Consider the following 576,716-nt stretch of genomic DNA (forward strand, 5'->3'; position numbering starts at 1 on the left):
CTTAGCCCCGCTGAGGAAGCCTGGCCGGCATACTGGCAGGAGTTGGAGACGAAAGTCACCACTTGGCTGGGGCGCTGGACAGGACTACTGTGATTTCTTTCCTACAGGGGCCGAGCGCTGTTCATCAACCAACTGGTGGCCTCCATGTTGTGATACCTGTTGGCCACTTTGGCCCGGCCCCTGCATTTGCCAACAAGATCCAGAAGAAACTCGTCGATTGCTTCTGGGGCAAGAGGAAACACTGGGTCTCTGCCGCGGTCCTGAGTCTCCCGATAGAGGAGGGCAGCCAGTCGCTGGTGTGCATCCGCACCCAAGCTGTGACTCTCTGCCTTCGGACCCTGCAGAGATACCTGTACATCGAGCGTCCTCCTAGATGGTGTGCGCTGGCGATGTATTTTATCTGCCAGTGTCACTGCCTTCAAGACGACACGCAGCTCCCGGTGGAGTCAATTAGCTGCACCTCTCTGAGGGAGTTGCCTGTCTTTTACCGGGATCTATTCCGAGTCTGGAACATGGTCGCCTCCAGTCAGAGTGCTGCCCCGCCGGCAGAGGAGAGCGCCTCGACTGTCCAGGCGGCCGACTCCGGGGACAGTCCGGCGGGCAGCGGAGTTGCCGAAACCCCCGGGACGCCCCTCACTGCGGGTGGCGAGTGGGCTCGGGAGTGCGGAGCGATCCCGGCCGAGCCGACCCCCGCTCGGCCGGAACTGCTCATCGGACCCAGGCCCCGAAACCCTCCTCGGGAGCCGGTCCCGCACAACCCGAGCCGCCTCTCACAAATGCCCTCCATGCCATTCCAATCGGCGCAGAGGGGTTTCCTGTTCGGGATGCTCCTGCACACTCTCCACTTCCTCGCCCACGTCAGCCGGCCAGACATGCCCTGGCGGTCTGCGTTGCCATCTGGCGGCGAGGGCAAACCCCGATGGAGGTCTCTCTATGCGGGAGTCTTCCCCCTTTATATCGGGGACCTGGGGTGGAGGGTGTTGCATAGGGCAGTCCCGTGCAATAGGCTTTTAAGTAGGTTCACGAACTCCCAGGCCGCCTGTACTTTCTGCGGCCTGGACGAGTCCGTGTTCCACATATATATGGAGTGTGCGAGGTTGCAGCCCATCTTGAGTATCTGAAGGGGCTGCTCCTCAGGTTCTCGCTGCACTTCAGTCCCACGCTCCTGATCTTTGAGCACCCGGTGCGGAGGGGTGTGGGCCGGGAGGAGGATCTCCTCGTTGGTCTGCTCCTGAGCCTGGCCAAGGTAGCAATTCACAGGTCCAGGCTGCGGGCCGTCGGGGGTTCCGTCGTCCCCGATTGCCTGCCCCTCTTCCGCGGTTAAGATCGCGCCCAGGTGTCCCTGCAGAAGGAGCATGCGGTGTCCGCCGGTACGCTTGAGGCCTTCCGCGACCAGTGGGCACCGCAGGGACTGGAGTGCATCATTGACGCCGGGAATGGCATTTTAATTTGAGTCTTTTGATTATTTATCTTGTGTTAATAAAGTTATTTTTCAAATGTAAATATGTACATAAAGGGGGCCTGAGGATAAAGGCCCCCTCGACAATAAAAAAAACGGGGTTGACTGCTGCCTAATTGGATTACTATGTGCTGATGGCAGCAACGAGGTTCAGCTGACTGCTGCAGTCAGTCAGTTGCCGGAGTTGCTGCTGGGGAGCGTAGCTGCCACAGGAGAAGCAAGTGCTCCAGTTTTCAACAACTTTGATTGCAAGAGACTTTAATCAGGCTGTGTTTGGAGGTAGGTGAGAAGAACCTGAAACTTTCGTTGTGTTGGATTATTTCAGGAGGCTGCAGAGGCAGGAAAACAAAGGGTGGGACTGCCATTTCCTAAAACAGCTGTGCATTTTCACTAAACACACAGTCATGCTCATTTCACAACCCAATTGCCCAGCTTGGGTTGGCAGGAGCTGCCTGACTAAGGAAAGAACAGAGGGAGGATAGTGCCTGGACAGCTTTCAGTTGACCCGGGTGAAGATGCCTCCTCTAACTGGAAAAAAAGAAGACTAGAAAACAAGGAAACATTTCAGAGACGGTTTTCTGTGCTCACCGCGACACCATAGCCATGCCATCGCTCCCAGCCTGTCTCTTTATTGCACTCCAACAGCCTCTCCCCTAATTTATTTATTTTGTAATCATTGATTTGTTTTGTTTCTTTTCTTTTTGCAAAACTTCGCAATTTGTGGGCGTACTATTGGGGTTGGCGTGTCTGTTTACCCGTGGCCAGCTGTCCTTCACCGTGGAACGGTCCTCGAACACCTCTGTGACCGCCAACGTGATCCCGTCACCCTCTAAATTAATAACGTATAGCCAAGGGGTAAAGATTTGTGACCACCCCAACATGTTTACAGAGACTGCATAAAGCCAATGGCCGACGTTGTCGCCCCTCGGTCATTGTTCCAGCCTCGAAGATGTGCGGGAAGGCTATGTTCCTCCTGAAGACCGAGCCGGCGATGTTCCTGGCCCAGAGTAAGGGGCTCACAGTGAGTAGGACTTTCCTGCCAGTGGATCCTCTGGGAGCCACTGCACAGGAAGTCATGCTATCCAATGTCCCGCACTTCATTTTTGGTGAGCTCCTCCACCCCCACATGCAACAGCTGGGGGACGTGAGGTCGGGGAGCACCCCAGTCCCGCTCGGTCTTCGGGAGGACAGCCTCTGGCATGTGGACTCCTTCCACCACCAGTTATATATGCAGCTAGTGAGGGAGGAGGTCACAGAGGGCCAATTAAGTGTCGAGTTCCAGGGAGCGGCCGACTGTTTTCTGGACCTTGGATGGGGCGCGGTTCCATGCCTGTAATGGGGTGGGGCATGTTCAGGCGAGCTGCCCCATCCCACAGACCGCCATCGCCCACTCCGGGACTTCTTTACAATATGCAGGGGTTTCTGCTATAAAATTCATGTGGTCCTCGGCCTATGGTCGAATCTGGTGCATCAGTGCCTCCCTCAAGAAGGTGGGGAAGGGCATGGGCATGAAACCTGTTGAGAGGCGTCGGTATAAACCATTTCTCAATGGGTTGCTGTTGAAGTGGAAGGCTAGGTGCACTTCCACTTCCTGCTGCCAGTGACGTGTTGGTGACGATTTTCCATGTACATTTGACATGAAGATAACTATAGCCAGCCTAATGGCAGCAGGGAGTCACTCCGCTGATTTCAAAAGTTTAGGGGGGATCTGCGTGGAACGTTCTTTACGCAGACGGTGGTGGGTGCCTGGAACGTGTTGCCAGCGTGGTAGACGCGGGCATGATAGCGTCCTTTAAGATGTATCTAGACAGATACATGAATGGGCAGGAAGCAAAGAGATACAGACCGTTAGAAAATAGGCGACATGTTTAGATAGAGGATCTGGATCGGCGCAGGCTTGGAGGGCCAAAGGCCCTGTTCCTGTGCTGTAATTTTCTTTGTTCTTGTTACCACATTTTTTCAGCCCTGATGTTGAGCTAGCACCGTTCCACCAAAAGGACAGTATTTTAAATCCAGCATAGCGGATCTGATACCAACAGTTAAACTTCACTGTGTGAGATTAACGTCTCTTAGTTTTGTACCGAGTGTTTATCAGAAAATGATTTGAATTAAATTTTCTCTGATGTGAGCAAATCCAGACCTGTAAAATCTTTCAAATATATTCCATTAACTAGCAGTGGAAAGAATACTGCGTGAATCTACTTTGTTCATTGAACTGGAACCAGCAAAAACCAGAGACAAGAATTTCCCATGGAGACTGGTATTAAATACAGGCAGTAAACGACTGAAATTAACTCATTTCACTCAGGCACTTTACATATATAGTAAGCATTTTATGTGTATATTTGTGCAATCTAATGTAACATTTCACAGAGATTTCACATCACTAAAGTGCATTTGCCAAAGTATTGGGAAGGCGAGATAATATGAGAGCAGAAGTCTGATGGCACTGGTAGGAAATGGGAGCAGATTCCTTGTTGCCGAGTTCAGGTAATTTCAGCGGTAAATTGCCATGTCAGTGAATCTCTATGCAATATACACTGGTCAGTTTACACTCAGATAGTGCCCCTGAACCATGGAGTCGTTCCGCTGTCAATGACACATGGATACTGTTGCGGGGGACGACTTACCATTGGTAAGCAATGGGGTGCAGGTCTCTGGCACAGAGTCTGTCCCTGTTGCTCAGAAGGGAAAGGGGAAGAGGAGCAGAGCATTAGTCATTGGGGACTCCATAGTTAGGGGAACAGATAGGAGGTTCTGTGGGAATGAGAGAGACACACGGTTGGTGTGTTGCCTCCCAGGTGCCAGGGTAAGTGATGTCTCGTATCGTGTTTTTGGGAACCTTAAAGGGGAGGGGGAGCACCCCCAAGTCGTGGTCCACATAGGCACCAACGACATAGGTAGGAAGAGAGATGGGGATTTAAGGCAGAAATTCAGGGAGCTAGGGTGGAAGCTTAGAGCGAGAACAACCAGAGTTGTTATCTCTGGGTTGTTGCCCGTGCCACGTGCCAGCGAAGCGAGGAATAGGGAGAGAGAGGAGTTGAACACGTGGCTGCAGGGATGGTGTAGGAGGAAGGGTTTTGGTTTCCTGGATAATTGGGGCTCTTTCTGGGGTAGGTGGGTCCTCTACATACAGGATGGTCTTCACCTGAACCAGAGGGGTACTGATATCCTGGGGGGGGAGATTTGTTTGTGCTTTTCGGGGGGGTTTAAACTAAATCAGCAGGGGAATGGGAACCTAAATTGTAGATCCAGTGTACAGGCTGTTGAGAGTAGTGAGGTAGGGGATAAGGCTACAGGGACGAAAGAGGGCACTGGCAAGCAAGAACTTGGTTTAAAGTGTGTCTACTTCAACGCCAGGAGCATCCAGAATAAGGTGGGTGAGCTGGCAGCATGGGTTGGTACCTGGGATCCTGATGTTGTGGCCATTTCGGAGACATGGGTAGAGCAGGGGCAGGAATGGATGTTGCAGGTTCCGGGATTTAGATGTTTCAGTAAGAACAGAGAAGAGGGTAAAAGAGGCGGGGGGGGGGGGGGTGGCATTGTTAATCAAGGAAAGTATTACAGCGGCAGAAAGGATGTTTGAGGACTCGTCTACTGAGGTAGTATGGGCCGAGGTTAGAAACAGGAGAAGAGAGGTCACCCTGTTGGCAGTTTTCTATAGACCTCCGAATAGTTCCAGAGATGTAGAGGAAAGGATAGCGAAGATGATTCTCGACACGAGCGAGAGTAACAGAATAGTGGTTATGGGGACTTTAACTTTCCAAATATTGACTGGAAATACTATAGTTCGAGTACTTTAGATGGGTCTGTTTTTGTCCAGTGTGTGCAGGAGGGTTTTCTGACACTGTATGTCGACAGGCCAACCAGGGCCGATGCCACATTGGATTTCGTCCTGGGTAATGAACACGGCCAGGTGTTAGATTTAGATGTAGGTGAGCACTTTGGCGATAGTGATCACAATTCGGTTAGGTTTACCTTAGCGATGGGCAGGGACAGGTATATACCGTAGGGCAAGAATTATAGCTGGGGGAAAGGAAATTATGACGCGATTAGGCAAGATTTAGGATGTGTAGGATGGGGAAGGAAACTGCAGGGGATGGGCACAAACGAAATGCGGAGCTTATTCAAGGAGCAGCTAATGCGTGTCCTTGATAAGTATGTACCTGTCAGGCAGGGAGGAAGTTGTCGAGCGAGGGAGCCGTGGTTTACTCAAGTAGTTGAAGTGGTTGTCAAGAGGAAGAAGGCGGCTTGTGTTACGATGAGACGTGAAGGCTCAGTTAGGGCACTTGAGAGTTACATGCTAGCCAGGAAGGATCGAAAGGGAGGGCTAAGAAGAGCAAGGAGAGGACACGAGAAGTCATTGGCGGATAGGATCAAAGAAAATCCTAAGGCTTTCTTTAGGTATATCAGGAATAAAAGAATGACTAGAGTTAGAATAGGGTCAATCAAGGATAGTAGTGGGAAGTTGTGTGTGGAATCAGAGGAGATAGGGGAAGCGTTAAATGAATATTTTTCGTCAGTATTTGCAGTAGAGAAAGAAAATGTTGTCGAGCAGATTACTGAGATACAGCCTACTAGGCTAGATGGGATTGAGATTCACAAGGAGGAGGGGTTAGCAATTTTGGAAAGTGTGAAAATAGATAAGTCTCCTGGGCCAGATGGGATTTATCCTAGGATTCTCTGGGAAGCCAGGGAGGAGATTGCAGAGCCGTTGTTGTTGATCTTTATGTCGTCATTGTCGACAGGAGTAGTGCCGGAAGACTGGAGGATAGCAAATGTTGTCCCCTTGTTCAAGAAGGGAGTAGAGACAGCCCTGGTAATTATAGACCATTGAGCCTTACTTCGGTTGTGGGTAAAATGCTGGAAAAGGTTATAAGGGATAGGATTTATAATCATCTTGAAAAGAATAAGTTCATTTGCGATAGTCAGGTTTTGTGAAAGGTAGGTCGTGCCTCACAAACCTTATTGAGTTTTTCGAGAAGGTGACCAAACAGGTGGATGAGGGTAAAGCCGTGGATGTGGTGTATATGGATTTCAGTAAGGCGTTTGATAAGGTTCCCCACGGTAGGCTGTTGCAGAAAATACGGAAGTATGGGGTTGAAGGTGATTTAGAGCTTTGGGTCAGAAATTGGCTAGCTGAAAGAAGACAGAGGGTGGTGGTTGATGGCAAATGATCATCCTGGAGTTTAGTTACTAGTGGTGTACCGCAAGGTTCTGTTTTGGGGCCACTGCTGTTTGTCATTTTTACAAATGACCTGGATGAGGGCGTAGAAGGGTGGGTTAGTAAATTTGCGGATGACACGAAGGTCGGTGGAGTTGTGGATAGTGTCGAAGGGTGTTGTAGGGTACAGAGGGACATAGATAGGCTGCAGAGCTGGGCTGAGAGATGGCAAATGGAGTTTAATGCGGAAAAGTGTGAGGTGATTCACTTTGGAAGGAGTAACAGAAATGCAGAGTACTGGGCTAATGGGAAGATTCTTGGTAGTGTAGATGAGCAGAGAGATCTTGGTGTCCAGGTGTTAAATCCCTGAAAGTTGCTACCCAGGTTAATAGGGCTGTTAAGAAGGCATGTGGTGTGTTAGCTTTTATTAGTAGGGGGGTCGAGTTTCGGAGCCACGAGGTCTTGATGCAGCTGTATAAAACTCTGGTGAGGCCGCACCTTGAGTATTGCATGCAGTTCTGGTCACCGCATTATCGGAAGGATGTGGAAGCTTTGGAAAGGGTGCAGAGGAGAATTACTGGGATGTTGCCTGGTATGGAGGGAAGGTCTTACGAGGAAAGGCTGAGGGACTTGGGGTTGTTTTCGTTAGAGAGAAGGAGGAGGAGAGGTGACTTAATAGAGACATACAAGATAATCAGAGGGTTAGATAGGGTGGATAGTGACAGTCTTTTTCCTCGGATGATGATGGCAAACACGAGGGGACATAGCTTTAAGTTGAGGGGTGAAAGATATAGGACAGATGTCAGAGGTAGTTTCTTTACGCAGAGAGTAGTAGGGGCGTGGAACGCCCTGCCTGCAACAGTAGTAGACTCGCCAACTTTAAGGACTTTTAAGTGGTCATTGGATGGACATATGGATGAAAATGGAATAGTGTAGGTCAGATGGTTTCACAGGTCGGCGCAACATCGAGGGCCGAAGGGCCTGTACTGCCCTGTAATGTTCTAATTCTAATTCTAATTCTAATTCTAATTCTCTAGTACAGTATGATGCAATCATCAATTTGTCTTGGCAAAAGTGGATGGGCCAGGAAATGATCTTTACGGGAATTCATTTGCCCTCCTTAATATAATTACATAAATACATTCAACGCTGCAATAAACTTGAGCTGGGATTATATCTGCTGCTCCTCTGACCAACTGACTGCTACTGCCAGTAAAATTGAAGCTGAGCGACTCAGTGGAAGTTTCAGCTGAAGGAACAGAAATCATCGTTTCTCATACTAATGGTGGGAAGATTTGGAAGTTATCAGGAAATGTCACTGAACTCACACCCACACATTTAATGTTTTTATTCCTCCTGGCTCAATACTTTCCTTTCTGTGACCGTCACGACACATCCATACATATTACTGCCCACACATTTATTGTACATAACCATGAAGATACATTGCTTTTATCAGTTTTACTCTCACTGCCCATCCAGATATATGATTGATCCCAATTATACTGTTATTGCTCATCCTGATGCAACACAGACCTCGTATAATTGCCACTATCCTTCCAGATATGTGTTTGATCCCTATTTTACTGTTGCTGCTCATCCACATACAACACAGACCTAACTTTTACTGCTACCACGGATCCAGATATATGGTTGATCCCTACGTACTGTTCATGCTCATCCGGATACAACACTGAATTCACTTTTCCGGTTAATGCCCACCCAGATATATGATTTCTCCCTATTATACTGTTACTGTTCATCCAGATACAACACAGACCTCACGTTTCCTGTTACTACCCATCTTAATATATGATAGATCCTTTATTTACTGTTGCTGCTTATCCAGTACAACACCGACCTCACTTTGACTGTTACTATCCATCCAGGTATATGATTGGTCCCTATCATACAGTTAAAGCTCATCCATATACAAACCGAAGTCACTTTAATTGTTACTACCAATCTAGACATATAATTGATCCTCATTATACTATTAGGGCTCATCCAGACACCACACTGACCTCACTTTAACTGTTATGAACCGTTCAGAGATATGATTGATCCCTATTATACTGTTACTGTTCATCCAGATACAACACAGACCTCACGTTTCCTGTTACTGCCCAACCCAATATACGATAGATCCTTATTTTTCGGTTACTGCTTATCCAGACACAACACTGACCTCACTTTTATTGTGACTACCCATCCAGATATGTAATTGATTCCTATTATGCTCCTACCGTTCATACAGATCCAACACTTATCCGACTTGTACTGTCATTACCCATCCAGATATATGACTGCTCCCCCTTATACTGTCATGGCTCATCCAGACACGACACTGATCTCTCTTTTATATTTACTACCCATGCAGATACATGACTGATCCCTATTGTTAGCGGGAATGAATCTAGAAGAATCACTCGACACTCAGGTCTGCTCCAATGTCAAACAGTTTATTTAGTTACGCCAGCGGAGAGCAGGTCACTGGTCTGTCCAGATGCCTCTCCACTGATCAAAGGAAAATCCACAACAGATATACAGTTACCCAAACCATCCCGGCTGGACATAATCCAATCATAACGGTTATTGATTACATATATTACATTCATTGCCAATAAAATTATTAATTATGCATCATGTGGTCGTGGGGATAGCTCATGGTACTCCCCTGACCATCTCAGCTTGTTTACCAAACACTCCTTATCAATTATCCTTGAGTCTTCACAATGAATCCTTCTACTTCTATCAGACCTGCATTCCTAGTTGCTTTGTGTAGTCCACAATTAGACAGAGCAGCTGTCTTATGCACTGATTTGGGGGGCCCTCCTTGGTCAGGCTAATTACCTGTGCTAAGCAATACCATGCTCAAGGCTGCAAGCTAACAAACTTGTCCCACAATGCCTTGGGTACATACCCCATTTTGTAACAATATGTGGCGACACTTACATCATATACATGTATATATGTATTTATTTAGCTGCATCGGCCACAATCTTTCCCTCTACACTATTATATAGTTACGGCTCATCCAACACCACATTGACCTCACCTTTACTGATTATATACATGCAGTTAAGTGATTGATCCATATTGTATTGTTACAGTTCACCCGGACACCACACTGCCCTCGCTTTTACTATTACTAAATCTACACATAAATAATTGATCCCTGTTTTGCTGTTACTGCTCAGCAGACACAACACTGACTGCACTTCCATTGTTACTACCCATCCAGAAGTATGACTGATCATTATTATTCCGCTACTATTGATCCAGATACCACACTGACCTCACTTTTACATTTACCACTCATCCAGATATATGACTGATCCCTACTATGGAGCTGCAGTTCATTCAACACCACACTCACCTCACATTTACTGTTAATATGCATGCAACTAACTGATTGATCCCCATTATACTGTTACAGCTCATCCAGACACCACTCTGACGTCGCTTTTACGATTACTAAATATGTACATATATAATTGATTCCTATTATACTGTTAATGCTCACCAGTCACAACACTGACCGCACTTTTACTGTCACTACCCATCTTCTGGTTACCTCCCACAGACAAAAGACTTGCAGGTTGATAGGTGAATTGTACATTATAAATTGCCACCAGTATAGGTAGGTGGAAGGGGAATATAGGGACAGAGGATGTGGGAGGAATATGGGATCAGTGTAGGATTAGTATAAATGGGTGGTTAATGGTCGGCACAGACTCGGTGGGCCGAAGGGCCTGTTTCAGTGCTGTATCTCCAAATCTTAAAAAAAAGCTTTATATATGACTGATCCCTATTATACTGTTCCGGCTCATGCAGACATCACACTGACCTCGTTATTGCTATTACTTCCCCTCCATATCTATGATTGACCCCTATTATACTCTTGCTGCTCATCCGGACACCACACTGACCTCACCTTTACTGTTACTATGCTTCCAAATATGTAATTGATCCTGATGATACTGTTATGGCTCATCCAGATACCATACTGACCTCACTTTTGCTGTTACTACCCTTACAGATATAAGACTTTTCTCTATTATGCTGTTACTGCTAATCCAGGCACCAGACTGAACTCACTTTTACTGTTACTACCCGTTCAGATATGTGATTAATCCACATTATACTGTTCCTGCTCATCCTGATTCATCAGTGACCTCACGTTTGTGTGATCGGAATTCCTCCCCGACCCCCCCCCCCCCCCACGCCCCCCACCTGCCCAACTGGACTTTAAAGCTGGACTTTGTGAAGTATGGGGAAGGAACCCCAATCCCCACGGACATCAGCACTGTGAATAAAAGCTAAATCACAACCCAAAGCACACTGAGGTAGGCTGCATTCCGATGAGTCAATTTTCAAACAACCCGACATCACAACAGAACTGATACCATTAAAGGACTGGAATTTGGGACATTATAATAACAGCGACACAGCATAACTGCCATCATGTTAAGTGACTGGGGAGGCCATTTTTTACAACTAACTGGCTCCAGAGCACAGCATGCACTCCTGTCAAGACAGAAGAGAAACACTTTCATGGATATTAGCTTTGGCGCCTGGGTTACCTCACCTTGGTGGAGTTCATTGTTCTCGGTCAGGGAAATCACATCAGCACTAAATGGATCTCTCTGGACCAGGCAGGTAACAGAGGAAAAGGATTAAAAGGTGCTAGGTACTGGCCATCCAGCAGGATGCCTTTAGGAGATGTAAGGAGGGAGGTCCCCCTCTATGTATAAAATGGAAGGAGCTCCCCCTCTGCATATCAAATGGAGGGTGCTCCCCATCTACATATAAAATGGAGGGAGCTCCCCCTCTACGGATAAAATGGAGAGAGCTCCCCCTCTACGGATAAAATGCAGGGTGCTCCCTCTCTGCGTATAAAATGGAGGGAGCTCCCCCTCTCCGTATAAAATGGAGGGAGCTCCCCCTCTGCATATAAAATGGAGGGAGAAAACCCTCGATGTATTAAATGGAGGGAGATATCCTTTTATGTATAAAATGGAGGGAGATCCCTGTCTTTATAACTCATGGAAGGAGATCTCCCTCTACATACAAAATGGAGGGAGTTTCATCTGCACGTATTAAATGAAGTGGGATCCCACAGACACCTCACTCACTTTAAAACACTTTATAACTATTTTTATACCAGCTACAGGGTCGAATACAATGTAAGCAGAGGCATAGTCAAATTCTTTCTTAACTGGTGCATTGGAGTGAGGGAGAGAGAAAGAGAGCGCCAGATGGGGCGAAGCAGAGAGATGCAAAATTAGGTGGGCATTAAGTTGTCAGGAGGACACCAAGAGGCTGCAAAGGAAGATGGACGGGTTATGAGCAGGCATGAAAGTGGCAGCTGGAATATTAGGTGGAGAAATGTGTGGTTCTTCACTTTGGCAGGAAGAATAGAAACATAGAACATTTTGTCAAATGGTGAGAAACCATTAAATGGTGGTGTTCAGAGGGATTTGGGTGTCCTTGTTCACAAATCACAGAAAGTTAACCTGCAGGTACAGGCTTCAATTGGGATGGCAAATGGACTGTTGTACTTTATTGCAAGGTAGTTAGAGTACAGGAGTGAGGAAGTCTTGCTGCAATGATACAGGGTTTGGCGAGCCCATACCTGGAGTACTGTGTACAGTCCTGGTCTCAGTGATGAAGGAAGGATATGCTTGTCTTAGAGGTGATGTAACAAAGGTTCATCAGATAATGACAGAGCAAGCTTGAGGGGCCGTATGGGCTAGTCCTGTTCCTATTTCTTATGTTCTTATGACAGGAAGGGAAAAAAGGACAAAGTGGTGATGAAAGAGGGAAAGACACAGCAAATGATGGGGAGAGGCAGAGGGCAAGATGGGGAGGTAGTGAGAGAAAGGTGGGTTGGATCACACAGCTGAATAGCTCGCTACATGCCCCCACAGAATTCAGAGGCAGATCTGTAGTGTGCAATCACTGAGATAGATTTGAACTCTGTATCCACTGATTCACTGCTGTAAATTTGAATTCAATTAATAAATCTGGAATTAAAAAGCTAGTCTAATGATATCCGTGAAACCAATGTCGATTGTTGTAAAAACCCATCTGGTTCACTAATGTCCTTTAGGGAAGGAAATCTGCTGTCCTTACCTGGTCTGGCCTACATGTGACTCCAGACCCACAGCAATGTGGTTGACTCTTACATGCCCTCTGAAATGGCCCAGCAAGCCACTCAGTTCAAGGGTAATTATGGATGGGCAATAAATGCTGGCCTGGCCAGCGGCGCCCACATCCCATGAATGAATAAAATTTAAAAAAAAATGTTACCACGAGAGGAAGCCTCCTTGCAGGGCACTGGTGCGAATACACTGATGGATATCTGTTTGAAATAAAGCTGACCAGGTCGGGGTTCATTCTGGACTCCCCTGAACCTTCCCGCCAGCCTTTGGAATGACTCATGGATTCACGTCTAAGGGAACGTGTTAATGGTTCACGTAGAATTGCCCTCTTTACTGATGTGTTAATAATGCAGATGGGATCCTGAGTTTCATGAACAGGTCTGGAGTGTGAAAGTCAGGAAGTGAAGCTAAACCTTTATAAAACAATAGTATGGCAGCAGCTGGAGTATTGTAACCAATTCTGGGAATACACTTTAGGAAGGACATGGAGGCTTTGGTGAATGGACAGAAGAGATTTATGAGAACGGCTCCAGGGATGAGATTATTACAATTCTGCTGATCGACTGGAGAAGCCGGGCTGTCCTCCATAGAGCAGAGGAGCATAAATAAAGTTTTGATCCAGGTGTTTAAAATCATGAAAGATGGATTAAAATAGAGCGAAACAGATGGAATTGGCGACAAGACAGTAAGAAAGGAACAGGAAACACGGATTGCAGGAGAGAAAGATTTCACCTGATGTTCCTGGCGGTGTACCCTCTGTCATGGGGCAGGGGGCGGGCGGGGGGGATTGCTGGGGGGTGAACAAAGAACAAAGAACAGTACAGCACAGGAACAGGCCATTCGGCCCTCCAAGCCTGCGCCGATCTTGATGCCTGCCGAAACTAATACCTTCTGCACTTCCGGAGCCCATATCCCACTATTCCTTTCCTATTCATATATTTGTCAAGAAGTCTCTTAAACGTCGCTATCGTATCTGCTTCCACCACCTCCCCTGGCAGCAAGTTCCAGGCACTCACCACCCTCTGTGTAAAAAAACTTGCCTCGCAAATCCCCTCTAAACTTTGCCCCTCGCACCTTAAACCTAAGCCCCCTAGTAACTGACTCTTCCACCCTGAGAAAAAGCTTCTGACTATCCACTATGTCCATGCCACTCATAACTTTGTAAACCTCTATCATGTTGCCCCTCCACCTCCGTCGTTCCAGCGAAAAAAATCCGAGGTTTTCCAACGTCTCCTCATGGCTAATGCCCTCCAGACCAGGCAACATCCTGGTAAACCTCCTCTGTACCCTCTCCAAAGCCTCCACGTCCTGCTGGTAGTGTGGCGACCAGAATTGCATGCAATATTCTAAGTGTGGCCGAACTAAGGTTCTGTAAAGCAGCAACATGACTTCCAATTTTTATACTCTATGCCCGGAACGATGAAGGCAAGCATGCCATATGCCTTCTTGACTACCTTATCTACCTGCGTTGCCACTTTCAGAGACCTGTGGACCTGTACGCCCAGATCTCTCTGCCTGTCAATACTCCTAAGGGTTCTGCCATTTACTGCAAACCTCCCACGTGCATTGGACCTTCCAAAATGCATTACCTCACTTTTGTCCGGATTAAACTCCATCTGCCATTTCTCCGCCCAAGTCTCCAACCGATCTATATCCTGCTGTATCCTCTGATAATCCTCATCATTATCCGCAACTCCAGCAACCTTTGTGTCATCCACAGACTTACTAATCAGACCAGCTACATTTCCCTCCAAATCATTTATATATGCTACAAACAGCAAAGGTCCCAGCACTGATCCCTGCAGAACACCACTAGTCACATCGCTCCATTCAGAAAAACACCCATCCACTGTTACCCTCTGTCTTCTGTGACTGAGCCAGTTCCGTATCCATCTTGCCAGCTCACCTCTGATCCCGGGTGACTTCACCTATTGCACCAGCCTGCCATGCGGGACCTTGTCAAAGGCTTTACTAAAGTCCACATAGACAACATCCACCGCCCTTCCCTCATTAATCATCTTCGTCAATTCCTCAAAAAACTCAATCAAATTCGTAAGACACGACCTCCCCTTTACAAAACCATGCTGTCTCTCGCTAATGAGTTCGTTTGTTTCCAAATGGGAGTAAATCCTGTCCCGAAGAATCCTCTCTAATGGTTTCCTAACACTGACGTAAGGCTCACCGGCCTATAATTTCCTGGATTATCCTTACCACCCTTCTTAAACAAAGGAACAACATTGGCTATTCTCCAGTCCTATGGGATATCACCTGTAGCCAATGAGGATGCAAAGATTTCTGTCAAGGCACTAGCAATTTCTTCCCTTGCCTCCCTCAGTATTCTGGGGTAGATCCCATCAGGCCCTGGGGACTTATCTACCTTAATGCTTTGCAAGACAACCGACACCTCCTCCTTTTTGATAATGTGATGACTGAGACTATCTGCATTCCCTTCCCTAGGCTCATCATCCACCAAGTCCTTCTCCTTGGTGAATACTGATGCAAAGTACTCATTTAGCACCTCGCCCATTTCCTCTGGCTCCACGCATAGATTCCCATCTCTGTCTTTGAGTGGGCCAACCCTTTCCCTGGTTACCCTCTTGCTCTTTATATATGTATAAAAAGCCTTGGGATTTTCCTTTTTTCTGTTTGCCAATGACTTTTCACGACCCATTTTAGCCCTCCTAACTCTTTGCTTAAGTTCCTTCCTACTGTCTTTATATTCCTCAAGTGCTTTATCTGGTCCTAGCCTTCCAGCCCTTACAAATGCTTCCTTTTTCTTTTTGACTCGGCTCACAATATCCCGTGTTATCCAAGCTCCCCGAAACTTGCCAAACTTGTCTTTCTTCCTCACAGGAACATGCTGGTCCTGGATTCTAATCAGCTGACGTTTGAAAGACTCCCACAGGTCAGATGTTGGTTTACCCTCAAACAGCTGCCCCCAGTCTAAATTCTTCAGTTCCTGCCTAATATTGTTATAATTAGCCTTCCCCCAATTTAGCTCCTTCACCCGAGGACTACTCTTATCCTTATCCACAAGTACCTTAAAACTTATGGAATTATGGTCACTGCTCCTGAAATGCTCCCCCACTGAAACTTCGACCAACTGGCCGGGCTCATTCCCCAATACCAGGTCCAAAATGGCCCCATTCCTAGTTGGACTATCTACATACTGTTTCAAGAAGCCCTCCTGGATGCTCCTCACATATTCTGCCCTACCTTTGCATCTTTCCAAAATCTGCTACATATCTGCTCCTCTACCTCCCGCCGGCTGTTGGGAGGTCTGCAGTAAACCCCCAACATCGTAACTGCACCCTTCCTATTCCTGAACTCCACCATATTGCCTCGCTGCATGACCTCTCTGAGGTGTCCTCCCACAGTACAGCTGTGATATTCTCCTTAACCAGTAATGCAGCTCTCACACCCCATTTACACCCCCCTCTACCCCGCCTGAAGCTTCTAAAACCTGGAACATTTAGCTGCCAATCCTGCCCTTCCATCAACCAAGTCTCTATAATAGCAACAATATCATATTTCCAAGTACTAATCCAAGCTCTAAGGTGATCTGCCTTACCTATCATACTTCTTGCATTGAAACAAATGCACTTCAGACCACCAGTCGCGCTGTGCTCAGCAAATTCTCCCTGCCTGCTCTTCCTCTTAGTCCTACTGGCCTTATTTACTATGTCCTCCTCATGTACTTCACTAGCTGTCGTACTGCTCTGGTTCCCACCCCCCTGCCACGCTAGTTTAAACCCTCCTGAGTGACGCGAGCAAACCTTGCAGCCAGGATATTAGTGCCCTTCCAGTTTAGATGCAACTCGTCCTTCTTGTACAGGTCCCATCTGTCCCTGAAGAGAGCCCAATGGTCCTGATATCTGAAACCCTCCCTCTACACCAGCTGCTCAGCCACGTTTTTAGCTATCTTCCAATTTCTCGCCTCACTGGCACGTGGCACAGGGAGTAATCCAGAGATTACAACCCTAGAGGTCCTGTTTTTTTAACTTACTACCGAAGTCTCTAAACTCCCCCTGCAGGACCTCATCACTCTTCCTGCCTATGTCATTGGTACCGATGTGTACCACAACCTCTGGGTGTTCACCCTACCCCTTCAGAATGCCCTCTGTCCATTCAGAGACAGCCTTGACCCTGGCACCAGGGAGGCAACATACCTTCCCGGAATCTCTTGCACGTCCACAGAAGCGCCTATCTGTGGCCCTGACTATAGAGTCCCCTATAACTATTGCTCTTCTGCGCTTTGTCCATTCCTGCTGAAGAACAGTGCCAGCCGTAGAGCCACATCTCTGGCTGCTGCTGTTTTCCCCTGATAGGCCATTCCCCCCAAGAGTATCCAAAACAATATCCTTGTTAGAGAGGGAGTTAGCCACAGGGGAATCCTGCATTGACTGCCTGCCCCTTCTCGCGGTCACCCATCTATCTGCCAGCACCTTGGGTGTAACCAATTCTCTAAAACTCCTGTCTATGACGCTTTCTGCCACCTGCATGCTCTAAGTGCATCCAGTTGCCGCTCCAACCGATCCATGCGGTCTGTGCGGAGCTGCAACTGGGTACAGTTCCTGCAGATGTTGTCGCCCAGGAACGCTGGAAGCGTCACGGACTTCCCACATCTCACAGGTGAAGCACTTCACCCCTCTAACTGAAATTTGTATCATTAATTAGTTAATTGATGCAAAATAAATAAATACTTATTAAATCTTTTTGTCTTTGATCTTTATGTCGTCATTGTCGACAGGAATAGTGCCGGAATACTGGAGGATAGCAAATGTTGTCCCCTTGTTCAAGAAGGGGAGTAGAGACAGCCCTGGTAATTATAGACCTGTGAGCCTTACTTCAGTTGTGGGTAAAATGTTGGAAAAGGTTATAAGAGACAGGATTTATCAACATCCTGAAAAGAATAAGTTCATTAGCGATAGTCAGCACGGTTTTGTGACGGGTAGGTCGTGCCTCACAAACCTTATTGAGTTTTTGCGAAGGTGACCAAACAGTGGATGAGGGTAAAGCAGTGGATGTGGTGTATATGGATTTCAGTAAGGCGTTTGATAAGGTTCCCCATGGTAGGCTATGGCAGAAAATACGGAAGTATGGGGTTGAAGGTGATTTAGAGCTTTGGATCAGAAATTGGCAAGCTGAAAGAAGACAGAGGGTGGTGGTTGATGGCAAATGTTCATCCTGGAGTTTAGTTACTAGTGGTGTACCGCAAGGATCTGTTTTGGGGCCACTGCTGTTTGTCATTTTTATAAATGACCTGGATGAGGGTGTAGAAGGGTGGGTTAGTAAATTTGCGGATGGCACTAAGGTCGGTGGAGTTGTGGATAGTGCCGAGGGATGTTGTAGGGTACAGAGGGACATCGATAGGCTGCAGAGCTGGGCTGAGAGATGGCAAATGGAGTTTAATGCGGAAAAGTGCGAGGTGACTCACTTTGGAAGGAGTAACAGGAATGCAGAGTACTGGGCTAATGGGAAGATTCTTGGTAGTGTCGATGAGCAGAGAGATCTTGGTGTCCAGGTACATAAATCCCTGAAAGTTGCCACCCAGGTTAATAGTTCTGTTAAGAAGGCATATGGTGTGTTCGCTTTTATTAGTCGGGGGATCGAGTTTCGGAGCCACGAGGTCATGCTGCAGCTGTACAAAACTCTGGTGAGACTGCACCTGGAGCATTGCGTGCAGTTCTGGTCAACGCATTAGAGGAAGGATGTGGAAGCTATGGAAAGGGTGCAGAGGAGATTTACTGGGATGTTGCCTCGTATGGAGGGAAGGTTTTACGAGGAAAGGCTGAGGGACTTGAGGTTGTTTTCATTGGAGAGAAGGAGGAGGAGAGGTGACTTAATAGAGACATATAAGATAATCAGAGGGTTAGATAGGGTGGATAGTGAGAGTCTTTTTCCCGGATGGTGATGGCAAACATGAGGGGACATCGCTTTCAGTTGAGGGGTGATAGATATAGGACAGATGTCAGAGGTAGTTTCTTTACTCAGAGACTAGTAGGGGCGTGGAACGCCCTGCCTGCAACAGTAGTAGACTCGCCAACTTTAAGGGCATTGAAGTGGTCATAGGATAGACATATGGATGAAAATGGAATAGTGTAGGTCAGATGGTTTCACAGGTCGGAGCAACATCGAGGGCCGAAGGGCCTGTACTGCGCTGTAATGTTCTAATTCTAATTCTAAATTATGATGCACTTCACTATGTGGTCCCTAGTGCTAGATTTCTACAGTTTCTATTAAATGCTTTTTAAATCCAGTCATCTCCTCCCTCTGGTTTAGTTAATCTACTTATTAATTAGTTAATTAGTGTTTTAATCAATTTTTATCAGTTTTATTTTCAAATTCGGTTCAGATTGCCTACCAGCCAATCAGGTCACAGCTATCCTGTGACGTCACCTCTTCAGTTTTTTTTCCCACCCAAGGTAACTTACTCTGTCTACTCACTGCTCCGGAACTCCACCCTCCGTATCTGCTCCGACAATCCCCGAGGCAAGTTTTTTTTTCTCACCGCTCCGGAGCTCCGCCCTCCGAGTCAGCTCCGAGAATCCCCGAGGTAAGTTTTTTTATCTACTCACCGCTCCGGAAACCGCTCTCCGAGTCTGCACCGAGAATCCCTGAGGTTAGTTTTTTATACTTACTGCTCTGGAACTCCACCCTCCGAGTCTGCTCCGAGAATCCCCGAGGTAAGTTTTTTTTGACACTCACCACTCTGGAACTCCGCCCTCCGAGCCTGCTCCGAGAATCCCCGAGGTAAGTTTTTTTTTATACTCACCGCTCTGGAACTCCGCCCTCCGAGTCTGCTCCGAGAATCCCCGAGGTAAGTTTTATTTGATACTCACCGCTCTGGAACTCCGCCCTCCGAGTCTGCGCCGAGAATCCCTGAGGTCAGCTTTTTGTACTTACTGCAGCGGAACGCCGCCCTCCGAGTCTGCTCCGAGAATCCCCGAGGTAATTTTTTTTTTATACTCACCGCTCTGGAACTCCGCCCTCCGAGTCTGCTCCGAGAATCCCCGAGGTAAGTTTTTTTTCAAACTGACCGCTCTGGAACTCCGCCCTCCAAGCCTGCTCCGAGAATCCCCGAGGTAAGTATTTTTACATACTCACCGCTCTGGAACTCCGCCATCCGAGTCTGCTCCGAGAATCTCCGAGGTACGTTTTTTATACTTACCGCTCTGGAACTCCACCCACCGAGTCTGCTCCGAGAATCTCCGAGGTAAGTTTGTTATACTTACCGCTCTCTAACTCCGCCCTCTGAGTCTGCTCCAAGAATCACCGTGGTAGGTTTTTTATACTTGCCGCTCAGGAACTCTGCCTTCTGAGTCTGCTCCGACAATCCCCGAGGTAAGTTTTTTTTTTCTCACCGCAGTGGAACGCCGCCCTCCGAGTCTGCTCCGAGAATCCCCGAGGTAATTTGTTTTTATACTGACCGCTCTGGAACTCCGCCCTCCGAGTCTGCCAAGTTCCCTGGCATTACTGGGATGACATTTGTTTCCTCCTCACGAAGACAGAACCAAAGTATGCAATTAGTTGGTCAGCCGTTTCTTTATTCCCCCATTATCAATTCCCCTGTTTCTGACTGTAAGGGCCCGACATTTGTCTTCACTAATCTTTTTCTCTCCAGAGACCTATAGAGACTTTTACAGGCAGTTTTTATGTACCCCACAATCTCGGTCTCGTACTCTATTTCCCTTCTTAATCACTCCTTTGGGCCTCCTTTGCCGAAGTTTAAACTGCTGCCAGTCCTCAGGTCTGTTGTTTTTATCTGGCGAATTTATTTGCCTCTTCCTTGGATCTAATGCTATCTCTAATTTCCCTTGCAAGCCATGGTTTCGCTGCCTTTCCCATTTTATTTTTGTGCCAGACAGGAATAAACAGTTGTTCAATTTCATCAATGCGCTCTTTGAATGTTTGCCATTGCCTTTCCACCGTCGTCCCTTTAAGTAACGTTTCCTAATCCATCATAGCCACCTTGCGCCTCATACCTTCATAGTTTCCTTTACTAAGATTCAGGACCCTCGTCTCAGAATCAACTACGTCACTTTCCATCTTGATGAAGAATTCTATCATACTATGGTCGCTCATCCCCAAGGGGTCTCGCACAACCAGATTGTCACTTATTCCTCTCTCATTACACAATACCCAACCTAGGACGGCCTGTTCTCTGGTTGGTTCCTCAATGTATTGGTCCTGAAAACCATCCCGTATACACTCCAAGAATTCCTCCTTTACAGTATTGTGACTAATTAGATTTTCCCAATCTATATGCAAATTAAAGTCACCTGTGATTAGAGATGCTCCTTTATCGCATGCGTCTGTAATTCCCTGTTCAATGCCATTCCCAACGCCCCCACTGCAGTTGGGTGGTCTATATACAACCCCCAATATTTTTTTATGCTCCTGTGTGTTTCTCAGCTCTACCCATATAGATTCCACATTGCCAGAGCTAGAATTAGAATTAGAATTAGAATTAGAACATTAGAGCGCAGTACAGGCCCTTCGGCCCTCGATGTTGCGCCGACCATCTGACCTACACTATTCCATTTTCATCCATATGTCTATCCAATGACCACTTAAATGCCCTTAAAGTTGGCGAGTCTACTACTGTTGCAGGCAGGGCGTTCCACGCCCCTACTACTCTCTGCGTAAAGAAACTACCTCTGACATCTGTCCTATATCTTTCACCCCTCAACTTAAAGCTATGTCCCCTCGTGTTTGCCATCATCATCCGAGGAAAAAGACACTCACTATCCACCCTATCTAACCCTCTGATTATCTTGTATGTCTCCATTAGGTCACCTCTCCTCCTGCTTCTCTCCAAGGAAAACAACCTCAAGTCCCTCAGCCTTTCCTCGTAAGACCTTCCCTCCATACCAGGCAACATCCTAGTAAATCTCCTCTGCACCCTTTCCAAAGCCTCCACATCCTTCCTATAATGCGGTGACCAGAACTGCACGCAATACTCAAGGTGCGGACTCACCAGAGTTTTGTACAGCTGCATCATGACCTCGTGGCTCCGAAACTCGATCCCCCTACTAATAAAAGCTAACACACCATATGCCTTCTTAACAGCCCTATTAACCTGGGTAGCAACTTTCAGGGATTTAACACCTGGACACCAAGATCTCTCTACTCATCTACACTACCAAGAATCTTCCCATTAGCCCAGTACTCTGCATTGCTGTTACTCCTTCCAAAGTGAATCACCTCACACTTCTCCGCATTAAACTCCATTTGCCATCTCTCAGCCCAGCTCTGCAGCCTATCGATGTCCCTCTGCACCCTACAACACCCTTCGACACTATCCTCAACTCCACCGACCTTCGTGTCATCCGCAAATTTACTAACCCACCCTTCTACACCCTCATCCAGGTCATTTATAAAAATGACAAACAGCAGTGGCCCCAAAACAGAACCTTGCGGTACACCACTAGTAACTAAACTCCAGGATGAACATTTGCCATCAACCACCACCCTCTGACTTCTTTCAGCTAGCCAATTTCTGATCCAAAGCTCTAAATCACCTTCAATCCCATACTTCCGTATTTTCTGCAATAGCCTACCGTGGGGAACCTTATCAAACGCCTTACTGAAATCCATATACACCACATCCACTGCTTTACCCTCATCCACCTGTTTGGTCACCTTTTCGAAAAACTCAATAAGGTTTGTGAGGCACGACCTACCTTTCACAAAACCGTGCTGACTATCGCAAATGAACTTATTCTTTTCAAGATGATTATAAATCCTATCTCTTATAACCTTTTCCAACATTTTACCCACAACCGAAGTAAGGCTCACAGGTCTATAATTACCAGGGCTGTCTCTACTCCCCTTCTTGAACAAGGGGACAACATTTGCTATCCTCCAGTCTTCTGGCACTACTCCTGTCGACAATGACGACATAAAGATCAACAACAACGGCTCTGCAATCTCCTCCCTGGCTTCCCAGAGAATCCTAGGATAAATCCCATCTGGCCCAGGGGACTTACCTATTTTCACTCTTTCCAAAATTGCTAACACCTCCTCCTTGTGAATCTCAATCCCATCTAGCCTAGTAGGCTGTCTCTCAGTAATCTCCTCGGCAACATTTTCTTTCTCTACTGTAAATACTGACGAAAAATATTCATTTAACGCTTCCCCTATCTCCTCTGATTCCGCACACAACTTCCCACTACTATCCTTGATTGGCCCTGTTCTAACTCTTATCATTATTTTATTCCTGATATACCTATAGAAAGCCTCAGGGTTTTCTTTGATCCTATCCGCCAATGACTTCTCGTGTCCTCTCCTTGCTCTTCTTAGCCCTCCCTTTAGATCCTTCCTGCCTAGCTTGTAACACTCAAGCGCCCTAACTGAGCGTTCACGTCTCATCCTAACATAAGCCGCCCTCTTCCTCTTGACAACCACTTCAACTACTTGGGTAAACCACGGCTCCCTCGCTCGACAACTTCCTCCCTGCCTGACAGGTACATACTTATCAAGGACACGCATTAGCTGCTCCTTGAATAAGCTCCACATTTCGTTTGTGCCCATCCCCTGCAGTTTCCTTCCCCATCCGACACATCCTAAATGTTGCCTAATCGCGTCATAATTTCCTTTCCCCCAGCTATAATTCTTGCCCTACGGTATATACCTGTCCCTGCCCATCGCTAAGGTAAACCTAACCGAATTGTGATCACTATCGCCAAAGTGCTCACCTACATCTAAATCTAACACCTGGCCGGGTTCATTACCCAGTACCAAATCCAATGTGGCATCACCCCTGGTTGGTCTGTCCACATACTGTGTCAGAAAACCCTCCTGCACACACTGGACAAAAACAGACCCATCTAAAGTACTCGAACTATCGTATTTCCAGTCAATATTTGGAACGTTAAAGTCCCCCATAACCAGTCCCCTGTTACTCTCGCTCCTGTCGAGAATCATCTTCGCTATCCTTTCCTCTACATCTCTGGAACTATTCGGAGGTCTATAGAAAACTCCCAACAGGGTGACCTCTCCTCTCCTGTTTCTAACCTCGGCCCATACTACCTCAGTAGACGAGTCCTCAAACGTCCTTTCTGCCACTGTAATACTTTCCTTGATTAACAATTCCACAACACCCCTCTTTTACCCTCTTCTCTGTTCTTACTGAAACATCTAAATCCCGGAACCTGCAGCATCCATTCCTGCCCCTGCTCTACCCATGTCTCTGAAATGGCCACAACATCAGGATCCCAGGTACCAACCCATGCTGCAAGCTCACCCACCTTATTCCGGATGCTCCTGGCGTTGAAGTAGACACACTTTAAACCAAGTTCTTGCTTGCCAGTGCCCTCTTGCGTCCCTGTAACCTTATCCCCTACCTCACTACTCTCAACAGCCTGTACACTGGAACTACAATTTAGGTTCCCATTCCCCTGCTGATTTAGTTTAAACCCCCCCGAAGAGCACTAACAAATCTCCCCCCCCCCCCCCAGGATATTGGTACCCCTCTGGTTCAGGTGAAGACCATCCTGTTTGTAGAGGTCCCACCTCCCCCAGAAAGAGCCCCAATTATCCAGGAAACCAAAGCCCTCCCTCCTACACCATCCCTGCAGCCACATGTTCAACTCCTCTCTCTCCCTATTCCTCGCTTCGCTATCACGTGGCACGGGCAACAACCCAGAGATAACAACTCTGTTTGTTCTCGCTCTAAGCTTCCACCCTAGCTCCCTGAATTTCTGTCTTAAATCCCCATCACTCTTCCTACCTATGTCGTTGGTACCTATGTGGACCACGACTTGGGGGTGCTCCCCCTCCCCCTTAAGGATCCCAAAAACACGATCAGAGACATCACGTACCCTGGCACCTGGGAGGCAACACACCAACCGTGAGTCTCTCTCGTTCCGACAGAACCTCCTATCTGTTACCCTAACTATGGAGTCCCCAATGACTAATTCTCTGCTCCTCTTCCCCTTTCCCTTCTGAGCAACAGGGACAGACTCTGTGCCAGAGACCTGTACCCCATTGCTTACCCCTGGTAAGTCGTCCCCCCCAACAGTATCCAAAACGGTATACCTGTTGTTGAGGGAAACGGCCACAGGGGATCCCTGCACTGCCTGCTGGTTCCCTTTCCTTCCCCTGCCGGTAACCCATCTACCTACTTCTTGTACCTGAGGTTTGACTGCCTCCCTATAACTCCTGTCAATAATCCCCTCCGCCTCCCGAATGATCCGAAGTTCATCCAGCTCCAGCTCCAGTTCCCTGACGCGGTCTGCGAGGAGCTGGAGTTGGGTGCACTTCCCGCAGATGCAGTCAGCATGCACTCTTGGCGACCCCTACCTCCCACATTCTGCAGGAGGAACATACAACTGACTTTACCTCCATTCCCACTATTCTAGATTCCCAACAAATCTACTGAAAAACCAAACGAAAAAAAAAAAGTCAAAACTTGTTCGCTTAGCAATCCGACGGACTGAACTTTTTAAATAAAAAGCTTACCTTATCAACACACCAGAGTCCTTTTTTTTGGTTAGAGGAGGAGGGTGGGTGGGAGACACTACACGTGTAGTGTCTCGGGCACTGCCACTGCCCAAATAAATAGTTTTCCCTTACCCAGCAGTCCCCTGGTCCTCCGAAACAAAAGGGGATTAACTTGTAATCTGCACTGAAATTGACCGCTCAGCTGTAAGTTCGCTCCGCACCTCGTTCTGTCAAAGCTGCTCCTCGCAAAAATAAAAAGATTTTAAAACTGCCCAAATAAATAGTTTTCCCTTCCCCAGCAGTCCCCTGGTCCTCCGAAACAAAAGGGGATTAACTTGTAACTTACACTGAAATTGACCGCTCAGCTGTAAGTTCGCTCCGCACCTCGTTCTGTCAAAGCTGCTCCTCGCAAAAAGAAACTTATCAACTTACTTCCTAACTCCCTATATTCTATTTTAGGACCGAATCTTTTGTTTTTTTTACCCACGTTGTTTGCACCAATGTGTTCCACAGCCATTAGCTGTTCACTCTCCCCCTTAAGGATGTTGTGCAACCGCTAATAACGTTCCTCACTGTTGCGTTAATTTTCTCTTTAACCAGCAATGCAACTCCACCGCCTTTTGCTTTTTGTCTGTTCTTCCTAAATACTGAATACCCCTGGATGTTCAATTACCATCCCTGGACACCTCGCAGCCAAATCTCCATAATCCCGACTATATCATACCCATTTACATCTATTTGCGCAATTAATTCATCCAGTTTATTGTGAATGCTCCACGCTTTTAGGCACAACGCCTTAAGACTTGCCTTTTTAACATTACTTGGCCTCTTCCCATTACTTTTCACGATGGCCCTGTTTGATTCTCGCCCGTTATTTCTCTGCCTATCACTTTTCTTATTCCCCCTTCTTTCTTTTGTTCTTGTCGTTTATCCCCCCTCCTCTGACTCCTTGCAAAGGTTCCCATCCCCCCTGCTATTGGAATCTAAACTCTCAATAACCATGCTGGCAAATACTCCCCCCAGGACATCAGTCCCGGTCCTGCCCTTCCAGTCTGCACTCGTCCCACCACCCCCCAGAACCGGTCTCAATGTCCCAGGAATATAAAGCCCTCCCCCTCACAGCATCTCTTCAGCCCCGTATTCATCCGATATATCCTGCTAATTCTTCTCTGACCAGCACGTGGCACTGGTAGTAATCCTGAGATCACTGCCTCTGAGGTCCGACTTATCAACTTACTTCCTAACTCCCTATATTCTATTTTAGGAACGAATCTTTTGTTTTTTTTACCCACGTTGTTTGCACCAATGTGTTCCACAGCCATTAGCTGTTCACTCTCCCCCTTAAGGATGTCGTGCAACCGCTCAGAGACATCCTTGACCCTAGCATCAGGGAGGCAACATACCATCCTGGAATCTTTGTGGCCCCAAAACGCCGATCTATTCCCTTTACAATTGAATCCTCTATGACTATTGCATTCCCACACTTTTTACTCCTCCACTATGCTACAGAGCCAACCGTGGTGCAACAAATTGGGCAGTTGCTGCTTTCCCCTGAAGGCCATACCCCACAACATTATCCAAAGCAGAATATCTGTTTTGCAGAGGGATAGCCACAGGAGATTCTTGCACTGCCAGCCTAGGCCTCTTGCTCTGCTTGGTGGTCACCCATTCCCTTCCTGCGTGTGGGCTCTGAGCCTACGTTGTGACCACCTCTTTATACGTGCTATGGACGATACTCTCAGCCTCGTTCAAGCTCCAAGTGTCCCCATCCACCGCTCCAGGTCCAAAACCTGGGCTTCCAGGAGCTGCAGCTGGAGACACTTACTGCACACATCCTGGTCCCGGGCACTGGAATTGTTCCCAGCTTCCCACACACAGTACAAGGAGCACACCACGGCTTTGAGCTCTCCGGCCATGACTTAACCCTTTAAATTAAACCTTTTGGAAGATCTTAATACCAAATAATATCAATTACTCTAGGGCCCTTCTTCCCTGGTTCCCGTTACGACAGAACTCCCTAAAAACACGACATCCTATATTTGAAAATGAACTGTAAACAGTTCTTACCTCAGATACATACCAGGCTATTGAGAGCGATTCCATAACAGCAGTGACTCACCAAATGATCACCTTGCAGCTTTCCTGTGACGTCACTGCTGGCTTTTTTCCAAAACTCCTGCAAGCCTGAAGAGGTCCGACTACTCTCACACAGGTCCGAGTGCTGTCACACAGGTCCGACTGCACTCCACTCCTGAAGGTAAGTGAAGGCTGCGAGCCTCTCGCTGGATTTATCTGCTCCCGGTTGTTTCCACACAGGTCCGACTGCTCTCCGCTCCTGAAGAGAACAGTGCTACTTTAAGAGATCTCTTCAGAAGCTCAGAGAACCAAGGTGCATTCTGGTTTCTAAGTTATAGCCACACAGAGGCAGAGAACATACATTCACCGTATTTATTTTGTCTTTGAAACTGGCTGGCAAAAACTAGTTTTGCAGGGACAGACAGTTAACAGACCGACACAGGCTGTTCTAGCAGGTGAAGGAAATAGTAGAGCTCTCTCTACGTCAATTTGTGCAGTTTCATGCCTTCAACAAATGACAAATTATTGATGTGCTGTGTTCATCGCTGGAAAAAAAGAATAACTTAATACTTCAATTGCTGAACTGAACTGCTGAATCCCTATCTCATAAAGGACTTTTTTCTCATCCGACTTTGGTAGACTGCAAGGGATCTCGTACCGTGTTGTGTTTTTTTTATTCATTCATGGGATGTGGGCATCGCTGGCCAGGCCAGCATTTATTGCCCATCGCTAATTACACTTTAGAAGGTGGTTCTGAGCTGCCTTCTTGAACTGCTGCAGTCCATGTGGGGTAGGTACAACCACAGTGCTGTTAGGAAGGGTGTTCCACGATTTTCCCCCAGCAACAATGAGGAAATATGATATAGTTCCAAGTCAGGATGGTGTGTGACTTGGAGGGGAACTTGCAGGTGGTGGTGTACCCATGCATTTGCTGCCCTTGTCCTTCTAGTTGTCAGAAGTCGCGGTTTTGGAAGTTGCTGTCTAGGGAGCCTTGGTGCATTGCTGCAGTGCATCTTGTAGATGGTACACACTGTTGACACTGTGCGTCGGTGGTGGAGGGAGTGAATGTTTGTGGATGGGGTGCCAATCAAGCAGACAGCTTTGTCCTGGATGGTGTCGAGCTTCTTGCGTGTTGATGAAGCTGCACATATCCAGGCAAGTGGAGAATATTCCATCACACTCCTGACTTGTGCCTTGTAGATGGTGGACAGGCTTTGGGGTTCAGGAGGTGAGTTGCACGCCGCAGGATTCCTAGCGTCTGACCTTCTCTTGTAGCCACGTTATTTATATGGCTACTCCTGGTTCAGTTTCTGGTCAATGGTAGCCCCCCAGGATGTTGATGGTGTGGAATTCAGCGACGTTAATGTCATTGAATGTCAAGGGGAGGTGGTTGGATTCTCTCTTGTTGGAGATGGTCATTGCCGGGCACTTGTGTGGTGCGACTGTTACTTGCCACTTATCAGCCCAAGCCTGGATATTTTCCAAGTCGTGCTGCATTTCTACACGGACTGCTTCAGTATCTGAGGATTCGTGAATGGTGCTGAACATTGGGCAATCATCTGTGAACATCCCCACTTCTGACCTTATGATTGAAGGAAGGTCATTGATGAAGCAGCTGAAGATGGTTGGGCCTAGGACACTATCCTGAGGAACTCCTGCAGTGATTTCCTGTAGATGAGATGATTGACATCCATTGGCCACAACTATCGCCCTTTGCGCGAGGTATGACTCTATCCAGTGGAGAATTTCCCCCCTGATACACATTGACTTCAATTTTGCAAGGGCTCCTTGATGCCATACTCGTTCAAATGCTGCCTTGATATCAAGGGCAGTCATTCTCACCTCAGCTCTTGAGTTCAGCTCTTTTGTCTATGTTTGAACCAAGGCTGTAATGAGGTCAGGAGCTGAATGGGTCTGGCGGAACCCATACTGAGCGTCACTGAGCAGGTATTGCTAAGCAAGACAACTTCCATCACTTTACTGATGATTGATTGTAGCTAGATGGTGTGGTAATTGGCCGGGTTGTAGTTGTCCTGCTTTTTGTGTACAGGACATACCTGGGCAATTTTCCACATTGCTGGGTAGATGTCAATGTTGTAGCTGTCCTGGAACAGCTTGGCTCGGGGTGCAGAAATTTCTGGAGCACAGGTCTATTGCCCGAATAGTGTCAGGGCCCATAGCATTCGCAGTATCCAGTGCCTTCGTTTGTTTCCTGATATCAGGCAGAGTGAATCGAATTGGCTGAAGTCTGGCGTCTGTGGTGCTGGGGACTTCAGGAAAGGTCTGAGATGGATCATCAACTCGGCAGTTCTGGCTGAAGATTGGTGCAAATGCTTCAGCCTTATATTTCTTAGTGATTTGCTGGGCACCCCCATCATTGAGGATGGGGATATTTCCTCCAGTTAGTTGTTTAATTGTCCACCACCATTCACTGCTGGATCTGTCAGGACTGCAGAGCTTAGATCTGATCCATTGGTTATGGGATCGCTTTGCTCTATCTATCGCATGCTGCTTACGCAGTTTGGCACGCAAATAGTCCTGTGTTTTAGCTTCACCAGGTTTGCACCTCATTTTGAGGTGTGCCTGGTGCTGCTCCTGGCATGCCCTCCTGCACTCTTCATTGAACCAGGGTTGGTCTTCTGGCTTATTGGTAATGGTAGAGTGGGGGATATGTCGGACCCTGTGGTTGCAGATTGTAGTTGAGTATAATTCTGCTCCTGCTGATGGCCCACAGCGCCTCATGGATGCCCAGTTTGAACGGTATCCTCAATGTGAAGGCGGTACTTAGTCTCCACAGGGACTTTGCGGTGGTCACGCCTGCCAATGCTATCATGGACAGATGCATCTGTGGCAAGCAAATTAGTGAGGACGAGGTGAAGTATGTTTTTTCCTTTGTTGGTTCCCTCATCACCTGCCGCATACTCAGTCTATCAGCTATGTCCTTTAGGACTCGGCCAACTCGGTCAGTAGTGGTGCTTCCGAACCACTCTTGATGATGAACATTGAAGTCCTCCACCCAGAGTACATGTTCTGCCCTTGCCACCCTCTGTGCTTCCTCAAAGTTCTGTCAACATGCAGGAGTACTGACTCATCAGCTGGGTGAATGCGGTAGGTGGTAATCAGCAGGACGTTTCCTTTTCCTTGTATCAGATGACCTTTCGTCAGAAGTATAATCTGCAAAGGCTTTATTATTATTTCTATTTTTTTCTGGCAGCCACTTAAAAACCAAACTGTTATTTTAAATAAATGTATGCAATGTAGGAGTTAGATTTTTTAAACAAGAAATTATAAAGTCTTTAGATATTGGTTTATCTTAGCGGTGTTTTGATTTTAGTTTTTTTTGGCATATTTCTCGATATCTAAGGATAGCCGGTTTGGTTTGGTTCGCCTAATTTGGTGGTTACTAGATTGATTCAATTCGGCTGCTGCTTTCCTCGTTTTGTAAATATTAAAGATATACAATGTGACCTGTGAAGCAACGGGACTGAATTGACAGTGTGTTGCTCCCACTGCAATCAGAATGATATATATTAATTGAGGGCTCCTTCACGATCGAATCATATTTTAATTTGACAGCTCACGTTTGAGATCAGGATCAGGACCGGGGCATTGTCTGTCTGGAACTCCATAATTTTGCTCAGTCCAGCTTCCCTGGTAATTGCCATGTCACTGCGTTCCTCTCTTCCTTCCACCTCCTGATTTACAGCCATTACTGGAATGTTTTCTTCGATCCTCTATAGTGACGACAGAAGCAAAATATTTGTTTATTTCATCCATCATTTCCTTACCACCTACTATTTACTCTTCATTCTCACTCTCTAGAGGAACAACACTCACTTTACTTACTCCTTTTTTTTACATTTCTAGCTAGCTTCCTCTCATATTCGACTTCCTTTCTCCTGATAAAACTGTTAATCATTCCCTGTCGTTCTTAATATTCTGACCAATCATCTGAACTGCCACTAATCTTTGCACAATTATATGCGTTTTCCATAAGTGTGATGCTTTCCTTAACTTCATTAGTTAACCGCAGATGTCAATTCCTCCCCTTAGAATGTTTTCTTTATAGCAGGAATATACTTATTCTGAGTATGCTGAAATATCCCTTTAAATTCCGGCCACCAATTCTCTATTGATCTGTCTCCAAGCCTCGTAACGCAGTTCACTGGAGCTAGCTCAGCTTTCATGCCCCCTTATTTACCCTTATTTAAGCATGAAATACTAGTCTTCGACGCACTCCTCTCTGTTCCAAACTGGATGTAAAATTCACGCATATTGCAGTTGCTGCTACCTGGAGGTGCCTTTACTCTGAGGTCATTAATTAATCACTTTGCTGTCATGGTCGCTGTCTGACAATGTACTGATTCAGAGTGTGCGAGTTTTCCTGCATCAGTTGCTGCCCCGGTCACTGTCTGGAATTGTTCTGTCATGAATGGATGAGACCACGATTTTAATTGTGCTTGGTGCATTTTTGGAACAGTTTAAGCTTTTACTTCTATGTTCTAATTGTTAAAATGGAGGAGAGATATTATGTGATACAACTTGTCCATGAGCCACACTATTCACCCTGCCTTAAATTTGAAACTGCATCAATTTGAGAGTGCAGCCTTTCTGTTTCACAACTGCCTGCTGCCTGCACACACGTCAGTCTGAAACTTGCCTTCTAGCTGCCGTAACTTGAATTTAAGGCCTTTTGAGCAAGAACAATTAAAAATGACCACACTCTGGAAAATCCAGCAAGAAACAGAACTGTCGTCAAGCCTGTCTGTACCTAAACATCTCAAGAGCAAGAAAGTCTGAATTCTACCAGTTTCCTCTCCGTCTACAAGCAGATGACTCCAAAAATGTAGCTGTCTCCATTTATATCCGATAGTGCCAGCAGACTTAGTGGTGGAACAGTGGCGCGGTGGTTAGCACCGCAACCTCACAGCTCCAGCGACCTAGATTCAGTTCTGTGTACTGCCTGTGTGGATTTTTCAAGCTCTCTCTGTGACCGTGAGGGCTTCTTCAGGGTCCTCCGGTTTCCTCCCACAACCAAAGTCTTGCAGGTTGATCGAGAAATTGGCCATTGTAACTTGCCCCTAGTGTAGGTAGTTGGCAGAGGAATGGTAGAGATGTGGTAGGTAATATGGGATTAATGTAGGATTGGGATAAATGGGTGGTTGTTGGTCGGCAAATACTCGGTGGGCCAAAGGGCCTATTTCAGTGCTGAATCTCTAAACTAAACTAGAAATTTGCACGAGAAGAGATATTTCCAACAGCTCCTCCCCTATTTGGCATTTCGAATTGGTGATCTCCAATTTTCGGACCCTTTTTGCTCATTCGAACAGACACTAGTTTTAACTGAAATCCATATATCCATGTTAGCTTGTAGTTACGATAATTATCTATTTAGTAAATGTCTTTGTCTTTTTGTGCCTTTAATCTGTCCAGACATGTTGGTATGCGTGCATTGTGAAGTTATTCCCTTTCCCCAGTTAAGAATGTGCATTAATAAACCCTACATCTTTTGTTCATACTTAAAGAACTGTATTGATGCTGTCATGTATTATTAGGGATTAAGGGAAGGGAATAAATTCAATCAATAATCTAATTACAGAACGAGGCTGAAAAAAACAGAGAAATTTGTTCAGAGTAAGAAAATAGATTAACTATCTGTTCGTAACACAGAAATTGGGGGCTGAAATCCACAATAAACTCATGAAAGAGCAAACGACATGACCTGGTTTAAACTGTTCCTTTCCCAGGGTGTGTGAGAGGGACTCAGTACCACTCCAGCTGGGATTAAAACAGGCCTGGTTTGAATTGACCGTTTCCTGGTGTGTCAGTGGGAATCAGTGCTACTCTAGATGGGATTAACACAGGCCTGGTTTTATTTGGCCCTTTCCTATTGTGATTGGGACTCAGTATAACACCAGCTGGGATTAACGCAGGTCTGGTTTGAATTGGCCCTTTCCCTTTTGTCATTTAACCTCTCCCCGCCCCTGCTCCGCTCCACCACAATCTTTCCTTCTTGTTCTACTCCCCTCCCCTGCCCCCCGCACCCCCCCCCACCTCCGCAACCCAACGTGCTCAAAGACTGTTTCATTTCTAACTTTTTTCCAGGTATGATGAATAGTGGCAAACCTGAAATGTTAAATCTGTTTCATTCTGCGCAGATGCTGCCAGACCTGCTGAGTGTGTCCGCCACATTTTGTCCTCATTTCACCAGGCAGGAGCCGGTGTTCAGACAGGGAATTAGACAGGAGGGGGTGTTCACAAAGGGAATTAGAGAGGGCGGGGTGTTCGCAGAGGAAATTATATGGAAAGGGGCATTCACAAAGGGAATGAGACAGTAGGGGAGTGTTCGCCAGGACAGAATTAAACAGGAGGTTGTTGTTCACGGGGGGGTGGGGCGGGGAATTTTACAGGAGGGGGGTCTTCATAGGGGTTAATAGACGGGAGGACAGTGTGTTCACCAGTGCTGAATTAGACCGGAGGGGCTTTGAAAGGAAGGGTCTCTTCAAAGATGGGTCTGAACAATGGAGGCATTGTAAGAAAGATGTGAGGGCATTGAAGGGAGTTCAGAAAACATCAGGAGAATCGTTGTAGCGATGAGGAACTTCAGTTTTGACGATAGATTGCACAGGTTACGACAAGTATAATGAGAGAGGAAGTACTGGAGTGTCTGACATCCTTGAAAGTAGATAAATTACCAGGGCTGGAAGGATTGTATCCAGGTTATTCAGGGATATCAGGGAGACAGTGACGGATGCTCTAAGTATCATATTCAAATCCTCACGAGATAAAGCCGAGATACCAGAGGATTGGAGGTCTGCAAACGTTGTGCCATTGTTTCAAAAGGGTGTGAGGAATAGACCAAATAACTGTGGGCCAGTCAGTCTGACCTCGGTGGTCGGCAGATTATTAGAATCAATTATGAGTGTTAGGATAAACTGTCACTTGGAAAGGAACGGATTAATCAGGAATAGTCAGCATGGATTTGTTAACAGAAGGTCGTGTCTTACTAACTTAATTGATATTTTTGAGGAAGTAACAAGAAGGTTCGATGAGGGTAGTGTAATTGATGTTGTCTGAATGGATTTAAATAAAGCATTTGACAAGTTCCCACATGGAAGACTGGTCAGCCCATGGGATACAGATGAATGTGGCGAATTGGATCCAAAATTGGCTCAGTGACGGGAAATAAGGAGTAATGGTCGTCAGATGTTTTTGCAAATGGAAAGCGGTTTCCAGTGGCGATCCAGAGGGCTCGGTGTTGGGTCACTTGCTGTTTGTAATATACATTAATGAGTTGAAATTAAATGTGGGAGGCATGAATGGGAAATTTGCAGATGACACAAACATTGGCCGTGTATTGACAGTGAAGAGGATAGTTGTAGACTGCAGAATTATATAAATGCTTGGTTGAGTGGGCGGAAAAGAGGTAAATGGAATTCAATCCGGAGAAGTATGAGATCAGCATTTGAGGATGGAAAACTAAGCAAGGGAATACACAATAAATAGGAAGATATTGAGAGGGGTAGAAGAAGTGAGAGACCGTGGATTGCATGTCCAGGTCCCTGAACGTGGCAGGACAGGTAGATAAAGTGGTGAAGAAGGCATATGGAATGCTTTCCTTTATTGGCCGAGGTATAGAATACAAAAGCAGGGATGAAATGCTGGAACTGTATAAAAAGCTGGTTAGGCCACAGCAGGAGCATTGCGTACAGTTCTGGTCAGAACATTACAGAAAAGACATATTTGTTCTGGAGAGAGTATGCTGCCAATAATGCTGCCAGGGCTTGGAAACTTCAGCGATGAGGGCAGATTGGATAAGCTAGGATTGTTTTCCTTTGAACAGGGAAGGCTGAGGGGTGAATTAATTGAGATGTACAAAATTATGAGGGGCCTAGATAGTGTAGGCAGGAAAGACCTGTTGCCCCTCATGGAGAGGTCAATTACCAGAGGGCACAGATTTAAGGTGATTGATAAAACGATTAGAGAGGACATGAGGAAAACCTTGTTTTCACCCAGAGAGTGGTGGATGTCTGGAATTCACTGCCTAGATCTCTGGTGGAGGCCGAAACCCTCAACTGATTGAAAAGGTTCCTGGACCTGCATCTGAATTGCTGTAACCTACAAGGATACAGACCAGGGGTGGGAAGTTGGTATTTGAATGGATGGCTAGTTTTTTCAGCTGGCACAGAAGCGATGGGCTGAATGGCCTCCTTCTGTTCTGCCATAACTGTTCGATGGTTTTACCTTATGTATTTGAATCTGAATGTCTGGACAGGGAACGAATAGTCGAAAGGTAAAGTTGAGCAGAAATCTAGCTGAGTGAACAATCAGTCAGCTGCCAGTCTCATACTCTTTCTGTAGGTCTATTATTTGCCCTTTTCACCCCGTCTGACCCTTCTCTATTCAGCCTGGTTCTCCGTTCTATTACCCACTTGACATCTGCTTGACGTTACTCTCCATCTCTTTCTGCATCTGGTAGCTCAGGGTCTGGTTGCCATGCATTTTCCCTGGTGGAAATGTATCGCAACGGCAACCAAACTACCTCTTCTTTGGAGACAGACCATTGTTCAGTTGCACGTTTTTCTGCCAATCTTAAGTTGCAATTTACTTGTCCAGATCTGCTCTCAACCTATTCAAGATGTTCCTTCCCAAGTAATTATCTTTAATCTGGATTGTTCCTTGTCCTTTTCCATAGCTAACATAAAATGCCTGATAGATACCGTGGCCAGTACCCCGCAAATGCTCCCCTACTGACACCTGGTCCACTTGACCAACCTCATTCCCCAGAACCAGATCCAACAATGCCTCCTTCCTCATTGGACTGGAAACATAGTTACGCAGGCATTTCTCCTGAACACCTATTAGAAACTCTTGCCCCTCTCTGCCCGTTACACTATTACTCTCCCTGTCTATGGTGGGATAATTTAGGTTCCCATTGTAAGGACTCAAATTCTAACACTTCTCTTCAGCTTCCTTGCAAATTTATTCCTCTGCATCTTTCCCATTAATCAATAGTCTTCAGACGAACTGCAGGAAATTAATAGTACCTCAATTATTTCTTGGTTCGAACCAGACAGATTATGTTTATGATCCCTCTAAGCAATACTCTCTCTAGCACTGTAATATTCTCATTAATTAATACAGCTGTCCTTCCTCTTGTCCGTCAATCCCTATTATTCCTGAACACCTCACATCCAGGATTATTTAGTACACAGTTCAGATCTTTTAGACCCAGTTCTCAAATATCATCGTGAGAGAGAGAGAAACAGAAGGACAGAGGTGGGAAGAGAGAGAGAGTGAGAGAGACAGAGAGTAAGAGAGAGAAAGAGACACACACACAGGGACAGACAGTGAGATCTGGGGTCCGATTGGGCTCTGGAGGGTTCCAGTGCATCGCCTATCTGTCTGTCTCTGTCACCCTCTCTCCATTGATGCCCAGACCTCACATTCTATTCAGGCCCACAGCAGCAACTGTGATTTGCAGCTTTGTCCATTTTGCTGTGGGTCCAGGGTGGGTTTAGTTGAAGCCCTGCTTTGCTGCTCGTTGACACCTTTTTGAGAAACAATTCATGAATCGTCTGCAGAGCCAGTTCCACCTCAATAAATCAGATTATCAATAAAATAAAATCTCAGAATCAAATTTACAATCATTTCAGTTCTCAGTGTTGTGAATATGAAACGTACGTTCTGTCCTTCGGGGAGTGTAGTGAATGGAATATGAAAAGGGATTTAGTTCCACTGTCTGAAATTCTTCAGCTCTTTCTGTTAATTCACTAATTTAACAATGAGATTGAGAGGGTATTTCACCGCTTTCTTCAGCTCCTCTCTGAATTTACTCTGGGTCACAGCGTAAATACACGTGTTGGTGCAGGAACTGAGAAGCTGCAGCATTAGTGATGTGCGTTCTGTGATAAAGTGAGGGTCAGTGACGGAGTCATTATATTGAATATCTGCAATACGCCTGTAAATGTTGCATACAACTAGTGTTACCCATAACAGTATAAAACTGCCGGATATACTTAAGAGTAAAATAATCGATTTCCTCCGATTCGCCATCTCTGGGTCTTTGTGATTCTTTCCATTGCTGTGGTCTTGGAATCCCCTGCGGACTTTACTGGCGAATAATATACGTCTGACCGTCATAACATTGAACAACAAAATTAGAATGAACGGAATACAAGGGGTTAAAATGAGGTGAAGCAATTCAAATGCTGCCCAAGCGCAGGAAGTATAGAAGCTCGGTTTAAAGACACAACCCATAGGAACATTATCAATAAAGTACCTTGGCTTATACAGAAAGTAAATTGAGACAGTCTCCAAACAGCCCAGCATACTCACTGTTCCTACAACCACAGCCGCCAGTTTCTGGGTGCAATATTTTGCTTTTAGCTTCTCACAACAAATGGCCACAAATCGATCAAAGGTGAAAGTGACTGTGAGCCAGGCAGAAATATTTGTGGCTGCATAAAGCAGAACGGCAATGAGACAACACACAGGAGTAATTCTCAGGAATGAATCTGGGAAATAAATTACAACAATCCAACTCAATATGGGATCAGTGATAACGACCAGGAGATCAGCCACTGCCATTCCCACCAGGTAGACAGTGATACATTTGGAGAGACCGCACTTTCCTCGGCACAGGATCACAATCGCCACCAAGTTAACTGGAAGAGAGAGAAAAGGAAGCAGAGAAATTACTGATCAGACCTGGAGACAAAGCAGCTGTTTAACAGGATCTAAGCTGTTATTTCCAGCTTTGTTGCTGCATCGAACAGTAAAAACTGATTCATTGACCTGGGCTGTGTTTTGCCAGAGTGAAATGTTTGAAACATAATTATTAATAATGAATTGGGAAATGGATACAGAAAGTGAATGAAGTCAGCACTGGATCTACTGGAAATACTGGGGGAGGATGCAGTACCGGTGGGGAAATGAGAAGAGCTTTTACAGAGATGGAATCCAATGAGTTAAATGGGGATTTGTCTCCAGATTGTTGGGCGGGAAGGCTTTGAGACAGCGGAAGGTGCTGCTGGTTTGTTGCTCTGGATTCCGGGGAGCCGACAGGGATTGTTACCAAATGGGAAAAGGCTGAAAATTGCAGCACTGTATTTGAGTGTTTGCATCAGCCATGATTCAGAATGGCGGAGCAGGCTCGAAGGGCTGAAAGGACCACTCTTGCCCCTATGTTCCTATGTTCCTATCAGGTTGGACGAGGCAACTGGAGAATGATGCAATGAGTGAAATTGGGAGAGACAGCAGGAAAAGGACATGTTGTTGCTGGATGGGAGACAGGAGCAGATGGTTGGGAAAGCGAATAAACTGAAGCAATGGATGAGGAATCAGAGGATTAAATACAGTGAGAGGAGAGGCTGAGATTCATAGGGAGAGACTGCAGCAGAGTGTTAGAGTAAATCTGATCTATAGATCCCAGTAATACAGTTCAATTAATACATTCAAACAATAATACCTGTTGTTATTGGTGTTGGAGAACAGTTCATTGGTTACACAGTATAGTCAATACATTTAGTTTGTGCAGGCAATTAAATATAAGCTTATTTTTTTCTGATACCAGCCTCGCTCTTTATTTAATTCAGCAGTCATTCAAAATTCATGTACAGTATTTGAAGAATGAATTACCAAGGTGAAGAACGGATTCTGTTATGTTTATTCAGTCAGTAAGTAAGGACTAGCAAATTGCTGCAAAACAAAATGAGGACCTGACAGAAATAAACAGAGACGATCACTTCAAACAGCAAAATTAATGCAATCTGACAACAGACAACTTCAACTCATAGCTTCTCTCGCTAATCTTTCTGGATATTCCAGCACTTTATGATAGTGAATCATTTACACTGCTGTTTCTTTCTCTTTCTTTCTGGTTATCCTTTTCCCTCACTTTTGTTTTCCCTGCTCTGTTTCTCCTTCCGTCTCTCTGTCGCCCTCCCTATCTCTCTGGAGTACTCACACGCTGCAAACTGTTGCTTCATGTCCCTTTTCACATACGGTTTATTCCGAACATTCTGCACCTGTGATCTGTTAACCAGCCGCATGTTCAATGATTCTATTCTCAGTGTCAGTTCAATGGCGAATCCTCTGTGAATAATTTACTGCGTCGACAGAGTACCGAAGTCTCCACCTGTTCACCTACACTGTTCACTTCATCTGCAATGCATGGAATAAAAAGAATCGAACGCTTCTTCCAGACAAACCTCACAATCATTAAAAATCCTTCTCCTGGATTTATAAAGTACAACATTAGAATGTGGGATTGTTTAATTAATGAAACACCAACATCAGCGCTGCATCTGATAATCTACAGAGAAATGGAAAGACTCACAGTTCCAGCTGATAGATTGCAAACCAGTAAAACATCGCATCAATACTTTCTATTTTATAATGTAGTCCAGTGAAAGTGAAGGCTCCAAAGTGCAGCAGAGAAGGGCACGTGAAAGAGTCAACAACACAGTACAATAGCCAGAACTCCGAAGCAACGTCAGACACACACAGAATGAAATAATATTTTATAACCGTGATAACCAATCGATACATTGAAATCCCAGTTAAATTAAACTATGTTATTGGGGAGGGAGGACATTGATGTCCCCTTGTAACACTGAGAACGTGAGATATCTCATTATCAAGCAGCTAAAAACATTCATAAAAATATTCCACGACTAGTTGGTTCCACAACATGAAACTATTAAAAGCTCTTGATGGTCTGATTCTTGATCCTAACCAAGACACTTGATTCAAATATATTCAATACTCAAAATAATACAGCAACAATGCCAGGGTTACTTAAACCAATACTATCAAAGATAATGCAGCTCCTGTAAGACTGAAAGCATAGAAAACGAGGATATTTCATCAGTAAATGGCTGGACAAAAACAGGTGGCTGTGTAACACTCACCGAGATAAATAATACTGAGTGGAGCACCACAGTGAACATCGATTAACACAATTAACAGCTGAGATACAGGCTTACCAGGAACTCCAATTGTTGCAAGTACAGGGTAATAAATGCTTTCTATTTGATACATTAATGGATATCCCATGTCTGTGAGAAGCAGATATTTCTGTTAGCCCAGAACCCACAGCTCTAGCAGGCATTCCGAACTGATTCATTTCAATGGGCCCTAATTTATGCAGGGAATAAGTCTCCACTGACATGATTGTACCCCTGATCATTGCTATCAGTTACACTCACCTGAACAAACACATTACATCAGCAACTTTGACTCTATGAAATTAATATGATGGACGATAACGCAATTATTTCAGTGTCAATGACCTTAGTAAGACTTCTCGGAAAAAACAAAGATCTGTAGTGGCGTCATTTACATTTCCATATTGTTGTATTGACCATCTTAACTCTTTGCGTATCTATTAAAATGTACGTGATCTACCTGCAGTGTACACTGAATCCATGGAGAAAAACAATCCCATTTCACTCTGTTACTGCCATTTCCCGTTAAAATGTGAACTTTGAGTCTCTGAGTTGGGACCAAGTTCAGGTTTTCAGCCCAGATGATATTGTGGATGATATTAGGGGGCAGACACTGTACACACCCATTGGTGAGGCAATCGCATAGCAATAATATCACTGGGCTAGTAAGCCAGAGGCCCAACATAATGGCCTGGGGACAGGGGTTCAAATCCCACCATAGCAGCTGCTGACATTTAAGTTCAATTAATTAACAAAAGTCTGCAATTGAAAGACAGTTTCTGTAATGGTGCATGAAACTATCATCGATTGCTGCAACGACCCTTTTGGTTCACTAATTCCTTTTACGGAAGGACATCTGCCATCCATTCTGAAGAAGGGTCACTGACCCGAAACGTTAACTCTGCTTCTCTTTTCACAGATGCTGCCAGACCTGCTGAGTGGTTCCAGCATTTATTGTTTTTATTGCAGATTTCCAGCATCTGCAGTATTTTGCTTTTATCATCTACCATCCTTACCTGCTCTGCTTTACATGTGGCTACAGACCCAGAGCAATGTGGCTGACTCTTAACTGCCCTCTGAAACGGCCCAGCGGGCTGTCATGGACACTGAATGCTGATCTTGTCAGCAGAGCTCACATCACGTGAAAGAATAAAATAACATTTTCTCTGTGCTATTTCACTACAGATATTTCCCTGATTATTCTACATAGGTTAATGGCTCTGATAAAATTTGAACTGTGCCAACTCCTGACTCTTTTCCTCCAATTCACTGCTGACTGGACACCCAAATTCCACCTTCCCTCACTATCAACTGCCCAAAATCCCTGTTTCCATGTCAACCCTCGCCACATGCATTTCATCCAACACCTTCAGCCGAACCGATCTGTTTTGTCTCTCAGTTCTCTAAGTACATAGATTTATAATTCTTATCATTGGATTAAAATCTTCCATGTCCTCACCACGCCTCATCTCCAGCCACTCCTCAAAATCTACAGCAAACCCATCCGTTACCTCCCCATATCTCTAACATTGGTATCTTTCAGTGGGACTGCCCGCATATGGTTCCACTATTAATTTGATTGTAACCAGAGCATCGCCAGCAATGGCCGCTCTTCCCACACACGCACTATTACCTCTGGAGTCCCGGAACTTTCCATTCTTGTGCCCCCTTTTGCCTCATCTACACACTGCCCGCTGGTGACATCATCTACAGATGTGGGGTGAGCTTCCACATGTGTGCTAACAACACCCAGCTCCAGCTCTCCATCATCTCCTTCGACTCTTCACTGCCTCTGTATTATCAAACTCCGACAGCCTGTTTTCCATGAGCTGCAATTTCCTACAATTAAGCATGGGGCAGAGTGAAGCCTCCACCTTCGGCTCCACCACACACTCCACAATCTTGTCATTGATTCCATCGCCATTCCTAGATGTTGTATCAGGCTGAATGTGATGTTGTGTAAAATATGCCCACAATTCAACTCTGACCTGAGTTTCGAACCTCATGTTGTCTCCATGAGAAATGACACCTCCTTCCACCTCCATAACATCGCCAGCCTCTGCCCCTGCCTCAGCCCATCAGGCATTGAAAACGCTCAATCACTCATCTGTGTAAGGTTATTCGGTGACTCAAAGCTACTAACCAGATTAATAATTGTTAAAATCCAGCGATTATGAATTAACAATTGAATTATTATTCTAAATTAACATTTAGCTTTATTAATACCCTTCTTTGTAGTGTGGTACAGTGGGAGAATTTCGGAAATCAGGAACAGCATAGACAAACTGTCAACCTGGAAGGATTGTCGGATATAGTGACAAGTTTTAAAATACTTACTTGCAGGAAAAGGATGAGACCTTGAGAGCAGAAGCTGAAAGCTGCTTCTGTGTAGATTTGACTCGGAGTGAGATAAGGAAACTCGAAATGCAAAAGCCTTGAGACAAAGTAGTCAACACAAAGGGATGCAAATTGTACATATTCGAATGGTTAGCAACCATCACAAAAAGATCCTTGATTCGTTAAGAAAGGCATAATTTCACAAATAAATGAATCACTGATTGGGATGATTGGGAGAGGTGTTGGTTAACTGGAAAGTTGCCAGGATAAAATAAGTCCTGTCTTTGATACTGATGGCAGAGAAGTTATGAACAACAACAAGAGATAAGAGAGAGAGACTAACCAAAAACCTGAAGGCCAAAAGCTGCACGAGAAAGAGACGTGCGCTCTGCTGTACAGTCTCTAATACAGGTAGAATCTGGGTTAGACTGTTACTTACTGACTGAGCTTGTGACGAGGGTTTATCTGAAATTTTAACAAACTTGTCTTAAGCTTTATCTCAGTTAGTCGATTCACAACAAGCTTTGTGCTGCCATGTCTGTTCCCACAATGGAAGGGGGAATAAAGTACCTCTATCTTCTCAAATCTTACATTCTGGAACCCCAGTTTGGACTTGGCTCAATCTGAATGTTTTTTTGGGAAAGAAAAGGATCTCGAGATCGCGAGACTGACTACTTCGCGTCTTGGAAGGGGAAAAGAAAAACTTTTGGGGGTGTGGAGACCTTCATCGACCCATTCGTGTTCAAAGGCACTCAGACAAGAATATATAACTTGAATGAATAAACGCATGTTGTCTAAAGATGTTAAATGGGTCTTCAGGGAGAAATGCAAGGAAGTTGCAGAGTTTATTCAAGGTAAGTCCGAAGAAGTTCAAGATACAGAAGACAAAAACAAAAATCCTTCTGGCTTACAGGACTTACAGCTGCTTAGGGAGGTGGTCGCATAGAGGTAATCTCTGTCCTAGTAATCTGGAGCCCATACTAATGCTCTAGAGGGCATGGGTTCGAATTCCACCACAGCAGATGGTGAAATTTGAATTCAACTAATAGACATGGAATTAAAAAGCTAGTCTCAGGGTCATCATTAAACCACTGCTGAAAACAAATCTGGTGCGTGAATGTCCTTTTAGGGAAGGAAATCTGCTGTCCTCAACTGGTATGGCCTACATTTATTTATTCATTTGTGAGACGTGGGCATCACTGGCACGTCCAACATTTACTGCCCATCCCGAATTGCATTTGAATTGAGTGGCTTGCTCGGCCACTTTAGACAACAATTACGTGTCAACCATATTGCAGTGGATCTGGAATCACATGTAGGTCAGACTTGATAAGCACAGCAGATTTTTTTTACAACAATCGTCAATGGTTTCATGATCACCGTTAAACTAGCTTTTATTTCCAGATTTCGTGATTGAATTCAAATTTCACGATCTGCTCTGGTGGTATTCAACCCCATATCCCTAGCACTTTAGTCTGGGCCTTGCATTGCTAGTCCAGTGATATTACCATTGCACCACCGCCTCTCTCTAGACTCCAGGACGACAGCAATGTGACTGACTTTTAAATGTCCCCCTAAATGGCCTCACACGCCACTCAGTTCAAGGGCAATTAGGGCTGGGCCCCTTTTGCGACGCCCACAGTCACAAACGAATAAAAAAAACTCACTGAATCCAAGAGACCGCTACTCAGAAAGATAAAGAGGTTGAACTACGGAAACAGCGGGTTCGAGATTTGAAGTTGTGCCACAAACATTGGACTGCTGTGTTATCGCAGTAGCACGTCACTTACCTGAACGCTGGCACAGCCGTGATAGCCGTTCAGGAAAATAAAAGTCAGTTGATACATTTTTCAGCAGCAGCGGGAGAGTTGTCAGCGAGGACCAGGGGGCTGACGGGAAGGTAAGTTTCCCACTTAAAGGAGTTGCCTCGAGCGTCAGCGGCCTTCATTTTTCAGCAGCAGCGGGAGAGGCGGCAGCGAGGACCAGGGGGCTGACGGGAATATATTTGGGCAGCGGCTGAGGATCCTGAGTCTGAGCTTCAAAAATTGTGGCACATCCGGGAGGGGGAGAGGTACCTGGACGTTTCGTTTCAGGAGGCATTCACACCTGGTAGATTAAGTAATTCAAATTCAGTTAGTGTTCAGGGACAACAGGGTATGATTGCAAGTGAGGCAGGTAGGGGGATCCTGAGTTCAGGAGTGGAGGAGCCTCAGCCTTTGACCTTATCCAACACGGACGAGATACTTGCTCCCTGTGTGGATGAGGAAAAGGGCTGCGGGGAGGATGAGCCAACAGACCACGGCACCATGGTTCAGAAGGCCATTCAAGGGATTCTATAATTAGGGGGATAGATAATATCCTTTGCAAGCCAGATCGGGAGTCCTGCATGATGTGCTGCCCGCCCGGTGCCAGGGTGCAGGACATCTCTGACCGGCTTGAAAGGATATTGGAGTGGGAGGGGTAGGATCCAGTTGTTGTGGTCCACGTTGGGACTAACAACATAGGCAAGGCTAGGATGGAGGACGTGTTTGGGGATTATAAAGCACTGGGAACGAAATTAAGGAACTGGTCCTCGAGGGTCATAATCTCCGGATTACTGCCCGAGCCACGTGCAAATTGGCTTAGGGATAAGAATATTAGGGAAGTAAACACGTGGCTAAGGGAGTGGTGTGGGAAAGAGGGGTTCCATTTCATGGGGCATTGGCATCAGTTTTGGAAGCGGGGGGATCTGTACCGATGGAACAGTCTCCACCTGAACCGATGTGGGACCAGTGTTCTGGCGAAACGGATGAATAGGGTGGTCTCTAGGACTTTAAACGAGTGAGTCGGGGGGAAGGGAAAGGGAAAACGACACGGAGTATGATGGTAAATAAAAAAGTAAGCAGCAGGTTAACATGCATGCAGGAGGGTTTAAGTTCAAGGCAGACTATGAAAGAAGCAGAAAGGAAGAATAACTCAGCAGTTATTATTAGAGATGTTGGAAATCATGAGGGTAAGAAAGCTAGCATAAAGGAACTTTACCTGAATGCTCATAGCATTTGTAACAAGGTTGATGAGTTAACAAAACAAATCATCGCGAATGAATATGAGTTGGTAGCCATTCCGGAGACATGGTTACAGGTTGGTCACGATTGGGAGTTAAATATCCAGGGGTACCAGATTATTCGGAAGGACAGACAGGAAGGTAAGGGAGGTGGTGCAGCTCTGATATTCAAGGACGATGCTGAGAGATGATATAGGTTCTATGGAGAATGAGGTCGAATCCATTTGGGTGGAAATCAGAAACTCTAAGAAGAAAAAGCCATTGATAGGCGTATTCTATAGGCCACCAAATAATAACATCACATTGGGGCGGGCAATAAACAAAGAAATAACTAATGCCTGTAAAAATGGTATGGCAATTATCATGGGCGATTTTAATCTACATGTAGATTGGTCGAACCACTCAGTCAGGATAGCCTTGAGGAGGAGTTCGTTGAGTGTATCCGTGATAGTTTTCTCGAACAGGATGTAATGGAACTGACGAGGAAGCAAGCTATCCTAGATCTAGTCCTGTGTAATGAGACAGGAATAATTAATGACCTCATAGTTAGGGATCCTCTTGGAAGGAGTGATCACAGTATGGTTGAATTTAGATTACAGATGGAGAGTGTGAAGATAAAATCCAATACCATGGTCCTGCGCTTGAATAAGGGGGACTACAATAGAATGAGGGAGGACTTGGCTAAAGTAGACTGGAAACAAAGATTTTATGGTGGGGCAGTTGACGAGCAGTGGAGGACTTTCAAAGCAATTTTTCAAAGTGCTCAGCAAAAGTATATTCCAGTGAAAAGGAAGGACTGGAAGAAAAGGGGTAATCTGCCATGGTTGTCCAAGGAAATAAGGGAGGCTATCAAATTGAAAGAGAAGGCATACAAAGTGGCCAAAAACAGCATGAAACTAGAAGATCAGGAAAACTTTATAGGTTAACAGAAAGCCACAGAATGAGATATAAAGAAAAGTAAGGTAGAACATGAGAAAAAAAAACTAGCACAGAATATAATGACAGATAGCAAAAGTTTCTATTAACATATACAACGAAAAAGAGTAGCTAAAGGAAACGTTGGTCCTTTAGAGGATGGGAAGGGGAATTTAGTTATGGTATATGATGAAATGGCCGAGGCATTGAACAGGTATTTTGTATCGGTCTTCACAGTGGAGGACACTAATAACATGCCAGTAATTGACAAAGGGACGAACTTAGGTGAGGACCTGGAAACAATCATTATTACGGAAGAGGTAGTGTTGGGCAATAGCAGGTGCACTGGTGGTAATTTTCCAAAATTCTCTGGACTCTGGGGTAGTCCCAGCAGATTGGAAAATAGCAGATGTGACGCCACTGTTTGAAAAGGGAGGTTCACAAAAGATGCGGAATTATAGACCGGTTAGCTTAACCTCTGTAGTGGGGAAGTTGCTTGAGTCTATTATCAAGGAAGAAATAGCAGGGCATCTCAATATAAATTGTCCCGTTGGGCAGATGCAGCATGTGTTCATGAAGGGCAAGTCATGCTTGACACATCTTTTGGAATTCTGTGATGACATTACGAGCAAGGTGGACAATGGGGACCCAGTGGATGTGGTGTACCTAGATTTCCAAAAGGCCTTCGACAAGTTGCCGCACAAGAGGCTGCTGCATAGGATAAGGATGCATGGCGTTTGGGGTAAAGTATTAGCATGGATAGAGGATTGGGTGACTAACAGGAAGCAGAGAGTGTGGATAAATGAGTGCTATTCTGGCTGGCAATCAGTCACTAGTGGTGTGCCTCAGGGATCGGTGTTGGGACCGCAATTATTTACAATTTGTATAGATGATTTGGAGTTGGGGAGCACGTGTAGGGTGTCAAAGTTTGCAGATGACAGTAAGATGAGTGGCAGAGCAAAGTGTGCAGATGACTGTGAAACTTTGCAGAGGAACATAGATACATTGAGTGAGTGGGAAAATGTCTGGCAGATGGAATACAATGTTAATAAATGTGAAGTCATTCATTTCGGTAGGAGTAACAGTAAAAAGGATTATTACTTGAAAGGTAAAAAGTTGCAGCATGCTGCTATGCTGAGGGACCTGGGTGTCCTTGTGCATGAATCGCAGAAGATTGGTCTGCAGCAAGTAATTAGGGAGGCAAATGGAATTTTGCCCTTCGTTGCTAAAGGAATTCAGTTGAAAAGCAGAGAGGTTATGTTGCAGCTGTATAAGGTACTGTTGAGGCCGCACCTGGAGTACTGTGTGCAGTTTTGGTCTCCTTACATGAGAAAGGATGTACTGGCACTGGAGGGGGTGCAGAGGAGGTTCACTAGGTTGATTCCGGAGTTGAGGGGGTTGGTTTATGAGGACAGACTGAGTAGATTGGGAATATATTCTTTGGAATTCAGAAGAATGAGGGGGGATCTTATGGAAACATATAAAATTATGAAGGGAATAGATAAGATACAAGTAGAGAGGATGTTTCCACTGGTAGGTGAAGCTAGGACAAGAGGGAATAGCCTCAAGATTAGAGGGAGCAGATTTAGGACTGGATTGAGAAGGAACCTCTTCTCCCAGAGGGTTGTTAATCTATGGAATTCCTTGCCCAGTGAAGTAGTTGACACTACTTCAGTAAACGTTTTTAAAGCTAAGGTAGATATCTTTTTGAACAATAAAGGAATTAAGGGATATGGTGAGAGCGCGGGTAAGTGGATCTGAGTCCACGCAGCGATCAGGCATGATCTTATTGAATGGTGGAGCAGGCTCGAGGGGCTGGACGGCCTAATCCTGCTCCTACTTCTTCTGATCTTATGTTCTTATGATCTTATGAACAACAAGAGTAGGAGAATACGTGTTTTAAAAAAAAGTCTTGGAACTGCTTGGAATTCTGTGGCGAGAGAGAGAGAATCAGAACAGATCAGTGAGAATCAAACAAAAAAGGAAACTTGTGTTGTATTTGTGTGAGACAGAGCAGAACAGTGAGAGAAGACAGGGAACAGAGACAGGGAATGTAGGAGAAACTGATAAAGAGGGAGAGAGAAAGAGAAGAAACAGAAAGGGAGAGGTGGGAGAGCTCGCACAGCTGAATAGCTCGCTTGATGTTTACGCAGAATTCTGAGGCAGATCTCCAGTGTCAGTCACTGGGATGCTGTGAAGATGGATTTCAACACTTTATCCAGTGATTCACAGCTGAAAATGTTACCACGATACAAAGTTCTCCTTCCAGGCCGTGGGTGCCAATGCATTGATGGTTTTCTGTTTGGAGAAAAATGACCAGGTCTGGATTCTCTTTCGTCCCCAGTCTCCCAGACCGTCCCACCAGCCTTGCAAAGACTCATGTCTAAAGGAACTGGTCGATGGTTCTGGCAGAATTCCTCTGCCTGCTGACGGGCTTTTAAGCAGATTGCATTCTGGGCTTTATAAACAGAGGTCGAGGGCATAAATGTCAGGACGTGATGCCAAATCTTGATACAATAATAGTTTATCCCCAGATGGAGTATTGTGTCCAACACTGGGACCATTCTTTAGGAAGGGCAGAGGCGGCACAGTGGCGCAGTAGATAGCACCGCAGCCTCACAGCTCCAGCGACCCGTGTTCAGTTTTGGGTACTGCTTGTGTGGAGTTTGCAAGTTCTCCCTGTGTCTGCGTGGGTTTTCGCCAGGTGCTCCGCAATCCTCCCACAGCCAAAAACTTGCAGGTTGATAGGTAAATTGGCAATTGTAAATTGCCCCTCGTGTAGGTAGGTGGTAGGAGAATGGTGGGGTTGTGACCGAGAATATGGGGTTAATGTCGGATTAGTCTAAATGGGTGGATGTTGGTCGGCACAGACTCGGTGGGCCGAAGGGCCTCTTTCAGTGCTGTATATGTAAATAAAAATATACTTCTGTGAATGTTTCGAACCGATTTGCTCGAACGGTTCCAGGGATGAGATTGTTACAGTTACGCTGATGCACTGCAGAAGCTGGGATATTTCTCCTTCGAGCAGAGTAGTTCAAAAGGAGATTTTTATGGAGGGGTTTAAAATGATGAAAGGCATAAATAGAGTTTGAAAAAATGCAAAACAGTTCTCAATGGCTGTCGGATAGATATGCAAATAGTACAGAATTAATGTGATTGGGAAAAGAACATCATGTGACATGAGGCCAAAATATTTGAAGTGGAACAAATGTTGTAATGCACTGCCTAATAGGGCGGTGGATAAAGATTCAACAGTAGCTTTCTAAATGGAATTAAATAAATATTTGAATGCGGAAAATTGCAGGGATTGGGGAAGAAGTGAGAGAGTGGGACGAGCTGCATTGTTCTTCAAAAGAGCAAGCGGAGACTTGATGGGCCCAATAGCCTCCAACAGTGCTGTACTATTCTATGATGCCATGGCCCTCTTCTGTTCATTATTATTTACATCAGCACACACTTGCTGCTGTACAGTTATTGATATTTTAAAAAACCTTCTTCCGCACAAATCCCCTTGGACTTTTCACTCTGCTCACTCCAGATGGAATTGGATACGAGACAACAAGAAGCAATCAAGAGAGAAAGATTTCAACTAATATTCTTTATGGTCGTTTCTCTGTCATGGGAGAGGTCATCGCAGGTCCTACAGAAAGAAACAGCTTCATACCAGTCAAAGAATTTTAGTAAATAGAGAAAAGACTGATGTAAGTTTCTGTATGTAATAAAAAGTGAAATGGTCAAACAATTTTGTCCTTATTAATGTACTCATGGTAGAGGCCTGGCATACATTTGACTCCATTCATATATATATATATAGAAATTAGAACATAGAACAGTACAGCACAGTACAGGCCCTTCGGCCCAAGATGTTGTGCCGAACCTTTAATCTACTCTCGGATCAAAGTACCTACATAACCTTCATACTACTATCATACATGTACCTATCCAAGAGTCGCTTAAATGTCCCTAATGCATCTGCTTCTACTACCACCGCCGGCAGTGCATTCCACGCACCTGCCACTCTCTGTTTAAAGAACCTACCTCTGACATCTCCCCGAAACCTCCTCCAATCACCTTAAAATTATGCCCCCTGGTGATAGCCCTTTCCGCCCTGGGAAAAAGTCTCTGGCTATCCAGTCTATCTATGCCTCTCATCATCTTTTACCCCTCTATCAAGTCACCTCTCATCCTTCTTCGCTCCAATGAGAACAGCCCTAGCTCCCTCAACCTTTCTTCATAAGACATGCCCTCCAGTCCAGGCAGCATCCTGGTAAATCCCCTCTGCACCCTCTCGACAGCTTCCACATCCATCCTATAATGAGGCGACCAGAACTGAACACAATATTCCAAGTGTGGTTTAACCAGGGCTTTATAGAATTGCAGCACAACCTCGTGGCTCTTAAACTCAATCCCCCTGTTAATGAAAGCCAACACACCATCCGCTTTCTTAACAACACTATCAACATAGGTGGCAACTTTGAGCAATCTATGGACATGGACCCCAAGATCCCTCTTTTCTTCCACTCTACCAAGAGTCCTGTCTTTAAGCCTGTATTCTGCATTCAAATTCGACCTTCCAAAATGAATCACTTCACACTTTTCCAGGTTAACCTCCATCTGCCACTTCTCAGCCGAGCTCTGCATCCTGTCAGTGTCCCGTTGCAACCTAAAACAGCCTTCCACACTATACACAACTCCAGCAACCTTCGTACCATCGGCAAACTTGCTAACCCAGCCTTCCACTTCCTCATGCAAGGCATTTATAAAAATCCAAAGAGCAGAGGTCAGAGAACAGATCCCTGCGGAACACCACTGGTCACTGAGCTCCAGGCTGAATACTTTCCATCAACTACCACCCTCTGTCTTCTATGGGCCAGGCAATTCTGTATCCAGACAGCCATATTTCCCTGTATCCCATGCCTCCTTACTTTCTGAATGAGCCTACCATGGGGAAGCTTATCAAACACCTTGCTAAGATCCATATACACCACATCCACTGCTCTTACTTCATCAACGTGTTTTGTCACATCCTCAAAGAATTCAATAAGGCTTGTGAGGCATGACCTGCCCCTCACAAAGCCATGCTGACTGTCTCTAATCAAACTATGCATTTCCAAATAATCATAAATCCTGTCTCTCAGAATCCTCTCTAATAATTTGCCCACTGCCGATGTAAGACTGACTGGTCTATAATTCCCAGGGTTATCCCTATTCCCTTTCTTGAACAAGGGAATAAAGTTTTCCACCCTCCAATCCTCTGGTACTACTCAAGTGGACAGTGAGGACGCATAGATCATCGCCAAAGGTGCGGGAATCTCTTCCCTCGCTTCCCGTAATATCCTTGGGTATATCCCGTCTGGCCCCGGGGACTAATCTGTCCTCATGTCTTTCAAACTTTCCAGCACATCCTCCTTCTTAACATCAACCTGTTCGAGCATATCAGCCTTTTTACGCTCTCCTCACAAACGACCAGGTCCCTCTCACCAGTGAACACTGAAGCAAGGTATTCATTATGGACCTCCCCTACCTCCATTGACTCCAGGCACAAGTTCCCTCCACTATTCCTAATCAGCCCTACCCTCACTCTGGCCATCCTCTTGTTCCTCACATAAGTGTAGAACGCCTTGGGATTTTCCTTAATCCTACCCGCCAAGACTTTTTCATGTCCCCTTCCAGCTCTCCTAAGTCCATTATTCAGTTCCTTCCTGGCTACCTGGTAACCCTCTAGAGCCCTGTCTGATCCTTGCCTCCTCAACCTTAAGTAAGCTTCCTTCTTCCTCTTGACTGGCTGTTCCACATCACTTGTCATCCAAGGTTCATTCACCCTACCATCCCTTCCTTGCCTCGTCGGGTCAAACCTATAGATAGAACATTCGAACATTGTAACATTACAGCGCAGTACAGGCCCTTCGGCCCTCGATGTTGCGCCGACCTGTGAAACCATCTGACCTACACTATTCCATTTTTATCCATATGTCTATCCAATGACCACTTAAATGCCCTTAAAGTTGGCGAGTCTACTAATGTTGCAGGCAGGGCGTTCCACGCCCCTACTACTATCTGAGTAAAGAAACTACCTCTAACATCTGTCCTATATTTATCGCCCCACAACTTAAAGCTATGTCACCTCGTGTTTGCCATCACCATCCGAGTAAAAAGACTCTCACTATCCACCCTATCTAACACTCTGATTATCTTATATGTCTCTATTAAGTCACCTCTCCTCCTCCTTCTCTCCAACGATAGCAACCTCAAGTCCCTCAGCCTTTCCTCGTAAGACTTTCCCTCCATACCAGGCAACATCCTAGTAAATCTCCTCTGCACCCTTTCCAAAGCTTCCACATCCTTCATCTAATGCGGTGACCAGAACTGCACGCAATACTCCAGGTGCGGCCGCACCAGAGTTTTGTACAGCTGCAGCATGACCTCGTGGCTACGAAACTCGATCCCCCTACTAATAAAAGCTAACACACCATATGCCTTCTTAACAGCCCTATTAACCTGGGTAGCAACTTTCAGGGATTTATGTACCTGGACACCAAGATCTCTCTGCTCATCTACACGACCAAGAATCTTCCCATTAGCCCAGTACTCTGCATTCATGTTACTCCTTCCAAAGTGAATCACCTCACACTTTTCAGCATTAAACTCCATTTGCCATCTCTCAGCCCAGCTCTGCAGCCTATCAATGTTCCTCTGTACCCTACAACAACCGTCGGCACTATCCACAACTCCACCGACCTTCGTGTCATCCGCACATTTCCTAACCCACCCTTTTACACCCTCATCCAGGTAATTTATAAAAATGAAAAACAGCAGTGGCCCCAAAACAGATCCTTGCGGTACACCACTAGTAACTAAACTCCAGGATGAACATTTGCCATCAACCTGCACCCTCTGTCTTCTTTCAGCTAGCCAATTTCTGATCCAAAGCTCGAAATCACCTTCAACCCCATACTTCCGTATTTTCTGCAATAGCCTACCGTGGGGAACCTTATCAAACGCCTTACTGAAATCCATATACACCACATCCACTGCTTTACCCTCATCCACCTGTTTGGTCACCTTCTCGAAAAACTCAATAAGGTTTGTGAGGCACGACCTACCCATCACAAAACCTTGCTGACTATCGCTAATGAACTTATTCTTTTCAAGATGATTATAAATCCTATCTCTTATAACCTTTTCCAACATTTTACCCACAACCGAAGTAAGGCTCACAGGTCTATAATTACCAGGGCTGTCTCTACTCCCCTTCTTGAACAAGGGGACAACATTTGATATCCTCCAGTCTTCCAGCACTATTCCTGTCGACAATGACGACATAAAGATCAAGGACAAAGGCTCTGCAATCTCCTCCCTGGCTTCCCAGAGAATCCTGGGATAAATCCCATCTGGCCCAGGGGACTTATCTATTTTCACACTTTCCAAAATTGCTAACACCTCCTCCTTGTGAATCTCAATCCCATCTAGCCTAGTAATCTGAATCTCAGTAATCTCTTCGACAACATTTTCTTTCTCTACTGTAAATACTGACGAAAAATATTCATTTAACGCTTCCCCTATCTTCTCTGATGCCACACACAACTTCCCACTACTATCCTTGATTGGCCCTAATCTAACTCTAGTCATTCTTTCATTCCTGATATACCTATAGAAAGCCTTCGGGTTTTCCTTGATCCTATCCGCCAATGACTTCTCGTGTCCTCTCCTCGCTCTTCTGAGCTCTCCCTTTAGATCCTTCCTGGCTAGCTTGTAACTCTCAAGCGCCCAAACTGAGCCTTCAGGTCTCATCCTAACATATGCCGCCTTCTTCCTCTTGACAAGCGCTTCAACTTCTTTAGTAAACCACGGCTCCCTCGCTCGACAACTTCCTCCCTGCCTGACAGGTACATACTTATCAAGGACACGCAGTAGCTGCTCCTTGAATAAGCTCCACATTTCGATTGTGCCCATCCCCTGCAGTTTCCTTCCCCATCCTACGCATCCTAAATCTTGCCTAATCGCATCATAATTTCCTTTCCCCCAGCTATAATTCTTGCCCTGCTGTATATACCTGTCCCTGCCTATCACTAAGGTCAAACTCACCGAATTGTGATCACTATCACCAAAGTGCTCACCTACATCTAAATCTCACACCTGGCCGGGTTAATTACCCAGTACCAAATCCAATGTGGCATCGCCCCTGGTTGGCCTGTCTACATACTGTGTCAGAAAACCCTCCTGCACACACTGGACAAAAACTGACCCATCTAAAGTACTCGAACTATAGTATTTCCAGTCAATATTTGGAAAGTTAAAGTCCCCCATAACAACTACCCTGTTACTCTCGCTCCTGTCGAGAATCATCTTCGCTATCCTTTCCTCTACATCTCTGGAACTATTCGGAGGTCTATAGAAAACTCCCAACAGGGTGACCTCTCCTCTCCTGTTTCTAACCTCGGCCCATACTATCTCAGTGGACGAGTGCTCAAACGTCCTTTCTGCCGCCGTAATACTCTCCTTGATTAACAATGCCACAACCTCCCCTCTTTTACCATCTTCTCTGTTCTTACTGAAACATCTAAATCCCGGAACCTGCAACATCCATTCCTGCCCCTGCTCTACCCATGTCTCCGAAATGGCCACTACATCGAGATCCCAGGTACCAACCCATGCTGCAAGCTCACCCACCTTATTCCAGATGCTCCTGGCGTTGAAGTAGACACACTTTAAACCAAGTTCTTGCTTGCCAGTGCCCTCTTGCGTCCTTGTAACCTTATCCTTGACCTCACTACTCTCAACATCCTGTACACTGGAACTACAATTTAGGTTCCCATTCCCCTGCTGAATTAGGTTTAAATTCCCCCCCCCCCCCCGGCCCCCGAAGAGTACTCGCAAATCTCCCCCCCCCCAGGATATTGGTACCCCTCTGGTTCAGGTGAAGACCATCCTGTTTGTAGAGGTCCCACCTACCCCAGAAAGAGTCCCAATTATCCAGAAAACCAAAACCCTCCCTCCTACACCATCCCTGCAGCCACGTGGTAAAACTGCTCTCTCTCCCTATTCCTCGCTTTGCTAGCACGTGGCACGGGCAACAACCCAGAGATAAAAGCTCTGTTTGTTCTCGCTCTAAGCTTCCACCCGAGCTCCCTAAATTTCTGCCTTAAATCCCCATCTCGCTTCCTACCTATGTCGTTGGTGCCTATGTGGACCACGACTTGGGGCTGCTTCCCCTCCACCTTACGGATCCCAAAAACAAGATCCGAGACATCACGAACCCTGGCACCTGGGAGGCAACACACCAACCGTGAGTCTCTGTCGTTCCCACAGAACCTCCTATCTGTTCCCCTAACTATGGAGTCCCCAATGACTAATGCTCTGCTCCTCTTCCCCTTCCCTTCTGAGCAACAGGGACAGACTCTGTGCCAGAGACCTGTACCCCATTGCTTACCCCTGGTAAATCATCCCCCGCAACAGTATCCAAAATGGTATACCTGTTGTTGAGGGAAACGGCCACAGGGGATCCCTGCACTGCCTGCTGGTTCCCTCTCCTTCCCCTGACGGTAACCCATCTACCTACTTCTTTTACCTGAGGTGTGACTACCTCCCCATAACTCCTCTCAATAACCCCCTCCGCCTCCCGAATGATCCGAAGTTCATCCAGCTCCAGCTCCAGTTCCCTAACGTGGTTCTCAAGGAGCTGGACTTGGATGCACTTCCCGCAGATGCAGTCAGCAGGGACACTCTTGGCGACCCTTTCCTCCCACATTCTGCAGGAGGAACATTCAACTGCCTTAACCTCCATTCCCACTGTTCTAAATTCCCAACAAATCTACTGTGAAACCAAAAAAAAAGTCAAAACGTGTTAGCTTAGCAATCCGACGGACAGAACTTTTTAAATAAAAAGCTTACCTTATCAACACACCAGAGTGCTTTTTTTTTTGGTTAGAGGAGGAGGTTGGGTGGGAGACACTACACGTGTATTGACTCGGGTACAGCCACCGCCCAAATATATAGTTTTTACTTACCCAGCAGTCCCCTGGTCCTCCGAAAACAAAAGGGAATTAACTTTAACTTACACTGAAACTGACCTCCCAGCTGCAAGTTCGCTCCGCATCTCCACTTCTGTCAAAGCTGCTGCATCCAAAAGAAATTGATTTTAAACCGCCCAAATATATAATTTTTACTTACCCAGCAGTCCCCTGGTCCTCCGAAAACAAAAGGGAATTAACTTTAACTTCCACTGAAATTGACCGCTCAGCTGTAAGTTCGCTCCGCATCTCCACTTCTGTCAAAGCTGCTGCATCCAAACAAAAAATAGATAGATCGATATATAGATAGATAGATGGATAGATAGATAGATAGATAGATAGATGGATAGATAGATAGATGGATAGATGGATAGATAGATAGATAGATAGATAGATAGATAGATAGATAGATAGATAGATAGATAGATAGATAGATAGATTAGTAGATAGATAGATAGATAGATAGATAGATAGATAGATAGATAGATAGATAGATAGATAGATAGATAGATGGATGGATGGATAGATAGATAGATAGATAGATAGATAGATAGATAGATAGATAGATAGATAGATAGATAGATAGATGGATAGATATATAGATTGATGGATGGATGGCTAGATTGACAGATATCCATATAAATAAAGATATATATTTACCTGGGTTGGTGGATCCAATCATTTTTGGTCTGAAAAATACCTGTGTACAATTTCTAACTGCTCTGGTTTGATGTTGGTAATATTTATGTTTGAAAGGATGGGGTGAATCTTACAACAATCTCCCAGAGATGAAGTGAGATTGAGGGATTGAAGTAAAGGTCAGCAATAATGCAATGCTCTTTACACGACTTAGTGACCAGCTGTGTTGTGTTAAATTTTACTGATTCGCACTTGTGTTGTACTGACAACTGCTGACAGTTTGTTAACGTTAAGGATTGTTTTTCTTGCAGTATTTTCTGTTGCACCTTCCTTTATTGGCCAATGTATAGAATATTAGAGCAGGGAGATTATGCTAGACATATATAAATCTCTAATTAGACCGCAGCTAGGGCACTGTGTACAGTTCCAGTCACCATATTACAGGAAGTATGTGATTGCACAAGAGAGGGTACAGAGGAGATTTACAGAGGATGTTGATAGCAATGGACAATTTTAGTTGTGAGGAATGATTGGACAGGCTGGGGTTGCTTTCATTGGAGCAGAGGAAGCTGAGGGGGAGAGTTAATTGAGCTGTATAAAATTATGATGGCTACAGATTGATTTCCCTTAGCAGAGGGGTCAATAAGCAGGAAGGCTGTTTCATCTTAAACTTGGAAAACCTATGTAAAGGATGGAAGATTTTTATTTTGGAAAAAATATTCTGAATGCTTTACCCTGGCTGGAACGGTAGAGACTTATGCATTTAATTCTACTTTTTCTACATAAAATAGTGTTCCCTTTCTCTAATGTAACCGATGATGACAGCCTTTAAGGTCAGAGCTTGGGTTCCTTCTCTTTCTTTACAAATACCCTGGTTAGAGAATCGCACATCAGGAGTAATACGAAATTGGAGCAGGTGTAGGCCATACAATCCCTTGATCCTATTCCAAGTTTCATGTCCGCCAATTATTCTGGGTGCTCTTTGGTACAAGAGCCCGAGAGTGCTGGTTTCTTGGCTGTGATTCAGCAAGTGAATGAGCTATGATTTTTGCCTTGTCTTCAAGAGAAAGGGAGGCTGGAGAGAGAGGCAAAGAATTGCAATAGGCGCTTCCACACAGCCACTACCAGTCATTGGGAGAGGGGCAGTCGAGGTCCCAGTCACTGGGAGAGGGCAGAAGAGGCACCAGCTACAGAGAAGGGTAGTCGGGGTGCCAGGCACTGGGAGAGGGAGAGAAGGAGCACCAACCACTGGGAGAGGGGCAGTCAGATCACCAACGACTGGGAGAGGGAAAGGAGGGATGCAGTGTGAATATTAGAAATAATTACAGCACAGAAACAGGCCATTCGTTCCAGCTGGTCCATGCTGGTGTTTATGCTCCAGACGAGCCTCATCCGACCCCATTTCATATCACCCTAGCAACATATATTCTGTCTCCATCATGTATTTATCTAGCTTCTGATAAATGAATCTGTGCTATTCTGCTCAACTACTCCTTGTGTTGGTGAGTTCACGTTCTCACAATTCCACTGCAAGGGCTCTGTCAACTGAAAGGGTGCACACCCATGTGAAAAGTCAAGTACCTGCTGTGGATTTATTGGTAAATGAAATGGTGCGGGGTAGTGGGGATGGCAGAATGTGGAGAAATGTTGCACACAGTGAGTTGTTGGGATCTGGAATGTGCTGCCTGAACGGACAGTAGAAGCAGATTCAATAATAACTTTCAAAAAGAAACTGGATAAATACATGAATGGGAAAAACAAAAACACAAGGCTGTGGGGAAAGAGCAGGGGAGCTGGGATTAATTGGATAGTTATACCAAAGAACTGGCACAGATATGATGGGCTGAGTGGCCTCCTTCTGTGGCGTTTCATTCTATGATTATTCTGTGGTTAAGTCAGATGAATATGCGCAAATATGCTCCACAAAATATCAACCTTTTGCATCTTCATACTTGTGAGGACAAAAGTGCTTCACTCAAACACCGCCTGTGTTGTGCTTATATGGGCTGATGATACGAAGTTGGGTGGGACAGTAAGCTGTGAGGAGGACTCAAAGAGGCTGCAAAGGAAGATGTACCAGTTAAGTGAGGGGGAAAGAATTTGGCAGCTGGAATATCACGTGGAGAAATGTGAGGTTATTCACTTTAGTAGGAAGAACAGAAACACAGAACGTTTTTATAAATGGTGAACACCTATTAAATGTTGGTGTGCAGAGGGATTTGGGTCTTCTTGTACACAAAACACAGAGAACTAACATGCAGGTACAGCCATCAATTAGGAAGGCAAATGGAGTATTGGCCTTTATTGCAAAGGGGTTAGAGTACAAGAGTGAGGATCTGTTGCTGCAATTGTCCAGGGCTTTGGTGAGCCCACACCTGGAGTATTGTGTACAGTCCTGGACTCCGTACTGAAGAAAGGATATACTTGTCTTGGAGGTGATGCAACAAACATTCACCAGATAATGGCAGAGCAGGCTTGAGGGTATAGATGGCCTAGACCTGTTCCTATTTCTTATGTGCTTATGACAGGAAGGGAGAGAACGACAAAGTGGGCCTGAAAGAAGGAAAGGCACAGCAAGTGAGGGGTAGAGGCAGTGGAGAGGCAGCGAGGCAGTGAGGGATATGTGGCATGGTTCACACAGCTGAATAGCTCCCTATTCAGAATTCAGAGGATGATCTCCAGTGTGCAGTCACTGGGATGATGTGCAGATGGATGTGAACACTGTATCCACTGATTTACAGCTGCAAATGTCACCACTATACAAAAAGTCTCCTCCCAGTTTCCAATGCATTGATGGTTTTATGCTTGAACAAAAGTCATGGTTCTCTCTGGAATCCTATCTCCCAAAACCTTCTACCAGCCTTGTAACGACTCCTGGATTCATGTCCAAAGGAACTGGCCAATGGTTCCGGTAGAATTTCCCTCTTTGCTGACGGGTTAATATAACAGATGGGATCCTGGGCTTTATAAACAGAGGTCTAGAGTATAAAAGTCAGGAAGTGATGCTAAATTTCTACAAAATAATAAATGGTCCCCAGCAGGAGCATTGTGTCCAATTCTGGGACCACACTTTAGGAAGGATATGGAGGCTTTGGAGAATACTCAGAAGAAATTTATTGAAAGGATTCCAGGATGAGATTATTTTAGTTATGCTATTTGACTGGGGAATCTGGGGGCTTTTCTCCTTAGAACAGAGAAGCTTAAAAGGATATTTGTTAGAGGTGTTTAAAATCATGAAAGGTTTCAATAGAGTAAATAACAGAAACTGTTTCCAATGGCTGAAGGATAGATAACCAGGGAGTACAGATTGAAGGTGATTGGCAAAACAACAGCCTGATGTAACTCGAGGAAAAAAACGTTTTACATGAAGGTTTCGGATCTGAAAAGAAATGTCTGATGGTGTGTTGGAGACGGATTTAATGGTCGCTTTCAAAAAGAAAATTGGATCAGAAATTGAAAGAGCCAAAACATCACAGACACTTGGAGAAGTTTGAGTCGGGACAGCCAGCATGGTTTTGTAAAAGGCAGAAAGTAATTGACGAATCTAATTGAATTGTTTGATGAAGTAACAGAGAAGATTTGATGAAGGGAATGCAATGGATTTCATATGGATTTGAAGAAAGCGTTTGACAAACTAGTACATAAAGTCATGCTTAACAAATCTGACTCTCATGGAAGAGGACGGCAAGGGGCAGTTTGGATAAACAATTGGCAAAAGGACAGAAATTCGTGGCAAATGGTTGTATTTCAGACTGGAGGATGGTAGAGAGCGGTGTTCCCCAACAGTCACTGCTAGCGCCACTGTTTTTTTGGATATATGTAAATAACTTGAATTTTGGAACACAGAGTAAAATTTCAATATTTGCCGATGATACCAAACTTGGAGACGATGCAAACAGTGAGGATGATACCAATCCATTACAGCAGGACATAGATAGGCGAGCAGAGTGGGCAGACAAGTGGCAGATGGAATTTCATACAGGGAAATATGCGGTGATGTATTTTGGCAGAAGGGATAGAGAGAGGCAATATAGACTTAATGGCATATTTCTAGGGAGGGCGCATGGACAGAGAGACCTGAAGGCACATATTCATGCATCTTTGAAGATGGAAGGTCATATTGAGAGAGCAGTAAGCAAAGCATATGCGATCTTGGGCTCTGGTTAGGCCAGAATTAGAGTATAGCATACATTTCTGGTCACCACACTTTAGGAAGAATGCGAGGATCCATCAGAAGGAGCAAAGGAGATGGTAGTTCCAGGGATGATGCATTTTAGCAAAGTGGGGTGGAGACAGCTACTTGAAGGTCAATCAGTGTCAGAGCAATGAGAGTTCGTGAGAGTTGAGAACAAATATGTTTGCACAAAGACAAAAAATGTGGGACTCCCAAATCTAGAGCCCCTTGGATGTCAAGGATCAAACCACGTAGGATAAAGCACAACAGGGAGGCTTATGTCAGATACTGAGAGCTCAATACCACAGAAAACCGAGACAAATGAAGAAAGTGCAGGGGTGAAATTTAAAACCAAATTAGGAAAGCAAAGAGAAAGCAAAGGCCAGAAACGTATTATCAAGCAGAACCAAGAAAAATGCGAAATGTTTCAGAAATACATTAAGAGCAAGAAGATAACCAAGGATAGAGTATTAGTGACCAAAAAGGGAACGTGTGTACGGAGGTGGGAGCAGTGGGCATGGTTCTCAATGAACACTTTGTGTCTGTCTTCATAAAAGAAGGAGGAGGACAATGCAAACATTGTAGTTAAAGAGGAGTGTGAAATATTGAACGGGATAAACAGAGTGAGATGGAAATATTAAGGTGTTTGGCATCTTTGAAAGTGGATAAATGGTCAGGCCTGGATGCATTGGAATCAGTTCAAAGAAGGTTTACGAGGCTCATTCCTGGGATGAAGGGGTTGTGATGGAATATCGGTATAATAGGCTTAAATAGGTAGAATTTATATATCGTGAATATATTATATCTTTTAGAATTAAAGAGTGAATAAAGGGTCAGATTTTAATACTCACTGACATTCCCCTTTAAGAAGGTAGTGTGAGAAATGTCAAGGTCTTTCAAAGTACCTGTTACATTAGAATGTGAACCAGAAACAAGTTGGAAAATCCATTTCAGTGTTTCTGTTGCCAGGGAATTGGAGGATGAACACACATTGAAACATTCTGTGTGACATCAGTAAAGGTCACCATAAATTTAATTAATGCAAGGCGTTGGTAAATGTAGACAGATTTACCCACAAAGACGCTTCACGTTGCCATAAAACACAATTATAGATAATAAAATGATAATTGAGAAAAGTTATTACAAAAACAGATGTCAAGTAAAGGCAATTATAAACATTTTGACCAGAGAAATGCGCACAACTTCAAAAAGAGGAGAATTCCAGAAAAACATTTAGTGAAAATGCTAGTTAATGATACTACCAAGTATGGATCTTAAAAGCAGGAAAATCACACACATCAAGGTGACACCTATACGCTAAAAGATCACATGATACCTTAGAAAGAGTACAAACATGAGGGGTTCTGAAGAAAAAATTTGAAATGTTGAATTCCTCAGCAATACTTCCCACCCTATGGCTTACGTGGGGAATTTAAGGTAACATTGCGCTTTAAATTTTGATGGATATTCTAAGATATTTTGCAATAACATCAGCAGGGTTAAACCATTGGATTCTATTTTGGGAATAGGATTGTGTTCCAGATCTTCGTAATATTTGATATTGTGATATACTTATCTAGTTATAAGTGTATTGCATGTTAAATTCTTAAATAAATATATAAAAGTTAATAAGTCGTCTTATGTAGTATTCTGTATACAACTACAACAACCCCCGCTGTGCCTCTTTAAGTGGAGAGATACGTGTTCAAAAGAGTTTTCCAGACTCTTATAATATCTGGGATATTTATGACTTAGCTATAATTATTAAAATAGGCTATCCGAAAGCTGGTCATATAGTCTGTTAGTTTTCTTTTTCTGAGGGAATCTAGTTCAATTATTTAGACCTAGGTAAGTGTCTATCAGGATTTGTTTGGTTTACACTTAATTAAAGGAGTTTCATAGGGATGTATGCCTTATTTGGTTTAGTCCCTATAAGGGGTTAAAGTCATAAATCACTTCAGAATCAGTTCAGAGAAGGTTCAGTAGGCTGATTCCTGGGATGAAGGGGTGGTCTTATGAAGAGTGGTTAAATAGGTTGGGCCTATGCTCATTGGAGTTTTGAAGAATGAGAGCTGATCTTATTGAACCATACAAGATCCTGAGGGGACATGATAGGGTGGTGCTGGGAGGATGTTTCTTTTTGGGGGAATCCAGAACGAGGGGGCACAGTTTAAAAATAAAGGGTTTCCCATTTCGGAGGGAGACGAGGAGGATGTTCTTTTTCTCTCACCGGATGGTTAGACTCTGGAATTCTGTTGGCCAGAGAGCAATGGAGGCTGGGTCATTGAATATATTCAAGGCTGAGTTGGATAGATTTGAGATTGACTAGAGAGTCGAGGATTATGGGGGGCAGGCAGGAGACGGGAGTTAAGGCCACTATCAAACCAGCCATGATCTTATTGAATGGCTCGAGAGGCTGAATAGCCTGCTCTTGCTCTTATTTCTTATAACCCTGTGCATAAAATAGAGGGTGTTCTGTTTATATGCGTAAAATGGAGGACGGACACAGAGACGCCTCGCACATTTTATACCACTTTTTACCGCAGAAACAGGGGCATGTGTAATATAAAGAGAAGCGGGGTCTAGTACAGTCCTAACTACAGCATTGATAATTGAGACTAGTGGAAAAAGTATCGAGGATACATAATTCTTAAAATACATTCAGGGGAACTTTCTCAGGCCAGTACGTAGCAAGCTCAACAAGAGATGGGTCAGTTTTACATTTAGCTTTAGGGAATGTATCTGGGCCAGTGGAAGGCGGTTTAGATAAAGAGGACTGGAAAACACAAATTGAAGGTAAATCCGTGTCATAGCAGTGAGAGTGAATAATTTCATCTTGAAGGATTTATTATTCTGGATTTTTTAATTATTATTTTCTGAGCGATTCAAGTTCACATGAGCCCAATGTAGGATTTGAACTCCTGCTTTTTCAATCATGAGCTCAGGTCTTCAGATTAAAAATTGCAAAGGCATTCACCTTCCTATTGTTCTTGCCTGACTGTCTCAGCTTTTGTATATTGTCCCAACTCTTGTTATTTCCTGTGTCTATCGACGTTGCTGTTAATCAGACACTGGTAAGCCACCTCTTTCTCTCAGCACATCTGCTGTAAAGACATTCAAATGTGTATATCTGCAACGGATTCATTCCACAATCTAATTCACACCCTGTTCAATCAACCAAAATCTTCAACTCCATTCAAACACTCCTATATCCTGTCTCTGCACAGATAACTGACAGTTCCACAATGCAAGAATGCCTGAACGGAAAGAAAGTACCATGAGCTGTTATTTTAAACATTTAGACTGAAATATTTCAGGGTACTATTCAAACAAGAAGGATGCAGAGAAAAGTCACGATAGGTATTGAAAGCAAAAGACAGAGAGTGAAATGAGAGAGAGAAAGACAGAGACAGAGTCAGCACTTGTATGTGTAAGGTACACTGTGGTTGAAACTTAAGATTTCTCTGTTCAGGCACCCGTTTTACCATTGTACCATTTCGTTTATCTTGCCTCTCTCACAGTTCTTCTTCCAAAATCCACAACTTCATATTTCTCAGCATTGAATTTAGCCTTCCATGTGTTTGTCCAATTCAGCAGACTGCCAATAGCTTCCTGAAGTCTGCTGCCATTTGCCTCCGTATTTATTACATTTCCAAAGAGTTGTGTCATCTACAAGCTTTGAAGTTCTGCCCTGTATACCCAACTCAGGTCATTAATATCTATCAAAAAGAGCAGTGGTCCCAATACGAACCTCTGGGGGACACAACTCTATACCTCGCTTGAGTCTGAAACAGCCATTCAGTACTACACTCTGTGTTCTGTTCCTTAACTAATTTTGTAACCCTCTGTCACTGCCCCTTTAATCATAGGAGTAGCAATATTGCTAAATGGTCATAAAAGAGGGGGACAATGCAAGCATTGTGTTTAAGGAGGAGGGCTGTGAAATATTGGACAGCATGAACAGAGTAGAATGATACCTGGACTCCAAGGGGTAAGCTGAGAGGAATAATTACAAACAAGAGGGAACAGTTCTTAAATGAGATCGAGGAGTGTTCACTGTGAACTCATAAAATCACAGAATATTCAAGCAGAGAAAGATATCAGTCGCCCAGCGTGCCCGTGTGGGCTCGATGCAGTTCTCCCTGGTGTTCTGGTCAATATTTAACACACAAACAAAATCACTAAAACAAGATACTGCTCATTATCACATTGCTGTTTTTGGGAGGTTGCTGTGCACAATTGGATGTACCACTGTACATCTTCACCGAGTGTAAGAAACAACCATTCACATATATTCTCTGCTTTCTGTCTCTTGACCAAGGTTAGGTACAAAGTAAAGCTTCCTCTACACTGTCCCCATTAAATACCCCAGGGAAAGCACAGCACATGGTTAAATGCAGAGTAAAGCTCCATCTACACTGTACACATCAAACACTCCCAAGACATGTCCAGCACGGGGTAGGTACAGAGTAAATCTCCATCTATACGATTTACTAGTGGTGTACCGCAAGGATCTGTTTTGGGGCCACTGCTGTTTGTCATTTTTCTAAATGACCTGGATGAGGGTGTAAAAGGGTGGGTTAGGATATTTGCGGATGACACGAAGGTCGGTGGAGTTGTGGATAGTGCCGAAGGATGTTGTAGGTTACAGAGGGACATAGATAGGCTGCAGAGCTGGGCTGAGAGATTGCAAATGGAGTTTAATGCGGAAAAGTGTGAGATGATTCACTTTGGAAGGAGTAACAGGAATGCAGAGTACTGGGCTAATGGGAAGATTCTTTGTAGTGTAGATGAGCAGAGAAATCTTGGTGTCCAGGTACATAAATCCCTGAAAGTTGCTACCCAGGTTAATAGGGCTGTTAAGAAGGCATATGGTGTGTTAGCTTTTATTAGTAGGGGGATCGAGTTTCGGAGCCACGAGGTCAAGCTGCAGCTGTACAAAACTCTGGTGCGGCCGCACCTGGAGTATTGCGTGCAGTTCTGGTCACCGCATTATAGGAAGGATGTGGAAGCTTTGGAAAGGGTGCAGAGGAGATTTACTAGGATGTTGCCTGGTATGGAGGGAAGGTCTTCCGAGGAAAGGCTGAGGGACTTGAGGTTGTTTTCGTTAGAGAGAAGGAGGAGGAGAGGTGACTTAATAGAGACATATAAGATAATCAGAAGGTTAGATAGGGTGGATAGTGAGAGTCTATTTCCCTGGATGGTGATGGCAAACACGAGGGGACATAGCTTTAAGTTGAGGGGTGATAGATATAGGACAGATGTCAGAGGTAGTTTCTTTACTCAGAGAGTAGTAGGGGCGTGGAATGTCCTGCCTGTAACAGTAGTGGACTCGCCAACTTTAAGGGCATTTAAGTGGTCATTAGATAGACATATGGATGAAAATGGAATAGTGTAGGTCAGATGGTTTCACAGGTCGGCGCAACATCGAGGGCCGAAGGGCCTGTACTGCGCTGTAATGTTCTATGTTCTGTATACTGTCCCCATCAAAGGCTCCCAAGGCAGCTGGTGCACAGGAATGGAAGCAGAGAGAAAGGGAGAAAGAGAAATAGAGAGGGGAGAGCGCGACAGAGACCGAAGCAGAGAGATAGAGCATGCCAGAAGACCCTGAGATGCTATAGAAACAGGGGGAACGGGAGATAGTCTGTGTGGGGATCTGAAACTCAATGCCTGAAAGGGTGGCAGAGGCAGAAACCCTCACTGCATTTTGAAAGTACTCGGATATGAACTTGATGTACTGTTATCTTAAATGGAGGAATAAGTCGGGCCGATTAGAGACAAGAAAGTTAACCTGTCGAGCCAGGATCGGTTTTCTGCAAGAGCAATTAGGTTATATTGCCTCTTCTCCTTCCTGCCCATGGAGGCGAAAAATGTGGGCTTGGTTCTTCATGAATGCATTGCATCTGTCTTCAAATAGAAGAGATGATGCAGACATTGTAGTAAAGGACAAGGAGTTTGAAACATTCTATGGGATAGACATAGTGATAGAGAAGATATTAAGGGGTTTAGCATCTTTGAAAGCTGATAATTCACCAGGCTCAGACAGTTAAGAAGAGCAAGGGAGGGAACAGCAGAGGCTCTGACCATCATTTTCCAATCCACTCTGCTGACAGTCGTGGTGCCAGAGGACTGGAGGACTGCGAATGTTGTACCGTTGATCTAAAAGAGAGAAAGGGATAGACTGAGTAATTACAGGCCACTCAGCCTAACATCAGTAGAGGGAAAATCATTGGGAAAAATCCTAATAAATAATATGAATCGTTATTTCGAAAGGTGCAGATTAATCCAACACAGTCAGCATGGATTTGTTAAGTCAAGGTTGTGTCAGGCTAACTTGATTGAATTTTACGTGAGGGTAACAAGGAGGCTCAATGAGGGTAGCAGCTCATCACCGTCTTCTGAGGGAAATTAGGCAATAAATGCTGGTCTTGGCAGTGATGCCCAGATCCCGTGAAGAAATTTAACACAGTGTCAACTCCTGTACATACACTGTAAACAATGGGTACAAGAGAATGATTCACTCCTGTCTCGTACTGTGTTCCTTAGTGTCCCCATGTCTCTGTCACTGACACGTTGAAAACACTAACGGTACAGTAGTAAGGAGTCAGCCTCTGAAATAAATGTCCCAGTGCTGTGGTAACATAAAATGACCAGCGGGAAATAAATCAAATGACTGTCTTATGTTTATGGATTTCCACAGATTAGATTAGAGATACAGCACTGAAACAGGCCCTTCGGCCCACCGAGTCTGTGCCGAACATCAACCACCCATTTATACTAACCCTACGCTAATCCCATATTCCTACCAAACATCCCCACCTGTCCCAATATTTCCCTACCACCTACCTACACTAGTGACAATTTATAATGGCCAATTTACCGATCAACCTGCAAGTCTTTTGGCTTGTGGGAGGAAACCGGAGCACCCGGAGAAAACCCACGCAGACACAGGGAGAACTTGCAAACTCCACACAGGCAGTACCTGGAATCGAACCCGGGTCCCTGGAGCTGTGAGGCTGCGGTGCTAACCACTGCGCCACTGTGCCGCCCTTCTAAGAGAGAGACAGTTGACAGACAGAAAGCGAGACAAAGAACGAGGCACGGACCGTTAGGGTCATCGAGACACAGAGAGTGTTAGCAGAAGTTTTGTCTTTGGACATAGGTGCAGGAGGAGGCCATTTAGTCCTTCAATCCTGTTCCGTTATTCAAAGAGCCCATGGCTGATCTGTGAGCTCATTCCATGCACCCGCCTTGGCCCCATATCTTTACACACCTTTGTTTAACAAACATCTCTGAAACTCAGATTTAAAAATTAACATGTGGCTCAGCAGCAATTGCAGGTTCTGGAAGAGATGCTGATACCACACCTGGTGTTGAGGTGTTTCTTCTTTTCACTCCAGAAAGATTTTTCAACTCTCTTTCGATTTTTTGACTATGCCCCCAGGTTCTAGACTCCGCAGCCAGTGGGAATACTAGTTTCCCTTATTGTATTGAAAACGTTGGTCAAATCACCCCTGAACCTTCTAAATTCCAGAGATACAGAGAACAGCTCCATCTACACTGTCCCGTTAAACACTCTCAAGACAAGCACAGTGTTGAGTTCGGCACAGAGTAAGTTGCCCTCTGCACTGTCCCATCAAACACATCCAGGGAAGGTGCAGCATGGTGTTAGATAAAGAGTAAAGACTGGGACTATTGAACTGTAAACAGAGAAATGGTCTTGTGCAGTGCAAACTGAGACCGGGTGAAACAAAGCAGAACCAGAGACCTGGCCGATTGTAACAATCCGAGACGTTGTCTAGTGCAGTAATAATGGAGGCAGGGTCTCGTGCTTTACGAGCAGGGGCAGGAGCTGGTGCAGTAATAACTGAAATAGATTGTTGGTCTGAAACAGATGAAGACAAGGTCGCTAATCGTGTGACTGTTTGATTGGGGGATGAAAGGATGGAGTGTAATGTATCCAGTCAGCTTATAACACAAATTGAGGTGAGACAGTAAGCTGTGAGGAGGACACAGGGAGGGTATGGATTATGGAGTATAGACTTCTTCAGTGAGTGAGCAAGAAAGTGTCTGATGGAATATACTGTGGTGAAAAGTCAGGTATTCAGATTGGCTGAAAGAAAAAGTCATTGACATTGAAATGATTGTGTTTTATTCAACACATTAATTGCATCAGAGTCAAATCTGCTGATATAATATATTTGTTCAGGTGAGTGTAACTAATAGCAATAATCAGGGGTATAACCTTGACAGTAGAGACGTATCCCCTGTATAAATCAGCACCCATTGGAATGGATCAGCTCATAGTGCTGGAGCTGTGGGTTCCAGGCTAACAGAAGTCTCTGCTTCTCACAGAAATGGGATATTCATTAATTTTTCAGCTCGCATTCATTTATTATCCTGTACTTGCTGCAATTGGAGTTCCTGGTAAGACTGTACATCAGTTGATAATGCTGTAACTCGATGTTTACTGCACTGCTGTACTCGGTATATTTATCACTGTGTGTTTTGCACAGCCACCTGTTCTTTACCATCAATTTACTAATGGAATCTCCTCATTGTCTGCTCTTTCAGTCTTGCAGGAGCTGCATTATATTTAATGGTATTGGTTTTAGTAACCCCGGAATATTTACTGGATTATTCCGTTTATTTAATATATTTGAATCAGATGTCTCGGTTAAGATCAAGACAAAGAGCATCAGGAGTTTTTCACACTTTCGTGAAGTGCCACTAACCAATGGTGCAATGTTTTCAGGATTTTTTTTTCGCTCTTTGATAACAAGACCTCCCACTGTATCAATGCGACAAGGAGGCAGCACAATATTCTCCCAACCCAATAACATGGTTCAGTTTAACAAGGATTTCAATGTATCTATTGGTTATCAGTGTTATAAAATATACTATGTATGACTGACGCTGCTTCAGAGGTCTGGCTACTGAACTGAGTTTGCTGCTGCCTCTTTCACATCTCCTTCTCTGCTTCACTGTGGAGCCTTCACTGTCACTAAACTACATTGTAAAACAGAAAGTACTGATGTGATGTTTTATTGGTTTACACTGTATCAGTTGGAATCAAGAGTCTTTCCATTTATCTGCAGATTATCAGCTGCACCGCTGGTGTTGGTGTTTTATTAATTTAACAACCCCACATTCTAACGGTATACTTTATAATTCCAGGAGAATGAATTTCAATGATTGTGAGGTTTGTCTGGAAGAAGCTTTCGATTCTGTTTATTCCATGTATTGTAGATGAAGTGAAGAGTGTAGGTGAACAGGTGGAGATTTGAGTGCTATGTTGAGACATTAAATTATTCACAGTGGTTTCGCCATTGAGCAAACTGACTCTGAGAATAGAATCATTGAACATGGGGCTGGTGAACAGAATACAGGCACAGAATGTGAGGAACAAATCACATGAGAAAAGTGGCATTAAGTAACAGTTTGCAAGGTGTGTGGAGTCCAGAGAGCCAGGGTGAGCAACTTAGAAAAGGAGCAGGGAGAATAAAACAGAGGGAAAAAATTAACCAGAAGGAAAGTGAAAGAGGAATAAGCAGAGGAGTGAATAAATCACTAACATAAAGTGCTGGAATATCCAGAGTAATTAGTGAGAGAAACTGAGAGTTGAAGTTGTCAGTTGTCAGATTGTGTGAAATTTACTGTTGGACTTGGTCCCTCATTGTTTATTTCTGTCAGGTCCTCATTTTGTTTTGTAGAAAGTTCCTCTTGCTTACTTGCTGGCTGAATAAACATAATAAAGTCAGTTCTTCACTGATGGTAGTTCATTATTTAAATACTGCACTGCAAAATCTCTGTGACCATTGAATTCAATAAAGAGCGAGGCTGATGTCAGAAATATATTTAAATTGACATTTAACTGACTGTGCAAATTTAAATGTGTTGACTAAATTGTATAACCAATGAAGTCTTCTCCAGCACCAATAACTATATGTATTATTGTTTGAATGTATTAATTGAGTAGTGTTACTGGGATCTATAAATTATCTTTGTACTAACATTTTGCTGCAGTCTCTCCCTGTGAATCTCAGCCTGTCATGTCACTGTATTGAATCCTCTGTTCATTGCTTCTTTTTCTCCACTTTCCCAGACCATCTGCTCCAGTTTCCTCTCCAGCTCGAAAATGTCCTTTGCCTTCTTTGCCTCACAATCACACTCACTTGTTCCACCTCCAGCTGCCTCTTCCAAATAAATTCCAACCTTCAAACTCACCGCTGCTGCTCTCAAACATTTCCCACCTTGTACTGGCCCCTATCAGCTCTCTGAACTCACAGAAACGAACCAGCTGCACATCCCACTGTTCTTAAAACTTCCCAACGGACAGTCTGGGCATAAATCCCCATTTAACCCATTGGATCCCATCTCTGTAAAACCCCTTCTCATTTCCCCACAAGTACTGCATCCTCACTCAGTGCTTTCAGCAGCTCCAGTGCTGACTTTATTCGCTTTCTTGATCAATTTCCCAAAATTAATAATAATTGTGTTTCAAACATTTCACTCTGGCAAAGAACTGCCCAGGTCAATGAATCAGTTTTCACTCCTCAATGCAGCAATAAAGCTGGAATTTCAGCCCAGATCCTGTCAAACTGCTGCTTCGTCTCCAGGTCAGATCAGGAATTTCTCTGTTTATTTTTCTCTCTCTTCCAGTTAATTGGTGGCGATTGTGATCCTGTACCGAGAAAAGTGCGGTCTCTCCAAATGTATCACTTTCTACCTGGTGGGAATGGCAGTGTCTGATCTCCTGGTCGTTATCTCTGGTCCCATATTGTTGTGGAGTGTTTTAATTTATTTCCCAGATTCATTCCTGACAATTACTCCCATGTGTTCTCTCGTGTCCGTTCTGTTTTCTGCAGCCACATTTATTTCTGTCTGGCTCACAGTCTCTTTCACCTTTGATCGATTTGTGGCAATTTGTTGTGAGAAGCTAAAAACAAAATATTGCACCAAGAAAACGGCGGCTGTGGTTGTTGGAACTGTGTGTGTGCTGGGCTGTTTAGAGTCTCTCCCAATTTCCTTTGTATATAAACCAAGGTACTTTATTGATAATGTTCCCATGGATTGTGTTTATAAACCGAGCTTCTTCACTTCCCCCACATGGGCCGCATTTGAATTGCTTGACCTCATTTTAATCCCTTGTGTCCCGGTATTTCTAATTTTGCTGTTCAATATTCTGACGGTCAGACGTATTTTATTCTCCAGTAAAGTCCGCAGGGGATTCCGGGGCCAGAGCAATGGAGAGAATCACAACGACCCAGAGATGGAGAATCGGAGAAAATCAATTATTTTACTCTTCACTATATCTGGCAGTTTTATATTGTTATGGCTGACCCGGGTTGTGTATGTCATTTATAAGCGAATTGCAGATATTCGGGATAAATTCACCGACACCGAGCCTCACGATATCGCAAATTACACATCAATGATGCTGCAGAATCTCAGTTCCTGCACCAACACGTGTATTTACGTTGTGACCCAGACTATATTCAGGCAGGAGCTGAAGTACGCGGTGAAATACCCTCTCAATCTCATTGTTAAATTAGTGAAATCATAGAAAAATCTGAAAGATTTCAAACACTGAAACTAAATCCCATTTCATATTCAATTTCATAGACTCCCCACAGGACAGAAAGTACATTTTATATTCACAGCACTGAGCCCTGCAATGAAGTTAAATCTGACTCTGAGAAATACATTTTACTGATAATCTGATCGATTGAGGTGGGATTTCCTCTGCAGATGATTCATGAATTGTTTTGAAAATGTGTCACTGGAATGCGCAGCTGAATTCAACTAAAACACCCCTGGACCCACAGCAAAATGGACAAAGTTGCAAATCACAGCGATTGTGAGATGGTGAGAGGGGCAGAAACTGCAGTGAGACAGAGACACCAGCAGAAGGAGATGGTTAGAGGGGGCAGCAACTGCAGTGAATCAGGGACACCAGCAGATGGAGATGGTGAGAGGGGCAGTAACTGCAGTGAATCAGGGACAAAGAACAAAGAACAAAAAACAAAGAAAATTACAGCACAGTAACAGGCCCTTCGGCCCTCCAAGCCTACGCTGATCCAAATCCTCTGTCTAAACCTGTCGCCTATTTTCTAAGGGTCTGTATCTCTTTACTTCCTGCCCATTTATGTATCAGTCTGGATACATCTTAAAAGACGCTATCGTGCCTGCGTCTACCACCTCCGCTGGCAACGCGTTCCAGGCAGCCACCACCCTCTGCGTAAAGAACTTTCCACGCATATCCGCCCCAAACTTTTCCCCTTTCACTTTGAACTCATGTCCCCTTGTAATTGAAACCCCCACTCTGGGCGAAAGCTTCTTGCTATCCACCCTGTCTATACCTCTCATGATTTTGTACACCTCAATCAGGTCCCCCCTCAACCTCCGTCTTTCTAATGAAAATAATCCTAATCTACTCAACCTCTCTTCATAGCTAGCGCCCTCCATACCAGGCAACATCCTGGTGAACCTCCTCTGCACCATCTCCAAAGCATCTACATCCTTTTGGTAATGTGGCGACCAGAACTGCATGTAGTATTCAAAATGTGGCCGAACCAAAGTCCTATACAACTGTAACATGACGTGACAACTTTTGCACTCAATACCCCGTCCGATGAAGGAAAGCATGCCGTCTGCCTTCTTGACCACTCTATTGACCTGCTTTGCCACCTTCAGGGAACAGTGGACCTGAACACCCAAATCTCTCTGCACATCAATTTTCCCCAGGACTTTTCCATTTACTGTAGAGTTCATTCTTGAATTGGATCTTCAAAAATGCATCACCTCGCATTTGCCCTGATTGAACTCCATCTGCCATTTCTCTGCCCAACTCTCCAGTCTATCTATATTCTGCTATATTCTCTGACAGTCCCCTTCACTATCCGCTACTCCACCAATCTTAGTGTCATCTGCAAACTTGCTAATCAGACCTCCTATACTTTCCTCCAAATCATTTATGTATATCACAAACAACAGTGGTCCCAGCACGGATCCCTGTGGAACACCACTGGTCACACGTCTCCAGCGGACACCAGCAGATGGAGATGGTGAGAGGGGCCGTAACTGCAGTGAGACAGGGACACCTGTAGATGGAGATGGTGAGAGGGGCCGTAACTGCAGTGAGTCAGGGACACCAGCAGATGGACATGGTGAGAGGGGGCAGTAACTGCAGTGAGTCAGGGACACCATCAGATGGACTTGCTGAGAAGGGGAACGTAACTGCAGTGAGTCAGGGGCACCAACGGTTGGAGATGGTGTGAGGGACAGTAACTGCAGTGAGTCAGAGACACCAGCAGATGGAGATGTTGAGAGGGGTCGTAACTGCAGTGAGATGGGGGCACAAGCATATGCATATGGTGAGCAGGGCAGAAACGTCAGTGAGACATGAACACCAGGAGATGGAGATGGTGAGAGGGGGCAGTGCCTGCATTGAGGCAGAGACACCAGCTGTTGGAGGGGGTCAGAGGGAGGAGGTAACTGCAGTGAGACAGGGAAGCTATCAGATTGAGGTGGTGAGAGGGGTCAGTAACTGCAGTAAGACTGAGACACCAGCAGATGGGGATACTGAGAGGGGGACCGTAACTGCAGTGAGCCATTGACACCAGCAGATGGAGTTTGTGAGAAGTGCAGTAACTTCATTGAGAAACGGACACGTACTGTTGGAGATGCTGAGAGGGGATAGTAAATGCTGTAAGACAGGGACACCAGCAGTTGGAGATGGTGAGAGGGGACAGCAACTGCAGTCAGACAGGGACATCAGCAGATTGAGTGATGAGAGGGGGCAGTAACTGCAGTGAAACAAGGCCACCAGCAGATGGAGATGATGACAGGCAGCATTAACTGCAGTCAGATTAGGGTGAGGAAGAAAGAGCTCGAGAGAGAGACAGGGTGACACAGAAAGTGAGAGATAGAGAGAGGTGTAGACTGAGGAGGCGAGAAGGTGGTATATGTAAACAGAGCTTCACTCCAGCTAACCCGTGTTGTACTTGCACTGGGAGTTTTAGGGAAAGGGTAGACAAAGCTTTGCACTGTATTTATTGTGTACTGCCGCTGCCCTATGCATGTTTGACTGAACATAGTAGAGGAAACTTTACTCTGTGCCATTGATTGTGCTTTACCTGCCCCGGGAAATAGGAAGAGACGTGTAAATGTAGAGGTCTTGTACCAACTGGCTCATGAGGAAATCATAGTGTTGCCTCATAATCGACTGGTTTGCAAAATGAAATCTCATAGAATGAATGAGACATTCACAGAGTGGATACGACATTGGCTAACGTACAGTACACAGAGAGTAGTTTTGAATGGCTGTTTCAGAATGGAGGGCGGTATCTTTATCCAACATAATCTTGTACACGTAATCTTGTACATGTCTATTGAATCATCGCTCAATCGCCTTTGTTCTGAGGAGAATACATTCAGCTATGCCAACCTAACCTTGTAGCTAAAATACCTCATCCCTGGAACCATTCTGGTAAAACACCTCTTCACCCTTTCACAAGGATCCTCACCTCCTTTCTAAAGTTTGGGAAACAGAACTGGACACAATACTCCAGTTGAGGCCTAACAAGAGCTTTATAAACGTTCAACATAACCTCCCTGCTTTTGTAATCACTGTATACAGTGCACACTGTGGTACAGTGGTATTCCCAGGGGTTTGGATTAGGACGAATGATCTTTTTGATAATATATTAATAACTTGGACTTGGGTTCACGGGGCATAACTTCAATATTGTGCTATCTGCAATGTATTAAACAAGATAGGTAAGAGTTGCAGACTTCAGGAAGATAAAGGCAGTCTGGTGAAATGGACAGTCACATGGCAGGATAACTTCAATGCTGAGAAATGTGAAATGAAGCATTTTTGAAGGAAGGCTGAGGAGAAGTTATATAACCTAAATGATACAATGTTTAAATTGGTGCAGGGACAGGCTTCTATCTGTCTTAAAGATTTAATTTTGGGCTTGGAATTCTCAGCTGAATCCAGTGTCAGCAAACGTGTTAGGTAATGTGTCATAAGTTTGTTCCATTCAGACATTCCTGCATTGAGGAAGTCATAGAGAGATACAGCATTGAAACAGGCTCTTATGCCCAACGACTCTGTGCTGAGTAATAACCAGCCAATTATACTCATCCTATATTAATCCCATTTTCTCTACCACATCCTCACCATTCTCCTACCTATACTAGGGGCAATTTACAATGGCCAATTTACTTATCAACCTGCAAGTCTTTGGCTGCGGGAGGAAACCAGAGTACCCGGTGGAAAGCCACGTGGACACAGGGAGAACTTGCAAACGCCACACATGTAGTACCTAGAACCTAACCTGGGTTGCTGGAGCTGTGGTGCTAACCACTGCATCACCTGAGCGATTTTTGTAGAACCAGGGAATAGGGGTGTTTTAATGGACTTGCATGTATTTGTTCATGGGTTAATGTGAGAATTTGATTTGTGTCCCTTGCAAATGCACAGAATTGAAGGTATTTATGGTGCACCACATGAAGGAAATAATATACAAAACCAGAGACAGTCAGACAATAGCAGTAGGAAAGTCAGTCTCTTTTTAATGGTTTCAATTTGAAAGCCTCAGCTGATGATTGAAAAAGCCGCAGTTCAAATCCCACTGGGCTGTTGTGAATTTGAATTCCCTTTTTTTTTCTAAAACTATAACATAAATCAGGAGTCAAGGAAAACTCCAAGATGGAGTCACTCAGCTGTCTCCCAATCTCTGGTAATCCAGCTGTGATCACTCAGCTCCCTCCCAGTCTCAGGTAATCCAGCTGTGATCATCTCCCTCGCAGACACAGGTAATCCAGCTGTGATCGCTCAGCACCCTCCCAGACTCAGGTAATCCAGCTGTGAACACTCATCTCCCTCGCAGTCACAGGTAATCCAGATGTGATCGCTCAGCTCCCTCCCAGACTCAGGTAATCAGGCTGTGATCACTCAGCTGACTCCCAGACTCCAGTAATCCAGCTGTGAACACTCAGCACCCTACCAGCCTCAGGCAATCCAACTGTGATCACTCAGCTCCCTCCCAGTCTCATGTAATCCAGCTGTTATCACTCATCTCAGTCCCAGTCTCAGGTAATCCAACTGTGAACACGCTGCTGCCTCGCAGTCCTAGGTAATCCAGCTGTGATCACTCAGCTCCCTCCCAGTCTTAGATAATCCATCTGTGAACAGTCAGCTCCCTCATTGTGTGAGGTAATACAGCCGTGATCACTAAGCTGCCTCCCAGAATCAGTAAATCCAGCTGTAATCACTCAGATGCCTCCCAATCTCAGGTAATGCAGCTGTAAACAGTTAGCTGCTTCTCTGTCTCAGGTAATCCAGCTGTGATCACTCAGCTCCCTCCCAGTCTCAGGTAATCCAACTGTGAACACGCTGCTGCCTCGCAGTCTTAGGTAATCCAGCTGTGATCACTCAGCTCCCTCCCAGTCTTAGATAATCCATCTGTGATCAGTCAGCTCCCTCATTGTGTGAGGTAATCCAGCCGTGACCACTGAGCTGCCTCCCAGACTCAGGAAATACAGCTGTAATCACTCAGATGCCTCCCAATCTCAGGTAGTCAAGCTGCGAACTCTCAGCTGCATCCCAGTTTCAAGTAATCCAGCTGTGATCACTCAGCTCCCTCCCACTCATGTAATCTAGCTGTGATCACTCAGCTTCCTCCCAGTCTCAGGTAATCCAGCTGTGATCACTCATCTCACTCCCATTCTCAGGTAATCCAGCTGTGATCACTCAGCTTCCTCACAGTCTTAGATAATTCATCTGTGATCACTCAGCTCCCTCCCAGTCTCAGGTAATCCAGCTGTGATCACTCATCTCACTCCCATTCTCAGGTAATCCAGCTGTGATCACTCAGCTCCCTCCCAGTCTCAGGTAATCCAGCTGCGAACAGCCAGCTGCCTCCCAAGCCCATCCTCTAGAAGCTGGGAAAAGTCTGGTCTTTGTGCTGAAATGCCTCATCTGATCTCCCGTGTACCCACTGTTCTAATGAAGCAATTTGTATTAAAAGTTAGAATTGGGTGCGGCCCTTAGTGAATAAATATTGCCCTGTTCGGATAGCGTCAGTTGTGAGAAGATTGGATTGGAATCGTTCCCCTTTGAGGAGGCAACTGCGAGCCAGAGGCGGCCACATCATGGAGGAGATGGGAGGGAAGTTGTGGAAAATGAGAGACGGGAAAAGATGGAAGGAGACAGGGGAGAGAGCCTGGATGTTGCAGAAGGAAACAGGGGCGAGGAACAAGAAGAAACAGAAGTGATTTGGAGGAAAGTATAGGTGGGCTGATTAGCAAATTTGCAGACGACACTAAGATTGGTGGAGTAGCAGATAGTGAAGGGGACTGTCAGAGAATACAGCAGAATATAGATAGATTGGAAAGTTGGGCAGAGAAATGGCAGATGGAGTTTAATCAGGGCAAATGCGAGGTGATGCATTTTGGAAGATCCAATTCAAGAGTGAACTATACAGTAAATGGAAAAGTCCTGGGTAAAATTGATGTCCAGAGAGATTTGGGTGTTCAGGTCCATTGTTCCCTGAAGGTGGCAACGCAGGTCAATAGAGTGGTCAAGAAGGCAGACGGCATGCTTTCCTTCATCGGACGGGGTATTGAGTGCAAGAGTTGGCAGGTCATGTTACAGTTGTATAGGAGTTTGGTTCGGCCACATTTGGAATACTGCGTGCAGTTCTGGTCGCCACATTACCAAAAGGATGTGGATGCTTTGGAGAGGGTGCAGAGGAGGTTCACCAGGATGTTGCCTGGTATGGAGGGCGCTAGCTGTGAAGAGAGGTTGAGTAGATTAGGATTATTTTCATTAAAAAAGACGGAGGTTGAGGGAGGACCTGATTGAGGTGTGCAAAATCATGAGAGGTATAGACAGGTTGGATAGGAAGAAGCTTTTTCCCAGAGTGGGGGATTCAATTGCAAGGGGACAAGAGTTCAACGTGAAAGGGGAAAAGTTTAGGGGGGATATGCGTGGAAAGTTCTTTATGCAGAGGGTGGTGGGTGCCTGGAACGCATTGCCAGCGGAGGTGGTAGACGCGGGCACGATAGCGTCTTTTAAGATGTATCCAGACAGATACATAAATGGGCAGGAAGTAAAGAGATACAGACCCTTAGAAAATAGGCGACAGGTTTAGACAGAGGATTTGGATCGGCGTCGGCCTGGAGGGCCGAAGGGCCTGTTCCTGTGCTGTAATTTTCTTTGTCCTTTGTTCTTTGTTCTTTGATTGATAGTATGAATCCCCAGCCCAATGGGCCAGAAGGTGAGAGTATTTTCCACCACCCCTTCCTCTTCCCTCCCTCTATCTCTCCCCCACTTCTCTCCTCATTTCTCCTCCCCTCGTCTGTCTCCCCTTCTCCCTTGTCCGTATCTCCTCCCTCTCTCCTCTCCTCCATCACCTCCCTGCTCTCTCATACCCCTCTCCCCTCTTCCACTCCTTTTTAACCAGCTCTCCTTCCCCTTTTTGTAAATCGCTCTTTACGCTTTTCCACTTTCCCATTTTCCCTCTGCCCTTCCCTCTCTCCTGCCTTCATTTCTACTTTCATTCTCTAACATTCCTCCTTCTACCCGTCCCCCCGCCCCTTCTCCCCATCTCCCTTATCCATTCTGCTTTCCATTGCTCAGCCTTCTCCTTTCCAATTGTCCCTTCCCCTTCTCTCCAGTCCCTACAATTCGCATTCTCCCCTCTCCTCCTCTTCTTTTCCATTCAGGATCCTGGGCTTTCTTAACACAGACAGGGAGTTCAAATCAAGGATGCGATTATTCAGCTTTTATGTGAAAAAGAAATCGTTTCCAGTGGCTGGAGGGTCGGTAACCAGAGGGACACAATTTGAAGATAATCGGCAGGGGGAACCAGAGGGGAAATGAGGGAAAGAGAAATGTTTTTTTACAAAGTGATTTGTTGTGATCTGGAATGAGCTGTCTGAAAGGGCAGTGGAAGCAGATTCAATAGTAACTAACTACCCCCTGGGAGCAATCCCCCTTCTAAATACCTCCCCGAGAACAGACTCCCACCTAAATACTCACCCGGGAACAGAACCCTATCTCAATATTTCCCCCCCCCCGGAACAAAACCCCATGTAAATAACCCCCCCCCCCCAGGAACAGACTTCCATCTAAATACCCCCCACGCGGACAGACTTCCATCTAAATACATCCCCGGGGACAGACTCCCATCTAAATACCCCCCCAGGAACAGACTCCCATCTAAATACCCCCCCCCCCCCCGGGGACAGACTCCCATCTAAATACCCCCCCAGGAACAGACTCCATTCTAAATAGCCCCCCGGTGACAGACTCCCAGCTAAATATCCCCCTGGGAACAATCCCCCAAGGCGAACTGGCATTTTGAGCATTTAACGCACAGGTGGATCCCAGCCCCAGACACATCCCTCTCTACAGAAAGGTGTTTCACCTGTTCTCGCCATCGGCTTCAGGGAATCAAACAGAGGGAGACACACACACAAACACACACGCGCTGACTGGCACAGGGATGGGAGGAGGCCATTCAGCCCTTTGATCCTGTCCCACCCCCAGACAGAGGGACAGAGACACAGAAAACAGATCCCGGGATTAGGACATAACAGAGAGAGAGAGAAATAAATGGAAAGGGAGATGGAGAATGACATGCTTGGTGTCAGAAACCAGCGAGAGAGAAACTGAGAACAGAGGGTCAGAAATACCAAGAAGGGCAGAGAGAGAAATGGAGACATACAGAAAGAGAGAGAGCTGGAGGTGCAGAGAGATAATGCAGCAGCGATGTAGATATTGGGAAGGATTCCAGACAAAGAGAGAGATGCAGAGACAGAAAGAAGAGCAGTGGCAGAGATACAAAGTAAGATGTGTTTACAGAATAGAGAGCGGTGTCCCGGGACAGTGGGGAGGGAAATGCAGAGATAATCTTGCAGGAAAGGAGGAACAGAGATGGAAAGATTCAGGGATTTGGAACTAAGTGAGAGAAGAAATAGACTGAGAGAGAGACAGATAAAGATGCAGAGAGTCGCAGAAAGAGAGTGACAATGGAAACTTGTGAGACTCTGGAGAGGGGCAGAGATAGAAAGGATGTTGAGAGATACAGCGATAGGGATTTAAAGACGTGAATAAACAGAGCTGGGAACAAGGAGGAAGGTGCAGGGAACAAGTTGCAGCAAGAGATGGGGAGAGGGAAATCTACAGGATTACATTGACAGTTCTGGAGCAGCGCTTCCCAAACTATTCCCTTCGGAGCACCCTCCAGCCCCCTCCCTTGTGGTAAGAAATCCACAGACCCCCGAAAACACAAAATCAAAATACTGCAGATGCTGGAAATCTGAAATACTGAGCATTTCCAGCCTTTTGTTTCTCTATCAGCCTCAAAAACACACAGTATTCTTTTCTGCATCTAGAAATGAATTTGACAATGACAAATATATATTTATTATTATTTTCCCTCTCTGGTTAAAGCTCTCATCTGAGAATTCCACGTGGCCAAAATATGTTCCCTCTGCATCATCACAGCTGCAGCTTCTGAAAAGATTCTCCTTGGGAATAAGAGAAATAATATTGATTGAAACAAAGCAAAGCATTTTTGCACAGAAATAAAACACAGGAAGAGCCCAGGGCTCTTTCTCTCACTCACTCACATAAAACAATCTCTCAGTGACTCCCCGTCTAACAAACCGATCCCCTGCCTCAGAGCCAAAGACTGGGAAGTGTGGATGTGTTTACCCTGTCATTTCCTGCTGTCTCTCTCTCTGTCTCTCTCTATTTCTCTGTGTATCTCTCTACATCTCTTGCTGCCTCACTGTAAAAACACACAAACACTGCTGACCCCCATCCCCTCTCTCCATCGGGAGAGAAATCCACATTCCCATCCCTGAAAATCTGAATTCAAATGGACCCCAGGTGTTTCAGTTCACTGTCAAATTCAGCCCACAGCCTAAAACACCAGCATTATTCCGGAATGAGAACAAGCCTTGACAAACCTTCACATTTCACCCATTTCATTGCTGATTCACAGAAGTATTTGACACTCAATGAATTAATTTTTAAAGTGCTCATCAATGTTGCAATGTTGGAAATGCTGTAGGCCATTGGTGCACAGCAAGATCCCACAAGCAGCAATGTGATCACAGTCGGCTACCCCTCCTCTCCCCCTCTGATTCCCTCCCTGTTTCCCTCAATCTCCTGCATCTCTCTCCCTCCTGTTACTCGCATTCAGAGAGACAGATGGAGAGAGACAGAGAAATTCACGGCACTGCCCAAAACACCAACATTATTCGGGAATCATACCGGCTTCAAGCTCCGGACATAAATTCCAGGCCTTCAGGAGAGCTATACACACAAAGACTTCACTTCTGAAATGCAGTCACTGTGACAATGCAGGGATTTCTGCAGGCAAGCTGTGCACAGCAAGATCCCAGAAATGGTGACACTTCAAAATTCAGTTTACCAAGATTTTGAGTGTGGATTTCTCTCTCTCTCTCTCTGTCTTTCTCCATCTTTCTCTGCCTTCTATCCCTCACCCACACTCCACCTCTCTCTCTCTCTCTGCATTTAAACTGCCACCTCCAGCATCTCTCACTCTCTTTTTCTCTCCATCTGTTTCTGCCTCAATGTTGTAATGTAAGTATTGTTGCAGGGTATGTATGCACAGCAGGATTCCACCATGTGATAATAGCCAGATATCCCATCACAGTCCTCAGAAAATGCTAAACTCCATCTTTAAACTTATAACAAGTCTTTATCCAGCTTCACGTTCAGCTCTTGTAATTATTGTAACATTCTTGTAAAAACACAGCGAAATCCACACTCAGACCCTCAGGATGCTGAATTTTAAAGTGTCCTCATTGTTGTCATGTAGGAAATGCTGCAAGCCACTAGATGCACAGCAAGATCCCACAAGCAGTAAGCTGATAATAGCCAAATTTCAGGCCCCAGGAAGGGCAAAGTGCCCTTTTTAAACTGGGAACAAGCTGCTGATTCTGTCACACCAAATGCATAGCATGATCCCACAAGCAGCAGTGTGATAACAGCTGGCTACCCCTCTGATTCCCTGTATGTTTCCCTCACTTTCCTATGTCTCCCTCCTGTTGCTCTCATTCAGAGAGTCAGATGGAGAGACGGAGGCAGAGAAATCCACTCTCAGACCCTCACTCTCAATTCAAATGGATGCTGCACATATCATTTCACTCTCAAATTCACGGCACTGCCCAAAACACTAGCATTATTCGGGACTTATACCGGCTTCAAGCTCAGGACTTTAATTCCAGGCCTTCAGGAGAACTTTACGCACAAATAATTCACTTCGAAAATGCAGTCACAGTTACAATGCAGGGAATTCTGCAGGCAAGCTGTGCACAGCAAGGTCCCAGCAATGGTGACACTTCAGCATGCAGAATACCAAGGTTTTGAGCATGGATATTTCTCCCTCTCTCTCTGCTTTTCCCCATCTTTCTCTGCCTTCCCTCCCTCACTCACACTCCGCCTGTCTCTCTCTCTCTCTCTCTCTCTCTCTCTGTTTAACCTGCCAACTCCAGCACAGCAAGAGCCCAGGAATTGCCCTCAGTTACACAGACACTCTCCCAGCAACACCCACATACCGACAAACGACAGTGAATAAACCGAAGGATAAAAGGGTTCAGACAGCAACCTCCAACTCTGTGTGTGTGTCTGCCTCTGTATCTCTCTCCCCTGTCTCTGTCTCGTTCTCCCCTGTCTCTGTATCTCTCTTCCCTGTCTCTGTATCTCTCTCTCCCATAAGAACATAAGAACTAGGATAAGAAGTAGGGCGTCCAGCCCCTCGAGCCTGCTCCGCCATTCAATAAGATCATGGCTGATCTTTTCGTGGACTCAGATCCACTTACCCGCATTCTCACCGTATCCCTTAATTCCTTTATTGTTCAAAAAGATATCTAGCTTAGCATTAAAAACGTTTACTGAAGAAGTGTCAACTACTTCACTGGGCAAGGAATTCCATGGATTAACAACCCTCTGAGTGAAGAAGTTCCTTCTTAATTCAGTCCAAAATCTGCTCCCTCTAATCTTGAGGCTATGCCATCTTGTCCTAGCTTCACCTGCCAGTGGAAACATCCTCTCCACTTGTATCTTATCTATTCCCTTCATAATTTTATATGTTTCTATAAGATCCCCCCTCATTCTTCTGAATTCCAATGAAAATAATCCCAATCTACTCAGTCTCTCCTCATAAGCCAACCCCCTCAACTCCGGAATCAACCTAGTGAACCTCCTCTGCACCCTCTCCAGTGCCAGTACATCCTTTCTCAAGTAAGGAGACCAAACATGCACACAGTACTCCAGGTGCGGCCTCGCCAGTACCTTATACAGCTGCAACATAACCTCTCTGCTTTTAAACGGAATCCCTATAGCAATGAAGGACAAAATTCCATTTGCCTTCCTAATTACTTGCTGTACCTGCAGACCAACCTTCTGCGATTCATGCACGTGGACACCCAGGTCCGTCCGCATAGCAGCATGCTGCCACTTTTTACCTTTCAAGTAATAATCCTTTTTCCTGTTACTCCTACTGAAATGAATGACTTCACATTTATTAACATTGTATTCCATCTGCCAGACCTTTGCCCACTCACTCAATGTATCTATGTTCCTCTGCAAAGTTTCACAGTCATCTGCACACTTTGCTCTGCCACTCATCTTTGTGTCATCTGCAAACTTTGACACCCTACACGTGGTCCCCAACTCCAAATCATCTATATAAATTGTAAATAATTGCGGTCCCAACACTGATCCCTGAGGCACACCACGAGTGACAGATTGCTAACCAGAATAGCACTCCTTTATCCCCACTCTCTGCTTCCTGTTAGTGAACCAATCCTCTATCCATGCTAATACTTTACCCCTGACGCCATGCATCCTTATCTTATGCAGCAGCCTCTTGTGCGGCAGCTTGTCGAAGGCCTTTTGGAAATCTAGGTACACCACATCCACTGGGACCCCATTGTCCACCTTGCTCGTAATGTCATCATAGAATTACAAAAGATTTGTCAAGCATGACCTGCCCTTCATGAACCCATGCTGCGTCTGCCCAATGGGACAATTTCTATCGAGATGCCCTGCTATTTCTTCCTTGATAATAGACCCAAGCATCTTCCCCACTACAGAGGCTAAGCTAACCGGTCTATAATTCCCCATCTTTTGTCGAACTCCCTTTTTAAACAGTGGCGTCACATCTGATGTTTTCCAATCTGTTGGGACTACCCCAGAGACCAGCCAATTTTGGAAAATTTCCGCCAGTGCACCTGCTATTTCTCCCTCCATCTCTTTTAGTACCCTAGGATGCATTCCATCAGGGCCAGGAGACTTATCAATCCTTAGCTCCATTAGCTTGCCCAACACTTCCGCTTGCGGAATAATAAGGAGAAAGGATTGGCCCACTAAACGACAAAGGAGGAATGTTATGCCTGGAGTCAGAGAAAATGGGTGAGATTCTAAACGAGTACTTTGCATCGGTATTCACCGAGGAGAGGGACATGACGGATGTTGAGGTTAGGAACAGATGTTTGATTACTCCAGGTCAAGTCGGCATAAGGAGGGAGGAAGTGTTGGGTATTCTAAAGGGCATTAAGGTGGACAAGTCCCCAGGTCCGGATGGGATCTATCCCAGGTTTCTGAGGGAAGCGAGAGAGGAAATAGCTGGGGCCTTAACAGATATCTATGCAGCATCCTTAAACACGGGTGAGGTCCCGGAGGACTGGAGAATTGCTAATGTTGTCCCCTTGTTTAAGAAGGGTAGCAGGGATAATCCAGGTAATTATAGACCGGTGAGCCTGACGTCAGAGGTAGGGAAGCTGCTGGAGAAGTTACTGAGGGACAGGATCTATTCCCATTTGGAAGAAAATGGGCTTATCAGTGATAGGCAACATGGTTTTGTGCAGGGAAGGTCATGTCTTACCAACTTAATAGAATTATTTGAGGAAGTGACAAAGTTGATTGATGAGGGAAGGGCTGTCGATGTCATATACATGGACTTCAGTAAGGCGTTTGATAAGGTTCCCCATGGCAGGCTGATGGAGAAGGTGAAGGCGCATGGGGTCCAAGGTGTACTAGCTAGATGGATAAAGAACTGGCTGGGCAACAGGAGACAGAGAGTAGCAGTAGAAGGGAGTTTCTCAAAATGGAGACGTGTGACCAGTGGTGTTCCACAGGGATCCGTGCTGGGACCACTGTTGTCTGTGATATACATTAATGATTTGGAGGAAAGTATAGGTGGACTGATTAGCAAGTTTGAAGACGACACTAAGATTGGTGGAGTAGCAGATAGTGAAGGGGACTGTCAGAGAATACAGCAGAATATAGATAGATTGGAGAGTTGGGCAGAGAAATGGCAGATGGAGTTCAATCAGGGCAAATGCGAGGTGATGCATTTTGGAAGATCCAATTCAAGAGTGAACTATACAGTAAATGGAAAAGTCCTGGGGAAAATTGATGTCCAGAGAGATTTGGGTGTTCAGGTCCACTGTTCCCTGAAGGTGGCAACGCAGGTCAATAGAGTGGTCAAGAAGGCAGACGGCATGCTTTCCTTCATCGGACGGGGTATTGAGTACAAGAGTTGGCAGGTCATGTTACAGTTGTATAGGACTTTGGTTCGGCCACATTTGGAATACTGCGTGCAGTTCTGGTCGCCACATTACCAAAAGGATGTGGATGCTTTGGAGAGGGTGCGGAGGAGGTTCACCAGGATGTTGCCTGGTATGGAGGGCGCTAGCTATGAAGAGAGGTTGAGTAGATTAGGATTATTTTCATTAGAAAGACGGAGGTTGAGGGGGGACCTGATTGAGGTGTACAAAATCATGAGAGGTATAGACAGGGTGGATAGCAAGAGGCTTTTTCCCAGCGTGGGGGATTCAATTACGAGAGGACACGAGTTCAAAGTGAAAGGGGAAAGTTTAGGGGGGATATGCGTGGAAAGTTCTTTACGCAGAGGGTGGTGGGTGCCTGGAACGCGTTGCCAGCGGAGGTGGTAGATGCGGTCACGATGGAGTCTTTTAAGATGTATCTAGACAGATACATGAATGGGCAGGAAGAAAAGAGATACTGACCCATAGAAAATAGGCGACATGTTTAGATAGAGGATCTGGATCGGCGCAGGCTTGGAGGGCCGAAGGGCCTGTTCCTGTGCTGTAATTTTCTTTGTTCTTTGTTCTAATAATTGTTTCCAGGTCCTCACCGACGTTCGTCTCTTTGTCATTTACTGGCATGTTATTAATGTCCTCCACTGTGAAGACCGATACAAAATACCTGTTCAATGCCTCGGCCATTTCATCATATCCCATAACTAAATTTCCCTTCTCATCCTCTAAAGGATCAACGTTTACTTTAGCCACTCTTTTTCGTTTTATACATTAATAGAAACTTTTGCTATCTGTCTTCATATTCTGTGCTACTTTTTTCTCATGTTCTATCTTACTTTTCTTTATAGCTCTTTTTGTGGCTTTCTGTTGACCTTTAAAGTTTTCCCAATCTTCTAGTTTCATGCTGTTTTTGGCCACTTTGTATGCCTTCTCTTTCAATTTGATAGCCTCCCTTATTTCCTTGGACAACCATGGCAGATTACCCCTCTTCTTCCAGTCCTTCCTTTTCACTGGAATATACTTTTGCTGAGCACTTTGAAAAATTGCTTTGGAAGTCCTCCACTGCTCGTCAACTGTCCCACCATAAAATCTTTGTTTCCAGTCTACTTTAACCAAGTCCTCCCTCATTCTATTGTAGTCCCCCTTGTTCAAGCGCAGGACGCTAGTATTGGATTTTATCTTCAAACTCTCCATCTGTATTCTAAATTCAACCATACTGTGATCACTCCTTCCAAGAGGATCCCTAACTATGAGGTCATTAATTATTCCTGTCTCATTACACAGGGCTAGATCTAGGATAGCTTGCTCCCTCGTCAGTTCCATTACATACTGTTCAAGAAAACTATCACGGATACACTCAACGAACTCCTCCTCAAGGCTCCCCTGACTGAGCTGGTTCGACCAATCTACATGTAGATTAAAACCTCCCATGATAATTGCCGTACCATTTTTACAGGCATTTGTTATTTCTTTGTTTATTGCCCGCCCCAATGTGATGTTATTATTTGGTGGCCTATAGAATACGCCTATCAATGACTTTTTCTTCTTAGTGTTTCTAATTTCCACCCAAATGGATTCAACCTCATTCTCCATAGAACCTATATCATCTCTCAGCATTGTCCTTGAATATCAGAGCTACACCACCTCCCTTACCTTCCTGTCTGTCCTTCCGAATAGTCTGGTACCCCTGGATATTTAACTCCCAATCGTGACCAACCTGTAACCATGTCTCCGTAATGGCTACCAAATCATATTCATTCGCAATGATTTGTGCCGTTAACTCATCAACATTGTTATAAATGCTACGAGCATTCAGGTAAAGTGCCTTTATGCCAGCTTTCTTACCCTCATGATTTGCAACATCTCTAATAATAACTCCTGAGTTGTCCTTCCTTTCTGCTTCTTTCATAGTCTGCCTTGAACTTAAACCCTCCTGCACATGTTAACCTGCTGCTTACTTTTTTATTTACCATCATACTCCATGTCGTTTTCCCTTTCCCTTCCCCACGACTCACTCGTTTAAAGTCCTAGAGACCACCCTATTCATCCGTTTCGCCAGAACACTGGTCCCACATCGGTTCAGGTGGAGACTGTTCCATCGGTACAGATCCCCCCGCTTCCAAAACTGATGCCAATGCCCCATGAAATGGAACACCTCTTTCCCACACCACTCCCTTAGCCACGTGTTTACTTCCCTAATATTCTTATCCCTAAGCCAATTTGCACCTGGCTCGGGCAATAATCTGGAGATTATGACCCTCGAGGACCTGTTCCTTAATTTCGTTCCAGGTGCGTTATAATCCCCAAACAGGTCCTCCATCCTAGCCTTGCCGATGTTGTTAGTTCCAACGTGGACCAGAACAACTGGATCCTCCCCCTCCCGCTCCAATATCCTTTCAAGCCGGTCAGAGATGTCCTGCACCCTGGCACCGGGCAGGCACCACACCATGCGGGACTCCTGATCCCGCTTGCAAAGGATACTATCTATCCCCCTAATTATAGAATCCCCTATAACTGCCACTTGTGTTTTTGCTCCCCCCTCTTGAATGGCCTTTTGCACCATGGTGCCATGGTCAGTTGGCTCATCCTCCCCGCAGCCCTTTTCCTCATCCATACAGGGAGCAAGTATCTCATACCTGTTGGATAAGGTCAAAGGCTGAGGCTCCTCCACTCCTGAACTCAGGATCCCCCTACCTGCCTCACTTGCAATCACACCCTGTTGTCCTTGATCACGAACTGAATTTGAATTACTTAATCTACCAGGTGTGACTGCCTCCTGAAACAAAACGTCCAGGTAACTCTCCCCCTCCCGGATGTGCCACAGTGTTTGAAGCTCAGATTCCAGATCATCAACTCTGAGCTGGTTTTCTTCCAGCAATCAACAGTTGCTGCAGATGTGGTCCTTGCCGTTCACAATGGGGTCAGCCAGCTCCCACATCATACAGCTTCAGCACATCACCTGCCCAGCCATCTCTACTTAGTTAATTACTTTATTATTTTATATAAATTTATGAGTTAAATACTTTATGATACTTCTCTGCTATGGTCTTTTTCAAATAACCAATTCATAGATAAATCAAAAAAAGAAAGTAAAAAAAAGAAAGTACATTTTTCCCCAATCACACAATTCAGAAGAAATAAAAATTTTTACCTTATCAACACACCGGAGTCCTTTTTTTGGTTAGAGGAGGATGGTGGGTGGGAGACACTGCATGTGTAGTGTCTCGGGTTCAGCCATTGCCCAAATATATAGGTTTTTACTTACCCAACAGTCCCCATGGTCCGCCGAAACAAAAGATAATTTACTTTAAGCTGAAACTGACCTTCCCAGCTGATAACCCGCTCTCCCTGTCTCTGTATCTCTCTCCCCCTGTCTCTGTATCTATCTCTCCCTGTCTCTGTATCTCTCTCCCCCTGTCTCTGTATCTCTCTCTCCCTCTCTCTATATCTCCCTCTGTCCACAACTCATTTGTCCCCTGTCTCTCTCTGTCTCTCCATATCTGTTACTGTTTCTCCTCTATTTCATATGTAATTTTGACTGAAAATAGCTCTGAAATATTTCTGTCTCACCATTTAAAACAACAACAAATCACGCTGCTGTGTGTGTTTTTAACTATTAAAGGTTTAAATGGAAAGACAGAGGGAAAGAAAGCTGGAGAGAGACAGAGAGAGAAATCGAAACTCAGAACTCCAGTAAAATGAATTGAAATGAATCGGGAACATTTGACACTCAATGACTTAACTTTCAAAGTGGTCGTCATTGTTGCAATGTTGGAAAATCTGCAGGCTATTGGTGCACGCAAGATTCCACAAGCAACGGTGTGATAACAGCAGGCTACCCCTCCTCTACCCCCTCTGATTCCCTCCATGTTTCCCTCATTCTCCTGCGTCTCTCTCCCTCCTGTTACTGTCATTCAGAGAGGCAGATGGAGAGAGAATCACAGAATAATACTGTGCAGAAGAGGCCCTTCGGCCCATCGAAACTGCACCGATGCATTAAAGACACCTGTTCCGAAGAAGGGTCACTGACACGAAACGTTGACTCTGCTTCTCTTTCCACAGATGCTGCCATTCCAGACCGTCACCACCCTCGGGGTAAAACAGTTCTTCCTCAAATCCCGCAGTAACCTCCTGCCCCTCACTTTAAACTTGTGTCCCCGAGTAACTGACCCGTCAACTAAGGGGAACAGCTGCTCCCTATCCACCCTGTCCATGCTCCTCATAATCTTGTGCACATCGATCAGGTCACCCCTCAGTCTTCTCTGCTCCAGTGAAAACAACCCAAGCCTATCCAACCTCTCTTCATAGCTTAAATGTTCCATCCCAGGCAACATCCTTGTGAATCCACACAGCACCCTCTCCAGTGCAATCACATCCTTCCTATTATGTGGTGACCAGAATTACACACAGTACTCCAGCTGTGGCCTTAACAAAGTTCTGTACAACTCCAACATGGCCTCGCTGCTTTTGTAATCTATGCCTCGATTGACAAAAGCAAGTGTCCCATAAGCCTTTTTCACCACCCTATTAACCTGCCCTTCTGCCTTCAGAGATCTATGGACAAACACGTCAAGGTCCCTTTGTTCCTCGGAACTTCCCAGTCTCAGGTCATTCATTGAATACTTCTGTGTCACATTACTCCTTTCAAAGTGTATCAACTCACACTTTTCAGCGTTAAATTCCATCTGCCACTTTTCTGATCATTTAACCATCCCATCTATATCTTCCTGTAACCTAAGACAGTCACCCTCACTGTCAACCACTCGGCCAATCTTTGTGTCATCCGCGAACTTACTGATCCTACCCCATAGTCATATGGGGTAGACATAGTCATCTATGTCGTTTATATCAATGTCCTCATTGTTGTCATGTAGGAAATGCTGCAGGGAACTAGATGCAAAGCAAGATCCCACAAGCTGCAGTATGATGATATGCAGATTTCAGTCCCCAGAAAGGGTGAAACTCCCTCTTTAAACTGGGAACAAGTTGCTGACTCTGTCTCACCATTTCAAATAACGACAAACCACATTGCTGTGTGTGGTATGTTTTTTATTTATTAAAGGTTTAATTGGAGAAGGAGAGTGTGAAACAGAGCCAGAGAAGAGAAAGCATGGAGGGGAAAGATAGAGACACAGGGAAAGAATGTGGAGACAGAGAGAAAGCTAACCTCAGAACTACAGTAAAATGAATTAAAATGAGGACTGTGCATCTTATTTAACTGTTAGCTTCCTAGCATTGCCCAAAACACCAGCAAACCTCACAGACAGGGCTGGAAGAAGCAAATGGCAAATGGGACTCCCTCCTGGGGCTGCTCCTTTAACCCCAGGCTTTCAATCTGTTTAAAACTCCAGGGTCCCAATCCAACATGAAATGGTTACCCCAGGGCCCCAGAGATGAAATTAAACCTCGGGCTAATAAACAGACACAACTCACGTGTGCCCTTTGGGTGCAGCCTGTGGGCAAGGCCTCAGTCCGTCCCCTCTGGAGGAAGCTCCTGTCCAAGGATTCCTCGTCCCAGACTTTCCCTCTTTTCATCTTCACCATGCAGTTTTCTGAATGAAAATTCCTGAAGGCAAGAGGGAAAGAGGGAAAATTGATGAAAATGCATTGTTAAACAAAATAGCACAGCAAGAGAGCCCAGGAATTCCCCTCGGTTACACAGACACTCTCGCAGCAACACCCAAATACAGACAAATCACAGTTATAAACACGAGGATAAAGGGGTTTGAGACAGCAATCTCCACCACTATGTGTGTGTGTCTGTCTGTCTCAGGATCTCTATCCCTGTCTCCGTATCTCTCTCTGTCCCTATCTCATTTGACCCGCAATCTCTCTCTCTCTCTCTCTGTCCAGTTCTGTTTTTGCTCCTCTATCTCAAATGTAATCTTGACTGAAAATAGCTGTGAAATATTTCTGTCTCACCATTTAAACAAACAACAAATCACGCAGCTGTGTGTGTTTTTAACTATTAAAGGTTTAAATAGAGAGACAGAGGAAAAGAATGCTGGAGAGAGACAGAGAGAGAAATCGAAACACAGAACTTCAGTAAAATGAATTGTTTGAATAAGGAACATTTGACACTCAGTGAACAGTGAATAGTGCTCGTCCCGACTGCAATGTTGGAAACACTGCATGCCATTTGTGCACAGCAAGATCCCACAATTTCATTTAGCCCTCAAATTCACGGCACTGCCCAAAACACCAGCATTTTTGGGGAATTCTACTGGCTCCAAGCTCAGGACTTTAATTTCAGGCCTTCAGTAGAGCTTCACACACAATGAATTCACTTCTAAAATGCAGTCACTGTTACAATGCAGGGAATTCTGCAGGCAAGCTGTGCACAGCACGATCCCAGTAATGGTGACAGTTCAAAATGCAGTTAACCAAGGATTTTATTGTGGATTCCTTTCTCTCTCTCTCTCTCTCTCTCTCCATCTTTCTCTGCCTTTCCTCCCTCACCCACACTCCGCCTGTCTCTCTCTCTCTCTCTCTCTCTCTCTCTGTTTAACCTGCCACCTCCAGTTGTTTCTCACTCTCCCTCTTTTTCTCTCCATCTGTTTGTGCCTCAGTGTTGTACTGTCGGAATTAGTGCATGGAATGTATGCACAGCAGGATCCCACAATGTGATAATAGCCAGATATCCCATCACAGTCCTCCGAAAATGCTAAACTCCATCTTTAAACTTCCAACAAGCCTTTATCCAGCTTAGCTTTCAGCTCTTGTAATTGTTGTAAAATCTTTCTAAAAACACAGAGAAATCCACACTCAGACCCTCAGGAAGCTGAATTTTAAAGTGTCCTCATTGTTGTTATGTAGGAAATGCTGCAGGGCACTAGATGCACAGCAAGAGCCCACAAGCAACAATTTGATAATAGCCAGATTTCAGTTCCCAGAAAGGGTGAAAATCCCTCTTTAAACTGGGAACAAGTTGCTCATTCAGTCTCACCATTTCAAATAGCAATAAATCACATTGCTGTGTGTGGCATGTTTTTTTTTATTTATCAAAGGTTTAATTGGAGAAGGAGAGTGTGAAACCGAGACAGAGAAGAGAAAGCATAGGAGGGAGATAGAGACACAGGGAAAGAATGTGGAGACAGAGAGGCAGCTCAGACCAACAGTAAAATGAATTAAAATGGGCACCGTGCATCTTATTTCACTCAGTTCATGAAGCATTGCCCAAAACATCAGCAAACCTCACAGACTGAGGGTTGGATGGAGCAAGTGGCAAATGGGACTCCCTCCTGGGGCTGCTCCTTTAACCCCAGGCTTTCAATCTGTTTAAAACTCCAGGGCCCCAATCCGACATAAAATGGTTAACGCAGGGCCCCAGAGAGGAAATTAAACCTCAGGCTAATAAACAGACACAACTCACGTGGGCCCTTTGGGTGCAGCCTGTGGACAAGGCCTCAGTCCGTCCCCTCTGGAGGAAGCTCCTGTCCAAGAATTCCTCGTCCCAAACTTTCCCTCTTTTCATCTTCACCATGCAGTTTTCTGAATGAAAATTCCTGAAGGCAAGAGGGAAAGAGAGAACATTGATTAAAAGGCATTGTTAAACAAAAAAGCTCCGTACATCTTATTTAACAGTAAAGATTCAGAACATTGCCCAAAGGATATGGATTACTCTAGAATAATAACAAGCCTTTAGAAACTGTCACATTTGTGACGGAATTCCAAGCTTTTGACCCTCAATGAGTTAACTTTTAAAGTGGTCGTCACTGTTGCAATGTTGGAAATACTGCAGGCCATTGGTGCACAGCAAGATCCTACAAACAGCAATCGGATAACAGCCGGCTACCCCCACCTCTCCCCCTCTGATTCCCTCCATGTTTCCCTCACTCTCCTGCATCTCTCTCCCCCCTGCTACTCTGATTCAGAGAGGCAGATGAAGAGAGAGAGAGAGTCTTGCGAGGTGGGCCCCAGAGAGGAAATTGAACCTCGGGCTAATAAGCAGACACAGCGCACGTGGGCCCTTTGGGTGCAGCCTGCGGACAAGGCCTCAGTCCGCCCCCTCGGGCGGAAGCTGCTGTCCAAGGATTCCTCATCCCAAACTTTCCCTCTTTTCACCTTCACGATGCAGTTTTCAGAATGAAAATTCCTCAGGGGAAAGAATGAGAAAAAAATTGGATTAAAATACAAAGCGAGGACATTTTTAAACAAAATAGCATAGCAAGAGCCCAGGATTTCCTTTTTCAGTTACACAGACAATCAGCAATATTCAAATACAATCACATAACAGTTATAAACAAGATTGAGACGGAGGGAGCACACATACACACACAGAAACACACAATGAGCCAGACTGGGGAATGTGTCCACTCTCTCTAGAGAGAGAGTGAAAGATGGGTTTTGTGATTGGAACTGGAATCTTCAAACCCAGTTATATCCTGAGTGAGCTGTTTGCAAACACCACCCCTTGAGCCTCTGACATGTTGGGCTGTCTCTCAATCTCCTGTTCGGGGGCGGGGGCGGGGGCCTGTCCATTGATATGTTAATCCCAGGACAGGACCTTCCTGACTCTTCCAGTCCATTGATATGTTAATCCCAGGACAGGACCTTCCTGACTCTTCCAGTCTATTGATATGTTAATCCCAGCACAGGGCGTTCCTGATTCTTCCAGTCCACTGATATGTTTATCCAAGCACAGCAATGCTTTCAGCCATCTCTTCGTTAAATTTAAACATTTAATTCTTTCCCTGCAGTTTGAAAATATCAAACACCGATCCAACACTCACCCCTGAAACCTTCAAACTCAACCCACAATACTGGAGTGGGCAGATAATGGGGATTGTTGATGAGGTTGTGTTTGGGGATTTTTACTGACATCAGAGTGGATTTTAAAGTGTCTCCCTTTCCCTTACTTCTAAAGTCTTTCAGGGTTGTTGTTGTGTGCTGACAGGTTTATCAGTGTCCAGTCCCTTTCAACTTTTAATAAAATCTGTGGAACACAAATAAATGTAAAGTTTCTCCTACAAGCTGTTTTGTCCTCCCTCTTTCACTGTCTCTCTCTGTCAATCCCTATCTCTCTATTTGTCTCTCTCAGGACTGGGCAGACACTGGGTATTGTTGCTGAGGTTCTGTTGGCCATTTTTACTGACATCAGCGTGGATTGTAAAATCTGTCTGTGTGAGTGTCTGTGTGTGTCTATGTGTGTGTGTTTGTCTCTGTGTGTGTGTCTGTGGGTGTGTCTGTGTCTGTGTGTGTGTGGGTATGTGTGCGTCTATGTGTCTGTGTGTGTGTGTGTGTGTCTCTGTGTGTCCCTTTACGTGTGTGTATGTGTGTGTCTGCATGTTTGTGTGTGTGAGAGAGAGAATCTCAGGGTCACTTCTCTGCATCTATATCTCTGCTTCTCTCCCTGTCACTCCATCACTCTCCTCCTCATTCTGTCTCTCACTCTGTCCCTCCATCTGTCTTCCATCCCTGTCACACCCTCTCTCTCCTTCTCTCTCTGTCTCTCTCTGTCTGTCCCTCCATCTGTCTTTCCCTTCCTGTCACAGCTTCTCTCTGCTCTCTCTGTCTCTCTCTGTCCCTCCATCTGTCATTCCCTCCCTGACACCCCCTCTCTCTCCTTCCATCTCTGCCTCTCCCGCTCTGTCCCTTCATCTGTTTTTCCCTCTCTGTCTCTCCCTCTCTCCTTCTCTCTCTGTATCCGCATCTGTCTTCCCCACCCCCGTCACTCCCTCACTCTCCTTTATCTCTGTCTCTGTCTCTCTCTCTCTGTATCTCTCTCTGTCCCTCCATCTGTCTGTCCCTCTCTGTCACTCCCACTCTTTCCTTCTTTCTCAATCTCTATACCTCTATCCTTCCATCCGTCCTTCCCTCCCTGTCACTCCCTCTCTCTCCTTCCATCTCTTCCAATCTCTCCCCGTCTCTCCATTGGTCTTTCCCTCTCTGTCTCTCCATCTCTCTCCTCTTTCTGACTCTCTCTCTCTCTTCATCAGTCTTCCCCACTCCCTGTCACTCCCTCACTCTCCTTCTAATTCTGTCTCTGCCTCTTTCTCTGTCTCGCTCTCTGTCCCTCCATCTGTCTTTCCCTATCAGTCACTCCCTCTCTCCCCTTCTTTCTCTGTATCTCTCTCTCTATCCATCCATCTATCCTTCCCTCCCTGTCACTCCATCTCTCTCCTTCTCTCTCTGTCACACACTCTGTCCCTCCATCTGTCTTTCCCTTCCTGACACTCCCTCTCTCTCCTTCCATCTCTGCGTTTCTCTCTCTGACTCTCCATCTGCCTTTCCCTCCCTGACACTCCCTCTCTCTCCTTGCATCTCTGCGTTTCTCTCTCTGACTCTCCATCTGCCTTTCCCTCCCTGACACTCCCTCTCTCTTGCTCTCTCTACTTCTCTCTCTCTCTCTCCATCTGTCTTTCCCTCTCTGTGGCGCCCTCTCTCTCCTTCTATCTCTGTCTCTCTCTCTCTATCCCCCCATCTGTCCTTTCCTCCATGTCACTCCATCTCTCTCCTTCTATCTCTGTCTCTCTCTCTCTCTGTCTCTCCACCTGTCTTTCCCTCTCTGTCACACCCTCTCTCTCCTTCTATCTCTGTCTCTCTCTCTATCCCTCCATCTGTCTTTTCCTCTCTGTCTCTCCCTCTCTCTCCTTCTATCTCTGTCTCACTCTCTCTGTCTTTCCATCCCTGTCACTCCCTCTCTCTCCTTCTATCTCTGTCTATCTCTCTGCCTTTCCAACTGCCTTTCCCTCTCTGTCTCTCCCTCTCTCTCCATCAATGTCTGTCTCTCTCTCTCCATCCCTCCATCTGTCCTTCCCTCCCTGTCACTCCATCTCTCTCCCTCTCTCTCTGTCTCTCACTATGTCCCTCCATCTGTATTTCCCTCCCTATCACTCGCTCTCTCTCCTTCTCTCTGTCTCTCTCTCTGTCTCTCCCTCTCTGTCCCTCATCTGCCTTTCTCTCCCTGACACTCCGTCTCACTCCTTCTATCTCTGTCTCTCTCTGTCTGTCCCTCCAACTGTCTCTCTCTCTCTATTTCTCTCCATCTGTCTTCCCCTCTCGACACTCCTCTCTCTCCTTCTATCTCTGTCTCTCTATCTCTGTGCCTACATCAGTCCTTCCCTCCGTGTCACTCCATCTCTCTCCTTCTCTCTCTGTCTCTCAATCTGTCCCTCCATCTGTCTTTCCTTCCCTGTCACTCCCTCTCTCTCCTTCTCTCTCTCTGTCTCTCTCTCTGTCCCTCCATCTGTCTTTCCCTCCCTGACAATCCCTCTCTCTCCTTGTCTCGCTGTCTCTCTCTGTCTGTCCCTCCATCTGTCTTTCCCTCCCTGACACTCCCTCTCTCTCCTTCTCTCGCTGTCTCTCTCTGTCTGTCTCTCCATCTGTCATTCCCTCCCTGACACTCCCTCTCTCTCCTTCCATCTCTGCCTCTCCCTCTCTGTCTCTCCATCAGTCTTTCCCCCCCCCTCTTTCTCCCTCTCTCTCCGTCTGTCTCTCTCTCTGTCTCTCCATCTGTCTTCCCCACTCCCTGTCACTCCCTCTCTCCTTCTATCTCTGTCTCTCTCTCTGTCCCTCCATCTGTCTGTCCCTCTCTGTCACTGCCACTCTTTCCTTCTATCTCTGTCTCTCTCTCTATCCTCCATCCGTCCTTCCCTCCCTGTCACTCACTCGCTCTCCTTCCATCTCTGCTACTCTCTCTGACTCTCTCTCTCTTCATCAGTCTTCCCCACCCCCTGTCTTTCCCTCTAACACCTTCTATTTCCGTCTCTGCCTCCCTCTCTGTCTCTCTCTCTGTCCCTCCATCTGTCTTTCCCTCTCTGTCACTCCCTCTCTCTCCTTCTATCACTGTATCTCTCTCTATCGCCATCCATCTATCCGACCCTCCCTGTCACTCCATCTCTCTCCTTCTCTCTCTGTTCACACTCTGTCCCTCCATCTGTCTTTCCCTTCCTGACACTCCCTCTCTTTCCTTCTATCTCTGTCTCTGCCTCTCTCTCTGTCTCTCTGTCTCTCTCTATCCCTCCATCTGTCTTTCCCTCTCTGTCTCTCCCGCTCGCTCCTTCTAGTCTGGTGTTTTATGGACAGAGGCAGGATCTAGTGCAGTAATAACTGAAACAAGTTGCTGTTCCTGATCAGGTGAAGGCATGGTTGTTAACCGTGGGGCTATTTGATTGGGCCAGGAAGGGATGCAGCACAATGTATCCAGTGAGCGGATAACACCCATTCAGGTGCGACAGTAAGCTGTGAGGAGGACACAGAGAGGGTGTGGGGAACGGAGTATGGACAGGTTCAGTGAGTGGATAAAAAAGTGGAGTATACCGTGGTGAATAGTCAGGGCATTCACTTTGGCTGGAAGAATATAAACACCAAATATCTTACAATATCATCGAATAGTTACAGCTCAGAAGAATGTTCCTCAAGATTTTGAACACGTCGATCAAAATTCTTTATATATAATAGTAATCGTCATTTAGAAAGGTACAGATTAATCAAGCTCAGTCAGCAAGGATTTGTTAAATGAAGACTGTGTCAGACTAACTTGATTGACATATTCGTGCGGGTAACAAGGAGGGTGGATGAGGGGAACAACTGATTACCGCCTTCTCAAGGGCAATCAGGGATGGGCAACAAATGCTGGCCTTGTCAGCGATGCCCAGATCCCGTGAAAGAATGTAATACAGTGTCAGCTCCTGTGCATGTACAATACATAATGGGTGCAAGGGAATATTTCACTCCTGTCTCGTATTGGGTGTCTCGGTGTCTCCATGCCTGTGTCTCTGTCATGTTTAAAGCTCTAGCCTTACATTACTGAGGAATCAGTCTCTGAAATAAATGTCCCAATGCTGTGGTAACATAATGGCCACTATGAACAAACCTAAAATGACTGTCTGTGTTTGTAAAGAATGTTAAATGAGTGAATGGGTAATATTGTGATTGTGTTTTGTTACTGAGGTTCTGAGCATGAATGTATAAAGACGTTCAGAAATAGATAAATACACAGAGAGTGTCAAAGAGTGGCCGAGGGACTGAGAGAGGCAGTGAGAGTTATTGAGGGTCGGAACAAACATGTTCAGAACAAGTACCTGAGGCTCCAGTACTGACCTTGCGGCACTCCACTCGTCACTGTCTTCCAAGTTGCAAATGCCCTGTTTATCTCTACTCTTTGCGTCCTGCCCATAAATCAATCAACCATCCATACCAATATGTTACTCCGAACTCCATGAGTCCTTTACTTCAGTTTAACCTTTTGCGTAGCACCTTTTCAAAATCCAAGAATACAATATCTACTGGCTCCTCTTTATCTACCCAAATAGTTATATCCACAAGAAACGCAGTTTCTCCTTTGTGAAACCATGTTGACTTTGTTTGATTATTCCATGGCACAGTTCCTAAGAATGTGCATGGACAGAGGAACCTGAAGGTTCACGTGCAGTGATTTTTGAAGACCCCGGGACAGATTGAGAGAGAAATTAGCAAAACATATGGGAACTTTGAATTCAGAGAGACAAGAAGAGAGAGGGAGGGAGAGACAGGCAGAAAGAGGGAGGGCGAGACGAGTAGAAACAGCGACAGAGAGACGGGTCGTAAAAAGGAAGGGAGAGACGGGAGAGACAGGCAGGGTGCAGGAGAAACTTTGCATTGAAACACGTTAAAATATACATTTAAAATTTAAAAGAACTGTGCACTGAAAAATCTGGCAATGCACAACTGCTAAAGTCACACATCATCCTGACTTGGAACTATATCTCCGTTCCTTCATTGTCACAGGGTCAAAATCCTGGAACTCCCTTTCTAATAGCACTGTGACTGTACCAACACCAATTAGACTCCAGTGGCTCAAGAAATTAGCTCACCTCCACCCTCTCAAAGGGCAATTAGAGATGTGAAATAAATGCTGGCGTTACCAGCGAAACGCACATCACACAAATGAATAAAACAAAAATAACAATTTGGCACCGAGTCACTTCTGGAGATATTAGACTGGACGACCAAAAACTTCGTCAAAGAGGTTGGGCTGAGGGATCGTCTTCAAAGAGGGAAGCGAGGTAATGAGGCGGAGAACTTTAGAAAATGAATTTCAGAGTAAGCACCTTGGCAGCCTGAAGGTACGGCCACCAGAACGATTAAACTGGCGGATGTCCAAGAGGCCAGAATTAAAGGATCACAGGTTTTGGAAGATTGTGGAGTTGTCGGAGATTGCAAAGCTTGGGAGGGGTCATTTGTGGAAGACAGTTCCTAAATTCCACCACCCTTAGTGTGTAGTCATGTTTCTAAATTTCACCTTTGAAAGGGATTTCAACTCATGTTAAATTTTTAGATTATGCCCCTCGTCCAAGACTCCCCCAACCAGTTAGAAGTGTTTTTTCGCTGTCTACCCTGTCAGTTTCTATTACTATCTTGTAAAATTTGACCTGTTCACCTCTTAACCTTCTAAATTCCATGGATACAGACTGATGCTCCAACTATACTGTCATATCAGATGCTGACATGTCTAGTCAGCTACAGAGTAAATCTTCTCTGTTATATAAAGTACAGTATGGGGTTAGATACAGAGTAAAGCTGCCTCTCTATGTGCCTCTCGTTCTCCTCCACCATCCAGATGGAGAGAGTAACATTGGGCAAGACAGGGATAGATACGTAGCGAGAATAACAGAGAGGGGGAAGGATAGCAATGGGGAGAGAGTACCAGAGAGAAAGAGGAAGGGATTGGAATAAAGAGCATCGGTCAATGTTCCAGTAAAGCTGCGTGCAGCAGCCTCGGAGGTACCACGCAGGTCTTGGTCTGTGATAAACAGTACACGTCTTCAAAGGTTCTTAAAAATGTAAAGGGACTGGGCACAGAAAAAGCAAATGTGCCCTTGGAAAGTAACTAAATTTTCTGGGGAGCATTGGAGCTCAGTGGGTAGTAATCTTGCTTCTGAGCCATAAGTTTGTGGGTTCAGGTCAAGCACAAAACCTAGGCTGATGCCACCCAACCGAAAATCAGAACAGATCAGTGAGACTCCGAAAATGAAACTTGTGTTTGAATTTGTGAGCCTCGCTGTCTAGAATGTTTTTGTGTTGGAGAGAATGTTGACCCAGTAAACCATTGCCCCTATGGCATGAGAGTTATCTGAATAGAGATTCTTCATCTTCTTCTTCTCTTCTTTGGCCTCCTTGTTTCGAGAGACAATGGGTAAGCGCCTGGAGGTGGTCAATGATTTGTGAAGTAGCGCCTGGAGTGGCTATAAAGGACAATTTTAGAGCGACAGACTCTTCCACAGGTGCTACAGATAAAATTTGTTGTCGGGACTGTTGAACAGTTGGCCCTCCCCTTGCGCTTCTGTCTTTTTTCCTACCAACTGCTAAGTCTCTTCGACACGCCACGCGTTAGCCCCGCCTTTATGGTTGTCCACCAGCTCTGGCAATCGCTGGTAACTGACTTCCACGACTTGTGATCAATGACTTCATGGCGCGGTTGCAGATGTCTTTAAAGCAGAGACATGGGTGGCCGGTAGGTCTGATACCAGTGACGAGCTCACTGTACAATGTGTCCTTGGGGATCCTGACAACTTTCATGCGGCTCACATGGCCAAGCCATCCCAAGCGCCGCTGACTCAGTAGGGTGTATATGCTGGGGCTGTTGGCCGCCTCGAGGACTTCTGTGTTGGAGATACAGTCCTGCCACCTGATGCCAAGGATTCTCCAGTGGCAGCGAAGATGGAATGAATTGAGACGTCGCTCTTGGCTGACATATGTTGTCCAGGCCTCGTTGCCATAGAGCAAGGTACTGAGGACACAGGCTTGATACACTCGGACTTTTGTGTTCCGTGTCAGTGCGCCATTTTCCCACACTCTCTTGGCCAGTCTGGACATAACAGTGGAAGCCTTTCCCATGCACTTGTTGATTACTGCATCGTGAGACAGGTTACTGGTGATAGTTGAGCCGAGGTAGGTGAACTCTGGAACCATTTCCAGAACGTGGTCGCTAATATTGATGGATGGAGCATTTCTGGCGTCTGTCCCATGATATTCGTTTTCTTGAGGCTGATGGTTAGGCCAAACTCGTTGCAGGCAGCCGCAATCCTGTCGATGAGTCTCTGCAGACACTCTTCAGTGTGAGATGTTAATGCAGCATCGTCAGCAAAGAGGAGTTCCCTGATGAGGACTTTCCATACTTTGGTCTTCACTCTTGGACGGGCAAGGTTGAACAACCTGCCACCTGATCTTCTGTGGAGGAAAATTCCTTCTTCTGAAAACTTGAACGCATGTGAGAGCAGCAGGGACAAGAAGAACCCCAACAGGTGCGAGAACACAGCCCTGTTTCACGACACTCAGGATAGGAAAGGGGTCTGATGAGACGCCACCATGCTGAATTGTGCCTTTCATATTGTCATGGAATGAGGTGATGATACTTAGTAGCTTTGGTGGACATCCGATCTTTTCTAACAGTCTGAAGAGACCACGTCTGCTGACGAGGTCAAAGGCTTTGGTGAGATCAATGAAAGCAACGCAGAGGGGCATCTGTTCTTCGCGGTATTTCTCCTGTCGCTGGCAAAGGGAGAACAGCATGTCAATGGTGGATCTCTTTCTGCTCGAAAGTCACACTGTGTCTCAGGGTAAACTAATAGAGCTTATAACATCTTCTTGCAACATGAAGGTACTCTGCGCACTGAGTGTAACAATATTTGCAGTGTACCACCATATAACATAGTTTTCTAGGTGTGGGAACAGGGTTTGGAATTTTCAAAACACTGAGGCAAACTCGCACTCCCCTCATCACTAATGTCAGTGTTTTTAATTAGCCCCGGGAGGAAGGTAAACCTTGAGACCGTCAATCAGTAATCAATGTCAGATTTGATCAATTATGAGGGATGAACCAATTTCATTGTTTAGAGAATATGCCATTAAATAGGGGTATGCTGGTTTCTTACAAGCCTGCATATGGAAGTGCACCCTCTGACGTTGTGGTGTCACCAGAAGCAACCAACTTAACATGGCAAACTGATGCATCTGTAGTTTTACTGAGGTTCTGAGAGAGGACAGAGAAACAGGCATCGGCACACTCGCGCGCACACTCACACACAGAACCACACACACGAACAAGCAGAAGTACACACACGCAGAAGCAAGCCCACCCACACACGCACACACACACAAACACACACAAGCAAACACACACACACAGAAGCACACCCACCCACCCCATTTACACAAACAAACACACACACACACACAGAAGCACACCCACCCACCCCACATGCACAAACAAACACACACACATACAGAAGCACACCCACACACCCCACATACACAAACAGACACACACACACACACACAGAAGCACACCCACCCACCCCACATACACAAACAAGCACACACACACACACACACACAGAAGCACATGCACACACACACGCGCACACACACACGAGTTAACATCAATCTGCGTCTGCAGAAGAGAGTTCCAAACTAATATCGCCTTTTGCGTGAGAAGTGTTGCCTAAGTTAACTCCTGAAAGGTCTGGCTCTTTTGTTTTCAACTATGCTTACTGGACCCAGACTTCCCAACCTGCTGACATAGTTTCTCCAGAATTACCCCATCAGTTCCCCTTAATATTGTAACAACTTCGATCAAATCACCCCGATCTTCCTAAATTCCAGGGAATACATCCACAGTTTGTGTAATATCATCTCGGATTTTAACCCTTGCAGTCCCGTTATTATTCTGCTAAATCTACGCTGCACTCAAATGGACATGGACATTCCCCCCACCCCCCTCCCACCCCAAAGTCTCTTTGGACCTTCACTGTTTCTAGTTTTTCACCATTTACAAAGTATTCTTCTGTTCTTTTTTGCTGACATTGAAATCCATCCATCACAGTTTTTCCCATTCACTTAAGATATTAATATGTCTTTGCAATTTGATGCTGACAATGCTGTGTAATTTTGTGCCATTGACAAGCTTGGGTATGTGGAATTCCACCCCATCATCTTAAATCGTTAATAAATACAGTAAAATTGAGACACACAGGGCCTTTGCACGAGCAGACGGGGGTGAATCATTGTGTCTTAGATTTTTTTTCAATTCCAAATTTATGTTTTACTTTTTAGTCGGGACAGAATTCAAATTAACAACAGCCCAGTGTGAGATTTGAACTCTTTCTATTTCAATCATCAGCTCAGGCCTTCTGATTAAAACCCATAAAAAGAGATTCACTTTCCTACTGCTATTGTCTGACTCTCTCAGGTTTTGTATATTGTACCGTTCATGTGGTGTTCTGTAAATACCTTCAATTCTCCCTATCTGCAAGGGACACAAATCAAATTGTCACCTTATTCCATCAACCAAAACCTGCAAGTCCATTCAAACACATCTATTTACTATCTCGACAAATACTTCCACAATGCAGGAATGTCTGAATGGAAACAGCTTTTAACACATTTCCCAACCCATTTGCTCTCAATTTTCAAGCAGGAGATTCAGAACCTCAATGGATTCTTCAACAGATAAAAAGTAACACAGATATGAAATCCCAGGTCTCTCTGTCCCTTTAGTAATTTAAGCATCGTACCATTTAGTTGATATTGCTTCTTGTCAGCTTTCCTTCCAAAATGAATCACTTTACATCTCTCAGCTATGAAGTTAACCTGCCTTGAGACTGTCCATTTCACGAGACTGCCTCTATGCTCCTGAAGTCATAGAAACATTGAAACATAGAAAATAGGAGCAGGAGTAGGCCATTCGGCCCTTCGAGCCTGCTCCGCCATTCATTATGATCATGGCTGCTCATCCAACTCAGCAACCTTTCGCGCTTTTGCCCCATACCCTTTGATCCCTTTCGCTCCAACAGCTTTATCTAACTCCTTCTTGAAAACATGCAACGTTTTGGCCTCAACTGCTTTCTCTGGTAGTGAATTCCACAGTCTTACCACTCTCTGGGTGAAGAAATTTCTCCTCATCTCAGTCCAGAAAGGTTTGCCCCGTATCCTTAGACTACGAACTTTGGTTCTGGACTCCCCCACCATCGGGAGCATCCTTCCTGCATCTACCCTGTCAAGTCCTGTCAGAATTTTACAGGTTTCTATGAGATCCCCCTCATTCTTCTGAACTCCAGTGAATATAATCTTAACCGACTCAATCGCTCCTCATACGTCAGTCCCACCATCCCAGGAATCAGTCTAGTAAACCTTTGCTGCACTCCCTCGAGAGCAAGAACATCCTTCCTCAGAGAAGGAGACCAAAACTTCACACCATATTTCAGGTGTGGCCACACCAAGGCCCTGCATAATTGCAGCAAGACATCCCTGCTCCAGTACTCAAATCCTCTCGCTATGTAAGCCAACATACCATTTGCCCTTTTTCCCGCCTGCATGCTTACCTTCAGCGACTGGTGTACGAGAACACCCAGGTCTCGTTGCATATTCCCCTCTCAGTTTATAGCCGTTCAGATAATAATCTGCCTTCCTGTTTTTGCTACCAAAGCGAATAACCTCACATTTATCCACATGATACTGCATCTGCCATGCATTTGCCCACTCTGTCAACATGTCCAAGTCACCCTGAAGCCTCTCTTCATTCTCCTCACAACACACCCTCTCACCCAGTGTTGTATCAACTGCAAATTTGAAGATTTTACGTTTAGTTCCCTCATCCAAATCATTAGTATATATTGTAAATAGCTGGTGTCCTAGCATAGGTCCCTGCGGTACCTCACTATTCACTGCCTGCCATTCAGAAAAAGACCCATTTATTCCTAATCTTTGTTTCCTGTCTGCCACCCAATTTTCTATCCATCACAATACTCTGCGTTTTAATTTTACATGCTAATCTCTTAAATTGGACTTTGTCGAAAGCCTTCTGAAAGTCCAAATAAACCACATCCACTGGCTGCCTCTCATCAACTCTACTAATTGCATCCTCGAAGAATTATAGTGGATTTGTCAAGCATGATTTCCCTTTTCTAAATCCATGCTGACTCTGTCCGATTCTATGACTGTTCTCCAAGTGCTCTGCTATAAAATCTTTTGATAATGGCCTCTAGAATTTTCCCCACTACCGACGTCAGGCTAACTAGTCTATAATTCCCTGTTTTCTCTCTACCTCCCTTTTTAAACATTAGCTACCCTTCAATCTGTAGGAACTGTTCCAGAGCCTATAGAATATTGAAGGATGACCACCAATGCATCCACTGTTTCTAGGGCCACTTCCTTAACTACTCTGAGATGTAGATTACCTGGGCCTGGGGATTTATCGGCCTTTAATCCCATCAATTTACCCAACACCATTGTTCAACTAATACTAATTTCCTTCAGTTCCTCCATCTCACTAAACCCTGTGTTCCCCAACATTTCTGGTATGTTATTTGTCCACCTTTGTGGACAGAAGCAAAGTATGCATTTAGTTGGTCCGCCATTTATTTGTTCCCCTTATTAAATTCCCTTATTTCTGACTGCAGGGGACCTACATTTGTCTTCACCAGTCTTTTTCTCTTCACATACCTATAGTAGTAGTGAGGTTATGTCGAACCTTTATAGAGCCCTGGTTATGCCCCAACTTGAGAATTGCGTCCAGTTCTGTTCACCACACTTTAGGCAGGAGGTGAGTGTCTTTGAAAATGTCCACATAAGATTTAACAGAATGATTCCAGACATGGGGGAATTTAGCAGCAATGTTTGTTGGAAAAGCTGGCTTTGTTCTCCTTAGAACAAGTGACATTAAGAAGAGATGCAAAGGAAGTGTACGATGTGTCAAGCGTAGATACCGTCCTTCAGTCTGAAAGAACCATTCAGCACTACTCTCCGTGTTCTGTCCCATAGCCAATGTCACATCCACTCTGTCACTGTTCCTTTCGTTCCATGATCATTCAGTTTGCTAACTAGTTAATTATGAGGCACCGTTATGACCTCCCCATCAGGAAATTGGTCCGAGGTGAGACGGAGACAGAGAGAGAGAGACTGGGAAATCCACTCTGAGAACCTCACTCTCAATTCAAATGGCGGCAGCAAATTTCATTTAACCCTCAAATTCATGGTACTGCCGAAAACACCGGCTTATTGGGGAATTATACATGCTTCAAGCTCAGGACTTTAATTCCAGGCTTTCAGGAGAGATTTGGACACAATGAATTCACTTCCAAAATGCAGTCACTGTGACAATGCTAGGAATTCTGCAGGAAAGCTGCGCACAGCAAGATCCCACAGGCAGCTATGATATTCTGCAGATAATCTGTTTTTAGCGATGTTATTAATATATAACAGTGCTGACCCCACTCACAGACTCTGCATCAAAACTCAGCGTCAAGACCAGGTCCCAGTCAAACTGATTACAAGGCAAGAGCATGTTTAAACAAATTAGCACAGCAAGAGCCCAGGAATTTCCCTCAGTTAGACAGACAATCTTTCAGCATCACCCAAATACAGACAAATCACAGTTCTAAACCAGAGACTAAAAAGATTGAGACAGCAACCTTCACCTCTGTGTGCTTGTGTGTCTGTCTGTCTGTCTCTGTATCTCTCTCCCTGTCTCTGTATCTCTCTCAGTTCCTAACTTATTCTACCCTGTGTCTCTCTCCCTGTCCATATCTCTGTCTATTTCCCTCCATCTCATATGTAATCCTGATTGAAATGATCTCGGAAATATTACTGTCTCACCCTTGAAAACAGCAACAAAGCACAGTGCAGTGTTTGTTTATAACTATGAAAGGTTTAAATAAAGAGATAGAGGGAAAGAAAGCTGGAGAGAGACAGAGAGAAAAATGTAAACTGAGAATCTCAGGAAAATGAATTGAAATGAATCGGGAGCATTTGATACTCAATGAATTGATTGTTAAAGTGCACGACACTATTGCAATGTTGGAAATGCTGTAGGCCATTTGTGCACAGCAAGATCCCACAGCAGCAGTGTGATAACAATCGGCTGCTCCCCTCTCCCCCACTGATTCCCTCCATGTCTCCTGACTCTCCTGCGTCTTTCTTCCTCTCGCCATTTAACCCTGAACATCACAGAACTGCCCAAAACACGAGCATTTTTCGGGAATTATACCGGCTTCAAGCTCAGGACTTTAATTCCATGTCTTCAGGAGAGTTTTACACACAATGAATTCAATCCTAAAATGTAGTCACTGTTATAATGCAGGAAATTCTGCAGGCAAGCTCTGCAGAGCAAGATCCCACAGGCAGCAATGTGATATTATACAGATAATCTGTTTATTGATGGAGTCACAGAGTCGTACAGCATAGAAACAGGCCCTTCGGCCCACCGTGTCCATGCTGAACCATAATGCCATCTATACTAATCGGCGGCACAGTGGCGCAGCGGTTAGCACTGCAGCCTCACAGCTCCAGCGACCCGGGTTCAATTCTGGGTACTGCCTGTGTGGAGTTTGCAGGTTCTCCCTTTGTCTGCGTGGGTTTCCTCCGAGTGCTCCTGTTTCCTCCCACATGCCAAAAAATTTCTGGTTGATAGGTTAATTGGCCATTAAAAATTGCCCCTAGTACAGGTAGGTGGTAGGGAAATATAGGGACAGGTGGGGATGTGGTAGGAATGTGGAATTAGTGTAGGATTAGTATACAATGGGTGGCTGATGGTCGGCACAGACTCGGTGGGCCGAAGGGCCTGTTTCAGTGCTGTATCTCTAAACTAAACTAATCCCACCTGTCGGCATTAATTCCATATCCCTCTATGCCTTGCTCATTCAAGTACCTCTCCAGATGCCTCTTAAATGTCGCTACTGTTCCTGCCTCCACCATCTCCTGAGGCAGCTCATTCCAGATACCCACTATTCTTTGTGTGAAAAATGTACCCCTTTGATCCCCTTTAAACCTCCTCCCTCTCACCTTAAATCTATGCCCATTAGTTTTGGTCATCCCAACTATGGGAAACAGACTCTGGCTATCTACCCTATCTATGTCTCTCATAATTTTATATACCTCTATCATGTCCCCTCTCAGCCTCCTTCGCTCCTGGGAAAACAGACCCAGCCTATCCAATCTCTCTTTATAACTCAAGCCCTCCAAACCAGGCAACATCCTTGTGAATCTTTTCTGCACCCTCTCTAGCTTAATCACATCTTTCCTGTAGTGCAGCGAACAGAACTGCACACAGTAATCCAAGCGCGGCCTAACCAACATTATGTACAACTGAAACATGACGTCCCAACTCTTGTACTCAATGCCTCGGCCGATGAAGGCAAGCATGCCATATGCCTTCGTCATGACCCTGTCTACCTGTGTTGCCACTTTCAGAGAACTATGCACTTGTGACCTGTCTGGTTAAAGCTCTGATCTGAGAATTCCACGTGGCCAAAAGATTCTCCATCTGCATCATCACAGCTGCAGCTTCCGAAAAGATTCTCCTTGGGAATAAGAGAAATAAAATTGATTCAAACAAAGCAAAGCATTTTTGAACAGTGGTTAAACACAGCAAGAGCCCAGGGCTCTTTCTCTCACTTACTGACATGAAAACATTTCTCAGTGACTCTCCATGTCACAAGCACTTCCGCCGGCACGGAGCCAGAGACTGGGAAGTGTGGATGTGTTTACCCTGTCATTTCCTGCTGGCCCTCTATCTCCCTCTATTTCTCTGTGTGTCTCTCCACATCTGTTTCTGCCTCACTGTAAAAACACACAAAACTTGGTGACCCCAATCCCCTCTCCCGCAGAAGGATAGAGAAATCCACATTCCCATCCCCGAAAATCTGAGTTCAAATGGTCACCAGGTGTTTCATTTCACCGTTGATTTCAGCCCACAGCCAAAAACACCAGCATTATTCGGAATGAGAACAAGCCTTCACAAACCTTCACATTTCAGCCGTGTAACTGTTGATTCACAGAAGCATTTGACGCTCACCGAATTAATTTTTAAAGTGATCGTCACTGTTGCAATGTTGGAAATGCTTCAGGCCATTGGTGCACAGCAAGATCCCACAAGCAGCAGTGTGATAACAGCCAGCTGCCCCTCCTCTCCCCCTTTCATTCCCTGCCTGTTTCCCTCATTCTCCTGCGTCTCTCTCCCTCCTGTTACTCTCATTCAGAGAGACAAATGGAGAGAGACAGAGGCAGAGACAGAAATCTCACTCTCAATTCAAATGGCTGCTGCACATTACATTTCACCATCAAATTCACGGCACTGCCGAAAACACCAGCATTATTCTGGAATTATACCAGCTTCAAGCTCAGGACTTTAATTTCAGGCCTTCAGGAGAGCTTTACACACAATGAATTCACTTCGAAAATGTAGTCACTGTTACAATGCAGGGATTTCAGCAGGCAAGCTGCGCACAGCAATATCCCACGGGGAGCAATGTGATAATATGCAGATAATCTGTTTTTAGTGGTGTAAGTTTAGAGATCCCAGAGAGAGGAACATTCCTGCCGTTTGAAAATCTCGAACATCCGTCTCCCTGTCTTTTTCCTGCTTCCGCCCGCACCCCGTCCACATCTGTTTCTTTTTCTCTCGTTCTGGGATTTAATCTGGATTGAAACGTCCTCTGTCACCGTTTCAAATAACCACACCTCACATTGTGGCTCCCATTGATTAATGGTTAAAATAGAGAAAGTGCGGGGGAGAGAAAAGCAGGGAAAGATGGGAAGAAAACACAGAGAAATCCATACTCCGACCCTCAGGAAGCTGAATTTTAGAGTGTCCTCATTGTTGTCATGCAGGAAAAACTGCAGGGTACGAGATGCACAGCCAGATCCCACAAGCAGCAATGTGATTATAGCCAGATTTCAGTCCCCAGAAAGGCTGAAACCCCCTCTTTAAACAGGGAACAAGCTGCTGATTCTGTCTCACCATTTCAAATAACGACAAATCACATTGCTGTGCGTGGCATTTTTTTGTATTTATTAAAGGTTTAAATGGAGAAGGCGAGTGTGAAACAGAGACAGAGAAGAGAAAGCATGGGAGGGGGGAGATAGAGACACAGGGAAAGAATGTGGAGACAGAGAGAGAGCGAACTTCAGAACTACAGTAAAATGAATTAAAATGGGCACTGTGCATCTTATTTAACTGTAAGCTTCATTGCATTGCCCAAAACACCAGCAAACCTCACAGACAGGGCTGGAAGGAGCAAGTGGCAAATGGGGCTCCCTCGTGGGGCTGCTCCTCTTACCCCATGCTTTCAAACTGTTTAAAACTCTAGTGCACCAATTCGACAGGAACTAGTTAACCCAGGGACCCAGAGAAGAAATTAAACCTCGGGCGAATAAACAGACACAACTCACGTGGGCCCTTTGGGTACAGCCTGCGGACAAGGCCTCAGCCCGTCCCCTTGGGTGGAAGCTCCTGTCCAAGGATTCCTCGTCCCAAACTTTCCCTCTTTTCACCTTCACGATGCAATTTACAGAATGAAAATTCCTGCAGGCAAGAGGGGGAGAGAGAAAATTGGTTAAAAGGCACTGTTAATCAAAGAAGCACAGCACGAGCCCAGGAATTGCCCTTGGTAACAAAGAACAAAGAACAAAGAACAGTACAGCACAGGAACAGGCCATTCGGCCCTCCACGCCTGCGCCGATCTTGATGTCTGCCGAAAGTAACACCTTCTGCACTACCGGGGCCCATATCCCTCTATTCCCTTCCTATTCATATATTTGTCAAGATGTCTCTTAAACGTCGCTATCGTATCTGCTTCCACCACCTCCCCTGGCAGCAAGTTCCAGGCACTCACCACCGTCTGTGTAAAAAGCCTGTCTCGCACATCCCCTCTAAACTTTGCCCCTCGCACCTTAAACCTACGTCCCCTAGTAACTGACTCTTCCACCCTCGGAAAAAGCTTCTGACTATCCACTCTGTCCATGCCGCTCATAACTTTGTAAACCTCGATCATGTCGCCCCTCCACCTCCGTCGTTCCAGTGAAAACAATCCGAGTTTTTCCAACCTCTCCTCATAGCTAATGCCCTCCAGACCATCCTGGTAAACTTCCTCTATAACCTCTCCAAAGCCTCCACGTCCTTCTGGTAGTGTGGCGACCAGAATTGCACGCAATATTCTAAGTGCGGCCTAAATAAGGTTCTGTACAGCTGCAACATGACTTGCCAATTTTTATACTCTATGACCCGACCGATGAAGGCAAGCATGCTGTATGCCTTCTTGACTACCTTATCCACCTGTGTTGCCACTTTCAGTGACCTGTGGACCTGTACGCCCAGATCTCTCTGCCTGTCGATACTCCTAAGGGTTCTGCCATTTACTGTATACTTCCCACCTGCATTAGACCTTCCAAAATGCATTACCTCACATTTTGCCGGATTAAACTCCATCTGCCATTTCTCCGCCCAAGTCTTCAACCGATCTATATCCTGCTGTATCCTCTGACAATCCCCACCATTATCCACAACTCCACCAACCTTTGTGTCGTCTGCAAACCTACAAATCAGACCAGCTACATTTGCCTCCAAATCATTTATATATACTACAAACTGCAAAAGTCCCAGCACTGATCCCTGTGGAACACCACTAGTCACATCCCTCCATTCAGAAAAACACCCATCCACTGTTACCCTCTGTCTTCTGTGACCGAGCCAGTTCTGTATCCATCTTGCCAGCTCACCTCTGATCCCGTGTGACTTCACCTTTTGCACCAGCCTGCCATGCGGGAACTTGTCAAAGGCTTTACTAAAGTCCATATAGCCATCATCCACCGCCCTTCCCACATCAGTCATCTTCGTCACTTCCTCAGAAAACTCAATCAAATTAGTAAGACACGACCTCCCCTTCACAAAACTATGGTGTCTCTAGCTAATAAGTTCGTTTGTTTCCAAATGGGAGTAAATCCTGTCCCGAAGAATAATCTCTAATAGTTCCCTACCACTGACGTAAGGCTCACCGGCCTATAATGTCCTGGATTATCCTTGCCACCCTTCTGAAACAAAGGAACAACATTGGCTATTCTCCAGTCCTCTGGGACCTCACCTGTAGCCAATGAGGATGCAAAGATTTGTGTCAATTTCTTCCCTTGCCTCCCTCAGTATTCTAGGGTTGATCCCATCAGGCCCTTGGGACTTATCTACCTTAATGCTTTGCAAGACACCCAAGTCCTTCTCCTTGGTGAATACTGATACAAAGTACTCATTTAACACCTCGCCCATTTCCTCTGGCTCCACACATAGATTCCCATCTTTGTCCATGAGTGGGCCAACCCTTTCCCTGGTTCCCCTCTTGCTCTTTATATATGTATAAAAAGCCTTGGGACTTTCCTTAATCCTGTTTGCCAATGACTTTTCATGACCCCTTTTAGCCCTCCTAACTCCTTGCTTAAGTTCCTTCCTACTGTCTTTATATTCCTCAAGTGCTTCATCCGTTCCTAGCCTTCCAGCCCTTACAAATGCTTCCTTTTTCTTTTTGACTAGGCTCACAATATCCCGTGTTTTCCAAGCTTCCCGAAACTTCCCAAACTTGTCTTTCTTCCTCACAGGAACATGCTGGTCCTGGATTCTAATCAGCTGACGTTTGAAAGACTCCCACATGTCAGATGTTGATTTACCATCAAACAGCCTCCCCCAATCTAAATTCTTCAGTTCCTGCCTAATATTGTTATAATTAGCCTTCCCACAATTTAGCACCTTCACCTGAGGACTACTCTTAGCCGTTTCACAAAGTACTTTAAAACTTATGGAATTATGGTCACTGCTCCCGAAATGCTCCCCCACTGAAACTTCCACCACCTGGCCGGGCTCATTCCCCAATACCAGGTCCAGAATGGCCCCATCCCTAGTTGGACTATCTGCATACTTTTTCAAGAAGCCCACCTGGATGCTTCTCACAAATTCTGCCCCATCCAAGCCCCTAGCACTAAGTGAGTCCCAGTCAATATTGGGGAAGTTAAAATCACCCACCACTGCAACCCTATTACGTTTACATCTTTCCAAAATCTGTCTACATTTCTGCTCCTCTACCTGCCGCTGGCTGTTGGGAGGCCTGTAGTAAACCCCCAACATCGTGACTGCACCCTTCCTATTCCTGAACTCCACCCATGTTGTCTCGCTGCATGACCTCTCTGAGGTGTCCTCCCGCTGTACAGCTGTGATATTCTCCTTAACCAGTAATGCAACTCCCCCACCTTTTTTACATCCCCCTCTATCCCGCCTGAAGCTTCTAAAGCCTGGAACATATAGCTGCCAATCCTGCCCTCACTTTCTAAATACCCCTCCTGCCCTGTAAAAGCCTCCACCCAATTCCCACTCTCTATCATCTCCCTTGTGAACAGCCCCCCTCTGTGTAACTCCCGTCCCAGTGAAATGCCCTCTATGCAATTCCAACCTCCGTCACTTTCCTGGGTTTGGCTCCATCTCCCGACAGTCTTTAATTCACTTTAATTCTCGTCCAGATAAGCCACTGTAATTCTATCAAATGGCTCCCAGAACCCCGGCACCTTTCACTCGTGTCCGGCCAAACACAGGGCTGGGCATAGAGCAAGTACCCACATAGGGTAACTAGCATTCTGAGCTTTACGTCAGAGCAAGACCCCAGCCCCAGACACATCCCTCCCTGCAGAAAGGTGTTTCAACTGTCCTCCCCATCACCTCCCGCAGCATCAGGGAATCAGACTGAGATACACACACACACACACACACACACACACACACACACACACACACACACACACACACACACACACACACACACACACACACACACACACACACACACACACACACTTGTTGGCACAGTGACAAGAGGAGGCCAGTCAGGCCTTTGAGCCTATCCCACCCATGTTAGATCATGGCTAATCTTTCCTTTCAGCCATTGAGCCACAAGAAGACAAGCAGAGACAGTCGGGGAGCAGATCGACAGAGAGACAAAGAAACGCTGGGCTGGACTTGGACTTGGTGTCCATAGTGTAAACCGAGGTTCGGGGGGCGGGGGGTGGGTGTAGGGTTGGTGGTGGATGTGAATCGGCCTCAATTACCTCAATTGGGAGAAAAATGCTGGAGAGATGAAAAGCAGGATCGCGGTTCACACTCACCCTGTACAACACCATGGCAGCGAGTTCAAATACACCCCCAGAGAGAAGAACAGGGACACAGAAAACAGATATCCAGGTATTAGGACAATATTGAATGAGGGAGAGACAGAGAAACAATGGAGAGGGAGATTTAGAATGAAGGAGAGGCATGGAGTCAGAAACAGTGAGAGAAACAAAGAGCAGAGGGCAGAAATATCAAGAATGGCAGACAGAGAGCGAGATGGATAGAGATGGAGAAATACACAGAGAGATAGCTGGAGGTGTAGAGAGAGAATGGCGCAGCGATGTAGATATTGATAAAGATCCCAGATAAAGAGAGAGATGCAGAGACAGAAAGAGTGGAGGGGCAGAGATACAAAGTAAGGTGTAGATTCAGAATACAGAAGGCTGTCTCGGGAAGGGGGATGAGAGATGCAGAGATAATCTTGCAGGAAAGGAGTTGTGGAACCAGGTGACAGAGAAATTGACTGAGAGACAAATTGACTGAGAGACATATAAAGATACAGAGAGTCGCAGAAAGATAATGAAAAGGGAAACTTGTGATACTCTAGAGAGAGGCAAAGATATAAAGGATGTTGAGAGATACAGAGATAGGGATTTAAAGATGTGAAGAAACAGTGCTAGGAACATGGAGGGAAGGGGCAGTGAACATGTTGCAGCAAACGATGGGGAGAGGGATATCTATGGGATTACATTGACTGTTATGCAGCAGTGATTACCAAACTATTTGCTTCAGAGGCTCCTCCAGCCCCTCCCTTGTGGTACAAAGCCCCCCCCCCCTCACTAAAAAATTACTGCGGATGCTGGGAATCTGAAATACAAGCCATGCTGGAAATTTTGAGCATTTCCAGCACTTTGTTTTTCTATCAGCCACGAAAACACAAGGTCTTCTTTTCTGTATTTAAAAATGAATTGGAGAATAACACATATATATTTATTATTATTTTCCTCTCTAGTTAAAGCTCTTTTCTGAGAATGCCACGTGCCAAAAGATTCTCCCTTTGCATCATCAAAGCTGCAACTTCCGAAAAGATTCTCCTTGGGGATAAGAGAAATAAAAATTGATAAAAACAAAGCACAACATTTTTGAACATAAAACAAACACAGCAGGAGCCCAGGGCTCTGCTCAAATCTCTCAGTGACTCCGCACCTTACAAACACATCACCCGATAAGGAGCCAGCGAATGGGAAAAGATGGGAGATGTGTGAGAGGTTTTAGGAGCTGAGTACATGCCCATTGTTCTGTTAATCCAGGTAACAGAGCCAGCTCGAAGGAGAGACATGACATGGAGCTGCTTCCTGATGACCTGCAAAGTTTTCACTCCAAACCCCATTGTGGACAAAATTGCTGCAATTTACAGACAGACAATTGCAGCAATCAGCTCCATTCTGTTCCCAGAAACTGTGAAATTCTCACCTTAAACTGAGATGAATGTGCCAACACTTAATCACTGCCCAAGCACTTAGTTTAACCAAAAATCAAAACACCCTCAAGGGTGGTAGATGTAGTTTGTGAGGTTGGGGTTTGCGGAGATTCTGTACAGGGGTTGGGAGCTGGGCAGTGACTGAACACTGCAGACCCCCCAGAGACTGTGTGTCTCCCTCTGTGTTTACCCTATCATTTCCAGCTGTTTCTCTCTCTGTCTCCCTCGCTCTCCCTCCATTTCTCTCTTTGTGTCTCTGCATCTGTTTCTGCCTCACTGTAAAAACACGCAAACACTGGTGACCCCCATCCCCTCTCCCATAGATGGATAGACAGAGAATTCCACATTCCGATCCCTGAAAATCTGAATTCAAATGGCCCCCAGGTGATACATTTCACTGTCAAATTCAGCCAACAGCCAGAAACACCAGCATTATTCGGGAATGATAACAAGTCTTTACAAACCTGCACATTTTGCGCATTTAATTGCTGATTCACAGAAGCATTTGACAATCAATGATTTAATTTTTAAAGTGGTATCACTGTAGCAATGTTGGAAATGCTGTAAGCCATTTCTGCACAGCATGATGCAACAAGCAGCAGTGTGATAACAGCCGACTGTCCCCTCACCCCCTCTGATTCCCTTCATGTTTCCTCACTCTCCTGCCTCTCTCTCCCTCCTGTCACTCTCATTCACAAAGGAAGATGGAGAGAGAGAGAGAAATCTATTCTCAGAACCTCACTCTCAATTCAAATGGCTGCAGCACATTTTATTTAACCCTCAAGTTCACGGCACTGCCCAAAACACAAGCATTATTCAGGAATAATACCAGCGTCAAGATCAGGACTTTAATTTCAGGCCTTCACGAGAGCTTTACACACAATGAATTCACTTCTAAAATGCAGTCAATGTTATAATGCAGTAATTCTGCAGGCAAGCTGTGCACAGCAAGTTCCCACGTGCAGTTGTATGATCTTCTGCAGATAATCTATTCTTAGTGATGTTATTAATATATAACAGTGCTGACCCCACTCAGACTACATCAAACCTTGGTGGCAAGAGCAGGCACCAGTCAAACTGATTAAAAGGCAAGCATTTTTGAACAAAATAGCACAGCAAGAGCCCAGGAATTCCGCTCAGTTACACAGACAAACTCTCAGCAACATCCAAATACAGACAAATGAGTTATAAACCTGAGGCTAAAAGGACAGAGACAGCAACCTCCACCTCTGTGTATGTGTATGTGTTTGTGTGTGCCTGTCTCTGTATATCTCTCCCTGTTTCTGTGTCTCTCTCCCTGTCTCTGTATCTCTCTCTGTTCCTATCTCATTCACCCCTTGTCTCTCTCTTTCTGTCCATATCTCTGTTTTGTTCCCTCTATCTTATATGTAATCTTGATTGAAATGAGCTATGAGATATTTCTGTCTCAATATTTAAAACAACAGCAAATCACATTGCTCTGTATGCTGTTAACGATTAAAGGATTAAATAGAGAAACAGAGGGAATTAAAGACGGAGAGAGACAGAGAGAGAAATCTAAACTGAGAACACAATTAAAATGAATTGAAATGAATCGGGAGCATTTGTCAATCAATGAATTGAGTGTTAAAGTGGTCATCACTATTGCAATATTGGAAACACTGTAGGCTATTTGTGCACAGCAAGATCCCACAGCAGCAGTGTGATAACAGCAGGCTGCCCACTCTCCCCCTCTGATTCCCTCCATATTTCCCTCACTCTCCTGCTTCACTCTCCCTCCTGTTTCTCTCATTAAGTTTCTCTCCACCACCCCCAGCCAATCTGTTTTTTTTTTGTCTCGATCTCGGATTTAATCTTGATTGAAACGTCCTCTGAAGTGTCTCTGTCACCGTTTAAAATTACCGCATGTCACATTGTGGCACCTATTGATTAATGGTTAAAATAGAGAAAGTGTGGGGGAGTGAAAAGCAGAGGGAGATGGAGAGAAAACACAGAGAAATCCACACTCAGACCCTCAGGAAGCTGAATTTTAAAGTGTGCTCATTGTTGCAATGCAGGAAATTCTGCAGAGCATTTGATGCACAGCAGGATCCCACAATTCGTGATGTGATAAGAACCAGATTCCCCCTCAGTCCCCAGAAAGGGCGAAACTCCCTCTTTAAATTCCTCCAGGAAACATTTCTTTTTCAACATTAGGGTCCCAGGATTAATTTTTGTACATCAGACCTTGTGGAAGGGTGTGTCTGAGAGGATTGACTCCATCGGCTGGGAGCTGGGCAGTAACTACACACTGGAGAGCTCCATATCCTGTGTCTCTTAAACCGCTGCCCACCCTCTTCCTCTCACCCTATCAGAGAGGATCATTACTGCAATTTGATAATATAACAATGCTGGCCCCACTCACAGGCTCTGCACTAAACCTGGGCAACAAGAACAGGCCCCAGTCAAGCTGATCAATTCCTATCAGTGCCACGTGCTAGCAAGAACAGAAATAGGAGGATATATCAGATGAATACGTGGCTGGAGAAATGGTGTAGGGGTGGAGGGATTCAGATTCCTGGGACATTGGGACTGGTACTGGGGAAGGTGGGACCAGTACAAACTGGACGGGTTGCCTCTAGGCAGGACCAGGACCAATTTACTCTTGGGGGTTGGGGGGCGCGGTGGGTGGGGGTGGCTGTGAGGGCGGGGGGTGTTTGTCTATGCTGTTGGGGATGGCTTAAACTAGAATGGCAGGGGGATGGGAATCTGAGCAGGGAGACAGAGGAGGGCGAAACAAGGATAGAAATTAAAGACAGAAATGTAAGAAGCAAAAGTGGAAGGCAGAGAAAACAAGGGCATGAAACAAGTGGGAACATAGAGCAAAATAAAGCTAAGATGACTAACAATCTTAAAAAGGCAAGTCTATAAAGGCATTGTGTCTGAATGCGTGGAGCATTCGTAATAAGGTAGATGAATTAACAGTGTAAATAGATATAAACGGTTATGATATAGTTGCGATTACAGAGACTTGGCTGCATGGTGACCAAGGATAGGAACTGAACATCCAGGGGTATTCAATATTTAGGGAGGATTGACAAAAGGTTAAAGGAGGTGGGTTAGCTTTGTTCATAAAGGAAGAAATCAGTGCAATAGTGAGGAAGGATATTGGCTCGGAAAATCATGATGTGGAATCTGTATGGGTGGAACTGAGAAACACCAAGGGGCAGAAAACATTCGTGGGGGTTGTCTATTGGTCCCCAAATTGCAGTGGAGATGTAGGGGATGGTATTAAACTGGAAATTAGAGACGCATGCAATAAGCATATAATTGTAATCACGGGTGACTTTAATTTACATATAGATTGGTTAATCCAAATTAACAATAATGCTGTGGAGGAGGATTTGCTGGAGTGTGTGCAAAATGTTTTTTTAGACCAATACATTGCGAAAACAACTAGAGAACAGGCTATCCTAGACTGGATATTGTACATTGAGAAAGGATTAACAATCTTGTTTTGCGGGGTCCATTGGGGGAGCGACCATAATATAATAGAATTTTTCATTAAGATCGAGAGGGGAGCAGTTGAATCCGAAATTAGGGTTCTGAATCTAAATAAAGGAAACGATGAAGGGATGAGGTGCAAGTTGGCTATGTTAGATTGGGGAACTTTACTAAAAGGGTTAACAGTGGATAGGCAATGGATAATATTTAAAGAACGTGTGCATGAATTACAAAAATTATTCATTTCTGTCTGGCACAAAAATTAAACCGGAAAGGTAGCTCAACTGTGGCTTCCAAAAGAAATTAGGGATAATATTAGATCTAAAGAGGAAGCATATAAAATTGCCAGAGAAAGCAGCAAGTCTGAGGATTGGGAGCAGTTTAGAATTCAGCAAAGGAGGACAAAGAGGTTGATTAAGCGGGGGAAAATAGAGTATGAGAGTAAACTTGCAGGGAATATAAAAAACTGACTGTAAAAGCTTCTATGAATATGTGAAGAGAAAAAGATTAGTGAAGACAAATGAAGGTCCCCTGCAGTCAGAAACGGGGGAAATTATAATGGGGAACAAAGTAATGGCAGAACATTTAAACACATAGTTTGGTTCTGTCTTTACAAAGGAGAATACAAATAGCCTCCCAGAAATGCTAGGGAACCAAGGGTCTAATGAGAGGGAAAAACTGAAGAATATCAGTATTAGTAAAAAAATTGTGCTATGGAAATTAATGGGGTTAAAGGCTGACAAATGCCTAGGGTCTGATAATCTCCATCCCAGAGTACGGAAGGAACTCGCCCTGGAAATAGTGGATGGATTGGTGGTCATCTTCTAAAATTCTATAGACTCTGGAACATATCCTACAGATTGGATGGTGGCAAATGTAACCCTACTATTTAAAAAAGGAGGGAGAGAAAAAACAGGGAATTACAGAGCAGTTCACCTGACATCAGTAGTAGGGAAAGTGCTAGAGTCTATTATAAAGAATGTGATAGCAGAACACCTGGAAAGCATAAACTGGATTGGGCAACATCAGCATGGATTTGTGAAAGGGAAATTATGCTTAACAAATCTGCTGGAGTTTTTTGAGGATGTAACTCGTAGAACCAGTGGATGTGGTCGTAGAGTCATAGAGTTAAACAACACAGAAACAGGCCCATCGGCACATTGTGTCTGTGCCGGCCATCCAGCACCCAACTATTCTAATCCTATATTCTTGGACTCGGCCCGTAGTCCTGTATGATATGGCGTTTCAAGTGCTCATCTAAGTACTTCTTAAATGTTGTGAGGTTTCCTTCATCCTCCACCTTTTCAGACAGTCCGTTCCAGATTCCAACCACCCGCTGGGTGAAGATTTTTTTTCCTCAAATCCCCCCTAAACCTCCTGCCTCTTACCTTAAATCTATGCCCCCTGGTTATTCACCCCTCCAATAAGGGAAAACAAGGGTTACATAGAACATAGAACATATGTTTCTTCCCATCTAACCTATCAATGCCCCTCATAATCTTCAACACCTCTATCATGTCACCCATCAGACTTCTCTGCTCCAAGGAAAACAACCCGAGCCTTCACAGTCTCTGTTCATAGCTGAAATGCTCCAGCCCAGGTAACATCCTGGTGAATCTCCACTGCACCCTCTCCAGTGCAATCGCATCCTTCCTATCGCATGGTGCCCAGAACTGTACACAGAACTCCAGCTGTAGCCTAACTAGCGTTTTTTTCAGCTCCATCATAACTTCTCTGCCCTTATATTCTATGCTTCAGCTAATAAAGGAAAGTATCCCATATAATAAAAGCAAAGTACTGCGGATGCTGGAAATCTGAAACAAAAACAAGAAATGCTGGAATCACTCAGCAGGTCTGGCAGCATCTGTGGAAAGAGAAGCAGAGTTAACGTTTCGGGTCAGTGACCCTTCTTCGAAACTGACAAATATTAGAAAAGTCACAGATTATAAGCAAGTGAGGTGGGAGTGGGGCAAGAGATAACAAAGGACAAGGTGCAGATTGGACCAGGCCACATAGCTGACCAAAAGGTCACGGAGCAAAGGCAAACAATATGTTAATGGTGTGTTGAAAGACAAAGCATTCGTACAGATTAGGTGTGAATACACTGAATATTGAACAGCAGCAAGTGCAAACCTGAAAAAAAACCTGAAAAAAACAGTGGGTAAGCAAACTGAACAAACTAAGATGAAATGAAATAAATGCAAAAAAAATTGTAAAAAACGTAAAAAAGAATGTAAAAAAAAGGAAGAAAAAATAACTAAAAATGAAAGTAAAATGGGGGGCTGTCATGCTCTGAAATTATTGAACTCAATGTTCAGTCCGTCAGGCTGTAGTGTGCCTAATCGATAGATGAGATGCTGTTCCTCGAGCTTGCGTTGATGTTCACTGGAACACTGCAGCAATACCAGGACAGAGATGTGAGCATGAGAGCAGGGGGGAGTGTTGAAATGGCAAGCAACCGGAAGCTCAGGTATCCCATATGCCTTCCTAACCCTTATCTACCTGTGTCGCTGCCTTCAGTGATCTGTGGACAAGTACACCAAGGTCCCTCTGACCTTCTGTACTTCCTAGGGTCCTACCATCCATTGTATATTCCCTTGCCTTGTTAGTCCTCCCAAAATGCATTACCTCACACTTTTCAGGATTACATTCTATTTGCAGTGCTCTACCCATTTTACCAGCCCATCAATATCTCCCTGTAATCTAAGGCTTTCCTCCTCACTATTTACAACACCCAACAATGTTCATGTCATCTGCGAAATTACTGATCATACCTCCTATATTCACGTCTAAATAATTATTGTACACTATAAATAGCAAGTGTCCCAGCACCGATCCCTGTGGTACACCACTGGTCACAGGCTTCTACTCACAAAAGCAGCCCTCGTCTATTACCCTCTGCCTCTTGCCACTAAGCAAATTTTGGATCCAGTTTGCCAAATTGCTCTGAATCCCATGGGCTCTTACCTTCTTAACCAATCTTCCATGCGGGACCTTATCAAAAGCCTTACTGAAATCCATGTGGACTACATCAGCTGCTTTACCCTCATCGACACATCTAGTCACCTTCTCGAAAAATTCAATCAAGTTAGTTAAACATGATCTCCTCCTGACAAAGCCATGCTGACTATTCCTGATTAATCCCTACGGCTCCAGGTGGAGATTAATCCTGTCGCTCAGAATTCTTTCCAATATTTTCCCTAACAGTGATGTTAGGCTCACTGGCCTGTAATTAATTGGTTCATCCCTGCCACCCTTCTTAAATAATAGTACCACATTTGCTGCTCTCCAGTCTTCTGGGATCTCTCCTGTGGCCATGGAGGATTTGAAAATGTGTGTCAAAGCCAATGTTATCTCCTCCCTTGCCTCACATAATAGCCTGGGATACATCTCATCCGGGCCTGAGGAATTATCCACTTTTAAGTCCTCTAATATCAGCTAATACTTCCTCCGTTTCAATGCTAATATTTTCAAGTATATCACAATCCCCATCCCTGATCTCAACACCTACATTGTCCATCTCCATAGTGAACACCTGTGAAATGCAATCATTTAAAACCTCACCTATGTCCTCCTACTCCACACACAGATTGCCACTTTGGTCCCTAATGGGCCCCACTCCTTCACTGTACACAGGAGAGCTTACCCTTATTATACTTATAAAACACCTTAGGATTTTCCTTTATCTTGCCCGCCAATGTTTCTTCATGTCCCCTCTTCGCTCTCACAATTACTTGTTTAAGTGCCAGCCGACACTTTCTGTACTCCTCTGGTGCCTCCGCTGTTTTCAGCGTTTGGGATCTGCCGTAAGCCTCCTTTTTTCCCAGATCCAATCCTCTATATACCTTGATATCCAGGCTTCCCTGCGCCTGCTAGTCCTACCCTTCACCTTAACGGGTACATGTTGGCTCTTAGCGCTCACAATTTCCTCTTTGAATGACTCCCACTGGTCTGATGTAGACTTTCCTACAAGGAGCTGCTCCCAGTCCACTTTGGCCAGATCCTGTTTCATCATATTGAAATCGGCCTTCCCCCAATTCAGTACCTTTAATTCAGGTCCGTCTTTGTCTTTTTCAATAACTACCTTAAATCTTACAGAGTTATAGTCACTATCCCCGAAATGCTCCCCCACTGATACTTCTACCACTTGTCCAGCTTCATTCCCTAGGATTAGGTCCAGTACTGCCCCTTCTCTTCTAGGACTTTCTACATACTGGTTCAAAAAGCTCTCCTGTATGCATTTTCAGAATTCTGTCCCCTTTAAGCCTTTTGCACTAAGACTATCCCAGTTGATATTGGGGAAGTTGAAATCCCCTACTAGTATTACCCTATTATTCTTACACCTCTCCGAGATTTGCCTACATATCTGCTCCTCTATCTCTTCCTGACTGATTGGAGGCCTGTAGTACACACCCAGCCAAGTGATTTCCCCCTTTTTGTTTTTAATTTCTACCCAAATGGCCTAATTTGAGGAACCTTCTAAGATATCATCCCTCCTTACTGCAGTAATTGACTCCTTGATCAACAGTGCAATGCCACCTCCTCTTTTATCCCCACCTCTGTTGCGCCTGAAGATTCTATACCCTGGAATATTGAGCTGAAAGTCCTGCCCCTCCCTCAACCATGTCTCTGTGATAGCAATAATATCATAATCCCATGTGCTAATCAACGCCCTCAATTCATCTGCCTTACTAGTCAGCCTCCTTGCATTGAAATAGATGCAATCCAACCTTGCATTTTTCACTTGTGCTTTACCAGGTCTACATTTGCTCTACCTTCCAGACAGGACAGACTCACTTCCTGTTTTATATTACCCCCTACTGTACCTCCGCTCTGTATCCCATTCTCCTGCCAAATTAGTTTGAACCCCCGCCCCCCAACAGCACTAGCAAACCAACCAGCAAAGATGTTGGTCCCATTCCAATTCAGGTGCAACCCGTCTAACTTGTACATGTCCCACCTTTGCCAGAAACAAACCCAATGATCCAGGAAACCAAAGCCCTCCCTCCTGTACAATCTCCTCAGCCATGCATTCATCTGCTCTATCCTCCAATTCCTATACTCACTGGCACGTGGCACCGGGAGTATTCCAGAGATTACAACCTTAGAGATCCAGCTTTTTAATCTGCTACCTAGCTCCCTAAATTCTTGTTACAGGACCTCACCCCTTTTTTGTACCTACGTCGTTGGTATAAATGTGTACCACTACCTCTGGCTGCTCCCCCTCCCCCTTCAGAATGTCTGCAGCTGCTCCGTGACATCCTTGATCCTAGCACCAGGGAGGCAACATACCATCCTGAAGTCACGTTTGCGGCCACAGGAACGTCTATCTGTACCCCTTACGGTAGAATCCCCTATCACTATAGCTCTTGCGCTCCTTTCCCCAGCAGAGCCATCCTTGGTGCCACGGGCCTGGCTGTTGCTGCTTTCCCCTGGGACGCCATCCCCCCAACAGCATCCAAATCGGTATATCTGTTTGAGAGGGGGATGGCCACATGGGACTCCTTTACTACCTGCCTGCGTCTACTACTCCGCCTGGTGGTCACCCATCCATTTTCTACCTGTGTTGCCATTACCTGCGGTGTGACCACCTCGCTAAACGTGCTATCCAGACATGTATTTCGATTTTCAGAAGGCTATCGATAAGGTGCCACATAAGAGGCTAGTGTGTAAAATTAAAGCACATGGGATTGGGGGTAATATACTGGCATGGACTGAGAATTGGTTGACAGACAGGAAACAGCAAGTTGGAATAAACGGCTTTTTTTCCCGAGTAGCAGGCAGTAACTAGTGGGGTACCCCAGGGATCAGTGCTTGGGCCACAGCTGTTCATAATATATATTAATAACTTGGCTGAGGGAGCTAAATGTAACATTTCCAAGTTCGCAGACAACCCAAAGCTAGGGAGGAATGTGAGCTGTGAGGAGGATGCAAAGAAGCTCCAATGCGATTTGGACAAGTTAGGTGAATGGGCAAATGCATGGCAGATGCAGTATAATGTGGGTAAATGTGAGGTTATCCACTTTGGTTGCAAAAACAGAAAGGTAAATTATTATCTGCATGGTGATAGATTGGGAAAGGTGCAACGAGACCTGGGTGTCCTTGTGCACCAGTCACTGAAAGCAAGCATTCAGGTGCAGCAAGCAATTAGGAAGGCAAATGGTATGTTGGCCTTCATAGCAAGGCGATTTGAATACAGGAGCAAGGATGTATTACTGCAGTTATACAGGACCTTGGTGAGACCACATCGAGAATATTTTTTGTAGTTTTGCTCTTCTTATCTGAGGAAGGATGTTCTCGCCACGGAGGGAGTGCAAAGAAGATTTACTCAGCTGATTCCTGGGATGGTAGGGTTGACATATGAAAAGACATTAGGTCATCTAGGCCTATATTCACTAGAGTTTAGAAGAATGAGAGGGGATCTCATAGAAGCCTATAAAATTCTAACAGGACTAGACAGGCTGGACGCTTGGAGGATGTTCCTAATGGCTGGGGATCCCAGAACCAGGGGTCACTGTCTCTGGATACGGGGCATGCCATTTAGAACCGAGGTGAGGAGAAACATCTTCACTCAGAGGGTGGTGAACCTGTGGAATTCTGTACAGCAAAAGGCAGTGGAGGCCAAGTCATTAAATATATTCAAGAAGGAAATAGATCGATTTCTTAATGCCAAAGGGATCAAGAGGTATGGGGAGAAAGCGGGAACAGGGTACTGAATTAGACAATCAGCCATGATCTTTTTTGAATGGCGGAGCAGGCCCGAAGGGCCGAATGGCCTGCTCCTGCTCCTATTTTCTTTGTTTTATGTTTCTCTGTAATTCTTCGACCAATTGCTTTAAATCTATGCTCCCTGGTTACTGACTACTTTGCTAAGGGAACTAGGCCCTTCCTATCCATACTATCTGGGCCCATCATCATTTTATCAACTTCAATTAAATCTCCCCTCAGCCTCCTTTGTTCCAAAGAAAAAACAACAACTCCAGCCTGTCCAATCTTTCCTTACAGCTAAAATTATCCATTTCTGCCAAAAGCCTCTATAAATCGCCTCTGTATCCTCTCTCCTGCAATCACATCCTTCATGAAATGTGCTGACCAGAAATGTACACAGTAATCTGGTTGTGGTCTAACTAGTGTTTTATGCTGTTCTAGCATAACCTCCTAACTCTTATATTCTATACATCAGCCAATAAATGAAAGTACAGTCGAAAATTCTGCAAACTAAACAATCTCTATCATTAAAAAATTACCAACAATTGTGACAGTGCAACACAAGTGTGATTTATTAAACTTTAACACAACGGAGTTTTTCAATCAGACGTTCAAAGTGCATTGCACAATTGCTGACATTTACTCCAGTCCCTGAATCCCACTTCATCTCTGGGAGTTTGTTATAAGATTCATCCCATTCTTTCAAAAATAAATATTACCCACATTAAACCAGAGCAATTAGAAATTGTACACAGCTGCTGACAGATATTCTCATGACCAAACATGATTGCATCCTCCAAGCCAGACAAGGCAGGAGGTTTCCTTGCCCATGTTTTACCTGATGAAACTTCATGGGGTCTGAAGTCCCTCATCCCTGGGACCACTCTGTTCAATTGCTCCCTTAATCTCCTCTGCTTTAATGATAACAATCCCAGCTTCTCCACTCCCTCCACATGAACTGAAGACCTCATCCCTGCTCATATTCTGGTCAATCTCCCTCTTAACATTCCTTGCTCTAAGGAGATTAACCGCAGTTTCTCCAGTCTTTCCACATACTCTGAAGCCACTCATCCCTGCTCCCATTCTGGTCAATCTCCTCTTTCATCCTTTCCAAAGCCTTCATGTCCTTCATAAAGTGTGGTTCCCAGAACTGGCCACAATACTCCAGTTGAGACAGCAGCACATGCACAGATCCACACCTCCTACCCCGACAGCATCACATCGAGCAAGAAGATTCAGAGTGCGACACCGTATGGCGTGGTTACAACAAAGAAAGTGCTTGTTCCCAACCCCTTGGACACCGTCTCCTTGTGGGAATTGGAGGCAGATTTCCCAACTTCCATCTCTTTGTTCCATCACCCAAAATGATATTTGCTCATCCCCCAATATACTCTGAGAGAGTCTTTAACAATTCATATGGGATCTTCGGCTTCATAAATAGACGCATTGAGTATAAAAACATGGAAATAATGCTGAAACTTTATAAAGCTCTGGTTCGGCTCGAAATGGAGTATTACGTCTAGTTCTGGTCACCACACTAAAGTGATTTATGACGTTACCCCCTTGTAGGGGCTAAACTAAATCAGGAGCACATCCCCACGAATCTCCATTAATCAAGTTTAAACCAGACAAACTCTCAGACACGTATTTGGCTCCAAAGAATTGCACCAGCTTTCCCACAAAGAAAGAAAACCAACAGAGAATTTTACCATCTTTCAGATAACCTATTTCTAATATTTTTATGGCTTATTCGTAAATATCTCAGATATTGTGAGGGTCTGGGAAACTTTCTTCAATACGTATCACTCCACTTAAAGAGTCACAGAGAGGAGGCTCTTGTAGTTGTACAAAATACTACATGAGATGATTTGTTAACTTTCATATATTTATTAAATAATTTAACATGCAATAAACTCTAAGTGGATAAGTATATCGCAGTATCAAACATTACGAAGAGATGTAACACACATTCATATTTCTGACGTATAATCCAAAAGTTTAAACCTTGCAAATGTTACAGCAAAATTATCTTAGGCTATTTAGGATATCCATCAAAATTTAAAGTAAACTTCAAATCCCCGAATAAGGCATGGGATGAGAAGTGTTGTGAGGATTCAACACCCCTAAGTGTTTGCTTTTGTACCTTGTATTTTTATACTCTCCATGGCGCACCTACACTGTTTGGGATTTTCTTCTCCCTGCTGCTCTCACATGCGTTCAAGTCTTCAGAAGAAGGAATTTTCCTCCATGCAAGATCAGGTGGCAGGTTGTTCAACCTTGCCCGTCGAACAGCTCAGACCACAGTACGGAAAGTCCTCATCAGGAACCTTCCCTTTGCTGACGATTAACATCTCATACTGAAGAGTGTCTGCAGAATCTCATCGATAGGTTTGCGGCTGCCTGCAATGAATTTGGCCTAACCATCAGCCTCAAGAAAACGAACATCATGAGACAGGAGGTCATAAATGCTCCATCCATCAATATCGGCGACCATGCTCTGGAAGTGGTTCAAGAGTTCACCTATCTAGGCTGAAATATCACTAGTAACCTGTCTCTCGATGTAGAAATCAACAAGCGCATGGGAAAGGCTTCCACTGCTATGTCCAGACTGGCCAAGAGTGTGTGGGAAAATGGCGCACTGACACAGAACACAAAAATCCGCGTGTATCAAGCCTGTGTCCTGAGTACCTTGCTCTATGGAAGCGAGGCCTGGACAATGTAGGTCAGCCAAGAGCGACATCTCGATTCATTCCATCTTCGCTGCCTCCGGAGAATCCTTGGCATCAGGTGGCAGGACCGTATCTCCAACACAGAAGTCCTCGAGGCCGCCAACATCCCCAGCTTATACACCCTACTGAGTCAGCGACGCTTGAGATGGCTTGGCCATGTGAGCTGCATGGAAGATGGCAGGATCGCCAACGACACAGTGTACAGCGAGCTCGCCACAGGTATCAGACCCACCGGCCGTCCATGTCTCCGCTTTAAATACGTCTGCAAGCGCGACGTGAAGTCCTGTGACATTGATCACAAGTCGTGAGACTCAGTTGCCTGCGATCGCCAGCGCTGGCGGGCCGCCATGAAGGCGGGGCTAAATTGTGGCGAGTCAAAGAGACTTAGCAGTTGGCAGGAAAAAAGACAGAAGGGCAAGGGGAGAGCCAACTGCGAAACAGCCCTGTCAACGAATTTTATCTGCAGCACCTGTGGAAGAGTCTGTCACTCTAGTATTGACCTTTATAGCCAATAGAGGCGCTGCTCCATAAATCACTGACAACCTCCAGACTTACCCATTGTCTCCCGAGACAAGGAGGCCAAGAAGAATTTTTATACTATTACTAAGGTGTCGTATGATTTTAGCATTAGATGTGACCTTTCTGTTGTTCCTTTTAAAATCCGTACCTTTGTTTTCCTGGAATTTGCAATTTGTGAGCTTTTATCGGGTCAAAATGTTAATAATTATGTTTATCTGACCTCTCTTGTTGCTGTGAGTACATTCCATTTGTGATGAATTACCCTTTCCATGGCTCTCCAAAGCAACCTCCGGAGCCCATTGGTCTGAACGACAATCCCATAAACGAATTAAGTTTTATAGCTACCATTTTTTCCCCCACTGTGTGTGTTAATCTCCCAAGTCCCTGGTAACAGCAATTCCATTCTAACAGAGAACTTGAAATGCTTAATTCTACTATTTTAAAGGGGAGCTTCAGTGAGCTCTGGAACTAACCATTTATTCAATCTTTAACTCTAAGGGAATAAGGCACAATTTCCAAATTCTACATAATCAAGCCTATTATGCCTATATTCCATCAGAACACTTCAGTAAGGATGTGAGGGTCCTTGAGAGGGTGCAGAGGGGATTTACCAGAATGGTTCCAGGGACGGGGGGCTTTAAGTTGCAAGTTTAGATTGGAGAAGCTCGTGCTGTTCTCCTTAGCGAAAAGGAGTTTGAGGGGAGATTTGATAAATGTGTACAAGATTATGTCAGGATTTGATAAGTTATACAAGTAAAATCTGTTCCCATTAACTGATGGTATAAGGACTCGGGGGCACAGATTGAAGATTTGACGTAAAAGATGCAGGAGGAAGGTGAGAAAGATTTTTTTTACACAGCGTGCGGAAATGACCTGGAACTCGCTGCCCATGAGGGTGATGGAAGTGAAGACAAACAATGATTTCAAAAGGAAATTGGATGGCCACTTGAAGAAATAAACTTGCAGGTCTCCGGGGATCGCGCAGGGGAGTGGGACAGACTGGATAGTTCCATGGGGAGCCAGCATGGACTCAATGGGCTGAATGGCCTCCTTCTGTGCTGTAAATGACTCCATTACCCTCTGGAGCCCTTTCTCAAAGTCTTGAGGGAGCTGGTAGGAGATCGGGGAAGTTCTTGTGTTTAAATTCAGCGTTGTATGTGTTGATGGCTCCGTAGCTTTCCACATCATTGTTCAAGCTCCTGTACCAGATTCCCGGTAATGATGTAAACTGTCACCGTGATCATGTCCTCTCAGAGATCCACCCAGGCTTTGAAATTTATCATTGTCCTCGTTCCTGATCTTTTCAAACTCTGAGTCATCCTATAATTCTTTCCCCAGATACTGTATTGCCATGTCGTCCTAGTCATCTGCCTGTGTAAATTAACAGGCAGCAGAATATTTCACCAGGTTCAGCTTTGGGTTTACTTGGAAATCACCACAAGATTCCGCATTGCAATTGGCCGACAAACTGACCAAATTCTGGTCTGCCAATCAGAAAAACAGAATTCCCAAATTCTGACCTGCCAATCAGAAATCGAATTCCCACACTCCGAACTGCCAATCAGAAAGACCGAATTCCCGTTGATACTCACAGTGTCACCAGCTCTGGAAATCACAAAGTATTTCACAGCCAACCAGGGACATCAGAAGTGAGGTCACTGCTGTGTTGTAGGAAACGTGACAACCAATGTGTGCACAGCAAGATCCCACAGACAGTTCTGTCGCTGACCTGAAACATTAACTCTGTTTCGCTCTCCACAGATGCTGCCAGACCTGCTGAGTATTTCCAGAACTTTCAGTTATTATTTTGAACTGATGTTTTTTAGCGCTAAATATTGGGCCCAGGAACACCTGCAAAAACAGACCACTCTTGCTCTTCTTCTAATCGTGGCCGTGGGATCTTTCACATCTACCCAAGAGGGGAGACAGGGCCTCAGTTCAATGTCGCAACGTGAAAAACGGCACCTCCGACAATGTGGCACAGCCTCAGTACTGACTCTTCGATGGAGCAGCACTCACTCAGTCTTGACCCTCTGACAATGCTGCATTCCCTCAGTACTGACACTGTGACAGTGTAGCACTCCCTCAGTACTGACCCTCCGACAATGTGGCACTCCCTAAGTACTGACCCTGCGACAGTGAGACACTCCCTCATTACTGACCCTCCGACAATGCGGCACTCCCACTGTACTGACCTTCGACAAGGCAGCACTCACTCACTACTGACCATTCGACAGAGCAGCGCTCCCTCAGTACTGACCCTCCGACAGTACAGAACTCCCTCAGGACTGACCCTCTGACAGTGCAGCAGTCCCTCTGTACTTACCCTGCGACAGTGCAGCACTCGCTCTGTCCTGACCCTCTAACAGTGCACCATTCCCTCTGTACTGAACCTGCCAGTGAGAGGGAAATTTGGGAGAATGTGTGAAATGGAGAGAGGCAGCGAGAAGGGAGCGCACATATCAGACAAGGAAGACTAAGGCAGACGCAATTGAATGAGAATGAGAATGTGGATCGAGAGAGTGTGGGATTGTGAGACAGAGAAGAAATTGAAGAGAGGGAGAACGTAGACCATGAACAATGGAAGTGATGGAGAATGAGAGAGACAGAGAAAGTGGTAAGGCCGAGGAAATGAGAGAGAATGAGAGTGAGTGAGAGAGAAAGTTTTTTTTCCAGAGAGAGAAGGTGTGAGTGACGGAGGGCAGGGGAGTAAGATTGGGAATGGGTGCGAGAGATAAATTACAGGAGGGAGAGAAGGAGATGTGGGCGAGGAGAGATGGGATATGAGAGAATGTTATGGAGAGATAGGCAAATTGGGAGAAATAAATGGCGAAAGTCTGCCATGGAATGCAAGAGAATGGCAACGGAAGCGAGGAATGGAGGCACAAGATTAAGAGAGAAGAAGTGAATTAATGGGAGAGACGGAGCGAGGGCGAGGTAAAGAGGTGGGGGACAGGGAAATATGACTGCTGGAGAGCGCTTCAGTTCATCCAAGCATAATGAACCTTCTGTGTCTGTATCACTGATCCAAGGGGAAAGCAAACTGTCCCCACTGTGTCTTTATCACTGACCCCGGGGAGAGCAGACTGACCAGACTGTGTTTGTATCACTGACCCCGGGAGAGAGCACATTGATACCACTGTGTCTATCTCACTCACCTCGCTGGAGAGCAGACTGACCCTACTGTGTCTGACTTTCACTCCCTCTCTGACTTTGTCTGTCTCTTTCTCTGCTTTCTCTCTCTTTCTTTGGCATTTTCTGACTTTCTCTTCCTGACAATTTCATCACCCACCAATTTCTTCCCCCGCAAGTTTCAAAGAGACTGGGGGTCCAGGGCAATTTGAGTGCAGTGTAGATTGACTAGAATGTTTACCGGGCTCGAAGGGTTCAATTGCAGGGCAATATTGAACAAATTCGGGATGTATTTCCTGGCATTTTGTAGGATCAGGGATGATTTGGTCTAAGTTTTTAAGATATTAAGTGGAACTGATGGGGAATATTGCGGCGGGGACTATTTAGGCAGGTCGGGGAGTCTGGGACTAGTGAACAGAGTCTAAGAATTAGAGGCAGACCTTTCAGGAGCGAAATTATGCAACACTTCTACACACATAAGGTGGTATTAGTCCTTTGATGATAAACCAATTGTTCATTTTTAAATCTAAGGCTGACCTCATGGAATGCCTTTTGGAAATTGAAATGTTCTTCTGTCGGTCTCTGTCCCTGAGTCACTCTGTTTCTGTGTGTGTGCTGTGTGAGTGTGTGTCTGTGTGTATGTGTTTCTGTGTGAATGTGTGTGTTACTGTGTGCATGTGTGTCTTTGTGTGCATGTTTGCGTGTGTTTCTCTGTGGGTGCTTCTGTGTGTATGTGCCTCTCATAAGGTGTGTGGCTATGCCAGTTTCTCTCTCCCGTTTCAGAACCTTTGTAAAACTCCACATACGTCTGTTTGGCTGCTTTTGGTGACACCACAACTGCAGAGGGTGCACTTCCTTATGTAGCCTGGTGAGAAACCCATATCCGCAGCTGGCTACAATGTTCCCAGGAAAACTTAGTTGTTTTGAGTGTTCATTTTGTTGCGTTAGAAGTCCCGTGAAATTTTTAAGAATCTTTGCAGGCGCCCTATGCTGCATCACAGAACAGGACCTGTGTGGTACATTCCAGGTTGCTGCACGCAGCTTTGCAGTAACACTGACCGACACTCTCCATCCCAGTCTTTTCCTCTTTCTCGATGGTTCTTTCTCCCCAATGCTACCCTTCCCTCTCTCTGCTTCTCTCTCCCCATCACTATCCCTGGTCGTTCCCACTGTTACTCTCTCCATCTGTTTGGAAGAGGCGAACGAGAGGTATATATAGATGTAGGTTTTCTCTGTATCTAACCCCACACTGTACCTACCCTGGGAGTGTTTGACAGAACAGAAAAGACAGAGATTTACTTTGTAGCTGACTACAGGCTATACTCAGCTCTGCAGCATTTGATGGGACAGTGTAGACTGAGCTTTACCCTCTATCCCTGGAATTTAGATGGTTAAGGAGTGAATTGATCACAGTTAACAAGATAATAATGGTGCTAAGGGGTGGATAGAGACAAACTCTTCTCACTGGCTGAGGGATTCTCCGATGAGGGGCACAGTCTAAAAATCGAACACTAGTCTAAAACACTTTCAAGAGTGAAATTAAGAAACATTTCTATACACAAAGCGTGGTAGAAGTTTGGAACTGTCTTCCACAAGTGACCCCTCCCTATCCCTAACTCTGCAATCTCCTCCAGCTCCACAGTCCTTCAATATCTGCGATCCTCTAATTCTGGCCTCTTGAGAATTTCCAATTTGAATTGTTCCACCATTGATGGCCGTGCCTTCCAGCTGCCAAGACCCTAACTCTGAAATTCCTTTCCTAAACCTCTCTGTAGCCCTACCTCTCTTTCCTCTTTGAAGACGCTCCCTCAGCCCAACCTCTTTGACCAAGTATTTGGTCGTCCCGTCTAATATCTCCTTCAGTGAGTCAGTTCCAATTTTTTTTCTTTATTCATTTGTAGGATGTGTGCATTACTTGCTAGGCCAGCATTTATTACCCATCCCTGATCACTCTTGAGAAAGTGATGGTGGACCTCCTTCTTAAATCACTCCTGTTAATGTGGTGTCGGTACACCCACAGTGTTGTTAAAAGGTGGCACAGTGGCGCAGTGGTTAGCACCGCAGCCTCACAGCTCCAGCGACCTTGGTTCAATTCTGGGTACTGCTTGTGTGGAGTTCGCAAGTTCTCCCTGTGTTTGCGTGGGTTTCCTCCGGGTGCTCCGGTTTCCTCCCACAGCCAAAAGACTTGCAGGTTGATAAGTAAATTGGCCATTATAAATTGCCCCAAGTAGGGGAATATAGGGACAGGTGAGGATGTGGTAGGAATATGGGATTAGTGTAGGATTAGTATAAATGGGTGGTTAATGGTGGGCACAGACTCGGTGGACCGAAGGGCCTGTTTCAGTGTTGAATCTCTAAATCAGATCAAAATCTAAAGACAGTTTCAGGATATTGACCCAGTGAGCAGTGATCTCATTGCAAGTCAGGATGGTGTGTGACTTGAAGGGAAACTTGCAGGTAGTCGTGTTCCCATGCATGTTTCCTGGTTTTTCACTCTCTATCCTCTTCCCCTTCTCACTATCTCTCCGTTCTCTCTCTGTCTATCTCTCTCACTCTCTGTCTCTCTCCACCTCTGTCCATGACTTTATTTGTGTCCCTCTCACACTATCTCTCCCTCTCTCTCTTTTCATCTCTCTCTCCTTCCTTCTCTCCTTGGACAACCATGCTTTCATTCATTTCATGGTTAATTTCTAACCTGTAACTCTTGCTCTTGCTGGGAAGTCACTGTAGTTTGAAAATGTCAGACATGAATCCAATACTCACCACTAAAACACTCACACGAAAGCCCTAATAATGAACTGGACAGAACGTGGGGATTATTACTAAGGTTCTGTCAAGCACTCCTTACACCGCACCTCCCTTTTCTCCTCCTTCTAAAGTTTATCAGTTTTTTAATAATATTTTTTCAACAACATTATATGTAAAGTAAATGAAACCTGTGGCTCAGCATCAATAGCCATTTGTGTCAGAGAGTTCCAAACTAATACCACACCTGGTGTGTTGAAGTGTTTCTTCATTTCACTCCTGAAATATTTTTCGGCTATGTTTAGATTTTTAGACTGTGCCCCAAAGTTCCTGACTCCACAGCCAGTGGAAATAGTTACTCTCTGCATGCCTTATCATATACCCTTATTATCATGAAAACTTAAATCAAATCTCCCCTTAATCTTCTAAATTCCAGGGAGAGAGAGTGCATCTCCACCGACAATGTTTCAGTATACACTCCCAAGCCAAGCACAGTGTAGAGTTAGATACAGAGTAAATTTCCCTCTGCACTGTACTAATAAACACTCCCATGGAAGGAGCAACCTTGGGTGAGGTGCAGGGTAAATACATGGCCTATTGAATTCTAAACAAGTACAAACTGAGACCGTGTGAAACACAGCAGAACTGGAGACCTCGCCGAGATAAACAAACTGAAACATTGTCCAGCGCAGTAATATTGGAGGCAGGGTCGTCTGGTGTTTAATGAGCAGAGGCCGGATCTAGTGCAGTAATAACTTACATAGATTGCTGGTCTTAAACTGATGAAGACAAGGTCACAATTCTTGGGGCTGTTTGATTAAGGGATGACGGGATGGAGTGCAATGTATCCAGTTAGCTGATAACACAAATTGAGGTGAGACAGTAAGCTGTGAGAAGGACACAGAAAGGGTATGGAGTGCGGAGCATAGACTTATTCAGTGAGTGGGCAAGAAAGTGACTCATGGAATATACTGTGGTGAAAAGTGAGGTATTCACGTGGGCTGAAAGAAAATGTCATTGACATTGAAATGATTGTGTTTTATCAACCATATTCTTTACTTAGGAGTCAAAGCTGCTGATGTAATGTGTTTGTTCAGGTGAGTGTAACTAATAGCATTAATCAGGGGTATAACCGTGTCAGTGGAGACGTATCACCTGTATAAATCAGCACCCATTGGAATGGATCAGCTCACAGTGCTGGAGCTGTGGGTTCCAGGCTAACAGAAGTCTCTGCTTCTGACAGAAATGGGATATCCAGTAATCCTTCAGATCGCATCCATTTATTATCCTGTACTTGCTGCAATTGGTGTTCCTGGTAAGACTGTATATCAGTCGATAATGGTGTAAATCGATGTTAACTGTGCTCGTGTACTCGGTATTATATCTCACTGTGTGTTTTACACAGCCACCTGTTCTTTCCTAGCTATTTACCATCGGAATCTCCTCATTGGCTACTCTTTCAGTCTTGCAGGAGCTGCATTAACTTTAATGGTAAAAGCAAAACACTGCGGATGCTGGAAATCTGAAATAAAAACAAGAAATGCTGGAAATACTCAGCAGGTCTGGCAGCATCTGTGAAGAGCGAGGCAGAGTTAACGCTTCAATTACATGACCATTCTTCAGAACTAGCAAATATGAGAAATGTAAAATGGTATAAGCAAGTAAAGTAGGGGTGGGGCTAGTGATAACAAGGGAGAATGTGTAAATAGGAAAAGGTCACAGAATAGCTGACCAGAAGGTCATGGAGCAAATGCAAACAACATGTTAACGGATGTTGAAAGACAAAGAATTAGTGCAGATAGGGTGTTAATGGACTGAAATTGAACAGCCACAAGTACAATCATGAAAATAAAAAACAATGGGTAAGGAAACTGAACAAACCAGGATGAAATAAAATAAACACAAAAAAGACATAAAAAAGGAAAAAGAAAAAAAGACTAAAAATAAAAATAAAATGGGTGGCCCGTCGTGCTCTGAAATTATTAAACTCAATGTTCTGTCCGGCAGGCTGTAGTGTGCCTGGTCAGTAAATGAGATGCTGTTCCTTTGGCTTGCGTTGATGTTCACCAGAACACTGCAGCGACAAAGATGTGAGCATGAAGGCAGGGGGCAGTGTTGAAATGGTAAGCAACCGAAGCTCGGGGTCATGCATTCGGACTGAGCAGAGGTGTTCGCAAAGCGGTCACCCAGTCTGCGTTTGGTCTCCCCAATGCAGAGGAGACCACATTGTGAGCAGCGAATACAGTATACTACATTGAAAGAACAAAACCGCTGTTTCACCTGAAAGGAGTGTTTGGGATCTGGGAGAGTGACAAGAGAGGAGGTAAATGAGCAGTTATTACACCACCTGTGATTGCAGGGGAAGGTGCCATGGGATGGGGACGAGGTGGTGGGAGTAATGGACGAGTGGACCAGGGTGTCATAGAGGGAACGATCCCTTCAGAATGCTGACAGGAGAAGCGAGGGGAAGATGCGTTTGGTAGTGGCATCACGCTGGATATGACAGAAATGGCAGAGGATGATCCTTTGGATATGGAGGCTGATGGGGTGGAAAGTGAGGACAAGGGAAACCCTGTCACGGTTCTGGCAGGGAGGGGAAGGGTTCAGGGTAGAAGTGCGGGAATTGGGCCTGACACAGTTGAGGGCCCTGTCAACCACAGTGGAGGGGGGAAATCCTCGGTTGAGGAAAAAGGAAGACATATCAAAAGCGCTGTCATGGAAGGTAGCATCATCAGAGCAGTTGCGTCGGAGGTGGAGAAACTGGGAGAATGGAATTGAGTCCTTACAGGAGGCAGGGTGTGAAGAAGTGCAGTCGAGGTAGCTGTGGGAGTCAGTGGGCTTATAATGGATATTAGTACACAGTCTATCCCCAGAGATGGAGATAGAGAAGTCGAGGCAGAGAAGGGAAGTGTCGGAGATGCAGCGGAGATTGAGGGCAGCGATTTACTTATACTTCTTTCAATGTAGTATACTGTATTCGCTGCTCACAATGTGGTCTTCCCTATATTGGGGATCCAAACGCAGACAGGGTGACCGCTTTGTGGAACACCTCTGCTCAGTCCGAAAGCATGACTCCGAGCCTCCGGTTGCTTGCCATTTCAACACTCCCCCCTGCCTTCATGCTCACATCTCTGTGCTGGGATTGCTGCAGTGTTCCAGTAAACATCAACGCAACCTCGAGGAACAGCATCTCATTTGCCTACTAGGCACACTGCAGCCTGCCAGACTGAACATTGAGTTCAATAATTTCAGAGCATGACGGGCCCCCCCATTTTACTTTTATTTTTAGTTATTTTTTTCTTTTTCCTTCTTTTATAATTTTTTTGTGTTTATTTTATTAAATTTCATCTTAGTTTGTTCAATTTGCTTACCTACTTTTTTTCATGCTTGTACTTGCGGCTGTTCAATTTTCAGTCCACTAACTCCCTATCTGTATTGATGCATTGTCTTTCAACACACCATTAACATATTGTTTGTATTTGCTCCATGACCTTCTGGTCACCGATTCTGTGACCTTGTCCTATTTACACCTTCTCCTTTGTTATCTCTTGCCCCACTCCCACTCTACTTGCTTATAACATTTTACATTTCTAATATTTTCTGGTTCTGAAGAAGGGTCACTGACCTGAAACGGTAACTCTGCTTTTCTCTCCACAAATGCTGCCAGACCTGCTGAGTATTTCCAGCATTTCTTGTTTTTATTATCTTTAATGGTATTGGTTTTAGTTATGCTGGCATAGTTATTGGATTATTCTGTCTATTTAAACATATTTGGATCAGATATCTCGGTTAGGATCAAAAATAAGAGCATCAGGAGATTTTCACAGTTTCATGATGTGGAAGTAACCGGTCCTGGAATATTTTTATATTTTTTTTCGCTGTTTGATAAGGAGACCTCCCACGGTATCAATGCTGCAAAGAGGCAGCACAATGTTCTCCCAACCCAATAGCATGGTTCAATTTAACTGGGATTTCAATATATTCATTGGTTATCTCTGTTATAAAATATTATTTCATACTGCTGTGGCTGTCGCTGCATCAGCGGTCTGCCGACTGAACTGAGTTTGCTGCTGCCTCTTTCACAACTCCTTCTCTGCTTCACTGTGGAGCCTTCACAGTCACTGGACTACATTGTAAAACAAAAAGTATTAATGTGATGTTTTATTGAACTACATTCGATCAGTTGGAATCAATAATCTTTCCATTTATCTGCAGAACATCAGCTGCTACGCTGATGTTAGTGTTTTATTAATTAAACAATACTACATTCGAACGGTACACTTTATAATTCCAGGAGAAGGAATTTCAATGAAAGTGAGGTTTGTCTGGGAAGCTTTGGATTCTGTTTACTCCATGCATCGTAGATGAAGTGGAGAGTGTTTGTGAACAGGTGAAGATATGTGTGCTCTGTTGACACATTAAATTATTCAAACAGGTTTCACCATTGAACAAAATGACTCTGTGAATAGAATCATTGAACATGGGGCTGGTGAACAGAATACAGGCACGGAATGTGAGGAACAAATCGCATGTGAAAAGGAGCATTAAGTAACAGTTTGCAGGGTGTGAGGAGTCCAGTGAGCTAGGGAGAGCAACTTAGAAAAGGAGCAGGGAGAATGAAACAGAAGGGAAAAGATAACCTGAAGGAAAGTGAAAGAGGAAGAAGCAGAAGTGTGAATAAATCTCTAACATTAAGTGCTGGAATATCCAGAGTAATTAGTGAGACAAACTGAGTACTAAAGTTGCCAGTTGTCAGATTGCATTAATTGTACTGCTGGACTTGATCCCTCAGTGGTAATTTCTGTCAGGTCCTCAATTTATTTTGTCGAAAGTTCCTCTTGCTTACTTGCTGGCTGAATAAACATAATAAAACCAGTTCTTCACTGATGGTAATTCATTATTTAAATACTACACTTCAAAATCTCTGTGACTGTTGAATTCAATAAAGTGAGAGGCTGATATCAGAATTATATTTAAATTGTTATTTAACTAACTTTGCAAACTAATTGCATTGACTATATTGTATAACCAATGAAAAGTTCTACAGCACCAATAACCACAGGTATTATTGTTTGAATGTATTAATTGAGTTGTGTTACTGGGATCTATAAATTAGTTTTGCACTAACACTGCTGCAGTCTCTCCCGGTGAATCTCAGCCTCTCCTCTCACTCTATTTGCATCCTCCGTCCATTGCTTCAGTTAATCCACATACCCAAACCATCTGCTTCTTTTCCTCTCCTGCTCCAACATGTCCTTTTCCTTCTGTCCCTCCCAATCACACTCACTTGCTCCGCCTCCAGCTTCCTCTTCCAAAACAATCCCAACCCTCAAACTCACTGCAGCAGCTCTCAGACTTTTCGCATTTTGTAACAGCCCCTGTCGGCTCTCTTGACCCACAGAAACGAAGCAGCTGCACATCCCGCTGTGCTCAAACTTTCTCGACCGACAGTCTGGAGCTAAATTCCCATTTAACCCATTAGAATCCATCTCTGTAAACACCTTCTCATTTCCCCACCGGTACTGCATCCTAGCTCAGTACTTCCAGTCGACCCAGTACCACCTTTATCCACTTTCTGTATCAATTTCCCAGTTCATAATTAATAACTGTGTTTCAAACGTTTCACTGTGGCAAAGAACTGCCCAGCTCAATGAATCAGTTTTAACTGTTCGATGCAGCAACAAAGCTGGAAATTTCAGCCCAGATCCTGTCCAAATCGTGCTTTGTCTCCAGGTCTGATCAGTAATTTCTCTGCTTCCTTTTCTCTCCCTTCCAGTTAACTTGGTGGCGATTGTGATTCTGTCCCGAGGAATGTGCGGTCTCTCCAAATGTATCACTGTCTACCTGGTGGGAATGGCAGTGTCTGATCTCCTGGTCGTTATCTCTGGTCCCATATTGTTATGGATTGTTTTAATGTATTTCCCAGATTCATTCCTGACAATTACTCCCGTGTGTTGTCTCTTTGCCGTTCTGCTTTCAGCAACCACATTTATTTCTGTCCGGCTCACAGTCTCTTTCACCTTTGATCGATTTTTGGCCATTTGTTGTGAGAAGCTAAAAACAAAATATTGCACCAAGAAAACGGCGGCTGTGGTTGCAGGAACAATGAGTGTGCTGGGCTGTGTCGAGTCTTTCCCAATTTACTTTGTATATAAACCAAGGTACTTATTGATAATGTTCCCATGGATTGTGTTTATAAACTGAGCTTCTATTCTTCCCCCAAATGGGCCGCATTTGAATTGCTTGACCTCATTTTAATCCCTTGTATTTCTGATTTTGCTGTTCAATGTTCTGACGGTCAGACGTATTTTATTCTCCAGTAAAGTCCGCAGGGGATTCTGGGGCAACAGCAATGAAGAGAATCACAAGGACCCAGAGATGGAGAATCGGAGAAAATCAATTGTTTTACTCTTCAGTATTTCCGGTAGTTTCGTACTGTTATGGCTGACCCGAGATGTGTTTATCATTTATAAACGAATTGCAAATATTCGGGATAATTTCTCCTACACTGACCCTCCCGATATCGCAAATTGCATATCAGTAATGCTGCAGATTCTCAGTTGCTGCACCAACACGTGCATTTACACTGTGACCCAGACGAAATTCAGAGAGGAGCTGAAGAATGCGGTGAAATATCCTGTCAATCTCATTGGTGAATTAGTGAAATCATAGAAAGAGCTGAAGGGATTCAAGCACTGAAACTGAATCACATTTCATATTTCCTTCTCTAAACTACTGACAGGACAGAAAGTACATTTTATATTGGCAGCATACAGCCCTGAAATTATTTTAAATCTGATGTTGAGATTATATTTTCTTAATAATCTGACGGATTGAGGTGGGATTTGCTTTGCCGATGATTCATGAATTGTTGCGAAAAATACATCACTGAAAAGCTCAGCTGAATTCCACTATACCAACCCTGGACCAACAGCAAAATGGACAAAGCTGCAAATCATGATTGTCAGATGGTGAAAGTGGCAGAAACGGCAGTGAGACAGAGACACCAGCAGATTGAAATGGTGAGAAGCGGCAGTAGTTACAGTAAGACAGGGACACCAACAGATGGAGATGCTGAGAGCGTTACAGAGAGTCCTGGGATTTCATTTCTGTCTTACTTTTTCTGTGTTAAAGATTCAATTTGCAACTTGGAATTTCTCATTTGAATCCAGTGTTAGAAAACGTGTTAGGAAATGTATCATAAGTTTGTGGCATTCGGACATCCCTGCATTGAGGAAATGTGAGCTAGCTTTGCAGAGCCTGGAAATAGGTGCGTTTTAAATCGACTTGCACGTTTTGGTTGATGGGGTAAGGTGAGAATTTGATTTGTGTCTCTTTGAAATGCACAGAATTGAATGTATTTATACTGCATCACATGAAGCGAATAATATACAAAACCTGAGGCAGTCAGACAACAGCAGTACGAAAGTCAATCTGTTTTTAATTGTTTTAATTTGAAGGCTTGAGCTGCTGATTAAAAATCAGCAGTTCAAATCCCACTGGGCTGTTGTGAATTTAAATTATTTTTCCTTTCTACAAAATAAAACATAAATCTTAAATCAAAGAAAACCTCCAGGATGGAATGATTCACTCCCGTTTGCAAGTGCAAAACCAATGTGTGTCACAGTTTTACTGTATTTATTAACGATTGAAGATAAGGGGGTTGAATGCCACATACTCAAGTGAGCCAAAGACACAACAATTGGCAGAATTGTAAGCAGTCTAGCTGGAAGCATAAATTTGTAAAGAGATATTAATACCTTATGTGAATGGGCAAAAGTGTGGTGGATGGGTTTCAATGTTAGGGGAGAAAAGAAAAGAACGGAGTACTTTCCAAATGCTGAAAACTTGAAGCATTGGAGGTGCAAAGAGACTTGGTGAGTTGGAGCAGTAACTACAGTGAGACAGGGACACCAGTAGATGGAGATGGTGAGGGGGCAGTAACTGTGAAAAACAGGAACACCAGCTCCTTCTTTCTCTTTCTCTTTCATTCTCTCTCTCCATGTTTCTCTCTGTGTGATTCTGTGTGTGTCTTTCTCTCTCACTGGCTGTCTCTCGCTCAACCTCTCTCTCTCAATCTCTCACTCTCTTTCTCTCCATCTCTCTCTCTCTCTCTCTGTCTCTCTCTTTCTCTCTCTCTCTCTCTCTCTCTCTCTCTCTCTCTGTGATTCTCTTTGTGTCTTTCTCTCTCATTGGTATTCTGTCAGTCTCTCTGGGGCCTGCAATTTGTTTTGTGCCTCCATTCTTTCCTTCACCTTCTTTCCCCCACTTTTCTTTCTTTCTCTTGCTGTCTGTTCTCTATTGCTCTAAGTTATTTCTGCCTTTTCACTATTTCTCTGACTTTTTCTGTCTTTTTCTATCCTCTCGAACTTTGTCTCTTTCTCTGCTTTTGGGCTCTTTCTCTGCTTTCCGCTTCTTTCTCTGCTTTCTGACTCTTTCTATGCTTTTTGCTTCTTTCTCTGCTTTCTGACTCTTTCTCTGCTTTCTGACTATTTCTCTGCATTTTTTTTTTAGAATTAGAACATTACAGCGCAGTACAGGCCCTTCGGCCCTCGATGTTGCGCCGACCTGTGAAACCATCTGACCTACACTATTCCATTTTCATCCATATGTCTATCCAATGACCACTTAAATGCCCTTAAAGTTGGCGAGTCTAATACTGTTGCAGGCAGGGCGTTCCACGCCCCTACTACTCGCTGAGTAAAGAAACTACCTTTAACATCTGCCCTAGATCTATCACCCCTCAACTGAAAGCTATGTCCCCTCGTGTTTGCCATCACCATCCGAGCAAAAAGACTCTCACTATCCACCCTATCTAACCCTCTGATTATCTTATATGTCTCTATTAAGTCACCTCTCCTCCTCCTTCTCTCCAACGAAAACAACCTCAAGTCCCTCAGCCTTTCCTCGTAAGACCTTCCCTCCATACCAGGCAACATCCTAGCAAATCTCCGCTGCACCCTTTCCAAAGCTTCCACATCCTTCCTATAATGCGGTGCCCAGAACTGCACGCAATACTCCAGGTGCGGTCTCACCAGAGTTTTGTACAGCTGCAGAAACTCCGAAACTCGATCCCCCTACTAATAAAAGCTAACACACCATATGCCTTCTTATTGCCCTATTAACCTGGATAGCAACTTTCAGGGATTTATGTAACTGGACACCAAGATCTCTCTGTTCATCTACACCACCAAGAAACTTCCCATTTGCCCAGTACTCTGCATTCCAGTTACTCCTTCCAAAGTGAATCACCTCACACTTTTCCGCATTAAACTCCATTTGCCATCTCTCAGCCCAGCTCTGCAGCCTATCTATGTCCCTCTGTACCCTACAACATCATTCGGCACTATCCACAACTCCACCGACCTTCGTGCCATCCGCAAATCATCTACTAACCCACCCTTCTGCACCCTCTTCCAGGTCATTTATAAAAATGACCAGCAGCAGTGGCCCCAAAACAGATCCTTGCGGTACACCACTAGTAACTAAACTCCAGGATGAACATTTGCCATCAACCACCACCCTCTGTCTTCTTTCAGCTAGCCAATTTCTGATCCAAAGCTCTAAATCAACTTCAACCCCATACTTACGTATTTTCTGCAATAGCCTAATGTGGGGAACCTTATCAAACGCCTTACTGAAATCCATATACACCACATCCACTGCTTTACCCTCATCGAAAAACTCAATAAGGTTTGTGAGGCACGACCTACCCTTCACAAAACCGTGCTGGCTATCGCTAATGAACTTATTCTTTTCAAGATGATTATAAATCCTGTCTCTTATAACCTTTTCCAACATTTTACCCACAACCGAAGTAAGGCTCACAGGTCTATAATTAAAAGGGCTGTCTCTACTCCCCTTCCTGAACAAGGGGACAACACTTGCTATCCTCCAGTCTTCCGGCACTATTCCTGTCGACAATGACGACACAAAGTTCAAGGACAAAGGCTCTGCAATCTCCTCCCTGGCTTCCCAGAGAATCCTAGCATAAATCCCATCTGGCCCAAGGGACTTATCCATTTTCACACTTTCCAAAGTTGCTAACACCTCCTCCTTGTGAACCTCAATCCCATCTAGCCTAGTAGCCTGAATCTCAGTATTCTCCTCGACAACATTTTCTTTCTCTACTGTAAATACTGACGCAAAATATTCATTTAACGCTTCCCCTATCTCCTCTGATTCCACACACAACTTCCCACTACTATCCTTGATTGGCCCTAATCTAACTCTAGTCATTCTTTTATTTCTGATATACCTATAGAAAGCCTTAGGATTTTCCTTGATCCTATCCGCCAATGACTTCTCGTGTCCTCTTCTTGCTCTTCTTATCTCTCCCTTTAGATCCTTCCTGGCTAGCTTGTAACTCTCAAGCGCCCTAACTGAGCCTTCACGTCTCATCCTAACATATGCCTTCTTCTTCATCTTGACAAGCGCTTCAACTTCTTTCGTAAAACACGGCTCCCTCGCTGGACAACTTCCTCCCTGCATGAAAGGCACATACTTATCAAGGACACGCATTAGCTGCTCCTTGAATAAGCTCCACATTTCGATTGTGCCCATCCCCTGCAGTTTCCTTCCCCATCCTACGCATCCTAAATCTTGCCTAATCGCATCATAATTTCCTTTCCCCCAGCTATAATTCTTGCCCTGCGGTATATACCAGTCCCTGCCCATCGCTATGGTAAACCTAACCGAATTGTGATCACTATCACCAAAGTGCTCACCTACATCTAAAACTAACACCTGGCCGGGTTCATTACCCAGTATCAAATCCAATGTGGCATCGCCCCTGGTTGGCGTGTCTACAAACTGTGTCAGAAAACTCTCCTGCACACACTGGACAAAAACTGATCCATCTAAAGTACTCGAACTATAGTATTTCCAGTCAATATTTGGAAAGTTAAAGTCCCCCATAACAACTACCCTGTTACTCTCGCTCCTGTCGAGAATCATCTTCGCTATCCTTTCCTCTACATCTCTGGAACTATTCGGTGGTCTATAGAAGACTCCCAACAGGGTGACCTCTCCTCTCCTGTTTCTAACCTCGGCCCATACTACCTCAGTAGACGAGTCCTCAAACGTCCTTTCTGCCGCTGTAATGCTCTCCTTGATTAACAATGCCACCCCCTTCCCCTCTCTTTTACCATCTTCCCTGTTCTTACTGAAACATCTAAATCCCGGAGCTTGCAACATCCATTCCTGCCCCTGCTCTACCCATGTCTCCGAAATGGCCACGACATCGAGATCCCAGGTTCCAACCCATGCTGCAGGCTCACCCACCTTATTCCGGATGCCCCTGGCGTTGAAGTAGACACACTTTAAACCAAGTTCTTGCTTGCCAGTGCCCTCTTGCGTCCTTATAACCTTATCCCTGACCTGACTACTCTCAACATCCTGTCCACTGGAACTACAATTTATGTTCCCATTCCCCTGCTGAATTAGTTTAAACCCCCCCGAAGAGCACTAGCAAATCTACCCCCCCCCCCCCCCCAGGATATTGGTACCCCTCTGGTTCAGGTGAATACCATCCTGTTTGTAGAGGTCCCACCTTCCCCAGAAAGAGCCCCAATTATCCAGGAAACCATGATGGTGAATTATTTGCACTGCTGTTTCTTTCTCTTTCTCTTTCCTTCTGCTTATCTCTTTCCCTCAGGTTCGTTCTCCCTGATCATTTTCTCCTTCCTTCTCTCTGCCGCCCTCCCCATCTCTCTGGACTTCTCACACTCTGCAAACTGTTACTGAATGCCACTTTTAACATACGATTTATTCCTAACATTCTGTGCCTGTGTTCCGTTCACCAGCCACGTGTTCAATGATTCTATTCTCAGAGTCAGTTTGTTCAATGGTGAAATCTCTGTGAATAATTTAATGTGTCAACAGCGCACTCAAGTTTCCACCTGTTCCCCTACATTCATCACTTCATCTACGATGCATGGAATAAGCAGGATCGAAAGATTCTTCCAGACAAACCTCACAATCATTGAGATTCCTTCTCCTGGATTTATAAAGTCGACTACCTCAATGTGGGATTGTATAATTAATAAAACACCAACATTAGCGCTGCAGCTGATAATCGACAGATACGTGGAGAGACTCTCGATTCCAACTCATAGATTGCAAACTAATAAAACATCACATCAATACTTTCTATTTTACAATGTAGTCCAGTGACAGTGAAGGTTCCACAGTGATGCAGAGAAGGAGATGTGAAAGTCAGCAGCAAACTCAGTTCAATAGACAGACCTCTGAAGCAGCGTCAGTCACACACAGAGTGAAATAATATTTTATAACAGCGATAACCAATAAATACATTGAAATCCCAGTTGAGATGAACCATGTTATTGAGGAGGGAGGACATTGTGACGTCCCCTTGTAAAACTGAGACTGTGACATATCTCATTATCAGTCACTGAAAAAAAATCATAAAATTGTTCATTCCACATCATGAAACTGTTAAACATCTCCTGATGGTCTGAACCTTGATCCAAACTGAAACATCTGGTTGAAATAGATTCAGGACACAGAATAAGCCAGCAACAATGCCAGGTTTCTAAAACCAATACCATTAAAGACATAATGCAGCTCCTGCAAGACTGAAAGAATAGACAATGAGGAGATTCCAGCAATCAATTGCTGGAAAAGAACAGGCAGTTGTGTAACGCACAGGGTGAGAAATAATACCGAGTACAGCAGGACAGTTAACATCGATTTACATCATTAACAGCTGAGATGCAGGCTTACTGGGAACTCCACTTGCTGCAAGCACAGGATAATAAATGCACATTATCTGAAGCACTACTGGATATGCCATTTATGTGAGAAGCAAAGACTTCTGTTACCCTGGAACCCAAAGCTCCAGCAGGCATTGTGAGCTGATCCATTCCAATGGGTGCTGATTTATACAGGGGATTCGTCTCCACTGACATGGCTATACCCCCGATCATTGCTATTATTTACACTCACCTGAACAAACACATGACATCAGCAGCCTTGAATTTGATGTGAATAATGTGGTCGATAAAGCACTATCATTTCAATGTCAATGACATTTTTAAGCCAAATTGAATACCTGACTTTTCTCCACAGTATTTCCCATCAGCCACTTTCTTGCCCACTCAATGAACCTGTCCATACGCCATACCATCTCTGTGTCCTCCTTACAGCTTACTGTATCAACTCAATTTGTGTTATCAGCTAACTGCATACAGTACCCTCCATCCCTTCATCCCCCAAGCAATTTGCCCCACGATTCGCGACCTTGTCTTCATCTGTTTAAGGCTAACAATCTGTTTCAGTTATTACTGCACTAGATCCTGCCTCTGCTCATAAAACACGAGACCCTGCCTCCATTATTCCTGCACTAGACAAAATCTCGGTTTGTTACACTCAGCCAGGTCTCTGCTAATGCTGCGTTTCACCCAGTCTCAGTTTGTACTGCACAAGACCATTTCTCTGTTTATAATACATTAGGCCCTGTAGTTTCATTGTATCTAACTCCATGTTTCCCCTGCCCTGGGAGTTTTTATTAGGACAGTGCAGAGTGAAATATACTCTGTGTCTAAACCCCAGACAGTGAGAGAGGGCGAGAGACACAGAGAGAGGGAGAGACTGAGAGAGAGGAAGAACATAGAACATAAGAACTAAGAGCAGGAATAGGCAATTCAGCCCCTGGAACCTTTTCCAACATTCAGCACGATTATGGCTGATCTCATATCAGCCTCAACTCCACTTTCCTGCCCGTTCTCCATAACCAAACGTTTACTATTTAAATATCTGACCATCGCCTCCTTCCATTTACTCAATGTCCCGGTATGCACAGCACTCTGGATTAGTGAAGTCCACAGACGCACTACCCTTTGAGTGAAGTAATTTCTCCTCATCTCTATTTTCAATCTTTATCCCTTATGATCAAATTATGGCCTCTCGTTCTAGATTTCCCCACCAGAGGAAACATCCTCTCTACCTTTACTTTGTAATCCCCTTACTCATCTTATATACCTCCACCAGATCTCCTCTCATTCGTCTAAACTGTAGAAAGTAAAGGCCTAAACTGCACAATCTGTCTTCATAAAACAAACCCCTGATCTCTGGAATCAATCCAGTAAATCTCCTCTAAACTGCCACCAATGCAACCTCATCCCTCCGCCCTAGCTCCCTCAACCTTTCTTCATAAGACATGCCCTCCAGTCCAGGCAGCATCCTGGGAAATCTCGCTGCACACTCTCTAAAGCTTCCACATCCTTGCTAAAATGGCGACCAGAACTGAACACAAAATTCCAAGTGAGAGACAGAGAGTGAAGGAGAGAGAGGGAGAGGTAGGGAGGGAAAGGCAGTTGGAGAGACAGAGAGAGAGAGAAGCAGAGATGGAAGGAGAGAGAGGGAGTGACAGGGAGGGAAAGACAGATGGAAAGACAGAGAGAGAGAGACAGAGATAGAAGGAGAGAGAGGGAGAGACAGAGAGGGAAAGACAGATGGAGGGACAGAGAGAGAGACAGAGAAAGAAAGAGGGAGAAGGAGTGTCAGGGAGGGACAGACAAATGGAGCGACAGAGAGAGAGAGAGACAGAGATAGAAGGAGAGAGAGGGAGTGTCAGGGAGGGAAAGACAGATGGTGGGACAGAGAGAGAGACAGAGAGAGAGAAGGAGAGAGAGGGAGTGACAGGGAAGGAAAGATAGATGGAGGGACAGAGTGAGAGACAGAAATGGAGGGAGAGAAATGGAGTGACAGGGAGGGAAGGACAGATGTAGGCATAGAGAGAGAGAGACAGAGATAGAAGGAGAGAGAGGGAGTCACAGAGAGGGAAAGACAGATGGAGAGACAGAGAGGGTGAGACAGATGGAGGTACAGAGAGAGAGAGACAGAGAGAGAGGGAGAGAGATGGAGTGACAGGGAGGGAAGCACAGATGGAGGGACAGACAGAGTGAGAGAGAGAGAGAGAGAGAGAGAGAGAGAGAGAGAAGGACATTGAAGGAGAGAGAGGGAGAGACAGAAAGGGAAAGGAAGATGGGGGAAGAGTGATAGACAGAGATAGAAGGAGAGAGAGGGAGTGACAGGGAGGAAAGGATAGATGGAGGGATAGAGAGAAAGGCAGAGATAGAAGGAGAGATAGGGAGAGACAGAGAGGGAAAGACAGATGGAGAGACAGAGAGAGAGAGGCAGAGATAGAAGGAGAGAGATGGAGTGACAGGGAGGAAAGGACAGATGGAGGGATAGAGAGAGAGAGAGAGAGAGAGAAGTAGAGAGAGGGAGAGAGAGGGAGTGTCAGGGAGGGAAAGGCAGATGGAGAGACAGAGAGAGAAACGCAGAGATAGAAGTAGATAGAGGGAGAGACTGAGAGGGATCGACAGATGGAAAGACAGAGAGGGAACGAGAGATGGAGGGACAGAGAGAGATAAAGAGATAGAAGGAGAGAGAGGGAGTGACAGGGAAGGAAAGGACAGATGGAGGGATAGAGAGAGAGAGAGAAGTAGAGAGAGGGAGAGAGAGGGAGTGTCAGGGAGGTAAAACAGATGGAGAGACAGAGAGAAAGACAGAGATAGAAGTAGATAGAGGGAGAGACTGAGAGGGAACGACAGATGGAGAGACAGAGAGGGAACGAGAGATGGAGGGACAGAGAGAGTTAAAGAGATAGAAGGAGAGAGAGGGAGTGACAGGGAAGGAAAGACTGATGGAGGGACAGGGTGAGAGACTGAGATTGAAGGAGAGAGATGGAGTGACACGGAGGGAAGGACAGATCGAGGCATAGAGCGAGAGAGACAGATATTGAAGGATAGAGAGGGAGCGTCAGGGATGGAAAGACAGATGGAGGGACAGAGAGAGAGAGACATAGAGAGAGAGAGAAAGAAGGAGAGAGAGGGAGCGATAGGGAGGGAAAGACAGATGGAGAGACAGAGAGGGAGAGACAGATGGAGGGGCAGAGAGAGAGACAGAGATAGAAGGAGAGAGAGGGAGTGATAGGGAGGGAAAGACAGATGGAGGGACAGAGTGAGAGACAGAGGGAGATGGAGAGAGATGGAGTGACAGGGAGGGAAGGACAGATGGAGGGATAGAGAGAGAGAGACAGACATTGAAGGAGAGAGAGCGAGAGAGAGAGAGAAGGAAAGACAGATGGAGAGAGAGTGAGACAGAGATAGAAGGAGAGTGATGGAGTGACAGGGAGGAAAGGACAGATGGAGGGATAGAGAGAGAGAGAAGTAGAGAGAGGGAGAGAGAGGGAGTGTCAGGGAGGGAAAGGCAGATGGAGAAACAGAGAGAGAAACGCAGAGATGGAAGGAGAGAGAGGGAGTGACAGGGAGGGAAAGACAGATGGAAAGACTGAGAGAGAGCGACAGAGAGAGAGACAGAGAGAGAAGGAGAGACAGCAAGTGATAGGGAGGGAAAGACAGGTGGAGGGACAGAGTGAGGGACAGAGAGAGAGGGAGAGAGATGGAGAAACAGGGAGGGAAGAACAGATGGAGATATGGAGAGAGAGAGACAGACATTGAAGGAGAGAGAGAGAGACAGAGAGGGAAAGGCAGTTGGAGGGACAGAGAGAGAGAGACAGAGATGGAAGGAGCGAGAGGGAGTGACAGGGAGGGTAAGACAGATGGAGGGACAGAGATAGAGACAGAGATAGAAGGAGATAGAGGTAGAGACTGAGAGGGAAAGACAGATGGAGAGACAGAGAGAGAGCGAAAGAGATAGGAGAGAGAGGGTGTGACAGGGAGGGAAGGACAGATGGAGGGATAGAGAGAGAGAGGCAGAGATAGGGGAGAGAGGGAGTGACAGAGACGGAAAGACAGATGGAGGGACAGAGAGAAAGTGACAGGGATAGAAGAGGAGAGGGGATAGACAGAGAGGGAAAGACAGATATAGAGAGAGACAGAGAGAGAGGCAGGGACAGAAATAGAGGGAGAGAGACGCAGAGACAGAGAAGGAAAGACTGATGGAGGGACAGAGATAGAGACTGAGGGAGTAGCAGAGACAGAGATAGAAGGAGAGAGAGGGAGTGACAGAGAGGGAAAGACAGATGGGGGGACAGAGTGAGAGAGAGAGTGAGAGACAGAGGGGGAAAGGCACTTGGAGAGACAGAGAGAGAGAGAGAGAGAAGCAGAGATGGAAGGAGAGAGAGGCAGTGTCAGGGAGGGAAAGACAGATGGAGGGACAGAGAGAGAGACAGAGAGAGATAGAGAGAGATGGAGTGACTGGGAGGGATGGACAGATGGAGGGATAGAGAGAGAGAGACAGACATTGAAGGAGAGAGAGGGAGAGACAGCATGGAAAAGGCCTTTGGAGAGAAGAGAGAGAGACAGAGATAGAAGGAGAGAGGGAGTGACAGGAAGGAAAGGACAGATGGAGGGATAGAGAGAGAGACAGAGATAGAAGGAGAGAGAGGGAGAGACAGAGAGGGAAAGACAGATGGAGAGAGAGACAGAGATAGAAGGAGAGAGATCGAGTGACAGAGAGGGAAAGACACATGGAGAGACAGAGAGAGAGAGAAGTAGAGAGAGGGAGTGTCAGGGAGGGAAAGACAGATGGGGGGACAGAGTGAGAGAGGGAGGGAGAGACAGAGGGGGAAAGGCACTTGGAGAGACAGAGAGAGAGAGAAGCAGAGATGGAAGGAGAGAGAGGCAGTGTCAGGGAGGGAAAGACAGATGGAGGGACAGAGAGAGAGACAGAGAGAGATAGAGAGAGATGGAGTGACTGGGAGGGAAGGACAGATGGAGGGATAGAGAGAGAGAGACAGACATTGAAGGAGAGAGAGGGAGAGACAGCATAGAAAAGGCCTTTGGAGAGAAGAGAGAGAGACAGAGATAGAAGGAGAGAGAGGGGGAAACAGGGAGGGAAAGACAGATGGATCGACAGAGAGAGAGACAGAGATAGAAGGAGAGAGAGGGAGAGACAGAGAGGGAAAGACAGATGGAGAGAGAGACAGAGATAGAAGGAGAGAGAACGAGTGACAGGGGGGAAAGGACAGATGGATGGATAGAAAGAGAGAGACAGAGATAGAAGGAGAGAGAGGGCGTGACAGAGAGGGAAAGACAGATGGAGAGACAGAGAGAGAGAGAGAAGTAGAGAGAGGGAGTGTCAGGGTGGGAAAGACAGATGGAGAGACAGAGGGAAAGACAGAGTTAGGAGAGAGAGGGAGATACAGAGAGAGAAAGACAGAGAGAGAGAGACAGAGATAGAAGGAGAGAGAGGGAGAGACAGAGAGGGAAAGACAGATGGAGGGACAGAGAGAGAGACAGAGAAAGAAGGAGGGAGAAGGAGTGTCAGGGAGGGACAGACAAATGGAGCGACAGAGAGAGAGAGAGACAGAGATAGAAGGAGAGAGAGGGAGTGTCAGGGAGGGAAAGACAGATGGTGGGACAGAGAGAGAGACAGAGAGAGAGAGGAGAGAGAGGGAGTGACAGGGAAGGAAAGATAGATGGAGGGACAGAGTGAGAGACAGAAATGGAGGAAGAGGAATGGAGTGACAGGGAGGGAAGGACAGATGTAGGCATAGAGAGAGAGAGACAGAGATAGGAGAGAGAGGGAGTCACAGAGAGGGAAAGACAGATGGAGAGACAGAGAGGGTGAGACAGTTGGAGGGGCAGAGAGAGAGAGAGAGACAGAGATAGAAGGAGAGAGAGGAAGTGTCAGGGAGGGTAAGACAGATGGAAGTACAGAGAGAGTTAAAGAGATAGAAGGAGAGAGAGGGAGTGACAGGGAAGGAAAGACAGATGGAGGGACAGAGTGAGAGACTGAGATTGAAGGAGAGAGAGGGAGTGACAGGGAGGGAAAGACAGATGGAAAGACAGAGAGAGAGCGACAGAGAGAGAGACAGAGAGAGAAGGAGAGAGAGCAAGTGATAGGGAGGGAAAGACAGGTGGAGGGACAGAGTGAGGGACAGAGAGAGAGGGAGAGAGATGGAGAAACAGGGAGGGAAGAACAGATGGAGATATGGAGAGAGAGAGACAGACATTGAAGGAGAGAGACAGAGACGGAAAGGCAGTTGGAGGGACAGAGAGAGAGAGACAGAGATGGAAGGAGCGAGAGGGAGTGACAGGGAGGGTAAGACAGATGGAGGGACAGAGATAGAGACAGAGATAGAAGGAGATAGAGGTAGAGACTGAGAGGGAAAGAGAGATGGAGAGACAGAGAGAGAGCGAAAGAGATAGGAGAGAGAGGGTGTGACAGGGAGGGAAGGACAGATGGAGGGATAGAGAGAGAGAGGCAGAGATAGGGGAGAGAGGGAGTGACAGAGACGGAAAGACAGATGGAGGGACAGAGAGAAAGTGACAGGGATAGAAGCAGAGAGGGGATAGACAGAGAGGGAAAGACAGATATAGAGAGAGACAGAGAGAGAGGCAGGGACAGAAATAGAGGGAGAGAGACGCAGAGACAGAGAAGGAAAGACTGATGGAGGGACAGAGATAGAGACTGAGGGAGTAGCAGAGACAGAGATAGAAGGAGAGAGAGGGAGTGACAGAGAGGGAAAGACAGATGGGGGACAGAGTGAGAGAGAGAGTGAGAGACAGAGGGGGAAAGGCACTTGGAGAGACAGAGAGAGAGAGAGAGAGAAGCAGAGATGGAAGGAGAGAGAGGCAGTGTCAGGGAGGGAAAGACAGATGGAGGGACAGAGAGAGAGACAGAGAGAGATAGAGAGAGATGGAGTGACTGGGAGGGATGGACAGATGGAGGGATAGAGAGAGAGAGACAGACATTGAAGGAGAGAGAGGGAGAGACAGCATAGAAAAGGCCTTTGGAGAGAAGAGAGAGAGACAGAGATAGAAGGAGAGAGAGGGAGTGACAGGAAGGAAAGGACAAATGGAGGGATAGAGAGAGAGACAGAGATAGAAGGAGAGAGAACGAGTGACAGGGGGGAAAGGACAGATGGATGGATAGAAAGAGAGAGACAGAGATAGAAGGAGAGAGAGGGCGTGACAGAGAGGGAAAGACAGATGGAGAGACAGAGAGAGAGAGAAGTAGAGAGAGGGAGTGTCAGGGTGGGAAAGACAGATGGAGAGACAGAGGGAAAGACAGAGTTAGGAGACAGAGGGAGATACAGAGAGAGAAAGACAGATGGAGAGACAGAGATAGAAGGAGAGAGAGGGAGAGACAGAGATGGAAAGACAGATGGAGAGACAAGTGAAAGACAGAGAGAGAAGGAGGGAGATGGAGTGACAGGGAGGGATGGACAGATGGAGGGACAGAGAGAGAGGCAGAGACATAAATAGAAGGAGAGAGAGAGTGAGAGACAGGGGGTGGGGAAGACTGATGAAGACAGAGAGAGGAGAGAGATGGACAGATGGAGACACAGTGGCAGAGATGGAAGGAGAGCGAGTGAGTGACAGGGACGGAAGGACGGATGGAGGGATAGAGATAGAAGGATAGAGTGGGAGTGACAGACAAATGGAGGGACAGAGAGGGAAGGAGAGAGAGGGAGTGACAGGGAGGGAAAGAGAGAGACAGAGAGGGAAAGACAGATGGAGAGACAGAGAGAGAAGGAGTGACACGGAGGGAAGTACAGATTAGATTAGAGATGCAGCACTGAAACAGGCCCTTCGGCCCACCGAGTCTGTGCCGAACATCAACCACCCATTTATACTAATCCTACACTAATCCCGTATTCCTGCCAAACATCCCCACCTGTTCCAATATTTCCCTACCACCTACCGAGACCAGTGACAATTTATAATGGCCAATTTACCTATCAAACTGCAAGTCTTTTACCTTGTTGGAGAAAACCCACGCAGACACAGGGAGAACTTGCAAACTCCACACAGGCAGTACCCGGAATCGAACCCGGGTCCCTGGAGCTGTGAGGCTGCGGTGCTAACCACTGCACCACTGTGTCACCCGATGTCGGCATAAAGAGAGAAAGACAGATGGAGGGACAGAGAGAGAGAAACCGTGAGAGAAGGAGCGAGAGTGAGTGATAGGGAGGGAATGACAGATGGAGGGACAGAGTAAGGGACAGAGAGAGAGGGAGAGAAATGGAGTGACAGGGAGGGAAATACAGATGGAGGGATGGGGAGAGAGAGGCAGATATTGAAGGAGAGAGAGGGAGAGACAGAGAGGGAAAGGCAGTTGGAGAGACAGAGAGAGAGACAGGGATAGAAGGAGAGAGAGGATATGACGGGGAGGGAAAGACAGATGGAGGGACAGAGATAGAAGGAGAGAGAGGGAGTGACAGGGACGGAAAGACAGATGGAAAGACACAGAGAGAGAGACAGAGATAGATGGAGCGAGAGGGATAGACCGAGAGGGAAAGACAGCTGGAGGGACGGAGAGAGATGCAGAGATAGAAGGAGAGAGAGGGAGTGTCAGGGAGGAAAGGACAGATGGAGAGACAGAGAGAGAGAGAGAGACAGAGATAGAAGGAGAGAGATAGAGTGACATGGAGTATACGACAGATGGAGTGATAGAGAGAGTGACAGAGTTAGAAGGAGAGAGAGGGCGTGACAGAGAGGGAAAGGCAGATGGAGAGTCAGAGAGAGAAACGCAGAGATGGATGGAGAGTGAGTGAGTGAGTGTCAGGGAGAGAAAGGCAGATGGAGAGACAGAGAGAAAGACAGGGATAGAAGGAGAGAGAGGGAGAGACAGAGAGGGAAAGACAGTTGGAGAGACAAGTGGGAGACAGAGAGAGAAGGAGAGAGATGGTGTGACAGGGAGGGAAGGACAGATGGAGGGATAGAGATGCAGAGGCAGAGATAGGAGAGGGATTGACAGAGATGGAAAGACAGATGGAGGGACAGAGAGAGAGAGAGACAGCGATAGAAGGAGAGAGAGGGAGAGACAGAGAGGGAATGACAGATGGAGGGATAGAGAGAGAGACAGATAGAGAGGCAGAGACAGAGATAGAAGGAGAGAGACGGAGAGACAGAGAGGGAAAGACTGATGGAGGGACAGAGAGAGAGACAGGGAGAGTGTCAGAGACAGAGATAGAAGGAGAGAGAGAGGGAGTGTCAGGAAGGGAAAGACAGATGGAGGGGCAGAGTGTGAGACAGAGAGAGAAGGAGAGTGATCGGGTGACAGGGAGGGAAGGATAGATGGATGAAAGAGAGAGAGATACAGAGATAGAAGGAGAGAGAGGGAGTGACTGAGAGGGAAAGACAGATGGAGGGGCAGAGAGATAGACAGAGAGAGAGGCAGAGACAGAATTAGAAGGAGAGAGAGGGAGTGACAGGGAGTGGGGAAGACTGATGAAGATAGAGAGAGTCAGAGAGACGAGGGTGATGGAGAGACAGAGAGGGAAAGACCAATGGAGAGACGGAGAGAGATTTGCAGAGATGGAAGTAGAGAGAGGGAGTGACAGGGCGGGAAGGACAGATGGAGGGATAGAGAGAGAGACAGAGAGAGAGACAGAGCGAGAGGCAGAGAAAGAGCTAAAGGAGTGACAGGGAGTGACAGGGGGTGGGGAAGGCAGATGCAGACACAGAGAGAGAGAGACAGAGAGAGAAGGAGAGAGAGGGAGAGACAGAGAGGGAAGGACAGAAGGAGAGACAGAGAGGGAGAGGCAGAGATAGAAGGAGAGAGAGGGAGTGTCAGGGGTTGAAAGACAGATGGAGGGACAGAGAGAGTGAGAGACAGAGAGAGAAGGAGAGTGATGGAGTGACAGGGAGGGAAGCAGAGATATAGATGCAGAGAAGTGACCCTGAGATTCTCTCTCTCACACACACAAAGATGCAGACACACACAGACACACACATAAAGGGACACACAGAGACACACACACACATACACATAGACACACACACACACAGACACACACACAGACAGACAAACTCACACGCAGACTCACATACACACACACAGAAATACACACACAGACAAATTTTACAATACACGCTGATGTCAGTAAAAATGGCCAACAGAACCTCAGCAACAATCCCCAGTCTGCCCAGTCCAGAGAGAGACGGCGCAAGAGAGATAGGGAGTGACAGAGAGAGACAGTGAAAGAGTTAGGACAAAACAGCTTGTAGGAGAAACTTTACATTTATTTGTGTTCCACAGATTTTATGAAAATTTGAAAGTGACTGGACACTGATAAACCTGTCAGCACACAACAACAACCTTGAGAGACTTTAGAAGTAATGGAAGGGGAGACAATTTAAAAATCACACTGATGTCAGTAAAAATCCTCAAACACAATCTCAGTAACAATCCCCTTTATCTGCCCACTCCTGTATTGTGGGTTTAGTGTGTAGGTTATAGGGGTGAGTGTTGGATCGGTGTTTGATATTTTCAAACTGCAGGGAAATAATTAATGCTTTAAAATTAACGAAGAGATGGCTGAAAGCATTGCTTTGCTGGGATAAACATATCAATGGACTGGAAGTTTCAGGAAGGTCCTGACCTGGGATTAACATATCAATGGACTGTAAAAGTCAGGAAGGTTCTGTCCTGGGATTAACATATCAATGGACAGGCCCCCTCCCCGCCCTCGAGGCAGGAGATTGAGAGACAGCCCAACATGTCAGAGGCTCAAGGGGTGATGTTTGCAAACAGCCCACTCAGGATATAACTGGGTTTGAAAATTCCAATTCCAATCACAAAACCGACCTTTCACTCTCTCTCTCTCTCGAGAGTGGACACATTCCCCAGTCTGGTTCAGTGTGTGTGTCTGTGTATGTGTGTGTGTGTGTGTGTGTGTGTGTGTGTTTGTGTGCTCCCTCTGTCTCAATCTGGTTTATAACTGTTATTTGATTATATTTGAATATTGCTGATTGTCTGTGTAACTGAGAAAGGAAACCCTGGGCTCTTGCTATGCTTTTTTGTTTAAAAATGTCCTCGCTTTGTATTTTAATCTAATTTTTTTCTCCTTCCTTCCCCTGAGGAATTTTCATTCTGAAAACTGCATCGTGAAGGTGAAAAGGAAGAAAGTTTGGATGAGGAATCCTTGGACAGCAGCTTCCTCCCGAGGGGACAGACTGAGGCCTTGTCCACAGGCTTCACCCAAAGGGGCCACGTGAGTTGTGTCTGTTTATTAGCCCGAGGTTCAGTTTCCTCTCTGGGGCCCACCTCGCAAGACGCTCTCTCTCTCTTCATCTGTCTCTCTGAATCAGAGTAGCAGGAGGGAGAGAGATGCAGGAGAGTGAGGGAAACAGGGAGGGAATCAGAGGGGGAGAGGTGGGGGTAGCCGGCTGTTATCAGTTTGCTGTTTGTAGGATCTTGCTATGCACCAATGGCCTGCAGCATTTCCAACATTGCAACAGTGACGACCACTTTAAAAGTTAACTCATTGAGGGTTAGAAGCTTGGAATTGAGTCACAAATGTGATAGTTTCTAAAGGCTTGTTATAATTCTAGAGTAATCCATATCCTTTGGGCAATGTTCTGAATCTTTACTGTTAAATAAGATGTACGGAGCTTTTTTGTTTAACAATGCCTTTTTTAATCAATGTTCTCTCTTTCCCTCTTGCCTTCAGGAATTTTCATTCTGAAAACTGCATCGTGAAGATGAAAAGAGGGAAAGTTTGGAACGAGGAATCATTGGACAGGAGCTTCCTCCAGAGGGGACGGACTGAGGCCTTGTCCACAGGCTGCACCCAAAGGGCCCACGTGAGTTGTGTCTGTTTATTATCCCGAGGTTTAATTTCCTATCTGGGGCCCTGGGTTAACCATTTCATGTCGGATTAGGGCTCCTGGAGTTTTGAACAGATTGAAAGCCTGGGGTTAAAGGAGCAGCCTCAGGAGGGAGTCCCATTTGCCAATTGCTCCTTCTCCATTTAAACCTTTAATAAATAAAAGACATGCCACACACTGCAATGTGATTTGTCGTTATTTGAAATGGTGAGACAGAATCAACAGCTTGTTCCCAGTTTAAAGAGGGACTTTCGCCCTTTCTGGGGTCTGAAATCTGGCTATTATCACATTGCTGCTTGTGGGATGTTGCTGTGCATCTAGTGCCCAGCAGCATTTCCTGCACAGTAATGAGGACACTATAAAATTCAGCTTCCTGAGGGTCTGAGTGTGGAATTCTCTGTGTTTTCTCTCCATCTTCCTCTGCTTTTCTCTCCCCCATACTTTCTCTATTTTAACCATTAATCAATAGGTGCCACAATGTGTGCACAGCAAGATCCCACAGGCAGCAATATGACAATATGCAGATAATCTGTTTTCAGTGATGTAAGTTTAGGGATGGCAGAGGGAGGGGCTTTCTTGCAGCCTCAAGCTCCAGCAACCCAGGTTGGGTTCTGGGTCCTGCCTGTGTGGAGTTTGCAAGTTCTCCGTGTGGGTTTCCTCTGGGTGCTATGGTTTCCTGCCACATGCCAAAGACTTGCGGGTTGACAGGTAAATTGGCCTTTATAAAAATTGCCCCTCGTGTAGGTAGGTGGTAGGAGAATTGAGGGAAGGTGGGGATGTGAGAGGGGGGAAAATGGCATTAATGTAGGATCAACATAAATGGGTGGCTTATGGTCAGCGTTGGGCTGAAGGGCCTGTTTTAGTGTTGTATCTCTAAATGACTTGAATGTGATGTGTGGTTATTTTAAACGGTGACAGAAACATTTCAGCGGCCGTTTCAATCTAGATTAAGTCCCAGATCGAGAGAGAAAGAAACAGATGTGGACGTGTTCGGGGAGGGAGCAGGAGAAAGACAGGGAGAGGGGTGTTTGAGATTTTCAAACTGCACGAAAGTCCCTCCCTGTGCCATCCCTAAACTTACATCACTGAAAGCAGATTATCTGCATATTATCATATTGCTGCTTCTGGGATCTTGCTGTGCACAAATTGGATTGAAGCCCTGGAGTTTTAAACAGGTTGAAAGCCTGGGGTTAAAGGAGCAGCCCCAGGAGGGAGTCCCATTTGCCACTTGCTCCTTCCAGCCCTGTCTGTGAGGTTTGCTGGTGTTTTGGGCAATGCTAGGAAGCTAACAGTGAAATAAGATGCACGGTCCCTATTTCAATTCATTTTACTGTCGGTTTGAGGTTAGCTTTCTCTCTGTCTCCACATTCTTTCCCTGTGTATCTATCTTTCCCCTCCATGCTTTCTCTTCTCTGTCTCTGTTTCACAATCTCCTTCTCCAATTAAACCTTCAATAAATAAAAAACATACCACACACAGCAATGTCGTTATTTGAAATGGTGAGGCAGAGTCAGCAGCTTGTTCCCTGTTTAAAGAGGGAGTTTCACCCTTTCTTGGGACTGAAATCTGCCTATTATCATATTGCAGCTTGTGGGATCTTGCTGTGCATCTAGTGCCCTGCAGCATTTGCTGCATGACAACAATGAGGACATTTATATAAACGACATAGATGACTATGTGGGGGGTAGGATCAGTAAGTTTGTGGATGACACAAAGATTGGCCGAGTGATTAACAGTGAGGTTGAGTGTCTCAGGTTACAGGAAGATATAGATGGGATGGTCAAATGGGCAGAAAGGTGGCAGCTGGAATTTAACGCTGAAAAGTGTGAGGTGATACACTTTGGAAGGAGTAATGTGACACGGAAGTATTCAATGAACGGCCTGAGACTGGGAAGTTCTGAGGGACAAAGGGACCTTGATGTGTTTGTCCATAGATCTTTGGAGGCAGAAGGGCAGGTTAATAGGGTGGTGAAAAAGGCATATGGGACACTTGCTTTTGTCAATCGAGGCATAGATTACAAAAGCAAGGAGGTCATGTTGGAGTTGTACAGAATTTTGGTAAGGCCACAGCTGGAGTACTGTGTGCAATTCTGTTCGCCACATTATCGGAAGGATGTGATTGCACAGGAGAGGGTGCAGAGGCGATTCACCAGGATGTTGCCTGGGATGGAACATTTAAGCTATGAAGAGAGGTTGGATAGGCTTGGGTTGTTTTCACTGGAGCAGAGAAGACTGAGGGGTGACCTGATCGAGGTGTACAATATTATGGGGGGCATGGACAGGGTGGATAGGCAGCAGCTGTTCCCCTTAGTTGACGGGTCAGTTACTCGGGGACACAAGTTTAAAGTGAGGGGCAGGAGGTTAATGCGGGATTTGAGGAAGAACTTTTTTACCCAGAGAGTGGTGACGGTCTGGAATGCCCTGCCTGGGAGGGTGGTAGAGGCGGTTTGCCACACATCCTTTAAAAAGTACCTGGATGAGCACTTGGCACGTCATAACATTCAAGGCTAGGGGCCAAGTGCTGGCAAATGGGATTAGGTAGACAGGTCAGGTGTCTTTAATGCATCGGTGCAGACTCGATGGGCCTCTTCTGCACTGTATTATTCTGTGATTCTCTCTCCATTTGTCTCTCTGAATGACAGTAACTGGAGGGAGAGAGACGCACGAGAGTGAGGGAAACATGGAGGGAATCTGAGGGGTATAGGAGGGGTAGAATGCTGTTATCACACTGTTGCTTGTGGGATCTTGCTGTGCACCAATAGGCTGCAGATTTTCCAACATTGCAACAATGACGACCACTTTGAAAGTTAAGTCATTGAGTGTCAAATGCTCCTGATTCATTTCAATTCATTTTACTGAAGTTCTGAGTTTCGATTTCTCTCTCTGTCTCTCTCCAGCTTTCTTTCCCTCTGTCTTTCCATTTAAACCTTTAATAGTTAAAAACACACACAGCAGTGTGATTTGTTGTTGTTTTAAATGGTGAGACAGAAATATTTCAGAGCTATTTTCAGTCAAAATTACATATGAAATAGAGGAGAAACAGTAACAGATATGGACAGACAGAGAGACAGGGGACAAATGAGATGTGGACAGAGGGAGATATAGAGAGAGGGAGAGAGAGATACAGAGACAGGGGAGAGAGATACAGAGACAGGGAGAGAGAGATACAGAGACAGGGAGAGAGAGATACAGAGACAGGGGAGAGAGATACAGAGACGGGGGAGAGAGATACAGAGACAGGGAGAGATAGGTACAGAGACAGGGGGAGAGAGATACAGAGACAGGGAGAGATAGATACAGAGACAGGGAGAGAGAGATACAGAGACAGGGAGAGAGAGATACAGAGACAGGGGGAGAGAGATACAGAGACAGGGGAGAGAGATACAGAGACAGGGAGAGATAGATACAGAGACAGGGGGAGAGAGATACAGAGACAGGGAGAGAGAGATACAGAGACAGGGAGAGAGAGATACAGAGGCATGGGAGAGAGATACAGAGACAGACACACAGACAGAGTTGGAGGTTGCTGTCTGAGCCCTTTTAGCCTTTGGTTTATTAACTGTGGTTTGTCGGTATGTGGGTGTTGCTGATAGAGTGTCTGTGTAACCGAGGGCAATTCCTGGGCTTTTGCTGTGCTGGAGTTGGCAGGTTAAACAGAGAGAGAGAGAGAGAGAGAGAGAGAGAGAGAGAGAGGCGGAGTGTGGGTGAGTGAGGGAAGGCAGATAAAGATGGAGAAGAGCAGAGAGACAGGGTGAGATATCCATGCTCAAAACCTTGGTACTCTGAATGTTGAAACGTCACCATTGCTGGGATATTGCTGTGCACAGCTTGCCGGCAGAATTCCCTGCATTGTAACAGTGACTGCATTTTAGAAGTGAATTCTTTGTGTGTAAAGCTCTCCTGAAGGCCTTGAATTAAAGTCCTGAGCTTGAAGCTCGTATAATTCCCGAATAATGCTGGTGTTTTGGGCAGTGCCGTGAATTTGAGGGTGAAATGAAATATGCAGCAGCCATTTGAATTGAGAGTGAGGGTCTGAGAGTGGATTTCTCTGTCTCTGTCATACTGTCTCCATCTGACTCTCTGCATGAGTGTGACAGGAGGGAGACATAGGAAAGTGAGGGAAACAGAGGGAATCAGAAGGGTAGCCAGCTGTTATCACACTGCTGCTTGTGGGATCATGCTGTGCATTTGGTGTGACAGAAGCAGCAGCTTTTCCCAGTTTAAAGAGGGCACTTTGCCCTTCCTGGGGCCTGAAATGTGGCTATAATCAGCTTACTGCTTGTGGCATCTTGCTGTGCATCTAGTGCCCTGCAGCATTTCCTACATGACAACAATGAGGACACTTTCTAATTCAGCTTCCTGAGGGTCTGAGTATGGATTTCTCTGTGTTTTTACAAGAATTTTACAATAATTACAAGAGCTGAACGTGAAGTTGGATAAATACTTGTTATAAGTTTAAAGATGGAGTTTAATATTTTCTGAGGACTGCGATGGGATATCTGGCTCTGATCACATGGTAGGATCCTGCTGTACAAACATTCCCTGCATCAATTCTTACATTACAACACTGAGGCAGAAACAGATGGAGAGAAAAAGAGAGAGAGAGACGGCTGAAGGTGGCAAGTTAAATGCAGAGAGAGAGAAAGAGACAAGCGGAGTGTAGGTGAGGGATGGAAGGCAGAGAAAGATGGAGAAAGACAGAGAGAGAGAGAGAAATCCACACTCAAAATCTTGGTAAACTGTATTTTGAAGTGTCACCATTGCTGGGATCTTGCTGTGCACAGCTTGCCGACAGAATTCCCTGCATTGTCACAGTGACTGCATTTTAGAAGTGAATTCTTTGTGTGTAAAGCTCTCCTGAAGGCCTGGAATTTATGTCCGGAGCTTGAAGCCAGTGTAATTCCCGAATAATGTTGGTGTTTTGGGCAGTGCCGTGAATTTATCTGTCTCTCTCCATCTGTCTTTCTGAATGAGAGTAACAGGAGGGAGAGAGATGCACGAGAGTCAGTGAAACATGGAGGGAATCAGAGGGGGAGAGGAGGTGAAGCCGACTGTGATCACACTGCTACTTGTGGGATCTTGCTGTGCACAAATGGCCTACAGCATTTCCAACATTGCAACATTGATGAGCACTTTAAAAATTAATTCATTGTGTGTCAAATACTTCTGTGAATTCGCAATGAAATTGTGAAGGTTTCTGAAGGCTTGTTCTCATTCCCGAATATTGCTCGTGTTTTCGGCTGTGGGCTGAATTTGACAGTGAACTGAAACACCTGGGGCCATTTGAATTCAGATTTTCAGGGATGGGAATGTGGATTTCTCTCTCTATCCCTCTATGGGAGAGGGGATGGGGGTCACCAGTGTGTGTGTGTTTTTACAGTGAGGCAGAAACAGATGTAGAGAGATACACAGAGAAATAGAGAGAGACAGCAGGAAATGACAGGGTAAACACTTCCACACTTCGCAGTCTCTGGCTCTATGTCGGGGGATGTGTTTGTAAGTCACTGAGAGATTGTTTTATGTGAGTGAGTGAGTGAGAGAAAGAGCCCTGGGCTCTTCCTGTGTTTTATTTCTGTGCAAAAATGCTTTGCTTTGTTTGAATCAATTTTATTTCTCTTATTCCCAAGGGAATCTATTTGGAAGCTGCAGCTGTGATGATGCAGAGGGAAGATCTTTTGGCCACGTGGAATTTTCAGACAAGAGCTTTAACCAGAGAGGGAAAATAATAATAAATATATATTTGTCATTGTCAAATTCATTTCTAGATACTGAAAAGAAGACTGTGTGTTTTGGGGGCTGATAGAGAAACAAAAGGCTGGAAATGCTCATTATTTCCAGCACGGTTTATATTTCAGATTTCCAGCATGCGCAGTATTTTGATGTTGTGTTTTCGGGGGTCTGTGGATTGTTTACCACAAGGGAGGAGGCTGGAGGGTGCTCCGAAGGGAATAGTTTGGGCAGCACTGCTCCAGAACTGTTAACGTAATCCTGTAGATTTCCCTCTCCCCATCTCTTGCTGCAACATGTTCCCTGCACCTTCCTCCTTGTTCCCAGCTCTGTTTCTTCACATCTTTAAATCCCTATCTCTGTATCTCTCAACATCCTTTCGATCTCTGTTCCTCTCTAGAGTCTCACAAGTTTCCCTTGTCACTCTCTTTCTGCGACTCTCTGCATCTTTATCTGTCTCTATCTCAGTCTATTTCTTCTCTCGCTCAGTTCCAAATCCCTGAATCTATCCATCTCTGCTTCTCCTTTCCTGCAAGATTATCTCTACATTTCCCTGCCCCCTGTCCCGGGACACATCTTACTTTGTCTCTCTGCCCCTGCACATCTTTCTGTCTCTGCATCTCTCTCTTTGTCTGGGATCTTTCTCAATATCTACATCGCTGCTGCATTCTCTCTCTACACCTCCAGCTCTCTCTCTCTCTCTGTATGTTTCCATTTCTCCCCAGGTAAAATTTATCTCCAGGGAAAATCCAGGTAATTATAGACCGGTGAGCCTGACGTCAGTGGTAGGGAAGCTGCTGGAGAAGATACTGAGGGATAGGATCTATTCCCATCTGGAAGAAAATGGGCTTATCAGTGATAGGCAGCATTGTTTTGTGTAGGGAAGGTCATGTCTTACCAACTTAATAGAATTCTTTGAGGAAGTGACAAAGTTGATTGATGAGGGAAGGGCTGTAGATGTCATATACATGGACTTCAGTAAGGCGTTTGATAAGGTTCCCCATGGTAGGCTGATGGAGAAAGTGAAGGCGCTTGGGGTCCAAGGTGTACTAGCTGGATGGATAAAGAACTGGCTGGGCAACAGGAGACAGAGAGTAGCAGTGGAAGGGAGTTTCTCAAAATGGAGACGTGTGACCAGTGGTGTTCCACAGGGATCCGTGCTGGGACCACTGTTGTTTGTGATATACATAAATGATTTGGAGGAAAGTATAGGTGGTCTGATTAGCAAGTTTGCAGACGACACTAAGATTGGTCGAGTAGCAGATACTGAAGGGGACTGTCAGAGAATACAGCAGAATATAGATAGACTGGAGAGTTGGGCAGAGAAATGGCAGATGGAGTTCAATCAGGACAAATGCGAGGTGATACATTTTGGAAGATCCAATTCAAGCGTGAACTATACAGTAAATGGAAAAGTCCTGGGGAAAATTGATGTACAGAGAGATTTGGGTGTTCAGGTCCATTGTTCCCTGAAGGTGGCAACGCAGGTCAATAGAGTGGTCAAGAAGGCATATGGCATGCTTTCCTTCATCGGACGGGGTATTGAGTACAAGAGTTGGCAGGTCATGTTCCAGTTGTATAGGACTTTGGTTCGGCCACATTTGGAATACTGCGTGCAGTTCTGGTCGCCACATTACCAAAAGGATGTGGATGCTTTGGAGAGGGTGCAGAGGAGGTTCACCAGGATGTTGCCTGGTATGGAGGGCGCTAGCTATGAAGAGAGGTTGAGTCGATTAGGATTATTTTCATTAGAAAGACGGAGGTTGAGGGGGGACCTGATTGAGGTGTACAAAGTCATGAGAGGAATAGACAGGGTGGATAGCAAGAAGCTTTTTCCCAGAGTGGGGGTTTCAATTACAAGGGGACACGAGTTCAAAGTGAAAGGGGAAAAGTTTAGGGGGGATATGCGTGGAAAGTTCTTTACGCAGAGGGTGGTGGGTGCATGGAACGCATTACCAGCAGAGGTGGTAGACGCGGGCACGATAGCGTCTTTTAAGATGTATCTGGACAGATACATGAATGGGCAGGAAGTAAAGAGATACAGACCCTTAGAAAATAGGCGACAGGTTTAGACAGAGGATTTGGATCGGCGTAGGCTTGGAGGGCCAAAGGGCCTGTTCCTGTGCTGTAATTTTCTTTGTTCTTTGTTGTTCTTTGTTCTCTCTGTCCTTCTCGGTATTTCTGACCCTCTGTTCTCAGTTTCTCTCTCCATGTTTTCGGACTCCCTGCATGTCACTCTCCATCTCCCTTTCCATTTATTTCTCTCTCTCTCTCTGTTCTGTCCTAATCCCGGGATCTGTTTTCTGCGTCTCTGTCCCTATATCTGGGGGTGGGACAGGATCAAAGGGCTGAATGGCCTCCTCCCATCCCTGTGCCAGTCAGTGTGTGTGTGTTTGTGTGTGCGCCTACCACTGCTTGATTCCCTGAAGACGATGGGGCGAACAGGTGAAACACCTTCCTGCAGAGAGGGACGTTTCTGGGGCTGGGATCCTCCTGTGCGGTAAAAGCTCAAAATGCCAGTTAGCCTCTGGGGGTCCTTGCTCAAAGCCCGGCCCTGTGCCTGGCCGGACATGAGTTAAAGATGCCGGAGTGGGGGGGAGGAGTCTCTGGGAGCCAGTTGATGGAATTCCACTGGCTTATCCAGACCAGCAATGAAAGTGAATGAAAGTCTGTCGGGAGACGGAGCCAAACCCAGGATGGTGATTGAGATGGTAATTACACACGGGGGGGAGAGTGGGCTGTTGACTGGGATGGGAGTTACACAGGGGAGGCAGGCTGTTCACGGGGGAGATGATACAGGTTGGGAATTAGAAGTTTACAGGACAGGGAGGGTATTTAGAAAGGGGGGGTTGTTTACAGTGGAGGTAGGGGGAACAATTAGATTGGGGTCAGTTAACGGGGAGTGGGGTTATTTAGATGGGGGACTGTTCTTGGGGGGTATTAAGCTGGGAGTCTGTCCCCGGGGGGGTATTTAGATGGGAGTCTGTTCCTGCGGGGGTATTTAGATGGGAGTCTGTCCTCGGGGGGTGTGGTATTTAAATGGGAGTCTGTCCCCAGTGGTGTATTTAGATGGGAGTCTGTCCCCGGGGGGTATTTAGATGGGAGTCTGTCACCGGGGTGGGGGGGGTATTTAGATGGGAGTCTGTTCCGGTGGGGGTATTTAGATGGGAGTCCGTCCCCGGGGGGTGTGGTAATTAGATGGGATTCTGTTCCTGGGGGGGAGGTATTTTGATGGGAGTCTGTTCCTGGGAGGGAGGGAATATTTAGATGGGGTTCTGTTCCCGGGGGGGGGGGAGTATTTAGATGGGCGTCTGTTCCCCGGGGGTATTTAGATGGGGATTGTACCTGGGGGGTATTTAGATGGTAGTCTGTCCCTGGGGGGGTATTTAGATGGGAGTCTGTAACTGGGGTATTGTAAGGGGATAATTAGATGGGGATGTGTACAAGGGGGGGCGATTTTCGGGGGGAAAGATTTGCGTGTGGGAAAAATTGCGGGCGTGGATAAATAACGGGAGGGGGAATTTTTGGTGGGGAAATTTGCGGATGGGGAAATTTGCCGGGGGGGGGGAAATAAATTGTTGGGGGGAAATATTTGCGGGGTGAAAAGTTTGTTGGGGGGAAAAATTGCGGGGGTGAAATTTTGGGGGGCGGAAATTTGCGCGTGGGAAAATTTGCGGGGGGTGTGAAATTTGTGGGGGAAGAATAAATTGCGGGGGGTAGAATAAATTGCGGGGGGGAAGAATAAATTGCGGACAGGAACACCAGCAGATGGCGATGGTGAGCAGGGTCAGTAACTGCAGTGAGACAGGGACACCAACAGATGGAGATGGTGAGAGGGGGCGGCACAGTGGTGCAGTGGTTAGCACCGCAGCCTCACAGCTCCAGCGACCCGGAGTTTGCAAGCTCTCCCTGTCTGCGTGGGTTTCCTCCGGGTGCTCCGGTTTCCTCCCACAAGCCAAAGACTTGCTGGTTGATAGGTAGATGGTAGGTAGTATGGACAGGTGGGGATGTGGTAGGAATATGGAATTAGTGTAGGATTGGTATCAATGGCTGGCTGATGGTCAGCACAGACCCGGTGGGCCAAAGGGCCTGTTTCAGTGCTGTCTATCTGTACCTGTAACTAACTGCAGTGAGACAGGGACTCCAGCAGATGGCGATGCTGAGCCATTGCTGATGGGGAGTTTCTGTGTTCCTGAGAGTTTGAAAGTGTCCTCAAGTTTGGGAAATTTACTTTATGTAAACATAATATGCCGAATAAAGAAATGTCTATACCTTTTCCTGTTCGGAAAATTATTTTGAGTGATTAAAGTTAATGCATAAAAAAGTTAACTGCATTAAATAACGTTCAAACAACTAAAGAACTTGTGTTGAGTTCTTCATCACTAAAGTTATGACATATATCCCTCTGTCACATTTATTTCTGCGCTGCAACTTCTTTACTGTAACGAAGAGGGATTGAAGTATTTGTCCAATTTATCCTTTAAAAGCTAAAACTGAATCTGCTTTCACCAACCTGTCAGACAGTGAATTCCAGACCATAACAACTCCCTGCCTGTTTGTTTCTCTCCTAATGTTGTCTCCGGTTCAGATTTTAGAATTACCGTCATGCAGTCATGCAGTCATACAGCCCTTCGGCCCATCGTGTCTGTGCCAGCCATCAAGCATCTAACTGCTCTAATCCCATTTGTCAGTCTGTGCTTTCTGCTTCTTGGCCCCTCTGCCATTGGAAACAGCCTCTCCTCGTGTCTCCTAACTGAGTGAAAGATTTTGATTGCAATTTATTTCTACAGGGCAGCAGCTGCAGAGTAGTTGGTAGCTCCTGAGTGTGGCAAGTGGTGAGCAAAAATCACTCTGAATCTCCCAGGAGAGCAGAGCAAAGAAACAATCAGGAAGCAAAGGGAAACTAGTGACACTTTATTACAGCAGCAAAAACTCTTTGCCAGAATGTGAAGGTCTTTATCGCTAAGCTTTATATAAACTGGACTTCAAAAGTGGAAGATCTTTAATACAATTTGTGTTAAGTGGTCATTTTCCAACTTTGCAAAGCATTATAACCTGAAGCCACTCACTGTTAAGGAGCTTTCTTTTCGATTGATGACAGACTAATGTATAAATACCGCAGCATCAAATAACGTACAAACAATCAGTGACAAATATAACTGTAAATACGGGTCATAATTGTTGTCTCTCCCTCGCTCCGTCTCTCTCTCTCGCCCTCACTCCATCTCTTTCTCTCGCTCCCTCACTCTCTCTCTTCTCTGTCTCACCCTGTATAGTTCTCTTTCCTTCTCCCTGTCTCTCCCTCACCCCGTCTCTTTCTTTCTCTCCCTCGCCCCATCTATCTCTCTCCAGCACTCTCATGCACCAGTTAAGAAAGTACTTTACCACGCTCAGAATCACAGAATCACAGACCTCTGTTTATATTGTACTCATCCTTGTCTCTGGTATAAAAATGTTCCAAAAGCGGTTTAAAATGGGTGAGATGTCTGTGGGATCCCCCTCCATTTCATACGCAGAGGGGGCGCTCGCACCAATTTATACGGAGAGGGCGGGGGCTCCCTCCATTTTATACATAGCAGTAAAGCTCCATCCAGTTTACACGTAGAGCGGACGACCCTCCACTTTATAGGTAGAGGGGAGCTCCCCCCACTTCATACGGAGAGAGTGATCTGCCGTTATACATAGAGAGGGAGCTCCCTTTATGCATAGAGGGGGAGCTCCCTCCATTATATACGAAGAAAGGAAGAACGTGTGTCTCTGTCACTGGTTCCATAACATTACCCCAGGGTCCCCACATAGTCTATTTCCCAGTACCCCTGCTTCCAAAGGTTCTCAGGGTTCTCTGGCACTTTCTATCTCTCTGTCTCTGTCTCTAACTCTCACTGTCACTCTGTTCGCTCTGCACTTCTATCCGTACCTCTCTCTCTGTTACTCTACTTCTGTCCCTGTCTTTCTATCGACCACTGTCTTTCACCAGGTTGGCTGTCATTAATGGTCGGTTTAACTCAAAAACAAAATAAATCTGTCAACCATGCCTTAAATAAAAATCTTGTGGATATTTTATGTCTGTATTTGTACAGCATAGACAGCAAAGTATGTTATATGACAGGATGCTGCAAATCTTTTTACTCTCAGTATGCATGGCACATTACTGTTGCAATAAGGTAATATAGATTTTCGACAGCATACTGGGGCAAAATTTCACTGGGTCATCATTCTCACCAAATACTAAAGCATTTCACGATGCAAGGCTCACAAATGCAACACGATATTCCTTTTCTTGATTCTCCCTGCTCTGTTCCGATTCGCTGAGAGATTACTGGTGCTTCTCCTTCACACGAAAAGTCATACTCATCCCGTTTTCCTGTTCTGCTCCCAAATGCAGCATCCGGTTACATCAAGGCAAGTGATACAGGAGTGTCTCATTGACTGAGGCAGGTGACTCTCTTATACTTAGAGGGGAACTCCCGCTATTTTATAGATAGAGGGGAAACTCCCTCCATTTCATACATAGTGGGGGAGCCCGCTCCATTTTATACTTGGCTTGGCAGCATTTGATGGGACAGTGTAGATGGAACTTTAGTCTGTATGCCTTGAATTTAGAAGGTTAAGGGGTGATTTGATCAAAGTTTACATGATAATACTGGAAACTGATGTGGTAGTTAGAGTTCAACTCTCTCACAATTATTTAGGACTGAGATGAAACATCTTAATCATGCCCCCATATTTAAGTCGACATCAATGATAGATATGAAAAGTGTATATATTGGTCAACAAAAATGTTACAATGTTAGCAATCCTCCAGACCACTGACACCAGACCTGTAGCCAGACATATTGGAAAGCGATGGTCAGAGCCCCAGCTATTCCTTCCCTTGCTTCCCTTAACAGCCTGAGATATGTTTCATCTTGACCAGACCATTTACTTGCTTTCAAAGATGCTAAACAGCTTAGTATTTCTTCTCTTGCTGTGTTTATCCTATCCAATATTTCAATCTCTTACCCCTTAACTACAATATCTGCCTCCTTCTCCCTCTTTGATGAAAATAGACACAATGTATTCATTAAGAACCATGCCCACAACCCCCACTTCCAAAGAACATAGAACATAGAGCAGTACAGCACAGTACAGGCCCTACGGCCCACGATGTTGTGCCGAACCTTTAACCTACTCTAAGATCAAACTAACTACCTACCCTTCATTCTACTATCATCCATGGACCTATCCAAGAGTCGCTTAAATGCCCCTAATGTATCTGCTTCTACTACCACTGCTGGCAGCGCATTCCACGCACCCACCACTCTCTGTGTAAAGAACCTACCTCTGACATCTCCCCGAAACCTTCCTCCAATCACTTTAAAATTATGCCCCCTGGTGCTAGCCCTTTCCACCCTGGGAAAAAGTCTCTGACTATCCACTCTATCTATGCCTCTCATCATCTTGTACCCCTCTATCAAGTCACTTCTCGTCATCCTTCTTCGCTCCAATGAGAAAAGCCCTAGTTCCCTCAAAATTTCTTCGTAGGACATGCCCTCCAGTCCTGGTAAATCTCCTCTGCACCCTCTCTAAAGCTTCCACATCCTTCCTATAATGAGGCGACCAGAACTGAACACAATATTCCAAGTGTGGTCGAACCAGGGCTTTATAGAGCTGCAGCATAACCTCACAGCTCTTAAACTCAATCCCCCTGTTAATGAAAGCCAACACACCATACGCCTTCTTAACAACACTATCAACTTGGGTGGCAACTTTGAGTGATCTACGGACATGGACCCCAAGATCCCTCTGTTCCTCTGCACTACCAAGAATCCTGTATTTAAGCCTGTATTCCGCATTCAAATTCGACCTTCCAAAATGAATCACTTCACACATTTCCAGGTTGAACTCCATCTGCAACTTCTCAGCCCAGCTCTGCATCCTGTCAATGTCCCGTTGCAACCTACAACAGCCTTCCACACTATCCACAACTCCAGCAACCTTCGTGTCATCGGCAAACTTGCTAACACAGCCTTCCACTTCCTCATCCAAGTCATTTATAAAAATCACAAAGAGCAGAGGTCCCAGAACAGATCCTTGTGGAACACCGAGCTCCATGCTAAATACTTTCCATCTACTACCAACCTCTGTCTTCTATGGGCCAGCCAATTTTGCATCCAGGCAGCCAGCTTTCCCTGTATACCATGCCTCCTTACTTTCTGAATGAGCCTACCATGGGGAACCTGATCAAACGCCTTTCTAAAATCTATATACACCACATCCACTGCTCTTCCTTCATCAATGTGTTTTATCACAACTTCAAAGAATTCAATAAGGCTTGTGAGGCATGACCTGCCCCTTACAAAGCCATGCTGACTGTCCCTAATCAAACCATGCTTTTCCAAATAATCATAAATCCTGTATCTCAGAATCCTCTCCAATAATTTGCCCACTACCGACGTAAGACTTCTATGCACACATTCCATTTTTGTCTCTAATACTCTGTCCTTAGTTATTCAATCCCCCTTTATGCATTGATGAAACATCTTTGAGTTTTATTTGATTTTACTTGCTTATATTTCTTTCGACCCTCTCTTTTCTTTCCTAATTTCTTGTTTAATTTCACCCCTACACTTTCTTCACTCGTCTCTGCTTTTTGTGGCATGGAGCTCTCAGTATCTGACATGAGGGTCCCTTTTGTGCCATATCCTTGACATCCAAGGGGCTCTAGATTTCGGAGACCTACCCTTTGACTTTGTGGGAAAATATTTGTTCTGAACCCTCACTCACTGCTGTGATACTGATTTGCCTTCAATTCACTGTTTCCAGTCCACCTCGCTAAATCACATCTCAGCTTTGGAAAATTGGCCTTTCCTTATGGAGAAATTTGACTCGGAGTTCATCTTGTTCTTTCAGTAACTACTCTAAATCTAAATGCTAATCGCTGTCACTGTAATGCACCCCCACTGATGCCCCATCCACCTGCACAGCTTCATTCCCCAAAGCTAAGTCCAGAACTGTCTCATCCCTTGTTGGCTTTGCTATATTTTAAAGGCAGTGGAGTGACATTCCCGCCATCCCCCACATCCACTACATTGTAAATCTTCAATGCGTGCCCTCCTTGGGAATAGCTTTAAGTGTTTTGCACGATGGGGTGGGGGTGGGGGGGGGGGTTTAAAGGGGATCAAAGGCGTAGATTTACACACCAAGAATAGTGGGCATCTGGAATGAGCTGCGTGAGGAGGAGGTGGTGGAGGCAGGAACAGTAGTAATATTTAAGAGGCATCTGGACAGGTACTTGAATGAGCAAGGCATGGAGGGATATGGAATCAATGCAGGCAGGTGGGATTAGTATAGATAGGCATTGTGGTCGACATGGAAGCGGTGGGGCGAAGGGCCTGTTTCTGTCCTGTGCGACTCTATGACTCTATTTTTGTTTTCCAAAGATATTAACAGATCAGGGACAAAGTCAGGATGCATGATGTTAATTTGCTCACAGATCAGCCATGATCACATTGACTGCTGGAAGAGAGTTGGGGGGCTACCTAACTCCTCCTCTTCCTCTGTCCTATATTAAATACTCTTCATTCACTCTTGGTCACCATGTCAGTCTGTCTCTCTCTGTTTCTCTCTGTGTGGCTCTCTCACTATCTGTTTGGGACAGTGTGGAACGAGATTAGCTCTATATACACTCCATGATGTTCCTGCCATGGAATTGTTGCATGGGATAATGTAGAAGGAACATTAGTATCTATGTAATCCGTGCTGTACCTGTATGGGGAATGTCGTTGGAAGAGTGCAAACAAAGCGGTCCGGGTCTAGTGTCATCATGGGGAGGACATAATGGTGCCTCATAATCGACCAGTTAGCAATATTGGTGCTACAGGAATTAAAGGGGCAGTGGCTGAGTGGGTACGACATTGACTGAGAGCGTGGTCAATTGTTGTTTCAGACGGGAAGGAGGTTTACAATGCAGGTTCATATTTGGACAACTGCTTTTTTTGATATATTGTAATGACTTGGACCTGGATCTACAGGGCATAAATTCAATGTTTGCCAATGTTAATGTCATCTGCAATGTAATAAACAGTAGCAGACTTAAGGAGGATGTAGGCAGACAGGTGAAATGAAACACACAAGAACAAAATAGTTAGGAGCACGAGCAGGCCATTCGGCCCCCTGAACCTTCTCCGCCATTCGATGGCTGGTCTGATTGTGACCTCAACTCCACTTTGGTGTCTGCCCCCACCACCCCCCAATTACTCTTGACTCTCTTGTTGATGAAAAATCTATCTAACTCACCCTTGAATATATTCAATAATCCAGCCGCCACTGCTCTCTGTGGAAGAGGATTCCACAGACCAACGACCCTCTGAGAGAAAAAAACGAATCTCCTCATCTCTGTCTTAAATTGGAGAGAACTAATTTTAATCTATGTCCCCGAGTTCTAAATTCCGTCAAGAGGGGAAACAGCCTCTCCACAATCACCCTATCTAGTCTCCTTATATATTTCAATACGATCACCTCTCATTCTTCTAAACTCCAGTGGTATGGGCCCAACCTGTTCAAACTTTCCTCGTAAGATAAACCCTTCATGCCAGGATTCAATCGAGTGGACTTTCTCTGAACTGCGTCCAGTACAATTATATCTTTTCTTAAATTCGGAGACCAAAACTGTACAAAGTCCTCCAGATGTAGCCTAACTCAGGCCCTGTACATGTGTAGAAACGCTTCCCTACTTTTATATTATTTTCCCCTTGCAATACTCCAGGTCTGATCAGTAATTTCTCTGCTTCCTTTTCTCTTTCTCTTCCAATTAACTTGGTGGCGATTGTGATCCTGTCCCGAGGAAAGCACGGTCTCTCCAAATGTATCACTGTCTACCTGGTGGGAGTGGCTGATCTCCTGGTCGTTATCTCTGGTCCCATATTGTACGGGATTGTTTCAATTTATTTCCCACATTCATTCCTGAGAATTACTCCTGTGTGTTCCCTCATTGTTGTTCTGCTTAATGCAGTCACAGCTATTTCTGTCTGGCTCACAGGCACTTTCACCTTTGATCGATTTGTGACCATTTGTTGTGAGAGGCTGAAAACAAAATACTGCACCGAGAAAACAGCGGCTTTGGTTGTAGGAACAGTGATGGTGCTCGGCTGTTTAGAGACTTTAAATATAAACAAGATTACTTTATTGATAACGTTCCCATGGGTTGTTCCACTAAACCGAGTTTATTTTCTTCCCCCAGATGGGGGGGCATTTGAATTGTTTCACAACATGTTAATCCCTAGTGTCCCGTTCTTTCTGATTTTTCTGTTCAATGTTATGACCGTCAGACGTATTTTATTCTCCAGTAAAGTCCGCAGGGGATTTCGGAGCCACAGGAATGGAGAGAATCACAAGAACCCAGAGATGGATAATCGGAGAAAATCAATTATTTTCCTCTTCAGCATAGCTGGCAGTTTAAATATTGTTATGGATGACCCTGGTTGAGTGTACGATTTGTGGTCGATTTGCAGATATTCGATATTATTCCTGTCACACTAACCCTCGCTATATCACAGATCACACATCAATAATGCTGCAGCTTCTCAGTTCCTACACCTACACGTTGTGACCCAGACTGAATTCAGAGAAGGCGGTGAAATACGCTCTCAATCTCATTGTTAAATTAGTGAAATCATGGAAGGAGCTGAAGAGTTTCAAACACCGGAAGTAAATCATGTTCATATTCATAGTCATATTCTCTTCCTGCATTCCCCACAGGACAGAAAGTACATTTTATATTCACAGCAATGAGCCATGAAATGAGTTTTAATCTGACTCTGAGATTATATTTTATTGAGAATCTGAACAAATGAGGCAGCACATCCTCTGCAGATGATTCTCACAAAAGCATCACTGAAAAGATCAGCTGGATTCAACTAAATTCACCCTGGACCCACAGCAAAATAGACGAAGCTGCAAATCACAGTGATTGTGAGATGGGGAGAGGGGGTCAGAAACTGCAGTGAGACAGGGGCACCAGCAGATTGTGATGATGAGAGCGGCCGAAACTGCAGTGAGACAGGGACACCAGCAGATGGTGATGGTGAGAGGGGACGAAACTGCAGTGAGACAGGGACACCAGCAGATTGAGATGATGAGAGGGGACGAAACTGCAGTGAGACAGGGACACCAGTAGATGGAGATGGTGAGAGTGGGCAGGAACTGCAGTGAGACAGGGACACCAGCAGATGGAGATGGTGAGAGGGGGCAGTAACTGCAGTAAGACAGGGACACCAGCAGATTGAGATGTTGAGAGGGGTAGTAAATGCAGTGTGACAGGGACACCAGCAGATTCAGATGATCAGAGGGGGGCAGTAACTGCAGTGAGACTTGGACACCAGCAGATGCAGATGGTGAGGGGGGCAGTAGCTGCAGTGAGACAGGGACACCAGCAGATGGAGAAGGTGAGAGGAGCCGAAAGTGAAGGAAGACAGGGACACCAGCGGATGGAGATGTTGAGAGGGGACAGTAACTGCAGTGAGACAGGGACACCAGCAGATAGAGGCGGTGAGAGAGTGCAGCTCCTGCAGTGAAACAGGGACACTAGCAGAAAGTGGTGGTGAGAGAGGCCAGTAACTGCAGTGAAGCAGGGACACCAGGAGTTGAAGCCATGAATTTATCATGGCAATAAACTGCGACAGAGAATATTTACTCAGCTTAATTTTAAGCATCAATTAATGAGTGATTGAAAGGTAGACCTTTGAAGACTGAATTTCACTACCGTGCCCAGTCAGAACATAGAACATAGAACATTAGAACATAGAACATTAAAGCGCAGTACAGGCCCTTCGGCCCTCGATGTTGCGCCGACCTGTGAAACCATCTGACCGACACTATTCCATTTTCATCCGTATGTCTATCCAATGCCCTGAACGTTGGCAAGTCCACTACTGCTGCAGGCAGGGCGCTCCACGCCCCTACTACTCTCTGAGTAAAGAAACTACCTCTAACATCTGTCCTATATCTATCACCCCTCAACTTAAAGCTATGTCCCCTCGTGTTTGTCATCGCCATCCTGGGAAATAGACTCTCACTTTCCACCCTATCTAACCCTCTGAATATTTTATATGTCTCTATTAAGTCACCACTCCTCCTCCTTCTCTCCAACGAAAACAACCTCAGGTCCCTCAGCCTTTCCTCGTAAGACCTTCCCTCCATACCAGGCAAGATCCTAGTAAATCTCCTCTGCACCCTTTCCAAAGCTTCCACATCCTTCCGATAATGCGGTGACCAGAACTGCACGCAATACTCCAGGTGCGGCCGCACCAGAGTTTTGTACAGCTGCAGCATGACCTCGTGGCTCCGAAACTCGATCCCCCTACTAATAAAAGCTAACACACCACATGCATTCTTAACAGATCTATTAACCTGGGTGGAAACTTTCAGGGAATTATGTACCTGGACACCAAGATCTCTCTGTTCACCTACACTACCAAGAATCTTCCCATTAGCCCAGTACTCTGCATTCCTGTTACTCCTTCCAAAGTGAATCACCTCACACTTTTCCGCATTAAACTCCATTTGCCATCTCTCAGCCCAGCTCTGCAGCCTATCTATGTCCCTCTGTAACCTACAACATCCTTCGGCACTATCCACAACTCCACCGACCTTCGTGTCATCCGCAAATTTACTAACCCACCCTTCTACACCCTCATCCAGGTCATTTATAAAAATGACAAGCAGCAGTGGCCCAAAAACAAATCCTTGCGGTACACCACTAGTAACTAAACTCCAGGATGAACATTTGCCATCAACCACCACCCTCTGTCTTCTTTCAGCTAGCCAATTTCTGATCCAAAGCTCTGAATCACCTTCAATCCCATACTTCCGTATTTTCTGCAGTAGTCTACCGTGGGGAACCTTATCAAACGCCTTACTGAAATCCATATACACCACATCCACGGCTTTACCCTCATCCACCTGTTTGGTCACCTTCTCGAAAAACTCAATAAGGTTTGTGAGGCGCGACCTATCCTTCATAAAACCGTGCTGACTATCGCTAATGAACTTATTCTTTTCAAGATGATTATAAATCCTATCTCTGATAACCTTTTCCAACATTTTACCCACAACCGAAGTAAGGCTCACAGGTCTATAACTACCAGGGCTGTCTCTACTCCCCTTCTTGAACAAGGGGACAACATTTGCTATACTCCAGTCTTCCGGCACTATTCCTGTCGTCAATGACGACATAAAGATCAAGGACAAAGGCTCTGCAATCTCCTCCCTGGGTCCCAGAGAATCCTAGGATAAATCCCATCTGGCCCAGGGGACTTATCTATTTTCACACTTTCCAAAATTGCTAACTCCTCCTCCTTGTGAACCTCAATCCCATCTAGCCTAGTAGTCTGTACCTCAGTATTCTCCTCGACAACATTTTCTTTCTCTACTGTAAACACTGACGAAAAACATTCATTTAACGCTTCCCCTATCTTCTCTTATTCCACACACAACTTCCCACTACTATCCTTGATTGGCCCTAATCTAACTCTAGTCATTCTTTTATTCCTGATATACCTATAGAAAGCCTTAGGGTTTTCCTTGATCCTATCCGCCAATGACTTCTCGTGTCCTCTCCTCGCCCTTCTTAGCTCTCCCTTTAGATCTTTCCTGGCTCGCTTGTAAGTCTCAAGCGCCCTAACTGAGCCTTCACGTCTCATCCTAACATAAGCCTTCTTCTTCCTCTTGACAAGCGCTTCAACTTCTTTAGTAAACCACGGCTCCCTCGCTCTACAACTTCCTCCCTGCCTGACAGGTACATACTTATCAAGGACACGCATTAGCTGCTCCTTGAATAAGCTCCACATTTCTATTGTGCCCATCCCCTGCAGTTTCCGTCCCCATCCTACGCATATTAAATCTTGCCTAATCGCATCATAAATTCCTTTCCCCCAGCTATAATTCCTGTCCTGCGGTATATATCTGTCCCTGCCCATCGCAAAGGTAAACCTAACCGAATTGTGATCACTATCACCAAAGTGCTCACCTACATCAAAATCTAACACCTGGCCGGGTTCATTACCCAGTACCAAATCCAATGTGGCATCGCCCCTAGTTGGCCTGTCTACATAATGTGTCAGTAAACGCTTCTGCACACACTGGACAAACTGGGCGGCACAGTGGCGCAGTGGTTAGCACTGCAGCCTCACAGCTCCAGGGACCCGGGTTCGATCATGGGTACTGCCTGTGCGGAGTTTGCAAGTTCTCCCTGTGTCTGCGTGGGTTTCCTCCGGGTGCTCCGGTTTCCTCCCACATGCCAAAGACTTGCAGGTTGATAGGTTAATTGGCCATCATAAATTGCCCCTAGTATAGGTAGGTGGTAGGGAAATAAAAAGGGACAGGTGGGGATGTGATAGGAATACGGGAGTAGTGTAGGATTAGTATAAATGGGTGGTTGATGGTCGGCACAGACTCGGTGGGCCGAAGGGCCTGTTAAAGTGCTGTATCTCTAAACTAAACTAAAGTACTCGAACTATAGTATTTCCAGTCAATATTTGGAAAGTTATAGTCCCCCATAACAACTGCCCTGTTACTCTCACTCCTGTCGAGAATCATCTTCGCTATCCTTTCCTCTACATCTCTGGAACTATTCGGAGGTCTATAGAAAACTCCCAACAGGGTGACCTCTCCTCTTCTGTTTGTAACCTCGGCCCATACTACCTCAGTAGACGAGTCCTCAAACGTCCTTTCTGCTGCTGTAATACCCTCCTTGATTAACAATGCCACACCCCCTCCTCTTTTGCCATCTTCTCTGTTCTTACTGAAACATCTAAATCGCGGAATTTGCAACAGCCATTCCTACCCCTGCTCTACCCATGTCTCCGAAATGGCCACAACATCGAGATCCCAGGTACCAACCTATGCTGCAAGCTCACCCACCTTATTCCGGATGCTCCTGGCGTTGAAGTAGACACACTTTAAACCAAGTTCTTGCTTGCCAGTGCCCTCTTCCGTCCTTGTAACATCATTCCTGTCCTCGCTCACCTGCATTGATTCCTGTTTCAGCTTTACCACGATTTTGATGTTCTCATCCATTGCTTTCAATTACCACCATAGTCTCTCCTGTCGCTATCACTGGAACCGCCTCGACCTATAAATCCTTCCACTATTTCTGCAATCATCTTATTCCGGTCTCTTGGGCAGCCTTGATTTTAAGTATTCAGTAACTGATGTCTGTACTTTCAGCGGTAATTCTGTAATTTTCTCCCTAAAACTTTACATCTTTCTGCATCTTTCCTTTGACACCCTTTTAAAGCCGAATTCTTTAACTGAACTTCCCGCCTTATGTCCTCATATTTCCTGATGTGGCATTGTGTGAAATGCCTTGGGACACTTCACTCTGTTAAAGGTGCTATAGAAATGCAAGTTGTAGTATGGAACCATCTATTTTAGTGGGTGTAGTTCCTGATCTAGTATCACGCAAATAATTATTTTTTTTTAATCCTCTTCTGCCTGCTCAATGGAAAAGATACCCTCATTAAGAAAGAAGAATTGTGAAAGCTCTAAATTAATTTTCTGGTCTCTGTTGGTAGCAGGCATCTTTTTTGAGGCAGGCGTGTTGCAAAGATAATTCTGTAAATCTAAAGGGCACAGAGCTCATAGGTCTAAGAATTCAAAAGAAAAAGACACACCTTCTAACAAAACTGAATAAGAGCCTTTGCAATTCAAGTGCTAGTACTGAAGGCAGTATTGAACAGGATTTGAGTAAAATGCAGTATTGCTTTTTGAAAATATCAGTGCCACTTTGCCCTGCAACTATATTACTGACTGGACTAATTCCTCGACGACAAATTTCAAACCAATATTTTCAAATCAGTGCTAGAAGTATAATAAAGCTTGCGTAGATATGAAATACCAGGTGAGAAGCGATTTAATTTTTCTTAATTCTTTCATGGGATATGGGCATCGCTATTAAGGCCAGCATTGTTGCCCATATTTAATGTTACTTGACAACTGAGTAGCATGCTCGGCCATTTCAGAGGGCAGTTAAGAGTTAACCACATTGCTGTGTGTCTAGAGTCACAGGTAGGCCCAGACTAGGTAAGGACAGCAGATTTCCTTCCCTGAAGGTCATTAGTGAACCAGATGGGTTTTCATGGCAATCTATAGTTTTGTGGTGCCATTTCTGAGACCCGCTTTCAATTCCAGCTTTGTATTAATTAATAGAATTTAAATCCCACAGCTGCCGTGGTGGCATTTGAACCTATGTCCACAGTACGTTAGCCTGGACCTCTGCATTACTGGGTCAGTGACACTGCTGCTACATCACCGACACCTCTGAATTGAAGAAGTAGACAGGCATATCAGTTTAGGGAGGGATATTTTGTGCTTAGGGCCAAGACAGCTGAAGGCATGGCCACCAATGGTGGATGTATTAATATCGAGGATGCTCAAGAGGTTAGAAGTAGAGGAGTGCAAATATCTCTGAGCATAGTGGGGCTGGAGAAGATTAAAGAGATGGAGATGGACAAGGCAATGGAGGATTAGAAAAAGAAGGATGAGATTTTTTTTTTAAATGCAGCTTTGCTTGACCGGGAGCCAGTGTAGAACAACGAACACAGGTGTGATGAGTGAATGGGATTTGATGCATGTGAAGATATGGGCAGCAGAGATTTGTATTACCTCAAGTTTACATGGGTAGAATGTGTCAGATACCCTGGAATGCATTGGAATATTCAGGTCTCGAGGTAATAAAGGCATGGATGATGCTTTCAGCAGCTAAGTTGTGCACGTGGAAACAGGTGGTCTTAGTGATGATGCAGATAGTTGTTTGGAGGCTTATCTTGGGATCAAATATAACACCAATGTTTCGAACAGACGATTGTCTGGAGACGGATGAAGTCGCTGGCCAGGGAGCAGAGTTAGTGTTGGGGGCGAGCAGGGTAATGACTTCAGTATTCACAATATTAATTCTTTTCATCTAGTAATGGATGTGGGACATGTAATCTGTCTACATATAAACAGTGGAAAGGTCGAGGGATAGTGGTGTGGTAGAGCTGATTGTCAATAATGTTGCTGAGGGATTTGTGAAGATGAGAAATAGTAGGGGGTCAAGAATAGATCCTTGGGGGACACCAGCGGCGTCTATGGTAGCAAGAAGATATTAGGTGATTCTCTAGCCTTGAACCGGGCAAGTGCTGTCTTGCCCATCTGGAAGACAGTGGACAAGCGTTGGGAGGGGGCTGCTGTGGTCAGCCATGTCAACGGCTGCAGAAATGTGCAGCAGAACAAGGAGGGATAATTTACCTTTGTCACAGTCACACTGGATGTTATTTGTTACTTTGAAACCTGATTGGAGGGTTCAACATGCAGTTCCAGGAAAGATTTGCATGGATTTGGGAGGCAACAACACACCAAGGGCTGTGGAGAGGAAAGGGAAGTTGGAGGTGGCAAGTTTGCAAGGATGGATGTGATTCCAGAATTTTTACTGATATTTCTGTGATTATGTCAGTTTAAAATTAGGGTCATTAGTTTTGTGACTAAGCTTTAAACCAGCTCCAGATTTACTGTCCAATATTTGCTTGCTGGTGTCTCAATACCTACCCGTTGCAAACTCCAATATGTCTAATAATCTGCTATTTGTAACTTACTTTGTCTGTGGGTCCCTCTTTGATAAGGTATGCTTTTTTTTCATAAAAACCTGTCAAAAAAATATCCATTACAAAATAGTTCAAAACAGCTCTCAGCTGACATTCCAGAAAGTGCAAAGGGAGTCAGTTTTCTTCAAAACAGAAGTGAGTTAACTTCCATTCCATTTTACATGCGTTGTACATTTTTGCAACAAAGCCATATTTGCGTAAGACAGCGCAAGGGGTTTTACACGCGTTCCAGCCCTTCGGTTCATTTGATGCTTTGCATCTTCCCCAAGCTTGTAATTATCTTAGCCCCACACAAAGATTGCACTTAAGTCCTTTCTGCCCCTTTTTACAACAAACCTTTTGGTCATGCCTACTCTATAACTTGCACTGTGTAATGTCTGCTGTTGCCTCTGTGAATCACATGGAGATGTTTCACTAATATTCCAATGATCTATAAATACACCTCATTGTTGCTGAGACAATTTTCATTTCTATTACATTTTTTAAAAACTGTAGTTTTTTCTGCTGTTTTGGATGTCAAATGATTGTCCTGTTAACATGCACATTAAGTCAATTAGTAGTCGACTGTCATGAAACGTTCTATACTAACATGCTTAACTATCAGTGACAAATCATTGTGATTGCTTTTGTAAGTTAAAGAGGAGGGAGATATAATCTAATGACTGCAAACTGTTTTTTAAGTGTTTATCTTAGCTTTATTTTGCTCCCTGCTAATTTCACTTTCTATTCTGCCTGTCTTCTGTACATCCAGTTTCAGAAAATGAAAACCATTAATACAGCTAATGCCAATTGTTTATAAATTTCCAATGACAATTAGATATCAAGGGATTCATGATATAAAAACACATTCATGATTCTACTAAATCATGGTTTTAAAACTTGTTTATTTAAGCAAGCTAGCATCAGAATGTTGAAAGGATGTTAGTTGATGTCGTTGGTGTGATCTATGTGGAATTCCAAGAGTTCAAAACTGGTTCAGTTTATAAATTAATGGTGCAGTTTTAAATTGTATCGAAAAAAGCAAAAGTTTGAGGATTAAATGTAATTGATAACTCTCCTGTGTGCTTGATCTTTCCTTGTGCAACATGTGTACAGTGCTATCACAGTATGGTCGGTCATTGGAAGAAGTATATTCTGCTCCCAAATACTCTTGTTAAATGGTGGGGCCTGTCCCTGGGTATTCTCCTGAAGATTCTGGGTCGCTGTGGGTGGAGGAGGCATTGGGAGCTGGGATAGAGATCCATATAAAGAATTTAGTTTATAGCTGTTTGCATTTGCACAGTTGATATAATTGTTTCATCAATTGTAAAGTAAAGCTCCCTTTTGGGCAATTGTGAGTATTTGGTATACTGTCCATCTTTTAAAATCCATTCATTGTGAATACACTTGGCACTGAGGGTTGAAAGTACAATAGGTATTGTGTCAAGATTGAACCCGCTCTCAGAAACTTGTCAGAGCGAATTGCAGACAATAACATCTCCCTGCCTATTTGTTTCTCCCCTCTGCTAGTGGCAACCGTCTGTCCTCATGTTTACAAACTGAGGGAAAGATTGTGAATGCAATTTATTTCTCCAAGACAGCAGCTGCAGAGGAACTGGAACCTCCTGAATGTGGATAAACAATGAACAAAAATCCCTCTGCATCCCGCAGGAGAGTAGAGGAAAGAAAGAGTCAGGAAGTGAAGGGAAACAAGTGACACTTTATTGCAGCAGCAGAAATTCTTTGTCAGAATGTGAAGGTCTTTATCGCTGAACTTTATCTAAACTGGAGGTGAAAAGTGAAAGATCTTTAATGCAATTTGTATCCAGCTTTGTAAACCATTGTAAAAGTAAAATGGTAAATGTTAAGAAAGTTTATTCGATTGGTGACAGGCTAATGCATAAATACAGCAGCATCAAATAAAGTACAGACAATCCTTTACAAATATAACAGTAAATATGTGTCCGAATTGTTATGTAAAATGTCACCAGTTGTAAAGGTTCTCTTGGCTGCATCACTAACCGAATAAAAACTGCCTGTTTTTATTGCAGTCAAACAGGCCTCTCAAGCAAAAAAACTCTGTCAGAATTTCAAGGTAACTGCAGTGAGACATTTTCAGTCATTTTTCTGAACTTCCTGTAAACTGAAGGTGAATAGTGAAAGACATTTAATGGAATTTGTGTGAAATGATCGTTATCCAAGTGTAAAATTGCAGCAGCTTTTCTGCATTGTTAATTAGGTTTTTGGAGTAGGGAGAGAGAGAGACAGACAGGCAGGTTTCTGTCTGGAATGGTGCATTTGGGATATGGCTGGAATATCTCTCTCTCCCCCATTCACTGTTTATATGCCGTCTCACCTTGGACAGTCCCATACCTGGGAGGAGTTTCTAACTGGATCAAGCTGAGAGCTGGTTGGATGAGCTGTAATTTGGGTGTACTGGCTGTTTTGAGTGACATGCTCTGGGATATATTAGGACAACATCAGCCACCATTCTTTCTTTCCATGCGGCTGGTGTCTGAAGGTGAGTTTCTGTGTCTCAGTCTCTGTATCTCTGTGCCCAGGTGAATTGCAAGCTGATTACGTGTGTGTGTGATTTTCTCTCTCTCTGTATTTCTGTGTATCTTTTTTATTCACTGGCTTTCTGTCTGTCTTTCAGGTGCCTGCAATTACTTTGTGTCTCCGTACTTTCGCTTCGCTTTTTTCTATCCACATTTTTCTGTCCTTTCTTCTTATTTTTCCTTTAAAAATCTGTCCTGCCTCTTGTTGTCCTTTCTCTATTTCTCCGACCTTTTTGCTCTATGTGTTTGCCTCTTTTTGACTTTCTCTCCTTCTCTGACTTTGGTCTGTCTCTTTCTATGCTTTCTCTCTTTTTTTTAGTCTTTTTCTGACTTTTTCTCTCCCTGCTCCCCCCTCACCCCCGGGGGTTCACAGCGCTGGGTCAGGGGTCACAGATTGCACGGACACTGGGAATGTGCCATGATCCCCTGACTCCAAAGACAATTAAAGGAAAGCAAAAATGTTCCATCTCCCTGTGAAATAAGATTGACAATAAATTTAAACCCCGAGAGTGAAATAAAAAAGGAGAAAAGAGAGATTTTGATGTTTGTATAAACATGATTTACACAGAGGAAAGTTTTTATGTTTTTCTGTCTAAGTTGGTCAATGTGAATAAATGTGTCTCTGTGTGGGTGTCTCACTCTCTCTCGGTCAGTGGGACTGGAGGTGCCTGGTGTGGATTTCAGCGAGGTGTGTGTGTGTTTATCTGGACATGTCAGTCTGCATGTGTTTATTTGCCTGTCTTTGCGTCTATGTGTGGGTTTATGTCTCTCAGTGTTTGTGTTTCCAATTCTGGAAGTGAGGGTGGGAGAGGACGCAGAAGAACACTCTCCAATCTATTAAAGATCTTTCATCTTAACATCTCCGATGAATATACAGAAATTTCCCAAAAAATATCACACAGTTGTATCTCAATACTTGTCATGACAGAAGTGCCTCTCTCAAACATAGCGTATGTTGGGTTTATCTGGGCTTTTTATTTTTTTTAATTCTGTAATTTTACTATATTTGTTCGTTAGCACTGGAGTGCTAACTTGGGGCTGCATTCGAGTGCTATAGTGGGAGTTTTGTGACTGAAGGTAATTAAGGGTTAGTTTTATCCAAAGTCTAGTCTTTCTTTTATTTAGCAAATCAATTTAACAGTTGCTGTTTGGGTTGGGGAACGTGAATTTTAGATCAGCTTTAAACAGAGTTCACTCAGGCTCTGCTTGAAGTTGCACCTTGTTAATTCGATAAGTGGGTTAAACCAATTTTCAGGGGCGTGAGTCAGCCAGTATAAAAGTGGGCAATTTTACAGTGCAGACTTTGTTTCCGGGGGCAAATATTTGCATGGAGCAATTTTGCCTGGCGTCTCTGTCTCACAGAATTTACTGTCCCATTCTCACCATCTCCATCTGCTGGTGTCCCTGTCTCACTGCAGCTACTGACCCTCTCACTCCAACTCCATCTGCTGGTGTCTCTGTCAAACTAAAGTTTCGGTGTCCCTCTCTCCATCTCCATTTGCTGGAGTCCCTGTTTCACTGAAGTTACGGTCCCCCTGTCACCATCTCTATCTGCTGGTGTCGCACTGCAGTTACTCCCCCCTCTCGCCATATCCATCTGCTGATGTCTCTGTCTCACTGCCATTACTGCCCGCTCACACCATCTCCATCTGTATGTGTCCCTGTCTCACTGCAGTTGTTCACACCAACTCCATCTGCTAATGCCTCTCCCTCTCACTGCAGTTACTGTCCATCCTCTCACCATCTCCACCTTCTGCTATCTCTATCTCACTGCCTTTACTGACCCCTCTTATCCTCTCCTCCTGATGGTGTGCGTAGCTCACTGCAATCTCTCTCCCACTCGCACCATCTCCATCTTCTGGTCTCTTGTCTAACTGCAAATGCTGCCCCCCTTTCACCATATCCAGCTGCTGGTATCCCTGTCTCACTGCGATTACTGCCCGCTCTCACCATCTCCATCTTCTCATGCCTCTGTCTCACTGCTGTTCCTGTCCACCTCTCACCATCGCCAACTGCTGGTGCCCCTGCCTCAGTGCAGCTGCTGGCCGCTCTCTCGAGCTCCACCTTCTGGTGTCCCTTCCTCCCTGCAATTACTGACCCACTCGTACGATCTCCATCTGCTGGAGTCCCTATATCACTGCGGTTACTGCCCCCTCTCACCGTCTCCATCTACTGGTGTCCCTGTCTCACTGCAGTTACTGTCCCCCCTCTCACCATTTCCATCTGCTGGTGTCGCTGTCTCACTGAAGGTACGGTCCCGCTCTCACCATCTCCATCTGCTGGTGTCCCTGTCTCACTGAAGTTAAGGTCCCCCTCTCACCATCTCCATCTACTGGTGTCCCTGTCTCACTGCAGTTACTGCCCCATCTCACCATCTCCATCTTCTGGTTTCCCTGTCTCACTGCAGTTACTACCAGCTCACACTATCTCCATCTGCTGGTGTCTCTGTCACACTGCAATTGCTGACCTGCTCACACCATCTCCATCTGTCCGTGCCTCTGCCTCATTGCAATTACTGTCCCCGTCTCACCATCTCCATCTTCTGGTGTCCCTGGCTCACTGCCGTTGCTGTCCCCTCTCACCATCTCCATATGCACGTGTCCCTGTCTCACTGCAGTTACTGCCTACTCTCACCATCTCATTTGCTGCCGTCCCTGTCTCACTGCAATAACGACCCCACACTCATCATACCTGTCTCACTGAAGTTAAGGTCCCCCTCTCACCATCTCTATCTGCTGGTGTCCCTGTCTCACTGCAATTACTCACACCAACTCCATCTGCTCGTGCCTCTCTATCTCACTTCAGTTACTGTCCACCTTCTCACCATCTCCACCTTCTGATATCTCTATGTCACTGCCTTTACTGACCCCTCTCATTCTCTCCATCTGATGGTGTCCCTGTCTCACTGCAGTTACTGCCCTCTCTCAGCATCTCCAACTGCTGGTGCCCCCTGTCCCCCTGCAATTTCTCTCCCACTCACACCATCTCCATCTTCTGGTCTCTTGTCTAACTACAAATACTATCCCCCGGCACAGTGGCGCAGTGGTTAGCACTGCAGCCTCACAGCTCCAGCGACCCGGGTTCAATTCTGGGTACTGCCTGTGTGGAGTTTGCAAGTTCTCCTTGTGTCTGTGTGGGTTTCCTCCGGGTGCTCCGGTTTCCTCCCACAAGCCAAAGACTTGCAGGTTAATAGATAAATTGGCCATTATAAATTGCCCCTAGTATAGGTAGGGGAATATAGGGACAGGTGAGGATGTTGTAGGAATATGGGATTAGTGCAGGATTAGTATAAATGGATGGTTAATGGTCGGCACAGACTCGGTGGGCCGAAGGGCCTGTTTCAGTGCTGTATCTCTAAATCTAAATCTCACCATGTCCAGATGCAGGTGTCCCTGTCTCACTGCAGTTACTGTGCCCCCTCTCACCATTTCCATCTGCTGGTGTCTTTGCCTCACTGCCGTTACTGCTGCATCTCAAAATCACTGGAATTTGCAGCTTTGTCCATTTTTCTGCGGGTGCAGGGTGCTTTTTGTTGAATCCATGGGAGGTTTTCAGTGGCAACTTTTATGAGAAACAATTAATAAATCGTCTGCAGAGCCACTCTCCCATGAATACTTCAGATTATCAATAAAATATAATCTTGTTATCAGATTTAAAATAATTTCAAATCTCAGTGATTTGAATTGAAGTGTACTTCCTAGCCTGTGGCTAGCGTGGGGAATGGAATATTAAATGGGATTTTGTTGTTGTGTTTGAAACCCTTCAGCTCTTTCTATGATTTCACTAATTTAACAATGAGATTGAGAGGGTATTTCGCTGCCTTCTTCAGCTCCTGTCTAAATTTCGTCTGGGTCACAGCGTAAATACACGTGTTGGTGCAGGAACTGAGAACCTGCAGCATTAGTGATGCGTGTTCTGTGGTAAAGTGAGGGTCAGAGTAATCATATTGAATACCTACAATTCGCCTATAAACAATAAACACAACCAGAGGCATCCATAGCAATATAAAACTGCCGGATACAGTGAAGAGTAAAATAATTGATTTTCTACGACTCTCCATCTCTGGGTCTTTGTAATTCTCTCCATTGCTGTTGCTCCAGAATCCACTGCGGACTTTACTGGCGAATAAAATGTGTCTGACAGTTAGAACATTGGACAACAAAATCAGAAAGACCGGGACACAAGGGGTCAATAAGTACTGAACCAATTCAAATGCGCCCCATATGGGGGAAGTAAAGAAGCTCAACTTAATGGCACAACCCATGGGAACATTATCAAAAATGTAATGTTGTTCATATTTAAAGTACCAAGGGACATTCAATAAACAGCCCAGCACACTTATTGTTCCTACAACCACAGCCGCTGTTCTGTCAGTGCAATATTTTGTTTTCAGCTTCACACAACAAATGGCCACAAATCGATCAAATGTGAAAGTGACTGTGAGCCAGACAGAAACAACAATGGCTGCAGAAAGCAGAACGATAATGATACTACATAGGGGAGTAATTCTCAGGAAGGAATATGGGAAATAAATTAATACAATCCAAGTCAATATGGGATTAGTGATAACGACCAGGAGATCAGACACTGCCATTCCCACCAGGTAGACAGTGATACATTTGGAGAGACCGCACTTTCCCCGGGACAGGATCACAATCGCCACCAAGTTAACTGGAAGAGAGAGAAAAGGAAGCAGAGACATTGCTGATCAGACCTGGAGACAGAGCAGCAGTTTGACAGGATCTGGGCTGAAATTTCCAGCTTTGTTGCTGCATTGAACAGTGAAAACTGATTCATTGACCTGGGCAGTGCTTTGTCACAGTGAAATGTTTGAAACACAATTATTAATAATGAATTGGGAAATTGATGCAGTAAGTGAATAAAGTCAGCACCGGATCTACTGGAAGTAATGAGTGAGGATGCAGTGCCAATGGGGAAATAAGAAGGGGTATTACAGAAATGGAATTCAATTTGTTAAATGGGAATTTGGCTCCAGACTGTTGGTCAGGAAGGTTTGGGAGCTGTGGAATGTGCAGCTGGTTTGTTGCTCTGGGTTCAGAGAGCCGACAGGGGCTGGTACAAAATGGGAAAAGGTTGAAAGCTGCTGAATTTGACAGGTAGGATTTATTTGGAAGAGCAGCTGGAAGTGGAGGCAGTGAGAGATATTGGGAGGAAAAGAAGGAAAAGGACATGTTGGAGATAGAGGAGAGACAGGAGCAGATTGTCTGGGAAAGTGGATAAACAGAAGCAATAAAAAAGGAGACAGAGGACTGAATACAGTGAGAGGACAGGCGGATATCCCCAGGGAGAGACTGCCGCAGAGTGTCACAGGAAATATAATTTATAGGTCCCAGTAAGAGAAGTCAATTAATAAATTCAAACAATAATACCTGTGGTTATTGGTGTTGGCGATCAGTTCATTGATTATTCAATATAGTCAATATATTAGCTTCAAGATAGTTATGGAAAAGGGTAGGAATGGTCCTCAGATTGAAATCCTAAATTGGGGGAAGGCTAATTTCGTTGCCATCAGACAGGAACTCTCAAAAGTTGAATGGGAGAAGCTGTTTACAGGTAAAAGGACATCTGGCAAGCGGAAGGCTTTTAAAAGTGAGATAGGAAGAGTTCAGGGCCGGCATGTTCCTGTTAGATTGAAGGGCAAGACTGGAAAGTTTAGGGAACCTTGGTTGACGAGGGATATTGAGGGCCTGGTCAGGACAAAGAAGGAGGCATATGTCAGGTATAGGCAGCTGAGATCAAATGAGTCCCTCGAGGAGTACAGGGGATGTAGGACTACACTGAAGAAGGAAATTAGGAGGAGCAAAAGGGGTTATGAGATCTCCCTGGCAGATAAGATAAAGGAGAATCCTAAAAGATTCTTTAAGTATATTACGAGTAAAAGGGTAGCTAGGGAGAGTGTAGGCCCCCTGAAGGATCAATGTGGTGATCTATGTGTGGAGACACGGGAAATGGGCGAGGTCTTAAATGAATAATTCTCATCTGCATTTACCGTGGAGAAAGTCATGGAAGCTAATGAGTTCACGGGAGGGAACACCGATATCCTGGAGCATATCAACATTACAAAGGAGGAGGTGTTGGAGGTTTTGAAGCGCATTAAGGTCGATAAACCCCAGGGTCTGACCACGTGTATCCAACGATGCTATGGGAAGCAAGGGAGGGGATTGTTGGGGCCCTGGCAGAGAGTTTTGTATCATTGTTAACCACAGGCGAGGTACCAGAAGACTGCAGGATAGCTAATGTTGTGCCTTTATTTAAGAATGGCAGCAGGGATAAGCCAGGGAACTACAGGCCTGTGAGCCTTACATCAGTGGTGGGAAAGTTATTGGAAGGGATTCTGAGAGACAGGATTTATATGCATTTGGAAAGGCAAGGTCTGATTAAATACAGTCAGCATGGCTTTGTGCGTGGGAAATCATGTCTCACGAGTTTGACTGAGTTTTTTGCGGAGGTGACCAAGAGAATTGACGATGTCAGGGCGATGGAAACTGTCTACATGGACTTTAGCAAGGCTTTTAGCAGTCCCGCATGGCAGACTGGTCCAGAAGTTTCGAACACATGGGACCCAGGGTGAGCGAGTAAATTGGATACAAATTTGGCTTGGTGATAGGAGGCAGAGGGTGGTAGTGGAGGGTTGTTTTTCAGATTGGAGGCCGGTGACCCGTGGTGTACCACAGGGATTGCTGCTGGGCCCTCTGTTGTTTGTCATATATATTAATAACTTGGATGCGAATGTTGGGGGCATGATTAGTAAGTTTGTAGATGATGCCAAAATTGGTGGTATGGTGGACATGAAGAAGGCAGTCTAAAATTACAACAGAATGTAGATAAACTGGGAAAGTGGGCAAGGGATTGGAAAATGGAATTTCACGCAGCCAAGTGCAAAGTGATGCATTTTGGGAAGTTAAACCAGGCAAGGCCATATACAGCGAATGGCGGGACCCTGGGGAGTGTTGTTGAGCAGAGAGAACTTGGGGTGCAAGTACATAGTTCCCTGAAAGTGGCAACACAGGTAGACAGGGTGGTGAAGAAGGTATATGGCACGGTGGCCTTCATCGGCCGAGACACTGAATGCAAGAGTTGGAACGTCATATTACAGTTGTGCATAACGTTGGTTAGGCCGCATTAGAGTGCACTGTGTGCAGTTTTGGTCCCCTGACTACATGAAAGATGTGATTAAGCTAGAGAGGGTGCAGAAAAGATTCACAAGGATGTTGTATGGTTTGGAATGCTTGAGTTATAAAGAGAGATTGGATAGGCTGGGTCTGCTTTCCCTGGAGTGAAGGAGGCTGAGAAGGGACATGATAGAGGTATATAAAATTATGAGAGGCATAGATAAGGTAGATAGCCACAATCTGTTCCCATGGTAGGGATGACTAAAACTAGAAGGCATAGATTTAAGGTGACAGGGAGGAGATTAAAAGGGCATCAAAGGGGTAAATGTTTCACACAAAGAATAATGGGTATCTGAGATTAAACTGCCAGAGGAGGTGGTGGAGGCAGGAACAGTAGCGACATTTAAGAGGCATCTGAACAGGTACTTGAATGAGCAAGGCATTGAGGGATACGGAATTAATGCAGGCAGGTGGGATTAGTGTATATAGGCATTATGGTCGGTATGGACACGGTGGCCGAAGGGCCTGTTTCTATGCTGTACGACTCTATGACTCTATTGAGTTTCCATAAGCAATTATTTATCAATTTAAGTACATTTATGATCTCAGCCTCACTCGTTATTGAATTCAACAGTCACAGCGAATTTAAAATGCAGCCTTTAAATATTGAGTTACCCATCAATGAAGAACAGATTCTATTCTATTTTTCAGTCAATAAATAAGGAATATGAATTGTCTATGAAAAATATGAGGACCTGACAGAAATAAACACATAGAATCAAGTCCAAATGTTAAATTAGCACAATCTGACAAAAGACAACTTCAACTCACAGGATATTCCACCAATTTATGTTAGTGAATCATTCACACTGCTGTTTCTTTCCCTTTCTCTTTCCATCTGATTATCTCTTTCCCTCAGTTTCGTTCTCCCTGCTCCTTTTCTCCCCCTTCTCTCAGTTGCCCTCCCTATATCTCTAAAATACTCATACCCTGCCAACTGTTCATTAATGCCACTTTTGAAATACGATTTATTCCTAACATTCTTTGCCTGTGTCCTGTTCACTAGTCCCGTGTTCAATGATTCTATTCGCAGACTCAGTTTGTTCAATGGTGCAACTTCTCTGAATAATTTAATCTGCCTACAGAGCACCCAAGTCTCCACCTGTTCACCCACACTCTTCATTTCATCTACAATGCACGGAATAAACAGGATAGAAAGCTGTTTCCAGACAAAAAGTCACAATCATTGAAATTCCTTCTCCGTGAATTATAAAGTACACCGTTAGAATGTGGGATTGTTTAATTATTAAAACAACAAGTTCAGCGCTGCAGCTGATAATCTACAGATAAATAGAAAGACTCTTAATTCCTATTGAAAGAATGCAAAACAATAAAACATCACATCAACGCTTTCTATTTTACAATGTAATCCAGTGACAGTGAAGGCTCTACAGTGAAGCAGAGAAGGAGATGGGAAAGTCTCAGTCGCAAACTCAGTTCAGTAGCCAGACCTCTGAAGCAGCGACAGACACACACATAATTAAATAATATTTTCTAACAGTGATAACGAATAAATACGTTGAAATCCAAGTTAAATTGAACCATGTTATTGGGGATAGAGGACATTTTTCTTTCCCCTTGTAACACTGAGGCGGTGAGATATCTCATTACATATCACTGAAAAAAAATCATTAAAATATTCCAGGATCGGTTAGATCCACATCATGAAACCGGGACACCTGTTTCGAATACATTCAATACACAGAATAATCCAGTAACTATGTCAGGGCTACTAAAACCAATACCATTAAAGAAATAATGCAGCTCTTGCAAGACTGAAAGAGTAGACAATGAGGAGATTCCATCGGTAAATTGCTGGAAAGTTACACAGTGGCGCAGTGGTTAGCACCGCAGCCTCACAACTGCAGTGACCAGGGTTCAATTCTGGGTACTGCCTCTGTGTGGAGTTTGCAAGTTCTCCCTGTGTCTGCGTGGGTTTCCTCCGGGTGCTCCGGTTTCCTCCCACAGCCAAAAGACTTGCAGGTTGATAGGTGAATTGGCCATTATAAATTGCCACTAGTATAGGTAGGTGGTAGGGGAATATAGGGACAGGTGAGGATGGGGTAGGAATATGGGATTGGTGTAGGATTAGTATAATATGGGTGGTTAATGGTCGGCACAGACTCGGTGGGCCGAAGGGCCTGTTTCAGTGCTGTATATCTAAATATCTAACAGGTGGTTCTGTAACACGCAGTGAGAAATAATAGCGAGTACAGCAGCATATTTAACACCGATGGACATCATTAAAGGCTGAGATACTGGCTTACCAGGAACTCCAATTGTTGCAAGTAAAGGATAATAAATGCACGCTATCTGATAGATTACTGGATATTCCATTTCTGTGAGAAGCAGAGACTTCTGTTAGCCTCGAACCCACAGCTCTAGCAGACACTCTGAGCTGATCCATTCCAATGGGTCCTGATTTATATAGGGGATAAGTCTCCACTGACACGGTTATACCCCTGATCATTGCTATTAGTTACACTCACCTGAACAAACACATTACATCAGCAGCATTGACTCTAGCAAATAATGTGGTGGATAAAAACACAACAATTTAAAGACAATGACATTTTCTTCATGCGACGTCTCTCATGAATAAACCTGAAATCAACACTCATACTGAACGGATGCTGGAATTATGAGTGACATCATTTGCATTTTCTATATTATTGTATTGACCTTGTTCACTCTTGGCGCTTCTATTGTAAATGCAACTGATCTGACTGCAGTGGACACTGAATACAGGGCCACAAGCAATAATGTTTTCCTCTGTTCCTGCCTTTTCCCCAGTCGATATGTGAACTTTGAGTCTCTGATTCGGCACCACGTTCAGGGTTTCAGTCTAGAAACTACTGTCGGTGATATTAAGGGGCAGGCACCGTACACGCCCATTGGGGAGGCAGTTTCGAGGTGATAATATCACTGGGCTAGTAATCCCGAGGCCCAACCTAACGGCCTGGAGATAGGGTTTCCAATCCTACCATGGCATCTGTCGGAATTTAAATTCAATTTATTAAGAAAAGTCTGCAGTTGAAAGCTAGTCTCTTTAGTTGTGCGATGCAACTTTCATCAAATGCTGTAAAAACCCATTTGGCTTCCTATTTCCTTTCAGGGAAGGAAGTCTGCCATCCTTACCTGGTCAGGCCTACATGTCGCTACAGAGCCAGGGGAATGTGGCTGACACTTAACTGCCCTCTGAAACGGCTCATCCAGTTGCCAAGGGCAACAAATGTTGACCTTGCCAGCGGAGCTAACATCACATGAAAGAATAAAAGAAAATCTTCTCTCTGCTATTTCGCTGCAGGTATTTACTTGTTTATTCTACAGTGGTTAATGGTTCTGGTAAAATTAGAGCTGTGTCAACTCCTGACTACATTCCTCCAGTTCACTGCTGACTGGGCAGTCAAATTCTATCTTCCCCCCTTATCAACTGCTCCAAATCCCTGCCTCCATGTTAACTCTCACCAAGTCCATCTCATTCAACTGCTTCAGCCTAGCTGACATGTATTGACTCCCAGTCCTCTCAGTACTTAAATTTTGAATTCATATCATTGTGCTGAGATTCGTACATGTTCTCAACACTCACCATCTCCAGCCACTCCTCCACACCTGTAGCAAACTTAATATGAGATCTACCCATACCTTTGACAATGGTATCTTTCAGTGGGACTGACCCCGCCTGGTTCAAAACTTACTGATCCGATTGTAATCAGAGCATCTCCAGCAATGGCCTCTATTCCCACACCAGCATTATTACCTGTGGAGTCCCGGAACTTCCAATTGTTGCTCCCTCCTCTTCCTCATCTGCACACTACCCACTGGTGACATCATCTACAGATGTACAGTTAGCTTCCACATGTGTGCTGACAACACCCAACTCCAGCTCTCCATCATCCCTCTTGACCCTCCATTGCCTCTGTGTTATCAGACTCTAACAGTCTGTTTCCCATGAGCTGCAATTTCCTCCAGTTAAACATAGTGCAGAGGCAAGCCTCCACCTTTGGCTTCATCACAAACTCTACACCCTTGTTATTGATTCCATCGTCATTCCCAGCTGTTGTATCAGGCTGAATATGATGTTGTATAAAATACGATCCCTATTGATCCCTGACCTAAGCTTCTGACCTGAAGTTGTCTCCACTAGAAATGGCCCCTCCTTCTACTGCCATAACATCTTCAGTCTCTGCCCATGCCTCAGCCCATCAGGTATTGAAAACCTCAATCACTCATCTGTTGTCTGAGATTATTAGGTTCCTAAAAGCTACTAAACAGAGTACTCATTGTGAAAATCAAGTTATTATAAACTAACTCTTTTTTACATTTTTTACAATCTTTTTTTGCATTTATTTCGTTTCATCTTAGTTTGTTCAGTTTGCTAACCCACTGTTTTTTTCAGGTTTTTTTTCAGGTTTGCACTTGCTGCTGTTCAATATTCAGTGTATGTACACCTAATCTGTACTAATGCTTTCTCTTTCAACACACCATTAACATATTGTTTGCCTTTGCTCCGTGACCTTTTGGTCAGCTATGTGGCCTGGTCCAATCTGCACCTTCTCCTTTGTTATCTCTTGCCCCACCCCCACCTCACTTGCTTATAATCTGTGACTTTTCTAATGTTTGTCAGTTCCGAAGAAGGGTCACTTACCCGAAACGTTAACTCTGCTTCTCTTTCCACAGATGCTGCCAGACCTGCTGAGTGATACCAGCATTTCTTGTTTTTGTTTTGATAAAGAGATATTACCTGTGCAAATTCGAAAGGTTAGCAACCATCACAAAATGATCCTTGGTTGACTCAGAAAGGCATTCTTTAATACTAAACTAATACCTGAAAGGAAGAGGGGAGGGTTAACTGGAAAGCTGCCAGGATAAAAGAAGTCCTGTCGTTGAAACTGTGCGCAGTGAATTTTCAAAGACCTACAAGAGATAAGAATGAGAGACAGACCAAAAACTTGAACACCAAAAGCTACAAGATGAGTTGTGTACTCTGGACCTCCATTATCTAATACGGGTAGTGTCTGTGTTTGATTGCTAATCACTGATTGAGTTTGTGACAATGGTTTATCTGAAAACTTATCAAACTTGTCTTTAGGTTTATTTCAGTAAAGTCGATTCATAACAAGCTTTGTACTGCCAAGTCTTTTCCCACAGCGGGGCGAAAGACAGAGAGAGGGGGAAAGGGACAGAGACAGAGGGAGAAAAAAAAGTCAGAGACAGAGATAGACAGAGAAAGGGGGAGACAGACAGAGGCAGCGAGAGAGACAGAACAGAAAGAGGGAAAGAGGCAGAGATAAAGCGAGAGGGGGAGGGAGAAGAGAGACAGAGAGAGAGGAAGAGAGAGAGAGATGGAGGGAGAGACGGAGACAGAGGGAGAGGGGAACAGATAGAGACAGAGGGAGAAACAGGAGCAGAGGGAGAGAGAGAGACAGAGAGAGAGAGGGGGAGAGACAGAGGAAGGTGGAGTGCAACAGGCAGACAGACAAAGGGAAACAGTGAGAGAGGTAGAGAGACAAGTAGACAGAGCGGAAGACACAGCGATAGAGAAAGAGGGACAGAGACAGATGGAGAAAGAGGGAGAGAGGCAGAGAGAGGGAGAGACAGACAGAGTGAGAGAAACAGAGAGAGGGAGAGAGACAAAGAGAAAGAGGGGGAGAGACAGTGATAGAGGGAGCGAGGCAGAGACAGAGCAAAAAGCTCCACTTAGAAAAAAATGGAGAATTGCATCCCGTTTTGGGCACCATGCGTTTGGAAGGATTTGATTGTCCGTGAGATGTTGCAAAGGAATTTTCCTAGCATAGTTCCAGAGGTGAGGGATTTTTACTCCAAGGTAAGATTAGAGAAGCAGACGTTGTTGTACTTGGTGTACAGGAGGTAGAGTAGAGTTTTAGTAGCGTGTAAAAAGTTATGACAGGTGAAGATAAGGTTGGCAAAGAAAATCTGTTCTGTTAGCTTTTGATACAAGGTAAAGGGTTTTTGCCATTCAGAGAATCATAGAGTCATAGAAAGTTTAAAGCACAGAAAGCGGCCCATCATGTCAGTGCCGGCTGAGAAACGATCCAACCATTCTAATTCTACCTTCCAGCACTTGGCCCTTAGTCGTGCAGGTTCTGGCATTGAGGTACATATCCAGACAACTTTTCAGTCAGTTGAAAATTTCTGACTCTACTCCTTTTCAGGCAGTGTGTTCCAGACCTCCATCACCCTCTGGGTGAAAAAATCCTTTCTCCCCTCTAATCATTTTACTAATCACTTTAAATCTATGACCCCCGAATAGCGTTCCTCTCTGCTAAGATAAGCCCTCCAAGTCCAATTTATCCAGGCTCCTCACAATTTCGTACATTTCAATAAAATCTCCCCTCAGCCTTCTCTGTTCCAAGGAGAACAATCCGAGCCTATACAATCTTTCCTCTAGTCTGTAATTTTGCAGTCCCGGCGATATCCTCGTAAATCTCTTCTGTACCCTCTCTAGTGTACTTACATCCTTTCCGTAATGAGGTGACCAGAACTGCACACAGTACTCAGGTTGTGGCCGAACAAATGAGTTTTACAGTTCCAGTATACCTTCCTGCTCTTATACTCTGTACTTATACTCTATACTTGGCTAGTAAAGGAAATATGCATATGCCTTCTTAACCACTTTATGGACCTGCCCCGCTTCCTTCAGGCATCTGTGGACATTCACTCCAAGGTCCCACACTACATCTACATCTCTCAGTATTCTCCCATTAATCATGTTTTCCTTTGCCTTGTTTGACCTCCCGAAATGCATCACCTCACACTTCTCCTGGTTGAGTTCAATTTACCACTTTTCTGCCCACCTTACTAGTCCATTGATATATTCTTGCAACCTACAGCTATCCTCCTCGCTATCGACCACACAGCTAATTTGTATGTCATCTACAAACTTCCTGATCAGGTCCCCTACATTTACGTCCAAATAGTTAATATATAGCGCAAAAAGCAAGAGACAAAGTACTGAGCCCTTCGGAACGCCATTGGAAAAAGCCTTCCAGTCGCAAATACATCCTTTGTTTTAAGCTGGAGAATGTAATCATTTTTGATTGTTACAATATCTTCAGTCGTGTTTTTAGCTGTCGGCAGCTGTGTACAATTTCGAATTGCTCTGGTTTGATGTGGGTAATATTTATGTTTGAAAGGATGGGGTGAATCTTATAACAATCTCCCAGAGATGAAATGGGATTGAGGGACTAGAGTAAAGGTCAGCAATCGTGCAATACACTTTACACGACTGAGTAACAAACTCTGTTGTGTAAAAGCTTAATGCTTGTGTTGCACTGTGACAATTGATGATAGTTTTTTAACGATACGGATGTTTTTCTTGCAGGATTTTCGATTAGCTCTCTACTTTTTACTCCATGTATATCGCTCCCTTTCTCATTGTTAACATCGCTTGTTTTCCCTCTCTCCTGATGTTCCACACTCTAAGCCTACTTTTTGTACGTCTGTGTACACAAGATTACATCACACTATGATTATATTTTACATTTGCCCTTTCAATCTAACCTAACAAGGTGACTGTCTCAAACATTATCTCTCAGCTTGTGAACGGAGGGCCTTGGAGTGAATGTCCACTGATTCCTGAGGCTGACAGGACAGGTGGATAGGGAATACTTTCCTTTATTGGCCGATGTAAAGAGTATAAGAGGAGGAAGGTTCCACTAGAACTGCATGAAACACCAGTTAGACCACAGGTAGAGTACTATGTACAATCATGGTTATGACATTACAGGAAGGATGTGACCACACGAGAGATTATACAGAGATTTACGGAGGATGTTGCCAGGACTGGATAATTGTAGCTGTGAGGAAAAATTGGACAGGCTGTTTTTTTTTTGGAAAAGAGAAGGCTGAGGGGAGATTACTGGTGGTGTATAAAATGATTATGGGCCCAGATAGAGAGGGTAGGAAAGACGTATTCCCCTTAGCAATACAATCAATAAACAGGGAGTGTAGATTTAAAGTAATATGTAGAAGGATTAGAAGAGAGAAGAGGGGTATTTTTTCACCCAGCAGCTGGTGCGTGTTTGGAACTCACAACCTGAACGTATAGTACAGGCAGAACCCCTCATCAAATTTAAAAATTAAAAAAAAAACACTTGGCTATTCACTTGAAGGAACGAATTCTCCATCACTACCCTGTCCCATTAATTACTCTCAGAGAAAGTACAGCACGGGTTAGATACACAGTAAAGCTCCGTTTAAACTGTCCCTTGAGTATCGGATTAACCTGGGTCGCCCACAGTGCCCGGCTCAGGCTCAAGACTCACCTGCCTCAGTCACTGAGATGCTCCTGTATCACTTGCCTTAATGTAAGCGGATACCAGGTTTGGGAGCAGGGCAGGCACACGGGATTAGGACGACTACTCATGTGGCGGATAAGCATCAGTCATCTCCCAGAGAATAGGAATAGACCAGCGAGAATCAAAAAAGGAGACTTGTGTTGAATTTGTGAGCCTTGCATTGTGGAATGCTTTAGTATTTGGTGAGAATGGTGACCTCGTGAAAGTATGTCTCAGTGCGATGAATGGATACTATAAGACCTTATTCGCAACAACACGGTATGATATGAACTGTAAATATCGATGTAAATGACTGAAATAACAATGTAACTGATCAATTTTCAGCTGCATACTAAGACTACAGTTATACCTGCTATCCTGCGAGAATGGGATGAAATCAAAGTGGACACTGTTGAATTTGCTAGCTTGATCTTTGTGGGAACAAAGGGGTTAAGTAAGTCAAAAGTATTAAATGGTCAATTCACTTGTACAAGTAAACATTTAGCAGGAATGCGTATGGAATGTTCTATGTGCTGCATTCTTACTCCTACATCGAATCTGTCCGGACCCCTCATCATTTTGAACACTTCTATCAAATCTAATTTCAAATTTCTCTCAGCTATGGAGAACAACCACGGCTTCTCGAATCAATCCACATAACTGAAGTCCCTCATCCCTGGAACCATTCTCATGAAGCTTTGCTGCACCCTCTCTAATGCCCACACATCCTTCCTAAAGTGCGGTGTCCACAACTGGACACAATACTTGTTGAGGATGAACCAGTGTTTTACAAAGCTTCAGCATAACCTCTTTGCTTTTATACTCTAAGCCTTGATTTATAAAGCCTGGGTTTCTAAATGCCTTTTAATCACTTTCCCAACTACACCTGCCACATACAATTTGTGCACAGATATCTCCAGGTCTCTCTGTTCCTGCATCCACTTTAGAATTGTATCCTTTATTTTATATTGCCTCTCCTCATTCTTGCTTCCGAAATACATCACTTCACACTTCTCTGTACCAAATTGTATCTGTCACGTGAGTTTCCCGGGTGCAAAACTATTAAATGTTGATATTCAGAGGGATTTGGGTCCCTTGTGCACAGATCGCACAAAGTTAACATACTGGTGCAAAAAAGAAGGCAAGTGGCTTATTGATCTTTATTGCAAGGAGATTGGAGTACAAGAGTAAGGAAGGCTTGCTGAAATTGGTGAGACCATAACTAGAATAGAGTGTACAGGTTTGGTCTCCATACCTAAGAAAGGATATACTTGCCTGACAGGCAGTACAACAAAGATTCACGAGACAATGGTGGAGCAGACTTGAGGGGCCTTATGGATTATTCCTGCTCTTATTTCATCTTTTCTTAGGTTTTCATGTCAGAGTGGGACAGAAGGACAGGGAGGTATAGAAAGCGGGAGGAGGAGAGAGAGTGAACACACTGGAAACACGCATGGGAACATCACCACCTGCAAGTTTCCCTTCAAGCCGCACACCATCCTGACTTGGAAGGAGATCACTGTTCTTCCACTGTCACTGCGTCAAAATCCTGTAACTCCATTCTAACAGCACTGTGGATTTTTCTACATCACATGGACTGCAGCGATTCAAGGAGGCTCACGAGAGCTTCTCAAAAAGCAGTTAGGGATGGGCAATAAATGCTGGCCTTGCCAGTAATGCACACATCCAAAAACTGAATAAAGGAAGTAAAAGAATGGCACCGAGCCATCTAAAGTGATATTAAGCTCAATTACCAAAAAGTTGGTCAAAGAGCTTAGTTGTGGGGTGCATATCATATGAGGAAAGAGAGTTAGTGAGACGGAGAGGTTTAGGAAAGGAATTCCAGAGTTAGGGCCTTGTCAGCTTGAAGGCACGGCCACCAGTGGTGGAACGATTAAAGTTGGGGATGCTCAAGAGGCCAGAATTAGAGGATCGCAGAGATTGGAGGAATGTGGAGCTGGAGGAGATTGTAGAGATAGGGAGGTGTCATTTGTGGAAGACAATTCCAAACATCTACCACCCTTTGTGTGTAGAAATGTTTTGTACTTTCACCCTGAAAGGCTTTCAGACTAATTTTCGATTGTTAGATTGTGCCCCTCGTCCGAGACTCCCCAGACCAGTGAGAAGAGTGTCCCTCTCTGTACCCCTTAGTTCCATATTACCTTCTAAGCTTTGATCAATTCACCCCTTAACCTTCTAAATTTCAGGGATACAGAGAAAAGCTCCGAAGTTTAAGGGACTGCTCACGAAAAAGAAAATAAGTAAACTGGGCACGCACAACAACTACATTTTCACGGAAACATTGGAGCATGCTGCATTTCAGACGTTTTGTACCAGCCTGCATAAGGAAGTGTACCTTCTGTAATTGCGGTGACGTAAAGTTAGCTGCTCGTGAAATGGCAAACTGATGCATGTGGAGTTTTGCAAAGGGTCTCAGGGAGGAAAGGGAAATAGGCACAGGCACACAGAGAAACACAGACACATACACCCACAAACACACACGCACACACTCACACAGAAACAGAGTGACTTAGCTGCAGAGAGCGCCAGAAGAATATTTGGATTTCGAAAAGGCATTTGTTGAGGTGAGTCTGAGATTTAAAAATGAACAATTGATTTTGCATCAATGGGAATTTGCAGAAGACATTTCCAAACTAATACCGCCTTTTGCATGTTGATGTGTTTCCTATCTTCACTCCTGAAGGATCTGCCTCTATTGTTAGACGATGCTCACTCGTTTCAGACTCCCCAACCTGCCGAATTAATTTCTCCCAAGCTACCCCATCAATTCATAAGATCATAAGAAGTAGGAGCAGGAGTAGGCCGTCCGGCCCCTCGAGCCTGCTCCACCATTCAATAAGATCATGGCTGATCTTTTCGTGGACTCAGATCCACTTACCCGCGTTCTCACCATATCCCTTAATTCCTTTATTATTCAAAAAGATATCTACCTTAGCTTTAAAAACGTTTACTGAAGAAGCGTCAACTACTTCACTGGGCAAGGAATTCCATAGATTAACAACCCTCTGGGTGAAGAAGTTCCTTCTTAATTCAGTCCTAAATCTGCTCCCTCTAATCTTGAGGCTATGCCCTCTTGTCCTCGCTTCACATGCCAGTGAAAACATACTCTCCACTTGTATCTTATCTATTCCCCTCATGATTTTATATTTTTCTATAAGATCCCCCCTCATTCTTCTGAATTCCAACGAATATAATCCCAATCTACTCAGTCCCTCCTCATAAGCCAACCCCCTCAACTCCAGAATCAACCTAGTGAACCTCGTCAGCACCCTCTCCAGTGCCAGTTCCCCTTAATATCATAACAACTTTGATCAAGTCACTCCTGATCTACCTCAATTCCAGGGAACACATTCCAAGTGTGTAATTATTTAACCCTTGGAGTCCAGTTATCATTCTGGTAAAACTACACTGCACTCAAATGGATATGGACCCTCCAACCGCCAGTTCTCTTTGAAATTCCACTGTTTCTGGTGTTTCACCATTCATAAAGTACTCCGTTCTATTTATTTTGTTTTTTGCTGACGTTGAAATCCATCCACCACACTTTTGTCCATTCAATTAAGATATAAATATCTCCTTGCAATATTTCCAGCTACATTGCTTTAAATGCTGCCTTATTTTGTGTCATTGGCAAACTTGATTATGTGGCATTCAAATCAATCATCTTCAATCGTTAATAAATAAAGCAAAACTGAGACACACACGGGATTTGTACTAACAAACGGGAGTGAATCATTCCATCCTGCAGTTTTTCTTTTAATTCCAGATTTATGTTTTTTTTTTACAAAACAAAACAGAATTCAAATTTACAACTGCCCAGTGTCGGATTTGACCTCGTGCTTTTCGTTCAATTATCAGCTCAGGCTTTCAAATTCAAACCATTAAAACGAGATTCACTTTCCTACTGCTATTGTATGTCTCGGGTTTGATATATTGTTCCCTTCATGTGGTGTCATGCAAATAACTTCAATTTTGTGTATCTGCAAGGGACACAAATCAAATCCACATCTCATTACATCAAACAAAACCTGCAGGTCCATTCAAACACCCATATTTCCTGTCTCTGCAAAGATATCTGACACTTCCACATTGCAGAAATGTTTGAATGGAAACAGCTTTTGACACATTTCACTAACACTGTTGCTAACAGTGTATTCCACTGACAGATTCCAAGTCCCAAATGGAATCTTTAAGACAGAAAAAGTAACACAGAAATGAAATCCTAAGTCTCTCTGTCCCTGCAGCCATTTAGTTTAGTTTAGAGATACAGCACTGAAACAGGCCCTTCGGCCCACCGAGTCTGTGCCGACCATCAACCACCCATTTATACTAATCCCATATTCCTACCACATCCCCACCTGTCCCTAGATATTTCCCTACCACCTACCTATACTAGGGGCAATTTATAACGGCCAATTAACCTAGCAACTTGCAAGTCTTTGGCATGCGGGAGGAAACCGGAGCACCCGAAGGAAACCCACGCAGACACAGGAAGAACTTGCAAACTCCGCACAGGCAGTACCCAGAATCGAACCTGGGTCCCTGGAGCTGTGAGGCTGCGGTGCTAACCACTGCGCCACTGTGCCACCCATTTAACATTGTACCATTTAGTTTAAAACACTTCTCCTCAGACTTCCTTCAAAATGCATCATTTTACATTTCTGAGCATTGAGGTTAATCTGCCATGTGTCTGACCATTTCACCAGACTGCCTCTATCCTCCTGAAGTCTGCTACTATTCTCTTCTCTGTTTATTACATTGCAGATGGCACAGTGTTGACGTTATGCCCTGTAAATCCAAGTCCAAGTCATTAATATATATCAAAAGGATCAGTGATCCGAATCCAAACCCCTTGGGATTACCATTGTACACTGTATACAGTGAATGCAAAAGCAGGGAGGTTATGCTGAGCCTTTATAAAGATTTGGTTAGGACACAACTGAAGTATTGTGTCCAGTTCTGGTCACCACGTTTTAGGAAGGAGATGACGGTCCTTGAGAAGACACGGAGGGGATTTACCAGAATGGTTCCAGGGATGAGGAATTTTAGCTGCAAGGTTAGGTTGGGAAAGCTGCGTTTGCTCTCCTTAGAAAATGGAGATTCAGGGGTGATTCACCAGAAGTGTAAAAGATTATGTCAGGCCATAGATACCACCCTGCAGTCTGAAACAATCATTCACGTCTACTCTCATTGTTCTGTATTCCAAGCCTTAGTCAATGTCGCATTCACTCTCTCACTCTGTCCCGTCCATGACCATTCATTTTGCTAACTATTTAATTATGAGGCACTGCTGTGACCTCCCATGAGGAAATTGATCACAGACCTCTAATTTACCTCTAATGTCCCATCATAATCCCCATGGCAGGTATAGCACAGGTTATGGTGTAGAGTAAAGCTGCCTCTACAATATCCCATGAAACACGCACAGAGCAGCTGCAGCACAGAATAAATGAAAGGTAAAGCTCTGTATACGCTGTGCATAAGACTCCCAAGGCAGGTACAGATGAAGTGAAGCTCTGTCTACATATATCAGCTTCTCTCCTCTTCTGTCAATCCCTCTCACTATCCGTGTCAACCAGTCTCTCTCTCTCGTGCTCTCCCTCTTTCGCCCTCACCTCATCTGGAAAGCAAGAAGGAATGGCTGGGATTCAGAGGATAACAGAAGAAGAAGTAGAGATGAAGAGAGAAGGGAGAGAAGCACGTTCAGCGTTCATAACACATGGCAAAAGAGGAACAGAGAGGTGAAATACGGCTTGGGGGAGTAAAAGACATAGGAAGGAGCGATTGAGATGGACAGATTTCCAGCAAGAGTAAATCTCGAGTCAGAGAGCAGAGAAAATTATAAATAGCAGAGAAGAAGTCATAAAGCAGAGAAAATGACAGACAGATGAGAAAGAGACAGAAAGCAGAGAAAGAGACAGAAAGCAGAAAAGGAGTCAGAAAGCAGAGAAAGTCAGAAAGCAGAGAAAGACAGAAAGCAGAGAAAGAGACAGAAAGCAGAGAAAGATAGAAAGCAGAGAAAATGACAGAAAACAGAGAAAGAGTCAGAAAAAAGAGAAAGATTCCGAAAGCAGAGAAAGGTTCAGAAAGCAAAGGAAGATTTATAAAGCAGATAAAATGACAGGCAGCAGAGAAAGACTCAGAAAGCAGAGAAAACGACAGAAAGTGGAGAATGAGACAGAAAAGAGAAAGAGACAGAAATCAGAGAGAGTCAGAGAGCAGAGAAAGAGACATAAAACCGAAAGAGACGGAAAGCAGAGAAAGAGACAGAAAGTAGAGAGTGTCAGAGAGCAGAGAATGTGACAGAAAGCAGAGAAAGAGACAGAAAGCAGAGAAAATGACAGAAAACATAAAAAATGACAGAAAGCAGAGAAAGAGACAGAAAGCAGAGAAAATGACAGAAAGCAGCGAAAGATTCAGAAAGCAGAGAAACAGACAGAAAACAGAGAAAGAGTCAGAAAGCTAAGAAAATGATAGAAAGCAGAGAAACAGTAAGAAATCAGGGAAGGAGTCAGAAAGCAGAGACAAATTCAGAAAGCAGTGAAAATGACAGAAGGCAGAGAAAGAGACAGGAAACAGAGAAAATTACAGAAAACCGAGAAAGAGACAGAAAGCTGAGAAAGATACAGAAAGCAGAGAAAGAGACAGAAAGCTGAGAAAAATATAAAAAGCAGAGAAACAGTCAGAAATCAGGGAAGGAGTCAGAAAGCAGAGACAGATTCAGAAAGCAGAGAAAGTTACAGAAAGCAGAGAAAGAGTCAGAAAGCGTGAAAAATTGAGAGAGCAGAGAAAATGACACAAAGAAGAGAAAGGGGATGGGAGGCATGTTCGATCTGAATGAGGTTATACAAATGGCAAAACGTATCTAAACATGAGGCTGGAAAGCACAAAGACAGTGGGGTTGTCGAGGGGTAAAATGAGTATCATCAGCCCACATAAACAACTGATTTCATATCGGAGATGGAAGAGCCAATGAGAAGTTGATAATCAACAAAAAGGGATAGAGCGAGTTAGATCCTCATGAGTTATAAATGCTCTGCTTGGAGAAGACATAGCTGGAAATTCTCTGGTTGCGATCGATTTGGTAAGAGTTGAACAAGCAAAAAAAATCCCACCCAGCTGCCAGTGTCAGCTGAATGAAGGGCCGATGGATGTAGGAGAAAACGGAGAGTCTGGATTTAATAGATCTGTGATTAATTTTTCAGTGCCTGATGAGCTCAGGGTTAAGGTTAGAGTACACTATTTGGGCAATGGGGTGAGCGGTGGGGGTTAAGGGGATAAACGCCCCATCTTATGCTTACATACTAATTTCTTGACTTCCATTTCACTATCTTCCTTTGGCCAATCATTGCAGTTGTTTTTGTCCAACTTTTCTGCCATTTTTCATACCCAGCTAGGGTTATAATTTGAATTGAAATGTAAGGCGTGCATTACCAACTTTGCAATGAACATATCTTATTAAATGAGCAGTCGTGCTCAAGATCAAGAGAAAGAGCATAGATTTTGGGGTCAGAGTTTTGGAGAACATTAAGGGAATAGTGATTGGAATAGCTAACTTGGGCTGAAGGGTTTGGAAATAAGATAGCTATGGGAATATATAGGGTGTAAGGGATATTTAGGCTAGGGGATAGGTTTAGGGGTTAGTGTTAGTGTTAGTGTTAGGGGTAGGGTTAGGTTTAGGGTTCCGCAGAAGACTGGATCATTACAGGTCTGTTGGAATGCACCTGAACGCAGATGGATACAATGTCCGTGTGGTGCAATGTGCCAGGGCTATTAAGGAGAGTTTCACATAACTTTACAGGGATCTGTGGAACATGAATTAAGATTCCTGGAGATTCCCTGGATCCACTCAGATTGGTAAGAGAAGGAGCAATCAAGGCAAGTTCCAACAAGAGGACAGTGACAAAGGAATGAAGAGAAAATGGATTGGAGGAGAGGACAGAGAGTCCGGAGCTGACAGTTGGGTGATTGTGCATTTTCAGTGCCTGATGAGCTGAGAGAGAGGCAGAGACGGAGTGCGATGGAGGTGGAAGGTGGTGTTATTTCTGATGGAGACAACATGAGGCCAGAAGCTCAGGTCAGGGATGAATAGTGATCATATTTCACACAACATCATATTCAGCCAGATACAATAGCTGGGAGTGGCGATGGAATGAATGCCGAGAGCATGGAGATTGCGGTGGAGTCAAAGGTGGAGGCTTCGGTTTATCCCATGTTCAATTGGAGGAAATGGAAATCAGACTGTTAGAGTCTGATAACACAGAGGGAGGGTATAGAAAGTTGAGGGAAAGCTGGAGCTGGTTGTTGTCGGCACACATGTGGAAGGTAGCCCCATATCTGTAGATCATGTCGTCAGTGGACCGAGTGTAGATGAGGACGAGGAGGGAGTGAGAAATTAAATTTGCAGGAGTCCAGAGGTAAGAGTGTTGGTGTTGGAAGACAGGCCATTACTGGAGATGATCAGCTCACAATCTGATCAGTAATATTGGAACCAGGCGGGGACAGTCCCACTGAAAGACACCAATGTCAGAAACATGGGGAGATCACGGATGGGGTTGCTGCAGGTTTGGAGGAGTGTTTGGAGATGAGGGGTTGTGAGGACATGGAAGAATTTTAACCCAATGATAAGAGTTATAAGCTGAAGTACTTCGGGGACTGGAAGCCAATGCAGGTCAGTTAGGCTGCAAGTGACAGCTAGATGGACCCTAGGAAGTACGGCGTGTCAGAGGGACCTTTGTGCACTTTTCCATAAATCACTGAAGGCAGTAGCACAGGTAGATAAGGTGGTTAAGAAGGCATATGGGATACTTCCCTTTATTAGCCGAGGCATAGAATATAAGAGCAGGGAGGTTATGATGGAGATGTATAAATCGCAAGTTAGGCCACAGCTGAAATACTGTGTACAGTTCTGGGCATCACACTACAGGAAGGATGTGATGCACTGGAGAGGATGCAGAGGAGATTCACCAGGATGTTGCCTGGGCTGGAGCATTTCAGCTATGAAGAGAGACTGAAAAGGTTAGCTCTGTTTTCCTTACAGCAGAGAAGGCTGACAGGAGATATTATTGAGGTAAACGAAATTATGAGGGGCACTGATGGGTCAGATAAGAAGAAACATGTTCCCATAGCAGAGGGGTCACTAACCAGGTGGATAGATTTAAGGTCGTAGGCTTCCAGGGGATTTGAGGAAAAACTTATTCACCCAGAGGGTGGTTGGAATCTGGAACTGCCTGAAGAGGTGGTAGAGGCAGAAACCCACACAATATTTAAGAGGTGTTTAGATGAGCATTTGAAATAGCATACAAGGCAACAGGCCAAATGCTGCAAAATTGGCTTAAAATAGTTAGGTGCTTGATGGCCAGCACAGACACAATGGACCACGGGGCCTGTTTCTGTGCTGCATAGCTCTATGACTCTATGATTCTATGAGGATTGGACATGGAAGCTGGGATTTGGAGCAGTTGATAGTGAGGGAAGGTAGAATTTGGGTGCCTGCTCAGCAGTGAACTGGAGGAAAGGATTCAGGCGTTGTCAGAGTTCTAATTTTACCGGAGCCATTAACCACTGTAAAATAAACAGGTAAATATTGCAGTGAAATCCAAGAGAGACGTTTTCCCTTTATTCTTTCATATGATGTGAGCTCTGCTGGAAAGGTCAGCATTGGTTGCCCTTGACAGCTTTCTGGGCCCTTTAAGAGAACAGTTTAGAGTCAACAACATTTCTCTGTGTCTGGACACACATGAAGACCAAACCATGTAAGGATGGCGGATTTCCTTCCCTAAAAGGAATTTGCGAACCAAATGTTTTCTTTTGCACAGCAATCGAATAAAGTTTCATGGCGCAATTACAGTGACTATCTTTTTGCTGCAGACATTTGTGAATGAACTGAATTTAAATTCCAGCAGATGCCATGGTAGAATGTGAACCCCTGTCCACAGGCTATTAGGTTGGCTCTCTCGATTACTGGCCCACTGATATTATCACGGTCCGACTGCCTCCCCAATTGACATGTATAGTATCTGCCCCCTAATATCACCCACAATAATTTCCCGGCTGCACATCTGAAAGTGGTCTCGATTCAAAGACTCAAAGATTATACTTTCACATGGAAAAGACAGGAACAGCGTGAAACGGGATTGTTTTCGTCGCTGTATTCAGTGTACAGGGCAGACAGATCAGTTACATTTACAATAGAAATATCAAGAGTGAACAAGGTCAATACAATAATAAGAAAATGTAAATGATGGTGCTCTTAATTGCAGCTTCCGTCCAGTATGAGTACAGATTACAGGTTTTTTATTCCCCGAGAGAGGTCTTATTGGGAAAATGTCACTGACAATGAAATAATTGTGTTATCATCCATCACATTATTTGCATAGCTTGAACGCTGCTGATGCAATGTGTTTGTTCAGGTGAGTGTAACTAATAGCAATTTTCAGTGGTATAGCCGTTTCAGAGGAGACTTATCCCCTGTATAAATCAGGATCCATTGGAATGAATCAGTTTAGAATGTTTGCTGGAGCTGTAAGTTCCAGGCTAGCAGAAGATTCTGCTTCTCATAGAAATGGGGTATCCATTAATTAGTCAGATAGAAAGCATTTATTATCCTGCACTTGCAGCAATTGGAGTTCCGGGTAAGCTTGTATCTCAGATGTTAATGGTTTAAATCGATGTTAACTGTGCTGCTGAACTCGGTATTATTTCTCACTGTGTGTTACACAGCCGCCTGTGCTTTTTCAGCAATTTACTAATGGGATGTCCTCATTGCCTACACTTTCAATCTTTCGGCAGCTATATTATGTTTAGTTTAGTTTAGTTCAGAGATACAGCACTGAAACAGGCCCTACGGCCCACCGAGTCTGTGCCGGCCATCAACCATCGGATAGGATCAAGAATCAGAGCATCAGGAGCTTTTCACAGTTGCATGTTGTGCAACTAACTGGTCCTGGAATATTTTTTATGAACGTTCTTTCAGTGATTGATAATGGGACATCTGAAGGTCTCAGTGGTTCAAGGGGAAAACGCAATGTCCTCCCTCCCCAATAACATGGGTCAATTTAACTTGTCTTTCAATGTATTTATTGGTTATCACTGTATTACATTTTATTTCATTCTGTGTGTGGCTGACGCTGCTTCAGAGGTCTGGTTACTGAACTGAGTTTGTTGCTGCCTCTTTCACATCGCATTCTCTTCTTCATTGTGGAGCCTTCACTGTCACTGAATTACATTGAAAAATAGAAAGTATTGATGTGATGTTTTATTGGTTTATACTTTATCAGTTGGAATCAAGATTCTTTCCATTTACCTGCACATTATCAGCTGCAGCGCTGATGTTGTTTTATTAATTAAACAATCCCATTTTCTAACGGCGTACTTTCTAATTCCAGGATAAGGTATTTCAATATAGTAAGCTTTGTCTGGAAGAAGCTTTCGATCCGGTTTATTCCATGTATTGTAGATGAAGTGAAGAGTGTGGGTGAACACGTGGAGACTTGGGTGTTCTGTGCACACTTTAAATTATTCACAGAGATTGCACCATTGAACAAACTGACTCTGAGAATAGAATCAATGAACACGGGGCTGGTGAACAGAATGCAGGTGCAGAATGTTAGGAATAAATCGTATGTGAGAAACTGCATTAAGTAACAGGTTGCAGGGTTTCAACACTCCAGAGAGAAAGGGAGGGCGAATAAGAGAAGGAAGGAGAAAAGAAGCAGGGAAAATGAAACCGAGGGAAAGAAATAAGCAGAAAGAAAGCGAAAGAGAAAGAATCAGCGGTGTGAATAATTCACTATCATAATGTGCTGAAATATCCAGAACAATTAGTGAGAGAAACTGTGAGTTGAAATTGTCTGTTGGCAATTTGTGTTAATTTTACTATTGGATTGGATCCTCTGTGTTTATTCCTGTCAGGTCCTCATTTTGGTTTGTAGGAAGTTTCTGTTTCTTACTTACTGACTGAATAAACAGAATAAAATCAGTTCCTCAATGATGGTAATTCATTGTCTAAGTACTGCATTTTAAAATCTCTGTGTCTGCTGGCGTCAATAAAGAGTGAGGCTGATATCAGAAATATATATAATTTATTTACCTGTACAAACTAGATTTATTGACTCGATTGTATAACCAATAAACTGTTCTTCAACACCAATAACCACAGGTATAATTGTTTGAATGTATTAACTGAGTTATGTTACTGGTATCTGTAGATTAGATTTCCACTAACACTCTGCAACAGTCTCTCTCTGTGAATCTCAGCCTCTCCTCCCACTGTATTGAATCCTCTGTCGCCTCATCCATTGCTTCAGTTTATCCACTTGCCCAAACCATCTGCTCCAGTCTCCCGTCCAGCTCCAACATGTCCTTTCCCTTCTCTCCCTACCAATCTCACTCACTGGCTTCACCTCCAGCTGTCTCATCCAACCTTTTAGGAATATAGGAACATAGGAGCAGTAGAAGACCATTCAGCCCTTCGTGCATGCTCTGCTATTCGAGATCATGGCTGATACGAAGACTCAAACTCAGCGCTTCAGTTTTCAGCCTTTTCACATTTTGTACGAGCTCCTGTCCGCTCCCTGAACCCAGAGCAACAAACATCCCGCTGTCCTCAAACCTTCCTGACCAACAGTCTGGAGACAAATTCCCACTTAACCATTTGATTCCATCTCTGTAAAACCCCTTCTCATTTCCCCCACCGGTACTGCATCCTCACTCAGTACTTCCAGGAGATCCGGTGCTGTCATTTTGATTTTCTGTATCAATTTCCCAATTCATTGTTAATAATTTTGTTTCAAATATTTCACTGTGGCAACGCACTTCCCAGGTCAATGAATCAGTTTTCACTGTTCGATGCAGCAATAAAGCAGGAAATTTCAGTCCAGATCCTGTCAAACTGCTGCTTTGTCTCCAGGTCTGATCAGTAATTTATCTGCTTCCTTTTCTCTCTCTTCCAGTTAACTTGGTGGCGATTGTGATTCTGTCCCGAGGAATGTGCGGTCTCTCCAAATGTATCACTGTCTACCTGGTGGGAATGGCAGTGTCTGATCTCCTGGTCGTTATCACTGATCCCATATTGAACAGGATTGTATTAATTTATTTCCCAGATTCATTCCTGAGAATTACTCTGGCGTGTTGTATCATTAACACTCTGTTTAATGCAGCCACAGTTGTTTCTGTCTGGCTCACAATGACGTTCACCTTTGATCGATTTGTGGCCATTTGCTGTGAGAAGCTGAAAACAAAATATTGCACCGAGAAAACAGCGGTTGTGGTTGCAGGAACAATGAGTGTGCTGGGCTGTTTACTGTCTGTCCCAATTTACTTTATATATAATCCAAAATACATTATTGATAATGTTCCCATGGGTTGCGTCCCTACTCCGAGTTTCTTCACTTCCCCTGCATGGGCAGCATTTGAACTGCTTTATTATATTTTAACCCCTTGTGTCCCGTTCATTCTGATTTTGCTGCTCAATGTTCTGACTGTCAGACGTATTTTATTCACCAGTAAAGTCCGCAGGGGATTCCGGGGCCACAGCAATGGAGAGAATCCCAAGGTCCCAGAGATGGAGAATCGGAGAAAATCAATTATTTTACTCTTCAGTATATCTGGTAGTTTGATACTGCTGTGGGTAACCCAGGTTGTGTGTGACATTTATAGGCGAATTCGATATCATTCCTCCAACACTGACGCTCACTATATCATAAATCACACATCAATAATGCTGCAGCTTCTCATTTCCTGCACCAACACATGTATTTACACTGTGACCCAGACTAAATTCAGACAGGAGCTGAAGAAGGCGGTGAAATATCCTGTCAATATCATTGTTAAATTAGTGAAATTATAGAAAGAGCTGAAGGGTTTCAAACACTGGAACTAAGTTATTTTCATATTTATCTTGTCTTCCTACACTCCCCACAAGACTGAAAGCACATTTTATATTCACAGCACTGAGCCCTGACATGATTTTAAATTTGATTCTGAGATTATATTTTATTGAGAATCTTAACAATTGAGCTGGAATTTGCTCTGCAGACGATTCATGAATTGTTTCTCAAAAAGGTGTACAGAAAAGTGTCAGCTGGATTCAACTAAACCCGCCCTGGACCCACTGATAAATAGGCAAAGCTGCAAATCACAGTGGCTGCTGTGGGCCTGATCTGGATGGGAGATCTCCACATCTTTGGATAGAAGGAGACTGAGACAGACAGACAGTTGGGTGACACACTGGAAACCCCCAGAGGCCCATCGGACCCCAGACCTCACTGTGTGTACCTCTGTTTCTTTCTTTCTCTTGCTCTTTATTTCTAAGACAGTCTCTTTCTCCGTGCTTATCTCTTCATTTCTCGCCTCTTAGTTTCTCTCCTTCCTTGTCTGTTTGCCTCGCCCTCTCCATGTCTAATCATATCTGCCTCTCCAAGTCTCTCTATTTCTCTCTGTCTCTTCATGTTTGTTTCTCACAATGAGAAGTTCTGATGAAAGATCAGTGACCTGAAGCGTTAATTCAGCTTCTCTGTAAACATATGCTGCCAGACCTGCTGAGTATTTCCAGCATTTCGTGGTTTTATTGTTATTTTGGGGAATGTGCATATAGATGACTGCATGGAGTGTGATAAATAAGGTTGGTGAGCTACATACACAGGCAGCTAGATGGAAATAGGATGGCATACGAACATACAAACATACGAATTAGGAGCAGAAGTAAGCCATTCGGTCCCTCGAACCTGCTCTGCCATTCAATCAGTTCATTGCTGATCTGTTTGTGTCTCGAATCCCACACTCCCATCTACCGCTAGTAACCTTTGATTCACTTGCCTAATAAGAATCTATCTATCCTCACGATAAAATGATTCAATGACCCTTCCTCTACCACTTCTGAGACACACAGTTCAAAGTCGCACAACCCTCTGAGAGAAAACAAATGTATTGATGATAATGGATAAATGTCTCATGAAGCGCAGGACTGTGTACGAAATAACCGTGGATGCATGATATTCCGGAATAATAAGGAAGGAAAGACACGAGAAGGTTAGCAGTATTAAGGGGTATATTACAGTGTTAGAGAGAGAATGGCCTAGCGGGGTCACGTTCAGAATCTGTTTGGTTCGATCTGAGAACCAATTGAAGTCCCAGTGCATTGTGGCGGTTATTCTGAATTAGTGGGAGATATGCAGAGGAACAAATTTGCAAGGAAATTACAGAGAAGTGCAAGAATGCTCAAGTAGTTATCATGTGAACTTTAATTATCTTTCTACAGACTGTGAGAGTAATAGTGCAATGGCAGAGAGGGGCAAGCGTTTCTCGAGGGTGTTCAAGAGAAATGCTTACGTCACTATGTTTCCAGTCTAACGAGGAAGGAGCATTGCTGGATCTGGTTTAATGGAATGAGGGGGTCAAGTGCATCAGTTGACAGTAGATTCATAGAGAGATACAGCACTGAAGTAGGCCCCTCGGCCCACCGAGTCTGTGCTGACCAACAAGCACCCATTTATACTAATCCTACATTAATGCCATATTCTCTACCGCATCCCCACCATTCTCCTACCACCTACCTGCACTAGGGGCAATTTACAATGGACAATTTACCTATCAACCTGCAAGTCTTTGGCTGATGGAGGAAACCGGAGCACCCGGCGGAAACCCACGCGGTCACAGGGAGAATGAGCAAACTCCACACAGGCAGAAGGGGAACATTGAGAGGATAATGACCACGGTATCTATCATAAGTTTTAGGTTAGCTGTGGAAAAGGACAAGGAACAACCCAGAGTAAAGATAATTAATTGGGGAGGAACATATTGAATGGCTGAGAGTGGATCTTGAACAAATAAATTGGAATCTCAGATTGGCAGACAAATGTGTAACTGAACAATGGGCTGCCTTAAAGAAAAGATAGTTTAGTTTCAGTCGAGGTACACTTCTACGAGGGAAAATATATGGAAAACGGATCAAGAGGCCCAGGTACAGAAAGAGATGGAGAGGATGTTCAGGCAGATGTCAGTTGGATAATAGAACTGAGAAGCAAGGTGAATATAAAATGTTCAGTCGTTGCAAAAAAAATTTTGAAGTAAAGAAAGAGTATGGGACTGACAGCTGAATGTTTACACACTCAGCTACATTTCCGTGGAACTTTACCTTTCTATGATTCATTCCCTTTCTAAACGTTTAGTTTCAAAAAACACTTGATCGATGATGATCAAAGGACATTTTCCCATTCTATCACATCTCAACCGACTTTACCCAGAGTGAATCACCAGCAGGATTAAAATAAGCTCAGTATAAATATTATCTTACAGCGAGCAATGAAGAGTCTGATTTGCAATCGGTCAGTCTTAGCAATTAGATTAGTTAGAAAACCATAAAAAGGGCACAGAAAGAGGCCATTCAGACCATCCTGTCTGTGCTGGCTGAAAAATAATACTAAGCCTTTCTAATCCCACTTTCGAGCAGCTGGTCCACAGTCTTGCAGGTTACAGCACTTGAGGTGTCGTCCAGGTACTTTTCAAATGAACCAAGGTTTTCTGCTTTTGATCACCAATGAGAACAGCAAATTCCAGACACCCACCACCCTCTGGGTGAATTTTCTTTTACTCATGTCCCCTCTCATTGTTCTCCAGATCATCTTAAGGTTGTACCCCCTGGGAATTGACCTCTCCGCTATGGAAAACATGTCCTTCCTGTCAAACCTATCTAGGCCCCTCATAATGTTATATACCTCAATTAAGTCATCCCTCAGCATCCCCTGTTCTAAAGAAAACAACTCGATCGTATCCAATCTTTCTTCATTGCTGCAGTTATCAAGCCCTGGCAATATTCTTGTAAATGTTCTCCATACTCTATCCTGAACAATTATGTTCTTTCTGTAATGTTATGACCAGAACTGCATGCAATACTCCAGCTATGGCATAACCAGCGTTTTGTACAAATCCAGCAGTACATCCCTGCTTTTGTATTCTATACCTCGGCCAATGAGGGAAAACATTCCGTATGTATTGCTCACAAATCTATCTACATCTCCTGCCACCTTCAGGGACCTCTGGACAAGCACTCCAGGGTCTCTCACTTCTTCTACCCCTCTCAATATGCTCCCGTTTATTGTGTATTCCCTTGCTTAGTTTGCCCTCCGCAAATGCATTACCTCACACTTCTCTGGATGGGATCCCAATTGCCACTTTTCTGCTCACTCAACCCAACTATTGATGTCGTTCTGGAGTCTACAGCTATCCTCTTCACTATCAACGACACGGCCAATTTTTGTGTTAACAGCAAATTTCCCAATCCTGCCCCCCACATTTAATTACAAGTCATTAATATAGAACACAGAAACATAGAACATAGAACAGTACAGCACAGTACAGGCCCTTCGGCCCACGATGTTGTGCCGACCCTTTAACCTACTCTAAGATCAAACTACCTACATACCCTTCATTCTACTATCATCCATGTACCTATCCAAGAGCCGCTTAAATGTCCCTAATGTATCTGCTTCTACTACCACCGCTGGCAGTGCAATCCACGCACCCAACACTCTCTGTGTAAAGAACCTACCTCTGACATCTCCCCTAAACCTTCCTCCAATCACCTTAAAATTATGTCCCCTGGTGATAGCCCTTTCCACCCTGGGAAAAAGTCTCCCGCTATCAACTCTATCTATGCCTCTCATCATCTTGTACCCCTCTATCAAAATATATACCACAAACAGCAAGGGACCCAACAGTGAGCCCTGTGAAACGCCACTGGAAACTGCTTTCCATTCGGAAAAGCATCCATCGACCAATACACTTTGTTTGCTCATTTCCCGGCGGAGCAGCAGGAGAAGGTAGCGACTCTTCGGTGGGTGAGTGAAGGCATCAGGAGCTGTGTTTTAAAAGTAAGTACTTACTGTTTTACTTACTGTTTTCCTTGTCTTTGAGTTTCTTTTGGCACCGGAGGAACCGGAAGCTGGTCGGCAGCGAGGACTCCTGGGTAGGTATTTTCCTTAAAGGTGCGGAGCTGAGTAAACCCGAGCCACTACACATATAGTGTCTCCCACCCATCCTCCTCCTCTAACGTAATAATAAGACCCTTTTTACCCTCCTCCTCTAACCAAAAAGGACTGAGCAGGTAAGCTATTTACTGTTTTTGTTAATATCTATAGTTGTACTTAACTAAGGGGTAATTGAATAAAAGAAATGGCAGCCAGTGTAGTGTATTGCTCCTCCTGCAGAATGTTCGAGGTGAGGGGAACCTCCGGTGGCCCTGCCGACTTCACCTGCTGGAAGTGCATCCGTCTCCAGCTCCTATCAGACCGTGTTAGGGAATTGGAGCTGGAGCTGGATGAACTGAGGATCATTCGGGAAGCTGAGGGGTTGATAGATAGAAGCTACACGGAGGTCGTTACTCCACAAATCAAAGGCAGCTGGGTAACAGTTAGAGGTGGGAAGAGGTCAGTGCAGGGATCTCCTGTGGTCGTTCCCCTCAACAACAAGTATACAGTTTTAGATACTGTTGGGGGGGACGGCCTATCGGGGGCAGGCTGCAGTGACCGGGCCTCTGGCACGGGGTCCTGCACTGTGGCTCAGAAGGGAAGGAGGGAGAATGGGAGAGCACTAGTCATCGGGGACTCGATGGTGAGGAGTACGGACAGGCGGTTCTGTGGGCGCAGGCGAGACGCACGGATGGTTTGTTGCCTCCCTGGTGCCAGGGTCCGTGATGTTTGTGATCGCGTCTTCAGGATCCTTAAAGGGGAGGGGGAGCAGCCAGAGGTCGTGGTGCACATTGGCACCAACGACGTAGGAAGGAAGGGTGGCACAGATGTTAGAAGTGAGTTTAGGGAGTTAGGCTGGAAGCTGAAAGCTCGGACGGACAGAGTTGTTATCTCTGGTTTGTTGCCGGCGCCACGTGATAGTGAGGCTAGGAATAGGGAGAGAGCACAGCTGAACACGTGGCTGCAGGAATGGTGTAGGAGGGAGGGCTTCCAGTTCTTGGATAATTGGACTGCATTCTGGGGAAGATGGGACCTGTTCAAACAGGACGGGCTGCATCTGAACCAGAGGGGCACCAATATCCTGGGAGGGAGGTTTGCTAGTACTGTTCGGGAGGGTTTAAACTAGTTTGGGAGGGGGATGGGAACCGGACTTGTAATCCAGGGACCAGTGGGTCCACTCAGAAAGACAAAGAGTGTAGTGAGGTATTGGGGAAGGTAGCACTGTCACAGAGGACAGATGGGCACGGAGAAGGGTTAAAGTGCGTATACTTCAACGCAAGAAGCATCAGGAATAAGGTGAGTGAATTGAAGGCGTGGATGGGCACTTGGGACTACGATGTTGTGGCCATCACTGAAACGTGGATAGGTGAGGGGGAGGAATGGTTTTTGGAGGTACCTGGTTATAGATGTTTTCATAAGATTAGGAATGGTGGTAAAAGAGGTGGGGGGGTGGCATTGTTAGTTAGAAATAGTGTAACAACTGCTGAAAGAATTTTCGAGGAGGATCTGCCGACTGAGGCACTGTGGGTTGAGGTCAGGAACAGGAAAGGAGCAGTCACCTTGATGGGAGTTTTCTATAGGCCCCCCAATAGCAGCAGGGAGGTGGAAGAGCAGATTGGGAAACAGATTTTGGAAAGGAGCAGAAGTCACAGGGTAGTAATTATGGGGGATTTCAACTTCCCAAATATTGATTGGCAACTCTTTAGATCGAATAGTTTGGATGGGGTAGTGTTTGTGCAGTATGTCCAGGAAGCTTTTCTGACTCAGTATGTAGACTGCCCGACCAGAGGGGAGGCAATATTGGATTTGGTACTAGGTAATGAACCAGGGCAAGTGATAGAGCTGTTGGTGGGCGAGCACTTTGGAGATAGTGATCACAATTCTGTAGCATTCACTGTGGTAATGGAGAGGGATAGGTATGTGCAACAGGGCAAGGTTTACAATTGGGGGAAGGGTAGATATGATGCTGTCAGGCAGGAACTGAGGAGCATAAGTTGGGAGCATATGCTGGCAGGGAAGGGCACGGTCGAAATGTGGAACTTTTTCAAGGAGCAGATAGTAGGGGCCATTGATAAGCATGTCCCTGTCAGACAGGGAAGGGATGGTCATGTGAGGGAACCGTGGTTGACAAGAGAGGTTGAGAGTCTTGTTAGGAAGAAGAAGGATGCGTATATAAAGTTGAGGAAAAAGGGCACAGGCATAGCTCTGGAGGGATACAAGATGGCCAGGAAGGATCTGAAGAAAGGGATTAGGAGAGCTAAGAGAGGGCATGAAAAATGCTTGGCGGGTAGGATAAAAGAAAACCCCAAGGCCTTTTACGCGTATGTCAGAAATATGAGGATGACTAGGGGGACCATAGGTCCGGTCAAGGACAATAGCGGGAGACTGTGTGTTGAGCCGGAAGAGATAAGTGAGGTTTTGAATGAGTACTTCTCTTCGGTATTTACGAATGAGAAGGGGTGTATTACTGAAGAGGACGGTGGGAAGCAGACTGGTAAGCTCGAGGAAGTGCTCGTTAGGAGGGAAGATGTGTTGGGGTTTTTGAATAACTTGAAGATAGACAAGTCTCCCGGGCCTGACGGGGTATATCCAAGGATGTTATGGGAAACAAGGGATGAAATTGCAGAGCCGCTGGCAATGATCTTTTCATCTTCTCTGCTGACGGGGGTGGTACCAGGTGATTGGAGGGTGGCAAATGTTGTGCCCCTGTTCAAGAAAGGGAATAGGAACAACCCTGGGAATTACAGGCCAGTTAGTCTTACTTCGGTGGTAGGCAAGTTGATGGAAAAGGTGCTGAGGGATAGGATTTCTGAGCATCTGGAAAGACACTGCTTGATTCGGGACAGTCAGCACGGTTTTGTGAGGGGTAGGTCTTGCCTCACAAGCCTGATTGAATTCTTTGAGCAGGTGACCAAGCAAGTGGATGAGGGTAAACCAGTGGATGTGGTGTACATGGATTTTAGTAAGGCATTTGATAAGGTCCCCCATGGTAGACTTATGGAGAAAGTCAGGAGGCATGGGATAGTGGGGAATGTGGCCAGTTGGATTAAGAATTGGCTAACTGATAGAAGGCAGAGAGTGGTCTTAGATGGTAAATACTCAGCCTGGAGCCCAGTTACCAGTGGCGTGCCGCAGGGATCAGTTCTGGGTCCTCTCCTGTTTGTGATTTTTATTAACGACTTGGATGAGGAAGTCGAAGGGTGGGTCAGTAAATTTGCAGATGATACAAAGGTTGGTGGAGTTGTGGATACCGAGGAGGGCTATTGTCGTCTGCAAAGGGACTTGGATAGGTTGCAGTGTTGGGCTGAAAAGTGGCAGATGGAGTTTAACCCTGAAAAGTGTGAGGTCGTCCATTTTGGAAGGACAAACATGAATGCAAAATACTGGGTTAACGGTAGGGTTCTTGGGCATGTGGAGGAGCAGAGAGACCTTGGGGTCTATGTGCATAGATCTTTGAAAGTTGCAACTCAAGTGGATAGGGCTGTGAAGAAGGCATATGGGGTGTTAGCGTTCATTAGCAGAGGGATTGAATTTAAGAGCCGTGAGGTGATGATGCAGCTGTACAGGACCTTGGTAAGGCCTCATTTGGAGTACTGTGTGCAGTTCTGGTCGCCTCATTTTAGGAAGGATGTGGAAGCCTTGGAGAGGGTGCAGAGGAGATTTACCAGGATGTTGCCTGGAATGGAGAATAAGTCTTACGAGGAAAGGCTGAACATTCTAGGCCTCTTCTCATTAGAAAGGAGAAGGATGAGGGGTGACATGATAGAGGTTTATAAGATGATCAGGGGAATAGATAGGGTAGACAGTCAGAAACTTTTTCCCCGGGTGGAGCAAAGCGTTACAAGGGGTCATAAATTTAAGGTGAAGGGTGGGAGATATAAGGGGGATGTCAGGGGAAGGTTCTTTACCCAGAGAGTGGTCGAGGCATGGAATGCCTTGCCCGGGGAAGTTTTTGAGTCAGAAACTTTAGGGACTTTCAAAAGGCTTTTGGATAGGTATATGGATAAAGGAGAATGATGGGGTATAGATTAAATTGTCCTTGACAGAGGACAAAGGATCGGCACAACATTGTGGGCCGAAGGGCCTGTTCTGTGCTGTATGTTCTATGTTCTATGTTCTATGTTCTATGTTTCCTGTCACTGAGCCAATTTTGGATTAAACTCGTCACAGTCCCCTGAATCCCATGGGCTTTTATTTTTTCTGACCAGTCTGTCATTGGGGACCTTGTCAAATGCCTTACTAAAAGCATGTGGACAGCATTCACTGAACGACCCACTTCAAGTAGTGTGTTCCAGATTCCAACCACCCTCTGGGTGAAAAATATTTCCTCAATTCCGGCGGAGCAGCAGGAGAAGGTAGCGACTCTTCGGTGGGTGAGTGAAGGCATCAGGAGCTGTGTTTTAAAAGTAAGTACTTACTGTTTTACTTACTGTTTTCCTTGTCTTTGAGTTTCTTTTGGCGCCGGAGGAACCGGAAGCTGGTCGGCAGCGAGGACTCCTGGGTAGGTATTTTCCTTAAAGGTGCGAAGCTGAGTAAACCCGAGCCACTACACATGTAGTGTCTCCCACCCATCCTCCTCCTCTAACGTAATAATAAGACCCTTTTTACCCTCCTCCTCTAACCAAAAAGGACTGAGCAGGTAAGCTATTTACTGTTTTTGTTAATATCTATAGTTGTACTTAACTAAGGGGTAATTGAATAAAAGAAATGGCAGCCAGTGTAGTGTATTGCTCCTCCTGCAGAATGTTCGAGGTGAGGGAAACCTCCGGTGGCCCTGCCGACTTCACCTGCTGGAAGTGCATCCGTCTCCAGCTCCTATCAGACCGTGTTAGGGAATTGGAGCTGGAGCTGGATGAACTGAGGATCATTCGGGAAGCTGAGGGGTTGATAGATAGAAGCTACACGGAGGTCGTTACTCCACAAATCAAAGGCAGCTGGGTAACAGTTAGAGGTGGGAAGAGGTCAGTGCAGGGATCTCCTGTGGTCGTTCCCCTCAACAACAAGTATACAGTTTTAGATACTGTTGGGGGGGACGGCCTATCGGGGGCAGGCTGCAGTGACCGGGCCTCTGGCACGGGGTCCTGCACTGTGGCTCAGAAGGGAAGGAGGGAGAATGGGAGAGCACTAGTCATCGGGGACTCGATGGTGAGGAGTACGGACAGGCGGTTCTGTGGGCGCAGGCGAGACGCACGGATGGTTTGTTGCCTCCCTGGTGCCAGGGTCCGTGATGTTTGTGATCGCGTCTTCAGGATCCTTAAAGGGGAGGGGGAGCAGCCAGAGGTCGTGGTGCACATTGGCACCAACGACGTAGGAAGGAAGGGTGGCACAGATGTTAGAAGTGAGTTTAGGGAGTTAGGCTGGAAGCTGAAAGCTCGGACGGACAGAGTTGTTATCTCTGGTTTGTTGCCGGCGCCACGTGATAGTGAGGCTAGGAATAGGGAGAGAGCACAGCTGAACACGTGGCTGCAGGAATGGTGTAGGAGGGAGGGCTTCCAGTTCTTGGATAATTGGACTGCATTCTGGGGAAGATGGGACCTGTTCAAACAGGACGGGCTGCATCTGAACCAGAGGGGCACCAATATCCTGGGAGGGAGGTTTGCTAGTACTGTTCGGGAGGGTTTAAACTAGTTTGGGAGGGGGATGGGAACCGGACTTGTAATCCAGGGACCAGTGGGTCCACTCAGAAAGACAAAGAGTGTAGTGAGGTATTGGGGAAGGTAGCACTGTCACAGAGGACAGATGGGCACGGAGAAGGGTTAAAGTGCGTATACTTCAACGCAAGAAGCATCAGGAATAAGGTGAGTGAATTGAAGGCGTGGATGGGCACTTGGGACTACGATGTTGTGGCCATCACTGAAACGTGGATAGGTGAGGGGGAGGAATGGTTTTTGGAGGTACCTGGTTATAGATGTTTTCATAAGATTAGGAATGGTGGTAAAAGAGGTGGGGGGGTGGCATTGTTAGTTAGAAATAGTGTAACAACTGCTGAAAGAATTTTCGAGGAGGATCTGCCGACTGAGGCACTGTGGGTTGAGGTCAGGAACAGGAAAGGAGCAGTCACCTTGATGGGAGTTTTCTATAGGCCCCCCAATAGCAGCAGGGAGGTGGAAGAGCAGATTGGGAAACAGATTTTGGAAAGGAGCAGAAGTCACAGGGTAGTAATTATGGGGGATTTCAACTTCCCAAATATTGATTGGCAACTCTTTAGATCGAATAGTTTGGATGGGGTAGTGTTTGTGCAGTATGTCCAGGAAGCTTTTCTGACTCAGTATGTAGACTGCCCGACCAGAGGGGAGGCAATATTGGATTTGGTACTAGGTAATGAACCAGGGCAAGTGATAGAGCTGTTGGTGGGCGAGCACTTTGGAGATAGTGATCACAATTCTGTAGCATTCACTGTGGTAATGGAGAGGGATAGGTATGTGCAACAGGGCAAGGTTTACAATTGGGGGAAGGGTAGATATGATGCTGTCAGGCAGGAACTGAGGAGCATAAGTTGGGAGCATATGCTGGCAGGGAAGGGCACGGTCGAAATGTGGAACTTTTTCAAGGAGCAGATAGTAGGGGCCATTGATAAGCATGTCCCTGTCAGACAGGGAAGGGATGGTCATGTGAGGGAACCGTGGTTGACAAGAGAGGTTGAGAGTCTTGTTAGGAAGAAGAAGGATGCGTATATAAAGTTGAGGAAAAAGGGCACAGGCATAGCTCTGGAGGGATACAAGATGGCCAGGAAGGATCTGAAGAAAGGGATTAGGAGAGCTAAGAGAGGGCATGAAAAATGCTTGGCGGGTAGGATAAAAGAAAACCCCAAGGCCTTTTACGCGTATGTCAGAAATATGAGGATGACTAGGGGGACCATAGGTCCGGTCAAGGACAATAGCGGGAGACTGTGTGTTGAGCCGGAAGAGATAAGTGAGGTTTTGAATGAGTACTTCTCTTCGGTATTTACGAATGAGAAGGGGTGTATTACTGAAGAGGACGGTGGGAAGCAGACTGGTAAGCTCGAGGAAGTGCTCGTTAGGAGGGAAGATGTGTTGGGGTTTTTGAATAACTTGAAGATAGACAAGTCTCCCGGGCCTGACGGGGTATATCCAAGGATGTTATGGGAAGCAAGGGATGAAATTGCAGAGCCGCTGGCAATGATCTTTTCATCTTCTCTGCTGACGGGGGTGGTACCAGGTGATTGGAGGGTGGCAAATGTTGTGCCCCTGTTCAAGAAAGGGAATAGGAACAACCCTGGGAATTACAGGCCAGTTAGTCTTACTTCGGTGGTAGGCAAGTTGATGGAAAAGGTGCTGAGGGATAGGATTTCTGAGCATCTGGAAAGACACTGCTTGATTCGGGACAGTCAGCACGGTTTTGTGAGGGGTAGGTCTTGCCTCACAAGCCTGATTGAATTCTTTGAGCAGGTGACCAAGCAAGTGGATGAGGGTAAACCAGTGGATGTGGTGTACATGGATTTTAGTAAGGCATTTGATAAGGTCCCCCATGGTAGACTTATGGAGAAAGTCAGGAGGCATGGGATAGTGGGGAATGTGGCCAGTTGGATTAAGAATTGGCTAACTGATAGAAGGCAGAGAGTGGTCTTAGATGGTAAATACTCAGCCTGGAGCCCAGTTACCAGTGGCGTGCCGCAGGGATCAGTTCTGGGTCCTCTCCTGTTTGTGATTTTTATTAACGACTTGGATGAGGAAGTCGAAGGGTGGGTCAGTAAATTTGCAGATGATACAAAGGTTGGTGGAGTTGTGGATACCGAGGAGGGCTATTGTCGTCTGCAAAGGGACTTGGATAGGTTGCAGTGCTGGGCTGAAAAGTGGCAGATGGAGTTTAACCCTGAAAAGTGTGAGGTCGTCCATTTTGGAAGGACAAACATGAATGCAAAATACTGGGTTAACGGTAGGGTTCTTGGGCATGTGGAGGAGCAGAGAGACCTTGGGGTCTATGTGCATAGATCATTGAAAGTTGCAACTCAAGTGGATAGGGCTGTGAAGAAGGCATATGGGGTGTTAGCGTTCATTAGCAGAGGGATTGAATTTAAGAGCCGTGAGGTGATGATGCAGCTGTACAGGACCTTGGTAAGGCCTCATTTGGAGTACTGTGTGCAGTTCTGGTCGCCTCATTTTAGGAAGGATGTGGAAGCCTTGGAGAGGGTGCAGAGGAGATTTACCAGGATGTTGCCTGGAATGGAGAATAAGTCTTACGAGGAAAGGCTGAACATTCTAGGCCTCTTCTCATTAGAAAGGAGAAGGATGAGGGGTGACATGATAGAGGTTTATAAGATGATCAGGGGAATAGATAGGGTAGACAGTCAGAAACTTTTTCCCCGGGTGGAGCAAAGCGTTACAAGGGGTCATAAATTTAAGGTGAAGGGTGGGAGATATAAGGGGGATGTCAGGGGAAGGTTCTTTACCCAGAGAGTGGTCGAGGCATGGAATGCCTTGCCCGGGGAAGTTGTTGAGTCAGAAACTTTAGGGACTTTCAAAAGGCTTTTGGATAGGTATATGGATAAAGGAGAATGATGGGGTATAGATTAAATTGTCCTTGACAGAGGACAAAGGATCGGCACAACATTGTGGGCCGAAGGGCCTGTTCTGTGCTGTATGTTCTATGTTCTATGTTCTATGTTCTATAATTCCCCTATAAACTTCCTGCCCCTTTCCTTAAATTTATACCCCATTGTTCTCGTGTATTCCCAAGCGCAGAGGCACATGCTGTAAATATCATAACGTTTAAATATTATTTCAGTAACCAGTAACATATAATATTCGTGAACAGTGAGGCGGTTGCAAAACACCATGGGGCTCAGTTAATTTAACCACATTCCACAGGAGCTGAGTAATCCAATCTCAAACAAAAGGCTAATTAAAATGAAAAGCAGACGCTGACAAAGGTGCTAACAATTGTAACGAGGTGAAGATAAGGGGGTATGGAAAACATCATGAGTAATCCCCAATCTGTGTATGGGCCGGTCATGCAGCCCCTTTATGCCTAGTAACCGCTTCCATTGGCTCTAATAATCAATGTATATAATCGATAATCGTTGTGATTGGACCATGTCCGGCCGGGATGGGTTGAGTAACTGTTTGAAAATGTATAAGTATGGATGATTTTCCTTTGTTCAGTGGAGAGGCATCTGGACAACCCAATGACCTGCTCCCCGCTGGCGTAACAAAATAAACTGTTTGACATTGGAGCAGACCTGAGTGTCGAGTGATTCTTCTCGATTCATTCCCGCTAACACCCCTCCGCTGTGGGGATACGTTTCATCTTATCTACGCTATCCATGCCCATCGCAATTTTGAATACCTCATTCAGGTTCCAGCTCAGACTTCGCTGCTCGAAGGTAAACAACCCTAGCCTATCCAGTCTCTCTTCTTGCTGAAATGCTCCTGGACAGCCAGCATCCTGGTGAATCTCCTCTGCATCATCTCCAGTGTTCACATCCTTCCTATAGTGTGGTGACCAGAACTGTACACAGTGCTCCAGCTGTGTCCTAACTGGCACTTTATGCAGTTCCATCATAACCACCCTGCTCTTATATTCTATGGCGTGGCTAATAAGTGCAAGTATCCCATATGGCTTCGTAACCACCTTATCTACCTGTGCCGCTGCCTTCGGTGATCGGTGGACAGCTACTCCAAGGTCCCTCTGACCCTCTGTACTTCCTAGGGCACTACCATCCATTGTATATTTCCTTGCCTTGTTAGTCCCCTCAGACTGCATCACCTCACACTTCTCAGAATTACATTCTATTTGCCAGTGCTTCGCCCATCTTACCAGCCCCACTGTATCGTCCTGTAATCTAAGGCTTTCCACCTCACAATTTAGGACACCACCAATTTTAGAACCATCTGCAAACTTACTGATCATACCTCCTAGATTCATGTCTAAATCATTAATGTACACTACAACAGCAAAGGTCCCAGCACCGATCCCTGTGGCACACCACTTATCACAGGCTTCCAATCGCAAAAACAACCCTCGACTATCACCCTCTGCCTCCTGTCATTGAGCCAATTTTTGATCCACTTTGCCAAATTGCCCTGGATCCCATAGGCTCTTACCTTCTTAATTAATCTCCCATGCGAGACATTATCAAAGTCCTTACTAATGTCTATGGAGTCTACAACATCTGCTTTACCCTCATCTACACATCTAGTCACTGCCTTGAAAGATTCAATCAAGTTAGTTAGACACGGTCTCCCCTGATGCAGCCATGATGCCTATCCCTGATTAATCCCTGCCTCTCCAAGTGGAGATTATTCCTTCAGAACTTTTTCCAATAGTTTCCCTACCACTAATGTTAGATCTTATTAAACATCTTCTGAAAATCAGATCCACTGGTTCATCTTTATCCATGCGACATGTAACATCCTCAAAAAGGCCAACAGGTTTGTCAGACATGATTTACCTTTCACAAATACATGTTGACTGTTGTAGGGTATTCCCAATTCAGAGGCATATGCAGTAAATATCATACTGTTTAAATGCTATTTGAGTAACCAGTAACGTATAATCTTAGTGAACAATGAAGAACTTGCAAGGCATCATGGGGCTTAGCCAACTTGACCACATTCCACACAGGAGCTGAGTAACATAAATTCAAACAAAGACTCATTAAATGGAAAGCAGATGTCCTTGTGGAATGCTGACAAAGGTACCAGCCTGTAACGAAGTCAAGATAAGATGGTATGCGTACATGAGAAGCAAGGATAATGGATAAGAGGGAATGGAAAACATCATGAATAATCCCTATCTGTCTATGGACCAGTTGTGCAGTCCCTCTACGCCGAGAAACCACTTCTATTGGCTCTAATAATCAATGCATATGATCTATAATCGTTGTGATTGGACCATGTCCAGCCAGGATGGGCTGAGTATCCGTTTGAAAATGTATAAGTAGTGATGATTTTCCTTTGTTCGGTGGAGAGGCATCTGGACAGCCCAGTGACCTGCTCCCCGCTGGCGTAACTAAATAAACTGTTTGACATTGGAGCAGACCTGAGTGTCGAGTGATTCTTCTAGATTCATTCCCGCTAACATTGATTATATCAAATCATATCATTTTTTCCCGAATGTTCTGTTACCTCATCATTTATAATAACTCCTAACATTTTCCCTGCTACTGACATAAAACTAGCCGGTCTGTAGTTCTCTGTTTTCTCGCTCACTCCCTTCTTAAATAGTGGGATGACAATTGCTACCCTCCAGTTTGCAGGAACCCTTCCAGAAACTACATATTTTTGAAAGATAACCACCAGTTCATCCACTATCTCTATAGGCACTTTATACAATATTCTGGGATGTAGCTCGTCTGGTCGAGGGAATTTAGCAATTTTCAATACAACTATTTTTTTGAATGCTGCCTCTTTATTGACAATAATAACTTTCCTAATCTCTACATGTCCCTTGATTGCCGAGTATTTCTGGTAGATTTTATGTGTTTTGCTCCGTGAAGACAGACACAAGTAATCGTTAAGTCTCTCCACCGTCCCCTCATTGTTTGCCCAAACTCTCCTGATTCTACTTGCAATGGACCCGCATTCGTCCTTGTTAATCATTCCTTTTTCACATTCCTGAAGGTGCCTTTACAGTCTGCTTTTATGTTTCTTGTTAGTTTGCATTCACAATTTATTTTCCCTTTCTTTATCAGTTTTTTGATCCTCTTTTGTTGGAGACTGCATTGTTCCCAATCCTCGGGCTTACCATTTTTTTTCTGGTGACCTTATAAGTCACTTCTTTTGACTTAATGCAATCTTTAACTTCTTTTGCTAGACACCTTTTTTGGCTGGTTCACCTTCCCTGTTGGGTTTTCGTGCCTTTTCGGAATGCATGTTTCTTGTAGACCATGTAATATTTCTTTGAATATTAACCATTGTTCGTCTAATGTCAAATCTTTCAATATATTTTCTCAATCCACCATAGCCAACTTGCACCTCATACCTTCAGTTTCCTTTGTTCAGATTTAAGACCCTAGATTCAGAATGAACCATGTATCTTTCAAACATAATACAGAATTCTATCATATTGTGGTCACTATTTCCGAATAGCTCATTTACAGCAAAGTTATAAATTAACCCTTTCTCATTACATGGTACAAAATCTAAAATAGCCGGATACAAGTTGGTTCTTCAACATATTGCTCCAGAAACCCATCTCGTGCACACTCCAACAATTCAATGTCCACAGCATTAGTGGCCGTTATGTTGACCAGATCTATATGTAAATTGAAGACACTCATTTTACTGTACTGCCCATGCTACATGCAGCTCTATTTTTCTACTTAATACCATGTTCAACATTGCAACTACAGTTCGGTTACCTGTTATCAACTCTCACGAATGTTTGCTGCCCTTTCCTGTTCCGTAGCTCCACCCAAAGTGATTCTACATCTTGCTCCTTCGGCCTAAGAGTCTTCCTCACTAATGTACAGATATTGTCCCTTATTACCAGCACTACCCCACTTCTTTTGTACCTCTTCCTATCCCTCCTAAATGACCGATATCCCTGAATATTCCTTTCCCAGTCCAGGTTAACCGGAACCACGTCTTTGTAATGTCAAGTAAGTCATACCCATTACCTCTATTTGCGCCTTCAACTCATCTACGTCAATGTGAATGGTGCCTGCATTCAGATAAAGTGCCCTTAACATTGTCTTAACTTTATTCCTCATTCCAATCCTATTTGATGTTTGCCTACATGTCATCTGCCTTCCAATGTTTCTTGCTACAGTACTACTTCTTGTTACCAGTTTTGCTTACCTTCATTCGGAGCTGGCTCTTAGGCTCACAACCTGCTAACAATTTAGTTTAACCCCTCACCAACAGCACTACTAAATCGCCCTGCGAGATGGTGATTCTTGGCCCTGCTAAGGTGCAACGAGTCCATCTTGTACACAGCCCACCTACGTCAGAACCGGGCCCAATGCCTCAGAAATCTGATGCCCTCCCTGCTGCATAAATTCTCCAGCCACCTGTTAAATAGCTGAATCATCCGATTCCAATTCTTACGAGCAGGTGACACTGGGAGCAAACTACTCTTGATTTATTTCTTAACTCCTTAAATAATATTTTCAGGACCACATCTCTCTTGTAGTCTATGTCGTTGGCACCAAAGTGGACCAAAACCTCTGGCTGTTGGTGCCAATGTGGATCACGACCTATTGCTGTTGTACCAATGTGGACCACGACCTCCCCCAGAGAAATGTCCTGCAGCTGATTTATGACGTCCTTGATCCGGGCACAAGGTAGGCAACGTACCATCCGGGTGTCATGTCTGTGGCCGCTAAAACGGATGTCTGTTCCTGTAAGTAATGGATGCCCCATCACTATTGCCTTTCCATTCTTCCTCCTCCCCTCCTGTGCAGCTGAGCCACCCGTGGTGCCACGGACTTGGCTCTGGCTGGATTCCTCACCCGAGCTGTCCTGCCATACCTTAACTCTACACACAAATTATTGTTAATGTAATCTGTGTAATAAGTAAAATAAATTGCCAGTTACTCGCCAATCAGCTTTTCCCTGTACTGAATTAACAACCAAATATTGGAGGTTGAAAGGACAGAGAAATAACAGAAAAAGATAAAGGAGCACCTCCTTTCCATAATCACCGCACTCCCTCACACACCTAACTCACAATCTCACATTCTATCCAAGCAGCACTAATTAGTAATTAGTAATACTAACCTTACCACTTATAAAGTAGTTATTTGAGGGTTAAAAAATGCATTTTGTTTTAGTGTTCCAGCTATTTACAGGCACTCTCTAACAACAGTTGCTCAACAACCAATCAGCTTGTGGCTTTCCCGTATTGTCACTGTTAGGTTTTATCACTGTTCAGTTCCAGTGTGTGCCGACCTCCAGCTACAGCAAGAGACACAGCAGAGCCAGAAACACAGTCACAGCCTCTCCAGTATTCCAGGTCCTCTAGCTGCTGGTGCATCCTCCTTCCATCTGCCCCAAAACGGGCAACTGTGTCTTCAGTCATGTGGCCCCATCCGCTAGCATTCCCTCCTCAATCCCCTCCACCTTTGCCAACCCCACATGCTTCTGTCTCTTGTCACGTCTGGTCCTTTAAATCGATCCGACAACCCCATTTTTGGCTGAGCCAGTGTACTTACTTCCCTATAATCCCTTGTTCGTCCGCGGGTCAATCTCGGTCAGATTTTAGACGCAAAACTGACTGGAATCTTTTATTTTACTACGTTACAGGCACTATATAAATGCACCTTCTTATTATTGTACTTAAGTATCATCCACTCTCTTTATTTAAAAATATGCGTTCATGTCATCATTTCTAGTCTTTCAGGCGATGTGGACATTGCTCGCAAGGCCAGAATTTTCTGCCCATCCTTAATTGCTCGAGATAACTGAGTGTCTTACTCAGCTACTTAGCAGGGAATTTAAGAGTCAATCACATTTCTGTGGGCACAAAGTGACAAGTAAGCCAGACCTGGTAAGGACAGCCGATTTCCTTCCCTAAAGGACGGTCGTGAACCAGATTGAACCAGTAAATGAATGGTAGTGCCATGGCACTGTTGAAGGACATTCCCAAGCGCAGAGGCATCTGCAGCAAACATTATAATGTTTAAATGTTATTTGAGTAAGTAGATTCATATAATCCTAGTGAATATCTATCTATATATATCTATATACTCCATTACAAGTTGAAAGTATAGCCACATATTGTTACAAAATGGAGTATTTACCCAAGGCATTGTGGGACAAGTTAGTTAGCTTGCAGCCTTGAGCATGGTATTGCTTAGCACAGGCAATTAGCCTGACCAAGGAGGGCCCCTCATATCAGTGTATAAGACAGCTGCTTTGTGTAACTGCAGACTGCACGAAGCAATCAGGAATGCAAGCTTGATATAGGTAGAAGGATTCATTGTGAAAACTCAAGGATAGTTGATAAGGGCGTCTGGGAAACATCACAAGATGATCAGAGGGCTTGCTATGAGCTGATCACTTAGCCACATGATGCCTAATGAGTAATCTAATTGGTAATATGTGTAATGTATGTAATCAATAACCGTCATGTCCAGCCAGGATGGGCTGAGTAACTGTTTGAAAAATGTATAAGTATGGATGATTTTTCTTTGTTCGGTGGAGAGGCATCTGGACAGCCCAGTGACCTGCTCCCCGCTGGCGTAACTAAATGAACTGTTTGACATTGGAGCAGACCTGAGTGTCGAGTGATTCTTCGAGATTCATTCTCGCTAACAGCACCATCACTGAGAGTAGCGTAGATCCATATTATACATTATTTCAGTGAATGAATCAATTAATTGAATTTAGATGCCACAGGCTATTGTGGTGGGGTTTGACCCCATGTCTCAAAGTCATTTTGTCCGTATTCGTGCAATATGGGGGAGGTGTCAGAGGATTGGGGAGTGGAAAGTCTGATAATCTTATTCAAGAAATGGTGTAAGATATGTCAAGCCAGTACAGGTCAGTTAGTTTAACCTCAGTGTTCGGTAAGGTTTCAGAAACAATAATCAGAGTCAGCATTAGCAGGCACTTGGAGAACTTTGACTTACTGAAGGCTAGCCAGCATGGAGTTGTAAAAGGCAGACTAAAATCAAAACGAAATACTACGGATGCTAGAAATCTGAAATCAAAACAGAAAGTGCTGAAAATATTCGGCAAGCTTGGCAGCATCTGTGGAGAGAGCATTGGAGTTAATGTTTTAGGTCTGAGTCGTTTGATCAGGACTGTCAAATGTTAGAAATGTCATTGACGTTGAACAAGTAAACAAGTAGAATTGGGGAAGGGGAAGGAGAACAAAAGGGAAAGTGTGTGACAGGGCAGAGTGCAGGGAAGATTAAATGACGAACATGTCACAGAACAAAGGAAAAGGGAGTTCTTATAGTTGTATCGAAAGACAAATCGTTAATCCAGAGAGAGTGTAAATGGCAGAATAATAAACAACTCGATCCAAAAGCAAAAACATGAAAACAAGTTTAAAATATGCCTATGGTTAAAAATGGAATAAAACAAAATAAAACAAAATAAATTTAAAAAGGCAGTCATGCTCTGAAGTTATTGAGCTCAGTGTTGAGTCCAGAAGGCTGTATAGCGCTGCTCCTCGAGCTCTTGGCGACGATCGTTGGAACACTGCAGCAGACCAAGGACAGAAATGTGGGCCTGAGAGCAGTGAGGTGAAATGAAAGACAAGTAGCAAGAAGCTGGGGTCATTGCTTGCATATTGATTGAAGGTACTCCACAACGCGGTCAACCAACCTTTGTTTCGTCTTCCTAATGCAGAGATGGCCACATTATGACTGGTAAAGAAAGTATGCTAAATTGAAAGAAGAACATGTAAATCACTGCTTCACCTAGAAGCAATGTTTTGGGCCCAGGATTATGAGGAGGGAGGAGGTAAAAGGGCCAGTATTACATCTCCTGTGATTGCATGGGAGGGTGCCGTGGGAAGAGGTGTCCAGGGTGATGGAAGTGTTCACCGAAGTGTCGCTGAGGGAAATATTCCTTCGGAATACTGACAGGAGGGGAGAGGATGATGTGTTTGGTGGTGGCATTACGCTGGAGGTAGCAAAAATGGTAGAGAATGAGCCTGTGGATGTACAGGCTGGTGGGGTGTAAAGTGAAGACCATTGAGTTGTTCTGGGAGAGACAGGTATGAGTGAAGTCAGAAGTGCAGGAAATGCTTCGGCACAGTTGAGGACCCTGTCAAGCACAGTGGGGGTGGGCGAGAGATGTGTGGCGGGAGGAATCCATAGATTACAATTTACTTTGTCCAGATCCAATCTTATGCCATTCAAGTTGTACCTCCCCAATTAATTATATTTCATTTGGATTGTCCCTTGTCCCTTTCCCTAGGTAACCAAAAACTAATGATCGATACCGTTGTCAATGTCCGCTAAATATTCCTCGACAGTCACCTGATCCACTTGACCCAATTCATTCCCCAGAACCAGATCCTGCAATGCCGCCTTTCTCTGAGTTAAAGGGGCTATGTAAATGCAGATTGGTTGTTGTTGTGAGCAAATAGCCAGTGGTACTGATCTGGACAGAGTGAGAGATATTTGAAACACTGGTGAGACTGCGGGTTGGAGTTTGTTGCAGAGACACAAAACCCGCTGTCAGGACTCGATGTGGGTGCATGCCATGTCGGAATGAGGAGCGGCGAGACGCACACAATACAGTGGTGGCAGGCTAATTAAAGGCATGAGGCGCGAGGAACAACCAAATACATTGTCAGTGGCAGGAACAGAAGAAAACACGCCAGTGACAGTTGATGCCGTGGCAGCTGCTGTGGCCATTTTAAAGGACTGCCAGCCCTGCATTCGTTTTTGCTTTCTGAAAAGTAGGAGCGGCAGAGGGATGGTAGAAAGGAGACCCTGGAGGTCCCAAGCTTCAGTGATGTTCCCTCCAGGTGCTCCTAAATGCTACCAGGAAAGGTGGCATGTACTATTCCCTCGAGAAGGGAGGACGAGACCAAAGAGTCTGTCTAAGTGAGCCTGGCTGCAGATAATGGAGGAGATCAGTAGCCATGGGGTGACACGAAGGAACTGGATTCAGTTCCGCAAGTGGCTTAATGACCTTATCTAGTCAACAAAGCTGGGCCCACATGATAACTTAATTGCTTGTTTCTTGGATCTGTAAAAGAAGGGGGTGTATTGAGTGGAGAAGCTATGCCCACGCATAACTGTTCAAATGGTCAGGGGATGCATGCAACATTCCTGATGCGTGTAGAAATGGCTTTTGAAGTCCCATTCCAGCGTTTGAACTCAAAAGTCAAGTCTAACACACCAGTGAAATACCGAGGGAGTTCTGCACTGTTGGAAGTCCTGTCTTTCAGATGATATGTTAAACCAAGGCCCTAATTGTTTGTTCAGGTGGATGTATACGCACCCAGGCACTATTTTGAAGAAGAGCACGGAAGTTATCCCCGGCATCTTGGCCAATATTTATCCCTCAAACAAAGTCGTGGATTACCTGGTCATTATCACGTTGCTGTTTGTGGAAGCTTTCTGTGCCGAAATTGGCTTCTGAGTTTCCTGCATTATATCAGTGATTACTCTTCAAATGTAGTGTATTGGCTGTAAAGTGTATTGAGAAGCCCGGTGGTCGAGTAAGGCTCGATATAAATGCAAGTTTGTCTGTCTTAGTGACAGCTGTACTATCAGAAGCGTATGTATTGGAATTGCTTCCTTGGGGGAGCCAACAGCTTCCATCCTTCTGTTTGTTGCGGAACATTGCATGCAATCAGAGACAGCAGGCCAAGACCGGTGGTGGGCTCCAGATTTTCCATGTCCTGACACCAATGTTTGGATCACATGATGGATGTAGCATTGTTACTGGAGAGACAGGGTACAAATCAAGGATAGAGAGTAAGGACGTCATGAGGCATAAGACTACATCTGCAGCGATGGAGCTATGTTGGTCATCAGGGATCTGGTGCCTACTGGGTGCGTGTTGTGTTGGTGGGGGAGGCCCTTGACCCCACAATGTCTCTGTTTTCTCATGCAGGACGCGCGGTGCCTACTCAAGGAGCCCACACAACTGTGAGGGAGCCTGCCACCTCTGATGGGGAGGACGGAGAGTCTGAGTGTCCAGCATCATCCACCACCAACGCAGATATTGCACGTTGGTGTGACTGTGCTTGCGGTTATATTCGAGAACACAACCTGATGAGCACATCCAACATGTGTCTGAGCTGCTGTCTGATCGAGGCTGTGACAGCACTCGTCTCTGACAGTCGGAGGACTGTGTGTGGCCTGGAGTCACCACCAGTTTCTCTATCCCCTCACGTCAACAGGGAGACAAATGTCTATCTTGAAAGGGAGGAGGTACGGCTGCCAACCACTGCTGGGGGCTCCACTCACGGTGCTCTTGGTAAGGCCAGCAATTCCTCTCCCCATCTGCGTGTGACGCCAGATCCTCCTTCATCCAGGGCAAAGAGGGCGCTCCTACCTCGGGGCAGGAGGATCCCAAGATGTCAGGGCCCATTAGGCCCTGGTAAGTAGAGGACAGCCGCTAAGCAAACTTCATCCATCTCAGCTGACAGTGCAGGGCGAGCGCCTCATAGGAGTTCACACAACAGAAAGAAAAATTAAACCTAGATTCGTGGGATTTTCACGGGTGATTGTATGTTGTAGATGGAAAGAGTAGCGTCTGTTGTTCCTGTCATTTAAGATTTTTTGAAAGCAAGCAACATCTTCCTCCTCTTCAGTCAGGCTTTTGAGACTTTGGATCAACCCAGTCTTTGTCACCAGTCTCGAGGCAAGAGATCATGCTACCAAGTGTCCAGTTTGGAGGCTGGCCAGTTCAGCGCTGTGCAACTGATCAATGAGTATTTGCTTACCGAAAGAAAGAAAGTGACAATAGCACTGCATTGAGGTACGTCTCTATTCGTCAACGTGCAACTGACAGTAAGAATCAAAGGAAACACGAATGTATAAGGGCATTTCGAGCCTCCCCTTCACGCATCTCATGGCTTCTCTCCTGTCGTCCCTGAGGTCCTTGATCTGACAATCCTTGGCCATCTTCCCGCTCCACATCTTCATCATGCAAGGAGGCAGCACCGTGCTCGCACTCCTCATTGTTCAACACCTGCCTGCTCTGCCGCGTTTGGTTGTGCAGTGAAAAGCAGTCGACCATGAGACGTGATTTAGAAACACGAAGATCTGGAATTACTCAACAGGGCTGGCAGCATCTGTGGAAAGAGAAGCAGAGCTAATATTTCAGGTCTGTGATCATTCATCAGAACTGCCAAAAGTTAGAAATGTAATAGGTTTTAAGCAAGTGAAGGAGTGGGTGCAATGTTGTGATGGGGAAGAGAGCAAAAGGTTGGGTATATGATAGGACAGAGGGCAGGAGAGATTAAATGACAAAGCTGTTATGGGACAAAGGCAAAGGGAGTGTTAATGGCTGTGGTGAAAAACAAAGCATTAGTCCAGAGAATTATAAACAGTTCTGTCCAAAAGCACGCACATGAAAACCCAAGTTTAAGGCAGGCACGTGGTTAAAATAAAATGAAATAAAACAATAGTAATAAAAAACGCCAGTCATGTTCTGAAATTGTTGAACTCAATGTTTAGTCTGGAAGGCTGTAGAGTGCCTCATCGAAAGATGAGGTACTGTTCCTCGAGGTTGCGCTTATGTTCACTGGAACACTGCAGCAGGCCAAAGACATAAATGTGGGCATGAGACCAGACTGGTGAATTGAAATGGCATGGAAGCAAAGCCTCGGGGTATGCTTGCCGATTAAGCAGAGGCTTATCGCAAAATAATCACCCAATCTGCGTTTGGTCTCCCTAGTATAGAGGCGACCGAATTGTAAAAAGGGTAATCTATTAATTGTGGGGTCTTTAATCCGTATATAGACTTGGACAATCAAATTGCCAACAGTGGTCAGGAAGGTGAGTTTGTAGAATGTTTTTGTGACAGTTTCTTGGTGCAACACGTTGTCCAACCGACTCGGAGTAAAGCTATCTTTGATTTCGTATTGTGTAATGAAGCAGGGTTAATAAGCAATGGCATAGAGTAATAGAGTCATACAGTAATATAGCATAGAAACTGGCCCTTCTGCCCATCGTGTCTGTGCCGGCCATCAAACACCTATTCTAGTCCCATATTTCAGCACTTGGCCCGTAGCCTTGTATGCTATGGCGTTTCAAGTGCTCATCTAAATACTTCTTAAATGTTGTGAGTGTTCCTGACTCTACCACCACTTCAGGCAGTGTGTTCCAGATTCTGACCACCCTCTGGGTGAAAAAAGTTCTCCTCAAATCCCCTCTAAACCTCCTGCCCTTACCTTAAATATATGCCCCCTCCGCTGAGGGAAAAGAAGCCTCTTCCTATCTAACCTATAGTTAAATATCTACTTGGAAATAGTGACCATAATATGTGGGAATTTCATGTTAAGTTCGAAAATGACACATTTTAATGGCAAACAGGAATCTTAAGCTTTAACAAAGCCAATTACAAAGGTATGAGGAGAGAACTGGTTAAGGCTAATTGGAGAAATAGACTGGAAGGTATTGTGTTAATGAAAAGTGGTAAACATTTAAAGAAACAATTCAAATTGTTCAACAAAAGTTGAGCTCCGTTCAAAAACAAAACAAAAAACCGTCAAGAAACACCCATCAGCGGCTCACTCAAGAAGTTGAGAGTTTTATACAAAAAGAAGAAGCTGACAATGTTGTAAAAATAGTATCAAGTATGAGGATTGTGAGTGTTTTCGAAACCAGCAACGGGCCACCAAAAAGTTGATAAAAATGGAAAAAGATAGAATATGAGAGTAAACTAGACAGCAATATTAAAAAAGATTGTAAGAACTTTTACAAGTACATAAAAAGAGAGTAGCTAAAGTAGATGCTGGTCCCTTAGAGGCAGACAGGAGAAATCATCACGGGGAATAGGAAAAGGCAGAGGTATTGCATAAATATTTTGTGTCTGCCTTCACAATATAAGACACAAGTTCCATTCAAGAAATCGGCAGCATCCTAGGGCTTAAAAGAGAGAGGAAATTACGGAAATTCGTATCAGCCGAGAAAAGGTATTGAGGGATTAAAACTTGAGCGACGAAATCTGACAAGTCCCAGGGACCAGATAGCCTACAGCCTATCGTTATAAAACTGATATCTGCAGAGATAGTGGATGTACTGGCTATGATTTTCCAGAATTCCTTTTATTCAAGAATGGTCCCGCCTGATTGGACGTCGACAAATGTTGCACTGCTTTTCAAGAAAGGAGGCAGAGAGTAAACAGGGAACTACTGGCCGGTTAGCCTAACATCAGTCATTGGGAAGATGATGAAAACTATTATTAAAGACTTTTTAACATTGTAGTTGGAAAAGAATAATACGATTAGAGCAACTCAGTATGGTTTTACTTAAGGGAGATCCTGTTTGGCAAATTTATTAGTGTTTTTGAGGGTGTAACTGGACTGGTAGACAAATGGAAACCAGTATATGTCGTATATTTGGCTCTCCAAAAGGGTGTCGATAAGGTACAACATAAAAGATGAATAGGCACGATAAGGACTCATGGTGTTGAGGTAATATATTAGCGTGGATAAAGGGTTGGTTAATGAACAGGAAGCACAGAGTGGGCATAAACGGGTCATATTAAAGTGGGCAGGCAGTGAATAGTGAAGTGCCTCAAGGGTCAGTGCCTGGACCTTAGCTATTTACACTTTGACGAAGAGACAGAAAGGAATGCATCTAGGTTTGCTGATGATGCAAAGCTCAGTGGACAGGTACGCTGTAGGGAGGACACAGAGACGCTGCAAAGAGATTTGGACAGGTTAAGTGGGTGAACAACATGATGGAAAATGAAGTATAATGTTAGGAAGTGTGAAGTGTCGTCATAAAAATAGAAAAGCAGATTCGTTTGAAATGTGTGAAACTGGTAAGTGTTGATGTTCAGAGAGGCTTGGTGGTACTCGTACAATGAACGTATAACGTTAACATGCAGGTGCAACTGGCTATTAGGAAGCCAAATGTCTTGTTGACCTTCATTTCACGTACACTAATAAAGAAGTTTTTCATAAAATTAGACAGGGCTTTGGTGATACCTCGCCGGAAATATTGTGTGCAGTTTTTGTCTCCATATTTAAGTAAGGATATATTTGCACTGGAGGCGGTGCAGTGAAGATTTACTGAATTGGTCCCTGGCATGAGGGGGCTGTCCTATGATTAAAGGCTGAGTAAATTGGGCCTATATTCTCTGGAGTTTAGAAGAATGAGAGGCGATCTAATTCAGACGTACAATATTCTGAAATGGCTTGATATGGTAGAAGCTGGTCGGGAAATCTAGAAAGCGGGGATGCAGTCGCATGATAAGGGGCTGTGAATCGTTGGAATTCTCTATCCCAGAGGGCTGTAGGTGCTCCGTCGTTGAATACATTTAAGGCTGGTACAGAAAGATGTTCGGTCTCGCAGGGAATCAAGGGATATGGGGAGCGGGGAAGAAAGTGGAGTCGCAGCCCCAGATAAGCCATGATTGTATTGAATGGCGGTGCAGGCTTGATGTGCCATGTGGTCAACTTCTACTCTTATTTCTTGTGTTCTTCTGAGCAACGAATACAGTATACTAACTTGAAAGGAGTACGAGTAATTCGTTGGTTCACTTGGAAGGAGTGTTTGGAGCCTCGGATATTGACGAGAGAGGCGGTAAAAGGGCAGGTCTTGCACCTCCTGAGATTTCATGGGAATATTTCATGGGAGACACGCCGAGCGTGTCTACCCTGAGGCACAGTGTGGCTTTCGAGCAGAGAGATCGACCATTGACATGATGTTCTCGCTTAGTCAGCTACAGGAGAAGAGCTGTGAACAACAGATTCCCCTCTACGTTGCTTACATTGATCTCACCAAAGCCTTTGACCTCGTCAGCAGACGTGGCCTCTTCTGACTACTAGAAAAGATCGGATGTCCACCAAAGCTACTAAGAATCATCACCTCATTCCATAACAATATGAAATGCACAATTCAGCATAGCGGTGGCTCATCAGACTCCTTCTTATCCTGAGTGTCGTGAAACAGGGCTGTGTTCGAGCACCTACACTGTTTGGGATTTTCTTATCCCTGCTGCTCTCAGAAGCGTTCAAGTCTTCAGAAGAAAGAATTTTCCTCCACACAAAATCAGGTGACAGGTTGTTCAACCTTGCCCGTCTAAGAGCAAAGTCCAAAGTACGGAAAGTCCTCATCAGAGAACTCCTCTTTGCTGACGATGCTGCATTAACATCTCACACTGAAGAGTGTCTGCAGATTCTCATCGACAGGTTTGCGGCTTCCTGCAACGAATTTGGCCTCACCATCAGCTTCAAGAAAACGAACATCATGGGACAGGACGTCAGAAATGCTCCATCCATCAATATCAGCGACCACGCTCTGGAAGTGGTACAAGAGTTCACCTACCGAGGCTCTACTATCACCAGTTACCTGTCTCCCGATGCAGAAATCAGCAAGCGCATGGAGAAGGCTATGTCCAGACTGGCCAAGAGAGTGTGGGAAAATGGCGCACTGACATGGAACACAAAATTCCGAGTGCATTAAGCCTGGGTCCTCAGTACCTTGCTCCAAGGCAGCGGGGCCTAGACAATGTATGTCAGCCAAGAACGATGTCTCAATTCATTCCATCATCGCTGCCTGCGGAGAATCCTTGGCATCAGTTAGCAGACCGTATCTCCAACACTGAAGTCCTCTAGGTGGCCAACATCCACAGCTTATACACCCTACTGAGTCAGCGGCGGTTGAGATGGCTTGGCCATGTGAGCCGCATGGAACATGGCAGGATCCCCAGGGACACATTGTCCAGAGAGCTCGCCATTGATATCAAACCCACCGGCCGTCCATGTCTCCACTTTAAAGACGTCTGCAAACGCGACATGAAGTCCTGCGACATTGATCACAAGCCACGGGAGTCAGTTGCCAGCGATCGCCAGAGCTGGCGGGAAGCCATAAAGGCGGGGCTAAAGTGTGGCGATTCGAAGAGACTTAGCAATTGGCAGGAAAAAAGAGAAAAACGCAAGGGGCAAGCCATAAGTGTAGCAGCCCCGACAACCAAAATGTTTCTGCAGCACCTGTGGAAGAGTCTTTCAAACTCGTATTGGCCTTTGTAGCAACTCCAGGCGCTGCTCCACAAACCACTGACCACCTCCAGGTGCTTACCCATTGCCTCCCGAGACAAGGACGCCAAAGAAGAAGAAGATGCTGTTGGAAAAGGAAAAGGTATTGGGGATAATGGAGGAGAGGACCAGGGTATCGTAGAGAGACCAATCCCTTTGGAATGATGATAGGGGACGGGAAGGGAAGATGTGTTTTCTGGCAGATTCACACTGGACCCTTCCCTCCTGGGAGATTTGTTTTTTTTCTCCTCAACTTCCCTCTAACATTTCTACCAAGTATTTTAAGTCTGTACCCCGCTCGTTATTGAAGTTTTTCTCTATTTAGGTACGTCATAATTCTACACAGCTCAATTGAATCTGCTGTCATTCTCTTCTGTTCCAATGAAAACACTCCCCGTCCATCTTGTTTATCCTCATCATTAAAAGTTTCCAGTACTGGCAACATCCTCTGTATATCTCCCAATGGCTGATCCTCGTCCTCAACTCTTCTTGCCAGCCCACTTCCCATGTCCCTTGATTCCTTCGAAACCAAAAATTGGTCCATCTAAGCCTTAAATGTATTCCACGATGGAGCATCCACAATCATCTGGGGTAGAGAATTCCACAGATTCGCAACCATTTGAGTGAAGACATTTCTCCTCATGTCAGCCCTTAATGAATAATCCTTTTCCTGACAAACCGTCTTCGTGTTCTAGATTCCACAATAAGGGAAATAATCTCATCATGTCTACTCTAGCCAACTCATTCAGAACACTAGATCTTTCAATAAGCTCACATGAACATTTAAAAATAGGAATTGGGAGCTGGAGTAGGCCAATCGGCCCTTTGAGCCTGCTCCACCATTCCACAAGATCATGGATGATCTGAATGTAGCATCAACTCCACATTTCTTCCCAGCCCAAATAACCTTCCACCCCTTTGCTTATCAAGAATCTATCCACATCTGCCTTCAAAATATTCACAGACACAGCTTCCACCGCTTTTTGAGGAACAGAGTTCCAAAGACTCACGTCACTTTGAGAGAAAAAAAATCTCCTCATCTCTATCTTAAATGGGTGACCCTTTATTTTTAAACAGTGACCCCTAGTTCTAGATCCTCCTTTCCACATCCACCATGCTAAGACCCCTTTGAATCCTACATGCTTCAATCAAGTCACCCATTACTCTTCTAAATTCTAGTGGATACAGGCTTAGCTTGTTCACCCTTTCCTCATAAGACAAGCCACACCTTCCAGTTGTTAGTCCAATAAACCTTCTCTGAACTGTGTCCAACACATTTACAAACGTCCTCAAATAAGAAGACCAATAATGTACACAGTACTCCAGATATGGTCTCACCAATGCACAGTATAACTGAAGCATAACCTCCCTACTTTTGTGTTCAATTCCCTTTGCAATAAACAATAACATTCTATTCGCTTTCCGAATTACTTGCTGCACCTGCATAATAACCTTTTGTGATTCATGCACGAGGACAGGCAGATCCCTCTGCATCTCAGAGCTCTGCAATCTCTCACCATTTAGTTGATCTGCTTCATTTTTATTCTTCCTACCAAAATGGACAATTTCGCAATTTCCCACATTATACTCCATTTGCCAGATCTTAGTACACTCACTTAGCCTGTCTATATCCCTTTGTAGCATCCTTAGGACCTTTTCACAACTTACCTTCCTACCTATATTTTTGTCATCAACAAATCTAGCAACCATACCTTTGATACCTTCATCCAAGTCATTTCTATAAATTGCAAAAACTTGAGGAACCAGCACTCACCCCTGCGGCATACCATTGTTACATCTAGTCAACTAGAAAATGACCCATTTTTGCCAACTCTCTGTTTCCTCGTAGCGAGCCAATCTTCCATCCATTCCAAAATGTCATCCCCCACACCAAGAGCTTTTATTTTCCGCAATAACCTTTGATGTCGCCTTCCAGAACTGTAAGTACAGTACATCCACCACTTCTCGTTATTCAGAGCACACGTTGCTTCTTCAAAGAACTCCAATAAACTGGTTAATCATGATTTCCCTTTCATAGAATCATGTTGGCCCTGCCCGATTATTTTGAATTTTTTTAATTTTCCGATTCTAACGTCTTTAATAATAGCTTCTAAAGTTTTCCCTATGACAGATGCTAACCTAACTGGCCTGCAGTTTCGTGCTTCTGTCTTCCTCCCTTTTTTGAATAAATGAGTTGCATTGGTTATTTTCCAATCTGATGGGACCTTGCTCGAATCTAGGAAATCTTAGAAAATTAAAATCAACGCATCAGCTATCTCACTAGCCACTTCTGTTAAGACCCTGAGATGAAGTTCATCAGGACCCGAGGATTTGTCAACCCGCAGCTCCAGTATGTTTCTCAGTACTACCTCCCTGGTGATTGTAATTTTCGAGAGTTCATACCCCACTTCCATTTCCTGATTTACATCTATTTTAGGGATGTTACCTGTATCCACTATGGTGAGGATCGATGTAAAATACCAGTTCAATTGATCTGTCATTCACTTACATTCTCATATTAAATCCCAGACTCACTTTCTATAGGACCAACACTCACTTTGTCAACTCTTTTTCTAAATGTCTATAGAAACTCTTGCTATTTGTTTTTATATTTCTATCCAGCTTTCTCTCGTACTCTATTTTTCCCTTTTCGTCGTTCTTTGCTGCTTTTTATGTTCTGTCAACCTTCTGACCTGTCACCCATATTTGTGCCATTATATGTTTTTTCTTTACGTTTGATCCGATTTTTACTTTTTTAATTAACCACGAATGGTGGGTCCTCCCCTTGGAGTTTTTCGTTCTCGTTGGAATGCATCTATTCTGTGCATTCTTAAATATCCTCTCAAATGCCTGCCAGTGCATCCCTATTGACCTGTCCCTTAAACTACTTTGCCAATTCACGTTTGCTCGCTCCGCGTTCATGCCTTCATAATTGTTTGAAACACTAGTCTTAGACCCACTCTGCTCTTCCTCAAACCTAATGTAAAAGTCAATCATAATATGATCATTTCTGCCTGGGTGTGCCGTCACTATGAGGTCATTAAATAATCCTATCTCGTTGCACAATGCCAAATCTAGTATAGCCTGCTCTCTGGTTGGCTCCAGAACGTACTGTTCTAAGAAAAGATCACGAAAACATTCTATTAACTCCTCATCCAGGCCACCTTTGCTGATCTGCTTTCTCAGTCTATATGCAGATTAGAATCCCCCATGCTTATCACCGTACATTTGTGACATGTTACCATTATGTCTTCCTTTATACCCCGTCCTACTGTGTGCTTACTGATAGGGGGACTGGACACCACTCCAACAAGTGACTTCTTGCCTTTATCTCATCTCGATCCCAATCGTTTCTACCTCCTGGTTTCATGAACTTTGGCCATCCTTCTCTATTGTGCTAATGCCATCATTAATGAACAGAACCACCCTCCATTTTTTCCACGCTTCCTGTCCTTTCTAATTGTCATGTACCCTTCAATATTCAGGTCCCAATCTATGTCATCCTGCAGCCATGTCAGTGTAATCGCTATCAGATTGTACTTATTTATTTCTATTTGCGCTTTCAGTTCTTCTGTGTTGTTTTTGAATGCTACCTGCATTCAGATACAGAGCTTTAGTGTTGTCCTTTCCTTATTTTTGTAACATCTCCCTTATCTGCTGAGTTACTTTTAGATTGTACTCATTGTCCCTTCCTGTCACTGTCTGTTTATCTTTTCCCATATTAATACGTTTCTTTTATGCCATTTCTCGACTCATTGACATACCACATCTTTCCAAATTTGATCCCTTGCCACCACTATTTAGTTTGAAACCCTCTCTATCTCCCTGCTTATGCAGCTTGCTAACACATTGGTCCCAGCAAGGTTCAGAGGTAGACTGTCCCAAAGATACAGACCCCATTCGCCAGTACTGGTGCCAGTGCCCCACGAACTGGAAGCCACTTCTACCACGCCAGTCTTTGAGCCACGCATCATTATTCTAATATGATTTGCCCTACTTCAATTTTCACGTGGCTCAGGTAATAACCCAGACAATATTACCTTGGAAGTTCTGCTTCTTAATTTCGTGCCCAGTTCCTCATCCTGACTATGCTGAACATCTTTCTTTGTCATGCCTATGTCGTTGGCATCTAAATGAAGCACGGCGACTGGATCCTCCCTATCCCACGTAAGTGCCCTCCATCTCTCAGCAGATGTCCTGAACACTGGCACTGGGACGGCAACACAGCCATCTTGACTCTAGCATTTTGCTGCTGAGACAGTATCAATCCCCCTTACTATAATGACCCTTCTACCACTACTTTCCTTTCTGTTGCCCCCCCCCAACACTTGAACGGCTTCCTGTACCATGGTACCATGATCAATCTGCTCATCCACACTATCGTCCTCGCTCTTGTCCTTACGAGCTGCAAGAACCACAAACCTGTTACTCAATTGCAAGGGCTAAGGCTCCTCCACCCCGACCTTCTCGATCCCCTTGACTGCCTGTCTCACAGTTGCACCCTCCTAGCCCTGACCACTGAAAAAAACAGATGACCCTATCCTAAGGGGTGTGGGTGCCTTCTGGAACAAAGTGTCCAGGTAACTTTCCCCCTCCCTGATACATTGCAGTTTCTGCAGCTCGACCTCCAGATCAATGACTCTGATCTGAAGCTCCTCAAACCGCAGATATGTACTACAGACGTGGTTGTCATGGATTGTCATGCCATCCAGCAGATCCCACATACAGTACCTGCGAAAAAACACCTGTCCTGCCATCTCAATTGTGTTAATTTAATTGAAAGTATTTTTCTTCATTAATTTATAGTTTCCCTCCTTACCAAACTCCCTCACTTACTGCATTCCCTTCTTCACACTCTGTTCCTCCAGTAGCACTCACTGCAGACAAGCAGCACTGAGAGTCCCCTGAATTTATACTCTCTGAAAATACTGATGTGTCAGCTTTACGAGAGCTCTGCTAGAGCTCAGAAACGTGTTTTATCTAGCTACCTAATTAACTAACTACAGCTACTCTCAGCGACCTTGCATACCCCCTTATTAAAACTGTAAGAAACTTAACTTCCCTCATAACTTAAACAGCAATTTCAGTTAATTGCCAACTGTAAACAAAATAAAAAGTAGACTTGAGACAGATTAACCCTTAAAATGCACTCACTTACCAAACTCCCTTCTTCATACTCTGTTCCCTCCTGAGAATATGGACTCAATTAACTCACCCTCACAGCATAAGATTACCCTCTCACCGCAGGAACCAATCTAGTAAACGTTCGCTATACTGCCCCAATTCAAGTATATAATTCCTTAAAAATGGTGCCGAAAACGGCTCACAGTATTCCAGATGTCGTCTCAACAAAACCCTTTATAATTGTAGCAAGACTTCTTTATTCATGAACTCCAATCCCCATGCAATAAATGTCAACATGCCATTTTCCTTCTGAATTATTTACTGCCCCTGCATGCTAACTTTCTGTCCTTGTACGAGTACACGCACATCCCTCTGCACGTCAACATTTACAGTTTTCATGCCTTTTAAAAATATTATGCTTTTCTATTCTTGCTGCCAAATTGAATAACCTACACTTCCCCACATTATAGTCCATCTGCCACCGTGGTGCCCACTAACTCTACCTGCCTATATCTCGTTGCAGCCGCTCTGTGTCCTCCTTACATCTTACATTTCCACCCAACTGAGTATCATTAGCAAACTTGGATACATCACCCTCCATCTCTATGTCCATGTCATTAATATAGATTGACATTTGCTGAGGCCTCAACATTGATCCTTGCAGCATTCCACCAGTCACAGCCTGGTAACTCTAAAATATCCCGTTTATCCATACTCTCTTCTTCCTGCCCGTTAACCAATTCTCTATCCATGCTAATCTGTTACCTCCAACTCCACGAGCCTTTATCTTGTGAATTAATCTTTTATGTGGCACCTTATCGAATGCCTTATGGAAATCCAAGTATCTACTTGCTCCCTTATATTTGCCATACTGGCAATATCCTCAGAAATTTCGAATAAATTTGTAAAACACGATTTCCCATTCGTAAAACCACGCTAATGTTGCCTGATCATACAATGATTTTCTCAGTGCATTGTTTAGACTTCCTTAATTATAGATTCCAGCATTTTCCCACTGACAGATGTCAAGCTAACATGCCTATAATTCCCCTTTTCCTCTCTCCTTTCTGGAATAGCAATGTTTCAACTTCCAACGCATTGGGCCCTTCTAGAATCTAGTGAATTTTGGGAAATCATAATCAGCACGTCCACTATCTCTGCAGCTACCTCTTTTAGAACCCCAGGATATAGGTCACCAGCTCCTGGGGATTCGTTGGATTTTAGTCCCTTAACTCCCTTCAAATATTTTTTTCTCGGCTGATATTAATTATCAAGTTCCTCACACTTATTAGCCCCTTTATAACCCTTTATTTGTGGTATGTAATGTGTGTCTCCCACTGTGAAGGCAGATAAAAATATATTTCCATGACTCTGCCATTTCCTCATTCCCCATGACAATTTCTCCTGGCCTTGCGTTGAAGAGATCAACATTTACTTTAGCTGCTCACCTTCTTTTGATATACTTGTAAAGGCTATTACAATCTGCGTATATATTCCTGGCTAGTTTACATTCATGTTTCAGTTTTATTTTTTTTCCATTTTTTATAAAATCTGCAGTCTTGTCTTTTACGCTGTCGTTCAGGTGTCCCCCATCATTCAGGATGGTTATGTTTTTGGAGCCTCCACCTTTGGTTAGCAATTAGATTGTCCACCATCATTCATAAATAGATGTGTTAGGACGGTAGAGCTTGGACCTGATCTGTTGGTCGGGACATCGCTTCACGTTATCAATAGCATACTGCTTCCCCTGTTTAACATGCACATAGTCCTGTGTTGTAGCTTCACCAGTTTGTCCCCTCCTTTTAATTTTAGGTGTGCTTGGTACTGCTCCTGGAATGCCATCCTATACTCCTGAATGAAACATGGTTGTTTGATGATAATGCTAGAGTGAAAGTAATGCTGGCCATGATTTTGAAGATTATGGTTGATTACAATTCTGCTGCTCCTGATGGCCCACTGTGCCTCATGGAGCTGTGAGCTGCCAGATCTGTTCTAAACCTAGCACAGTGACAGACCACACAACACAATTGAAGGTGTCTTCAACTTGACGATGGGATTTCGCATCCACAATGAATGAGCACTAATGTTGTGTAGGACGAATTTCTCGAGTGTGTGATGGATGGTTTTCTAGAGCAGTGTGTTGAGGAACCGACAGGACAACAGGCTATTTTCGATCCAGTATTATGTAATGCGAAACGTCTAACTAATAATCTTGTCGTAGGATTGAGTGAACATAATAGGATAGAATTTTACATTACATTTGAAAGTAACGTAGTTCAGTTTGATGTCAGGTTGTTAAATTTGAACAAAGGATATTATGAAGATATGAGGAGTAAGTGGCTGAAGTGGGTTGGGAAAATACATTACAAGGTATGACAGTACATAGGAAAAGGGGTAAATCCTTATCAAATCAGACAAATCTGACGCTTCTGGACTCAGTATAACAACTTGTTTTTACAGCACAGAATCACAGTACATTGTCGATTAACTTTACAGCTGCAAGTGTAAAGTAATAGGGGATGTTTTTGAACAGAGCAGAATGGGGGTTGTTACTAGAACCACAGCCACTGTTTTTTTCTCAGTACAATATTTTCCTTTCAGCTTCTGGCAACAAATGGCCATGAATCAATCAAAGGTGGATCACTACTGCAACCGCTACAGTCCATCCGAGCTCTGTCACCTCCTCCAGCCCATAAAACCTTCTGATCTCTGTAAACCCCTCCAGACCCTACAATACTCTCTATCTCTGTAACCTCCTCCAGCCCATACAACTCTCCCTATCTCTGTAAACCCCTCCGCACCCGACAATACTCCCTATCTCTGTAACGTCCTTCAGCCCCTACAATCCTCCCTATCTTTTTAACATCCTGCACTCCACAATCCTCTGCACTCCTCCAATTCTGATATCTTGAGAATCCCCCAACACCGCTATCTGACTTGGAGAGAGAATGAGTGTTAGAGAGTTTAAAGGCAGTGACTCGATAGGAGAATGGAAGAGAGAAGGACTCAAAAATTACTCAAATATAACACAAGTAATAATCAATAGACGGGAAGATTTCCAGAACTGGCAGCGTTTTGCTTGTGTAAGAATAAGTTTTGTTTTCTGAGCAGATACGAGGAGCTGAGAATGGAACCAGTGGAAGCTGAGGAGAGACTGTGGATGATGTTTCCCCTTCTGACGTGGGGAGGTTGATTGACATTTCTCCTGACCCCTTTCTGATGGCTCCTGAATTGGTCACCTCTTTGTCGCTGCCCCACTCTCCTTGTTGTGTGTGGCCCCTTAACCCCGCAACTACCAGTGTATTGAGGGTCATCCAGCTGTTTTTCAACACCTGTGCCCCCTCCCCACTTTCTTTGGTGTGTATCGGCGCCCCCAACACCCCCCCGCCCGCCCCCCACCATCACCAATGTATTTCGCGTCATCTGGCTGTTGTTCTTGCCCGTTGGGAATAAATGTTACATTCATGGACTGGAAACACTGGGACCCACCTCTGGGCTGCAGCCAGCTTTTTTTACTCATTAATTGAATAACTGATGTTATTAGATATTTGAACGCCCTCTTCAGATGTTCTCTGAACTTGGGCTGAGTCACGCCATAAATAAATGTGTTTGCGCAGCAACTTATATTGTGCAGCATCCATCCAACTTGAAGAAATATCTATTCAGAACGGTTGTAATTCCCGGGATTTGATCCTATAATGTTATAATATAAGAATTTTAGAACAAACATCAACCACAGAATTATGAAGCTGCCAGATACGGTGAAGAGTAAAATCCCAGATTTCCCAGATCTCTCCATCTCTGGGTCACTGTGATTCTCTCCCTTGCTCTGACCCCTCAGTCCCTTATGTCTCAGCACCACACTCGGCAGCTGGTTGAGGGATCAGAGTAGTTCAGAACAAGGTTGGAGATTGAATATGTGTTTGTGGTCCTCAGTACCGCACTTGGGGGGTATTTGGTGGATCGGACTAGCTCAGCACATGCTGGGAATTGAGTGTGAGTGTGCAGTCCTCAGCACCACACTCGGGAGTTGAGGGGAAGGATCAGCCTGGCTCAACACTAGAAAGGGGATTGAGTGCCAGCGTGCAGAAGTCTGCTCACCCTTACTTGTGAAACACTCAGACAGCTGCTGAATCTGAGGTGTCAACTTCTTGAACGCATCCGCTATCCTAGAAATGGCCTGCTTGGAGAATGTCAGCCAATAATGGAGCTCTAATTCCATTTCCTTGTTGGTGCTGCTGGCCAGCATGTTATCACTCTGTCCGTCGCTGGACCCTGTACCTAAAGGAGTACTCGATTTACACAGTGCTTTTCACATCCTCCACAATAACAAACCATATTCATATAACACGCACATAAATAGCAAAATGTGCCAAGATTTTTCAGAGAAGCATAAACAGAGAAAAAATTCACAGTGAGCCACATAAGGAGACGTCAGGAAAGGTGACCAAAAGCTTTGTAAAGAAGATATGTTCTAATAGCGTCTTCAAGTAACAGAGAGAACGAGAGGGAGAGGGAGAGAGGGAGAGAGAGAAAATGGTTATAGATATGGGGAGGGTTGTGGAGGCCTGAGGAGGTTACAGTAAGAGGGAGGACTGCAGGACCACGAGGAGGCTACAGAGATAGGGAGGGTTGTAATGGCTGGAGAAGGTTACAGAGATAGAAGGGGCTCTAAGGGCTGTAGGAGGTGACAAATATTGGGAGGGTTATAAGCACTGGTGGGGGTAACAGAAATAGCAATTGCTGTAGGGTCTGGAGGAGCTAACAGAGATATGGATATTTGTAGTGGCTGGTGAATATTGTAGAAATAGGGAGGGTTGTAGGGGCTCGATGACATTACAGTGATGGGGGTTGTCGGGTTGTGCGCAGTTACAGAGAATGGGAGGCTGCAGCGTTGGGAAGGTAACAGTGATAGGGAGAGGTGCAGTGGCTGGATGGGGTTACAGATATGGCGAGGGCTGAAGGGTTGGAGGAGGTTACAGAGATAGGGAGGACTGTAAGACCAGGTTTGTATGCCTGGGGAAGGTGACAATCATAGAGAAGTTTGTAGGGTTGGAGGAGGATACAGTTATAGGTCCATTCGGTTACATTCTTATTCCACTTTTCTGCAACAGTTCAGTACAACTGAGTGGCTTTCTAGGCCCATTTCAGAGGGCAGTTAAGAGTCAATCGTATTGCTGTGGGTCTGTAGTTACATGTAGGCCAGACAGGTAAGTACGGCAGATTTCCTTCCCCGAAGTGTATTAGTAAACCAAAGGGGTTTTAATGACAACCTGATAATTTCATGACCATAGCGACTGAGACGAGCTTTTTATTTAACATTTATTAATTTATTGAACTTATATTCAACTAGATGCCGTGGTGGGATTTGCACTCATCTCTGGATCATTAGTCGAGCCTCAGACTTACTAGTCCAGTAACATGCTACTATTCTATTTAATTAATATATCTGATCTGATAAGCAATGTGGAGGGGAATTAAGTTCCTGCCCGTTGTTTAATTGCATGTTAAAAAGAAACGAACCAATAAAATTGGTTAAGTGGTAAGGAATCCATGGAGTTAAAAGTAACGGTTGATTGTTAAACTGCAATGGGAATATTTAAGAGGAATATAATAAATTATCCTTTTGCAAACATTAAGAAAAACGCAGGGGAAGAAGTAACTGTTGTTTAAATTTGAAATGGTACATAATACACTGTTGAATAAAGTTACAGCTTATTGTTATGTTGGGTTTATAGAGTCAGAGAGCCATAGAGTTAGTTACGGGGTAGTAGGAGGCCATTCGGTCTATCAAGTCCATGCCAGCACTTCACGGAGCTATCCAGTCATGCCTTACTCCCCCGTTCAATCGCCGTGGCCCGACAGCTTTATTTCTCTAAAGCAGCCATCCAACTTCCTCTTGTCTCTGCTTCAACCATCCTTGTGGGCACCGGGTTCAGATCATTACCACCTACTGCATCCAAAGGTGCGGCTTCATATTAACCCTACATCTTTTGCCTTAAACTGTACATCTGTGTATCCTAACCTTTGCACCATTAGTTAAAGGAACAGTTTTCCCTTGATAGATGACCTGCTGGAAAGCAGTTGTGTTGATATGCAAATTGATTGGGATAATGTTAGAGTAAAGGGAAAGGAAGGGGTGGAACTTCTGAAGTGTGTTCTGGAGAATTTCCTTAATCTGATTTTCTCAACCAACTGTAAAGATGGTATTGCTGGATCTGGTGCTGGGGAATGAGGCAGGCCAAGTGGACCAAATGTCCGTTGGGGAACTCTTGGTTAGGAGTGATCATCATATACGATTTAGCTTAGCAATGCAGAAAAACAGCGAACAAATTAGGTGGAACGTCTGGATTGGAAGAAGGCTAATTTCAATGCCATTAAAATGGATCTAGCCAGGGTAAAATGGAACCGACGAATGACAGGAAAAATTGTAACAGAACAATCTTTAAGGAGGAGATTCGACAGTTAAAGGCTTGATACATAACATGAAAGATAGGGGAACCAAAAGCAGGACTCCTTGGATGACAGAGACAGAGACATTATGATGCAGCAAAAAAATAAATTAATTAATTCAACATCGTGCATATTTCATGTCAGGTGAATTTTGCAAGTGAGAACCAGACCATATATATTAAGTTGAGGGGGGGCGGGGGAGTGAAGAGGAATGTAAGACCGGCAAAGGAAGAACATGAGAATGGCAGTCAAAACGAAAGGGAATCCAAAAATCTTCTACTTGCATGTCAGTAGTATGCTGGTAGTAAATGTTGGAGTGGGGCCTATTCGGGACAAAAAGGGTAAGATAGGTTTATAGGCACAGGACATCGTTAGAATATTTAATGAATACTTCATACCGGTCTTTAGTAAAGCAGATGAATCTAGCAAAACATTGGTGGCTGCAGATAGAGTAGAGGCAATGGATAGGATATAGATTGAGAGGGGAGGTACTGAAAAGGCTGACTATGCTTCGGGTAGATAAGTCACTTGGTCCAGATGGCTTGCATCCCAGGTTGTAAAGGAATTTGAATGAAGATATAGGAAGAGTTTAGCATATTCTTACAACCTTCCCTAGATATGGAGAAATGCTAGAGGATTGGAAAGTGGGAAATGTGACAATCTTATTCAAGGAAGAGTGTTAAGGACAATCCTAGCAATTACAGGCCTTTTACTTTAAAAACAATGGTGGGTAAGGTTTTGAAAACAATGATGAGGGGGGAAAATCAACAGACTCGGAGAAAGATTTGAGTAAATTTAGGAGAGCCAAAACGGGCTTGTAAAAGGCAGATCATGCTTGACTAATCGAATGGAATATTTTGTTGACATAATAGAGAAAGTTGATGAAGGGAATGCTGTAAACGTTGTCAGAATGGATTTTAAGAAAACATTTGACAACCTACCACATAAAAGCTGGTTAGCATAATGTCGGCTCACGGAATATGACGCTCAGTGTCCAATTGCATTAAAAAGTTGTCTTAAAAACAGAAAACAGTGAGTAGTGGAAAATGGTTGTTTTTCAGACTCAATAATGGTAGAAAGTGGTGTTTCCCAGGGGTCAGTGTTAGGACCTCTGATATTTTTTTTCTATATATCAAATACCTTGATTTGGAATAAAGACTAAAATCTCACAATTTGCCAATGACAGAAAACATGGAGGTAAACACTGAGGAGCTTATGAAATGCCTGCAACAGGACATAGATGGGATAGCAGAATGGACAGGCAGGTGGCAGGTGGAATTAATACAAGTGTGAGATGATGCATTTTGGCAGAAGGAATAGGGAGAGGCAATATATACTTAATGGCGCAGTTCTACAGAGCATGCAGGAATAGAGACAAATGAGGGTGCAGATGCATCGATTTTTGATCGGTGGGAGAACACATTGAGAGAGTGGTTAGTAACGTATATGGATTCCTGGCCTTTGTAATTAGAGGCATTGAGTACAAAAGCAGAGAAATTATGCTGAACCGTCATAAAGCTCTGATTAGGCCCCAACTGCAGTATTGCATCCAGTTCTGGTCTCTAAACATCAGGAAGGTTGCGATTATCCTTGAGAGGGTGCAAAGTAGATTTGCAGCTTGGCTGCTGGGATGTGGAATTTAGTTGCTCGGTTAGAGTGAAAATGCTGGGGTTGGTATCCTTATGGCAAAGGAGATTGAGAGGAGATTTTATAGAGGTGTACAAGATCCTGTCAGGTCTAGATAAATTAGGCAAGGGAAAACTGTCTGGTGGAGGGACCAAGGAGAAGAGATTGAGGGTTTCGGGCAGAGATGCAGGTGGGGAAGGGGGAATGGGACCGAGGATTATTTTTATGCAGCGCATTTTAATGAACTGGAGCTCGCGGCCCATGAGGGTGTTGGAAGCTGAGGTAATCAATGATTCCAACAGGAAATTGGATGGCCACTTGAAGAAAATAAACTTGTAGGGTTACGTGAATAGAGCGGGTGAGTGGTACTGACTAGACTTCTCCACGTAGAGCTGTCATGGATTGAGTGGGCCAATTGGCCTCCATCTGTGCCATAAATAACACCATGACTATGACCACCAGTGCACCCCAGCCCCGGCTATGCGTCTACATTTTGTGAATTGATCTGTTATTGATGAATTGCCTTCCATTGGCCTCTCACTCGCTCTCTTGTAGGTTTGCACTGTGACTCGGGTGTGGTCCCATTGCCTGAAACAGAGTGAAATCCCGACATGATAGAAGATGGAGTGGTCACTACCCAGCTGAACAATCGCAACCCACAGAGCATGGCGTGAGTGAGGAAGTCAGTGGTTGGCAAAACACATGGTCCAGTCACACCTTCTGGCACCAATAATGGTTAATGCAAGACAAGCTCAGGATTCACCTCACCCCCTACTCATCTCACCGTATCGACATATCCTTCTATTCATTTCTCCCACAAGTGTTTATCCAATTTTTCCTGAAGTACACCCACACTATTCACCACAGCCGTGAACTGTGGCAATGAGTCCCACACTCCCACCACCCTCTGAGTTAAGAAGTTGCTCCTGAATTCCCAATTTTGGACGGAAGGTGAAGTAGCTGAAATGGTTGAGCCTCGGACATTACCCGGAGGAGCTCCTGCAGTTATGTCCTGGGGTTGAAATTATATATTTTTTTCATATTCTTTCATGGGCTGTGGGCAACATATATTGCCCAACCCGAATGCCCTGACTGTGTGGCCTGCGAGGCCATTTCAGAAGGCATTTCAAAGTTGGTTTTGGAGTCACATCTGGGCCTAGCCAGGTAAGGACTGCAGGTTTCCTTCCCTAAAGGGCACGAGTAAACCAGAAGGATCTTTTGTAACAATCAAAAACATTCACCATTAGACTAGCTTTGTAATTCCAGGTTTATTGATTGAACTTGCATCATTTGATATGGTGGGATTCCAGCCCGTGTCCCCAAAGAACAAACCGCAGCCTCAGGATTGCTGGTTTACTGACATCACCATTACGCAACAGGCTCCACATTGGACGGTAGCAACCAGAACTATCTCCCTTTGTGCTGGGCTTGACACCAACCAATGGAGCATTTTCCACCTCATTGCCATTGAATTCACTTTGGCCACGATTCCTTGATACCACGCTCAGTCAAATTTTGCAAGGATGTCAACCTCTTGCACCTCTGCTCTGTGTGGAATTCAGCGATTTGATGCATGTTTGGACCAAGTGTGTAATAAGTTCTGGAGCCGAGTGGCCCTGGCAGAACTCAAAATGAGCATCAGTCAGCAGGTTGTTGCTGAGTAGGTGCCACTTGATAGCACTGTCGATCACACCATCCATCATTGATGGGGCAGTGATCAGCTGGATTGGCTTTATTCTACTTTTCTTGTGGACAGGACATACCTGGGTCAGTTTTCCATATTGTTGTGTAGATGCCAGTGTTATCATTGTACTGGAACCGTACTCACCCAGGGATCACTCGGTCTGGAGACAGGTGCAGTGATAGTTAGGGCCTGGCAGCCTCACATTATTTATTGTTGGCTTCACCATGCCAGAATTCAGGAAGACCCAGCAACATGTGACGGCCTATGTGAATGCGGCAGAGAGCGGGTGGAAGGCCATTACCTCAGCTTCGACCGAGGAGTGGGCCATCAAGAGCACCTGGGAAGTTTCTGTAGCCGAGAGCATGGGCCGCATGCTTTCAGAACACTGCTGGAGGGTGCCATCAGTGATCTCACCTTCTGGGCCATATCTTTGGTCTACTGGGCAGAGTCGGTGAGTGCTGAGAGGCGAACTGAGAGCCGTAAGACACCGCAGATTAGATCTAGTGGTTGTGAGAGGTGATCTACTGAGAGAGGAATCACAGAGTCTGGGGAGTGGAATGGGTGAAAGGCAGAGAAAGATAATTGACTGAAGGTAAAAGCGCAATCCTGTGGGTGGGATGCAGGTGAAAGTTGAACAGTCAGTGGTCAACATAGAATGAGTCATCAACTCTCCATCTCTCTCTGAAGGGTAGGTCCAGCGATTCCACTCTGGGATGAAAGATGGTGGGAGGATACCATGGAGGGCTACGGGCGAGCAAAAGGATTGAAAGCAAGCGTGTGAGTGAGGGGGCCCATGGGTGTGGAAACAAATAAAGCACAAGATTGTTTCTCTGAATGATTACCATTTTATTGCTTTCCCATCGGAATTTTCCCGATTATTTATCCCATTCTGTGTTTTTTAACATTGGTCGTTTGCAGCTGTGAGATAGGTACTGATTCCCAAATGCATAGTGCAGGAAGATCCCAGGCTTCAGCCCACAAGTCTTCATTGAGTTAACATATATTGCTCAATGAGGGACTGACTGATCCTTTCCTTTCCTGTATAATTTGCGCGACGGGGCTGAATGACCACCCGATCTACCTGTGTAATAATCTGAAAGGGGCTGAATGGAGCTGTTCCTGTTCCTGTGTTGCAAGCCTGAGGGGGATGAATAGCCTCCTCATGTACCCATGTAAGAGACTCGTGCGACTGAATGGCCTCCCCCTGTTCCAGTGCAATTGGCTCGAGGAGATTGAATGGCCTGTTCAATTGACAGATATCCATTTACCAGAATCAGGAAGCAGGAGACAGTTTGTCATCGACAACTGTATACTATCAATCCACAGTTCCGGACAGATGCCAGTTTCCATTCTTGCCTTCTGGACTAAATCCCTGTCCGGAAGTAACTCACCAACTGAGTAAAAGCCCATTCCTTAAGTACAAGCTGGTCTGAGCATCACTTGCTCTTCATTAACTCTGAAGTAAGCCCTGGTTAATTAAAGGGAACAGCATTTTCAACATTGTCAGATTCTCCTTCTTCTAAGAAAAAAGAAATCATGACCGAGGTGGTAGTAATGCACTGTTAATTCAGTCCCACTGCACCACAGGTCACAGCATATGAGTAAGGTTTCCCACCTACTGGAAAAAAGTCCAAACTAATCACTTATTAATCATTTATTTACCCCTAGAATAAAGCACCACCAATCCAGATTTCTCTTAATAACAATACAATTAACTATTTTTTCAATGAATCAATTTTTAAATTTTAAATTACCAACGATTAACCGAGGAAAATGGTTTTATTGACTTTACAAGAGTCACCTAGGAATAAATAAATGCCTGGGTTGTAACGTTTGGTTGTATTTTCCTGGATAGGTAAGGTGTCCCAGAGTCGAATAGACAGATGTCACTCAATACCTCTCCAGGTGAAATTCATGAGCAGTCTATGACGGGTTCAAAGTAGTTCGTTTGCAGCAGGCATCACCCAGACCTTTTAGCAACAGGTTGTAGCAATAGGGTTATTTAAATGTTAAAATAGCAGTTTAACAGTAGAAATTTTTTTTTGTGATTTCATGAGCTTTCAAAAACAAACAAAAAAGACAACAGGACTTACTGCTAGCAAATGGTAGCATCTAAATTTCTGAACTGAGTCTATGAACTTGGCTGCCGTGGCCTGGTTCCTGCTGAATTCAGGTTGATCACCCATGTTGATCTGCTCCTGCAGATTTTCCCCTTCCTCCCTCTCGTTTACCACTCAGGCACGCTGTGGTTGTCCGTGTTGTCCATAAGGGACTTCCCTGATGGAGGTCCTTCTATGTGGGAGCCCTCCTCCTTTGCATCTGGGACCTTGGGTGGGGAGTGCTGCACAGGGCAGTCCCGAGCTATCAGCTTAAACTAGATTCATGCACTTCCAGGCCACTTGTAATGTGTGTGGCCAGGACGAGCCTGTGTATCATGTTCATATGGAAACTGCGTTGTTGTCGCCCCTGTTTGAATATTTAAGTGGACTGCTCCTCAAGTTTCATTGCACCTGGTGCAGATATGGATGGGCTGGGAGGAGAAACTCCTCATTTGTTGCTCCTGGAACTGGCCAAGGGGGCATTTCACAGGTCCTAGCAGCCGACCGTCTGTTGGGAGTGGGGAGGGGAGGCCCATCTACCCAGATTGCCCGCCTCTCATCCGAGGTTACGTTCATGCCCAGGTGTCGCTGGAGAGGAAGCATGCAGTGTCCACAGGTTCACTCGAGGTCTTCTGTAACTGCTGGGCAGTGTGGGGACTGGAGTGCTTTATCCAGGTGGATAGTTGGTTTTTAATTTAAGTTCTGCTTTATTTCTATGTTGTTTAATAAAGTTATTTCTTTACAAAGTCACATAAAGGAGGCCTGTGGAATAAAGGCCCCCTCGACAATTGAGGGGACAATGGTGGGGGCAGTGTGGGGGTGAGAGGGTGGTGGGTGGGGCGGTCAATGGAGGGGGCAGTGTGGTGGTGAGAGTGGTGGTGCATTGGGGGGTCAGTGGAGGGGGCAGTGTGGGGGTGAGAGGGTGGTGTATAGCAGGGGTGTAACTGCAGTGAGACAGGGACACCAGCAGATGGAGATGGTGAGAGGGGAAAGTAACTGCAGTGAGACAGGGACACCAGCAGATGGAGATGGTGAGAGGGCAAAGTAACTGCAGTGAGACAGGGACACCAGCAGATGGAGATGGTGAGAGGGGAAAGTAACTGCAGTGAGACAGGGACACCAGCAGATGGAGATGGGGACAGTAACTGAGTGAGACAGAGACACAAGCAGATGGAGATGATGAGAGGTGGCGAATTCTGCAGTGAGAAAGGGACATCAGCAGATACAGGTGGTGAGGGGGCAGCAAATGCAGTGAGGTAGGGACACCAGCCAATGGAGATGTAGAGAGGAGCACAGTAACAGCAGTGAGACCGAGACACCAGCAGATGGAGATGGGTGAGAGGGGCAGTAACTGCAGTGAGACAGGGACACCAGCAGATGGAGATGGTGAGAGGGTGCAGTAACTGCAGTGAGGCAGGGACCCCAGCGGATGGAAATGATGAGAGGGGGCAGTAACTGCAGTGAGACAAGGACAACAGCAGTTGGAGATGGTGAGCGGGGGCAGTGACTGCAGTCAGTCAGAGACACCAGCAGATAGAGATGCTTAGCGGGGACAGAAACTGCAGTGAGACAGGGTCACCAGCAGATGGAGATGGTTAGAGGGGGCAGTAACTGCAGTGAGAAAGGGACACCAGCAAATGGAGGTACTGAGCCTTTGCTCTTGGGGAGATTCTGTGTTTCTGAGTGTTTGAACGTTTGCTGGAAGTTCGAGGAATTTAGGTTTGTGTCATTCTGACACTTCGTGTAATCTTTAGATGCTTAATGAAAGAATTTAAATGCAATAGGGGCGGCACAGTGGCGCAGTGGTTAGCACCGCAGCCTCACAGCACCAGAGACCCGGGTTCGACTCCGGGTACTGCCTGTGTGGAGTTTGCAAGTTCTCCCTGTGTCTGCGTGGGTTTTCTCCGGGTGCTCCGGTTTCCTCCCACTCGCCAAAAGACTTGCAGGTTGACAGGTAAATTGGCCATTATAAATTGTCACCAGTATAGGTAGTTGGTCGGGAAATATAGGGACAGGTGGGGATGTTTGTTGGGAATGTAGGATTAGTATAAATGGGTGGTTGATGTTCGGCACAGATTCGGTGGGCCGAAGGGCCTGTTTCAGTGCTGTATCTCTAGAAAAAAAAACAACTTGTGTTAAATGGTAATTTTCCAACTGTGTAAAGGCTTGTAACATTAATCTGTTTTCTGTTTGAAAAATAATTTTGTGTGAGTAAGCGCTAATGCAGAAATAAATCAAGAACATCAAATAAAGTCCAAACATACATTTAAAAATAAAACTTCTCTGAATAATTTGCTTTTAATTGTTCATCACAAAAGTAATGACATCTCTCAATTCCCTATTCAAAGTGATTGATGACGACGCTACCTCATCAGGATGCGCCGAGGTGCACAAATGGTCTCAGGCCCACTGCGCATGCGCAAGCTGGTCCTGGCCATCCGGACCGCAGCGCATGCGCAGATGTCCGGAGCCCGTCTGCGCATGTGCATCAATCTTCCGAAAGCTTCGGCGCGAGTTTTTCAAAATGGAAGGAGGAGAGGTTTCGTCGGGCATTTTATCTCAATTATTTAGTCATTTTGGACATTTGCTTCATTTTTATTAGACAGAAGAGATTGTTCCAAGGTAAGTTGCTCTGAAAATACATTTCAAGGGAGGGAAGGGAGGGAAGGGAGGGGGTAAGGGAGGGGGGAGTCTGGGGGGAGGGTGGGGGTAAGGAAGGAGGGAGGGTGGGGGAAGGAAGGAGGTAGCTTGGGGGGAAGGAAGGAGGGTGGGTGGGGGGAAGGAAGGAGGGAGGGTTGTAGGGAAGGGAGGGAGGGAGGGGGAAGGGATGGCGGGAGGGGGAAAGGGAGGGGGTGGAAGGGAGGGACGGGGGCGGAAGGGAGGGACGGGGAAGGGAGGGAGGGAGGGAGGGGGTAGGGAGGGATGGGGGCAGGGAGGTCGGGATGGAGGGGGGAAGGGAGGGACGGTAGGGCAAGGGAGGTCGGGAGGGAGGGGGGGAGCACCGGAGCGGAAGGGGAGAGCCTTTTTCTGTGCATGCGCCATAAACACAAGGACTGGCTGATGAGATGGAGCCAATTAATTTGCCCACCAATTGCCTGGAAGCACCTTCGGATGGAGGTGGCCACACGCTGGACATCAGTCACGTGCCACAATCCATGGATCCTGAGCGTTTCACCCCCTGGCCTAATGATCTGATGGACCATACATACGCCTGCCTGTTCAAAGCTCCACTTCCCCCACCTGCGGTACCCTTTCCGTGCTGTTCAGTTACACTGTCACCTGTTCCTGCACCCATCCAAGCAGTGCACATGGACACACAGTCACCTGTTCCTGCACCCATCCAAGCAGTGCACGTGGACACACAGCCACATGTTTCCCCATCCGCCCTTGAAACAACCATGCAGAGCCTTGTGAGACTCCGCAATTGCCAGCTGCTGCTTGTCAAGCAGAGAAGGCGTCCAAAGGGGTCAAGCACTTGGGGAACATTCAGCAAGAAGAGACTGAGCACTAAAAGAAACAAGCATGCTGTGTCCAGTGGTAGCACAAATGTGAATGCTCTTGCTGCGTACACAACTGGCGAGGTGAGAGTGCAGCCACACCATTCTCCATCCTCAGTGTTGCTTTAAGGCAAAGGTAGATAAGAGTGAAAGAAATGGAAGATGATGCTGATAGTAGCAGGCAGGATTAAATGGGAATGAATTGGAAGACGCACGAGTAGCATAACCACTAGCAGGGAACAGCTGGGCTAAATGGCCTGCTTTATGTTCATAGTCCAAAAGAAATGTGCTTCTTTTTCCCGCACCCTCACATCATTCATGTTTTCCCTGAGAGCAGCATTTAACCATCACGAGATAGGGGCAGTTACATCATCCTGACTCCTACAGCTGAGGTGGGTACTAATACCTATACTGGCCTATACTGCAGAGCATAAAGCATGCGCAACTGTAATTTCATTGGAGGGAGGGAAGCTCTGACACTGATGTTCCTTCATTATTTCCTTTCATGTAAAATGTGCCCTTGAGAAAACAATCCTTGACACTTAAGGATGGCATTCCAGCAAAGGAGGCAGTGCAGGAGATGACGCAAGGATGTGATGATTCCTGCATCTGGGGTGGGTAATAAGTGCTTCATTGGCGACGTTATCAATTGGTGCCTTCACTGCAGAACTTAAAAAGGTGTGCGCAACAGTAATTTCAGTGGATGGAGGAACTTGTCTCGCTCTTCCCCTCTAAACTTTGCCCCTCTCACCTTAAACCTATGTCCCCTAGTGACTGATACTTCCACCCTGCGAAAAAGCTTCTGACTATCCACTCTGTCCATGCCACTCATAACTTTGTGAACCTCGATCATGTCGCCCCTCCATCTCCTTCGTTCCAGTGAAAACAATCCGAGTTTATCCAACCTCTCCTCATAGCTAATGCTCTCCAGACCAGGCAACATCCTGGTAAACCTCCTCTGTACCCTCTCCAAAGTCTCCACGTCCTTCTGGTAGTGTGGCGACCAGAATTGCACTCAATATTCTAAGTGTGGCCCAACTAAAGTTCTGTACAGCTGCAGCATGACTTGTCAATTTTTATACTCTATGCCCCGACCAATGACGGCAAGCATGCTGTATGCCTTCTTGACTACCTTATCCACCTGCGTTGTCACTTTCAGTGACCTGTGGACCTGTACGCCCAGATCTCTCTGCCTGTCAATACTCCTAAGGGTTCTGCCATTTACTGTATACTTCCCACCTGCATTAGACCTTCCAAAATGCATTACCTCACATTTGTCCGGATTAAACTCCATCTGCCATTTCTCCGCCCAAGTCTCCAACCAATCTATATCATGCTGTATCCTCTGAAGATCCTCATCACTGTCCGTAACTCCACTAATCTTTGTGTCATCCGAAAACTTAGCAATCAGACCAGCTATATTTCCCTCCAAATCATTTATATATACTACAAACAGCAAAGGTCCCAGCACTGATCCCTGCGGAACACCACTCGTCACATCCCTCCATTCAGAAAATCACCCTTCCACTGCTACCCTCTGTCTTCGATGACTGAGCCAGTTCTGTATCCATCTTGCCAGCTCCCCTCTGATCCCGTGTGAATTCACCTTTTGTATCAGTCTGCCATGAGGGACCTTGTCAAATGCATACTGAAGTCCATATAGATAACATCCACTGCCCTTCCTTCATTAATCATCTTCGCCACTTCCTCACAAAACCATGCTGTCTCTCGCTAATAATCCATTTGTTTCCAAATGGGAGTAAATCCTGTCCCGAAGAATCCTCTCTAATAATTTCCCTACCACTGATGTAAGGCTCACTGGCCTATAATTTCCTGGATTATCATTGCTACCCTTTTTAAACAAAGGAACAGCATTGGCTATTCACCTGTAGCCAATGAGGATGCAAAGATTTCTGACAAGGCCCAGCAATTTCTTCCCTTGCCTCCCTCAGTATTCTGGGGAGATCCCATCAGGCCCTGGGGACTTACCTACCTTAATGCTTTGCAAAACGCCCAACACCTCCTCCTTTTTGATAATGAGATGACTGAGACTATCGACACTCCCTTCCCGAGGCTCATCATCTACCAAGTCCTTCTCCTTGGTGAATACTGATGCAAAGTGCTCATTTAGCACCTCACCCATTTCCTCTGGCTCCACGCATAGATTCCCATCTCTGTCCTTGAGTGGTCCAACCCTTTCCCTGGTTACCCTCTTGCTCTTTGTATACGGATAAAAAGCCTTGGGATTTTCCTTAATCCTGTTTGCCAATGAACTCTCATAAACCTTTTTAGCCCTCCTGACTCCTTGCTTAAGTTCCTTCCTACTGTCTTTATATTCCTCAATGGATTCGTCTGTTCCGAGCCTTCTAGCTCTTACGAATGCTTCCTTTTTCTTTTTGACGATGTTCACAATGGCCCGAGTTATCCAAGGTTCCAGAAACTTGCCACACTTATCCTTCATCCACACAGGAACATGCTGGTCCTGGATTCTAATCAACTGACGTTTGAAAGGCTCCCACATGTCAGATATTGATTTACCCTCAAACAGCCGCCCCCTATCTAAATTCTTCAGTTCCTGCCTAACATTGTTATACTTAGCCTGCCCCTAATTTAGCACCTTCACCCGAGGACTACTCTTATCCTTATCCACAATTACCTTAAAACTTATGGAATTATGGTCACTGTTCCCGAAATGCTCCCCTACTGAAACTTCGACCACCTGACCGGGCTCATTCCCCAATACCAGGACCAGTACGGCCCCATCCCTAGTTGGACTTACTACTTATTGTTTCAAGAAGCCCTCCTGGATGCTCCTCACAAATTCTGCCCCATCCAAGCCCCTAGCACTAAGTGAGTCCCAGTCAATACAGGGAAAGTTAAAATCACCCACCACTACAATCCTGTTACCTTGACATCTTTCCAAAATCTGTCTACATATCTGCTCCTCTACCTCCCGCTGGCTGTTGGGAGGCCTGTAGTAAACCCCCAACATCGTGACTGCACCCTTCCTATTCCTGAACTCCACCCATGTTGCCTCGCTGCATGACCCCAACGAGGTGTCCTCCCGCAGTACAGCTGTGATATTCTCCTTAACCAGTATTGCAAACCCCCCACCCCTTTTACATCCACCTCTATCCCGCCTGAAGCTTCACAATTCTGGAACATTTAGCTGCCAATCCTGTCCTTCCCTCAACCAAGTCTCTGTAATAACAACAACATCATAGTTCCAAGTACTAGTCCAAGCTCTAAGTTCATCTGCCTTACCTGTTATACTTCTTGCATTGAAACAAATGTACTTCAGACTACCAGTCCCACTGTGCACCGCAACATCTCCCTGCCTGCTCTTCCTCTTAGTCTTACTGGCCTTTTTTAACATGTCCTCCTCATTTACTTCACTAGCTGCCCTACTGCTCTGGTTCCCACCCCCCCCCCACCCCGCCACACTAGTTTAAACCCTCCCGAGTGACGCTCACAAACCTTGCAGCCAGGCTTTTAGTGCCCTTCCAGTTTAGATGCAGCCCGTCCTTCTTGTACAGCTCCCACCTGTTCCAGAAGAGAGCCCAATAGTCGAGATATCTGAAACCCATCTTCTACACCAGAATTCTACATAATAGAATTCTTTGAGGAAGTGACAAAGTTGATTGATGAGGGAAGGGCAGTAGATGTCATATACATGGACTTCAGTAAGGCGTTTGATAAGGTTCCCCATGGCAGGCTGATGGAGAAAGTGAAGGCGCATGGGGTCCAAGGTGCACTAGCTAGATGGATAAAGAACTGGCTGGACAACAGGAGACAGAGAGTAGCAGTAGAGGGGAGTTTCTCAAAATGGAGACGTGTGACCAGTGGTGTTCCACAGGGATCCGTGCTGGGACCACTGTTGTTTGTGATATACATTAATGATTTGGAGGAAAGTATAGGTGGACTGATTAGCAAGTTTGCAGACGACACTAAGATTGGTGGAGTAGCAGATAGTGAAGCGGACTGTCAGAGAATACAGCAGAATATAGATAGATTGGAGAGTTGGGCAGAGAAATGGCAGATGGAGTTCAATCAGGGCAAATGCGAGGTGATGCATTTTGGAAGATCCAATTCAAGAGTGAACTATACAGTAAATGGAAAAGTCCTGGGGAAAATTGATGTACAGAGAGATTTGGGTGTTCAGGTCCACTGTTCCCTGAAGGTGGCAACGCAGGTAAATAGAGTGGTCAAGAAGGCATACGGCATGCTTTCCTTCATCGGACGGGGTATTGAGTACAAGAGTTGGCAGGTCATGTTACAGTTGTATAGGACTTTGGTTCGGCCACATTTGGAATACTGCGTGCAGTTCTGGTCGCCACATTACCAAAAGGATGTGGATGCTTTGGAGAGGGTGCAGAGGAGGTTCATCAGGATGTTGCCTGGTATGGAGGGCGCTAGCTATGAAGAGAGGTTGAGTAGATTAGGATTATTTTCATTAGAAAGACGGAGGTTGAGGGGGGACCTGATTGAGGTGTGCAAAATCATGAGAGGTATAGACAGGGTGGATAGCAAGAGGCTTTTTCCCAGAGTGGGTGATTCAATTACTAGAGGACACGAGTTCAAAGTGAAAGGGGAAAAGTTTAGGGGGGATATGTGTGGAAAGTTCTTTACGCAGAGGGTGGTGGGTGCCTGGAACGCATTGCCAGCAGAGGTGGTAGATGCGGGCACGATGGCGTCTTTTAAGATGCATCTAGACAGATACATGAATGGGCAGGAAGAAAAGAGATACAGACCCTTAGAAAGTAGGCGACATGTTTAGATAGAGGATCTGGATCGGTGCAGGCTTGGAGGGCCGAAGGGCCTGTTCCTGTGCTGTAATTTTCTTTGTTGTTTGTTCTTTGTACACCAGCTGTTCAGCCACGTGTTTAGCTGCACTATCTTCCTATTTCTCGCCTCACCGGCACGTAGCACATGTTTACAGTGGTAAATGTTGAGAAAATTATTTTGATTGCTTACTGAATAATGCATAAATGCAACAACATTAAGAAAAAAATCATTTGCAGATACAAGTGTAAATATGGGTCAGAATTGTTCGGTGAAATGTCACCAGTTGTAAACGTTTTTTTGGCTGCATCATTTCCAGGCTGGAATATCAGGGATTGTCACCCAGAGGAACTGAGAAACCTAATAAAAATTGGTTGTTCCTCAAACTGCAACAAACAGGCCTCTCCAGGTGTTACATTGCAGCAGTTTTTCCGCATTCAGTTGTTAATGAGGTCTTGGGTGCGGTAGGGGTGGAGGGAGTATGCGGGAGGAGAGGGAGAGAGAGATAGAGTCCTGAAATGAACCATTGGCAACATTTGCTGGAATATCCCTACCCCATTCCCTTACCATTCCCATTGGAGGGCCCGAAATATCTCTTCTTTGAAGGATTTTGTGCGTTTGTGTGCATTTGTGTTAATGCCATTGCATCCTTCTGGTCTCTGTGCAATCAGCTATGTCAGCACAGATCCTGCAATTGGAACCTGGACCCTTTCCCACATCAGAATACCCACTGATCGAGCTAAGTTATTTTATGATATCTAATTCTTTCCATTGAAACCTAGTGTTCTCAGCAGACAAATGTGAGATCCTCCAGACTGAAGGACATATTTGCAGTCAAACAAAACTACGAATTTGAAGATCATTGACATTAGAGAAAAAAGCATCAGCAAGCCTGTTACTGCAGATGACGTTATATATATGTATAAATAAATAAATAAAGGGGCGGCACAGTGGCGCAGTGGTTAGCACCGCAGCCTCACAGTTCCAGCGACCCGGGTTCAATTCTGGGTACTGCCTGTGTGGAGTTTGCAAGTTCTCCCTGTGTCTGTGTGGGTTTTCTCTGGGTGCTCCGGTTTCCTCCCACAAGCCAAAAGGCTTGCAGGTTGGTAGGTAAATTGGCCGTTATAAATTGCCCCTAGTATAGGTAGGTGGTAGGGAAATATCGGGACAGATAGGGATGAGTGTAGGATTAGTATACATGGTTGGTTGATGGTCGGCACAGACTCGGTGGGCCGAAGGGCCTGTTTCAGTGCTGTATCTCTAAACTAAATATATAAATAAGGCAAGGAATTAAAAGTAATTGCCGCATTCAAACTGCTGGTTCGGCCTCAACCGCAGTATTTTGTTTGATCCTGGGCACCACACTTTAGGAAGGATGTCAAGGCCTTGGAGTGAGTGCAGAGGAGGCTTACCAGTCTCGAAGGAAGACTGTGTGTGTCTGTGAGAGAGAAAGGGGGAGAGGTTTCAAGGAATGGCGAACAAGTTTGGAGTGATTAAAATTGGCTAGTAGTGATTAAAATGCAACTTTAGTGGGTAGTGTAATACATAGGCAAATGAGAAAGATTTCCACTTTGAAGCATCTTTGTTGTAAGATATGCTGAAAGAGACAGGACTCTATACTTCAGAGAAGGATAGATTTAAGCTGATGCACGTTTACAAGATGATGAAGGAAACAGATTGTGTTACAGTTGGTTTTGTTCCAATGAAATAGGTTAGTGTGAACCCTTGAAACAAGTGACACTTTATTGCAGCAGTACAAACTCTTTGTCAGAATGTGGAGGTCTTTATCACTGAACTTTATATAAACAGGAGGTGAAAAGCGGAAGATCTTTAATACAATTTGTGTTAAATGTCCATTTCCCAGCTTTGTAAACCCTTGCAACATTAAAAAGGTAAATGTTAAGAATGTTTTTTTCGATTGATTACAAGCTAATGCATAAATACAGCAACATCAAATACAGTACAAAGAATTATTGACAAATATAACTGCAAATATGGGTGAGAATTGTTGTGTGAAATGTCACCAGTTGTAAAAGTTCTCTTGGCTGCACCATTAACCTATCTCTAGTTTCAGTCTTTGTCACACAGTGGAGTTGAAAATCCGAATAAAAACTGCTTGTTTATACTGCAGTCAAACAGGCCTCTCAAGCAAAAACTCATTGTCAGAATTTCAAGGTAGCTGCAATCAGATATTTTCTCTCATTTTTTGACTGTTAACTGGAGGTGTATAGTGAAAGACATTTAATGCAATTAATGGTAAATGGCCATTATCCAAAGCTGCCCCTCCAGGTTTTAAATTAAAGCAGTTTTTCTGCTCTGTTAATGAGGTTGTTGGGGGAGGGAGAGAGAAAGACAGGTTTCTGTCTGAAATGGTCCATTTGGGATATGGCTGGAATATCCCTCTCTCCCCCATTTCCTGTTTACACAGAGACTCAATTTGGACTCCCCATACCTGGGAGGGAGTGTCCAGATGGAGGAAGCTGAGAGCTGGTTGGATGAGCTGTATTTTGGGTGGACTGACTGTTTTGAGTGACAGGTTCTGGGATATATTGAGACAACATCAGCCTCCATTCTTTCTTTCCATGCGGCTAGTTTGTGAAGGTGAGTTTCTGTGTCTCAGTCTCTGTGTCTCTGTGCCCAGGTGAATTGCAAGCTGATTACAGTGTGTGTGAGAAAGTCCAGTCTGAATCCCCCTCTCTCTGACCCAGTCCTGACCCTTTTCTCCAATTCCAACCCCAATGCCCCTCTCCAGGATCTTTTCCCCATGGATGAGCTGAAGGAGGGAAGGTGTGAATGGTGTGCAGACCGTGTGGGATAGTGAGTATAACATCTCTCTCTGCCTTTCTCCCTCCTTCTGACTCAATCTATCTCTCTCAATCTCTCTCCCTCAATCTATCCCTCTGACTCTATCACTCTCAATCTGTCTCTCAATCTTTCCCGCCCTCAATCTCTCTCCCTCCCTCAATCTCTCTCCCCCACTCTCTCTCTCCCTCAATCTCTCTCTTCCTCAGCCTCTGTGTTTTTATCTCTCCCTCTCTGTTTCTCTCTCTCTCTTCTCTCTGTGTTTCTCTCTCTCTCTCTCTCTCTGTCTGTCTCTCTCTCCCTCACTTTGTGTTTCTCTCTCTCTCTTTCTCACTGGCTTTCTCTGGCCATCTCTCCCTCAATCTCTCTCTCTCTTTGTGTTTCTCTATCTCTGTGTTTCTTTCTCTCTCCCAATCTCTATCTCCCTCACTTTGTGTTTCTCTCCTTTTCCCTGCGTTTCTCTTTCTTTTTCTCTCTGTGTGATTATGTGTCTTTCTCTCTCACTGGCTTTCTCTGGCCATCTCAATCTCTCTCTCATTGTCCTTCTCTCTCTCTCTCACTGTGATTCTCTGTGTGTCTTCATCCCGCTGGTTTTCTGTCTGAATCTGGTGTCTGCAATTTCTTTGTGTCTCAGTTCTTTTCCTCCCTCTTTTTCCCTCCATTTTCTTCTGTCTTTACTCTATATTCCTCTTTTCTGTCTTTTCTGTTTCTTCCTGTCTTTTCTCCATTTCTCTGACATTCTTTTTCTTTGTCTCTTTCTGACTTTCTCTTACTCTCAAACTTTATCGCTTTCTCTTTCTTTTTCTCTTTTTCTGCTTTCTCTCACTTTCTTTATTTCTACTTTCTCTTCTTTGCCTGTTTCTGACTTTCTCTCTTCCCATTTTTCAGCTTTCTCTCTCTTTCTTTGCCTCTTTCTGACTTTCTCTTTCTTTTTTCTGACTTTTCTCTCCTCGTTGCCTCTTTCTGACTTTTTCTGCTTTCTCTCTTTCTTTGCCTCCCCTCCCCCACAATATTCCACCCCCCGGCGCGCAGATTTTGGCCAGCCCGGAAATTATTCACCCCACTTTATTTCCCCCTGCAAAATTCCCCCAGAAAATTATTCGCCACCAAATTATTCACCCCAGAAATTATTCACCACCCACAATGTTCCCCCCAAATTGCTCACCCCCTGGAAAATTTCCCCCAACTCATTGACTCCAAAATTATTCACACCGCCCCCGCATAATTCGCCCCCCCCCACAAATTATTCACCCCCTGCAAAATTCCCCCCAATCATTCACCTCCCCCCAAATTATTCCCCCCTGCAAAATTCCTGTTTGATGTGATCTGCCAACATTGGGATGTCCGGCATACATACATGGCATTACACCAGCACTGAAATTGAAGTACCCAATTATTTAATGTGTGGTTGGTGGAACATCTCTTTGGCTTGACAGCAGCAATGTGCTGGTGGAAATTACCACTTGTGTTGCTATTGCATAGTAGCAGCGTGAAATGGTGAGCTTCACCTGTTGCTCAGATAATGGAGATCCCTTACCCTTCCAGGGTAATTTGAGGTAGATTGGGCTCTTTGCAGGTCTGCCACTGGCGGTCTTAGGCTCAATTATGAGTATGTGTGATAGACAGTGAGTAATGATCTGATCAGGGTAGCCATTATCCCACAGGCCAGCTTTGACGTGCCCTATTTCAGCATCAGGCTTGCACAGTAAGCAAATAGTTTGGGCCCTATTTACAAGATTGCTGATCAGGCCAATTTACAGGGCGTGGAGCGGTAGGAATCACATTGTGTACATTGACCAGTGACTGTAGACACTAGAAGTGAGGATTGTCGGGGTTGAAGGAGGTTACAGAGATAGGAATAGTTGTAGGGACTGGAGGATGTTACAGAGATAGGCAGGGTTCTGGGGCTGGAGGAGGTTACAGAGATATGGAGGGTTGTAGGGGCTGGGCTAGATTGCAGAGATGGGGAGTGCTGTAGCACTGCGGGCGGATACAATGATAGGGAGTGTTTTGAGGATGGATGTTATGCTCCAGAAAGCTTGTTGTTGAAAAATTTTGCTGGAGCCAATCTTTACTCAGTCTTGCATTTATTTGACAAAGTAAAATGGTTACAAACATGCAAATCCTCAATCAAACCTTCACCCAGTTTTAATAAGCATCTCTTTACATATACTCAAGTAAGTACCAATTAACTCCCGCCCTCTACTGGCATGTGATTAACAGATTCCTTTATTTTTCTTTAAATAAAACTTGTACTTTAACATGCACAAACATTTGAAAACTACTCAAATAAATTCGATATTCTGCGCAAAGCATTACATTGGGAGATAGTCCGCCTCTAGGATCCGTAATAATTTCTTTGTTCAAGCAGTTCTCTTCGTAATAGTATCAGATCGTTGGTAACATGCATGTACCTATTTAACTTTACAGATATCCTTTCTGTCTGAAGCTAATGTACTTTTAGCATCCCTTTTTATTTTCCCACATTCCCAAGCTATAGGACAACATTTTTCATTTTCACCCATCAAAAGTATTGTGAAACCATCTGCATTCGAATACCCATCAGCAAGAATAGCATGTGAAACATCACTAAAAATGATTCGTTTCATATTCTTTGGGTCACCTAAGGACAGGAATTTCGTTACATATTTCTCCAGATTTACGTTTTGAATGTTCTATTTGCCCTTGAAACATTTTCAACTTTTGCATGTTTTATCACAGGACTTAACTCCAGCGTATCAAAATTAACATTATGTCTAGTCTGAGTGCACCACCAGTTTAATTTACAAATCTAGCTTCGCAATTACTCTGTTTCTTCCATAGTTATATCATCACCTTTCTGTGATGACCTGGCACGATGAACCAGGATGGGAAAAAACACTCTCCAAATAGGATAATTGATGTAAAATTATTTCAGACCTACTCTGCTTAATATCTGAACAAATGTATTTCAAATCTCCACAACCCTGACTCCAATCTTAAATTACACTCTAATCTTTTCAACAACACATTTCTCAAACGCTGCAGTATCATCGCATTAGAAATCATCAACGTGCATCATGAAGAGGCTTGAAAGTTTCCTTTTATGATACCAATGAAACATTGTGGGAACTGCTTTTAGTTGAAAGCAATCGACTTTCAGCAAAACATAAGTCACCGAGAAATACCATTTCCTGGAATCATCATTAAGGCCATGGACACTTTTTTTTTCGTTTCCATAATATTTCTCATGCATCTGCAACCTCTTTAGGTGGTTTCAGAAATACCTCTCTGAAAGTATCACCCTGCAGAAAAACGGCTTATCTGTCCATTGATCCATGATACCACGAATATGTGGATCAAACAGTGAAAAATAGCTTTAGTTTTTCGTCTGCGGGGAAGTAAATCTAACAGCTGTAGCATTCAGCCAGTCTTCAAAACCCCTGACAACTAGTTCGCTTCAGACTTCAAATCTCAACTGCAAGGACTTCTGCAGTACAAATCCATCGACGTGACAAGGCTACCAGGAGCGCAGAGGAAACGCTATCTTGTATCTCATAATAAACAAAAAGCTCTCTCCAACTCTCTAGTGCCTTTTGTTTTGCCTATCTTCTTCATTTACCCTCATGTTTATTGGCAAACACCAAATCTTCTCGACAATGCGGGCTTCTGATCCTCGTTCTATTGCGAGATCATTCTTCAGCCTTCATTTCTTTGTGTGATCTATTAGAACTGTGGCCATTACTAGACTAGCACTTTGATATCTGTTATGATTAATACTGTACGATCTCACTCCGGCACTATCAGAGGTTCTACATCCAGTCCGTGATCATTTCCTGACCCACTATTGGAACTTGCACTGCGCTTTCCTATTCTCCATTATTTCATCCCATTCTGCCAGTTCATGATCTGGCTTCTTGGCTATCAGCCTGAATATACAAGCAATATTTAAATCTGCCAGTAGTTTTTCCTACACGTCCCACAATTGTCTCATTGCTCCACTCACGAGACCCCTCTGGAATATACATACTCAAGTACCTACACAGGGCAACTGGCCTTTGAATGTGATAGCTCTGTCCCGCACATCATGACTGCTCACATTACCACTATCCAGCCCTTGATCTACTGTATACTATTCATCAGGACATTCACACAAAACACATGAGCATTTGAGGTATCCTTCTATCAGCTGCTGAGTTTCAGAGATGTTGTAATCAATACCGATAAATCATGAGGAATGAACCTCGACAGTTTGAATTCCATGTTTGATGAATATTGTCTCACCATCACGACCGATGACATTGCTAGGGACTTTCCGTTCCCTATGACACTTTCTTTTATAAGTCATCAAATATCCTGAATTGAATTCTGCATCAGATGGCCTCATACAATGCCTCAGAGCTCTCCAAAGTTTTTTCCGAATTTTCAGTCTTAATGAAATCCCATTTTCCTGCATGTGAAGCATTCAAATATGCATAAAAAATGCAACTAACTGTAACACTTTCTGGAGCAGGTACTGTCTCACAGCACAGAAGACAATTTGGGATTTCACCCATAGACCAATTGAAAGGCAGTACACCCTCCAACGATCTGAAGCACATTCTTTGTATGAACAGTCCTTGCCAGTGTCGTTCTCAACTTGCAGCTTGGTTCGTCAGCTAAGACTTTATGCAACATTTCATCAATCACCTCGTGATTTATTTCACGGAGTCTATTGCTGAAAGGACTTTGAACTGCGGTATTCATGACCACGATATTTCTGTTTGCACACATGGCTCTGAAATCATCAAGGGAAAACTCCACTCCATTATCAGTCAGCAACCAAGTCCCGTCCCCAGCCATTTCTGCAAGATTGTTTCGATAATCACCGATTTGTTCTTGCTATGTATGATTGTAGAAAGACTAAATCTGGTTGCCAGGTCTATAAAACGTAGAATTAAAATATTTGTATCTTTATCCCATATGATTATATCCATGGCAACTAGCTTTTTAAAGTCACATGCCAATGGAAGGCTTAGAGGAGGAAATGACAGCGTCCTCCGATACTTTTTAGAGATTTCACACGTTTCACTAATCTCTTCTATTATCCCCGTATACTCTACCACAGTCACAACTGTCTCCTTTACCAGTCTTTAATCTTTTACAAGTTGAATGAGCAAATTGTCTGCATACATTTGAGGCAATTTGCATCTTTTTTCTCTCTGATTCTTATCACCTGATGCCATTAATACCTCTCTAACACTCTGACTAGAAAAATTAAGCTTTGTTAAGGGGAAAGAATAATGTCCTGCCCTGACTGAGTAAACTTCCAAAATCAATTCCCTGATCATGCTCCATTTCAAGTTTCATTTGTGCCTTTTTCGTTGAAAGTTTATTCAACAATAAAGGTTATCTCACACGTGACTATATCAGTCCTGATAAAGTGGATTACTCCAGCTATTTTACATGGAATTACAACTTTCCTTAGTGACTTCATGTGTTTTCATCACCAAACTAAAGCAAGTGTTGCTTCTATACTCCTTAGCCTTGCATCCATCATCACAACTGAATGAATCTAGGTAATATTCTAACCAATCTTCTACACTTACTGCCAACGTGCAAGTACTATCCAACACAGAATAGTTGAATGAATCCGCGACTGACAGATTAACCGCCTGATTAAAGCTGCTTGCGACTAGTACAATTCGTTCAGATTCATTGTTATCTTCCTTTTCTGCTTCAGAATTCTCTGTGGCATCTGCCATTTCGAGGACCCTCCCTTTCTGCCTTGGACAGTCATTGCATAATGATACTTTGAGTAACACCAGAAGCGTCAATTCAGAATCAAAGAATTATAAATTGTTATAACACAGGGGTGGCCATTCGGCCTGTCACAACTGTGCTGGATCTCCAAAAGAGAAATTTACCTAGTGCTACTCCTGCCTTCTCCTATTAACCCTACACATTCTGCCTTTTCAGTTAGCAATCCAATTCCGTCTTGAATGCCTGGATCGAATCTGCCTCCACTACACTTTCAGGCAGTGCATTCCAGATCCTAACCACTCACTGTATGAAAATGCTTTTACTCACGACTCTGTTGCTTCTTTTGCCAATTATCTTAAAATTGTGCTCTCTTGTTCTCAATCCTTCCACCAATGGGAACAGTTTTTCTCCATCAACTCTGGTCCTACCCGTAATGATTTTGGACATCTCTATTAAATCTCCTCTCAACCTTCTCTGCTCCAAGGAAAAGAGTGCCAACTTCACGAATCAATCCAGGTAATTGAAGTTCCTCATCCCTGGTATCATTCTTGTAAATCATTTCTGCACTCTCGCTAATGCTTTCACATCTTTCCTAAAGTGTGGTGCGCTTAACTGAACACAATACTCCATTTTAGGTCGAACCAGTGCTTTATACAGGTTTAACATATCTTCCTTGCTCTTGTACTCTATGTCCTATGAATAATGCTCGGATGCTGTCTGCTCTATTAACCAGTTTCTCAAAATATCTTGCCACCTTCAATGATTTATGCACATCTCCACCCAAGTCCATCTGCTCCTCCATCAGCTTTAGAATTATACCCTTTATTCATCTCTGACTGGTTCTTCACGACAGGAATAGGCCAAATGTTTGAGTAAGTTGCTACAACCAGTTCTAAGTCAGTTTCCACATACACAATGAGGGATTCCTTCACTTTTGAGAAGACTACACATAACCTGCATATCGTTGGCAAAACTGTGTCTATGTGCTTGTTTGATTTCGCCAGCCTATTCACAAATATGCTGCTCGAAGAAGACATAGACTTTTGTGCTGCTACATCAAGGCCATCTTTCTGAATCTGCAAAATTGAACTTATGAAGGGAACAACTCACGCAGTTGAGTTCAGTCTTAATGACGCTGTGTGTGCCCAAATAGATGGTGATGCTATGGATCCCCTCGAGGCCCAAATCTTGCTAACATTTCCATTGGTTTCCATGAGAAATGCAATTCCGATGGAATGACCCCAACCTCCTGCCCCTTGTACATTTCCAAAAGATAGAGGATACTCTTTCCATATATAAATCTGCAACTGTAAGTACGAATTTCCTGAAACACATTATGCGCTCCATCCCATGCTCAAATTCACCTTTGAAATGGACCAGCCTAACGAGCTCCCTTTCCATGCTAATTGAGAAACATACTCATGGGTTCACTTCTACTGTCTATAGTCACTGGTCAATGTACACAATGTGATTCCTACAGCTCCACGCCCTGTAAATTGGCCTGATCAGCAATCTTGTAAGTAGGACCCAAACTATTTGCTTACTGTGAAAGCCTGATGCTGAAATAGGGCACGTCAAAGCTGGCCTGTGGGATAATGGCTACCCTGATAAGATCATTACTCACTGTCTATCACACATACTCATATATTAGCCTAAGTTCGCCAGTGGCAGACCTGAAAAGAGCCCAATTTCCTCAAATTACCCTGGAAGGGTAAGGGATCTCCATTATTTGAGCAACAGGTGAAGCTCACCATTTCACGCTGCTACTATGCAATATGCAATAGTTACCCTCAGAATCCCAGTCTCTCCCTCTCTGTTACCCTCAAAATCCCAGTCTCTCCCTCTCTGTTACCCTCAGTATCCCAGTCTCTCCCTCACTGTTACCCTCAGTATCCCAGTCTTTCCCTCACTGTTACCCTCAGTATCCCAGTAACTCCCTCACTGTTACCCTCTGAATCCCAGTCTCTTCCTCTCTGTTACCCTCTGAAACCCAGTCTCTCCCTCTTTGTTGCCCTCTGAATCCCAATCTCTCCCTCTCTGTTACCCTCAGTATTCCAGTCTCTCCCTCACTGTTACCATCTGAATCCCAGTCTCTCCCTCTCTGTTACCCTCTGAAACCCAGTCTCTCCCTCTTTGTTACCCTCAGAATCCCAGTGACTCCCCCTCTGTTACCATCAGAATCGCAGTCACTCCCTCTCTGTTACCCTCAGTATCCCAGTCTCTCCCTCACTGTTACCCTCAGTATCCCAGTCTCTCCCTCACTGTTACCCTCCGAATCCCAGTCTCTCCCTCTCTGTTACCCTCTGAAACCCAGTCTCTCCCTCTTTGTTGCCCTCTGAATCCCAATCTCTCCCTCTCTGTTACCCTCAAAATCCCAGTCTCTCCTTCTCTGTTACCCTCTGAATCCCAGTCTTTCTGTCTTTTCTTACTTTCTGTCTTTTCTCTATTTCTGACTTTCTGTCTTTTTCTAATGCTCTGTCTGTTTCTATCTTTTCTCTCATTATTTATCTCTCCCTTCTTTGTCTCTGTCTTTTCCTCTCTCTTTTTTGTCTCTTTCTATTTTCTCTCTTTCTATCTTTTCTCTCCTTTCTCTCTCTTTCTTTCTCTTTCTATCTTTTCTCTCTTTCTTTTTCTCTCCCTTTCTTTTTCTCTCTCTTTTTCCAACCTCATTCCCCCCCGTAATTTGCCCCCCCCGCAATTGCCCCCCCGCAATTACCCACCGCTATTTCCCACCCTCGCAATTCCCACCCCCCGCAATTCCCCCCCACAATTTGCCCCCCGTAAATTCCCCCTCCGCTATTTCCCCCCTCCCTCGCAATTCCCACCCCCCGCAATTCCCCCCCACAATTTACCCCCCCGTAAATTCCCCCCTCCGATATTTCCCCCCACCCCCGCAATTTTCCCCCCGCAATTTGTTCCTCCTGCAATTCCCCCACCCCCAGGAATTTCCTTCCCCCAGGATTATTTCCCCCCTGCAATATTTTCCCCCCGCAATTCTCGCCCCCGAAATCCACCCCCCCGCTATTTCGCACCCTGGCAATTTATTCCCCCTGCAAATCCCCCCCCCCCGCAATATTTCCCCCACGCAATATTTCCCCCCCGCAATTTATTCCCCCCTCCGAAAATTTCCTCCCCCCGCAAATTTTATCTATTCCCCCCTTGCACAAACCCCCATCTAATTATCCCCTTATAATACCCCTGTTACAGATACCCCACAGAACAGACACCCATCTAAATACCCACCCGGGAACAGACTCCCATTGAAATACCCCCCCACCCAGGGAACAGACTCCCATCTAAATACCCCCTCCCCGGAACAGTTCCCCATCGAAATAACCCCCCCTCCCTTAACTGGCCCCAATCTAATTCTTCCCCCTGCCCCCACTGTAAACACTCCTCCACCTTTCTAAGTACTCTCCCTGTCCTGTAAAAGCCCCCACTCTACTAATTCCCACCCTGTATCATCTCCCCCGTGAACAGCCGCCCCCGCCCGCCCCCCCTATATAACTCCCGTCCCAGTCACCATCCCCCACACCCCCCTCCCTGTGTAATTCCCACCTCCATCACTTTCCTGGGTTTGGCTCCGTCTCCCGACAGTCTTTAATTCACTTTAATTCCTGGTCTGGATAAGCCACTTTAATTCCATCAACTGGCTCCCAGAACCCCCGGCACCTTTAATTCATGTCCGGCTAGAGCAAGGACTTTCATCAGGAGAGAGGGAGAATTGGCATAACTGTGGTAGATAGATTTCAATGTCAGTAAAAAAGACTAGAAGAGAGTACTTTATAAATGGTGAAAAGATAGAAACACTGGAGGTCCAAAGAGACTTTGGGGTCCATGTCCATTTGAGTGCAGTGTAGATTTACCAGAATGATAACTGGACTCCAAGGGTTAAATTACGATGTGATATTACACAAACTAGGGATTTATTCCCAGGAACTTAGGAGGATCAAGGTGATTTGATCAAACGTGTTGAGATATTAAGGGGAACTGATGGGGTAGCTTGGGAGAAACTGTTTCGGAAGCTTGAGAACATAGAAACAGGAGTAGGCCATTCAGCCCATCGAACCATTCATTGATATCATGGCCGATCATCCACTTCAATGTCTTTTTCCAGACTGAGCTTCCACAGCCCACTGGGGTAGAGAATTCCAAAGCTTCACAACCCTCTGAGCGAAGAAATTTCTCCTCATCTCTGTCTCTCCCTGTCTCTGACTCTACTTCTCTCTGTGTCGCTCCTTCTCTCTCAATCTCTGTGTCTCTTTACTTCTCTGTACCTCTCCCTCTCTGACTTTCTGTCTCTTTTGGTCTGTGTGTGTGTGTCTGTGTGTCTCTGTGTGTAAGTCTCTGTGTGTGTCGTTGTCTGTGTGTGTGTGTCTGTGTCTGTGCATCTGTATGTTTTTTTGTGTTTGACTTTGTGTAAACTTGTGTGCCTGGCCAGCGACGCCCACAACTCATGAAATCAACCCTCATCTCGTCACCGCCTCTCAAATTTCAATCAAGTTAGTTATCTACGATCTCCTACTGGCAAAGCCATGCTGACTATCCCTAATTTTTCCCTGCCTCTCCAAGTAGAGATTAATCCTGTCCCTCAGAATTCTTCCAATAGTTTCCCAACCACTAATGTTAGACACACAGGCTTGTAATTACCTGGTTTATCCCTGCTATCCTTCTTGAATAATGGTACCACATTTGCTGTACTCCTGTCCTCTGGTATCTCTCCTGTGGCCAGAGAGGATTTGAAAGTTTGTTTCAGAGCCCCTGCAATCTCCTCCCTTGCCTCACATAATAGCCTGGGTCTGGGGAGTTATCCTCTTTTAAGTCCACTAAAACTGTCAATACTGCCTCCCTTCAATGTTAATATGTTCAAGTATATCACAATCCCCCTCCTTGATCTCTACATCTACTCGTCCTTCTCCATCTTGAACACAGATGAAAAGCAATCATTTAAAACATCACCGATGTCCTCTGGCTCAACACACAGATTGTCACTTTGGTCTGTAATTGGGCCCTACTCGTTCCCTGGTTATCCTCTTGCCATTAGTATACTTACAACACGATTTAAGAATTTCTTTTATCTTGCCCACCCGTGTTATTTCACGTCCCCCTTTCACTCTCCTAATTACTTTTCTAAGTACCCCCCTACATTGTTATACCCCTCGAGTGCCTCTGCTCTTTTCAACACTCTGAATCTGAAATAAACATCCGTTTCTTTCCCTGATGCAAACCTCATATCCATTGACATCCAGGGTTGTCTGGACTTGTTCGTCCTGCCCTATACTTTAACGGGTACATGTTGGATCTGAACCCTCACTATTTCCTCTTTCAATGACTCCCATTGGTCTGATATAGATTCCCTGCAAGTAGCTGCTTCCGTTTCACTCTGGCCAGATGCTGTTTTATCATATTCAAATCTAGGGGAGTAACTGGAGAGAGCCAGGGACACCATCAAATAGAGATGGTGAGGGGGGCCGGCAATAACTTCAGTGAGGCAGAGGCACTGGCAGATGGAGACAGTGAGAGGGGGGCAGTAACTGCAGTGAGATAGGGACAACAGCAGATGGGGATGGTGAGAAGGGGCAGTAACTGCAGTGAGGCAGAGACACCAGCAGATGGAGATGGTGAGAGGGGGCAGTAACTGCAGTGAGACAGGGACACCAGCAGATGGAGATGGTGAGAGGGGTCAGTAACTGCAGTGAGACAGGGACACCAGCAGATGGAGATGGTGAGAGTGGGCAGTAACGGCAGGGAGGCAGGGACACCAGAAGTTGGAGATGGTGAATCGGGGGGAAGTAGCTGCAGTGAGACAGGGACACCAGCAGATGGAGATGGTGAGAGGGAATCAGTAATTGCAGTGAGACAGGGACACCAGCAGATGGAGATGGTGAGAGGGGGCAGTAATTGCAGTCAGACAGGGACACCAGCAGATGGAGATGGTGAGAGGGTGCAGTAACTGCAGTGAGACAGGGACACCAGTGGATGGAGATGGTGAGAGGCAGTCAGTAACTGCAGTGAGACAGGGGCACCAGCAGATGGAGATGGTGAAAGGTGGGGTGGAGGGGGGGCATTAACTGCAGTGAGACAGGGACCAGCAGATGGAGATGGTGAGAGGGTGCAGAAACTGCAGTGAGAAAGGGACACCAGCAGATGGAGATGGTGAGAGGGCGACAGTAACTGCAGTGGGACAGGGACACCAGCAGATGGAGATGGTGAGAGGGGGAGCAGTAACTGCAGTGAGACAGAGACACCAGCAGATGGAGATTGTGAGAGGGGGGCAGTAACTGCAGTGAGACAGGGCCACCAGCAGATGGAGATGGTGAGATGGTGCAGTAAATGCAGTGAGACAGGGACACCAGTAGATGGGGATGGTGAGAGGGGGGCAGTACCTGTAGTAAGACAGGGACACCAGCAGATGGAGATGGCGAGAGGGGGTGGGGCGCAGCAACTGCAGTGAGACAGGGACACCAGCAGATGGAGATGGTGAGACGGGGGGGGGGGGGCAGCAACTGCAGTGTGACAGGGACACCAGCAGATGGAGATGGTGAGAGGGGACAGTAACTGCAGTGAGACAGGGACACCAGCAGATGGAGATGGTGAGATGGGGAGCAGTAACTGCAGTGAGACAGAGACACCAGCAGATGGAGATTGTGAGAGGTGGGCAGTAACTGCAGTGAGACAGGGCCACCAGCAGATGGAGATGGTGAGATGGTGCAGTAAATGCAGTGAGACAGGGACACCAGTAGATGGGGATGGTGAGAAGGGGGCAGTACCTGTAGTAAGACAGGGACACCAGCAGATGGAGATGGCGAGAGGGGGTGGGGCGCAGCAACTGCAGTGAGACAGGGACACCAGCAGATGGAGATGGTGAGACGGGGGGGGGGGGGCAGCAACTGCAGTGTGACAGGGACACCAGCAGATGGAGATGGTGAGAGGGGACAGTAACTGCAGTGAGACAGGGACACCAGCCGATTGAGATGGTGATAGTGGGCAGTAGCTGCAGTGAGACAGGGACAGCAGCAGATGGAGATGATGAGAGGGGGCAGTAATTGCAGTGAGACAGGGACACCAGCAGATGGAGATGGTGAGAGGTGGGCAGTAAGTGCAGTGAGACAGGGACACCAGGAGATGGAGATCGAGAGAGGGGGTCAGTAACTGCAGTGACACATGGACACCAGCAGATCGAGATGGTGAGAGGGGATGCAGTAACTGCAGTGAGACAGGGACACCAGCAGATGGAGATGATGAGAGGGGCCTGTAACTGCAGTGAGACAGGGACACCAGCAGATGGAGATGGTGAGAGTGTGCAGAAACTGAAGTGAGACAGGGACACCAGCAAATGGTGATGGTGAGAGTTGGACAGTAACTGCGGTGGGACTGAGACACCGGCAAATGGAGATGGTGAGAGGGTGGTGCAGTAACTGCAGTGAGACAGGGACACCAGAAGAAGGGGATGGTGAGAGGGTGCAGTAACTGCAGTTAGACAGGGACACCAGTAGATGGAGATGGTGAGAAAGGGTCAGTAGCTGCAGTGAGACAGGGACATCAGCAGATGGAGATGGTGAGATTGTACAGTAACTGCAGTGAGACAGGGACACCAGTAGATGGAACTTTAGAACATTACAGCACAGTACAGTCCCTTCGGCCCTCGATGTTGGGCCGACCTGTGAAATCATCTGACCTACACTATTCCATTTTCATCCATATGTCTATCCAATGACCACTTAAATGCCCTTAAAGTTGGCGAGTCTACTACTGTTGCAGGCAGGGCGTTCCACGCCCCTACTGCTCTCTGAGTAAAGAAACTACCTCTAACATCTGTCCCATATCTATCACCCCTCAACTTAAAGCTATGTCCCCTCGTGTTTGCCATCACCATCCGAGGAAAAGGACTCTCACTATCCACCATATCTAACCCTCTGATTATCTTATATGTCTCTATTAAGTCACCTCTCCTCCTCCTTCTCTCCAACGAAAACAACCTCAAGTCCCTCAGCCTTTCCTCGTAAGAACTTCCCTCCATACCAGGCAACATCCTAGTAAATCTCCTCTGCACCCTTTCCAAAGCTTCCACATCCTTCCTATAATGCAGTGAACAGAACTGCATGCAATACTCCAGCTGCGGTCTCACCAGAGTTTTGTACAGCTGCAGCATGACATCGTGGCTCCGAAACTCGATCCCCCAACTAATAAACGCTAACACACCATATGCCTTCTTAACAGCCCTATTAACCTGGGTATCAACTTTCAGGGATTTATGTACCTGGACACCAAGATCTCTCTCCTCATCTACACTACCAAGAATCTTCCCATTAGACCAGTGCTCTGCATTCCTGTTACCCCTTCCAAAGTGAATCACCTCACACCTTTCCGCATTAAACTCCATTTGCCATCTCTCAGCCCAGCTCTGCAGCCTATCTATGTCCCTCTGTACCCTACAACATCCTTCGGCACTATCAACAACTCCACCGACCTTCGTGTCATCCGCAAATTTACTAACCCACCCTTCTACACCCTCATCCAGGTCATTTAGATTAGATTAGATTAGAGATACAGCACTGAAACAGGCCCTTCGGCCCACCGAGTCTGTGCCGAACATCAACCACCCATTTATACTAATCCTATATTCCTACCAAACATCCCCACCTGTCCCTATATTTCCCTACCACCTACCTATACTAGTGACAATTTATAATGGCCAATTTACCTATCAACCTGCAAGTCTTTTGGCTTGTGGGAGGAAACCGGAGCACCCGGAGAAAACCCACGCAGACACAGGGAGAACTTGCAAACTCCACACAGGCAGTACCCGGAATCGAACCTGGGTCCTTGGAGCTGTGAGGCTGCGGTGCTAACCACTGCGCCACTGTGCCGCCCCGAAAATAAAAATGACAAACAGCAGTGGCCCCAAAACAGATCCTTGCGGTACACCACTAGTAACTAAACTCCAGGATGAACATTTGCCATCAACTACCACCCTCTGTCTTCTTTCAGCTAGCCAATTTCTGATCCAAAGCACTAAATCACCTTCAATCCCATACTTCCGTATTTTCTGCAATAGCCTACCGTGGAGAACCTTATCAAACGCCTCACTGAAATCCATATACACCACATCCACTGCTTTACCCTCATCCACCTGTTTGGTCACCTTCTCGAAAAACTCAATAAGGTTTGTGAGGCACGACCTACCCTTCACAAAACCGTGCTAATGAACTTATTCTTTTCAAGATAATTATAAATCCTATCTCTTATAACCTTTTGCAACATTTTACCCACAACCGAAGTAAGGCTCACAGGTCTATAATTACCAGGGCTGTCTCTGCTCCCCTTCTTGAACAAGGGGACAACATTTGCTATCCTCCAGTCTTCCGGCACTATTCCTGTCGACAATGACGACAGAAAGATCAAGGACAAAGTCTCTGCAATCTCCTCCCTGGCTTCCCAGAGAATCCTAAGATAAATCCCATCTGGCCCAGGGGGTTCTGTCTTTTCCATTCGGCTGGTGTGTGAAGCTGTGTTTCTGTGTCTCACTCTTGTGCAGAGGTGAATTGAAGCTAATTACAGTGTGTGTGTTTGCATGTGTATTTGTGACAGAGAGAGAGAGAGAAAGAGACGGTGTCCATTGTGAATCTTATTCTCTCCCCCAGTTTTCACCCTTAAGCCCAATTCTCACCCCAATGCCTCCACCGACCCCCCACCCCCACCCCCGTCCAGCGTGTCCCCCCACCATGGACGATCTGATGGAGGGAAGGGGCTGATAGTCCAACCATGGAGCACAGACTGTGCGTGATGGTGAGTATCATATCTGTTATATCTGTCACTGTCTTTCTCCCGCCCTCTGTCTCAATCTCTTTTCCTCTTTCGCTCTCTCAGTCTCTCACAGGCTTTATTTTCTCTCTGTTTAAATATTTTTTCCCTTTCTGTGGCTTACTCTTTGGTTCGTTTTTTCTCTCTCATTGTGTGTGTCTTTCTCTGGCTTTCCTTATTTCTCTCTCACTCTCTCAACCTCGGTCTCTCCCTCGCACTCTCTGGCTTTCCTCTTTCTCTCTCTCTGTCTGTCTCTCTCTTTCTTTCTCTGGCTTTCCCTCCTTTCATCTCTGGCTTGCTCTCTTTCAGTCTCTCTCTCTGCCTCTTTCTCCCACTCTCAGTCTCTCTCAGTCTTTCTTTTCTCTCTGCTTGCTGCTTTCCCTTGGTCTTTCCGTGGCTTTCTTTATTTTTCTCTCTCAGTATCTCGAGCTATCTTCGCTCTCTTTCTGTGGCTCTCTCTTTCTTTCCCTGGCTTTAGCTCTTTCTGCCCCTCTCTCTCTCTCTCTTCTCTCTCTCTCTCTCTCTCTCTCTCTCTCTCTCTATCTCTCTCTCTCTCTCTCTCTCTCTCTCTCTCTCTCTCTCTCTCATCTCTCTCTCAGCCTCAGTTTTTTTCTCTCTCTGTTTGGTTCTTTCTCTCCTTTCTATGGTTTGTTTTATTTCTCTCTCACACTCAGTCTCTCCCTCTCTCTCTCTCTCTCTCATTGTCTTTTGCTCTTTCTCTCTCTTCTCTGGCTTTCTATCTGTTTCAAGCTTTCTCTTTCTTTGGCCTTCTTTTTATTTCTTCTTTGGCTCTTTCGATCTCCCTCTCTCTCTGATTTTCTGTCTCTCTACTTCTTTGGCTCTTTCTCTCTCTGATTTTCTCTTTGGTTCCTTCTCTTCCTTTCATATTTTCTTTTTTTTTTCTCTATCTCTCTCTCTGGCTTTCTTTGCTCTCTCTCTCTTTCTTTGCCTCTTTCGCTCTCTTCTCTGTCTTCCTCTCTCTCTCTCTTTAGTTCTCTCTCACTCTCAGGCTCTCTCACTCACAGGCTCTATCTCTGACCTTTTCTCTCTCTTCTCCAGCTCTCTCTTTGTCTCTTTTTCTCTCTTTCTTTCTCGGGCTTGTTTCTTTTTGTGCTTTTGCTTTCCCTGTTTGTCTCTTTCACCTTTTCTGGCTTTCTCTCTTTCTTTGGCTTTCTCTGTTTCTTTCTCTCTTTCTCCGACTTTCTTCCTGGCTCTTTCGCTGTTTCTTCAGCTCTTTCTCTCTGGCTCTTTTTTTCTCTCTATCTTTCTTTGAATTTCTCTCTATCTCCCTCTCTCTGTTGCTTTTTCTCCCTTCTTGCATTTATTCCCCCCCACCCCCACAGAAAATTGTGGGTGTCTCAGCCCCCCGTAACTTTCGCGTGGCCCTCCCGCAAATCATCCCCCCACAGCAAATTTCCTTCTGGAACTTACCCCTTGTCTAATACCCTCATCTCGCAAAATCTCCCCCTCCCCCGGAAAACCCCTACGTAAACTCATCCCCCGCAAAACTGCCCCATGCAAATCTGCCTGCTGAAAAACCCACACCCCCCACCCTGCCAAATTACCCCGACTGTAAAATTTCCCCTGCAAAACTCCTTCCCCGCCAAAATCCCCCTGTGAACAGACCCATATCTACTAACTCCCAAGAGCGCCCCCCGAAATAAACCCATCTAATATGCTCCCCGATGAACAACCTCCCATCTAATTACTGCACCTCCCCCCCCCCATCATCAGACCCCATCGAATGAACGCCCCCCCCCCCCCTCCCGCCAGCGAACCCATCTAATAATCCCCATAACCAGCTCCCGGTATAGACCCCAATCTAATTAGCCTCTTTGAACAGCTAATCAACGAATACGCCTGTGAAACAAGGCTGCGTTTGCTGACAACGCAACTACAAGATGGCGCTGCACTGGCACATGTGCAATTGCAGTGTTCAAGTAAAACGTCACAGTCGGCGACGTTCAGGCAGCGGCCAGGATTGAAGATGGAGCTGCTCAAATAATCACACAATGTCAAGGTAAACACATGACAGCAGACAATGTGACGTATTGTTAATTTAAACAGTGATAGAAACACTTCAGAGGACATTTCAATCCAGACTAAATTGGTGATAGAGAGAAAAAGGAACGGATGTGGAAGGGGAGTAGGGAGCAGGCGAAAGACAGGGAAAGGGGTGCTTGAGATTTTCAAACTGTAGGAATGTTCCCTCAACTAACATCAATAAACAGAGTATCTGTATAATATCACACTGCTGCTGTGGGATCCTGCTGTGTACAATTGGCCTGCAGTGTTTCCAACTTCGCAATAGTGATGAGCACTTTAACAATCAATCAATTTAATGTCAAATACTCCTGATTCAGTTCAATTCATTTTACTGATGTTCTGACATTAAATTTCTCTCTCTGTCTTTCTCCAGCTTTCTTTCCCTCTGTCTCTCGATTTAAATCTTTAGTAGCTAAAAATACGCACAACAATGTGGATTGTGGTTGTTTTAAATGGTAAGACGCAAATATTTCATAGCTCCTTTCAATCAAGATTACATATGAGAAAGAGGGAAAAAACAGAGATCTGGACACAGAGAGAGAGGGAGACACAGGGGCGAATGAGATAGGAACAGAGAGAGATGCAGAGACAGTGAGAGAGATACAGAGACTGGGAGAGAGGTACAGAGACAAACAGACACACATGCACACAGAGGTGGAGGTTGATGTCTCAATCCTTTTCGCCTCTGGTTTATAAATGTGATTTGTCTGTGTTTGGGTGTTGCTGAGAGATTGCTTGTGTAACGTAGGGAAAATCCTGGGATCTTGCTGTGTTATTTTGTTTAAAAATGTTTTTGTCTTTTAATAAGCTTGACTGGGGGCTGTTCCTGCCGCCGAGGTTTTATGCAGAATCTGAGTGGGGTCAACATTGTTATATTTTAATAACATCACTAAAAATAGATTATCTGCAGACTATCACAGCTCCCCGTGGGATATTGCTGTGCGCAGCTTGCCTGCAGAAATCCCTGCATTGTAACAGTGACTACATTTTAGAAGTGAACGCATTGTGTGTAAAGCTCTCCTGAAGCCCTGGAATTAAAGTCCTGAGCTTGAAGCCGGTATAATTCCCGAATAATGCTGGTGTTTTGGGAAGTGCCATGAATTTGAGGGTTAAATGAAATGTGCATCAGCCATTTGAATTGAGAGTGAGGTCCTGAGACTGGATTTCCATGTCTCTCTCTCTCTCTCCATCTTTCTCTCTGAATGAGAGTAACAGGAGGGTGAGAGTCGCAAAAGGGAGAGGGAAACATGGAGGGAATCAGAGGCGAAGGGGAGAGGTAGCCGGCTGTTATCACACTACTGCTTGTCGGATCATGCTGTGCATAAATGGCCTGCAGCATTTCCAACATTGCTACATTGACGGCCACTTTAAAAATTAAATCATTGATTGTCAAATTCTTCTGTGAATCAGCAATTAAATAGCCGAAATGACAAGGTTTGTAAAGGCTTTCTTACATTCCTGAACAATGCAGGTGTTTTAGGCTGCTGGCAGAATTTGACAGTAATGTGTAACAACTGGGGGCTATTTAAATTCAGATTTTCAGGGATCGGAATGTGGTATTCTCTCTTTATCATTCTACTGGAGAGGGGATGGGTTCACCATTGTTTGAGTGCTTTCCAATTAGGCAGAAACAGATGTAGAGAGACACACAGAGAAAAGGAAGGAGATAGAGAGAGACAGACAGACAGACCACTGGAAATAACAGGCTAAACACAGAGGTAGACACACAGGCTCTGGGGGTGGGGGGGTGGTTTGCATTGTTTTGTCACTGCCCAGCTCCCAGCCCCTGTAAAGAAGCTCCCTCTCCCACTGCTTACCGCCTCAGGCACCTCTCCCACCCTTGAGGGTGTCTTGCTTTTTAGATAAATTAAATGCTGGGGCTGTGATTCAGTTTTGGCACATACATCTCAGTTTAAAGAAAGAATTTCACAGTTTCTGAGAACAGAATGGAGCTACTCACTGCGAATGTCTCTCTGTAAATTCTAGCAATGTTGTTCACAATGCGGTTGGAGTGAAAAGTTATCAGGAATCAGCCCCTAGTCATGTCTCTGCTCAGACCTGGCTCTGTTATCTGGATTAACAGGACCTTGGGCATGTACTCAGCTCCTAAAACCCTCTCACACATTTACAATAACTTCCCATTCTCTGGCTCTGCATCGGGTGATGTGATTGTAAGATGTGGAGTCACTGAGAGATTGTTTTATGTCAGTGAGTGAGAGAAAGAGGTAGACACACAGGCTCTGGGGGTGGGGGGTTCTTGTTGTCTTTGTATTATGTTCAAAAATACTTTGCTTTGTTTTAATCAATTTTTTTTCTCTTATTCCCAAGGAGAGACATTTTGGAAGCTGCAGCTTTGATAATGCACAGGCAGAATCTTTTGGCACGTGGAATTCTCAGAAAAGAGCTTTAACCAGAGAGAAAATAATAATAAATGCATATGTGTCATTGGCTAATTCATTTTTGGATACTGAAAAGAAGTGCGTGTGTTTTCGGTGTTGATGTAAAAACAAAGTGCTGGAAATGCTCAGTATTTCCAGCAGGGCTTTTATTGCAGATTTCCAGCATCCACACTATTTTTATTTTGTGTTTTGGGGAGGGGCTTTTTACCACAAAGGAGGGGGCTGGAGGGACCTCCGAAGCAAATAGTTTGTGAAGCGCTGCTCCAGAACAGTCAATGCAATCCCGTAGATTTCCTTCTCTCCATCTCATGCTGTAATTTGTTCTCTGCCCCTTCCCTCCATGTTCATACCTCTGTTTCTTCAAATCTTTAAATCCCTATCTCTGTATCTCTCATCATCCCTTATATCTCTGCCTCTGTCTGGAGTCTCACAAGTTTCCCTTTTCCTTCACTTTCTGCGACTCTCTACATCTTTATCTATCTCTCTGTCAATTTCTCTCTTATTCAGTCCCACATCTCCTTTCCTGCAAGACTGTCACTGCACCTCCCAGCCCCTCCCTCTCCCTGAGCCACCCCTCTCTATTGTGTTAGCACTGCTTACTTTGTATCTCTGCCCCTCGACATCTTTCAGTCTCTGCATCTCTCTCTTTGTCTGGGATCTTAATACCTGTTTCTGACTCCCTGCCTCTCTTTCATTCACGATCTTCCTCTTCATTTGTTTTTCTGTCTCTCATTCACTCAGTTCTGTCCTAATCCCTGGATCTCTGCTTTCTGTGTCTCTGTCCCTCTGTCTGGGGCTGCATTTGAAGTCGCTGCCTTGGTGTTGTACAGTGCGATTGTGATCCTGCTCTCCATCTCTCCCGCGTTTTGCTCCCATTGAGGTATAAACAGGGGAGAGATGCTGAACAGACAGCCGATACACAACCACCCCCACCCCCACCCCATCCTGGTTTGCACCATTGGCACCAAATCCAAGTGCAGCCCAGTGTTTCTTTGCCTCTCTGTGTATCTGCTCCCCAACTGTCTCTGCCGGTCTTCTTGTGGCTCAATGGGGGAAGGGACAGATCAGCCAGACTCTAGTGGGAGAGGCTCTAAGGGCTGAATGACCTCCTCCCATCCCTGTGCCAGTCACTGTGTGCGTGTTTGTGTGTTTCTCCCTGTTTGATTCCTTGAAGCCGATGGGGAGAAGAGGTGAAACACCTTTCTGCAGGGAGGGTTATGTCTGGGGCTGAGATCTTCCTGTGCATTAAAGGCTCAGAATGCCGGTTAGCGTATGTGGGTCCTTGCTCTACGTCCATCCCTGTGTTTGGCCCGACATAAGTTAAAGGTGTCGGGGGTCTGGGAGCCAGTTGATGGAATTCCAGTGGCTTATCCGGACCGGGAATTACAGTGAATTGAAGATTTTTGGGAGACTGAGCCAAACCCAGGAAAGTGATGGAGGTTGGAATTCCACAGGGTTGGGGTGGTTGGGGGGGGGGATTGCTAGGGTGTTGACATGGACGGGAGTTACACGTGGGGGCCGGCGGGGGTAACTGCTCACGGGGGAGATGATAATGGTGGGAATTAGTAGGGGTGGAGATTTTACAGGGCAGGGAGGGTATTTAGAAATGGGGAGTTTTTACAGTGGGGGCGCGGGGAGAATTAGAGGGGGATATTCACAGAGGGTGTTAGTTATGTTTAAAATAGCAGAGGAGGGGAGGATTCTCCAGGCTTAAAATGGGAGGGGATGGTGGGGATTCTCCAGTCTGTTCCTGGGGCGGGGGGGGGGGGGCGTGGGGGAGCGTTAGATGTGGGATTGTTCACTGGGATGGTGGGGGAAAAATTAAAATGGGGGCCAGTTCACAGGAGGGGTATTAGATGGGGGTCTGTTGCAGTGGGTATTTAGATGGAAGTCTGTTCTGGGGGATATTTTGATGGGGTTTTGTTCACAACAGGGGTATTTTGATGGGAGTGGGGAGGGGGTGCTGTAGAAAAAGAAGGAGATAAAGCAGGGAAAGAGTCAAAGAAAGAGAGAAATGGAGAAAAGACAGACAAGAAGAGAAATAAAGAGAAAGGACTGAAACAAATGGAGGAAAAAAGCAGAGGGAAAGAATGGAGACACAAAGAAATTGCCGGCACCAGGGAGACAGACAGAAGACCAGTGAAAGAAAGATACATAGAGAATCACAGAGAGAGATAGAGAGAAACACACACACCACACACACACATACATGGCGAGAGATCGAGAGAGAGAGATATTGAGAGAGAGATGGCCAGAGAAAGCCAGTGAGACAGAAAGGCACACAATCACTCGGACAGAAACGTAGAGAGAGAGAAAAACACAAAGTGAGGGAAAGAGAGAAACAGAGAGAGACAGAAACACACAGATCGGGAGAAACACAGAGAGCAAGAGAAAGACACAGAGGGAGAAAAAGAGAGAAAGAGAGAGAAACACAGAGAGAAACATAGAGAGAAGCATAGAGAGAGACACACACAAAAAGTCAGAGAGAGACAGAGACAGAGGGAAAGGGAGAATCAAAAGAGAGCGAGAGCGAGGGAGAGAGAGATTGAGGGAGAGAGATTGAGTCAGAAAGAGGGAGAAAGGCAAAGAAAAGCAATTAAGATGTGATACTCACCATCCCACACTGTCCGCGCTCCATCGTTGGACTCTGTCACCTTCCCTCCATCAGGTCATCCATGGGGGAAAAGATCCTGGACAGGGGCATTGAGGTGGCAACTGGAGAAAAGGGTCAGGACTGTGACAGAGAGAGAGGGTTTCAGACTGGACTCTCTCATACACACACTGTAATCAGCTTGCAATTCACCTGCACACAGAGGCTGAGACACAGAAACTCACCATCAGCCACCAGCCGCATGGAAAGAAAGAATGGTGGCTGATGTTGTCCTAATATATCCCAGAACCTGTCATGCAAATAGCCAGTCCACCCAAAATATAGCTCATCCAACCAGCTCTCAGCTTCATCCAGCTGGACACTCCATCCCAGGTATAGGACAGTCCAAGGTGAGTCTCTGTGTAAACAGGGAATGGGGGAGGGAGGGATATTTCAGTCATGTTCCAAATGGACCATTCCAGGCAGAAACATGTCTCTCTGTGTCTGTCTTTCCCCCTCCCCGAAAACCTCATTAACAGTACAGAAAAGCTGCTGTATTTTTAAACGTGGAGGGGCCGCTTTGGATAATGGCCACTTCACACAAATTGCATTAAGTATCTTTCACCATTCACCACTAGTTAAGGGAGTGTTCAGAAAAATGACTGAAAATGTTTCATTGCATTTACCTTGAAATTCTGACAAAGCGTTTTTGCTTGAGATGCATTTTTGACCTCAGTATAAACAGACAGTTTATATTCGGATTTTCAATTCCAGTGTGACGAAGCCTGAAACTCGAGCTAGGTTAATGATGTAGCCAAAAGAACTTTTACAACTGGTGACATTTCACACAACAATTCTGACCCATATTTACCGTTATATTTGTCAATGATTGTTTGTACTTTATTTATGCATTAGCTTGTAATCATTGAAAAAACCTTCCTTATCATTTAGTTTAGTGATACAGCACTGAAACAGGCCCTTCGGCCCACCGAGTCTGTACCGACCATCAACCACCCATTTTATACTAATCCTACACTAATCCCATATTGCTACGACATCCCCACCTGTCCCTATATTTCCCTACCACATATCTATACTCGGGGCAATTTATAATGGCCAATTTACCTATCAACCTGCAAGTCTTTGGCATGTGGGAGGAAACCGGAGCACCTGGAGGAAACCCACGCAGACACAGGGAGAACTTGCAAACTCCACACAGGCAGTACCCAGAATTGAACCCGGGTCGCTGGAGCTGTGATGCTGCGGTGCCAACCACTGCGCCACTGTGCCACCCTTTACAACGTTAATGTTACAATGGTTTATAAAGCTGGCAAATGGCCATTTAACACAAATTTTATTAACAATCTTCCACTTTTCACCTCCAGTTTTTATAAAGCATAGCGATAAAGATCTCACATTCTGACAAAGAGATTTTGCTGCTGCAATAATCTGTCACTTGTTTTTTGTTGCTTCCTGACAATTTCTTTCCTCTGCTCTCCTGGGGGATTCAGAGGGATTTTTGTTCATCGCTTGTCCACATTCAGGAGGTTCCAGCTCCTCTGCAGCTGCTGTCCTGGAGAAATAAATTGCATTCAAAATCTTTCCCTCAGTTTGCAGGCATTAGGAGAGACTGTTTACACTAGCAGAGGAGAGAAACAAATAGGCAGGCAGTTGTTATGGTCTGGAATTCACTCTCTGATTGGTTTCTGAAAGCAGATTCGATAGTAACTTTCAAAAGACAATTGGATCAAAACTTCAATTTCTCTTCATTATAGGAGAGAAGATAGCAGCACAGAAAGAGAAGTGAGAGAAAGATGTCATAACTTTAGTGATGAAGAACACAACACATCTTATTGAGAGAGTTTTTATTTGTAGATGATTGAGTTTTATTTATGCATTACCTTTAATCATTGAAAATAATTATCCGAACAGGAACCAGCTTAATGTTACAAGTATTTATATTGTAGGAAAATGTAACATAATGGTAACATAAATTGTATTGACATTATTCTATTAAACATCTCAAGTTTATGTAAAGTAAATTCCACAAACTTGTGGAATCTTTCAAACTCTCAGCAACACAGAATCGCCCATCAGCAATGGCTCAACATTACCTTCTGCTGGTGTCCCTATCTCACTGCAATTACTGTCCCTCCTCTCACCAGATCCATCTGCTGGTGTCCCTGTCTCACCGCAGTTACTGTCCCTTCTCACCATCTCCATCTGCTGGTGTCCCTGTCTCACCGCAGTTACTGTCCCTTCTCACCACCTCCATCTGCTGGTGTCCATGTCTCACTGCAGCTCCTGTCCCCCTCTCACCTCCTCCATCTGCTGGTGTCCCTGCCTCACTGCAATCACTGTTCCCCCTCTGACCATCTTCATCTGCTGGTGTCATTGGGAGTGTTTGATGTGGACAGTGCAGAGAGAGCTCTGCACTTCGCCACTGGGACATCCAGCACAATAGGAGAGTTGAACACTGTCGTATGCAATGAGATCCACCACAGCACGGAACAAGGCTCTAACCTGACCTGCCATGGCTTGCCTGACTGCAACTATCTGGACAATGTGTGGGCAGAATTCAAGGCTGAGGGAACTGGCGTTGAGAAGGACTATATATGTCATGCCCTGGTTTAACTTCCCAAAATGCATCAGTTCTCACTTGTCTGCGTTAAATTCCATTTGCCAATCCCTTGCCCACTTCCCAATTGAACTGTATCCTGTTGTAACCTGAGGCAACTTTCTTCACTGTCAACTAAGCCACTAATTTTGATGTCATCTGCAAACGTACTAATCATGCCCACTACATTCACATCCGAGTCATTCATATATATGACAAACGAGAGGGCCCAGCACTGATCCCGTCGGCACGCCACTGGTCACCAGCCTCCAATCTGAAAAGCAACCCCCCACCATCCTCTGCCTCCTATCATCAAGCCAATGCTGTATCCAATTGGCTCGCTCACCCTGGATCCCAGGTGATAGAACTTTCTGGAGCAGCCTACCATGCGGGACCTTGCAAAGGCCTTGCTATATAAAGGTTCAACATAAGCTCCCTGCTTTTTTAAAACACTGTATGCAGTGTACACTGTGGTACAGTGGTATTCCCCCTGGCTTTGCATAAGGACCAATGATCTTTTTGATATATATTAATGACTTGGACTTGGTTTTATGGTTCATAACTTCAACATTGTGTCATCGGCAATGTAATAAACAGGACAGGGGATAGTAGCAGACTTCAGCAGGATAAATGCAGTCTGGTGAAATGGACAGACAAATGACAGGTTACCTTCAATGCTGAGAAATGCGAAATGATGCATTTTGGAAGGAAGGCAGAGGAGAAGTGATATAACCTAAATGGTACAATGTTAAAATGGCTGCAGGGACACAGAGATCTGGGATTTCATTTCTGTGTTATTTTTTCTGTCTTAAAGCTTCTATTTGGGACTCGGAATCTCTCAGTTGAATCCAGTACTGGCAAACGTGTTGGGAAATGTGTCAAAAGCTGTTTCCATTCAGTCATTCCTGCAAAGTGGAAGTGTGAGCTATCTTTTCAGAGACAGGAAATAATGGTGTTTAATGGAGTTGCAGGTTTTGGTTGTTGGGTTAAGGTCAAAATGTGATTTGCGTCTTTTGCAGATACACAGAACTGAAGGTATTTACACAACATCACATGAAGGGAACAATATACAAAACCTGAGGCAGTCAGGCAATAGCAGTAGCAAAGTTAATAGTAAATCTCTGTTAATGGGTTTTATTTTGAAGGCCTGAGCTGATGACTGAAAAAGCTGGAGTTCAAATCCCACACTGGGCTGTTATGAATTTGAATACTTTTGTTAAAATTAAAACATAAATCTGAAATTAAAAAACAAAATCCAGGACAGAATTATTCACTGCCGTACGACAGTGCAAATCCCGTGTATGTCTCAGTTTTTCAGTATTTATTAACGATTTAAGATGATGGGGTCTAATGCCACATACCCAAGTTTGCCAGTGACACAAAAATCGGCAGCATTGCAAGCAGTGTAGCTGGAATCACCTTAAGTGAATGGGCAAAACTATGGTGGGTGAACATCAATGTCAGAAAACAAAGAACAGAACAAAATACTTTGGAAATGATGAAAAACTAGGAACAGTGGAGTTTCAAAGAGACTTGTGGCGGGAGAGGGGGGGGTGGGGAGGTGGCGAGGGGGTCCATGTCCGTTTGAGCGCGCAGTAGATATACCAGAATAATAACGGGACTCCAAGGGTTAAAATACGTGGCGATATTACACAAACTGGGGATGCATACCCTGGAATTGAGGTGGATCAGGGGTGATTTGATCAAAGTGGTTAAGATATTAAGGAGAACTGATGGGGTAGTTTGGAAGAAAGTATTTCAGTAGCTTGGGGTGTCTGGGACAAGTGAACATCGTCTAAAAATTAGAGGCAGACCTTTCAGGAGTGAAGTTAGGAAACACTTCTGCACGCAAAAGGCGCTATTAGTTTGGAATGTGTCTTTTGCAAACGCACATTGATGCTCAATCAAATGTTCAATTTTAAATCTAAGATTGACCTCAATAAAGGCCGTTTGGAAATCCAGATATTCGTCTGTCACTCTCTGTTCCGGAGGGGCGGTCGGGGGGGGGGGGGGGTGGTGGGGGTGGGGACATGATTGAGGTATGCAAAATTATGAGGGGCATTGATAGATTACAAAGGAAGAAACGTTTTCTTTTAGTGCAGTGGTCAATAACCAGGAGGTATAGATTTAAGGTAAGGCACAGGAGGTTTAGAGAGGAATTGAGGAAAAAGTATTTCACCCAGAGGGTGGTTGGAATCCGGAACACACTGCCTGAAGAGGTGGTGGAGGCAGGAACCATCACAACATTTAAGAAGTATTTAGATGAGCGCTTGACATGCCACAGCATACAAGGCTATGGGTCAAGTGCTGGAAAATGGGATGAGAATCGGTAGGTGCTTGATGGCCAGCAGAGACATGATGGGTCGAAGGGCCTTTTTTCAGCGCTGTATGACTCTATAATATTAAAACTAAGGTGCTGCCAGAACGGGAGCCAATATATTTCCCTGAGCACAGGCATGAAAGGTGATCGGGATTTGGTGTGACCTGGATACAGGCAGCGGTTTTCTGGGTGGGCTGTGGTTTATGGAGGTTTATAACTGGAAGATTGATCGATATAGAACTGAAATAGTCAAGTGTGGCACAGATGAGGGTTTAAGCAGAAGATGGGCTGAAGCAGAGGTTGAGATGGTTGATATTACAGAGGTGATCATAGGCAGGGTCGGTGATGGAAAGAATGTGGAGCTGAACTCAGCTCAGGTATAAATAGAACACAGACATTGTAAATAGTCTGGTTTAACCTCAGACATTGACCAGGGAGGGGTATGTGTTTCACAGATAGCGGATGGAGTTTGTGATGGGGACCAATGAAACTGGCTTCAGTCTTTTCAAAATTTACATTGCAGAACAGTATTTCAGTGAAACAGGGTTTACAGATCTCCTAGCTGGAAATAGAGACAGCAGCAGCAGCAAAGATGAAAGAGTAAATTACAAGAACTGTAATAACATTAGCAATGGTTTATAGAGCTAATAGCTGTAGATATGCACCAGGAATAACAACAGCAGCAAAGCGGGCAAAATAAATTACAGGAGCAGTTAAGCACTTAAACATGGCTTATAGCATTAATTCCTGGATAGAGAGACTTACCAGGGACACCAACAATAGCGATGATGGGATAGCAAATGTATTGAACAATTGGAAGTGAGAGATAGATCCGATAGCCTCAAGGGTACCGATCATAATATGCAGAAAGATAGTAAAATTCTGGGGATAAACTCCAGCCCATTGTTGCAACATTCCAATCTATTGTTCTCAGATTCTGACCCATTGTTGTAACATTCCAATCTGTTGTTCTCAGATTCTGATCTATCCTCTCCATCTCTCTGGAGCTGCTCATCCCTGTTATTGCCGGGGATGGTGCTCCCGTTGACACTATGTGATAACACATTGACAGGATTCCCATATTAGTAGAAGAGGTAAAACCCCCAATGACGGAATTAGGGTCCATGGAGACTGCCATTAATTACAGTCAATGAACAAACAGTTTCAGTTAACCCCTTTCAATCCAATACCTTTTGTACCACAATAAATTGGAACATTTACCCTGCCTGGATGGGATGTGTGTGGGTGACGGAGGGAAGGAATGGTGGAAATAGCAGATGCACTGGCCAGAATCTTTCAATCCTCCTTGGATATGGGAGTAATGATAGATGACTGGAGGAAGGTAAATGTTACACCCTGTTTAAAAAAAGGAAAGATGGGGTAAGCTCTGTAAATACTGACCAGTCAGCCTAATGTCACTGCCAGGGACATTTCGAGAGGTGATAACCCAGGATAAAAGTCTTCTTTGCTTGGAAAAACAGTGGTTAGTAACTGGCTAGCAGCATGGATATGCTGATAACAAATGACGTCTGGCGAACTTCAACAACAAGATAATTCGAGTACAGGAGCAGAGATGCCTTGCTGCAGTTATACAGGACCTTCATGAGGCCACACCCGGAATATTGTGTGCAGTTTTGGTCTCCTTATCTAAGCAAGGATTTTCTTGCTATGGAGGGAGTGCAGCGAAGGTTTACCGGACTGAAGGCTAGGATGGAGGGATTGACGTAAGAGGAGAGATTGAGTTGGTTAGGTCTTTATTGGCTGGAGTAATGAAGATTGAGGAGAGATCTCATAGAAACCTACAAATTTCTAACAGGACTTGACAGAGTAGATGCAGGAAGGATGTTCCCGATGGCAGTGGAGTCCAGAACCAGGGATCATAGTCTTAGGATACGGGCAAACCTTTCCAGACTGAGGTGAGGAGAAATTACTTCACCCAGAAAGTGCTGAGCCTGTGGAATTGGCTACCACAGAAAGCCGTTGAGGCTAAAACATTGTATGTTTTCAAGAAGGAGTTAGATATAGCTCTTGGGTCTAAAGGTATCAAAATAAAAGGGGCGGCGGCGTGGGGTGCGGAAGCGGGAACAAGTTACTGAGTTGGATGATCTGCCATGGTCATAATGAATGTCGGAGCAGGCTCGAAGGGCCGAATGGTCTTCTCCTGCTCCTATATTCTATGTTAACAAAGGCACAGATGAAGGTTTATGTAGCAGATGAGCTGAGGCAGATGGGTGATTTTACAGAGCTGGTAGTAGGCACTGTTGGTGATGGAGAGAATAAGGGGTCAGAACTCAGCTCAGGGTTAAATCGAACGCAGAGGATGCAAACTGTCTGGTTCAACCTCCGACATTAGCCAGTGAGGGGTACATGGTTCATGGATAGGAGACAAACATTCCTATGGAGACTAATGGCACGAGCTCCACTCTTCCCAAAATTAAAATTGCAAGAACATTATTTCAGTGAAACAGGGTTTACAGATCACATCGTGGGAAATAGGAACTTACCAGGCGCAGCAACAGCTGCAAAGATGGTCGAGTAAATTATATGAACTCTAATTCAAGTAGCAATGGTTTATAGAGCTCATAGCTGGGGATAAAGTTTTGCCAGGGATAACAAAAGCAGCAAGGAGGGCAGAGTAAATGACAAGAACGGTAATCTTGTTAAACTTGGTTTATACCATTAATAGCTGGATAGAGAGACTTACCAGGGACACTGATAACAGCAAGGATGGGATAGTAAATGTGTTGAATAATCTTCAGTGCGAGATAGGTCCGATAGTCTAATGAGAACCAATCATTATTTTCAGAAAGACGGTCAATCTCCCAGATGAAAGTCCTGCCCTTTGTTGCAGCATTCAGATCTATTGTTCTCAGATTCTGATCCATTGTAGTAACATTCCAATCTACTGTTCTCAGATTCTGATCTATCCTCTCCCTCTCTCTGGAGCTGCTGATCCCTGTTACTACCCGGTGATGAAACTTCCACTGACACTATGGGATAACAGATTTAAAGGAGTCCCTTATTAATAGAAGATGTAAATCCTCCAGTGATACAATTGACTCCTTGGAGACTGACATTAACTGCAGTCACTGAACAAACAAGTTTAGTTAACCCTTTACATAGGGTCATACAGCACCGAAGCAGGCCCTTTGGCCCATCGATTCGACAGCGACCATCAACCACCCATTTTTAGTAATCCTACATTAGTGCCATTTTCCCCCTCACATCCCCACCTTCCCTCAATTCTCCTACCACCTACCTACACCAAGGGCAATGGCACAATGGCCAATCTATCAGTCATCCTGCAAGTCGTTGGAATATTGGAGGAAACCAGAGCACCCAGAGAAAACCCATGCAGTAACAGGGAGAACATGCAAACGCCACACAGGCAGTACCCAGAACCAAACCCGGGTCGCTGAACCTACGAAGCTGTGGTGCTAGGCACTGCGCCACTATGCCACCCTTTCAAACCAACACTTTTTGGAGCACAATAAAGAAGAACATTTACCCAGTCTGGATGGGAATTATGAGGGTTACTGAGGGAAGGAGTGATGAAAATAGCAGACGCACTCGTCAGAATCTTTCAATTCTCCTTGGCTATGGGAGTGATACAGAGGAAGGAAGGTCTGTAAATATTACACCTTGTTTACAAAATGGAGAGATGGGGTAAACCATGTACTGTCCAGTCAACCTGACGTCAGTGGTGGGGAAATTTCACAACCCAGGATGGAAATATTCATTGCTTGGAGAAGCATAGCATAACAAATTTCAAGCAGCACGAATATGCTAATGACAAATCATACCTGGCAAACCTCAACAAGAACTTATCCCAAGGTGCTTCACAGCACCATTATGAAACAACGTATAACCCCGAACCTCCAAGGGAGATATTAGATTAGGTGACCAAAAGTTTTGACAAAGAGGCAGGTTTTAAAGGAGTGTCTTAAAGGATAAAAGCGAGGTGGAGAGGTGGAGCTGTTTAGGGAGGATATTCCAGAGCTTGGGGCCGAGGCAACTGAAGGTGTGGCCACCAATGGTGGAGCAATTAAAATCAGGGATGCACAAGAGGCCGTAATTAGAGGAGAAGAGATATCTCGGAGGGTTGTGGGTCTGGAGGAGATTACGGAGATAGGGATGGGTGAGACCATGGTGGGATGTGAAAACATGGTTGCGAATTTCAAATCAAGACATTGCTTGACAGTACGCTGATGAAGGTCAGTGATCGGGGAATGGGACTTGTTGTGAGGTAAGGCACAGGCAGCAGTGTTTCAGATGATCTCAGGTTTACAGATAGTAGAATGTGGGAGAAAGAGCTGCAATAGTTTCGTCTACAGGTAATGAAAGAATGAATGTGAGCTTCAGCAGCAGGTAAGTTGAGACGGGCTGAAGTTGGGCGATGTTATTGAGGTGAAAATGGGTGGTGATAGTGATGGCACGAATATAAGGTTGGAAGCTCATTTTGTGGTCAAATGTCACAGAATCACAGAATTGTTACAGCACCGAGGTGGCCATTCAGTCCATCGTGTCTGCATTGGCTCTCCAAAAGAGCAATTCATCTAGTGCCACTATCCTGCCTTCTCCTTGTAACTCTCTACAATCTTCCTTTTGAGACAGCTATCCAATTTCCCCCTGAATGCCTTGATTGAATCTGCCTCCACCATACTCTCAGGCAGTGCATTCCAGACCTTAACCACTCGCTGTGTGAAAACGTTTTCCTCATGTCACTGCTGCTTCTATTACCAATTACTTTAATTCTTTGCCCTCTCATTTTCGATCCTTTCAGGAGTGGGAACAGTTTGTCCCTATCCACTCTGTCCAAACACCTCATAATTTTGAATACCTTCTTTTCACATCTGCTCTCAGCCTTCTCTTCCCTAAGGAAAATGATCCAACTTCTCGAGTATATCTTCATAACTGATATTCTTCATCCTTGGATAAAAGCAAAATACTGCAGATGCTGGTAATCAGAAATAAAAACATGAAATGCTGGAAATACTCAGCAGGTCTGGCAGCATCTGTGCAGAGAGAAGCAGAGTTAACGTTTCAGGTCAGTGACCCTTGTTCTGAACTGGCAAATATTAGAAATGTGAAAGGCTTTAAGCAAGAAGCGGGGGCGGGGCAAGTGATAACAAAGGAGAAGGTGTAGATAGGACAAGGTCACAGAATAGCTGAGTATCCATAGTCATGGCAAACAATATGTTAATGGTGTGTTGAAAGACAAATCATTAGTGCAGATAGGGTGTTAGCGACTGAAAACTGAACAGTCACAAGCACAAACATTAAAAAAGACAGTGGGTTGAAAAACTGAACAAACTAACACAAAAAAAATAAAGTAAAAATGCAAAAAAAGAAAGAAAAAATGGCTCAAAATAAAAGTAAAATGGGGGGCCCATAATGCTCTGAAATTATTGAACTCAATGTTCATGCCGGCAGGCTGTAGTGTGCCTAATCGGTAAATGAGATTATTTTCCTCGAGCTTGCGTTGATGTTCACTGGAACACTGCAGCAATCCCAGGACAGAGATGTGAGTATGAGAGCAGGGGGGAGTGTTGAAATGGCGACCAACCGGAAGCTTGGGGTCAAATCTCTCTACACCTCCATCCCCCAACAGGACGGTTTGAGAGCTTTCCACTTCTTCCTTGAGAAGAGACTCAACCAGTGCCCATCGACCAACACCCTCCTCCGCCTGGCTGAACTTGTTCTCACATTGAACAACTTCTTCTTCAACTCCACTCACTTCCTTCAAGTAAAAGTTGTTGCTATGGGTACCCGCATGGGTCCTAGTTATGCCTGTCTTTTTGTGGGATATGTCGAACATTTCTTCTTCCAGTCCTACTCAGGCCCCTCCCACAATTCTTTTTCTGATACATTGATGACTGTATCGGTGCCGTTTCCTGCTCCTGCCCCGAACCGGAAAACCTTATCTGCTTTGCTTCTAATTTCCACCATTCTCTCACATTTACATGGTCCATCTCCAACACTTCCCTTCCCTTCCTCGACTTCTCTGTCTCCATCTCTGGGGATAGGTTGTCAACTAATATCCATTATAAGCCCACCGACTCCCACAGCTACCTCGACTACAGTTCTTCACACCTTGCCTCCTGTAAGGACTCCATTTCATTCACCCAGTTTCTCCGTCTCCGACGCATCTGCTTTGATGATGCTACCTTCCATGAAAGCGCTTCTGATATGTCTTCCTTTTGCCTCAACTGAGGATTCCCAACCACTATGGTTGACAGGGCCCTCAACCATGTCTGACCCATTTCCTGCACCTCTACCATCACCCTTTCTGCTCCCTCCCAGAACAGTGACAGGGTTCCCCTTGTCCTCACTTTCCACCAGCCTCCACATCCAAAGGATCAGCCTCCACCATTTGCGCCTCATGTAGCGTGATGCCACTACCAAACGCATCTTCCCCTCACTTCCCCTGTAAACATTCCAAAGGGATCGCTCCCGCTGCGACACCCTGGTCAACTCCTCCATTACCCCCACCACCTCGTCCCCTTCCCACAGCATCTTCCCCTGAAATAGCAGGAAGTGTAATACCTGCCCATTTACCTCCTCTCCCCTCACTATCCCAGGCCTCAAACACTTATTTCAGATGAAGCAGCGATTTACTTGTACTTCTTTCAAAGTAGTGTACTGTTTTCGCTGCTCACAATGTAGTCTCCTCTACATTGGCGGGACCAAATGCAGACTGGGTGACTGCATAGCGGAGCACCTTGGCTCAGTCGGAAAGCATGACCCCAAGCTTCCTGGTGATTGCCATTTGAACTCTTCCCCCTCTTCCCATGCTCACGTCTCTGTCCTGGGATTGCTGTAGTGTTCCAGTGAACATCAACGTAAGCTCCAGGAACAGAATCTCATTTATAGATTAGGCACACTGCAGCCTGCCGAACTGAACATTGAATTCAAAAACTTCAGAGCATTACGGGCCCCCCATTTTATTTTGATCTTTAGGTTTTTTTTTTCCTTTTTTTATATTTTGTGTGTTTATTTTATTTTATTTTACCTTAGTTTGTTCAGTTTGCCCACCCACTGTTTTTTCATGCTTGTACTTGTGACTGTTCAGTTTTCAGTCCCATAACACCCTGTCTTTCAACACACCATGAACCCATTGTTTGCCTTTACTCCATGACCTTATGGTCGGTTATTCTCTGTGACCTTGCCCGATCAACACCTTCTCCTTTGTTATCTCTTGCCCCACCCCCGCTCTACTTGCTTAAAACCTTTCACATTTCTAATGTTTGCCAGTTCAGAAGGTTAACTGACCTGAAACGTAACTCTGTTTCTCTCTCCACAGATGCTGCCAGACCTGCTGAGTATTTCCAGCATTTCTTGTTGCTTCCGCCTTGGAACAATCTTTGTGAATGTTTTGTACACTCTCCAGTGTCTGCACATTACCTAAAGTGTGGCTCCCAGAACTGGATGTAACACTGCAGCTGAGGCCGAACTAGTGTCTTATACAAGTTCAAAATAACCTTCTTGCTCTTGTATTCCATGCCGCTGTTAATAAACAAAAACAAGAAATGCTGGATTCACTCAGCAGGTCTGGCAGCATGTGTGGAACGAGAAGCAGAGTTAACGTTTCGGGTCAGTGACCCTTCTTCGTTCCGAAGAAGGGTCACTGACCCGAAACGTTAACTCTGCTTCTCGTTCCACAGATGCTGCCAGACCTGCTGAGTGAATCCAGCATTTCTTGTTTTTGTTTCAGATTTCCAGCATCCGCAGTATTTTGCTTTTATTCCGCTGTTAATAAAGCCCAGGATACTGTATGCTTCATTAACCACTCTCAACCTGTCCTGCCACCTTCAATGACCTATGCACATATACACCCAGGCCCCTCTACTCCTGCACCCCCTTTAGCATTGTACCCTTCTCATCGATATTGTCTCTCCATTTTCTTCCTGCCAAAATATATCACTTTACATTTCTCCACATTGAACTTCATCTGCCACCTGTCTGCCCATTCCATCAACTTGACTATGTCCTTTGGAGGGTCTAGATTCTGCTCCTCACACTTCATAATGCCTCCAAGTTTTGTGTCATCCATAAACGTTGAAATTGTTACATTTGCACCAAGGTCTAGGCCAATAATATACGTCAGGAAGAAAAAGGGTCCCAACACTGATCACCGGGGAACTCGACTACAAATTTTAAATAAAAACAAAACGTGCTGGAAATACTCAGCAGGTCAGGGAGCACCGATGGAGAGAGAAGCAGGGTTAACGTTTCAGGTCTGTGACCTTTCATCAGAACTGGCAAAGGTTAGAAATGTAATAGGTTTTAAGCAGGTAAAGCAGGGGTGGGGCAAAAGAGAACAAAGGGCAGGTTTTGATCAGACAGATGATCAGTGAAATTAATTGACAAGGAGGTCATGGTGCAAAGTCAATGAGAGTGTGATTGTGGTGTGGTGAAAGACAAAGCGTTAGCTTTGTTAGCAGAGAGGGTGTTAGGGAACAACAAAGAACAAAGAGCAGTACAGCACAGGAACAGGCCATTCGGCCCTCCAAACCTGCTCCTATCTTGATGCCGGCCTAAACGAAAACCGTCTGCACTTCCGGGGTCCGTATCCCTCTATTCCCATCCTATTAATGTATTTGTCAAGATGCCTCTTGAACGTGTCTATGGTACCTGCTTCCACCACCTCACCCGGCAACAAGTTCCAGGCAGTCACCACCCTCTGTGCAAAGAACTTACCTCGCACATCCCCTCGAAACTTTGCCCCTCTCACCTTAAACCTATGTCCCCTAGTAACTGACTCTTCCACCCTGGGAAAAAGCTTCTGACTATCCACTCTGTCCATGCCGCTCATAACTTTGTAAACCTCTATCAATACGCCCCTCCACCTCCGTCGTTCCAGTGAAAACATTCAGAGTTTATTAACCTCTCCTCATAGCTAATGCCCTCCAGACCAGGCAAAATCCTGGTAAACCTCTTCTGTACCATCTCCAAAGCCTCCACGTCCTTCTGGTAGTGTGGCAACCAGAATTGCACGCAATATTCTAAGTGCAGCCTAACTAAAGTTCTGTACAGCTGCAGCATGACTTGCCTATTTTTATACTCTATGCCCCGACCGATGAAGGCAAGCAATGCGTATGCCTTCTTGACTACCTTATCCACCTGCGTTGCCACTTTCAGTGACCTGTGGACCTGTACGCCCAGATCTCTCTGCCTACCAATAATCCTAAGGGTTCTGCCATTTACTGTATACTTCCCACCTGCATTCGACCTTCCAAAATGCATTACCTCACATTTGTTCGGATTAAACTCCATCTGCCATTTCTCCACCCAAGTCTCCAACTGATCTATATGCTGCTGTATCCTCTGACAATCCTCATCACTGTCCGCAACTCCACCAACCTTTGTGTTGTCCGCAAACTTACTAATCAGACCAGCTACATTTTCCTCCACGTCATTTATATATACTATAAACAGCAAAGGTCCCAACACTGATCTCTGCGGAACACCACTAATCACATCCCTCCATTCAGAAAAGCACCCTTCCACTGCTACCCTCTGTCTTCTTTGACCGAGCCAATTCTGTATCCATCTTGCCAGCTCACCTCTGATCCCATTTGACTTCACCTTTTGTATCAGTCTGCCATGAGGGATCTTGTCAAAGGCTTTACTGAAGTCCATATAGATAACATCCACTGCCCTTCCTTCATCAATCATCTTCGTCACTTCCTCAAAAAACTCAATTAAATTAGTGAGACATGACCTCCCCTTCTCAAAACCATGCTGCCTCTCGCTAAAAAGTCCATTTGTTTCCAAATGGCAGGAAATCCTGTCCCGAAGAATCCGCTCCAATAATTTCCCTTGCCACTGACGTAAGTCTCACCGGCCTATAATTTCCTGGATTATCCTCGCTACCCTTCTTAAACAAAGGAAAAACATTGGCTATTCTCCAGTCGTCAGAGACGACACCTGTAGCCAATGAGGATGCAAAGATTTCTGTCAAGTCTCCAGCAATTTCTACCCTTGCCTCCCTCAGTATTCTGGGGTAGATGACTGAACAATGAACTGCCCTAACCAAAAGCACCAACATAAAAAATCCAGTTTAAGGCCGGCACACGCCAAAAAATGGATTTAAAAAAGTTATAATTAAAAGGGCCAGTCATGCTCTGAAATTATTGAACTCAATGTTCAGTCCAGAAGTCTGTAGAATGCCTAATCGGACTATGAGGAGCTGTTCCCCGAGCTGGCGTTGATGTTCACTGGAACACCGCGGCAGGTCAAACGCTGATTGAGTGACCACCTGGTAGAACACCTCTGCTCAGTCCAAAAGCATGACCCCGAGCTTCTGGTCGCTTGTCATTTCAACACCCCCTCCCCAATCCCTGTTCTAATGCTCACAATTCTGTCCTTTTGATACCACCTTACCCCCGCTTTATTTGCTTAAAACCTATTACATTTCTAACCTTTGCCAGTTCTGATGAAAAAATCACAGACCTGAAATGTTCACTCTTCTTCTCTCTCCACAGATGCTGCCGGACCTGCTGAGTATTTCCTGCACTTTCTTTTTTTATTTCAGATTGACAGCATCTACAGTATTTTGCTTTGATTCAACTACATCTTTTCTTCAGCCGGGAAAGCATTCTATAATCACTACTCTCTGTTTCTTGTCACTTAACCAATTTGGTTTCATGTTGCTACTGTCCTTTTTAGTCGATGAGCTATAACTTTGCTCACAGATCTTTTGCGTGGCACTTCATCAAAGGCCTTTTGGAATTCCATTTCCACCACATCAACAGATTTGCCCTCATCAAGCTTCCGTTTTACCTCTCCAAAAAACTCCAGCAAGCTAGTTAGCCAGTTGCACAGTGGTGCAATGGTCAGCAACGCAGCCTTCCAGCTCTAGCAACCCAGGTTCAATTCTGGGTATCTGACAGTGCGGAGTTTGCAAGTTCTCCCTGTGACCGTGTGGATTTTCGCTGGATGCTCTGGTTTCCTCCCACAGCCAAAAACTTACAGGTTGACAGGTAAATTGGCCATTGTAAATTGCCCCTAGTGTAGATAGGTGGTAAGCAGTGTGGGATTACTGTCGGATTAGTGTAAATGGGTGGTTGTTGGTCGGCGCAGACTCGGTGGGCTGAAGGGCCTGTTTCAGTGCTGTGTCTCTAAATAAATACATGCCATTTCCCCTGAACAAATACGTGCTAGATTTCCTCAGTCAACCCACAGTTTTTCATGTGCCTATTAATTTTGTCCCGAATGTGACACCAAGGATGCCAACAGACTGGCTGAATCTCAGACTGTTACCAGGCAGAAAGATGAAATCAATAGGAAGGGAACAGAGTTCGAGTGGGGAATGAAAACAATGGCTTCAGTCTTCCCAATATTTAATTGGAGGAAATTTCTGCTCATCCATTACTGGATGTTGGATAAGCAGTCTGATAATTTAACAACAGTGGAGGAATGTAGAGAGCTGGTGGTGGTGAGGTAAAGTTGATAGAGTTCTTTGATAAAACAATGGAGAGGGTTGATGTGGGTGATGTGATTGAAGTTAAATATATGGACTTTCAAAAGGTGTTTGATCAAGCGACATTCAATAGACAGGTGTGGAAAACTCAAGTGGGTGTCCTGCACAATGTGCTCGATGTGACCGGCAGTGCAGCTCACGCCATTTTATGGATCCAAACTTCCACAGCACCAGTGGAGCTGGAGAGACGAACTGTGTGGTCAGGGAGAGAGACAGAGGGAAAGAAACTCACTTGAAAAAGGGGAATTAGAAAAAGCCTTTAAGATGAACAAGTTTCAGGAATATTGGAAATGGAAAGGAGATTGCGATAATCAAAGCGGGGAGGCCATGAAGAGATTTGATCACACAAGCGAGAATATTAAAAATGAGGCGTTACTGGACCAACAGCCAATGTAGGTCAGTGAGCACAGGGATGTTTGGTGAAAAGAATTTAGTGTTTATTAGAAGATGGCAGCAAAGTTTTGGATCATCACAAGGTTACAGAATGTGGTAGACCAGCCAGGAGTATGTTATAATAGTCAAGTCGCGAGGTAAGAGTCAGGTCCTATAGCCAAAATGGACAATTTCTCCTTTTGACACATTATACTCCATTTGCCAGATCATTGCCCACTCACTTAACCTATTTATATCCATTTGTAACCTCATTATGTCCTCTTCAGAACTTACCTTCTCACTATCTTTTAGTCATTAGCAAATTTAGCCAGCATACCTTCGGTCCATTCATCAAAATAATCTATATAAATTGTAAAACGTTGAGGCCCCAGCACTGATCCCTGTGGCACACCACTCGATACATCTTGCCAAAAAGAAAATTCCCCATTTCTGCCTCCTTTCTGTTTCCTGTTATCCGACCAATCTTCTATCCATGCCCATATGTTAACACCTAAACCATGAACTTTTTATTTTCCGCAATGACCTTTGAAGTGGCACCTTATTAAATGCCTTCTGGAAATCTAAGTACTGTACATCCACCGTTTCCCCTTTATCCACAGTACATGCTACTTCTTCAAAGGACTCCAATAAATTGGTTAAACATGATTTCCCTTCCACAAAAACATGCTGACTCTCTCTGTTCACCTTGATTTTTTCTAATACATCGTCTCTAATAATAGCTTCTAACATCTGATCCATAGCCAGAAATCCTTTCTCACCTGTCACAGGTCGTATGTCTATTACGTCTATCCTGATGTTGTGCTGTATTTGAATTGTCATTCCTCAATAAACTGCTGTTGGCACTTCGGCCTCCTTTTGGTTAATCTGTGACCCTAGATCAGATCTTACAGTGGTATCGGAGACGGAACAGAGTTCATGTCAAAGTCCTGCCTACCTTTTATATGATCCTGCATAATGGATAGTGGTTACGGTGCAGTAAGTAATGTGCTCAAAGGTTATCAGCAGTAATTGATTATTCATATATTGTATATTGTTGAACATTAAAACATACACCTACTCTGGTTTCCAGTGCACCCTCAATATTCATGATTAAAATATCAGAGGAGTGTGACCAGATACCTCTGATGACCCTGGGGTACAGGCGATACTCGGGTCGGTGCTGAGTGTATTCACAACCCATAAAGATAACTTAAAAGCATGAGCAGACCTGAAGAAATTAACTGACCATTGCATGCTCCATGAAGCAGTATTCTTACCGAGCTGAGATTATATCATATATTCCAGACACTATCAGGTCATTGTTATACCAGGGTGTAGTTCACAAAGGCACATTCACTACTAACTGCCCGATTTAGCCGGTTAGAAAACCGGATGGCAGCTGGTAACTGACTATTGACCACCACAAACTCAACTCAGTCACACATGTGTGGACTCGGTTGCCTGAGAGGCACCCGCCCTACTCTGCCGGATTCCCGATTGCAGGGTCGTCTTCTCCACCTTCGATATCTCTAATGGTTATTGGAGTATCCCAGTTAAACTAGAGAAGCAATTTACATTCACACTCACGTCTGAGGGCCAGAGATATCCCTGGACATGTCTGTCACAAGGGGATGCACAATAACCCCACTATTTTCCACAAACGTATGGCCGGGGCCCTTATGAGCATTTCACTGTGTTCCTACTTTCTGCAATATGTCGATGATCTTCTCCTCATCACCACAGACCGTGTCCAGACATTTAACCCTTTTACAGGAACTACTGCAGTTACTTTGGGAGCTGGACTAAAAGACCATCCACGTAAGGCCCAGCTGGTGTTAGATCGTGTCACCTTTCTAGGTGCCCAGATTGGATCATCCAGCATCAGCCCAGAGCAACATCAGGTTGAGACCATCCAGTGTCTACCACTGTCCACCTCAAAGACTGCCCTGTGTCCTATCCTCAGACTGGTGGCGTATTAGTGGATCTTCATGCTGTGTTTATCCCTGTCCACCTCAAAGACTGCCCTGTGTACCCTCCTCAGGCTGGTGGGGTACCAGCAGACCCTCTCCGGGTCCTCCGGTTTCCTCCCACAAGCCAAAAGACTTGCAGGTTGATAGGTAAATTGGCCATTATAAATTGTCACTAGTGTAGGTAGGTGGTAGGGAAATATAGGGACAGGTGGGGATGTTTGGTAGGAATATGGGATTAGTGTAGGATTAGTATAAATGGGTGGTTGATGTTCGGCACAGACTCGGTGGGCCGAAGGGCCTGTTTCAGTGCTGTATCTCTAATCTAATCTAATCAAAATCTAATCTAGTGGATCTTCATGCAGTGTTTATCCCTGTCCACCTCAAAGACTGCCCTGTGTACCCTCCTCAGGCTGGTGGGGTACCAGCAGACCCTCATCCAGTGTCGACCCGTCCACCTCAAAGTCTGCCCTGTGTCCTATCCTCAGACTGGTGGGGTATCAGTGGACCCTCACCCAGTGTCTTACCCCTGTCCACCTCAAAGACTGCCCTGTGTTCTATCTTCAGGTTGGTTGGGTTTTAGCAGACCCTCATCCAGTACTACCCCTGTCCACATCAAAGGCTGCCCTGTGTCCCATCCTCAGGCTGGTGGGGTATCAGCGGGCCCTCATCCAGTGTCTATCCCTGTCCACCTCAAAGACTGCCCTGTGTCCTATCCTCAGACTGGTGGGGTATCAGTGGACCCTCATCCAGTGTCTACCCCTGTCCACCTCAAAGACTGCCCTGTGTCCTATCCTCAGACTGGTGGGGTATCAGCGGGCCCTCATCTAGTGTCTACCCCTGTCCACCACAAAGACTGCCCTGTGTCCTATCATCAGGCTGGTGGGGTATCAGTGGACACCCATCCCTAGATTTTCAGAGACTGTGACTCCTCTTTATGAACCACCTAATGGTGAGGCTGACCAGGTTTAACCCAGAATGAAGAGAACACGGAAGCAGGAACACAATTGAGGACATCTGTCGCCCAGGCAACATGTCTTATCTCACCTAACCCTGACAAGACTTTCCACATGGAGGCGGGGGACACACATAAATGCCTTGCTGCTATCTATGCAGAGAAAACCAGGAGAATCTAATCCCCATTGTGAATGACTCCAGAATTTTGAGTGGGTCTGAACTGATTTATTCTGTTTGTGAAGGAAATTTGTTAACCACGTTCTGGGGCATCAAACATTTCACTTACATTATGGGGTTCAACAGGGTGATACTGCCCAGTCCATTATAAACGTTCATGGAATATGAAAGCTATGATAATTGTATTCCCCTGTCATAGACCCATAAAGTCATAACGGCACAGAAGGAGGCCATTCAGCCCATCGAGCCCATGCCAGCACTCTGTAGAGAAATCCAGTCAGTCTCATTCTCCTGCTCAACTCCTGTAGCCCTACACAGATATTTCGCTCAAGTCTCACCCAATTTCCATTGAAATCAGTGATCATTTCTGCTTGCACCACCCTCGTAGTCAGCGAGTTTCTGGTCATTACATACGAAGCTACATACAAACATTCGAATTTGGTGAGTTGTAGGCCATTTTCCCGCTCGAGCCTGCTCCACCATTTGAAAGGATCATGGCTGATCTGATTGTATCCTCAACTCGACTTGTCTGATCACTTACTCTATCCTTTGACTCCATTATCAATCATAAATCGATTGAACTCAGCCATAAAAATATTCAATGACCCATCCTCCACTACTGCCAGGGAAGAGAATTTCGCAGACTAAAGAGTCTCTGAGAGGAAAATAAATCTCCTCATCTTATTCTTAAATGTGAGACCCCCTAATTTTAAACCTATGCCCCCCACCCCCTAGTTCTAATCTCTGTCATAGGGGGAAGCATCCTCTCCACATCCACCCTGCCAAGTCCCCTAAGGAACTTACCTGTTTCAATTAGATTACCTCTCATTCTTCTGGACTCCAAGCGATACAGGCCCGACCTGTCCAACCTTTCATCATAACATATCCCCTTGAGTCCTGGAATCAGTCGAGCAAACATTCTCTGAACTGATTCTAATGCAATGTTTTACATCCTTCAGTCAGGAAATCAAAACTGCAGCCAGACCTGCTGAGTATTTCCAGCACTTTGTTTTCATTTCAGATTTACAGGCTCTGCAGTATTTTGATTTAATTTCCCTTGAACGAAATCCTGTTGACGCTACCTGATCACATGAACAGTTTCTCAGTGCAGTACTGTAACCTCCTTCATAATAGATTCTTGCATTTTCCCTATGGCAGATGTTAGGCTAACTGGCGTGTAGTTTCCTGTTTTCTGTCTCCCCCTTCCTTGAAAAAGAAGTTACATTGCAATTTTACAAGCAATGCATTCACTATTTCAGCAGCTACTTCTTTCAAGACCCTAGGATGCAGCTTTTAGTTCTGATAGTTTGCTCTGTACCCTTTCCCTTGTGACTGTAACTGTTTTAAGTTTCTCCCTCCCTTTCACCTCCTGTATTTCTGGGATATTACCCGTGTCTTCTACAGTGAACCAGGCACAAAATATCTGTTTAACGCTTCCCTCATTTCCTTATTTCTTATTAATTCCCCGTATCCAATGTCTATAGGACCAATGCTAAATTTAGTTATTCTTTTATTTTAAATACCTGTAAAGATTCTTACTTTCCGTTTTTATATTTCCAGCTAGCTTTCTCTCATACTCTAATTTTTCCCTGTGTATTTTTTCTCATCAATCTTGGCTGGTTTTTACATTATGTCCAATCCTCTGACGTAACAACAAACTCCCTAAAATGTTTTGGTTTTTTTCGTTAATTTGGTGCGATCCATAACTTTCTTAGTTTGCCCTGGATGGTGCCTGCTTCTCATTGAGTCTTTCCTTCTCACTGGAATATATCTTTGCTGAGTGTTATGAAATATCTCTCGAAGTGTATGTCACTGCATCTCCACACTCCTCCCCTTTAACCTAATTTCCTAGTTCATTTTAGTGAGCTCTGCCTTCGGACCTTTGCAATTGTCTTTATGTATATTTCAAAAAAATAGTCTTAGACGTACATTTCTCACCCTCAAACTGAGTGAAAAATTCAATTATGTTATGAACGCTGCTACCTAGAAACTCCGTTACAAACTAATCTTCCAAGCTAACTTCGCTGATCGGATTCGTCCAATCGTGACGTAGAATGACATCACCCAAGATTAATGCAGTACATTTGGTCCTGTTCACACTGACGTGCAGTGTAACAGCTGTTACGAGGCCTATAACCTGCTCGCATAAGAGACTTCATAAGTTTTTTATTTCTTATCTCTACCCAAACTGATTCTTTCCCTTGATCTTTAGAACTAAGATCATCTCTCACAATTGTACTAATGTCTTCCTTAATTAACAGAGCGAACTCACCATCTTTTCCTAGCTTCCTGTCCTTTCAAACTGTCAAGTACTCTTGGATATTGAGGTGCCAGCCTTGGGCACTCCGCAGCTTTGTCTCTTTAATGGTAATCAGATCATTTTTATTTCTTTTTTAGTTTGTACTGACAATCCATCCGTTTTGTTACAAATGCCAAAAGCGTTTAGGTATAAAGTCATTAGTTTGTCTTTTTACTCTTTATGCAAACTTTGGCCCTATCTGCTGGTGAACCCTTATGTTTGTACCCTCTGTCCCTTCGTGCTACAATCTGATTATTATCCTTATTGCTACCTTGCTCCATTGCCTTCTCCTTTCCCTTTATTTTGCCACATCTTTCTTACATGACCTATCCTCCCACTGTTCATCTGAAACGCCCTCTCTTCTGCCTAGCTGTATGACTCACCAGAACGCTGGTCCCAGAACAATTCAGATGAAGACTGTCCTTACGGTGCAATACCCACTTTTCCCACTACTACTGCCATTGCCCCAAGAATCGAAACCCGTTCTGCCCAATACAATCTTTGAGCCACGCCTTCAACTCTCTAATCTTATTTAACCCATGTCAAGGTGCTCGTGGCTTAGGAACCATTGTGGCTCTGTATTTTAATTTAGTCATTAGCTGTTCATGCACCCTATGCAGAAGCTCTTTCCTAGTTATATCTTTGTCGTTGGTACCTATGTGACCACTACAACTGGATCCTCCCCTTCCCACTGCAATCTCCTCTCCATCCCTGAGCAGATATCCTAAAACCTGGCACCGGCCAGGAAACACAGCCTTCTGGACTCAACCGCTCATCTGCAGCGAGCTATGCCAATCCCCCTGACTACACTATTTCCTATTAACCCTACTTTCCTATTTATTCCCCTGCTTGAGTGTCTTCCTGCACCACGGTGCCATGGTACAGCAAACTGCTTAAAAAAAAAGTTCTTCCTCACATCCCCTTTCATTTCTTTCCCAAAAGCTGGTCTATGTCCCGAGTCCTTCTACTATCAGGTTATGTGAACAGATTTTCCGTGCTTCACTTATCGCAACCTGTCATAATTTTGTACTCCTCCAACAAATCTCCCCTTAATCTTCTTTCTCCCAAGGGGAACAAACTCAGCTTTTCCAACCTAACATTGGAGCTAAAATCCCCCATCCCTGGAATTATTTTGGTAAATCTCCTCTGCACCCTCTCAAGGACCCTCATATCCCCTCTAAAATGTGGTGAAATGAACAGGGCGCAATACTGTAGTGGTGGCCTAAGCAGACCTTTGAAATACGCAACACAGCATCGATGGTGGAGCCCATCTCTTGGTCTGATACTCACAGCCACCAGATCAAATACTTGCACTGTGTTTACCTTAGAGGCTGGGATAGAGTTGCAATCTGCAGGTGGCGAGTCACCGAGCATGAGTGAGCCGAAGCCAGGCCAGGGGAAAGGACAGTTCATGTGTCTGCTCACTGGAGGGCGAGGTCACAAACGAGTTGTAGTACACAGAACTCAGATGTGAACATTGCTGGAGCAGCATGCAGGAGAATGCTGATGGACATGTACACTGAGATACTTTGTCCATTCACAGGCCTGTCAGACAGTCTGTTGTCACTGTCAAGGGACATGGAGCAGTCTGGCTCCAACATGGCACAGGACATTGCACAGAGCTTGAAGCCCATTCTTTCCCCTGTGGAAGTGGTCACTAACTCCATGACAGCACTAGTGGACCCAGCCGTGATAAAGTGTCTGGTGAACATTGTCTCAGCTTTCACTGCAGCACAGACAGCAGACACCCAACGTCTCAGTGCTGCAGTGGAAGCTCAGAATGAGTTCGCGATCCATGCTTGCTGCCATGCAGGATCAGACTGCTGTCATCATGGCTTAGGATCTCAGTGTTCAAAGGGGCTTTCAGGCTCTCACAGAAGTTCAGCAATCTGTGACCCGATAGATTACTGGGATTGCTGAGGAGTCGCCCCGTGCGAGTGGCAGTATCTCCGTGGAGCAGGAACACACTGTCCTTTCTCCCACTCCACCAGTGTTTGCTGTTACCCATCATCCAGCCCAGGCTGCTGCTGCCCATGTCGAGGTGGTGCAATCCGAATATGAGCCCTCAAGGCCCAGAGCTGCTCGAGGACGTCCTGCAAGGCCATCTACAGTCTCCCCTAGTGAAAGTCAGCAGCCTTCCGCCAGCCATGCTGCAGCCATTTGGGAAGCACTGTGTAAGAGCACGAGGCAAGTCGAGGGAACCAACAAGACAGGAACTAGTGGAATACACAAGAGCGAATAGTTCTGCTTTGTTTGTACAATTGTATGTGTTGCTGGATAAAAATGTTAATGGAAAGGTTTTTGTTGGTGTTTGTTATTGCGGGATGTCGACTAAGGGGACGCTGTGATGGGGCATTTTAGATGGGTGTAATCGTGGAGAATGGGGGATCCATGATGGGAAAGGGAAGTTGTCCCATGGGAACCGGAATCTTAACAAACACTCTCCAACGGTCTGCCTGGGTCAAAGGCATCCAGGAAATATAGAATCACAGAACGGTTAAAGCACAGAATGAGACAACATAACCCATCGTGTCTGTGCCTGCCGAAAAACGATCCACATATTCAAATACCATCCTCCAGCAGTTGGTCCGTAGCCCTGCAGATTACGACACTACTATGATATTAGGGTTGATCTAATGTAACAATTATCCAGAATATTATACACAATATATTAGTTATCATGCCTAATTCAACAATCAATCAGAATATCCCATGTATTAGGGATGTCTAATTTGTCCAAAAAAAGAAGAAACTGGAAAAGTTTACACTCTATATTAGTTACCATGTCTATTTTAGCAATTGACCAGAATATCATACCCTTTGTATTCGTGATAACATCTAATTTAACAATCAACTGGAAAATTTTACGCTCCATATTAGTTATCATGTCTAATTTAACAATTAATCAGCAAATTATACCCTGTGTAACGGATGGCATATAATATCACAATTAACTGGAACATTTTAAACTCCAGGGGCTGAATTTTACCAGCCCATCAACACCGCGGGCCCGGCGCCGGAGCCAGTAAAACGCCGCGGGAAGTGGCTCGCCACCACCCACGATATCGAGAAGGGCCCGCTGCTTATTACCGGCGGTGGTGTACCTCAGTGCGACTCCCCAGCCACATGGTGGTGGCACCACAATTAGCATATGATAAAAAGTACTTACCTTTACTGATTATGTGGGCCGCCGCTTCTCTACTAAAACTTCGAGAATTTTGACAACCGGGAGGCTGTTACGTGCCGTCCCGTTCACGATTTGAAAAGCCTGCAGGTCCTCAGAGGCATACGTGGTCGCCAGTAATGTTAAGTTCTGTTATTCAGGTGTTTCACTCTGCAGAACTGAAGGGTGAAAGGAGGGGAGTTTTCAGGGGTCTAACTCTTAATTCTTAAAGGGAGGAGCGAAGGATGGTCCACTGGGGTCTCACTCTGCACTCTAGAAGAGGGGGGTTTAGGATTACTGGAGGGAAGGCTTTGCTGGCATGAAGGGAGGTACTGTGTACCATCCACCATTTAAAAGTGTGCGCTCTGTGTTTGTGATGGGGCAATGACACACTAGGCACCCTATGTGTGGGGAGCCTGTCAGAAATGGCAGGAACATTAAGGTTTTATGGATGATGAGGGCAATCGATTCAGCTGGTAGGATCTTGATGTGGTCATACTGTGCCACTCTGAGTTCTAGCCAAGATGGGCAATGCCGTGGTACGCCACATATTTGATCCAGGAAAGCAGCTGATGTACCCATAACACCAATCCATGCCCTGTTAGGAACCTTCGAAAACATGCAGGGTTCAACTTTATTTATCACATGGAAATAGGTATGGCTCATCCTACATTGTGTGATCCTCTGCACGTGAGGATCCGTATGCACGGGAGGCAATACCAACAGGCAGGACCGATCCACGTCGAGGCACCAGATCGTGTGCAGCAGCCCCCAAGAAGAGCTCCCCATTGCATTTGCCGTGCATCAGCAGGCCTCACATGACATGCCATTGGATGTAGAGCAGCAGTGTCACAGGAAATTGTGCATATAGAGAGGGTGGTGACACATCTCTGTGCCCTGCTCAAGGATGACCAGCAGCACACGGCATCCAGTGGAAATCCCATGCCTTTGCTCCTATTAGCAACAGCGGTTATCAAGCCTGACGCCTCTGCAGCCTTTTCGGAGCCGACCAGAGACCTTTATGAGGTCACACAGTCAGCAGTGCACCGCTGCATCAGGGAGGTCACCAATGCCCTGCACCAGAGGGCCAGTGAGGATGTCCACTTCAGGACGGACTCTCACAGCTAGGCCCACAGGACTATTGATTCGGCACCATTGCCTGAGAACCATAGGTTGTGATGTTAATAGTATGCACTCATGTAGCCATCAGGCCTCCCGACAGGCTACCAGCTGCAGACGTCAACATTAAAGGAACCCTCTCAATCTAGATGAAGCTGGTATGTGAACACCGCAGATGCTTGCAGCGAATGTGTGACCGCTTCTCAGGCAGCTGCCATGACACCTGAGTCTTGACCCAGTCCCGGTTGTTACTGCTGTTCACTGAACTGGATCAGATGGAGGGGTGGCTTCTCGGAGATAAGGGCTATCCTTTGCCGACATGGCTCTGGAACATTCTACACTCCATATTGGCTCTCATGTCTAACAATTAACCAAAATATTATACCTTGTGTATTAGGGATGACATTTAATTTAACAATGAACTGGATTGCTTTACAGTCTCTATTGGTTATAATGCCTAATTTAACAACTAACCAGAAAATTCTATACCGTGTATTAGGGTTGGCATATAATTTAACAATTAAATGTATCATTTTATACTACATATTAGTTGTCATACCTAATTTAACAATTAACCAGACTGTCCTCTGTTTATTAGGGACGAGTCTAATTTATCAAAAAAATTGGAACGTTTTACACTCTGTATTAGTTATCATGCCTCATTTAGCAATTAACCAGAATATTATACCCTGTGTGTTAGCAATTACATCTAATTTAGCAATTAACTGTAACCTTTTACACTCCATCTTAGCCATCGTGTCTCATATAACAATTAATCAGAATATAAAATCATAGACACATCGAAAATAGGAGCAGGAGTCGACCATTCGGCCCTATGAACCTGCTTCACCATTCATTATGATCATGGATGATCATCGAACTCAGTTGCTTGCTCCAGTGTATAACCTCACATTTATCCACATTATACTGCATCTGCCATGCATTGGCACACTCACTCAACTTGTCCAAGTCACCCTGAAGTCTCTCTGCATCCTCTTCACAACACACCCTCCCACCCAGTTTTGTGTCATCTGCAGATCTGGAGATATTACATTCAGTTCCCTTATCTAAATAATTAATATATATTGTGTATAGCTGGGGTCCTAGAACAGATCCCGGCGGTACTCCACTAGTCACTGCCTTCCATTCAGAAAAAGACCCAATTATCCCTAGTCTTTGTTTCCTGTCTGCCAACCAATTTCTATCCATCGAAATTGACTACCTCCAATCCCATGCACTTTAATTTTACATGCTAATCTCTTATGGGGGACTTTGTTGAAAGCCTTCTGAAAGAGAAAATAAACTACATCGACTGGCTGCCCCTCATCAACTCTACTCGTTACATCCTCGAAGAATTCGAGTAGATTTTTCAAGCATGATTTCCCTTTCGTAAACCCATCCTGACTCTGCCCGATTCTACCACTGTTCTCCAAGTGCTCTGACATAAAATCTTTGATAATGGACTCTAGAATTTTCCCCACGATGGACGTCAGGCTGACTGGTCTATAATTCCTTGCTTTCTCTCTACCTCCCTTTTTATGTATTGGAGTTAAATTAGCTACCCTCCAATCTGTAGGAACTGTTCCAGATCTACAGAATCTTGGGAGATGTCCACCAATGCATCCATTATTTCCAGGGCCACTTCCTTAAGTACTCTGGGAGGCAGACGATCAGGCCCTGGGAATTTATCGGCCTTCAATCCCATCGATTTCCCAACATAATTTCTCTACTCATACTGATTTCCTTCAGTTCCTCTCTCACACGAAACCCTGTGTTCCCCAACATTTCTGGTATGATATTTCTGTTCACCTTTGTGAAGTAGAACCAAAGTATGCATTTAGTTGATCAAAAATTTATTTGTTCCCCATAATAAATTTCCCTGTTTATATCTTGTGCAATAGCGTGACATATAATTAAAAAATTAATTGGAACATTTTGCTCTCCATATTAGTTATCATGGCTAATTTTACAATTGACCAGAATAGTATACCCTGTGTGGTAGGGATGCCATTGAATTTAACCATTAGCTGTAATGTTTTACACTCTGTTAGTTATGTCTAATTTAACTATTAACTAGACTATTACACCTTTGTATTACGGATTACAACTAATTTAACTATTAACTGGAACATTTTAACACTCCATATTAGTTATCATGTCTAATTTAATAATTAACCAGAAAAGTCTATCCCGTGTATTCGAGATGGCATATAATGTAACAATTAAATGTAACATTTTATGCTACCTATTAATTGTCATGCCTAATAGCCCCTGTTTATTGGGAACGAGTCTAATGTATCAAAAACTGGAACGTTTTAAACTTTATTAGTTATCATGCCTAACTTAGCAATTAACCAGATTATACACTGTGTGTTAGGAATGACATCTACTTGAACAATTAACTAACCTTTTACACTCCATATTATCTATCGTGTCTAATTTAACAATTAACCAGAAAGTTATAACCTTTTTATTAAGGATGCCATATAATCTAACAATTAACTGGAACATTTTACACTCTGTATTAGTTATCGTGCCTAGTTTAAGAATTAACCATAATATTATACCCTGTGTATTTGGGATGACATTTAATTTAACAATGAACAGGAACGTTTTACACTCTGTTATTAATCATGCCCAATTTAACAATTATCCAAAATATTATCCCGTGTATTAGGGATGACATCTCATTAAACAATGAACAGGAACGTTTTACACTCTACATTAGTTTTCCATCCTTCTTTAACAATTGACCATAATATTACACCCTCTTTATTGGAGATGACATCAAATTTAACAATTAACCAGATTATACCTGCATATTAGCGATGGCATCTAACTTAACAAATTACCAAAACATTTTACTGTAAATGTTAGTTATTATGCCTAATTCAACAACGAACCAGAATACCCCTGTTTATTAGGGGTAGCTAATTTAACACTTAACTGGAACATTTTACAACCCATATTAGTTATCATGCCTAATTTATTAACCATAATATTATCCCCTCTGTATTCGGGGTGACTTTATATAACATTCAAACAGAGCATTTTACTGTAAATGTTAGTTATCATGCCTAAATTAAGAATTAACAAGATTGTGCCCTGTGCATTTGGAACAAAACCTAAGTTCACAGTTAACTGGATCGTTTTACACTCTATATTAGATATCATGCCTACTTTAACCATTACCTAGAATATTGCCCTCTTTGTATTAAAGACGACATCTAATTTAACAATAAATTGCAATGTGTTACCCTCTATATTAGTTATCATGCATATTTGAACAATTAATATCCGTAAAAAAGCTTATGGGACTAAAATGTGACATATCTCCAGGACGTGATGGCTTATATCCTGGGGTTCTAAAAGAGATAGTTGCAGAGATATTCAATGCACTGGTTATGATTTTCCAAAATTCCCTGGATTCTGACACAGGCCCAGCAGATTGGAAGTTAACAAATGTAAAACCCCTGCTCAACAAAGGAGGGACAGAGGACACAGGAAGCCACAGGCCAGTTAGCCAAACGTCAGTCGTTGGGAAAATGCTGAAATCTATTATTAAGGAAGTCTTAGCCATGCACGTAAAAATGTACAGTCTGACTAGAACAAGTCAATGTGGTTTTACTAAAGAGAATTCCTGTTTGACAAATTTATTAGAGTTTCTCTAAGGATGTAACTAGTAGGGCTGTTAAAGGGGGACTGGTTTGATTTCCAAAAGGCGTTCTGCAAGTTTAGTTTTTAGTTTAGAGATACAGCACTGAAACAGGCCCTTCTGTCCACCGAGTCTATGCCGACCATCAACCACCCATTTATACTAATCCTACACTAATTCCAAATTCCGACTACATCCCCACCTGTCCCTCTATTTCCCTACCACCTACCTATACTCGGGGCAATTGCTAATGGCCAATTTACCTATCAACCTGCAAGTCTTTGACATGTGGGAGGAAACGGGAGCACCCGGAGGAAACCCACGCAGACACAGGGAGAACTTGCAAACTCCACACAGGCAGTACCCAGAATTGAACCCGGGTCGCTGTGAGGCTGTGGTGCTAACCACTGCGCCACTGTGCCGCCCCAAGGTTCTACACTTGAAGGTTAATGGGCAAGATAAGGGCACCTGGATTTGGAGGCAATATATTAGCACGGATAGAGGCTTGGCTAATTGATAGAAAGTAATGAGTCGGCATAAAAAGGGGCATTTTGGCTGGCAGTGAACACTGGAGTACCACAAGGATCAGTGCTGACACCTCAACTATTTAAAATCCGTATTAATGACAAAGACTATTGTATCGATGTTAGCTGATGATACAAAGGGAGGCAGAAATGAACACTGTGAGAAGAACACAGAAAGGCAGCAACGAGATACAGACAGGTTAAGTGAATGGACAACAAGCTGGCAGATGGACTCTCATGTGGGGAGGTGTGAAGTTATTCACTTTATTCATAAGAATAGAAAAGCAGGATATCTTTTAAATGTAAAAACAAATCTTCTAAATGTTGATGTTCAGAGAGATTTTGAGGTGCTGGTGCAAAGATCACAGACAGATAGCATGCTGGTACAGAAAGCAGTTAGGGAGGTATGTGGCATGTTTGCCTTTATTGCAAGGGGATGGGAATACAAGAAAAAACAGTTTTGCTACAATTGTACAGGGTTTTGGTGAGACCACACCTAGAATACTGTGTGCTGTTGTGGTCTCCATATTTAAATCATTGAAGGCAGTACAGTGAAGGTTCACTAGATTGGTCTCTGGGATGAGGCGTTGTCCTGTGATGAGACACTGAGTAAATTGGGTCCATCGTCTCCGGGGTTTAGACGAATGAGAGGTGACCTTATTGATACATACACGATTCTGAAGGGACTTGACAGGGTAGATAGTGAGAGGTCATTGCCCTGGCTGGGATAAGCAGATGATCATTTGGGACCGAGATGAAAATATGTATTTAAACTCGAAGCAATGTGAATCCTTTGAATTCTTTACACCAGAGAAATGTAGATGTTCCATCATTGAATGTATTTTAAGGCGAAGATGGACATATTTTGGCGTCTCAAAGAATCAAGGGATATGGGAGCAGGCAGGAAAGTGAAGAGCAAGATTAGCCATGATTATATTGAATGGTGGAGCAGGCTCGACGTGGCATATGGTCTATTCCTGCTCCTATTTCTTATCTTCGTGTCTAATATCATCCTGTCAACCTCCGTTACCTTCTCCAAGGTCATTACATCCTTATGAAAGTATGGTGCTGGGAATTACTCACAATACTCCAGCTGAGGACGGACCAGTGATGTGTAAAGGTTTCGAACGAGATCCTTGCTTTTTTAAAGGATTGCCTACATTTGCAAAACCAAATATCCGTAACGGTTTCTTAACTGCGATATCAACGTGCCCTGTTACATTCAAAGATTTGTCTCTATGTTCCCTAGGTACCTCTGCTCTTGGACCCCACTCAGAATAGCATCATCTAGATTCTACTGCAACAGCATGTGTTTTTCTAGATTTAGTTCATGGACTGTGAGTGTCACTGGCAAGGCCAGCATTTATTTCACGTCCCTCATTGCCCTTGAAAAGGTGGTGGTGAGCTGCCTTCTTGAACTGCTGCAGTTTGTGTGGTGTAGGGGCACCCACAGTGCTATTTTACTGTAACTGTTAAAAATAACTGAATGGATTGCTCAGCCAATGTAGAGGGCAGGTCAAAGTCAAGCACATTGTTGTGGGTCTGGAGTCACATGTAGGCCAGACCAGGTAAGGTCAGCAGATTTCCAGCACTGAAATGTATTAGTGAACCAGATGGGAGTTTACAACAATCTAGCAATTACCTGATCATTATTAATGAGTCGAGCTTTTCAAATTCAACATTCATTTAATTGAATTTAATTTTTTCCAGCTGCAATGGTGGGATTTGAACCGATGTCTCCACAGTATTCGTCCAGGACTCTGGATTACCAGCCCAGTAACATTAACATTATGCTGCCGTCCACATATTGTTTTCACAAAGTAGTTCACTTCACACATATCCAAATTAAATTGTATCTCCCATGCTCCTATTTCACCAGTCTGCCTCCGTCACATTTCAGTCTGTTACTGTCTTACTCACTATTCACTACATTGTTAACTGTTGTATCACCTGCAAACTTCAAAATTATGTTCCATATACCCAAGTCCAATTATATATAAGAATATATAAAAGTGGAGATTTTCCTGCAGATATATAAAACCCTGTCTATATCACATTGGGAGGACTGTGTACAGCTCCAGGTAGCGCATCTTAGAAAAGATATATTGGCTATTGAAGGGGAGTAACACAGAATCACCAGAATCATATGAGGGCACCAGGGGTTAATTTGTGTGGTAAGGTTATATAAACTAGGCTTGTATTCTCTGGAATATGGCTGCTTCTGGCGGGCAGCCATAAAGTCGGGGCTAAAGGGTGGCGAGTCGAAGAGACTTAGCAGTTGGCAGGAAAAAAGATAGAAGCGCGAGGGGAGAGCCAACTGTGTAACAACCACGACAAAAAAAAAATCTGCAGCACCTGTGGAAGAGCCTGTCACTCCAGAATTGGCCTTTATAGCCACTCCAGGCGCTGCTTCACAAACCACTGACCATCTCCAGGCGCTTACACATTGTCTCTCGAGATAAGGAGCCCAAAGAAGGTTATATAAACGAGGCTTGTATTCTCTGGAATATAGCAGGTTCAGAGATGATTCCAACTGAGTGAGGGTTTTAGGACTCTGAAAAGTATCGAGAAGGGAGATAGAAAGTTTATTTTCTAGTCGGGGAATCAAGGACAAGGGGATGTGATCTTAAAATCAGAACCAGACTGCAAAGGAGAGAAAATAAGGGAAGGGAGTTAGAAGACAATTCAACCAGGATCATCGTGAATAGTGGAGTATAATCGAGGGTATAACAGCCCTATCCCGTTCCTATTTTCCTACCTGCACGTTATACCCAATATCAGTATCGACCTCTCCCAGTGTAGGTAAAATAAAGAGCTTCATCTTCATTACCCTAACAGTGAGCTCCCACTTTATACCTGGTGTCAGTAACGAGCACTCCCAGTGTAGGTAGAATACAGAGCTCCCTCTACATTACCCTGAGAGTGAGCCCCCACATTATACCCTGTGTGAGTGTCGAGCACTCCCAGTGTAGGTAAAATAAAGAGCTCCCTCTACATTACCCTGACAGTCAATCCACAATTTATAACCAGTGTCAGTATCGAGCACTCCCAGTGTAGGTACCATACAGAGCTCCCTCTACATTAACCTGACAGTGAATCCACATTTATAACCAGTATCAGTATCAAGCTCTCCCAGTGTAGGCACAATGCAGAGCTCCCACTATATTACCATGACAGTGAATCCCCACTTTATACCCCGTGTCAGCATCGTGTATTCGCAGTGTAGGTACAATACAGAGCTCCCTCTACATTACCCTGACAGTGAACCCCATTAAATACCCAGTGTCTGTATCAAGCACTCCCAGTGTAGGTATAATGTAGATCTCCCTCTACATTGCCAAAACAGTGAACCCCACGATATACTCAGTGTCAGTATCGAGCACTCCAAGTGTAGGTACAATACAGAGCTCCCTCCACATTACCCTGACAGCGAACCTCATTATAGACCCAGTACCAGTATCAAGCAATTCCAGGGTAGGTATAATACAGAGCTCCCTCTGCATTACGCTGACAGTGAACTCCCAATTTATACGCAGTGTCAGTATTGACCAGTCCCAGTATAGGGAAATGTAGAGTGAGCTCTGTATTATAGCGACCATTACCATTGATCCTCATTCCCCCTGCTCGTTCTGCTGGGAAAGTTAAGATCAGCGGTCAAATGCTAATTAAAATAATGGAACCGGAGATCAGTGACCCATTAACAAATTATCCTTGGTCCATGACTATTAACACCCACAATGACCAGAATCAGTGACCCGCTACCCACAATCCCGTTTCCAGTCCGGTCACCTCAGTGATGAGCTGTTTTGACCAATCAGCTGCCTGTGTGTCTGTCATATACCCACTGTCTTCTCAGTAGCTGGATATTCCTCGGTCCAGCTCCCTGACATCACCAGAGCGGTCAGAGCGCGGACTAAGGAAGGGACAATCAAAAGAGAGTAGCGACAGAATCAAGATCCATCAGAGGCCTGTGCAGAAAGAGACGTTTAACACAGGTATGGTACTGAGTACCACACACAGAGCACAGGAAGATACCAGGCCCCATCCACGGCCTGTGCTGAGTGAGCTGCTCTCAGCCAGTGAGTTACTGAGCCCCACGCAGAGCACAGGAAAATCCCAGTCTCCATTCCTGACTTGTGATAATGAGATATTTTTCAAAGTTATAGGTAGTGAACTCCTCACATACAGCACAGAAAGATTCCAGGCACGATAAACAACCTGTGCTGAGTCACTGTTATGGGTACTGAGCTCCTCCAACAGAGGACAGGATGATCCCAGGCTCCATCTCCAGCCTATGCTGAGTAAGCTGCTCACCAAAAGTGTAGTACTGAGCTGCACACACAGAGCACAGGATGATCCCAGGCCCCATCCTCAGTCTGTGCTTACTCTACCCCCTGTTCACTGTGGGTGATTTGATCTCACTGTGGTGTGTATGAAGACTCGATTTATCCATCTCCTGTGTCACTGTCCGTGTGTTGGCCATCTTCAATGTATTTGATATGGGAATGGGGCAGAACAATCTGCTCACTCAGGTACTCCCAGACTGACTGCGAAAGAGAGAGGAGGGAATTAGATGTACATAATTAAAGGTACATATCCAGTATGGTATCGAGCTCCAGGCAGAGATCAGGAAGATCCCAGGCTCTATCCTTAACCTGTGCTGAATGAGTACCCCCTAACCTAGCACATGCAAACTGACTCAGGTTAAGAGCTCAGAATAAAACAGCTGAATCTTAGACGGCCTAACAGAAACAGTGATACTGTGGGATAAATAGTTACACAGTTACAGACTGTTCAGAAACACTCACTCACTAGTTTATTAGAATAAGGTAGAACTCAGCTTCAATGCACAAGACCACCAAATCTGACCACATTTCCTGTGAGAAATTATAAATTTAGGTTGTCATGGAGTGAGCAGTTCATTGGACGCTGGATTTCCACACAAAGAAAACCTGCTCTGAGACTCTCAGCTTACATTATCCTATTACTGCCAGTCAGTTAAACACAGCAGTATCGATGGAAAACAATATATTTAAGTATGATATAAATAAATAGAAATATGAAGGAGGGACAGACCAAACGATCCAATAATGCAATCTCTGTCACTTCAAACATCAAACTGTCCGATCGGAGAAGCCTAAGAGATTGAGACACAGACAGGTAAACTGACCTGTTTAACTGCATGGGTCAGGTTCAATAATGAAAATTCAATTCACTGCAGTGGGGAACAAATTTCTGCTTCTCAAAAAAAATGCTTTTTAAAATTAATGTCTCAGAAAATTAGAACTTATTCCAAATTCATTCTTCACAAATCTGAACACAGGACAATTATAATGCGCAAGAGTTAGTGGTTGCAGGGAGAGCCCTTTCTACTGGAACAGCCCCAGATCAGGACCACGTACATACAGATAGAGAAACAGATTAACATCAACGTACCTGCGGCTCAAAGGGATTCCACAAATCACAGAAATGGAAATCAGATCGCCACAAATAAGGAATCGTCCACAAAACAAATCGAGAGAATTCCCCATCTCAGGTTATGAGGGATTGTCCATAAAAGACTTACTTTGAGATAAAAGCAAATACAGACTTATTTAAATGCTAATAGTTGTTCACAATTCTTTGGAGAAACATCCATAAAAACAATAAAGAAATGATCAGATCAACTCTGGAAAAATCACTATCCAATTATTAAAGAAATAACCAATGATCTGCAGAACAATCACTGTCCAATTATTGAAGGACTGACCGTAAATGACCTACAGAACAATCACTATCCAGTTATTAAAGGACTGACCGTAAATCACCGACAGAACAATCACTGTCCAATTATTAAAGCACTGACCGTAAATCACCTACAGAACAATCACTGTCCGATTATTAAAGGATTGATGGTAAATCACCTACGGAACAATCACTACCCAATTATTAAAGGTCTGACCATAATTCATCTACAAAACAATCACGATCCATTTATTAAAGGACTGACCACAAATCACCTACAGAACATTCTCCATCCGAATAACGGTTAACAGTCAATAAATCTCCTCAGAAACAATTTCGAGTTATATATTAAGGGAACAATGATAAATCTTGCTTGGAGCAGTCTCTGCCCCTGCGCTGTTCCCACTTTTTTTTTAGATTCATTCATGGGATGTGGACGTCGCTGTCTATGCTCGCATTTATTGCCCATTCCGAATTGCCCTTCATAAGGTGGTGGTCACCTACCATCTTGAACCGCTGTCCATGTGAGGTAGTTACATGCATAGTGCTGTTAGGAAGGGAGTTCCAGTATTTTTACCCAGCGACAGTGAAGGAAAGGCGATGTAGTTCCAAGTCAGGAAGCTGTGTGACTTGGACAGGAACTTGAAGCTGGTGATGTTCCCATGCATCTACTGCCCTTGTCCTTCGGGGTGGTAGAGGTCGCGGGTTTGGAAGGTGCTGTCTAAGGAGCCCTGGTTTGCTGCTGCAGTGCATCTTGTAGATCGTACATACTGCTGCCACTGTGCGTCGGTGGTGGAGGGAGTGAATGTTTGTAGATGGGGTGACAATCAAGCGGGCCACTTTGTCCTGGATGGTGTCACACCTCTTGAGTGCTTTTGGAGCTGCACCAATCCAGGCAAGTGGAGAGTTTTCCATCGCACTCCTGACTTGTGCCTTGTAGATAGTGGACAGGTTTTGGGGAGTTAGGAGGTTAGTTACTCACCGCAGGATTCCAAGCCTCTGACCTACTCTTGCAGCCACGCTATTTATATTGCTACTCCAGTTCAGTTTCTGGTAATTGGTAGCCCCCAGGATGTTGATAGTGGGGGATTCAGCGATGGTAATGCCGTTGAATGTCAAGGGGGGATTGTTAGATTATCTCTTGTTGGATATGGTCATCGTCTGACACTTGTGTGGCACAAATGGTAGTTGCCACATATCCTCCCAAGGCTGGATATTGTCCAGGTCTTTCTGCATTTCTACACAGACTGCTTCAGTAGTTGCGGAGTCCTGAATGGTGCTGAACATTGTGCATTCATCAGTGAACATCCCCACTTCTGATCTTTTGATTGAAGGAAGGTCATTGATGAAGCAGCTGCAGATGGTTGGGCCTAGGACACTACCCTGAGGAACTCCTGCACTGATGTGCTGGAGCTCAGATAATTGACTTCCAACAACAACAGCCATCTTCCTTTACACTAGGTATGACTCCAAACAGCAGCGAGTATTCACCCTATTCCCATTGACTTCAGTTTTGCTTGGGCTCCTTGATGCTATACTCGGTCAAATGCTGCCTTGATATCAAGGGATGAAACTCTCACCTCACCTCTTGAGCTCAGCTCATTTGTCCATATCTGAACCAAGGCTGTAATGAGGACAGGTGCTGAGTGGCCCTGCTGGAACCCAAACTGAGTATCGGTCTGCAGGTTATTGCTAAGCAGGTGCTGCTTGATAGCATTGCTGATGACATCTTCCATTACTTTACTGATGAGTGAGAGTTGACTGATGGGGCGGTCATTGGTCGGGTTGGATTTGTCCTGCTTTTTGCTTACAGGACATACCTGGGCAATTTTCCACATTTCCTGGTAGATGCCAATGTTGTAGCTGTACTGGAACAGCTTGGCTCGGGTCACGGCAAATTCTGCAGCACAGGTGCTCAGTACTATTGCCAGAATATTGTTCGGGCCCATAGCCTTTGAAATATCCAGTGCCTTCAGTCGTTTCTTGATATCATGCGGGGTGAATCTAATTGGCTGAAGTCTGGCATCTGTGATTCTGGGGAATTCAGGAGGAGGCCGAGAGGGCCTATCAACCCGTAACTTTTGGCTGAATATTGTTACAAATGCTTCAGCCTTATCTTTTGCAGTGACTTGCTTTTTTCCCCCAACATTGAAGATGGGGATATTTGTGGAGCCACCTCCTCCACTTAGTTGTTTAATTGTCCACCACCATTTACGACTGGATGTGGCAGGACTTCATGTTGCTTACGCAGTTTGGCACACAGATAGTCCTGTTTTGGAGCATCAACAGGTTGACACCTCATTTTGAGGTATGCCTGGTGCTGCTCCTGGCATGCTCTTCTGCACTTTTCATTGAACCAGGGTTGCTCCCCTGACTTAATGGTAATGGTCGTATGGCGTATATGCCAGGCCATGAGGTTACACATTGTAATTGAGTACACTTCTGCTGCTGCTGATGGCCCACAGTGCCTCATGGCTGCCCAGTTTAGCCTTGATAGATCTGTTCGAAATCTATGCCATTTAGCACGGTGACAGTGCCACACAACATAATGGACGCTACCCTAAATATGAAGGCAGGGCTTCGATTCCACAAGTACTATGCGGTGGTCACTCGTCCCAATACTGACATGGACAGATGCATTTGCGGCTGGCAGATTGGTGAGGACGAGGTCCAGTATGTTTTTCCCACGTGTTGAGTCCCTCACCACCTGCTGCAGACCCAGTCTAGCAGCTAAGTCCTTTAGGACTCGACCAGCCCAGTCAGTAATGTTGCTACTGAGCTACTTTGGCGATGGGCATTGAAGCCCCCCCACCCAGAGTACATTTTATGCCCTTGCTACCCTCAGTGCTTCCTCCATGGTGAACACCATGGAGGAGTACTGACTCAACAGCTGTGGGCGGTAGATGGTAATAAGCAGGAGGTTTCTTTGCCCATATCTGACCTGATGCCATGAGAGTGCTGTTGGTAAGTCCTTGGATTGACATTCTAACACTTGGAGTTTACTTACATGATGGGGTCTGTTAAAGAGGACAGCCACATCCCAAAGTGTAGTGCATAATTTCTGAAAGGACACACTAACATTTGGAGATGTATACCAAATATTCACAGTTAAAGAGGACAGCTGTATCAAGAGTGCATTAAATCAGCCGTGAAATGGTCATTTTAACAATTGGGTTTTAAGTGCTAAATCACCAATTTAAAGGAGGACTGCCGCATCCCAGAGTGCAGTAGATCAGTTCTGAGAGGGATGTTGCAATATTTGGAATTTAATTACTAAATGAACACATTTAAAGCGAACATCAAAATCCCACAGTGCACTGGATCAGTACTGAGAGATACAGTCTTAGGTTTGCAGCTTAATTACTTAATGGTTACAATTTAAGAGGGCAGCCTCATTGCAGCATGCAATGGAGCTGCTCTGAGAGCGACTCACTAACACTTTGAATTCAATTACTGAATGGTCACGTTTAAAGAGAACTGCCACATCCCAGAGTGGAGTAGATCTGTCCTGAGAGGGACAGTCTAACATTTGGAATTTAGTTACTGAGTAGTCACTGTTCGAAGAGAACTACCACATCCCAGAGTGCAGTATATCAGTGCTAAATGGGACACTCTAATATTTGGATCTAAGTTAGTGAGTAGACGCAGTTACAGAGGACAGTGGCATACAAGAGTGTTGTGAAAACAGAGACACTAGCAGTTGAAATTTAATAACATGATGGTCAGAGTTAAAGAGGGCAGCTAAATCCCAGCATGTAGTCGATCAATACTGAGAGATATTTATGGCATTTTAAGTTTAGTTACTGAATGGGTACTGTTAAAGTGGACAGATTCACTCCAGGATGCAGTAGAGCAGCTTTGAGAGTCACTCTAACATTTAGAATATAAATAATAAATAATCACAGTTAAAACACACGCCTGGGACATCCTAGAGAGCAGCAGTTCAGTCCTGAAAGAGACACTGTAACATTTTGAATGTAATTACTGAATGGTGGCAGTAAAAGATGGCAAATACATCCCAGAGTGCATTAGAAAAGGGAGAGTTTCGATCATTTGCATTGTATTTATCATAAACATAGCTAAAGTGGACAGCCGTATTCCAAAGTGCAGTAAAACGGTCCTGGGAAGGACACTGTAGCATTTTCTGAAGCAGCTCCTGATATCCAAAATTGAAGGGGACAGCCACACCCCAGAGTGCAGTCGATACGTACTGAGGGATAGTCAAACATGTGGAGTTTACTTACCGAATGGGCACAGTCAATGTTGACAGATCATTCCACGGTGCAGTAGAGCAACTCTAAGAGAGATACTCCAACTTTTGGAAATTAATTACTGAATGAAGATTGTTAAAGAGGATAACAACATCCCAACGTTCAGTAGATCAGTCGAGAGAGGGACACGTGCACATTTGGAGTTTAACTATGGAATAGAAAAGCATACATATTGGGCAACCGCATCCAAGAGTGAAAGGGACAATCCGACATTTGGAATTTAATTACTCAATGGTCACAGTTAAAATGACAGCCACATTACAGGGAGCATTTTAAAAAAGCCCTAAGGTGACGGCCTAACAACTGTAATTTAATTACTAAATGTCCATCGTTAAAGAGGACCGCTAGATTCCAAGGAACAGCTGCGTCGCCCTGAGAGAGACCGTCAAACACTTGGAATTTAGTTACTGAATGGACACAGCTAAAGAAGGCAACCATATCCCAGAGTGCAGTTGGTCAGTGTTAAGAGAAACACTCTTATATTTGGAGTATAATTTCAGTAGATACGGTAATAGAGGAAAGCCTTGTCCATGATTACAGTAGGACAGCTCTGACAAAGAAACTCTAACAGTTTGGATTTAGTTACTGAACGGTCACAGTTCAAGGGAACGAAATCGCAGAGAGCAGTGAAACATTTCTGAGAGAGACACTCTAACATTTGGAACTTAATTATTGAATGGTGACAGTTAAAAGGGACATTCCAAGTTCAGTAGAAAAGCCCGAAGAGAAACACTGTAACATTTAGTGTTTAATTACTGAATTGACAGTATTAAAGCGAAGAGCCACATTGCAGGGTGCAATAGAGCGGCTCTTAGAGCCACATTCTACATTTGGAACTTAATTACAGAATAGTCACACTTAAAGAAGACAGGAGCATCCCAGATTGCAGTTGAAAAGCCCTGTCAGAGATAATCTAACTTTTGGAGTTTAATTACTGAATGGTGACAGTTGAAGAAAGGAGCCGTATCCAAGATTAAGTAGAACAGTCCTGAAAAAGACAATCTAAGAGCTGGCATTTAATAACTGGATCGCCACCGTTAAAGGTGCCATTCACATCCGAGAGAGGTGTGGAACAGTCTGAGAGAGACTTGCAAACATTTGGAATTTAATTACTGAGTGCACGCAGCTAAAGAGGAAACCTCATTCCAAGTGGCAGCAGAGCAAGTCTGAGTCAGGCATGTAAACGTTTGGAATTAAAACAGTAAATGGTCACAATTAAAGTGAATATCCACATCCCAGAGAGCAGTAGATCAGTCCTGAGAGAGGCACTCTAACATCTGGATTTTAATTACTGAATGGAAACTGTTAAAGAGGATAGTCTCATTCAAGATTGTAGTTTAACCTCCCCGAAAGAGACACTCCAACAGTTGGAATTTATATACTTACTGACCACAGTTAAAGTGGATAGTCACACCCAGAGAGCAGTGGAGCAGCTCAGTGACAGACACTGTCACATTTGGAATTTAATGACTGAAGGGTTGCTGTTAAAGAGGAAAGCCACATCCCAAAGTGCTCTTGATCAGACCTGAGAGATACTCGAGAACATTTGAAGCTTAATTACTGAATGGCCAAGTTAAAGACGACAAACTCATTCCACGGTGCAGTTGAGCAGCTCTGAGAGCGACTTACTCGCCACTGGAATTTAATTACTGAATGGTCACAGTCAACGAGGACAACCACATCCCAGATGCAGTGGAAAATCCCTGAGGGAGGCATTCTAAAATATTTCAATATTTGGAGATTACTTACTGACAGAGTTATATTTAATTACAGAGTTAAAGAGGGCAGCCTCATTCCAAGGTCCGGTAGATCAGCTCTGACAGCGACTCTTTTCCATTGAAACCTAAGCACCGAATGGACAGGCACATCCCAGAGTGTGGTAGAAAGTCCTTGAGCGCGACCCTCCAACATTTAGCAATTAATTACTGAATGGCCGCAGTTAAAGAGGGCAGCCACGCAACGTGCAGTAGATGAGGCCTGAGAGGAACACTCTAATGTTTGTAATTTAATTACAGAATGTTCACAATTAAGGAGGACAGCCACATCCCACAGTGCTGTAGATAATTCCTGAGAGAGAGACTGAAACATTTGAAATATAATCCATGAATGAACACGGTTAAAGAGGACAGCCATGTCCCAAACATCAGTAAACCGGTCCAGAGAGGGACCCTGTAACGTTTGGAATTTGTATCACAAGGCAGAGTTAACTCGATATTGCAATCTGTTTGCACAAATTTTAAAAAATCGTTTTCAACGATGTTGCAATCTTAATGTCCCGGTGGAGATCCCACGAGTTATTAACTACAGGCTCTGGGAATGCATCACCACAATGTTTAATACAGACAGGTTGCCTGCAGAATGAACGGCCAGATCAATTCACACTGAAAATGCGTGAAACATTTGCCAATGTAGTGAAAAGATATTACCTGATCCTTGCCATCATTGGTGTTCCTGGCAAGTGACCACAGCCATTGAAGATGTGTAAATCTCCGTTTGGCCTTCCCTCCAGTTTTACTCTGTGGCATATGATGTTACATGCTAATCTAGCAGTTTCTGTTATGCAAGAACCTGATCGGCAATATCATATCCTTACGTCATATGTATTTAACATTCTTGAACATGTCTGCTGTTGTATTTAATTTCCACATTTGATAATGAACCTTTCTTTGAAAATCTTAGGCTATCTGAATTATCAGGTTATTGCATTTAGTGGAATATCGTGCAATATTGAATTAGCCTTCAGTGAAGTCAACACCCTGACTGAAGAAATTAGCGGGAATAAGAGTCAGTGTAGACCTATTAATGGGAATACGTGCCACTGTAGAATTGTAGCGACTGTGGTCACTAACAGGAGTGGAATACCTGATACCAATGGTCATGCATTACTGGGAGTATGTGTCACTGCTGAACTTTACTGAGTGTGGAACACTAACCAGAATGGAACATATGACCCCAGTGGCCATGTACTACTTGGGCTATCTGTGGATGTAGAATTTTACTGAGTACAATTATGCAGGCCATTTTTATTGTGGAATCATTATTTCAAGCGACTGATCTATCCATTACATGGAGCTGCCTCTGCTTTTCTGAATCTAACTGATTGAAATGGGGATGATTTTTTGCTGATACCATGATAATAATTATTAGAATTAGAATTATAATTAGAACATTACAGCGCAGTACAGGCCCTTCGGCCCTCGATGTTGCGCCGACCTGTGAAACCATCTGACCTACACTATTCCATTTTCATCCATGTGTCTAACCAATGTCCACTTAAATGCCCTTAAAGTTGGCGAATCTACTGCTGCTTCAGGCAGGGCATTCCACGCCCTTACTACTCTCTGAGTAAAGAAACTACCTCTCACATCTGTCCTATATCTATCACCACTCAACTTAAAGCTATGTCCCCTCGTGTTTGCCATCACCATCCGAGGAAAAAGACGCTCACTATCCACCCTATCTAACCCTCTGATTATCTTATATGTCTCTATTAAGTCACCTCTCCTCCTCCTTCTCTCCAACGAAAACAACCTCAAGTCCCTCAGCCTTTCCTCGTAAGACCTTCCCTCCATACCAGGCAACATCCTAGTAAATCCCCTCTGCACCCTTTCCATAGCTTCCACATCCTTTCTATAATGCGGTGACCAGAACTGCACGCAATACTCCAGGTGCGGTCTCACCAGAGTTTTGTACAGCTGCAGCATGACCTCGTGGCTCCGAAACTCGACCCCCCTACTAATAAAAGCTAACACACCATACGCCTTCTTAACAGCCCTATTAACCTGGTTAGCAACCTTCAGGGATTTATGCACCTGGACACCAAGATCTCTCTGTTCATCTGCACTACCAAGAATCTTCCCATTAGCCCAGTACTCTGCATTCCTGTTACTCCTTCCAAAGTGAATCACCTCACACTTTTCCGCATTAAACTCCATTTGCCATCTCTCAGCCCAGCTCTGCAGCCTATCTATGTCTCTCTGTACCCTACAACATCCTTCGGCACTATCCACAACTCCACCGACCTTAGTGTCATCTGCAAATTTACTAACCCACCCTTCTACACCCTCTTCCAGGTCATTTATAAAAATGACAAACAGCAGTGGCCCCAAAACAGATCCTTGCGGTACACCACTAGAATAATACAATAGAAATGTATTCATATCGCTTTGTCTCCTATTAAATTGCTGAAACACACACATATAAAGAACAAAGAACAGTACAGTACAGGAACAGGCCATTCGGCCCTCCAATCCTGCGCCGATCTTGATGCCTGCCTAAACTAACACCTTCTGCACTTCCGGTGCTCATATCCCTCTCTTCTCTTCCTATTCATATATTTGTCAAGATGTCTCTTAAACGTCCCAAAAGTATCTGCTTCCACCACCTTCCCTGGCAGCAAGTTCCAGGCACAAACCACCCTCTGTGCAAAAGACCTGCCTCGCACATCCCCTCTAAACATTGCCCCTCACAACGTAAAGCTATGTCCTCCAGTAACTGACTCTACCACCCTGGGAAAAAGCCTCTGACTATCCACTCTGTCCATGCCGCTCATAACTTTGTAAACCTCTTTCATGTCGCTCCTCCACCTCCGTCGTTCCAGTGAAAACAGTCCGAGTTTTTCCAACCTCTCCTCATAGCTAATGCCCTCCAGACCAGGCAGCATCCTGGTAAACCTCCTCTGTACGCTCTCCAAAGCTTCCACGTCCCTCTGGTAGTGTGGCGACCAGAATTGCACGCAATATTCTAAGTGTGGCCTAACTAAGTTCTGTACAGCTGCAACAATTCTCATACTCTATGCCCTGACCGATGAAGGCAAGCATGCCATATGCCTTCTTGACCACTCTATTGACCTCCGTTGCCACCCCAGTGACCTATGGACATGCAGGCACAGATCTCTCTGCCTGTCAACATTCCAAAGGGTTCTGCTATCCAACGTATACCTCCCACCTGCACCAGACCCTCCAAAATGCATTACCTCACAGCCGTCTGGATTAAACACCATCTGCCATTTCTCTGCCCAAGTCTCCAACCGATCCACACCCTGCTGTATCCTCTGACAATCCCGGTCATTATCCGCAACTCCACCAACCTTTGTGTCATCCGCAAACTTGCCAATCAGACCAGCTAAATTTTCCTCCAAATCATTTATATATGCTACAAACAAAGGTCCCAGCACTGATCCCCGCGGAAGACCACCAGCCACATCCCTCCACCCTGAAAAACACCCATCCACTGAAACCCTCCGTCTTCTATCACCGAGCCAATTCTGTATCCATCCCGCCAGCCCACCTCTGATCCCGCGTGCCTCCACCCCCTGCACCAGTCTGCCCTACGGGACCCTGTCAAAAGCTTCACTAAAGTCCACACAGACAACATCCACTGCCCTTCCCCATCAATCATCTTCGTCACCTCCTCAAGAAACCCAATCAAATTAGTAAGACACGACCTCCCCTTCACAAAACCATGCTGTCTCTCGCTAATAAGTTCATTTGTATCCAAATGGAAGTAAATCCTGTCCCGCATAATCCTCTCTAATAGCTTATCTACCACTGACGTAAGGGTCACCGGCCTATAATTTCCTGGATTATCCCTGCCACCCTTTTTAAACAATGGCACAATATTGGCTATTCTCCAGTCCTCTGGGACCTCACCCGTAGCCAATGAGGATGCAAAGATATCTGTCAAGGCCCCAGCAATTTCTTCCCTTGCCTCCCTGAGTATTCTAGGGTAGATCCCATCAGGCCTGGGGACTTATCTACCTTAATGCTTGCAAGACACCCAACACCTCCTCCTTTAGGATAATGAGATGAATGAGACTATCTGCACTCCCTTCCCTGGGCTCAACTTCCGCCAAGTCCTTCTCTTTGGTGAATACTGATGCAAAGTACTCATTTAGTACCTCGCCCATTTCCTCTGGCTCCACACATAGATTCCCATCTCTGCACTTGAGTGGGCCAACCCTTTCCCTGGTTACCCTCTTGCTCTTTATATACGTATAAAAAGCCTTGGGATTTTCCTTAATCCTGTTTGCCAATTACTTTTCATGACCCCTTTTAGCACTCCTAACTCCTTGCTTAAGTTCCGTCCTACTGTCTTTATATTCCTCAAGTGCTTCATCTGTTCCTAGCCTTCCAGCCCTTACAAATGCTTCCTTTTTCTTTTTGACTTGGCTCACAATATCCCGTGTTATCCAAGCTTCCCGAAACTTGCGAAACTTGTCTTTCTTCCTCACAGGAACATGCTGGATCTGGATTCTAATCAGCTGACGTTTGAAAGACTCCCACATGTCAGATAATTTCCCTTTCTGTTGTGCATCAATATTCTCTTTGTAATATTTAGCCCAGAGCTGTACACATCACGCAAAGTGCTGTACAGTTAACATTCCACTTTGTTTAATATCAGCTCCTTTCTTTCAATTACACTCATCTGGAAATGGACTCCAGTGCTTTCTTTGCATTTTATGGTCTTGTTAGACTGTGCTGCGACTGGTAATGATTTGTGAATCTGTACCCCTGAATCCTTTGCCCCTCTACCCCATTCAGGCACAGGACCAAGCAGATTTTGAGATTAAATGCGTGGCTAAAAGAGTAGTATGGAAAGAAGGGGTTTGGATTCATGGGACACTGAATTCAATGCTCAGTGAAGAGGGAGATATTCAGCTGGAATGGGCTCCAGTTACACGGCCTGGACCAGTGTCATGGCCAATCGTATAACTACGGTTGTGGACGGTGCTATAAACTGGTGAGGGGTGTAAAGGTTTGGCTGAAGGATCATTAAGAAATCCAAAAGAGAAACGTCGAGACAACGGAACAACATAGCAATGTGGGTAAAGCGAATTAGAGTGAGACAGAAAGGGACAGACAGTTTAACACTAATTGCCAATCACCAGATAAGGTCAATGGAGGGAAATACAGTAATATAAAAAAGATTAAATGTTCTTCATCTGAATGCCTGACGAATCTTCAGTGCAATAGATGAAGTACTGGCAGAAACAGAGATAAAAGTTTAGATTTAATGTCGAGTATAGAAACATGATTACAAGGTGACCAAACTTGGGAAATAAATATTCCAGGGTACACAATAATTCGAAAAGACAGACAACATGGAAAAGTAGGAGGGGTGGCATTGATAGTAATGGATGACATTAGGACATCAGTGAAAAAGGATCTGGGCTCATACGAACACCATGTAGAACCGGTATGGGTGGAGATTAGGAATAGCAAGAGTTAGAAAATGCCGTTGGGAATAGTTTATAAGCCCCATAAACAGTTGTTGTACCATTGCATAGAGCTATTAACAATAAAATATTGGAGCATGTAACAAAGGCAATGCAATACTTGTGGAGGACATTAATCTTCAATTAATTTGAGACTATGAAATTGGCAAGGATGGTCCAGAAGATGAGTTTGTACAATATTTATATGACATTTTCCTGGAGCAATACGTTGTGGAACCAGATAGGGATAACGTTATTTTTGATCTAGTATTTTGTAATTAGGCAGATTTAATTAATCATGTCATAGTGAATGGTGCGCTGGAAAATAGTGATCATAATATCATTCATGTCCATGTTACATTGGAAAGTGACATACTCTAAAAACGTTAAACTTAACAAAACCAATTGTATAGGTAGGAAGGAGAGCGGGTAAGGTTGATTGGATAAATATAATAAAAATTATTGAGGTTACTAAACAGTGGGAAACATTTAACAATCATGTCAAAATGTTCAACAAATATATCCCAAAGGAAAACAAAAGGTCAACATGAAAGATCAATCTGTGGTGTAGGGAGGAAGTTAAGTGTAGTATTCCATTAAAAGAAGAGACGTATCCTGTTGAAAAAAACCGGAGCCCTTCTCAGTATTGGGAACGTTTTCGATACCAACAATGGGCCACCCAAAAAATTGATCAAAATGGGAACATAGAACGAGAGAAAAATAGCCAGAAAAACAAAAACAGATCGTAAGAAACTTTATAGGTATTCAAAAAAAAAAGAAGAGAGTAACTAAAGTTAACGTTGGTACCTTAGAAGCAGGGACAGTAAAGATTATCATGGCGAATAAGGAAATAGCAGAGGCATTGAGCAAATATTTTGCAGCGGTCTTCGTAGTAGAAGACACACGTTGCACTCCAGAAGTAAACAGTCACCTAAGGGCTCACAAAGGTGAGGAAATAAAGCTATTTAGTATCAGCATATAAAGGAAAAAAATATTGGAGAGACCTAAGGGACTATAACACAATAAATACCTGGAACCTGATTGCCTACAATCTAGGGTTCCAAACCAAAAGCTGCAAAGATACTGGATGTGCCACCTACACTTTGCCAAAATTCCATACATCCTGGAATGGTTCCATCAGATAGAAATTTGCAAATGTAATCCCACTTTTCAAGAAAGGAGGGAACGAGAGAACAGGGAAATCCAGGCCAATTACCCTGACATCTGTCGCTGGGAAAGTGCTGGAATATATTATTAAGGATGTCTTAACAATGCACTTAAAAAAACAATACGCAATATTATAACACAAAGTCAGCATGGTTTCACGGAAGGGAAATCCTGTTTGCAAAATGTTTCAGAGTTTTTTGAGGATGTACCTAATTGGATAGATAAAGGGGAATCAGGAGATCCTGAATAGCTTCCCCCACCGCCCCTAAAAAAAAAGACAGCCAATAGTGTGAAGCACAGAAGTGTAATGGGCAAGATGAGGGTTCATGCAGTTGTGGGTAATATATTAGCGTGGATACATGATTAGTTAAAGGACATGAAGCAAAAGGACAGAATAAATGAGGAATTTTCAAGTTGGCAGGAAGTAGTTAGTGGAGCGTCATGCGAACATAGGAACATACGAATTAGGCGCTGATGTTGGCCATTTGGCCGTTAATACAGCTCTGCCATTCAATAAAATCATGGCCGGTCTGTTTGTTTTCGAATTCCTCACTACCATCTATCCTCAATAATCTTTGATGCCCTTACTTAACAAAAACCTATCGACCTCTGCCTTAAAAATATTCAATGACCCCACCTCCAAAACCTTCTGAGGCAGCGAGTTCCAAAATCACGCAATCATCTGAAAAAGCAGTCTCCTCCTCTCTGTCATAATAGGGCGACCCCTAATTTTAAATAATTGCCCTTTAATTCTGGACTCACCCACAGGAGGAAAGGTCTTTTCTGCATCCACCTTATCAAGACCGTTCAGGATCTTATATACTTCAATAACATCTCTCACTATTAACATCCTAGAGATTACCAATGACCAGAAAATTCACTGCAATAGGCATATAAATACCGTGGTACAAGAGCAGGTCACAGGCTCGGAATCCTGCGGCGAGTAACTCACCTCCTGACTCCCCAGAGCCTGTACACCATCTACAAAACAGAAGTCAGGAGTGTGATGGAGTACTTTGCCTGGATAAGTACAGCGCCAACAACACTCAAAAAGCTCGACACCATCCAGGACAAAGCAGCCCACTTGATTGGCACACCATCCACAAACATTCACTCCCTCCACCACCGACGCACAGTGGCAGCAGTGTGTACCACCCAGAAGATGCATTTCACCAACGCAGCAAGCTCCTTAGACAGCATCTTCCAAACATGCGACCTCTACCAACTAGAAGGACAAAGGCAGCAAATGCATGGGAACACCACCACCTGCAATTTCCCCTCCAAGTCACACACCATCCTGACTTGGAACTATATCGCCGTTTCTTCACTGTCGCTGGGTCAAAATCGTTGAAATCCCTTCCTAACGGCACTGTGGGTGTCCCTACCCCACATGGACTACAGCGGTTCAAGAAGGCAGCTCACCACCACCTTCTCAAGGAAAATTTGGGATGGACAATAAATGCTGACCTGGCCAGCGACGCCCACATCCCATGAATGAATAATAATACAAGCAATGTTTTGTGACTCATACACGAGAACACCTAGCACTCTCTGCACTTCGGAATTCTGCAGTCATTCTCCATTTAAGTCTTAGTCTTTTTCATTATTATTATTCGTGCCAAAGTGAATAACTTCACATTTTCCCACATTATACCCGATCTGCCAATTTTTTTTGCCCACTCACTCAAGCTACCTATATCGGTCTGCAGCCTCCTTCTGTCCTCGTCGGAACATACTTTACTACCGATCCTTGTGTCGCAAGGATCTGTGCTGGGCTATCAGCTATTTATAAGCTGTCTTAATGACTTAGATGAAGAGATGGAGAGTAATCTATATAAGTTTGATGACGATGCAAACAAGGTGGAAATGCAGATTGTGAGGACACAGAGGGGCTGAAAAAATATATTAAAAGGTTAAGTGATCGGGAAACAACATGTCAGGTAGAGTATGATATGGAGAAGTGTGAAGGCATTAACTTTGGTCATAAGAAAAGAAGAAAAGGATATTTTTGATAGGTGTGAGCGTTGTAAATGTTTTTTTTTATTTAGAGATACAGCACTGAAACAGGCCCTTTGGCCCACCGAGTCTGCGCTGACCAACAACTACCCATTTATACTAATCCTACATTAATCCCATATTCTCTACCACATCCCCACCATTCTCCTACCCCTTACCTAAACTAGGGGCAATTCACAATGGCCAACTTACGTATCACCCTGCAAATCTTTTGGAGGTGGGAGGAAACTGCAGCACCCGGTGGAAACCCACGCAGACACAGGGAGAACGTGCAAACTCCGCACAGGCAGTTCCCAGAGCTGAACCTGGGTCGCTGGAGCTGTGAAGCTGCGGTGCTAACCACTGCGCCACTGTGCCACCCTAAATTTTAATGTCCAGAAACACTTCTGCGTGCTCATACATAGAATGCAGGAAGTTAGCATTCAGATACAGAAAACAGTTAGAATTAGAATTAGAATTAGAATTAGAATATTACAGCGCAGTACAGGCCCTTCGGCCCTCGATGTTGCGCCGATCATCTGACCTACACTATTCCATTTACATCCATATGTCTATCCAAGGACCACTTAAATGCCCTTAAAGTTGGCGAGTCTACTACTGTTGCAGGCAGGGCGTTCCACGCCCCTACTACTCTCTGTGTAAAGAAACTACCTCTGACATCTGTCCTATATCTTTCACCCCTCAACTTAAAGCTATGTCCCCTTGTGTTTGCCATCCTCATCCGAGGAAAACGACTCTCACTATCCACCCTATCTAACCCTCTGATTATCTTGTATGTCTCTATTAAGTCACCTCTCCTCCTCCTTCTCTCTAACGAAAACAACCCCAAGTCCCTCAGCCTTTCCTCGTAAGACCTTCCTTCCATACCAGGCAACATCCTAGTAAATCTCCTCTGCACCCTTTCCAAAGCTTCCACATCCTTCCTAAAATGCGGTGACCAGAACTGCACGCAATACTCAAGGTGCGGCCTCACCAGAGTTTTGTACAGCTGCATCATGACCTCGTGGCTCCGAAACTCGATCCCCCTACTAATAAAAGCTAACACACCATATGCCTTCTTAACAGCCCTATTAACCTGGGTAGCAACTTTCAGGGATTTATGTACCTGGATACCAAGATCTCTCTGCTCATATACACTACCAAGAATCTTCCCATCAGCCCAGTACTCTGCATTGCTGTTACTCCTTCCAAAGTGAATCACCTCACACTTCTCCGCATTAAACTCCATTTGCCATCTCTCAGCCCAGTTCTGCAGCCTATCTATGTCCCTCTGTACCCTACAACACCCCTCGACACAATCCACAACTCCACCGACCTTCGTGTCATCCGCAAATTTACTAACCCACCCTTCTACACCCTCATCCAGGTCGTTTATAAAAATGACAAACAGCAGTGGCCCCAAAACAGAACCTTGCGGTACACCACTAGTAACTAAACTCCAGGATGAACATTTGCCATCAACCACCACCCTCTGTCTTCTTTCAGCTAGCCAATTTCTGATCCAAAGCTCTAAATCACCTTCAACCCCATACTTCCGTATTTTCTGCAATAGCCTACCGTGGGGAACCTTATCAAACGCCTTACTGAAATCCATATACACCACATCCACGGCTTTACCCTCATGCACCTGTTTGGTCACCTTCTCGAAAAACTCAATAAGGTTTGTGAGGCACGACCTACCTTTCACAAAACCGTGCTGACTATCGCAAATGAACTTATTCTTTTCAAGATGATTATAAATCCTGTCTCTTATAACCTTTTCCAACATTTTACCCACAACCGAAGTAAGGCTCACAGGTCTATAATTACCAGGGCTGTCTCTACTCCCCTTCTTGAACAAGGGGACAACATTTGCTATCCTCCAGTCCTCCGGCACTACTCCTGTCGACAATGACGACATAAAGATCAACAACAACGGCTCTGCAATCTCCTCCTTGGCTTCCCAGAGAATCCTAGGATAAATCCCATCTGGCCCAGGGGACTTATCTATTTTCACTCTTTCCAAAATTGCTAACACCTCCTCCTTGTGAATCTCAATCCCATCTAGCCTAGTAGGCTTTATCTCAGTAATCTCCTCGGCAACATTTTATTTTTCTACTGTAAATACTGACGAAAAATATTCATTTAACGCTTCCCCTATCTCCTCTGATTCCGCACACAACTTCCCACTACTATCCTTGATTGGCCCTGTTCTAACTCTTATCATTCGTTTATTCCTGATATACCTATAGAAAGCCTTCGGGTTTTCTTTGATCCTATCCGCCAATGACTTCTCGTGTCCTCTCCTTGCTCTTCTTCGCCCTCCCTTTAGATCCTTCCTGGCTAGCTTGTAACTCTCAAGCGCCCTAACTGAGCCTTCACGTCTCATCCTAACATAAGCCGCCCTCTTCCTCTTGACAAGCGCTTCAACTTCTTGAGTAAACCACGGCTCCCTCGCTCGACAACTTCCTCCCTGCCTGACAGGTACATACTTATCAAGGACACGCATTAGCTGCTCCTTGAATAAGCTCCACATTTCGTTTGTGCCCATCCCCTGCAGTTTACTTCCCCATCCTACACATCCTAAATCTTGCCTAATCGCGTCATAATTTCCTTTCCCCAGCTATAATTCTTGCCCTGCGGTATATACCTGTCCCTGCCCACCGCTAAGGTAAACCTAACCGAATTGTGATCACTATCGCCAAAGTGCTCACCTACATCTAAATCGAACACCTGGCCGGGTTCATTACCCAGTACCAAATCCAATGTGGCATCGCCCCTGGTTGGCCTGTCAACATACTGTGTCAGAAAACCCTCCTGCACACACTGGACAAAAACAGACCCATCTAAAGTACTCGAACTATAGTATTTCTAGTCACTATTTGGAAAGTTAAAGTCCCCCATAACCACTACCCTGTTACTCTCGCTCCTGTCGAGAATCATCTTCGCTATCCTTTCCTCTACATCTCTGGAACTATTTGGAGGTCTGTAGAAAACTTCCAACAGGGTGACCTCTCCTCTCCTGTTTCTAACGTCGGTCCATACTACCTCAGTAGACGAGTCCTCAAACGTCCTTTCTGCCGCTGTAATACTTTCCTTGATTAACAATGCCACACCCCCCCCCTCTTTTACCCTCTTCTCTGTTCTTACTGAATCATCTAAATCCCGGAACCTGCAACATCCATTCCTGCCCCTGCTCTACCCATGTCTCTGAAATGGCCACAACATCAGGATCCCAGGTACCAACCCATGCTGCAAGCTCACCCACCTTATTCCGGATGCTCCTGGCGTTGAAGTAGACACACTTTAAACCAAGTTCTTGCTTGCCAGTACCCTCTTGCGTCCTTGTAACCTTATCCCCTACCTCACTACTCTCAACAGCCTGTACACTGGAACTACAATTTAGGTTCCCATTCCCCTGCTGATTTAGTTTAAACCCCCCCCCCCGAAGAGCACTAACAAATCTCCCCCCCCAGGATATTGGTACCCCTCTGGTTCAGGTGAAGACCATCCTGTTTGTCGAGGTCCCACCTACCCCAGAAAGAGTCCCAATTATCAAGGAAAACAAAACCCTCCCTCCGACACCATCCCTGCAGCCACGTGTTCAACTCCTCTCTCTCCCTATTCCTCTCTTCGCTAGCACGTGGCACAGGCAACAACCCAGAGATAAAAACTCTGGTTGTTCTCGCTCTAAGCTTCCACCCTAGCTCCCTGAATTTCTGCCTTAAATCCCCATCTCTCTTCCTACCTATGTCGTTGGTGCCTATGTGGACCACGACTTGGGGGTGCTCCCCCTCCCCCTTAAGGAACCCAAAAACACGATCGGAGACATCACGTACCCTGGCACCTGGGAGGCAACACACCAACCGTGAGTCTCTCTCGTTCCCACAGAACCTCCTATCTGTTCCCCTAACTATGGAGTCCCCAATGATTAATGCTCTGCTCCTCTTCCCTTTTCCCTTCTGAGCAACAGGGATAGACTCTGTGCCAGAGACCTGCACCCCATTGCTTACCCCTGGTAAGTCGTCCCCCCCAACAGTATCCAAAACGGTATACCTGTTGTTGAGGGAAACGGCCACAGGGGATCCCTGCACTGCCTGCTGGTTCCCTTTCCTTCCCCTGACGCTAACCCATCTACCTACTTCTTTTACCTGAGGTGTGACTGCCTCCCTATAACTCCTGTCAATAATCCCCTCCGCCTCCCGAATGATCCGAAGTTCGGAAGGCAAATGGATTGTTGCCTTTATTAAAAGCGGATTGAAGTACAGGAATAAAAACGCTTTGGTGAAACCACATCTGGAATACTTCCTGCAGTTTTGGTCTCCATATGAACAAACAGATAGATTTGCATTGGAAGTGGTAGAGTATAAATTCACTAGACTGGTTTCTGGGATCAGCGGGTTGTCCAATAATGAAAGGCTGAGTAAATTGTTCTTATGTTACTGGAGTTTGGAAGAATGAGAGGTGATGTCATGGAATCACATAACATTTTGAAGGGACTTGATAGGGTAGACGCTGAGAGACTTTTTTTACTGGTCTCAAGATATGGGACCGGTCATGTAGGACTGAAGTAAGGCGAAAATTCTTCAAAGAATTGTGAATGCTTAGAATTCTCTGCCGCAGAGGATTATGGATGTTCCATTGTTGAATGCAGTTACAATTAGGCAGATTATTGGTTTCTTCAGGGAACTAAGGAATATGGGGAGAGGGCGGGAAACTGGAATTGAAGTATCAGATCAGTATTGACCATATTGAATGGTGGTGCAGGTTCGACCAATTATATTCTCATACTCCTGCTCCTATTTCTTGTGTTCTGATGTTCTTAGGGCGCTTAATTTCGATGAAGCATTTGGGATGCTTAATTGTTCAAGCAACATTCAACACTTCACCCTTAGCTATATTAACATTTATTGCCATTTAGATGCCCATTGTGCCAGTTTACTAATTATTATTATTAATTCCATTAACTATTTTATCACATTCCTCCTCTATATTAACTGTAATTTCAATTCAGATTTGCTTGAAAAATTGGGAATTATGTTTCTACTTCCCAGTTCCAGATCATTTATGTAAATAGTAAGTAACAGTGTTCCCAGTGATGATCCATGTGGAACATCAGTTCCCACCTTCCAACAATCTGAGGAAATACCCTTAAGCCCTACTCCCTGTGTCCTGTTTCTGTCGCCAGCTTGCTGTCCATTCTGCCTCGTGCCCCCAACCCAATTCCACATACCCCGAGATTAGCCATGTGGCTGCTACGTGGTACCAGAGCGAAGGTCTTTATAAATATACCTTACATCTACTGTAATAGGCTTATCTACTCTTTCCAGTATTGTTAAAAATAATTCAATAATGTTGTTCATGTATGATCTTCATTTTGCAATATGTGCTGACTACTCTGTATTATCTTATGTATTTAAAGATAGTTTCCTGTTCCCTCTTTGGATACGGATTCCATTATCTTTCCTATCAACTGGAGTGATGATAAGTGGCCTGATTCTTTGGAATTGTTCTGTATTCTGTTTTAAATACAAGAAGCACATTAGCAGTCCCTGAGTCTGCTGCACTATTTTCTGTTCTGATGATTATTAATGAACAGATAATTGTGTCTCTGCTATCCCTTCCCTATATTTTTAGTATTTGCGGATGCAATCCATCTGAACAAGAGAGTTAATCAGCTCTTTGATTATTTTATCAAATATCTCGCCATTTTCTACCTTAAGTGTCTTGAAGTTTGTTGTTGAATTTATTCAGTATTATTTGAGTTTAGTTCTTCCCTCAGAGATATTACTTCCTTATTCAGGCTTTTAATGCTAATACACTGGTTAATTCTGCCCTGACTGTCCCACAACACGGGAGACTTCCCTCCCGAATAGCTTGGAGATGCAATGCAGAAGTCCATTTACATTCCTGTCCATGACAGTCTGCCGCTGTCTGTTCCAAAGCTCAGTAAACCCGAGTTGCCCTAATCTCACAGTGGATGGGACCTTTCCTGACAGACACCAGAAGACAGTTGTCATATCCTTCTGGTACATTGCGAGAGCCCCATTTGGAATTGATTAGTTTAGTTTAATTCACTTGCCATTTTTGCTAGAACTCCACTTTTCCTCAGCTCTTCAGCTCTGCGATTGAATACCTCTGCAGGTTTCTGATCCTGATCCCTGTGCAGGGACCCTTTTGTAGAGTATATGTGTGTTCATCTCATGTGTAAACATTGAGATATTCCACACTCAAATGGTGTCACTATGCATGGGTCCTAGTTTTTTTTACTTCTTTGTCTAAGTTACATGAACCATTCTTATTTTCCAAGTTATTTAGGTCACCTCTTCACATATTTTACTGATACTTTGATGACGGTGCTGACGCCATTTCTTTTTTCCCTTGAAATAGGAAACTTCAAGAAATTTGCGGCTTATTTCCACTCCTCCCTCATCTTCACATGGGCTCCTCCAGTCACTTCTCTTCTTTTTCCAGATGGATGAAATGTGAATTATTGTGAAGTGATGCACGGTGCAGGAAAAAAGAATGGCAGAGTATTTCTTAAATGATGAGAGGTTGGGAAGTGTTGATGTCCAAAGGGACCTGGGTGTCCTTGTTCATGTGTCACTGAAAGCTAGTACGCAGGTGCAGCGAACAATAAGGAATGCAAGTGGCATCTTGGCCTTCATTACAAAGGAATTTCAGTACGGGGCAAAGTCGCCTTGTTGCAATTGTATAGTGCCTTGGTGGGCTCGCAATGGTGTATTGTGTACAGCTGTGGTCTCCTCAGCTAAGGATTGATAAACATGCCATTGAAAGAGTGCAGTATGGGTTCACCAGACTAATACCTGTTGTGGGATGGTCTTATGAAGAGACATTGCAGAAACTGTTCCTGTATTCTCAACAGTTTTCCAAGAATGAGAAGTGATTCCATTGAAACTTGCAAAATCTTTACAGGGCATGACAGGGTAGATGTGGATAGGATGTTTCTTCTGTTTGGTGAGGGTATAACCAGGAGACTCTGTCTCAGAATAAGGGGCTGGCCATTTAGGCCTGGGATAAGGAGGAATTTCTTTACTCAGAGGTTGATGAATCTTTGGAATTCTTTACCCCAGAGGGCTGTTGAAGCTCAATTATTAGGCATGTTCAAGACCAAAATCGATAGATTTCTGAATGTTAACGCCTTCAAGGGATATGAGGATAGTTCGGAAAAATGAAGCAGCAGTGGATGATTATCCATGATCAGCTTGAATGGCGGAGTAGGCTTGATGGGCTGAATGAACTACTGGTGCTCCAATTTCCTATTTTCTTATGTTCCTATGTTCCTTCCTAGACCTGTCTATCTCCATTCTTGTGGATTGTCTGCCCACAAATATTTACTATTACCATAACAATTCCCACAGGTACCTTAATTATACTTCTCCACTGCACTTCCTAGAACGAGTTTGTTCAATTTTCCCAGTTTCTGCATTTCCATTCCATCTGTTCTGAGGAAGCTACCTTTCACACCAGTAGTTCCGAAATGTTGATTATTGCTCAGCTGAGGAATTCCCCTTCAGCATGGGCCCTCGAGCCTGTCCATCTCATTTCACCCTATTGTTGCCTTCACCCCTTCCCCTCCATGCCATAAACATGATAATCTTCCCTTTGCCCTCGCCATCCACGCCTAACAGTCTGCACATTTAATGCAACATCCTCCAACATTTCTGCTACATCCAGCTAAGTCCAGGAACAACCCTATATTTTGCTCCCATCTCAATCACTCCACCAATCATGGCTCGCTGCTGAACTCCTTAATGACCCCCAACCTTGCTCCTCTTCACATCGCACATTCCAGTGCAAGCACAGGAGATGTAACACCTGCTTTTCTACCTCCTTCTTTCAGACTGTTCAAGGCCCCAAGCACACGTTCCAGGTGTAATAGTGATTTCCTTGTACTTGTGACAATTTACTAACTGTGTTCGACGCTCGCGATGGAGAGGAGCAAACGCATTGTTTTGCTGAACTCATCCATGTGGTCTTCAAGTGAGAACCTGAATTTCCGGTCACTTCTCTATTTAATTCTGCATCCCACTCGTACTCTGACCTCTCTACCCTCGACATCCAGTGCAAGACAACGAGTAATAAAACTGGATATTTTGATTATTCATTTTATTGCCTGCCAGTTTCAAGTTTGGGATTAAAACTTCAGATTATAAACATTGCTTCCACTTTCTTGGATCGTCTGTGCAGGAGGACAGCTAGCCAAGTGTTACTAGGACTGGAGAGGGTGTGGGCTGATACTGGGAGTGGGGATCACTGATTGGTACACAGCCTGTAGGCTCATCCACACCTCAAGGTTATACCCATACATTGCTGTCTTTGATCTTGGTCCCTGGAGATTTCTACTCCTTGCTAGATTTTCCATGTCCCCGCCTCTACTATTCTGCTGTATCAATTTACACCTCCTTTGGAACCAACCTTTAATACTTTACTTGCCCAATTCACCTTGCACCATCACCCCTTTGCCACTGAATCACCCTGGCCCTCCATCCGACCCTTCCCCCAATACCCTAAATTATTGTCGTTCTTCCAGTGATTTAATCTGTTAATCTCTGATGTATTCTATTTCTGATGACAGCCTATTAGCCTTGAAACATTAACTCTGTTTTATTCTCCAGAGTTTGCCTGACCTTCTGTGTGTTTCCAGCATGTTCCTGTTTGCTTGTTTTTTAAATCAGATTTCTAGCAGTTGCCATCTATCATTGTGAGCCATCTGAGGCTGAGGCTGAGACTGAGTGCTAGGGGCTGCGCCTGATCCTTAACCAGGGATGGGAGCTCCTATCCTGTAGTGGCTTTCACGACTGGCGATGGAGAGAGGTAGGGAGCCTGATCCTCAACTCCGGGGAGGTGTCTCCTATCTTTGTGCATGTTCCGAGTTTGGGGAGAGGGAGGGGCGAGTTAATGCCTGATCTAAGACACGTTGGCGGAGTCTGATTCTCATTGCGTCAAAACGCAGAGGGGTTCTGATCACAGGAGGGTGGTTCAATCCCGGCAGGCAGGTCTGATACTCGGTTGCAAATGCCCGATCATATGGGGGTGGTGTAAATTTCTGGTGGGGCATGCAGTCACTGGTGCAGATGTTCTTTATCATGCGGCAGTGGTCAAATCCCGGGGGGGGGGGGGTGGGAGTGGTGGTGGGCTAAAGTACTGCTCACCAATTCCAGGTGTCATTGTGTGTTGTGAGGGGTTTACTGAGGAAACCCAGCCAGTCAGAGTTAAACATGCAAAACTAATTAAATCAGAGACTTCCAGCCTCTTTTAAATATTTAATTGCGTATCCTGTACCTGGGAGAGGTTGTCTCCCGGCCTCTGACCTAACTCTGTTCGATCCAGGATTGGGCGTTTTGCAGGTGGGTTGTGGTCAGAGTGAAGGTTTTTAAATAAAAGCCTCTGACTTGCCTCAAGCTCATCCGTATTTTGTGCGAAATTTCTGTCCTAACTGTTTGGGTCAGACACCGAGAACACTGGATCTGTAATTTTCATTTTCTTTCTAATCTCTCTTTTACAGTTAATTTACTGGCGCTTGGGTATCCTGACCCGGGCAAAGTGCAGTGTCTTTACCTGCACCATTCACTACCTGGTGGCCATGGCAACAGCGGATCTCCTGGTCGTTAGCACTAATGGTATACTGTGGCAGATCAGTTATTATTATCTCCTGAGTTCTTTTCTGAATATCACTCCTGTGTGTAGTGCTATTATTGCCCTGTTACGTGCAGCAAGAGACTGTTCTGTCTGGTTCACCGTCACTTTCACATTTGATTCATTTGTGGCCATTTGTTGCCAGAAGCTGAAAAGTAAATATAACACTGAGAAAACTGCGGCTGTGGTTCTCGCAACAACCTGCACTCTGCTCCCTTTCTAAAACGTCCCCCACTACTTTATATTTGAACCTGGAGAGATAATTGACAATGTACCATGGTTCTGTCCTATGAAGTCAACCTATTATACTGAGCCAGATGGGTGGGATATGACTGGTTTGATAAAGTTTTAAGCCCATTGCTCCCACTCACTTTCATTCTGTTACTCAATGCTCTGACATTCAACCACATTTTCGTGGTTAGTCGAGTCCGTAAGGGACTGAGAGGTCAGGAGAAGGGAGAGAACCACAGTGACCCCGAGATCGAGAGCAGAAGGAAATCTGCGATTCAACTCTTCACCATATCCGGCAGCTTCATACCTCTGTGGTTGGTGTATTTCATAGCATTTATAAAATATAAAATTACAGGTGAAGATACTGGTGATGACAATGACTCTGAATGTATATTTCGATGCTTCGGATATATGCTGCTGAATTTAAGTTGCTGCACTAAACACATTTATTTATGGGGTGATTCAGTCCAAGTTCAGAAAGCAGGTCTTAAGTGTGGTAAAGTATCCAGTTACAGCAATTATTGCATTAATTAATAAACAAAACAACTGAAAGTGGTCCAGAGGCGGGTCCAGTGTTTCCAGTCCATGAATATAATATATATCCACAAACGGTAAGAGGTGACCGACAGCTGGATCTCCCGAAATACATTGGTGGGGGTGGTCACACATGGCAATTAGCAGAGGGATGGTGGGAAAGTGGTGACCTGGAGCTCGTTCATAGACAAAATACACTGGAGGGGAGGGTCACCCACGCAAAGAGCAGCAGAGCAGAAGGCTATATTTGACCTACAGCTGGATCATCGGAAATACACTGGCGGAAGGGGGCGGAGTCCCACATGACAAACAGCATGTTGTCGGCGAGAAAGAGGTGACTGACAGCGGGATGACCCCAAATACACTTGGGGGTGTGTCACATACAGCAAAGGACAGCGGTGTGGTGGGCAAGAGGTGATCAGCAGCTGGATGACCGGAAATACAGCAGTGGGGGCGGTGGTTTACACATGGCAAAGAGCAGCGGAGCAGCAAGCAGGAGCTGACATTTGGTAGGTCACAGGGAAAGCGGCCAGGAGGAAATTAGGGAGCCCCTTGCTTGACAGGAGGTATAACAGCAGCCACAGTCTTCCCTCCATCTCAACTGGTTTGATTCTCAACTCTGCACATCTGCTGAGAAAAAAATAAACATGTTCGTACAAAAGTCAAAATGGTGCAGATGCTTAAAATATTCTCGTGTTAGTTGATCATTTTATTTTTAGTTATGTTTAGAATTACTTTATTGAGTTGTTCTTGCTCTCAGCTATCCCCTCCTCCAGCGACCACCCACCACCACCCCCTGCCCCCGCATCACCATCCACCCCCCACCCCACACACACACACAGACACACACACACACGCACTCACACCGGTCACTGAAATCTATCTATCTCTCTGTATGAGTTAAATGATGGTGTGGTGTGGTCAGGGGCGTTTGAATCTGGACAAGTCTGCTGATGGGCTCGGATCGGGGTCGGGTTCTGGAGGAGACGAAGAGGGGCTAACTCAGCACAAGTCCAAACAACCTCTGTGCCTTAGCATGGCGAGGCGGATGGATGGGGCCGAATCCCTTCTTGGCTTCCATATTAGCTTATGCTGCAAACCCTTGAGCCCTTTTTCTTGCACTTACTGCCCAATCTCCTACATCCTTTAAAGCTCTCAAGTCCTCAACGATGTTGTTGTTTTCCGCATCCATGCCCATCTTTCACTGAACCCCATGTTTGACTACTTCCAGTCAGGTTTCAGTCTTTTCCACAGTATTGAAGCATCTCATCAACGCCACTAAATGAGAGGCTCTGTGATGGTGACAAAGATAAACTTTCCCTGCTCGTCCTTCGTGACCTGTCTACAGCCATTGATACGGTTGACCACACCATTCTCCTTCAACACATCTCCACTGTCGTCCAGCTGGCTGGAACTGCTCTCACCTGGTTCCGTTCTTATCTATATAATCAGTTGCAATGACTTATATTCCTGCTTCTGCACCGTTATATCTGCTGTTCCTTAAGGATTAATTGTCTCCATCCCTCAGCCTGGCATGAAGCTGAGGTTGAACCGGACTATTCACAAACTTGGTATCATATTTAAGCCTAAGAATGAACTTGTGACCACATAATCATGTCATCGCTAAGGCCACCTATTTCCATTGTCCGACTTCACCACTGACTCAGCTTATCAGCGGCTGTAACCTTCATCCCTGCCTTTTCTTCCTCATCACTCGGCTCTTCCATTCCCGGCTGGCCTTCCGCATTCCAACTTCTGTTAAAAATACCCCCTGCACGTTTTCTTACTTGCACCATGTCGGATTAACCAATTACACCCTGTGTTTGGTGGCCTATTTTGGCTCCCAGACTAGTAATGACTCTATTTTAAAATATTCGTGCTTGTTTTTACATCCTTCCATAGATTGGCTCCTTTCCCAGCAATCTAGAAAACGCTACAACACCCTCCAGCTCCTCCGTCACTGCAACACTCACTGTCTCTGTAATCTTCTCCAGTGCCTATAGCACTCCATATCTCTGTAATCTCTCCAGTCCCTACTACACTCCCTCTCTCTCTTAGCTCCTCCATCATTTCTGTAGCCGGTCCTTCACCAAGAACACATTCAACTCAAAGGGAGTCAACATTTAACATTCAAACGATGGTACTGTAAAAAAGTGGTTTGCAATGGACAATTGTTGGAAATCGGCTAGGTCTTATATCCCAGGATCCCACACTAATATGAAAGCTGGATTTTGAAAATAAGCAAGCTGTAAATTGAAAGGAAACAGTAAAACAATGGAATGACTTTATGGATATGCAACGCAAGGGAGAGCTGATGCAACCACACCACACAGTGGTATGTGTCTGTCCAGATTTCAGTAATTTAGCTCGACAAGTGAACTCCTGTAGCCGAAAGGTAATGAGATGTGGGACACCCTTGTTAATCCGAAAAACGGTTTCATTCGGGTGATAACCATTCACCAATATGATGATGTTAGTAAGCTGGAATCTGTCCCCTGACACAACTTAATATGCTAATGGCCGAACGTAAACACAGGATGTGGAAACGTTTCAACATTTAAGAAGTTGCAAATCAGAAGCAGGAGGGTTTTGCATCAATCATTGTCATGGGTATAATATTTGTACTGTAAGAAACGTGTATTTATGAACCAGAGCAGCGACTTGCAAGAGAACCATGAGTGGAATTGATCAATCACACAGATGAGAACATAGTTCGCTGAGTAATCGACAGGGTGAGTGCAGTTCGGAAATTAATGGGCATCGTTGTGAGTATCGATTTAACTTGAAGGGAACAGTGTGCTGATATCGAAATGTTAGCAGTCGTACAATAAACTGTTAAAAGAATTGCGAGTGTATTGACTTGTGATCCTTGATCATTTTCACTGCCCAGACGGGTTCAGGTTGGACGTTAGAGTGTGGAGTATAAGAGGGGAGATGCGGGTTCATCGAACTACAGCTTTAGAGACGCAAGTGGTGCCTGCTAAAGAAAATTGAAGACAGTGTAGAACAGTATTTGGGTAACAAATTACTTTTGAAAGAGAGATACATACGAGCCATCACAGCTGCGTACACATATCGAAAAGACGCTTAGGCATGGAAGAAAACTCATATATCAGAAGGCTATCACAGTTTTCGTGGTTCCCGTGGATACCAGCGACGTGGATAGGATTGGAAAGAGGTTCTGTATGGAAGGTATGAGAAACTAGGGGCTAAATTTAAAAAAACATAACTTCAAATCTGTGGATAATACCTGAAAGACGAACAAACTGACGTGTGGTAAATACGATTAGAGAGTTAAACCAGTGGCTTAGAGACCGGTATGGCAGAAATGGGTTTTGATTCGTGGCACACTGGCACCAGCACTGAGCAAAATAGGACCTGAACCGATAGGACTGTCTTCCACTAAACAGTGCAGGGACCAGTGTTCTGTCAAGCTGTATAACTAAAGCAGCAGAGAGGGTTTAAAGTAAATCGTGGGGGCTAGAGATCAAGTGAGCGAAGATATGAAAAAAATATGGAGAGAGGACGAGGCAAGAGAACCAGGTGGCAAAATGGGAAATAATAATCAGAGCATGGTAAGAAGGGACAGAATGTACAAAATTAAAAGGTAAGGCTAACGGTTATGCAAGTGGTAAACCAGAAGTAAAGACTCAGTATTTGAATATGTGTAATATTCATGGAAAAACAAATTAATTGATCGCTCAAATAGAAATAAATATGTATGATCTGATAGCCAGTACAGAGACATGGCCGCAAAATAACAAGGGTACATGACACCGAAATGACAGAAAACTGGGAAATGGGGGAGGGGTGGGTCTGCTAATTAAGGATGACAGTACCACAACAGGGAGAGGTGACCTTAGTTCTAGAAAACATGATATAGGATCAGTTTGGATACAGATAAGGAACAGTAAAGGTGGGATGTCACTTGTGGTTGCAGTTTATAGCCCGCATAACAGTGAGCACACTGGAGGACGTGGTGTACAGGAAGAAGTACATGAGATTGTGAGAAAGGTATGGCGAAGATCATGGGTGATTTTAATCTAGAGACAGCTTGCACCAATCAGACTGGCGAATCTAGCTTGGAAGATTAATTCATAGAGCAGCACATTCCAGAGCCAATGAGATAGCAGGTTATTCCAGATATGGTCATGTTTAACGAGACAGGATTAATTTATTATCACATAGTATAGTGGCCACTAGGTAGCAGTGATGACAGCATGTTTGAATTTCCCATTCAGTTTGAGACTGAGAAGAGTGGATCTAATACTTGTGTTTTAAATTTAGATAAGGATAATTATGAGGGTTTGAAGACAGAGTTAAACAGGGAAATTAGGTTAAGGACAGGTCAGTAGAAATGCAGTGGCAGACATTTAAGGAGATATTTCATAACACTCAGCAAAGATACATTCCAGTGAGAAATAAAAGCTCTAAGGGAAGGGCACACCATCCATGGCTTACTAAGGAAGTTAAAGATAGTATCAAATTGAGTGAAAATGCTTATAATTCAGCGAAGAGTAGTGGCAGGTCAGAAGATTGGACAGAATATTTAAAAAAATACCAAATGAATAATGAGAGAGAAATTAAATTACAAGAGAAAGCTAACTAAAAATGTAACAACGGATAGCAAGAGTTCCTTCAGTTATTTGAAAAGGGAAAAAGTAAGTAAATCGAGTGTTGGTCCTCTCAAAAGTAAGTGTGGGGAGTTATTTATGGAAAGTAAGGAAATGGTGGATGCATTTAATATATTTTTGCATCTGTCTTCACTGTATAGGATACAAATAACAACCCAGAAATAATTGTGAATCAAGAGTTGTAAAAGAGGGAGCGACTTAAAACAACTGTCATCACCGAGGAAAGGGTCCTGAGATAATTATTGGACCTAAAATCTGACAAGTCCCCAGGTGTTGTTCTTGATGTTAGGGTATTAAAAGAATTCTCTGCTGAGATAGTGGATGCATTGACTTTAATTTTCCAATGCTCCCTAGGTAATGGAAAGTTCCCATCAGACTGGAAAATAGCAAATGTAACTCTGCTATTCAAGAAAAGAGGAAGGCAGAAAGCCGGTTTTTACATAGCAGTGAGTTTAATATCTGTCTATGGGAAAATACTGGAATCTATTATTAAGGAGTTCATAGCAGGTCATTTAGGGAATTTCAGTGTAATCAGGCAGAGTCAACATGGTTTTGAGAGGGGAAATCGTGTCAGAATAATTTATTGGAGTTATTTGAGGAAGTAACAAGCAACCTGGATAAAGCAGAACCTGTGGGTGTGGTGTACTTAGATTTCCACAAGGTATATGACAGGGATTCACATCAAAGGTTACTACATAAAATACGAGCCAATGATAAATGAGGTAAATATTAGCATGGATAGAGTATTTGTTAGCTAACAGGAAGCAGATATTATGGATAAATGAGGCATTCTCAGTTTGGAAAGCTGTAACTAGAGAAGTCCAAGGGGAATCAGTGCTGGAGCCTCAACTGTTTGCAATCTATATCTTGGATGAAGGGACGTAATGTATGGTTGTTAAATTTGCAAATGACACAAATATACATCAGCGAGTACGTTGTGAAGAAGACATAAGGAGTCGTCAAAGGCCTAGAAATAGGTTAAATGAGTGGACACAATTTGTAGTTGGAGTATAATGTGAGAAAGTCTGAACTTGTCCACGTTGGCTAGTAAATAGAAAAGCAACATATTATTTAAATGGCGAGAGATTGCAGAACTCTGAGATGCAGAGGGATCTGAGTGTCCTAGTGCACGAAATACACAGCAAAAGTTAGTATGCAGGTACTGCAAGTGATTAAGAAGGCACATGAAATGTTGTCGTTTGATGCAATGGGGATGGAACACAAAAGTAGAGTTGTTTTGCGAGAAATACCTTGTAGAAGGCATTGCTGAAACCACATCGAGAGTATTGTGCACTGTTTGGCGTGTTTGTTTAAGAAAGGGTATACTTGCTTTGGAAGCAGTTCAGAGAAGATTCATTCGACTGATTCCTGAGAGGAAAAGGGTTATCTAATGAGGAAAGTATTGAAAGGATGGGTCTGTATTCATTGGAGTTTGGAAGAATGAGAGGTGATCTTATTGAAACACAAAATATCCTGAGGGACCTGTTCAGGGTGGATATTGATAGGATGCTTTCCCTTGTAGGAGAGCTTGAAATTACGAGGCATAATTTAAAATAAGGTGTTGCCCAATTCAGACAGATACGTAGATTGCTTTTTTTTCTCTCGGCAGATCCTTACTGTGTGGAACTCTCTTCCCAGGAGATCGGCAGAGACAAGGTCATTAGATTTTTTTTAAGACAGAGGTAGACAGATTCTTGACAAATGACGGAGTCAAAGGGAACTGGGGCAGGAAGGAAAGTCGAGTTGAGTCCACCAACAGATCAGCCATAATCTTACTGAATTATGGAACAGAATTGAGGGGCCGAATAGCCTGCTCCTAGTTCATAGGTTCATGGGAAATACAGGCTGTGTGAGTGTCAGAGTAGAGGTGAAAATGCACCAGTTGGCACAGTAACATCAGTGCTATGCAGAAAGTTTGCAGGAGAAGGTTAAAAGATTGCTGGAAAAGGATGCACTACGAGCTAGATTGATGAAAGAATTGTTCGAGTGTGGAAAGGAGACAGAAGGGAAAAGATGGAGATAAGCTACAGCTGCCAAGACATACAGTAGGGTGACTTGTAACACGAACGCAGACAGCTGTGGGAAAAATTGGACAGTGAATGGGAAGAAAATGGTTGAGGTTCTCGCAGGAGTGTGGTGATTTAAAGGCGGCATTCCGCGTGCTGCGAGAGGGGCACACCGAACTCGATACCTGTGCAGGCTTTTCAGTAGGTGAGGAAGAGATGGAATGGATCCAGCACAAGCTACAGAGATAGAGAGGTATTGTCGTCCCCATGGCCGGGGCAGTGGAAGAAGGCAATGTGTTAGAAAAGTGGTGGGAAAAGGTAGAAATGGAAGTTCTTGAAGTTGAAGCGATAGGTGGTGGTGATATAGAGAGAGGTGTAATGTGCCCAGTGCGGTGCAAGCAAATGACACTGGTAGCTGGGAAATCCCGGTAATGTCTAATCATGATGCAATTCATACTCTTCGCAATGAATGGAAGCAACAACGAATGCACAAATATTCAGATGGGGAGTAGAAGGGCACCCTTCTGTATTTAGAGACGATGGCTGTGATACAAGATTTTGACGAATCTGAGAAAATGAGGTATTTCCCTTTAGGTCTGGATGAAGTGTTCTTGGCCGAGCTACCAAAAGACCCAAGTATCCTTGAAGGCAGTAATTTGGGACAATAATAAGCGGTACTTTCGAGAAGCTTGTCGGCCCGAAAGGGGTGATCTATTTAAGAACATGGCATCAATAATGTATGGAGAGCAGGAACACCCAAAAGCTGTTGCGAGCAGATTATGACCAATTACAAAGAACCATAAGGAGGAGGGTTGGATAGGAAGCAACTGGCAGGAGACAGTCTCCACTAATGGTTAAGAGCTCTTATATACTGCACAGAAGCTGTCAGTAATTCAGCTAAGACAGCATTAGACTTGGGAGACGTCGACATGAGTGAAGCTCAGGAGCAGGCAGATCATGCTTTTGGAGGATAAACAGGGCAAACAGGCTATTAACAGGTTAGAAAGCGGCAAGAAATGAAACGTGCAGGAGATGAAACTCCAGGCAACTCCAAATGGGCCCCTAAACAGAGCCAGGACGACAGTTGAGAAATGCAGGTGCAAAACCAGTGGAAATGTGATTGTAAGCAGCCATATAGAGATAACAGGTAATGGAATAATTTCAGGAAATGCAGTCATCTTGCAGGGGAGTGCAATTCATCAAGCAATAGGGAAGGACTGAGAAAGGATCCTGACAGTGAGGGATCTCAGGATGAAATAGCGCATCTTGCCCATTCCATGGAGAAGGAAGTAAGCCAGGATGGAGGTAAATGTAATTTCAACAAGGGAGGAAAGGAAGGGGAACCTAAGCTGGAACTCTTTTCACCCTCTAAGTATTTAAGGAGTTGTAACAACCAGCCATTATAACTGTGCCCACATGGCAGTCATGGAAGACCGACAGTAGGTTTAATAGTCGAAGGAAAGAAAGGGTAAAAATGATCGATAAAGGGATGTCACATATGTTTGTCCAGTCAAAGGATCCGTGGAAGCCCAATTGATCTAGCGGTGAACCGTACATTTTGGGAGAATTAATGGTAAAACGCTGGCTGGCACGGTATGAAAATCTCTTTTGAATACAAGTGGGCCAAGCGAAACAGAAAGGCTATGAATAATAATGAATTGGGGTGAGGAGAGAGGCATATTGGCATGAGACTGGATGGAGGCAAATGGGTTGGTGTTAAACCTAATAATCACGTTTTATGGAAGGGGGAATAATGGACAGTGCATTCTGCAGCATGTGCAAGGAAAGATGTGCTTGCTTTCAGGAAAAAGGATATACGAATCGGAGGCATCAGTAAAAAGAAGCCCAGAGTATGGTAAAGCCATTATAGGGCAGGAGAAGGCAGAGTATTCTCAACACAGAGACGACATTAGGTGAAAACCAGGAATATAGGTAGTAGTGGAATGAGAACCTATGAAAACCCCACAAAGGCAATATAATTTCCCCAGAGAAGCAGACAGGGATTTAAAGGTAGCAGTAACGTCCTTTGTGGATCAAGAGGCCTTAATACCTCTGGTGACACACGTGCATTCAACAATGTGACCTATAGAAATCAACTGGATCTTGGAGGATGACGATTGTTTATATGGTATCAAATAAAACATTCAATCATGTGCCCCAATGATTGTTGCTGTTGCAGATTTGCTTGGCATTAGACAAAGGTGCATGAACGTATACACTGTACTTGATATTTCTGTCGGGTTTTGATCTATTCCAATGAAGAACGAAGATCGGTACAAATCTGCATTTACCCTTAAGGAGCAGAAGTACATTTGGACATGTCTGCCACAAAGTTCTCATGATATTCCCTTGATATCCAATCAGTAAATGGCTCCGTGTTTTGAAGCGTTCTCTGGCAGGGAGAAGCTGATCCAGTATGTGAATGATTTATTAATATTCCCACAGATTCTTGAGGAAACTCTGGTATTACTGAAGGAATTGTTGCAGCTTTTGCCAAGATAGGGGTGAACGAAAACTCTAAAAAGGCCGAATAGGGCAAATGGAGGTACAAATACTGGAGCTCAGACTGAGACGAGAGAGAAAGGCATAGATGAGACAAAAAGGAAAGCAGTACAAGAGTTACAGATACCAGAAGACGTTTCGGCTTTCTGATTTTTTTTTAAGATTGATGGGATATTGCCGTGAGTTTAAAGAAAATTATGCAGTTATAGCTGGTCGATTGAGCACATGAACATGAAAGTGGAGCGTACAATGTGAGAGTTTTTCATACACTTCAGGAAAACCTGCAAACAGTCCTAACTTTGGGAACAACAGACCCCTTACAGAATTTCTGGCTAGATGGAAGCGAGTGTATGTGTTCTGTTTTTACAATTAGCCCATGTGAAACTTAGACTAGTAGCGTACATTAACTCCGGTTGAAATTGTGCACTCAGCATGTGAGTGGCATGTTTTGGCTACGTTTTGGACAGTTTAGCACTTTGTTGTATTTATGTGAACCGCCAGAACGACCCTGACAACGCGGAGTCGGTGACGTAGTGGCAATGTCATTGAAGTACTAATCCAGAAGCCCAGGCTAATGATTTGGGGACATGGGTTCAAATCCTGCCGCTGCAACTGGTGACATGTAGATTTAATCAACAACAATGTGGAATGGAAAGCTAGTATCAGTAATAATACCATAAAACTAGCATCGATTTGTCACTAAAATAATGGAAATAACACCAATGCCCTTGAGGGAAGGAAATTCGGTGTCCTTACCCAATCTGGCCTACATGTGACTCCAAACTAAGTGGCCAAACAAGCGATTCAGTTGTCAACCGTTAATAGGGATGGGCGAAAAATGCTCACCTTGGCACTGACGCCCACAATGTCACGGAAGAATAGAAAAATACATCCTCAAGCGAGACTATTAGTGGACGGGAGAATTTAAAAAAAAAACACAGATGGCATCTCGCTTTATTCTGATCATATGTTGTTGAGGTCATGTGATGTCAGGGTGGCACCATTGAACCACCCTGCCCTCGCAGTACGTATGGATTACATGGGCCCACCACATAATTGTACAGTAGACGTAATGTGTAAAGTGGAAATAGGATTTAAGAACGGCATTCACCCGCAGGGGAGAATAATATGGTATTTGACTAATGAGATAGCTGCATCAATGAATTTACTGAATGATCTGAGTGCACAGAATGCGGAGTTCGCTGCTGTATCACCCAGCAACACAGCCAACCGAGTCACCACTACCATATCCTGTTTGTTCAGATCCTATGTTTGTTTGTAACTCACTTATAGAATTTATAGCAATCTGGGGAAAAATCAATCACAGTGGTATATTTGGTATAACGATTTTAGAATTTTAAATGGTTCCCAACGCCAATCAAATGGAACTGTACAAACCCCAAAAGCACCAACAGAGAATGGGAAGGACTGTTATGAGACTGATAAAATGGTAGACCATGGAAGATGAGGGTGTAGCTTTGTTGATACAGCCACAGGGACAGCCATGAGGGCCGGCAGTATCAGTCTCACCCCATAGAAAAATGACAACAGGAGGAGCCACCAGTAAGGGAGAGAGCCCAAATTGTGCTAGCCCTAATGGCCCAAAATGTAAATTGATAATTCATAAATGTCAACGGCTGATTTGTATATTGTGTAAATAATTGCTTGCTTTTTAACCTATTGGATCTACAGACCCTGGATAGTGTAATAGGGACAAATGCAGAACGAACCTTTGTTTATGTTTATTTTTTCAGGAAGAGAAATGCAAAGAAGGAATCGCTGAAAAGTGTTAGCGCTTCTCCTGGGAATAATATAGTGTGAAGCCCAGAATCCTGCTTCTCAACCGTCCCCTGCCACATTCAATTGCTGTACACGTGTACCCATAGGTCCCTCAGCTTTTGCACTCCCTTTGGGATTAACGCCTTGATCTTATATTGCCCGACCACGTAATTCCCACCAAAATGATCACTTCACTAATATAGAGGTTCCACTGCGACGAGTTTCATTTGAATCACATTGGGACCAGTGTTCTGGTGAATCGAATAACTAGCACTGTAGAGAGGGCTTTCAACTAGATTAGAAGAATTCCTCTGTACATCTCCTGAACGAAGTGCTTCTGAAATATCCCAGTGACCCGTCTATGTGTATTCGGATCCCAGACTCTATGCCATCTGGAACAGAACATATCTTATTCTTTCAACTAAATAATGGGGGGGGGGAGGAATTCAGTGAGAGGAAATTTATAACGTTAAGGAGATAGTACTAGGCATTATTGCAGAGCCGCAATACGAGTAATAATAACCGTAGTGTGCTCGGAAGGAACGGAGTCTACAAACATAAGTGTGCGCCAGCATGTAGGGCCAGAGTGGGAAAAATTTGAACAATTATTTTGAGTCAATTGAGGGTAAGCCTGCTAAGAGATAAGCACTCCACTCATCTGTTCTCCACCTCTCTGAGAAACCCTAAAACATCCATTGTGCTACAGTTAAAATCCCTGATGTCGCATTTTCCCTGAGAAGTTGCGAGAAGACTTCCTCTGTACATCTCCTGAACGAAGTGCTTTTGAAAATATCCCAGTGGCCCGTCCATTTGGACAAGGATGCCAGACTGTATCCCACCTGAAAAATAACGTATCCTATCCTTGTTCTTCTACAATTAACAAGTACATTGGACAAAACATTTTTTTTTTAATTTTACCTTTAACAAGTATGTGCATGTATGTATGTTTGGTATTTTGAAGGGAATATACATTTCAAACTGTGTGTTACTGCTTTGCATCTTTATTGGCTAAGTCCTGTTTTATATATATATATATATATATATATATATATATATATATGTGTGTGTATATACATCTATATATATATATATATATATATATATATATATATATATATATATATATATATATATATATATATATATATATATATATATATATAACTTTGGTTGTTTATTAAAGAACCCGGGTTGATGTATCTTATTCCAAAATAACAATGGAGTATATAATTGGCCGGACTGGTTACTGGTACACGTTTAAATATATGTTCTGACCTGTGGAGAATTAGAATTAAAGGAAGACAGTGCATTTCTCCCACCTCCATCATAACATACAATTGGGGGTTCTGTGTGGGATAACCAATAGCTAATTGAGTGCAATTGTGGTGGAGTAATCATAACTGGAAAGGGGAAAATGAAAACACGAGGTTTCATGTACATTAGCGTAAAGTTTACACTGCTGGAATGGCTTTGTCAGTTGTTACAACCTAACTCGGAAGGAAGGATTTATCCCTGAGTTATTTGGAACACTTAACCAAGGCGAGGTTAACAGGAATTTGCAGAACATTTGGCGTTAAAGTTAAACCAAGGGCAGACATACTTGAGGAAATAGTACAGCACTGAAAATTGGAAGAAGGGAAACGCAATCCAGACGATAATTCAGTTGAATTAGCCAGACTTCAGTTGGAGTTGAAGCTGTTTGAACAAGAACGAGATATAAGAAAACTTGTACTACAGTTACAAAAGGAAATAGAAGTGAGGCTGGAGACAGAAACAGAAGAGAAAAGGAAGAAAGTGAGCAAGAAAGGGTATTCGAATTAAAGAATCTAGAACTCTAAAAGAGGGTGGGCTTGACGCCAGTGAAAATTTTGGTGAGGAAAGAACAGACTTCAATTCAGGCCCCACTGGAGAGCTGTTTACATTTCTGCAAACCCTCCTTAAGTTTGAGAAAAGGGATGTAGAGACACTTTTTATTTCTTTCTAAACAATAGCTAGACAGATGAAGTGACTGAAGGAAAGCTGGACATTACTGATGCACAGCAGCTTGATTGGCAGAGCTCATGAAGTTTAAGCCATGCTTCCTGAAGAGGCGTCTGCAGATTATGAGATGGCAAAAAGGCAATTCTCGCTGCTTATGAGTAGCTCCCTGAGCGTACAGGCCGAAAGCTTGGGAAACTCTGGAAACAGCTTGGGCAGACTTACATAAAATTTGAAAGGGTAAAGCAAATTAACTCTGATCGTTGAATGTGGAAACTAAAGACAAAGGCCACAGATGAGATCGTTAGGGAAATAATTCAACCGGAAGAATTTAAAAAAGTCACTCCCTCCATCAGTAACAACGAATGTTGAGAGCCAGAAGGTTTCAACAGCCTGTCAGACAACTGAGATTGATGATGGTTACAAGACTGTTTATGCGCCCAAATCTGTTGTCCATCACTCTCATAAACCCTAGAACGATAGAATGTGGCAGGGTGAAAAGAACGCACGTAGACAGGGGCAGCGCCCAGGCATCTCCTCTCAGGCCAGAAAGGAAGACGCTGAGTGTTTCCATTGTCACAAGGTGGGACACCTTTGTGAAAAATGTTGGAACTTGTGAGGTAAACCCATGGGACATATTGGGGTTCACAAAGCCAATGCAAAGAAAGGGGCTCTGATCAAGAGTATGGCAGATCAGGCTGTAGTTCTGACTGCAGCTGCCAGGTCAAGTACAACGATCACAGAGAGTGCACGGGATGTGAACAATATACTTCAGAGTTATAGGGAATTTCAGTCAAAAGGAAAAGCAGCTCCTTACCCATCAAGGAGGCAGGTAAACCTATAGTTATACATAGGGATACAGGATACAACCAAACTTTTCTGCGAGGCAAAGGCATAAATTTTCCACCAGAGAGTTCACATCTTGCCAAGGTTTTAGAGAATGGCATCGGCGGGGTGTATCAAACCATACCTTTGTATCAGGCAAAACTTGAGTGTGACTTAATTTCTGGAACTGGAACTGTCAGAGTTGTCCATAATTAACCTGTAGATGCGGTTGAACTGATCCTGGGTAATGATTTTGCTCGAAGGAAAGACCAACGAAGTCAAAGAGACAGAACAGTTGCAGGAAAAGGTCCCAGGAGTTTTTCCGGCACGTGGGTTGACCTGAGCAATGGCTAAACATTGTCAGAGGACAACTTGACACTGCAGCTGGATATCTCAAAGTGGAATTCTGGTTAGGAAGTGGAGACATCCTTACAGACCTGCGGATGAAGACTGGACAATTGTTTACCAAATAATGGTACCTGCCAAGTATCGCCAAGAAATATTAAGGATAGCCGACGAAATTCCAATGATGGGACAAGTGGGGATCCGGAAGACCCAAACACTTATAAGTAGATATTTCTACTAGCCTGGTCTTTTCAAGGACGTGGTTCAGTTTAGTAAAACGTGCTATACGTGATAGTTTGTGTGATAACCGCAACCTGCCATAAAACCCACACCTTGAATTCCCATACCAGTTTTTGGGCAAACATATTTGAGGATGTTGGCAGATTTTGTAGGACCTTTACCGAAAACAAAAGTGGGACATCAATATACTCACAATTATGGATATGAAGTCTGCGTTTCCAGAGGCCATTCCCTTGAGAACAATTTTGGCTAAGATAGCCGAGAGAAGTCAACCATGTTCTTCACTAGATATGGGTTACCAGCAGAGTTTCAGTCGGATGAAGGCTCCAATTTTATGTCGAAAATGTCCACAAAGTTATGAGTATCCTGGGTATAACACAGTTAAATTCGTCTGTCTACCACCTAGAGACACAAGCGTCTTTATAACGGCACCATCAGATGCCCAAAACGATGATCAGGGCATAATGTCATGAATATCACCATGATTGGGATTAAGGGTTGGAATTTGTTTTTTCTACCACTAGGCATCCATGTAATGAATCTACCAGTTTGAGTACATTTGAATTAGTTTAGGGACATGAGGTAGGAGGTCCTCTAAAACTAATCAAATAAAAGTTTTGAGAACAGATGGACGAATCTTCCATGTTAGATTATGTTTGCATTTCTGCAAGTGGCTGCTGAGAGCCTGCAAAGTGCATCAGGAGCACCTTAAAAGTTTGAATATTGTTGAAAACATACGTTTTGTTAAAGCATTTCGTCTTGCATTCATTAGGACAAATCGAATGAATACCAATGTAAGTGAAAGCAACAAAGCTATACCGTATTAGAAGAGAGTGCCAATTGGCTGGCGTTGGTATTTGAACCAGTTTATGGTAATTTCAGTTAACAGCCAAACTTTGTTTGAAATGTAAACCAGTCAGCTTGACGTTGATTTGTCAAGACTTTGCCCAGAGGAATGAACAAGCAATGGCTGACACTTATTTTGTTTCTCTGAAACAGACGCAATGTGTGTATATATTCTTTCCATCTGGAAGGAACAGGACGCTGTGCATTAAGATATGTAGCTTCCAGTGGACACAAATGCACCACATGTGTCGCTATGGTGACATATATAAGGTGACTGCACAAGTTAAGTGCCCATGATGTTGTTACTGATATATTAGCATGTATAGAGGATTGATGAGAAAAAAATAGCAGAAAGTTGGGTAAATGGATCATGTTATGCTTGGCACACTATAACTAATGAGGTTCCACAGACATCCGAGTTGAAGGCTCAACTGTTTATGACAAATGTTAATGGTATATGTCATGTATCACTATCCCTTTCTAATTTTTGCTTACAATGCCTTTGATACTTCGATCATCAGCAAATATGGATATGTGGCTTTCAATTACAACATCGAAGTTATTGATAAAGATGGTGAACATTTCAGGCCCAAACCAGATCCTTGCACAACATCAATATCTACGGCCTACAAATTAGATTAACTGTCCATTACCCCTCCACTCCGTCTTCTCCCACTCAGCCAATTTCTTAACCCGGCTAAAAAATGCTGTCAACTCCATTCACTTTACCCCCAGTTAACAGGCTCTTATGAGGAGCTTTATCACTCTCTTATGGAAGTAACAATATATCCCATACACGTAAGAAACAAATGATGTGTCTAGAGGAGTGAGAAATCACAGCAGCAGAATCATTGCAAACATTTTCTATCTTGAAGAAGAATCGTAGCAGGTGTTTGAATCTTAAATTGCAGACCTAATATTGAGTCTGGAATGCCATAAAATGCTTTATCAAGCACATTGTGTACCTACTCAAAAACCAATTTGTTTAGTTCAACTTCATTTACCGTTTACAATTCCATGCTAATTCTCTCTGATCAACTCATATTTTTGCAACCCGTCAGACATTCTGTTCCTAATAACTAATTCTTGCAAATTTCCCCACTGAAGACATTGGACTAATACTCTATTACTTCCTCGTGGCCAGGTACAGCCTGATGTCATTGTACCGGAAATATGACAATGTGCACGCAGGATTGGAAGCTCAAGGAATGAGGCCAAATGCCAGAAGGTGCAGCTATGTTGTGAATTGTATCAGTTGCCCACAACTGGGGCTGTATGAATAAGTTGGCACGTGGCACAATTTTGGTAATGTGGCCTGTGGTCAGCAGCAGCAGCGTCGATCAGAATTCGTCAGGAAATGAGTCATGCAGCAGGTGTAAGTACATCAGACATTGTGCAGCAGTGCAGGGAATCATTACACAGTCCATTATATGAGCACATGAACGTACGAATTAGGAGCAGGAGTAGGCCATTCGGCACCATCGAGCCTGATCCGCCACTAAATCATGGTTGATCTGATTGTGGCCTCAACTCCACTTTCCCACCTACCCCCGATACCCTTTGATCCTCTTGTTAGTCATGAATGTATCTACCACTACCTTAAACGTAATCAATGACCCTGCCTCCACCGCTGTCTGGGGATGAGAGCAACAAAGACACACAAGTATCTGAGAGAAAAAATAAAAGAACAAACTCCTCATCTCCATCTTAAATTAGCTACCCCTTATTTTTAAGCTCTGTCCCACTATTCTAGTCTCTCCCACAATGGGAAACATCCTTTCAGGATCCGCCCTGTCAGTTCCCCTCAGGTTCTTTTACGTTTCAATAAGATCACCTCTCATTCTTCTAAACACCTATTCAACATGTCTTCATTTGAGAAACACCCCGATCCCAGGTATCAGTCGAGTGAACACCATCAGAACAAGGATCACAAAGCAAGGCCTGGGGCATCACACACTGGACATCAGAACATGGAACATAAAACAGGTCCTAATACAATATACACTATTCATCAGAACAGGCATCTTAGAGCTGGACTGAATGCATAACATACCGAACATCAGAACAGTGAACATAAAACATGTCCCAATACAACACACACTATTCATCAGAACGGGGATCATACAGATGGACTTAATGTATAATATACCGAACATTAGAACCGTAAATATAAAACAGGTCCCAATACAACACACACTGTTCATTAGAACAGGGATCATACAGCTAGACTGAGTGTATAACATACCGAACATCGGAACAGTGAAGGGGGAAGCAAGTCCAATACAAAACGCACTGAACATAAGTATAGGGATTGTACAGCATGAGCCAGCACATAACAGACTGAAAATTAGAACAGGGAAAATAAAGCAGGTCATAGTAGATCCCGCTGTCCATCGGAACAGGGATCATACAGCAGGACCTAGTACATAACATACCGAACATCAGAACAGGGAAGGTAAAGCAGCTCCAATACAAAACACACTGCATGTAAGAGCAAGGGTCATGCAGCAGGTCCCAGCACATCAAACATTGAACTTCAGAAGAGAAATCAGAGAGCAGCCGCCTGCACAGCTCAGGTTTACCATCAGGACAAGGATTATACAACAGTGTTCTGTATATTACGCCATTAACATTAGAGCAGGAATCAGACAACAGCCCCAAGAATATCAGACATGGATTCGCTGGACAAGGGTCATACAGCACGTCTCAGTACGTCACAATGTCCATCCGATCAGTGATAATAACTTAGGGCACATTATGTCCCACCCTTTACATTAGAACATGTGCCATACAGCATGTGCCAGTACAACATGCAATGAGGATCCAAACAATGGTCATACAGCAGATTCCATGACATCACACAATGAGCATCAGAAACGGGATCATACAGCAGATCTCATTACATCACGTTCGTCATTTCTAATGAAAAATAACAGGTCTGAAAGTTTCGTTGTGTTTCTCGCTCCACAGATACTGCCAGACCCGCTGCGTGTTTCGAACATTTCCTATTTTTATTTCAGATTTCCATAATCCACAGTTTTTACTTTTGTACCAGCTCTTTAACTGGCATTTTCTATCATTAGAGGGCGTTCTGCTGCATCATATTCCTTCATCAGAGTGACAAAAGGACTGCTTTTGAGCCAACGACTTTTGAGAAAACTCTGGGTAACGCTTTATGCTTTAGGGTAAAGCCTTAAGACAATGTGTACCGTGGCTGAACCAAGAGGTATTAATGTGAATCACGAAAGGCTGGCAACCTTGAAGGATGAAAACTAGGGAAATGGTTAATTTGGGGAGAGACATCAGAGGAAGTAGATAAGAACATAAGAACATAGAACTAGGAGAAGGAGTAGGCAATTCAGCCCCTCGAGCCTGCTCAGCCATTCAATATGATCATGGCTGATCTCATCTTGGCCTCAACTCCACTTTCCTGCCCGTTCTCCATAACTCTTCAACCCATTTCTAATTAAAAATCTGTCTATCTCCTCCTTAAATTCACTCAATGTCGTGGTATCGACCGCACTCTGGGGTAATGAATTCCACAGACTCACGGCCCTTTGAGAGAAGTAATTTCTCCTAATCTCTGTTTTAAATCTGCTACTCCTTATCCTACAACTATGACCTCTTGTTCTAAATTGCCCCACCAGAGGAATCATCCTCTCCAAGTCTACTTTGTCGATCCCTTTAATCATCTTATATTCCTCAATTAGATCTCCTCTCATTCTTCTAAACTCCAGAGAGTAAAGGCCTAATCTGCTCAATCTTTCTTCATAACACAAACCCCTCATCTCTGGAAGCAATCTAGTGAACATCTTCTGAACTGCCTCCAGGGCAACTACTTCCCTTCTCAAGTAAGGGGACCAAAACTGTACAATACTCCAGGTGTGGTCTCACTACCGCCTTGTACAGTTGCAGCCACACTTCCCTACTTTTATACTCTATTCCTTTCACAATAAATTCCAAAATTCCATTTTGTCTTCCTTTTACCTGCTGTACCTGCATACTACTTTTCAGCGAATCGTGCACGAGGACACCCAGATTCCTCTGCACCAATTCACTCTGAAGTTTCTCTCCATCTAGATGATAATTTGCCTTTTTATTCTTCTGACCAAGATGGGTAACCTCACACCTATCCACGGTAAACTCCACCTGCCACATTTTGGCATATTCACCGAACCTATCTATATCCATTTGAAAATTTCGTATTTCTTCATTGCAACTTACTATCCCGCCCATTTTAGCGCCATCTGTAAATTTGGCATTAGTACCTTCTATTCCTGCATACAAGTCATCAATACATATTGTAAATAATTGTTGCCCAAGGACCGAACCTGTGGCACGCCACTAATTACATCCTGGGAGCCAGAAAAAAGACCCATTTATCCCAACTCTCTGTTTTTTGCTAGTTAGCTAAAACCTCTATTCAAGCAAATATATTACCCCAAACCCCATGTGACCTTACCTTGTGTATTAACCTTTTGTGCGGCACCTTATCAAATGCCTTCTGGAAGTCCAGATATGCTAAATCTGTAGGATCCCCATCATCCACATAAGAATAAGTTCATGCAGGCTGGACGGTAATCCAATTACTATTGTTTTCATCTCTGCATTGAAAGATACCTCACCCGTGGGCGATTAGGCCTCACTTGTTTTGATCATTAGGTCCTATGCCCTATGTCTAATTGACAGCGTGTTCTTTGGCCTCATTTAGTTTATTACTTATACAAAATGCAACGCAGAACAATATGGAGGGCTATGGGTAAAGAGCAGTTTTTTGTTCAGCTAACTGGCTCGCACAAGAAACGATGGGCCAACTGGTCTACTTCTGTGATGCATATTCCTCTAATTATAAAAAATTAATTTGCATTTACATAGAAGTTTCACAAGCGCAGGCAAACCATTTGTTGCAACGTTAGAAATATGACAACCAACTTGAACATGCCAAGGTCCACTTCAGTAAGGATAATGACCAGATCATTTGTTTGAGAGATGTTGCTTGTCAGATAAATGTTGGCCTGACACAGGGCGGATCTCTCCCTTGTTCTTCAAAATATTGTCTGTGCAATATGTACCTTCCACCTGAGAGACAGCTAGGTATAATATTTCATCCGAAACACAGCACCTCCGACAGTGCAGCACTTCATCAGTACAGGACTGGTCTGTTAGCTGAGATTTTCCACTCGACACTAGTCTTTAGACCAATGCTTCTGTGACGCAGAGGCGCGAGAGCTACTATTGAGCCGCCTCTGATATTATCTATTTCTTGTGTTCACCTCGATAGCTTGCACCCATCATGACTTTACAAGGAGGTCGATTCAAGAGATCTCGACCACAAGAAGAGTGGATATAGACTGGAGACAGTTCACACACCGCTCCTATAAGGTAACATTGGTAGACTGCAGATCGAGCATTGGTTGGAGGCCACCAATATGAACTACTCAGATACCGATTCTGCTGCATGAGATGCAAATTGGACTACCAAGGAAACTGCTTGTTTTGTTTAGGTGAGTCATTTCTCCTACAGATATTTGTGCCACATAGAATAGAGGCTTTCCTCATTAAACAAACTGAGATTCGGTTGTGAAGTGGACAAGTTTACACAAATTCACAGTCACAGACACACCGGATAACTAAAGTATCCTCGCGTTCAATTTTACAAAAATGATCAGTTGTTTGATTGATCTGACCAACCTTTCACTGACCTTAACAGTAAAAACAATAGAGGTGGTCATGGTGATAACTTACGAACACATCACTATGATTGAAAAAGCGGAAGATATGAAGCTGGATCCTTTTCTCCAGGGTTCTTGGGGTGAGGAAGAAAGAAAATCTGAGGAATGTTTAAATCAACGGTTATCTCCACGCAGACCTTGATTGAATCAGATCCATACCGACCTTTTTCCCAATGGCATCACTGTTGGTGAAACAGCACTGACATCCATCCTGAGTTCAGAAGCCACATGCCAAAAGCTGCCCAATACCCAAGCATCAAGTGTCCTGACTTCAGCCCAGACAGAATATTGTGCCTATGCAAGTAACTTCCCATCATCTTCTAGGCAGTCAATAATTTAAAGTGTATCTTAGAGTTCCATTCTATCATAATACACACAATCCTTGTTTCTATTTCATTCCTGTTACCGGATAGGTGGCAAACATTCGGGTGCCTCACTGCAATGTGCTGTTCCACAGCAGGGATATCACTTCCAAATGCCCTGCTGAGCTCTCCAGACTCACTCATTTTTCTATCAGTCGAGTCTGACCAATACGCCTAACTCTCTGCCCTGGCCCTGTGCCAGGTCAGCTTTACCCATTGTTCCTAATCCAATCGGTCCTCTAGACGAGAAAACTCCACGAAGTACCTCAGCCCTTAGTTCTACCCCTCTCACTCCTCTACCAGAGAACCTGATGAGGGGCTTTTTGGACAGGCTGAGTCAAACCTGGTATATTTGGAGGAGGACTGACAGAATGGCCAAAATAATATGGCTATTATTTACATGGACTTCAGAACTCATTTGATAACATCTCTAATACAGTTGGCCGAAGTCTAAAGTAGAAGCTCATGGAATTGAAGGAAACATTGTTGACCTGGATAGGAAAATGGTTAAGCAAAAGACAGAGAGTATGAAAAACGCAAAGGAATAGTCATTGCCAAAACCTGAGAAAAGGACATGTGTTCGTGCCTCTATTATTCATGACATGGAATGTGAGATTTGATAAGATAGGATGTTTTACACCCCCTTCTCAGGTGCAAAAGATTTGGCAGCATAACAGCTTGTTGTGAATCGACATTATTGAGAGAAAGGTGAAAACAAGTTTGTTAAGCTTTCAGATAAGCCATTGTCACAAACTCGGACAATAATTAACAGCTGAACACATATATTGCCCATAGTAGAGACTGGATAACAGATTGCATGGCTCTTTCTCTTGGAGCTTTTGCTCTTCAAGTTTTCCTTGTCGGTCTCTCTTGTCTCTTGTTCGAAAATTCTCTGCTGTACAGTGTCAAAAACAGTTCTTTTTTTATCCTGGCAATTTTCCATTTAGCCCTCCACTCTCCCAATCAGTGATTGGTCTTGTATTAACGCATGCCTTTCTCAACCAATCAAGGATCATTTTTTGATGGTTGATAACCTTTTGGATTTGCACAAGTAGCACCCCTTTCTTTAGATTACATTATCTCAATGCTTTTACATTTCTACATTCCTAACCTAATTACATGACAATTCGACACAGAAGCTGTTTTCGCTGTCGGCTCTCAACGTCTCACCCTTCTGCTGCAAGTGAACATTTTAATGCTGGACGCAATTTCCCAGAATTCTGCTGGCTTGACATCTTGGCTACAATGTGCCTTATTTCCTAAGTCTTTTTTTTTCTACTTTTCCATGCTACAAAGAAAGGTTCTAATAAATCTAAATGCAAGTTTATGATAATAATTTAGTTGCTAGTTTATAATAACTGGATTTGAACATTGAGTACTCTGGTTAGTAACTTTTAGTAACCTAATAATCTTACAAGCTGATAGGATAGAAATCCACATATCCAAATCTGCGATGGCACAAAGATAGGCAACAGTGTATGCAATGTAGATGTAAGCATGAATTTTCAAAGACATATTGATGTATTCAGCGAATGAACAAAACGGTGGAAAATGGATTGCATGGTAGGAAAACGGGATGGCATCTACTTTGGAACTTAAAAGCATCAAAGCATCACGTTCTGAATGGTGAGGAGAGAGAAACAGTAGAGGGCAAAAAAGACTTGAATGTCCTGGTAGAAGGATCATTTACATGTCATGAACAGAGGCAGAAAATAATCAAAATGACAAATGGAATGCAGCGTTTATATCGAGATCACTCAAATACATGAGTGACTGCCCTTGACATCAAGACAGCATTCGACCGAGAATAGCGGCAAGGAATCCTAGCAAAACTACAGTCAATGGGAATCAGAGGGTAAACTCTCCGCTGGTTGTAGTCATGCCCAGCACAAAGGAAGATGGTTGTGCGTGTTGAAGGTCAATCATCTGAGCTCCAGGACATCACTGCAGGAGCTCCTTAGGGTAGTCTCCTAGGCCTAACCATCTTCAGCTGCTTCATCCATGACCTTCCTTCAACCGTAAGGTCAGAAGTGGAGATGTTCGCTGATGATTGCACAATGTTCAGCACCATTCGCGACACCTCAGATACTGAAGCAGTCCGTGTCGAAATGCAGCAAGACCTGTACAATATCCAGGCTTGGGCTGATAAGTGGCAAGTAACATTCGCGTCACACAAGTGCCAGGCAATGACCATCTCCAACAAGAGAGAATCTAACCATCTCCACCTGACATTCAATGGCATTACCATCGCTGAATCCCCCACTATCAACATCCTAGGGGCTAGTATTGATAAGAAATTGAACTGGAGTAACCATATAAATAGCATGGCTACAGGAGCAGGTCAGGGGCTAGTAATCCTGCGGCGAGCAACTTATCTCCTGTCTCCCCAAAGCCTGTCCACCCTCTACAAGGCACACGTCTGGAGTGTGATGGAATACTCTCCAATGCATAGATGGATGCAGCTCCAACAGCACTCAAGAAGCTCGACGCCATCAAGGACAAAGCAGCCCGCTTGATTGGCACCCCATTCACAAACATTCACTCCCTCAACCACCGACGCACAGTAGCAGCAGTGTGTACCATCTACAAGATGCACTTCAGCAGCGCACCAAGACTCCTGAGACAGCACCTTCCAAACCTGCGAGCTCGACCAACTAGAAGGACAAGGACAGCAAATGCATGGGAACAACGCCACCTGCAAGTTCCCCTCCAAGTCACACACCATCTTGACTTGGAACTATATCGCCGTTCCTTCACTGTCGCTGGTTCAAATCCTGGAACTTTCTTCCTAACAACACTGTGGGTGGACCTACCAAACTTGGACTGCAGCGGTTCAAGAAGGCAACTGACCACCACCTTCTCAAGGACAATTAGGGATGGACAATAAATGCTGGCCTAACCAACAACGCCCACAGCCCATGAATGAATAATAAAAAAAAAGAAGTCATGCTTTGCCAATACTAAGCCCTTGTTGGACCACACTCGGAAGCTCTAAACATTTCTGGGTAACACCTGACCCAGCATTATTTGACCATGGAGCGACTGCAGTGATGATTTAAAATGCAATCCAAGGTTCAAGTTACGATGATATATTGCACAATCTGTGGTTAAATTCCCTGGAATTTAGAAGGTTAAATGGTGATTTGCCATATTTTATTTTATATGCTAGATGGCACAGAAAGAATAGATGGAGATATTATTTCTCCTCCTAAGGGAGTAGCGCAATATGGGGCATAGTTTAAAAATTAGAGACAGATCTTTCAGGAGAGAGGTGCAGAAATATTTCTTCATGCAAAAGTTGTTCAAACTTTGGAACTGTCTTCTGCAAATGACGATTCACACCGGCTTGATTATTATTTTTAAAACTTTGGTTGATAAATATTTGTTAACCATAGTTGTCAAATGATATGGGGAAATGTGAGTATATGGCGTTAGCTGCAGATCAGCTATGAACAGCCGACTCATGTCCGTTTGTTTTTATCTTCCAATGTGAGCAGTCCTCCGAGTAGGTCCATTCACTGTGATATCAGGGAGAATCATAAGTTCTCCCAGAACTCTATCCTGGCCCACGGATTCTGTTATCAGGTGAACATCATGAGTGCGCTGTTACCCCGTCCTGACTCTCGCCCACTATCATGGGCTGCACAGTGGCACAGTGGTTAGCACCTCAGCATCACAGCTCCAGCGACCCGGGTTCAATTCTGGGTACTGCCTGTGTGGAGTTCGCAAATTCTCCCTGTGTCTGCGTGGGTTTTCTCCGGTTTCCTGCCAAAAGACTTGCAGGTTAATAGGTAAATTGACCATTATAAAAAAAATTCCCCTAGTATAGGTAAGTGGTAGGGAAATATAGGGACAGGTGGAGATGTGGTAGGAATATGGGATTAGTGTAGGATCAGTATAAATGTGTGGTTGATGGTCGGGTCTGTGGGCCGAAGGGCCTGTTTCAGTGCTGTATCTCAAAACTAATCAGTGTGAACCCCATAAGTGACACTTAACGTCGTTCCTGCTTACTCTTCCTTTCAGTACGATGAGTTCCCTCAGCCTTCCATCATTTTTCCAGTTCTGTTTTCCTAGGGGGATGAATCGTGTATTATGAATCTTTTTCAGCATGCATTCGTTACTCCCGCCATTAAGTAGGTAGAATGCTAGTTAGCTGATTTGGTGTTTGCGCAATTTAGCATAGCTCCTTCAGGGTGATGTTGTTTTGCGATCATTTTCAGCATGGGTATGCAATTTCTAACAAGTTATCAACCCTGTTTGCAGGGAACCATCTTTAATGTATCAGACATATCCTCTGATCGTACTACTGATACGGTATTGGTACGTTCCTCACCGGTCAAACAGCCCGAGGTCTCAAGGTCCTGCTCGCTTTGCAACGTATATTTATATTCGTAATGTTTGCCAATATCATCACCTTCTATAAGAACATGGGTGATGCCTGAGACTGCAACAACTACCGTGGAATCTCCCTGCTCAGCATAGTGGGGAAAGTCTTCGCTCGAGTTGCTCTAAACTGGCTCCAGAAGCTGGCTGAGCGTGTCTACCCTGAGGCACAGTGTGGTTTCCGAGCACAGAGATCTACCATTGACATGCTGTTCTCCCTTCACCAGCTACAGGAGAAATGACGTGAACAACAGATGCCCCTCTACGTTGCTTTCATTGATCTCACCAAAGCTTTTGACCTCGTCAGCAGACGTGGACTCTTCAGACTACTAGAAAAGATCGGATGTCCACCAAGGCTACTAAGTATCATCACCTCATTCCATGACAATATAAAAGGCGCAATTCAGCATAGCAGCACCTCATCAGACCCCTTACCTATCCTGAGTGGCGTGAAACAAGGCTGCGTTCTCGCACCCACACTGTTTGTGATCTTCTTCTCCTTACTGCTCTCACGTGCGTTCAAGTCGTCAGAAGAAGGAATTTTCCTCCACTCAAGATCAGGTGGCAGGTTGTTCAACCTTGCCCGTCTAAGAGCGAAGACCAAAGTATGGAATGCCCTCATCAGGGAACTCCTCTTTTCCGACGATGCTGCATTAAAAGCTCACACATAAGAAGGGTCACTGACCCGAAACGTTGACTCTGCTTCTCTTTTCACAGATGCTGCCAGACCTGCAGAGTGGTTCCAGCATTTCTTGTTTTTATTTCAGATTTCCAGCATCCGCAGTATTTTGCTTTTATCACACATGAGAATGTCTGCAGAAACTCATCGACAGGATTGCGGCTGCCTGCAACGAATTTGGCCGAACCATCAGCCTCAAGAGAACGACCATCATGGGACAGGACGTCAGAAATGCTCCATCCATCAATATCGGCCACCACGCTCTGGAAGTGGTTCAAGAGTTCACCTACCTAGGCTCAACTATCACCAATAACCTGTCTCCCGATGCAGAAATCAACAAGTGCATGGGAAAGGCTTCCACTGCTATGTCCAGACTGGCCAAGAGAGTGTGGGAAAATGGCGCACTGACACGGAACAAACAAGTCCGAGTGTATCAAGCCTTTGCCCTCAGTACCTTGCTCGATGGCAGCAAGGCCTGGACAACGTATGTCTGATAAAAGCGACGTCTCAATTCATTCCATCTTCGCTGCCTCCGGACAATCCTTGGCATCAGGTGGCAGGACCGTATCTCCAACACAGAAGACTTCGAGGTGGCCAACATACCCAGCATATACGCGCTACTGAGTCAGCGGTGCTTGAGATGGCTTGGCCATGTGAGCTGCATGGAAGATGGCGGGATTCCCAAGGACACATTGTACAGCGAGATCATCACTGGTATCAGACCCACCGGCCGTCCATGTCTCCGCTTTAAAGACGTCTGCAAACGCGACATGAGTCCTGTGTCATGGGAGTCAGATGCCAGTGATCGCCAGAGCTGGCGGGCAGCATAAAGGCGGGGCTAAAATGTGGCGAGTCGAAGAGACTTAGCAATTGGCAGGAAAAAAGACAGAAGCGCAAGGGGAGAGCCAACTGTGTAACAGCCCCGACAACTGTAACCAGTTCCGAAGAAGGGTCACTGACCCGAAACGTTAACTCTGCTTCTCTTTCCACAGATGCTGCCAGACCTGCTGAGTGAATCCAGCATTTCTTGTTTTTGTTTCAGATTTCCAGCATCCGCAGTATTTTGCTTTTATTTTAACCAATTTTATCTGTAGCACATGCGCAAGAGCCTGTCAATCTAGAATTGGTTTTTACAGCCACTTCAGGCGCTGCTTCGCAATCCAATGACCACCTCCAGGCGCATACACATTGTCTCTCGAGACAAGGAGGCCAAAGATATGTTTGTGACACAAAAGAACAAAGAACAAAGAAAATTACAGCACAGGAACAGGCCCCTCGGACCTCCAAGCCTGCGCCGATCCAGATCCTCTATCTAAACATGTCGCCTATTTTCTAAGGGTCTGTATCTCTTTACTTCCTGCCCATTCATGTATCTGTCTAGATACATCTTAAAAGACGCTATCGTGCCCGCGTCTACCACCTCCGCTGGCAACGCGTTCCAGGCACCCACCACCCGCTGCATAAAGAACTTTCCACGCAGATCACCCCTAAACGTTTCCACTCTCAGTTTGAACTCGTGACCCCTAGTAATTGAATCCCCCACTCTGGGAAAAAGCTTCTTGCTATCCACCCTGTCGATACCTCTCATGATTTTGTACACCTCAATCAGGTCCCCCCTCAACCTCCGTCTTTCTAATGAAAATAATCCTAATCCACTCAACTTCTCTTCATAGCTAGCGCCCTCCATACCAGGCAACATCCTGGTGAATCTCCTCTGCACCCTCTCCAAAGCATCCACATCCTTTTGGTAATGTGGCGACCAGAACTGCACGCAGTATTCCAAATGTGGCCGAACCAAAGTCCTACACAACTGTAACATGACCTGCCAACTCTTGTACTCAATACCCCGTCCGATGAAGGAAAGCATGCCGGATGCCTTCTTGATCACTCTATTTACCTGCGTTGCCACCATCAGGGAACAATGGACCTGAACACCCAAATCTCTCTGTACATCAATTTTCCCCAGGACTTTTCCATTTACTGTATAATTCACTCTTGAATAGGATCTTCCAAAATGCATCACCTCGTATTTGCCCTGATTGAACTCCATCTGCCATTTCTCTGCCCAACTCTCCAATCGATCTATATTCTGCTGTATTCTCTGACAGTCCCCTTCACTATCTGCTACTCCACCAATCTTAGTGTCGTCTGCAAACTTGCTAATCAGACCACCTATACTTTCCTCCAAATCATGTATGTATATCACAAACAACAGTGGTCCCAGCACGGATCCCTGTGGAACACCACTGGTCACACGTCCCAATTTTGAGAAACTCCCTTCCACTGCTACTCTCTGTCTCCTGTTGCCCAGCCAGTTCTTTATCCATCCAGCTTGTACACCTTGGACCCAATGCGACTTCAGTTTCTCCATCAGCCTACCATGGGGAACCTTATCAAACGCATTACTGAAGTCCATGTATATGACATCTACAGCCCTCCCCTCATCAATCAACTTTGTCACTTCCTCAAAGAATTCTATTAAGTTGGTAAGACATGACCTTTCCTGCACAAAGCCATGTTGCCTATCACTGATAAGCCCATTTTCTTACACACGGGAATAGATCCTATCCCTCAGTATCTTCTCCAGCAGCTTCCCTACCACTGACGTCAGGCTCACCGGTCTATAATTACCTGTATTATCCCTGCTACGCTTCTTAAACAAGGGGACAACATTAGCAATTCTCCAGTCCTCCGGAACCTCACCCGTGTTTAAGGATGCTGCAAAGATATCTGTTAAGGCCCCAGCTATTTACTCTCTCACTTCCCTCAGTAACCTGGGATAGATCCCATCCGTACCTGGGGACTTGTCCACCTTAATACCTTTTAGAATACCCAACACTTCATCCCTCCTTATGCCGACTTGACCGAGAGTAATCAAACAACTGTCCCTAACCTGAACATCCGTCATGTCCCTCTCCTCGGTGAATACCGATGCAAAGTACTCGTTTAGATTCTCACCCATTTTCTCTGACTCCACGCATAACTTTCCTCCTTTTTCCTTGAGTGGGCCAATCCTTTCCCTAGTTACCCTCTTGCTCCTTATATATGAATAAAAGGCTTTGGGATTTTCCTTAACCCTGTTTGCTAAAGATATTTCATGACTCCTTTTAGCCCTCTTAATTCCTCGTTTCAGATTTTTCCTACATTCCCGATATTCTTTCAAAGCTTTGTCTTTCTTCAGCCGCCGAGACCTTATGTATGCTTCCTTTTTCCTCTTAGCTAGTCTTACAATTTCACCTGTCATCCATGGTTCCCTAATCTTGCCATTCCTACCCCTCATTTTCACAGGAACATGTCTCTCCTGCACGCTAATCAACCTCTCTTTAAATGCCTCCCACATATCAAATGTGGTTTTACCTTCAAACAGCTGCTCCCAATCTACATTCCCCAGATCCAGCCGAATTTTGGTATAGTTGGCCTTCCCCCAATTTAGCACTCTTCCTTTAGGGCCACACTCGTCTTTGTCCATGAGTATTCGAAAACTTACGGAATTGTGATCACTATTCCCAAAGTAGTCCCCTACTGAAACTTCAACCACCTGGCCATAAAGGAAAAATCCATGAAATATTTGCACAACAGAATTGATCGCGGCTGACACACGCTGCTGATAAAATAATGCTTAATTCTGGTTTTAGATATTCTACACTCAATGAAGGACAAATTGTAAGAAAATGTTGGGTCGGATTTTCCTGAAGTCTACGAATTCTATATATCTATTCGGTTCTCTTTAGACTATAGTCATATGAAGCCTTACCTGTTAAACCAGAAATCGTCTTGCAAGAGATACAAACTCGTAAAATACATGTACTATGGGACTGCGAATTAACTATAACATAATTTACTGCAGTATAATGCCATTGGTCATGCAAAGTGTTTATTGAAACCAATTTAAAACCAGAGTTGGAGCTGATACCTCGGATTTGATAAGGCCTTATCACCTTGACACAAAGTCAGGAACTGCGATGCAAACACCAACTCGTTTGTTTGTAAGTGCAGCCCTAGAAGTATATGTTTTACCTTCATTGCATAGGCTGCCTGCTTAATAAATCTACAGTAATTGATGTTCAACATGCAAAGCAGTATTAAACTTCAGACTTACTTATAACTAGGATCCCATCCTATAATAGTGTAGATAATGTTGTTTTAACGTATATTTTATACATTGGAATACAACTGAACTCACTCTGATTTTAGATCTGATTTGCCATTTAACTTGTACTAGTTTAATTCCTGTTTTCTATCTTCCTCTTTGCAGAGTTTATTTTTTTTGTTTTTCTCTCTCGATGTCCGTACTATTTCTCTACTTCCATCACTCCCTTCGTCATTTGTTCTGCTCCTCTCCCGACAAGGGCAGGCTGCTGTATTCGTTATATTACTGGGCAAGAAATCCAGAGGAATGGATTTATAATCTGGACGTTATCGGAAGTCTAATCACACCAAGACACTTTGTGCATATGTACTCACTTTATAAAAACTGGAGTTAACAATGTGGTATCAGTCAAAGTAAGAAGGAAGTTGTTTTATTGTCATAACAATCCAACTGGCTCATTAATGCCCTCTATGGAAGGGAAGTTGCCCCTTCGCCCTAAATGTGACTCCAATTATATGGCACATTGTATTTGAACCTAACTGCCCTCTGAAGTGGTTATACCACCTTACTAGGGCAAGTAGGGATTTGCAAAAAGCGCCCACCCTTTGATGTGATACTGATGTACCAAGAATTAATATATTGAAATATACTTATTTCCCTTTCTCTATCGGTATCCACGTTATGAATTCTAATTTTCATTCCCATGACTGTATAGTCTCAGTCACCGTGTTTTTCGCTATCTATCTTTTCATATGGACCTCGTTATCATTCCCGGTAGCCCATCTCGCGCTCTGTTTATTTCTTAAATGCATTGCTTTATACACAACTTTTAATGTAAATTTATATTTGCCAGCTATTGGTTTCCTTTTTTGGGCTTTTCTCTTTTGTTTTCTCGCCATTATTACTTTACTCTAGCCCTTTTTTTCCCACTTTCTGAATTCCCTCTGCCCATCATGCTCAACTATTACTGGAACTTAATTTCCATTGACATGTGTCTCCCAAAAATTCTTTGACCTTTCTATTCAACTTTCAAGTTATGGTTTCTCTTTGCATTTTTATTCCATCTTCGGATGTGAGTGTTGCAGGCCTGACCAACATTTATTCAGCATCTCTAAGTTGATGCAGTGCAGGTGCACCCATATATCTGTTAGGAAGGGAGTTCCATGTTTTTGACCGAATGACTGTGAATGACTGGTGGTATAGTTCAATGTCACAATGGTTTGTGTCTTAGAGGGAAACTCACAGGTGGTAGTGCTCCCTTGTGTCTGGAGCTCTTATTCTTCGAGATGGTAGAGGTCATGGGTTTGGAAGGCGCTGTCGATGGAGCCTTGGTGAGTTCCTGCATGGCATCTTGTAGAGAGTACACACTGCTGCCACTGTGCACTGGTGGTGGAGGCAGTGAATGTTTAAGGTGGTAGATGGGATGCTTTATCTTGGATGGTCTTGTGTTGCTGGTTTGTTTTTGGAGCAGAAGGTATCTAGGAAATTGGAGATTGTTACATCGCACTCGTGACGTAACATTTGGAAGGATTTGGCGAGGTGCGTTTTTGATACAGAATTCCCAGCCTCTTAGAGGCAGTCATAGCATTTATGTGGCTGGTGCAGCTCTGTCTCAGGTCAATGGCAAACCCCAGGATGTCACTGGTGGGGGATTTACCAATGGTAATGCAGGTGAATGTCAAGTGGAGATGGTCGGAGCTGAACCTATCCAGGCAAAATAAACAAGAATATATCACAAGTGGCACAAATCATGGTAAATGATTGGATTTCAGACGGAAGAAATAGCAGGAAAAGGAGATGTATTTGTCTGAATGAATGGAAAACAATTGTGAGAATAATATTGCGGAGGATGGCAAAAGATAATAATATTTATGTTATTGATATTACAATTTTAACAAATTAAATATCGAATGCCACATAAGTACAGCAAGTCAGAAATAGATACATAGCCAAAGAAGAAATGATTTAGACTTCTGATAAAAACCTTGGAACAAGAGATGGGATATATGAATGTCTGAAAGAAAGAGAGGGAAACTCAGAATCTTTGGGGTACATTCTGAAGCATGGATACAGTTGAAGGTACAGCTGTCAAAATTAGACTATGCATTCATTAACAGTTAGCATTTCCAGAGATCGTCAGCCAATAGGACCTGGCGGATATTTTTTCAAGAAATTAATATTCTTTCACCGGATTCAGCGAAGGTAATTCCGTTGAATGTCAAGAAGAAATGGCTAGATTCTCTTCTGTTGAGAGATCCGTCGCCTTAAACCTGTCTGGCGAGAATGTTACTTGTCACTTCGCAGCCCAAGCCTGAATGTTGGTGAGGTCTTGTAGCATCTGAGTGCGAACTGCTTCAGGAACAAAGCAGTTGTGAGTGGTCCTGAATATCATACTACCATCAGTGAACAGCAGCACTTCTGATTTATGGTTGAGCGAAGGTCATTGATGAAACAACTGAAGATGGTTGGGACTTTGACATTATCTTGAAGAACTCCTGCAGTAATTTCCTGGGACTGATATAATTGACCTTCAACAACAATAACCTCTGTACTAGGTATAACTCCAACCAGTGGAGAATTTCCCCATGATTCTCACTGACTACAATCTTGCCTGACCTCCTTGATGGCGCATTTGGTCAAATGCCTTGGTATCAAGGGCATTCAGTCTCACCTCATCTCTCGAGTTAACCTCTTTTGTCCATATTTGGACCAAGTCTACAATGAAGTCAGGAGCCGAGCGGTGCTTGTGGAATGCAAATTGATCGGCAGTGAACAGGTTATTTTGTTTCAGTGCAGGTTGAATGTATTTTCAAAAGCATTTTCCATCACTTTACTGCGGCAGCTTATTCGGGAGCAGAGAGTGCGAGCGAGTGAGCAGCTGGGAAGGTCAGTTTCAGCTTAAACTTAATTCCCTTTTGTTTTCGGCGGACCAAGGGGCTGCTGAGAAAGTAAAACACTATATATTTGGGCCGTTTAAAATAACTTACCTTTCATTGCAGCAGCTTATTCGGGAGCAGAGAGTGCGAGTGAGTGAGCAGCTGGCAAGGTCAGATTCAGCTTAAACTTAATTCCCTTTTGTTTTCGGCGGACCAAGGGGCTGCTGAGAAAGTAAAACCCTATTTATTTGGGCCGTTTAAAATAACTTACCTATCATTGCAGCAGCTTATTCGGGAGCAGAGAGTGCGAGCGAGTGAGCAGCTGGGAAGGTCAGTTTCAGCTTAAACTTAATTCCCTTTTGTTTTCGGCGGAACAAGGGGCTGCTGAGTAAATAAAACCCTATATATTTGGGCCTTTTCTGAACCCGAGAAACTACACGGGTAGTGTCTCCCACCCGCTCTCCTTCTCTAACCAAAAAAATAGGACTCGGTGGTGTGCAGATAAGGTAAGGCTTTTTCTAATTTTTTTTTATTGTGTGATTGGTAAAAACTTTTCGTTCCTTTTTCATTTTTTCTAAGTTTCAGACTAAGTTAAGCTTAAGATTAAAAATGCAGGAGATCACAGACCCGTGTTATGCTCCTCTTGCTCAATGTGGGAGCTCAGGGACACGGTTGATGTCCCTGATTCCTTCACGTGCAGGAAGTGTGGCCAGCTGCAGCTCTTGTTAGACCGCATGACGGCTCTAGAGCTGCGGATGGACTCAGTTTGGAGCATCCGCGGTGCTGAGGATGTCGTGGATAGCACGTTTAGCGAATTGGTCACACCGCAGATTAGGATTGCTGAGGGAGAAAGGGAACGGGTGACCAAAAGGCAGAGAAAGAGCAGGAAGGCAGCGCAGGTGTCCCCTGCGGTCATCTCCCTCCAGAACAGGTATACCGTTTTGGATACTGTTGAGGGACATGATTCACCAGGGGAAGGCAGCAGTAGCCAGGTTCATGGCACCCTGGCTGGCTCTGCTGTTCAGAAGGGCGGGAAAAAGAGTGGAAGGACTATAGTCATAGGGGATTCGGTTGTAAGGGTAGTAGATAGGCGGTTCTGTGGTTGAAAACGAGACTCCCGAATGGTATGTTGCCTCCTAGGATAACGGGTCAGGGATGTCTCAGATCAGCTGCAGAACATTCTGAAGGGGGAGGGTGCCCAGCCAGTTGTTGTTGTGCACATAGGCACCAATGATATAGGTAAAAACCGGGAAGAGGTCCTGCAAGCTGAATTTAGGGAGTTAGGAGCCAAGTTAAAAAGTAGGACCTCAGAGGTAGTAATCTCAGGATTGCTACCAGTGCCACGTGATAGTCAGAGTAGAAATGAAAGAATAGTCAGGATGAATGCGTGGCTTGAGAGATGGTGCAGGAGGGAGGGGTTCAGATTTTTGGGACATTGGGACCGGTTCTGGGGAGGTGGGACTATTACAAATTGGACGGTCTACACCTGGGCCGGAATGGAACCAATGTCCTTGGGGGTGCTTTTGCTAACGCTGTTGGGGAGGGTTTAAACTAATGTGGCAGGGGATTGGGAGCCAAATGAGGCGATCAGCGGACAGTAAGAAGGTAGTAACAAAAGCCTGTAAGGAACTAGATAATGAAGTCAGCGTGACTAAGGGAAAGAGTAGGCCGGGAGAAGATGATGAAAGCAAAGGGACTGGTGGTCGGAGGTGCATTTGTTTTAATGCAAGAAGTGTAGTAGGTAAGGCAGATGAACTTAGGGCTTGGATTAGTACCTGGGAGAATGATGTTATTGCTATTACTGAGACTTGGATAAGGGAAGGGCATGATTGGCAACTAAATATCCCAGGATATCTATGCTTCAGGCGGGATAGAGAGGGAGGTAAAAGGGGTGGAGGAGTTGCATTACTGGTCAAAGAGGATATCACAGCTGTGCTGTAGGAGGGCACTATGGAGGACTCGAACAGTGAGTCAATATGGGCAGAACTCAGAAATAGGAAGGGTGCGGTAACAATGTTGGGGCTGTACTACAGGCCTCCCAACAGCGAGCGTGAGATAGATGTACAAATGTGTAAACAGATTATGGAAAGATGTAGGAGCAACAGGGTGGTGGTCATAGGAGATTTTAATTTTCCCAACATAGACTGGGATTCACTTAGTGTTAGCAGTCTAGATGGAGCAGAATTTGTAAGGAGCATCCAGGAGGGTTTTCTAGAGCAGTATGTAAGTAGTCAAACTCGGGAAGGGGCCATACTGGACCTGGTGTTGGGGAATGAGACCGGCCAGGTGGTTGAAGTTTCAGTAGGGGAATACTTTGGGAATAGTGATCACAATTCCGTAAGTTTTAGAATACTCATTTACAAAGCCAAGAGTGGTCCTAAAGGAAGAGTGCTAAATTGGGGGAAGGCCAACACCACCAAAATTCGGCAGGAGCTGGGGAATGTAGATTGGGAGCAGCTGTTTGAAGGTAAATCCACGTTTGATATGTGGGAGGCTTTTAAAGAGAGGTTGATTAGCGTTCAGGAGAGACATGTTCCTGTGAAAATGAGGGATAGAAATGGCAAGATTAGGGAACCATGGATGACAGGTGAAATTGTGAGACTAGCTAAGAGGAAAAAGGAAGCATACAGAAGGTCTCGGCGGCTGAAGAAAGACAAAGCTTTGAAAGAATATCGGGAATGTAGGACCAATCTGAAACGAGGAATCAAGAGGGCTAAAAGGAGTCATGAAATATCTTTAGCAAACAGGGTTAAGGAAAATCCCAAAGCCTTTTATTCATATATAAGGAGCAAGAGGGTAACTAGAGATAGGATTGGCCCACTCAAGGACAACGGAGGAAAGTTATGCGTGGAGTCAGAGAAAATGGGTGAGATTCTAAACGAGTACTCCCCTGGCAGCAAGTTCCAGGCACTCACTACCCTCTGTGTAAAAACACTTGCCTCGCACATCCCCTCTAAACTTTGCCCCTAGCACCTTAAACCTATGCCCCTTAGTAACTGACTCTTTTACCCTGGGAAAAAGCTTCTGACAATCCACTCTGTCCATGCCGCTCATAACTTTGTAAACCTCTATCATGTCGCCCCTCCACCTCCGTCGTTCCAGTGAAAACAATCGGAGTTTATCCAACCTCTCCTCACAGCTAATGCCCTCCAGACCAGGCAACATCCTGGTAAACCTCCTTTGTGCCCTTTCCAAAGCTTCCACGTCCTTCTGGTAATGTGGCGACCAGAATTGCACGCAATATTCTAAGTGTGGCCTAACTAAGGTTCTGTACAGCTGCAACATGACTTGCCAATGTTTATACTCTATGCCCCGACCGATGAAGGCAAGCATGCCGTATGCCTTCTTGACTACCTTATCCACCTGCGTTGCCACTTTCAGTGACCTGTGGAACTGTACGCCCAGATCTCTCTGCCTAACAATACTCCTAAGGGTTCTGCCATTTACTGTATACCTCCCACCAGCATTAGACCTTCCAAAATGCATTACCTCACATTTGTCCGGATTAAACTCCATCTGCCATTTCTCCGCCCAAGTCTCCAACCGATCTATATCCTGCTGTATCCTCTGACAATCCTCATCATTATCCGCAACTCCAGCAACCTTTGTGTCGTCCGCAAACTTACTAATCAGACCAGCTACATTTTCCTCCTAATCATTTATATATACTACGAACAGCAAAGGTCCCAGCACTGATCCCTGCGTAACACCACTAGTCACATCTCTCCATTCAGAAAAACACCCGTCCACTGTTACCCTCTGCCTTCTGTGACTGAGCCAATTCTGTATCCATCTTGCCAGCTCGCCTCTGATCACCTTTTGCACCAGTCTGCCATGCGGGACCTTGTCAAAGGCTTTACTAAAGTCCATATAGACAACATCCACCGCCCTTCCCTCATCAATCATCTTCGTCACTTCCTCAGAAAACTCAATCAAATTAGTAAGACACGACCTCCCCTTCACAAAACCATGCTGTCTCTCGCTAATATGCTCGTTTCTTTCCAAATGGGAGCAAATCCTGTCCCGAAGAATTCTCTCTCATAGTTTCCCTACCACTGATGTAAGGCTCACCGGCTTATAGTTTCCTGGATTATCCTTTCCACCCTTCTTAAACAAAGGAACAAAATTGGCTATTCTCCAGTCCTCTGGGACCTCACCTGTGGGAACCCAATCTGAGCATCGGTGAGTAGCTTCTTGTTGAGCCAGTGCCAGTTGATAGCACTGACGCTGACACCTCTGATTCACCTGTAATTGGCCGCATCTGATCTGCCTTGCTTTTTGTGTGTAGCACACAGCTGGAGAATCTTCCACATTGCCAGGTAGATGCCTGCATTGTCCTAGAACATTTTCGCAAAGGCCCGGCTAGTTCAACCCTGATCTGTATTTCTCCATCAATTGTGACATTCCTTTCGTCTGTCTTCAGCCTAAACTCTGGAGTTCTCTCCTTACATCTCTATGCCTCTCTGCCTTTCTCTCTCTTTCAATTCTTTTTAAGATGATCCATATAACCTAATTCTTCAGCAAATCTTTTTGTCACCCGTCTTGATGCTGCATCTGTAGTTCTGTGCCATAACTGTTTTTGTTGATATTGTTCTTCATAAGCACCTTTGTATCTTAAAGACACTCTTTTAATGCACGCTTTTCCGCTGCCTTTGACCGGAGGGCCGGACAACCATCGTTTGTTAAAGGAAATCAGCTTTAAATCCAAGTAACATAAAGGGAATCATTACATTCCATGGCTAATTTCTCTTGTTACTGAGATCTCAGAAAAGCTCCTTGGGAACATAATCTGTTCAATAAATGTACGCAACACATTCAGTCAAAACGGTATTAATACAGATCAATAAAATCCGCTTCATTCAGTATTATATTTAACAGTCACAGCTTCATAACATACAGTATCCTATTCATTCAATGCCAGCCCTACTTAACTGATCCAATTCTATCATTTTATTTGCCTTATATTTATGTATGTGGCATAAAATAAAGAAAAGGAGCATTCACCAAGACGGGTTGAGGATCGGGGACCAAGTACAAAATCTGATAGCAATATTTCGCATGTTTAATTGCCGTGGAATTTCTACTATATCATCTTTTGCGAATTATTCACCTTCTTTGGCCTCCTTATCTCGAGAGACAATGGATAAGCGCCTGGAGGTGGTCAGTGGTTTGTGAAGCAGCGCCTGGAGTGGCTAAAAAGGCCAATTCTGGAGTAACAGGCTCTTTCACAGCTGCTGCAGAGAAATTTGTTTGTCGGGGCTGTTGCACAGTTGGCTCTCCCCTTGCGCCTCTGTCTTTTTTCCTGCCAACTGCTAAGTCTCTTCGACTCGCCACACTTTCGCCCCGTCTTTATGGCTGCCCGCCAGCTTTGGCGAACGCTGGCAACTGACTCCCACGACTTCTGATCAATATCACAATATCATGTCGCGTTTGCAGACGTCTTTAAAGCGGAGACATGGACGGCCGATAGGTCTGATACCAGTGGCGAGCTCGCTGTACAATGTGTCTTTGGGGATCCTGCCATCTTCCATGCGGCTCACATGGCCAAGCCATCTCAAGCACTGCTGACTCAGTAGTGTGTATAAGCTGGGGATGAGGGCCGCCTCGAGGACTTCTGTGTTGGTGATACGGTCCTGCCACCTGAGACCAAGGATTCTCTGGAGGCAACGAAGATGGAATGAATTGAGACGTCGCTCTTGGCTGACATACGTTGTCCAGGCCTCGCTGCCATCGAGCAAGGTACTGAGAACACAGGCCTCATAAACTCGGACCTTTGTGTTCCGTGTCAGTGCGCCATTTTCCCACACTCTCTTGGCCAGTCTGGACATAGCAGTGGAAGCCTTTCCCATGCGCTTGTTGATTTCTGTATCGAGAGACCGGTTACTGGTGATAGTTGAGCCTAGGTAGGTGAACTCTTGAACCACTTCCAGAGCGTGGTCGCCAATATTGATGGATGGAGCATTTCTGACGTCCTGCCCCATGATGTCCGTTTTCTTGAGGCTGATGGTTAGGCCAAATTCGTTGCATGCAGCTGCAAACCTGTCAATGAGACTCTGCAGACACTCTTCAGAGTGAGATGTTAAAGCAGCATCGTCAGCAAAGAGGAGTTCCCTAATGAGGACTTTCCGTACTTTGGACTTCGTTCTTAGACGGGCAAGGTTGAACAACCTGCAACCTGATCTTGTGTGGAGGAAAATTCCTTCTTCAGAGGACTTGAACGCATGTGAAAGCAACAAGGAGAAGAAAATCCCAAAAAGCGTGGGTGCGAGAACACAGCCCTGTTTCACGCCACTCAGGATAGGAAAGGGGTCTGATGAGGAGCCACCATGTTGAATTGTGCCTTTCATATTGTCATGGAATGAGGTGATGATATTTAGTAGCTTTGGTGGCCATCCAATCTTCTCTAGTAGTCTGAAGAGACCACGTCTGCTGACGAGGTCAAAGGCTTTGGTGAGATCAATGAAAACAATGTCGAGAGGCATCTGTTGTTCATTGTAATGCTGTCTTTTCCTGGGGCTTTTCCGCTGGCCAGAGAATCAATGGCATCACTGAGTACGGATTTGGTTGGCTGTATGTCCAGCTCATCCATGACTGGAAGTGGCTGGGCTGCATTGAGGGCGGTCTTGGTGACAACATTCTCTCTGGAGTACAGTTCTAGGTAGTCATGTCACCACGGAATATTAATCTCTATTTCCTTTGATCTCGCTTGTATTCCCCCTCTATTTAACATTCACTTGCAGTCTCTTTCATAACAGTTTATCTCTGGACTTAGCGCTCTCTGCTCTGTTTCTCAACTCTGATTTTCGGATCAGGCTCATCTCTGCCATCCTAATTGAAATTTCTGTTCATCACTCGCTTTTTACAATGATGCTATGTCAGTGTCAGTGTTTTAAACCTCTGTGGAATATTTTGATGTTTCTTATCATAGTCCAAGTCATCACCCATTTCCCTATATTACTCGTTTCATATTCAAAACATGGAATAAACAGGAACGAAGGCCTCATCCAGGCAGACCTCAGAATAATCTAAACTGATGTTCTTGTAGTTCTACCGTGCAGAGTTAGGACATGGATGCCACACCTCATGGAACTTGGGGGGTGATGGTGTAGTGGTATTGTCATTGACCTATTAACCCAAAGACCCAGGGTATTGGTTCGGGTACATGGGTTCGAATCCCACGTGATTTAAAAGTGTAATTTGTGTTAAATTGATAGATCTGGAATTTTAAACAAAGCAAGTTTAATGATGGCCATCAGACTAGTTCTGATCAATGGTTACTGACCTAAAACGTGAACTCTGCTTCTCTCTCCACAGATGCATACAGACCTGCTGAGAATGTCCAGCATATCCTGTTTTCATGCCATGAAACTATTGCTGATTGTGGTTAAAAACACATCTGGTTCATTAATGCCCATTAGGGAAGGAAATCTGCTGTCCTTACCTGATCTGGCCGACATGTGACCTCAGACGCACAACAAAGTGGTTGATTCTTAAATGCTCTCTGAAATGGCCGAGCAAACCATTTAGACTGGGTCTGCGGCAGTTGGTGAGGGAACCAATAAGAGGCAAAAGATGCAGATGCATCATTCCATGTCAGTATTAGTAGGACTGACCATGATTCATTGCCACTTCATAATCTTGAGGTAAATAAAGAATCCCATGATACCAATACTGAAAATTGATACAACATAACTAAAAATATTTCATTTTATAATGAATTTTAGTGACAATACGTTTATTCATTCACAGTAAATCCTGCAAGAAGATGCGTTAGCACCAACAGTAAACTCAGTTCAATAGCCAGACCTCTGAACCTGCATCAGACACACACGAAATTAAATGACCTATCACAACATTCATAACAAGCTAATACATTGAACGCCTGTTCAAACGGAAGCAAATTATTGGGGTGGAAGCACATTAATCGAGTAACTTGCTACACTCAAGTCGTGAGCTGTCTCGTTTGCAATCATTGAAAACATTTATGAAATAAAATCCAGACGAGGTTAATCCCACAACATGAAACTGCTGCAAAATATGTTGGTTTCATACTTGATCTTTGGACAGACATTTGATTCCAATACATTCGTTAGCAATGCCAGTGTAGAATGCACAGAGATGAGTACACATAATGCAGGTGTCAGAAAACTAAAAGGGAACAGGCATAACATTTTCAATTATTCAAGTCGCTGTGTGAAAACATGGTAGAAAAAGTAGGATGTCAATGCCGCAACACAGTTGGCAACGTTATACCCTACTAACAGATGAGATAACAGTTCATTAGGAACTCCAAAAACTGCAATAGCAGAATAGTAAATCCGTTCTATTTGAATGGCTACTGGACATCCCACATCGGTAAGAGGGAATGACTTCAGTTGCTCTTCAACACATAGCTCTGACAGACACACAGAGCTGATACATTCCAAAGAGCCCTGATTTATGCAGGGGTTAAGTCGGTACACAGATATACCGTTGATCCTTTATATTAGTTACCCTCACTTGAAAAAAACAAGCACACTACAACGACAACGATCACTCCGATGTAATGAAAATGAAAAGCCCGCTAGCAATATGTTGAAAATGGTATGGAGTAAATAAATGCATAGATGAAAGTATAACAGCCGCTGGGCAGAGATAGGAACAGAATCAGGTGATGTTCCAGTGATGGAAGTAGGCAGTCTCAGTGACGCTGTAGATATGTGGTCAGATGCACATCTCGGGTGTAAATATGACACCAATGGTGTAAACAGTATTCATCATCCTCCGACAGATACCAGTGAGAGGGAGGGAGCTGTGACTAGATAAGATCATTTGCAGTGTGGACTAAAGAACAATGGCTGCTGTCTTCCCTGTATTCAGTTGAGGAGAGTTCTGTTCATCAAGTACTAGATAACAGAAAATCAGACCGACAATTAAAAGAAATTGAAGATGCAAAGATAAGTATTATGGGTAAACTAAAGCTGGGTATTTTCAGCACACATTTGGGAACTAATGCTGTGTTTTTAAATGATCTCACTGAAGGACAAATGTAGATGAGAAATGGATGGGCCCTAAGTGGACACATTTCCTTTGGAAAGAGTTACGTAATTGTCCATTATATGAGCAAGAGCAAGAGCAAATTCTAAGCTTTGTGTATGAATACATAGAGCACAGAAACGGGCCATTCAGACAACCAGTTCAGGCTGGCATTTGTGCTCCAGTCAAGAAACCTCCCACCTTTCCTCATCTAAATCTGTCACCATAATCCTCTACTGCCTTCTCTCTCATATGCCTGTCTACCTTCTCATGAAATGTATCGGTACTATTTCCTTCAGCCTCTCCCTGGGATAGCGAGTCCCACATTCACATTGCTCTTTTGGTAAATATGTTTGATAAGATTTCGAGTAACTTGCCGACTTATCAATTCTCTCCCTCGAGAAATAAAGCCGAGAGCTCGCTTTCATTGTCTGCTTTTTTTCTTTTATATCGTATTGCCAATCTGTTGTGGAACTATTCGTGACTGGTGGATTTGCACTCCGAGATCCTTTTTTACCCTTTCCCCACCAAGACTTACACCTCCCAAGAATTAAGTGACGTTCATTTGCCTAGTATTTGCCATTCTGTATGTTTATTCATGTCCGCCTCTAATTTGTTGCAGGCTTCCTCAGTCCTGACTATCCAACCTCAATTCAGTGCCATCCACAGATTTAGATTTTTTTTAAATTCCAAAGTCCAAATCGTTAATGTAGATTTTAGATATCAGTGATCCCATCACTAATCCATATGGAACACCACATCCCAACTTCTGCCACTCTGAGTAATTACCCGTTGCTTCCACTGTCTGCTTTCTGTCTTGAGGCCAGCTAGCAACCTATTCTGCCAGTTGTCCCCTGATTCCGCATTCTCTAACTTTATTCATTGCTCTATTATGGGATATCTTATCAAACACATTTTGAAACACCAGATATATTATGTATGCTACATTAGCATTTTCTATTCTATTTGCTACCTCTTCAAACAATTCAACACAGTTGGTCAAGCAAGATTTGCCACTTCGAAATCCATGCTGCCTATTCATTATATATTTTCAATTTCCAGATATTCTTCTATTCTCTCCTTTAGTAGGGATTCCATTATGTTTCCTACCACCAATCTTAAGCTAATTGGGCTATAATTCTCTGCACATGTTCCGTCATCCTTCTTAAATATGGAATTACGTCAGCTATCCGCCAGTCTTCGGGCAATGAACCTTTTCTTTGAATTATTAAATATTTGTTGCAATGTCTCTAAATCTCCCCCAGATTGTTATAAAGTATGTGGATGCAATCAATCCGGCTGAGGAGCTTCATCATCTTTCAGTTTGATTGGCTAATTCAGCACATCACCATTTTATTTGAAATGTACTGATCACATTGCTCATCTCATCCTTCAATGCCATGTTTGGCTGTTCTAACATCCTGATATACACTAAAGCAAAATATATATTTAACATTCTCGCCCTCTCTCCACCCTTCGCCCCCACTCCCACTTTGTGGTATTATCCTATCTATTCCTTAGTGGTCCCATTCCCAATCCAGTCCGTTTTTTATTAATATGCCTCTAAAATATGTTATTATTCTGTTTTATATTCCTTGATAATTTAACTTCACTGTTTCTCTTTGGTTTCGTATTTGTTTTCTGACTTCTCTGCTAATCCCTTTCTTCCTCGTTTATCATGCAATCTTCTTCTTTCTATGCACTGAATTTTTACCTCTTTCCTTCACGCTCATTTTTTTCCTCCTGCTGAAAACTGCTTGTAAGTTTTCCCATTGTTGTTTTACACAGTTAGGATTAAATCAACATGAAGAGATGTATCTCCCAGACAACCTGAACTAAATTAATCATCGCCATCTCCAAGAACACAACCTGATTTTGGATAGATATCGCACTGATATTGGCCTTTTAAAATTCTGAGACAATTGTGGAATATTTTGCCAAAACTGTGTTTATCTACAGTCACTAAATTGGAGCTTTTTTCATTATATCTAACGTTTCTGTTTTCTATATCCCATTTCTATGTTCTCCAACTCATGTACAGATTGCAGTTTTATTAGATATTTTCTTTAATTATTGCTGTTCTCCTTTTAGACATACAGTCTATGATACCGTAGCTTCTCAGGGGTATTTGGGAAATAGCTTGTATGTTATGACATGGCCATGCATCGGAATAAAATTAAAACGTTGTTGTTCTCGCTATTCCTACTCTCTGCATCTGCTCAGCTTTCTGCAAAGGAGCTAGTGTCCAGGTTCTTCCAAATCTGAATCTAAATTGTTTACATTGTTGGATCAGCGTCTTTGCATATGAACTGCTTGTGCAAAAGTGACAATTGGAAACGATAATAACCTGCTTGATGAAATGCAGTTACAAACGGATGCAGTTTACTGACATCACTTCAATTGAATAAAAGCAAAATACTGCGGATGCTGGAAATCTGAAGCAAAAACAAGAAATGCTGGATTCACTCAGCAGGTCTGGCAGCATCTGTGGAAAGAGAAGCAGAGTTAACGTTTCGGGTCAGTGACCCTTCCGAAGAAGGGTCACTGACCCGAAACGTTAACTCTGCTTCTCTTTCCACAGATGCTGCCAGACCTGCTGAGTGAATCCAGCATTTCTTGTTTTTGTTTCACTTCAATTGAAGGTGGGTCCAATTGAAGAACTATTCCATTGTGGGGAGAGGGATCCATTGAACAATTGTAAACAAGTGGCTCTAACCATTGTTATAATCCTTAATCCGATCTAAAATTAGGGAACATGTCGTAATGCTAGTGTCAAATTATTTGAACTTTGGCCAATGGAACCAGATCTCCAAATGTAGAAATGCATGACTTTATCAAGATCAGTCCGTTTTCTGTCCCACAATAAGTCACACAGTTGTGAGAGATGATTGGGAGTTAGAGTGGAAGGATCCCGATCTCTAATTTTAGAAATGTGTGGATTAGTCAGGGGATTCTCCCCGTTTCAAACTGAACCAAATTGCACAGTTTGTACAGATGATTTTCATTTGTGCTGACCGCTTACTTTGGCAGCATTTTAATGTAATGTGAAGATATCATAACGGAATCATTTTATATATATATAGTTGAGAACAAAGTCGCTGAAGGGTGTGGATTGAATGAAATAATTAATGAATGAAATTAATAATTCCATGAAATTTTGAAAAACTAAGTAAATCACAAAAAATTGCTGATGACAGCATTTTGGATTTTCTGAGTAGGATCGCACAGTACAAGTATTAGGAATGAAACAAGCAATGCTGGAACCACACAGCAGGTCTGGCAGCATCTGTGGAAAGAGAAGCAGAGGTAATGTTTCGGGTAAGTCACACTTCTTCGGAACGGACAAAAATTAGAAATGTCACAGGTTATAAGCAAGTGAGGAGGGGGTGGGGCAAGAGATAACAAAGGAGAAAGTGTAGATTGGACAAGGCCACATAGCTGACCAAAAGGCCATGGAGCAAAGGCAAACAAAATGTTAATCGTGTGTTGAAAGACAAAGCATTAGAACAGATAAGGTGTTAACCGACTGATGATTGAACAGCAGCAAGTGCTAACATGAAAAAAAGCAGTGGGTAAGCAAACTAAACAAACTAAGATGAAACTAAATAAATTCAAAGAAAAAGGAAAGATTGTAAAAAATGTAAAAAAGAAAAAAAGAAAAAATAACTAAAAATAAATGTAAAAAGTGGGGCGGGGGGTTGCTGTCATGCTCTGAAGTTATTGAGCTCAATGTTCAGTCCGGCAGGCTGTAGTGTGCCTAGTCGGTAGATGAGATGCTGTTCCTCGAGCTTGCGTTGATGTTCACTGGAACACTGCAGCAATCCCAGGACAGAGATGTGAGGCTGAGAGCAGGGGGGAGTGTTGAAATAGTAATCAACCGGAACCTCAGGGTCCTGCTTGTGGACTGAGCGGAGGTGTTCCGCAAAGCGGTCACCCAGTCTGCGCTTGGTCTCCCCAATGCAGAGCAGACCACATTGTGAGCAGCCAATACAGTATACTACATTGGAAGAAGTACAAGTAGCTCGCTGCTTCACCTGAAAGGAGTATTTGGGGCCTGGGATAGTGAGGAGAGAGGAGGCAAATGGGCAGGCATTACACCTCCTGCGATTGCAGGGAAAGGTGCCATGGGACGGGGACGAGGTGGTGGGGGTAATGGAGGAGTGGACCAGGGTGCCGCGGAGGGAACGATCCCTTTGGAATGCTGCCAGGGGAAGGGAGGGGAAGATGCGTTTGGTCGTGAAGTCACACTGGAGGTGACGGAAATGGCGGTGGATGATCCTTTGGATATGGAGGCTGAGGGGGTGGAAAGTGAGGACAAGGGGAACCCAGGCACGGTCTGGGAGATAGGGGAAGGTTGAGGGCAGAGGTGCGGGAAATGGGCCAGACCCGGTTGAGGGCCCTGTCTAATTTCCACCCTTCTCTCACCCTTACATGGTCCATCTCTGACACTTCCCTTCCCTTCCTCGACTTCTCTGTCTCCATCTCTGGCGATAGGTTGTCTACTAATATCCATTATAAGCCCACCGACCCCCACAGCTACGTCGACTACACTTCTTCACACCCTACCTCCTGTAAGGACTCCATTCCATTCTCCCAGTTTCTCCGTCTCTGACTCATCTGCTCTGATGATGCTATTGCATAATGGTGCTTCTGATATGACCTCCTTTTTCCTCAACCGAGGATTCCCCCCCCCCCCCCGCCCCACCGCCACCACTGTTGTTGACAGGGCCCATGGGAAAAACCATGGGAACGTTCAAAATGCGATTTGATATATATTTTGAAATGTTCTAAATGTGAATTGCTATGGGGAAAGAAAAGGGGGGTGGGACTCATTTGCAGGCCTCTCAAAGAACTGGCACAGGAATGGTGATGGGACGAATGGATTTCTTCGGTGCTGAATGATTCAATGATTCATTGGTGGATAGTTTTTCGCTTTAAGTGTTATTGTACATTGAGCATTATTGCTCTCAGGATACTCCTTATGTTACATTAAATACACAAAACAGAATACAAATGAAACAGAGCTGACAGCTTCACAGGTAACAGTGAAAAAGAAATAGTGTAAATACAGAAAAAGAGAAGAGTAAACACAAATCTAGAAATATTGGAAAAGGTTAACAACTCCACCAGCATTAATATAAATGGGTCCATCCAGTTAACTGTTGAGGTCCGTGACCATTTTATAGGCCTGAATGGTTCATCCTACCTTCCTTTTTCGACAGATATTAGCGGATATAAGGGACCTTTCTGACATTTTCCATTTTCATTTCATATTTGCAACATTTGCAGTTATTTTTGAAGCATGAACATGAAAATATTAAGCATACTAACAGGAATCTATTCCATTATTATATCTGGGTTTCATGATGTTAGTTTAATGGGAGCCTATTCCATTATTTCACTTGAAATTCTTTTCCACAACTCGTCCATTGTTCCATCATGGAGTTCTTTGTGGTACAATATTGGGGTCCATTGCATCATTGTATCGGGGCGTCCATTACATTATCACATCGAGGAATAAAATCCAATGCTCATTTAAAGAGTCCATTCCACGAATCTATCGGTTTCCAATACTACTAAACTTGGGTGATTGTGCGTCTGCATTGACTGCATGCCATCCACTTCATGTGCATCATTCATTATATGGCAAATTTATTCTGAATGCGTGCTTACTTTTCACGGAATAGGTCTGGTTCCCATTTCTATTACTGTGTGGAACACTTTGCACTCTTTAAATTCAAAATATAGGCTACTTTCTTGCGTATATCACCCTACACATTATTTTGAGATTCTGAGTAGAGTCCTCGACTGTACATTTCCTCCTTTTTCCAGGTCGCATCTGCAGTTAACCAATTTTCATTGAGTTTCTGAAAACAGATTATTGAAGAAAATTAAAAACAATACCGGTCCCAATATATCTCCTTGCAGAGCCCCATCAGCTGCTTCCCCTGTACTGCCATGACTCATGCGACATTTACCAGTTGTTTTCTCCCATTTATCCAGTTTGCTATTCAATAAACCAAAGGTAGAACACTGCTGTTTGAGGTGATGATTTTAAATTTTCATTTCCAAAAAATCTTCACATGGGAGTAAAAGAGCTGACATCGGTACAGTCATTTTAACAAAAATCAATGATCAAGGGACGGAACTGTGCCACTGAAGAATTCTCACTGCCATATACAAAAGCTTCCATCATAGTGGCACCTCCGAATTCTCACTGGGCCTAATGTCACCTATACAGCAGGTATCATTGTTTCTTAAAGAAACTGGATGACCCAATATTTTATCAAATTTCGGTCATTCACTATCATATTTTGTTAGCTGTTAGTGTCGGTGGCAAGTGGTGTAGTGGTATTATCACTGGACTAATAACCCAGAGACCCAGGGTATTCCTCTGGGGACCTGGGTTCGAATCCCACCACAGCAGAAGGTGGAATTTGAACTTAATAAAAAAAATCTGGAATTAAAACTGGACTAATGATGGCCATGAAACCATTGTCGATTGTTGTAAAAACGTATCTGGTTCACTAATGTCCTTCAGGGAAGGAAATCTGCTTTCCTTACCTGGTCTGGCCCACATGTGACTCCAGATCCACAGCAATGTGGTTAACTCTTACATGCCCTCTGAAATGGCCCAGCAAGCTACTCAGTTGGAACTAACCGCTACAAAGTCTATAAAAAGGAATGAAACCGGACGGACCACCCAGCATCGACCTAGGCACCGGAAACGACAACGGCAAACCCAGCCCTGTCGACCCTGCAAAGTCCTCCTTACTAACATCTGGGGGCTTGTGCCAAAGTTGGGAGATCTGTCCCACACACTAGTCAAGCAAAAGCCTGACATATTCGTACTCACGGAATCATACCTAACAGACAATGTCCCAGACACAGCCATCACCATCCCCGGGTACGTCCTGTCCCACTGGCAGGACAGACCCAGCAGAGGTGGTGGCACAGTGGTATACAGTAGGGAGGGAGTTGCCCTGGGAGTCCTCAACATCGACTTTGGACCTCATGAAGTCTCATGGCATCAGGTCAAATATGGGCAAGGTAACCTCCTACTGATTACCACCTACCGCCCTCCCTCAGCTGATGACTCAGTACTCCTCCATGTTGAACAGCACTTGGAGGAAGCACTGAGGGGGGCAAAGGCACAGAATGTACTCTGCGTGGGGGACATCAATGTCCATCACCATGAGATGCTCGGTCGCACCATTACTGATCGAGCTGGCCGAGTCGTAAAGGACATGGCAGCTAGACTGGGTCTGTGGCAGGTGGTGGGGGAACCAACACGAGGGAACAACATACTCGACCTCGTCCTCACCAATCTGCCTTCCGCAGATGCATCTGTCCATGACAGTATTGGCAGGATTCCCACCGCACAGTCCTTGTGGAGATGACGTCCCGCCTTCACATTGAGGATGCAGTCCATCGTGTTGTGTGGCACTATCACTGTGTTGAATGGGATAGATTTCGAACTGGGCATCCATGAGGCGCTGTGGGCCATCAGCATCAGCAGAATTGTACTCCACCACAATCTGTAACCTCATAGCCCAGCATATCCCCCACTCTACCATTACCTTCAATCCAGGAGACCAACCCTGGTTCAATGAAGAGTGCAGGAGGGCATGTCAGGAGCAGCACCAGGCATACCACAAAATGAGGTGTCAACCTGGTGAAGCCACAACACAGGACTACCTACATGCCAAACTGCGTAAGCAGCATGCGATAGACAGAGCTAAGTGATCCCATAACCAGCGGATCAGATGTAAGCTCTGCAGTCCTGCCACATCCAGCCGTGAATGGTGGTGGACAATTAAACAACTAACTGGAGGAGGTGGCTCCACAAATATCCCCATCCTCAATGATGGGGGAGCCCAGCTCATCAGTGCGAAAGATAAGGCTGAAGCACTTGCAACAATCTTCAGCCAGAAGTGCCGAGTTGATGATCCATCTCGGCCTCCTCCTGAAGTCCCCAGCATCACAGATGCCAGACTTCAGCCAATTCGATTCACTCCACGTGATATCAAGAAACGACTGAAGGCACTGGATACTGCAAAAGCTATGGGGCCTGATAACATTCCGGCAATAGTACTCAAGACCTGTGGTACAGAACTTGCCGTGCCCCTAGCCAAGCTGTTCCAGTACAGCTACAACACTGGCATCTACCCTGCAGTGTGGAAAATTGCCCAGGTATGTCCTGTACACAAAAAGCAGGACAAATCCAACCCGGCGACTACCGCCCCATTAAACTACTCTCAATCATCAGTAAAGTGACGGAAGGTGTCATCAACAGTGCCATCAAGCGGCATTTGCTTAGCAACAACCTGCTCAGTAATGCTCAGTTTGGGTTCTGTCAGGGCCACTCAGCTCCTGACCTCATTACAGCCTTGGTTCAAACATGGATAAAAGAGCTGAACTTAAGAGGTGAGGTGAGAGTGACTGCCCTTGACATCAAGGCAGCATTTGACCGAGTATGGCATCAAGGAGCCCTAGCAAAACTGAGGTCAACGGGAATCAGGGGGAAAAACCTCCGCTGGCTGGGGTCATACCTAGCACAAAGGAAGATGGTTGTGGTCGTTGGAGGTCAACCATCTGAGCTCCAGGACTTCACTGCAGGAGTACCTCAGAGTACTGTCCTAGGCCCAACCATCTTCAGCTGCTTCATCAATAACCTTCCTTCAATCATAAGGTCAGAAGTGGGGATGTTCGCTGGTGATTGCACAATGTTGAGCACCATTCGCTACTCCTCAGATACTGAAGCAGTCCGTAGAGAAATGTAGCAAGACCTGGACAATATCCAGGCTTGGGCTGATAAGTGGCAAGTAACATTCGCGCCACACAATTGCCAGGCAATGGCCATCTCCAGCAAGAGAGAATCCAACCATCTCCCCTTGACATTCAACGGCATTACCATCGCTGAATCCCCCACTATCAATATCCTAGGGGCTACCATTGACCGAAAACTGAACTGGAGTAGCCATGTAAAAACCGTGGCTACAAGAGCAGGTCAGAGGCTAGGAATCCTGAGGCGAGTAACTCACCTCTTGACTCCCCAAAGCCTGTCCACCATCGACAAGGCACAAGTCAGGAGTGTGATGGAATACTCTCCACTTTCCTGGATGGGTGCAGCTCCAACAACACTCAAGAAGCTCGACACCATCCAGGACAAAGCAGCCCGCTTGATTGGCACCCCATCTACAAACATTCACTCCCTCCACCACCGACGCACAGTGGCAGCAGTGTGTACCATCTACAAGATGCACTGCAGCAATGCACCAAGGCTCCTTAGACAGCACCTTCCAAAACCGCGACCTCTGCCAACCAGAAGGACAAGGGCAGCAAATACATGGGAACACCATCACCTGCAAGTTCCCCTCCAAGTCACACACCATTCTGACTTGGAACTATATCGCCGTTCCTTCACTGTCGCTGGGTCAAAATCCTGGAACTCCCTTCCTAACAGCACTGTGGGTGTACCTACCCCACAAGGACTGCAGCGGTTCAAGAAGGCAGCTCACCACTACCTTCTCAAGGGCAATTAGGGATGGGCAGTAAATGCTGGCCTGGCCAGTGACGCACACATCCCATGAATTAATAAGAAAAACAGGTACTAATCGTGTTCATTTCTACCAGTTCCGTGCATGCTGTTGTGTGCTTCACATATTTGAAAATAGTCGTCTTATTTCCCTGTTGCAATTTTGTGTAACCTGCAGTGGCTGCTCAAATCTGATTTTCCCTCTTGAATTAAAGTAGGTTTTGTTTCAAACTTTACTTTCAAGTACGTTAATGTCTGTTTAGTTGTTCACTGACTACATTACAACCTAGTGTACCATCAGGCGGCAGTTGTAAGTGAGAAATAAAAACAAGAAATGCTGGAACCACTCAACAGGTCTGGCAGCATCTGTGGAAAGAGAAGCAGAGTTAACGTTTCGGGTCAGTGAACGTTCTTCGGAACTGACAGTTAACGGAACGGAACGGAACGTTAACTGTGCTTCTCTTTCCACAGATGCTGCCAGTCCTGCTGAGTGGTTCCAGAATTTTTTGTTTTTATTTCAGATTTCCAGCATCCGCAGTATTTTGCTTTTATTTTAGTTGTAAATGAGAAACGGGGTCAGGTGACTTTAATGAACACTCTGGATATCTTGGAAGAAAGGATTGAGGCTGAGCTAAAAACAATCTCCAAAATACTTATTAAAATCGCTCCAATTCTTCTAGCTATAAATACATTACATTGTGCACTGAAAGGAATTGATATATTTGGTGCAAAGGTGGCAGACATCACCGGAGAGTAGATTTATATACAATAAATAATGTTTCTTTCCGTTATCTTAAACAACTTCCTGTTGTATTCCATTGTTATCACTGTCAACAGAAACAAAGTTACTCTCTATGATAAATAATATAACTGACTACATACTTAGCAGAATTGCCTGCAAGATTAATTCCTTTTCTTTATTTTTTTCAGCGTTCTGCATTTAACGTTCTACATTTAATCAGAAAGCCGTTGGTTACCCCACAATCCGCAGCACTTAAAGACATAAATTAAATGAACCATTCAGTGATTAGCTGCTGCATTGCCGGATATATCCTCCTTTGCATGAGTTATTAAGCACGATTAACTCTTTTTAAAAACAAATCTGTATGCATTTATATAGAAGGAGTAAAGGACTTGTAGCAGGCTGGGAGAGTGATAAAGAAAAGCAGCATCCAAGGGGATAAACAGAAAGCAATGGGAGTGAAAACAGGGATACAGTCAAGTTGCATGAGACATCAAAGGTAATAGCAAACGATTTCTGATGTATAAATTAAGGGAACGGGAGTGGTATGAGAGAGCGTGGTGACCATTTAAGGTAGTTACCACCTCTCACCAGTTGTGTGCAAAATCTCTGGAAAAGAGCAAAACAAACAAAGGGGCGGAGCATGCGTTCGCAAAGTTCCTTCAAACAATATCTGAATCGTTGGGAGAAAAACTGTAGGTTTCAGCAGATGTGATTGGCAATATTGGGGGACTGACGTAAGAGAGAAATGCAGGATATTCTAGCTCCTGTGTCATTCTGATTGGTTGCTTAAATATAGGTAGATCTCTCGTCAAGTGGAAGATATGAAAAAGGCCGCAGACCAATGTTCCCTCTGAATTTTCTTTGTACTCTTTGGGCTACAAACTCCTCTAAGCACTAAATTATTGTGCATGGACAGCTTACTGTCATGAAGGTGTGAACAGCCTGTTTATTTAAAACTGATATGTAGTCCAGCTTTCTGTGTGGCGATAGACACATACAGCTGACAGGAAACACTGGGCTGTCCCACATATCCCATCGTCTCTATCCTCATTAATATCAACTCACCTCCAATTCTTTCCATTCCGAATCCACCTCTCCTCCAAGAGTTCTATTGTCTGCTCTTGTCATTTGTCCCAATGTACCTCTCTTCTCAGTGTCCTCTTGTCGTTCTCTTTTCATTGTCCTCCTTCGACCTGTCTCCACATGTCCCGTTTTTACATTTCGTCACAGGTCGCAGTCCATCTCAGGGCTGACGTCCCATTGTTGCTCTGCTATCTCTTGCCCCATTCTACCTCTCTTCCCAGTGGTCTGATTCAACCTCTCCTCACAGTGGTCTGATTCTACCTCTCCTCTCACTGCTTTGATTCTACCTCTCTTCCCACTGGTCTGATTCTACTTCTCCTCTCACTGCTGTGATTCTACCTCTCTTCTCACTGCTCTGATTCTACCTTCCTCTCACGGTTCTGATTCTATCTCTCCTCTCACTGCTCTGATTCTACCTCTCCTCTCACTGCTGTGATTCTACCTCTCTTCTCACTGCTCTGATTCTACCTCTCCTCTCACGGTTCTGATTCTACTTCTCCTCTCACTGCTCTGATTCTACCTCTCCTCTCACTGCTGTGATTCTACCTCTCCTCTCACGGTTCTGATTCTACCTCTCCTCTCACTGCTCTGATTCCACCTCTCCTCTCACTGCTGTGATTCTACCTCTCTTCTCACTGCTGTGATTCTACCTCTTTTCTGACCGTTCTGATTCTACCTCTCCTCTCACTGCTCTGATTCTACCTCCCCTCTCACTTCTCTGATTTTACCTCTCTACTCACTGCTCCGATTCCACCGCTCTTCTCATTGCTCTGATTCTACCTCTCCTCTCATCGCTCTGATTCTACCTCTCCACTCATTGCTCTGATTCGAACCTCTCTTCCAACTGGTCTGATTCTATTGCTTCTCGCCCGACCCTTTCCATTGTTTCGATCATATCCCATTTAACTCTGCTAACGTTAAGCATTCGACCTCCACTCTTGCATGTCCCATTGTACCTTCCTCACAAGTCCCATTCTCCATCTCCACACACAGCACTTTATCCCCCATCCCACACAGCCCACACCCGGTCTGTGAGAGGACTTTTCTCACCATTAGAGCTGAAACCTTAAGTAGAGTACTTGGAATATAATAGGAGCAGGCAGGATGCACGCTGCATGCAGGTTTAGGCCCAGATCATAAACAACTTAAAAAGCCATTTTTGTGACAAATAATGGAATGGATTCCAAATAATCTGATCTCTGGTGCATTATCCATTAAACGAGATGGCTTCATATATGCTGGTAAATGTCACAGGATATTCTCTCTCTATCTCTCCCTCTCTCTCTATCCTGGTGTGTGAGTGGGACTCATTACCACTGCAGCTGGTATTAATAGAGGCCTGGATTGAATTGGCTCTTCCCTGGTGTGTGAGTGGGACTCAGTACCGCTCCAGCTGGTATTAATAGAAACCTGGATTGAATTGGCTCTTCCATGCTATGTGAGTGGGGCTCAGTACTACTCCAGCTGGAAAAAATAGAGGCCTGGATTAATTGGCTCTTTCCTGGTGAGTGAGAGGGGCTCGGTACCAATCCAACTGATATCAATAGAGGTCTGGATTGCATTGGCTTTTCCTGCTGTGTCAGTGGGACTCAGTACCACTCCAGCTGGTATTAATATCGGCCTGGATGGAATTGGCTCTTTCCTTGTGTGTGAGTGGGAAACAGTACCATCCCAGATGCTATTAACAGAAGCCTGGACTGAATAGGCTATTTCCTGGTGTGTGAGTGGGACTCAGTACCTCTCCAGCTGGTATTAATAGAGGTCTGGATTGATTTGGCTCTTTCCTGGTGAGTGAGTCGGACGCAATACCATTCCAGCTGGTATTAATGGAGGCCTGGATTGAATTGGCTCTTTCCTGGTATGTGAGTGGGACTCAGTACCATTCCAACTGGTATTAATGGAGGCCTGGATTGAATTGGCCCTTTCTGGGAGTGTGAGTGGGACTCAATACCATACCAACTGGTATTAATGGAGGCCAGGATTGAATTGGCTCCTTCCTGGCGTGTGAGTGGGACTCAATACCACTCCAGCTGGAACTAACAGAGATCTGTATTGAATAGGCTCTTCCCTGCTGTGTGAGAGGCACAACGTACCACTTCAGCTCGTATTAATAGAGACCTGGATTGAATTGGCACTTCCCTGGTGATGTCACTGGGGCTCAGTACCAGTACAACTGTTATTAATAGAGGCCTGGATGGAATTGCTCTTTCCTGGTGTGTGAGTGGTACTCAGTACCACTCCAGATGGTATTAATGGAGGCCTGGATTGAATTGGCTCTTTCCTGGTGTGTGAGTGGTACTCAGTATCACCCCAGCTGGTATTAATCGAGATCTGGATTGAATTGGCTCTTTCCTGGTGTGTGAGTGGGAATCAGTACCACTCCAGCTGGTAGCAATAGAGGCCTGGATTGAATTGGCTCTTTCCTGCTGTGTGAGTGGCACTCAGTACCACTCCAACTGGTATTAATAGAGGTCTCGATTGAATTGGCTCTTTCCTGGTGTGTGAGTGAGACTCAGTACCACTTCAGATGGTATTTATGGAGGCCTGGATTGAATTGGCTCTTTCCTGGTGTGCGAGTGGGACTCAGTACCACTCCAGCTGATATTAATAGATGCCTGGATTAAATTGGCTCTTTTCCGGTGTATGAGTTGGGCTCAGTAGCACTTCAGCTTGTACTGATAGAGGCCTGGATTGAATTGGACCTTTCCCGGTGTGTGAGTGGGGCTTAGTACCACTCCAGCATGTATTAATAGAGATCTGGTTTGAATTCGCTCTGTCCTGGTGTGTGAGTGGGACTCAGTACCACTCCAAATGGTTTTAATGGAGGCCTGGATTGAATTGGCTTTTTTCTGGGGTATGAGTGGGACTCAGCACCAATCCAGCTGATATTAATAGAGGCCTGGATTGAATTGGCTCTTTTCTGGTGTATGGGTTGGGCTCAGTACCACTCCAGCTTGTATTAATAGAGGCCTGGATTGAATCGGCTGGTTTCTGGCGTGTGAGTGGGGCTCAGTACCACTCCTGCCGGTATTAATAAGATGTCAGGATTGGATTGGCTCTTTCCTGCTTTATGAGTGGGGCTCAGTACCACTCCAGCTGGAATTAATAGAGGCCTGGATTGAATTGGCTCTTTCCTGGTGTGCGAATTGGAGTTAAGTCCTCTCCAGCTTGTATTAATAGAGGCCTGTATTGAGTTGGCTCTTTCCTGGTGTATGAGTGGAACTCAATAATACTCCAGCTGGTATTAATAGAGATCTGGATTAAATCCGCTCTTTCCTGGTGAGTGAGTGGGACTCAGTACCACTCCAGCTGGAATTAATAGAGGCCTGGATTGAATTCGCTCTTTCCTGGTGTGTCAGTGGGTCTCAGTGTCACTCCAACTGGTATTAATAGAGGTCTCGATTGAATTGGCTCTTTCCTGGTGTGTGAGTGGGGCTCAGTACCAGTCCAGCAGATTTTAATAGAGGTCTGGATTGTATTGGTTCTTTCCTGGTTTGGGACAGAGTCTCAGTACCACTCCAGCTGGTATAAATAGAGGTCTGGATTGAATTGGCTCTTTGCTGGTGTCTGAATGGGACTCAGCACCACTCCAGATGGTATTAATAGATGTCTGGATTGAATTGGCTCTTTGCTGGAGTCTGAATGGGACTCAGTACCACTCCAGCTGGTATTAATAGAGGTCTGGATTGAATTGGCTCATTCCCGGTGTGCGACTGAGTTTCAGTACCACTCCAGCTGGTATTAATAGTTGTCTGGATTGAATTGGATCTTTTCTGGTGTCTGAGTGGGGATCAGCGCAACTCCAGCTGGTATTAACAGTGGCCTGGATTGAATTGGCTCTTTTCTGGAGTGAAAGCGGGCTCAGTATCACTCCAACTCGAATTAATGGAGGCCTGGATTGAATTGGATCTTTCCTGGTGTGCGAATTGGAGTTAAGACCTCTCCAGCTGGTTTTAACAGAGGCCTGAATTGAATGGGCTCTCTCCTGGTGTATGAGTGGGGCTGAGTAATGCTCCAGCTGATATTAATTGAGGCCTGGATTGAATTGGCTCTTTCCTGGTGTGTGAGTGGGGCTGAGTACCACTCCAGCTGGTCTTAAAAGAGGCCTGGATTGAAATGGCTCTTTTCTGGTTTGTCAGAGGGACTCAGTACAATTCCAGCTGGTATTAATAGAGGCCTGGATTGAATTGGCTCTTTCCTGGTGTGCGAATTGGAGTTAAGACCTCTCCAGCTGGTTTTAACAGAGGCCTGGAATGAATGGGCTCTCTCCTGGTGTATGAGTGGGGCTGAGTAATGCTCCAGCTGGTATTCATAGAGGTCATTATTGAATAGGCTCTTTCCTGGCGTGTGTGGGACTCAGGAACACTCCAGCTGATGTTAATAGAGGCCTAGAATGAATTGGCTCTTTCCTGGTGTGTGAGTGGGACTCAGGAACACTCCAGCTGATATTAATAGAGGCCTGGATTGAATTGGCTCTTTCCTGGTGTGTGAGTGGGACTCAGGAACACTCCAGCTGATATTAATAGAGGCCTGGATTGAATTGGCTCTTTCCTGGTGTGTGAGTGGGACTCAGTACAACTCCAGCTGATATTAGTAGAGGCCTGGCTTGAATTGGCTCTTTTCTGGTGTATGCGTTGGGCTCAGTACCACACCAGCTTGTATTAATAAAGGCCTGGATTGAATTGGTTCTTTCCTTGTGTGTGAGTGGGGCTTAGTACCAATCCTGCCGGTATTAATAAGATGTCAGGATTGAATTGGCTCTTTCCTGGTGTGTGAGTTGGACTCAGTACCACTCCAACTTGTATTAATAGAGGTCTCGAATGAATTGGTTCTTTCCTGGTGTGAGTGAGAGTCAGTACCACTCCAGGTGGTTTTAATGGAGGCCTGGATTGAATTGGCTCTTTTCTGGTGTATGAGTTGGGCTCAGTACCACACCAGCTTGTATTAATGGAGGCCTGTATTGAATTGGCTCTTACCTGGTGTGTGAGTGGGACTCAGGAATACTCCAGCTGATATTAATAGAGGCCTGGATTGAATTGGCTCTTTCCTGGTGTGTGAGTGGGACTCAGTACAACTCCAGCTGATATTAGTAGAGGCCTGGCTTGAATTGGCTCTTTTCTGGTGTATGAGTTGGGCTCAGTACCACACCAGCTTGTATTAATAGGGGCCTGGATTGAATTGGTTCTTTCCTGGTGTGTGAGTGGGGCTTAGTACCAATCCTGCCGGTATTAATAAGATGTCAGGATTGAATTGGCTCTTTCCTGGTGTGTGAGTTGGACTCAGTACCACTCCAACTTGTATTAATGGAGGTCTCGAATGAATTGGTTCTTTCCTGGTGTGAGTGAGAGTCAGTACCACTCCAGGTGGTTTTAATGGAGGCCTGGATTGAATTGTCTCTTTTCTGGTGTATGAGTTGGGCTCAGTACCACACCAGCTTATATTAATAGAGGCCTGTATTGAATTGGCTCTTACCTGGTGTGTGAGTGGGACTCAGTAACACTCCAGCTGGTATTAATAGAGATCTGTATTGAATTCGCTCTTTCCTGGTGTGTGAGTGGGACTCAGTACCACTCCAGCTGGTATTCATTGAGGCCTGGATTGAATTGGCTCTTTACTGCCGAGTGAGTGGGGCTCAGTAGCACTCCAGCTGGAATGAATAGAGGCCAGGATTGAATTGGCTCTTTCCTGGTGTGTGAGTTGGGCTCAGTACCACTCCAGCTGGTACCAGTAGAGGTCTGTATTGAGTTGGTTCTTGCCTGGTGTATGAGTGGGGCTGAGTATTACTCCAGCTGATATTAATAGAGGCCTGGATTGCTTTGGCTCTTCCCTGCTGTGTGAGTGGGGCTCAGTACCACTCCAGCTGGAATTAATAGAGGCCTGGATTGAATTGGCTCTTTCCCGGAGTGTGAGTGGGGCTTAGTACCACTCCTGCCGGTATTAATAAAATGTCTGGATTGAATTGGCTCTTTCTGGTGTGTGAGTGGGACTCAGTAAAGTCCAGCTGGTATTAATATTGATCTGGATTGCATTCGCTCTTTCCTGGTGTGTGAGTGGGACTCAGTCCCACTCCAGCTGGTATTAGTAGAGGCCTGGATTGAATTGGCTCTTTCCTGGTGTGCGAATTGGAGTTAAGTCCTCTCCATCTGGTACTAACAGGGTCCTGGATTGAATTGGCTCCTTTCTGCCGCGTGAGTGGGGCTCAGTACCACTCCAGCTGGTATTAATAGAGGTCTGTATTGAGTTGACACTTTCCTGGTGCATGAGTGGGGCTGAGTAATACTCCAGCTGATATTAATTGAGGCCTGGATTGGATTGGTTCTTTCCTGGTGTATTAGTGGGACTCAGTACAACTGCAACTGGTATTAATAGAGGTCTCGATTGAATTGGCTCTTTCCTGGTGTGTGAGTGGGGCTCAGTACCAGTCCAGCAGATTTTAATAGAGGTCTGGATTGTATTGGCTCTTTCCTGGTTTGGGACAGGGTCTCGGTACCACTCCAGCTGGTATAAATAGTGGTCTGGATTGAATTGGCTCTTTGCTGGTGTCTGAATGGGACTCAGCACCACTCCAGATGGTATTAATAGATGTCTGGATTGAATTGGCTCTTTGCTGGAGTCTGAATGGGACTCAGTACCACTCCAGCTGGTATTAATAGTTGTCTGGATTGATTTGGCTCTTTTCTGGTGCATGATTTGGGCTCAGTCCCACTCCAGCTGGTATTAATAGTGGGCTGTATTGAATCGGCTCTTTCCTGCCGAGTGAGTGGGGCTCAGTACCACACCAGCTGGAATTCATAGAGGCCTGGGTTGAAATTGGCTCTTTCCTGGTGTGTGACAGGGACTCAGTACCACTCCAGCTGATATTAATAGAGGTCTGGATTGAATTGGCTCTTTGCTGGTGTCTGATTGGGACTCAGTAACATTCCAACTGGCATTAATAGAGGTCTCGATTGAATTGGCTCTTACCTGGTGTCGGAGTGAAACTCAGTACCACTCCAGATGGTATTAATGGAGGCCTGGATATAATTTGCTTTTTGCTGGTGTGTGAGTGGGGCTCAGTACCAGTCCAGCTGATTTTAATAGAGGTCTGGATTGAATTGTCTCCTTCCTGGTGTGCGGCTGGGTCTCAGTACCACTCCAGCTGATATTAATGGATGTCTGAATTGAATTGGCTCTTTGCTGGTGTCTGATTGGGACTCAGTAACGCTCCAGCTGGTATTAGTAGAGGTCTGTATTGAGTTGGCTCTTTCCTGCTGTATGAGTGGGGCTGGGTAATACTCCAGCTGGTATTAATAGAGGTCATTATTGAATAGGCTCTTTCCTGGTGTGTGTGGGACTCAGGAACACTCCAGCTGATGTTAATAGAGGCCTAGAATGAATTGGCTCTTTCCTGGTGTGTGAGTGGGGCTTAGTACCAATCCTGCCGGTATTAATAAGATGTCAGGATTGAATTGGCTCTTTCCTGGTGTGTGAGTTGGACTCAGTACCACTCCAACTTGTATTAATAGAGGTCTCGAATGAATTGGTTCTTTCCTGGTGTGAGTGAGAGTCAGTACCACTCCAGGTGGTTTTAATGGAGGCCTGGATTGAATTGGCTCTTTTCTGGTGTATGAGTTGGGCTCAGTACCACACCAGCTTGTATTAATAGAGGCCTGTATTGAATTGGCTCTTACCTGGTGTGTGAGTGGGACTCAGTAACACTCCAGCTGGTATTAATAGAGATCTGTATTGAATTCGCTCTTTCCTAGTGTGAGTGGGACTCAGTCCCACTCCAGCTGGTATTCATTTTGGCCTGGATTGAATTGGCTCTTTACTGCCGAGTGAGTGGGGCTCAGTAGCACTCCAGCTGGAATGAAGAGAGGCCAGGATTGAATTGGCTCTTTCCTGTTGTGTGAGTTGGGCTCAGTACCACTCCAGCTGGTACTGGTAGAGGTCTGTATTGAGTTGGTTCTTTCCTGGAGTATGCGTGGGGCTGAGTATTACTCCAGCTGATATTAATTGAGGCCTGAATTGTATTGGCTCTTTCCTGGTGTATGAGTGGGACTCAGTACAACTCCAGCTGATATTAATTGAGGTCTCGATTGAATTGGCTCTTTCCTGGTGTGCGAGTGAGGCTCAGTACCACTCCAGATGGTAGTAATGGTGGCCTGGATTGAATTGGTTCTTTCCTGGAGTGTGAGTGGGCCTGATTAAAGCTCCCGCTCATATTAAAAGAGGCCTGGATTGCTTTGGCTCTTTCCTGCTGTGTGAGTGGGGCTCAGTACCAATCCAGCTGGAATTAATAGAGGCCTGGATTGAATTGGCTCTTTCCCGGAGTCTGAGTGGGGCTGAGTACCACTCCTGCCGGTATTAATAAGATGTCTGGATTGAATTGGCTCTTTCTGGTGTGTGAGTGGGACTCAGTAAAGTCCAGCTGGTATTAATATTGATCTGGATTGCATTCGCTCTTTCCTGGTGTGTGAGTGGGACTCAGTCCCACTCCAGCTGGTATTAGTAGAGGCCTGGATTGAATTGGCTCTTTCCTGGTGTGCGAATTGGAGTTAAGTCCTCTCCATCTGGTACTAACAGGGTCCTGGATTGAATTGGCTCCTTTCTGCCGCGTGAGTGGGGCTCAGTACCACTCCAGCTGGTATTAATAGAGGTCTGTATTGAGTTGACACTTTCCTGGTGCATGAGTGGGGCTGAGTAATGCTCCAGCTGATATTAATTGAGGCCTGGATTGGATTGGTTCTTTCCTGGTGTATTAGTGGGACTCAGTACAACTCCAGCTTGTATTAATAGAGGCCTGGATTAAATTGGCTCTTTCTGGTGTGTGAGTGGGGCTGAGTACCACTCCAGCTGGTATTAATAGAGGCCTGGATTGAATTGGCTCTTTCCTGGTTTGTCAGAGGGACTCAGTACCACTCCAACTGGTATTAATAGAGGGCTCGATTGAATTGGCTCTTTCCTGGTGTGTGAGTGGGACTCAGTACCACTCCAGATGGTATTAATGGAGGTCTGGATTGAATTGGCTCTTTGCTGGAGTCTGATCGGGACTCAGTCCCACTCCAGCTGATATTAATAGAGGTCTGTATTGAATTGTTTCCTTCCTGGTGTGCGACTGGGTCTCAGTACCACGCCAGCTGGTATTAATAGATGTCTGGAGTGAATTGGCACCTTGCTGCGATCTGATTGGGAGTCATTAACACTCCAGCTAGTATTAATAGAGGTCTGGATTGAATTGTTTCCTTCCTGGTGTTTGGGTGCTGCTCAGCAATACTCCAGCTCGTAATGATAGAGGACTGTATTGTATTGGCTCTTTCCTGGTGAGTGCGTGGTGCTCAGTACCACTCCAGCTGGTATTAGCAGAGGTCTGTATTAAGTTGGCTCTTTCCTGGTGTATGAGTGGGCCTGATTAAAGCTCCCGCTCGTATTAATAGAGGCCTGGATTGCTTTGGCTCTTTCCTGCTGTGTGAGTGGGGCTCAGTACCACTCCAGCTGGAATTAATAGAGGCCTGGACTGAATTGGCTCTTTTCTGGTGAGTGAGTGGGGCTCAGTATCACTCCAACTGGTATTAATAGAGGACTGGATTGAATTGGCTCTTTCCTGTTGTGTGAGTGAGACTCAGTGCCTCTCCAGATGGTATTAATGGAGGTCTGGATTGAATTGGCTCTTTTCTGGTGTGTGAGTGGGACTCAGTAACACTCCAGCTGGTATTAGTAGCGATCTGGATTGAATTCGCTCTTTCCTGGTGTGTGAGTGGGGCTCAGTGCCACTCCAGATGGTATTAATGGAGGTCTGGATTGAATTGGCTTTCCTGGTGAGTGAGTGGGGCTCAGTACCACTCCAACTGGGATTAATAGAGGACTGGATTGAATTGGCACTTTGCTGTTGTCTGATTGGGACTCAGTAACACTCCAGCTGGTATCAATAGATGTCTGGAATGAATCGTCTCTTTCCTGGTTGGTGAGTGTGGCTCTGTACCACTCCAGCTGGTATTTGTAAAGGTCTGTATTGTGTTGGATCTTTCCTGGTGTATGAGTGGGGCTGACTAATTCTCCAGCTGGTATTAATAGAGGCCTGGATTGCATTGGCTCTTCCATGGTGTATGAGTGGGACTCAGTACAACTCCAGCTTGTATTACTTGAGGCCTGGCTTGAATTGGCTCTTTACTGGTGGATGAGTGTGACTCAGTACCACTCCAGATGGAAGTAATGGAGGCCTGGATTGAATTGGCTCTTTCCTGGAGTGTGAGTGGGACTCAGTACCACTACAGCTGATATTACAAGAGGCCTGGATTGAATTGGCTCTTTCCCGGTGTGTAAGTGGGGCTTAGTACCACTCCTGCCGGTATTAATAAGATGTCTGGATTGAATTGGCTCTTTCCTGGTGTGTGAGTTGGACTCAGTACCACTCCAACTTGTATTAATAGAGGTCTCGAATGAATTGGTTCTTTCCTGGTGTGAGTGAGAGTCAGTACCACTCCAGGTGGTTTTAATGGAGGCCTGGATTGAATTGGCTCTTTTCTGGTGTATGAGTTGGGCTCAGTACCACACCAGCTTGTATTAATAGAGGCCTGTATTGAATTGGCTCTTACCTGGTGTGTGAGTGGGACTCAGTAACACTCCAGCTGGTATTAATAGAGATCTGTATTGAATTCGCTCTTTCCTAGTGTGAGTGGGACTCAGTCCCACTCCAGCTGGTATTCATTTTGGCCTGGATTGAATTGGCTCTTTACTGCCGAGTGAGTGGGGCTCAGTAGCACTCCAGCTGGAATGAAGAGAGGCCAGGATTGAATTGGCTCTTTCCTGTTGTGTGAGTTGGGCTCAGTACCACTCCAGCTGGTACTGGTAGAGGTCTGTATTGAGTTGGTTCTTTCCTGGAGTATGCGTGGGGCTGAGTATTACTCCAGCTGATATTAATTGAGGCCTGAATTGTATTGGCTCTTTCCTGGTGTATGAGTGGGACTCAGTACAACTCCAGCTGATATTAATTGAGGTCTCGATTGAATTGGCTCTTTCCTGGTGTGCGAGTGAGGCTCAGTACCACTCCAGATGGTAGTAATGGTGGCCTGGATTGAATTGGTTCTTTCCTGGAGTGTGAGTGGGCCTGATTAAAGCTCCCGCTCATATTAAAAGAGGCCTGGATTGCTTTGGCTCTTTCCTGCTGTGTGAGTGGTACTCAGTACCAATCCAACTGGAATTAATAGAGGCCTGGATTGAATTGGCTCTTTCCCGGAGTCTGAGTGGGGCTGAGTACCACTCCTGCCGGTATTAATAAAATGTCTGGATTGAATTGGCTCTTTCTGGTGTGTGAGTGGGACTCAGTAAAGTCCAGCTGGTATTAATATTGATCTGGATTGCATTCGCTCTTTCCTGGTGTGTGAGTGGGACTCAGTCCCACTCCAGCTGGTATTAGTAGAGGCCTGGATTGAATTGGCTCTTTCCTGGTGTGCGAATTGGAGTTAAGTCCTCTCCATCTGGTACTAACAGGGTCCTGGATTGAATTGGCTCCTTTCTGCCGCGTGAGTGGGGCTCAGTACCACTCCAGCTGGTATTAATAGAGGTCTGTATTGAGTTGACACTTTCCTGGTGCATGAGTGGGGCTGAGTAATACTCCAGCTGATATTAATTGAGGCCTGGATTGGATTGGTTCTTTCCTGGTGTATTAGTGGGACTCAGTACAACTGCAACTGGTATTAATAGAGGTCTCGATTGAATTGGCTCTTTCCTGGTGTGTGAGTGGGGCTCAGTACCAGTCCAGCAGATTTTAATAGAGGTCTGGATTGTATTGGCTCTTTCCTGGTTTGGGACAGGGTCTCGGTACCACTCCAGCTGGTATAAATAGTGGTCTGGATTGAATTGGCTCTTTGCTGGTGTCTGAATGGGACTCAGCACCACTCCAGATGGTATTAATAGATGTCTGGATTGAATTGGCTCTTTGCTGGAGTCTGAATGGGACTCAGTACCACTCCAGCTGGTATTAATAGTTGTCTGGATTGATTTGGCTCTTTTCTGGTGCATGATTTGGGCTCAGTCCCACTCCAGCTGGTATTAATAGTGGGCTGTATTGAATCGGCTCTTTCCTGCCGAGTGAGTGGGGCTCAGTACCACACCAGCTGGAATTCATAGAGGCCTGGGTTGAAATTGGCTCTTTCCTGGTGTGTGACAGGGACTCAGTACCACTCCAGCTGATATTAATAGAGGTCTGGATTGAATTGGCTCTTTGCTGGTGTCTGATTGGGACTCAGTAACATTCCAACTGGCATTAATAGAGGTCTCGATTGAATTGGCTCTTACCTGGTGTCGGAGTGAAACTCAGTACCACTCCAGATGGTATTAATGGAGGCCTGGATATAATTTGCTTTTTGCTGGTGTGTGAGTGGGGCTCAGTACCAGTCCAGCTGATTTTAATAGAGGTCTGGATTGAATTGTCTCCTTCCTGGTGTGCGGCTGGGTCTCAGTACCACTCCAGCTGATATTAATGGATGTCTGAATTGAATTGGCTCTTTGCTGGTGTCTGATTGGGACTCAGTAACGCTCCAGCTGGTATTAGTAGAGGTCTGTATTGAGTTGGCTCTTTCCTGCTGTATGAGTGGGGCTGGGTAATACTCCAGCTGGTATTAATAGAGGTCATTATTGAATAGGCTCTTTCCTGGTGTGTGTGGGACTCAGGAACACTCCAGCTGATGTTAATAGAGGCCTAGAATGAATTGGCTCTTTCCTGGTGTGTGAGTGGGGCTTAGTACCAATCCTGCCGGTATTAATAAGATGTCAGGATTGAATTGGCTCTTTCCTGGTGTGTGAGTTGGACTCAGTACCACTCCAACTTGTATTAATAGAGGTCTCGAATGAATTGGTTCTTTCCTGGTGTGAGTGAGAGTCAGTACCACTCCAGGTGGTTTTAATGGAGGCCTGGATTGAATTGGCTCTTTTCTGGTGTATGAGTTGGGCTCAGTACCACACCAGCTTGTATTAATAGAGGCCTGTATTGAATTGGCTCTTACCTGGTGTGTGAGTGGGACTCAGTAACACTCCAGCTGGTATTAATAGAGATCTGTATTGAATTCGCTCTTTCCTAGTGTGAGTGGGACTCAGTCCCACTCCAGCTGGTATTCATTTTGGCCTGGATTGAATTGGCTCTTTACTGCCGAGTGAGTGGGGCTCAGTAGCACTCCAGCTGGAATGAAGAGAGGCCAGGATTGAATTGGCTCTTTCCTGTTGTGTGAGTTGGGCTCAGTACCACTCCAGCTGGTACTGGTAGAGGTCTGTATTGAGTTGGTTCTTTCCTGGAGTATGCGTGGGGCTGAGTATTACTCCAGCTGATATTAATTGAGGCCTGAATTGTATTGGCTCTTTCCTGGTGTATGAGTGGGACTCAGTACAACTCCAGCTGATATTAATTGAGGTCTCGATTGAATTGGCTCTTTCCTGGTGTGCGAGTGAGGCTCAGTACCACTCCAGATGGTAGTAATGGTGGCCTGGATTGAATTGGTTCTTTCCTGGAGTGTGAGTGGGCCTGATTAAAGCTCCCGCTCATATTAAAAGAGGCCTGGATTGCTTTGGCTCTTTCCTGCTGTGTGAGTGGGGCTCAGTACCAATCCAGCTGGAATTAATAGAGGCCTGGATTGAATTGGCTCTTTCCCGGAGTCTGAGTGGGGCTGAGTACCACTCCTGCCGGTATTAATAAGATGTCTGGATTGAATTGGCTCTTTCTGGTGTGTGAGTGGGACTCAGTAAAGTCCAGCTGGTATTAATATTGATCTGGATTGCATTCGCTCTTTCCTGGTGTGTGAGTGGGACTCAGTCCCACTCCAGCTGGTATTAGTAGAGGCCTGGATTGAATTGGCTCTTTCCTGGTGTGCGAATTGGAGTTAAGTCCTCTCCATCTGGTACTAACAGGGTCCTGGATTGAATTGGCTCCTTTCTGCCGCGTGAGTGGGGCTCAGTACCACTCCAGCTGGTATTAATAGAGGTCTGTATTGATTTGACACTTTCCTGGTGCATGAGTGGGGCTGAGTAATGCTCCAGCTGATATTAATTGAGGCCTGGTTTGGATTGGTTCTTTCCTGGTGTATTAGTGGGACTCAGTACAACTCCAGCTTGTATTAATAGAGGCCTGGATTAAATTGGCTCTTTCTGGTGTGTGAGTGGGGCTGAGTACCACTCCAGCTGGTATTAATAGAGGCCTGGATTGAATTGGCTCTTTCCTGGTTTGTCAGAGGGACTCAGTACCACTCCAACTGGTATTAATAGAGGGCTCGATTGAATTGGCTCTTTCCTGGTGTGTGAGTGGGACTCAGTACCACTCCAGATGGTATTAATGGAGGTCTGGATTGAATTGGCTCTTTGCTGGAGTCTGATCGGGACTCAGTCCCACTCCAGCTGATATTAATAGAGGTCTGTATTGAATTGTTTCCTTCCTGGTGTGCGACTGGGTCTCAGTACCACGCCAGCTGGTATTAATAGATGTCTGGAGTGAATTGGCACCTTGCTGCGATCTGATTGGGAGTCATTAACACTCCAGCTAGTATTAATAGAGGTCTGGATTGAATTGTTTCCTTCCTGGTGTTTGGGTGCTGCTCAGCAATACTCCAGCTCGTAATGATAGAGGACTGTATTGTATTGGCTCTTTCCTGGTGAGTGCGTGGTGCTCAGTACCACTCCAGCTGGTATTAGCAGAGGTCTGTATTAAGTTGGCTCTTTCCTGGTGTATGAGTGGGCCTGATTAAAGCTCCCGCTCGTATTAATAGAGGCCTGGATTGCTTTGGCTCTTTCCTGCTGTGTGAGTGGGGCTCAGTACCACTCCAGCTGGAATTAATAGAGGCCTGGACTGAATTGGCTCTTTTCTGGTGAGTGAGTGGGGCTCAGTATCACTCCAACTGGTATTAATAGAGGACTGGATTGAATTGGCTCTTTCCTGTTGTGTGAGTGAGACTCAGTGCCTCTCCAGATGGTATTAATGGAGGTCTGGATTGAATTGGCTCTTTTCTGGTGTGTGAGTGGGACTCAGTAACACTCCAGCTGGTATTAGTAGCGATCTGGATTGAATTCGCTCTTTCCTGGTGTGTGAGTGGGGCTCAGTGCCACTCCAGATGGTATTAATGGAGGTCTGGATTGAATTGGCTTTCCTGGTGAGTGAGTGGGGCTCAGTACCACTCCAACTGGGATTAATAGAGGACTGGATTGAATTGGCACTTTGCAGTTGTCTGATTGGGACTCAGTAACACTCCAGCTGGTATCAATAGATGTCTGGAATGAATCGTCTCTTTCCTGGTTGGTGAGTGTGGCTCTGTACCACTCCAGCTGGTATTTGTAAAGGTCTGTATTGTGTTGGATCTTTCCTGGTGTATGAGTGGGGCTGACTAATTCTCCAGCTGGTATTAATAGAGGCCTGGATTGCATTGGCTCTTCCATGGTGTATGAGTGGGACTCAGTACAACTCCAGCTTGTATTACTTGAGGCCTGGATTGAATTGGCTCTTTACTGGTGGATGAGTGTGACTCAGTACCACTCCAGATGGAAGTAATGGAGGCCTGGATTGAATTGGCTCTTTCCTGGAGTGTGAGTGGGACTCAGTACCACTACAGCTGATATTACAAGAGGCCTGGATTGAATTGGCTCTTTCCCGGTGTGTAAGTGGGGCTTAGTACCACTCCTGCCGGTATTAATAAGATGTCTGGATTGAATTGGCTCTTTCCCGGTGTGTAAGTGGGGCTCAGTACCACTCCAACTAGTATTAATAGATGTCTCGATTGCATTGGCTCTTTCCTGGTGTGCGAGTGGGACTCAGTCCCACTCCAGATGGAAGTAATGGAGGCCTGGATTGAATTGGCTCTTTCCTGGAGTGTGAGTGGGACTCAGTACCACTACAGCTGATATTACAAGAGGCCTGGATTGAATTGGCTCTTTCCCGGTGTGTAAGTGGGGCTTAGTACCACTCCTGCCGGTATTAATAAGATGTCTGGATTGAATTGGCTCTTTCCTGGTTTGTGAGTTGGACTCAATACCACTCCAGCTGGTATTAATAGAGGGCTGTATTGAATTAGCTCTTTCCTGATGTGAGTGGGGCTCAGTACCACTCCAACTAGTATTAATAGATGTCTCGATTGCATTGGCTCTTTCCTGGTGTGCGAGTTAGACTAGGTACCACGACAGATGGTAGTAATGGAGGCCTGGATTGAATTGGCTCTTTTCTGGTGTATGAGTTGGGCTCAGTACCAATACAGCTTTTATTAATAGAGGCCTGCATTGAATTGGCTCTTTCCCGGTGTGTGAGTGGGGCTTAGTACCACTCCTGCCGGTATTAATAAGATGTCTGGATTGAATTGGCTCTTTCCTGGTGTGTGAGTGGGACTCATTACCCCTCCATTTGGTATTAATAGAGGCCTGGATTGAATTGGCGCTTTCCTGGTTTGTCAGTGGGACTAGTCCCACTCCAGCTGACATTGATAGAGGTCTCGATTGAATTGGCTCTTTCCTGGTGTGTGAGTGAGTCTCTGTAACAGTCCAGATGGTATTAATGGAGGCCTGGATTGTATTGGCTCTTTCCTGGTGTGTGCGTTGTACGCAGTACCACCCCAGCTGGTATTAATCGAGATCTGGATCGAATTCGCTCTTTCCTGGTTTGTGAGTGGGACTCAGTACCACTCCAGCTGGCATCGATAGAGGCCTGGATTAAATTTGCTCTTTCCTGGTGTGTCAGTGGGACTCAGTACCACTCCAGATGGTTTTAATGGAGGCCTGGATTGAATTGGCTTTTTTTTGGTGTATGGGTTGTGCTGGGTACCTCTCCAGCTTGTATTAATAGAGGCCTGGATTGAATTGGCTCTTTTCTGGTTTGTCAGAGGGACTCAGTACAATTCCAGCTGGTATTAATAGAGGCCTGGATTGAATTGGCTCTTTTCTGGCGTATGAGTTGGTCTCAGTACCACTCCAGCTGGTATTAATAGTGGGCTGTATTGAATCGGCTCTTTCCTGCTGAGTGAGTGGGGCTCAGTACCACACCAGCTGGAATTAATAGAGGCCTGGGTTGAAATTGGCTATTTCCTGGTGTGTGACTGGGACTCAGTGCCACTCCAACTGGCATTAATAGAGGTCTCGATTGAATTGGCTCTTTTCTGGTGCGTGAGTGAGACTCAGTACCACTCCAGATGGTATTAATCGAGGCCTGGATTGATTTGGCTCCTTCCTGGTTTGCGACTATCTATCAGCACTACTCCAGCAGGTTTTAATAGATGTCTGGAATGAATTGGCTCTTTGCTCGTGTCTGATTGGGACTCATTACCACTCCAGCTGATATTAATAGAGGTCTGGATTGAATTGGCTCTTTGCTGGTGTCTGATTGGTTCTCAGTAACACTCCAACTGGCATGAATAGATGTCTCGATTGAATTGGCTCTTTCTTGGTGTGTGAGTGAGACTCTGTACCACTCCAGATGGTATTAATGGAGGCCTGGATAGAATTTGCTCTTTGCTGGTGTGTGAGTGGGGCTCAGTACCAGTCCAGCTGATTTTAATAGAGGTCTGGATTGAATTGCCTGTTTCCTGGTGTGCGATTGGGTCTCAGTACCACTCCAGCTGGTATTAATAGATGTCTGGATTGAATTGGCTCTTTGCTGGCGTCTGATTGGGACTCAGTGACGCTCCAGCTGGTATTAGTAGAGGTCTGTATTGAGTTGGCTCTTTCCTGCTGTATGAGTGGGGCTGGGTAATACTCCAGCTGGTATTAATAGAGGTCATTATTGAATAGGCTATTTCCTGGTGTGTGAGTGGGACTCAGGAACACTCCATCTGATGTTAATAGAGGCCTGGATTGAATTGGCTCTTTGCTGGTGTCTGATTGGGACTCAGTAACGCTCCAGCTGGTATTAATAGATGTCTGGATTGAATTGGATCTTTGCTGGTGTCTGCTTGGGACTCAGTAACGCTCCAGCTGGTATTAGTAGAGGTCTGTATTGAGTTGGCTCTTTCCTGCTGTATGAGTGGGGCTGGGTAATACTCCAGCTGGTATTCATAGAGGTCATTATTGAATAGGCTCTTTCCTGGTGTGTGAGTGGGACTCAGGAACACTCCAGCTGATGTTAATAGAGGCCTGGATTGAATTGGCTCTTTCCTGGTGTGTGAGTGGGACTCAGTACAACTCCAGCTGATAGTAGTAGAGGCCTGGCTTGGATTGGCTCTTTTCTGGTGTATGAGGTGGGCTCAGTACCACACCAGCTTGTATTAATAGAGGCCTGGATTGAATTGGCTCTTTCCTGGTGTGTTAGTGGGGCTTAGTACCAATCCTGCCGGTATTAATAAGATGTCAGGATTGAATTGGCTCTTTCGTGGCGTGTGAGTTGGACTCAGTAACACTCCAACTTGTATTAATAGAGGTCTCGATTGAATTGGTTACTTCCCGGTGTGTGAGTGGGGCTTAGTACCACTCCTGCCGGTATTAATAAGATGTCTGGATTGAATTGGCTCTTTCCTGTTGTGTGGTTGGGACTCATTACCCCTCCATTTGGTATTAATAGAGGCCTGGATTGAATTGGCGCTTTCCTGGTTTGTCAGTGGGACTAGTCCCACTCCAGCTGACATTGATAGAGGTCTCGATTGAATTGGCTCTTTCCTGGTGTGTGAGTGAGTCTCTGTAACAGTCCAGATGGTATTAATGGAGGCCTGGATTGAATTGGCTCTTTCCCGGTGTGTAAGTGGGGCTTAGTACCACTCCTGCCGGTATTAATAAGATGTCTGGATTGAATTGGCTCTTTCCTGGTGTGTGAGTTGGACTCAATACCACTCCAGCTGGTATTAATAGAGGGCTGTATTGAATTGGCTCTTTCCCGGTGTGTAAGTGGGGCTTAGTACCACTCCTGCCGGTATTAATAAGATGTCTGGATTGAATTGGCTCTTTCCTGGTGTGTGAGTTGGACTCAATACCACTCCAGCTGGTATTAATAGAGGGCTGTATTGAATTAGCTCTTTCCTGATGTGAGTGGGGCTCAGTACCACTCCAACTAGTATTAATAGATGTCTCGATTGCATTGGCTCTTTCCTGGTGTGCGAGTTAGACTAGGTACCACGACAGATGGTAGTAATGGAGGCCTGGATTGAATTGGCTCTTTTCTGGTGTATGAGTTGGGCTCAGTACCAATACAGCTTTTATTAATAGAGGCCTGCATTGAATTGGCTCTTTCCCGGTGTGTGAGTGGGGCTTAGTACCACTCCTGCCGGTATTAATAAGATGTCTGGATTGAATTGGCTCTTTCCTGGTGTGTGAGTGGGACTCATTACCCCTCCATTTGGTATTAATAGAGGCCTGGATTGAATTGGCGCTTTCCTGGTTTGTCAGTGGGACTAGTCCCACTCCAGCTGACATTGATAGAGGTCTCGATTGAATTGGCTCTTTCCTGGTGTGTGAGTGAGTCTCTGTAACAGTCCAGATGGTATTAATGGAGGCCTGGATTGTATTGGCTCTTTCCTGGTGTGTGCGTTGTACGCAGTACCACCCCAGCTGGTATTAATCGAGATCTGGATCGAATTCGCTCTTTCCTGGTTTGTGAGTGGGACTCAGTACCACTCCAGCTGGCATCGATAGAGGCCTGGATTAAATTTGCTCTTTCCTGGTGTGTCAGTGGGACTCAGTACCACTCCAGATGGTTTTAATGGAGGCCTGGATTGAATTGGCTTTTTTTTGGTGTATGGGTTGTGCTGGGTACCTCTCCAGCTTGTATTAATAGAGGCCTGGATTGAATTGGCTCTTTTCTGGTTTGTCAGAGGGACTCAGTACAATTCCAGCTGGTATTAATAGAGGCCTGGATTGAATTGGCTCTTTTCTGGCGTATGAGTTGGTCTCAGTACCACTCCAGCTGGTATTAATAGTGGGCTGTATTGAATCGGCTCTTTCCTGCTGAGTGAGTGGGGCTCAGTACCACACCAGCTGGAATTAATAGAGGCCTGGGTTGAAATTGGCTATTTCCTGGTGTGTGACTGGGACTCAGTGCCACTCCAACTGGCATTAATAGAGGTCTCGATTGAATTAGCTCTTTTCTGGTGCGTGAGTGAGACTCAGTACCACTCCAGATGGTATTAATCGAGGCCTGGATTGAATTGGCTCTTTCCTGGTGTGTGAGTGGGGCTCAGTACCACTCCAGCTGGTATTAATAGAGGTCTGGATTGATTTGGCTCCTTCCTGGTTTGCGACTATCTATCAGCACTACTCCAGCAGGTTTTAATAGATGTCTGGAATGAATTGGCTCTTTGCTCGTGTCTGACTGGGACTCATTACCACTCCAGCTGATATTAATAGAGGTCTGGATTGAATTGGCTCTTTGCTGGTGTCTGATTGGTTCTCAGTAACACTCCAACTGGCATGAATAGATGTCTCGATTGAATTGGCTCTTTCTTGGTGTGTGAGTGAGACTCTGTACCACTCCAGATGGTATTAATGGAGGCCTGGATATAATTTGCTCTTTGCTGGTGTGTGAGTGGGGCTCAGTACCAGTCCAGCTGATTTTAATAGAGGTCTGGATTGAATTGTCTGTTTCCTGGTGTGCGATTGGGTCTCAGTACCACTCCAGCTGGTATTAATAGATGTCTGGATTGAATTGGCTCTTTGCTGGCGTCTGATTGGGACTCAGTGACGCTCCAGCTGGTATTAGTAGAGGTCTGTATTGAGTTGGCTCTTTCCTGCTGTATGAGTGGGGCTGGGTAATACTCCAGCTGGTATTAATAGAGGTCATTATTGAATAGGCTCTTTCCTGGTGTGTGAGTGGGACTCAGGAACACTCCATCTGATGTTAATAGAGGCCCGGATTGAATTGGCTCTTTGCTGGTGTCTGATTGGGACTCAGTAACGCTCCAGCTGGTATTAATAGATGTCTGGATTGAATTGGCTCTTTGCTGGTGTCTGCTTGGGACTCAGTAACGCTCCAGCTGGTATTAGTAGAGGTCTGTATTGAGTTGGCTCTTTCCTGCTGTATGAGTGGGGCTGGGTAATACTCCAGCTGGTATTCATAGAGGTCATTATTGAATAGGCTCTTTCCTGGTGTGTGCTTGGGACTCAGGAACACTCCAGCTGATGTCAATGGAGGCCTGGATTGAATTGGCTCTTTCCTGGTGTGTGAGTGGGACTCAGTACAACTCCAGCTGATAGTAATGGAGGCCTGGATTGAATTGGCTCTTTTCTGGTGTATGAGTTGGGCTCAGTACCACTCCAGCTTGTATTAATAGAGGCCTGGATTGACTTGGATCTGTCCTGGTGTGTGCGTGAGGCTTAGTACCACTCCTGCAGCCATAAATAAGATGTCTGTATTGAATTGGCTCTTTCCTGGTGTGTGAGTGGGACTCAGAAACACTCCAGCTGGTATTAATAGAGATCTGAATTGAATTCGCTCTTTCCTGGTGTGTGAGTGGGACTCAGTATCACTCCAGCTGGTATTCATAGAGGCCTGGATTGAATTGGCTCATTACTGCCGAGTGAGCGGATCTCAGTCCCACTCCAGCTGGAATGAATAGAGGCCAGGATTGAATTGGCTCTTTCCTGGTGTGCGAATTGCAGTGACGTCCTCTCCAGCTGGTATTAACAGAGGTCTGGATTGAATTGGCTCCTTTCTGGTGTGTGAGTTGGGCTCAGTACCACTCCAGCTGGTACTAGTAGAGGTCTGTATTGAGTTGGTTCTTTCCTGGTGTATGAGTGAGTCTCTGTGCCACTCCACTGGTAATGGAGGCCTGGATTGAATTGGCTCTTTTTGGAGTGTGAGTGGGACTCAGTCCCACACCAGCTGATATTACTAGAGGCCACGATTGAATTGGCTCTTTCCCGGTGTGTGAGTGAGTCTCAGTGCCACTCCACTGGTAATGGAGGCCTGGATTGAATTGGCTCTTTTTGGAGTGTGAGTGGGACTCAGTCCCACACCAGCTGATATTACTAGAGGCCAGGATTGAATTGGCTCTTTCCCGGTGTGTGAGTGGGGCTTTTTACCACTCCTTCCGGTATTAATTAAATGTCTGGATTGAATTGGCTCTTTGCTGGTGTCTGATTGGCACTCAGTACCACTCCAGCTGATAATAATAGAGGTCTGGATTGAATTGGCTCTTTGCTGGTGTCTGATTGGGACTCAGTAACGCTCCAGCTGGTATTAGTAGAGGTCTGTATTGAGTTGGCTCTTTCCTGCTGGATGAGTGGGGCTGGGTAATACTCCAGCTGGTATTCATAGAGGTGATTATTGAATTGGCTCTTTCCTGCTGTGTGAGTGGGACTCAGGAACACTCCAGCTGATGTTAATAGAGGCCTGGATTGAATTGGCTCTTTCCAGGTGTGTGAGTGGGAATCAGGAACACTCCAGCTGATATTAATAGAGGCCTGGATTGAATTGGCTCTTTCCTTGTGTTTGACTGGGACTCAGTACAACTCCAGCTGATATTAATTGAGGTCTCCATCTGCTGGTGTCCCTGTCTCATTGCAGTTACTGTCCCCATCTCACCATCCCCATCTGCTGGTATCCCTCTCTCACTGCAGTTACTGTCCCCCTCTCACCATCTCCATCTGTTGGTATCCCTCTCTCACTGCAGTTACTGTCCCCCTCTCACCATCTCCATCTGTTGGTATCCCTCTCTCACTGCAGTTACTGTCCCCCTCTCACCATCTCCATCTGCTGGTGTCCCTGTCTCATTGCAGTTACTGTCCCACACTCACCATCTCCATCTGCTGATGTCCCTGTCTCATTGCAGTTACTGTCCCCCTCTCACCATCTCCATCTGCTGGTATCCCTCTCTCACTGCAGTTACTGTCCCCCTCTCACCATCTCCATCTGTTGGTATCCCTCTCTCACTGCAGTTACTGTCCCCCTCTCACCATCTCCATCTGTTGGTATCCCTCTCTCACTGCAGTTACTGTCCCCCTCTCACCATCTCCATCTGCTGGTGTCCCTGTCTCATTGCAGTTACTGTCCCACACTCACCATCTCCATCTGCTGATGTCCCTGTCTCACTGCAGTTACTGTCCCCCTCTCACCATCTCCATCTGCTGGTGTCCCTGTCTCATTTCAGTTACTGTCCCACACTCACCATCTCCATCTGCTGATGTCCCTGTCTCACTGCAGTTACTGTCCCCCTCTCTCCATCTCCATCTGCTGGTGTCCCTGTCTCATTGCAGTTACTGTCCCCCTCTCACCATCTCCATCTGCTGGTGCCCCTGTCTCACTGCAGATAATGTCCCTCTCTCACCATCTCCATCTGCTGGTATCCCTCTCTCACTGCAGTTACTGTCCCCCTCTCACCATCTCCATCAGATGGTATCCCTCTCTCACTGCAGTTCCGGTCACCCCTCTCACCATCTCCATCTGCTGATGTCCCTGTCTCACTGCGGTTACTGCCCCCTCTCACCATCTCCATCTGTTGGTATCCCTCTCTCACTGCAGTTGCTGCCCCTCTCTCACCATCTCCATCTGCTGGTGTCCCTCTCTCATTGCAGTTACTGTCCCCCTCTCACCATCTCCATCTGATGGTATCCCTGCCTCACTGCAGTTACTGCCCCTCTCACCATCTCCATCTGCTGGTGTCCCTGACACACTGCAGTTACTGCCTTGCTCACGACCTCAATCACTGCGATTTGCAGCTTTGTCCACTGGCTGCTGTTGTTGGCAACAGCAACCACAAGGTGGCGCTGTACTGGCACATGCGCAAACGTACACTATTCCAGTTAAACGTCAGGGTCTGCCCACGTTCAGGCAGCTGCCAGGACTAAAGATGGCGCCGGTCAAATAATCACAGAGGCGGGTGGAGGGTGGGAGGTGGAGCTGGGGGTCTGGGGGGGGGGGGGGTGGTGTGAGGAGGAGGGGGAATGGGATTTAGTTCCAGTGTTTGAAACCCTTCAGCTCTTTCTATGATTTCACTAATTTAACAATGAGATTGAGAGGGTATTTCACCCCCTTCTTCAGCTCCTGTCTGAATTTAGTCTGGGTCACAATGTAAATACATGTGCTGGTGCAGGAACTGAGAACCTGCAGCATCTTTGATGTTTGATCTGTGATAAAGAGAGGGTCAGTGTAGGAGGAATAATAATTAATATCTGTAATTCGAGTATAAATGATAAACACAACCCGGGTCACCCATAACAGGATAAAACTGCAGGATATACTGAAGAGTAAAATAATTGATTTCCTGCGATTCTCCATCTCTGGGTCCTTGTGATTCTCTGCATTGCTGTGGCGCCGGAATCCCCTGCGGACTTTGCTGGAGAATAAAATCCATCTGACAGTCAGAACATTGAGCAGCAAAATCAGAAAGACCGGGACACAAGGGGTTAAAATGAGGTTAAGCAATTCAAATGCCCCCCATATGGGGGAAGTAAAGAAGCTCAGTTTTTTTAAAATTTTATTTCCAAAATATACTTTATTCATAAAAATCTGTAAAAATTAAATTGCCAAACAGTTTCCAAACAGCACCAAAAAATACAAACACTGCAAAAGAGATCAGTTTCTTTCAATAATGTCATGAGTTTCTTCCCAACCCTTCCGTTTCACAATTGTCATGTCAATTACAGTTTTACATTTACAGCAATTGAGAATATTAACGATACAGTTCGAGGGGTTTCCCATGGTTCCAGCCCCTCAGTCCAGCTTGGTGGGGGAACCTTACACTGTGGTCTTTCCCCATTGAGCCTTTGCTGCGGCTGCCCCAAGCTTTAGTGCGTCCCTCAGCACGGAGTCCTGGACCTTGGAATGTGCCAGTCTGCAACATTCGGTGGTGGACAACTCTTTGCGCTGGAAGACCAGCAAGTTTCGGGCAGACCAAAGGGCGTGTTTCACCGAATTGATAGTCCTCCAGCAGCAGTTGATGTTTGTCTCGGTGTGCGTCCCTGGGAACAGCCCGTAGAGCACAGACTCCTGTGTTACAGAGCTGCTTGGGATGAACCTTGACAAAAACCACTGCATCTCTTTCCACACCTGCTTTGCAAAGGCACATTCCAGGAGGAGGTGGGCGACCGTCTCTTCCCCACCACAGCCAATGCGGGGGCACTGTGCGGAGGGGGCGAGACTTCGGGTGTGCATGAAGGATCTGACGGGGAGGGCCCTTCTCACCACCAGCCAAGCTACGTCTTGGTGCTTGTTTGAAAGTTCTGGTGATGAGGCATTCCGCCAAATGACTTTGACGGTCTGCTCGGGGAACCATCCGACAGGATCCACCGTTTCCTTTTCCCGTAGGGCCTTGAGGACATTCCGTGCAGACCACTGCCTGATGGACCGGTGGTCAAAGGTGTTTTTCCGCAGAAACTGCTCCACGAAGGATAGGTGGTACGGTGCCGCCCAACTGCACGGTGCGTTCTGCGGCAATGTGACCAGGCCCATCCTTCGCAACACCGGGGACAGATAGAAACTCAGCACGTAGTGACACTTGGAGTGGGGATATTTACTCTCAGTCCACCCTATCAGTTTCCCTTATTATTTTGTCAACCTTCATCAAATCACCCAATAACCTTCTGGGTGAAAAATCTTTTCCTCAAATCCCTTCCAAACCTCCTGCCCCTTGCTTTCAATCTATGCCCCCTGGTTCTTGACCCCCCTGCTAAGCGAAAATGTTTCTTCCTATCTAACCAATCAATGCCCCTCATAATTTTGTACACCTCAATCAGGTCCCTCCTCAGCCTTCTCTGCTCTGAGGAAAACAACTCCAGCCTTTTCAGTCTCTCTTCATAGCTGAAATGCTCCAGCCCAGGCAACATCCTGGTCAATCTCCTCTGCATCCTCTCCAGTGCAATCACATCCTTCCTACAGTGTGGTGCCCAGAACTGTACACAGTACTCCAGCTGTGGCCTAACCAGTGTTTTATATAGCTCCATCATAACCTCCCTGCTCTTATATTCTATGCCTCAACTAATAAAGGCAAGTGTCCCATATATCTTCCTAACCACCTTGTCTACCTGCGCTGCAGCCTTCAGTCATCTATGGACAAGTACACCAAGACCCCTCTGACACTCGGTACTTCCTATGATCCTACCATTCATTGGATATTCCCTAGCCTTGTTAGTCCTTCCAAAATTCTATGTAACCTAACCTATGTATAATCTTTAATCTTGCAGTGCATGTGTAATGTTTAATTTCTGAAAGCCAGACAGAGTAAAGCTTAACGTACTCCAAAAAACTCCAGTCTTTTGGCATTTATTACCTTATCGGGTCATATCTGTCGTTAAGTTGGACTAGACTTGTGAATAATTCTTTTTAAGTTGTTTTTCCGACAGTACTAGTGTAAATCGATTTGCAGCATCCCATCATATAATATATTTTGCTGTCTACATCACTGTGATCATGTTTGAATACAGACATAAAATAGCCAATAATTTTGCTATTTATTCCGGGGCAGACAGGTGAAGTGTTTCTTTTGTCTGTGATTTAACTCGACCCCTGGTTCAAAATTCCAGGGACACAGAGTAAATCTCCAGCTACACTGTCCCATTAAACATTCCCAAGCCAAGCACAATGTTGGGTTTGACACAGAGTAAATTTCCCTCTGCGCTGTCCCATCACACACTCCCAGGGCAGGAACATCATGGGGTGGATACAGAGTGAATCTCACTCTACACTGTCTGATAGAGACAGAGAGAGAGACAGAAAGAGAGAAACAGAGAGACATGGACTGACAGGGTGACTGACAGAGAAAGAAGGATATTTAACAGGGGATACTGGAAGGGGAGGATGCAATTTAACCCCACAAATCTGTTCCTGCATTGAATGAGATCATGGCTGATCTGTGATCAAACTTACACCATATATCCTGCCTTTGCCCCTTATCTCTTAATACCTTTGGTTAACAAGATTCTATCAATCACAAGTTTAAAAATTATCCAATAAGCCAGCATGAAATTTCCACAAACAGTATCATGAGGGTGTGATGGCTCCCACAGTGGAATAGCTTGCTTAATATTTAAAATAGAGACACAGAGAGAGACAGAGATAGGAGAGAGGGGGAGAGACAGAGAGGGAAAGAGAGATGGAGGAACATAGAGAGAGACAGAGATGGAAGGAGAGAGAGGGAGGGCAAGACAGATGGAGGGACAGAGAGAGAGAGATACAGGGACAGAAGGAGAGAGAGGGAGAGACAGAGAGGGAAAAACAGATGGTGGGATAGAGAGAGAGAGAGATACAGGGATAGAAGGAGAGAGAGGGAGAGGCAGAGAGGGAAAGACAGATGGAGAGAGAGAAAGAGAGTGGCATGGATGGAAGGAGAGAAAGGGAGAGACAGGGAGGGAAGGACAGATGGAGGGTTAGAGAGAGAAGGAGAGAGATGGAGTGATAGGGAGGGAAGGACAGATGGAGGGATAGAGACAGAGAGAGGCAGAGACAGAGAGAAAAGGAGAGAGTGGGAGAGACACAGAGGGAAAGGCAGTTGGAAAGACAGAGAGTGAGAGACAGAGAGAGAAGGAGAGAGAGGGAGTGTCTGGGAGGAAAAGACAGATGGAGGGACAGAGTGAGAGACAGAGAGAGAAGGAGAGAGATGGAGTGACGGAGGGAAGGACAGATGGAAGGATAGAGAGAGAAACAGAGAGAGAAGCACAGAGAGGGAGTGACAGAGAGGGAAAGGCAGTTAGAGGGACACTGAGAGAGAGGCAGAGGTGGAAGGAGAGAGAGGGAGTGACAGAGAGGGAAAGACAGATGGAGAGACAGAGAGAGAGAGGCAGAGGTGGAAGGAGAGAGAGGGAGTGACAGAGAGGGAAAGACAGATGGAGGGACAGGGAGAGACACAGAGACACAAGGAGAGAGAGGGAGAGACAGAGAGGGAAAGACAGATGGATGGACAGAGAGAGAGACAGAGAGAGGAGAGAGAGGGAGTGACAGGGAGGGAAAGACAGATGGAGGGATAGAGGGATAGAGAGAGAGACAGAGATAGATGGAGAGAGAGGGTGTGACAGAGAGACAGAGAGAGAAACAGAGAGAGAAGGACAGAGATGGAGTGACAGGGAGGGAAGGACAGATGGAGATTTGGAGGGATAGAGAAAGAGACAGAGATAGAAGGACAGAGAGGGAGTGACAGACAGGGAAAGGCAGTCGGAGGGACAGAGACAGAGACAGGGAGAGAATGAGAGAGATGGAGTGACAGGGCGGGAAGGACAGATGGAGATTTGGAGGGATAGAGAAAGAGATAGAGATAGAAGGACAGAGAGGGAGTGTCAGGAAGGGAAAGAGAGATGGAGAGACAGAGACAGAGATAGAAGGAGAGAGAGGGAGCGACAGAGAGGGAAGGACAGATGGAGAGATAGAGGGATAGAGAGAGAGACAGAGATAGATGGAGAGAGAGGGTGTGACAGAGAGACAGAGAGAGAGGCAGAGACGGAGAGAGAAGGAGAGAGTGGGAGAGAAACAGAGGCAAAGGCAGTTGGAGAGACAGAGAGAGAGAGAAGCAGAGAAGGAAGGAGAGAGAGGGAGTGACCAGGAGGGAAAGACAGATGGAAAGACAGAGAGAGGGAGAGACAGAGAAAGAAGGAGAGAGAGGGAGAGACAGAGAGGGAAAGACAGATGGAGGAACAGAGAGAGAGATAGAGATGGAGGAGAGAGAGGGAGGGAAAGGGAGGGAAAGACAGATGGAAAGACAGAGAGAGAGAGACAGAGATGGAAGGAGAGAAAGGGAGTGATAGGGAGGGAAACACAGATGGAGAGACAGAGAGAAAGAGAGAGAGAGAAGGAGAGAAAGGGAGGGAAGGACAGATGGAGGGATAGAGGGAGAGAGAGAGAGAGACAGCAATAGAAGGAGAGAGAGGGAGTGACAGAGAGACAAAGAGAGAGGGAGAGACAGAGAGAGAAGGAGGGAGTGGGAGAGAAACAGAGGCAAAGGCAGTTGGAGAGACAGAGAATGAGAGAAGCAGAGATGAAAGGAGAGAGAGGGAGTGCAAAGGAGGGAAAGACTAATGGAAAGACAGAGAGAAAGACAGAGAGAGAAGGAGAGAGAGGGAGTGTCAGGGAGGGAAAGACAGATGGAGGGACAGAGACAGAGAGACAGAGATAGAAGGAGAGAGAGGGAGCGACAGAGAAGGAAAGACAGTTGGAGGGAAAGAGAGAGAGGCAGAGATAGAAGGAGAGAGATGGAGAGACAGGGAGGGAAGGACAGATGGAGGGACAGAGGGATAGAGAGAGAGACAGAGATAGAAGGACAGAGAGGGAGTGTCAGGGAGGGAAAGACAGATGGAGAGACAGAGAGACAGAGAGACAGAGATAGAAGGAGAGAGAGGGAGTGACAGAGAGGGAAAGACAGATGGAGGGAAAGAGAGAGAGACAGAGATAGAAGGAGAGAGATGGAGAGACGGGAGGGAAGGACAGATGGAGGGATAGAGGGATAGAGAGATAGACAGCAATAGAAGGAGAGAGAGGGAGCGACAGAGAAGGAAAGACAGATGGAGGGAAAGAGAGAGAGACAGAGATGGAAGGAGAGAGATGGTGAGACAGGGAGGCAAGGACAGATGGAGGGATAGAGGGATAGCGAGATAGACATCAATAGAAGGAGAGAGAGGGAGAGACAGAGAGAGAAGGAGGGAGTGGAAGAGAAACAGAGGCAAAGGCAGTTGGAGAGACAGAGAGAGAGAGAAGCAGAGATGGACGTCGAGAGAGGGAGTGACAAGGAGGGAAAGACAGATGGAAAGACAGAGAGAGAGAGACAGAGAAAGAAGGAGAGAGAGGGAGAGACAGGAAGGGAAAGACAGATCGAGGGACAGAGTGAGAGACAGAGAGAGAAGGAGAGAGATGGAGTGACGGAGGGAAGGACAGATGGAGGGATAGAGAGAGAAACAGAGAGAGAGGAACAGAGAGGGAGTGACAGAGGGAATGACAGATGGAGAGACAGAGAGAAAGAGGCAGGATTGGACGGAGAGAGAGGGAGAGACAGGGAGGGAAAGACAGATGGAGGAACAGAGAGAGAGACAGAGATGGAAGGAGAGAGAGGGAGTGACAGTGAGGGAAAGACAGATGGGAAGACAGAGAGAGAGAGACGGAGATAGAAGGAGAGAGAGGGAGAGACAGAGAGGGAAAGGCAGATGGAGAGACAGAGAGAGAGAGGCAGAGATGGAAGGAGAGAGAGAGTGTGTCAGGGAGGGAAAGACAGATGGAGAGACAGAGAGAGAGAGAGAGAGATAGAAGGAGAGAGAGGGAGAGACAGGGAGGGAAGGGCCGACGGAGGGATCGAGAGAGAGAGAGACAGAGATAGAAGGAGAGAGAGGGAGAGGCAGAGAGGGAAAGACAGATGGAGAGACAGAGAGAAAGAGAGAGAGAGAAGGAGAGACAGGGAGGGAAGGACAGATGGAGGGATAGAGGGATAGAGAGAGAGACAGCAATAGAAGGAGAGAGAGGGAGTGACAGAGAGGGAAAGACAGATGGAGAGACAGAGAGAGAGAGGCAGAGATAGAAGGAGAGAAAGGGAGTGATAGGGAGGGAAAGACAGATGGAGAGACAGAGAGAAAGAGAGAGATAGAAGGAGAGAGAAGGGAGAGACAGAGAGGGAAAGACAGATGGAGAGACATAGAGAGAGAGGCAGAGATAGAAGGAGAGAAAGGGAGTGATAGGGAGGGAAAGACAGATGGAGAGACAAAGTGAGAGACAGAGAGAGAAGGAGAGAGATGGAGTGACAGGGAGGGAAGGACAGATGGAGGGATAGAGAGAGAGACAGAGATAGAAGGAGAGAGAGGGAGAGATAGAGGGAAAGACAGATGGAGGGACAGAGAGAGAGACAGAGAAAGGGGGAGAGACAGAGAGTAGGAGAAAGGGAGTGACAGAGAGGGAAAGACAGATGGAGGGACAGAGAGAGAGACAGAGATATAAGGAGAGAGATGGAGTGACAGGGAGGGAAGGACAGATGGAGGGATAGAGAGAGAGACAGAGATAGAAGGAGAGAGAGGGAGAGATAGAGGGAAAGACAGATGGAGGGACAGAGAGAGAGACAGAGAAAGGGGGAGAGACAGAGAGTAGGAGAAAGGGAGTGACAGAGAGGGAAAGACAGATGGAGGGACAGAGAGAGAGACAGAGATAGAAGGAGAGAAATGGAGAAACAGAGAGGGAAAGACTGATGGAGGGACAGAGAGAGAGAGACAGAGAGAAGCAGAGACAGAGATAGAAGAACAGAGACAGAGAGGGAAAGACAAATGGAGGGACAGAGAGAGAGACAGATGTAGAAGGAGAGAAATGGAGAAACAGACAGGGAAAGACTGATGGAGGGACAGAGAGAGAGACAGAATGAAGCAGATAGAAGGACAGAATCAGAGAGGGAAAGACAAATGGAGGAACAGAGAGAGAGACAGAGAGAGAGAGACAGAGATAGAAGGACAGGGAGGGCAGGACAGATGGAGGGACAGACAGAGAGACAGAGATAGAAGGAGAGAAATGGAGAAACAGACAGGGAAAGACTGATGGAGGGACAGAGAGAGAGACAGAGTGAAGCAGATAGAAGGACAGAGACAGAGAGGGAAAGACAAATGGAGGAACAGAGAGAGAGACTGAGAGAGAGAGACAGAGATAGAAGGACAGGGAGGGCAGGACAGATGGAGGGACAGACAGAGAGACAGAGAGAGAGAGACAGAGATAGAAGGAGAGAGAGGGAAGGACAGATGGAGGGACAGAGTGAGGGACAGAGAGAGAAGAAGAGAGATGGAGTGACAGAGAGGGAAAGACTGATGGAGGGACAGAGAGAGAGGCATAGACAGAGATAGAAGGAGAGAGAGGGAGAGTGTCAGGGAGAGAAAGACAGATGGGGGGACAGAGAGCGAGAGAGAGGGAGTGACAGGTAGGGAAGGACAGATGGATGGATAGGGAGAGAGAGAGAGAGACAGAGAAAGAAGGAGAGAGTGTGAGTGACAGAGAGGGAAAGACAGATGGAGGGACAGAGAGAGAGACAGAGAGAGAGGCAGAGACAGAGATAGAAGGAGAGAGAGGGAGTGTCAGGGGGTGGGGAAGGCAGATGAAGAGACAGAGAGAGAGAGACAGAGAGAGAAGGAGAGAGAGGGAGCGACAAGGAGGGAAAGACAGATGGAGAGACAGAGATAGAGACAAAGAGAGAAGGAGAGAGATGGAGTGACAGGGAGGGAAGGATAGATGGAGGGATAGAACGAGAGAGAGAGATAGAAGGAGAGAGAGGGAGTGACAGAGAGGGAAAGACAGATGGAGGGACAGAGTGAGAGACAGAGAGAGGAGAGAGATGGAGTGACAGGGAGGGAAGGACAGATGGAGGGATAGAGAGAGAGTGGCAGAGATAGAAAGAGATAGAGGGAGTGATCCGGGGGAGACTGATGGAGAGAGAGAGAGAAAGAGAGAGAAGGAAAGAGTGGGAGCGACATAGATCGAAAGAGAGATGGAGAGACAGAGATGGACGGAGAGAGAGCGAGTGACAGGGAGGGAAAGACAGATGGAGAGACAGAGAGAGATAGACGAGAGAGGGAAAGACAGATGGAGATTCAGAGATAGAAGGAGAGAGAGGGAGTGACAGAGAGGGAAAGACAGATGGAGGGACAGAGGGAGACAGAGAAAGAAGGAGACAGTGGGACAGAGAGGGAGGGTTAAAGAAAGAAGGAAAAATGTTTGAAACCATTGCTATCCTGGGAGTGAGGGAGGAAGGGAGAGATGGTGTCATAGAGACACAGACAGAGTTATGGACAGAGGCAGAGAAAGAGAGGGAGAGAGAGAGATAGAATTAGAGAGAGACGGTGACAGGGAGGGAATGACAGATGGAGGGACAGAGAGAGAGAAGGAGAGAGAGGGAGAGACAGAGAGAAGGAGAGAGGGAGTGAGTGAGAGGGAAAGACAGATGGAGGGACAGTGAGAGAGACAGAGGTACAGAGTGAGGTAAAGGCAGCGAGTGTGTGAGAGAGACACAATGCAGTCATGGACAGAGGCACAGAGAGAGAGAGAGTAACAGAGAGAGAGACAGACAGACAGAAAGAGAGAGAGACAGACAGAAAGAGAGAGATAGAGACACAGACAGAGAAACAGAGAGAGAGGGAGCGGCAGTGAGAGAGAGATAGACAGAGACAATGATAGCGAAAGACAACGAGAGAGAGAGATGGGGAGAGAGAGATAGAGGGGGGAGAGAGAGATAGAGGGGGAGAGAGAGATAGAGACACAGAGAGAGAAACAGAGAGAGAGGGAGCGACAGTGAAAGAGAGAGAGAGACAGAGACAATGATAGCGAAAGACAACGTGAGAGAGAGATGGCGAGAGAGATAGAGGGGGTATAGAGAGATAGAGGGGATATAGAGAGATAGAGGGGGTATAGAGAGATCGAGGGGGGAGAGAGATAGACGTGGAGAGAGAGAGAGGGGGGAGAGAGAGAGAGAGAGGGAGTGTGAGGGGCAGAGGGAGAAAGAGGGGTGAGACAGATAGAGGGGGAGAGTGAGATAGAGGTGAGAGAGTGAGATAGAGGGGGGAGAATGAGATAGAGGGGGAGAATGAGATAGAGGGGGAGAATGAGATAGAGGGGGAGAATGAGATAGAGGGGGAGAATGAGATAGAGGGGGAGAATGAGATAGAGGGGGAGAATGAGATAGAGGGGGAGAATGAGATAGAGGGGGAGAGTGAGATAGAGGGGGAGAGTGAGATAGAGGGGGTGTGTGAGATAGAGGGGGGGTGAGATCGAGGTGAGAGAGTGAGATCGAGGGGGAGATGGAGCGAGAGGGGGAGAGGGAGATAGAGGGGGAGATGCAGCTAGAGGGGGAGAGTGAGATAGAGGGGGAGAGTGAGATAGAGGGGGAGAGTGAGATAGAGGGGGTGTGTGAGATAGAGGGGGTGTGTGAGATAGAGGGGGTGTGTGAGATAGAGGGGGTGTGTGAGATAGAGGGGGTGTGTGAGATAGAGGGGGTGTGTGAGATAGAGGGGGTGTGTGAGATAGAGGGGGTGTGTGAGATAGAGGGGGTGTGTGTGATAGAGGGGGTGTGTGAGATAGAGGGTGTGTGTGAGATAGACGGGAAGAGTGAGATAGAGGGGGTGTGTGAGATAGAGGGGGTGTGTGAGATAGAGGGGGTGTGTGAGATAGAGGGGGTGTGTGAGATAGAGGGGGTGTGTGAGATAGAGGGGGTGTGTGAGATAGAGGGGGTGTGTGAGATAGAGGGGGTGTATGAGATGGAGGGGGTGTATGAGATGGAGGGGGTGTATAAGATAGAGGGGGTGTGTGAGATAGAGGGGGTGTGTGAGATAGAGGGGGTGTGTGAGATAGAGGGGGCGTGTGAGATAGAGGGGGCGTGTGAGATAGAGGGGGCGTGTGAGATAGAGGGGGGAGAGACAGATAGAGGGAGAGAGTGAGAAAGAGGGGGAGAGTGAGATAGAGGGGGAGAGTGAGATAGAGGGGGAGAGACAGATAGAGGGGGAGAGACAGATAGAGGGGGAGAGACAGATAGAGGGGGAGAGTGAGAGAGGGGAAGAGTGAGAGAGGGGATGTGTGAGCGGGGGAGAGGGAGATAGAGGGGCAGACGGAGATAGAGGGGGGGAGACGGAGATAGAGGGGGGGAGAGGGAGACAGAGCGGGAGAGGGAGAGAGAGCGGGAGATAGAGGGGGATTGGGAGATAGAGGGGGAGAGGGAGATAGAGGGTGGAGACGGAGATATCGGGGGGAGAGGCAGATATCGGGGGGAGAGGGAGATATCGGGGGGAGAGGGAGATATCGGGGGGAGAGGGAGATAGAGGGTGGAGACGGAGATAGTGGGGGAGAGATGGATGGGGTAGAGGGTGGTGAACCTGTGGAATTCTCTACCGCAGAAGGCAGTGGAGGCCAAGTCATTAAATATATTCATGGAGGAGAGAGATATATTTCTTAATGTCAAAGGGATCAAGGGGTATGGGGAGAAAGTGGGAACAGGGTACTGAATTAGACCATCGGTCATGATCTTTATTGAATGATGGAGCAGGCCCAAAGGGCCGAATGGCCTGCTCCTGATCCTATTTTCTATGTTTCTATGAGAGAGGTGGATTGAGAGAGGGAGAGATAGAGAGAGAAGGAGAAACAGAGAGAGAAGGAGAGATAGAGATGGAGCGAGGTGACCCTGATATTCTCTCTCTCTCTCTCACACACACACATCCAGACACACACAGACACATACATAAAGGGACACACAGACACACACACATCCAGACACACACAGACACATACATAAAGGGACACACAGACACACACACATCCAGACACACACAGACACATACATAAAGGGACACACAGAGACACACACATCCAGACACACACAGACACATACATAAAGGGACACACAGAGACACACACATCCAGACACACACAGACACATACATAAAGGGACACACAGACACACACACATCCAGACACACACAGACACATACATAAAGGGACACACAGACACACACACATCCAGACACACACAGACACATACATAAAGGGACACACAGACACACACACATCCAGACACACACAGACACATACATAAAGGGACACACAGACACACACACATCCAGACACACACAGACACATACATAAAGGGACACACAGACACACACACATCCAGACACACACAGACACATACATAAAGGGACACACAGAGACACACACACAGACACACAGACAGACAGATTTTACAAACCACACATATGTCAGTAAAAACGACCAAAGGAACTTCAGTAACAATCCCCAGTGTCTGCCCAGTCCTGAGAGAGACAGAGAGAGAGAGATAGGGCAGTGACAGAGAAAGATAGTGAAAGAGGGAGGACAAAACAGCTTGTAGGAGATACTTTACATTTATTTGTGTTCCAGAAAAAGAGAGGCAGAGAGAGAGATAGAGAGAGACAGAGAGAGAGGGAGCGATGGTGTGAGGGAGGCACAAATTGAGACATGGACAGAGGTTGAGAAAGAGAGAGAGGGAGAGACAGAGAGAGAGAGCTGGGGGAGAGACTGATAGAGAGTGAGAGAGGCACAGAGAGAGAAGGAGACACAGAGAGGCAGACAGAGAGCTCGAGAGAGACAGAGAGAGAGGGTGAGATGGTGTGAGGGAGGCACAAATTGAGACGTGGACAGAGATAGAGAGAGAGAGGGAGCGATAGAGCGAGAGAGAGAAAAAGACAGAGAGGGAGAGATAGCGAGAGAGAGAGGGGGGTAAGACAGATAGCGAGGGACAGAGGCAGTGTGAGAGAGGATGTGTGAGAGAGGCAGATTAGAAGGTAGCAAATGTAACCCCACTATTTACAAAAGGAAGGAGAGAGAAAATGGGGAAGTAAAGACCTGTTCGTCTAACATCAGTCATAGGGGAAATGTTCGAATCTATAATAAAGGATGTGATAACAGGACACTTAAAGAGAGATTGCAGGGGGTGGGGGGGAGAGAGAAATGGGGGAGAGAGAAATGGGGGGGAGAGAGATGGGGGAGAGTGTGTGAATGAGACGGAGCAAAGGAGAGAGATACTAGGTTAGGTGGGACAATAAGCTGTGAGGAGAACGCAAATAGACTACAAAGAGAGATGGTTTGGGACAGACAGCGATAAATGTCCTCGTGTTGTGGTGACATAAAATGGCCACTGAAAATGAACCTAAAATGGCTGACTGTTGTGTGTGGATTTCCACAGATGAGAGGAGAGAGAGAGAGACAGACAGACAGACAGAAATGGAGACAAAGAGGGAGACAGGGACCAAGACACAGAGAGTGATAGCAGGATATTTGTCGCAGGACAGAGGAAGAGGAGGAGGCCATTTGGCCCCTCAACCCTGTTCTGTCATTCAATGAGCTCATGGCTGATGTGTGATCTAACTCCATGTACCTATCTTTGCCCCTTAATACCTTTGGTTAACAAAAATCTATCAAACTCAGATTTAAAAATTAACAAGTGTCTCAGCATCAATTGCTGATTGTGGAAGAGAGTTTCAAACTCATACCACACCTGGTGTGTTGAAGTGTTTCTTCATTTCACTCCTGAAAGGTTTTGAGACTACGTTTAGATTTTTAGACTCGGCCCACAAGTTCCTGACTCCGCAGGCAGTGGGAATAGTTATTCTCTCTCTACCCTATCAGAGTCTCCTTGTCTGCACTGCCCCATCGAACAATCTCAGAGAAGGTACAGCACGGGTTAGATACAGAGTACAGTTCAGTTTAAACATTCCCTGGAGTGTCGGATTAACCCGGGTCACTCATTGTGCCCGGCTCAGCCTCAAGACTCACCTGCCTCAGTCACTGAGACGCTCCTGTATCACTTGCCTTAATGTAAGCGGATGCCGGGTTTGGGAGCAGGACAGGCACACGGGATTAGGACGACTGCTCATGTGGAGGATAAGCATCAGTAATCCCTCAGAGAATCAGAACAGACCAGCGAGACTCAGAAAAGTAAACTTGGGCTGAATTTGAGAGTCTTGCATTGTGGAATGCTTTAGTATTTGGTGAGAATGTTGAGCCAGTGACATTTTGCCCCAGTGGGATGAATAGACACTATATGACTTGATTACAACAGTAAGGTACCGTGTGTACTGTAAATATGGACTGAAATAACAATGTAACTGATCAATTTTCAGCTGAATACTATGACTACAGTTATACCTGCTATCCTGTTATATATGTGCTGCTATACTTGCTATATGTGAGAATGTACATACGACACGATGGGATGAAGTCAAAGTGGCCACTGTTTATATTTTCAGACTATGCCCCAAATTCCTGACTCCGCAGCCAGTGGGAATATTTACTCTCAGTCCACCCTATCAGTTTCCCTTATTATTTTGTTATACCTTCATCAAATCACCCCATAACCTTCTAAATACCAGGGATACACAGTGAAGCTCCAGCTACACTGTCCCATTAAACATTTCCAAGCCAAGCACAATGTTGGGTTTGACAGAGTAAATTTCCTTCTGCGCTGTCACATCACACACTCCGAGGGCAGGAACATCATGGGGTGGATACAGAGTGAATCTCACTAGACACTGTCCGAAACACAGAGATAGAGAGAGAGAGAGAAAAAGAGAAACAGAGAGACATCGACTAACAGGGTGACTGACAGAGAAAGAAGGATATTTAACAGGGGTTATTGGAAGAGGAGGATGCAATTTAACTCCACAACTCTGTTCCTGCATTGAATGAGATCATGGCTGATCTGTGATCTATCTTACACCACAGATCCTGCCTTTGCCCCTTATCTCTTAATACCTTTGGTTAACAAGAATCTATCGATCACAGGTTTAAAAATTAACCAATAAGCCAGCATGAAATTTCCACAAACAATATCATGAGGGTGTGATGACTCCCACAGTGGAATAGCTTGCTGAATATTTAAAATGGAAACAGAGAGAGAGACAGAGATAGGAGAGAGAGGTAAAGACAGAGAGGGAAAGACAGATGGAGGAACAGAGAGACAGAGATGGAAGGAGAGAGTGGGAGTGACAGGGAGGGAAAGACAGACGGAGAGACAGAGAGAGAGAGACGGAGATCGAAGGAGAGAGAGGGAGAGACAGAGAGGGAAAGACAGACGGAGAGACGGAGAGAGACAGGGGAAGATGGAAGGAGAGAGAGGGAGTGTTAGGGAGGGAATGACAGATGGAGGGACAGAGAGAGAGAGACAGGGAGAGAGATGGAGTGACAGGGAGGGAAGGACAGATGGAGGGATAAAGAGAGAGAGAGACAGAGATAGAAGGACCGAGAGGGAGAGACAGAGAGGGAAAGCCAGATGGAGAGACAGAGAGAGAGAGGCAGAGATGGAAGGAGAGAGAGAGAGAGACAGAGATAGAAGGAGAGAGATGGTGTGACAGGGAGGGAAGGATAGATGGAGGGACAGAGAGAGAGAGACAGAGAGAGAAGGAGAGAGAGGGAGTGTCAGGAAGAGAAGGAGAGAGAGGGAGAGACAGAGAGGGAAAGGCAATTGGAGAGAGAGAGAGCGAGAGAGAGAGAGAGGCAGAGACAGAGTAAGAAGGAGAGAGAGGGAGAGACAGAAAGGGAAGGACAGATGGAGGGACACAGAGAGAGGCAGAGACGGAGATAGAAGGAGAGAGAGGGAGTGACGGGGGGTGGAGACAGATGGAGAGACAGAGAGAGAGAGAAGGAGAGAGATGGAGAGACAGAGAGGGAAAGACAGATGGTGAGCCAGAGAGAGAGAGTCAGAGATGGAAGGAGAGAGATGGAGTGACAGGGAGGGAAGGACAGATGGAGGGATAGAGAGAGGAAGACAAAGATAGAAGGAGAGAGTGGTAGTGAAAGAGAGGGAAAGACAAATGGAGGGACAGAGAGAGAGACAGAGATTGAAGGAGAGAGAGGGAGTGTCAGGGAGGGAAAGACAAATGGAGGGATGGAGAGAAAGAGAAAGACAGAAGGAGAGAGAGGGAGTGTCAGGGAGGGAAAGACAGATGGAGGGCCAGAGAGAGAGAGACAGAGAGAGAAGGAGAGAGATGGAATGACAGGGAGGGAAGGACAGATGGAGGGATAGTGAGAGAGACAGAGATAGAAGGAGAGAGAGGGAGTGACAGGGAGGGAAAGACAGATGGAGAGAGAGAGACAGCGATAGAAGGAAAGAGAAATAGTGACATGGAGGGAAAAACAGATGGAGGGACAGAGAGAGAGACAGAGAGAGAAGGAGAGAGAGGGTGTTGCAGAGAGGGAAAGACAGATGGAGGGACAGAGTGAGAGACAGAGAGAGAGAGAAGTAGAGAGAGGGAGAGACCGAGAGGGAAAGACAGATGGAGAGAGAGAGAAAGACAGAGCTAGAAGGAGAGAGAGGGAGAGACAGAGAGGGCAATAGAGATGGAGAGACAGAGAAAGAAACAGAGATGGAAGGAGAGAGATGGAGTGACAGGGAGGGAAGGACAGATGGAGGGATAGAGAGAGAAAGACAAAGATAGAAGGAGAGAGTGGTAGTGAAAGAGAGGGAAAGATAAATGAAGGGACAGAGAGAGAGACAGAGATTGAAGGAGAGAGAGGGAGTGTCAGGGAGGGAAAGACAGATGGAGGGATGGAGAGAAAGAGAAAGACAGAAGGAGAGAGAGGGAGTGTCAGGGAGGGAAAGACAGATGGAGGGCCAGAGAGAGAGAGACAGAGAGAGAAGGAGAGAGATGGAATGACAGGGAGGGAAGGACAGATGGAGGGATAGTGAGAGAGACAGAGATAGAAGGAGAGAGAGGGAGTGACAGGGAGGGAAAGACAGATGGAGAGAGAGAGACAGCGATAGAAGGAAAGAGAAATAGTGACATGGAGGGAAAAACAGATGGAGGGACAGTGAGAGAGACAGAGAGAGAAGGAGAGAGAGGGTGTTGCAGAGAGGGAAAGACAGATGGAGGGACAGAGTGAGAGACAGAGAGAGAGAGAAGTAGAGAGAGGGAGAGACCGAGAGGGAAAGACAGATGGAGAGAGAGAGAAAGACAGAGCTAGAAGGAGAGAGAGGGAGAGACAGAGAGGGCAATAGAGATGGAGAGACAGAGAAAGAAACAGAGATGGAAGGAAAGAGATGGAGTGACAGGGAGGGAAAGACAGATGGAGTGACAGAGAGAGAGACAGAGATAGAAGTAGAGAGAGGGAGTGACACGAGAGGGAAAGACAAAATGGATCCAGAACTGGCTGCAAGATGGATACAGAACTGGCTCAGTCATAGAAGACAGAGGGTAGCATTGGAAGGGTGTTTTTTTGAATGGAGGGATGTGACTAGTGGTGTTCCGCAGGGATCAGTGCTGGGACCTTTGCTGTTTGTAGTATATATAAATGATTTGGAGGAAAATGTAGCTGGTCTGATTAGTCAGTTTGCGGATGACACAAAGGTTGGTGGAGTTGCGGATAGTGATGAAGATTGTCAGAGGATACAGCAGGATATAGATCGATTGGAGACTTGGACGTAGAAATGGCAGATGGAGTTTAATTCGGACAAATGTGAGGTAATGCATTTTGGAAGGTCTAATGCAGGTGGCAGGTATACAGTAAATGGCAGAACCCGTTGGAGTATTGACAGGCAGAGAGATCTGGGTGTGCAGGTCCACAGGTCACTGAAAGTGGCAACGCAGGTGGATAAGGTAGTCAAGAAGGCATACGGCATGCTTGCCTTCATCGGTCGGGGCATTGAGTATAAAAATAGGCAAGTCATGCTGCAGCTGTACTGAACTTTAGATAGGCCACACTTAGAATATTGCGTGTAATTCTGGTCACCACACTACCAGAAGGACGTGGAGGCTTTGGAGAGGGTACAGAGGAGGTTTACCAGGATGTTGCCTGGTCTGGAGAGCATTAGCTATGAGGAGAGTTTGGATAAACTCGGATTGTTTTCACTGGAACGACGGAGGTGGAGGGGCGACATGATAGAGGTTTACAAAGTTATGAGTGGCATGGACAGAGTGGATAGTCAGAAGCTTTTTCCCAGGGTGGAAGAGTCAGTTACGAGGGGACAGAGGTTTAAGGTGAGAGGGGCAAAGTTTCGAGGGGATGTGCGAGGCAAGTTCCTGAGACAGAGGGTGGTGAGTGCCTGAAACCTGTTGCCAGGGGAGGTGGTGGAAGCAGGTACCATGGAGAGGTTTAAGAGACATCTTGACAAATACATGAATAGGATGGGAATAGAGGGATACGGACCCCTGAAGTGCAGAAGGTTTTAGTTTCGGCAGGCATCAAGATCGGCGCAGGCCTGGAGGGCCGAATGGCCTGTTCCTGTGCTGTATTGTTCTTTGTTCTTTGACAGATGGAGGGACAGAGAGAGAGGTAGAGACAGAGACAGACGGAGAGAGAGGGAGAGTCAGGGAGGGAAAGGCAGATGGAGAGACAGAGAGAGAGAGACAGAGATAGAAGGGGAGAGACAGAGAGGGAAAGACAGATGGAGGGACAGAGTGAGAGACAGAGAGAGAAGGAGAGAGATTGAATTCAGAGGGTAACAGAGAGGGAGAGACTGCAATTCATAGGGAAACAGAGAGGGAGAGACTGGGATTCAGAGGGTAACAGAGGGGGAGAGACTGGGATTCAGATGGTAACAGAAAGGGAGAGTCTGGGATTCAGAGGGAAACAGAGAGGGAGAGACTGGGATTCAGACGGTAACAGAGAGGGAGAGTCTGGGATTCACAGGGTAACAGAGAGGGAGAGACTGGGATTCAGAGAGTAACAGAGGGGGAGAGACTGGGATTCAGAGGGTAACGGAGAGGGAGAGACTGGGATTCAGAGGGTAACAGAGAGGGAGAAACTGGGATTCAGAGGGTAACAGAGAGGGAGAAACTGGAATTCAGAGGGTAACAGAGAGGGAGAGACTGGAATGCAGAGGGTAACAGAGAGGGAGAAACTGGGATTCAGAGGGTAACAGAGAGAGAGAGACTGGAATTCAGAGAGTAACAGAGAGGGAGAGACTGGAATTCAGAGGGTAACAGAGAGGGAGAGACTGGAATTCAGAGAGTAACAGAGGGAAAAATAGAGTTGGCGAGGGCAACATAGAAATTTTAAGGCACAGAAAGCGGCCACTTGGCCCATCCTCTCTGTGCCAGCTGAAAAACGATCAACCTATTCTAATCCCACCTTCCAACATTTGGTCCGAGCACTGCAGCTTAGCGCACTTGAGGTGCCGATCCAGACTCCTTCTGAATGACTTGAGGGTCTCTGCCTCAACTACCCTTTCAGGCAGTGAGTTCCAGATCATCGCGACCCTCTGGGTGAAAAAGATTTTCCTCAACTCCCCTCTAATTTTTCGACCAATCACTTTAAATCTATGCCCCCTCGTCACTGACCTTTCTGCTATGGTTCTCTGCCCTTCACCTCCACTCCATCCAGGACCCTCAATTTTGTACATTTCAATCAGATCTCCCCTCAGCCTTCTCTGTTCCAAGCACAACAACCCCTGCCTATCCTCATAGCTACAATTCTCCAGTCTTGGCAACATCCTAGAAAATGGGAGAGAGACAAAGTCCCGTGTTCATAACACATGGATAAAGAGGTTAATCATCTGAGCTGTTACTCTGAGACAGAGACAGAGATGGAGGGAGAGAGGGAGAAAGAGAGGGAGAGAGAGAGGGAGGGAGAGAGGGAGGGAGAGACGGAGGGAGAGATGGTGTGGGGGAGACACAAACTGAGACGTGGACAGAGGCAGCGAGAGAGAGAGAGGGAGACATAGAGAGGGAGAGGCAGAGAGAGAGAGAGGCAGAGAGAGAGAGAGAGGCAGAGAGAGAGAGATAGAGAGAGACAGAGAGAGAGGGAGCGATGGTGTGAGGGAGGCACAAATTGAGACATGGACAGAGGTTGAGAAAGAGAGTGAGAGAGCTGGGGGAGAGACAGATAGAGAGTGAGAGAGGCACAGAGAGAGAAGGAGACACAGAGAGGCAGAAATAGAGAGGCAGACAGTGAGCTCGAGAGAGACAGAGAGAGAGGGAGAGATGGTGTGAGGGAGGCACAAATTGAGACATGGACAGAGGTAGAGAGAGAGAGGGAGAGATAGAGCGATAAAGAGAGGGGGGAAAGACAGATAGCGAGGGACAGAGGCAGTGTGAGAGAGGCAGAGTGAGAGAGGCAGATTAGAAGGTAGCAAATGTAACCCCACTATTTACAAAAGGAAGGAGAGAGAAAATGGGGAACTAAAGACCTGTTCATCTAACATCAGTCATAGGGAAAATGCTCGAATCTATAATAAAGGATGTGATAACAGGACACTTAAAGAGAGATTGCAGGGGGTGGGGGAGACAAATGGCGGGGGAGAGAGATGGGGGAGAGTGTGTGAGTGAGACGGAGCAAAGGAGAGAGATACTAGGTTAGGTGGGACAATAAGCTGTGAGGAGAACACAAATAGATTGCAAAGAGAGATGGTTTGGGATAGACAGCGATAATTGTCCCAGTGTTGTGGTAACATAAAATGGCCACTGAAAATGAACCTAAAATGGCTGACTGATGTGTGTGGATTTCCACAGATGAGAGGAGAGAGAGAGAGACATAAAGACAGACAGAAAGAGAGACAAAGAGGGAGACAGAGACCAAGACACAGAGAGTGATCGCAGGATATTTGTCGTAGGACAGAGGAAGAGGAGGAGGCCATTTAGCCCCTCAACCCTGTTCTGTCATTCAATGAGCTCATGGCTGATGTGTGATCTAACTCCATGTACCTATCTTTGCCCCTTAATACCTTTGGTTAACAAAAATCTATCAAACTCAGATTTAAAAATTAACAAGTGTCTCAGCATCAATTGCTGATTGTGGAAGAGAGTTCCAAACTGATACCACACCTGGTGTGTTGAAGTGTTTCTTCATTTCACTCCTGAAATGTTTTTAGACTAGGTTTATATTTTTAGACTATGCCCCCATGTTCTAGACTCTGCAGCCAGTGAGAATTGTTACTCTCTGTCTACCCTATCAGTTTACCTTATTTTCTTGAAAACAATCATCAAATCACACCTGAGCCTTCAAAATTCCAGGGATACACAGTAAATCTCCAGCTACACTGTCCCATTAAATATTCCCAAGTCAAGCACAATGTTGGGTTTGACACAGAGTAAATTTCCCTCAACACTGTCCCATCACACACTCCCAGGGCAGGAACATCATGGGGTGGATACAGAGTGAATCTCACTCTGCACTGTCTGATAGAGACAGACAGAGAGAGAGACAGAAAAAGAGAAACAGAGAGACATGGACTGACAGGGTGACTAAAAGAGATAGAAGGATACTTCACAGGGGATATTGGAAGAGGAAGATGCAATTCAACCACACAGCCCTGTTCCGGCATCAAATGAGATCTTGGCTGATCTGTGATGTAACTTACACCATATATCCTGCCTTTGCCCCTTCTCTCTTAATACCTTTGGTTAACAAGAATCTATCAATCACAGATTTAAAAATTAACCAATAAGCCAGCATGAAATTTGCACAACCAATATCATTGTGTGGGTATTTCTGTGTGTGTGTGTGTGTGTCGATGTCTGTTTGGGTGTGATGGCTCCCACAGTGGAATAGCTTGCTGGATGTTTAAAATGGAGGCTATTCCTTCTGGATCATCAAAATTATCCGCCTGGGCCCCAACTTCATCTACATTTCCCCCTCTCCCGATGTTTATTTCTCTCCATATCTATCTCTAATATGTTTGTGTCCACAGCAGTGAAGGATTACATCAAATTAATATATCTTACATTATCCTTTTCATCCACCTCAACAACCTCTCTCTCTCCAAATTTGTCCCTCTCTACAGCCCTCTCTCTGCCTTCATATCTAACCCTCTCTCCCTCTGTCTCTCTCCTAATGTCAGAGATAGCAGGAGGGAGAGACAGAGAGAGAATGTTGAAGGAACTATACTCTGTTCCTTAGCTGAGCTGAACCTGCTCTGGGAGTGTTTGATGGGCTACATTAATCGGCCGTGTACAGTCCTGTATCAGGCTGTGAAGAAACACAGCTTGTTCAGTGTTCAACAGGTCAAAGGGAACAATTCACTCCTGTCTGCTACTGGGAAGAGAGACTGACCTTAACATCAAGGCAGCGTTTGACCGAGTGTGACATCGAGGAGCCCGAGTAAAACTCATGTCAGTGGGAATCGGGGGAAATCTCTCCACTGGTTGGAATCATACCGAGCACAAAGGAAGATGGTTTTGGTTGTTGGAAGTCAATCATCTCAGTCCCAGGCCTTCACTGCAGGAGTGCATCAGGGTAGTGTCCTCAGCCCAGCCATCTTCAGCTGAGATCCCAGCAGAAAGTGCTTTAAATACTGAGCAGGTCAGGCAGCATCTGTGGAGAGAGAAACAGAGTTAGTGATTCAGCTCGATGCTTTCCAGATTTCCAGCATCCACAGTATTTTGCCTCAGATAATGAAGCAATCCAGAGCCACATGCACCAAGACCCGGACAACATTCAGGCTTGGGCCGACCAGTGGGAAGTAACATTCACGTCACACAAGTGCCAGGCAATGACCATCTGCAACAAGAGAGAATCCAACCACCTCCCCTTGGCATTCAAAGCATTATCCCATCGCTGAATTTTTCAAAGAGATAGAGAGAGAGACAGGGGGTGAGGGGGAGAAAGAGAGAGAGAGATAGAGTGGCAGGGGGTATAAAGAGAGAGAGAGGGAAAGAGGGGGTGAGGGGGAGAAAGAGAGAGAGAGGGGGTTGGGGGGGACAAAGAGGGAGAAAGAGGGAGAGACGGGGGTGAGGGGGAGAAAAAGAGAGAGGGGGGTGAGGGGATGAAGAGAGAGTGAGAGGGAGAGATGGGGGGGTGAAGGGGGGAGAGAGAGAGAGAGAGAGAGACGGAGTGAAGGAGAAGGTGAGGAATAAAAAATCCCAAAGACACTGCACAGGGTGCATTATGAAACAAATCTGACACCAAACCCACAGAAGTTGAGATTAAGTGTGATGCCCATATGTTTGGTCAAAGAGGTTAGTTTTAAGGAACGTCTTCAAGCAGGAATGAGAGATAGAGAGACGGAGAGGTTTAGGGAAGGAATTCCCCAGTATTAACAGGCAGTGACATTAATTCCTGATTGTCAGTAGAGATTTGTTCGGAAAGGGTATTAATGTTTACGGAGCCGAGACAGCTCTATGTGGATAAGGAGCAAATCAGCCATGACCTGAATGAATGGGCAGGACAGTCTCGAGGGGACGAATGGCCTCCTCCTGTCTTCCGAAGGGCTTTATTAATATCCCTGCCAATGCATTGATGGTTTTCTGCTTCAAAAAATGACCAGTTTGGGGTTCTCTCTAAACCCTCCCGCCAGCCTTGGAACGACTCACGGATTCATGTCTAAGGGAACTGATCAATTGTTCTGGTCCACTTTCCCCCTTTGTTGATGGGTTAATAAAGCCGATGGGATCCTGAGCTTTATAAACAGGTATAGAGTGTAAAAGTCAGGAAGTGATGCTAAACATTTATAAAATAATAGTTTGTCCTCAGCTGCAGTATTGTGTCTAATTCTGGAACCACACTTTAGGAAAGACATGGAGGCTTTGGTGAATGTACAGAAGAGATTTACTAGAACGGTTCCTGGATGAGATCATTACAGTTACACTGATAGACTGGAGAAACTGGGCTTGTTCTCCTTAGAGCAGAGAAGATTAAAAGGAGGTTTGATCGAGGTGTATAAAATCATGAAAGCTTTAGATGGAGGAAATAAAGAGAAAGTGTTTCCAATGGCTGAAGGATTGATAACCAGAGAGCACAGATTGAAGGTGATCGGCAAAAACAAACATTGACGACATGAGGAAAAGGATTTTTTTTCCACACAAGTGCTTCAGATTTGAAATGCAATGTCTGATAGTGGTGGAGACAGATTCAATAGTAGCTTTCAAAAGGACAATTGGAGAAATCATTGAAAGAGAAAAAAAATCAACAGGCACCTGGAGAGGTTTGAGTTAATTAGGGAAAGCCAGCAAGAATTTGATGAAGTAACAGAGAAGGTTGATGAAGGGAATGCAATGGATTTTATATGGATTTGAAGAAAGCGTTTGACAAAGTAGCACATAAAATTCTGGTTAACAAAACTGAGGCTCATGGGATAGGAGGGCCAGTGTCAGCTTGGATCAAAAATTGGTGAAAGGACAGAAAACAGCCAGTTGTGGTAAATGGTTGTATTTCAGACTGGAAGATGGTAGACAGCAGTGTTCCCCAAAAGTCAGTACTTCTTGTAAAATATTAATATTTGCTGTTAACGAACTTGGAGGAGATGCAAACAGTGAGGGTGACACCAATCGACTACAACAGGACATAGATAGGTGAGTGGGATGGGCAGACAAGTGGCAGAAGGAATTTAATACAGGGAAATGTGAGATGGGCAGAAGGGATAGGGAGAGGGAATATAGACTTAATGGCCCAGTTCTAGGGAGTGTGCAGGGACAGAGAGACCTGGGGATACATGTACATACATCTTTGAAGGTGGCAGGACATATTGAGAAAGTAGTCAGCAAAGCATATGGGATCTTGGGCTTCATAAATAGAGATTTTGAATACAAAAGCATGAAGGTTATGCTGAATGTTTATAAACCTCTGGTTAGGCCACGACCAGAATATTGCATCCAATTCTGGTGACCACACTTTCAGAAGGGTGTGAGAGTCCATTGTAGGGAGCAGAGGGGATGGTGGATCCAGAGATGGGGGATTTTAGCAAAGTGGACTGGAAACAGCTACTTGAAGATCAATCAGTGTCAGAGCAGTGAGAGTTACTGAGGGTTGATATCAAATATGTTCACACAAAGACAAACAGGGTGGTACTCCCAAATCTAGAGCCCCTTGGATGTCAAGGATCAAACCGGGTACGATAAGGCACAAGAGTGAAGCTTATCTCGGATACCGAGAGCTCAATACCACAGAGGCCGAGATGAGTGTAGAAAGTACAAGGGTGAAATTAAAAATCAAATTAGGAGAGCAAAGTAATGGCCGGAAAATAATATTACCATTACATCAAAAAAATCACAAAGATGTTTTATAAATAAATGAAGAGCAAGAGGATAATTAAGGATAGAGAATTAGGGACCAAAAAGGGAATGTGTGTGTGGAGGTGGGAGATGTGGGCATGGTTCTTAATGAATACTTTGTCTCCATCTTTATAAAAGAGGGTGAACTATGCAGACATTGTAGTTAAAGAGGAGGAGTGTGAAATATTGGATGGGATAAACAGAGTGAGAGGGAAATATTAAGGTGTTTGGCAACTTTCAAAGTGGATAAATGGTCAGGCCTGGATGCATTGGAACCAGTTCAGAGAAGGTTCACTCGGCTGATCCCTGGAATGAAGGGGTTGTCTTCTGAGGAATGGTTGAACATGTTGGGCGTAAACTCATTGGAGTTCAGAAGAATGAGAGGTGATTAGATTAGAGAGAGAGCACTAAAACAGGCCCTGTGCCGAACATCAAACACCCATTTATACTAATCCTACACTAATCCCATATTCCTACCAAATATCCCCACCTGTCCCGATATTTCCCTACCACCTACCTGTACTACTGACAATTTATAATGGCCGATTAACCTATTAACCTGCAAGTCTTTTGGCAGGAAACCGGAGCACCCGGAGAAAACCCACGCAGACACAGGCAGAACTTGCAAACTCCACACAGGCAGTACCCGGAATCGAACCCGGGTCCCTGGAGCTGTGAGGCTGCGGTGCTAACCACTGCGCCACTGTGCCGTCCGGGTGATCTTACTGAAACATACTAAATACTTAAAGGGATAGACAGGTTAGATGCAGGTGAGATGTCTCCTTTGGTTCGGGATTCTAGAACCAGGGGACACAATTTCAAAATAAAGGGGAAGCCACTTAGGTCAGAGATGGGGAGAAATGTCTTTGCTCAGAGGGTTGTGAATCTTTGGAATTCTCTACTCCAGTGGGCTGTGGAAACTCAGTCTGGGAAAAAGGCATTGAAGTGGATGATCAGCCATGATCGTATTGAATGGCGGAGCAGGCTCGATGGGCTGAATGGCCTACTCCTGTTCCTATGTTCCCAAGCTGCTGAAATAGTTTCTCCCAAACTACCCCATCAGTTCCCCTTAATATCTCAACATATTTGAACAAATCACCATGATCCTCCTAAATTCCAGGCAATAAATCCCCAGTTTGTGTAATATCACCTCGTAATTTAACCCTTGGAGTCCAGGTTTCATTCTGGTAAATCTACACTGCACTCAAATGGACATGGACCTCCACAAAGTCTCTTTGAACCTCCAGTGTTTCTAGCTTTACACCATTTATAAAGTACTCTGTTCTAGTCTTTATTTTCTGACATTGAAATCTAACTACCACAGTTTTGCCCATTTATTTAAGATATTAATATCTCTTTGTAATTTGATGCTTCCAGCTACACTGCTTACAATGCTGCCTATTTTTGTGTCATTGGTAAACTTGGGTATGTTGCATTCTACCACATCATCTTAAATCGTTAATAAATACAGCAAAACTGAGACACACACTGGCTTTGCACTAGTAGACAGGAGTGAATCATTCCATCCTGGAGGTTTTTTAATTCCAGATTTATGTTTTCTTATAGAAAAAATAGAATTCAAATTCACAACAAACCTGTGTGGGATTTGAAATCCTGCTTTTTCAATCATCAGCTCAGGCCTTCAAATTAAAACCCATAAAAAGAGATTCATTTTCCTACTGCTGTTGTCTGACTGACTGAGGTTTTGTATATTGTTCCCTTCGCCTCTTCTTCCATGTGTTTGAAGTATTTGAAGTATGTCAGACATTGGTAAACTACTTCATGTGGTGTTCTGCAAATACCTTGAATTCTGTGTATCTGGAAGGGACACAATTCAAATTCTCACCTTATTGCATCAACTAAAACCTGCAGGTTCATTCAAACAACTCTAGTTCCTGTCTCTGCAAAGATAGCTCACACTTCCACAATGCAGAAATGTCTGAATGGAAACAGCTTTTGACACATTTCCCAACACGTTTGCTAACACTTTTCAGGGTAAAGCTAAATTCAACTGACAAGACTCGAAGCCCCAAATTGAATCTTTCAGATATAAAAACTGACGCCGATCTCTTCAGATTCCAGATCTCTCTGTCCCAGCACCCATTTTAACATTTTACTATTTAGTTTATATCGCTTCTCCTCAGCCTTCCTTCCTAAATGCATCATTTTACATTTCTCAGCATTGAAGTTAACCTGCCATGTGTCTGACCATTTCACCAGACTGCCTCTATCCTCCTGAACCCCACACTGTACCTGCCCTGACAGTGTTTTATAAAACAGAGAAGACAGAGATTTACTACTACTATTCCCTTCTCTGTTTATTACATTGCAGATGGCACAATGTTGAAGTTATGCCCTGTAAACCCAAGTCCAAGTCATTAATATATATCAAAAAGATCAGTGGTCCTAATCCAAACCCCTGGGGAATACCACTGTACCACAATGTACACTGTATACAGTCAGTACAAAATCAGGGAGGTTATGCTGAACATTTATAAAGCTCTATTTCGGCCCCAACTGGAGAACTGTGTCCAGTTCTGGTCACCAGACTTTAGGAAGGATGTGAGGTTCCTTGAGCGGGTGCAGAGATTTACCAGAATGGTTTCAGAGATGGGGGATTTTAGCTACAAGGTTAGGTTGGAAAAGCTGGGTTTGATCTCCTGAGAACAAAGGAGATGGAGGGGAGATTGAATAGAAGTGTATAAGATTATGTCAGTCAAAGATACCGCCCTCCAGTCTGAAGCAACCATTCACCACTACTCTCTGTGTCCTGTCCCTTAGCCAATGTTGTATCCACTCTGTCCCTGTCCCATTCATTCCATCAGCATTCCTTTTGTGAACTAATCAATTATGACGCAGCATTATGTCCTCCCCATGAGGAAATTGGTCCCAGAGCACAGAAAAACACACACAGACAGGCAATGACCATCTGCAACAAGAGAGAATCCAACCACCTCCCCATGGCATTCAAAGCATTATCCCATCGCTGAATCCCCCAGCATCAACATCCTAGGGAGACATTGACCAGGAACTGAGCTGAAGTAATCACATCAGTACTGTGGCTACAAGTGACTCGCCCCCTGACTCCCCAAAGCCTTTCAACCAACTGCAAGACACAAGTCAGGTGTGTGATGGTATCTCTCCACTTGCCTGGATGTGTGTAACATCTACAACAGTCCAGAGGCTCGACACCATCCAGGACAAAGCACTCCACCTGATTGGTACCCCATCCACCACTTTAAACATTGATCAATCACCCCTTACCCTTCTAAATTCCAGGGATACAGAGTAAAGCTCCGTCTACACTGTCCCATCAAATGCTGCCAAGCTATTAGTTAGCTATTGCGTAAATCTCTGTCTTCTCTGTTCTAGAAAACACTCCCAGGGAAGGTACAGTGTGGGGTTAGATACAGAGTAAAGCTGCCTCTATATATGCCTCGCTTTGTCCTCCTCCATCCAGATGGAGAGAGTAACAGTGAGAAAGACAGGGATAGATATAGAGAGGGAAGAACAGTGAGAGGGAAGGATAGCAATGGGGAGAGATTACCAGAGAGAAAGAGGACGAGATTAGGATGGAGAGTGTCGGTCAGCATTCCCGCAAAGCTGTGTGCAGCATCCTGGAAGGTATGACACAGTGAGAGATTGAGATTAAGAGGCTACAGAGAGAGAGAAATAAACAAGGAGAGAGTAGCAGAGAGGGAAACTAGTGATTGATTGAGTCAGTAAGAGAGAGGGGACGACGGAGATGGAGAGAGATTACCAGTAAGAGTAGCTCTCCACTTCTCTCTCCATGCATATCTCTCCCTTTCTCACTGTTACCCTCTCTCCATCTATATTCCTCCCTCTCTCCTGGTGTTTCACACTCTACACCTATTTCTTGTACCTCTGTGTACACAGGATTACATCAAACTATGATAACATTTGTCATTTGCACTTTTGATCTAACCTAACAACATGACTGTCTCCAACATGATCTCTGTGTCTGTGAACAGCGGGACCTTGGAGTGAATGTTCACTGATTCCTGAGGCTGACAGGACAGGTGGATAAGCTGGTTAGGAAGGGATAAGGGAGACTTTCATTTCCCGACCAGTGGAAATAATCTCTCAGTGTCCACCCTATCCAGTCCATTTAGAATCTGATATGTTTCAATGAGATCACCTCTCATTCTACAAAACTGCAGAGAATACAGGTCCTATTTACTCAGCCTCTCATCATAGGACAATGGCAGAGAAGCTAAACAAATACTCTCTGTCTGTCTTTATGTTCTCTCTCATGCTCTGTAATCTTCCTTGAATCATTGAACACTGCAGTTTATGGATCATTTCACTGTTTGCTGTTGAGCTGATGAAATTGTTTGATTGGCAGTGATAATATTTTTGGACCATTGTATTGAGTCCAATGGGTTGCAACTAGGATTACTGGGTGATTTCTCTCTGCAACTTTTAATCTTTAATCAAGCTTATCTGGGCATTAACCTGCAATCTGTTTTTATATGTCTGACTCCACTCATTCTCCCGGGGATAAAGTTACTTTTGTCTGGTTGTGCACCCAATTAAATGACTGTTTGACATGGCGAGACTTTCTTTGCTGTGAACGTGTGCTGATGTCTCTCTCTCTCTCTCAGACACACACACTATCTGCCTCTCTCTCTGCCCACATATATCCCGGACTTTCCCTCTCTCTCTGACGGACACTCTATCTCCCATTCATTTTTCACACTTTCTGTACACCCTGTGTCTGCTCTTTTCCTCTAATTTCTCATTTCCTTCCCACTCTCTCTCTCCATCTCTCTCTCTCTCTCTTCTGCTCTGTTACTCTCTCCTCACCTTTATCTTTCCATTTATCTGTTTCCTCACTCTCAAACTCTACCTCTCCCTCACTCTCCACCTTCCTTTCTCTTTGATCTCTCTTCACATCTCTCTATCACTCTCTCTCCATCCGTGTCCAATTGAGGAGATTCTCCCTCCATTTCTCACCATCTCTCACTCTCTCCCTCTCACCTATTTTCTCTCAGGCTCTCCATCTCTCTATGATTCTTTCAAGCTCAGTTCTTCCTCTCTCTCTCTCCCCATCACTCTCTCTTTTCTATTTCCCTCTCTATTACTTGCTCTCCAACTCTGTTGCTCTTTCTGTCCATGTTGGGTCCCTTTAAGAGTTTGGGACAGTTCTGGTGGTGCAGGGTCCCTTTAAGAGTCTGGTGCTGACACCCCGTCCCCCAGCCCAGGGGCGGGGTTACAAGTCGCCTAAACCGCGGCTGCGCGGAGGCCAGAGGCAGCTTTTGACCCCTTGACCTCCAGACACGTGGGGCGAAGCAGCCAATGAGACCTCACTGACGCCTTGGAGGGAGGGAGGTGTCATCAGCCGCCATGTTTGCGTGACGTCACCCGCCGGCCGCTTATTTCCGCAAACAGCAGCTGAAAGGAAAAGGAGAAGCGGCTTCAGCTGTCGATCTCAATGGAGGAAAGTTGCATGTCTGAGCCGGGGGAGAATATAAAAATGCGGCGGTTAACGCTCTTGTGGAGATGCGCATGTGCGGAGCATCCTCCCAGAGTGCAGCGCGGCCTGTACCGCAGAAAGGGGCCATTCCCACTCGCGGGGCATTATGGGAGGCGCAGGACGCCATTGCTCCCTCATTAACTCAGTCAAAATTAACTCATTCCCTCCCAGCTCTCTGACCCTCTTTTTCATATTGCAGGCTGAAATGGGGCTTTGTTGGTATCCATTCCACCATCACGGGTGTGATCAGATACTCTGTCCCTTCGTAAATTATTTCCCGTCCCTCCATCAGCTTGTGATTGTTATTGGCTTTTCTCCGACTGAAATGGTTGCTGAATTTGTTTTTCTTTTTCTCCTGGCTTCATAACTAACCCTCTCTCCCTCTGTCTCTCTCCTCGTGTCAGAGATAGCAGGAGGGAGAGATAGAGAGAGGAAGACAGAGAAAGACACAGAGAACAACCCCAGCTTCTCCAATCTATCCACACAACTGAAGTCCCTCATCCTTGAACCTTGCTCGTGAATCTTTTCTGCATCCTCTCTAATGCCTCCACATCCTACCTAAAGCACGGTGTCCAGAATTGGACACAATACTAGATGAGGATGAAGCAGTGTTTTATAAAGCTTCATCATAACCTCCTTGCTTTTATACTCTAAGCCTCTATTTACAAAGCCTAGGATCCCATACTCCTTTTAACCACTTTCTCAACTAGCTCTGCCACCATCAATTTGTGCACAGACATCCCCAGGTCTCTCTGTTCCTGCACCCACGTCCTTCTGTTCTCAAGTTCCCATGACAGAGAGGGACAGAAGGACAGGGAGGTCTAGAAATAATGAGGGGGAGAGAGAGCAAACAAACAGGAAACACATATGGGAACACCACCACCTGCAAGTTTCCCTTCCAGTCTCACACCATCCTGACTTGGAACTATATCACCATTCCTTCACTGTCACTAGGTCAAAATCCTGGATCTCACTTCCTAACAGCACTGTGGGTGTACCTACCCCACATGGACTGCAGCGGTTCAAGAAGGTTCAACGGCAATTGGTGATGGGCAATAAAATGCTGGCATAGCCAGTAATGAACACATCCAACAAATGAATAAAAAATAATAACAATTTGGCACCAAGTCACTAAAGGAGATATTGAACTGGACACAAGAACTCAAGAAATAGGAGCAGGAGTAGGCCATTCAGCCCCTCGAGCCCGCCTTGCCATTCAATAAGATCATGACTGATCTGTCCCAACACTCAACTCCTCTTTCAGGCCTGCTCTGCAGAACCCTCGACTCCCTGAGAGGGTTGAGAACAAATATTTTCCCACAAAGACAAACAGGGTGAGACTCCCAAATCTAGAGCCCCTTAGATAGCAAGAATCAAACCAGGTAGAATAAGGCACAAAAGGGAAGCTTATGTCAGATACCGAGAGCTCAATCCCACAGAAAGCCGAGATGAGTGTAGAAACTACAAGGGTGAAATTAAAAATCAAATTAGGAGAGCAAAGAAATGGCTGGAAAATAATATTACCAAGTAAAATCAAGGAAAGCACAAAGATGTTTTATAAATACATGAAGAGCAAGAGGATAACTAAGGATAGAGTATTAGGGACCAAAAAGGGAATGTGTGTATGGAGGTGGGAGATGTGGGCATGGTTCTTAATGAATACTTTGTATCCGTCTTTATAAAAGAGGGGGAACGATGCAGATATTGTAGTTAAAGAGGAGGAGTGTGAAATATTGGATGGGATAAACAGGGTGAGAGGGAAATATTAAGGTGTTTAGCATCTTTGAAAGTGAATAAATGGTCAGGCCTGGATGCCTTGGAATAAGTTCAGAGAAGGTTCACTGGGCTGATTCCTGGGATGAAGGGGTTGTCTTATGAGGAATAGTTGAACAGGTTGGGCCTATACTCATTAGAGTTTAGAAGAATGAGAGGTGATCTTATTGAAACATACAAGATTCTGAGGGGACTTGACAGGGCGGATGTTGGGAGGATGTTTCCCTTGTGGAGGAGTCTTGAACTAGGGGGCACCGTTTAAAAATAAAGGTTCTGCCATTTAAGACTGAGCTAAGGAAGACTTCTTTCTCCCAGAGGTTGGTTCGGCATTGGAATTCTCTTCCCCAGAGAGCAGTGGAGGTTGGGTCAATGAATTTACAAGGGAGTCAAGGGTTATGGGGGGCAGGCAGGAAAATGGAGTTAAAGTCACTATCAGATCAATCATGATCATATTGATGGACAGAACAGGCTCAAGAGGCTGAATGGCCTACTCCTGCTCCTATTTCTTCGGATCGAGTGTATAAATTGGAGGGTTTGCTCTCCACTTTTTAAACCATTTTTATAGCAGAGACAGGTCCATGTGTAATATAAACAGAGACAGGGTCTCGTGCAGACCTAACTAGTGCATTGATAACTGAGACTAGTGTAAAAGGTATCAAGGATACAGAATTCTAAATATACATTCAGGGGAAGTTTTTTAGGCCAGTACGTAGCAAGGTCAACAAGAGATGGGTCAGTTTGACACTTAGTTTTAGGGAATGAAGCTGGGCCGGTGGAAGGCGATTTAGAAAAGGTGGACTGGAAAACGCTACTTGAAGGTAAATCAGTGTCAGAGCAGTGAGACTGAATCATTTCATCCTGGAGGATTTCTTATTCCAGAGTTATTTTTTATTTTCAGAGAAATTCAAATTCACAAGAGCACAATGTGGGATTTGAACTCCGACTTTTTCAGTCATTAGCTCAGGCTTTCAGATTACAAACTGTAAAATACATTCACCTCCCTCCTGTTGTGACCTGACTGTCTCAGCTTTTGTGTATTGTTTCCAATCTTGTTCTTTCATGTGTCTGAAGACTTTGATGTTATTCAGACATTGGTAAACCACTTCATTCTCTCAGATCATCGGCTTAAATACCTTCAGGGACACAATCCACAATCTAATTCACACCCTATTCAAGCAACCAAATTCTTCAACTCCATTCAGACACCCCGATATCCTGTCCCTGCACAGATAACTGACAGTTCCACAATGCAGAAATGTCTGAATGAGAAACCACATTTACCTGACACAATCGAAGCTCCAAATTGAACCATTAAGATATCGAAAATACCACAGAAATGTGACTTGTTCCTTGTAACAGTGAGACTGAAACATTTCAGGGTACTATTCAACCAAGAAGGATTCCGAGAAAAGTCAGGATCAGGATTGAAAGAGAAAGAGAGACAGTAAAAAGTGGGGAGTGAGAGAGGGGGGAGAGAGAGAGAGAGAGACACGGTCAGCTCCTGGATGGGGAAGGATTCTCTGTTCCTTCACCCATTTTAACATTGTACCATTTAGTTTAGACAGAGAGACATAGACTGACAGGGTGACTGACAGAGAAAGAAGGATATTTAACATCGGATATTGGATGTAATTTAACCCCACAACCCTGTTCCGGCATTCAATGAGATCAGGGCTGATCTGTGATCTATCTTACACCATATATCCTGCCTTTGCCCCTTATCTCTTACTATCTTTGCTTAACAAGAATCTATCAATCACAGGTTTAAAAATTAACCAATAATCCAGCATGAAATTTCCACAAACAATATCATGAGGGTGTGATGGCTCCCACAGTGGAATAGCTCAGTGGATGTTTAAAATGGAGGCTATTTCTTCTGGATCATCAAAAGTATCTGCCTGGGCCCCAACATCATCGACATTTCCCCCTCTCCCGATGTTTTTTTCTCTCCATATCTATCTCTTCTATGTTTGTGTCCACAGCAGTGAAGGATTACATCAAATTAAAATATCTTACATTATCCTTTTCATCCACCTCAACAATCTCTCTCTCTCCAACTTAGTCCCTCTCTACAGCCCTCTCTCTGCCTTCATATCTAACCCTCTCTCCCTCTGTCTCTGTCCTAGTGTCAGAGATAGCAGGAGGAAGAGACAGAGAGAGAATGTTGAAGGAACTGTACTCTGTTCCGAAGCTGTGCTGAACCTGTTCTGGGAGTGTTTGATGGGCTACATTAATCGGCTGTGTACAGTCCTGTATCAGGCTGTGAAGAAGCAGAGCAAGTTCAGTATACAACGGGTCAAAGGGAACGATTCACTCCTGTCTGCTACTGGGAAGAGAGACTGACCTGAACATCAAAGCAGTGCTTGACCGAGTGTGGCATCCAGGAGCCTGATGGACAGATGGAGGGACAGAGAGAGAGACAGAGACAGAGACAGAGAGAGAAGGAGAGAGAGGGAGAGACAGAGAGGGAAAGACAGATGGAGAGACAGAGATAGAAGGAGAGAGAGGGAGAGACAGAGAGGGAAAGAGATGGAGGGACAGAGAGAGAGAGACAGAGAGAGAGAGACAGAGAGAGAGGCAGAGAGAGAGAGAGAAGGAGAGAGACGGAGGGACAGAGAGGGAAAGACAGATGGAGGGGCAAAGAAAGAGACAGAGAGAGGAGAGAGATGGAGAGACAGAGAGTGAAAGACAGATGGAGGGACAGAGTGAGAGGCAGACAGAGATAGAAGGAGAGAGAGGGAGTGTCACGGAGGGAAAGACAGAAGGAGGGACAGAGAGAGAGAGACCGAGAGAGAAGGAGAGAGATGGAGTAACAGGGAGGGAAGGACAGATGGATGGATAGAAGAGAGACAGAGATAGAAGGAGAGAGAGGGAGTGACAGGGAGGGAAAGACAGATGGGAGACAGAGAGAGAGAGACAGCGATAGAAGAAGAGAGAGGGAGTGTCAAGTTGGGAAAAACAGGTGGATAAGGTAGTCAAGAAGGCATACAGCATGCTTGCCTTCATTGGTCGGGGCATAGAGTATAAAAATAGGCAAGTCATGTTGCAGCTGTACAGAACTTTAGTTAGGCCACACTTAGAATTCTGGTCGTCACACTACCAGAAGGACGTGGAGACTTTGGAGAGGGTACAGAAGAGGTTGACCAGGATGTTGCCTGGTCTGGAGGGCATTAGCGATGAGGAGAGGTTGGATAAACTCGGATTGTTTTCACTGGAACGACGGAGGTGGAGGGGCGACATGATAGAGGTTTACAAAGTTATAAGTGGCATGGACAGAGTGGATAGTCAGAAGCTTTTTCCCAGGGTGGAAGAGTCAGTTACTAGGGGACAGAGGTTTAAGGTGAGAGGGGCAAAGTTTAGAGGGGATGTGCGAGGCAAGTTCCTTACACAGAGGGTGGTGAGTGCCTGGAACGTGTTGCCGGGGGAGATGGTGGAAGCAGGTACCATAGAGATGTTTAAGAGACATCTTGACAAATACATGAATAGGATGGGAATAGAAGGATACGGACCCCGGAAGTGCAGAAGGTTTTAGTTCAGGCAGGCATCAAGATCGGCGCAGTTTTGGAGGGCCGAATAGACTGTTCCTGTGCTGAACTGTTCTTTGACAGATGGAGGGACAGAGAGAGAGACAGAGCGAGAAGGAGAGAGAGGGAGAGACAGAGAGGGAAAGACAGATGGAGGGACAGAGTGAGAGAGACAGAGAGAGAAGGAGAGAGAGGGAGTGACAGGGAGGGACGGACAGATGGAGGGATAGAGAGAGAGACAGAGAGAGAGGCAGAGACAGAGATAGAAGAAGAGAGACGGAGAGACAGAGAGGGAAAGACAGATGGAGGGAGGGAGTGAGAGACAGAGAGAGAAGGAGAGAGATGGAGTGACAGGGAGGGAAGGATAGATGGAAGGACAGAGAGAGAGACAGAGAGAGAGGCAGAGACAGAGATAGAAGGAGAGAGATGGAGAGACAGAGAGGGAAAGACAGATGGAGGGACAGAGAGAGAGACAGGGACAGAGACAGAGGCAGAGACAGAGATAGAAGGAGAGAGATGGAGAGACAGAGAGGGAAAGACAGATGGAGAGACATAGATAAAGAGGCAGAGATGGAAGGAGAGAGAGGGGGCGACAGGGAGGGAAAGACAGATGGAGAGACAGAGAGAAAGACAGAGATAGAAAGAGAGTGAGGGAGCGTCTTGGAGAGAAAGACAGATGGAGGGACAGAGAGAGAGACAGAGAGAGAAGGAGTGACAGGGAGGGAAGGACAGATGGATGGATGGAGACAGAGAGAGACAGAGACAGATGGAGAGAGTGGGAGTGACAGAGAGGGAAAGGCAGATGGGAGTGACAGAGAGGGAAAGGCAGATTGAGGGAAATAGAGAGAGACAGAGAGAGATGCAGAGACAGAGATGGAATGAGAGAGAGGGAGTGTCAGGGGTGGGGAAGGCAGATGAAGAGACAGAGAGAGAGAGGCAGAGATAGAAGGAGAGAGAGGGAGCGACAAGAAGGGAAAGACAGATGGAGAGACAGAGATAGAGACAAAGATAGAAGGAGAGAGATGGAGTGACAGGGAGGGAAGGATAGATGGAGGGACAGAGCGACAGAGAGAGAGAGAGAGATAGAAGGAGAGGGAGGGAAAAACAGATGGAGGGACAGAGTGAGAGACAGAGAGAGATGGAGTGATGGGTGGGGAGACTGATGGAGAGACAGAGAAAGAGAGTGGGAGTGACAGAGATGGAAAGACAGATGGAGAGAGAGAGAGAGGCAGAGATGGGAGAAGAGAGAGGGAGTGACAGAGAGGTTTCATAAAAATCTATCAAACTCAGATTTAAAAATTAACAAGTGTCTCAGCATCGATTGCTGTTTGTGGAAGAGAATTCCAAACTGATACCACACCTGGTGTGTTGAAGTGTTTCTTCATTTCACTCCTGAAAGGTTTTTAGACTAGGTTTATATTTTTAGACTATGCCCCCATGTTCTAGACTCTGCAGCCAGTGAGAATTGTTACTCTCTGTCTACCCTATCAGTTTACCTTATTATCTTGAAAACAATCATCAAATCACACCTGAGCCTTCAAAATTCCAGGGATACAGAGTAAATCTCCAGCTACACTGTCCCATTAAACATTCCCAAGTCAAGCACAACGTTGGGTTTGACACAGAGTAAATGTCCCTCGATGCTGTCCCATCACACACTCCCAGGGCAGGAACATTCTGGGGTGGATACAGAGTGAATCTCACTCTACACTGTCCGATAGAGACAGAGAGAGTGACAGAAAGAGAGAAACAGAGACATTGACTGACAGAGAAAGAAGGATACTTCACAGGGGATACTGGAAGAGGAGGATGCAATTCAACCACACAATCCTGTTCCGGCATCCAATGTGATCATGGCTGATCTGTGATGTAACTTACACCATATATCCTGCCTTTGCCCCTTATCTCTTAATACCTTTGGTTAACAAGAATCTATGAATCACAGATTTAAAAATTAACCAATATGCCAGCAAGAAATTTGCACAACAAATATCATGAGGGTGTGATGGCTCCCACAGTGGAATAGCTTGCTGGATGTTTAAAATGGAGGCTGTTCCTTCTGGATCATCAAACGTATCTGCCTGGGCCCCAACCTCATCTGCATTTCCCCCTCTGCCCATGTTTTTTTCTCTCCATATCTATCTCTTTCTGTTTGTGTACACAGCAGTGAAGGATTACATCAAATGAATATATCTTACATTATCCTTTTCATCCACCTCAACAATCTCTCTCTCTCCAACTTTGTCCCCCTGTACAGCCCTCGCTCTGTACTATACTCTATTCCTAAGCTGTGCTGAACCTGCTCTGGGAGTGTTTGATGGGCTACATTAATCGTGTACAGTCCGGTATCAGGCTGTGAAGAAACACAGCTTGTTCAGTGTACAACGGGTCAAATGGAACGATTCGCTCCTGTCTGCTACTGGGAAGAGAGACTGACCTGAACATCAAGGCAGCGGTTGACCGAGTGTGACATTGAGGAGCCCGAGTAAAACTGAAGTCAGTGGGTATCTGCTGGTTGGACTCATACCGAGCACAAAGGAAGATGGTTGTGCTTGTTGGAGGTCAATCATCTCAGTCCCAGGACATCACTGCAGGAGTTCCTCAGGGTAGTGTCCGAGGCCCAACCATCTTCAGCTGAGATCACAGGAGAAAATATCGGAAATACTGAGCAGGTCAAGCAGCATCTGTGGAGAGAAAAACAGAGTTAGTGATTCAGCTCGATGCTTTCCAGATTTCCAGCATCCACAGTAATTTGCCTCAGATAATGAAGCAATCCACAGCCACATGCACCAAGACCCAGACAACATTCAGGCTTGGGCCGACCAGTGGCAAGTAACATTCACGTCACACAAGTGCCAGGCAATGACCATCTGCAACAAGAGAGAATCCAACCACCTCCCCTTGGCATTCAAAGCATTATCCTATCGCTGAATCCCCCAGCGTCAACATCCTGGGGAAACATTGACATCAAACTCAACTGAACGAAACACATCAATAGTTTCTTCACCCAGTGGCTGGTGGGTGTCTGGAACTCACTGCCTGAAAGGATTAGTATAAAATGGGTGGTTGATGGCCGGCACAAACTGGGCGGGCCGAAGGGCCTGTATAAGTGCTGTATCTCTCTATGCCTCTTAAGGATGGTTGAGGCAGAAACCCTCATCACATTTAAAACAATCTCTTGGATATTCACTTCTCTATATTTAAAATGGGTAAGGAATAACTCTCCTCGTCTGCACTGCCCCATCAAACACTCTCAGAGAAGGTACAGCACGGGTTAGATACAGAGTAAAGCTCCATTTAAACTGTCCCTGGAGTGTCGGATTAATACGGGTCACTCACTGTGCCCGGCTCAGCCTCAAGACTCACCTGCCTCAGTCACTGAGACGCTACTGTATCACTTGCCTTAATGTAAGTGGATGCCGGGTTTGGGAGCAGGACAGGCACACGGGATTAGGACGACTGCTCATGTGAAGGATAAGCATCAGTAATCCCTCAGAGAATCAGAACAGACCAGCGAGACTCAGAAAAGGAAACTTGTGTTGAATTTGTGAGTCTTGCATTGTGGAATGCTTTAGTATTTGGTGAGAATGTTGAGCCAGTGACATTTTGCCCCAGTGGGATGAATAGATACTATATGGCTTGATTACAACAGTAAGGTACCATGTGTACTGTAAATATGGACTGAAATAACAATGTAACTGATCATTTTTCAGCTGAATACTATGACTACAGTTATACCTGCTATCCTGTTATATATGTGCTGCTATACCTGCTATATGTGAGAATGTACATGCGACACAATGGGATGAAGTCAAAGTGGCCACTCTTTATATTTTCAGACTATGCCCCAAGTTCCTGACTCCGCAGCCAAAGGGAATATTTACTCTCAGTCCACCCTATCAGTTTCCCTTATTATTTTGTGAACCTTCATCAAATCACCCCATAACCTTACGGGTGAAAAATCTTTTCCTCAAATCCCCTCTCAACATCCTGCCCCTTGCCTTCAATGTATGCGCCCTGGTTATTGACCCCTCCGCTAATGCAGATCCATCATAACCTCCCTGCTCTTATATTCTATGCCTCAACTAATAAAGGCAAGTATCCCATATACCTTCCTAACCACCTTGTCTACCTGCGCTGCAGCCTTCAGTGATCTATGGACAAGTACACCAAGATCCCTCTGACACTCTGTACTTCCTATGGTCCGAGCATTCATTGGATATTCCCTAGCCTTGTTAGTCCTTCCAAAATTCTATGTAACCGAACCTATGTATAATCTTTAATCTTGCAGTGCATGTGTAATGTTTAATTTCTGAAAGCCAGACAGAGTAAAGCTTAACGTACTCCAAAAAACTCCAGACTTTTGGCATTTAGTACCTTATCGGGTCAAATCTGTCGTTAAGTTGGACTGAACTTGTGAATAATTCTTTTAAAGTTGTATTTCCAACAGTACGAGTGTAAATCGATTTGCAGCATCCCATCATATAATATGTCTATATTGTCTGAATACTGGCATAAAATATCCACAAATTTTGCTATTTATTCCGGGGCAGACAGGTGAAGTGTTTATTTTGTCTGTGATTTAACTCAACCCCCAATGATAACCAACACGGTGGGAGAGAGTGATAGACAGAGAGAGAGGAACAGAGGTAGAGTAACAGAGATATAGGGATAGATAGAAATGGAGAGAGTACAGAGAGATAGTGAGGGATAGAGACAGAAGCAGAGAGATAGAAAGTGCCAGGAGACCCTGAGAGACTTTAGAAGCAGGGGGACGGGGAGACAGGTTGTGTGGGGACCCTGGGGTAACGTTACAGATAGACAGGGTAGATGTAGGTAAGATGTTTCTCCTGGTTGAGCAGTCTAGAACCAGGGGATACAATTTCAAAAGAAGGGGCAAGACACTTGGGACAGAGATGAGGAGAAATGTCATTACTCAGAGGGTTGTGAATCTTAGGAATTCTCTATCCCAGAGGGCTGTGGAGGCTCAGTCATTGAGTATGTTTAAAGCAGAAATTGACAGATTGTTGAATACCAATGACATAAAGGGATATGAGGATAGTCTGGGAAAAACACATTGAAGTGGATGATCAGCCATGATAGTATTGAATGGCGGAGCAGGCTCGATGGGCTGAATGGCCTACTCCTGTTCCTTTATCAAAGCTGCCGAAATAGTTTCTCTCAAACTCCCCCTCAGTTGCCCTTAATATCTCAACAACTTTGATCAAATCACCTTGATCCTCCTAAATGCCAGGGAATAAATCCCCAGTGTGTGTAATATCACCTGGTAATTTAATCCTTGGAGTCCAGTTATCATTCTAGTAAATCTGCACTGCACTCAAATGGACACAAACCCCTCAAGTCTCTTTGAACCTCCAGTGTTTCTATCTTTTCACCATTTATAAAGTACTCTGTTCTAGTCTTTTTTACTGACATGGAAATCTATCTACCACAGTTTTGCCCATTCACTTCAGATATCTCTTTGCATTGTTCTGCTTCCAGCTACACTGCTTACAATGCTGCCTATTTTTGTGTCATTGGTAAACTTGGGTATGTTGCATTCTACCACATCATCTGAAATCGTTAATAAATACAGCAAAACTGAGACACACACGGGCTTTGCACTAGTAGACAGGAGTGAATCATTCCATCCTAGAGGTTCTTTAATTCCAGATTTATGTTTATTTTTAGAAAAAACAAAATTCAAGTTCACAACAGCCCAGTGTGGGATTTGAACTCCGGCTTTTTCAATCATCAGCTCAGGCCTTCAAATTAAAGCCCATAAAAAGAGATTCATTTTCCGACTGCTGTTGTCTGACTGACTGAGGTTTTGTATATTGTTCCGTTCTCCTCTTCTTCCATGTGTTTGAAGTCTTTGAAGTTTGTCAGACATTGGTAAACTACTTCATGTGGTGTTCTGTAAATACCTTCAATTCTGTTTATCTGGCAGGGACACAATTCAAATTCTCACCTTATTGCATCAACCAAAACCTGCAGGTCCATTCAAACAACTCTATTTCCTGTCTCTGCAAAGATAGCTCACACTTCCACAATGCAGGAATGTCTGAATGGAAACAGCTTTTGACACATTTCCCAACACGTTTGCTAACACTTTCCAGGATGAAGCTAAATTCAACTCACAGATTCCAAGCGCCAAATTGAGCTTTTGGGTAGAGCAGGTAACATTGATGAAATCCCAGATCTCTCTGTCCTGTCACCCATTCTAACATTGTACCATTTAGTTTATATCACTAAGTCTTCCTTCCAAAATGCATCACTTCACATTTCTCAGCATTGAATTTAACCTGCCCTGTGTCTGTCCAATGATAGGTTGGATAGTAAGCTGTCAAGAGGACATAAAGTGTCTACAAAGAGATTTCCATAGTTTAAGTGAGTGAGCAAAAAATTGGCAGATGGAGTATAATGTGGGAAAATGTGAGCTTGTCCACTTTAGCAGGAAGAATAAAAATCAGTATATTATTGAAATGGAGAGAGACTGCAGAACTGTACGGGACAGAGGGATCTGGGTGTCCTGGTACATGAATCACAAAATGTTACCGTGTAGCTACAGCGAGTGATTCGGAAGGCAAATGGAATGTTGTTGTTTATTGCAAGGTGAATAGAATATAAAAGTAGGGAAGTGTTGTTACAGCTGTACAGGGCATAAGTTAGACGACGTCTGCAGGATTGTGGACACTTTTGGTCTCCTTACTGAAGAAATTATATAATTGCATTCGAAGTAGTTCAGAGAAGGTTCACTGGGCTGATTCCTGGGATGAAGGGGTTATCTTATGAGGAAAGGTTGAACAGGTTGGGTCTATAGCCACTGGAGTTTAGAAGAATGAGAGGTGATCTGAGTGAAACATCTCAGGTCCCGAGGGGACTGGACAGGGTGGATGCTGAGAGGATGTTTCCCCTTGTTGGGGAGACTAGAACGAGGGGACACAGTTAAAAAATTAGGGACGTCCCATTTAAAACTGAGATGAGGAGAAATGTGTTTCTCTCAGACAGGGGTCAGTCTGTGGAATTCTCTTCCCCAGAGACCAGTGGAAGCTGGATCATTGAATATATTCATGGCTGAGTTCGATAGATTTTTGATCAATTAGGGAGTCAAGGGTTATGGGACACAGACAGGAAAGTGGAGTTGAGTTCACAATCGGATCAGCCATTGAATGGCAGAGCAGGCTCGAGGGGCCGAATGGCCTACTCCTCCTCCTAATTAATTTGTTCTTGTGTGTTCCATTTCACCAGATTGCCTCTCTCCTCCTGAAGTCTGCTACTCGTCCCTTCCCTGTTTATTACATTGCAGATGTCACAAACATTGGCAAACATTGAAGTTATGCCCTGTAAACACAAGTCCAAGTCATTAGTAGAGATCAAAAAGATCAGTGGTCCTAATATAAACCTGCACTGTATACCTCCCTCCAGTCTGAAACAACCATTGTCCACTCTCTCAGCCAATGTCGTATCCACTCAGCCAATGTCCCTTTCATCCCTGGAGCACCAATATTGCTAACTGGTCAATTAGGAGGCATCATTAAGTCATCTCCATGAGGACACTGGTCCCAGACTTCTCTGTTTCCACTCTCCCATCAACATTCCCCAGACAGGTACAGCATGGATTAGAAACAGAGTAATGCTCCTTCTTCACTGTCCCATCCAACAGTCCCAGGACAGGAACATCATGGGGTGGATACAGAGTGAATCTCACTCTACACTGTCCGAAGTAGACACAGAGAGAGACAGAAAGAGAGACACAGACAGACAGGGTGACTGAGAGAAGAAGGATATTTAACATCAGACATAGGAAGATGAGGAGGCAATTTAACCCCTCGACCCTGTTCCAGCATTCAGTGAGATCAGGGCTGATCTGTGATCTAACTAACACCATATATCCCACCTTTGCCCCTTATCTCTTAATACCTTTGGTTAACAAAAATCTATCAATCTCAGATTTAAAAATTAACAAGTTTCGCAGCATCAATTTCTGATTGTGGAAGAGAGTTCAAAACTGATACCACACCTGGTGTGTTGAAGTGTTTCTTCACTTCACTCCTGAAAGGTTTTGAGACTACGTTTATATTTTTAGACTCGGCCCACAAGTTCCTGACTCCGCAGCCAGTGGGAATAGTTATTCTCTGTCTACCCTATCAGAGTCTCCTTGTCTGCACTGCCCCATCGAACAATCTCAGAGAAGGTACAGCACGGGTTAGATACAGAGCACAGTTCAGTTTAAACATTCCCTGGAGTGTCGGATTAACCCGGGTCACTCACTGTCCCCGGCTCAGCCTCAAGACTCACCTGCCTCAGTCACTAAGACGCTCCTGTATCACTTGCATTAATGTAAGCGGATGCCGGGTTTGGGAGCAGGACAGGCACACGGGATTAGGACGACTGCTCATGTGGAGGATAAGCATCAGTAATCCCTCAGAGAATCAGAACAGACCAGCGAGACTCAGAAAAGGAAACTTGTGTTGAATTTGTGAGTCTTGCATTGTGGAATGCTTTAGTATTTGGTGAGAATGTTGAGCCAGTGACATTTTGCCCCAGTGGGATGAATAGATACTATATGGTTGATTACAACAGTAAGGTACCGTGTGTACTGTAAATATGGACTGAAATAACAATGTAACTGATCAATTTTCAGCTGAATACTATGACTACAGTTATACCTGCTATCCTGTTATATATGTGCTGCTATACCTGCTATATGTGAGAATGTACATACGACACGATGGGATGAAGTCAAAGTGGCCACTCTTTATATTTTCAGACTATGCCCCAAGTTCCTGACTCCGCAGCCAGTGGGAATATTTACTCTCAGTCCACCCTATCAGTTTTCCTTATTATTTTGTAAACCTTCATCAATTCACCCCATAACCTTCTAAATTCCAGGGATATACAGTAAATCTCCAGCTATACTGTCCCATTAAACATTTCCAAGCCAAGCACAATGTTGGGTTTGACAGAGTAAATTTCCCTCTGCACTGTCCCATCATACACTCCGAGGGCAGGAACATCATGGGGTGGATACAGAGTGAATCTCACTGGACACTGTCCGAAACACAGAGATAGAGAGAGAGAGAGAAAAAGAGAAAGAGAGAGACATAGACTAACAGGGTGACTGACAGAGAAAGAAGGATATTTAACAGGGGATATTGGAAGAGGAGGATGCAATTTAACTCCACAACTCTGTTCCTGCATTGAATGTGATCTTGGCTGATCTGTGATCAAACTAACACCATATATCCTGCCTTTGCCCCTGATCTCTTAATACCTTTGCTTAACAAGAATCTATCAATCACAGGATTAAAAATTAACCAATAAGCCAGCACTAAATTTCCACAAACAATATCATGAGGGTGTGATGGTTCCCAAAGTGGAATAGCAGGCTGAATATTTAAAATGGAGGCAACTCCTTCTGGATCATGAAAAGTGTCCGCCTGGGCCCCAACTTCATCTGAATTCCTCCCTCTCCCGACATTTTTTTTCTCTCCATACCTATTTCAAATATGTTTGTGCACACAGCAGTGAAGGATTAAATCAAGTTAATATATCTAACATTATCCTCTTCATCCAACGCAACAATCTCTCTCTCTCTCTCCAAGTTTGTCCCTCTCTACAGCCCTCTCTATGCCTTCATATCTAAACCTCCATCCCTCTGTCTCTCTTCTGGTGTCAGTGATAGCAGAGAGATAGACAGAGATAGAAGGAGAGGGAGGGAGCGACAGAGAGGGAACGACAGATGGAGAGACAGAGAGAGAGAGACAGAGAGAGAGGCCGAGACAGAGAGAGAAGGAGAGAGAGGTAGAGACAGGGAGGGAAAGACAGATGGAGAGACAGAGAGAGAGACGGAGAGAGACACAGAGATAGGATTGAGAGGGAGAGACAGGGAGGGAAAGACAGATGGAGAGACAGAGAGAGACAAAGAGATAGGATTGAGAGGGAGAGACAGAGAGGGAAAGACAGATGGAGAGACAGAGTGAGAGACAGAGAGAGAAGGAGACAGATGGAGTGACAGGGAGGGAAGGAAAGATGGAGGGATAAAGGGATACAGAGAGAGACAGAGATAGAAGGACAGAGAGGGAGTGTCAGGGAGGGAAAGACAGATGGAGAGACAGAGACAGAGAGACAGAGATAGAAGGAGAGAGAGGCAGAGACAGAGAGACAGAGAGAGAGGCAGAGACAGAGAGAGAAGGAGAGAGTGGGAGAGAAACAGAGGCAAAGGCAGTTTGAGAGACAGAGAGAGAGAGAAGCAGAGATGGAAGGAGAGAGAGGGAGTGTCAGGGAGGAAAAGACAGATGGAGGGACAGAGGCAGAGAGACAGAGATAGAAGGAGAGAGAGGCAGAGACAGAGCGGGAAATACAGATGGAGGGACAGAGAGAGAGACAGAGATAGAAGGAGAGAGATGGAGTGACAGGGAGGGAAGGACAGATGGAGGGATAGAGGGATAGAGAGAGAGACAGAGATAGAAGGAGAGAGAGGGAGTGACAGAGAGACAGAGAGAGAGGCAGAGACAGAGAGAGAAGGAGAGAGTGGGAGAGAAACAGAGGCAAAGGCAGTTGGAGAGACAGAGAGAGAGAGAGAAGCAGAGATGGAAGGAGAGAGAGGGAGTGTCAGGGAGGAAAAGACAGATGGAGGGACAGAGTGAGAGACAGAGAGAGAAGGAGAGAGAGGGAGTGACAGGGAGGGAAAGACAGATCGAGGGCCAGAGTGAGAGACAGAGAGAGAAGGAGAGAGATGGAGAGACGGAGGGATGGACAGATGGAGGAATAGTGAGAGAAACAGAGAGAGAAGGACAGAGAGGGAGTGAAAGAGAGGGAAAGACAGATGGAGGGACAGAGAGAGAGACAGAGAGAGAGACAGAGAGAGAGGCAGAGAGAGAGGCGGAGAGAGAGGCAGAGAGAGAGGCAGAGACAGAGAGAGAAGAAGAGAGAGGGAGAGACAGGGAGGGAAAGACAGATGGAGGGACAGAGAGTGAGAGAGAGAGGCAGATATGGAAGGAGAGAGAGGGAGTGACAGCGAGGGAAAGACAAATGGAACAGAGAGAGAGACAGAGATAGAAGGAGAGAGAGGGAGCAACAGAGAGGGAAAGACAGATGGAGGGGCAGAGAGAGAGACAGAGAGAGAGAGAGAAGGAGAGTGTGGGTGAGACAGAGAGGGAAAGGCAGTTGGAGAGAGAGAGAGAGGCAGATGGAAGGAGAGAGAGGGAGTGACAGGAAGGGAAAGACAGTTGGAGGAACAGAGATAGAGAGAGGCAGAGATGGACAGATGGAAAGACAGAGAGAGAGAGAAAGGGAGAGAAGGAGAGAGATGGAGTGACAGAGAGGGAGAGACAGAAAGAGAGGCAGAGACAGAGAGAGAAGGAGAGAGAGGGGAGACAGAAAGGGAAAGACAGATGGAGAGACAGATAGAGAAGGAGAGAGAGGGAGAGACAGAGAGAGAGACACACACAGATAGAAGGAGAGAGAGGGAGAGACAGAGAGAGAGGCAGAGACAGAGAGAGAGGGAGAGACAGAGAGAGAGGGAGAGACAGATGGAGAGGCAGAGATGGACATAGAGAGAGGGAGTGACAGGGAGAGAAAGACAGATGGAAAGACAGAGAGAGAGAGAAAGGGAGAGAAGGAGAGTGATGGAGTGACAGAGAGGGAAGGATAGATGGAGGGATAGAGAGCGAGAGACATAGATAGAAGGAGAGAGAGGGGGTGACAGGTGGTGGTAGGGGGGGTGGGGGGGCGATACAGATGGAGGGACCGAGAGCGAGAGAAGGAGAGAGAGGGAGAGACAGAGAGAAGGAGAGAGGGATTGGCAGAGAGGGAAAGACAGTTGGAGGAACAGAGATCGAGACAGAGATAGAAGGAGAGAGAGGGAGTGACCGAGAGGGTTAGACAGATGGAGGGACAGAGAGAAAGACAGAGAGAGAGGCAGAGACAGAGAGAGAGGGAGAGACAGAGAGAGAGGCAGAGACAGAGAGAGAAGGAGATAGAGGGAGAGACAGAAAGGGAAAGACAGATGGAGAGACAGAGAGAGACACACACACAGATAGAAGGAGAGAGAGGGAGAAACAGAGAGGAAAAGGCAGATGGAGGGGCAGAGAGAGAGATTAAGAGAGAGAGATAGAAGGAGAAAGACATTGAGACAGAGAGGGAAAGACAGAAGGAGGGACAGAGAGAGAGACATAGAGAGTGGCAGAGACAGAGATAGAAGGAGAGAAAGGGAGTGTCAGGAGGAGGGGGAGAGGGAGATAGAGGGGGGAGAGACAGATAGAGGGAGAGAGACAGATAGAGGGAGAGACAGACAGATAGAGAGGGAGACAGACAGATAGGGGGGAGAGGGAGATGAGGGGCAGAGAGAAATAGAGGAGCAGAGGGGGATAGAGGGGGGAGAGGGAGAGAGAGGGGGAGAGGGAGATATAGGGGGAGAGGGAGAGGGAGCGGGAGAGGGAGAGAGAGCGGGAGAGGGAGAGAGTGTGATAGAGGGCGAGAGACAGATCGATGGGGAGAGTGAGATAGAGGAGGGAGAGGGAGATAGAGGGGGAGAGGGAGAGAGAGCGGGAGAGGGAGAGAGCGGGAGAGGGAGAGAGGGAGATAGAGGGGGAGAGAGTGAGATCGAGGGCGAGAGACAGATAGAGTCCGAGAGACAGATAGAGGGGGAGAGTGAGATAGCGGGGGAGAGGGAGATAGAGGGAGAGAGGGAGATAGAGGGGGAGAGGGAGATAGAGGGGGAATAGAGTGGGGAGTGGGAGATAGAGTGGGGAGAGGGAGATAGAGGGGGGAGAGGGAGAGAGAGCGGGAGAGGGAGAGAGCGGGAGAGGGAGAGAGCGGGAGAGGGAGAGAGGGAGGTAGAGGGGGAGAGAGTGAGATAGAGGGGGTGAGACAGATAGAGTCCGAGAGACAGATAGAGGGGGAGAGACAGATAGAGGGGGAGAGACAGATAGAGGGGGAGAGGGAGATAGAGGGGGTGTGTGAGATAGTGGGGGTGTGTGAGATAGTGGGGGTGTGTGAGATAGTGGGGGTGTATGAGATAGTGGGGGTGTGTGAGATAGTGGGGGTGTGTGAGATAGTGGGGGTGTGTGAGATAGTGCGGGTGTGTGAGATAGTGCGGGTGTGTGAGATAGTGCGGGTGTGTGAGATAGTGGGGGTGTGTGAGATAGTGGGGGAGAGTGAGATAGAGGGGGTGTGTGAGATAGAGGGGGGGTGTAAGATAGAGGGGGTGTGTAAGATAGAGGGGGAGAGGGAGATGGGGGGGAGAGACAGATAGAGGGGGGAGAGACAGATAGGGGGGAGAGACAGATAGGGGGGGAGAGACAGATAGAGGGGGAGACAGATAGAGGGAGAGAGTGAGATAGAGGGGAAGAGTGAGATCGAGGGGATGTGTGAAATAGAGTGGGAGTGGGAGATAGAGGGTGGAGAGGGAGATAGAGGGGGGTGAGGGAGATAGAGGGGGGTGAGGGAGATAGAGGGGGGTGAGGGAGAGAGAGGGGGAGAGGGAGAAAGAGTGGGAGAGGGAAATAGAGGGTGGAGAGGGAGAGAGAGGGGGAGAGGGAGATAGAGGGGGAGAGGGAGATAGAGGGGGAGAGATGGATGGGGTAGAGGGTGGTGAACCTGTGGAATTCTCTACCGCAGAAGGCAGTGGAGGCCAAGTCATTAAATATATTCATGGAGGAGAGAGATATATTTCTTAATGTCAAAGGGATCAAGGGGTATGGGGAGAAAGTGGGAACAGGGTACTGAATTAGACCATCGGTCATGATCTTTATTGAATGACGGAGCAGGCCCAAAGGGCCGAATGGCCTGCTCCTGCTCCTATTTTCTATGTTTCTATGAGAGAGGCGGATTGAGAGAGGGAGAGAGAAGGAGAAACAGAGAGAAAGAGAGATGGAGATGTAGCGAGGTGACCCTGATATTCTCTCTCTCTCACACACACACATCCAGACACACACAGACACATACATAAAGGGACACACAGAGACACACACACACACACAGACACACACACACAGACAGATTTTACAATCCACACTGATGTCAGTAAAAGTGACCAACAGAACCTCAGTAACATTCCCCAGTGTCTGCCCAGTCCTGAGAGAGACAGAGAGAGAGATAGGGCAGTGACAGAGAAAGACAGTGAAAGATGGAGGACAAAACAGCTTGTAGGAGAAACTTTACATTTATTTGTGTTCCACAGATTTTATTATAAGTTGAAAGGGACTGGACACTGGAAAAGCTGTCAACACACAACAACAACACTGAGAGACTTTAGATGTGAGGGAAGGGGAGACACACTTTAAAATCCACACTGATGTCAGTAAAAATCCCCAAACACAACCTCAGTAACAACCCCCATTATCTGCCCAGTCCTGTATTGTGGGTTTCTTCTTTGGCCTCCTTATCTCGAGAGACAATGGCTAAGTGCCTGGAGGTGGTCAGTGGTTTGTGGAGCAGCGCCTGGAGTGGCTATAAAGGCCAAGAGTGACAAGCTGTTCCACAGGTGCTGCAGAGAAATGTGATTGTCGGGGCTGTTACACAGTTGGCTCTTCCCTTGCGCCTCTGTCTTTTTTGTGGGTTTAGTGTGAGGGTTTGAGGGGGGAGGGTTGGATCAGTGTTTCATATTTTGAAACTGCAGGGAAAGAATTAAAGGTTTAAAATGAACTAAGAGATGGCTGAAAGCATTGCTGTGCTGGGATTAACAGATCAATGGACTGGAAGTGTCAGGAAGATCCTGTCCTGGGATTAACATATCAATGGACAGGCCCCCTCCCCCGCCCCCGAGGCAGCACATTGAGAGACAGCCCAACAAGTCAGTTTGTTCAATGGTGAAACCTCTGTGAATAATTTAATGTATCTGCAGAACACTCAAGTCTCCACTTGTTCACCTACACTCTTCACTTCATCTACAATACATGGAATAAACAGGATCGAAAGCTACTTCCAGACAAATCTCACAATCATTGAAATTCCTTCTCCTGGAATTATAAAGTAATCTGTTAGAATGTGGGATTGTTTAATTAATAAAACACCAACATCAGCGCTGCAGCTGATAATCTACAGATAAATGGAAAGCCTCTTGATTCCAACTGACAGAGTGAAAACCAGTAAAACATCAGATCCATACTTTCTATTTTACAATGTAGTCCAGTGACAGTGAAGGTCCACAGTGAAGCAGAGAAGGAGAAGTGAAAGTGTCAGCAGCAAATTCAGTTCAGTAGCCAGACTTCTGAAGCAGCGTCAGACACACACAGAATGAAATAATATTTGATAACTGTGATAATCAATAAATACATTGAAATCCCAGTTAAACTGAGCCATGTTATTGGGGAAGGAGGACATTGTTCTGTCCCCTTGTAACACTGAGATTGTGAAATGTCTCATTATCAATCACTGCAAAAACAATCATAAAAATATTCCAGGACCGGATAGATCCACATGATGAAAATGTTAAAAACTCCTGATGGTCTGATTATTGATCCTCACTGAAACATCTCATTCCAAAACATTCAATACACAGAATAATCCAGTAATAATGCCACAGTTACTTAAAACAATATCATTAAATACATAATACAATACCTGCAAGAATGAAAGAGTAGACAATGAGGAGATTCCATCAGTAAATTGCTGGAAAAGAACAGGCGGCTGTGTAACACACACAGAGGGACAGAGAGAGAGAAGGAGAGAGATGGAGTGACAGGGAGGGAAGGACAGATGGAGGGATAGAGAGAGACACAGAGATGGAAGGAGCGAGAGGTAGTGACAGGGAGGGAAGGACAGATCGAGAGACAGAGAGAGAGAGAGACAGAGAGACAAGGAAAGAGAGGGAGAGAGAGAGGGAACAACAGATGGAAAGACAGAGAGAGAGAGAGAGAGAGAAGGAGAGAGAATGAGAGACAGAGAGGGAAAGACAGATGGAAGGACAGAGAGAGAGACCGAGAGAGAGACCGAGAGAGAGAGACAGAGAGAGAGGCAGAGATAGAAGGGTAGAGAGGGATTGACAGGGAGGGAAAGAAAGATGGAGGGACAGAGAGAGAGAGAGAGAGAGAGAGGCAGAGATGTCAGGAGAGAGATGGAGAGACAGAGAGGGAAAGTCAGATGGAGGGACAGAGAGAGAGACAGAGAGAGAAGGAGAGAGTGTGAGAGACAGAGAGCGAAAGACAGATGGAGAGTCAGAGAGAGAGGCAGAGATCTCTCCCGATGTTTCTGTCTCCATACCTATCTCTTAAATGTTTGTGCATACAGCAGTGAAGGATTACATCAAATTAATTTCTCTTACATTCTCCCTTTCAATCGACCCCGCAATCTCTCTCTCTCCAACCTTGTCCCTCTCCACAGCACTCCCTCTTTCTGCATGTCTAACCCTCTCTCCCTCTGTCTCTCTCCTCGTGTCAGAGACAGAGAGTGAGAGAGGCAGCGATGGAAGGAGAAAGAGGGTGTGACAGGAAGGGAAAGACAGATGGAAAGACAGAGAGCGAGACAGAGATAGAAGGAGAGTGTGGAGAGACAGAGAGGGAAAGACAGATGGAGCGACAGACAGAGAGAGACAGGGAGAGAGATGGAGTTACAGGGAGGGAAGGACAGATGGAGGATAGAGAGAGAGAGACAGAGATAGGAGAGTGAGGGAGTGACAGAGAGGGAAAGGCAGATGGAGGGACAGAGAGAGAGACAGAGAGAGAGGCAGAGAGAGAAGGAGAGAGAGGGAGAGAGAGAGAGGGAAAGACGGATGGAGAGGCAGAGATAGAAGGAGAGAGAGGGAGAGACAGAGAGAGAGACAGAGAGAGAAGGAGAGAGAGGGAGAGACAGAGAGAAAGAGAGAGAGTGACAGAGAGGGAAAGGCAGATGGAGGGACAGAGAGAGAGACACAGAGAGAGGCAGAGAGAGAAGGAGAGAGAGGGAGAGAGAGAGGGAAAGACAGATGGAGAGGCAGAGATAGAAGGAGAGAGAGGGAGAGACAGAGAAGGAAAGACAGATGGAGAGACAGAGAGAGAGACAGAGAGAGAAAGACAGAGAGGGAGTGACAGGGAGGGAAAGACAGATGGAGGGACAGGGAGAGAGACAGAGACAGAGGCAGAGACAGAGAGTGTACAAGAGAGATGAAGAGACAGGGAGGAAAAGACAGATGGAGGGACAGAGAGAGACACAGAGACAGAAGGAGAGAGATGAAGAGACAGGGAGGAAAAGACAGATGGAGGGACAGAGAGAGACACAGAGACAGAAGGAGAGAGAGGGAGAGACAGAGAGGGAAAGACAGATGGATGGACAGAGAGAGAGACAGAGAGAGGAGAGAGAGGGAGTGTCAGGGAGGGAAAGACAGATGGAGGGATAGAGGGATAGAGAGAGAGACAGAGATGGATGGAGAGAGAGGGTGTGACAGAGAGACAGAGAGAGAAACAGAGAGAGAAGGACATAGAGGGAGTGACAGACAGGGAAAGGTAGTTGGAGGGACAGAGACAGAGACAGAGAGAGAAGGAGAGAGATGGAGTGACCGGGAGGAAAAGACAGATGGAGGGACAGAGTGAGAGACAGAGAGAGAAGGAGACAGATGGAGTGACAGGGAGGGAAGGACAGATGGAGATTTGGAGGGATAGAGAAAGTGACAGAGATAGAAGGACAGAGAGGAAGTTTCAGCAAGGGAAAGAGAGATGGAGAGATAGAGGGATAGAGAGAGAGACAGAGATAGATGGAGAGAGAGGGTGTGACAGAGAGAGAGGCAGAGACGGAGAGAGAAGGAGAGAGTGGCTGAGAAACAGAGGCAAAGGCAGTTGGAGAGACAGAGAGAGAGAGAAGCAGAGATGGAAGGAGAGAGAAGGAGTGACAAGGAGGGAAAGACAGATGGAAAGACAGAGAGAGGGAGAGACAGAGAAAGAAGGAGAGAGAGGGAGAGACAGAGAGGGAAAGAGATGGAGGAACAGAGAGAGAGACAGAGATGGAGGAGAGAGAGGGAGGGAAAGGGAGGGAAAGACAGATGGAAAGACAGAGAGAGAGAGAGACGGAGATAGAAGGAGAGAGAGGGAGAGACAGAGAGGGAAAGCCAGATGGAGAGACATAGAGAGAGACAGAGATAGAAGGAGAGAGAAAGAGTGTCAGGGAGGGAAAGACAGATGGAGAGACAGAGAGAAAGAGAGAGATAGAAGGAGAGAGAGGGAGAGACAGGGAGGGAAGGACAGATGGAGAGACAGAGACAGAGAGACAGAGATAGAAGGAGAGAGATGGATTGACAGGGAGGGAGGGACAAATGGAGGGACAGAGAGAGAGAGACAGCGAGAGAGGCAGAGACAGAGATAGAAGGAGAGAGAGGGAGTGTCAGGAAGGGAAAGACAGATGGAGCGACAGAGGGAGAGGCAGAGAGAGAGGCAGAGAGAGAGAGAGAAGGAGAGAGAGAAGGAAAGAGATGGAGAGACAGAGAGGGAAATACAGATGGAGGGACAAGAGAGAGAGACAGAGAGAGTGGCAGAGACAGAGATAGAAGTAGTGAGAGGGAGTGTCAGGAAGGGAAAGACAGATGGAGGGACACAGTGAGAGACAGAGAGAGAAGGAGACAGATGGAGTGATAGGGAGGTTAGGACAGATGGAGCGATAGAGAGAAAGAGACAGAGATAGAAGGAAAGAAAGGGAGTGACAGGGCAGGGAAAGACAGATGGTGGGACAGAGAGAGAGACAGAGAGAGAGAGCCAGAGATGGAGATAGAAGGAGAGAGAGGGAGTGACAGGGGGTGGGGAAGATACATGGAGAGACAGAGAGAGAGACAGAGAGAGAGAGAGAGGCAGAGATGGAAGGAGAGAGAGGGACAAACACGCAGGGAAAGACAGATGGAGGGCCAGAGAGAGAGACAGGGAGAGAGAGATACAGAGAGGCAGAGATAGAAGGGGAGAGAGGGAGTGACAGGGAGGGAAAGACAGATGGAGAGACAGAGAGAGAGAGACAGAGATAGAAGGAGAGATAGGGAGTGTCTGGGAGGGGCAGAGACAGAGATAGAAGTAGTGAGAGGGAGTGTCAGGAAGGGAAAGACAGATGGAGGGACACAGTGAGAGACAGAGAGAGAAGGAGACAGATGGAGTGATAGGGAGGTTAGGACAGATGGAGCGATAGAGAGAAAGAGACAGATATAGAAGGAAAGAGAGGGAGTCACAGGGCAGGGAAAGACAGATGGAGGGACAGAGAGAGAGACAGAGAGAGAGGCAGAGATGGAGATAGAAGGAGAGAGAGGGAGTGACAGGGGGTGGGGAAGATAAATGGAGAGACAGAGAGAGAGGGAGTGACAGGGGGTGGGGAAGATAAATGGAGAGACAGAGAGAGAGAGAGACAGAGAGAGAGAGAGAGGCAGAGATGGAAGGAGAGAGAGGGACAAACAGACAGGGAAAGACAGATGGAGGGACAGAGAGAGAGACAGAGAGAGAGAGACAGAGAGGCAGAGATAGAAGGGGAGAGAGGGAGTGACAGGGAGGGAAAGACAGATGGAGAGACAGAGAGAGAGAGACAGAGATAGAAGGAGAGAGAGGGAGTTTCTGGGAGGGAAAGACAGATGGAGGGACAGAGAGAGAGAGACAGAGAGAGAAGGAGAGAGACGGTGTGACAGGGAGGGAAGGACAGATGGAGAGACAGAGAGGGAGAGACAGAGAGGGAAAGGCAGATGGAGAGACATAGAGAGAGACAGAGATAGAAGGAGAGAGAGAGAGTGTCAGGGAGGGAAAGACAGATGGAGAGACACAGAGAAAGAGAGAGATAGAAGGAGAGAGAGGGAGAGACAGGGAGGGAAGGACAGATGGAGAGACAGAGACAGAGAGACAGAGATAGAAGGAGAGAGATGGATTGACAGGGAGGGAGGGACAAATGGAGGGACAGAGAGAGAGAGACAGCGAGAGAGGCAGAGACAGATAGAAGGAGAGAGAGGGAGTGTCAGGAAGGGAAAGACAGATGGAGGGACAGAGGGAGAGGCAGAGAGAGAGGCAGAGAGAGAGGGAGAGAAGGAGAGAGAGAAGGAGAGAGATGGAGAGACAGAGAGGGAAAGACAGATGGAGGAACAAGAGAGAGAGACAGAGAGAGTGGCAGAGACGGAGATAGAAGTAGTGAGAGGGAGTGTCAGGAAGGGAAAGACAGATGGAGGGACACAGTGAGAGACAGAGAGAGAAGGAGACAGATGGAGTGATAGGGAGGTTAGGACAGATGGAGCGATAGAGAGAAAGAGACAGAGATAGAAGGAAAGAAAGGGAGTGACAGGGCAGGGAAAGACAGATGGTGGGACAGAGAGAGAGACAGAGAGAGAGGCAGAGATGGAGATAGAAGGAGAGAGAGGGAGTGACAGGGGGTGGGGAAGATACATGGAGAGACAGAGAGAGAGACAGAGAGAGAGAGAGAGGCAGAGATGGAAGGAGAGAGAGGGACAAACACACAGGGAAAGACAGATGGAGGGACAGAGAGAGAGACAGAGAGAGAGAGAGACAGAGAGGCAGAGATAGAAGGGGAGAGAGGGAGTGACAGGGAGGGAAAGACAGATGGAGAGACAGAGAGAGAGAGACAGAGATAGAAGGAGAGATAGGGAGTGTCTGGGAGGGGCAGAGACAGAGATAGAAGTAGTGAGAGGGAGTGTCAGGAAGGGAAAGACAGATGGAGGGACACAGTGAGAGACAGAGAGAGAAGGAGACAGATGGAGTGATAGGGAGGTTAGGACAGATGGAGCGATAGAGAGAAAGAGACAAATATAGAAGGAAAGAGAGGGAGTCACAGGGCAGGGAAAGACAGATGGAGGGACAGAGAGAGAGACAGAGAGAGAGGCAGAGATGGAGATAGAAGGAGAGAGAGGGAGTGACAGGGGGTGGGGAAGATAAATGGAGAGACAGAGAGAGAGGGAGTGACAGGGGGTGGGGAAGATAAATGGAGAGACAGAGAGAGAGAGAGACAGAGTGAGAGAGAGGCAGAGATGGAAGGAGAGAGAGGGACAAACAGACAGGGAAAGACAGATGGAGGGACAGAGAGAGAGACAGAGAGAGGGAGAGACAGAGAGGCAGAGATAGAAGGGGAGAGAGGGAGTGACAGGGAGGGAAAGACAGATGGAGAGACAGAGAGAGAGAGACAGAGATAGAAGGAGAGAGAGGGAGTGACAGGGAGGGAAAGACAGATGGAGGGACAGAGAGAGAGAGACATAGAGAGAAGGAGAGAGACGGTGTGACAGGGAGGGAAGGACAGATGTAGAGACAGAGAGAGAGAGATAGAGAGAGAAGGAGAGAGACGGTGTGACAGGGAGGGAAGGACAGATGGAGAGAGAGAGAGAGAGAGCGTCAGATTGAGAAGGAGATACAGGGTGTGATAGGGAGGGAAAGACAGATGGAGGGACAGAGAGGGAGAGACAGAGATAGAAGGAGAGAGAGGGAGTGACAGGGAGGGAAAGACAGATGGAGGGACAGAGAGAGAGAGACAGAGAGAGAAGGAGAGAGATGGTGTGACAGGGAGGGAAGGACAGATGGAGAGACAGAGAGAGAGAGCGCAGATTGAGAAGGAGAGACAGGGAGTGATAGGGAGGGAAAGACAGATGGAGGGACAGAGAGGGAGAGACAGAGATAGAAGGTGAGAGAGGTAGAGACAGAGGGGGAAAGACAGATGGAGGCACAGAGAGAGAGAGAGACAGAGATAGAAGGAGAGACAGGGAGTGACAGGGAGGGATAGACAGATGGAGGGACAGAGAGAGAGAGAGAGGGAGAGATGTTAGGAGAGAGAGGGATTGACAGGGAGGGAAAGACAGATGGAGGGACAGAGAGAGAGAGAAAGATAGGAGAGAGCGGGAGACACAGAGGGAAAAACAGATGGAGGGACAGAGAGAGAGACAGAGAGAGAGGCAGAGAGTGGGAGAGACAGAGAGGGAAAGGCAGATGGAGGGACAGAGGGATAGACAGAGAGAGAAGGAGAGAGTGGGAGAGACAGAGAGGGAAAGACAGATGGAGAGACAGAGAGAGAGACAGTGATAGAAGGAGAGAGAGGCAGTGACAGAGAGGGAAAGACAGATGGAGGGACAGAGAGAGAGAGAGAGGCAGAGATGGAAGGAGAGAGAGGGACAAACAGACAGGGAAAGACAGATGGAGGGACAGAGAGAGAGACAGAGAGAGAGAGAGACAGAGAGAGAGGCAGAGATAGAAGGGGAGAGAGGGAGTGACAGGGAGGGAAAGACAGATGGAGAGACAGAGAGAGAGACAGAGAGAGAGACAGAGATAGAAGGACAGAGAGGGAGTGACAGGGAGGGAAAGACAGATGGAGAGACAGAGAGAGAGACAGAGAGAGAGACAGAGATAGAAGGACAGAGAGGGAGTGACAGGGAGGGAAAGACAGATGGAGAGACAGAGATAGAGACAGACAGAGAGAGAGGCAGAGTTAGAAGGAGAGAGAGGGAGTGACAGGGAGGGAAAGACAGATGGAAAGACAGAGAGAGACAGACAGAGAGAGAAGGAGAGAGACGGTGTGACAGGGAGGGAAGGACAGATGGAGAGACAGAGAGAGAGAGTGTCAGATTGAGAAGGAGAGACAGGGAGTGACAGGGAGGGAATGACAGATGGAGGGACAGAGAGGGAGAGACAGAGATAGAAGGAGAGAGAGGGCGTGACAGGGAGGGAAAGACAGATGGAGGCACAGAGAGAGAGAGAGACAGAGAAAGAAGGAGTGACAGGGAGTGACAAGGAGGGAAAGACAGATGGAGGGATAGAGAGGAAGAGACAGAGATAGAAGGAGAGAGAGGGAGTGACAGGGAGGGAAAGACAGATGGAGGGACAGAGAGAGAGAGACAAGATAGAAGGAGAGAGAGGTAGAGACAGAGGGGGAAAGACAGATGGAGGCACAGAGAGAGAGAGAGACAGAGATAGAAGGAGAGACAGGGAGTGACAGGGAGGAAAAGACAGATGGAGGGATAGAGAGAGAGAGAGAGGGAGAGATGTTAGGAGAGAGAGGGATTGACAGGGAGGGAAAGACAGATGGAGGGACAGAGAGAGAGAGAAAGATAGGAGAGAGTGGGAGAGACAGAGAGGGAAAGGCAGATGGAGGGACAGAGAGAGAGAGAGGCAGAGAAGGAGAGAGTGGGAGAGACAGAGAGGGAATGACAGATGTAGAGACAAGGAGAGAGAGACAGAGATCTCTCCCGATGTTGCTGTCTCCATACCTATCTCTTAAATGTTTGTGCACACAGCAGTGAACGATTACATCAAATTATTTTCTCTTACATTCTCCCTTTCAATCGACCCCGCAATCTCTCTCTCTCCAACCTTGTTCCCTCTCCACAGCACTCTCTCTGTCTGCATACCTAACCCTCTCTCCCTCTGTCTCTCTCCTCGTGTCAGAGATAGCAGGAGGGAGAGACAGAGAGAGGAAGACAGAGAGAGAATGTTGAAGGAACTATACTCTATTCCGAAGCTGAGCTGAACCTGCTCTGGGAGTGTTTGATGGGCTACATTAATCCGCCATGCACAGTCCTGTATCAGGCTGTGAAGAAGCACAGCTTGTTCAGTGGACAACGGGTCAAAGGGAACGATTCACTCCTGTCTGCTACTGGGAAGAGAGACTGACCTTAACATCAAGGCAGCGTTTGACCGAGTGTGACATCGAGGAGCCCGAGTAAAACTGAAGTCAGTGGGAATCGGGGGAAAACTCTCCACTGATTGGAATCAGACCGAGCACAAAGGAAGATGGTTGTGGTTGTTGGATGTCAATCATCTCAGTCCCAGGCCTTCACCGCAGGAGTTTATCAGGGTAGTGTCCTCAGCCCAACCATCTTCAGCTGAGATCCCAGCAGAAAGTGCTATAAATACTGAGCAGGTCAAGCAGCATCTGTGGAGAGAGAAACAGGGTTAGTGATTCAGCTCGGTGCTTTCCAGATTTCCAACATCCACAGTATTTTGCCTCAGATAATGAAGCAATCCAGAGCCACATGCACCAAGACCCGGACAACATTCAGGCTTGGGCCGACCAGTGGGAAGTAACATTCACGTCACACAAGTGCCAGGCAATGACCATCTGCAACAAGAGAGAATCCAACCACCTCCCCTTGACATTCAAAGCATTATCCCATCGCTGAATCCCCCAGCATCAACATCCTGGGGAAACATTGACATCAAACTTAACAGAACGAAACACATCAATAGTTTCTTCACCCAGTGGCTGGTGGGTGTCTGGAACTCACTGCCTGAAGGGATTAGTATAAAATTGGTGGTTGATGGCTGGCACAGACTGGACGGGCCGAAGGGCCTGTATAAGTGCTGTATCTCTCTATGACTCTAAAGGATGTTAGAGGCAGAAACCCTCATCACATTTAAAACAATCTCTTGGATATTCACTTCTCTATATTTAAAATGGGTAAGGAATAACTCTCCTCGTCTGCACTGCCCCATCAAACGCTCTCAGAGAAGGTACAGCACGGATTAGATACAGAGTAAAGCTCCGTTTAAACTGTCCCTGGAGTGTCAGATTAACCCGGGTCACTCTCTGTGCCCGGCTCAGCCTCAAGACTCACCTGCCTCAGTCACTGAGATGCTCCTGTATCACTTGCCTTAATGTAAGTGGATGCTGGGTTTGGGAGCAGGACAGGCACACGGGATTAGGACGACTGCTCATGTGAAGGATAAGCATCAGTAATCCCTCAGAGAATCAGAACAGACCAGCGAGACTCAGAAAAGGAAACTTGTGTTGAATTTGTGAGTCTTGCATTGTGGAATGCTTTAGTATTTGGTGAGAATGTTGAGCCAGTGACATTTTGCCCCAGTGGGATGAATAGATACTATATGACTTTATTACAACAGTAAGGCACCGTGTGTACTGTAAATATGGACTGAAATAACAATGTAACTGATCAATTTTCAGCTGAATACTATGACTACAGTTATACCTGCTATCCTGTTATATATGTGCTGCTATACCTGCTATATGTGAGAATGTACATACGACACAATGGGATGAAGTCAAAGTGGCCACTCTTTATATTTTCAGACTATGCCCCAAATTCCTGACTCCGCAGCCAGTGGGAATATTTACTCTCAGTCCACCCTATCAGTTTCCCTTATTATTTTGTAAACCTTCATCAAATCACCCCATAACCTTCTAAATTCCAGGGATACACAGTAAATCTCCAGCTGCACTGTCCCATTAAACATTCCCAAGCCAAGCACAATGTTGGGTTTGACACAGAGTAAATTTCCCTCTACACTGTCACATCATACACTCCGAGGGCAGGAACATCATGGGGTGGATACAGAGTGAATCTCACGAGACACTGTCCGAAACAGAGAGAGAGAGAGAGAGAGAGAGAGAGAAAGAGAAACAGAGAGACATAGACTGACAGGGTGACTGACAGAGAAAGAAGGATATTTAACAGGGGATATTGGAAGAGGAGGATGCAATTTAACCCCACAACTCTGTTCCTGCATTCAATGAGTCAAGGCTGATCTGTGATGTAACTGACACCATATATCCTGCCTTTGCCCCTTATCTCTTTAACCTTTGGTTAACAAGAATCTATCAATCACAGGTTTAAAAATTAACCAATAATCCAGCATGAAATTTCCACAAAAAATATCATGAGGGTGTGATGGTTCCCACAGTGGAATAGCTTGCTGGATGTTTAAAATGGAGGCTATTCCTTCTGGATCATCAAAAGTGTCCGCCTGGGCTCCAACTTTATCTCCATTTCTCCCCCTCCCGATGTTTTCTTTCTCTCCATCCCTATCTCAAATACGTTTGTGTACACAGCAGTGAAGGATTAAATCAAATTAATATATCTTACATTATCCTCTTCATCCACCTCAACAATCTCTCTCTCTCCAAGTTTGTCCCTCTCTACAGATGTCTCTATGCCTTCATATCCAACCCTCCCTCCCTCTGTCACTCTCCTAGTGTCAGTGATAGCAGGAGGGAGAGACAGAGATAGAAAAGAGAGGGAGTGACAGAAAGGGAAAGACAGATGGAGGGACAGAGAGAGGGACAGAGAGAGAGGCAGAGAGAGAGATAGAAGGAGAGAGAGGGAGTGACTGGGGGGTGGGGAGAGACAGCTGGAGGGACAGAGAGAGAGAGAGAGAGTGGCAGAGACAGAGATAGAAGGAGAGAGAGGGAGTGTCATGAAGGGAGAGACAAATGGAGGGACAGAGTGAGAGACAGAGACAGAAGGAGAGAGATGGATTGACAGGGAGGGAAGGATGGATGGAGGGATAGAGAGAGAGAGACAGGGACAGAAGGAGAGAGTGAGTGACAGAGAGGGAAATACAGATGGAGGGACAGAGAGAAAGACAGAGTGAGAGGCAGAGACAGAGATAGAAGGAGAGAGAGGGAGTGAGGGGTGGGTGAGGACAGATGGAGAGACAGAGAGAGAGAGAAGGAGAGTCAGAGAGGGAAAGACAGATGGTGACAGAGAGAGAGAGAGGCACAGTTGGAAGGAGAGAGATGGAGTGACAGGGAGGTCGGACAGATGGAGGGATAGAGAGAGAGAGAGACAGAAAGAAGGAGAGAGAGGGAGTGACAGAGAGGGAAAGACAGATGGAGGACAGCGAGAGAGAGAGGCAGTGATACAGATAGAAGGAGAGAGAGGGAGTGTCAGGGCGGGAAAGACTGATGGAGGAACAGAGAGTTAGAGAGACAGAGATAGAAGCAGAGAGAGGGAGTGACAGGGAGGGAAAGACAGATGGAGAGACAGAGAGAGAGACAGAGATCTCTCCCGATGTTTCTGTCTCCATACCTATCTCTTAAATGTTTGTGCACACAGCAGTGACAGATTACATCAAATTAATTTCTCATACATTCTCCCTTTCAATCGACCCCGCAATCTCTCTCTCTCCAACCTTGTCCCTCTCCACAGCACTCTCTGTCTCCATATCTAACCCTCTCTCCCTCTGTCTCTCTACTCGTGTCAGAGATAGCAGGAGGGAGAGACAGAGAGAGGAAGACAGAGAGAGAATGTTGAAGGAACTATACTCTATTCCTAAGCTGTGCTGAAGCCGCTCTGGGAGTGTTTGATGGGCTACATTAATCGGCCGTGTACAGTCCTGTATCAGGCTGTGAAGAAGCACAGCTTGTTCAGTGTACAACGGGTCAAAGGGGACGATTGACTCCTGTCTGCTACTGGGAAGAGAGACTGACCTTAACATCAAGGCAGCGTTTGACCAAGTGTGACATCGAGGAGCCCGAGTAAAACTGAAGTCAGTTGGAATCCGCTGGTCGGACTCATACCGAGCACAAAGGAAGATGGTTGTGGTTGTTGGAAGTCAATCATCGTAGTCTCAGGACATCACTGCAGGAGTTCCTCAGGTTAGTATCCTCGGCCCATCCATCTTCAGCTGCTTCCTCAATGACCTGCCCTCCATCGTAAGGTCAGAAGTAGGGATGTTCACTGTTGATTGCACAGTGTTCAGTTCCATTCACACCTCCTCAGATAATGAAATCCCAGCAGGAAGTGCTGGAAATACTGAGCAGGTCAGGCAGCATCTGTGGAGAGAGAAACAGAGTTAATGATTCAGCTCGATGCTTTCCAGATTTCCAGCATCCACAGTATGTTGACTCAGATAATGAAGCAATCCAGAGCCACATGCACCAAGACCCAGACAACATTCAGGTTTGGGCCGACCAGTGACAAGTAACATTCACGTCACACAAGTGCCAGGCAATGACCATCTGCAACAAGAGAGAATCCAACCACCTCCCCTTGGCATTCAAAGCATTATCCCATCGCTGAATCCCCCAGCGTCAACATCCTGGGGAAAGATTGACATCAAGCTTAACTGAACGAAACACATCAATAGTTTCTTCACCATCTTCACCAGGCATATACAGAGGCAGCTTTACTCTGTATCAAACTCCACTGTGTACCTGCCCCCGAGTTCTAGACTTCCCCACAAGGGGAACATCCTCCCAGCATCCGCCCTGTAAAGTCCCCTCAGAATCTTGTATGTTTCAATAAGATCACCTCTCATTCTTCTGAACTCCAATGCGTATAGGCCCAACCTGTTCCACCATTCCTCAAAGATAACCCCTTCATCCCAGGAATCAGCCGAGTGAACCTACTCTGAACTGATTCCAATGCATCCAGGCCTGACCATTTCTCCACTTTCAAAGCTGCCAAACACCTTCATATTTCCCCTCTCACTCTGTTTATCCCATCCAATATTTCACACTCCTCCTCTTTAACTACAATCTCTGTATCGTTCCCACTCTTTTATAAAGACGGACACAGAGAATTCATTAAGAACCATGCCCACATCTCCCACCTCCACTGGTAGGAAGAAGGAGGAGAGGCAATCTAAACTAAAGGATATAGTTATAAAGCGGCTAACATTCTCTGCCTCTTCCTTTGCTCTAATATAATCCTTGATTTCTATCATTAACAATGGTTGGAACAATTAACTGAGGTTCTGTCAAGGCTTACTCACATTCTTTATCTGTACTAATGCTTTGTCTTTCAAAACACCTTTAACATATTGTTTGCCTTTGCTCCGTGACCTTTTGGTCAGCTATGTGGCCTGGTCCAATCTGCACCTTCTCCTTTGTTATCTCTTGCCCAACCCCCACCTCACTTGTTTATAATCTGTGACTTTTCTAATATTTGTCAGTTCCGAAGAAGGGTCACTGACCCGAAACGTTAACTCTGCTTCTCTTTCCACAGATGCTGCCAGACCTGCTGAGTGAATCCAGCATTTCTTGTTTTTGTTTCAGATTTCCAGCATCCGCAGTATTTTGCTTTTATTTTAGTGTTTAATTCACTGCCACTTCTCTTCCAGGAATGCCTACCTTGAAGAAGTTCTGCTCTTCTCTCCGACGGGATTTTCGTTTGTCTCTTTTACCTTGTTCACCTTCATTGCTTTCTATTTCCCTCCTGGTGTTTGATAAGGTATCTACCAAAACTCGTTTTCACAGCCACATCTCCTTCCTCAGTGACTGTCTCCGGCTCCGACTGATTCCATGTGGATTCCAACTGCAGTTTCACCCATCATGCTTTGAAACCACCCAGGATCACAGGTATCTCCGAGAAATACAACGTTCCTCGGACTGCTACTCTCGCCGCATCCTGAGATCCACACTCAGTGCTATGTGCCGCCATATGCACACACTGGACCTCTCTCTCCAGCAGCACCGTCTCACCTTATCTCAAATCTGTTCTACTCCACAGTTTCATCTCATCTTACGTCTCATCCGACGCATTAACAAAAAACTTTTTTTCTTCCTTTCAGGTGTTAAGGAACGCAAGCTCCAGCAGCTGATGGGGACTAATGCCCCTCCAGATCCTCCTTCCGCTTCACTTCCCTCTGACCCCACCCCTTCTGATCTGACCCCTTGCCCTGTATTCACTATACCCTCTGACCTCCCCCTCTCTGATGCTGAGCGTTCTGTACTCAGCAAAGGACTCAGTTTTATCCCCTTACGCCCCCACCTCAATGAATTTCGCGCTCGGCATGACGTTGAGCTCTTCTTCCGTCGCCTCCGCCTCCGGGCTCACTTCTTTGGCCAGGAGTCCTCCCCCCGACCAGCAGACCCATTCACCCGCCTCCAGTATTCTCCCTCTACCTGGACCCCTCACCCTGGCCTCTTACCCGCTCTTGATCTCTTCATTGAAAACTGTCGGCGAGACATTGGTCGTCTCAATTTCTCTGCCCCCCTCACTCACTCTAACCTGTCCCCCTCTGAACTTGAGGCACTCCGTTCTCTCAGGTCTAACCCCGACATGGTCATCAAACCTGCAGACAAGGGTGGTGCTGTTGTTGTATGGCGTACCGACCTCTACCTTGCAGAAGCTCAACGCCAACTCACAGACACCTCTTCCTACCTCCCTCTGGACCATGACCCCACCACCGAACATCAAGCCACCGTCCAAAGGACTGTCACTGACCTCATCTCCTCTGGAGATCTTCCCTCTACAGCTTCCAAACTCATAGTCCCGCAACCCCGGACAGCCCGCTTCTATCTCCTTCCCAAAATCCACAAACGGGAGTGTCCCGGCAGACCCATTGTGTCAGCCTGCTCCTGCCCCACTGAACTTATTTCTTCCTATCTAGACTCTATCTTTTCTCCGCTGGTGCAGTCTCTTCCCACCTACATCCGTGACTCTTCTGACGCCCTTCGTCATTTTGACAATTTCCAGTTTCCTGGTCCCAACCGCCTCCTCTTCACTATGGACGTCCAATCGCTCTACACCTCCATCCCCCACCAGGATGGTTTGAGGGCTCTCCGCTTCTTCCTGGAACAGAGGCCCAACCAGTCCCCATCCACCACCACCCTCCTCCGCCTGGCTGAACCTGTTCTCACATTGAACAACTTCTCCTTCAACTCCACGCACTTCCTTCAAGTAAAAGGTGTCGCTATGGGTACCCGCATGGGTCCTAGTTATGCCTGTCTTTTTGTGGGATATGTCGAGCATTCTTTGTTCCAGTCCTACTCAGGCCCCCTCCCCCAACTCTTTTTCCGGTACATTGATGACTGTATCGGTGCCGTTTCCTGCTCCCGCCCCGAACTCGAAAACTTTATCAACTTTGCTTCCAATTTCCACCCTTCTCTCACCTTTACATGGTCCATCTCTGACACTTCCCTTCCCTTCCTCGACTTCTCTGTCTCCATCTCTGGGGATAGGTTGTCTACCAATATCCATTATAAGCCCACTGACTCCCACAGCTACCTCGACTACACTTCTTCACACCCTACCTCCTGTAAGGACTCCATTCCATTCTCCCAGTTTCTCCGTCTCCGACGCATCTGCTCTGATGATGCTACCTTCCATGACGGTGCTTCTGATATGACCTCCTTTTTCCTCAACCGAGGATTTCCCCCCACTGTGGTTGACAGGGCCCTCAACCGTGTCCGACCCATTCCCCGCACCTCTACCCTCACCCCTTCCCCTCCCTCCCAGAACCGTGACAGGGTTCTCCTTGTCCTCACTTTTCATCCCACCAGCCTCCATATCCAAAGGATCATCCTCCGCCATTTTCGCCACCTCCAGCGTGATGCCACTACCAGTCGCATCTTCCCCTCCCTTCCCCTGTCAGCTTTCCGAAGGGATCATTCCCTCCGCGACACCCTGGTCCACTCCTCCATTACCCCCACCACCTCGTCCCCGTCCCAGGGCACCTTCCCTTGCAATCGCAGGAGGTGTAATACCTGCCCATTTACCTCCTCTCTCCTCACTATCCCAGGCCCCAAACACTCCTTTCAGGTGAAGCAGCGATTTACTTGTACTTCTTTCAATGTCGTATACTGTATTCGCTGCTCACAGTGTGGTCTCCTCTACATTGGGGAGACCAAGCGCAGACTGGGTGACCGCTTTGCGGAACATCTCCGCTCAGTCCGCAAGCAGGACCCTGAGCTTCCGGTTGCTTGCCATTTCAACACTCCCCCCTGCTCTCATGCTCACATCTCTGTCCTGGGATTGCTGCAGTGTTCCAGTGAACATCAACGCAAGCTCGAGGAACAGCATCTCATCTACCGATTAGGCACACTACAGCCTGCCGGACTGAACACTGAGTTCAATAATTTCAGAGCATGACAGCCCCCCACTTTACTTTCATTTTTAGTCATTTTTAGTTATTTTTTCTTCCTCTTTTTTTTTTGCATTCCTTTTTACATTTATTGCATTTATTTCATTTCATCTTAGTTTGTTCAGTTTGCTTACCCACTGTTTTTTTCAGGTTGTTTTTCTTCAGGTTTGCACTTGCTGATGTTCTATATTCAGTATATTCACACCTAATCTGTACTAATGCTTTGTCTTTCAAAACACCATTAACATATTGTTTGCCTTTGCTCTGTGACCTTTTGGTCAGCTATGTGGCCTGGTCCAATCTGCACCTTCTCCTTTGTTATCTCTTGCCCAACCCCCACCTCACTTGTTTATAATCTGTGACTTTTCTAATATTTGTCAGTTCCGAAGAAGGGTCACTGACCCGAAACGTTAACTCTGCTTCTCTTTCCACAGATGCTGCCAGACCTGCTGAGTGAATCCAGCATTTCTTGTTTTTGTTTCTGTATATGCCTCTCTTTCTCCTCCTCCATCCAGCTGGAGAGAGTAACAGTGAGAAAGAACAGGGATAGATATGGAGAATAACAGAGAGAGGGAAGGATTGCAATGGGGAGAGAGTACCAGAGAGAAAGAGGAAGAGATTGGGATGGAGAGTGTAGGTCAATGTTCCTGCAAATCTGCGTGCAGCAGCCTCAAAGGTCCCACGCAGATCCGGTTCCACAATAAATAGCACACGTCTTCAAAGATTCTTCAAAGATTTCAAGGGACAGCTCACGTTAAAAAAACTGGGCACGCACAACATCTAAATTTTCATGGGAACATTGGAGCCAACTGCGGAATACATGTTTTTTACCAGCCTGCAAAAGGAAGTGCAACCTCTGCAGATGCGGTGAAACCAAAAGCAGCTGAATTCAAATGGCAAACTGATGTATGTGGAGCTTTACAAAGGGTCTGAGAGAGGAGAGAGAAACAGACATAGACACACACAGACACAGAAACACACACACAGACAGAAACACACACACAGACAGAAACACACACACAGAAACACACACAGAAACACACACAGACAGAAACACACACACAGAAACACACACACAGAAACACACAGACACAAACACACACACACACAGAAACACACACACAGAAACACACACAGAAACACACACACACAGAAACACACACACACACAGAAACACACACACACACAGAAACACACACACAGAAACACACACAGAAACACACACACACAGAAACACACACACAGAAACACACAGACACACACACACACACAGAAACACACACACACAAACACACACACACAGAAAGACACACACAGAAACACACACACAGAAACACAGAAACACACACACAGAAACACACACACACACACAGAAACACACACACACAGACAGAAACACACACAGACACACACAGAAACACACACACACACAGAAACACACACACACAGAAACAGACACACACACACACAGAAACACACACACACACAGAAACACACACACACAGAAACACACACAGAAACACACACACACACACAGAAACAGAGTGACTCAGGGACAGAGAGCGAAAGAAGAATATTTCAATTTTCAAAAAGCATTTGATGAGATCAACCTTCGATTTAAAAATGACAATTGATTTTGCATCAATGTGTGCGTGCAGAAGACACGTTCCAAACTACTACCACCTTTAGCCTGGAGTGGCGGATTTTTACTCAGAGTGCTGTGAATCTTTGGAATTCTCTCCTCCAGTGGGCTGTGGAAGCTCAGTCTGGGAAAAAGGCATTGAAGTGGATGATCAGCCATGATCGTATTGAATGGCGGAGCAGGCTCGATGGGCTGAATGGCCTACTCCTTTTCCTATGTTCCCAAGCTGCTGAAATAGTTTCTCCCAAACTACCCCATCAGTTCCCCTTAATATCTCAACACCTTTGAACAAATCACCTTGATCCTCCTAAATTCCAGGCAATAAATCCCTAGTTTGTGTAATATCACCTCGTAATTTAACCCTTGGAGTCCAGTTACCATTCTGGTAAATCTACACTGCACTCAAATGGACATGGACCCCACAAAGTCTCTTTGAACCTCCAGTGTTTCTAGCTTTACACCATTTATAAAGTACTCTGTTCTAGTCTTTTTTTACTGACATGGAAATCTAACTGCCACAGTTTTGCCCATTTATTTAAGATATTAATATCTCTTTGTAATTTGATGCTTCCAGCTACACTGCTTACAATGCTGCCTATTTTTGTGTCATTGGTAAACTTGGGTATGTTGCATTCTACCTCATCATCTTAAAATCATTAATAAATACAGCAAAACTGAGACACACACGGGCTTTGCACTAGTAGACAGGAGTGAAACATTCCAACCTAGAGGCTTTTTAACTCCAGATTTATGTTTTTTGAAAGAAAAAATAGAATTCAAATTCACAATAGCCCTGTGTGGGATTTGAACTCCTGCATTTTCAATCATCAGCTCAGGCCTTCAAATTAAAACCCATAAAAACAGATTCATTTTCCCACTGCTGTTGTCTGACTGACTGAGGTTTTGTATATTGTTCCGTTCTCCTCTTCTTCCATGTGTTTGAAGTCTTTGAAGTTTGTCAGACATTGGTAAACTACTTCATGTGGTGTTGTGTAAAGACCTTCAATTCTGTGGATCTGCAAGGGACACAATTCAAATTCTCACATTATTGCATCAACCAAAACCTGCAGGTCCATTCAAACAACTCTATTTCCTGTCTCTGCAAAGAGAGCTCACACTTCCACAATGAAGGAATGTCTGAATGGAAACAGCTTTTGACACATTTCCAAACATGTTTGCTAACACTTTTCAGGATGAAGCTAAATTCAATTGACAAGATTGTAAGCCCCAAATTGAATCTTTTAGATGTAAAAAGTGACACAAATGAAATTCCAGATCTCTCTGTCCCTGCACCCATTTTAACATTGGACTATTTAGTTTATATCGCTTCTCCTCAACCTTCCTTCCTAAATGCATCATTTTACATTTCTCAGCATTGAAGTTAACCTGCCCTGTGTCTGACCATTTCACCAGCTGTCAAGAGGACATAAAGTTTATAAAGAGATTTCCATAGGTTAAGTGAGTGAGCAAAAAATTGGCAGATGGAGTATAATGTGGGAAAATGTGAGCTTGTCCACTTCAGCAGGAAGAATAAAAATCAGTATATTATTGAAATGGAGAGAGACTGCAGAACTGTACGGTACAGAGGGATCTGGGTGTCACAAAATGTTACCGTGTAGCTACAGCGAGTGATTAGGAAGGCAAATGGAATGTTGTTGTTTATTGCAAGGTGAATAGAATATCAAAGTAGGGAAGTGTTGTTACAGCTGTACAGGGCATAAGTTGGACGACGTCTGCAGGATTGTGGACACTTTTGGTCTCCTTACTGAAGAAATTATATAGTTGCATTCAAAGTAGTTCAGAGAAGGTTCACTGGGCTTATTCCTGGGATGAAGGGGTTATCTTATGAGGAAAGGTTGAACAGGTTGGGTTTATACCCACTGGAGTTTAGAAGAATGAGAGGTGATCTGAGTGAAACATCTCAGGACCCGAGGGGACTGGACAGGGTGGATACTGAGAGGATGTTTCCCCTTGTTGGGGAGACGAGAACCAGGGGACAGAGATAAAAAATTAGGGACATCCCATTTAAAACTGAGATGAGGAGAAATGTGTTTCTCTCAGAGGGGGATCAGTCTGTGGAATTATCTTCCCCAGAGAGCAGTGAAGGCGGGATCATTGAATATATTCAAGGCTGAGTTCGATACATTTTTGATCAATTAGGGAGTCAAGGGTTATGGGACGCAAACAGGAAAGTGGAGTTGAGCTCACAATCAGATCAGCCATTGAATGACAGAGCAGGCTCGAGGGGCCGAATGGCCTACTCCTCCTCCTAATTCATTTGTTCTTGTGTGTTCCATTTCACCAGATTGCCTCTCTCCTCCTGAAGTCTGCTACTAGTCCCTTCCCTGTTTATTACATTGCAGATGTCACAAACATTGGCAAACATTGAAGTTATGCCCTGTAAACACAAGTCCAAGTCATTAGTATATATCAAAAAGATCAGTGGTCCTAATATAAACCTCCACTGTATACCTCCCTCCAGTCTGAAACAACCATCGTCCACTCTCTCAGCCAATGTCGTATCCACTCAGCCAATGTCCCTTTCATCCCTGGAGCACCAATATTGCTAACTGGTCAATTAGGAGGCACCATTAAGTCCTCCCCATGAGCACCCTGGTCCCAGACCTCTCTGTTTCCACTCTCCCATCAACATTCCCCAGACAGGTACAGCATGGATTAGATACAGAGTAATGCTCCTTCTGCACTGTCCCATCCAATAGTCCCAGGACAGGAACATCATGGCGTGGATACAGAGTGAATCTCACTCGACACTGTCCGAAACAGACACAGAGAGAGAGAGAAAAAGAGAGAAACAGACTGACAGGGTGACTGAGAGAGAAAGAAGGATATTTAACATCAGACAGGAAGATGAGGAGGCAATTTAACCCCTCGACCCTGTTCCATCATTCAGTGAGATCAGGGCTGATCAGTGATCTAACTAACATCATCTATCCCACCTTTGCCCCTTAGCTATTAATACCTTTGGTAAACAAAAATCTATCAATCTCAGATTTAAAAATTTACAGGTTTCTCAGCATCAATTGCTGATTGAGGATGAGAGTTTCAAACTGATACCGCACCTGGTGTGTTGAAGTGTTTCTTCACTTCACTCCTGAATGGTTTTGAGACTACGTTTAGATCTTTAGACACGGCCCACAAGTTGCTGAGTCCGCAGCCAGTGGGAACAGTTATTCTCTGTCTACCCCATCAGAGTCTCCTTGTCTGCACTGCCCCATCGAACAATCTCAGAGAAGGTACAGCACGGGTTAGATACAGAGTACAGTTCAGTTTAAACATTCCCTGGAGTGTCGGATTAACCCGGGTCACTCACTGTGCCCGGCTCAGCCTCAAGACTCACCTGTCTCAGTCACTGAGACGCTCCTGTATCACTTGCCCTAATGTAAGTGGATGCCGGGTTTGGGAGTGGGACAGGCACACGGGATTAGGACGACTGCTCATGTGGAGGATAAGCATCAGTAATCCCTCAGAGAATCAGAACAGACCAGCGAGACTCAGAAAAGGAAACTTGTGTTGAATTTGTGAGTCTTGCATTGTGGAATGCTTTAGTATTTGGTGAGAATGTTGAGCCAGTGACATTTTGCCCCAGTGGGATGAATAGATACCATATGACTTGATTACAACAGTAAGGTACCGTGTGTACTGTAAATATGGACTGAAATAACAATGTAACTGATCAATTTTCAGCTGAATACTATGACTACAGTTATACCTGCTATCCTGTTATATATGTGCTGCTATACCTGCTATATGTGAGAATGTACAGACGACACAATGGGATGAAGTCAAAGTGGCCACTGTTTATATTTTCAGACTATGCCCCAAGTTCCTGACTCCGCAGCCAGTGGGAATGTTTATTCTCAGTCCACCCTATCAGTTTTCCTTATTATTTTGTAAACCTTCATCAAATCACCCCATAACCTTCTAAATTCCAGGGATACAGAGTAAATTTCCCTCTACACTGTCCCATCACACACTCCGAGGGCAGGAACATCATGGGGTGGATACAGAGTGAATCTCACTCTGCACTGTCCGAAACAGAGAGATAGAGAGAGACAGAAAAAGAGAAACAGAGAGACATAGACTAACAGGGTGACTGACAGAGAAAGAAGGATATTTAACAGGGGATATTGGAAGTGGAGGATGCAATTTAACCCCACAACTCTGTTCCTGCATTCAATGAGATCATGGCCGATCTGTGATCAAACTTACACCATATATCCTGCCTTTGCCCCTTATCTCTTTAACCTTTGGTTAACAAGATTCTATCAATCACAGGTTTAAAAATTAACCAATAAGCCAGCATGAAATTTCCACAAACAGTATCATGAGGGTGTGATGGCTCCCACAGTGGAATAGCTTGCTGAATATTTAAAATTGAGACAGAGAGAGAGAGACAGAGATAGGAGAGAGAGGGAGAGACAGAGAGGGAAAGACAGATGGAGGAACATGGAGAGAGACAGAGATGGAAGGAGAGAGAGGGAGGGCAAGACAGATGGAGGGACAGAGAGAGAGAGATACAGGGATAGAAGGACAGAGAGGGAGAGACAGAGAGGGAAAGACAGATGGTGGGATAGAGAGAGAGAGATACAGGGATAGAAGGAGAGAGAGGGAGAGGCAGAGAGGGAAAGACAGATGGAGAGAGAGAGAGAGAGTGGCAGAGATGGAAGGAGAGAAAGGGAGAGACAAGAAGGGAAGGACAGATGGAGGGAAAGAGAGAGATGGAGAGAGATGGAGTGACAGGGAGGGAAGGACAGATGGAGGGATAGAGACAGAGAGAGGCAGAGACAGAGAGAAAAGGAGAGAGTGGGAGAGACACAGAAAGAAAGGCAGTTGGAAAGACAGAGAGTGAGAGACAGAGAGAGAGAAGGAGAGAGAGGGGGTGTCTGGGAGGAAAAGACAGATGGAGGGACAGAGGGAGAGACAGAGAGAGAAGGAGAGAGAGGGAGTGACAGGGAGGGAATGACAGATCGAGAGACAGAGTGAGAGACAGAGAGAGAAGGAGAGAGATGGAGTGACGGAGGGAAGGACAGATGGAGGAATAGAGAGAGAAACAGAGAGAGAAGGACAGAGAGGGAGTGACAGAGAGGGAAAGGCAGTTGGAGGGACAGAGAGAGAGACAGAGAGAGAAGGAGAGAGATGGAATGCCAGAGTGAAGGACAGATGGAGGGATAGAGAGAGAAACAGAGAGAGAAAGACAGAGAGGGAGTGACAGAGAGGGAAAGACAGATGGAGAGACAGAGAGAGAGAGGCAGAGTTGGAAGGATCGAGAGGGAGTGACAGAGAGGGAAAAACAAATGGAGGAACAGGGAGAGAGACAGAGAGAGAGGCAGAGACAGAGAGAGTAGAAGAGAGAGGGAGAGACAGGGAGGGAAAGACAGATGGAGGGACAGAGAGAGACACAGAGACAGAAGGAGAGAGAGGGAGAGACAGAGAGGGAAAGACAGATGGATGGACAGAGAGAGAGACGGAGAGAGGAGAGAGAGGGTGTGTCAGGGAGGGAAAGACAGATGGAGGGATAGAGGGATAGAGAGAGAGACAGAGATAGATGGAGAGAGAGGGTGTGACAGAGAGACAGAGAGAGAAACAGAGAGAGAAGGACAGAGAGAGAAGGAGGGAGAGGGAGTGTCAGGGAGGGAAAGACAGATGGAGGGACAGAGACAGAGAGACAGAGATAGAAGGAGAGAGAGGGAGCGACAGAGGGAAAGACAGATGGAGGGAAAGAGAGAGAGACAGAGATAGAAGGAGAGAGATGGAGAGACAGGGAGGGAAGGACAGATGGAGCGATAGAGGGATAGAGAGAGAGACAGAGATAGAAGGACAGAGAGGGAGTGTCAGGCAGGGAAAGACAGATGGATAGACAGAGAGACAGAGATAGAAGGAGAGAGATGGAGCGACAGGGAGGGAAGGACAGATGGAGGGATAGAGGGATAGAGAGATAGACAGCAATAGAAGGAGAGAGAGGGAGTGACAGAGAGACAAAGAGAGAGGGAGAGACAGAGAGAGAAGGAGGGAGTGGGAGAGAAACAGAGGCAAAGGCAGTTGGAGAGACAGAGAGAGAGAGAGAAGCAGAGATGGACGGCGAGAGAGGGAGTGACAAAGAGGGAAAGACAGATGGAAAGACAGAGAGAGAGACAGAGAAAGAAGGAGAGATGGGGAGAGACAGGAAGGGAAAGACAGATCGAGGGACAGAGTGAGAGACAGAGAGAAAAGGAGAGAGATGGAGTGACGGAGGGAAGGACAGATGGAGGGATAGAGAGAGAAACAGAGAGAGAAGAACAGAGAGGGAGTGACAGAGGGAATGACAGATGGAGAGACAGAGAGAGAGAGGCAGAGGTGGACGGAGAGAGAGGGAGTGACAGGGAGGGAAAGACAGATGGAGGAACAGAGAGAGAGACAGAGATGGAAGGAGAGAGAGAGAGTGACAGGGAGGGAAAGACAGATGGAAAGACAGTGAGAGAGAGACGGAGATAGAAGGAGAGAGAGGGAGAGACAGAGAGGGAAAGGCAGATGGAGAGACAGAGAGAGAGAGGCAGAGTTGGAAGGATCGAGAGGGAGTGACAGAGAGGGAAAAACAAATGGAGGAACAGGGAGAGAGACAGAGAGAGAGGCAGAGACAGAGAGAGTAGAAGAGAGAGGGAGAGACAGGGAGGGAAAGACAGATGGAGGGACAGAGAGAGACACAGAGACAGAAGGAGAGAGAGGGAGAGACAGAGAGGGAAAGACAGATGGATGGACAGAGAGAGAGACGGAGAGAGGAGAGAGAGGGTGTGTCAGGGAGGGAAAGACAGATGGAGGGATAGAGGGATAGAGAGAGAGACAGAGATAGATGGAGAGAGAGGGTGTGACAGAGAGACAGAGAGAGAAACAGAGAGAGAAGGACAGAGAGAGAAGGAGGGAGAGGGAGTGTCAGGGAGGGAAAGACAGATGGAGGGACAGAGACAGAGAGACAGAGATAGAAGGAGAGAGAGGGAGCGACAGAGGGAAAGACAGATGGAGGGAAAGAGAGAGAGACAGAGATAGAATGAGAGAGATGGAGAGACAGGGAGGGAAGGACAGATGGAGCGATAGAGGGATAGAGAGAGAGACAGAGATAGAAGGACAGAGAGGGAGTGTCAGGCAGGGAAAGACAGATGGATAGACAGAGAGACAGAGATAGAAGGAGAGAGATGGAGCGACAGGGAGGGAAGGACAGATGGAGGGATAGAGGGATAGAGAGATAGACAGCAATAGAAGGAGAGAGAGGGAGTGACAGAGAGACAAAGAGAGAGGGAGAGACAGAGAGAGAAGGAGGGAGTGGGAGAGAAACAGAGGCAAAGGCAGTTGGAGAGACAGAGAGAGAGAGAGAAGCAGAGATGGACGGCGAGAGAGGGAGTGACAAAGAGGGAAAGACAGATGGAAAGACAGAGAGAGAGACAGAGAAAGAAGGAGAGATGGGGAGAGACAGGAAGGGAAAGACAGATCGAGGGACAGAGTGAGAGACAGAGAGAAAAGGAGAGAGATGGAGTGACGGAGGGAAGGACAGATGGAGGGATAGAGAGAGAAACAGAGAGAGAAGAACAGAGAGGGAGTGACAGAGGGAATGACAGATGGAGAGACAGAGAGAGAGAGGCAGAGGTGGACGGAGAGAGAGGGAGTGACAGGGAGGGAAAGACAGATGGAGGAACAGAGAGAGAGACAGAGATGGAAGGAGAGAGAGAGAGTGACAGGGAGGGAAAGACAGATGGAAAGACAGTGAGAGAGAGACGGAGATAGAAGGAGAGAGAGGGAGAGACAGAGAGGGAAAGGCAGATGGAGAGACAGAGAGAGAGAGGCAGAGATGGAAGGAGAGAGGGGGAGAGACAGAGAAGGAAAGACAGAAGGAGGGACATAGAGAGAGACAGATAGAAGGAGAGAGAGAGTGTGTCAGGGAGGGGAAGACAGATGGAGAGACAGAGAGAGAGAGGCAGAGATGGAAGGAGAGAGAGGGAGAGACAGAGAAGGAAAGACAGAAGGAGGGACATAGAGAGAGACAGAGATAGAAGGAGAGAGAGAGTGTGTCAGGGAGAGAAAGACAGATGGAGAGAGAGAGAGAGAGAGAGAGAGATAGAAGGAGAGAGAGGGAGAGACAGGGAGGGAAGGACCGACGGAGGGATCGAGAGAGTGAGACAGAGATCGAAGGAGAGAGAGGGAGAGGCAGAGAGGGAAAGACAGATGGAGAGACAGAGATAGAGAGGCAGAGATGGAAGGAGAGAAAGGGAGTGATAGGGAGGGAAAGACAGATGGAGAGACAGAGAGACAGACAGAGAGAGAAGGAGAGAGATGGAGTGACAGGGAGGGAAGGACAGATGGAGGGATAGACAGAGAGACAGAGATGGAAGGAGATAGAGGGAAAGACAGATGGAGGGACAGAGGGAGAGACAGAGAGAGAGGGAGAGACAGAGAGAAGGAGAAAGGGAGTGACAGAGAGGGAAATACAGATGGAGGAACAGAGAGAGAGACAGAGATAGAAGGAGAGAAATGGAGAAACAGAGAGGGAAAGAATGATGGAGGGACAGAGAGAGAGACAGAGAGAAGCAGAGACAGAGATAGAAGAACAGAGAAAGAGAGGGAAAGACAAATGGAGGAACAGAGAGAGAGACAGAGATAGAAGGAGAGAAATGGAGAAACAGAGAGGGAAAGACTGATGGAGGGACAGAGAGAGAGACAGAGAGAAGCAGAGACAGAGATAGAAGGACAGAGGCAGAGAGGGAAAGACAAATGGAGGGACAGAGAGAGAGACCGAGAGAGAGAGACAGAGATAGAAGGACAGGGAGGGCAGGACAGATGGAGGGACAGACAGAGAGACAGAGAGAGAGACAGAGATAGAAGGAGATAGAGGAAAGGACAGATGGAGGGACAGTGTGAGGGACAGAGAGAGAAGGAGAGAGAGGGAGTGACAGGGAGGGTAGGATAGATGGAGGGATAGAGCAACAGAGACAGGGATAGAAGGACAGAGAGGGAGAGACAGAAAGGGAAAGGCTGTTGGAGAGACAGAGAGAGCGAGACAGAGGGAGAGGCAGAGACAGAGATAGAAGGAGAGAGAGGAAGTGACAGGGAGGGAAGGACAGATGGAGGGATAGAGAGAGAGACAAAGAGGGAAGGAGAGAGATGGAGTGACAGGGAGGGAAGGATAGATGGAGGGATAGAACGAGAGAGAGAGATAGAAGGAGAGAGAGGGAGTGACAGGGAGTGAAAGACAGATGGAGGGACAGAGTGAGAGACAGAGAGAGAAGGAGCGAGATGGAGTGACAGGGAGGGAAGGACAGATGGAGGGATAGAGAGAGAGTGGCAGAGATGGAAGGAGAGAAAGGGAGTGATAGGGAGGGGAAGACAGATGGAGAGACAGAGAGAGATAGGAGAGAGAGGGAAAGACAGATGGAGATTCAGAGATAGAAGGAGAGAGAGGGAGTGACAGAGAGAGAAAGACGGATGGAGGGACAGAGGGAGACAGAGAAAGAAGGAGAGAGTGGGACAGAGAGGGAGGGAAAAAGAAAGAAGGAAAATGTTTGAAACCATTGCTATCCTGGGAGTGAGGGAGGAAGGGAGAGATGGTGTCATAGAGACACAGACAGAGTTATGGACAGAGGCAGAGAAAGAGAGGGAGAGAGAGAGATAGAATTAGAGAGAGACGGTGACAGGGAGGGAATGACAGATGGAGGGACAGAGAGAGAGAAGGAGAGAGAGGGAAAGACAGAGAGAAGGAGAGAGGGAGTGACAGAGAGGGAAAGACAGATGGAGGGACAGTGAGAGAGACAGAGATACAGAGTGAGGGAAAGGCAGAGATGGTGTGAGAGAGACACAGTAGAGTCATGGACAGAGGCACAGAGAGAGAGAGTAACAGAGAGAGAGACAGACAGACTGAAAGAGAGAGAGAGAGAGAAAGAGAGAGATAGAGACACAGAGAGAGAAACAGAGAGAGAGGGAGCGGCAGTGAGAGAGAGAGAGAGACAGAGACAATGATAGCGAAAGACAACGAGAGAGAGAGATGGCGAGAGAGATCGAGGGGATAAAGAGAGATAGAGGGGGTAAAGAGAGATCGAGGGGGTAAAGAGAGATAGATGTGGAGAGAGATAGATGTGGAGAGAGAATGAGGGGGGAGAGAGAGAGGGGGAGAGAGGGGGAGAGGGTGTGAGGGGGAGAGGGAGATAGAGGGGTGAGACAGATAGAGGGGGGAGAATGAGATAGAGGGGGAGAGTGAGATAGAGGGGATGGTTGAGATAGAGGGGGTGTGTGAGATAGAGGGGGTGTGTGAGATAGAGGGGGAGAGGGAGATAGAGGGGGTGTGTGAGATAGAGGGGGTGTGTGAGATAGAGGGGTGTGTGAGATAGAGGGGGTGTGTGAGATAGAGTGGGAGAGGGAGCTAGAGGGGGAGAGGGAGATAGAAGGGAGAGTGAGATAGAGGGGGAGAGTGAGATAGAGGGGGAGAGTGAGATAGATGGGGAGAGTGAGATAGAGGGGGTGTGTGAGATAGAGGGAGTGTGTGAGATAGAGGGGGTGTGTGAGATAGAGGGGGTGTGTGAGATAGAGGGGGTGTATGAGATAGAGGGGGTGTATGAGATAGAGGGGGTGTGTGAGATAGAGGGGGTGTGTGAGATAGAGGGGAAGAGTGAGATAGAGCTGGTGTGTGAGATAGAGGGTGTGTGTGAGATAGAGGGGGTGTGTGAGATAGAGGGGGAGAGTGATATAGAGGGGGAGAGTGAGATAGAGGGGTGTGTGAGATAGAGGGGGTGTGTGAGATAGAGGGGGTGTGTGAGATAGAGGGGGTGTGTGAGATAGAGGGGGGAGAGACAGATAGAGGGAGAGAGTGAGATAGAGGGAGAGAGTGAGATAGAGGGGTAGTGACAGATAGAGGGGGAGAGACAGATAGAGGGGGAGAGACAGATAGAGGGAGAGAGTGAGAGAGGGGAAGAGTGAGAGAGGGGAGGAGTGAGAGAGGGGAAGAGTGAGATCGAGGGGATGTGTGAGATATCGGGGGTGTGTGTGAGATAGAGGGGGTGTGTGTGTGAGATAGAGGGGGTGTGTGAGATAGAGGGGGTGTGTGAGATAGAGGGGAAGAGTGAGATAGAGCGGAAGAGTGAGATAGAGGGGGTGTATGAGATAGAGGGGGTGTGTGAGATAGAGGGGTGTGTGAGATAGAGGGGGTGTGTGAGATAGAGGGGAAGAGTGAGATAGAGGGGGTGTGTGAGATAGAGGGGGTGTATGAGATAGAGGGGGTGTGTGAGATAGAGGGGGTGTGTGAGATAGAGGCGGTGTGTGAGATAGAGGGGGGTTGTGAGATAGAGGGGGGAGAGACAGATAGAGGGAGAGAGTGAGATAGAGGGAGAGAGTGTGATAGAGGGGGAGAGACAGATAGAGGGGGAGAGACAGATAGAGGGGGAGAGACAGATAGAGGGGGAGAGTGAGAGAGGGGAAGAGTGAGAGAGGGGAAGAGTGAGATCGAGGGGATGTGTGAGAGGGGGAGAGGGAGATAGAGGGGCAGAGGGAGATAGAGGGGGGAGATGGAGATAGGGGGGGAGAGAGAGCAGGAGAGGGAGATAGAGGGGGGAGAGGGAGAGAGCGCGGGAGAGGGAAATAGAGGGGGTGTGTGAGATGGAGGGGGAGAGACAGATAGAGGGAGAGATTGAGATAGAGGGAGAGAGTGAGATAGAGGGGGAGAGACACATAGAGGGGGAGAGACAGATAGAGGGGGAGAGACATATAGAGGTGGAGAGTGAGAGAGGGGAAGAGTGAGAGAGGGGAAGAGTGAGATTGAGGGGATGTGTGAGCGGGGGAGAGGGAGATAGAGGGGCAGAGGGAGATAGAGGGGGGAGACGGTGATAGAGGGGGGAGAGGGAGAGAGAGCGGGCGAGGGAGTGGGAGCGGTAGATAGAGGGGGATTGGGAGATAGAGGGGGAGAGGGAGATAAAGGGTGGAGACGGAGAAAGAGGGGGAGAGATGGATGGGGTAGAGGGTGGTGAACCTGTGGAATTCTCTACCGCAGAAGGCAGTGGAGGCCAAGTCATTAAATATATTCATGGAGGAGAGAGATATATTTCTTAATGTCAAAGGGATCAAGGGGTATGGGGAGAAAGTGGGAACAGGGTACTGAATTAGACCATCGGTCATGATCTTTATTGAATGACGGAGCAGGCCCAAAGGGCCGAATGGCCTACTCCTGCTCCTATTTTCTATGTTTCTATGAGAGAGGTGGATTGAGAGAGGGAGAGATAGAGAGAGAAGGAGAAACAGAGAGACAAGGAGAGATAGAGATGGAGCGAGGTGACCCTGATATTGACAGAGAGAGAGACAGAGAGAGAAGGAGAGAATGGGAGTGACAGAGATGGAAAGACAGATGGAGAGACAGAGAGAGAGAGAGGCAGAGATGGGAGGAGAGAGAGGGAGAGACAGAGAGGTTTCATAAAAATCTATCAAACTCAGATATAAAAATTAACAAGTGTCTCAGCATCAATTGCTGATTGTGGAAGAGAGTTCCAAACTGATACCACACCTGGTATGTTGAAGTGTTTCTTCATTTCACTCCTGAAAGGTTTTTAGACTAGGTTTATATTTTTAGACTATGCCCCCATGTTCTAGACTCTGCAGCCAGTGGGAATTGTTACTCTCTGTCCACCCTATCAGTTTCCCTTATTATCTTGAAAACAATCATCAAATCACACCTGAGCCTTCAAAATTCCAGGGATACACAGTAAATTTCCAGCTACACTGTCCCATTAAACATTCCCAAGCCAAGCACAAGGTTGGGTTTGACACAGAGTAAATTTCCCTCTACGCTGTCCCATCACACACTCCCAGAGCAGGAACATCATGGGGTGGATACAGAGTGAATCTCACTCGACACTGTCTGATAGAGACAGAGAGAGAGACAGAAAGAGTGAAACAGAGAGACATGGACTGACAGGGTGACTGACAGAGAAAGAAGGATACTTCACAGGGGATATTGGAAGAGGAGGATGCAATTCAACCACACAGCCCTGTTCCGGCATCAAATGAGATTTTGGCTGATCTGTGATGTAACTTACACCATATATCCTGCCTTTGCCCCTCATCGCTTAATACCTTTGGTTAACAAGAATCTATCAGTCACAGATTTAAAAATTAACCAATATGCCAGCATGAAATTTGCACAACCAATATCATGAGGGTGCGATGGCTCCCACAGTGGAATAGATTGCTGGATGTTAAAAATGGAGACTGTTCCTTCTGGATCATCAAACGTATCTGCCTGGGCCCCAACTTCATCTTCATTTCCCCATCTCCCGATGTTTTTTTCTCTCCATATCTATCTCTTATATGTTTGTGCACACAGCAGTGAAGGATTACATCAAATTAATATATCTTACATTATCCTTTTCATCCACCTCAACAATCTCTCTCTCCAAATTTGTCCCTCTCTACAGCCCTCTCTCTGCCTTCATATCTAACCCTCTCTCCCTCTGTCTCTCTCCTAATGTCAGAGATAGCAGGAGGGAGAGACAGAGAGAGAATGTTGAAGGAACTATACTCTGTTCCTAAGCTGTGCTGAAACTGCTCTGGGATTGTTTGATGGGCTACATTAATCGGCCGTGTACAGTCCTGTATCAGGCTGTGAAGAAACACAGCTTGTTCAGTGTACAACGGGTCAAAGGGAACGATTCACACCTGTCTGCTACTGGGAAGAGAGACTGACCTCAACATCAAGGCAGCGTTTGACCGAGTGTGACATCGAGGAACCAGAGTAAAACTGAAGTCAGTGGGAATCTGCTGGTTGGACTCATACCGAGCACAAAGGAAGATGGTTGTGGTTGTTGGAGGTCAATCATCTCAGTCCCAGGACATCACTGCAGGAGTTCCTCAGGGTAGTGTCCGAGGCTCAACCATCTTCAGCTGCGATCCCTGGAGTGAAGCATCTGTGGAGAGAGAAACAGTGTTAGTGATTCAGCTCGATGCTTTCCAGATTTCCAGCATCCACAGTATTTTGCCTCGGATAATGAAGCAATCCAGAGCCACATGCACCAAGACACAGACAACGTTCAGGTTTGGGCCGACCAGTGACAAGTAACATTCACGTCACACAAGTGCCAGGCAATGACCATCTGCAACATGAGAGAATCCAACCACCTACCCTTGGCATTCAAAGCATTATCCCATCGCTGAATCCCCCAGCGTCAACATCCTGGGGAAACACTGTCATCAAGCTTAACTGAACGAAACACATCAATAGTTTCTTCACCATCTCTCTGGGACAGAGAGACACAGATAAAGAATGTGAGTAAGTTTTGACAGAACCTCAGTAAATTGTTCCAACCATTGTTAATGATAGAAATCAAGGATTATATTAGATCAAAGGAAGAGGCAGAGAATGTTAGCCCCTTTATAACTATATCCTTTAGTTTAGATTGCCTCTCCTCCTTCTTCCTACCTGTGGAGGTGGGAGATGTGGGAATGGTTCTTAATGAATTCTCTGTGTCCGTCTTTGTAAAAGAGTGGGAACGATACAGAGATTGTAGTTAAAGAGGAGGAGTGCGAAATATTGGATGGGATAAACAGAGTGAGAGGGGAAATATGAAGGTGTTTGGAAGCTTTGAAAGTGGATAAATGGTCAGGCCTGGATGTATTGGAATCAGTTCAGAGAAGGTTCACTCGGCTGATTCCTGGGATGAAGGGGTTATCTTTGAGGAATGGTGGAACAGGTTGGGCCTATACTCATTGGAGTTCAGAAGAATGAGAGGTGATCTTATTGAAACATACAAGATTCTGAGGGGACTTTACAGGGCGGATGCTGGGAGGATGTTCCCCTTGTGGGGAAGTCTAGAACTAGGGGGCAGGTACACTGTGGGGTTTGATACAGAGTAAAGCTGTCTCTGTATATGCCTCTCTTTCTCCTCCTCCATCCAGATGGAGAGAGTAACAGTGAGAAAGAACAGGGATAGATATGGAGAATAAGAGAGAGAGGGAAGGATTGCAATGGGGAGAGAGTACCAGAGAGAAAGAGGAAGAGATTGGGATGGAGAGTGTTGGTCAATGTTCCTGCAAATCTGCGTGCAGCAGCCTCAAAGGTCCCACGCAGATCCGGTTCCACAATAAATAGCACACGTCTTCAAAGATTCTTCAAAGATTTCAAGGGACAGCTCACGTTAAAAAAAATGGGCACGCACAACATCTAAATTTTCACGGGAACATTGGAGCCAACTGCGGAATACATGTTTCTTACCAGCTTGCATAAGGAAGTGCAACCTCTGCAGATGCGGTGAAACCAAAAGCAGCTGACTTCAAATGGTAAACTGATGTATGTGGAGGTTTACAAAGGGTCTGAGAGAGGAGAGAGAAACAGACATAGACACACACAGACACAGAAACACACAGACATACACAGAAACACACACAGAAACACACACAGACACACAGAAACACACACACACAGAAACACACACAGAAACACACACAGAAACACACACACACAGAAACACACACACAGAAACACACACACACAGAAACACACAGACACACAGAAACACACAGACACACAGAAACACAGACACACAGAAACACTCAGACACACACACACACAGAAACACACACACAGAAACACACACACACACAGAAACAGACACACAGACACACACAGACACACACACACACAGAAACACACAGACACAGAAACACACAGAAACACACACACAGAAACACACACACACACACACAGAAACACACACACACACACACAGAAACACACACACAGACAGAAACACACACACAGACAGAAACAGAGTGACTCAGGAACAGAGAGCGAAAGAAGAATATTTCAATTTTCAAAAGGCATTTGATGAGATCAACCTTCGATTTAAAAATGACAATTGATTTTGCATCAATGTTTGCGTGCAGAAGACACGTTCCAAACTACTACCACCTTTAGTCTGGAGTGGCGGATTTTTACTCAGAGTGTTGTGAATCTTTGGAATTCTCTACCCCAGTGGGCTGTGGAAGCTCAGTCTGGGAAAAAGGCATTGAAGTGGATGATCAGCCATGATCGTATTGAATGGCAGAGCAGGCTCGATGGGCTGAATGGCCTTCTCCTGTTCCGATGTTCCCAAGCTGCTGAAATAGTTTCTCCCAAACTACCCCATCAGTTCCCCTTAATATCTCAACACCTTTGAACAAATTACCTTGATCCTCCTAAATTCCAGGCAATAAATCCCTAGTTTGTGTAATATCACCTCGTAATTTAACCCTTGGAGTCCAGTTATCATTATAGTAAATCTGCACTGCACTCAAATGGACATGGACCCCCCAAAGTCTCTTTCAACCTCCAGTGTTTCTAGCTTTACACCATTTATAAAGTACTCTGTTCTAGTCTTTTTTACTGACATGGAAATCTAACTACCACAGTTTTGCCCATTTATTTAAGATATTAATATCTCTTTGTAATTTGATGCTTCCAGCTACACTGCTTACTGTGTCATTGGTAAACTTGGGTATGTTGCATTCTACCTCATCATCTTAAATCGTTAATAAATACAGCAAAACTGAGACACACACGGGCTTTGCACTAGTAGACAGGAGTGAATCATTCCAACTTAGAGGCTTTTTAACTCCAGATTTACGTTTTTTGAAAGAAAAAACAAAATTCAAATTCACAACAGCCCTGTGTTGGATTTGAACTCCTGCTTTTTCAATCATCAGCTCAGGCCTTCAAATTAAAACCCATAAAAAGAGATTCATTTTCCTACTGCTGTTGTCTGACTGTCTCAGGTTTTGTATATTGTTCCGTTCTCCTCTTCTTCCATGTGTTTGAAGTCTTTGAAGTTTGTCAGACATTGGTAAACTACTTCATGTGGTGTTCTGTAAATACCTTCAATTCTGTGTATCTGGAAGGGACACAATTCAAATTCTCACCTTATTGCATCAACTAAAACCTGCAGGTCCATTCAAACAACTCTATTTCCTGTCTCTGCAAAGATAGCTCACACTTCCACAATGCAGGAATGTCTGAATGGAAACAGCTTTTGACACATTTCCAAACATGTTTGCTAACACTTTTCAGGATGAAGCTCAATTCAACTGACAAGATTGCAAGCCCCAAATTGAATCATTCAGATTTAAAAAGTGACACAAATGAAATTCCAGATCTCTCTGAACCAGCACCCATTTTAACATTGGACTATTTAGTTTATATCGCTTCTCCTCAGCCTTCCTTCCGAAATGCATCATTTTACATTTCTCAGCATTGAAGTTAACCTGCCCTGTGTCTGACCATTTCACCAGCTGTCAAGAGGACAAAAAGTTTACAAAGAGAATTCCATAGGTTAAGTGAGTGAGCAAAAAATTGTCAGATGGAGTATAATGTGGGAAAATGTGAGCTTGTCCACGTTAGCAGGAAGAATAAAAATCAGTATATTATTGAAATGGAGAGAGACTGCAGAACTGTACGGTACAGAGGGATCTGGGTGTCCTGGTACATGAATCACAAAATGTTACCGTGTAGCGACAGCGAGTGATTAGGAAGGCAAATGGAATATTGTTGTTTATTGCAAGGTGAATAGAATATCGAAGTAGGGAAGTGTTGTTACAGCTGTACAGGGCATAAGTTAGACGACGTCTGCAGGATTATGGACACTTTTGGTCTCCTTACTGAAGAAATTATATAATTGCATTCAAAGTAGTTCAGAGAAGGTTCACTGGGCTGATTCATGGGATGAAGGGGTTATCGTTTTGAGGAAAGGTTGAACAGGTTGGGTCTATACCCAGTGGGGTTTAGAGGAATGAGAGGTGATCTGAGTGAAACATCTCAGGTCCCGAGGGGACTGGACAGGGTGGATGCTGAGAGGATGTTTCCACTTGTTGGGGAGACTAGTACTAGGGGACACAGTTTAAAAATTAGGGACGTCCCATTTAAAACTGAGATGAGGAGAAATGTGTTTCTCTCAGAGGGGGGTCAGTCTGTAGAATTCTCTTCCCCAGAGAGCAGTGGAGGCTGGATCATTGAATATATTCAAGGCTGAGTTCGATAGATTTTTTTATCAGTTAGGGAGTCAAGGGTTATGGGACGCAGACAGGAAAGTGGAGTTGAGTTCGCAATCAGATCAGCCATTGAATGACAGAGCAGGCTCGAGGGGCCGAATGGCCTACTCCTGCTCCTAATTAATTTGTTCGTGTGTGTTCCATTTCACCAGATTGCCTCTCTCCTCCTGAAGTCTGCTACTAGTCCCTTCCCTGTTTATTACATTGCAGATGTTACCAACATTGGCAAACATTGAAGTTATGCCCTGTAAACACAAGTCCAAGTCATTAGTATATATCAAAAAGATCAGTGGTCCTAATATAAACCTCCACTGTATACCTCCCTCCAGTCTGAAACAACCATTGTCCACTCTCTCAGCCAATGTCGTATCCACTCAGCCAATGTCCCTTTCATCCCTGGAGCACCAATATTGCTAACTGGTCAATTAGGAGGCACCATTAAGTCCTCCCCATGAGGACACTGGTCCCAGACTTCTCTGTTTCCACTCTCCCATCAACATTCCCCAGACAGGTACAGCATGGATTAGATACAGAGTAATGCTCCTTCTGCACTGTCCCATCCAACAGTCCCAGGACAGGAACATCATGGGGTGGATACAGAGTGATTCTCACTCTACACTGTCCGAAACAGACACAGAGAGAGAGAGAAAAAGAGAGAAACAGACTGACAGGGTGACTGAGAGTGAAAGAAGGATATTTAACATCAGACATAGGAAGATGAGGAGGCAGTTTAACCCCTCGACCCTGTTCCTTCATTCAGTGAGATCAGGGCTGATCTGTGATCTAACTAACATCATATATCCCACCTTTGCCCCTTAGCTCTTAATACCTTTGGTAAACAACAATCTACCAATCTCAGATTTAAAAATTTACATGTTTCTCAGCATCAATTGCTGATTGTGGAAGAGAGTTTCAAACTGATACCACATTTGGTGTGTTGAAGTGTTTCTTCACTTCACTCCTGAATGGTTTTGAGACTACGTTTAGATTTTTAGACTCGGCCCACAAGTTCCTGACTCCGCAGCCAGTGGGACTAGTTATTCTCTGTCTACCCTATCAGAGTCTCCTTGTCTGCACTGCCCCATCGAGCAATCTCAGAGAAGGTACAGCACGGGTTAGATACAGAGTACAGTTCAGTTTAAACATTCCCTGGAGTGTCGGATTAACCCGGGTCACTCACTGTGCCCGGCTCAGCCTCAAGACTCACCTGCCTCAGTCACTGAGATGCTCTCCTGTATCACTTGCCTTAATCTAAGCGGATGCCGGGTTTGGGAGCGGGACAGGCACACGGGATTAGGACGACTGCTCATGTGGAGGATAAGCATCAGTAATCCCTCAGAGAATCAGAACAGACCAGCGAGACTCAGAAAAGGAAACTTGTGTTGAATTTGTGAGTCTTGCATTGTGGAATGCTTTAGTATTTGGTGAGAATGTTGAGCCAGTGACATTTTGCCCCAGTGGGATGAATAGATACTATATGACTTTATTACAACAGTAAGGTACCGTGTGTACTGTAAATATGGACTGAAATAACAATGTAACTGATCAATTTTCAGTTGAATACTATGACTACAGTTATACCTGCTATCCTGTTATATATGTGCTGCTATACCTGCTATATGTGAGAATATACATACGACACAATGGGATGAAGTTAAAGTGGCCACTCTTTATATTTTCAGACTATGCCCCAAGTTCCTGACTCCGCAGCCAGTGGGAATCTTTACTCTCAGTCCACCCTATCAGTTTCCCGTATTATTTCAGAAACCTTCATCAAATCACCCCATAACTTTCTAAATTCCAGGGATACAGAGTAAATTTCCCTCCACACTGTCCCATCACACACTCCGAGGGCAGGAACATCATTGGGTGGATACAGAGTGAATCTCACTCTACACTGTCTGATAGAGACAGAGAGAGAGACAGAAAGAGAGAAACAGTGAGACATGGACTGACAGGGTGACTGGCAGAGAAATAAGGATATTTAACAGGGGATATTGGAAGAGGAGGATGCAATTTAACTCCACAACTCTGTTCCTGCATTCAATGAGATCATGGCTGATCTGTAATCTATCTTACACCATATATCCTGCCTTTGCCCCTTATCTCTTAATACCTTTGGTTAACAAGAATCTATCAATCACAGATTTAAAAATTAACCAATAAGCCAGCATGAAATTTCCACAGTCTCGTGAGGGTGTGATGGCTCCCACAGTGGAATAGCTTGCTGAATATTTAAAATAGAGACAGAGAGAGAGACAGAGATAGGAGAGAGAGGGAGAGACAGTGAGGGAAACACAGATGGATGAACATAGAGAGAGACAGAGATGGAAGGAGAGATAGGGAGGGCAAGACAGATGGAGGGACAGAGAGAGAGATACAGGGACAGAAGGAGAGAGGGGGCAAGACAGAGAGGGAAAGACAGATGGTGGGATAGAGAGAGAGAGATACAGGGATAGAAGGAGAGAGAGGGAGAGGCAGAGAGGGAAAGACAGATGGAGGGATAGAGAGAGAGGGAGAGAGATGGAGTGACAGGGAGGGAAGGACAGATGGAGGGATAGAGACAGAGAGAGGCAGAGACAGAGAGAAAAGGAGAGAGTGGGAGAGACACAGAGGGAAAGGCAGTTGGAGAGACAGAGAGATAGACAGAGAGAGAAGGAGAGAGAGGGAGTGACAGGGAGGGAAGGACAGATGGAAAGACAGAGAGTGAGAGACAGAGAGAGAAGGAGAGAGAGGGGGTGTCTGGGAGGGAATGACAGATCGAGGGACAGAGTGAGAGACAGAGAGAGAAGGAGAGAGATGGAGTGACAGAGGGAAGTACAGATGGAGGGATAGAGAGAGAAACAGAGAGAGAAAGACAGAGAGGGAGTGACAGAGAGGGAAAGGCAGTTGGAGGGACAGGGAGAGAGACAGAGAGAGAGGCAGAGACAGGGAGAGAAGGAGAGAGAGGGAGAGACAGGGAGGGAAAGACAGATGGAGGGACAGGGAGAGAGACAGAGAGAGATGCAGAGACAGAGAGAGAGAGAGGCAGAGGTGGAAGGAGAGAGAGGGAGTGACAGAGAGGGAAAGACAGATGGAGGGACAGGGAGAGAGACAGAGAGAGAGGCAGAGACAGGGAGAGAAGGAGAGAGAGGGAGAGACAGGGAGGGAAAGACAGATGGAGGGACAGGGAGAGAGACAGAGAGAGATGCAGAGACAGAGAGAGTAGAAGAGAGAGGGGGAGACAGGGAGGGAAAGACAGATGGAGGGACAGAGAGAGACACAGAGACAGAAGGAGAGAGAGGGAGAGACAGAGAGGGAAAGACAAATGGAGAGACAGAGAGAAAGAGAGAGATAGAAGGAGAGAGAGGGAGAGACAGGGAGGGAAGGACCGACGGAGTGATCGAGAGAGAGAGACAGAGATAGAAGGAGAGAGAGGGAGAGGCAGAGAGGGAAAGACTGATGGAGAGACAGATAGAGAGAGGCAGAGATGGAAGGAGAGGAAGGGAGTGATAGGGAGGGAAAGACAGATGGAGAGACAGAGAGAAAGAGAGAGAGAGAAGGAGAGACAGGGAGGGAAGGACAGATGGAGGGATAGAGGGATAGAGAGAGAGACAGCAATAGAAGGAGAGAGAGGGAGTGACAGAGAGACTAAGAGAGAGGGAGAGACAGAGAGAGAAGGAGGGAGTTGGAGAGAAACAGAGGCAAAGGCAGTTGGAGAGACAGAGAGAGAGAGAAGCAGAGATGGAAGGAGAGAGAGGGAGTGACAAGGAGGGAAAGACTAATGGAAAGACAGAGAGAGAGACAGAGAGAGAAGGAGAGAGAGGGAGTGTCAGGGAGGGAAAGACAGATGGAGGGACAGAGACAGAGAGACAGAGATAGAAGGAGAGAGAGGGAGCGACAGAGAGGGAAAGACAGATGGAGGGAAAGGGAGAGAGACAGAGATAGAAGGAGAGAGATGGAGAGACAGGGAGGGAAGGACAGATGGAGGGATAGAGGGATAGAGAGAGAGACAGAGATAGAAGGACAGAGAGGGAGTGTCAGGGAGGGAAAGACAGATGGAGAGACAGAGAGACAGAGAGACAGAGATAGAAGGAGAGAGAGGGAGTGACAGAGAGGGAAAGACAGATGGAGGGAAAGAGAGAGATAAAGAGATAGAAGGAGAGAGATGGAGAGACAGGGAGGGAAGGACAGATGGAGGGATAGAGGGATCGAGAGATAGACAGCAATAGAAGGAGAGAGAGGGAGCGACAGAGAGGGAAAGACAGATGGAGGGAAAGAGAGAGAGACAGAGATAGAAGGAGAGAGATGGTGAGACAGGGAGGGAAGGACAGATGGAGGGATAGATGGATAGCGAGATAGACAGCAATAGAAGGAGAGAGAGGGAGTGATAGAGAGACAAAGAGAGAGGGAGAGACAGAGAGAGAAACAGAGGCAAAGGCAGTTGGAGAGACAGAGAGAGAGAAGCAGAGATGGACGGCGAGAGAGGGAGTGACAAAGAGGGAAAGACAGATGGAAAGACAGAGAGAGAGAGACAGAGAAAGAAGGAGAGAGAGGGAGAGACAGGAAGGGAAAGACAGATCGAGGGACAGAGTGAGAAAGAGAGAGATGGAGTGACGGAGGGAAGGACAGATGGAGGGATAGAGAGAGAAACAGAGAGAGAAGAACAGAGAGGGAGTGACAGAGGGAATGACAGATGGAGAGACAGAGAGAGAGAGGCAGAGGTGGACGGAGAGAGAGGGAGTGACAGGGAGGGAAAGACAGATGGAGGAACAGAGAGAGAGACAGAGATGTAAGGAGAGAGAGGGAGTGACAGGGAGGGAAAGACAGATGGAAAGACAGAGAGAGAGAGAGACGGAGATAGAAGGAGAGAGAGGGAGAGACAGAGAGGGAAAGGCAGATGGAGAGACAGAGAGAGAGATAGAGAGAGAAGGAGAGAGATGGAGTGACAGGGAGGGAAGGACAGATGGAGGGATAGAGAGAGAGACAGAGATAGAAGGAGAGAGAGGGAGGGATAGAGGGACAGACAGATGGAGGGACAGAGAGAGAGAAGAGAGAGAGGGAGAGACAGAGAGAAGGAGAAAGGGAGTGACAGAGAGGCAAAGGCAGATGGAGGGACAGAGAGAGAGACAGAGCTAGAAGGAGAGAAATGGAGAAACAGAGAGGGAAAGACTGATGGAGGGACAGAGAGAGAGACAGAGAGAAGCAGAGACAGAGATAGAAGAACAGAGACAGAGAGGGAAAGACAAATGGAGGGACAGAGAGAGAGACAGAGAGAGAGAGACAGAGATAGAAGGACAGGGAGGGCAGGACAGATGGAGGGACAGACAGAGAGACAGAGATAGAAGGAGAGAAATGGAGAAACAGACAGGGAAAGACTGATGGAGGGACAGAGAGAGACAGAGTGAAGCAGATAGAAGGACAGAGACAGAGAGGGAAAGACAAATGGAGGAACAGAGAGAGAGAGACAGAGATAGAAGGAGAGAAATGGAGAAACAGACAGGGAATGACTGATGGAGGGACAGAGAGAGAGACAGAGTGAAGCAGATAGAAGGACAGAGACAGAGAGGGAAAGACAAATGGAGGAACAGAGAGAGAGACAGAGAGAGGGAGACAGAGATAGAAGGAAAGGGAGGACAGGACAGATGGAGGGACAGACAGAGAGACAGAGAGAGAGAGAGACAGAGATAGAAGGAGAGAGAGGGAAGGACAGATGGAGGGACAGAGTGAGTGACAGAGAGAGGAGAGAGTTGGAGTGACAGGGAGGGTCGTATAGATGGAGGGATAGAGCGACAGAGACAGAGATAGAAGGACAGAGAGGGAGAGACAGAGAGGGAGGCAGAGACAGGGAGAGAAGGAGAGAGAGGGAGAGACAGAAAGGGAAAGGCTGTTGGAGAGACAGAGAGAGCGAGACAGAGGGAGAGGCAGAGACAGAGTTAGAAGGAGAGAGAGGGAGTGTCAGGGGGTGGGGAAGGCAGATGAAGAGACAGAGAGAGAGAGACAGAGAGAGAAGGAGAGAGAGGGAGCGACAAGGAGGGAAAGACAGATGGAGAGACAGAGATAGAGACAAAGAGAGAAGGAGAGAGATGGAGTGACAGGGAGGGAAGGATAGATGGAGGGATAGAACGAGAGAGAGAGATAGAAGGAGAGAGAGGGAGTGATAGGGAGGGAAAGACAGATGGAGGGACAGAGTGAGAGACAGAGAGAGAAGGAGAGAGATGGAGTGACAGGGAGGGAAGGACAGATGGAGGGATAGAGAGAGAGTGACAGAGATAGAAGGAGAGAGAGGGAGTGATCCGGGGGAGACTGATGGAGAGATGGAGAGAGAGAGAGAGAGAAAGAGAGAGAAGGAAAGAGTGGGAGCGACATAGATCGAAAGAGAGATGGACAGACAGAGAGAGATAGGAGAGAGAGGGAAAGACAGATGGAGATTCAGAGATAGAAGGAGAGAGAGGGAGTGACAGAGAGGGAAAGACAGATGGAGGGACAGAGGGAGACAGAGAAAGAAGGAGAGAGTGGGACAGAGAGGGAGGGTTAAAGAAAGAAGGAAAAATGTTTGAAACCATTGCTATCCTGGGAGTGAGGGAGGAAGGGAGAGATGGTGTCATAGAGACACAGACAGAGTTATGGACAGAGGCAGAGAAAGAGAGGGAGAGAGGGAGAGAGAGAGATAGAATTAGAGAGAGACGGTGACAGGGAGGGAATGACAGATGGAGGGACAGAGAGAGAGAAGGAGAGAGAGGGAGAGACAGAGAGAAGGAGAGAGGGAGTGTCAGAGAAGGAAGGACAGATGGAGGGACAGTGAGAGAGACAGAGATACAGAGTGAGGGAAAGGCAGAGATGGTGTGAGAGAGACACAGTAGAGTCATGGACAGAGGCACAGAGAGAGAGAGAGTAACAGAGAGAGAGAAGGACAGACTGAAATAGAGAGAGAGAGAGAGAGAAAGAGAGAGATAGAGACACAGAGAGAGAAACAGAGAGAGAGGGAGCGGCAGTGAGAGAGAGAGAGACAGAGACAATGATAGTGAAAGACAACGAGAGCGAGAGATGGGGAGAGAGAGATAGAGGGGGGAGAGAGAGATAGAGGGGGGAGAGAGAGATAAAGACACACAGAGAGAAACAGAGAGAGAGGGAGCGGGAGTGAGAGAGAGAGAGACAGAGACAATAATAGCGAAAGACAACGAGAGAGAGAGATGGCGAGAGAGATAGAGGGGGTAAAGAGAGATCGAGGGGGTAAAGAGAGATTGAGGTGGAGAGAGATCGACGTGGAGAGAGAGAGAGGGGGGAGAGAGGGGGGGAGAGAGGGGGAGAGGGAGTGTGAGGGGGAGAGGGAGATAGAGGGGTGAGACAGACAGAGGGGGGAGAGTGAGATAGAGGGGGGAGAATGAGAACGAGGGGGAGAGTGAGATAGAGGGGGAGAGTGAGGTAGAGGGGGTGTGTGAGATAGAGGGGGTGTATGAGATAGAGGGGGTGTGTGAGGTAGAGGGGGTGTGTGAGATAGAGGGGGTGTGTGAGATAGAGGGGGTGTATGAGATAGAGGGGGTGTGTGAGATAGAGGGGGTGTATGAGATAGAGGAAGTGTGTGAGATTGAGGGGGTGTGTGAGATAGAGGGGGTGTGTGAGATAGAGGGGGTGTGTGAGATAGAGGGGGTGTGTGAGATTGAGTGGGTGTGTGAGATAGAGGGAGTGTGTGAGATAGAGGGGGTGTGTGAGATAGAGGGGGTGTGTGAGATAGAGGGGGTGTGTGAGATAGAGGGGGTGTGTGAGATAGAGGGGGTTTGTGAGATAGAGGGGGTGTGTGAGATAGAGGGGGTGTTTGAGATAGAGGGGAAGAGTGAGATAGAGGGGGTGTGTGTGATAGAGGGTGTGTGTGAGTTGGAGGGGGCGTGTGAGATAGAGGGGGTGTGTGTGATAGAGGGGGTATGTGAGTTAGAGGGGAAGAGTGAGATAGAGGGGGTGTGTGTGATCGAGGGGAAGAGTGAGATAGAGGGGGTGTGTGAGATAGAGGGGGTGTATGAGATAGAGGGGGTGTGTGTGATAGAGGGGGTGTGTGAGATAGAGGGGGTGTGTGTGATAGAGGGGGCGTTTCAGATAGAGGGGAAGAGTGAGATAGAGGGGGTGTGTGTGATAGAGGGGGTGTGTGAGATAGAGGGGGTGTGTGTGATAGAGGGGGTGTGTGAGATAGAGGGGAAGAGTGAGATAGAGGGGGTGTGTGAGATAGAGGGGGTGTATGAGATAGAGGGGGTGTATGGGATAGAGGGGGTGTGTGAGATAGAGGGGGTGTGTGAGATTGAGGGGGTGTGTGAGATAGAGGGAGTGTGTGAGATAGAGGGGGTGTGTGAGATAGAGGGGGTGTGTGAGATAGAGGGGGTGTGTGAGATAGAGGGGGTGTGTGAGATAGAGGGGGTGTTTGAAATGGAGGGGAAGAGTGAGATAGAGGGGGTGTGTGTGATAGAGGGTGTGTGTGAGATAGAGGGGGTGTGTGAGATAGAGGGGGTGTGTGAGATAGAGGGGGTGTGTGTGATAGAGGGGGTGTGTGAGATAGGGGGGTGTGTGTGATAGAGGAGGTGTGTGTGATAGAGGGGAAGAGTGAGATAGAGGGGAAGAGTGAGTTGGAGGGGGTGTGTGAGATAGAGGGGGTGTTTGAGATAGAGGGGAAGAGTGAGATAGAGGGGGTGTGTGAGATAGAGGGGGTGTGTGTGATAGAGGGGATGTGTGAGATAGAGGGGGTGTGTGAGATAGAGGGGAAGAGTCAGATAGAGGGGGTGTGTGTGATCGAGGGGGTGTGTGAGATAGAGGGGGTGTGTGTGATAGAGGGGGTGTGTGAGATAGAGGGGGTGTGTTTCATAGAGGGGGAGAGTGAGATAGAGGGGGTGTGTGTGATAGAGGGGGTGTGTGAGATAGAGGGCGGGTGTGTGATCGAGGGGGTGTGTGTGATAGAGGGGGTGTGTGAGATAGAGGGGGTGTGTGAGATAGAGGGGGTGTGTGAGATAGAGGGGGTGTTTGAGATAGAGGGGGTGTGTGTGATAGAGGGGGTGTGTGAGATAGAGAGGGGTGTGTGTGATAGAGGGGGTGTGTGTGATAGAGGGGGTGTGTGTGATAGAGGGTGTGTGTGAGATAGAGGGGGTGTTGAGATAGAGGGGAAGAATGAGATAGAGGGGGTGTGTGTCTGATAGAGGGGGTGTGTGTGATAGAGGGGGTGTGTGAGATAGAGGGGGTGTGTGTGATAGAGGGTGTGTGTGAGATAGAAGGGGTGTGTGAGATAGAGGGTGTGTGTGAGATAGAGGGGGTGTGTGTGATAGAGGGGGTGTGTGAGATAGAGGGGGTGTGTGTGATAGAGGGGGTATGTGAGATAGAGGGGGTGTGTGAGATAGAGGGGGTGTGTGTGATAGAGGGGGTGTGTGAGATAGAGGGGGTGTGTGAGATAGAGGGGGTGTGTGTGATAGAGGGGGTGTGTGAGATAGAGGGGGTGTGTGTGATAGAGGGGGTGTGTGAGATAGAGGGGGTGTGTGAGATAGAGGGGATGTGTGTGATATAGGGGGTGTGTGAGATAGAGTGGGTGTGTGAGATAGAGGGGGTGTGTGAGATAGAGGAGGTGTTTGAGATAGAGGGGAAGAATGAGATAGAGGGGGTGTGTGTCTGATAGAGGGTGTGTGTGAGATAGAGGGGGTGTGTGAGATAGAGGGTGTGTGTGAGATAGAGGGGGTTTATGAGATAGAGGGGGTGTGTGTGATAGAGGGGGTGTGTGAGATAGAGGGGGTGTCTGAGATAGAGGGGGTGTGTGAGATAGAGGGGGTGTGTGAGATAGAGAAGGGTGTGTGTGATAGAGGGTGTGTATGTGATAGAGGGGGTGTGTCAGATAGAGGGTGTGTGTGTGATAGTGGGGGTGTGTGTGATAGAGGGGGTGTGTGAGATAGAGGTGGTGTGTGAGATAGAGGGGGTGTGTGTGATAGAGGGGGTGTGTGTGATAGAGGGGGTGTGTGTGATAGAGGGGGTGTGTGAGATAGAGGGGTGTGTGTGATAGAGGGGGTGTGTGTGATAGAGGGGGTGTGTATGATAGAGGGGGTGTGTGAGATAGAGGGGGTGTGTGTGATAGAGGGGGTGTGAGATAGAGGGGGTGTGTGTGATAGAGGGGGTGTGTGAGAAAGAGGGGGTGTGTGTGTGATAGAGGGTGTGTGTGAGATAGAGGGGGTGTGTGTGATAGAGGGGATGTGTGTGATAGAGGGTATGTGTGTGATAGAGGGGGTGTGTGAGATAGAGGGTGTGTGTGTGATAGAAGGGGTGTGTGTGATAGAGGGGGTGTGAGATAGAGGGGGTGTGTGAGTTAGAGGGGGTGTGTGAGATAGAGGGGGTGTGTGAGATAGAGGGTGTGTGTGAGATAGAGGGGGTGTGTGTGATAGAGGGGGTGTGTGTGATAGAGGGTGTGTGTGTGATAGTGGGGGTGTGTGTGATAGAGGGGGTGTGTGAGATAGAGGGGGGTGTGTGAGATAGAGGGTGAGTGTGAGATAGAGGGGGTGTGTGATAGAGGGGGTGTGTGTGATAGAGGGTGTGTGTGTGTGATAGAGGGGGTGTGTGTGATAGAGGGGGTGTGTGAGATAGAGGGGGTGTGTGAGATAGAGGGTGAGTGTGAGATAGAGGGGGTGTGTGAGATAGAGGGTGTGTGTGATAGAGGGGGTGTGTGTGATAGAGGGTGTGTGTGTGATAGAGGGGGTGTGTGTGATAGAGGGGGTGTGTGTGATAGAGGGGGTGTGTGTGATAGAGGGGGTGTGTGTGATTGAGGGGGTGTGTGAGATCGAGGGGGTGTGTGAGATAGAGGGGGTGTGTGTGATAGAGGGGGTGTGTGAGATAGTGGGGGTGTGTGTGATAGTGGGTGTGTGTGATAGAGGGTGTGTGTGTGATAGAGGGGGTGTGTGTGATATTGGGGGTGTGTGTGATAGAGGGTGTGTGTGTGATATAGTGGGTGTGTGTGATAGAGGGGGTGTGTGAGATAGAGGGGGTGTGTGAGATAGAGGGTGTGTGTGTGATCGAGGGTGTGTGTGAGATAGAGTGTGTGTGTGTGATAGAGGGTGTGTGTGTGATAGAGGGTGTGTGTGAGATAGAGCGGGTGTGTGTGATAGAGGGTGTGTGTGTGATAGAGGGGGTGTGTGTGATAGAGGGTGTGTGTGTGATAGAGGGGGTGTGTGAGATAGAGGGTGTGTGTGTGATAGAGGGTGTGTGTGAGATAGAGGGGGTGTGTGAGATAGAGGGGGTGTGTGTGATAGAGAGGGTGTGTGTGATAGAGGGGGTGTGTGTGATAGAGGGGGTGTGTGAGATAGAGGTGTGTGTGTGATAGAGGGGGTGTGTGTGATAGAGGGGGTGTGTGTGATAGAGGGGGTGTGTGAGATAGAGGGGATGTGTGTGATAGAGGGGGTGTGAGATAGAGGGGGTGTGTGTGATAGAGGGGGTGTGTGAAATAGAGGGGTGTGTGTGATAGAGGGGGTGTGTGTGATAGAGGGGGTGTGTGTGATAGAGGGGGTGTGTGAGATAGAGGGGATGTGTGTGATAGAGGGGGTGTGAGATAGAGGGGGTGTGTAAGATAGAGGGGGTGTGTGAGATAGAGGGGGTGTGTGAGATAGAGGGTGTGTGTGAGATAGAGGGGGTGTGTGAGATAGAGGGGGTGTGTGTGATAGAGGGTGTGTGAGATAGAGGGGGTGTGTGAGATAGAGGGGGTGTGTGAGATAGAGGGTGTGTGTGAGATAGAGGGGGTGTGTGTGATAGAGGGGGTGTGTGTGATAGAGGGGGTGTGAGATAGAGGGGGTGTGTGAGATAGAGGGGGTGTGTGAGATAGAGGGGGTGTGTGAGATAGAGGGTGTGTGTGAGATAGAGGGGGTGTGTGTGATAGAGGGGGTGTGTGTGATAGAGGGTGTGTGTGTGATAGAGGGGATGTGTGTGATAGAGGGGGTGTGTGAGATAGAGGGGGTGTGTGAGATAGAGGGCGTGTGTGAGATAGAGGGGGTGTGTGAGATAGAGGGTGTGTGTGATAGAGGGGGTGTGGCTGATAGAGGGTGTGTGTGTGATAGAGGGGGTGTGTGTGATAGAGGAGGTGTGTGTGATAGAGGGGGAGTGTGTGATAGAGGGGGTGTGTGAGATAGAGGGGGTGTGTGAGATAGAGGGGGTGTGTGTGATAGAGGGGGGTGTGTGAGATAGAGGGGGTGTGTGTGATAGAGGGGGTGTGTGAGATAGTGGGGGTGTGTGTGATAGAGGGTGTGTGTGATAGAGGGTGTGTGTGTGATAGAGGGGGTGTGTGTGATAGAGGGGGTGTGTGTGATAGAGGGTGTGTGTGTGATATAGGGGGTGTGTGTGATAGAGGGTGTGTGTGAGATAGAGGGGGTGTGTGAGATAGAGGGGGTGTGTGTGATAGAGGGGGTGTGTGAGATAGAGGGGGTGTGTGAGATAGAGGGGGTGTGTGTGATAGAGGGGGTGTGTGAGATAGAGGATGTGTGTGTGAGATAGAGGGGGTGTGTGAGATAGAGGGGGTATGTGAGATAGAGGGGGTGTGTATGAGATAGAGGGGGTGTGTGTGATAGAGGGGGTGTGTGAGATAGAGGGGGTGTGTGAGATAGAGGGTGTGTGTGCGATAGAGGGGGTGTGTGTGAGATAGAGGGGGTGTGTGAGATAGAGGGTGTGTGTGAGATAGAGGGGGTGTGTGAGATAGAGGGGGTGTGTGTGATAGAGGGGGTGTGTGAGATAGAGGGGGTGTGTGTGATAGAGGGGGTGTGTGTGTGATAGAGGGGGAGTGTGAGATAGAGGGGGTGTGTGAGATAGAGGGGGTGTGTGTGATAGAGGGGGTGTGTGTGATAGAGGGGGTGTGAGATAGAGGGGGTGTGTGAGATAGAGGGGGTGTGTGAGATAGAGGGGGTGTGTGAGATAGAGGGTGTGTGTGAGATAGAGGGGGTGTGTGTGATAGAGGGGGTGTGTGTGATAGAGGGTGTGTGTGTGATAGAGGGGATGTGTGTGATAGAGGGGGTGTGTGAGATAGAGGGGGTGTGTGAGATAGAGGGCGTGTGTGAGATAGAGGGGGTGTGTGAGATAGAGGGTGTGTGTGATAGAGGGGGTGTGGCTGATAGAGGGTGTGTGTGTGATAGAGGGGGTGTGTGTGATAGAGGAGGTGTGTGTGATAGAGGGGGAGTGTGTGATAGAGGGGGTGTGAGAGATAGAGGGGGTGTGTGAGATAGAGGGGGTGTGTGTGATAGAGGGGGGTGTGTGAGATAGAGGGGGTGTGTGTGATAGAGGGGGTGTGTGAGATAGTGGGGGTGTGTGTGATAGAGGGTGTGTGTGATAGAGGGTGTGTGTGTGATAGAGGGGGTGTGTGTGATAGAGGGGGGTGTGTGATAGAGGGTGTGTGTGTGATATAGGGGGTGTGTGTGATAGAGGGTGTGTGTGAGATAGAGGGGGTGTGTGAGATAGAGGGGGTGTGTGTGATAGAGGGGGTGTGTGAGATAGAGGGGGTGTGTGAGATAGAGGGGGTGTGTGTGATAGAGGGGGTGTGTGAGATAGAGGATGTGTGTGTGAGATAGAGGGGGTGTGTGAGATAGAGGGGGTGTGTGAGATAGAGGGGGTGTGTATGAGATAGAGGGGGTGTGTGTGATAGAGGGGGTGTGTGAGATAGAGGGGGTGTGTGAGATAGAGGGTGTGTGTGCGATAGAGGGGGTGTGTGTCAGATAGAGGGGGTGTGTGAGATAGAGGGTGTGTGTGAGATAGAGGGGTTGTGTGAGATAGAGGGGGTGTGTGTGATAGAGGGGGTGTGTGAGATAGAGGGGGTGTGTGTGATAGAGGGGGTGTGTGTGTGATAGAGGGGGAGTGTGAGATAGAGGGGGGTGTGTGAGATAGAGGGGGTGTGTGTGATAGAGGGGGTGTGTGTGATAGAGGGGTGGTGTGATATAGTGGGGGTGTGTGAGATAGAGGGTGTGTGTGTGATAGAGGGTGTGTGTGTGTGATAGAGGGGGTGTGTGTGATAGAGGGGGTGTGTGAGATAGAGGGGGTGTGTGAGATAGAGGGGTGTGTGAGATAGAGGGGGTGTGTGTGATAGAGGGTGTGTGTGTGATAGAGGGGGTGTGTAAGATAGAGGGGGTGTGTGAGACAGATGGGGTGTGTGTGATAGAGGGTGTGTGTGTGATAGAGGGGGTGTGTGTGATAGAGGGAGTGTGTGTGATAGAGGGGGTGTGTGAGAAGGGGGGGTGTGTGAGATAGAGGGTGTGTGTGAGATAGAGGGGGTGTGTGAGATAGAGGGGGTGTGTGAGATAGAGGGAGTGTGTGAGATAGAGGGGGTGTGTGAGATAGAGGGGGTGTGTGAGATAGAGGGGGTGTGTGAGATTGAGGGGGTGTGTGAGATAGAGGGAGTGTGTGAGATAGACGGGGTGTGTGAGATAGAGGAGGTGTGTGAGATAGAGGGGGTGTGTGAGATAGAGGGTGTTTGTGAGATAGAGGGGGTGTGTGAGATAGAGGGGGTGTTTGAGATAGAGGGGAAGAGTGAGCTAGAGGGGTGTGTGTGATAGAGGGGGTGTGTGAGTTAGAGGGGGTGTGTGAGATAGAGGGGGTGTGTGTGATAGAGGGGGTGTGTGAGATAGAGGGAAGAGTGAGATAGAGGGGGTGTTGTGTGATAGAGGGGAAGAGTGAGATAGAGGGGTGTGTGAGATAGAGGGGGTGTATGAGATAGAGGGGGTGTGTGTGATAGAGGGGGTGTGTGAGATGGAGGGGGTGTTGTGAGATGGAGGGGGTGTGTGTGATAGAGGGGGTGTTTGAGATAGAGGGGAAGAGTGAGATAGAGGGGGTGTGTGTGATAGAGGGGGTGTGTGAGATAGAGGGGATGTGTGTGATAGAGGGGGTGTGTGAGATAGAGGGGGTGTGTGAGATAGAGGGGAAGAGTGAGATAGAGGGGGTGTGTGTGATAGAGGGGGTGTGTGAGATAGAGGGGGTGTGTGTGATAGAGGGGGTGTGTGAGATAGAGGGGGTGTGTGTGATAGAGGGGGAGAGTGAGATAAAGGGGGTGTGTGTGATAGAGGGGGTGTGTGAGATAGAGGGGGGTGTGTGATAGAGGGGGTGTGTGTGATAGAGGGGGTGTGTGTGTGATAGAGGGGGTGTGTGAGATAGAGGGGCTGTGTGAGATAGAGGGGGTGTGTGAGATAGAGGGGGTGTGTGAGATAGTGGGGGTGTTTGAGATAGAGGGGAAGAGTGAGATAGAGGGGGTGTGTGTGTTTGAGGGGGTGTGTGTGATAGAGGAGGTGTGTGTGATAGAGGGTGTGTGTGTGATAGAGGGGGTGTGTGAGATAGAGGGGGTGTGTGTGATAGAAGGGGTGTGTGAGATAGAGGGGGTGTGTGTGATAGAGGGGGTGTGTGAGATAGAGGGGGTGTGTGTGATAGAGGGGGTGTGTGAGATAGAGGGGGTGTGTGAGATAGAGGGGGTGTATGAGATAGAGGGGGTGTGTGTGACAGAGGGGGTGTGTGAGATAGAGAGGGGGGTGTGTGATAGAGGGGGTGTGTGTGATAGAGGGGGTGTGTGTGATAGAGGGTGTGTGTGAGATAGAGGGGGTGTGTAAGATAGAGGGTGTGTGTGTGATAGAGGGGGTGTGTGAGATAGAGGGGGTGTGTGAGATAGAGGGGGTGTATGAGATAGAGGGTGTGTGTGTGATAGAGGGGGTGTGTGAGATAGAGGGGGTGTGTGTGATAGAGGGGGTGTGTGAGATAGAGGGGGTGTGTGAGATAGAGGGGTTGTATGAGATAGAGGGGGTGTGTGTGACAGAGGGGGTGTGTGAGATAGAGAGGGGTGTGTGTGATAGAAGGGGTGTTTGTGATAGAGGGGGTGTGTGTGATAGAGGGTGTGTGTCAGATAGAGGGGGTGTGTAAGATAGAGGGTGTGTGTGTGATAGAGGGGGTGTGTGAGATAGAGGGGGTGTGTGCGACAGAGGGGGTGTGTGTGATAGAGGGTCTGTGTGAGATAGAGGGGGTGTGTGTGATAGAGGGGGTGTGTGAGATAGAGGGGGTGTGTGAGATAGAGGGGGTGTGTGTGATAGAGGGGGGTGTGTGAGATAGAGGGTTTGTGTGAGATAGAGGGGGTGTGTGAGATAGAGGTTTTGTGTGAGATAGAGGTGGTGTGTGAGATAGAGGGGGTGTGTGAGATCGAGGGGGTGTGTATGATAGAGGGTGTGTGTGAGATAGAGGGGGTGTGTGTGATAGACGGTGTGTGTGTGATAGAGGGGGTGTGTGTGATAGAGGGGGGTGTGTGAGATAGAGGGGGTGTGTGTGATAGAGGGGGTGTGTGTGATAGAGGGGTTGTATGTGATAGAGGGGGTGTGTGTGATAGAGGGGGTGTGTGTGATCGAGGGTGTGTGTGTGATAGAGGGGGTGTTTGAGATAGAGGGGGTGTGTGTCATAGAGGAGGTGTGTGAGATAGAGGGTGTGTGTGTGAGATCGAGGGGGTGTGTGTGAGATAGAGGGGGTGTGTGAGATAGAGGGGGTGTGTGTGAGATAGAGGGGGTGTGTGAGATAGAGGGGGTGTGTGTGTGAGATAGAGGGGGTGTGTGAGATAGAGGGGGTGTGTGTGATAGAGGGTGTGTGTGATAGAGGGGGTGTGTGTCATAGAGGGTGTGTGTGTGATAGAGGGGGTGTGTGAGATAGAGGGGGTGTGTGTGATAGAGGGGGTGTGTGAGATAGAGGGGGGGTGTGAGATAGAGGGGGTGTGTGTGATAGAGGGTGTGTGTGTGATAGAGGGGGTGTGTGTGATAGAGGGTGTGTGTGTGATAGAGGGGGTGTGTGAGATAGAGGGGGTGTGTGAGATAGAGGGGGTGTGTGTGATAGAGGGGGTGTGTGAGATAGAGGGTGTGTGTGTGAGATAGAGGTGGTGTGTGAGATAGAGGGTGTGTGTGAGATAGAGGGTGTGTGTGTGTGATAGAGGGGGTGTGTGTGATAGAGGATGTGTGTGAGATAGAGGGTGTGTGTGATAGAGGGTGTGTGTGTGATAGAGGGGGTGTGTGAGATAGAGGGGGTGTGTGAGATAGAGGGTGTGTGTGCGATAGAGGGGGTGTGTGTGAGATAGAGGGGGTGTGTGAGATAGAGGGTGTGTGTGAGATAGAGGGGGTGTGTGAGATAGAGGGGGTGTGTGTGATAGAGGGGGTGTGTGAGATAGAGGGGGTGTGTGTGATAGAGGGGGTGTGTGTGTGATAGAGGGGGGGTGTGAGATAGAGGGGGTGTGTGAGATAGAGGGGGTGTGTGTGATAGAGGGGGTGTGTGTGATAGAGGGGTGGTGTGAGATAGAGGGGGAGTGTGAGATAGAGGGTGTGTGTGTGATAGAGGGTGTGTGTGTGATAGAGGGGGTGTGTGTGATAGAGGGGGTGTGTGAGATAGAGGGGGTGTGTGAGATAGAGGGGGTGTGTGAGATAGAGGGGGTGTGTGTGATAGAGGGTGTATGTGTGATAGAGGGGGTGTGTAAGATAGAGGGGGTGTGTGAGACAGAGGGGGTGTGTGTGATAGAGGGTGTGTGTGTGATAGAGGGGGTGTGTGTGTGATAGAGGGTGTGTGTGTGATAGAGGGGGTGTGTGAGAAGGGGGGGTGTGTGAGATAGAGGGAGTGTGTGAGATAGAGGGTGTGTGTGAGATAGAGGGGGTGTGTGAGATTGAGGGCGTGTGTGAGATAGAGGGAGTGTGTGAGAGTAGAGGGGTGTGTGAGATAGAGGGGGTGTGTGAGATAGAGGAGGTGTGTGAGATAGAGGGGGTGTGTGAGATAGAGGGGGTTTGTGAGATAGAGGGGGTGTGTGAGATAGAGGGGGTGTTTGAGATAGAGGGGAAGAGTGAGATAGAGGGGGTGTGTGTGATAGAGGGGGTGTGTGAGATAGAGGGGGTGTGTGAGATAGAAGGGGTGTGTGTGATAGAGGGGGTGTGTGAGATAGAGGGGAAGAGTGAGATAGAGGGGGTGTGTGTGATAGAGGGGAAGAGTGAGATAGAGGGGGTGTGTGAGATAGAGGGGGTGTATGAGATAGAGGGGGTGTGTGTGATAGAGGGGGTGTGTGAGATGGAGGGGGTGTGTGTGATAGAGGGGGTGTTTGAGATAGAGGGGAAGAGTGAGATAGAGGGGGTGTGTGTGATAGAGGGGGTGTGTGAGATAGAGGGGATGTGTGTGATAGAGGGGGTGTGTGAGATAGAGGGGGTGTGTGAGATAGAGGGGAAGAGTGAGATAGAGGGGGTGTGTGTGATAGAGGGGGTGTGTGAGATAGAGGGGGTGTGTGTGATAGAGGGGGTGTGTGAGATAGAGGGGGTGTGTGTGATAGAGGGGGAGAGTGAGATAAAGGGGGTGTGTGTGATAGAGGGGGTGTGTGAGATAGAGGGGGGTGTGTGATAGAGGGGGTGTGTGTGATAGAGGGGGTGTGTGTGTGATAGAGGGGGTGTGTGAGATAGAGGGGCTGTGTGAGATAGAGGGGGTGTGTGAGATAGAGGGGGTGTGTGAGATAGTGGGGGTGTTTGAGATAGAGGGGAAGAGTGAGATAGAGGGGGTGTGTGTGTTTGAGGGGGTGTGTGTGATAGAGGAGGTGTGTGTGATAGAGGGTGTGTGTGTGATAGAGGGGGTGTGTGAGATAGAGGGGGTGTGTGTGATAGAAGGGGTGTGTGAGATAGAGGGGGTGTGTGTGATAGAGGGGGTGTGTGAGATAGAGGGGGTGTGTGTGATAGAGGGGGTGTGTGAGATAGAGGGGGTGTGTGAGATAGAGGGGGTGTATGAGATAGAGGGGGTGTGTGTGACAGAGGGGGTGTGTGAGATAGAGAGGGGGGTGTGTGATAGAGGGGGTGTGTGTGATAGAGGGGGTGTGTGTGATAGAGGGTGTGTGTGAGATAGAGGGGGTGTGTAAGATAGAGGGTGTGTGTGTGATAGAGGGGGTGTGTGAGATAGAGGGGGTGTGTGAGATAGAGGGGGTGTATGAGATAGAGGGTGTGTGTGTGATAGAGGGGGTGTGTGAGATAGAGGGGGTGTGTGTGATAGAGGGGGTGTGTGAGATAGAGGGGGTGTGTGAGATAGAGGGGTTGTATGAGATAGAGGGGGTGTGTGTGACAGAGGGGGTGTGTGAGATAGAGAGGGGTGTGTGTGATAGAAGGGGTGTTTGTGATAGAGGGGGTGTGTGTGATAGAGGGTGTGTGTCAGATAGAGGGGGTGTGTAAGATAGAGGGTGTGTGTGTGATAGAGGGGGTGTGTGAGATAGAGGGGGTGTGTGCGACAGAGGGGGTGTGTGTGATAGAGGGTCTGTGTGAGATAGAGGGGGTGTGTGTGATAGAGGGGGTGTGTGAGATAGAGGGGGTGTGTGAGATAGAGGGGGTGTGTGTGATAGAGGGGGGTGTGTGAGATAGAGGGTTTGTGTGAGATAGAGGGGGTGTGTGAGATAGAGGTTTTGTGTGAGATAGAGGTGGTGTGTGAGATAGAGGGGGTGTGTGAGATCGAGGGGGTGTGTATGATAGAGGGTGTGTGTGAGATAGAGGGGGTGTGTGTGATAGACGGTGTGTGTGTGATAGAGGGGGTGTGTGTGATAGAGGGGGTGTGTGAGATAGAGGGGGTGTGTGTGATAGAGGGGGTGTGTGTGATAGAGGGGTTGTATGTGATAGAGGGGGTGTGTGTGATAGAGGGGGTGTGTGTGATCGAGGGTGTGTGTGTGATAGAGGGGGTGTTTGAGATAGAGGGGGTGTGTGTCATAGAGGAGGTGTGTGAGATAGAGGGTGTGTGTGTGAGATCGAGGGGGTGTGTGTGAGATAGAGGGGGTGTGTGAGATAGAGGGGGTGTGTGTGAGATAGAGGGGGTGTGTGAGATAGAGGGGGTGTGTGTGAGATAGAGGGGGTGTGTGAGATAGAGGGGGTGTGTGTGATAGAGGGTGTGTGTGATAGAGGGGGTGTGTGTCATAGAGGGTGTGTGTGTGATAGAGGGGGTGTGTGAGATAGAGGGGGTGTGTGTGATAGAGGGGGTGTGGGAGATAGAGGGGGGGTGTGAGATAGAGGGGGTGTGTGTGATAGAGGGTGTGTGTGTGATAGAGGGGGTGTGTGTGATAGAGGGTGTGTGTGTGATAGAGGCGTTGTGTGAGATAGAGGGGGTGTGTGAGATAGAGGGGGTGTGTGTGATAGAGGGGGTGTGTGAGATAGAGGGTGTGTGTGTGAGATAGAGGTGGTGTGTGAGATAGAGGGGGTGTGTGAGATAGAGGGTGTGTGTGTGTGATAGAGGGGGTGTGTGTGATAGAGGATGTGTGTGAGATAGAGGGTGTGTGTGATAGAGGGTGTGTGTGTGATAGAGGGGGTGTGTGAGATAGAGGGGGTGTGTGAGATAGAGGGTGTGTGTGCGATAGAGGGGGTGTGTGTGAGATAGAGGGGGTGTGTGAGATAGAGGGTGTGTGTGAGATAGAGGGGGTGTGTGAGATAGAGGGGGTGTGTGTGATAGAGGGGGTGTGTGAGATAGAGGGGGTGTGTGTGATAGAGGGGGTGTGTGTGTGATAGAGGGGGGGTGTGAGATAGAGGGGGTGTGTGAGATAGAGGGGGTGTGTGTGATAGAGGGGGTGTGTGTGATAGAGGGGTGGTGTGAGATAGAGGGGGAGTGTGAGATAGAGGGTGTGTGTGTGATAGAGGGTGTGTGTGTGATAGAGGGGGTGTGTGTGATAGAGGGGGTGTGTGAGATAGAGGGGGTGTGTGAGATAGAGGGGGTGTGTGAGATAGAGGGGGTGTGTGTGATAGAGGGTGTATGTGTGATAGAGGGGGTGTGTAAGATAGAGGGGGTGTGTGAGACAGAGGGGGTGTGTGTGATAGAGGGTGTGTGTGTGATAGAGGGGGTGTGTGTGATAGAGGGTGTGTGTGTGATAGAGGGGGTGTGTGAGAAGGGGGGGTGTGTGAGATAGAGGGAGTGTGTGAGATAGAGGGTGTGTGTGAGATAGAGGGGGTGTGTGAGATTGAGGGCGTGTGTGAGATAGAGGGAGTGTGTGAGATAGAGGGGGTGTGTGAGATAGAGGGGGTGTGTGAGATAGAGGAGGTGTGTGAGATAGAGGGGGTGTGTGAGATAGAGGGGGTTTGTGAGATAGAGGGGGTGTGTGAGATAGAGGGGGTGTTTGAGATAGAGGGGAAGAGTGAGATAGAGGGGGTGTGTGTGATAGAGGGGGTGTGTGAGATAGAGGGGGTGTGTGAGATAGAAGGGGTGTGTGTGATAGAGGGGGTGTGTGAGATAGAGGGGAAGAGTGAGATAGAGGGGGTGTGTGTGATAGAGGGGAAGAGTGAGATAGAGGGGGTGTGTGAGATAGAGGGGGTGTATGAGATAGAGGGGGTGTGTGTGATAGAGGGGGTGTGTGAGATAGAGGGGTTGTGTGTGATAGAGGGGGAGTTTGAGATAGAGGGGAAGAGTGAGATAGAGGGGGTGTGTGTGATAGAGGGGGTGTGTGAGATAGAGGGGGTGTGTGTGATAGAGGGGGTGTGTGAGATAGAGGGGGTGTGTGAGATAGAGGGGAAGAGTGAGATAGAGGGGGTGTGTGTGATAGAGGGGGTGTGTGAGATAGAGGGGGTGTGTGTGATAGAGGGGGTGTGTGCGATAGAGGGGGTGTGTGTGATAGAGGGGGAGAGTGAGATAGAGGGGGAGTGTGTGATCGAGGGGGTGTGTGAGATAGAGGGGGGTGTGTGATAGAGGGGGTGTGTCTGATAGAGGGGGTGTGTGAGATAGAGGGGGTGTGTGAGATAGAGGGGGTGTGTGAGATAGAGGGGGTGTTTGAGATAGAGGGGAAGAGTGAGATAGAGGGGGTGTGTGTGTTTGAGGGGGTGTGTGTGATAGAGGAGGTGTGTGTGATAGAGGGTGTGTGTGAGATAGAGGGTGTGTGTGAGATAGAGGGGGTGTGTGTGATAGAGGGGGTGTGTGAGATAGAGGGGGTGTGTGTGATAAAGGGGGTGTGTGAGATAGAGGGGGTGTGTGAGATAGAGGGGGTGTATGAGATAGAGGGGGTGTGTGTGACAGAGGGGGTGTGTGAGATAGAGAGGGGTGTGTGTGATAGAGGGTGCGTGTGTGATAGAGGGGGTGTGTGTGATAGAGGGTGTGTGTGAGATAGAGGGTGTGTGTGTGATAGAGGGGGCGTGTGTGATAGAGGGGGTGTGTGAGATAGAGGGGGTGTGTGTGATAGAGGGGGTGTGTGTGATAGAGGGTTTGTGTGAGATAGAGGGGGTGTGTGAGATAGAGGGTGTGTGTAATAGAGGGGGTGTGTGTGATAGAGGGGGTGTGTGTGCTAGAGGGTTTGTGTGAGATAGAGGGGGTGTGTGAGATAGAGGGTGTGTGTAATAGAGGGGGTGTGTGAGATAGAGGGGGTGTGTGTGATAGAGGGGGTGTGTGTGATAGAGGGTTTGTGTGAGATAGAGGGGGTGTGTGAGATCGAGCGGGTGTGTGTGATAGAGGGGGAGAGTGAGATAGTGGGGGTGTGTGAGATAGAGGGGGTGTGTGTGATAGAGGGTGTGTGTGAGATAGAGGGGGTGTGTGAGATAGAGGGTGTGTGTGAGATAGAGGGGGTGTGTGTGATAGAGGGGGTGTGTGAGATAGGGGGGTGTGTGTGATAGAGGAGGTGTTTGAGATAGAGGGGAAGAGTGAGATAGAGGGGGTGTGCGTGATAGAGGGGAAGAGTGAGATAGAGGGGAAGAGTGAGTTAGAGGGGGTGTGTGAGATAGAGGGGGTGTTTGAGATAGAGGGGAAGAGTGAGATAGAGGGGGTGTTTGAGATAGACGGGAAGAGTGAGATAGAGGGGGTGTGTGAGATAGAGGGGGTGTGTGTGATAGACGGGGTGTGTGTGATAGAGGGGGTGTGTGAGATAGAGGGGGTGTGTGAGATAGAGGGGAAGAGTGAGATAGAGGGGGTGTGTGTGATAGAGGGGGTGTGTGAGATAGAGGGGGTGTGTTTGATAGAGGGGGAGAGTGAGATAGAGGGGGTGTGTGTGATAGAGGGGGTATGTGAGATAGAGGGGGGGGTGTGTGATAGAGGGGGTGTGTGTGATAGAGGGGGTGTGTGAGATAGAGGGGGTGTGTGAGATAGAGGGTGTGTGTGTGAGATAGAGAGGGGTGTGTGTGATAGAGGGTGTGTGAGAGATAGAGGGGGTGTGTGAGATAGAGGGGGTGTGTGTGATAGAGGGGGTGTGTGAGATAGAGGGGGTGTGTGAGATAGAGGGGGTGTATGAGATAGAGGGGGTGTGTGTGATAGAGGGGGTGTGTGAGATAGAGGGGGTGTGTGTGATAGAGGGGGTGTGTGAGATAGAGGGGGTGTGTGAGATAGAGGGGGTGTATGAGATAGAGGGGGTGTGTGTGATAGAGGGGGTGTGTGAGATAGAGAGGGGTGTGTGTGATAGAGGGGGTGTGTGTGATAGAGGGGGTGTGTGTGATAGAGGGTGTGTGTGAGATAGAGCGGGTGTGTGAGATAGAGGGTGTGTGTGTGATAGAGGGGGTGTGTGTGATAGGAGGGGGTGTGTGATAGAGGGGGTGTGTGAGATAGAGGGGGTGTGTGATAGAGGGGAGGTGTGTGATAGAGGGGGTGTGTGAGATAGAGGGGATGTGTGTGATAGAGGGGGTGTGTGTGATAGAGGGTCTGTGTGAGATAGAGGGGGGGTGTGAGATAGAGGGGGTGTGTGTGATAGACGGGGAGAGTGAGATAGAGGGGGTGTGTGAGATAGAGGGGGTGTGTGTGATAGAGGGTGTGTGTGAGATAGAGCGGGTGTGTGTGATAGCGGGTGTGTGTGTGATAGAGGGGGAGTGTGTGATAGAGGGGGTGTTTGAGACAGAGGGGGTGTGTGTGATAGAGGGGGTGTGTGAGATAGAGGGGGTGTGTGTGATAGAGGGGGTGTGTGTGATAGAGGGGGTGTGTGTGATAGAGGGTGTGTGTGAGATAGAGGGGGTGTGTGTGATAGAGGGGGCGTGTGAGATAGAGGGGGTGTGTGAGATAGAGGGGGTGTGTGTTTTAGAGGGGGGGTGTGAGATAGAGGGGGTGTGTGAGATAGAGGGGGTGTGTGTGATAGAGGGGGTGTGTGATAGAGGGGGTGTGTGTGATAGAGGGGGTGTGTGTGATAGAGGGGGTGTGTGAGATAGAGGGGGTGTGTGAGATAGAGGGTGTGTGTGATAGAGGGGGTGTGTGATAGAGGGGGTGTGTGTGATAGAGGGGGTGTGTGAGATAGAGGGGGTGTGTGTGATAGAGTTGGTGTGTGAGATAGAGGGAGTGTGTGTGATAGAGGGGGTGTGTGAGATAGAGGGTGTGTGTGTGATAGAGGGGGTGTGTGTGATAGAGGGGGTGTGTGTGATAGAGGGGCTGTGTGAGATAGAGGGGGTGTGTGTGATAGAGGGGGTGTGTGTGATAGAGGGGGTGTGTGTGATAGAGGGGGGTGTGTGTGATAGAGGGTGTGTGTGAGATAGAGGGCGTGTGTGTGATAGAGGGTGTGTGTGAGATAGAGGGTGTGTGTGTGATCGAGGGGGTGTGTGAGATAGAGGGGGTGTGTGAGATAGAGGGGGTGTGTGAGATAGAGGGTGTGTGTGAGATAGAGGGGGTGTGTGTGATAGAGGGGGTGTGTGTGATAGAGGGTGTGTGTGTGATAGAGGGGGTGTGTGTGATAGAGGGGGTGTGTGAGATAGAGGGGGTGTGTGAGATAGAGGGTGTGTGTGAGGTAGAGGGGGTGTGTGAGATAGAGGGTGTGTGTGATAGAGGGGGTGTGTCTGATAGAGGGTGTGTGTGTGATAGAGGGGGTGTGTGTGATAGAGGGGGTGTGTGTGATAGAGGGGGTGTGTGTGATAGAGGGGGTGTGTGAGATAGAGGGGGTATGTGAGATAGAGGGGGTGTGTGTGATAGAGGGTGTGTGTGAGATAGTGGGGGTGTGTGTGATAGAGGGTGTGTGTGATAGAGGGTGTGTGTGTGATAGAGGGGGTGTGTGTGATAGAGGGGGTGTGTGTGATAGAGGGTGTGTGTGTGATATAGGGGGTGTGTGTGATAGAGGGTGTGTGTGAGATAGAGGGGGTGTGTGAGATAGAGGGGGTGTGTGTGATGAGGGGGTGTGTGAGATAGAGGGGGTGTGTGAGATAGAGGGGGTGTGTGTGATAGAGGGGGTGTGTGAGATAGAGGATGTGTGTGTGAGATAGAGGGGGTGTGTGAGATAGAGGGGGTGTGTGAGATAGAGGGGGTGTGTATGAGATAGAGGGGGTGTGTGTGATAGAGGGGGTGTGTGAGATAGAGGGGGTGTGTGAGATAGAGGGTGTGTGTGCGATAGAGGGGGTGTGTGTGAGATAGAGGGGGTGTGTGAGATAGAGGGTGTGTGTGAGATAGAGGGGGTGTGGAGATAGAGGGGGTGTGTGTGATAGAGGGGGTGTGTGAGATAGAGGGGGTGTGTGTGATATAGGGGGTGTGTGTGTGATAGAGGGGGAGTGTGAGATAGAGGGGGGGTGTGAGATAGAGGGGGTGTGTGTGATAGAGGGGGTGTGTGTGATAGAGGGGTGGTGTGATATAGAGGGGGTGTGTGAGATAGAGGGTGTGTGTGTGATAGAGGGTGTGTGTGTGATAGAGGGAGTGTGTGTGATAGAGGGGGTGTGTGAGATAGAGGGGGTGTGTGAGATAGAGGGGGTGTGTGAGATAGAGGGGGTGTGTGTGACAGAGGGTGTGTGTGTGATAGAGGGGGTGTGTAAGATAGAGGGGGTGTGTGAGACAGATGGGGTGTGTGTGATAGAGGGTGTGTGTGTGATAGAGGGGGTGTGTGTGATAGAGGGAGTGTGTGTGATAGAGGGGGTGTGTGAGAAGGGGGGGTGTGTGAGATAGAGGGTGTGTGTGAGATAGAGGGGGTGTGTGAGATAGAGGGGGTGTGTGAGATAGAGGGAGTGTGTGAGATAGAGGGGGTGTGTGAGATAGAGGGGGTGTGTGAGATAGAGGGGGTGTGTGAGATTGAGGGGGTGTGTGAGATAGAGGGGGTGTGTGTGATAGAGGGGGTGTGTGAGATAGAGGGGGTGTGTGTGATAGAGGGGGAGAGTGAGATAAAGGGGGTGTGTGTGATAGAGGGGGTGTGTGAGATAGAGGGGGGTGTGTGATAGAGGGGGTGTGTGTGATAGAGGGGGTGTGTGTGATAGAGGGGGTGTGTGAGATAGAGGGGCTGTGTGAGATAGAGGGGGTGTGTGAGATAGAGGGGGTGTGTGAGATAGTGGGGGTGTTTGAGATAGAGGGGAAGAGTGAGATAGAGGGGGTGTGTGTGTTTGAGGGGGTTTGTGTGATAGAGGAGGTGTGTGTGATAGAGGGTGTGTGTGTGATAGAGGGGGTGTGTGAGATAGAGGGGGTGTGTGTGATAGAGGGGGTGTGTGAGATAGAGAGGGTCTGTGTGATAGAGGGGGTGTGTGAGATAGAGGGGGTGTGTGTGATAGAGGGGGTGTGTGAGATAGAGGGGGTGTGTGAGATAGAGGGGGTGTATGAGATAGAGGGGGTGTGTGTGACAGAGGGGGTGTGTGAGATAGAGAAGGGGGTGTGTGATAGAGGGGGTGTGTGTGATAGAGTGGGTGTGTGTGATAGAGGGTGTGTGTGAGATAGAGGGGGTGTGTAAGATAGAGGGTGTGTGTGTGATAGAGGGGGTGTGTGAGATAGAGGGGGTGTGTGAGATAGAAGGGGTGTATGAGATAGAGGGTGTGTGTGTGATAGAGGGGGTGTGTGAGATAGAGGGGGTGTGTGTGATAGAGGTGGTGTGTGAGATAGAGGGGGTGTGTGAGATAGAGGGGGTGTATGAGATAGAGGGGGTGTGTGTGACAGAGGGGGTGTGTGAGATAGAGAGGGGTGTGTGTGATAGAGGGGGTGTGTGTGATAGAGGGGGTGTGTGTGATAGAGGGTGTGTGTGAGATAGAGGGGGTGTGTAAGATAGAGGGTGTGTGTGTGATAGAGGGGGTGTGTGAGATAGAGGGGGTGTGTGCGACAGAGGGGGTGTGTGTGATAGAGGGTCTGTGTGAGATAGAGGGGGTGTGTGTGATAGAGGGGGTGTGTGAGATAGAGGGGGTGTGTTAGATAGAGGGGGTGTGTGTGATAGAGGGGGTGTGTGAGATAGAGGGTTTGTGTGAGATAGAGGGGGTGTGTGAGATAGAGGTTTTGTGTGAGATAGAGGGGGTGTGTGAGATAGAGGGGGTGTGTGAGATCGAGGGGGTGTGTATGATAGAGGGTGTGTGTGAGATAGAGGGGGTGTGTGTGATAGACGGTGTGTGTGTGATAGAGGGGGTGTGTGTGATAGAGGGGGTGTGTGAGATAGAGGGGGTGTGTGTGATAGAGGGGGTGTGTGTGATAGAGGGGTTGTGTGTGATAGAGGGGGTGTGTGTGATAGAGGGGGTGTGTGTGATCGAGGGTGTGTGTGTGATAGAGGGGGTGTTTGAGATAGAGGGGGTGTGTGTGATAGAGGAGGTGTGTGAGATAGAGGGTGTGTGTGTGAGATAGAGGGGGTGTGTGTGAGATAGAGGGGGTGTGTGAGATAGAGGGGGTGTGTGTGAGATAGAGGGGGTGTGTGAGATAGAGGGGGTGTGTGTGATAGACGGGGAGAGTGAGATAGAGGGGGTGTGTGAGATAGAGGGGGTGTGTGTGATAGAGGGGGTGTGTGAGATAGAGCGGGTGTGTGTGATAGCGGGTGTGTGTGTGATAGAGGGGGAGTGTGTGATAGAGGGGGTGTTTGAGACAGAGGGGGTGTGTGTGATAGAGGGGGTGTGTGAGATAGAGGGGGTGTGTGTGATAGAGGGGGTGTGTGTGATAGAGGGGGTGTGTGTGATAGAGGGTGTGTGTGAGATAGAGGGGGTGTGTGTGATAGAGGGGGCGTGTGAGATAGAGGGGGTGTGTGAGATAGAGGGGGTGTGTGTTTTAGAGGGGGGGGTGTGAGATAGAGGGGGTGTGTGAGATAGAGGGGGTGTGTGTGATAGAGGGGGGTGTGTGATAGAGGGGGTGTGTGTGATAGAGGGGGTGTGTGTGATAGAGGGGGTGTGTGAGATAGAGGGGGTGTGTGAGATAGAGGGTGTGTGTGATAGAGGGGGTGTGTGATAGAGGGGGTGTGTGTGATAGAGGGGGTGTGTGAGATAGAGGGGGTGTGTGTGATAGAGTTGGTGTGTGAGATAGAGGGAGTGTGTGTGATAGAGGGGGTGTGTGAGATAGAGGGTGTGTGTGTGATAGAGGGGGTGTGTGTGATAGAGGGGGTGTGTGTGATAGAGGGGCTGTGTGAGATAGAGGGGGTGTGTGTGATAGAGGGGGTGTGTGTGATAGAGGGGGTGTGTGTGATAGAGGGGGGTGTGTGTGATAGAGGGTGTGTGTGAGATAGAGGGCGTGTGTGTGATAGAGGGTGTGTGTGAGATAGAGGGTGTGTGTGTGATCGAGGGGGTGTGTGAGATAGAGGGGGTGTGTGAGATAGAGGGGGTGTGTGAGATAGAGGGTGTGTGTGAGATAGAGGGGGTGTGTGTGATAGAGGGGGTGTGTGTGATAGAGGGTGTGTGTGTGATAGAGGGGGTGTGTGTGATAGAGGGGGTGTGTGAGATAGAGGGGGTGTGTGAGATAGAGGGTGTGTGTGAGGTAGAGGGGGTGTGTGAGATAGAGGGTGTGTGTGATAGAGGGGGTGTGTCTGATAGAGGGTGTGTGTGTGATAGAGGGGGTGTGTGTGATAGAGGGGGTGTGTGTGATAGAGGGGGTGTGTGTGATAGAGGGGGTGTGTGAGATAGAGGGGGTATGTGAGATAGAGGGGGTGTGTGTGATAGAGGGTGTGTGTGAGATAGTGGGGGTGTGTGTGATAGAGGGTGTGTGTGATAGAGGGTGTGTGTGTGATAGAGGGGGTGTGTGTGATAGAGGGGGTGTGTGTGATAGAGGGTGTGTGTGTGATATAGGGGGTGTGTGTGATAGAGGGTGTGTGTGAGATAGAGGGGGTGTGTGAGATAGAGGGGGTGTGTGTGATGAGGGGGTGTGTGAGAATAGAGGGGGTGTGTGAGATAGAGGGGGTGTGTGTGATAGAGGGGGTGTGTGAGATAGAGGATGTGTGTGTGAGATAGAGGGGGTGTGTGAGATAGAGGGGGTGTGTGAGATAGAGGGGGTGTGTATGAGATAGAGGGGGTGTGTGTGATAGAGGGGGTGTGTGAGATAGAGGGGGTGTGTGAGATAGAGGGTGTGTGTGCGATAGAGGGGGTGTGTGTGAGATAGAGGGGGTGTGTGAGATAGAGGGTGTGTGTGAGATAGAGGGGGTGTGGAGATAGAGGGGGTGTGTGTGATAGAGGGGGTGTGTGAGATAGAGGGGGTGTGTGTGATAGAGGGGGTGTGTGTGTGATAGAGGGTGTGTGTGAGATAGAGGGGGTGTGTGAGATAGAGGGGGTGTGTGTGATGAGGGGGTGTGTGAGATAGAGGGGGTGTGTGAGATAGAGGGGGTGTGTGTGATAGAGGGGGTGTGTGAGATAGAGGATGTGTGTGTGAGATAGAGGGGGTGTGTGAGATAGAGGGGGTGTGTGAGATAGAGGGGGTGTGTATGAGATAGAGGGGGTGTGTGTGATAGAGGGGGTGTGTGAGATAGAGGGGGTGTGTGAGATAGAGGGTGTGTGTGCGATAGAGGGGGTGTGTGTGAGATAGAGGGGGTGTGTGAGATAGAGGGTGTGTGTGAGATAGAGGGGGTGTGGAGATAGAGGGGGTGTGTGTGATAGAGGGGGTGTGTGAGATAGAGGGGGTGTGTGTGATAGAGGGGGTGTGTGTGTGATAGAGGGGGAGTGTGAGATAGAGGGGGGGTGTGAGATAGAGGGGGTGTGTGTGATAGAGGGGGTGTGTGTGATAGAGGGGTGGTGTGATATAGAGGGGGTGTGTGAGATAGAGGGTGTGTGTGTGATAGAGGGTGTGTGTGTGATAGAGGGAGTGTGTGTGATAGAGGGGGTGTGTGAGATAGAGGGGGTGTGTGAGATAGAGGGGGTGTGTGAGATAGAGGGGGTGTGTGTGACAGAGGGTGTGTGTGTGATAGAGGGGGTGTGTAAGATAGAGGGGGTGTGTGAGACAGATGGGGTGTGTGTGATAGAGGGTGTGTGTGTGATAGAGGGGGTGTGTGTGATAGAGGGAGTGTGTGTGATAGAGGGGGTGTGTGAGAAGGGGGGGTGTGTGAGATAGAGGGTGTGTGTGAGATAGAGGGGGTGTGTGAGATAGAGGGGGTGTGTGAGATAGAGGGAGTGTGTGAGATAGAGGGGGTGTGTGAGATAGAGGGGGTGTGTGAGATAGAGGGGGTGTGTGAGATTGAGGGGGTGTGTGAGATAGAGGGGGTGTGTGTGATAGAGGGGGTGTGTGAGATAGAGGGGGTGTGTGTGATAGAGGGGGAGAGTGAGATAAAGGGGGTGTGTGTGATAGAGGGGGTGTGTGAGATAGAGGGGGGTGTGTGATAGAGGGGGTGTGTGTGATAGAGGGGGTGTGTGTGATAGAGGGGGTGTGTGAGATAGAGGGGCTGTGTGAGATAGAGGGTGTGTGTGAGATAGAGGGGGTGTGTGAGATAGTGGGGGTGTTTGAGATAGAGGGGAAGAGTGAGATAGAGGGTGTGTGTGTGTTTGAGGGGGTTTGTGTGATAGAGGAGGTGTGTGTGATAGAGGGTGTGTGTGTGATAGAGGGGGTGTGTGAGATAGAGGGGGTGTGTGTGATAGAGGGGGTGTGTGAGATAGAGAGGGTGTGTGTGATAGAGGGGGTGTGTGAGATAGAGGGGGTGTGTGTGATAGAGGGGGTGTGTGAGATAGAGGGGGTGTGTGAGATAGAGGGGGTGTATGAGATAGAGGGGGTGTGTGTGACAGAGGGGGTGTGTGAGATAGAGAAGGGGGTGTGTGATAGAGGGGGTGTGTGTGATAGAGTGGGTGTGTGTGATAGAGGGTGTGTGTGAGATAGAGGGGGTGTGTAAGATAGAGGGTGTGTGTGTGATAGAGGGGGTGTGTGAGATAGAGGGGGTGTGTGAGATAGAGGGGGTGTATGAGATAGAGGGTGTGTGTGTGATAGAGGGGGTGTGTGAGATAGAGGGGGTGTGTGTGATAGAGGTGGTGTGTGAGATAGAGGGGGTGTGTGAGATAGAGGGGGTGTATGAGATAGAGGGGGTGTGTGTGACAGAGGGGGTGTGTGAGATAGAGAGGGGTGTGTGTGATAGAGGGGGTGTGTGTGATAGAGGGGGTGTGTGTGATAGAGGGTGTGTGTGAGATAGAGGGGGTGTGTAAGATAGAGGGTGTGTGTGTGATAGAGGGGGTGTGTGAGATAGAGGGGGTGTGTGCGACAGAGGGGGTGTGTGTGATAGAGGGTCTGTGTGAGATAGAGGGGGTGTGTGTGATAGAGGGGGTGTGTGAGATAGAGGGGGTGTGTTAGATAGAGGGGGTGTGTGTGATAGAGGGGGTGTGTGAGATAGAGGGTTTGTGTGAGATAGAGGGGGTGTGTGAGATAGAGGTTTTGTGTGAGATAGAGGGGGTGTGTGAGATAGAGGGGGTGTGTGAGATCGAGGGTGGTGTGTATGATAGAGGGTGTGTGTGAGATAGAGGGGGTGTGTGTGATAGACGGTGTGTGTGTGATAGAGGGGGTGTGTGTGATAGAGGGGGTGTGTGAGATAGAGGGGGTGTGTGTGATAGAGGGGGTGTGTGTGATTGAGGGGTTGTGTGTGATAGAGGGGGTGTGTGTGATAGAGGGGGTGTGTGTGATCGAGGGTGTGTGTGTGATAGAGGGGGTGTTTGAGATAGAGGGGGTGTGTGTGATAGAGGAGGTGTGTGAGATAGAGGGTGTGTGTGTGAGATAGAGGGGTGTGTGTGAGATAGAGGGGGTGTGTGAGATAGAGGGGGTGTGTGTGAGATAGAGGGGGTGTGTGAGATAGAGGGGGTGTGTGTGAGATAGAGGGGGTGTGTGAGATAGAGGGGGTGTGTGTGATAGAGGGTGTGTGTGATAGAGGGGGTGTGTGTGATAGAGGGTGTGTGTGTGATAGAGGGGGTGTGTGAGATAGAGGGGGTGTGTGTGGTAGAGGGGGTGTGTGAGATAGAGGGGGGGTGTGAGATAGAGGGGGTGTGTGTGATAGAGTGGGTGTGTGTGATAGAGGGTGTGTGTGTGATAGATGGGGTGTGTGTGATAGAGGGTGTGTGTGTGATAGAGGGGGTGTGTGAGATAGAGGGGGTGTGTGTGATAGAGGGGGTGTGTGAGATAGAGGGTGTGTGTGTGAGATAGAGGGGGTGTGTGAGATAGAGGGGGTGTGTGAGATAGAGGGGGTGTGTGTGTGATAGAGGGGGTGTGTGTGATAGAGGATGTGTGTGAGATAGAGGGTGTGTGTGATAGAGGGTGTGTGTGTGATAGAGGGGGTGTGTGAGATAGAGGGGGTGTGTGAGATAGAGGGTGTGTGTGCGATAGAGGGGGTGTGTGTGAGATAGAGGGGGTGTGTGAGATAGAGGGTGTGTGTGAGATAGAGGGGGTGTGTGAGATAGAGGGGGTGTGTGTGATAGAGGGGGTGTGTGAGATAGAGGGGTGTGTGTGATAGAGGGGGTGTGTGTGTGATAGAGGGGGAGTGTGAGATAGAGGGGGTGTGTGAGATAGAGGGGGTGTGTGTGATAGAGGGGGTGTGTGTGATAGAGGGTGTGTGTGAGATAGAGCGGGTGTGTGAGATAGAGGGTGTGTGTGTGATAGAGGGGGTGTGTGTGATAGGAGGGGGTGTTTGATAGAGGGGGTGTGTGAGATAGAGGGGGTGTGTGATAGAGGGGAGGTGTGTGATAGAGGGGGTGTGTGAGATAGAGGGGATGTGTGTGATAGAGGGGGTGTGTGTGATAGAGGGTCTGCGTGAGATAGAGGGGGGTGTGAGATAGAGGGGGTGTGTGTGATAGACGGGGGAGAGTGAGATAGAGGGGGTGTGTGAGATAGAGGGGGTGTGTGTGATAGAGGGTGTGTGTGAGATAGAGCGGGTGTGTGTGATAGCGGGTGTGTGTGTGATAGAGGGGGAGTGTGTGATAGAGGGGGTGTTTGAGACAGAGGGGGTGTGTGTGATAGAGGGGGTGTGTGAGATAGAGGGGGTGTGTGTGATAGAGGGGGTGTGTGTGATAGAGGGGGTGTGTGTGATAGAGGGTGTGTGTGAGATAGAGGGGGTGTGTGTGATAGAGGGGGCGTGTGAGATAGAGGGGGTGTGTGAGATAGAGGGGGTGTGTGTTTTAGAGGGGGGGGTGTGAGATAGAGGGGGTGTGTGAGATAGAGGGGGTGTGTGTGATAGAGGGGGTGTGTGATAGAGGGGGTGTGTGTGATAGAGGGGGTGTGTGTGATAGAGGGGGTGTGTGAGATAGAGGGGGTGTGTGAGATAGAGGGTGTGTGTGATAGAGGGGGTGTGTGATAGAGGGGGTGTGTGTGATAGAGGGGGTGTGTGAGATAGAGGGGGTGTGTGTGATAGAGTTGGTGTGTGAGATAGAGGGAGTGTGTGTGATAGAGGGGGTGTGTGAGATAGAGGGTGTGTGTGTGATAGAGGGGGTGTGTGTGATAGAGGGGGTGTGTGTGATAGAGGGGCTGTGTGAGATAGAGGGGGTGTGTGTGATAGAGGGGGTGTGTGTGATAGAGGGGGTGTGTGTGATAGAGGGGGGTGTGTGTGATAGAGGGTGTGTGTGAGATAGAGGGCGTGTGTGTGATAGAGGGTGTGTGTGAGATAGAGGGTGTGTGTGTGATCGAGGGGGTGTGTGAGATAGAGGGGGTGTGTGAGATAGAGGGGGTGTGTGAGATAGAGGGTGTGTGTGAGATAGAGGGGGTGTGTGTGATAGAGGGGGTGTGAGTGATAGAGGGTGTGTGTGTGATAGAGGGGGTGTGTGTGATAGAGGGGGTGTGTGTGATAGAGGGGGTGTGTGAGATAGAGGGGGTGTGTGAGATAGAGGGTGTGTGTGAGATAGAGGGGGTTGTGTGAGATAGAGGGTTGTGTGTGATAGAGGGGGTGTGTCTGATAGAGGGTGTGTGTGTGATAGAGGGGGTGTGTGTGATAGAGGGGGTGTGTGTGATAGAGGGGGTGTGTGTGATAGAGGGGGTGTGTGAGATAGAGGGGGTATGTGAGATAGAGGGGGTGTGTGTGATAGAGGGTGTGTGTGAGATAGTGGGGGTGTGTGTGATAGAGGGTGTGTGTGATAGAGGGTGTGTGTGTGATAGAGGGGGTGTGTGTGATAGAGGGGGTGTGTGTGATAGAGGGTGTGTGTGTGATATAGGGGGTGTGTGTGATAGAGGGATGTGTGTGAGATAGAGGGGGTGTGTGAGATAGAGGGGGTGTGTGTGATGAGGGGGTGTGTGAGATAGAGGGGGTGTGTGAGATAGAGGGGGTGTGTGTGATAGAGGGGGTGTGTGAGATAGAGGATGTGTGTGTGAGATAGAGGGGGTGTGTGAGATAGAGGGGGTGTGTGAGATAGAGGGGGTGTGTATGAGATAGAGGGGGTGTGTGTGATAGAGGGGGTGTGTGAGATAGAGGGGGTGTGTGAGATAGAGGGTGTGTGTGCGATAGAGGGGGTGTGTGTGAGATAGAGGGGTGTGTGAGATAGAGGGTGTGTGTGAGATAGAGGGGGTGTGGAGATAGAGGGGGTGTGTGTGATAGAGGGGGTGTGTGAGATAGAGGGGGTGTGTGTGATAGAGGGGGTGTGTGTGTGATAGAGGGGGAGTGTGAGATAGAGGGGGGGTGTGAGATAGAGGGGGTGTGTGTGATAGAGGGGGTGTGTGTGATAGAGGGGTGGTGTGATATAGAGGGGGTGTGTGAGATAGAGGGTGTGTGTGTGATAGAGGGTGTGTGTGTGTGATAGAGGGAGTGTGTGTGATAGAGGGGGTGTGTGAGATAGAGGGGGTGTGTGAGATAGAGGGGGTGTGTGAGATAGAGGGGGTGTGTGTGATAGAGGGTGTGTGTGTGATAGAGGGGGTGTGTAAGATAGAGGGGGTGTGTGAGACAGATGGGGTGTGTGTGATAGAGGGTGTGTGTGTGATAGAGGGGGTGTGTGTGATAGAGGGAGTGTGTGTGATAGAGGGGGTGTGTGAGAAGGGGGGGTGTGTGAGATAGAGGGTGTGTGTGAGATAGAGGGGGTGTGTGAGATAGAGGGGGTGTGTGAGATAGAGGGAGTGTGTGAGATAGAGGGGGTGTGTGAGATAGAGGGGGTGTGTGAGATAGAGGGGGTGTGTGAGATTGAGGGGGTGTGTGAGATAGAGGGGGTGTGTGTGATAGAGGGGGTGTGTGAGATAGAGGGGGTGTGTGTGATAGAGGGGAGAGAGTGAGATAAAGGGGGTGTGTGTGATAGAGGGGGTGTGTGAGATAGAGGGGGGTGTGTGATAGAGGGGGTGTGTGTGATAGAGGGGGTGTGTGTGATAGAGGGGGTGTGTGAGATAGAGGGGCTGTGTGAGATAGAGGGGGTGTGTGAGATAGAGGGGGTGTGTGAGATAGTGGGGGTGTTTGAGATAGAGGGGAAGAGTGAGATAGAGGGGGTGTGTGTGTTTGAGGGGGTTTGTGTGATAGAGGAGGTGTGTGTGATAGAGGGTGTGTGTGTGATAGAGGGGGTGTGTGAGATAGAGGGGGTGTGTGTGATAGAGGGGGTGTGTGAGATAGAGAGGGTGTGTGTGATAGAGGGGGTGTGTGAGATAGAGGGGGTGTGTGTGATAGAGGGGGTGTGTGAGATAGAGGGGGTGTGTGAGATAGAGGGGGTGTATGAGATAGAGGGGGTGTGTGTGACAGAGGGGGTGTGTGAGATAGAGAGGGGTGTGTGTGATAGAGGGGGTGTGTGTGATAGAGTGGGTGTGTGTGATAGAGGGTGTGTGTGAGATAGAGGGGGTGTGTAAGATAGAGGGTGTGAGTGTGATAGAGGGGGTGTGTGAGATAGAGGGGGTGTGTGAGATAGAGGGGGTGTATGAGATAGAGGGTGTGTGTGTGATAGAGGGGGTGTGTGAGATAGAGGGGGTGTGTGTGATAGAGGTGGTGTGTGAGATAGAGGGGGTGTGTGAGATAGAGGGGGTGTATGAGATAGAGGGGGTGTGTGTGACAGAGGGGGTGTGTGAGATAGAGAGGGGTGTGTGTGATAGAGGGGGTGTGTGTGATAGAGGGGGTGTGTGTGATAGAGGGTGTGTGTGAGATAGAGGGGTGTGTGTAAGATAGAGGGTGTGTGTGTGATAGAGGGGGTGTGTGAGATAGAGGGGGTGTGTGCGACAGAGGGGGTGTGTGTGATAGAGGGTCTGTGTGAGATAGAGGGGGTGTGTGTGATAGCGGGGGTGTGTGAGATAGAGGGGGTGTGTTAGATAGAGGGGGTGTGTGTGATAGAGGGGGTGTGTGAGATAGAGGGTTTGTGTGAGATAGAGGGGGTGTGTGAGATAGAGGTTTTGCTGTGAGATAGAGGGGGTGTGTGAGATAGAGGGGGTGTGTGAGATCGAGGGGGTGTGTATGATAGAGGGTGTGTGTGAGATAGAGGGGGTGTGTGTGATAGACGGTGTGTGTGTGATAGAGGGGGTGTGTGTGATAGAGGGGGTGTGTGAGATAGAGGGGTGTGTGTGTGATAGAGGGGGTGTGTGTGATAGAGGGGTTGTGTGTGATAGAGGGGGTGTGTGTGATAGAGGGGGTGTGTGTGATCGAGGGTGTGTGTGTGTGATAGAGGGGGTGTTTGAGATAGAGGGGGTGTGTGTGATAGAGGAGGTGTGTGAGATAGAGGGTGTGTGTGTGAGATAGAGGGGGTGTGTGTGTGAGATAGAGGGGGTGTGTGAGATAGAGGGGGTGTGTGTGAGATAGAGGGGGTGTGTGAGATAGAGGGGGTGTGTGTGAGATAGAGGGGGTGTGTGAGATAGAGGGGGTGTGTGTGATAGAGGGTGTGTGTGATAGAGGGGGTGTGTGTGATAGAGGGTGTGTGTGTGATAGAGGGGGTGTGTGAGATAGAGGGGGTGTGTGTGATAGAGGGGGTGTGTGAGATAGAGGGGGGGTGTGAGATAGAGGGGGTGTGTGTGATAGAGGGGGTGTGTTGTGATAGAGGGCTGTGTGTGTGATAGATGGGGTGTGTGTGATAGAGGGTGTGTGTGTGATAGAGGGGGTGTGTGAGATAGAGGGGGTGTGTGTGATAGAGGGGGTGTGTGAGATAGAGGGTGTGTGTGTGAGATAGAGGGGGTGTGTGAGATAGAGGGGGTGTGTGAGATAGAGGGGGTGTGTGTGTGATAGAGGGGGTGTGTGTGATAGAGGATGTGTGTGAGATAGAGGGTGTGTGTGATAGAGGGTGTGTGTGTGATAGAGGGGGTGTGTGAGATAGAGGGGGTGTGTGAGATAGAGGGTGTGTGTGCGATAGAGGGGGTGTGTGTGAGATAGAGGGGGTGTGTGAGATAGAGGGTGTGTGTGAGATAGAGGGGGTGTGTGAGATAGAGGGGGTGTGTGTGATAGAGGGGGTGTGTGAGATAGAGGGGGTGTGTGTGATAGAGGGGGTGTGTGTGTGATAGAGGGGGAGTGTGAGATAGAGGGGGTGTGTGAGATAGAGGGGGTGTGTGTGATAGAGGGGGTGTGTGTGATAGAGGGGTGGTGTGAGATAGAGGGGGACTGTGAGATAGAGGGTGTGTGTGTGATAGAGGGTGTGTGTGTGATAGAGGGGGTGTGTGTGATAGAGGGGGTTGTGTGAGATAGAGGGGGTTTGTGAGATAGAGGGAGTGTGTGAGATAGAGGGGTGTGTGTGATAGAGGGTGTATGTGTGATAGAGGGGGTGTGTAAGATAGAGGGGGTTGTGTGAGACAGAGGGGGTGTGTGTGATAGAGGGTGTGTGTGTGATAGAGGGGGTGTGTGTGATAGAGGGTGTGTGTGTGATAGAGGGGGTGTGTGAGAAGGGGGGGTGTTTGAGATAGAGGGAGTGTGTGAGATAGAGGGTGTGTGTGAGATAGAGGGGGTGTGTGAGATTGAGGGCGTGTGTGAGATAGAGGGAGTGTGTGAGATAGAGGGGGTGTGTGAGATAGAGGGGGTGTGTGAGATAGAGGAGGTGTGTGAGATAGAGGGGGTGTGTGAGATAGAGGGGGTTTGTGAGATAGAGGGGGTGTGTGAGATAGAGGGGGTGTTTGAGATAGAGGGGAAGAGTGAGATAGTGGGGGTGTGTGTGATAGAGGGTGTGTGTGAGATAGAGGGGGTGTGTGAGATAGAGGGGGTGTGTGTGATAGAGGGGGTGTGTGTGAGATAGAGGGGGTGTGTGAGATAGAGGGTGTGTGTGAGATAGAGGGGGTGTGTGAGATAGAGTGGGTGTGTGTGATAGAGGGGGTGTGTGAGATAGAGGGGGTGTGTGTGATAGAGGGGGTGTGTGTGTGATAGAGGGGGAGTGTGAGATAGAGGGGGTGTGTGAGATAGAGGGGGTGTGTGTGATAGAGGGGGTGTGTGTGTGATAGAGGGGTGGTGTGAGATAGAGGGGGACTGTGAGATAGAGGGTGTGTGTGTGATAGAGGGTGTGTGTGTGATAGAGGGGGTGTGTGTGATAAAGGGGGTGTGTGAGATAGAGGGGGTTTGTAAGATAGAGGGGGTGTGTGAGATAGAGGGGGTGTGTGTGATAGAGGGTGTATGTGTGATAGAGGGGGTGTGTAAGATAGAGGGGGTGTGTGAGACAGAGGGGGTGTGTGTGATAGAGGGTGTGTGTGTGATAGAGGGGGTGTGTGTGATAGAGGGTGTGTGTGTGATAGAGGGGGTGTGTGAGAAGGGGGGGTGTGTGAGATAGAGGGAGTGTGAGATAGAGGGTGTGTGTGAGATAGAGGGGGTGTGTGAGATTGAGGGCTCTGTGTGTGAGATAGAGGGAGTGTGTGAGATAGAGGGGGTGTGTGAGATAGAGGGGGTGTGTGAGATAGAGGAGGTGTGTGAGATAGAGGGGGTGTGTGAGATAGAGGGGGTTTGTGAGATAGAGGGGGTGTGTGAGATAGAGGGGGTGTTTGAGATAGAGGGGAAGAGTGAGATAGAGGGGGTGTGTGTGATAGAGGGGGTGTGTGAGATAGAGGGGGTGTGTGAGATAGAGGGGGTGTGTGTGATAGAGGGGGTGTGTGAGATAGAGGGGAAGATTGAGATAGAGGGGGTGTGTGTGATAGAGGGGAAGAGTGAGATAGAGGGGGTGTGTGAGATAGAGGGGGTGTATGAGATAGAGGGGGTGTGTGTGATAGAGGGGGTGTGTGAGATAGAGGGGTGTGTGTGATAGAGGGGGTGTTTGAGATAGAGGGGAAGAGTGAGATAGAGGGGGTGTGTGTGATAGAGGGGGTGTGTGAGATAGAGGGGTTGTGTGTGATAGAGGGGGTGTGTGAGATAGAGGGGGTGTGTGAGATAGAGGGGAAGAGTGAGATAGAGGGGGTGTGTGTGATAGAGGGGGTGTGTGAGATAGAGGGGGTGTGTGTGATAGAGGGGGTGTGTGAGATAGAGGGGGTGTGTGTGATAGAGGGGGAGAGTGAGATAGAGGGGGAGTGTGTGATCGAGGGGGTGTGTGAGATAGAGGGGGGGTGTGTGATAGAGGGGGTGTGTCTGATAGAGGGGGTGTGTGAGATAGAGGGGGTGTGTGTGAGATAGAGGGGGTGTGTGAGATAGAGGGGGTGTTTGAGATAGAGGGGAAGAGTGAGATAGAGGGGGTGTGTGTGTTTGAGGGGGTGTGTGTGATAGAGGAGGTGTGTGTGATAGAGGGTGTGTGTGTGATAGAGGGTGTGTGTGAGATAGAGGGGGTGTGTGTGATAGAGGGGGTGTGTGAGATAGAGGGGGTGTGTGTGATAAAGGGGGTGTGTGAGATAGAGGGGGTGTGTGAGATAGAGGGGGTGTATGAGATAGAGGGGGTGTGTGTGACAGAGGGGGTGTGTGAGATAGAGAGGGGTGTGTGTGATAGAGGGGGCGTGTGTGATAGAGGGGGTGTGTGTGATAGAGGGTGTGTGTGAGATAGAGGGTGTGTGTGTGATAGAGGGGGCGTGTGTGATAGAGGGGGTGTGTGAGATAGAGGGGGTGTGTGTGATAGAGGGGGTGTGTGTGATAGACGGTTTGTGTGTGATAGAGGGGGTGTGTGAGATAGAGGGTGTGTGTAATAGAGGGGGTGTGTGTGATAGAGGGGGTGTGTGTGATAGAGGGTTTGTGTGAGATAGAGGGGGTGTGTGAGATAGAGGGTGTGTGTAATAGAGGGGGTGTGTGAGATAGAGGGGGTGTGTGTGATAGAGAGGGTGTGTGTGATAGAGGGTTTGTGTGAGATAGAGGGGGTGTGTGAGATCGAGGGGGTGTGTGTGATAGAGGGGGAGAGTGAGATAGTGGGGGTGTGTGAGATAGAGGGGGTGTGTGTGATAGAGGGTGTGTGTGAGATAGAGGGGGTGTGTGAGATAGAGGGGGTCTGTGTGATAGAGGGGGTGTGTGAGATAGGGGGGTGTGTGTGATAGAGGAGGTGTTTGAGATAGAGGGGAAGAGTGAGATAGAGGGGGTGTGTGTGATAGAGGGGAAGAGTGAGATAGAGGGGAAGAGTGAGTTAGAGGGGGTGTGTGAGATAGAGGGGGTGTTTGAGATAGAGGGGAAGAGTGAGATAGAGGGGGTGTTTGAGATAGAGGGGAAGAGTGAGATAGAGGGGGTGTGTGAGATAGAGGGGGTGTGTGTGATAGACGGGGTGTGTGTGATAGAGGGGGTGTGTGAGATAGAGGGGGTGTGTGAGATAGAGGGGAAGAGTGAGATAGAGGGGGTGTGTGTGATAGAGGGGGTGTGTGAGATAGAGGGGGTGTGTTTGATAGAGGGGGAGAGTGAGATAGAGGGGGTGTGTGTGATAGAGGGGGTATGTGAGATAGAGGGGGGGTGTGTGATAGAGGGGGTGTGTGTGATAGAGGGGGTGTGTGAGATAGAGGGGGTGTGTGAGATAGAGGGTGTGTGTGTGAGATAGAGAGGGGTGTGTGTGATAGAGGGTGTGTGAGAGATAGAGGGGGTGTGTGAGATAGAGGGGGTGTGTGTGATAGAGGGGGTGTGTGAGATAGAGGGGGTGTGTGAGATAGAGGGGGTGTATGAGATAGAGGGGTGTGTGTGATAGAGGGGGTGTGTGAGATAGAGGGGGTGTGTGTGTGATAGAGGGGGTGTGTGAGATAGAGGGGGTGTGTGAGATAGAGGGGGTGTATGAGATGGAGGGGGTGTGTGTGATAGAGGGTGTGTGTGAGATAGAGAGGGGTGTGTGTGATAGAGGGGTGTGTGTGATAGAGGGGGTGTGTGTGTGATAGAGGGTGTGTGTGAGATAGAGCGGGTGTGTGAGATAGAGGGTGTGTGTGTGATAGAGGGTGTGTGTGTGATAGGAGGGGGTGTGTGATAGAGGGGGTGTGTGAGATAGAGGGGGTGTGTGATAGAGGGGGGGTGTGTGATAGAGGGGTGTGTGAGATAGAGGGGATGTGTGTGATAGAAGGGGTGTGTGTGATAGAGGGTCTGTGTGAGATAGAGGGGGGGTGTGAGATAGAGGGGGTGTGTGTGATAGAGGGGGAGAGTGAGATAGAGGGGGTGTGTGAGATAGAGGGGGTGTGTGTGATAGAGGGTGTGTGTGAGATAGAGCGGGTGTGTGTGATAGCGGGTGTGTGTGTGATAGAGGGGGACTGTGTGATAGAGGGGGTGTTTGAGACAGAGGGGGTGTGTGTGATAGAGGGGGAGTGTGAGATAGAGGGGGTGTGTGTGATAGAGGGGGTGTGTGTGATAGAGGGGGTGTGTGTGATAGAGGGTGTGTGTGAGATAGAGGACGTGTGTGTGATAGAGGGGGCGTGTGAGATAGAGGGGGTGTGTGAGATAGAGGGGGTGTGTGTGTTAGAGGGGGGGGTGTGAGATAGAGGGGGTGTGTGAGATAGAGGGGGTGTGTGTGATAGAGGGGGTGTGTGATAGAGGGGGTGTGTGTGATAGAGGGGGTGTGTGTGATAGAGGGGGTGTGTGAGATAGAGGGGGTGTGTGAGATAGAGGGTGTGTGTGATAGAGGGGGTGTGTGATAGAGGGGGTGCGTGTGATAGAGGGGGTGTGTGAGATAGAGGGGGTGTGTGTGATAGAGTTGGTGTGTGAGATAGAGGGAGTGTGTGTGATAGAGGGGGTGTGTGAGATAGAGGGTGTGTGTGTGATAGAGGGGGTGTGTGTGATAGAGGGGTTTGTGAGATCGAGGGGGTGTGTGTGATAGAGGGGGTGTGTGATAGAGGGGGTGTGTGCGATAGCGGGGGTGTGTGTGATAGAGGGGGTGTGTGAGATAGAGGGGGTGTGTGAGATAGAGGGTGTGTGTGATAGAGGGGGTGTGTGATAGAGGGGGTGTGTGATAGAGGGGGTGTGTGAGATAGAGGGGGTGTGTGTGATAGAGGGGGTGTGTGTGATAGAGGGGCTGTGTGATAGAGGGGGTGCGTGTGATAGCGGGTGTGTGTGTGATAGAGGGTGTGTGTGAGATAGAGGGGGGTGTGGGTGATAGAGGGTGTGTGTGTGATAGAGGGGGTGGGTGTGATAGAGGGGGTGTGTGAGATAGAGGGGGTGTGTGTGATAGAGGGGGTGTGTGTGATAGAGGGGGTGTGTGAGATAGAGGGGGTGTGTGAGATGGAGGGGGTGTGTGAGATAGAGGGGGTGTTTGAGATAGAGGGGAAGAGTGAGATAGAGGGGGTGTGTGTGTGATAGAGGGGGTGTGTGAGACAGAGGGGGTGTGTGAGATAGAGGGGGTGTGTGTGATAGAGGGGGTGTGTGAGATAGAGGGGAAGTGTGAGATAGAGGGGGTGTTTGAGATAGAGGGGGTGTGTGTGATAGAGGGGGTGTTTGAGATAGAGGGGGTGCGTGTGATAGAGGGGGTGTGTGAGATAGAGGGGGTGTGTGTGATAGACGGGGTGTGTGTCATAGAGGGGGTGTTTGAGATAGAGGGGAAGAGTGAGATAGAGGGGGTGTGTGTGATAGAGGGGGTGTGTGAGATAGAGGGGGTGTGTGTGATAGAGGGGGTGTGTGAGATAGAGGGGGTGTGTGTGATAGAGGGGGTGTGTGAGATAGAGGGCGTGTGTGAGATAGAGGGGAAGAGTGAGATAGAGGGGGTGTGTGTGATAGAGGGGGTGTGTGAGATAGAGGGTGTGTGTGTGATAGAGGGGGTGTGTGAGATAGAGGGGGTGTGTGTGATCGAGGGGAGAGTGAGACAGAGGGGGTGTGTGAGATAGAGGGGGTGTGTGTGATAGAGGTGGTGTGTGAGATAGAGGGGGGGTGTGTGATAGAGGGGGTGTGTGAGATAGAGGGGGTGTGTGAGATAGAGGGCGTGTGTGAGATAGAGGGGGTGTTTGAGATAGAGGGGAAGAGTGAGATAGAAGGTGTGTGTGTGATAGAGGAGGTGTGTGTGATAGAGGGTGTGTGTGTGATAGAGGGGGTGTGTGAGATAGAGGGTGTGTGTGTGATAGAGGGGGTGTGTGAGATAGTGGGGGTGTATGTGATAGAGGGGGTGTGTGAGATAGAGGGGGTGTGTGTGATAGAGGGGGTGTGTGTGACAGAGGGGGTGTGTGAGATAGAGGGTGTGTGTGAGATAGAGGGGGTGTTTGAGATAGAGGGGGTGTGTGAGACAGAGGGGGTGTGTGAGATAGAGGGGGTGTGTGAGATAGAGAGTGTGTGAGATAGAGGGTGTGTGTGAGATAGAGGGGGTGTGTGAGATAGAGGGTGTGTGAGATAGAGGGGGTGTGTGTGATAGAGGGGGTGTGTGATAGAGGGCTTGTGTGAGATAGAGGGGGTGTGTGAGATAGAGGGTGTGTGAGATAGAGGGTGTGTGTGTGATAGAGGGTGTGTGTGTGATAGAGGGTGTGTGTGTGATAGAGGGTGTGTGTGTGATAGAGGGGTTGTGTGAGATAGAGGAGGTGTGTGAGATAGAGGGGGTTTGTGAGATAGAGAGTGTGTGTGTGATGGAGGGGGTGTGTGTGATAGAGGGTGTGTGTGTGATAGAGGGGGTGTGTGATAGAGGGTGTGTGTGAGATAGAGGGTATGTGTGTGATAGAGGGGGTGTGTGAGATAGAGGGGGTGTGTGCGATAGAGGGGGTGTGTGTGATAGAGGGGGTGTGTGCGATAGAGGGGGTGTGTGTGATAGAGGGTGTGTGTGTGATCGAGGGGGTGTGTGTGATAGAGGGGGTGTGTGTGATAGAGGGGGTGTTTGAGACAGAGGGGGTGTGTGTGATAGAGGGGGTGTGTGAGATAGAGGGGGTGTGTGTGATAGAGGGGGTGTGTGTGATAGAGGGGGTGTGTGTGATAGAGGGTGTGTGTGATAGAGGGTGTGCGTGAGATAGAGGGGGTGTGTGTGATAGAGGGTGTGTGTGTGATAGAGGGGGTGTGTGAGATAGAGGGGGTGTGTGCGATAGAGGAGGTGTGTGTGATAGAGGGTGTGTGTGTGATCGAGGGGGTTGTGTGTGATACAGGGTGTGTGTGTGATTGAGGGTGTGTGTGTGATAGAGGGGGTGTGTGTGATAGAGGGGGTGTGTGAGATAGAGGGGGTGTGTGTGATAGAGGGGGTGTGTGAGATAGTGGGGGTGTGTTTGAGATAGAGGAGGTTTGTGAGATAGAGGGGGTGTGTGAGATAGAGGGTGTGTGTGTGAGATAGAGGGGGTGTGTGAGATAGAGGGTGTGTGTGTGAGATAGAGGGGGTGTGTGGTAGAGGGGGTGTGTGTGAGATAGAGGGGGTGTGTGAGATAGAGGGTGTGTGTGTGAGATAGAGGGGGTGTGTGTGATAGAGGGTAGTGTGTGAGATAGAGGGGGTGTGTGTGATAGAGGGTGTGTGTGTGAGATAGAGGGGGTGTGTGAGATAGAGGGTGTGTGTGTGAGATAGAGGGGGTGTGTGTGATAGAGGGGGTGTGTGAGATAGAGGGGGTGTGTGTGATAGGGGTGTGTGTGTGATAGAGGGTGTGTGTGTGATAGAGGGGGTGTGTGAGATAGAGGGGGTGTGTGAGATAGAGGGTGTGTTTGTGAGATAGAGGGGGTGTGTGAGATAGAGGGGGGGTGTGAGATAGAGGGGGTGTGTGAGATAGAGGGTGTGTGTGAGATAGAGGGGGTGTGTGTGTTAGAGGGGGTGTGTGTGTGATAGAGGGGGTGTGTGAGATATAGGGGGTGTGTGAGATAGAGGGTGTGTGTGAGATAGAGGGGGTGTGTGTGATAGAGGGGGTGTGTGTGAGATAGAGGGGGTGTGTGAGATAGAGGGGGTGTGTGTGATAGAGGGTGTGTGTGATAGAGGGGGTGTGTGAGATAGAGGGTGTGTGTGCGATAGAGGGGGTGTGTGTGAGATAGAGGGGGTGTGTGTGAGATAGAGGGGGTGTGTGAGTTAGAGGGTGTGTGTGTGTGTGAGGAGTGGGGGAGTGTGGGGGGGTGAGTTAGAGGGTGTGTGTGTGAGTAGGGGGGGTGTGTGTGATAGAGGGGGTGGGTGTGATAGAGGGTGTGGTGGAGATTGAGGGGGTGGTGTGGTAGGGTGTGTGGATAGAGGGGGTAGTGTGAGAGGGGGTGTGTGTGTGAGAGAGGGGGGTGTGTGTGAGAGGGGGGGTGTGTGTGTGGGGGTGGGTGTGTGTAGGGGGGTGGTGTGATAGTGGGGGGGGTGTGTGAGTGGGGGTGGTGGGTGAGTGAGGGGGGGGGTGTGTGGGGGGGGGTGTGATGTGGGGGGGGGTGTTGAGGGGGGGGGGTGTGTGGGGGGGTGGGTGAGTGGAGGGGGGGGTGTGTGAGGGGGGGTGAGTGGGGGGGGGTGTGAGTGGGGGTGGGGGAGTGGGGGTGTGGGTGAGTGGGGGGAGGGGGGGGGTGTGTGGGGGGGGGGTGTGTGTGGGGGGGGGGGGGTGTGTGGGGGGGGGGTGTGTGTGAGGGGGGGGGGGTGTGTGGGGGTGTGGGTGTGGGGGGGGGGGGGTGTGTGTGGGGGGGGGGGGTGTGTGGGGGGGGGTGTGTGTGGGGATGTGCTACTCGGGTGGGTGCAGCGAGAGGGAAGCCGACGGGGGGGGGGGGTGGTGTGCATAGCTAGGGGGTGTGGCACCGCGTGAGATATCTCTCAAGCGTGCTATCTCATCAACGAGTGAGATATATAACAATAGTGAGATAGAGAAAAAGAGTGATATATCTAACGAGAGTGCAGCTATATCCAAAGAGTGATATATCTAAAAAGAGTGAGATCTATACAAAGAGTGATATATATAAAAATAGTGAGATAGAGAAAAAGAGTGATATATATACAAAGAGTGAGATATCTAAAAAGAGTGATATATATAATACGAGTGAGATATATACACAGAGTGATATATATCACAAGAGTGATATATATCAACAGAGGGAGATATATACAAGCGTGAGGTATATAACAAGAGTGATATATATATAAAGAGTGATATATATAAAAAGAGTGATATATATACAAAGCGTGAGATATATCAAAAGAGTGAGATACTATAAAAAGAGTGAGATATATAAAAGAGTGATATATACTATAAAAGAGTGATATATATATACAGAGTGATCTATATATAACGAGTGAGATATATAACAAGAGTGAGATATCATAGAAGCGTGATATATATACACAGAGTGCTATATATCACAAGAGTGCGATCTATCTCTCAAGAGTGAGATATATCTAATAACGAGTGAGATATATACTATACAGAGTGAGATATCTCAAAACGACGTGAGATATCTATACACAGAGTGAGATATATATACAAAGAGTGAGATATATATAAAGAGTGAGCTATCTACCACAGAGTGCTATCATACTAAAGAGTGCTATCTATAACAAGAGTGCGATATATAACAAGAGTGAGATATATATCAACAAGAGTGATATATATAAAAAGAGTGAGATATATATAACGAGTGAGATCTATACAAGTGTGAGATCTATCAAAAGCGTGAGATATACTATAACAAGAGTTTATATATATCAACAAGAGTGAGATATATATAACAGAGTGAGATATATAAAAAGCGTGAGATATAACAAAAGAGTGAGATATATAAAAAAGAGTGAGATATTTCTCTAAAGAGTGAGATATATAAAAAGAGTGAGATATATAACAAGAGTGATATATATATACAAGAGTGATATATATATAACGAGTGCTATATCTACCAAGCGTGAGATATATAAAACGAGTGATATATATAAAAAGAGTGAGATATATATCTAAAGAGTGAGATATATACAAACGAGTGAGATATCATATCTAAAGAGTGATATATCTAAAACGAGTGAGATATATATAAAGAGTGATATATATAAAACGAGTGAGATACTATATATAAAGCGTGAGATATATAAACAGAGTGAGATATATCTCAACAGAGTAATATCTAAAAAGAGTGAGATATATATATACAAGAGTGAGATATATAAACAAGAGTGCGCTATATCTATCAAGCGTGCGATATATAAAAGAGTGAGATATTTAAGAAGAGTGAGATTTATATCAAAATAGTGAGATATATAAAAAGAGTGATATATATACAAAGAGTGAGATATATCACAAGAGTGATATATATACAACGAGTGCTCTATCTATAACGCTTGATCTCTATCATAAAGGGTGATCTATATTACAAAGAGTGCTATATATAACAGCGTGATATCTATAAGACGCAGTGCGATACTCTACAAGAGTGAGATCTATCAACAGCGTGATATATATATAAAGAGTGATATATATCAAACGAGTGCGATAGCTCATAAAGAGTGATATATACTAAAGAGTGATATATCTAAAAAGAGTGATATATCTAAAAAGAGTGCTCATATACAACGAGTGAGATCTATAAAAAGAGTGATATATACTAAAAGAGGGAGATTTATCAAACGAGTGATATATATAAAAAGAGTGATATATATAAAAAGAGTGATATATATATAAAGAGTGATATATATAAAAGAGTGAGATATATACAACAGAGTGATACTATATACAAAGAGTGAGATATATAAAACGAGTGAGATATATAAAAAGAGTGATATATATAACGAGTGAGATATATATAAAGAGTGATATATAAAAAGAGTGATATATATATAAAGAGTGATATATATAACAAGAATGATATATATATAGAGAGTGAGATACTTTAAAAAGAGTGAGATATATAAGAAGAGTGAGATATATTAAAAGAGTGATATATATATAAAGAGTGATATATATATAAAGAGTGATATATATATAAAGAGTGATATATATATAAAGAGTGAGATATATAAAGAGTGAGATATATAAAAGAGTGAGATATATTGAAAGAGTGATATATACAAAGAGTGATATATATAAAAAGAGTGAGATATATAAAGAGTGAGATATATAAAAAGAGTGAGATATATATAAAGAGTGAGATATCATAGAGAGTGAGATATATAAAAGAGTGCGATATATAAAAAGAGGGAGATATACTAAAAAGAGTGAGATTTATAAAAAGAGTGAGATATATATAAAGAGTGAGATATATAACAAGAGGGATATATATAAAAGAGTGATATATATAAAAAGAGTGAGATATATAAAAAGAGTGATATGTATAAAAATAGTGAGATATATAAAAAGAGTGATATATATATAAAGAGTGAGATATATAAAAAGAGTGATATATATATAAAGAGTGATATATATAAGAAGAGTGATATATATATAAGGAGTGAGATAGAGGACAAGAGTGAGATTTATAAACAGAGTGAGATATATAGAAAGAGTGAGATATATAAAAAGAGTGAGATATATAACAAGAGTGATATATAAAAAAGAGTGAGATATATAATAAGAGTGATATATATACAAAGAGTGAGATATATAAACAAGAGGGAGATAGAGAAAAGAGTGATATATATAAAAGAGTGAGATATATAACAAGAGTGATATATATATAAAGAGTGAGATATATAAAACGAGTGATATATATAAAAAGAGTGAGATAGAGGAAAAGAGTGAGATATATAGAAAGAGTGAGATATATAAACAGAGTGATATATATAAAAAGAGTGAGATATATAAAAAGAGTGATATATATAAAAAGAGTGAGATATATAAAAAGAGTGATATATATAAAAAGAGTGAGATAGAGGCAAAGAGTGAGATTTATAAAAGAGTGGTATATATAAAAGGAGTGATATATATAAAAAGAGTGAGATATATAAAAAGAGTGATCTAGATACAACGAGTGAGATTTATAAAAAGAGTGATATATATAAAAGAGTGAGATTTATACAAAGAGTGAGATATAGGAAAAGAGTGAGATATATAAAAAGAGTGATATATATAAAAAGAGTGAGATATATAACAAGAGGGAGATATATAAAAAGAGTGATATATATAAAAAGAGTGAGATAGAGGAAAAGAGTGAGATTTATAAAAAGAGTGAGATATATAAAAAGAATGAGATATATAAAAAGAGTGAGATATATACAAAGAGTGATATATATAAAAAGAGTGATATATATAAAAGAGTGAGATATATAAAAAGAGTGATATAAATAAAAAGAGTGATATATATATAAAGAGTGATAAATATAAAAAAGAGTGAGATATATATAAAGAGTGATATATATATAAGAGTGATATAGATAAAAAGAGTGATATATGAAAGAGTGATATATATAAAAAGAGTGATATATATACAAAGAGTGAGATATATAAAAAGAGTGATATATAAAAAGAGTGATATATAAAAAGAGTGATATATATAAAGAGTGAGATATATAAAAAGAGTGAGATATATAAAAAGAGTGATATATATAAAAAGAGTGAGATATATAAAAAGAGTGATAATATAAAAAGAGTGATATATATAAAAAGAGTGAGATATTTAAAAAGAGTGATATATATAAAAAGAGTGATATATATATAAAGAGTGAGATATATACAAAGAGTGATATATATAGAAAGAGTGAGATATATAATTAGAGTGATATATATAAAAGAGTGAGATATATAAAAAGAGTGATATAGATAAAAGAGTGATATATAAAAGAGTGATATATATAAAGAGTGAGATATATAAAAAGAGTGAGATATATAAAAAGAGTGATATATATAAAAAGAGTGATATATATAAAAAGAGTGATATATAAAAAGAGTGATATATATAAACAGAGTGAGATATATAAAAAGAGTGAGATATAAAAAAAGAGTTATATATATAAAAAGAGTGAGATATATAAACAGAGTGAGATATAGAAAAAGAGTGATATATATAGGAAGAGTGAGATATATATAAAGAGTGATATATATAAAAAGAGTGATATATATAAAAAGAGTGATATATATAAAAAGAGTGAGATATAGAAAAGAGTGATATATATAAACAGAGGGAGATTTATAAACAGAGTGATATATGGAAAAAGAGTGATATATATATAAAGAGTGATATATATAAAGAGAGTGAGATATATATAAAGAGTGATATATATAAAAAGAGTGAGATATATAAAAGAGTGAGATAGAGAACAAGAGTGATATATATAAAAAGAGTGAGATATAAAAAAAGAGTGAGATATATGTAAAGAGTGATATATATAAAAGGAGTGATATATATGAAAAGAGTGAGATATATAACAAAGAGTGATATATAAAAAAAGAGTGATATATAAAAAGAGTGAGATATATAAAAAGAGTGATATATAAAAAGAAGTGATATATATATAAAGAGTGATATATATATAAAGAGTGAGATATATAAAGAGAGTGAGATATATATAAAGAGTGATATATATAAAAAGAGTGATATATATAAAAGAGTGATATATATAAAAGAGAGTGAGATATATATAAAGAGTGATATATATAAAAAGAATGAGATGTATAAAAAGAGTGAGATATATAAAAAGAGTGAGATATATAAAAAGAGTGATATATATACAAAGAGTGAGATATATAAAAAGAGTGATATATATAAAAGAGTGAGATGTATAAAAAGAGTGAGATATAAACAAGAGTGAGATATATAAAAAGAGTGATATATATAAAAAGAGTGAGATATATAAAAGAGTGAGAGATATATAAAGAGTGATATATATAAAAGAGAGTGAGATATATATATAAAGAGTGAGATATATAAAAGAGTGAGATATATAAAAAGAGTGATATATAATAAAAAGAGTGATATATAAAAAAGAGTGAGATATGTAAAAAGAGTGATATATATAAAAAGAGTGAGATAGAGAAAAAGAGTGATTTATATAAAAAGAGTGAGATCTATAAAAAGAGTGATATATATAAAAAGAGTGAGATAGAGGAAAAGAGTGAGATATATAAAACGAGTGAGATATATAAAAAGAGTGATATATATAAAAGGAGTGATATATATAAAAGAGTGAGATATATAAAAGAGTGAGATAGAGGAAAAGAGTGAGATTTATAAAAAGAGTGAGATAGAGGAAAAGAGTGAGATTTATACAAAGAGTGAGATATATAAAAAGAGTTAGATAGAGGAAAAGAGTGAGATAGAGGAAAAGAGTGATATATATAAAAAGAGTGAGATAGAGGAAAAGAGTGAGATTTATAAGAAGAGTGATATATATAAAAAAGTGAGATATATAAAAAGAGTGATATATGTAAAAAGAGTGAGATATATAAAAGAGTGAGATATATATAAAGAGTGATATATATAAAAAGAGTGAGATATATAAAAATAGTGAGATAGAGAACAAGAGTGATATATATAAAAGAGTGAGATATATAAAAAGAGTGAGATATATTTAAAGAGTGATATATATAAAGAGAGTGATATATCTAAAAAGAGTGAGATATATAAAAAGAGTGGTATATATAACGAGTGAGATATATAAAAAGAGTGAGATATATTTAAAGAGTGATATATATAAAAAGAGTGATATATATAAAAAGAGTGGTATATATAAAGAGTGAGATATATAAAAAGAGTGATATATATTTAAGGAGTGATATATATAAAAAGAGTGATATATATAAAAAGAGTGAGATATATCAAAAGAGTGATATATAGAAAAAGAGTGATATATATATAAAGAGTGAGATATATATAAAGAGTGATATATATAAAAAGAGTGATATATAGAAAAAGAGTGATATATATAAAAGAGAGTGAGATATATAAACAAGAGGGATATATCTAAAAAGAGTGAGATGTATAAAAAGAGTGAGATATATAAAAAGAGTGAGATATATAAAAAGGGTGATATATATAAAAAGAGTGAGATATATAAAAAGAGTGATATATATAAAAGAGTGAGATATATATAAAGAGTGATATATATATAAAGAGTGATATATATAAGAAGAGTGATATATATAAAAGATTTATATAATAAAAAGAGTGAGATAGAGGAAAAGAGTGAGATTTATAAAAAGAGTGAGATATATAAAAGAGTGAGATATATCAAAAGAGTGAGATATATAAAAAGAGTGATGTATATAAAAGAGTGATATATAAAAAAAGAGTGAGATATATAAAAAGAGTGATATATAGAAAAGAGTGAGATAGAGAAAAAGAGTGATATATATAAAAAGAGTGAGATATATAAAAGAGTGATATATATAAAAGAGTGAGATATATAAAAAGAGTGATATATATAAAAAGAGTGAGATAGAGGAAAAGAGTGAGATATATAAAAAGAGTGAGATATATAAAAAGAGTGATATATATTAAAAGAGTGAGATATATAAAAAGAGTGATATATATAAAAAGAGTGAGATAGAGGAAAAGAGTGAGATTTATAAAAAGAGTGATATATATAAAAAGAGTGAGATATATACAAAGAGTGATATATATAAAAAGAGTGAGATGTATAAAAGAGTGAGATATATACAAAGAGTGAGATAGAGGAAAAGAGTGATATATATAAAAAGAGTGAGATTGAGGAAAAGAGTGAGATATATAAAAAGAGTGATATATATAAAAAGAGTGAGATATATAAAAAGAGTGAGATATATAAAAAGAGTGATATATATAAAAAGAGTGAGATAGAGGAAAAGAGTGAGATTTATAAAAAGAGTGAGATATATAAAAAGAGTGAGATATTTAAAAAGAGTGAGATATATAAAAAGAGTGAGATATATAAGAAGAGTGAGATACTATAAAAAGAGTGAGATATATAACAAGAGTGAGATATATAGAAAGAGTGAGATATATAGAAAGATTGAGATATATAAAAAGAGTGAGATATATATAAAGAGTGAGATATATAGAAAGAGTGAGATATATAAAAAAAGGAGATATATAAAAAGAGTGATATATATATAAAGAGTGATATATATAAAAAGAGTGATATATATATAAAGAGTGATATATATAAAAAGAGGGAGATATATAAACAGAGTGAGGTATATAAAAAGAGTGATATATGTATAAAGAGTGATATATATAAAAAGAGTGAGATATATAAAAAGAGTGAGGTATTTAAAAAGAGTGAGATATATAAAAAGGGTGATATATATAAAAAGAGTGATATATATATAAAGAGTGATATATATATAAAGAGTGAGATATGGAACAAGAGTGAGATATAATAAAAGAGTGATATATATAAAAAGAGTGATATAATATAAAAAGAGTGAGATATATAAAAAGAGTGAGATATAGAACAGAGTGATATATATATAAAAAGAGTGATATATATAAAAAGAGTGAGATATATAAAAAGAGTGATATATATAAATAGAGTGAGATATATAAAAAGAGTGAGATATATATAAAGAGTGAGATATATAAAAAGAGTGAGATATATATAAAAAGAGTGATATATATAAAAAGAGTGAGATATATAAAAAGAGTGAGATATATATAAAGAGTGATATATATAAAAATAGTGAGATAGAGGAAAAGAGTGAGATTTATAAAAAGAGTGAGCTATATAAAAAGAGTGAGATATTTAAAAAGAGTGAGATATATAAAAAGAGTGAGATATATAAGAAGAGTGAGATATATAAAACGAGTGAGATATATAAAAAGAGTGAGATATATAGAAAGAGTGAGATATATAGAAAGCTTGAGATATATAAACAGAGTGAGATATATATAAAGAGTGAGATATATAGAAAGAGTGAGATTTATAAAACAAGGAGATATATAACAAGAGTGATATATATATCAAGAGTGATATATATAAAAAGAGTGATATATATATAAAGAGTGATATATATAAAACAGAGGGAGATATATAAAAAGAGTGAGGTATATAAAAAGAGTGATATATGTATAAAGAGTGATATATATAAAAAGAGTGAGATATATAGAAAGAGTGAGATATTTAAAAAGAGTGAGCTACTATAAAAAGAGTGATATATATAAAAAGAGTGATATATATATAAAGAGTGATATATATATAAAGAGTGAGATATGGAAAACGAGTGAGATATAATACAAGAGTGATATATATAAAAAGAGTGATATATATAAAAAGAGTGAGATATATAAAAGAGTGAGATATAGAAAAGAGTGATATATATATAAAAGAGTGATATATATAAACAGAGTGAGATATATAAAAGAGTGATATATATAAAAAGAGTGAGATATATAAAAAGAGTGAGATATATATAAAGAGTGAGATATATAAAAAGAGTGAGATATATATAAAAGAGTGAGATATATATAAAGAGTGAGATATATAAAAAGAGTGAGATACTATACAAAGAGTGATATATATATAAAAGAGTGATATATATAAAGAGTGAGATATATATGAAGAGTGATATATATAAAAGAGTGATATATATATAACAGAGTGAGATATATAAAAAGAGTGAGATATATAAAAAGAGTGAGATATATATATAAAGAGTGAGATATATAAAAAGAGTGATATATATAAAAAGAGTGAGATATATAAAAGAGTGATATATATATAACAGAGTGATATATCTAAAA

Source organism: Heterodontus francisci, chromosome 28 (genome assembly GCF_036365525.1).
Source record: "Heterodontus francisci isolate sHetFra1 chromosome 28, sHetFra1.hap1, whole genome shotgun sequence".
NCBI classification, from domain to species: domain Eukaryota; kingdom Metazoa; phylum Chordata; class Chondrichthyes; order Heterodontiformes; family Heterodontidae; genus Heterodontus; species Heterodontus francisci.